General features: G+C 42.0%; 6 protein-coding genes and 1 long non-coding RNA gene across 25 annotated transcripts; 3 read left to right on the top strand and 4 right to left on the bottom strand.

The window, feature by feature from the left end:
- Positions 1–3,756: 3,756 nt before the first annotated feature.
- ADAD1 (adenosine deaminase domain containing 1) lies at positions 3,757–32,923 on the bottom strand. Of its 3 annotated transcripts, none has more exons than XM_006125601.3 (12): positions 32,849–32,923; positions 31,440–31,644; positions 26,420–26,608; positions 23,485–23,652; positions 22,732–22,800; positions 21,515–21,640; positions 16,987–17,110; positions 15,963–16,133; positions 8,935–9,164; positions 8,101–8,338; positions 7,107–7,239; positions 3,757–5,968 (listed from the first exon to the last, which is right to left on the bottom strand). In XM_006125601.3, exons 2-12 carry the CDS (start codon positions 31,630–31,632, stop codon positions 5,855–5,857), a joined length of 1,755 nt encoding a protein of 584 aa, XP_006125663.2. In that variant the 5' UTR covers positions 31,633–31,644; positions 32,849–32,923; the 3' UTR covers positions 3,757–5,854. The 3 variants fall into 3 exon arrangements, with proteins under 3 accessions (XP_006125663.2, XP_075785958.1, XP_075785959.1); XM_075929843.1 differs by lacking the exon at positions 32,849–32,923 and adding an exon at positions 32,349–32,489; XM_075929844.1 differs by lacking the exon at positions 32,849–32,923 and adding an exon at positions 32,232–32,476.
- Positions 32,924–36,247: 3,324 nt separating this feature from the next.
- BLTP1 (bridge-like lipid transfer protein family member 1) lies at positions 36,248–260,396 on the bottom strand. Of its 14 annotated transcripts, none has more exons than XM_075929828.1 (87): positions 260,278–260,396; positions 240,394–240,523; positions 237,377–237,493; positions 235,608–235,686; positions 234,845–234,909; positions 226,147–226,333; positions 223,977–224,058; positions 222,751–222,944; positions 213,466–213,545; positions 205,037–205,187; positions 202,856–203,012; positions 201,894–201,972; positions 201,013–201,104; positions 199,558–199,675; positions 197,186–197,341; positions 191,163–191,260; positions 179,975–180,153; positions 179,725–179,831; positions 174,114–174,322; positions 169,485–169,712; positions 168,858–168,995; positions 166,680–166,856; positions 164,003–164,131; positions 160,938–161,057; positions 157,379–157,659; positions 155,024–155,274; positions 154,228–154,486; positions 152,938–153,781; positions 152,358–152,428; positions 149,857–150,030; positions 149,052–149,172; positions 146,866–147,012; positions 146,325–146,452; positions 145,707–145,909; positions 143,932–144,129; positions 142,995–143,203; positions 142,502–142,653; positions 138,850–139,000; positions 136,070–136,222; positions 135,362–135,602; positions 134,423–134,571; positions 132,138–132,357; positions 129,130–129,288; positions 125,964–126,139; positions 125,185–125,360; positions 123,788–124,494; positions 116,799–117,044; positions 116,150–116,243; positions 113,310–113,360; positions 108,767–108,973; positions 108,362–108,600; positions 105,928–106,172; positions 104,584–104,689; positions 96,822–96,919; positions 96,319–96,504; positions 94,170–94,338; positions 93,164–93,375; positions 91,501–91,699; positions 90,122–90,181; positions 85,007–85,233; positions 84,522–84,719; positions 84,191–84,321; positions 82,788–82,911; positions 81,488–81,597; positions 80,061–80,178; positions 79,428–79,490; positions 77,089–77,333; positions 75,834–76,049; positions 73,595–73,775; positions 70,275–70,464; positions 68,131–68,292; positions 67,874–68,013; positions 66,450–66,651; positions 64,242–64,442; positions 62,422–62,601; positions 60,688–60,825; positions 59,233–59,496; positions 52,760–52,910; positions 51,218–51,375; positions 49,684–49,876; positions 49,244–49,458; positions 46,657–46,908; positions 46,020–46,223; positions 43,662–43,856; positions 42,717–42,851; positions 38,329–38,494; positions 36,248–36,969 (listed from the first exon to the last, which is right to left on the bottom strand). In XM_075929828.1, the coding sequence occupies exons 2-87, from the start codon at positions 240,488–240,490 to the stop codon at positions 36,753–36,755; spliced, it is 15,297 nt and encodes a 5,098-aa protein (XP_075785943.1). In that variant the 5' UTR covers positions 240,491–240,523; positions 260,278–260,396; the 3' UTR covers positions 36,248–36,752. The 14 variants fall into 14 exon arrangements, with proteins under 14 accessions (XP_075785943.1, XP_075785944.1, XP_075785945.1 ...); XM_075929829.1 differs by having other exon boundaries at positions 59,233–59,493; XM_075929830.1 differs by having other exon boundaries at positions 146,866–146,997.
- Positions 260,397–340,587: 80,191 nt separating this feature from the next.
- Positions 340,588–403,589, top strand: TRPC3 (transient receptor potential cation channel subfamily C member 3). 2 transcript variants are annotated; one of them, XM_006125590.4, is made up of 12 exons: positions 340,588–341,223; positions 358,062–358,833; positions 369,281–369,466; positions 378,989–379,153; positions 383,416–383,632; positions 385,992–386,225; positions 388,382–388,646; positions 389,748–389,943; positions 392,905–393,114; positions 395,205–395,288; positions 398,800–398,875; positions 402,335–403,589. In XM_006125590.4, exons 1-12 carry the CDS (start codon positions 341,000–341,002, stop codon positions 402,475–402,477), a joined length of 2,772 nt encoding a protein of 923 aa, XP_006125652.1. In that variant the 5' UTR covers positions 340,588–340,999; the 3' UTR covers positions 402,478–403,589. The 2 variants fall into 2 exon arrangements, with proteins under 2 accessions (XP_006125652.1, XP_006125654.1); XM_006125592.3 differs by lacking the exon at positions 340,588–341,223 and adding an exon at positions 341,244–341,916 and having other exon boundaries at positions 402,335–403,585.
- A 3,184-nt stretch (positions 403,590–406,773) lies between these two features.
- Positions 406,774–445,578, top strand: BBS7 (Bardet-Biedl syndrome 7). 2 transcript variants are annotated; one of them, XM_006125589.3, is made up of 19 exons: positions 406,774–406,923; positions 408,708–408,773; positions 410,330–410,392; positions 411,579–411,754; positions 415,633–415,819; positions 416,549–416,621; positions 420,828–420,944; positions 422,049–422,179; positions 425,797–425,881; positions 428,615–428,717; positions 431,731–431,923; positions 432,457–432,531; positions 434,051–434,116; positions 435,819–435,958; positions 436,792–436,956; positions 437,723–437,832; positions 437,930–438,033; positions 442,163–442,286; positions 444,208–445,578. In XM_006125589.3, the coding sequence occupies exons 1-19, from the start codon at positions 406,888–406,890 to the stop codon at positions 444,342–444,344; spliced, it is 2,151 nt and encodes a 716-aa protein (XP_006125651.2). In that variant the 5' UTR covers positions 406,774–406,887; the 3' UTR covers positions 444,345–445,578. The 2 variants fall into 2 exon arrangements, with proteins under 2 accessions (XP_006125651.2, XP_014430324.2); XM_014574838.3 differs by having other exon boundaries at positions 406,851–406,923; positions 411,579–411,680.
- On the bottom strand, positions 420,854–458,747 carry LOC102459402 (uncharacterized). 2 transcript variants are annotated; one of them, XR_012904102.1, is made up of 4 exons: positions 458,196–458,747; positions 436,955–437,025; positions 434,363–434,447; positions 420,854–420,992 (listed from the first exon to the last, which is right to left on the bottom strand). It is a non-coding gene; the product is annotated as an uncharacterized LOC102459402 (long non-coding RNA). The 2 variants fall into 2 exon arrangements; XR_332227.4 differs by lacking the exon at positions 420,854–420,992 and adding an exon at positions 429,936–431,356.
- Positions 458,748–458,874: 127 nt separating this feature from the next.
- CCNA2 (cyclin A2) lies at positions 458,875–471,523 on the top strand. Its single transcript, XM_075929826.1, has 8 exons — positions 458,875–459,153; positions 459,732–459,984; positions 462,873–462,985; positions 464,520–464,743; positions 465,428–465,632; positions 468,151–468,264; positions 469,272–469,405; positions 470,319–471,523. The coding sequence occupies exons 1-8, from the start codon at positions 459,013–459,015 to the stop codon at positions 470,368–470,370; spliced, it is 1,236 nt and encodes a 411-aa protein (XP_075785941.1). The 5' UTR covers positions 458,875–459,012; the 3' UTR covers positions 470,371–471,523.
- A 1,864-nt stretch (positions 471,524–473,387) lies between these two features.
- On the bottom strand, positions 473,388–482,493 carry EXOSC9 (exosome component 9). The gene is made up of 12 exons (XM_075929825.1): positions 482,334–482,493; positions 482,097–482,191; positions 481,160–481,279; positions 480,932–481,034; positions 479,808–479,945; positions 479,274–479,356; positions 478,898–479,030; positions 478,044–478,132; positions 476,743–476,889; positions 475,920–476,107; positions 474,737–474,815; positions 473,388–473,646 (listed from the first exon to the last, which is right to left on the bottom strand). Exons 1-12 carry the CDS (start codon positions 482,397–482,399, stop codon positions 473,562–473,564), a joined length of 1,326 nt encoding a protein of 441 aa, XP_075785940.1. The 5' UTR covers positions 482,400–482,493; the 3' UTR covers positions 473,388–473,561.
- Positions 482,494–483,492: the final 999 nt, after the last annotated feature.

Here is a 483,492-nt window from a genome sequence, read left to right as displayed (position 1 = left end):
AGTGCAATGAGGGTGTTCATTGACAGCTCCATCAGTGTGGTGTACCAATGCCAACAGAATTACCCTTGCTTTGTGTCTGCAGATCTTGAGCAGCATTTTGTGGACAAGTAGCATTAAAGGAAAAGGATACATGAATCAATCCACCCAGGGAAGCATGAAAGTATCTGATATGGAGCCTGAGCTTGGCTTCTGGAAGGAGCAGAAATTGTATATTTCCTGTTGCTCCTGGTGGTAAACCCCCCCATCCTTGGAAGATGAAATATATACTGTCCAACTCAATGGCCATCTCATGGTTGCGGAAGGACCTGCTGAGATGGTTTGCAAGTTTATTTTGTATGCTTGTGAGATAGCACATTCCATCCACTTGGAAGCATCCTATACAAAAGGCCTATGGAGGAAGAGCATAACCCTGGTAGACATGAAAAATCAACTCACTCAGAGCTACTGGATTTCTGACTTACGACAACGATTGGTAACATCTCTTGAGTCACAGGACAAAAAGGGGTGAAAGGGCCACTCTACCTAGAACCGTCTCTTAGACTATGTAGTGACTATTTATGTTAAACAATCTGTTCCAAGTTGCATTTAGCTATGATGCTCAGAGTACCTTTCAGGTGCTTCAGATACTCTCTCTTGAAAAGAGAGGCAGTCTTAGAAGCCTGGAAAGCCACATATATCCCACCAGACAAGTAAGGTTTCCCAAGCAAATAGAAGGAGAGAAACAAAGTCAATCCTTTCATTACTTTTTTAACTAATTGCATACTAATAACACTAACTGTAAGAAAAGACTTTACAGCAATAGCTGAGGCATGGAAGGTGGAAATGTTAGGGCTCTGCCTCAGGCCAAAGCAGTTGAGAAGAAATTGAGGGATGTTTGCTGTGTAGCCCTATACATCCTCTGTGTATCACCAGATTATATAGAGTGCACATGTGAGCCAGACACACCAATGAAAGAATCTCTAAGCGCATGGGAAGTGCATGGAAAAATTAAGTGAACCACTCACATAGACGCTACTCTGTCTCAATAGCAGCATATTAAGCTTCCCTGCACAACTGGACATATTGTAAAGTGGGAGAAAGGAAATTAATCTGCTACAATGCACTGTAAAGAATGCCCTATATCAGTGGTTCTCAAACTTTTTGGCCTGTGACTCACTTGGCTCAATGCAAACCTTTCTGTGGACCACTAATTGCTAATGGAAACTCACTGTAATTACATAATTACACCCAATCCATTTTACTAGTGCTGCAACTAGGGAGAATGGTTTAATTTAACCAGCAAGAAAGGAAATATTAAATTATTTAACAGAGTAAGCACTTTAACTTTCCCATATTAGTTATCAAACTTCTACAATATTAATTTATGTCCATCACAAAAGGTTTTAAATGTCTTCTTTATTTATGGAAGGGTAGGGGACCTTTTTTTTTTTTGGCCACTGACCCACAGAAAAATCAGTTGGGGACCACACAAGCAAGCAACAAAAAACCCCCTTGAAACTTCTAATCCTCACCAATGTGGCCACAAGACACCTCACTCCTCTGGTACTTCAGCCCCATGGGATGGGCGGATGGGGACAGGGAGAACTGAGGTTTAGGGCTTCCTATGGGCTGGATTTAATATTCTTGGGTTCCAAGGTGAGTGGATTTTGTGCCCCCCCCCCCCCGGGGACCTGGGGGTAAGAACAAAAATGAGGGGTTCAATGTGTGGGACAGAGCTGCCAGTGAGTAGGTTAGGGATGGTGATGCAGGATCTGAGACGGAGGTGGGGTGCAGGAGGAGGTGAAAGTGTGATGTCTGGATGGGAGGTAGGATGCAGGAGCAGGCTGAGAGTTGAGTGTCTGGTCAAGGCAGAGGGGAAAGAGCAAAGGAAGGTGCAATGTGTAGCCAGAAGGGAGGGTGCAGGAGAAAGTGTGGATAGAGGAGTCAGGCCAGGAGGGAAGACAGTGCTGGCACTTCAACCTTATAGGAAGGGGACAAGTCTGGTGCACCAGCACAGGCTCCCTGTTGCAGGGGCAGGGAGAGGAGCCGGGGGGCTGAATTCAAGCTGTGGATCACCTGGAAGGTGACCGCGGACCTCTTACCACTGCAGTATACTGTGAGCATCCACTGCAAACATACCTTTTCTCCTTTACCTTTCCATTGTGATAGTATAAATCTGATTTTTATACCACTTGCCCCTTAAAATCCACGAATTACTTTTTTTTCCTGAAGGAGAGACTTGCTTTATGTTTTTGGGACCCCAGTCTCTCTTAAATTTGCAAGCCATACTATCACAGCTTGTGAAGGTGTTCTTTTATAATTTGGAATTCTCATGCTCCTGCTTCAGCCTTCTAATGGTAGAGTAGTAGATTGATGTGGAGGAGTTAAAGTTCCTAACATACTGGTCCAACTCAGAATCCCATGATCTGGCCAATACTAGCGTTACTATGCAGCACAGCATAGTGATACCTCACTCTCTGGAGAAGCTGCATTTTAGAAATATTGTACCTTTTAGATGTGGCTTACTGCTTTGCGGTGCTTTTCTGATACCATAACGAGCCTGCTAGAGAGAGATACAGCACCACAAGGTTAATCTCGTTGGTCTGGAGATTTCACATTGTGGCTTTATATACACTACACAACTTTTAGTGATATGGTTATGTTACTACAGCAGTGTCGCTAAAAGTCAGGCAGTGTAGACACCATTTTTGTTGTTTTTTTTTTTTGTCGACAAAATACTTCTGCCAACAGCATACACTGTTCCCACTGGTACTTGGGGCAAAACTTGTGTCTTCCAAGTTTTTTTGTTTTTGTTTAAACATCTCTGTGATTTAACTGACAATGAAGACATAGCTGAAGATGAAGAGTCTACTTTGTTATAGATTTTCACGAAGTGAAGTTATAAAAATGGAGAGAAAGTTGGGCCGTCAGTACAGCTGGGACTGGGACAGGCAGGCCCCTAGCGTCACCTCCAGCCCTGTCCCCCCCCCGCCACCCCCAGAGAGGATAAGAGCATGCATGCATGCATGCATGCTTCAGCCTCCCTAGTAGGAAAAGAAGAGGCTGCATGGCCTGAGCCTCCCTGATCCCTGGAGCAGCAGGAAGGGAGGCAGTCATGTGGCTCCAGCCTCCCGAGCAGTGAGGAGAGAAGAGGCCACGCAGCCCGAGCTGGCCCAAGCCTGTTTGGCCCCTTGAGCAGTAGCAAGGGAAGTGGCAACTTGGCTCCAGCCTCCCCGGCACAGCAGAGAGGGCAGGCAGTGAGCAGCCTGAGCTACCCCAGAGCATGGGAAACATGGCTGCTGGGGGCATCAACACTCCATCCCCAGAATGCCTATAATAGGAATTCTGGGGTCGGAGCATGGGCACAGGCAGGCTGGCAGTTTGGGATGGCAAACATTCTCCTGCCTAGGCTCCCAGATGCCCACGGGAGAAACAGAACTGCCAACTTATTCTGCAGGAAGATGCAGAACTTCTGGTGACCTGAGGTCAAGGCTATAGCATGGTCCTGCAATTCCTATCACCACCACTGGAGAGTTTCTAAATTGAAAAGAATTACCCATTAGTTGCATGTGAGAAAAGCAGCTGTGTAACTAGAAAAAACAGAAATAAATCAGGGAAAAAAAGGTGATGTCATTAATTCTACCTTTCAAGAGTTGGTACCAGTTTAAATAACTGAGCAAGGCAAAAACATTTTAATTCATTGACAGTTCACGTCTCCAAACCCCCCTCTTATTTGAAACCATCTTTCCTATATCAAGAAAATAAAAAACCCACATCTAATGGAAGTCTTGGTTTTATTGAAGGTCCTACCGTTCATTTTACTCAACCACATATAAGCAGGTACTGGTATAAACACACAAAAATGAAAAGCAGGCTTTTTTCTTAGAACATCCTCTTTAACAAAAAGCTGAAACCCACTTAATAGTACTGCAGTCTGAGTACAATATGAAACAGGCTAAACATAAGTATAGCTTTCAGCTTATGGTGTGAAATACAAAGTCAAAGAGTAAAATTAAACGTAATTATTTTAAGTACAACATTCCATACAAAAACATAAAAAGTACGCTTAACTTTAACACCCTTTAAAAAAAAATTCTTGAAAACAAACAAGTATTACTACTGTATTTTAAAGAAAATGCACCTATTTTTGTTTAACAGTTTTGCTACTGATGCTTTATATCTATGGAATGAATTTGCTCAATAGATGTATAATGGAAGACACCCATTTTTCACCCCTCTGTCACTATGTTGCCTGTATTCTACACTGGTATAGTGACTTAAAGTCACTGACATCTGATGGCTGTTTGTAGCCTACAGAAATGAGTCCGTGGAATCAACACTAACTTCTAGTAGAGAAACCTATTTCAAGATACCGCACTACCATCTGAAATCCAGAAACTTCTACAGAGACCAATGATGGAAAGACAATAAAAATACAACTGTTTCTTAATATAGAAAATAGACAAATTAACACATAGTCATTAAACAACATTTCTTTTTTGAGAAGGGGAAAAAAAACAGATGCAGATCTGGCCTGGGAGACACTAATCAGAAAGAGAGAGAAAAACAGCTGCTTAGTGAATTACAAAATTTTGCAGCTACTTAGTGTGGCACAACATTTTTATAAAACAGCTTCAGTTGCAGTACTGCTTACAGCAAATATAGGGCTATTTAGTAGAGCTTCTCTGACATTAATCTAGATAAGTTAAAACTGTAGGGATCTCGTCTGATTGAGTAATTTGTTAATAGAATTCTAGTAGTACAGGAAACAATCCTTAAACCCATTAAATTATATCATTCCCTAAAAACAGGTACTTCACCAAAAAACTGAACACTGACTTTAAAGGAAGCTAATTCAGAAATTTTAACACACTTCGGATAAGGAAAAAGACTGAGGATGGTTGTAATCCCAGTCCTCACAGGATGCAACAAAGTTAGTAAGGCTCACTGCTGGCTTCAGAGGACTAAGAGGAAAATCCCAGGTCTATTTTCCACGTCAGGAGCAAAGCTCATTGTCAAATGTAATACAGGGAAACTTTCACCGTTACTTATGCAACACTTATTATGGTTAAAGACTTCATTGTCCAACACTATCAATTATGTATTTTTCCATTATTACGGAATTCACCAAAAAGTTAGGAAGCTAAAATGCTTAACATTGATAAACACCAAAAGTATAATTTCTGAAAAGTAAAAGTTTGTTTTAACACTACTGAAGTTTTACCACAAAGCATAAAGGAAGCTTTCATTATCTTCCTGCACTGACTTGTATAATAAAGTGTTCCTGCACTGACTTATATAATAAAGTGTACCCTAACCCTAACCCTAACTTAAGGCATTCTAATACAGACTGATTTAAATTAACCCCAACATGCGTAGTCAGTATTAAAAACTGTCACTTCTCATTAAGTTCGTAATATTGATTTCTGAGATCAAAATGTGTTTCACTCTTACAACTAAACCATGAAAGAACATTAATAGCATCCTCTGAAGATAGCCACATTTCTCGGAAATTTCACTTGAAAAAAACAGCTGAGAGAAGCAGAAAGAGTATAATCTGTTGCACTGCAAAGATGCCAGGAAAAATCTCAGGGGCTTCGGAGAACAAACACAAAACAATACAGATAAAACCCTTTAATAGCAGCTTTGTGAGTCTAAAACATACAACTGTAACAAGTAAATCGTACCCAAGACACCAGAGGTAGTCTAATATTTTTGTTTAAATTGACAAAAAAGTATTTAAGCCATTCACTTCTTATCACTGTAAATGACACTGATTGGAAAGATTAAGACTACCAATATCCAAATATTTTACTCATGAAATTAGCTTTTTTATTTAAATAAATAAAAAAACCCAAATATATCAGTTTAGTAGTTACATGCTGAACTGTTCAATAAGTGGAGACTTCACAATCCACAATCCATAGCCATGCTGCTCTAAGTAGCTTTTCAGCAAATGTTTAGCTTCCTGGTATGATGCTGACTTAACCTAAAAAGGAAAAAAGTTGAAGAACTGTTACAGATGGCCACAAGATTTGCCCTTCTCAATATATTGTGCTGCTAAGATTTCTTTAGCAAAACACTACTTTCAAGACTTTAAAAGATGCTCAAGACGCCATTGCTCATTGAATGCAAAAACAAGAAATGTAGAAGACTGGATTGACAGATTATAAGAAATAAGGGTGTTTTTTTTTTAAATGTACTAGAAAGGAGAAAAAAATTGGTAAAAATCAGCCTGTGGTTTGGTCTCATCATGTTTGTTGCAGTTATGGTGAGTTAGCATGGCCTCCTGCTGACTCAAACTACTACAATCCCAAACTCCGATGATGAATTATCTTCTACTTGACTTCTGTAGATACCCCTTTCCCACCAGAGTAACCCCTGGGAGAACAGTTCATGCACACAGGCAAAACAAGCAATTCTCTAGCACTATGAGAGAAACAAAAGCTTGCAGAACTTTACAGTGTCAATTATCAAGCTAGCCACTGTGAGAAAATGGATGGCAGGCATTTGTGGATGGAGCTCAAAATGAAAGTTTTAACCCAATGAAAGATATTTCTCAAATTGTAAACTTAAGGAACAGTTTTGTATGGACTTTTTAACTCAAACAATAATTCAAGATCTAGCCACTATCAAGGTAATTTTTATAAGACCAGACGAACTTTTCTGTTTGGGGTGGACCACCTTTATGGCCTCATTGTCCTTACCACGTGCCACAGCTGAAAAGAAGCAATGAAGGTGGGTCCTCAAGCCTGTATAGAATGGTTGCAGTGCAGCAGCCACTCAAAGCATAGCAAGCTCAATTAAAAGGTGCAGCAGGACGTGAGCAGATAATCTTCTGGTCCCAACCAGAAACATAAGACAGATTCTCTAGGCAAGAAAGCCTGAAGGAGATTCTAAGGAAGCAGGGAACAAGACAAGCAGTACAGTAACATAAGGTACAGGTTGAACTTCTCTGGTCCAGCACTTTTAGGACCTGACCGATCCTGGACAAGGGAGTTTGCTAGACCAAGGGAAGTTGGGGGAAGGGGGAGGGAGGAAGGGAGAACGGAACCTCTCTGTTCTGCACCTTGAAAGAAACCATTAAAATGGAATTTACTTTTTTTCCCCGCTTTAACTAGCCTTACCTTTGCTTCATGATATGTATTAGCTTCAAGCAAATCATCTCGTTTTGCTTCCTTAGCGAGCAGTTTGTAACGACTTAACATTGCAGCCTTGCAAAGACGGCTTGCCATTGAAGTGCCACTTTTGAATGGCGAGCTAGAGTCAAGGGGGGAAAAAAGCAATGAGGCAAATTAAGAAATAAGTTATTCAATTCAGATTCTATTTGCTTCAACTACCACATTTGAAACTTCATTTGCTTCAAACTACATGTGTTCGATCTTCATTTAAAGCAGAAATGAACAAAGATAATGGAATTAAGTAGCATATTTACAACTCTATAATTACAACTACTGGAAAGTTGGTCAAATCTTTCAATCTTGTAATTTATTACATCAGAGATATTGCTAGTGTTAGTTACGAACTATTCAGTGTACTAATTTTTTTCAAGGTTGTACTGATGATGGGAGATAAAGGGAGAAAAAAAGTTTTACTTTCAATAAAGGACTAGTTAATTTCACATTGTGGTACTTCACTGACAAAATGTTGCTTCTTTAACTATGTCTAATTGTAGGAAGGGTGCAGTTAGCCTAGATTAATAGATTCTGAAGCAAGAAGGGATCACTATGATCTTCTAATCTAGTCTTAATTCAGCATTGTGCAGTGGTCTCCAACCTTTTTAACCATGAGATCACTTTTTCAGTGTAAGTGCAATGTAAGATCCACCTCAAACCCAAATACCTTTCCCTGTTTCCTTCCTGCCCCTTCTTTGAGGCCCTGCCCCTGCTTCACCCCTTCTCCGAGGCCTCACACTGCTCACTCCCTCTCCCTTTCTCACTCACTTTCACCAGGCTGGCGCAGGGTGCTGGGATGCAGGCTCTGGTCTTGGGCCAAGGAGTTTGGAGTGTGTGTGTGTGTGGGGGGGGGGGGGGGGGGGGAGAGTTAATACTTAGACAGGCACAAACACACACAGAGTAGTCTGACTCACCACTAATTTTAATATAGTATAAAAATTCTAACCTTTGAGTGATTTTCCCATTTAAACCGTCCACAATTTCCAACGAAGTGTCCCCTTGTGACCAATTCACACTAAGAGATCTGTGCTCCAAGTCCATCTGAACCGGATGCGTAGCAGTCACTAAACTAATATGAGGTCTGTTGACCAGGTAAAACATGGGAAGCTTTGATATGAGTGCATCATCAACACGTTGTTTTATAGCTATTTCTAGTCCTCTTGTATCACTGCAGTTTCCATCCCCTTTAAAAAAAACCCATGTGCAGACAGATCACCGTAAGCAGTGGCTTTATATACACTACACAACTTTTAGTGATATGGTTAATTTAAAGCTACCTTTAATTTTTAAAAGTAAGTAAGTAAAAGGACTTACAAAAGGTTTTTCTTCAACTAGCTTTAGTCTAGATTTTAAGGTGGATGACATTTTTCATAACACCCCTATCAATTCAACAGAAAATGTTCACACTTTTTAACCAGCTCTACTTTGTACTAATTATGGGCACGTATAATTGGAAATTTTCATAGATACAAATTATTTAAGTTGTCTGAATTTAAATGCCACCACAGCCTTTGTAACATTTTACTTTTAAACACTGAGGTTTGCATGGAAAACCAACAAACCCCAGGAAATTTAGAATTAATGTGTGGTAACAGGCAGGGTATTATGACAAAAAACAATCTCCAAGACATTAAGCTTCAATTTTAAAGTATAAAAATATTTACATTTAGTTTCTTTTTCAATAAAAAGTATAGAAAACTCTTGCAACCAGAATGAAATATCACAGCTGAAAGTTAGGACTTAAGCGATTATTATTTTACATAAGTAAAGAAAGGCTTACCAACAAGTATACTACTGATGTAAACTGGCTGAATGAAGTGACTTAGTAATGCTCCCTGGACACCTAGCACTTCCCATCTTGTTAATTTGTCACTGGCTGACATGCTGCTTACTCTGCTAGCAGCTTCAGTGGGACAATAAACAGTTAGGTAAACCTTGCCTTCCACAGCAACATGGAGACTGAGCTCTTCATTAGCTTCAAATGCAGACACAGAATTTGGATTGAGACGTCTAAAATAAATATTACAAAAAAGATAATGAAGTCCAACAAAATGTTTTCATATATTTTATATACACAATGTAAAATCATTCTTCCATAAGAAAACTAAAACCCCACTAGAGAGTGTTCAAATCATAACTGTTTTATGTTTGTTTCTTGTAAATAACTACTTTCCTGCCTATTCAAACTAACCAGATGAAACATAATTTAGCCTACTGAGTCTCAAAATTCTAATCATTCACTAGTCATGAAAAATTCTACTGCAAGGCTACTACTACTGCATTTTGCATCCAATTGCAATTTATCTGGAGCTATGCTTGCTATGTGAAAGTTTGCCATTCTCATTTGAGACAACAGCCAAAAAATCTTCATACTCTAATGTATTTGAAGAAAACAGCATTGGCCATATATCCTATGCTCCCTCTTAATGGATTTTCTAAATAGGAAAGAATTTAGTAACGTTTTTAGCTTTTAGAGGTCCTCAGGTAACAGAAGCCTGTGACTCTGGGTTAAAGATTCTGCATTCTATCCCAGCCAATCCATAGTATGACAGGCATACAAGGGCACTAACAGCAGACTAGGGATGTAATGGTATAGTCGATTAACCAATTCAATAAGCAAAAGCTTATAGGTTAATGCTAAAGACTACACACGTTTCGCTCTCCTTGCCTGTAAATTTTTTAGCAGGCTGGCCAGCAGCCTGGCTTAGTCCTGGCTTGTGACAGGTCCGGGACTACCACTGCTGCAGCTCTGCATTTAAAGTGTATTAGGAGCCGAGCAGGCAGTCAGCCCAGTTCAGTCCTGGCTCATGCTGGGTCCGTGACCTACACCCGTTTCAGCTTTGTATTTCAAGTGTATTAAGAGTTGAGTGGGCAGGCAGCCCAGTTCAGTTCTGGCTTGCGTCGGGCCTGGGAGTTCCTAGACAGGAACTGCTTCCACCCCACGCTGCTGCCTGTGTCCGAAGCAGCAGCACAGGGCGACAGGCAGCCAGTCCACGAGGGGAGCTGTTTTTTAAGCTTACGCTGCTGCTTCTGATACAATGGCTGCCGGCCCTGCCCCCGGGGACTACAGAATAGTCAACTAACTGATAAAATATCATGAGGCTCCTTGGCTATTCAATTAACTGATATTTAACATTCCTACTGCAAGCAGCACTGCTTAACTGCCATTTAACTTAATTTCTTCTCACAACTACATACTAAAACCTGTGACTTTGGGTTAAAGATTCTGCATTCTATCCCAGCCAATCCATAGTGTGACGGGCACTAACAGCAGGTTAGGGATGTAATAGTATAATCGATTAACTGATAAGCAAAAGCTTATAGATTAATGCTATAGACTACATGCAAAGGGTTTATGCCAAAATAGGATTACAGCCAGTCTCCGACTTTCGACCACCTCCACTTATGACCATCCGTACTTACGACAAATAGGTCGTAAATGAGGTTCCCGAGTTACGAACGTGGTCCGCGCTTACGAACAGCGCGGTTGCCATATAATTCAATAGGATCCAAGTTATGAACACTTCGTGTTACAGTCAAGTGTTTGGTCCATATCTCACTCGTAACTCGGGGACCGGCTGTATGTACATAATTCAAAAAACGGTGGCAGAATCTTGCCCCCAACATCAAATGTCTAAAATAAAAAGCCACTCTCACTGGTTTTGTTCGGCTATTTGCTATGGTAGCAAACAAAACTTCCTGTACTTACATATATTATTCAAGGCACCCACATGCTGACAGCATTTGGGACAAAAGCCATATGCTTTTAATTAAGCAATTTTGAATGTCAAGATTAAGATACCTCAAAACACTGTACATGAGCACCAAATGGCACAGACTTCAACTGGAAGTTCATAAGCCACTGCTTACAAGGAAGGAGAGGTTAGTCATCATGTCTAGTTATTTGAATTCTTGGAGGCGGTGACATTTCATCTGCGCATGAACCCTACATATCCTCATAACACTACTGAGACTACATAGGGCTGCTGCCTTCAAGTCCTTCTCTACCAAAAATCCAACAGAGGAAACACCAAAGCAGGGGGAAGCAGAGCTCAGTAGTGGAGCAACCACAAGAACACACATCTCTAAAAAATCCAGTCACCTCAAAGGATGACTATCCTCTTTTTCTTCAAGTTTCCTTGTGGTGCTTCACTTCAGGTGATTCCCAAAAAGTAACCTCTTAAGAATGTGGGAGTTTCAGAACAGAGTCCTTCACAGAAAAAAAGAACTGTATTGAGTATGGAATATCTGATCTTACAGCATGAACCAAAGGATAATGAGTGGAAAATGTATACACCAAAGGACCATATTTGGAATAGGGATGTAAGTAACTAGTCCCTTGACTAGTGGCTTCTCCCCCGCACCCTGCTGCCTCTATCATACTACCCAGTAGGTTGGCTGTGGAGCCCTCTGTAGTGGTGTCAATATGACATTCTACAAATTTGCCGACAAATTTGCTCCTCAGTTCTTTCTTGCTGGCTACTCTGACAGAAGGGAAGGAGGCTGGGTATGGAATAGATATGAGTAACACATCTTGAAGAACAAGAGTTACGAGAAGGCAAGTAAACATTTTTTCTTCGAGTGCTTGCTCATATCAATTCCAATTACAGGATATACAAGTGTTACCAAGGAAGCGGGGCTTAAGTCACTGAGTTGATGACTGCAGCACTTCTGTACCAAACACGGCACCCTGCCTGGTTTAATGCACAATGGTGTAGTGTGAGGAGAAGGTATGGTTAGATGACAAAGTTGCCGCCCAGCAGATCTCTGGGATTGGAACCTCAGCTAGAAATGCAGCTGAAGAAGGCTTGCTCATGCAGAGTGTTAGTTATGATAGTTAGCAGGGCACTTTAGCCAGATCGTAAAATGTACAGATGCATGCCATGATCCAGGAGGAAAAATGCTGACTTCCGAAAGGGCTTGGCGTGGTCGATGTAGAAAGGAAGCACTTTTCTTACACAGCGAGGGTAGCTTCTGTTCTCGTGAACTCTTATGCGCTTTGGATAGAAGATTATCAGGAATATAACCTGGCAGGTGTGAAAATCTCCACTTTAGGTAGGAAGGTCGGGTCGGGTCCAAGTTGGATCTTATCTTATGAAAAAAGTTATAAGGAGGTTTAGAGATTAAGGCCCGAAGCTCTGGCACACATTGGGCAGAGGTGAGAAGAGACAAGAAAGGCCATGGCACCAGCAGCTCAAAAGGGAGGATACATGCGTGAGGAATGGATCAGGTTGTGGTTATAGGTATAAGGTCCTGTGTGTCCCCTTGTTGGTGCGAGTACAAGGTGCTTGATTGGTGGGCAGAGTCTGTCCAGGCCCTTTGTGAAGCACCCAAGTAGGGATCTCACTAAGACAGAGCAGCCCAGTTCACCACTATGAAAAGTGAAAATTGCTGCTAGCTGTACCCCAAGGGATGAAGTTGCAAACCCTTTATGTTTTAGGGACATGACATACTCCAATGCACATGGGAGAGAGGCACGGGTAGGATCTATGTGCTGCTGGGAACACCAACACGTTCATCTTTTCCATTTCGCCAGGTACATGGCTTTGGTAGAAGGCATACAGCTGGGTGAGGACATGACTTACCTGCTCTGAACAGATAAGCTCTGCCGAGTTCAACCATGACACCTTCAGACCATCAGACAGAGAGATTGCAGGTCCTGATGGTGAAGGTGATCATGGTCCTACATGATGAGGTCTGGGAAGAGGGACAGATGAATGGATGCTTGGACTGATTGGTCTAGCAGAGTGGGATACTAGAGCTGGAGCAGCCATGCTGGGGCCACCAGAAAAACAACAATAGTCCAGCAAATTTGAGAAGCACCTTGGTACCAGTGGAAAAGATAGGCATGCACAAATCAGGTGTCCACTCCACAGGATTAGGAAGGCATATAGTGTAGCATCTGAATGAGCAAAACCCTAGGCTTTGGTTTCTGAAGAAGCAATACCAGGGGAGGGGGCATTTTTTGTTGCTGCAAGTAGCAAAGAGGTTGATTAGGGGAAAACCCCACACCTGGAAGACTGCGTGGATGATGTCCGGCCAAATCAACCACTGATAGGTGAAGAATCACCTGCTGAGGCAGTCTACCAGCTAGTTCTGAACCGTAGGAAGCTACAAAGCCTCTAGGTGGCCTGAGTGGACTATGCATAGCCCCTCAGCTGTAGGGGTCCCTGACAGAGGCAACGACTGGGCTCCACCCTGTCTGTTGAAATAAAACAGGGCAGTCATGTTGTCTGTCACGACCACCACATAGTGGTCCCTGACATGAGGTATGAACACCTGGCATGCTAGGTGGATTGCCCTGAGTTCACAGATGTTGATATAGAAAGGTAACTCCTTTTTCTTTCAGTGTGTCGTGAAATCTCCGAGTTCCCAACCCAAAGCGGTACCAGACTGGGGGGAAGGGAGGAAGAGGGGAGAGAAGGGGTGTGTGTGTGTGTGTGTGTGTGTGTGTGTGTGTGAGTGTGAGTGTGTGTGTGAGTGTGAGTGTGAGTGTGAGTGTGAGTGTGAGAGAGAGAAAAGGGGTGGACAGACAGGAGCCCATGCTAAGGAGAGAACCCCTGACCTCCACTGCTGATAGAGAGGCAGCAGCACGGGAGCACAGGGGGTGCAGGCGGGAGCCAGTACACACAGGGAGCCAGCTTTCAAGCCAGGTCCCCATGTGAACTGGCTCCGCTGAACCAACTGCCCTCCCCCTCGGCTGCTGCCTCTCTATCAGCCCCCTCACCCACTGTCTCCCACAGGGGTAGGAGTCAGGTGGGAGCCAGTATGTGCAGAGCATTTCCTGCTTGAAAAGGTCCTCTACTTGGAGGCTAAGATTCAGTGCCACTCTCCAAAGTAGGTCCTGCAACACTCAACAACCCATGGGAAGTAGGGGAGAATACAAAGGAGCCAGCCACTGCGCCATCTAGGGAGGAAGAAGACAAGGGCTAGAAGTCTTGTGTGTCCCTCTTGTTACTGTGGGGTGTGGGCCAGTGGAGCCTCATGCATGGCAACAGGCCATGAAGGCAAGACTTCAAGGGGTGCCCAAGCTGACCCTACTGATGTTAATGGGGGCAAAAAAATCTTTCAGCTCCTGCACATGCGTGTGCACGCACATCTGATTGGAATGGCATGAACAAGCACTCGAAGAAAGATTATAGGATATCTGGAAACTGATCCATCCTAAATCCCAAATTCCAGAATTACACTGGTTTCCACTATGCATCCCATACAGATATAGTAAAGAAAAATCTCAGAATGCACTACAGCATAGGACCTTGAGAAACCTGCCTGATATGTCAGATTCTTACCATGCACAAAGCCCTTGCTGTACGTACCCAATGATGCAAACTGAAAGAGGACACAACTGCCCCATCTGCATACTTTTAGTGCAGCTTACATATTGAGCACCAAATTCAACGTGAAAAAAGCTCCTTGGATAGATCAATCCTCAGATTAATGCTACTTGGATTTAAGAGTCTGGAGACAACAGTACATACACTTCTTCCAAATACCAGAGAATACCTAACATCTTAGTGCAGTTAAGAATAGGGATGTTAAATGTGTAAACATGTAACTGCTGGGGTTTTTTTTTAAGCGATTACATGTTTACATGCAGGGGGCATGCAGGAGCCGATGATAGAGGCAGCAGCGCTTGGGCAGGTGGCTCCTCAGGAGTTTTTATGTGCAGGGAGCAACCTTAAAAACTGGTTTTCAATGTGTACTGGCTCCCTTTTGCCCCTCCCCTGTTCCCAGCATTTCTGTATCTCACAGGCAACAGCATGGGGTGCACGAGAAGGGGAGGTCTGTCCTCCCCCACTGATGACTCTGATAGAGAAGCAGCAAGGGTGTGCATGTGTCTAATCAGTAGGATTAATGGATATGCCTGGGCTTATCTGTTAATCATGTAAACAGCTAACATCCTTAGTTAAGAAGTATTTTGCACTTGAGAATTTTAGAATTCAAAATAATCAACATCAAAAGACTTCTGATTCTGCATACAATAGAGAAAGCATAAAGTGTCTTGTTCACTGCTCACAATATCTTCGTACAGTATTCAGCCTTCAGAATTTCAAATATGTCAAGGAGGCAACCTCCAAAGTTTTACAAGTAATAACCCTGGCTAGGAAATAAGACAGCAAGTTTGAGAGTAAAGTTGTCCAAGGAGGGAGTGGGAAGAAGCTCTGCTGTACCTCTTTCCAAGGGTTAGAGCTGAATGTTCCTGATTTCAATCCATGGCCTTTCATGATCCTATCCCCTTACTGTCTATTCTCATTTTGGCTTGAAAGGACTCTTCCAAACTCCAAGAATTTATGATAATATGAAAACTCAACATTAATATTCTAGCCGTTTTAAATGCCATGGTCGAGTAATGTGCTTTACAATGAAAAGTTTTTTTTCCCCAGGAAAAGCTTTAAAAACAACAAATAGTCTAGTAGCACATGAAAGACTAACAAAGCATGTAGATGGTATCATGAGCTTTTCTGGGTGCAATCCACTTCTTCAGATGACTGGGGTTTTTTAAAAAAAAATTCTGTTACAGACTAACTCGGCTACTCCTCTGAAATTTTTCTAAGCAGACTACAAAATGTGTGCATACATATAAAAGAAAAAACTCCAAAATACGCATTTGTCAATACATCAGTCACAGGCTCAAGCTACTTTTGAACAGAGTTCAACCACACTACCAAAAAACTCAGCTTCTCTATACCATGCAATTTATAACCCTTACTATGATGCAGACTAATTTATCCTAAATGGAAGACTGAAGTATCTTATTACATTGCCGAATAAGCATCTTGTACATCTGAAGACTCAAATACTTACAGCTGTGACTTGATTTGAGCAGATCCTTTTGGCAACTGATTCATGTAGAGAAAAATATTTATATTGTGTTTTAGACTGAGCAGGCTTGATGCTTGTTCCATACAAAATATGGATTTGTCTATCAGAAGAGGATTTTTACTGAAGAACAACAAAAGCTGCCTGTAAAAATACCTAAAACAAAATATTAAAGATCTAGAAATGCTGAACTATATAGATGATTAGCATATCTATTTTATTCTGAACATCTCTAGTATTTAAATAATAATCTAGTAAAGAAATCTCAAGTGCTATATATAAGACTTCTGAGTTCTTTTTAATCCAATAGACACCAATAAAATACCGTTCAATACAAAAAAAGACATTGGTGACAAACACTGGAAAAACAGCAAGAATATATCTAAGGACTTATCTGCACAAAGCAGCAATACAAACTATAGGAGTGTGATTTTTAAAGCACACTAAGCATCGTATATGACCTATGCAGACCCTGGTAGTGAACAGCAAAGGTTTCCTAATGTGCTTTTACCTAGTGCTATCTGCAATACTACCATGTTAAAGTAAATTAGGGAACAAAGATTACATTACATACATGCATTTTGTGAATATTGAAAAAATATTCCTGAAGTCCCAATTTTTGGACAGCACTGCCCAAACCCCCCCCCCCCCCCCACACACACATGCCACCACCCATATACCCTAAAACAGTAATCCTAGCTATAGGAAACTTCCATCATTTATGGTGGATAAGTTCTTGGCATGACCGCAAATGATGACATTTGCAAATACTGGAGGCATGGCTCCTGAACTCCCTGTGAAGAACTTCCCCCGACCCCCATCCTTCTCATGGCTCCTGGCACTCCCGGGGAACTCACTACAAATACTAGTAATCACAAATAGCAATTTTGCAAATTGTGTGGGTCTATTGTATATAAAATTAATATTCACAAAATGTATTACCATCAATATTTAGCTTACTCAAAATGATTGTCTGAAGTTCTTTCAGTTTATATACTCATTTGCTTACCTTAGCAGAGAGCGTCTTGCAGTAACAACAGCATGAGTGTCATGCAACAGTCTCCCGTCATGATGAATGCACTGACTATAATTGAATTCTCCTGTGCCTAAAGCTACCACTTCATGCTGTCCAGCTAAAACGAAAAAGTATTTAACCTGTAGTTAACAGCTTGCACCCACCATTGCCCCTATCTTTCAGCACAGTAAAAACCTACCACTCAGTGTAACAATGATACACATGGCTTAGGGCGTTAATTTACCTAGGATGCAGGAAAAGAGGGAAGGATGATATTCTACTTTGTGTAGAGAGATTAATTTGTCCGCTTTGTTCAGTACAGACAGACCTGATCATTATCTCATTGAGCCAGACCTCCAAGGGTTTTCAAAAAGATCTCTTCTCTTCCAATCTTCTTGATCACATTTGCAGTGTGTATTATCTCCCTTTTCCTCTGTTGCTGCCCCTCAAAGCTTCATCCAGGATTTGTTGATAATGCGGTGACAATTCAAGCCTATTTCAGCACTTTGGCTTCCTCACTACCACATATATCGTCATTAAGGTCATGGTTCTTCCAAGATGTCTCATCACATTAAAATCAGTAGGACAAGAACAAAGCTCATCTTTCCCTTTTCCACCATGCTCCCCGTTGTCTAAACTGCCACCTTTGCAATATATCTCTCCCTTTATTTCCTACTCTCGTCTCCCCAAAAAGGTTTTTTCTTCTTTTCTCCTTTTCCAGATTATTGCAACCGCTGCTCTCTATCCTAGATGATGTCAACACTGCTCTTCCCCATAACAGACAGAATGCCAGCAAATTCTTAAATCCTCAACCAACTCCCTGACCTTGCTGTTAAGAGATGGTAACACCAGAGTTAGAAGTATGCCCTAGAGTCCAACACTGTAGCAGGAAGGTAAGGCACATGAAAATTCTAGTCATCCTCTTCCATGCATTGCAAATTATGTCAGTAGGTTAGCAGAATGAGGTGACCTCCCCAAGCCTGAAAGGAAGACCCAAGACTGAAAAGCAACCCAAATGTGTAACCTCACATACTAATTATTGTCAAAAGTAACTTCTCATTTTTAAAATACATAGAAAAATCAGTCTATTCTTTGCACATAAATCTAGCTACAATGTACTAGATTTTCAGAACCTCTTGGCTAGCTAACAATAGCGCTGAGGGATCTTATACATTGGGAAGTGCCCTGTAATGCCAGCATTCATCATTTGAATATAACTGTGATGTTTCATATAAAACATTCTATGTGAGGTATCATGGGAAAGATTATGATCTACTGAAACTTACTGTTCCATTTCCATATGTGTATCATTGATGTTTCTGAAGTTATGAGAATTGTGTTCTTTTTACTGCCACTAAAATATGTTACGGGTTTGAAAGCACCCAGATATTAGCTTCCCAAAGACAATAACCAGGGGGATGACCAATACCTGGGTGGGCATCAAATGACCATCAACAGCCATTGTCCAGAAAGAGAGATGCAGTGCAATGACTCACGTGCAGATCACCACGCCAGGGGAATTGTCCAACCTTGTCTAGTGACTCAGCAATGCCCACCAGATGTGCCTGGACTTATGTTCTCCAAGAACATGGACTAAGGGCATAAACCGGAACCCAGGGGCCTCATGCATTTGCCTTTTCTTCTCTCCCCACCGATGTTACAAGCAACAGAAATGCTAACAAGGCTGAAGACTACAACTGAAGAGACAGGCCAAAGCTTTAAGAGACAAACTCGTACATGAAGGATTTTAAGATCCAGTGTGGTGAACACACTACTTGATCTATATAGTGCCTTCTGTGATAAAGGTCAAGGGTTAGACTGTATGCTTATATTTTCATTTGGCTACCACTAACTTTTTGCCTATCATTTATAATTAAGGCTCTGTGTTTGACACAGAGGTCACAGAAGTCACAGATATAAGGGAGCTAGCAATGGTGACCACAGGGCTGCACAAGCAGCTGGCCCTATGACTAGTCACTGGGGTGGCCCCATCATTGGCCTAATCAGCTGCAGTTTTGCTCCCCCTTTCACATGGTGCCACAGGTGGTGACATGTCCGCCACCACAATTCAATCATTTTAAATTTTTTTGTATTTGTGATATAAACCATGAATAGGTCATTGGCCGTGATTTGTTGTTTCCTGTCCATGACTTACTAAAAAGACACCTATGACTAAATCTTAGCCTTACATAACACTTAAAAAAAATCTATCTTTTGTTGTATTGAATAAACTTGTTTTATTATTTATCTTTTCGAGTGAATTGGTCAGGCGTGTTTGGTAAATCTGTTCAGGTTTATAAAGGCTGGTGTATAGCCACTTTCCATTGATGAAGTGATGAGCTAACTAAAACTTGTATTCTTCAAGAAAGTGTCCTAAGCAATCCAAGATGGTATATTCCTGAAGTACAGGCAGTCCCCGGGTTACGTACAAGATAGGGACTGTAGGTTTGTTCTTAAGTTGAATCTGTATGCAAGTTCTGGCTTACATACAGATTCAACTTAAGAATCCCAGGCGTCCCCAAGTCAGCTGCTGCTGAAACTGATCAGCGGCTGATTCCAGGAAGCCCGGGGCAGAGCAACTCTGCCTCGGGCTTCCTGTAGTCAGCCGCTGGTCAGTTTCAGCAGCGGCTGACTTGGGGACGCCTGGGGCAGAACAGCTGGGGTGCTGCTGGGTTGCTCCAGTAGCGCGGCTCCTCGGCGCTACTGGACCAGCCCAGCAGCACCCAAGCTGCTCTGCCCCAGGCGCCCTGATTCAGCCGCTGCTGAATCTGACCAGCAGTGGCTGAATCAGGACGCCTGGGGCAGAACAGCTGGGGTGCTGCCCGGTTGGTCCAGTAGTGCCCAGAGCGGCGCTACGGGACCAACTGGCAGCGCCCCAGCTGCTGTACCACAGGTGTCTGGAGCAAAGCCACGGAGCACGGGGGCAGCGGGACAGCCCAGACGCGCCGTGGCTGTCCTGCTGCCCTCGGGCTCCGTGGCTTTGCTCTGCTTTGCCCCCCCGTCTCCCTGGTCTGCAGACCAGGAGGACGGGGGGAGGCGGGGAAAACCAGAGCCAAGCCGTGGAGGACGCGGCCAGCTGATAGCTGACCGCGCGCTCCGCGGCTTGGCCCTGCTTTGCCCCCTGCCCCCCCCCCCCCCGGTCTGCAGACCAGGGGGAGGGGGAGGGGCAAAGCAGAGCCAAGCCGCGGAGCGCGCTGCCAGCTGCCAGCCCAGACGCGTCTGGGATGTCAGCTGACCGCGCGCTCCGCGGCTTGGCTCTGCTTCCCCCCCCCCCCGGTCTGCAGACCAGGGGGACGGGGGGCAAAGCAGGGCAAAGCAGAGCCAAGCCGCGGAGCGCGTGGGCAGCGGACACCCCTGTCCGCTGCCCACGTGTTCCGCCGCTTTGCTTCCTCTCCCTGGTCTGCTGGAGACCAGGGAGAGGAACTGCCCCGTTCGTAACTCAGGGACTGCCTGTATATGGCTGGGAAAATTTGTCTGGTTCTTTTCTCTGTGTGATTCATGAGTGGTTCTGGGAGTATTCATTAAATCTATCCAGGTGTGGGGTGCTACATGTAGTTGTGACAAGTGAGAACAGCACCTGGAAGGCTTTGTTGTTTGTCATGAGCAAAGCTATGCGAGAGAGCGCCTAAGCTAGAATTTTAAGAGGCACAGCAGTCCCACAGTCCCAGCTTACATCCTGGGAATCCCATCACAAATGGTATTCTACTTGGTAATATCCTAGAAAGTCACTATAGGCTGCACCTACTACAAAACATGGCCTTTGATTTAGAGAGAGAGAGAGAGAGACAGAGGGAGTGTGTGTATGTGTGTGTGCGCGCGCACGTGCACATACAGAGAGATGCATTTTCTGTTCTGTCCTACTTAAATATAGTGAGTGTGCTTCAAGTATTTTGTATTAGAGTTTACTACAATTATAAACCTTCTGGGGCAAAGATTCTCTCTTCTGCATTTGTACAGCACCTAATACAATAGGGTCTCTGTCCAAAACACAGACTCCAACACGCAATAAGACAGAAAGACAGAAAGAAAAAAAGAAAAAGAAAGAAAAGCTTTTAACTATGAAACCTCTTACCCTGAAAACTCATCCTTTAATTTCATGTATTAATAACTCCCACCAAAATGCATATAACAAACATTAACTGACTGTGATTGGCCTCTGAAATGTTAAAATGAGGAGTAAGACCGAGCAAATAAGATTATGCTACAGTTTTAACCCCAACAATCTTGAGAAGGCCTTGCATTTTCCAGCTTCTCTGGTAAGGACTAGCACAATGGAATGCTTTACATTTCAATGTATACAAATACATATTTATAATATCCTTTCAAGGGCAATACAGCAACATTCTGTTTTGTATAAATAATTTTATGGCATGCCAAAAAGAGTAATGTTTGCTTGCTATGGGATTTTTTTAGGCAACTATAGTTAAGCTACATTATGCTCAATAAGCTTTTTGTATATGTATCCCATACATATAAAATTTTTTTTTATATATAAGTACACTTAACAGCAAAACAAACTTGCCTTTTTCAATTATAAAAGCAGCCAATGAACTGCTACAATTCTGGTACTCAGGATATTTGGCAGCCAGACTGTTAAAGGCCTCCCTGACAGCTTGTGAAAATTTCTCGTATACAAGATGCCGTCTCTCTAGTGAAGACATAAAATATGAAAAGATTACAGAAATCAGCAAAATACAAATTTGTAGGCAAAACCAGATCAAAGCAATGTCAACTATTCAGATGAACTACAAACCTGAACATATGATATCATTCAGTACATTCACTAATCAATAGTAGGGATATGAATGAGTAGTTGACTACAGGAAACCCCCGAGATGTGACGGCCTGAGTGGCAACCCCTCACACTTACAACCATTTTTTTAAGTGCAGAAGGGCCAAAAACCCTCAACTTATGTCCTCAGTCCGCATTTACAACGCTGCATGACGCCTATTGTAATGAGGGTTCAAGTTACGATGCTCCCGACTTGTGACGCTTCCCTAGGAACCGATCATGTCGCAAGTCGGGGGCCGCCTGTGGTAGCTTCCCCCCCACCTTGCTGCCTCTATCAGAAAGAGGCAGCCAGGGGGGGAGGGAGAAAGGGGTGCTTCAAATCAGCAGTGCTGTATAGAGCCTGGGGCCAGACCCTGGGCTTCATGTGGCACAGCCTAGGGCCAGCTGATCATGTTCCTAGGCTGCAGGTGGCATTTCAAAGCTGCAGCGCTGCATGGAGCCCGGGATCACTTCAAAGGCGGAGGTGCCCTATCAATTAATCAAATAGTTGATGCAAATTGCGTTGACTATTCAACTAGTCAGTTAATTGAAATTTAACATCCCTAATCATTACTGAACAAAGCCAACAAGCATTTGTGAATTTAAAAATTCAAAACGTACATGAAAAATTGAGAATAAGAAAACCTATGCTAGATTGTACATAGGGAGCATACTATCAGACACAGCCTTTTATATTTTGAGGACAGAACTCTGGCATTAACTCACTAACTTTAAGCAAGTTCATCTGTGTATTTATCCATCTATATGACAGGAACACCAATCTTAGCTCAAAGGTTACTGTGAGATTATCATCATCAAAACACAGACATCCCTGCACAAACTAGGTAGTAATACTTTCATAAATATCAGTATGTTTGCAGGAATGGATACCAAATTCAACTCCATAAAGACACATTAGCTTTCCAATTTAATTTTCAGGGAACAGTAGAAGGAAATTGATTACCTACCATAAGGAATCTTTGAAACATAAGTTGAGTCAGCTGAAACTTTGGGTTCTGCAGGAATCCGGGGAGGACCTGTAATTTTAATGTAAAGAAACTTTCAACTGTGGGAAGCACTGAAAACTCATGTTCTTACATTTTAGTTTAAGTCCCAAAATAAAGGTCGTTGAAAAGAGTTTTTTCAAGCTACGGAAATAGAAACAGGAAGGCCCTCAAACATCAAGGACAATTGAAATTCACACTTGGCCATCTGTTAATTATTTTATCAAACAAAAATCCACTTCTTAATTTAGTTTCACTAAATTAGTCCACATTCCATAAAGTAATGCTCTTTTTCTAAAGTATAGCACAGGAGCACAGATTAATAAGTACCTGCCTCAAAAAAGCAGATTGATTTTGTAATGACTGAATTCTTCAGAAAGCAATGACTTAGTGCCATCAGGTTTCCAATATAAAAAAGTTTCAGACTATCTTTCTTTTTTTCCTGGAGAGAATAGCTAACATAGAAGACACTACAGAAAAGGGTTAACTTCCTTATTATTTTTTTCCACTTGGTAAATGGCAGGAACTTTTGAAGCAGGATTTAAAAATACATGAACAGGAAAACAAAGACGTAAGGATTGCAAACTAAGTAACTCTGCAGAAAGGATTCACTGAAATGGAAAGAGAAGACTCTGGTGCAGGAATATTGAATCAAAGCTACTCTACACATTTATTACAAAAGAAGTATTTTAAGAGACATATTATTGAAATATTTACCTGAATTTTCAAAAACCTTTGGTGCAGTATCCTCCAACTGGAGTAGCTCATCAAGAGCTAATTTTGCAGCATTTGATTTAGATTCTTTTTTGTTTTGCCCCAATCCTGTCTTATATTGAACTCCATCCACCACTGCACAAAAAGCAAAGTAACTCCCAAACACGTTGCCTTGAAAAAAAGAAGCCACACATAAAAGTATAGATTAGTTTTATGCATTTATAATCATGGAGTGTTAGGTGACTATGAAGCCAAGATATTTTAACAAATCTAAACTACTTTTTATATAAATTATTATATTTCATCCTTATATTTCACCTTCTATCCAACATCCATAAATAGATTTACGCCAATTAATGAAAAGCACAAATTTACAGAAGTGCTAAGCATTTCATTTCACTTAAGTGCCTTTCATTTTAGTGGAAACTATGGCCATTGAGAGCTTCCATAAAATGAGGCTATTTTTCGTAATGGTGTGATGTTTAGGATGTGAACTTCACACAGAAATTAAGAGTAAAATTTTCAAGAACACCTAAACTGTGGAGCCTGTGTTCCATTTTCAAAAGTGATCTAGGAGCCTAAATCTATTTGGCTTTCAAACTAAGTCTCATAAGTGCCCAAGTCACTTCTGAAAAAGGGGACAAACATTTAGGGCAAAACTTTCAATAATATACTTCCCAACATCACAAAGTCTGTCAGAAGACAGAATTTCAATTACCCCAATCTCATTTTTCCTCTTAGGTTAATTTAATAGTACACATTACTTCCAAGTAGGAAGACAGCTCTGTGACCGGGGGACTCACCCCCGCACTACCAGACACGGGATCCACAGCCCCGGACCCCGCGTGGAAGATCAGGGGGCGCCAGGAAGCCGGCGCAGCGCAGCAGGGCGGCCAGCAGGAGCGGGGGAAACCAAAATGGCGGGCGCGCATGCGCCCAGCAGGCAAGAGGCTAGCAGGGGGGAGGTAGGACCCAGGGAGATGGCGGCGGCCTCAGGAAGGGCGGGGCGGGAGGAACGCCGAGCGGGGAGTTTAAAAGCGGGGAGAAAGAGACAGGCGGGGGGGAGGCAAGCAGAGAGCAGGGGAGATTCTGCTCTCAGCCTCCTCCGCAGGACAGACCGCGAGACCAGCTGGGGACCCAGCCCGGAGAGGACGCGGCCGACGTGGACAGCCGAGGCGGCCCGGAGACGGCTGACGGGGGGCCCTGTGCTAGGGGCGGTGCCGGACCAGCCAGTGACCCGGAGCAGCGGGGCAGTGGACAAGGCGACAGGAGAAGCCTCCGGTGGGAGCGGCGAGGACGTGAGGAAGATACTGTCAGGGGTGGACCGTGGGGACGGCGCATTAGAAGCCGGGGGCAGGGTCGGATCGGGGTAGTGGCCCTTGAACTGGAGGGGACCCCAGGGCCCTAGCAGGCCACCCGGATACAAGCTCAATGAAAACAAGACCTTCAGAACATCAGTTTCCACCTCTCTTTGTATTGCACTGCATAGGAGAGAAAATCCTCCTATCATCGCCATGCTTTGATCTATCAACAAAGATAGTTTTGAGTGTACATGGATCTTTCACTGACTGGCACTCTCTCTTCATGGTCTTGAACATATGTAATTCAGTCTGGAAAGTTTAATCTCAATGGTGCTAAAAAAACAGAGATACAGGGCAATTGTGCCCAAATATCAACGTGAAACACCTCAAAATGCATGAGTGGAGAAGATGCAAATACACAAGCCAGGAAATGAGAATGTTCAAGATCGCATAATATTAATTCGTATTTAGTGCAGACACAGTAGGCCAAGTGGTGAATAAAGTTGCTTATAAGATGAATAACTGCTTATTGGTATGTCTGCACTGAAATTAAAAACCCACAGCTGGCCTATGTGGAGTTTTAATTGAGATAGAGAAATTCAGGCTGAGGCTGTAGCCAGAGCACTGGGGCCTTTCCACTTTGAGTCCAAGTGTCTGCGTTGCAATTAAAAAGCCTCTTAGCCTATGTCTCAGTAGGCATGGGCCAGCCATGAGTATTTAAAGCAGGGCTACTCAATGTGCAGGCTGTGGCCCCTTTGTTTGCAGCCTGTGATGCAGTTTGGGTTTTCACAGGGCTCAACATGCAGCCTGCAGTTGGAGACAAAACAAAAAAGCGGTTAATATAATGGTATTCTGTTGATATGTGTTTTAGTAGTTACATTCCTGGTCTGTCATTGCTCATTAAAAGTGCTTTCATATGGGTGGAAATCGGGTAAATATTGCATTTAGCAGAAAAGACTTAAATGGGTCCTATGTGCTGTATAGTTTTGCCTTCATCTTTGTATTCATGCCCATCAGTGTGAAAGAAGTTATTTGCATATATAATTGCATGTATTTGCAACCACACTTATGTTGCAGCCCTCGGAATGCACTGTGAGTATCATTGTGGTGGCCCCCGGGAGCTTCCAAAGTTGAATAGCCCTGACCTTAAGCAATGTACACACACACACACTAGAACAGTGTTTCTCAAACTGTGCTCCGCAGAGCCCCAGGGATCCGTGAGACATCTCCAGGCTCTCTGCGCGGTTGACAAACTGGAAACATCGATAGGTACGTGTTCATACAATCAGTGGACCGCTGGGGCTCCGCATAAATTTTTACACATGTAAAGGGCTCCGGAACCCAAAAAGCTTGAGAACCGCTGCACTAGAAGAACTAATTAGTGTCTAAAAAGTAGCAGAAAAAAGCTTCTAAAGTTCAAGGTATGAGCTTTATTCTCTTCTATAACTGATTTGTAATTATCACATTAACCACTTATGGGATTACATTAAAGCACAGTAAAAACTGATGTTAATACTACATATTATACAACTAACGTTTTTCATAAAACTAGTTTCTGCATCAGCTAGTCACACCAACTCCATACATTGCAAATTCATGAAAAAAGGATACTTTTTCTTAAAAACAGAAATATTTACCTGTTGTAACAGTTTCCTTCAAGTCTAGTTGAACACGCTGCATTTGTGCATACTGATACAAGGCAGATACTGGGTTTATCTCCCCACGTTTATATTTTAGTATAAATTCCTTTGGTATTTTCTTCGGAAGAAGAGAAGTGATTGGAGGAGAATGGGCTGCTTTGGAATATAGCAAGTCTGAAACATGACCTAAAATATATTTGACATTAATATGTAGTAAGTTAAAAGCAAAATATAAAAGTATGACAACAGTACTGCAGCATCTTAAAAAAGGCTACACAAAAGATTTAGCAATTTGCATTTTATTCTAACTGAAGAGGTTTTTAAGTATTTTGATAATCCTGTAAATATCAGAGCCCACCCTTTTGAAGACACTAAGTCTTGTTCCTTGACTAGTAAATCTTATAGTTTGAAGTCAAACTCAGTCACATATAATCCCAGAATCAGAGGCCACGATTTCCAGAGATTGCCTATTTATCTGGATTTAACAGATCAGCATTCGTTTCACTGCATACAAAAACAGCAGAAACACAATCCATAGTTCTTTATTACATTATCACAAAGGGCAACAGTTTTTGCCTCATGATGTGTGCCCTCAGGTCAATTTTAGCTGGTTGTGCAGGTGTTTAGGATACTGCACTGGTATTTCTTTTTCACACACACACACTCACACACTTTATCACAGAGACGTAGACCATCTCAGTCTAACAAACTCGATTATTTTTGCAACAAAACACTGACCAATTATCCAAGTGTGTATTAAGCTTTAAGCACAGGAAAAATATTTTTACCAAAAAGTCACAAAAATGTTATGTTCAGTTAATAAATACACATAATACAGGCACCTATGACATGAACTAAATGCTGCATCTGAACTATACAAAATATGAATTCTTCAGTTATAACAAACATATTGATATGCAAAAACCTCATAAATAAGACTGACTACTTGCTAAAATCTTGAACCCCCCTCTTCGAAAGATACATACAGGCAGTCCCCGAGTTACGCGGATCCGACTTATGTCGGATCCGCACTTACGAACGGGGCTCTCTCGCCCCGGAGCTCGCAGGCAGCGGGACCACCCAGAGCGCAGCGGTCCCGTCACCTCGACCTCCGGGGTGAGAAAAGCTGCTCCGGGTGCCCCTGGTCTGCTGGGGACCGTCTCCAGCAGACCAGGGACACCTGGAGCAAAGCTGGGGAGGCGCGGGACCCCTCCTCCTCCCCGGCTTTGCTCCGGGTGTCCCTGGTCTGCTGGGGACCGCCTCCAGCAGACCAGGGACACCTGGAGCAAAGCCAGGGAGGCGGAGGGGTCCCGCTCCTCTGAGGCTTTGCTCTGGCAAAGCCTCAGAGGCGCGGCACCCCGCCGCCACTGCAGCTTTGCTCCACGTGTCCCTGGTCTGCTGGGGGGGGGGCGCAGCTAGTGCGCCCCCCCCCCCACCAGACCAGACCAGACCAGACTTTTGTTGTGGACCCTGGGGTAGAGCAGCTGGGGTGCTGCCGGGTTGGTCCTGGCAGCCCAGCTGTTCTGTCCCAGGCTCGAGATTCAGCCGCTGTTGAAACTGATCAATGGCTGATTCCAGGAAGCTGGGGGCAGAGCAATTCTGCCTCCAGCTTCCTGTAGTCAGCCTCTGGTCAGTTTCAGAAGCAGCGGCTGAATCTGGAGCCAGTTCCGACTTACATACAAATTCAACTTAAGAACAAACCTATAGTCCCTATCTTGTATGTAACCCGGGGACTGCCTGTATACAAAGGGATCAGGGAATTTGTTACTATCAAACAAAACTATAGTTAAAATTCTCAACTTTCTCTGCAAAACAGGACACACACAAAGTATGTTTTATACATTCCAGTGTACTTTATAATGAAGGACTGTGAATGCATAGACTCTAGATGGGCAGACCTCTGCATGCACATGGATCCTTCCTGCACGAACAAAGCATAAGTTACCATAATGCAAGGGTGGGCAATAAGCCAGAGGCGGTTTACCAAGATTAGCACTGGCAGGCCACCAGTGCTTTATTTACTTGCTCATCGACAGATATGGCCACTTGCAATTCTTGTTAGCCGTGGTTCACCCTTCTCAGCTGCTGTGAGCCACTGGAAGCGGTGTGCAAGCGGTGTTTCCAGCAGCTCCCATTGGCAGTGAACAGTAATCTGTGGCCAATGGGAGCTAAAAGTGGCCATATTTGCAGACACGTGGATAAATATAGCATTGGAAGCTCCCTGGGGCTAACCGTGGTGAACCATATCTGGCCCATGGATCTGCTTACTGCCTACTGCAGCCCTACAACGAGAGATTTAACAAGTTTTAACCTTTTATTTGCCCTCAATGTCTTTTTTTAAATGAGGAGTTCTTTGACACCTGAATAACTAACATTTATTTGGGCATAACTTTTTGTGAAGAAGTGCAGAAGTAAGGATAGTAGTACTGTCTTCCTTCCCTTAAAAAAACAACAAACAAACAAACAAACAAACAAACAAAACCCCCAAAACCTTGCAACCCTCCACCCACAGCTCCCTTTTGGGTCAGGATCCCTGCAACACCAATTTCAGAGTTAAGTATCTGAAATCATGACATTTACAATTTTTAAAATCCTACGAGCCTGAATTTGACTAAAATAGACTATAAATTTGGTAGAGCCCTATTTATGAATTTGTTAAATAGGACTGGTTCCTGTACGGACCCCCTGGTGGACACCACTATTTACTTCTCTCCATTCTGAGAAACTGACCATTTCTACCCTCTCTTTCTACCTTTTTTCCAGTTTACCAGTCCATGACAACACCTTCCATATTAGCCCATGGCAGCTTACTTTGCTTAGGAGTCTTTGTTGAAGGACCTTTCAAAGACTTTCTAAAAACCTAAATATACTAGATCTACTGGATACTCCTCCCCATGCTTATTGATCACCTCAAAGAATTGTAGTAGATTAGAGAGGCACAATTAAGTTCTCTTTACTAGGGATGTCAATGAGTAGACAACTACATGGTTAACCGATAAGCTGGAAGTGGGGAGGGAGGGGGGGCAGAAGGATGCCAATATGTGTGGAAAGACAGCTTCTAAGCTGGCTCTCTGCGCTTGCTGGCTCCATGGACCTGCCTGTCCCACCCCCCATGATGTCTCCTACAGACCCCCTCCCCCCTCACACACACACCGGGGGCTCCCCAGGACTGCAGCCGGAAAGCACTAGCTGCGGGCCCCAAGGGGGACAATTGAATAGTTGTGTAACTACTAAATTTTGATGTGGTTAAACAACTATTCAATTACATGCTATTTAACATGCATACCCTTTACAAAGTAATAGAGATGTAGCCGTGTTAGTCTAGTCTAGCTGAAACAAAAAACAGGACTATGTAGCACTTTAAAGACTAACAAGATTGTTTATTAGGTGATGAGCTTTCATGGGCCAGACCCACTTCCTCAGATCAAATTGTGGAAGAAAATTGGCACAACCATATATACCAAAGGGATACAATCAAAAAAAGTGAACACATGTAAAAAGGACAAATCAGAGGTTTCTCTTTCAAGTCTGGTGTTAAAATGCCTTTGAAGCAGGATGCAGGTAATCAAGTCGTTGAGACAATGCCCTTTCTGGTTGAAATGGCAAGAAACTGTTTTTTCTTTGTGATACTGTCTGATATCTGTTTTGTGTGCATTGATTCTTTGACAAAGTGTCTGAGACGTTTGTCCAATGAACATAGCAGATCGACACTGTTGGCACATGATGGTAAGAATCATCTTGAAGTTAGGTGGTTGTCTATAGGAGACTATGGGTCTGTCTCCCAGAGCCTCTCGGAGTGTAGTATCCTGTTCCAGTATAGATTGTAGTTTATTGGTAATGTGTTGGACAGGTTTAAGTTCGAGACTCTAGGTGATGACAAGTGGTGTTCTATTGTTGGTTTTCTTGGGTCTGTCTTGAAGTAGATGGTTTCTGGGTATTCGTCTGGCTCTTTCAACTTGTTTTTTTTATTTCTCCAGATGGGTAATTGAGGTTTATAATTACTTGGTCTCTGTCAGTGGGATTAGAGCAGATGCAGTTGTATCCAAGGGCCTGGCTATAGACGATGGATCGTATGGTGTGTTCTGGATGGGAGCTGGAGGCATGTAGGTAACTCTATGAGTCAATGGGTTTTCTGTAGACAACCACCTTACCTCAAGAGGATTCTTACCAACAACCACAGGACATACCACACTAATACCAACCGTGGAACTTTCCCTTGCAACAAACCCTGTTGCCAGCTTTGTCCACATATATAATCTGCTGACACCATTATTGGACCTAACCAATTCAGTTATAAAGATCAAGAACACATATTCCTGATCATCCAGAAATATAATTTATACCATCATGTGCCGACAGTGTCCATCTGCTATGTACGTTGGACAAATGCGTCAGACACTTCGCCAAAGAATCAATGCCCACAAAACAGATATTAGACAGTATTACAAAAAAAAACAGTTTCTTGCCATTTCAACCAGAAAGGGCATTGTCTCAACGACTTGATTACCTGCATCCTGTTTCAAAGACATTTTAACACCAGACTTGAAAGAGAAACCTCTGAACTGTCATTCATGCTTAAATTTGACACTTTACGCCTGGGTCTCAACAAAGATGCTAATTATCTTACCCATTACAAAGATAGCTTCCCCAATTATCAGGTTCCCCAATTATCACCTCTATTATCATTAGCTCACAGACATTAACCTCCCCCCCTCAGTTCTGAAATCTGATTTGTCCTTTTTATATGTGTTCACTTTTTTTGATTGTATCCCTTTGGTATATATGGTCATGCCAATTTTCTTCCACAATTTGATCTAAGGAAGTGGGTCTGGCCCACAAAAGCTCATCACCTAATAAACCATCTTGTTAGTCTTTAAAGTGCTATATGGTCCTGTTTTTTGTTACTCTTTACAAATACCATGTTGACTCCCCCCCAACAAATGTTCATCTAATTGAACTAGTGTGGAAAGGCCACTCCTAGGAGCAAACAAACTTTAAAAAAATGAAGAGAGAATACCTGTGATTTGAGTCACCTTAGACACTGAATTTGGCATGTTATTTTCAGAAGGTGAAAACAGGCTCATATTCAAAGGGTGTGGAGATGGCTGTGGAGGGTCTTCCAGAGGGGGTTCAGTTGGCAAGTTCTTTTTTAGCATCTGAGCAAAACTGGGTACCTTGGAACCCTGAAACCAGTCTTTGTTGCTAGCCATTTTTCCATCTACCTACAAACCACATTTAACCAAGAGAGAGTTTTAAGGCTACTGAATATTGCCTAGCCAAAATTAGACCATTTCCCCACAACATGAATGTTACATTCCACGCCTGCTGCTTCTTTCGGCTAATAAATGAAGTTACTAAATTCACACTAATAAGAGCTGAGGCCCCAAGTTGGATGGGGCGGGGGGGAACTAGCAGAACATCGGCACCCAAACCAACTAGGCACTTTCTCCCCTTCCTCTGAACCCACGATGTGAAAGGCAACTGTCGGGCCGAGTCCCAGGACCCCAGGTTATTAAGAGCAATGGGGGCGGAGGCTGTAACTTTGCTGCCCACGCTCAGCAAAGGGAGCGCCCCACGGGGCTGGGTCAGGCTCTAGCCAGCTCGCATGTGGCTCAAGCGAACAGGACGGGAAGGCTCCTTCCTTCACTGTGCGGCAGACGCCGCGGCTCGCCAGGCTCCCCACGGCAAGGGAGCGCAGCCTAACGCTGGGGACGGGCGCAGCGACGGGCGTTAGGGGCGAGCAATGGGGCTGTTCCCCAGGGGGAAGCGCAGGTCCGCGGCCACGGAGACGAGGCGACCCCGCACGCACCCCGGGGCCCTCCCCGGCCGCACGGCGCGAGAGCAGCCTCTCCGGCGAGGTACGTCTCCCTGCTTCAGGCCCGGCTGCCCGCGCCACCTAGCAAAGGGGGAGGGGGGAGAGAGATACCCCGGCCGCGCGGGACCGCCTTCCCCTAGCCGTGGCTTCGCTCCACTTCGCCGTCAAGGGGCCGCGAGGGCGCGCCTCGCAGAGCCTCGCTCTCACATCACATGACCCGGCGGCCAACAGCCGCCGGCCGAGCGCGTGCTACCGGCTGGCAGACTCGGCTCACGGCGGCTCAGTGGCGGGGGGGGGGGGGGGGGGGGAGAGTCGGGCACGCGCTCGGCCCAGGTCGCAGGGGTGTCCCTGAGCTCGCGGGGAAGCGCGCGCGCGGCAAAGGGACTGTTAAGGTGCCAACACCCTTGCCCTGGGTTGCCAGGTGTCCGGTATTGACCCGGACAGTCCGGTATTTTTGGCTCCTGTCCGGTAAAAAAATTCATTGAATAGCGGACACTTGAGCTGTCCAGTATTCTCTCAATGTTTCCCTGGCAGGAGGAGAAAAATCCGGGCACCTGGCAACCCTAGAAACACTCAGTGCCCGGCCTCCCTGCCCTAGCCCCCATGCCTACCTGGGTCACCAAGGCTGCCTCCACAAAATGGCTGCTGGCCAAAAGACCTAGGGGAAAGCCAGGCTTCCCCTGGGTCTTAGTGCTCAACTAGTCCCCTCTTCCTCTCCCTGCACTCACTCTTAAAGGGGACATGCTGTTTTAATGATTTTTTTTCTTAAGTCATTGGAATCTTTTTTTTGCTCCACAACTTTGGTCTCTCCCCCCCCCCCCCATTTTTCCCTTCAACAGAATTTTTTCCCATTTTTCTGAAGGGGGGGGGTGTTCATTATTTTTGTTTCAACCATCTGGCAACCCTATCCCGGCCCTGGAGGTAGTCTGGGTGGCGGGGTATGTCCTGGCTGGCAAGTGGCCTCCCCTCCCCACGGAGGAGAAAGGGTCTCGGTGGGAGCAGCTACTCAGGTTCAGGTGCTTTGCCAGGCATCTGCCTCCGCTTGGGTGAACCGGACTCTCCTTCCTGAAGCAGCCCTGCATCCCACCCAGCAGAGGTCACACACCTCTGCCCTGGAGTGGGCCCAGAGCCAACGTTGGTAACAGAGCAAGCCTGGGCGCTGAGAGGTGGTAGCTCGGGGTCATTACGGCCTCCTCGTCCCCGCCTTGGCACTTTCCTGGGTTGGGCTCTTTAAAATTTAGTGAAATGACGCCAACCACCATTGGTCTGAGGCACCAGCTGCTACCTGGCACCCAAGCAGTTCTGCGCTAGTGACTTTTAAGACTATTCCCCACGTACAATATTGGGATAAATTCAAACAAGTGACCTCGTTTTCATTGCCCCGGGTTTAAGTGATGATAATCCAGAGTGCCAGGCGTTACATAGGAAGAGAAAATATTAGAAAAAAATGGTTTGTCTTGGCTACCAAAAAGGCACAGTACTATGTCTGTCCTGAGATGAAGAAGCAGATTGAAGGACACATTTCAAAGTCATCTGGCCAGAAGATTTTTGTGTGTGTACAGCTGTGTGCCTGTACAGAAATTTAATTGATTTACCATGCATTGCATTGTTAGGTTTTAAAAAGGTATAATAGATCTACACCTCACACTGATCTAACACACTGAGAAATTCTTAGTAATCCTGAGAAGAGCGAAGAAACTTCTGATGTTCAAGTGCTAGAAGTCTTCTATATATTTGAGTTTATTCAAGAACCTTCTACAGGTAAGAGTTAGGATCACCCAATGTGGAACACAGCTTCCTCTTATAAAATAAAGCAACATAAGGATTTGGTTGTGCCAGGAAAATGGGATGTGCCTGGAATGGGATTGCTTCTTATAAAACCATATAGAAAAGAGAATCACCAGGCAGGTGAAAGGGCCTGGCTAAGGGCACACACTCATTGCTTGAGCCCTAAGCCTCCCCCCCCCCCCCATATCCACTTTAGGGAGAACACAGGGACTGAAGCTTCCCCCCAGGTTTGTACAGAGGAAATTGCTGGTTGATCCCCTTTGTCAGAGGGCAAGGGGAAAGTGTAATTTGCTATATTCCTCCCTCGGGCTAGGGAGTTCACTGGGCAGACTGAGTTGTGCACTTGGCACTCACTCCCTGACAGGAAGGGGAAAGAGCAAGCAGCCCCGATACAATTTGGGGGAAGAGGGGAAGGAAGGGGTTCCCTCTTCCATCTCTCACACCCTCCTACACAGAATCCCTCTGCCCACAGTCCCTCCTCACCTCCAATCCAGACTCCTACACTCCACACTCTCTCAGATTCCTACCATGAGCTCCTCCTAAATGACCTGAGCAATGTTGGTGTAGTTGTCAGAAGTCACCACTGTGGTATCTTGATAGGTATACAGGCAGTCCCCGAGTTACGCGGATCTGACTTATGTCGGATCCGCAGTTACGAACAGGGCTTTCTCGCCCCGGAGCTCGCAGGCAGCGGGACCGCCCAGAGCGCAGCGGTCCCGCCACCTCAACCTCCGGGGCGAGAAAAGCTGCTCCGGGTGCCCCAGATCTGCTGGGGACCATCTCCAGCAGACCAGGGACACCTGGAGCAAAGCCAGGGAGGCGGCGCGGTACCCCGCCGCCGCTGCGGCTTTGCTCCCAGTGTACCTGGTCTGCTGGGGGGGGGGGGGGGGGGCGCAGCTAGTGCGGCTAGTGCACCCCCCCCCCCCAGCAGACCAGGCTTTTGTTGTGGACCCTGGGGTAGAGCAGCTGGGGTGCTGCTGGGTTGGTCCTGCAGGGACCTACCTGTCAGCCCAGCTGTTCTGTCCCAGGCTCGAGATTCAGCCGCTGTTGAAACTGATCAGTGGCTGATTCCAGGAAGCTGGGGGCAGAGCAATTCTGCCTCCAGCTTCCTATAGTCAGCCCCTGGTCAGTTTCAGCAGCAGCGGCTGAATCTGGAGCCAGTTCCGACTTACATACAAATTCAACTTAAGAACAAACCTATAGTCCCTATCTTGTACGTAACCCAGGGACTGCCTGTATTGCTCTCTCTACTGAGAACTTTTCAGCTGTGTGCATCTGCTCCTTCTGTATACTATGTTAGTTCTGTGAAGATAGGAGGCTATCTTGGCATCAACCATGCTAGCTAAGACCATAGACTCAGATAAGATCAGAAGGCATCTTTCTGAGGCTTATTGTAAACAAAGCACAGTAATAGCACAGCAATACTCAGAATGGGTGCTCATGACAATGGACCCAGCTCAGGCAGTAGCAGGGGATTCTCCACTGCTCCTAGGCTGGACAAAGTTAAAGTACCCCAACACTGATTGACTGAGATCATCTATGATACACACCTTACATATCATTTTACACATTAATGACATGTTTGTTAGCTCCCCTTGTGCTTTCAGTCCTGATATTTCGGACAAAATAACACTTATTCATACTTTTGTCAAACCATTTTATTGTGTGCTAGGTTGGGGTATCCTTGTACTATTCTGGTGGAATATATTTACATGTTCCATGTGTTTTAGCAATACTAGTGCTGAGTTCACATCATGGATGCTCACTGAAGGCAAATGTCTGCATTTGACAGCGTCTGCCTGTTACTCTTGTTCACTTTGGATCAGGCCTCAGTCCCTACACCAGGCCTATGTTCAGGCTCTTTTTCTCCCACAGCTGTGTAAATGTGCTAGTAAATAAAAAGTGTCCAAAAATCATGGCTTCCACAGATTTGTTGAAGGCTTCTAAGGTGGTGGAAGGTAGGTTTTTATTTACAGCTTTGCATTGGATAACCTATCAGTTTTCTGTTTCATTGTTGATGGATGGTCCGTCCCCTAGTTCTGGCCATCCCTGTCCCATTACATACATCTCAAGACATAACAAATGTTGAACTTTTTTTTCCCCTTTCTACTTGCACAATTAAAACTCAAGTATAATCTGGGGGAAATCACATATATGCCACTAAATACCTTATTACTACTTTTTTTTTTTTGAGAGAAAGGAAGAAAACTAAAAAAAACACCCAACCAACCTTATAACAGTTACTGTTTTTTATTACAAGTGTAACAAACTTAAAATTATTTTTAGCACTATGACAAACACAGTTCCATAAATTATATACATACAGTAATTTATACAAGTCTACATTGACAAAAAAGTCAGGAACAGAATCACATTAACAAGGGTTTGTGTGTTATGGCCAATAAAAGTTATGAAAATTCACAGTTAATCTGCACACATTTTAAAGATGCAGGAATCATATTGCACATAAAACTGTTAATGCTAAACAGTAGATTTAGAGTATTTCACCTATTCTTTCACAGACTATACATTGGTCATAATCATGCATTACTTTACCACATATAGAATGGTAATGTATACCACTGTAAACATTTTCAATGTAAGTTTTAAATAGAGTAGCAAAAAAGCTGTTAAGTTTCTCTTTAAATCATACTTAAAATAAATTCTTATTATACAATATCAGTCCCAGACAGAATGGAAATTATGGTGTTGTCACAAATTGTATCTTCAGTGTTCTTCCTTGTCTTTTCCTTTCTTTTCTTTTTCATCCTGTAGAGCAGTACCAAGTTTTTTTATAAGGACTGATAGAACTTTGTCCAATGGGTCCATTACCCCACGTTGAAGCCACTTAGGAATAGTAGTCCTGGCATGATGAAAACCCAATTTTTGAAGAATGTAATCAACACCCACTGGGTCAATCTTTCTTCCAGTCCAAGAGATTAATCTATAATACAAAAACAAAACAAAACCCTCTCTGTGTTAAAAGTGTAAACATGGCACAGCAACTAGAACCTTTATGTCAGTGTTAACTTGTGATGATCAAATTTTAAACATTTTTACTTCTAAATAGTGAAAGTTCAACAAGCATTTATTTCAGTCTCAGCTAATTTACATAACTGCATTTTGTATTAATATCTTTTTTGAGGGACTAGATAATTCTGAAGATCACAGATATAAGTCATCTCTGGATCCTGTTTTAATTTGGACCATGTTATGGTTTACTAAAAATAGTTATCTAATAGATGTTTATTAGCCTAGGTAAATTGACTTGGAGGTCTCATAGTCCAATTCTTAGCAGGCAAGTGTTCACTTAGCAAAACATTATAGTCAACAGTACTTGGTGCCTTTGTAAGTCTCAGAAGAGACCAACAACTGGAGCAGTGATTCCGATTGGTTAGAGATGAAGTGTTTATTTAGGTGCACAAAGGGTGCCTGTATACTGATCCCTTGTATGGGAAGTTTCATCAACCATAGAGTAAATTTTTAATGGGAACTATATTCATTCTATAATAACTTTTGAAATAATTCTTAGCAGTTGCATTTTCATTGTGTAAATTGAGAAAAACCTCTTTCCCTCTCTACATAAAGTTTCTTAAATAACATCATTAGGAAAAGCAGGGGATCTAGACGGTCAATAGAAAGTGAATATGTGAAAGACACATTTCTCATTTGAATGTCCCTCAAGTTATTTTGTAGAACCCAGAGTGTTACACATTTTAAAATTAAAAAAAAAAGTTTGACCCCCAACACCTTGCATTCTCAAGAGAAAACATACTGACAGAATAGAAGAAAGATTGTAAATTATTTTAAAATGGGAATTATAGATTATTATTTGAACAATAGCAGAAAAAAGGTAAACAACAGTTTAATGTGTGGTCTGCTTAATCTTTGAGCAACTGAGAACTTTGCTGTTGTATGTACAAGAGTTCTAAGCAGTATAACAGTCAGTGCCTTTATCCAGTGGCTATTCTCAAATTGGGTTTGTCAGCCCTAATCGGATTAACCATGCCTCTGATTAGACCTCTTATGTATACACCATGATTCAGCAGATTAACAGTTGCCTATGGTGAATGATGGTATTACTCAGCATTTGTTACCTAATGACATTTCACATACTGTAGTGTCTATCAGCATCTAATAGCCAAAGCAGAATCTGTGACAGGTTCCATAAAGCTAGATTCCTTTAGTAGATTAATTATCAAATTGAAACATATGGTTTGAAGAATAGCATCTGCAGGTAATACTTTACTCTGACAAAACAAATGTAAAATTGAATATACTACAAAATAAGCCTGCTAATTACCTGAGCGTGGGTTCCAAATGCCAAGTATTGCACATAAATTCTCTCCAGTCTACAGTAGTGTAAGCAATGCTTTCTTCCACATCTCTCTCAGTGGAACTCTCATCAAGCACAATAACTGGACTTTTCTGTCCTGGTCGAGTAGACAAGATACGAGGTGGAAAGATGGCTACAAAACGGGGGGCGGGGGGGGGGGGGGGGAAGGGGGGCGAGAGAAATGTTAAATTTAATTCATGGGTATTTCTTCATGGCTCTGTTTGGTTTTGGTAGCAAAGTGCTAACTTCATTCTTAACCTGGATACTTCTTACTACAACAAGCATTAGGAATACAATTTTAAAACTCCTTTACCTTCCTTTAAGAGCGAGTTACACAATATAAAAATAAACTCTCAAATGCTCAAGTCTAATAAACTATAAATAACTTAATGATCAATGTAATGTTTGTTGTGGATGTATATTTTAAAGTTTTCACACTAAATGTAGATGTCTGTGCAAAACACTGGACTTCTCACAGGCCAGAAACTCATGCATTTGTAATTCACCTCTCAAACACATTGAACCTTGATATGGACACAATAGCAAATTGAAAGCAGACCATTATTCCTTCTAATTTTTCCCACTCCTGAGTGGAATGAATTTTGTTATGTGCACCAACACGGAGGTGATGTGCAACACACCACTTTCATCTGCTACACATAGCAAAATTCATGTAGCAGGGGTGAGGCCAAGGGGCTCTGAGCATGGAAGGGGACTCAGGCCTGGAGCTGAGAGTTGGGATCCAAGAATGTGAGGGCTATGGCTGGGAGGTGTGGGCTCTTGGGTAGAACAGAGGGTTGGGGTGCAAGGGCTCTGGCTTGGTGCAAGGATTCTATGGTGCGGCTGGGGTTGAGGGGCTCAGGGCTGGATCAAAGGGTTGGGGTGTAAGACTCCAGCTGGTGGAGTGGGCCCTGCACCATCTTAGAGCCCGCACCTGCAGTTGGACCAGGGCCTGCACCTCCAGCCTTGAGCTCCTCATATCTGGCCCCAGATAGAGTGGGGTGCATGGGTGTGAGGGGCTCAGGGCTGCAGCAGGGTGGCTCTGGGGACAGGCCACCCAGACCATGGTTACATTTGGGCGAGGAGACAGGCACCTGATTCAGACTATTCCTACCCCAGCCACAGCAGGCTGAAAACTGGACTAATTTCAGGTTGGAGCAGCCTTCCTCTCCATCTTTGATAGGTGCCTCGAGTGCCCCTGTGGTGTTCATTAGGCAGATGTGCAGCTTCCAGGGAACTTAGGAACAGACATGTGCATTGAATTAAGTATCAGGCTATAACTTTTATTAAACTTTAGCAAACGGGAGTGCTCACTGCCCATGACCCATATGGTCCTCAGGCATTTACTTGGTTCCAGTACAGGGATTATATGGCTCCTTATAATCATGGTTAAGATGGTGTCACAGTTATTTTTAGTTAAAGTTGTGGACAATAAACAAAAATTCCTGGGCACACGTGGCCTGTCTGACATTTATTAAAAATAATATGAGGGGAGGGGAGAGAAGGAGTCTGACCAAGTATGACAGCCATAGATAAGTTACACCAATTATAGTCAAGTTCTCCAGCACAAAGGTTAAATTTTAGTCATCTTTCAAAGGTTTGTTAATTCTTTACCTTTTTTGTGAGAACAAGGAAATTAGGTTTTAGCTTTCTAGCTTCAAATAGGGATATAAAATTCCCTTTGTTTAGTTAATTCGCTAAAAGTTAAGTTTAACTGATTAAACGGAGGCAAGCAAGGGTTACTACAGCGAGGCTAAGCGTTCCCCACCTGTGATAATGCCTGGTGCTAGGCTCAGCCGTGAATGAGGGCTGCTCCAGCTGGGTTGAAGCACCCCTACCCATGGTGTGCCAGGCAAGGCTTGTTGCAGGTGGGGGCTGCTCGGGCTGAGCTTGAGCACCCACCAGCCACAGTAGGCGCTGTGGGTCTGGAGCAGGCCACTGCCCGCAGCGGGCTGCTCCAGCCCCCATTGGTGAACTGGTTATCTATTAACATCTCTAGCTTCAATCATTTTTGTCAGCATATACATTGAGTGCACAATATTGAATAGTTATTTTATATTAGTTTACATTTGATAAAGATTAGAGGACTTGGTATTTTAATAAACTAATACGCAGATATTCTATAGCATTTTGCACTTAACTGTGTGGTAGATAAAAATTGATAATTTTAAAAATACTTTTATTTACATTTTTAAATTTTCACTTTTACATTATAATTACAAAATAAACATCTTTAATATAAAAGGTGAATTTATTACAAAATATGTCAAGGCCTAAACTTATAATCTATTGAAATATTTAAATAAAAAATAAATATGTTGAATCCATGAGCCTCAAAGGTGTTTTCCCCACTTCTATCATGAGATCAAGCTTTATAAATATGGCACAAAAGGTTGTGTACTGTGTTTAAAGCTTATATTGTTTAATAAAATACATTTTGTATGCTTTTTTGTGTGTACATAATTACATTTCAGTTACCATCCCATTACAGCTTGACACAAAATCATGAAAAAGTTCTAACACATAGTAAACATGCAACTTAACATATCATTCACCATTTTCTAATATACTAAAACTGTACAACTAAGAAGCATCTAAAAATAAGGAACTATTGCTTAAATTAGGGATGTAAGTGACTAGACCACTACCTGCTTCCCCACCCCACCTTGCTGCCTCTATCACAGAGAGGCAGTAAACAGGCAGGAGCAAGAGCCGGTGCTGGGGGGAGGAAGGGGCGGCAGAGACACAGTGGAGAAATAGTGCAAGGGGGACTGAAGCAGTCCCTGCTCGCCCTGTGTTCCCTGCTGCTCTTCTGCCAAGTAAGTGGAGTAAGAGCCGTGGGCGGCTCTTACTACATTTAAAAGGCAGAGAAGCAGCTGGGATAGTAAGTACTCCCACCTCCCCTTATCCACTAATCAAGTAGTCGATGGAATCGATTAGCTGATTAATCAAAATTTAACATTCCTAGCTTAAATAAGTTTATAGTTATAGTGCACCCTCCCTCAGTAGCAAAAAGTTGTACCTAATCTAGTATACAGGTATCTGTGCCTCATCTACTCTACAGGTAAATCAAAGTTTTAATAGTTATCTCAATAAGGGGAATGCACAATTCTTTAGAAAATGGAAAATGTGACAAATTAATTATTTAAATTGAGACTTTCTACTCAGTTTTTTAAGTCACCTTGATTTAAATCAGTCCACACAATCTATAGCAGCAGTGGGCAACCTAGCTTAGTGAGTGGGCCACATGAATGGCCCTCCATCTCAATGGGATGCCAGATTGTGCCAACCAAGATAGCAAAACTACCCTAATCCCAGAAGGCTATCTGCAGTTGCGTACTTAGAATTTACAGGGTGTGCAGACTGAACTGCAGCAGCGCTTTGCTTGGATACAGAGGGAGCCCTTGGCTTTTACAGTCAATGTTGCATGACATCAGCAACACTTCATGTGCCCTGGCTTTACATGCATGTCACTTTAGTAATACCAGTATGAAAAAAATGACAGACAGAAACCAACAGAATCTGGGAGCCCTGTGCACAAGCAAACAAAATGCTTTGCAGGTCGCACATAGAACTCTGATGGGTCACAGTCTGCTCACCACTGAGCTATAGCTTTATAAAGAAAAATGAAAATAAACATATGGCAAAATTAAGGCACAGAAATAAAGTAGTGTGCCCCAGGGTACACATCTGATCAGTGACAGAGTAAGGAACAAACTCCGAATTTCTTGACTTCCAGTCCAGCAAAACATTGAAGAAAGACTCAAACATTTTTGTTGGTGTAAGAACAAAACTCAGGCCCTATCTACACAATAGCTTATGTTGATATAATTTATGTTGTTCAAGGCTGTGAAAAATTCACCTCCCTGAGTGACTTAAGTTACATTCACTAAAAGCAGTATTTACACTACGCTACGTCAGCATGAGAGCTTCTCCTGTCAAAATAGCTTCCACCTCTCACTGAAGTGAAGCGATTATGCTGACAGGAGAGCACAGCTTCACCTGATGCAGTGCAGCTACACAGAGGTACTATGGAAGTGTAGACTAGCCCTCAGTCATTATCAGTGCTCTTTGGAAGGCATAGCTTTGGAATCTCAGTTACACTGCTAGGATTGGTTTTTCAAACTCACTCACTGTTGTCTTAATTCTAGTCCCATCGACTTTGATGGGAGCAGAATTAGGCCAGCACTATAAATTCTGAAAACCTAACCCATAAATAGCAAGCCTTCATTTAAACAAATTAAAATTTACTTTATAGTACTAATAGTGATATATGAAAATAAATTCATACATCAATGGCCTAACATAATATGGTTGATTTATTCCATGATAAAGAGTTATTTTTAACCACCTACCTTTTTCTTTCTCTTTAAGGTAAGCAGACACCAAATCGTGCAGAAACATAATTAATTCAGCATCCATCGTCACGCAAATGTGGTCTGTGAATTCAGTCACTACACTGCACTCCACCTTTGGTTTAGCACTGGTATCTGGACAAGGAAAAATAATCTTAGCATATTGTAAATGTGGTTTATAAGACCCTCAATTTTGTCAGTGAACCTTAAGTACACTAAGGTTATCAGCTCCATGAGTAATTATAATGGACACTACTGGACATAGAGATCAAACATGCCTTTCTGGCAACATTGGAAAGGTTAACCAGAGTAATGAAAGCTGATGTAAAATATATCCACTCTAAGATTAAAAAATTGGAAACCTAAGGTAGGGCCCTAAATTAATGGCTTAATTTTCAAAAGCACTGGGGTCTCTCTGTAGTTAACAAAAACTGAGAAGTGTCTGCACTTTTAAAAGTTAGGTCACTAATTTTAGGTGCTTGCTTTGGATTCTCATTTTTAAATGGCCATTGTTTCTAAAATATATCATGAAAAGTTAATCATATTAATCCATTTAATCAAAAATTTCAAACATAATAAGTGTTTTTTCTTAAAGATTTTAAAAAAGTTTCTTGTCTCTGAGTGTCAGGCTCAACATCAGAATTCACTCTGGATTAGTTTAAGAAAATGGAGTGTCCTCCTATCTAGAACTCCAACTTCAGATTAAAATATCCAAATTTGAGCTGGTTTTCGGATTGTATTTTCTTGCATAGAAAGCCATTAATTCATCAGCTTTTCAATTTTTAGCATACAAAGGTTAATTCTTCTCTCAGATCAATTTTATGTGAAAGTAACCCCATTTACTTTAGTGAATGTAAAACCTTGTAATAGCACTGCACGATCAGAATCCAAGTAATAGTCTTGAACAGCCAGAGAAAAAAGAAAAGAAAAAGATATCTTTTGCACCTTGTAATGATGGTTCCTGTGGATCTTGAACATGAATGGATTTAAAATCCAGTTGCATCCTTGGTAATGCAAAGATGGTTTCAGTCTCATGATTGTAACTGGATCCTCCTCTGAATCCACTTAACAAGCTTGAGCTTTTCACTGCTGTGCTGCTCTCTGTGTTATTAGCATCAACGTTTCGAAGCAGGTTTAATTCTATATGGATAACAGCAAATGCATCAATCTTTATTGAAAGGCCTTACCAGTATTTAAAGGAGACAGATTTGCAAATGATTTAGCCTAAAAATGGTTTTGTTTTGCACTACAACATGGCATTTCAATTTAAAGACTTGTCTTTCATTCATAAAAACATGTGGGCTGAGAACACTCTTGGAAGTACCTTTTATTCAGAGAAAAAGGTAATGTCTCAAATCATTCCCACAACATCCGTGGGGCATTATTCTGTATTCCTTACTCCTTCCAGATAATTTTGCCTCAATAAAGAGATAATACTAGCACCCATAATCTTCACTATACTCATAATTTGAATTACTTTTAAGAAAGTAATCTAAATAATGGATGGAAGACTTAAAAAATATCATGACATTTTCATAACAGTTTCTCTAGAAACAACTACTTTAAAAAAAGATTGCAAAACAATCTTTGTTGTAGTTCCCTGTTTTCAAATGCTTGGAACTTAGAAAAACTTTCATCTTAATTTTGGAAATTGAATGAGAAGATACTAATAATATATTCCCAATTATAATAAGGGTGACTACATAGCTACACCCCCTTACCCTCAAGGAAGAGTTCCAAAACCTCATCCCCCTTCTGTTCTGAAATGTGATTTGTCCTTTTCATATGTGTTCATTTTTTTAAATTGTATCCTTTGGTATATATGGTTGTGACTATTTTCTTCCACTATTTGATCTGAGGAAGTGGGTCTTGCCCACGAAAGCTCATCATCTAATAAACCATCTTGTTAGTCTTTAAAGTGCTACATAGTCCTGTATTTTGTTAAGGTTTTTAGATTACCCCATACATAGACTCCAGGTATCTGCAAGTCTTGCTGTATTAAGACATCTTTGGGAAGCCCAAAGTTCACCTTGATTTGTCTCCAATTTATTGGGTAAGGGTCAAGAACCTTTTAAAGTGAAAGCTCTCCTCTGCTTATGCAGTGGAAGACAAAAGTTAAAAACTCACTTTTATTCTAACATAATTCATGTGAAATTCTGGGGGGGGGACATGTCTCAGAAAAGGGTTTAAAATAAATGAGGTATGAATTAGGGATATTAGATATCTTGTAATCTTAGCGGTTACATGACCATTCAATAGTCCCCAAGGGCTGGGCCAACAGCCAGTGTGTTCCCGTCCCAACTCCTGGGAGCCTTCTGCCATCCTATGCTGTTACCTCTGTATCACCTGTCAGGCGGAGCCTGTCCACGAGGGGAGCCAGTTTCAAAACCACCTCCCCTTGCAGGCCGGCTGCCTGTCACCCCATGCTGCTGCCTCTAATAGAGAGGAAGCAGCAGCCCCTGTTCACAGAGGGTCCGAGCTCCCCCCAGACAGGGGTTGCTGCCATGAAGCAGCCTCTGTGTACAGCAGGCACAGACTCACCACAGACAGAGGCTGCTCCATGGGATGCAGAGCAGCCTCTGTCTGCGAGGAGCCCGGGCTTGCTTTGGACAGAGGCTGCTTTGCAGCAGCCTGCCCTGCCAGCAGCATGTGGGGCCATGGGACGCAATTCCACGGCACGGGTGCTGGGGGGGTACTGGATTTTAAGCCAGCTATCCAAGCACCAGTTCCTGCTTGCCCTTCCTCTGCTGCCTCTGTTTAAAAGTTGGCTCCCCACACATATCGGTCCAGCCTACCCCCATCACCCTCTGTCCTTGCTGCTTCTCTATCAGAGGCAGCAGCATGTGGGGTGGGGAGAGCAGGCGGATCCGGGGCTCGTGGGGAACCTGCTTTTAAGCCAGATACAGAGTAATAGAATACTAGAACTGGAAGAGACCTTGAGAGGCCACCGAGCCCAGTCCCCGGCTCTCACGGCGGGACCAAGCACTGCTTAGATCATCCCTGACAGGTATCTTATCCAACCTGCTCCTAAATATCTCCAGTGATGGAGTTTCCAAAGACAGCGGGGGATGGGAAGGGAAGAAAATGTGCATAGTCGACAAGATTAACCAATAAACTAGGCTTTCCAGTTAAACTTGTAGTTGTTTACATGATGACATCCCTAATATGGATTATAGGGTTTTTTTTAAACTAAAAATATCTTTTTTTCTGATCTAAACTTCTTTTTAACTTCAACAGCTTTAAATCAACATATTCTGCAGTAGATTGGCTATCTAGTCAGAAATTAATGAATATGAATCTAACCTTCATTTCTTGTAGCAGTAACATAATTGAACCATTCTTTCACACTTGCAACCCCATGTGGTGGGTTTTCATGGCGGCGCCTTGTTATCTTGGTGATTGTTGCCATAGGACTTTCTAGGGCACCACAAGGTTTGGTGACCATTGTGTTATGACCCAAATGAAAGTCCAGTGTTTGTACAACATATGTAGAATGCTCACTAGAACCTGTGTCAATGTAAAAAAAAGATAATATACATTCTGAAAAAGTAATAGTATTATAGGGCTTGATCCTCATATCACTGAGCAAGTATAAATCAAAAGTAACTCTAGTCAACCAATAGGATAAAGCTAATCTAATTGATAAAATTAAACCTTCCCTATTTATAGGCAGAAAAAACATATCAGAAGAAGGAGGCTGTTTTCCTATTTTGGCAATATAAAGCCTTCAAATAAAGGACATGTAAAATATTATACTCAACACACAAAGCAAATGGCAATATCATATTCTCTCTAGTACATCATCACTACTTTAAGCAGGTAGAAGCTTTATTGACAAAACAGCAATATTTATTCAAATTATAGGAAAGCTGTTAGTTGATGTCAATTACAGTTGAATAAAACTTTCTAAACAGAAAGATAAAATTAAGGTTTTATTTACCATCTTCCCAAATTTTTTGTGCTTCTGTCCAAAATGCAATGTTGGGTTCTTCAAGGTGAAACAGTGCCCAAGATTTAGAACGGAAATTAGGTCCATGGAAGCATGCCAAGGTCATGTGATTTCCATGCAAGCTCATGGATCCTCCAAACTGCATTCCATCTTCTGGTAAAGGAACCTGAAACAAGGATATGTGGCCCCCAGACACTACCTTCAACACCCCTGGCCAGTGGCGATGATGAGCTGCATCCAGCACTAGAGGAAAAAACAAAAATACAGAAAGCTTCTCAAGCATGACTGTGAACTTTACAGAAATGGAAGATAAAACTGAAAAATTCCTGGTGGAATTCCATGTCTACTTAAAATCTGACAGCGGCTTTATTAACGTTATACAGTCTATTTTACTGAAATTATTTCAGCTTTGTCACATGGAAATACGGAGAAGATGGAAAAGTATACAAAGAAATATACTTGAATATCAATAAAACACATATTTCTTTGTTCAGATTAAGAAATGCCCGAGTTCATGTGTGACAAGAAGATGAATGGCTCCAGCAGTGACTATTGCTTCAGCATGGAGACATGTCTCATGAATTTGGCTGAAGAGGAGACAGCACGCAAAAAGATAACATGAGGGCTGTGTCTACACTGCACCCCTTTTCCGGAAAAGGGATGCAGATTAGACACTTCGGAATTGCAAATCCGCGGGGGATTTAAATATCCCCCGCGGCATTTGCATTTACATGGCTGCCGCTTTTTTCCGGCTTGGGGATAAGCCAGAGAAAAGCGCCAGTCTAATCGCGATTCTCCGGAAAATAAGCCCTTTTCTGGAGGATTTCTTATTCCTACTTATTCTCTCTGCAGGGAGACGGGGAGCAAAGCCTTGGAGCACGCCCGCAGCGGGACAGCCCAGGTGCGCTTGGGCTGTCCCGCTGTGGGCGTGCTCTGCGGCTTTGCTCCTGTCCCCCTGGTCTGCTGGGAGGGGTGCAGCTAGTGCCCCCCCCCCCCAGCAGACCAGGCTTTTCTTGCCTACCCCTGGGGTAGAGCAGCTGGGGGCTGCCGGGTTGGTCCCGTAGCGCCGCTCCGGACCAACCCGGCAGCACCTCAGCTGCTCTGCCCCAGGCATCCTGATTCAGCCGCTGCTGGTCAGTTTCAGCAGCGGCTGAATCAGGACACCTGGGGCAGAGCAGCTGGGGTGCTGCTGGGTTGCTCCAGTAGCGCCGAGGAGCCGCGCTACTGGAGCAACCCAGCAGCACCCCAGCTGTTCTGCCCCAGGCGTCCCCAAGTCAGCCGCTGCTGAAACTGACCAGCGGCTGACTACAGGAAGCCCGAGGCAGAGTTGCTCTGCCCCGGGCTTCCTGGAATCAGCCGCTGATCAGTTTCAGCAGCAGCTGACTTGGGGACGCCTGGGATTCTTAAGTTGAATCTGTATGTAAGCCAGAACTTGCATACAGATTCAACTTAAGAACAAACCTACAGTCCCTATCTTGTACGTAACCCGGGGACTGCCTGTAGTCAGTTGATTAAATTACCTTGAACACTATACAAAAGAGAGTTCTTATTCTGCTTGGATGTTTGTAACTCATTGCTTCTTTTCCTGCTCAGTCTCAAACACAACCATCCACATATTTTAACTACGGTACTGAATAATATAATTTTAATAACTACTGTTGGCTAAACAGATGTATTAAACTGCAATTTATTTGAACATACAGAATTCCAGTAAGTACAGGTGAAGGAGTGCTGATCACTCTCACATAAAGAGGGATACTAAAATGACATGAAATGTTGCCTGTTTCATATGTACCACAAGTATGTTGAAGGAGATATACACCAGATATTTTAAAATACTAGATATTTTAAAATTCTTTGTGTATTAAGAAAGCTCCTAGACTCTTTATTGGCTATTAATAACTTCCATATTTGGTTAGGATAAATGGAACTGTCACACTTCAGAGGCTACATCTAGACTGGCATGATTTTCCGCAAATGCTTTTAATGGAAAAGCAGCCGCTTTTGCGGAAAAACTTGCTAGTCTAGACACAGCCAGAGTGTTTATATGAGAAATAGTCAAAAATTAAATACCTTCCATGAAAACATCTTAGAAAAATATTTTCCATTTTGCTGGATATTGTTCTTTTTCATATATTTATAAAAAATTTAAAATTAACATTAGTTTAATTTTTTAAAAGACTTAATTTTTGGGGATCCCCACACTTTCTCACTTCTTTCCCCACTGGAAAAAGTAAGTGGGGAAATGTAAGGATTTGTGTTTTAGTAAAAAATTCATTTTTAATCTAAAAACCAGACAACAAAATTATCAGCCAACTCTACGTTTATATTTACCAAAAGTGTGTATGGTCTAAAGAAGAGTCTTTAATTCTATTTTTATAGGCTATCCCTACCACACAAATATATGACAGATTTACTAAAGCTGTATAGTGATATATTGTTAAACAATTAATGCTTTAAAATTCCATGGGACTCGTTTTCATGCATTAGTGTTTGCAATACTAGAAACCTAATTCTGTAAAAATCTCACCTACAAATTGTATTATATAACTAAGCTCTGTATTTTTATAATACATACATTGCTCACGTGAGGTTTTCTCTACATTAGTCACCGTCTTTGGAGGAAGATAAGGAACAGGTCCCCAAGTAGACAAAGCCCGTTTGCTGGTATCAAACTGCTGAGTAAAGAACTCCTGAAGCTTCATTCCTATTTTTATTAGGTCTGGGGTGGTTGATCTTGAAATCATCACTTGAAAGATATCCCACTTCAAGTCTCCATGAACAAATATCTCACTAGAATATAAAAAGAATAAGAATATTCATAATAAATTCCTTTTATATTTGATTGCTTTTTCTTTCCTAACCTGCATTATTTTAATTTTACTTTATTTTTGTGACCAGATATGACATAGCAATCTTTTATGAAAAAAATGCACATGTACATCCTTTATTCTGTTGGATGAATAAAATGGACAGAATGAGATGGTGGAAACATTAAGTACAAGCGAGAAGTATTACCTTTTATCAGAAATACTTGAATCCAAGGTATTATACAGATTAACTTTCCATTCATCCTGCAGTTTAAGGTCTGCGTTACTGAAGATTCCCATAAGGATACTGGACCCCATATAGTCAATACGTGCTTCCGTAGAACCCATAGTAATCTGAATTTTGTGACTGGGTTGCTGGTTTGGATGTTCAGAAATATGAGCTAAAACAGAAAAATTCAATGATGGATATACAAGATATTAGCCACTCTGGAGGTAGAAAAGGTCTTTTGAAAGCCTCTGAATTATCCTAAGCAATGAAAATTCCCCAAACTGGTATATATCTGGGCATAGCCAGCTCTTATACTTCCTATGGCTACCAGGATAAGAGGTGTTTGAGGAGCTATGGGGCACATTGGAATGCTGCATACTCTTTCAGTTCTCAATAGGGAAATGATAGTGTAGATGCTTAAACCATAAACTAATGACCCTGGGCTCATTGATTAATCTTCATGGTTACATACAAGCCCCTCCCCCGCATGCTGCTGCCTCTTTATCAGAGGCAGCAGCATGGAAAGGGGAAGAGAGCAGGCAGGAGCTGGTGCTCTGGGAGCTGGCTTTTAAACAGGTTCCCTGCAAGCACTGGCACCTGGGGAGCTGCCTGCCCCGCTGCGCTACAGCTTCTGCTACAAAAGCAGGAGCCCGGGAGGTGCAGGGGGGAGCCAATATGCATAGGGTTGCCAGGTGTCCAATATTGGCCCAGACAGTTTGGTATTTGCGACATCTGTCCGGTAAAAAACTCCAGAAAATACCAGACATGTAAAATGTCCGGTATTTTCTGTTTTTCTCAGACAGAAGGCCACCTGGGACATACTTCCCCCGCTGCATCTGGCGGGGAGACTGTAGGGGGATTTTTTTGTGCAGGTTTTTTTTTTTTTTTTGCAGGGGAGCTCAACAACTTTGGTCCCCATTTGTTTGTTTTTTCTTTCTCTCAACAACTTTTGGTTTGGGGTTTTTTTTTTTGCTCAACCAATGTTTTCCCCCGCAGTGTTCAGTATTTTTTGTGAAGCTATCTGGCAACCCTAGATATGCATAGTATCTCCCATGGAGACACCTGCCCTTTCCCCACTGTGTGTAAACATATAACAGCTGAGAATTTCAGCGGTTACACCTTTACCTCTTCCCCCCCCCCCCAAAAAGAAACATCCCCAGTTCTCAACTGGGAGACCACTTGGGCTTGAGGAATCGGGGGAGCCCAGTCATCCAGTGCAGATTAAGAGCAGCGCTGACCCTGATGCAGAAAATCAACCCAGAATGAGGGAATTATAACTGATTCCTGTATAGCACCTTCCCCAACTTCGTCCAGTGAACATACCTTCCAGGCCAAAATATATAATTAAATAAGTTCACACAGAAAAAGTCTGCATTACATATGTCCTTTGTGCTTTTTAATATCATGTAAAAAAAAAAGTCATTACAGAACCCTACCCTATTGTAAAATACCATTGCACTAGTGCAGTTCATAATGCATTTTTATATAGCAAACTATAGTCTTTCAAACTTACCCACCATCTCCAAGGTATTAACATCTATGGTACCTCCAACCACACCTCCTCTGGAATCCAACTGTGATCTACCTAGACCAACGGACATGCTAATTTCACGGTCTCTGTTACTACCAACAGATAAACGTCCTTGGCTTTTCAAACCGCTGGTAGTCCACCTTAAACAGAGATGAAAAGCAACAACGCATGAGTACTTCTACACTTCAAACTTCAAGGTATCACTGTAATCAAAATTATTGAGATATGCATAGTTTATTGCACAGCTGTTTTTGAGTCAGTGTTTGGGGGAAGAAAAATGTATTTCCACAAATGAGAAAAGCCAATTGAGAAAACAGCGCTGTTTCAGAAAGAACAGACACTTGAAGGAGTTACTGGATGTAATTCTTCTGCAGCAAGTAGGCCCTCACCATCTGTTGATGAGGTGCTTCAGAGCTCAAATTTTCAGCCTTGGAGTATTTCAACCCTGACACATGGAATGTACTCAACTGCTAACAGCATGGATCTATTAGTCTCGGCAGTAATTTATCTTTGGAGACTTTAGATGGAAAATTTGAAATTGTTGCTTGAAATTAAATGTTGCATACTGCTATCCTTCTCCATTAAACAAAGATAATACAATACAGGAAAATTGGGACCAAAGATGGCAGAGAGAAATCCACTTTTTTGCAGCTTTGTGCCTCTTAAAAACGGTATTTTCATTTTCCCACGTTGTCCTATATTTAGAAGCTGACTCACTGTAGAAATATCTGTGCATATAACAAAGTGTTCTTGGGGCCAATGACCTGCCTAGGATAGAGTAGATTATACTCTCCAAAGGGCATTGAGGTACTCTCAGATGCTAATTTAATGTCAGATTCCTGAAAGTTCTGAGCGTAGCCTCAGTGGCTGTTAACTCTTACAGAAGTCACTTTCCTTTCAAGCAGACCATAAGTCAGGAGACCAATCAACACTACATTCGTTCACTATAAGCATTTAAAGTGGAAAGGCCAGAAATGAAAGCTATACAAATATAAATCACCTAGAATAGTGGCTCTCAATCTTTCCAGACTACTGTACTCCTTTCCTGTACTCCCCTGATTTGTCTTGCATACCGCCAAATTTCACCTCACTTAAAACTACTTGTTTACAAAATCAGACAAAAATACACAAGTGTCACAACATACTATTACAGAAAAATCGATTACTTTCCCATTTTAACATCTTCATTCTAAAATAAATCAAGTGCAGTATAAATATTGTACGTAATATTTCAGTGTATGTTACATAGACCAGTATTAAGAAGTCACTGTATGAAATTTTAGTTTGTAGTGACTACTAGTGTTTTATGTAGTCTGTTGTAAAACTAGTCAAATACCTAGATGAGTTGATGTAACCCCAGAAGACCCCTGTGTACTCCCGGGGTACATGTATGCCGGTTGAGAACCACATACCTAGAAAACTGCAAGTTTTGAATATCCTGAGTACTGTCAAGTGCTCTTTTTTCCCCCCAAGTAAATGAAAAAAAACCCAACAATCTGCTAAATCACCAATTTTTCTACTTACGTAGTATTGCCCATTACATTGCTCATATTCATTTGGACATTTAATTGCTTCAAATTCATAGCAAAAACAACCAGTGTTTCCCATGGTGTCCCCTGCTGACTTCCAGCTTTATTTGATTTATTAAATGGTGTTGATGTTTTTGAGAGTGTATCTAAAAACAGAGGAAAGTACAAATTGAAAAAGGCATTCTCTGAAGGCAAATGTATAGGTTTTTAATATTAAAAGATGTCAACAGAAGATAAGATAGCCACTAGACTTAAGAGCACCAGAGAAACAGAGGTTACTTACCTTACAGTAACTTGAATTCTTTGAGACATTTTGTCGTTATGAGTGTTCCACTGTACGATGTGTGCATTCCCCTGCGCTCTTAACTGGAGATTGCAACTTTCGGGACTCTTGTACATTTCAAAGGCTCAGGTGCCTTGAAAGGGGATTTCAAGTGGTAATCTCTAATTGGCCCCACCCAAGTGTGTGTGTGTGGGGGGGAGGGGGTTAGAAAAATGTCTATTTTGTCTTTCAGAGTTCTAAAAAAAGACTGGCACCCGAGAATAGCACAAGTGACCGGCACACTGTTATGAAGAAGCTGCTGTAGCAACTGGGTGTCTCTGTGTGTTTTATGTTACATGTTGTTTGTCTAACAGCTAACCCTATTCTCTGGCCTGTCAACATCCATGTAGTAAAAGTATGGAAAAATAATTTCTGGGTAATGGCACAATCCAATAGTGTTCAATCACACCAACAGTTGCTTGTGCTGGGGAAAGGGATTCGGCCATTACTATAACATAACTGGCGGACTGTTACCAGAAGCCCCATTACAATATAAGTTGTCATTAATGACTGGATACTCTTAACACAGCGGTTCTCAAACTTTTTGGGCTCCGGAGCCCTTTACATGTGTAAAAATGTATGCGGAGCCCCAGCGATCCACTGATTGTATGTGTTGTACTTATGTGGAGCCCCAACGGTCCACTGATTGTATGTGTTGTACCTATCAATGTTTCCAGTTTGTCAATCTCACAGAGCCCCTGGAGATGTCTCGGAGAGCCCTGCTACACAATGACAGGAAATTTTACAGGACCAAAATCCGCCACAATATATAATATGACTACCTCAAGCTTACACAGAAACAAGAAGTCAAACCGCTTAGGATCCCTGTGTTCTCTCCAAAATGTGGGGTACTGAATGTTATGTGGTTTGCATGGAAGCCGGGGGGGGGGAACACAGAGCAGTAGCCGTGCTAAAAGGCAACCTAAAGTTCAATTACAATAGTGTCTGATTAACTTTCTTGATATCCCCGCTGAGGTAGGTAAATATATATTATAAGGCCTCTGGGTAAAATTAAAATTTTAAAATAACTGCCACTGAGTCTGATATGCAAAAATCAAGAAGACATCCATTAAATGGACCACATATGGTAAAACTGGATCAGAGAGAGCCAATCTTATCACCAATATGATCTCTAAAGCAAATTGAGCGGGACCATACTGAGTTAAATGGGTCCAAGGTCATACCTCAATGTGCCCCATATATACAAACATTCTTTAAGGGATGGGCAGCATGTTTAAAATTATGGTATATTGACAAACCCGTAAGAAAAAGAACCCCCGGGGGTTTATTGGACTGCTTTGGGTGGAACTGGATTAGGAGCTGGAGTATTAGATGCCACTAACATAGAGGTATTGGCAAACAAACTACGTTACAGCTGAAATACAAGAGTTGGGAAAGCCTAATCAGTGCATCTTTATCAAAATTAGGAATGGAACAACAATTATTTTCTAGAATATTGCCAGTATGACAACAGCAAGAGGGAAAAAGATTTGTTACTGTTAGCAGGAACTGTGGGATCAATACAAGAAAATGTGTCCCCAGCATTAGCCTGTACATAGGCTCAGGAAATAAGTCAGCAACTGGTCATTCAAATAATTTGGGAAGGTATGCAAAGAAATTTGCCTTTGGAAATAAAACCATTGTGGGAAAATGTTACCGAAGTGGACACACAATTAATGGCATGGTGGAAATTGGTAAATTTTACCCTAACCAAAGATCAAATGGTTCTACAAGCATATGGAGTAACTGTACGCCCCAGCCTAACTTGATATGTGGTGCCTATGGGAAACCAGCTAACAAAAAAAAAAAAAATTGATTATGTGTTTCACTGATCATCGTTCCTGGGCATATAAAGAAAACCAACAATGGAAAACCATTTTTATGATTCAATGTGTGACCATGAAAATTTGGGATATGTGTGAAGATGAAACTTTACAAGAAAGGGATGATTGTTTCTCTGTAAAAGACGAAGGAACCCAAAGATTTATGTTTGATATATTCACTGAACAAATATCAGCTGTTGTATATGCAGGAAGGGGATGTGTTTGTGTGAGAAGTCATTGTCCAATTGTAGTAATAGGTGTCAGGGAATTGTATTTTATGACTCATTTAGTTGTTAGATGTTTTTGAAATATTACAAAGATTAAGAGTTGTGATTCTGAATACTATGTAAACTACTTGAAGTTTAAACCGGAGTTGTATCACGATGTAATGCCTGTAACCTAAGGCATGCATATGACCATAAAAAAATTGTTAATCCACCCTATGTTACATTTACATACAGTACAGTGCACAAACAGGCGAACAAATACATATTGAAGTGCAAAATAATAATGCAAAAATTACTCATGTACTAAAAACTACTGCAGATGCAGGACATCACTCCTGATGGGAAACACTATTCGGGTGGTAACCTTCTGCAATAGGTATGCTAAATATAATGGTTCACCCCATTGTGGTGATCACTGGAATCCAATTGGCTTTATTAGTGAGTATAATAGCTTTGGCTTGCTGGATGAGGAGAACTGTTTGAAGAGTGAAGGAAGCTGGCATGCAAAGTCAGATAAGGCCCTTGTTAATAATATCCAGGGGACAAGACCAAACTCAGCAATTCTGAGTATTGGACTCCTGAAATGACAAATGAGTCATTAAAGAAGGGAGTGTAATAATATGGTTTTTTCTGTAGCCATATTGGAAGACCTGTAACCATAATGGAAGGCTTAAAGCCTTCCTTTGCAGCCAGAAAGAAGAGCAGCAGCTATTAGCTGTAATGCTTGAAGTCACCCACTCACATTCAATCTAAATTGCATTAAAATAGTGTCACTCCAGGCTGTTAGAAGGAGATCCTGTCCTAAAGGCAACCACTGTCAACAGATAAAAGAAATAGATTTCAATACGGGTAGAGAAAACTTAGTTCAATAGCATTTTGTCTGGCAAGAAACCGTTTATTAGTAGTTGAGGTTGTGGAATCCTCATTCTATGATTATGGTCCTCACTTTCCTATTGTTTTGTCTGTATGATTTTTATCTGGTTTTAATTGTTTCTGTCTGCTGTATAATTAATTTTGCTAAGTGTAAATCAACTAAGGTGGCAGGGTATGATTGGTTAGGTAATTATGTTACAAGTATGCTATGACTGGTTAGTAAAATTATACTAAAATAAATGGTTAGGGTATAGCTAAGTAGGGCTCAAGTTTTACTATATAAACTGGGGTCCAAGAAAGAGACCAGCAGGAAGAGAGGAAAGGAAGAAAAGGACAGCAAGAAGGAGGAGGAAGAAGAACTAGTCTCCAAAACACAGCCTAAGACCAAAGCTGCCAGAACATCTCTGCATGACTGTGACATGCAACAGCGAGGATCCAGAGAGACTGACCTTGCTTGGCCAACAGGCTAAGTCCACCTGCCTTAATCAGGATTGGTGAGCATGACACTGTATGTTTAGCATGGATATTCTGCTTGCTCAGTAATCATATATATAGTAGCCCAGTGTCTGTGACTAACGCTGAAATGCTGTCTGTTCCCTCTGGGCGGCGCTGTTGCCTCCCGCTGTGGCACTTGGCTGACTTCTGTGCCACTCAGGCGGGTCACCGCGTGGGAGCAAGTGGCGCAAGCAACCGTTTGGGCTCCGTGCTCCCCATGCAGCACGGGGAGCACAGAGCCCAAACAGCTGTTTGGGCTCCACAGTCCCCCAAGTGAGAGGCAGGAGGGGGAGGAGAAGAGAAAGAGAGACAGAGAGAGACAGGAGGTGGAGGAGAGCTGAGAGAGAGGAGGAGGCCGGAGGAGGAGGAGGAGGAGGAGGAGAGAGAGCGAGAGAGACGGAGTGAGAGACTGGAGGCTCAGGAGGGAAGACGGACGTGGAAGAGAGACCCGAAAATCCCGTCTTATGACAGGCTAATTGGCTAGTTGTTATTAAATAGCAAATAAGAATGTTACTGTGTAAATCCCTCAGGAAGTTACACCCTGAGCATTAGGAATTGGGTAAAGGTGGGTGTTTAAAATTAACAGGATAAATTTAAACAACAAATGGTCTGGTAGAACTTTATAGACTAACAAAACATGTAGATGGTATCATGAGCTTTCATGGACACAGACCACTTCTTCAGATGACTGGTGTTTTTTTCAGATGACAAGGTTGCACCTTGAGCTCAATAGTTGATGAGGAGGTGTGACTACCAAGAAAGAGAAGGCTGCTTTTGTCATGAGCCAACCATTCCCAGTGCCTATTCAAACCCAGATTAATAGTGTCAAAGATGCGAATGAATTGCAGCTCTACAGTTTCTCTTCTAAGTCTGTTTTTTAAGTGTTTTGTTGAAGGATCACCACTTTTAAATTTTTTACTGAGTGTCCAGGGAGACTGAAGTGTTCTCTTACTGGTTTTTGTATGTCCATTTATTCTTTTGCATAGAGACTGTCTTGTTTGGCCAATATACATGGCACAGGGGTTTTGCTTGCACACCTTGTCCCTGTAATTGCTACTTCAGTGCATCTGACAAAGTGAGTCTTTGCCCATGAAAGTTCATGCCCAAATAAACCTGTTAGTCTTTAATGTGCCACAGGTCTTGTTTTTAGTTGTTTTTACAGCTAAACTGTGAGAATAAATACCAGTTAAAATATTACATATTAATATATAATTTAAAATATTAACTAACCACACATTCTATTTCAGTATCCATTTCTGAACTGCTTATAATATTTTGCCCTCCATACATGCTAAAAACATGTCCTCTCCCATCTCCAGATATTTCATTATACTGAAAAATATTTTTAAACACCTTATCTGCCTCAGTACTGTACAGACCCCAAACAAACACCACTATTTCATCCACAAGATACAAAGTCAAATCAGTCATAGTAGAACAAGTTTATATTACTGTGTCCACTACTATACAAAGAGAAACTACAGTTATATTTATTTTGTGCTTCCTAATACGAGCCAGAGACTCAGTCATCTATATATAACCACTTATTTGATCCCATCTAGTCTGTCACTTGGAGCTGCTGCAAGGAGCACTAAATTAGTGTGGTTGGGCTCAAGGGCAGAGGAAAGGATTGCTATAAATGAAGACAAATTGCAGAAACATCCCCCAGATGTGTAACGTTTGTACTAGCAATGGTAATTCCAATGTCTTTAATATTTGAGATGTACTTCAGTTCCTATAGTTCTCAAATTATTTAATATCACAAAAAGGAGAGACTGCCACAGTGAGAAAAATACAAGGATCTGATCCTGCAAGGTGCTAAGCACGTCAGTGGCATTCCCCATCTCACAGGACTGTGTCTCAAAGTTTTCATTTACTTATAGGCTGTTTACTTTTCTGAGATTAAATTCTCTATTTAAAAATTTAAGAAAGTTAACTGATTTTAAGGCAACGCAATTACAGGCTGAACCTCAGAAAACCAGCACTCTCTGGTCCAGCAACATCCATGGTCCAGCAGGACCATGAATGCTCCTGCACCAGAGAGCCCGGGAGCCTGGCTGAGGGCATTAGAGTTGCAGCCCCTCAAAAGTGCTGGGGCCAGGCTGGAGAAGCCCAGTAGGCCATGGCAGCATGGGGCCCAAGGAAGAAGCAGCTTGGCTGTCTGTGGCAGTGTGGAGCTGATGACATCTGGCCGCCCATGAGCTGATGACATCTGGCTGCCCACGGGGCCAGGGAACTGCAGCAGCACAGGGCCTGGGAACTGCAGCAGCATGGGACCTGGGGCTGGACAACTCTGGACACCCATGGCAGCCCGGGGCTGGCAGACAGGCGGCAGCAAAGTAGACAGTCTGGCGGGGGTCGGGGGAGTAGATGGGGCCAGAGGCAGGGGGCTGGCTAGCTTGGGGCTGGTGGCAGGGGACACCTCTGCTGGTCTGGAAAATTCTCTCATTCAGGACCAATCAGGTCCCAGTGTTGCTGGATCAGGGAGATAAAATACAGATTGTATCTCCATCCCACCTACAGAACTGTAAAATTACAAGATCAGAATGAAAACTTGACAGTTGCAAATAGTCATTTTCACTGGTAAGGAATTATACTTTTCTGACTGATATGATGACTCAATGCCCTCTCACAGATCGTGTCATTCTATTTAATTACTGGAAATATTTATAGTTTTAGACCATACTAAAAAGATAAAGAATTGTTAAAAATCTACTTTTCCACTCACCTCTATGGGGAACTGAAGAATCCGATACACTCCGGGATCTTGCAACAACAGCTGGAGATTTTAAATTATGATTTGCTGTCCCAGGTGACATATTGCTGTTTGTATGGTGCTCACTGAAAACATTGGGTGACTGTGCCACGTGTGTAAATGAAGCAGATTGGCAGGGCTGCTCCCAAGTCCTACAATATGCTTTACGTGATGATTCAGGAGAAAGATGCTGGTTTACCCCTTCAATGGAATCTGGTGTTCCAGGACCTGATGCTGCTGGAAAAGAAACGTGCCCATAGTGGAGGATAACTTCATTTTAAGTCAAGTCAGCCTGTAACACTTAACAGAAACTAAGTGATTTACTCCTACATATGGGGAAATGTTTTGTGTATTTCAATATTAGCAACACATTTAATTGCAGTAAACTTCGAAACTTGTCTAAAATATTTTTATTGTCACTTTAGTATTATTTTAATAGCATTCATAGAATCACAGACATGTGAGGTTAGAAGGGATCTCAAGAAGCCATTAAGTTCCATCTCCTGTGCTGAGTAGATGTAGACCACCCCTAGCAGATGTTTTCCCAATATGTTCTTAAAGTTTAATGATTCAGATTCCACAACCTCCCTTGGATGCCCATTTGAGAACTTTACTACTACCCTGAAGCTTTTCTTAATATCTAACATTAATATCCTTTACCGCAGTTTAAGCCCATTACTTTTTTTCTACGTTCAGTGGATAGGGAGAATAACAGATAATATTCATCTTTATAACAACCAGGTGACCCCAGTCTTCTTTTCTTGAGACTAAACTGACCAGTTTTTTTTTTAACATTGCCTTATAGTTCAGGTTTTCTAAATCTCTTGTAACTGCTGCTCTCCTCTGGACTCTCTCTTATTAATCCACATCTTTCCTAAATAGGGCACCCAGAATTGGACACAGTACTCTGAGACCTCACCAGTGCTGAGCAGAATGGGATAATTACCTACCAGATCTTAATTATGACTCTCCTGTTAATACATCCCAGAATGACATTAGCCTTTTTCACAACTATATTGTTCATTTTGTGACCCACAAATTAACTCATATTCAATGTGATCCAATATAACCCTGTTTTCCCCAGCAATATTACTGCCTAGCCAGCTATTCCCCATATTGTAGCTGTGCATCTGATTTTTTAACTCCTACATTTAGTATTTTGTACTTGTCTTTACTGAATGTCATCTTGTAGCTTGTAGACCAATTCTCCAGTTTGTCAAGGTCATTTTGAATTACCATCCAGTCCTCCCAAGTGCTCGCAAACTCTCCAAGGTTGGTGTCATCCTCAGGGGCATGCTATACTACAGTATACTTTCTACTGCTTTAGCTATTTACTCATTCTACTTGTATACTATGGCATAAATTAAACAATTCTTGCTTTGATTTATTTAATAGAAGAATTTTTCAGAGAAATAAGAGGTAGATTACCTGGTAGGTTTATGGTTTGATCACCTAGAAAAAGGCGTCTGGCAATACTTCTCCTATACCAGGCTCTTGGGAAGGCCAGAATCTCACTGAGTCGCCGCATATCATATTTGAAAGAAGCAGATCCTATATCACAGACAGCTGATAAAAAATGCAGAAGCTCAATATTAAGGGATTTTGAAAACTGAATCTAACATTTGAAAATTTACCTTTCAGGTTTTACTCATATCTGATATATTCACCAAATATTTTCACACACTAAATGAGGCATACCTTTTAGTAACTGTGGTTCTTCAAGATGATGTCTTTCATGTGACTCCTATTCTAGTTGCACTTGTGCCTTGTGTGCAAGAGCAGAATCTTGGAAGAGCAATGTCCATTGAGCTGCACTTACATACTCCTTCTGCATCCAAGGGCACAAATCAGGAGTGGGCAATAAGCGACCTTCAAGCTGGTTGTGATTTGCCAGGGTTAGACCTGGTGGGCTACCAGCACTTTATTTACCTGTGTGCCTGGAGGTACGGCCATCTGCGGCGAATGGTAGCTGGGAAGTGACGCAAACTGGGACACCACTTCCCATAGATCCCACCAGCCAGGAACAGCAAGTTATGGCCACAGGCTAACCCTGGTGAACCACCATGGACTAACCATGGTGAACTGCCTCTGGCTTATTGCACACCCTGGCTCTAGCAGGCTGTCCATCAGTTCCCTTACCAACACAGAATTCCAGAAAAGGAGGACTCTGAAAAAGTGGGGATAGAGTACAAGTTTTGGGATTCACATGGACAATATCTCGAAGAACCACAGTTACTATAAAGTAATTGTTCTTTCTTCCTTGAGTATATAGCAATGGTTCCCACTATCTGACTGATAAAGCAGTGCCTCATCTGAAAGGTGTGACTAAGAAGTGTTGAATGCCACAACTAAATGCTGACTGTACAACCATCATACCAAATCTAGCATTTGATCTTGCAGCCAGGCCAAAGGCATCACCCAAAATGGAATCTATGGGTACACATCAGGAAGGTAACAAAAACTGTTAGAAAATAAATTCATGTGTTTGAAGTAAAATTAAAAATACTATCAGCAGCACATCAATCATTAATAAACTAAATATTAACTTTTTGTAAACTTGATGACAAATTACTTTTCCTGGTACTGCTGGAGCTGTAAAAAGTACCTACAAAATCCCTCTAAAACACATGAAACATAGGTGGGTTTGCCAAGGGGTCCTTTAGGTTTATGAACTACTTGACTAAACACACTTTGTCCCTCAAAATCTTGTGAAATTGACTGTTTCAGTTTGGCTTGGATGAAATTCAGGAATAACTTTTTTTTTTTTTGCTGTACGATTATGGACCAAATTCAAAGTTAATTCATACTGGAAAATCAAAGCAAAAATCAAGGGCTGTAAACTTACAGATGCAAGTCAAAGAATATTTATGAAGTGTTGGTATTACAAGTTGAAATTAAGTGACTCAACAGTGAAGGAGGAGGGAGGCATACACCTCCCTCTCCCTCCAAGATATCTCAGGTCACCCAAACAACCCCTATCTTCACAAGGTCTTAGTCACTGATTCACTTAAAATATTTTGTTACTGCACATCATGGGTTGGTGGCTTTGAAATAACATATATATAAAGGAGTCAAGGAAGAATGACCTATCATTACAACCACACCTCTATTGTTAGGCAAAGACAGAAGGAGGAGGCAATATAGATTAAATGAATTGAGTACCAGATATATTTATTAATGTAGTATCCATCTTGCTTGCAGCTTTGCTTGCAGACTGGTTCTCAAAAAATGAAGCACCTCCTGAACGTCTTATTCTTGACAGACTTACTTTCACAAACTCAAGGTTAATACTCAGAGAATCTTTACGACCGGTAACTGAAGTGGGCTCCTCATCTACATTACCTACAAACAGAAAGGGTTATGCTCAGTGTACTCCCCAAATGAGCACCTCAGTGCAAAAATCATTTGTGTCTCTCTTGAGGTACAAAACCAAAAAACATTAACTTGGGAATACCATCAAGATGCAAGTCAAATTTTTGTATGAAATTTTGGTAATTACTACTTGTCAGAAGTGACACAGCTTGTTTATATTGTGCATGTGACAGAACAAGGTAAATACCTAATTTTTCAGTTTATTGGAGAGTCTGAAAAATTGAAAAATACATTGCAAGTCAAACTGAATCTCATGATTGCAACAAAACAAAACAAAAAAGTGATTCAAAAAAATCTATTCTGGGTGAAATGATTTTTTCATTGATGTGAAATTGAGACTGATGGGGGACAGAGGTGAGTATGAGAACTTTTAAAGGGTTAGATTAGCAAAACAGTCAGTGAAGGAGGCAATGATGGATATTGCCTTAGCACTTTTAGTCTAGTCATTAGAACACAGTCTTTCAAATCCTTTCTCCATGGGAAGAGGGGAAATTGAATTTGAAGGCTTGTCTACATAGTGGGCTAGTGAACTCTACAGAGATGGGATTTCTAATGTGCATTAATGTGTTGTATATCAGTTGGTCTGCATAGACCCTGCTGGTGCACACGAAAAGTTCCCTGCTATGCTTTGCCAGGTACTGTTTCTAACAGCACTACACTGAAGGGTCTACATAGCCAATTAATGCACAATATGTCAATACATTTTAGAAATCACATACACTGTAGAATGTATTACTCTACCATGTAGACAAGCCCAAAGTGTCCTATATTCCAGCAGAGTGCCCTTACCACCAGCCTAAGCGTTACAAGCAGATGACTACTTCCACTTCCTCCTACCCTGTTCTAGTTGTGTTAACAGCATCAAAGTCTTTCCACATGCACTCACAAATTGGCCAAAGTTTTCAGCAAATTCATGTCAATGCTGCAAATAATTTTGGGTCAGCCCAAACAGGCGTGTGTGTGTGTGAGATTCTCTCCTTCTTCCCCAGTGAAAAATTTCAACCAGGTCTACTTGATAGCACTCTGTCATTGCTCTTCAGGGCAGAAACTATTTTACACTATGTACTCTAGTCCTATACACATTCATTTGTTATGTTAACAGTACCACTAAATTCAACAAGAACATTCAGGTCTGTAAAATTGTTTCATGTTATTAAATGTTTTCAGAATGAAGACCTTTGCTTATACAGGCTGTAGCAAAATGGAATCCAACCTTGACTGTGGCTTTGAACTACCAAACTATAACAAACAGTTAGCATACAAATAAGTGTAAACACGTACAAACCCACTTAAAACATTTTATCATGTTTGTGAGAGTTCTGAAATTTACACCAAGAATTCCTTATAAGTGCAAGCAGGCTTATTTTTTTCCTACAACGACAAATGGATTTTGCAGTTGCAGGTTCTAAAGCATGAACACATGTGATTTTACTTTTGCCAAGTGCAGGTATATGTGCTTATAATAAGGTCCTCCAGGATCCTGCAAGGGACAGTGAAGAAGAAGGTATACACATCCCTGATGGAGTGATTCATTGGTTTAAGATTAGTCTTGGGCAGCCATTTCTCACATTTTACCAATTATGAAATCTTTAAAAAAATCCATTTTGTACCTAGTGCTCCTGATCCAGGAGTTAGACCAGTAACAGCAGATTTTTGTTTTCCTGCTCCATATGGGTGAAATACATAAAGAGAGAAATCAGACATGCAGGCTGTAAAGCTCAGGCCTGATGAGTTGCTGCTAGAGCTCGTCAAATCTGACTGGCTACTGCTATGTCGGGTTCTGCCAAGTGGGCTGCCTAGTCCAGATGAACCTAAAGAAAATCCAAAATTCCACAAATGTTATAGCAGTTTTAGTACAAAAGCAATTTCAACCATGAAACCATTTTAAAAATATGTATTTGTATTTATTGTGTCATACAAAGCTAGCTGATGCATTTCAAAAACAAACTCAGTGAAACAACATGGTCTGGGTGTCCCTAAAGCTCTGACTGGATCATTCAATGGATTGCCCTGTTCTGTTCATTCCTACTGAGGCATCTGGCACCATTCATTGTTGGTAGACAGGATACTGGCCAGCCAGACTATTGGTCTTACCCAGCAGGCCAGTCTTATGGCTTAAATAAGCTAACTAACAATGCTATTCCTGCCTAAAGAACTGGACAATAAACAACTGAACTTACTTTTCTGAAGACAAACATTTGTTTCTAAAATACTTTGCCAATCTGAGATTTTAGAATACAGGCAGTCCCCAACTTACGCGGATCCGACTTATGTCGGATCCGCACTTACGAACGGGGCTTTCTCGCCCCGGAGGTCGGGGCGAGAAAGCCCCGTTCGTAAGCTGCTCCGGTGCCCCTGGTCTGCTGGAGACCGTCTCCAGCAGACTAGGGGCACCGGGCGGGTTCCCGCGCTTCTGAGGCTTTGCCAGAGCAAAGCCTCAGAGGCGCGGCACCCCGCTGCCGCTCTGCTCCCCGTGTCCCTGGTCTCCTGGGGGGGGGGGGGCGCGCAGCTAGTGTGCTCCCCCCCCCCAGCAGACCAGGCATTTGTTTTGGACTCTGGGGCAGAGCAGCTGGGGTGCTGCCGATTGGTCCTGCAGCGCCCGCTCTGGGCACTACTGGACCAACCCGGCAGCACCCCAGCTGCTCTGCCCCAGGCGTCCCCAAGTCAGCTTCTGCTGAAACTGACCAGCGCTGACTACAGGAAGCCCCAGGCAGAGTTGCTCTGCCCCGGGCTTCCTGGAATCAGCTGTTGATCAGTTTCAGCAGCAGCTGACTTGGGGACGCCTGGGGTTCTTAAGTTGATTCTGTATGTAAGTCAGAACTGGCGGTCAGTTTCAGCAGTGTCTGAATCTGGACGCCAGTTCCGACTTACATACAGATTCAACTTAAGAACAAACCTACAGTCCCTATCTTGTACGTAACCCGGGGACTGCCTGTAGCTTAAAAAACTGATATTCATGTCTTCTTACACAATTTTATAAATGTACCACTCCAAAGTTAGTGGATGTGCGATTTTAACTTAGCATGGTAACACACAGATGATCAAAAGTTGAAATTATAAAACTAACTGAGAATTTCCACTGTTTTGATGGAAGATGGATTTGGTCTATAGTAAATGGTTCTGAATAAGGAAGTGGAATAAAAACCTAACTAAAGACTTAAACTGAGTTCCGAAAGCCATATTAAAAAAGTGAAAGAATGTAGTCATTCCAAATTAAAAACAGACAACCTGAAGTGGTATTTAATAAATAAAACTCCATATAATAAATTCATACATGCACAAATGCAGATATCTGAACAGTTCCTTGGTATTTAACAGAAGAGCTAGTAACCTGTCCATTTAAAGTTTTTCTGATAATACTTATTACTATAGTTATAAAATGATGTGACAAGTTTATTGAAGTTCAGTAAAAATAACCCTATCTGCTCCAAAAATGTTTCTGAATGTAAAATACCAGCACAGTGGCAATACAGACTATCAGAAAGTATTGCTCAAACTTTTTTAGAAAACAAAGCTTCTATTACATGGTTTGTGGACATTCCTGGAGACCAGCAACATTAAAAAAACAAGTTGTTAGTACTGATGTGATACCAAAGAGTCACTCTGTTAAAACAACTACTATATAACCATGTATTAAACTACATTTTATTATTCTAGTAACAAGGAGTTTTTGTCTAGAGCCTACTGGAACTCTAACTTTTATTCTCATTTATTCCTCCTCCCATGCCCACTACACACAAACAGAATTTAAAGTTATTTATGCTGTAAGCTGAATGTATTAGGCAAATAATTAAAAGAAAATGGTTCATATATATTACCTGGTAACCCAGTTTTATTAACTGAGTTCTTTGATCCAGTTTGTGAAGTACTACCACCCACTGCCAAGTTTTCTGCGGAGAAAATTGTGGCTAACGTCTCTAATTCCCCTCGGTTTGAAGAGAACACCAGGTCTAAAGAGGGCAGTTTCAGCATACATTCTACTCTTGACACCGGTAAACAGCTGAACTTGATCTGTGAAGGCTAAGCCAAAAGTAAGAAATATAAGAACAAATATAAAATCTCTGAAAATCATTATAAGCCAAATAGCGGGCAACTTGTCTTTAGCTTAAATATACTAAGGCTTTTTTGGTTTAGCTTTGAAATTATTAAAATCTCCATGATCTGTGTCTGCAGAATTTATCTTCATTTCTGAGGTTTACAATATCATTAAAATGTGTTACCCAGGAAAAGTCCAGGCAATGGACAGGAATGATGCCTGGATATAATAGTGAACCATTCTCCCAAATCTAATCTGTGTGCGCCAGTGAATCCGCAGTTTAGAAGTTGCTTCATATCTGGAAGATGTAGAAGCTCAGCTTTGGTACCTATTATGCCTAAAACATTGAAGCAGCTGAAATTCACAACTCAACTGAAAGACACTTCGGATTATTTTAAAATCCTTGCATCTCAAAGCTTCCTGGGTCAGCTTCCTGTCAAATTGAAGAGAGGTCAAAAGTGCTCCGAGACTGGTAGTCAACAGCAATTTGGTGTCATAAGTCTCCCAACCCAACCAGTTATATTTCATTTTAAGACCCAAAATTGTCAAAGCAACCATGTGAAAAAAAGACTGGGTAGTGTAAAAAATATATATACTGGACCAAAGAAACAAAAAAACACCAACCCCACAAGAGGAAGTGAATTTCTATAAAATGGGTTTATCAATAGATGAACTAAGAGTTGAAAGGTAGCAGACACCCGTGTCTAAAATATATACTGAGGACGAAACATTTTAGCTATATGTACATTTTCTTATTTCTTTTAAAAAAGAGTGATAGCTATAAATGTTGGTTATATAAAGATATTTTCTGAGGCATAAGATGAAACTTGTGCTTTAAAGAACACAGGTATGCCCAAGTGTGACTGTGAAACAGTAAGAGCTTAGCAGCAACATTGTAACAAAGAGAACACCACCCAATGGAGAGAAAGAAAAGTAGTGATGATGAAAGGTCAGTTGCGCTCAAAATGATTCACTTCTGTTGAGCACCTTGTGCTTGTAGCCAATGACATTAGAACTCTAGTTAAAAGACCTCCCATTGGTGTCATTGTGGGAACATTTACCTCAGAATGGATGTTTATTGTAATGTAATTATTGCTAAAGAATCTAATTCTAAACAAAAAAAAGTTAGACGCAAGCTTAAAATGCATATATGCATTATAAATATTTGCATTATAAAGCATTCAGTGTGCTATGTTGCACCCTCACCTGAACCCGTACATAAACTACCACATCCACAGGGAAGGATGAGTATGCTGATGTTGATGATGACACTAGTGAGGCTGTGGACTCTTCCAAGGGATCTTGTATCTCAAACTGTCCCATGTCTTCATCTTGTGAACTGACAGCTTTTAAAAAGTAGAAAGAACATGTTAAATAATGGGTTGAAGAGACCAGAATTTTTTTAAAAAACCTCAATAAAGGTATGTACTGGAATACATAAAAAAGTAGTAGTCACATGGTACCTGCATAACTCCTTTCTATTGGTGTAATAGGAATAGTTTCCAAAGCCTTTTCTAGGAAGTCCAATAGGCAGGGACTAATGACCATTTCCTCAGGCAATGACTGAAGTGCAACCCATGCATACAACTTTGCAGTTTTTACTCCACCACTTCCTTTTCCTTTGGCTGAAACATTTATAAAATGTAAATCTATGTAGAGGAATACAATTTCTCCAAATGCAAGTAAAATGGATAGCAACATTCATTACAATTCAATAAAATAACCAAAGTACTGTATCCTCCTATCATCTTCATTATATGAAACAACCACTTATAGATCAGCTACAAAGTCAGCAGTATATAGTTTTGCTAAAAAATGTGTTAAAATAACAGAACTCAGTTCAGTTAGTAGCACTATCCTAATATACTTGTTCTTGGTCAAGTTCTTACTTCCTTTCCTCAACTCTGCTTTTTTCAAAACAGTCACTGAAGACAGCCACACAAAACTGTTCTCCAGAAGACAAGATACAGCATCATCCATAACTGATTAGAAGGCATTTGGCATTTAGTTGGAAAAGGATGAAGACAAAATTGCTCACTTAACATAATTTTGCCTCAGTTTGTAAAAATATATTGATTGAAAAGTGTCAAACTCAAAAGAGCAAATGAAATGATAAGGCCTGTAATTTTAAACAAATGTTAAAATGAGGATCAATAACAGGGATCAATAACAATTGATTTCTTAACACCTAAATTCCAAGCTTTGAGGTATTTGGAATGTAGGTTAATATAAAAGCAAGAGAATTCTCTTCTCACTTTATGGAAGAGATCTGCTCATATAAATCTGTGTGCCCCAAAATAAGAAAATTATCTGAGCACAGTAAATTTTAAGATTATATTACTAAAGTGCTATTCATACCTGCTCAGTTAGTTTTAATTTTCTAAACTTCTCACCAAACATAACAAGGATGAAAGAGCAACATTACTGAATTGGGATTCATCATCATATGCAGAAATGGATAATTTGAACTCAAGTAAAATAAAATATTATGGTTGTACACGATTTCACCAAGCAAGATACAAATGTTGATTGACTGAAGGACTAAAATAGAACCTTACACTTATACTGTATTTTTCAGTCAGTTCCTAAGCCACTTGGCAATGAATTTTAATACCATGCTACTACCCATCTGGAGTGACCTCTCTCATCATATAATAAGAGAATAAATGGAGAACAGTTTTGGGAAAAATCTATGTAGCAAAGAGATTAAAAAAAACCTCTGGAGGCGATATAGGCAAGAATTAAAAGATAAAGCGTGGAAAGATAAGTTATGACCAATTTGTAAGAAAAGATATAACTTAAGACAGAAATTGATGTAAGCAATAAAATTAAATGTCAGAGATCCACAAAGAAGATGGGTGTTGGGAGAAACAGTGACAGTGGTTAAAAGTCAGGGATAACGAGTCAAGGTTTACTGCTCTCTATCACTCAGACTTTGAGCCTATTCATTACAAGCTTTTTTTTTAGTATTTATTGTTTCCAGATCATTTTGTTTTGATGTTTGTTTGTTTTTTAAATATCTGAACTCTGAGGAAGAGAAAAGTGAAACAACAATCCTCTGGAAGTGGAAGAGAAATCTATGTAACTCTAGATCTGACATTGTTACCTCGCAGAGATAATCATGGACCTCTGACTGGAAACGGATAATTGAACTTGGTACTCTTGAAATTTTAAGTCAAAGCTGAAGGCACTAAAAACTGGAATTTCAGATAATTCCAAGCCACAGTAGTTTTCAGTGAACTGCAATACTGGAGCACAATAGTGTCTGGTACTTGGACTAATTCAAAGACTCTAAACAGTTGCTTAGTATCATGAAATTACCACTCTTCAAAATATTACTTCCAAGGAAAGCTGCACAATAATGAGGAATATTCTTGGAATGAGGTAACATGGATGAATTGGTGAGTAAACTGGCAGCCTTAAGAGCAGTTAGAATTCGTCAGTTGCATGTGTGCTTCTGCAGTCAAGTTTCTTTGAAATCAATATTTAGATATTTATGACCATTTTGTGGTTCAACTAATGCACAGATCTAAAGCTAGTAGATTGTATAACATGGAGAGAAAAAGGTATTAAAGTTATAGTTTAAAAGGGTATTCTCTACAAGTACCTGATGGGATGGGTGGGGGTTGGGGTAGAAGTAAAGTATTAGTCTTGTTGTAGGTAGTATTAGATAAAGGAGATGTGTCAGTATCTTTCATACCATACAACTTGGATTCTTTGGAAAGAGTTCTTGGCAAAGAGGATCCCCGGGAGGTATTTGGCGATTCAGTCTTCAAAGTCTTAGAGTTATAGTGTAACTGAAATGAAAAAAAAACCACCATTCATTTACTTCACAGAAGTAGCTCTTTCACTGAGGCTATAGCTACACTGTAGCCTTCTTCCGGAAAAGCTTATGCAAATGAAGCGTGGTGTAGAAAAGCCTTTTGCACAAAAGCAGCTGCTAATTAATTATGCAAATGAAGTGCAGCGATATTCCACTCCGTACTTCATTTGCATAAGCTTTTCTGGAAGAAGGCTACAGTGTAGCCTGAATCTCTGCACAGTTCAGTTTTCTCCTGATTGTTCTTTGCATCTTTTTTTAAAAAAGTGTGAGTATAATCTTAAAACAATTTATATATAGCCACTGGAAACAATATTTGTTGCCAAAGAGTCATAATTTTTGTAAGCTAAAATATATTAAGAAACTTCACCAATGAAACAAAATTAAATCACAAACAGTGAGGAACAGGGACAATTTTTTTAGTGTATAGGATACAAATCCCTAGTAGTTGTGTCAGATAGCCTCTCTCTCCCAAAGCAGCTGTTCTCCCCCAATACATACACATCCCCTGACCAATGACTACTTGAGTCCCTCAGGTAGTTGTGGGTTTGTTTTTGGTACAGTATTACCAAATATTATCACACCCAGATCACTTTCCTCTCTTCTTAAAGTAACTCAAAGACATACCCTATATATGTGGGCACGCAAAATCTACTCTAACTCAGGGGATGGCACCAGGAAGCAGAGCCTCCTAAAATACAGTAGGGAACTGGACTATGTCTGGTATCCCTAAAGATCTTGGGGGTTCTGGAAGAGGAAGTCCAATCACCAGTACTTCTTAAATATCTCCAGCAGATGATGTTATCAAATAATTACCTTTATAATAGACCATCACTTGCAGAAAGGAAGACTACATACTCCACCTCTGCCCCACCCTGCATTCAGTGACTTTTGCATTTTCACATGAACTATGGGCACAGATTCGCCGCTTTTGCAGATTCAGACTAACACGGCTACCCCTCTGATATATGGGCACAGAGAAGACTTCCCAATACATATAATCCAAACCACCTATCAAAGATCAGAAGAAAACAAGCCTAATGTCTGACTTTAACTTAAACAACATTTTTAATGGGGCTAATTGCTATTTTAAATCTATGCAATGTCACCTATACTCTCTGAAATAGAGCCTCACATACATGGGAAAAATCTGTAGCTTTATGCCAATGTTACAATTAACTTTTTTTTAAAAAGTGGAAAGAGGGCAATGTAGTTGGTATTTTGTGGCTCTGAATCTCCTTCCAACACATTAGAGAAATTATTATTTGGACTACAATATGTTTACAGACCGCAACAGGAATTGGAAAGATTTAACACATACTATATGTTTGCATTCACAGCCTACTGTAACAGCTCTTTTGGAGCTATTAAAGTGTATACCATGAACACATATTAAGAACAGGAATCACATTTATACTTCACAAAATATAACTAACTGAACCTCACAAAACTCCTATGAGTCTTATTCTAGATCCATGACATAGAACAAATATATTTTACCATGTTTAAGTAATTGTGTTTTAATTTCTAAAACTAAAAGAAAGTTAGCTCACATAGATAAAGCTGGAGTATTATTTTCCTCATGTAATACGTGGCAAAACTGAGTGAAAGGGTCAAGATTTTTTAAGGACACACAATGATTTCATACCAGAATTGCTCTTAGAACTTTCAAATTCTTGGCTGCTATTCTTGTGCCTAGATGACACCTCTCATTATCATCTCATTATGCTCCATTAATGTAAGGGGACTGTTACCCCTTACTAAAACTCCGTGGGAGTTTTTTGGTTTGCCAGTTCCCAGTTTCAGAAGGGGAAGGGTTCATGAGACTGACAGACCCCAGAGACAATGGAAAGCAGCCAACACTCCAGCTCAGCCTGATTGACAGGCTGGACAGGCCAGTGAGAAAGGGGAGAGGCCAGGCCCCGTCCTCCCTGTGAGCTGGGATTGTTCTGTCTCTCTCTGAGCAAACAGAGAGCTGAGACACAGCCCAAGGAGTGCAAGCTGTGTGCAGAAGAAGTCCTGCAAAAGGAACAGAGAGCTGAGACACAGCCCAAGGAGTGCAAGCTGTGTGCTGAGGGGCAGTTTTTGCAGCAGCTGAGCCTGACACACACAGCTCAAGGAGCGCAGACCCTGTGTTGAGCAGCAGATTGGCAGTGCTCAGAGAGCCAAAAGGAACAGAGAAGCAACACAAGAAGCTAGAGACTGGCCAAGCAGCACCCTGCAGCTGGATGGGGTGAGCTGCTGGGAACTGCAAAGTGTGGGGAGAGGCTCCGGACTGGGAGAGGGGTCTGGCCACTTAGAGCTTGAGGCTGTGTGGTCACTGCCAGAGCAAGCGTGTCCAGCCTGCAGCACATCCAAGGCCTCTAAGGGGCCTCTAAGGAAGAGACTGTGGACTGTCCTTACACTCTGCAGGCTGCTGTTTTGATGTCCCTGTGCTACAGAGCAGGGCTGTGTGTTCTCATTTAACCATTCTCATTTTTTTCTTATTCTATTCTCTTTAATCAGTTGGTATTTAATAAATTGTATTTGCTTTGAACCCTTTGAAGTGATCACTGGGCCAAGAAGGCCTGCAGTGTAAAGAGAGCACCTCGGAGTGGGGACACCCTAACTCCTGCCCCTAGTGACTACAAGGTTGGGGATTAAGCCCCAGGAAACCTGGGCCCAGCCTTGTTGGGGTTTCGAGGGCTCTGCTACTCGAGAGTGGAGGGGGAGCCCTCAGGATCAGGGAGGCCGTGGGGTAAAGGAAGTGGGAGCGGGGACTCAGATCCTTTCGCTGGTCCATTTCACTGGGGTGGTATAGAAGCCAGGAAAGTTCCCCACAATAGCGGGACCATTCCCCCGCTTACATTAAGAATATGGAATGTGTCAGTCACACGTTTGTATTGTTTCTCTTGTGTATTTTAAATCTATGCAATGTCACCTATACTCTAAAATGCTGCACTATATACATTTTCCATGTAAGAAACAGCAGGCATGATACTTGAGATATGCACTATGTAATCTTCATGCCGTAATGATAAAAGATGATCTAAAGGAAACCATGTATTTCTTTCTAGTCAGATCTAGTGGAGAGGAAAAATAATGTTTCCTAGTTCCACAATTTTTACCTTTACATCTACACCAGGAATGTAAAATACTGTTGTTTCCAGGTCACTAGGCTTCGTCTGTAGAGATGATGGAACTTTCTTGCCAGCAAGTAAGTGAGTAGTAGATGCATAATTAGTTTGAAATTTCTTCTTTTTTGAAGGAGACTCTTGATCTAAACTTCTGGAACTCCGATCATAACTCCTACAGATAAATAACAATATATAAGTCTTAGTACAGACCCATTACTCCATAACAAGCATATTTTTCAGTATTTAAAATGTAGGTAGTTTTCTTTTTAAAAATTACATTGTATTTTCACCATGTTTAATAGAACTTTTACACCGTGTTTAATTTTCTTTGTCCATCCATGCCTCTGTTACCATGATCCTTTATTTCCCATTTACCCGTTTCCCATCGTCTTCTGATTTTGCCAATACATATTGTTAGCGTTGTTTGTAAATTTTAAAGTTAAATCACACACTTTTTTTAAATGACAAACAGTAGTTAATGTCCCTTGCCTTCAAGGTCAAGGTTATTTAGAGATAGAAATGTAGCCATGTTAGTCTGGTGTAGCTGAAACAAAAAACAGGACTATGTAGCACTTTAAAGACTAACAAGATGGTTTATTAGGTGATGAGCTTTCGTGGGCCAGACCCACTTCCTCAGATCAACTAGTGGAAGAAAACTGGCATAACCATACATACCAATATATATGGTTGTGCCAATTTTCTTCCACTATTTGATCTGAGGAATATATATGGTTGTGCCAATTTTCTTCCACTATTTGATCTGAGGAAGTGGGTCTGGCCCACGAAAGCTCATCACCTAATAAACCATCTTGTTAGTCTTTAAAGTGCTACATAGTCTTGTTTTTTGTTTAAGGTTATCTACTATAGATGATGATTTCAAAGCACAGGAACATTTGTGGTTTTTTCACTGTTTCTGCTCTCCCCTAGCACCTGTATTTATATGAATTTCTTATGATTTCCTCCCCCTGCGTGCCAAATCAATTTATTCAGCAAAATAATAATAAATATTAAAATTCAAAACAAAATTATAGTTCTCATTAAAGAAAAACATGTGTCTATTCTGTCCCACATCCATTTTAAAAAGTCATTCAGAAATTCAGCAGTATGATCACATTTCCTTTAATATCCTAGTTCAGAAATGCCCACACTGCTGTATATTGGGACATCACGCAAATATGTGATAGGCAATCCCATGATACTTTCATGTTGTGATAACATGTAAGAGCCACAGCCTGATACTCAGCTGCAGGTTCCTCTCTAGGAAGGGGAAAAAAGATGTTACTACATACTAATCCTTATATAATTTAAAATATGGGAAAGGTAAGAACGAATTCACAAATCCTAAGAGCCGAGTGTTGCTAATGCTAAGTTATCATGAACACTGTGTTAAAGTTCAAAGAAGAAATGAAGAGCAAGGTGTATTTGGTTTATAATGAACATCAAAAATGAGTAGCTGGCTGTAGAAGCAGAATGGAGAGAAGAATTAAAAAAAAAAAAACCCCAGGTGAAATCATGGCCCACTAAAGTCAATGGCAAAACTCCAATCATTTTCTGAGGAATTAGGTTTTCACTTCAAGTTTAATTGTACAGTGAACATGATCTCACAGTTATTGAGTAAAGTGAAAAAATGTTGGAACTAAATATCAAGAGAACATACAGCACTAGCCTAGTGTGCATCAACTCAGCAGTAAATTTCAACATTTTTGAAATAGTTTACTCAGGCATCTATTTGGGGAGTAAAAAAAAAATCAATCATGGTACTTTAAAAGCTTTAAATCTCCATTTTTAGGAGAACAGGTCAGAAGGAAATAGGTGTACACTCATTTCTTTGTATCATGCTACACTCATTTCTTTCTATCATGCAATCCTTTGTGCAAGCAGACTTAATACTGTCTTAATACAAAGTTATTTCCCAGAACAAAAAGACTATAATTCAATCATAATTAAATGTATTGGATGCAATGACACTGAGGTGATGATACAAATTACTGACCACTAACAGGATAAAAATGGTAGGAATTATCATAGTTTTTATACTTTTCAAATGGGTCAATGCACAGTTGTCATTAAGTATTATGTGGCATGCTGCATGATCCCAACTGATAGGAATCACTACGGTGTCTTATTTATGATTAAGTAAATGTCAAATACAGAAAGAATGCCACAATACAGTAGTATTCCGCTTTCTAATATAGCTAGTAACATTACTGTCTTTCAATAGGTTTCTTACCTTCTTAAACCTATTTCATCATGTTCTTGCTGAAGCATTGTTGGATGCAGCACACATTTTCCACAATCAATTTCAACTCTGATATCAAGTTCAAAATCAATATTTCTCTCTGTAGTCGTACCAGTCACATTTCTGCTGGCAGGAGTTGCTGGCCAGCGGTCAGTAAACAGTTGGTGGACTGCAGCAAAGCCTGTTGCTTTCTTACGAGAAGTAGTCCTGCAGAAAGAAAGAATACATGCTGATTAGATATTAGCACTATGATGAGATTCCTTCTGACGTTATCAACTAAGGTATTTGCTTGACAAGTCAGTTACTCAGCACGTTTAATATTTTAATAGGACTTCTGTAAGAAGCACAATTTTCAAAGATGCACACTATGTTGGTCCATCTTCCACTAAGGCATGATTAAATATTTACTACATGGTAGTACTGCACTGAGTTCAGGTTCAGAATGTTGTGATAATTAATAAGAAAAAATTTAAAAAACAACAAATAGTCTATTAGCACCTTAAAGACTAACAAAACATATAGACCATTTGTATCAGAATTAAACTTGTGAATGAAGTTAAGTTCCAATCCTTCTCTGAGTATTTGGCTTGTGGAATTGGTCTGAAACCAGGTTATAGGATGGCTTACACACTATCTTCCACCTTTTAATGACTTAACCAACCAACCAAATAATGGAGGTGCTAATGGTTCTTAACAGCCTTTTGTAACTATTTGAACAATCTACTCACTGTCTCTCTTTTTCTTCCTCCTCTCCACTTTCCCCTCGCCGCCCCCGTTCCTTCTTTCCTTCTTTATTCTTGGATCTGGATTTATTATACTCCGGTCATCTGAAGAAGTGGGTTTTGCCCAAGAAAGCTCATGATACCATCTACGTATTTTGTTAGTCTTTAAGGTGCTACTAGACTATTTGTTGTTTACGTTTTTCCTGTTACAGACTAACTCGGCTACCCCTCTGAAGCTTATGATCATTAATGATCACTTACCTTGGATTTTCCTAATCTAACCTCTGCTCAATAACTGAGATTTATGTGAACATTCCAAAATCTGAAGGGCATTCAAGAGTTGTCATTAAAAAAGTCAACTTTTCAGACATATTCCCTCTTCCTTTCTACTCTAGAGTTACACCTGGTGAAGGCAAAGGCAGGCAAGATTCAATTCTGGGTCAGTTATTCTAGGCCTAAGACATGAAGTTTAAAGACCATTTTCTCATGGCCTTAATGAAAATATTTTTAAACCAACTGCTTACTGTGGTTTCCTGCAAAAATAAGGCTTCTCTCTCTCATGGTCTTCTTCCTTTTCAGAGTCTTCACTGGTTGAAGATAAACTGTCATCCCGCCGTCCCTCTTCAGGCTGGAAGGGAATGCTTGGTGAGAGGCCTAGTGGAGTTTTGGGTGAATTGAATACTGAGCATGATCCTTCACTAGTGGATGAATAATGAGATGGACCATCAATGGTTACTGACAAAAGATCCAGTTCTGTCTCCTCTGGAAACTGATTGTGAAAAGACAAAAAGATATTAAAAGTTCACAGTTACTGTCTTTACAATGCAAAAAAGATATCTTGGGAAAAAGGCAAGAATGCTTTAAAAAACTGTCAAAGCTCAGGTTCCTCATTTTGAACAGACAGAAGTGCCAGATTAAGGAATGTCTGAAATGAATCATGTTATTCATAAATGAATAGGTTTGCAGGGAAAACACCATCACATATTTACTATTTCCTTAGTGATTGAGTAGAATTTGTTAGCTAGATAATTGAACAGTCTCAAGCTCTGATCAAAACATACACTAGGACAGAACATCATTAGGAAAAAAGAAGATTCAATGGAATGAAAGCAAATTTTAAATAAAGAACATAGAAAGAATCATCATGGCCATGTTTAAATGAGAGAAACGCATAGGAATCTGTTAGTGAATGGAAGTGCATGCAAAGTACTAGTACAGAATGTACAGTAGTCTCTTATACATTATGTTCTGTATTTTAGAATGTCAGGGTATGTCTACACTAGCCACCCTAGTTCGGACTAGGGTGGCTAATGTAGTCATTCGAACTTGCAAATGAAGCCTGGGATTTAAATATCCCGGGGTTCATTTGCATGTTCCCAGTTGCCGCCATTTTTAAGTGCCCGGTAGCTCGAACTTCCTGCCCGCGGCTACACGTGGCACGGGTTAGGTAGTTTGAATTAACACTCTTAATTCAAACTACTGTTACTCCTCATTGCAGGTAGAGTGTTAATTTGAACTACCTAGCCCATGCCGCGTGTAGCGGCAGGCAGGTAGTTCGAGCTACTGGGCATTTAAAAATGGCGGCGCCCGGGAGCACGCAAATGAAGCCCGCGATATTTAAATCCCGGGCTTCATTTGCAAGTTTGAATGACTACATAAGCCATCCTAGTCTGAACTAGGGTGACTAGTATAGACATACCCTCAGATATAAGTGACTTGATGGAAAGACACTTTAGGACTAAATTTCCAAAAAGTAGCTCCAACTGTTTTGGTGCACTTTGCATCACCAAATACATAAACACACAGACTAACATCTGTACATGCAGGTGTTAGACCCCTACACATGGGCCAATAAAGCATTAATGACATAAAACTATGTGGGGATTTTTGTGCATTCAAATGGGAATTGGATGCAAGATCCTTTGATCATTTGTTGCATGCTTTCATTATGACCTTTAACACCTGACTTAACACTACTTAATATTTCACAGTTTTCTTGGCTGTGGAAAATTGATGGAAATGGACATTGCAAATCAAAGGAACCTTTTGATATGTTCTTGTTAAATATATTTAAGCATGCAGCAAAGCACAAATCTGCATTTCCTTTTGTTCTCAGAAATGAGCTGGTTAGACATCACCACTCTAAGGTGACCTGAAAAACATTCTAACTCAGAACACTGACAAAAGGAGAAGAGAGGAAAGGTGGAAGGGAAAAGTTACACGATTGTCTTCTAAAAGGTATACTTAGTTTCTTCCATTCTAAAGTATCTTTTTAATATTAAGAGAGAATGTTTTTTAAGTTGGTGAGTCGTTTGGATACTAATTTTGACAAAGTGGTTATCCTGCTCCCTTTTAAAAAGATATCTTACACAACTATACTAAATATAGGAACTGGAATATCAAATGATGATGCTCGGTGGCCTCCCATCTTGCAATGATATCAGTGTTGATGCCTACACTCTTGGGACACACTTTAAAAGATTAAGATAATTGTGTGCGGCCAGGGAGCCCTTTCTCTACAGTATGCTCTGTGTAGCAGAATAGATCATGACTTGCTTTATGGTAGTCTCTGTAATTTATATCAGCCGCAATCAGGGCCCTTGCAAATATTCAAAACAAAACATGTAATTACTAGTTTTACAACAAATGCAAAATTTAAGCTATATATGGGGATGTGAGCATCTCTGAGAATTCAATTTATCATGTCCAGCTATAACTTTTTACATGTTTAAACTTATTTAAATGTTTTTTAAAAACTGATATACATTCTGCCTAGTGAAGAGAGATGAATAACTTAAGAGAAGCTTCCAGTGAGGTGAATTAGTGCTATGGCAAAGTATATTTTTTTCTTTTTTACAAGTACCTGAAAATACCCTTCCCCTGGACAGCTGGATTGTTGTGTAATCCCCAAAAGTGTTTTATTCAACTTAATTAAGAATGAAAAAGAAAAAAATAAAATTAAAACAGTTACCATAGATTGAGTTATTCCAAACCAACAGCAGTGACACATTTAGGAGGGATGGGGAAATATTGCAAAAGGAAAAAAAAAGCTTGAATTTGTGAACACATTTTAAACATACAAGTGGACACGTGTGTCAGACTACAAACTCATAACATTTTTTCATTAATAACCATTTCCAAAATGCAAAACAAGGCTGAACATATAAATTAGTATATGACTATTGTGCATAACCGTTAAAAATAGCAATAAATACGTTATTGAGGTGTGGGTTTTTTTTGCACATGCTACATTCTGGTCTAAGGATGCATGGAAATGTACCTTGTTAAAAATATAAACTCTTTAAAGAAGTAAATTAAAATTCTTTAGTTTTTCTTGACATTCCTATTAATAATTTCTGTGTTAAGACAGACATTACTAGACTGAATAATTATCAAGAGGGACTAGCAATTCAAATTTTTGTAAGTATATTTAATTCAGGAACTTCAAAGGTGTTACCAGTCAACATGGTATTTAATTTACTGTATTTATACTAACTAAATTGGTATGCCGGGTATGCCTTACAGGGTCCTGTATGTTGAAGGTTACCCTGGGTCCAGGGGATGCTGCATCTACGCGGATTTCTGGGAGCTCTTCGCTGTCTCCTAATCGAGAGCTACAAGCAAAATATAAGAGGAATAAATAAGCAAGTATAGTTTTGAATGCAATGCTGGATGTATTTTCCATGTAAAAGTTAAATAACTACACAAATGTTGGTCAATACTTAATATTTTTTAAAGGAAAAAGATGAAATTTCAAGTTCACTTGAGTTTTTGGGGGCTTTTTTGTTTTTGTTTTTTTTTACTCTTTGAAGCACAGGCCAAGCAGCAGAAAGACAGTGAAAAACATAACATGTGCATGACTTGTAACATGGAATGAAGTACAACTGGCAGATTAAGCATATTCACAAAAGAATGTAAATACAGACAATCTTTCAAAACTAATGAAATCACGACATAACTGCAGTAAAGCTTTACAACTTCTCATTCACAATTTAAGAACTCACTAGCTTTTGAAAAAAAATAAGCATTTCTTGATGGGCTAGCTTGTCGGGCTCTTGCTACAGTTCAAAAGCGCAAGCCCAGTAGGGAGCGCGGGGCGACTGAGGGACTGGCCCCACGCTCCTTGCAGCTCCTGAGCCTTTTGAAATGTACAAGGCCCCCAGTGGGGCTCTTGTACATTTCAGAAGTAGAAGCCCTGCAAGGAGTGTGGGTCCAGCGAGAGTTCCCTGCTGGCCCCACGCTCCCTGCAGGGCTTCTGCTTCTCCCGGCAGGATTCATATACATTTCAAAAGCAGAATAGTAGTAGAACCAATGTGAACAGAGACTGCTGTGGAGATGGTACTAGGGGGAACCAGGTTTTAAGCCAGCTCCCCCCAGCACCACCTCCTGCTTCCCAACCCCCCTTGCTGCCTCTCTCTGATAGCAGTTAAACCTCGCCCCCCCCCCCCACCACCTGTCTTTAGCTTCCAATAACTTCTGATAAAGCTTTGCCTTTAAACATTTATAGATGGGCTTAAAGTTGATAGATCAGCTGTGCATACTGACTCTGAAGTGTAGAAGACCAGACATTTTTACTTCCATAAGGTTTGAGCACTATGAATGGTCACAGTGGATTTATGTAATCATTAAACCTTCTGCGAAATTTACAGACATTAGCCCTCAGAATTCAGACAAAACAAATTTGGAATTTCTAAAGTCAAGCTGTTTTGGAGACATACTATGCCAAAGACAGATACTTCACAAAAGTAAAAAATGTCACTTGTGAAACATCCCATCCCTAAAATATTCTCAGATTTACCCTAAACCTGTGGCAAAAGCCTTATGAAGCGCCACAATTACACTTTTTCCTTGTTGCCATCCATTCTAACTTCTTTACAGATCTCATCATCTCACATGCATAGTCATTTGCCAAAAACACTCTACCTTGCCCTGTCCATTCTTTTTAGAGGTGGTCTTCCAGATGCTGAAATAGTTTTAGATCGGTTATAGCTGGGTTTGTAACCTAGACCCCATTTATCCTTCAAGGAAGCAGCCTAAACAAAAGAAAAATATACCTAAGATGTTGGTGAGAATAAATAATGACAATTATATATAAACATGACAATACACTCTACTTAAAAACATTTGATTATATAGGCACACCAACAACTATGAAAAAAAGTTTTAAAATAATTTTACTTTGTTGCATGTGCTCCAGGGATCCCTTGGCAGGCATTTGCCCAAATCTTCATTTTGACAGGTCTCTAGAGAATTTACTCACCTTTCACTTCAGCTGGCATTAGTACTTCCTTGGTTTTAAGAGAGCAGGCAAAAGTAGAATGGGATCTGCCTACTTTAATGTCCTCTCCATGTGATACTGCTGTAATTGCAGTCAGTAGGGAAAGAAGAGCTAAAGCCTACTCATTTAAGAAGCTGCTGCCAACAAAATACTCACCCTTGCTTGTGGATGCAATAATATCTTATGTTGATCTTCAGGGAGTGCTACAAACATTTTTGTATGCACTTTATGATAGGGGGTGGCACAATAAGAGCATGGATGTGAGAGTGTGTGTGTGTGTGTGGGGGGGGGTACTCTTTGGGTTGGAGCTTTATTTTTGAGTATTTTCTCCGGCTTGTTGTTTTTAACTTTAATTATGTATTTTGGTTAATAAAAAGGCACCTCAGTTTGGGAGTAATCAACTTCTTTTAGCATACATTATATACCTAATAAAATAAATCAGCCAAATAGAATGTAACAAAGATTTTGCTCAGATAATGAAGCACACTTATCTTATCTGGATTCTTCTTCCCCAGTGAGGCAATCTTTTCTGATTGCCATTACCTCTGAAAGTCTGAGTTTTGGCTAGTAAATGTTACAATATTGGCTATCACGACTTTCAAACCTCTGGGAGCCAATTCTTGTTTACATTTTCTGAACATAGATATATTTAATATTACAAAATTAAAATACTGATAAACAATTTTTTCCTAAATATTTGACATAGAAAAGCAAACAAAAAAATGCCTAATATATAGTACCACTAAAATTCTGGTTTTATATCTCCTGTAGTAGAGAAAAAAATCTGTTTTCACAGAAATCTAAATCATGTGTTCTGCATTTGTAATAGTCCTTTTACTTTCTTATTCAGGTGTCTTCCTTTTATTTATTTTTAATATGTGCAAGAGAAATTTCTAAGTAAAAAATATGTAAGAATTTGCCGAAGAGCTTTAGAAAATTGCTCACCCTCATGCTGGACCTACGTAGTTTTTTACGAACATCTCGGCGAATATCATTCACAGCTACTGACTCTAATTGTTGATAGCGTTGAATTTCTTGGTTTATGGTTCCTTCACTTGCGCCTAGTTTTCTGGGGACAAGTCAGGATAATGTGTTTTCCAGATTGAAAGAATAATTATTCAAGTTAAACATTACTTTTAGCATTTCCTTCAGCAACAAAATCTCTATACTGTGTTCCATGTGACAATCCTAAAACCTTTCAAATCATTCCCCAATCAGTTTCTTGTTTTTCAGGAATTCTCTCTCTTTTCTTTATATTTCTGTTTAATGTCCACCATTATTTCACTATATAACATTTGTCATACTGTTACTTCTTAAAATCATGTGCCCTTACAAAGGTTTTTACCTTCAAGTCACACATTCAACAAAACAGAGTAAGAGGTATGTGGCAAAATATACAGGATATCAAACATCACATCATGATCCCAATAGAGGTGGAAGAGGGATAATTGCTACAGAGCAACTCCTTTTCAAAAGAAAGGCCCCTAAAGAGAACAAAGATCCACAGCTGGAACAAATGTGGATCAAAATTAGAATTTAAAGCATTTCTTACATTCCTTAATTCAAGAAAGGCAAACTGAGTGTAATTGGCCAGAGATGCCAGGAAGCAGACTGAACTGCCAGTTTTTCTCTGGGGCGGGCGGGCGGTGGGGGGGAAGGCAGTGGTTTCGAGCTGCAGTGAAGCTTTTTCCCTAGAAGCCAAGTGAATAAGGGCTGCTCACTCTGCTCCCAGGGAGGAGGTTTCACTGTGGCAGTGAAGCTTGCTTCCTAGGAGGCAGGTTGGCAGGAGCTTGTGGCCCCTCTCACGGGGAGGCTTTGTTGCAGGCTGCTTAGTGTAAAGCTAAAGTTTACACGTGCTGTGAGCTCTGCAGTGTAATCATGTAACCGCTAAGATTTTTAGTGGCTACACGGTTATCGTACTAAGCACTTTTTAACATCCCTAATTTCTTCACACCGTGCTCAGTCAACCTGTGGAACTCTTTGGAGTTGTGGAACACAGGATGCTGTGAAGGTCAAGACTATAACAGGGTTAGAAAAAAAAACAAGGTAAGTTCATAGAGGATAGGTCCATCAATGGCTATTCGACAGGATGGGCAGGGATGCAAAACCATGCTCTGAAGTACCCCTTTCTTCTGTTTACCAGAAGCTGGGAATGGGCAACAGGGGACTGATCACTTGATTACTTTTTCTGTTAATTCCTTCTGGGGCACCTGATGTTGACCACTGTCAGAAAACAGGACACTGGGCTAGATTGACTATCATGGATCAGACAAATGGTCCTTATGTTCTTAACTTTAGGGGGAGGAGGGTTTGTTGATTGTTTTGAAACACAAGAAAAGCCAACTTACTTGAGGTCATCAATTACTTTGGCTTGCTCATTTAGTTCCCTAATATCAACTACGCGTTTCATACATTTTCTTCCTCTTTGCTCTCCCACTTGGCTACCGGATGCTCCCTGCCGCCGAGAATCAACAGCCTCCTATTTAAAAAAAGACTTCATTAAATTCCTTGTTAAACATATACAAACATTTTCAAGTCACAGGTACAATGAATTATACAACCTAAATCAAAATACTGCATGCAAACACATTATTTTAATTTAAGAGGCAGCTGATTTTAAATTTTCCAGTGATTCAAGTCCCATCATTTCCTTAAAGACAAACATTAGCTGCTACATACATGTCCCCATGAGCAAGACCTGCCCACTTTCAAATGTGAACTAGAATGAGTAGAGTCACACATCGCTGACCCCGTCAGATACTCTACAGGAACAGAATATCGATGATTTTGGGGGCTCAAACCCAACAGGTGATTTACAATCCGCTGCCCAAATGTTAACTTGTGTGTATCTCCACATAATGAAACTGCATCCGATTTCTAAATAATAAACAGGAATGTTAGTATTTAGGGAACTTTTTCCTTAAAGCAGGAACAAGATTCTTGCAAAACTGTTTAAAGGAAATAATTGTTAAAGTCTTCCAAAATGGGTGCTTAAAGTTTAAGACATCTAAATGCATACTATGGTATCTAAGGGAAATGGACTGCAAAAAAACCTAAAAATCCCGCCTCCAACCCCACACCAATAGTAACATTCTGAAGCTTACTGTTATACCTAAAAATTGAACAAAATACATTCAGAACACTATTTTGGTTGATTATCTTACTGGGTGTATAGTGGGTGACATGGTATCAACTTCATCCTCATCCGATAGGTCAGGTATGTTTACAGAATTAAGGTCAGCAATGTCATCAATATCTTCTTCTCCGGTTAAAGTTGTGAGGGTATTACCCAAAGCATTTAATCTTTTCCCAATGTTAGGATCCATGTGGACATCAATACCGCACATCTTCCATAACACATTGAGAGTCCAGGTTCCAGCACTATTGCTTTCTGTTTAGAAGAGAAAATTTGCCTGATGATTTTTCTCTTCCTTGTAATCAGGTTTGTCATTGGATGTCACGTCTGCTTTTACAGCTCAGAAGACAGAACCAGACCTCGCCATCAGGGGGCACTACCTTGGCTCTGCTTGCTTGTAAAAAGCCCCCAGTGAGATCTTTCCAGCACTGAAACACACTTTGAATACAGTTAACAGATAGATCTATTACATTGGTATTAAGATTTCTCTAATGAACATAAGAAAACCTGATGGATAATAAACTATTCAAGGTGTGAAAGGCATATTTCGTTACTATAAGACAAAAATGAAATATGAATTCCAATCTCTTTCAGCCAGGTTTACCATTTCCAATACTGGAATTTCAACAGCAATGAAACCCAAAAGCTGGGAAAGTGAGAAAAATAATTTTAACTGCTTAGAAATCAGAGTGGTTGGAATTACTCAAACCACAAATATTTTAATGATGCATTAAAGTCTGCACCTGCATGCTCTGAGTCTTAAGCATCTAATTTGTAGTGTTGATTGAATTAGTGGAATGGTTACCATTTGGAGTGTTACATATTTCATCTTAAGAGGATATCAAAGTTTCCAACTCAGTTCCACTATAGAGCACAACCAAACAATTGATATGGCTTAACAGACTTTGACTAATTTAGAAGACACTAGAAGCTCTGTAAGTTTATTTTATATAGTATTCTGTCTATTGCTGAGTTTAGCTACTTCTTGTCTTTTAACTGATAGATGATTGGGGATGAATATGGTTGTTAAAGACAAAACCTTTTAGAACATTTAACCGTTACATCTTAGCTGTTTTGCAGACATGAAGCAGGTGCCAGGCCCCCTCAGTAGAATGTGCTGAATTTGGATAAAACAAAGCAAGGGAAATGTATTGGCAATACTCTGGGATAAATTTTCCTAATGTTTACAGTGAGAATGGATTTCAGAGATGCCTTTTTGAATGTCATGTTTACCGATTTAAATCTTTTAAATGGTTCTATTTACACCAGATATTTTGGGAATCAACAGGACTGAAAATGCTTCTAAACTTTGTTCTCCATCTACTTCCCCAAAAGCTGAAAGATATGAAAAGGTTTTGATGGTCTGAGTTTGCTTCCTTGGGTTTGAGAACAGAGGGGAATGAAAAGTTCTCTACAAGAAGTGTTGCTGAATTTTCTGGGTAGTCATTGCTCGCAATTTCTATTATACAAACTTACAGACCAAAGCTGCCTACACAGGAACTATGTTTCAGACATGCTCCTTCTGTGGCCTTCTTGTATTGGGCTTCTCCACCATTATGGCTTTGGCGCAAGGTACATTGGAGCAGAGTCTCCCTAGAAGCACTACTGAGCCACAAAAAAATTCCTGAAATGGGCTGTCAAAGGAAGCAAGTTAATTTTAAAAGACTGGTTCAGAAATTACTATTTGAAAGGTTTTTCATGTGCTCTGTAACTTGAAAAGGCAGAGTCTGTGGACTGCCCGTGCAGCTCCCTCCAAGGCAAATTAATCAGGTAACTTTTCATAGATGGGCTTCTGTTGGCCCATTCAACTGCAGAAGCAGAGGAATAACCTGTTGTGTAAAGCCTCTGCCCAATACAGTATAATGTAAATGTAAGTTTTAGTATAATGTGAATGTAAGTTTTATAAACCTTTGAGCTCTGTAACCTTCCATTATGTGAGAAAGAGAAGGATTCTTGTGATTCCGCATGATACATTGTTGCTCTTAGAATTAGAATATAGATTGTGTTATAATGAAAATATGAAGAACGATTAAAACTTTGTACTAAAGACACTTTGTACTGAAATAGATTGATACCTTTTGTATGGACAACTATATGTGTGAAATAATTATTTAGTTCGTGAAGGGTGGGAATGAATGAGTTTGGAATGTGATTGTTTGGAGATATAACAACTTGCAGGCCCAGCAGTTTCAGAGTCCAGATGGTGGAAAAAGGGGCTGGAAGACTCAGAGACATCAAAGTACCATAAACTGAAGCCCAAAACAAAGCAGACCGATGCAGGACATTATGGACAGCCTTAGAGTTAAGAGCAAGCATCCCTTTACAAACAAGACAGCCTTGAAATAACATGGGGAAGGAATCACCAACAAACTGATGTCAGATGGCAAAGAAGAATGACTTCCAGATAAAAAGATGTTAAAATGGTGATTAAGAACTGATGCAGTAGTTTCCTGGGTTGTTCTTATTCCCCTTTTTATAGATGGGCACAATATTTGCCCTTTTCCAGTCTTCTGGAATCTCCCCTGTCTGCCATGATTTTTCAAAAATCATAGCTAAAGGCTCAGATACCTCCTCTATCAGCTCCTTGAGTATCCTGGGATGCATTTCATCAGGACCTGGTGACTTGCTGACATCTAACTTTCCTAAGTGATTTTTAACTTGTTCTTTGTGTATCCTATCTTCTAAACTTACCCTCTCTCTGCCTGTATTCACTACGTTAGGCACACCTCCAGACTTCTCGGTGAAGACCAAAATAAAGAAGTCATTGAGCATCTCCGCCATTTCCAAGTTTCCTGTTACTGCTTCTCCCTCCTCACTAAGCAGTGGGCCTACCCTGTCCTTGGTCTTCCTCTTGCTTTTAATGTATTTATAAAAGGTCTTCTTGTTTCCCTTTATGCCTGTAGCTAGTTTGATCTCATTTTGTGCCTTTGCCTTTCTAATCTTGCCCCTGCATTCCCGTGTTGCTTGCCTATATTCATCCTTTGTTATTTGTCCTAGTTTCCATTTTTTATAGGACTCCTTTTTTATTTTGAGATCATGCAAGATCTCCTTGTTAAGCCAAGCTGGTCTTTTGCCATATTTTCTATCTTTCCTACACAGCGGAATTGTTTGCTTTTGGGCCCTAAAACAACGTCCCTTTGAAATACTTCCAACTCCCTCAGTTGTTTTTCCCTTCAGTCTTGCTTCCCATGGGACCTTACCTACAAGTTCTCTGAGCTTATTAAAATCTGCCTTCCTGAAATCCATTACCTCAATTGTGCTGGTCTCCCTTCTACCTTTCCTTAAGATCAAGAACTCTATTATTTCATGATCACTGTCCCCTATACTGTCTTCCACTTTCAAGTTCTCAACTAGTTCCTTCCTATTTGTTAAAACCAAATCCAGAACAGCTTCTCCTCTGGTAGCTTTTTCAAGAAGAAAAAGAAGAATCTGTGTTGGCTGAAAAGCTGTTTTGTTTTTTATAATTATATGGTTATAGAAAATATCTAAAAAAAAAATGCAGATATGCTAATTAATGCATACCATAGGTTAAGTACGTGGCTCATTGTATAGAAAATCTACATGATTTGCCATACAAGATTGATATTATAAAAGGCATTTCTATATTTAAAGGTATTTTCATAATATATTCTCATACTCTGAAATACACCATGATTTTTAAACAAACAACATTTTATTTGTACACAAAGCACATTTTATTTTAGGTTTTTCTTGTTCCTTAATTTCTCTAGCCCCCCACAAAACATATCCCTCCTTGTCCACATTCTATTCTACTTGCCAATCTACACAATCCTCTTGTTCAAGCCTATTCATTTCCCCTCTTCCCTACCTTTTGTTTTTTTCCCTGTAATTTGACCTTTAGATGCTTTGTAATTCTGAATCCTCTCTCAGTTATCCTCCCTAATTCCTTCAAGTCTGCTTAGGCTGTTGACTCCTAGCATTCCCAGTAGTTCAATTTGTAATTGTTACAATATAATATAAAATTCAAGCTAAAAAGCACAAATGACTAACATCAGCCCAAGGAAGGAATAGCGGTCACCCCCAGAGCATATGAAAAATCTCTACAGCTGTGGGTGTTTTATCCTCCTCTTTCAGGGCAGATTAGATATCAAATACTTATGGACCAAAGAAAATGTAATAGGCAACTTACGCAAAAGCTCTCCATTCTACTTTTGAAAGCCAGGGTTTGCTCAAAATGCTAAAGGAAGGATGATCTATCATAGTTTTCATTTTCTTCTACCTCCCTCCATTTCTTTTCCAGAAATTCCCTTTCTGTCCTGATATTAAGAAAGCTGGCTAGAAAATGGATTTTACTTCCAGCAAAAAAGTTCTTGAAACTCTTCTGAATGAAGCAACAAATTCAATGTTTTTTGTAAGAAACAAAATCCAAGTTTCGGGAGAATCAAAATGGATTTTTTCCATTTGTTGGCTGCCTGACACTCTAGCTTCTCACAAGAGGCAAGCTGGACAGAACAATAAATCAGCTAGCTGTAGGATCCAGGGAGTCAGCTGTTTGGAAAGCCAGGGGAGCCGGCTATCTGGGAAAACAGATTAGCCAAATGAACTCGTTGTTTGGAAAGCCAGGTACAGTCTGGGAACTCACCAAGCAGGCTACTGGGGTTCTTGGGGATTCAGATAACTAAAGATATGTCAGCCTTATAGACTGACTGCTGGTGAGCTGCCTGCCTGGTTGACTTGACAGGCAAGGAAGCAGGTTTACATCGAAACTTTTGATAAAACTGACATATTTTTGCAGAATACTTCAGTTCTGTTTAATCACATTTTTTCAGCAGAGAAACGTTTTATTGGAAAATTTTTGACATACTCCAGTGATTATATCAAAAGGATCATTTTTATTTTGTATTAGTCAATTTTCTAATACTTTTGATCCAGCGGGTATTAAAGCTTCTGATAGCTTTAATCCAAGGTTTTTTAAGGCTACAAGGTATTGTTGAAAGAACTCATGGATACAAATAGACTGGAAAATGTGGAGCTACTGTGAAAAGGGGGAAATCAAAACAAAGCACAATCTTAGAATAAAAAAATCACAAATTAAAACAAAAGTATCAAGAGGTCACACCTGCACTAGAACAGTCTACGGTTTATAAAGGTTTATATTCAATTTTATATGAGGAAACATTACCTGCAGCAGCCTGTCCTGCTGTCCTGGAACAGACTTCATAGGTGCCATCTGGCACAACACCTAAAGATGAAACAAGCACACACTAGTAAGACAGATGTAATTAAACAAGCTTTAGATCTTCCTTACAAAAATCTAGATAAGTAAAACTTCACAGTTGTTAATCATCAATCATTAACAACATGTGAGTGATTTTAATTTCACTTAGGCTGGCAGGTTTCTTCTCAGTTTTGCAAGCCTGCTTTAGACATTTCTGTATGCAGTGGAAAATGAAAACAATCCATATGTAGCTGCCCTAAACTAAAGATAAGAGGCACAAGTAGTCCTGTAGTACCTTAGAGTCTAACAAATATGACTCTGCTCATCTGAAGAAGTGGGTTTTGCCCACAACTGCTCATGAATATATATATAATCTCTAAGGGTATGTCTACACTACCCTCCTAGTTCGAACTAGGAGGGTAATGTAGGCATACCGCACTTGCAAATGAAGCCCGGGATTTGAATTTCCCGGGCTTCATTTGCATAAGCGGGGAGCCGCCATTTTTAAAACCCCGCTGGTTCGAACCCCGTGCAGCGCGGCTACACGGGGCACGAACTAGGTAGTTTGAACTAGGCTTCCTAGTTCGAACTACCGTTACTCCTCATTTCACGAGGAGTAACGGTAGTTTGAACTAGGAAGCCTAGTTCGAACTACCTAGTTCGTGCCCCGTGTAGCCGCGCTGCACGGGGTTCGAACCAGCGGGGTTTTAAAAATGGCGGCTCCCCGCTTATGCAAATGAAGCCAGGGAAATTCAAATCCCGGGCTTCATTTGCAAGTGCGGTATGCCTACATAGTTCAAACTAGCGGGGTAGTGTAGACATACCCTAAGGTGCTACAGGACTACTTGTTGTTTTTAAAGTTACAGACTAACATGGCCACCCCCTGAGACTTTTAAAGATAAGAGGGGAAGTGTTATATGAGAAAACAATTTATTATACATTTTTAATAGGTTTTATGCATTTTATGCATTGTGCTATTATAGTAGTTAAAAAAAGTAATACAAATAAATTAAATTAATACATTTAAAACAATAAAAAAGCTTTTCCAACGGGATTAAGGCAGACTGTATTAAAAGGCAAATACCATGTTGCAGTATATTATAATTCTTGGGGGGATAAAAAAGGACAGTTATTGCTTACGTAAAAAAATGAACAACACTAAAAAGTGATTGGGTTCACATGTAGGACCACACATGCTATAGAGCTTTATTTGGGTTTGCAAATTAAATCTTCATCTCTTCTCCAGCATCCTTCTGAACCATCAAAGTTGTAAAAAAGCATGGGACAAGACAATAGGGGACTCTATGTTCCAGTGTTATCAAGACAAGCTTAGAAACACTTACAGGCATTCATCACCATATCCCCTCGTATTTCTGGTTTCCAGTCATCCCAACTTATCTCAAAACCATCAGCAAAGCGGATACAGAAATTTTTAAAATGTCCTTTGCTAACCAGAGACTCTGAGGAGCAGGCAGTGATTAATGTACTTTCAATGGTCAGCACTAAAGCAGAGCCAGTGTCAAGGTCTGCTGTGTGGTTGGTCTGTAAAAGGAAGAAGAGACATCTATAAAAAAGGCAATTTACTGGCAGTCACAAACTTGCAATTCAGAGCCATAGATCTTCCTCATACCCTCCTCCCATACTTTGCAAGCATTATAGAAATAGTTTCTAAAGCAGCAAGAATACACATTTATAATGTCATGTATTTTTAATTGTCAGTAGTTACACTGTATCCTATCATAGGGGTGTCAATCTCTTCTAAAGGAAAGGGCCAGATTTCATGGTTATTTGTGGTCTGTGGACTGGAATATAAATTAAGGGCTTCATATTTATCTTACTTCACACCAGATCTCCCCTCTGCCTTGCTGGTCACCTTCCACTATTTCTATTTCTCTTTTCTCTGTCTTCCCTTGCCTCTCTCTGGGCACGTCTACGCAATAGGGCTAAAGCCAAAACAAGCTGCGCAACTTGAGCTACGTCAATTGCATAGCTTAAGTTGAAATAGTTTATTTCAGCTTTTGGTGCTGTCAACACAGCAGGAAGTGCAAGAAAGCGCACTCTTCCTTCGACTTCCCCTACTCCTTGTAAAATGAGGGTTATAGAAGTTGCAATAAGAAGTCCTCCATCTCGACATTATTTTGACATTAAATTGTTGAAATAAGTGCTTGTAGTGTAGACATAGACTATGTTATTTCAGAATAATGTCAGTTATTCCAAGATAATGCTGCTATGTAGATATAGCCCCTCTATCCTTTCCTTAGCACTTTTCTTTTCTCTGCTGCAACTCCCACCCCTTGAAATCTTCTCACACCTTCTTTCTTATTCCATCTGCTATTAACATGAACAGCGACGGAGTAGTTAACAGGGAGTCCCAGTTAACAGTGAGTCCTGTTTAGCAGAGGTTCAACCTGTAGCATCTATTTATTTGTCTTCAGTTATAAAAGCATATAAAAAGAGGAGTTCAACTGGAACTGCTGGCTTGAATGTTCAAAAAGCCTGTCTAACTTCATACACCTCCAAGAATTCTGGAAGTGTTGCACACACAGCCTCTGAAAACTCAGGCCCATTAAGTTGCCTCAAGCTAGGCATGGCAAAAGTGAACTACTCACAATCAGTAGTCGTTTTTGAAAATTAAAGCTATTATCATTAACTATAACTATAATATGGTGCTGGCAAACATTAACATTTTATAAATTCTAAATTGGTGCAATGATAGAAAAACACTTTATGCTAAAATCATAAATTATATACAAATTGCTGCTTCAACAAAAATCTTTTACACTTCTTCTCACTCTAGATCAGGATTTCCCAACTTACGGGTCAGGACCCAAATATGGGTCACCATTACATTTCAAAAGGGTCACTCAGTGTCTCCTCAGATGGCTCTGCCCCAACTCTTCCCCCCATTTTTGAATTGCCTTGGGTCACCAAGTCTTCCTGAATTGTCAAAATGGGTCCCCATCTGGAAAAGGTTGGGAACCGCTGCTCTAGATTTTTTTCAAATACCTGTGGTGCATTCGTGATGGGTAGACAAATTCCCAAATCGTTAACAGTTAGCTGAAGAAAAAGTGTCCCAAAAGCCTGAGCAGATGTCTGCTGGATTCCAGGTAACATATCTACCACTTCTTTTGTAGCCATGTGAATATCCTTATGTAAAGCCAATCTCTGTTCATTCCAGTTGTCATAAGCAGCTTTGTAATTAAGCCAAAATAGCACAGCTGTATGAAGAGAAGTTTCCAACAAAATTAAAACAAAATGATACAAAGTAACGTTCATTTTAACACAACTAAGGTTAGATGTTTCTGTTTTTGTCTTGTCACCATGTATTAAAAAGCAATGAATATATATTTGTACATGTGTGCATACACGCATATGCGTGCGCACTCTCACTCATTTCCCAGGAGTAATGTGCTTTTGTTGCAAAAACAAAATGATATAAGATACGGCCTCTACCCCTTAACATTTATAATATAACTTGACATATCCCAAAATCAGAGTTGTTGACTCGAGTCCGACTTAAGTCGCCTAGGTGACTCGACTCGAGACTCGATTCAGGTTCATTGTTTGTGACTTGAGACTTGACTCGAAAGTGACTTTAGGGACTTGAGACTCAACTTGAAACTTGAACTGTAGTGACCTGAGACTCGACTTGGACTTAATAATGACAACTTGAAGACAACACTGCCCAAAATGCTGATACCGCTCAATGCTGCTACTGTTTACATTTATATAAACCTTTTTGTTTATACCAACTAAAAAGCCATCTTTCCAATTGGTTAATTTTTTGTCCTTAATATTAGTACACAATTAACTTTCTCATCAACTTTTGAGAAATAACCTAAATATACTTACTAGTCTAGTTTATTTCAGGTTACAGGTAAATTCAGACTTATAAATATCAAGCATTTCTTTTTGAAAAAAGCTTACAGAACTGGTTCAGCTTAAAAAAAAATGTGTAGTGATTCTCTACTTTCTAGCAAAATAGAAATAGAAACACAAGACCCAACAGTACCTCTGTCAAAGGCCACAGGCTGAGCAAAGACAATTGGCCGGTTCAAAGTAATAAGCACAGCCTCTCTATCTGATGAACCACCAATCTCCTCTCTGAGAGCATTTCTTAATCCAATTCTTGTCTTAAAATAAGCAACTTGATGGAAGTCAGAACCTGCTTCTTCATAAACCTTAAAATATTTGAAAGATACAATAAAATCACACATTAAGCTACAAATTAACAGACAAAGATAAATTTAACACTTTGGCATAACGTAAGAAAAGCAAGGATATCCCGTTTTGTTTTACTTTTCTGTTTGCAATATGCTCTTAAGATAGAAAACAGTTTTCTTCTAATGATGACTAAAGTTGGCAAATATTGGTTGTTTTCCTGTTTCTCTTATATAACATATCTCTCTATATTCACTTAATGTATTAGAATCCTCTGAGGAAAACAACCATATGAATATGAAGTTGGTTGAATTTATGTGCTCTAACACTTCAGAGAATCAGAAATAGTGTACTTCCCATGTTTTCAGGAAACAGTAGTGGATTTAACAATCTAGGAAATGCAATTACCAATTTAAGACAAATAAAGTACATCATGATTTACGTTTCATAAATTAGGATCTAATCTCATCATTACATTTACATGTACTAGAAATAACATTGAAATCAGATTTTTTTTTTTATGGATAGATTCATGTCATGTAGGGGAGCTAGGGAGCCAACATTATAACTTCTAGCCCAGTTAGTCAGTCCACTGACCCAAAATGTGGGAGACCTTGGTTTGAAGCGACTCCGGAGCAGGGATGCGAATGTAGTTTTCCACACTGGTTTGTACCCTAACCAATGGGCTAAAGAAGTTATAAATGTATAAATGGGGATCCTTCTCTACTTACTCCAGTTTTTATGAATCTAGTTCTTACAACACTCCAGTAACAAAACATTAAGGCAACGTCTACACTGGCAGCTTCTTGCGCAAAAACTCTTTTGTGGAAGAATTCTTGTGCAAAATCTCTTCCACAAGAGAGCGTCTACACTGCCATGTGCTTTTGTGCAAGAGATGTGCTTTTGCGCAAGAGATGTGCTTTTGTGCAAGAGCATCCATGGCAGTGTAGATGCTCTCTTGCGCAAGAAAGCTCTGGTGGCCATTTTCAGGGCTCACCAAAACATTGAATCTACTCGCCCGCGGCGAGTAGATTTCAGCCAGGTGCCCCGTTTGTTTCTGGCACTCACATGCGCAATATGGGTCTTGCGTATGCACAGTGCGGGGCTGGCGAGCAGCTTTCACCGCCATTCGTCAAGCCTTGGCCATTTTAACCAGAGGGGCTTCTTGCGCAAGAAATTCATGTTGCCTGTCTGCACTGCCCTCTTCTGGAAGAGCTCTTGCGCAAGAGGGCTTATTCCTCATGGGGAGAGGAATAACTCTTCCACAAGAAGCCCTGTTTTACAACGCTATGCTGTAAATTTACTTCTGGAAGAATGCTTGTGCAGCGTAGACAGCCAGCAAGTTTTTGCGGAAAAATGGCTGTTCTTCCGCAAGAAGCTGACACTGTAGATGTAGCCCGTAGGTTGAATAACATGTTTGGGTTGTCCAAAACGGACTTTTCAGTTTTGGCTCAACCAATTTTAGTTCAACCTGAACTGTTTTCTTTCCCAATTTTTCACAACAGCCAACAAACAAATAAAACCATGCCACTCATTTGCCCAGCAGTAGCACTTAGTTACAGAAGCGTGAAATATATTATAAAATATATTGGATATTCCCTCTGATTGGCCATGAATTACAGTTCACAGTGAACATTTAACTCTTTTCCCCCTGGAAGCCATCTTTAAATGAGGACATTGAAATTCAAGTCTAAGCCAGACAATCAATATGAATTACTACATAACAGTACATACAGAAGATATTTAGGTGGCAATAAATATTTATTGATTCTGAACTGTCAATGCATTCTAAACCAATTGTGTCAAATATTTTCCAACAAGAGGTCTAAAGAAAACAAGCGAGCTCATACCCTAGTTGAGATTAGCGGGCTTTGTTATGGGTTTATTTGTTTTTTGTTTCATTTTTGTTTTTTAAAGAACAGAAGGTATTTGTCTCCTCAAGAATGTAGAATTTTCACTACCAGGCTTTCCTAACAAATACAGAGTTGTTATCAACTAACCTGATGTTTAACAATTTGTCCCAATGCCAGATTCAGATCCACTTGGCATTTACCAAACAGTTTAAGGTAGCTGCTACTTCCAGGCATTGCTTTGGTTTGTATTCGGTTTGAGAGCTCAAGTTCTATCAATCCAGTTTCAAATCTCACAGCCCTCATTGATGGAGTTGTGGCTGTCACTTGAATTCCCTAGCAAACAATGAAACAAAAGTTATTTAGGATTTACTTCAAAGTCATTGGTGAAAAAAATTCTTAAAACATGAAACAGGAAAGGAAGGGCAGGAAATTCTTAAATGTGAAATGGGATTTTTCCATAATGCCATGATTAACAGAGATTTCTACTCTTGTCTACCATTAGGTTGGTTGTTATTTGACACTTCATGTGTGGTCATCTCAAGGAAATTCTTCATTTATTTAGTTTCTGTGTATGTCCATGCTAACTGTAACAGTTATAAAAAATTAAACTACTGGCAACAGTTTGAAAGGTTTCTTGGTCATAAAGTTACCTTAAATTGTAGGCTCAAAGAATAGAGGAGAATTTTAGGTTTCTCTCCATCAGCTGTGCCATCATGTTCATTCCAAAGAGGAATTGGCTGCTCCCCTCCTGCGCATGTTAAAAAGTGTTTTAACAAAGAACATTTTTCATACAATATAGAAATAAAATTTCTTTAAATGTGACATTGAATTTCACCAAACTTTAGAAAATAGTTCTCCAGCAAAGAACTATAATAAGCATAAATATGAAAAAGAAGAAGAGCTACTAAGGATATAGTTTCAGCTCATGGGGATAACACACTGTCTCCTTAAAAGCCTCCCCACAGCTACTCGGGAACAAATCCTTACAATCACCTTCTGACCCCCGACCAGGATTGTTCTATCTACTTCCCAAGATCCATAAACCTGGGCACCCCGGACGTCCCATCATCTCTGGTATTGGCATGCTCACTACTGGTCTATCCAGCTATGTAGACACTCTTCTCAAACCCTTCGTAACCAATACCCCCAGCTATCTCCGAGACACTACTGACTTCCTAAGGAAACTACAAAACATCGATAACCTCCCCAATAATACCATCCTTGCCACCATGGATGTAGAAGCTCTATATACCAACATCCCACATGAAGACGGATTACAAGCAATTAGAAACACTATCCCAGAGGACACTACTGCCAACCTGATAGCAGACCTATGTAACTTTGATCACACCCACAATTATTTCCAGTTTGAGAACAACTTATACCTCCAGATCAGCGGCACAGCCATGGGTACACGCATGGCCCCACAGTATGCTAACATCTTTATGGCTGACCTAGAACAACGTTTCCTCAACTCCCGTCCCCTTTCACTCCTCCTCTACCTACGGTACATCGATGACATCTTTATGATCTGGACGCATGGCCAAGAAACGCTGGAGATATTCCACAGAGATTTCAACAACCTACACCCCACCATCAACCTCAGCCTGGACCATTCTACACGAGAGATCCACTTCCTGGACACCACCGTACAAATCAACAATGGAAAATTAGACACCACTCTCTACAGAAAACCCACCGACTCATACAGTTACCTACATGCATCCAGCTCCCATCCAGAACACACCACACGATCCATCGTCTATAGCCAAGCCCTTCGATACAACCGCATCTGCTCTAATCCCACTGACAGAGACCAGAAGCTTCAGGATCTCTACCAAGCATTTATAAATCTCAACTACCCACCCAGAGAAATAAAAAAGCAAATTGTAAGAGCCAGACGAATACCTAGAAACCATCTACTTGAAGACAGACCCAAGAAAACCAACAATAGAACACCACTTGTCATCACCTACAACCCCCAACTTAAACCTGTCCAACACATTATCAATAAACTACAGCCTATATTGGAACAGGATACCATACTCAAAGAGGCTCTGGGAGACAGACCCATAGTCTCCTATAGACAACCACCTAACCTCAAGATGATTCTTACCAACCACCACAGGACATACCACACTAATACCAACCCTGGTACCTTCCCTTGCAACAAACCCCGTTGCCAGCTTTGTCCACATATTCATTCTGCTGATACCATTATTGGACCTAACCAAGTGAGTTATAAGATCAAGAACACATATTCCTGCGCATCCAGAAATATAATCTATGCTATCATGTGCCGAAAGTGTCCGTCTGCTATGTACACTGGACAAACATCTCAGACACTTCGACAAAGGATTAATGCCCACAAAACAGATATCAGACAAGATCACAAAGAGAAAACAGTTTCTTGCCATTTTAACCAGAAAGGACACTCTCTCAATGACTTAACCACCTGCATTCTGCTACAAAGACCTTTTACATCTGCACTTGAAAGGGAATCCTCTGAACTGTCATTCATGTTGAAATTCGACACTTTCCAACAAGGACTTAACAAACATTTGAACTATCTCACCCATTACCAAGATAGTTTCCCCAATTATCACCTCTAATACCATTAACTCACAAACATCCCACTCTCCCTACCTCTAATATCATCAATTCACAGACACTTACCTTCCTTCCTTCCCCCCCCCCTGCATCCCCCTCCTGTTCTGCAATGTGATTTGTCCTTTTCATATTTGTTCATTTTTTTAAATTGTATCCTTTGGTATATATGGTTGTGACTACTTTCTTCCACTATTTGATCTGAGGAAGTGGGTCTGGCCCACGAAAGCTCATCATCTAATAAACCATCTTGTTAGTCTTTAAAGTGCTACATTGTCCTGCATTTTGCTTCAACTACCCCAGACTAACACGGCTACATTTCTATCACTTTTGGATAAGGACACCACTGTATCTTCTGTAGAGTTTACCAATATTCTACCACAGTTGACAAGAAGAAATTAAAGAACAACTCCCTAAGATTCCTATACCATTTCAATAACTACTTTTAGCTTACACTATTTTTTGCAATGGTGATGTAGTTTTTACTGTAGTAGCCAGGTATTTTAAAAAAAAGTCACTGATTGCTAGTAGATTTTCCACTCGACTGTCACCTCCTTTCTAAGTGGAACTCTACTCCATCTCCGAGATAGAGGACTTCACACTTGTTAGCCGTGAATCACATCCTGTTGAACAAAGCTCACTTCACTTTTTTTTCTATCCTTCTGTAAATTTTTTATGCTTCTAAATTTTGGTGTCATTTGGTAACTTGATCATGGTTGAATTTATGCTTTCCTCTAGATCAAGCCCAGGCAAAATGCAGCCCAAAGGCTAGATTCGGCATGCTAAGCTGCTGTGTCTAGCCCATGGAAATTCGGGGCCTCAGGTAGGCTCCCTGACTGTCCTGCCCCTGCACACTGCTCAGAAAAGCTGGTTGTGGGGCCCTGTTTGTCTGTGAACAGATACAAGTCTGCGGGCAGGGGGGAGAGGGTTCGCACACAATACAATCTGTGCCAAGTACCCCTCTCCCCATCCCCTCAAGCTCTCAGCTATTCACAGACATGACCCTGCAGCAGCAGCTGCTGAGTGTCCTGCCAGGGCATGCAAGGTAGAGAGCTTGCCTGATAAACCTGCTGCATTGCTGGTCCAGAGTCACCCAGTTAAATGTCTCCAGGCTAGAGCTCGCCTCCGGCACTCCAGCCCGTCGCTCCCCCAGCTGTCTGGCCCCCCCACTCCTGCACCCCTATCCCACATAATCCAAACACATCACTCCCACTCCTGCACCAAAACTCCCTCCCAGACCCTGCACCCCAATCCCCAGACCCAGGTAACAACCCACTCACCCTGCCTAGGTCAGCACCCAAACTCCTGCACTCCCTCCCTGCACCCCAATCCCCTGCCCTGGGTCACAACCTCCTCCTTCATCCAAACTCCTCCCAGATCCCACGCTCCCCTCCTGAACACACCAATCCCTTATCCCAAACTCCCTTCTGCACCCAACCTCTACCCCAAACCCCATACCTTTTCCATTAATACCACGGAAGTGTGGGGTTCTTGACTACTTTCCAAATTCTTGGAGTAGTCCCCATAAAAATTATTGCTCACCCTTGCTCTAGACAATCAATGAAAATGTTCAAGAATAAAGGAACTAAAATTGATATTTGCAGTGCTTCAGCCAATGCTGCTCTCAACATGGAGATATGACTTCTCTGTATTCTCTGCTCATCAACCAGCTTCTTCCCCATGTTATTTTAATTTAATCTAATTAGTATTTATCTAATTTTTTAAGTTTATAATGTGTTACTAAAATGAATGCTTTAAAATATTAAGGAGACACCACGGCCAGTGCATTCATTTATTTCATTTATTGTAACATTCAAGTAATTTACTTAAGTTACTCTGAATGCAACCTCTTTGATGGAAAAGTCCCTCTTTTTGTAATGTTTCCCTAGCCGTGATTAGGGCCTTGTCATCTACAGCAATGCGAACAATGATTATGATAATCATGTTTTTCATAGAATCATAGAATACTAGGACTGGAAGGGACCTCGAGAGGTCATCGAGTCCAGTCCCCTGCCCTCATGGCAGGACCCAGTGCTTTCTAGACCATCCCTGATAGACATTTATCTAACATACTCTTAAATATCTCCACAGATGGAGATTCCACACCCTCCCTGGGCAATTTATTCCAGTGTTTTGACTACCCTGACAGTTAGGAACTTTTTCCTAATGTCCAACCTAAACCTCCCTTGCTGCAGTTTAAGCCCATTGCTTCTTCTTCTATCCCAGAGGCCAAGATGAACAAGTTTTCTCCCTCCTCCTTATGACACCCTTTTAGATATCTGAAAACTGCTATCATGTCCCTCCTCAATCTTCTCTTTTCTAAACTAAACAAACCCAATTCCTTCAGCCTTCCCTCATAAGTCATGTTCTCTAGACCGTTAATCATTCTTGTTGCTCTTCTCTGGACCTTCTCCAATTTCTCTACATCTTTCTTGAAATGAGGTGCCCAGAACTGGACACAATACTCCAACTGAGGCCTAACCAGAGCAGAGTAGAGCGGAAGAATGACTTCTCGTGTCTTGCTCACAACACACCTGTTAATGCATCCCAGAATCATGTTTGCTTTCTTTGCAACAGCATCACACTGCTGACTCATATTCAGCTTGTGGTCCACTATGACCCCTAGATCCCTTTCTGCCGTACTTCCTAGACAGTCGTTTCCCATTCTGTATGTATGAAACTGATTCTTCCTTCCTAAGTGGAGCACTTTACATTTGTCTTTATTAAACTTCATCCTATTTACCTCAGACCATTTCTCCAATTTGTCCAGGTCATTTTGAATTATGACCCTATCCTCCAGATTAGTAGCAACCCCTCCCAGCTTGGTATCATCTGCAAACTTAATAAGCGTACTTTCTATACCAATATCTAAATCGTTGATGAAGATATTGAAGAGAGCCGGTCCCAAAACAGACCCCTGCGGAACCCCACTTGTTATACCTTTCCAGCAGGATTGTGAACCATTAATAACTACTCTCTGAGTACAGTTTTCCAGCCAGTTATGCACCCACCTTATAGTAGCCCCATCTAAGTTGTATTTACCTAGTTTATTGATAAGACTATCATGTGAAACCATACCAAACGCATTACTAAAGTCTAGGTATACCACATCCACTGCTTCTCCCTTATCCACAAGACTCGTTATCCTATTAAAGAAAGCTATCAGATTGGTTTGACATGATTTGTTCTTTACAAATCCATGCTGGCTGCTCCCTATCACCTTGCCACTTTCCAAGAGTTTACAGAGGATTTCCTTAATTACTTGCTCCATTATCTTCCCTGGCACAGAAGTTGAACTTACTGGTCTGTAGTTTCCCTGAGTTGTTCTTTTTTCCCTTTTTATAGATGGGCACTATATTTGCCCTTTTCTAGTCCTCTGGAATCTCTCCTGTCTCCCGTGATTTTCCAAAGATGACATCTAGAGGCCCAGATACCTCCTCTATCAGCTCCTTGAGTATTCTAGGACGCATTTCATCAGGCCCTGGTGACTTGCAGGCATCTAACTTTTCTAGGTGATTTTTAACTTGTTCTTTTTTTATTTTACCTTCTAAAACTACTCCCTTCCCACGAGCATTCACTATGTCAGGCGTTCCTACAGACTTCTCGGTGAAGACCGAAACAAAGAAGTCATTGAGCATCTCTGCCATTTCCAAGTTTCCTGTTACTGTTTCTCCCTCCTTACTGACCAGTGGGGCCTACCCTCACCTTGGTCTTCCTCTTGCTTCTAATGTATTTATAAAAAGTCTTCTTGTTTCCCTTTATTTCCATAGCTAGTTTGAGCTCATTCTGTGCCTTTGTCTTTCTAATCTTGCCCCTGCATTGCTGTGCTGTTTGCCTATATTCATCCTTTGTAATTTGTCCTACTTTCCATTTTTTATATGACTCCTTTTTTATTTTTAGATCATGCAAGATCTTGTAGTTAAGCCAATGTGGTCTTTTGCCATATTTTCTATCTTTCCGACACATCGGAATAGCTTGCTTTTGGGCCCTTAATGTCCCTTTGAAAAACTACCAACTCAGTTGTTTTTTCCCTCAGTCTCAATTCCCATGGGACCTTACCTATCAGTTCTCTAAGCTTACCAAAATCTGCTTTCCTGGAATCCATTGTCTGTATTTTTCTGTTCTCCCTTCTAATCTTCCTTAGAATTGTGAACTCTGTGATTTCATGATCACTTTCACCCAAGCTGCCTTCCACTTTCAAATTCTCAATCAGTTCCTCCCTATTCGTTAGGATCAAATCTAGAACAGCTACCCCCCGGTAACTTTTTAAAAGACTGGATTGATTATTATGAATGTTTTTATTTATTTTCAGAGGTTCTGAGATCTCTTGCACTACATCTTTGAGCTCTCTTGAGGTATTCAGCTTTTTCTAATAACATATGTGCTTGCTGTACACTAAACTCTAAATTTTCCTTAAAGTTTTCTAAAATAAAAAAACACACCCTACAAAATTAAAGTAGTATGTTGAAAACAGCTATTTGTAAATTTCAGCTAGTTTGAACTCTTCACTTACCTATTCTTTGTAAAATTATTTTCACAAGCATACAACCCCTCTACAAACCTGCTTATGGACCTTCTATTTCTTTTAGCCTCTTGATGTTTTTACTTTGGCTTTTTACCTTGCTTCTAGATTCTTTAAGAGATAACTTGTGTCATTTATTTAATTGTCCTTCCCTTTCTTTTCTCATGCAGTTCTATTTTTCTTTTTTCATCAATTCTTAATTTAGTCATGTTTTAAAGAAAATCTTGTGTGTCACTTTAATTTATACTCTTGTGTATTAGGCTTTTGGACTTGTTTTTATACAGATCACTTGTTTGCTCATTTTCCAATTATTAATTTAGTTATATCAGTTTAAGCAAACGTCTTATGAAAATGTTATGGTCTAATAGGATGTATTTTCCCATAACTTTTCTCTTCAGGAAATATTAATCTGATTCATATATAGTAATTCTCTTAGGTTTCTTCATTGTTGGTTTATGTCAGATCAATTCTCGTTATTCCTTTCAACCTTTGGAAAAATAAGCTTTCCTTCACTAAATGTAAACATTCCTGTGATAAACTATACTATTGAAATATGGTTACATTCACCCATTCTTATTTGCTTTTCATTTACCATGCAGTAGTTCTCAGCTGGTATACTGGAATAGCTCAAAGCCAATGGAGCAATGCCAGCTTAGGTTCTGTTTTAGAACACTTTTATTTGTTACCCAATAAGTATAATTGAATAAAAACTAAGTTTTATGTAATAAGAACAAATGTGGTGCTGAAATCAATTCGTCTGCACACTCTACCATAAATAACAATGCCAAATTTTACCATTTTACACTGATCAAGTCCAGACAGCTTTGCAAATAAGCTCCACTCTCTCTTTATAGTGAATGCCATTTTTCTTTTGCAAACTTTCACAAAGCTGCAAGCTGATCTGACTGGACAGAAAGCAATGTTGGAGACCGAGGCGAATATCGTTCAGTGGATTGTTTGGTAGAATTACTTTTGGAATTAATAGCTATCACCTTTGCACAGAGTTCTTATGTGACACAGATTCACCAATCAAGTCAAGGAAAATGTTAACAATATCACCAACAATGTTTTCCAAAGCAACAATTCTACTTAATCAAATTTCTTTAAACCTTGTGTTGCTGGCAATTGTTACAAATTCTGTGCTGCAGTGGAACATGCAGTGGTGGCATTCTTGGTGATATAAGAACCTGATGCATGGAACAGGCAGAGGCTGCAGATATGTTAGGTAGCACCAAAAGTCTTAAACGCTGTTTTTAATGAAATCTTCAGGTAGTTCATCTTACCTGACACCTTCTGTATGACTTCATTGACTTCCTTCATGAACACTTTTTGTACAAACACTAAATGATTTAGAAGGTCAGTTGTGAGATTATGTTCAAAGGAGCCAACCTGCCAGAAAATATTTTTATAATAAAAAAATAAATTATAGGTGCGATGGGTATGATAAATGTAACACTATTTTAAATACTAACTGTATTAGTATACAGCACAATGGTACATTGTTAAAAATGACTGATGTCACTGTTAAAAAACTGAAAGCAAATGGTCTGGTAGCACTTTATAGACTAACAAAACATCTAGATGGTATCGTGAGCTTTCGTGGGCACAGCCCACTTCTTCAGATGACTGGAAGAACTGAAGATGACCGGTCATCTGAAGACGTGCGCTGTGCCCACGAAAGCTCATGATATCATATACATGTTTTGTTAGTCTATAAAGTGCTACCAGACAATTTGCTTGCTGTTTTTTTTCTGTAACAGACTAACTCAGCTCCCTCTGAAGCTCCTGATGTCATTGTTGTTAGTTAACTTTTTTTTTTAATTGTAGCCACTGTATGTGGAACATTTTTCTCTAATATTGTTTTAAGTAAGTATGGCCCAATAAATGAGAGGGAAAGTGCATTCCATTTACTACTATCATGAAAGCATAGGCAGAATACCAGTATTGAATTATCAACAACAAAAATTCAGGTTTTTTTGACGCCCAAATGGTAAAGATAATTTTATCAGGTTTCCAGTTATTTTAACTACGGCATAGACAAGTCAAATGAATTATTTAGTGTCATATAGTAAATCTTTAACAGAACTGGGAGCAGAAGCCATGGGTCCAGACTCCCAAAGTCCTTTATTCTAAATGCTATAGATGAAAAACACCATTGATGTGTGCAATACCTGATAAACTTAGTTATTAACTCTGAATAACTCTTAAAATGTATAATATTTCTACATTGTGAATTTTCTAAGAATTATCTTGCTTTGTATTCTTTAACTTTATTAAAACAAGTATGCAATACATTTAAATTTAAATACTTCCAAATATTAGTCAAATTTTAAAAAGGAAAATAGAAACACAATACAGTTACTAATTAGAATCCCTTTTACACATTTAGAGTAAATTCAGATCAAGGCTCAATCTCTCCGCTGGCAAGCTATGTCTTGAAGCAGAAAGGAGTGAAGTAAAAAAAAGTGCAGAAACAGGCTAGATTTCATTGAGGAGCATACAAATCATCAGAAATCTCAAATTTGAGGGCAAATATCAACCAAGGAGTTCTACAGAGCACACCAAACACACACATACAAAATGCTGTTTGAAATTTAAATTAAGACATTTTTATCTTCAATGCCTACCTCAGCCACGCAACGTAAATAGTTTCCTTGTAGGTAGTAGCCCTGTTTAGTAGGTAACTCATCTATACTCCATATTTGATCTGAGTAGGTGTCATGTTCCTCCATTATATATTTGCCTGACATAGTGACAGGAGGAAGGTTAAGGCTTGCTGAAGGAGGAATGGTAGACATATCAGTAGCAGAAACTTTTGACGTGAACCGCAATCGGTGATTCGGAAGTTCAAATGTAAACCTTGTTTGAGCACCTGTAAAGAAAGAAAAAAGTGTGTATAGTGTGTGAATGGGCCCAGAAAGAACAACTATTTCAAATTTGAAAAAGGTAAGGACATCTGTGGACCAAAATGAAAGCTCAAACTGGAGTGAAAGTTGACAACACAGTGTAAGGACTATAAAAAATAATTCTGAACTTCTTGGGTTTCTAGCCTAAATAGATTTAAAAACCCCAGCCATTTGAAATTATGTAACTGCATAGTCAAACAATCCAACTCTGTATCTATACTGACAACCTGTACAAATAAACTGAAGACAACCTCATCTAATCATAATAGTTTCAGGGATCACAAAAACTCTATATATCACCATTCCTCAGTATTTGTTTTAAACTCTTGGTGCTGTGGAGTCCAAATGGCAGTACCTTATACTTGTAGTTATTTGGCTCCACTGTGAATCTCAAGTAATTCCAATGGACTAAATGTATGGCTGTGTGTCTTTGCTCAGGGTCCTGGGCTGCAGCCCATAAAGCCCCTGTGTTCTGAGCCAGGTGGTGGTGGGGAGGCAGCTCTATATGTTGCTGTTCCTTCCCCCTGGTTGGAGCTGCATGACCACAAGTGCCAGAAAGCTCTGCCCCCGCAGCTGCAATTGGCTGGGAATTACAATGGGAGCTGCGGGAAGAGGGAGTGGTGCCTGCAGGAAGAGGGAGTGGTGCCTGCGGGTGAGCACAGAGCAGCACCTGTTTCCCCCACCAAACAAGAGCTGCCCCAGGTATGCGCCCCTTGCACAATCCCCTACCCCAGCCCCAAACCCCGTCCACCACCCTAGTTCCTTCCTAGACCCCATACACCAATCCTGAGCCCCTCCTGCATACTAACTCCTGCCCAGTCCCCGCACCTCCACCCCAATCTCCTGCCCTGCGCTTACTCCTTCACTCCCAACCCCTTAGCCCCAGCCTGGAGCCCCCTCTGGCATCCCAAACACCTCATCCCCAGCCCCACCCCAGAACCTGAACCCACATTGTAGTGTCCTCATCCCCACCAACCATGAGCCCCCTCCCAACTCTGAATACATCAGCTACACCCCAGACCACAGAGCGTCCATGTGCAGAATGAATTTTGTTGTGTGCACCAACATGGAGGTGCTGTATCACACCATGGTGGTGCACATAATAAAATTAATTCCACACATGGACATAAACTATTAGAGGGAGCACTGTTTGGGATGCCGCCACTTTTTGCCTAAGAATTAGGCATCAACACAATTTGCTCTGGAAAAGAGATTGAATTTGTGGGCAAACCTGAGTCACTCCTATAAGACTAGGTGGTTCCTAGGCTTTGGGTGGTTCTAGGTTTCAAGCCATGATAGATAAAACAGACCATCAAAGGAGCTGTTATGACTGGGGATAGTGATGCTCAGGATATAACTACAGGGAAAAGACAGGTGCATTTATGTTCTTTCTGGTTTCACTGCTGCTGGGACAGGTTGCCCAAGAGATTATTCTGTTATGGAATTAACAAAGTTGCAACCACTTGGTCAAAAATTCCAGATCTTTGTATCTGTCCTCATTGGTCTTGTGCAATTATTCATTCTAACAAAATTTACTAGAAATAGCTCCCTATTTCAATACACCAAATAATCATATCTGTAGGATTGATTTTTACGACATTCGTGTTCTTTATTAATATAAATTCTCTGTTCATAAAAATTCATAGTAACAAGGACAAACAAAGAGCAAATGATTAAAAAAGTACTGTTACCAAAACTGAGGAGGAGTACGTAATGCCACATTTGATCTTTTCCAGTGCAATCAATGTTAAAAAGTGACCATGATCTGTTCACAGTTTTACGGAATAGTATTACCTCTACAGGCACCTACTTCCAATTATCCCTAGGGATGCTCAGCCACTACCCAGCCCCAGGCCCTGCCTTGATCCACCTAAGGCCCCACCTCTTCCTGCCCTCACTCCATCTCTTTGTGCCCAGTTCCACCCCATTTAATCCTTCCTCCCAGTGCCTTTTATACTCCACGGAACAGAGCACCCATGTGGGTGGAAGGCACTGGAAAGGAAGGGGAGGAATTGATCAGAGGGACTGCCAATGGACAGGAGTGCGGAAAGGAGGAAGGTGAGGTTGTCTACAGGTGGTGCTAGGCACCTGCTATTTTTTTTTTCTGTGAATGCTCCAGCCCCGAAGAAACCACAGAGTCAGCGCCTATGGTTACCTGTCATTCCATGACTTCTCATTCTTCCCATCTTGTATTCTGCTTTTAGAGATGGCAAGAGTGCTGCTCCAATAGCTATACCATCTATCATGGCACTGAATTTAAGAACTATGGGCTTCTTCTCTAAGCCTTCTGGCAGCTGTGGAAATTCATTGGTTTCAACTGGCGTCTGATTAACACTTGTTGGGGTCTTTTCTGAGGGCAATGGAGTTGCAACATCTTCTTTTGTAGGCTGTGGGCTATTTAGAAGAAGAGATACCAGAAACAACTATTAGATATTCCCAATGTATTTATTACACAGTATTGGCCTGATTCTCCCATGTTTACTCAAGGAGCAGCATTAGCCTCTAAGAGGATAGAAAGTAAGATGGGTCCATGCAGGATGGCAAATAAAGCAAAACTTACGCTGTTGATGGTTGCCTGATGAGATCTGAAATCTGTTTGGAAAGCTGGTGAGAACTGCGTACCATCATGCTGTGTAGAGTGGCAGGGTGTTGAGGAATATTGATGCTGATAGCTCCTACTTTCAACACTGCAGCATTATTTGTTTTCAATCCTCTCTGGGCACTATAAAGAGCCTGTGATTTGGCAATACTGCATTTCACTACAGTTCTAACAAACAACAAAATATTATTTATTTGCAGCCCTTTTTCAAAATATTTTTTTAAATATACACATTTATATAGCTTTTCAACAACAAATTAGCTGAATTATCAAGCACTAAGATGAATACACTTGTATTATTAATTTATAAACGATCTACATGCCTCAGTTTCTATTTATGCACACAAATGCAATACATGCTTTATAAACAACAATTATCCAGTGTATGCAGTATTTAACAAATTATAACACATGCATAGCAAAATGTCTGTTCAATTATTATAAGAAATAAGGTAATTTGTGATTACACACACTAGACTGCAAACACACACTACATACACAACGAACACAACCGTGACACTGTATCACCTATTTCATCCTCATTTTTTTTCAAGAATTTTAAACAATCCCTTGTTAGTGGCAGTTACTCAGACTTTATTTTAACAGTTATTAGACTACTGGACAGAGTTCTGTCTCAGTTTGTAGTTAATAGATGGAAAACAATTTGCTTTCTTGGTGTATCATTGTCATGATTAAGTGACCCTAATTTCATAAAAGTAAATTTCAAATTCTGCTGTTTGTAATTCTAAGTGTTTTTCTTCTTCAATTTTAATAACCATGATATAAATAACAAATAATAACTATTTCTCATATTAGTGATCAATTACTTGAGTTTTACTCAGACAAGATTTCAAGTACTACCGCATATACGATTCTGGTTTAACAAATATGACAGAAATAGAACTCGGAAGAGGCAATATATTAGCAACATAGTTTGCCAATTAGTATAGAATGTAATTTTTAACTTTCAGCTCAGTTATTTTGAGTTATTCTCAGGGTAATAGCTATAACACTATTAATATTTTAAAGATAAAGAGGAAAATGTGATATAATTTTTGGGAAACCTGATATCATAGTATTCATGTAGATTATCTTCACAGGGGTAATGTTCAAGAAATTTAAAGTTATTTCCAAGTGTAATTCTTCAATACTATGCCAGAGACCTAACTTGTTCAAAGAATCCAGGAGGTGGTAGTACAAAAAAGGCAGCGTTTTCTCTGCTTATAACATGAGAAGACTGTATCACTAGTTCAAATGGCCTTCCAAACATCTATTCTGACTCTAGGTTACCAGATTCAGAATACGCATTACTAGGAGTTGAAAGAAGTTCTTGTTCAGGATTTCATGGCTAGAAGACAGGCAGCAGCTTTAAGGGTCCCCAGATAGTCCTGGATTATAATTCAAGGATAGAGAGGGCTATTCAATTTTATAATAAAGTGCTTTCACAGAAATGTGGAAGACATGCTTCCCAAGAGGAAAAGTCCTAATTTGCCCCTTCATGTTTTTAGAATAGTATTAGACAAATATGCTTTCCTTCAAAATTGGATATGCATGTTTTCTTCTAGCTTTTAAAAAACACTAAAAAAACCAACAGAGTGGCATTCTTTGTATTGGCCATGTGTTTATATTAGCGCTTCCTTCTATCTCACTCCAAACAGAAATTAACAGGGTGCAGAATTATGTTCTATACCTATGTCTTTCCCTCAACTACAACAATCTAGCACCGAAAGGCAACTAACTGTGAGTCAGCCCAGAATATATTCCTTTCATTAAAGGTTCAAATAGTTGACTCAACTAGCTGTTCAATCATAATCAGTGAAACTCTCAGCATGAAGGAACATTTAATCAGTTTCCCCAATCTGTGCCAAGAAGTCCACATAATCATCCACTACACAATTTGTTGGAAAAAGAAGTGTCAGACAGTAAAATCTTCACTGTTAGATTCTGTGATTAAAAAAAAAAAAAATCCCATTTAAAATCAACATTTGAATGCACACCCTTGTCCTGGTACTAGAACATGAACAGTATTTCTAATACAATTTAAGGAAAAGCATTAAGCCAATGTACCAGAAAGGCAGGGGGAGGGGGAAGATCACAAAAACAAATACAGATCCAATGTAATTTAACTGAATTCTAGAAACCCACTCTTCATTGGTTCCAGGCTCGAAGCTCAAAACTCACCAATGTAGATCTCCTTTATATCTAACAACTAGGTTAACTATGCTTCTTGGGCAAGTACTTAACATATCTTAAGATAAGCTTCCTACTCTAGGATGCTGTCAGGATGGAAAGCAGGAGTTCAGGAGACTTAAGCACCATCCTGTTCATTCTTAGCATGTATTATACATCTAACAAAAATGCATATATCACTAGAGCTAGATTAATATTATTCAAATATTACTGAACAAACGCTGTAGCTGTTCACCAAACAATTCATTCAAGTAGTAGTTTTGCAGTATTGGATCAGTTCTATAGATTGTCATTCTAAATGGGAGTTTGGAAAGTGATTTGACGAATAGGAACTCATAGCTCTATGGAAGAATCTGTGGCAGTAGGTTGAAGTGGAAAAACTGCTGTGAGGTTCCATTCTGCAGTAACTCCAGAACCACTTACGGGGAACTGGGTGGGAGGAGAAGAAAGAGGGAAAAGATGGGAAGGTTCACCCCAGCAAACAGGCTATAGCACTAGCCCCCAAGACCCACAGAACTTGGCGGAGATTAGAAAGGAGAAATCAGAAGGCGGCCAGATGCTATCTATATAAAAACTATGTGCCATACCTGTATCCCACACCATTATTCCCACCCCTACTACTCACAGATTTCTGCATTTGCCCCAGAATCCCCACAAAGGTATGAGAGGTTGAACATTGATAAGAAGGAACTCTCCACTGTGATACAAAATGGCCAGAGAGCAGCAGGAGAATGATTGGTGGGAGTCCCAGAATGATCAGACCCTTATTCTGAGGCAAGCTTACTACAGGTTAACTAAGACACCTGAAGCCAATTAAGGCCCTGCCAGAGACCTAATAAAAGCCCCTGCTTCAGTCAAGCCAGAGACAGGAAGGAAAGCGAATTGCAATTTGGAGGAGTACTACTGTTGATCAGAGTATCAGCGGAAGGGTACCCTGCTCAAGCAGAGCAAAGGGACTCTCCAGGCACAAAGGACCTAGAGAAACTCTGCCTAACGGGAGAGAAGGCAAGAAGCCTAAGAAGCTGAAGGGGCAGAGCAGGAGCTAGCATGAGGAAAAGAATCACAACTTCAACCCCTTAACTACTGTCCATAGGGCCCCTGGGTTGGGACCCAGAGTAGAGGGTGAGTCCAGGTCCCTTCCTCACTTCCCTTCCTTTCCCCAGTAGGGCAACAGTGGAACCATCAACACGCAAGAATAGGGGCAAGATGCAGCACCATGACCCATCACATGAAGGGAAAGTGCAGAACCTAGCATAATACAAATTTGCCACACTAGGAATGCTAATGGGTAACTAGTTAACAAGTTACCCCATAAACAGGGCTGGGAAGTTGGCAGCCCTGCTAGGGACTAGAAGCAGCTGGGCTGAAGAAGCACTTGCTCATAGCGGAGGGGAGAAAGAGGAGGCGGCCCACTCCAGCCCCCCTTTAATGAGTTTTCTGGTTAAACTTAATATTTAACTGGTTAATTAAACAAACAGGATTTTACATCCCTATGACAAACCACCAGGTAGGTATTTTTGGAAAATACAATTTCTGGCCATATATGCATTTCTGCCCTGAGTTTTGCAGAGTTAACAAGGGCAGGGACTTACAGGTTTGACCACTATCCTATTTCCCATCCCCAATCTTTTTTTCTTGGTGTGAATTCCCAGAGTTGTGGAAAACTTCCTTTGGGTCTGAGGGTAGGGAAAATGCAGAAAGCAAACATGAAGCCCACAGGCAGAGGGTCCCTGTATACGTGGAAAATAGGCAGTGGATTTGGAACTGCTGTAAATTTTAAACAGAACAGTATCTTTTGAAGGTAACTAATGTGTGTATTTATAGTTACGAATGTTATTTAATTATATATTGCAACATTAAAGTAAGTAAAGACAGAGAGCCCACAGTGAAGTCAAAAGGAGTTAAATGATTGCAGTCATAAGAGCAGGCCCACAGTGGGATAAGAACAGTTTAAATTAACCTGCTCTCTGACCTGGAACAGCACTATTTCATATAATTAAAACAAATAGTAGCTGCATAAAGAACAGCCAAAGAATTAGGCTTTAACAGTTATTAAAACCAGTCTACTTCTTCAGCAACTATAGCACAGTGCATACAATTGGGCAAAAGGGTAACCTGTTAAATGAACACTTATCGATACATTTTCATAATATATCATTAGTGGACCATATTACCTAATTTAAATTCTATTGTTTGTTAAACTAAAATGTTATGAAGCAGCAACTGGCTATGCTCAAACACAGAAAAAATGCAGCCTTTAACTACACAACACAATGTTATTTGCAAGTCCATCAAACATAATAGTATGACATACAGAAACTCTTGTTTGGCTGTGCTTGTAGGAGATGTAGGAAAATCCTCCAGTCTATAGATGAAGATTGAAGAGAAAGCAAGAAAAACAAAAAGCAAATAAAGAATAAACATTCATGCAAAATTAGTTAAATATTCGTAACCCACAATATGACAAATTATCTAAAAATATATTAAAATGTAACAAGTTGACACTATGGTTTTTAGAAAATTTAGCAATTTTTCTTGGTTTATTGCATCTCTCTTTTTATGCAAGCAAGATCAGAAACACTGTATTGAACAGAAACATTAATTTCAGCCATTATCTCAAGTATTACATGGCTGACAATTCAAAGTTTTTATTCATCACGCTTGTTAAATATATTTAGCTATAGACAGTATCAACAGTACAGATTTTTTAGTACAGAAAACTGTATCACAGTATTTAGTTAGAATTTATATAGTGTAGAGAATCAGACAAGAATTATTTTTAAAAATATGATACAAGTGACTTTTCACATACGATAGCTTCCTTAGCCATCATTATTTCAACGTCAAAGTAGCATACTGAGGGTTACACTAACTAACATTGAAAAACTGTGTGAAAGTGATCTTATATTATGAAAATTTTTTATTTTATTTGAAGTGCTCTGCAATTCAAACATAAAGAGTTTCAAATGGTGAGGCAGTTAGGAAAAATAAGCATGCATTTTCAACCTGAGTGCATGAACACAGCAAAAGAGAAAACTATGTGGACATTGAGCAAGTCATATTAGGTGTTCATGCGTAAAAGGTGATATTTTAAAATTCTGACAGTTGCAGAGGGGTAAAGCACAGACCTTATAGAAGTAAAGTAACTTAAAGGACCATGCAACATGAGAGGTCAAAGAGTTCATCCTTTATGAAGCAAGAAAGATCTCATATGGGAAGAATCTGCTTTAAAAGATTAAATACTCTGATTTAAGAACTTCTGTGGACTATTCAGGGACATCTTCAAACTTTAAAAAAATAATTATTAAAAACTTTATAGAAATAACTACAGATACACAATGTCACTGAGTCAAACTTCATACACAAAGCAGAAAAAAAAATTGCTCGAGAAAGCCATGATTTTCTGGGAAAAAAAATCTTTACTCAATGGATTTATTTCCTAGCATTTCTCACAATCCAACCATTCATTTCTGTAGGCACTGATCCCGCAAACTCTTCTGCACGTACCCTTTGCTAATGGGAATAAAACTACTCAAGTCCACAAGAACTGTTTTGAAAAAGTTTATTTCGAAAGATAGCATCCACACTGCAAAACTGGATCGAAAAAGTGATCTGCTTTTTCGAAAGAGAGCGTCCAGACTGCATGGACGCTCTCTCAAAAGAAAGCCCTGATTGCTATTCACAGAATGGCCACCAGGGCACCTACACTTTTTTTCAATTGCCTCTTCTTTCAAAAAATGTCCCTGTCCTGTGTCCACACACGCCTTTTTTCGAAAGAGTCTTTTGAAAAAGGTGTTCTCTCTCATAGTTTGAGGTCTACCAATGTTGAAAAAACCCCTGCATTCTTTAATTTCAAAAGAACGCGATTGCAGTGTGGACGCAGGTGAAGTTTTTTTTTGAAAAAAGGGCAGTTTAAAAAAAAATGTAATCTAGACAAACCCATAGGCTGTGTCTAGACTGGCAAGTTTTTCCACAAAAGTAGCCACTTTTGTGGAAAAACTTGCCAGCTGTCTACACTGGCCGCTTTGAATTTGCGCAAGAACACTGACGATCTAATGTAAGATTGTCAGTGTTCTTCCGCAAATACAATGACTCTCCCGTTCAGGAAAAAGCCCTCTTGCGCAAATGCTTTTGTGCAAGAGGGCCAGTGTAGACAGCTGAGAACCGTTTTGCGCAAAAAAGTCTCGATGGCGAAAATGGCGATCGGGGATTCTTGTGCAAAACTGTGTCTAGATTGGCACGGATGCTTTCCCACAAAAAGTGCTTTTGCGGAAAATCATGCCTGTCTAGACGTAGCCAGTGTGTTTAACTGATTGGGGCCATAGTTATAGATACACGTATGTTCAACATAGCCCAAATACTGCGCACATGTGTAGTCTCAATCTTCCATGGAATTATTTTTGTAATGCAAGCAAGATTTACTCCAAATACAAATGTTTTCACTGTATATTGTCTGGACAAGAAAATGTCCCACTCATTATAAGGGTGTGTCTAGACTACAGAGTTTTGTCGACAAAAGTGGACTTTTGTCGACAAAACTATACCTGCGTCTACACTACCGCTGAATTCTGTCGACATAACGTCGACAGAACTCAGCAGTTTTGTCGACGCTGGTAAACCTCATTTTACGAGGCATAACACCTTTTGTCGACAGAGTTCTGTCGACAGAAGGTGTTATTGCATCTAGGGTTGTGTCTAGACTACAGGGTTTTGTCGACAAAGCAGCTTGCTTTGTCAACAGAACTGGCTGTAGTCTAGACGCTCTTTGTCGACAGAAGCTTTGTCGACAGTATCTGTCGACAAAACTTCTGTCGACAAAAGCCTGTAGTCTAGACGTACCCTAAGTGTGGTCATGACACAAAAAATTGTGCTGCCGCTTAAAGAACTTTCTCTGACTCATTTCTGTGTGTATGTGAGAGAGAAATAAATATTAGTTTTAGGAGACAGACTTGAGACCCATTCCTACAATGAGTTCTACATGATTGTCAACCAGGTCCTATTGACTTCAAGGGGGCTGTGCATGGACCTAGATCTCATATCATGGCCCTGGGCTCATAGTAAGTCCCATATATTTCCCTATACATACAGCTGATATTCCATTTCTATAGAAATTTGTTTTTGTTCTTTTTTAATTGCTTTTGCTTTCAAACTCACTGGATATTTGGTGTAATTCCTTCCAGTAGAACAATGTTAACACCACCTATATGAGCAGTGGCACATGTCTCAGTCATCTTTTGGTGCAGTACATCTTTAGGAGGAAAGAGATAATACTTTTAAATTACCAGAATACAATAAAATAGTTCCAAATATATCAATTACTTCCCAAAATATAATACAGGTTAATATAAATATCATAGTGTTTGATGTTTCATCATAGTATTTAATAATTTCACATTTAAACATTAGCTGGTAGAGAGAAGTTTCAAAAATGTAAGCTGTACTTTCATTTTCTAAAATTATCTTAATTGTATTTCAGTTTACTAATGTTTTAAATGAATTTACCTAAAATATTGCTTATATAACATTTAGGTATTTTTATACCCATAGTTAAATCAATCTGCTATTATCTAGCTGGAAGTTGATTACTATTAGTATGGCTCGACAAACTGTGGCAAAATCCACTCGCCAGCCCCGCACCACGAATGCGCCAGACCTGCACTGTGCATGCGCGCGCCACCAGTGAACAGGGCGACCAGCTGAAATCTACTCACCACGGGTGAGTCGATACAGAGATTTGTAGAGCCCTGACTATTAGTGAGTCTAAACAAAGCTAAAAGGTAGTGTACAGAAAATTTTCCCCCACCTTTCATTTTTTCTTTTAATGTGAAACTTCCATGGATCCTCTTTAGCTCTGATTCCATTGTTAGTCCACCAATATCTGCTTCGAGGTGTGTGCGATTCACCATGCCTATTCCAAAGACTATAAGAGTCACATGCTGAGGTTCAGAAGTAACCAGACTGCGCTTCCTCTGTGTCTTGCTCAAGCTGCTATTGTCCTGTTCGTTCTCAAATACAACTCTACATGCAGGTTCAGTAGGGCTCCGAACACCTACACAAATATATACCAATTATTTAGTAAGAACATGAGTACATATTATCTATTGTGAAGCCTACGTAAATTTACATTTAAACTAGGAATCATTTCCTGAATATGAAGGGGATGTTCTGGCTAACCTAGGGCTGGGAAAGATGTGGCCCGTGGGGCTGGATCAGGCCCACTGTAGCCAGACAGGAACCCCCCTTGTAACATCCATTTTTGCTTGCCTGGATATGCAGGCTCAGTGACCGTGAATGGCTGTAAACAGAGATATGCCAATTGCTGACGAAGAGGCTGCCGAGGAGTGCCCTTGACTAAAACCCATATTGATACGAACACACAGCCGTCCGCAGGGGGAGGAATCTCTCGCCCAGTAAAAAAATGTCTAGTACTCACAATTTAGTTATCTCTCTTGCAAGTGTAAATTAAGTTGAAACTTGCTTGTAAGAACTGGTGCCACAAAACGGACCAGTACAATTTGGCATCTTAGATAAGAAAAAAGATACAGGCCCCTATGGGTATAAAGATGGGTCCAGCAGCACATTTACTCTGAGTGTCAATTTACCATCTATCTGCTGGTCGGGTTAGGTGTTTGATCTCCCGAGGTTCCACGGGGACGCCCACCTCGTATTCGTCTTTCCTAGGAATTGAGAGACTGGCCCTGGCTTGACCCGCTGGAGTCGAGAGGCACAGAAGGGGGTAAAAATTGTACCTTGATGTGGTCCTTTGTCTTAAGTGTACACATAGACTTAAAGCTCTTTAAAGATTAAGCTGTCACTTGGTACCATTATTTCTATTTTCTATCTTTATTTTCTTTGTAACCATAAGATCTGTATTTGCTAGCAGTTAAGAAAGAGAGCAATGGCCATTGTAACCATATGCTTTTATAAGTCTTTTTAATAAACCAACAGAACACCACTGGCCATCACCTACAGTCCCCAGCTAAAACCTCTCCAACGCATCATTAGTGATCTTCAACCCATCCTGGACAATGATCCCTCGCTTTCACAGGCCTTGGGAGGTAGGCCGGTCCTTGCCCACAGACAACCCGCCAACCTGAAGCATATTCTCACCAGCAACTACACACCGCACCATAATAACTCTAACTCAGGAACCAATCCTTGCAACAAACCTCGGTGCCAACTCTGCCCACATATATACACCAGCAACACCATCACAGGACCTAACCAGATCAGCCATACTGTCACTGGTACATTCTCCTGCACATCCACCAACGTAATATATGCCATCATGTGCCAACAATGCCCCACTGCTATATACATCGGCCAAACAGGACAGTCCCTACGTAAAAGAATCAATGGACACAAATCTGATATTAGGAATGGCAACATACAAAAACCTGTAGGGGAACACTTCAATCTTCCTGGACACACAATTGCAGATCTAAAAGTAGCCATCCTGCAGCAAAAAAACTTCAGGACCAGACTCCAAAGAGAAACTGCTGAGCTACAGTTCATCTTTAAGTTTGACACAATCAACTCTGGATTAAACAAAGACTGTGAATGGCTTGCTAACTACAAAAGCAGCTTCTGCTCTCTTGGAATTCACACCTCCAGATCAGCTGCTAGAAGTGGGCCTCATCCTCCTTGATTGGATCCACCTGGTCATCTCCAGCCTGATCCTGGCCTGCATATTTATTCCTGCCTCTGGAAATTTCCACTACATGCATCTGACGAAGTGGGTCTTTGCCCACGAAAGCTTATGCTCCTACACTTCAGTTAGTCTATAAGGTGCCACAGGACTCCTCGTCGCTTTTAATAAACCTGTAACTGTTTAAGTTTTAACCTGACTCCTTCAGTTGCTGTAACAGAACCAAGCACAATTTAAAAGAACTTCAGCCGGTCATAAGGGACAGGTATAGGAGGAACTTGGGCGTTTGGATTGTGCCACTCCCAGGTGACAGATCCGTTGGGGCATCTCTCAGTCTTCCCTAGACTGCCCGCTGCGCAGGGATCCTGTATCCTAGCAGCTGAAATCTGAGATGTAATAAGCTCTTCCTATAAACTTGGGGCGTCTGTCAGCCTGTTGGCTGCCCTCTGCGACGGGACCCCGGTCCTAGCAGTTAAGTCACGGACGTTAAACCTTTTTCTCAGTAACACACACACACCCTGCCTTGACCGTCGGCTGACACCCACTTAATACTTTGATGTGGCCCATGTACTGCAACTGGTTGTTTCTATTTATATATCTTGCCACTCGTACCTCTGAGTTTCCAGGCTGTAGCTCAGGCAGAAGAATCCTATTTAAATGGCTCACAGCTCACGGTTGTGGTGCTAACCTGGCAGAGGCCAGAGCCGCAAGCCTTTTAAATAGTTGCATCAATGCCGGGCGGCTACCAGGCAACACAGCAGCAATGGGGACTGGAACCCTTTGCTGTGTTTCAAAGGCAAAGCCTCCAGCCTCAGACAACTCCAGGGGCAGACTAGTTCCCAGCTCTGTCCCTTCTTCACCAGGCCCCACCCCTTCCAGGGGTGGAGCTGGCCTGTAACCACATAGTAAAATTCATTACGTGGCCTCCCTCTACAAAAATTATTGCCCACCTCTGGGCTAACCATTGGCATCTCACATCAGTCCAATAACATTGTCACAACAGAGCAAAAAGCAATATGATGATGGGGGCTGGACTCGATGACCTCCTGAGGTCTCTTCCAGCCCTAGGATTCTATGATTCTAATGATAAAACAACAAGAAATATAACTACAGAGGATTTCATTACTATACTGCTAATAATTGCTGATCCCTTTAACTAAAACTATTTGTGAAATGTTATAGTCTAGAATGATGATTTAATACACTGGCATGCTTATGTGGCCACTTATCTGCTTTTATAATGAGCAGCAGCCATTGTGTCCAGGGCTGGCCCGACTATATAGGTCAACTATTTGGTCATGTAGAGCACCAGGCTTTAAAGCAGGGGTGGAGAACCTGAAACCGGGGGCCGAATGCAGCCCCCAGTTTGTATGGATCTGGCTCTCGAGATGCTAGGCTCTCCCCCAACATTGGGGAGACCACGCTGACATTTCAGCCCCTCTGCTGCCAAACCACAGGGTTGGAGCATACAAAATCTACTAGCCTGGGCCACCCAAGGCTCTGGTGTGCGAGGGGAATGAGGAGAGTATCTTTCTGCTTCTCCATCAGAGGCCCCGTCAGTGAGAGTTTGGGGGCGGGGTTGGTTTGCTTTTTTTTGTTTGTTTTTTTCTCACTTGTGTGCAGCCTCTGACTGATTTTCCTTTGGGTCAGCAGCCCTTTACCTCAAAAAAAGGTTCCCTGACCCTGCTTTAAAAGATGCCAAATTAGACAGAAGTGAATTTTTTTCTTTATTTAAAAATATATTTATGTTATCTCTTAGAAATGAAAGTATCAAATATTGTACTTGTAAAAGAGTGCATCACTGCCATGTCAGAAGTTGTGTTAAATTATTTATTTCATGGCTGTGTATGTAAGTACAACTAAAATGGGTCATGACATCACTTCAAAAGAGTGCTCCCTGAGTTCACTGCCTGGGCAGGGTCTGGTGGTTCAGTCACTCTCAGTAGCCCAGTGTTGGCTAGTTGTAAGTTGAGACATTGTTCCTCACCACTTAGTGAAGATTGGTCAGTGATCTACAATAGCTGTTCTTCCATATTACAAGTCGTGATTCTGAAAATGCTGTGCCAATGAAGAATTTGTATTGTGTTGGACTTAAAAAATTTGGTAAGAAATTTTAATAAGGCTATAAAAGGAGAATCACAAGTACTTGTAAGATTAAGATTATGAATTTATTGTGGACTGTTACTCTTAAGACACAGGTAGAACCTCTCTAGTCCAGAACCCTTGGGACACGACTAGTTCAGAATGAGAGAATTTTCTGGACCCTCGGAGGTCAATATTGTCTAGCAGCATTACCAACATTTCTGCTGCTTATGGGGATGTTAGAAGACATTTAGGGGTATAGTAGAACTAAATAACAGCACAGAACACTGAGAGCCGGGACTGATGGCTGTAAAACTTTATGGGACCGCAAGAAACTTGGCCACACCCATAAAAAGTGGACATCCTGCTATCTAAAATCATTCTGGACCATGGAAATTTCTGGACGAGAGCATTCTACATTAGAGGGGTTCAACCTGTAATAATAAAGCCCTAGTTTTCAAACATCTGACTGCTAATGTCAACAAATACCATTTAACATAAACATTCCTTTCCATTCTAACTACAATAATGTTTGATTATAATACAAACTCATCCATCTGTTTAATTTGTAAAATAGTTTTAAGTCAATGTTGAAATGATGAAATAAATTAAAATTGCCCGATTTATGTCCCCATGATTTACAACTTCACAATGTTAAAATTTTACAATATTAACTACTGGGCAGATTAGCCTATATAGTATAAATGTGTTAGGGTTAATGAAACATAGAAAAAATACAATATATATTTTTTTCATTTTTACATTGTTCATTTCAAATGATAAGTAAATAAAGGTAAAATTTCATTCTCATTTTCTTTCTATTGAATGTGTGTGTGGGGGGGGAGGAATGCCAAAGTTATAGTTTGCTTAGGGTGCCAAAAACTTGTGGATCAGCCCTGATTGTGCCTACTTATTAGGCATTTTACTCCACTTACAAAGTGGGATGTGAGATTTTAGAGGGAGAAACCCTTTTTTTAAAAAAAAGGAGAAATTTGCCTACTTGAAATATTTCATCTTTAATTAGAGTTCCTTAATAATTCTAGTCAATTTCATGGACAGAAAGTTCTGATAATTTAGTTTTTGGTGGATAAGTTGATAAGTTTCCTTTTAAGCACTTTAAACAATGTAATAATGGAATTTACATGTAATGAAGATGGAGTATAATGGATTTTTATCCTTTGTCAATTAATTGAATTTCTCTTACTTCCTCCATATCCAATAAAAGCACTCATATCAACATCATGCTTTTATCTTTTACATTTTAAAACATTTTTTTGACAAAATAGAATATAGTCTCAGCTAGATTCTGAAGTGCTGAAGACATTTCTGATGTTATATAATTCAATAACAAACGTTCATTAACCAAATGATATTTAGACATAAGCCCAATACTGAATTCTTAATTCACTTTGCTGTATTCAGTGTTTAAATACACTGTAGGATGCACCCAACTTCTTAAAAAACCCACAACTCTGGGAGAAATCCTTACCCCAATGACGTCAACAGCAGTTCAATATCAATAAAGTGAGTATTTCATCCTCTTTATTTACATTTAGATCTGAAATTTTGCTCTGTGAAGTGACCGGAGTCTTGTCTATATAGGGTATCTATAAGTACTGATGGGGTGTACTAGTTTGCAACAGTGTGTCACACACTAACTGGCCTTTGTGATCTCTGCCGGTGTACACTAAAAGTTCCATAGTACATTAACCTAGCCCTTTTTTAAATAATGTACGTTTAAAACATATGAGGATATGAAATGGGACTCATACCAAGCTATAAATAAAAATGACTCCTTATCAATTCTGTTCCTTTTATATACAGTAAAACTCCGATGGTCCGGCATCTGACGGTCCAGCACTCCTGATGGTCCGGCACCATCAGGAACCCGGAAGTGCTCTGGGCAGCCGGACCATTGGAGCTGCTCTGCCCCCAGCTTCCCCGATTCAGCCGCTGATAAAACTGACCAGCGGCTGAATCCGGGAAGCCGGAGGCAGAGCAGCTGGGGCGCTGCCCAGTAGGTCCCCTAGTGCTGCCCCTCGGGGCTGCGGGACCAACCGGGCAGCACCGCAGGTGTCCCCGATTCAGCTGCTGCTAAAACTGACCAGTGGCTGACTCCAGGAAGCCTGAGGCAGAGCTGCTCTGCCCTGAGCTTCCTGGAATCAGCCGCTGATCAGTTTCATCAGCAGCTGACTTGGGGACACCTGGAGTAGAGCAGCTGGGGTGCTGCCGGGTTGGTCTCACCACGCCAAGGGTCGGCGCTACCGGACCAACCAGGCAGCACTCCAGCTGCTCTGCCCCAGGCATCTCCGATCAGTTTCGGCAGCGGCTGAATCAGGGACGCCTGGGGCAGAGCTGGACTATCGGAAGGGGGGGCTATGAGGAGTCTGGGGTGGCATCCCCCACCCCCACCCCAGACCCTTCATAGCCCCCCCCTTCCGATAGTCTGGCATATCTGATAATCCGGCACCCCCTAGGTCCCAAAGGTGCCGGATTATTGGAAGTTTACTGTAGTCAGAGTAATATCTACTCAATTCAGTAAAAAAGCACTTGCATTCACCTCTCAAAGCTAAAACTTCTACAGAAAAACTACCCTGCTCTCATTTGATCAACAGAATTGTTAACTAAATTTTAACTACAGAGACAAATTCTGCCCTCAGTTATACCTGTGCAACCCAAACAAAGAGAATAATGCTGCACAAATCTACCAGAGAGCAAAACTTGAAAACAATTGAACCGTACAATTTCCTAAACAGCAGAATTTGGTATCAAACTTGGTACAGAATGAAACTAGCTTGACTTTCAGATATCACATGGAGTTTGTAGAGTTGGCAAAAGTTTACTTGCAAACATGAATCATTTTGTTTCGACATCAGATGCCAACCTGAAACCTAATAATTCCATGTTAACAATCATTTATCTAAGCAAAACTACACAAATATTGATAACTTTTAGTAAACTGTTTAGGAATGAATCTTCACATTTGTAAAATCTATAAGAATCCAGTACTACAGGAAATAAACAGTGTAAATTACATTATTTTCAACACGAAAATATCTCACCTGTTGGCCCAAAATGTTCAGATGATTTTTCTAAAATCCCTGTAGGATCAGAGATAAGCGAATAAAAATTCAGCAGCTTATACATATTTTGCCAGCATTCTGCAGAGGGCTCACTCTGTTCTGACACTGTAATTGAATCTGAGTCATCCATATGAATGGCCATGTGATCAACTACATCCTTTGATCCCTTCCTGGATACTTTAGAAGTTCTTCTTTCTGATCTCCCAAGAGAATTCTTGTTTCGAGATTCTTTTTTATTGTTCTCATTATTGGTTCTTTTGTTCTTTGCGTTGTTTACTCTGTTGCCTCCATTGAGACTTCCTCGGGAACTGCGGCTAAAGTCAGAAGACCGAAAGTCTCTATGTTTGCGGGTTTTAAAGGTAGGTGTTGGAGAAGCTGATCCAGCAGTATATCTGCTAAGTTTGATGTCTGTCTGTGTGGCTTTAATATCATCTATCATTGTGCTGAACTGATGAATAAGCCGAACCAGTGCCATATCTACATGCTGACTTATGGACTGGCAGGAAATTGTAAAATTACAGTGAAAAGTATTATAGTAACGTTTGTTCAGGTCATGAAAAGAAAGGGCATTGGTTGAGTTTTGGGGTGTACACATCGACTTTTCCATTACAACAGCGCTAATGCTAAAAGTTTCCAACATCAATGCTGGTTTGAATTCAAGTGGGGGAAGATTGACAGCTCCTTGTCTAACAGGAAAAAAAAAAGATAAAAGTTCCAGATTTTTTTAAAATACACGATATATCCAGCATTAAATAGATTTTAAATAAAAACTTCAATAAATTAGCAATGTAAAAAATTCAGTTTCTTCAGGAAATTGCCTTTCCCCTACTGATTACTGATTTTTAACATACAGTATTCCAGTACTATATAATATATTGGCTAATGAATAGAAGTGGAAAAGTCATTTTGGTTCAATATTTTATTCTATGGAATGTTGAGTTTGGTATGTAATTTGTTGTTTTTACCATCCATTCTCATCCAAGAAGTTTTGCAAACAAACAAGTTATTCAGTCTTACTCAGTAAATGACAATTACATTACAAGGTGGTAATCTAAACCCTGTCACAGCATCTCCATCTTCCATCTCCTCAGCCCCAGCTCTTCTCTTCAGACTTCCCTGTTGTAGACCTTAAATCTACATAAGCATCTGGGTCTCTGAAACTGCATTTAAATTTCTAAAAATGACATATGTAGATATCAAAATATCTTGGATGTAGCTTTAGTGAAAGTAAAATAAAACTTAAAGACTCTTCTCCCATTCTGTGAGGATGTATTTTAGGAAGTCAAATAAAACTTGAAATAGTAAACAAAAAAAATGCAATTTCTGTACTCTCATACACATACATATACTTTAAAAATAAATATGTAGTAATATACCTTCGCGCTCTCTTGCTTTTCCTCTCTTTTGTTGTATCTGAATCAACAATATCTGCTCTCAGACAGTCCAAAGTACCTGAGAATGAAAGGTACTCTCCAAAATACATTCTATAACACAGTGGCACTTCATCTTGCGACTGAATTCCTGTATGGCTCAGAAGAGGTTTGAAAACAACCTATAAAAATGTAAGATCTCTGAATTAGCTCTCTTGCGTAGATCCTGGCTTCAGAAATTAGTTTTATTGTTTAAATGTTATGGTATTTGTGATAGGCCAACTATATAAATTGTACAATAAGAAAGATTTCCTTTTAAATGTCATTTAATTTTTACTGTACAAATAAAAGTACAAATCCAAAAGATTTAAAGCGTTAAGAAATGTAGTGAACCAACTTATCCCTAAAAGCCCAGTGAAACACCTATGCAGCATGTTTACCTCAACCACTTGATGCTTTACATTTATAGCTGTGTGAGTTGGTTCTATCCAATTGCTGCCCCAGATTTTTGACTGGTCAATGAAATAAATCTTTAGAGGAAGGCCCTCCACAGAAGAGAGTTCCTGAACCAGTTTATCATAAATCCTCTATTTTTTTTGTAAGACTGAAAGGGGAAAACCTTGTTAGTCCTCACTCATGGAAGCATTAGGAGACTCTCAGAAAGCTTTTCTGGGACTTCTGTCCTCAAAAGATTATACTGTACGATATAATACAAGGTGGAACAATATAACTACCTTACAATTTACTTTGTTTTGTCAAATATTATTTTCTCCCAACAAACCCACCTGGGCATCTGCAAGCTGAACAGCAGGAAACCCCTGGTTTCCCTCTTCGACACCTGCAATGTCATCCTGACTGGTGCTATGCTGAGAATGTGTTCCATCCAAAGTGTTCTGGTCACTAGACAGAACAGTATTGAAGTCTGAAGCAGAAGGTATTGTAGGAAGATTGGGTGCAACACCTACAAAATAAATCCATGTCTGAACACTCCATAATACCATAGCAAGTCACAACACTGAGTTTACACTGTCTACACAAAGAATAAAATTCAAACAAATAGTTATGTAGAAACAAGTTGTATACTGATTAGAACTTATAGCTTTGTTGATCCCAGGATCTTAGAGAAACAAGGTGGCTGAAGAAATATCTTTTATTGGACTAACTTTTGTTGATGAAAAGAGACAAGCTTTCTTCTTCTACAGACCTGAAAAGATCTTTGTGGGGCTTGAAAACTTGTCTCTCTCTCTCTCTCTCTCTCTCTCTCTGTGTCTCTCTCTCTCTCTCTCGTTGTTCCAAGACAAAGATCGTATTTCATCCACTTCATCGCATTACAAGTCAAAGTTTTTCCTAGGCTACTAACATATGAGAAAAGCTCTTCAAAGAGTGTTTTATTGAGTTATCATGACATTTAGTGTATTTTAAGTTGCTATAACTAACTTCAATAAGTGGATCCTCACTGTATTTGTGGAAAATAATGTATCATATTCTTACTAAGTATCAGAACACTGCAAGTCAGTTTGGCATTGTGCAGTAATAAAAATACTGCACCCTCTTCCCCTCCCCCAATCAAAATATAGGAATTGCTGGGTTAAAATGTAAATCTTCCATGAATTAGTGAGTCTGCAGGATGTGTTTAGAGAATGTTCCTGTGACAACACTATTTATTATTACAGAAAACTCAACAAAAAGAATGGTTACTTACTGATGCTATAACTAACTATTGGTTTTTGAGGTATATTCTCCACATGAGTTCTATTCATTGTGTGCACACACTGCATGACATAATCAGATTATTTTTAGGCAGTACTGCCTATTGTGGCCACACCTATGCTGAAGCTGTCCTCATATCCTCTCCACGTGAGGACATAAAAAATGGAAAGGGCCAACTATCGTTCAGTTCTTTTGCCAACACAGAATCCTAAAGGAGTAGAACTTTGTAGTAGCAAGTAAGGAGGCCAGGTTGTAGAATCTTTGTCGGCAACAAACCTTGAAGAACCCTAGTTATTGTATGGTAAATGATATGTAGTATTTAAATGTTTGCCCACTTGGATCCCATTCTAGATAGGCAAAAGCTTGTTAGTTGTTCTCCTAGAGACAGATACTAGCAATCCAACTGAAAAAATAGCTGGCTCTACTTAGACATATGGCTGGTCAAACAAAAGTAAGTGAGAAACTAAAGGAGTTTCACTGAATTTCCCAGCCAAGAAAGGCAGGGAGGTAGGTTTCAAAGGAAAAGAATCCTATCTATAAAGAAGAATCAATGGAAGAAAAACTGCACTTTGCCAACACCACTGCTAACTCTTCTTCTGCCTGCACCTGTAAAAGGGCCCTGATCGCTTCTACTCAACTCAGGTAGTGGTCCTGACTTGCTGGGAAAGCAGTCTGCATGTTCCTTTTTAAGAAAGCCATGCATTTTATTTCAGCAAGACTCACTAGCTAAATTATTCATCTCTATCCAGATATGCTACATGTAACAATAGAACTTTAGATGTCACCATACACCTTTATAGAAGAAAATTTTGATAGAACCATGTCTCTGGGCCACAGAATCATACAGGAATTTCTGGAACCTGAATTTGTAACCAAATTATTATGATTTAATTAAATAAAATCACATCATTAAAATATTACACAACCAATGTAATTGTTTAACAAAGGTTATTTAAAAATCAAGCTCATAACAGTCCTATTTTGTGGTTCTTTGCACAGAACAGTAAGTCACTGAATTAATGGGTTACAGAATCAGTCTCAGTGGACGAACACTTCATATGTATGTTCAGTTAAGCTCACACAGTGTGTTTTCAGGATCAGGGCCTGTATTTGTTCAACCATAAATTAATTTCAAGGTAATAATTACATCCTGAGATTAATAAAGGGAGGTTAAAGGACAGTTAATAAATTAAAAAGAAGGTACTTACAAATTATTAATAGAGAAACTGAAACTTAAAATATTCATTTAAAGATTATGAACGTAAGAAGGATTACAAAAGGGCTATGCAAACAGACCAGTAAACTGCTGCAAATTATCTGCTTAATATGTGTTAACCCATTTTTTAAAATCCTTCAATCCCATCTTTCCTTTCTTTTTCCATCTTTCATTGTCTCTCATATCCTCTTATTATCTCCCCTTGCTTTCAGATTAAATTGTATCTCTCTCAAAACAGATGTAATATGTTTTGTTATATTTAGGTTCAAAACTGAACAGGGACAATGAGGATCTGTTTTCCCTGTATAAACTAGCATACACAGAATAAGGCTTGGGGGGGGGGGGCGGTAAAGTCAAGAGTCTTGCTGATACAAGAGGAAAATAGGAAAAGAAAGATCTGCAACACATAGTGACATTTTCAAAATTCCAATTAATTCTTTGGCAGCAGGACCGAGCCTTAAAAAAGGAATTCAAGGGTTTTCAGGCTTTATTTTTGTTTAAGCTATCTTTTAGCAGTTTGTTTTAGCAGTTTGTTGACCCTGCCTTTGTTTTCAGAGTTATCTTGAGTTTTTATGCATGGTTTTTCCAGTGTATTTGAAGTGATGCTCTGAAGGGATCATTTTTTGATGACATACAGCTTGAAAATGCTGAGTAAAAGACCGTCTGGCGAGAAGGCAGAATATTGAGATTTAATATTATGTTAAAGGCTTTTCTATATTCATCACTGTAATAGCTAAATGCTTCAAATACACTAATCAATGTATGCCTTTTTTTCCCTGTGATAGAAAGCAGCATTATTAGCCCCGTTTTAAAGATAATTATATGGTAATTATGCAGATTTCTGCATTCTGACAGGCCAGTGACAGCTACAAGAATCAGACTGTAGGAATCTGCATACAAGAAAGCTTAGAAATAGACTTATCTTGCCAATAAAATACCCTTCACAAGAGTGTAAAGAATTGCATAACTCAAGGAAAACTTGTAACTATACAATATCTTTGAAGTTCAGTCATAGTTAAAAATACCTGTTGGAAGGCTATTGTGTCCAGATTTGGTGTTGGGAGACTCTTGCACTATACCTCCTCTGTTGCCAACAGCATTTGACATCCAGTTATAGAAACTCACAGATGATGGTTCAGACAATAAAGGATGTTCAGATAACATTTCGGTAGCCACAGTATTTCCTGTATTAATAAAACAGTGACGTTTTAAAGACTACAATGCTAAAATTACTGTGTAAAAGTGGCACACAACATAGTTATATTGCTAATGAGAAAATGGTGAGGTCCCTTTCCTGTTAACTTATCCCAATATACAGGTATTCCTCAAGGGATTTCAGAAAGCTATAAACAAGTCAGACAGCCTTTTTGCAAACTTCTGCTACTGGTAAAACCTATCCCCAATCCTAGTCTTCAGGGCCTGAACTCCAACCCAAGCTGCAACTTCGAAGTTCTAGCCACACAGCTATTTTTAGAGCACTAGCACAAGCTCCTCTAAGCCAAACATGTCAAACTGGGCTAGAAGGTTCACTCCAAAATGCTGTGTAGACTTACTCAGAATGACTAGATGAAGGTTCAGTTGTGGAATCTGGCACTTAATGAACTTTTGTCTGTCTGTCTCACACAAATACTAGTAAGAATACATAAATGAAAACTTTTAATAAAATTTTATTTATTTGGTTGTCATCTTCTCTGTCAACCTTCCATACTTCATAGTACAATTGTCAATAAAAGACAAGCAACACAAAGTTAGGGTTGCCAGGTGTCCGGTATTGATCAGGATAGTCCCGTATTTTTGCCTCCTGACCAGTAAAAAAAAAATTCAGAAAATACCGGACACCTAAAATGTCCTGTATTTTCTGGTTTTTTTCCCCCTGCCAGGAGGTGAAAATACTGGACACCTGGCAATCCTACAACACACTCAGCAACTGGGACCAGCCCCCGTACTCCTTGCTTACCTGGTTCCACAGGTAAGCTCCCTTCTGGTTCGACCAAGAAAACAAGAAGGCTGCCAGCAAAAAACCTAAAGACCTGAGCAAAGGGAAGCAATGCCTTCCCTGGGACTTAGTGCTCAACCTCTTCTCTTCCTATCCCTAATCTGACTCTGCTCACAATTAAAGGGGCCATGCTGTTTTGTTTTTTTTAATTTATTTATTTTGCTTAGTAGGACCTGTTAGGGTCCTTTTTTTTTTTGTTACTCAACAACTTTGGTCCCTTCCCCTTCTTTCCCTCCCCCCCCCCCCCCCAGAATTTTTCCCCTGTTTTTTTTTCTGGGGGAGGGGGGTGTTCGGTATTTTTGTTGAAACCATCTGGCAACCCTAAAGATCATACAAGATCTTACTACCATAAGGCACCTAGTAGTCCAAGGCCTTAATCCTGTTCAGAGCCTCAAACTACGGCCATAAAAACAATAGCAAAAAGAGTCAGGAAATACGAAGTTAACCTTCTCAGTATGGTATTAATCAATCTATGTTAACAGTTATTTTTTCATTTCTGCTTTTCCATTGAAACCACAGATTTATGGCATACGTTTAGATACTAATTTTAAATGTATATGATATGCAATGAGTATATGTTAAATTGTGTACTTTCTGACTCTCACTTAAAAATAAACACATTTGATGATGCATTTGAACCTATTTATTTTGGTTTTTGGCATTAAAAAAAGCTCAAGGAAAGCATTAGCATTTAAAATGGAGATCTTCAATTTATGATATGCATATGTAGGCAGAGTTCTTCAAAATCACTGAGTTACTAAACAATTCCCCTTCATATCAACCATTCTTATAGACACAGCCACCATGTAAAGGCAGCAGAGGCAAAAGAGGAAAGAACAAAGGGTAGTCTACACTATCTATGCTTAGCTGCACTGATGCCACTGTAAAGACTATGCTGACAGGAGAGTGCTGTCCCATTAGCAACCTCAAAGAGAGGCTCTTCCACTAATAGCATGGTGTAGAGACCACTTTAAGACTATGTAATTTATGTTGCTCATAAGGTGACTTTTTTACACCTCTAAGGGATGTAACTTGCATCAACTTAAGTGGCAATATAGAAAAGCTGCAAGTGAGCAAAGAAAAAAACAGAGCAGCTGACTGCCAGGAAGTCACAGAAGGTAAGCAGCAGCCCCAGTGCTAGTCCAAGATTATGGAGAATTCTCTATCACAAGCAATTTTTAAATCAAGATTAAATTTTTCCCTAAAAGATTTGACTCCTGTTTAAACTGAGGCATATCAAGGAAGTTCTATGGCCCATGTTATGCAAGAGAGCAAACTAGATGATCACAGTGGTCCCTTCTGGCTTTATAATCTATTATGGTGAGCCTACACAGCACCCTTACCTCCAAATAAACTACACAATTTGCACTATGCAAATTGCATAGCTTATTTCGAGGTAATTTCTAAATAACTTATTTCAAAATTTGGCACTGTCTACAGAGTGCCAAATTTTGAAAGAAAACACTATTACAACAAGCCCTTTAAAACAAGGTTTATAGGAAAAAATGGAATAGCGCACCCATTATTTCAAAATGCATTTTGAAATAACGGGCGCATATGAAGACACAGAATTGCTATTTCAGGATACTTCTGGTATCCCAAAATAGCCCTGCTGTCTAGACGTAGCCTTAATCTAGTCTATGATTAGACCAGGCACCTTCTCAAGAAGAGTTCCACACAGTTTCTCAGTTCTGTTGTCTGAATAGTATGTTCATACACATGCATGCACATGTGCACACACACACACACACACACACACACAGTATACCATCTTTGAAAAGAGAGCATACATTCAAAATTTCAATTCAAAATTTTATTCTTTTCATAAAGTTATAACAATGTAAAGATAGGGGGAAGATTAAAATATAGCAAATGCCACTAGGCACTGCGTTAATAATCTTACTGCTTCTCTAAAAAGTCAGAAGAGAAAATACCCTAATACAGTAGTGATCAGCTTTGTGAAAGCATTGCTTCTTTTTTGTAAATAGTTCTTAAGAAAGTAAGCTGAATAAACCCCAGACATAGCATATACAATACCTGTTCTTGTTAAAGAACTACTTTTAACTGCTGTAGTACTCCTTTGAGGAGTTCCTTCAAGAAGATTGTGCAAACTAGGAAAACTTCCAGTGAGGTAGCTAAGTAGACTCTCCTTTCTTGGACTTTCCTTGACTGGCACTCCAGAACGGCCAACGTGCACTGGGGAATCCGTGGCAGTGTCTCCACTAGTGTAGCTTAGGGAATGGTAAGGATGTATACCCTTTCACAAAGAAAACACAAACACCAAATGAGAAATAATCTATGCATACATAATAAAAAGGAATTAATTACTTAAGAGCTATGAATACTTTATTACGCCTGAACACATGACCAGAATCCAGAAACTCCTTAATCATAATATGACTCTAATTCTAACTTTCTTGGCAGTTTTGGACAAGTTACATCCTCAATGCTTCTTTATACAATTTGCATTTGCTGTACCTCACAATATGTTCTGTAGAATTATTAGTTATACCCCATTCTGAAGATGAAAAAAATCCTATTTTTTTGTGTAAGAAGATGAACATGTATTCAGGTGAATACATGACCTATTCATCTGTGACCAGAGATTTTCAGTAACAGTACCCATTCAGTCTATGTATGTGCTCCAGATATTCTCATTACCAAGGAGATACAGAGCTGCATACATGAACCACCCTCAGTTCCTTCTTTACTTCAAAGTTCCAAAAAATGAAACGCTGAAGCAGAAAGGAAGGAGGGCAAATAGTGATGTTGTAATAATGAGGCCTACAAATTTACCTTAATTGGGAATAAAAATTAACTGAAAACTCATTAAGGTGTCACAATAACTTGTAACAATTGCTGATAAGAAAAGGTGCAAAAATGAGACAAAGACTAAACTAGTAAAAACAACAAGGCCTACTAATATAATTCCAGGATAGTGTGAATCAGTTTTGGTAAACAAGAAAAGTGGCACAAAGTCATGTGCCACAAACTAGATTTAGCTGATGGACAATGAGAGAATAAGCTCTTCTACCCAGCCCACTACTTATAGGTTTCTTTAAAAAAAAAAAAAAAAAAAAAAAAAAAAAGACTTGGGGGGAGGGGAGAGAAACTGGCTACTACATAGCTGTAGGACTGAACAGTAAAAAGGGGAGGGAGCAAACGCCACCATTTTGGAGCATTGTTTTGGGCATCATTACCGAAAATCTCCAATTAAAGAGTCACAGTGTGCATGTGCACCTGACATGGAGTTAAGAGACACTATTCAAAGAACCACCATGAAGATTACTCTCAATGCTACCATTACTATGCTATCGTGAACACGGGTTATCAAGTTCACACTAACCACTCTGGGTATGTCTACACTTGCACCCTCTTTCGAGAGAGGGATGCAAATGAAGACATTTGAAATTGCAAAAGAAGCCGGGATTTAAATATCCCGTGCTTCATTTGCATATTTGCATTATGGCGCTATTACAAAATAGTGCTATTTCAAAATAACAGACGCTGTTAAGACACGGTTATTTTGAGAGAAAATCCTTCTCTCAAAATAACTGGTAAACCTCATTGTATAAGGAATAAGGGTTATTCAAGAGAAGGGTTTTCTCTCAAAATAACCGCATCTTAACAGCGTCTATTATTTTGAAATAGCACTATTTCGAAATAGCGCCATAACACAAATATGCAAATGAAGCACGGGATATTTAAATCCCTCTCTCGAAAGAGGGTACAAGTGTAGACATATCCTCTGAGAGCTTCCCTTTATCACTGCCAGAGCTTCTGGGAGTGTGGATTAAATTTGTTGTTCGGGAGCTTGAATTCCCCACTTCTTTTAAAACTTCATTTTGTGTATTAATATACACACTAGTTCATAACCTATCAGTTTGTGGGAAGTAAGATGAAATCAATGTGGGAGAAAGTGTATCAACAATGAGAAGTACATCTATAAATGTGTATCACATTAGCATAAGGGTAGTTTGTTGCAGTAATCATGTGGAGAACTCTTACTATTATCAGTGTTGGAAAACAATATTAGTACTGAAGTTACAATTAGAGTTTTATCATAACAAATAAAATCTTTTTACTATTATCCTCAAAACAAGTGTCACTTTTAGCTAATACCATCCTAGAGTTAGCAGAAAAAAAGTGTGGTGCATGAATAATGCAACTTTTTTCTACAGTATGAGGAACATGTCTCCATTGTCATAGCATGCAATTAATCCATGTGAAAATTATTGTTGGACACAAAATCAAACTTGAAATAGATATAGGAGTAAACAAAATAATTCTCTCTCCCCATATTTTCAAAGTTTTAAACTTACCTTTATTTTAAGAGCAGAATCACTGTGAGTATGGGTCTTGGATAATTTCCTCATTATCTCAGCCCCAGTTACAGGCCCAGAAGAAACTCCAGCAGGTGGCGGGCGGTTAGATGTTCCTTCTAGGAGCATTGTGTGTTCACTGACTGTAGCTTAACCATGTAACAAATTATACAAATTAACTACAAGTGAAACAAATCCAAGAGTGTCTATTGTTATGTATACTTACTCCCAAAACTGTCATATATACATCCATGCTTTTGCATTTTGGCAAACAGATGGCAAAAGACTGATCTATCAAAGAACAAAGCCCCAAGCACATGACAGGCTGAAATTTATACAAAAGTACAATGCATCTGTCAAGCATGTTTCAAGACTTTTAAGGCAGCCTTTAAAATTTAATGTCACTAAAAATACTTAAAGACAGACACTAAGTTACAACCATTTATATGCATGAACTAAGTCTACGATGTCAGAGACAGTACAAAATAATGAAAGTTAAATGTACATGAGGCAACTAATTAAGCTGAAGTATTTTATGTTATCAAGTAAGAATAAGCAAGGAAGAAAATCAGATGTAAATTTTTCAAGACAGGTGGGCAACTCCAAATCTAGTTGTGAAGTAAAGTGGGGACTGAACAAATACCACAGAGTTTTAGCATCAGATACCAAAGCATTTGACTTCATCTGCACTGGCACTATTGTCAGTCACAGGAGTGAAAAAACCCCACACCCCTGTGACATAAGTTTCACCAACAAAAGTGCTCCTGTACACAGTGCTAAGTCATTGGGAGATGCTCTCTCAACACCACCACTGTAAGGTCTTTAGTGCAGACACAGACTTAAAAGACAGTTATTTATGCTACTTTACCATAAAAGACTGCTTTTAAAATATTTTCCCCCAAGTCGTTTGTATAGAGCATAACTGCAACATGAATATACCTGCATCAAACTCAAACTCTGCTCCATCAGCACTTGTGTCACTCTGAAGGCCACCTCCACTGTCTAATCCAACTCCATCCTCATGCTCATGGTGTGCAGTTGTCTGGGGTTTCAATGGCTGAGCCGGTCTGTGTAGGCTAACTCCTTTGAATGCTGGTGTCACCACAATGAATTTCATCCACTGTCTAGCAAGAGCAACTAGACCTTTCTTTAAAGTCACTAACGCAGGAAGGCCATCACTCTAAAAATACAGACACACACCATGCTATTTTAGAGTAAACTGAAAAAATATCAATGTTACAAAGCACTTTCTGATCATGCAGAACATACTCTCAACAAAGTTTCTGATCTGTTTACATTTCTGCAGCTTTCATATCTAAAAATGGGAATGCACGTTTTTAAATAAAGGCAAAACAAGACATAGAAAGGCCAATAAATTAAGGTATTTTTTAAAAATCTACTTCTTAAATTTATTATTACTCCCATAATTTAGAAATCAAGTACCTAAATAATAGACTATAAACTAATAATGTATAGTATAGAAATGATATTTTAAAAAATACAAGCACTATATATTAACTAATGAGCACGTCAATGTTTTTTCGGAGTTATCTAAATTAAGACACCTAAGATTACATTTTAAATTCAAAACCGTGAAACTATTAATTATATATACACCATTATTTACTTCTTTAAAGGAAAACTCACCATGGTAGCATCCTCAATAATGGAATAATTTGCCTGATGAAGGTAGTGATGCAATATATTACACAGCAAACAGGAAGGATTTTCTTGTAGGAAACGAGCCACTTTAGTCAGCCTGTTGTATTTGCTTCTCAAAGGGAAGTGCATGCTTTTATTCTGAAATAAATATTTATACATGTATATATTTTCCCTATAGTGAATATATACAAAATGTATGCATGTTATAAACCTCTGTGTGACCTAAACAGAATCCTAATGTAAGAGAGCATGGAGCTCATCTGTAGCTGGTACCTGTTTGCAATGTTGTTATAGATAGCCATGTTTATCCCAGGAATATTAGAGAGATAAGGTGGGTGAGATAATATCTTTTATTGGATCAACTTTTTGGTGGAAAAGACAAACTTTTGAGCTACAAAGACCTGTTAAAGAGCTCTGTGTCTAAGCGTTTTGCTTGAAGGTTTGTCTCCTTTACCAACAAAAGACACTCCCTTACCCACTGCATCTCTCTGATACCGGGTAGTGAGTTTCAGCCGGTCTAACTGGTTGAGGGCAGGGATGTTTAGTTTAATCAACTAGTTGATGGATTTTCCATCAACTAATTGATTAATTGATAAGTGAAGGAGCTGCAGCACCCACTGTGGCTCTGCCTTTTAAATGTACTAAGAGTCTGTCGGCTCTTAATACATTTAAAAGGCTTGTGCGCAGGGCAGGGACCCTGCCTGAGCCAGGAATCAGCTGTCCAGACTTGCGCTGGGTCCAGCCTACTGTGCTTTAGCCTTTTAAATGTATTAAGAGCCAGTAGGGGGGGACCCAGTATGAGCCAGGAATCAGCCAGTAGGCTCTTAATACATTTAAAAAGCATAGGCACAGCATCTGGGACTTGGCGTGAGCACCCAGTCCCCGTTACCCTCCTGCCCACAGTGTGTGCTGAGGGGAACCAGTTTTGAAGCTAGCTCCCCCAGCACCTGCTCCTGCTCCCCACCTTGCTGCCTCTGATAGAGGCATCAAGAGAGATGGGTAAGCGACTAGCTGAGGGACAAGTCCCATTTTGTCTGTAAATGAAATTTCTGTGGGTTGGCAATCCTGGTCAGTGGATATGATATACTTTGACTTTAGCAAAGCTTTTGATACGGTCTCCCACAGTATTTTGCCAGCATGTTAAGGAAGTATGGATTGGATAAATGGACTATAAGTTGGATAGAAAGCTGGCTAGATTGTCACGCGCAACAGGTAGTGATCAACGGCTCGATATCTGGTTGGCGGTCGCTATCAAGTGGAGTACCCCAAGAGTCGGTTCTAGGGTTGGTTTTGTTCAACATCTTTATTAATGACCTAGATAAGGGGACAGATTGCACCCTCAGCAAGTTTGCAGGAGAGGTAGATACATTGGAGGGTGGGGATAGGGTCCAGAGTGACCTAGACAAACAGGAGGATTGGGCCAAAAGAAATTTGATGAGGGTCAACAAGGACAAGCACAGAGTCCTGCACTTGGGATGGAAGAATCCCAAGCACTGTTACAGGCTGGGGACCAACTGGCTAAGCAGCAGATTGGCAGAAAAGGACCGGAGGATTACAGACGATGAGAAGCTGGATACGAGTCAACAGTGTGTCCTTGTAGCCAAAAAGGCTAATGGCATACTAGGAGCACTTCCAGCAAATCTAGAGAAGTGATTATTCCCCTTTATTCAGCACTGATGAGGCCACATCTGGAGTATTGCATCCAATTCTGGGGGCACCATTACAGAAAGGGGTGTGGACACATTGGAGAGCATCCAGAGGAGGGCAACGAAAATTAGGGGAGCTGGAAATTAGGAAATTTAGGGACCTGGAACACATGACTTACAAGGAAAGGCTGATGGATTTGGGCTTGTTTATTCTGCAGAAGAGAAGACAGCTAAATTATTTTGAATTTGGCAGGAAAATGACATTTCTGAATAATCATGAAGTAAATTCCAATAGATTTTTAGTGAATTAAACATTAAAGTAAATTGCTCTAATATGTCTTGTGATAGTCATCTTGATGTAGAACTAAAGTCAAATCTCAACTTTTTAATATTTTTCAGTTGTATAAGCAAGCCAATATTTTCAGTATACTCTGCCATAGAATTGTGTGTACTAATACTTAAACTTAACAGAAGTTATCCGGTAAAAAAATTAAGACTTTGACAAGTCACATAGGAAGTGCCAAGAGTAAGTGAGTGAAATTTTAAATGTTTCTTTCCATGCTCCACCAATTAGTTCACTCCTCTCTATCCAACACCACACCCTCAATTCAAAAAATCTTTGGCTACGTCCAACTAATACAGCTCAAAACAGTGCCAGGGCACAACATAAATGATGTCCAAGAATTCACATTTTTTCCATTAAGTTTTAGTTTGTAGCCCACAAAAATTCCCTGGAATTATTCACACCATTATTCTCAAAGCCATTGTTGCAGACAGCAAATCAGTGAGTATGGGGCCTAATTCTCTTCATTTCCCATAATTTTACAATAGTTGTAAAATTAATGCTGACTTCAACTACAAGTACCCATACTATTTAACAGTATGAGAGAAGACTCAGGCCCATCTTGTTGAAAATTACCTAAGGATTTCTCCTCAAAACAACAGCTAGAAACCATCCCAATGCAAGTTTAGGTTCTGTTTCTAAATCACAATGTCCAGTTCAACAAGCGTCGGATTTCAGTTACCTATAGATCACTAAAAAAGCCGCACAAAAAAGGAAGATATGCTGTCTGTGCTTATTTTTAGACTGCTGCCCTTATTTTTCAGTGAGTCACCTACCTCTAATGCCTCTGTCATTATGCAACCCATCACAGCACAAATCCTTAGAGTTCCTTCAGTTTCTAATTTGTTCAATGAGGACTTCAGTTGATCAATGGGAACAAGCCATGCACTAACTGCAGGAGTTGCAGTGCTCAGTAGGTTCAACTGCCTATTTGAAGTGAAATTAAATTTTATAAGACAGAAGTTCAGCAATAATCAGTTACATTTGCTTTATATTTGCTAAATATGCATTATGCATTAGCTTAAGTTGGATGTTATCTAACCAGTAGACTTACAAAGTGAAACAAAACAACCTTTACTGGCTTGAAAATGTTAAGACAGAAACAATATTGTTCCTATTTAAAACTTGTGGTAACATAAAAATGTGACACACTAAGTGCCAGAAACACATTCACTAATTCCCTTCTCTCACTCCTGCTATAGGATCTGTAACTTTTCTTCCTCCTTCCTGGCATTAGGTAGCTAGATTTTCAAAGTGATAGGTTACACAAATGAGTACATTGTGCAAGAGTGTACAAGTAATTTTAACAGATAGGAAGTTAAATGATACACTTTCCTCCTCCCTCTCAAACAATAGTATCACATCTCCCAAACAATTGCACAGTCTCAGAATAAAAAAAAATATGTACACATTACATTAAAAGTTCAATGGGATAAAATTAGTATTTACTCTTAGACTGGTCAAAAACCTTTGCTTTATTTTATACTTAGGATTATGTGCAACTTCACATAATTTCCAGCTTTTTCAGTAACTATCATTGTAAATATAACATGCTCATGAATATTTTCAGAAGTGATTTAGGAGTTTAAGTCCCATCAACTTTCAATGACAGCAAGGGCTTATCTCTACAAAGGCAAAAAAGCCCACAGTAGCTAGTGCACACCATCCACTCAACACACTATCTCCCCACATGGACACACTTACTTTACACTTCTAGTGTCTTTGTATGTTTTAACTTAATAGACTTTGTGCATGTATTAAGTTACAGTGCACAGAGGCATTCCTAGTGTGTACTAAGAGCATTCTCATGACAGTGTTAATAAAGAACAGTTCATAAACTTTAACTTCACCTCCTAGTTAGCAGCATATGAGCTTCCTCAAGTAGTCAAGCCTTTAGGTTCTTAACTGCCTAAGTCCCTTTAGAAAATGAAAGTTTAAGCACTTCTGAAAATATTACTCTTTCCTACACTTTCACTATTTAGTCATTTTTAATTCCTTTTTTTAAAAAGATACATTTCCATAGAACAGTGTTTCCCAATTTTTTTTGACCACGGAACTCTTTCAAACTCAGAAAAATTTCAAGGAACCCCCTAGCCAAGGATTAAGTTTGTCGAGCAAAAGAAACACACACACACACACACACACACACACTGCCAGTACACCACAATTGGTAGTAATAAGATGCTAAATACGGTCATGCGATCACCATTCATTTAAATTCAACATGTTGAATATAACACCATTCATTTATATTCAACAAAAATCATATTAAATATGTACAAAAAATAAAACTATCAAATAATATTAATTATATTAATAGTTTTCAGTGCGAAGAGTGGTTTTTCTTCTTTTCTTGGCAAATTCTTTTTATATTTGGTTTAATACTAGAAAGTTGGATTCGCATATCTGGCGCAGCATTCAGTCGATTTCTGTATTTCGTTTTCATTGCTGCATAGTTCGAGAACCCAGTTTCGCACAAGTACAGGCAGTCCCCGGGTTACGTACAAGATAGGGACTGTAGGTTTGTTCTTAAGTTGAATCTGTATGTAAGTCGGAACTGGCGTCCAGATTCAGCCGCTGCTGAAACTGACCGCCAGTTCTGACTTACATACAGAATCAACTTAAGAACCCCAAGCGTCCCCAAGTCAGCTGCTGCTGAAACTGATCAGCAGCTGATTCCAGGAAGCCTGGGGCAGAGCAACTCTGCCTCAGGCTTCCTGTAGTCAGCGCTGGTCAGTTTCAGCAGAAGCTGACTTGGGGACGCCTGGGGCAGAGCAGCTGGGGTGCTGCTGGGTTGCTCCAGTAGCGCCGCTCCTCGGCACTACTGGAGCAACCCAGCAGCACCCCATCTGCTCTGCCCCAGGTGTCCTGATTCAGCCGCTGCTGAAACTGACCAGCAGCGGCTGAATCAGGACCAGAGCAGCTGGGGTGCTGCTGGGTTGCACCAGTAGCGCCCAGAGCGGCGCTGCGGGACCAACCGGCAGCACCCCAGCTGCTCTGCCACAGGCGTCCGGAGAAAAGCCTAGTCTGCTGGGGGGGGGAGGCGTACTAGCTGCGCCCCGCCCCCCCCACCACCCCAGCAGACCAGGAAGACTCGGGCGGCGGACCGAGATGCACCGCGGTCCCGCCGCCTGGGTCCTCCACGGCTTTGCTCCCCGTCTCCCTGGTCTGCTGGAGACCAGCAGACCAGGGAGTCGGGGAGCGCCTCTGAGGACGCCGGCAGCGGAGCAGCCCAGGCGCGCCTGGGGTGCCCCGCTGCCCGAGCCCCCCCCTCGGCTTTGCAAAGCCTCGGGGAAGCCGGCAGCGGAGCAGTCCAGGCGCGCCTGGGGTGCCTCGCTGCCCGAGCCGCACCCCCGCCCCCCCCCCCCCCCCGGGCTTTGCAAAGCCTCGGGGAAACCGGCGGCGGGGCAGTCCAGGCGCGCCTGGGGTGCCTCGCTGCCCGAGCCCCCCCCCCCCCCGCGGCTTTGCAAAGCGCGGGGAAGCCTCAGTATTTTCCTTGCTGGTTTCAGTAAAAATATTGGAGTATGAAGTACTCACTTTTCTCTTTAAAGTTCCTTCTTTTAACCAACGATCCATGGGGAATTTTGATATTAGATTGAATTCTTAAACAAAGTCACACACAGGAGCCACGTGTCCTCACAGTGTGTATGGGGATTTGTTCCGATCCTCACAGTGAGTAGGAGTTCCAGTGTTCCACTCACTGATAGTACTCCCCCCCCCGCCCCACACACACACACTCATGCTGCCTTTACCAAGGGACCTAGCAGCAGCAACAGCTGCTTGTCCCGCTTCTGCCCGATCAACCCAAGATCCCTCTCCCGCGTCCCCCGCTGCTGCTCTGCTTTTACCAAGGGACCTAGCAGCAGCAACAGCTGCTTGTCCCGCTTCTGCCCGATCAACCCAAGATCCCTCTCCCGCATCCCCCGCTGCCACTCTGCTTCTTCCGGTGGTAAAAGCAGAGCGGCAGCGGGGGACGCGGGAGAGGGATCTTGGGTTGATCGGGCAGAAGCGGAACAAGCAGCTGTTGCTGCTGCTAGGTCCGGTGGTAAAAGCAGAGCAGCAGCGGGGGACGCGGGAGATGTCTGAAAGGGGAGCGGGGAAGGAGCCAGCGTCTTTGCGCGCCAGGCTCCTCTGTCTCTTTATGGGCGGGAGGAGGGGAGCGTTCGGGTTCTCGCGGAACCCTTACGTTCGCTTCGCGGAACCCCAGGGTTCCGCAGAGCAACTTTTGGGAAACACTGCCATAGAATATGACAACACACAGGCATTCACATACTACAGTGATACTAAATTTAATTTAAATCCCCAAATTTTGTCATTATCCAATAATAGAAGCAGCAATGACTAGAGACACTGCACAGAGAATATATCAGATTTAATAATATACAGAGTTGCTCCTTTTAAATTCTTTTAAGTCTAAAGAAGTTATACCTTGAAAATATATGGGCAGGAGAGCGCACATTAGTGGGAGCTGCAAAACTAAACCAGATTTCTTTAATGGTCAGCTTCATACTGCAGGAATCAGGTGGGGGAGGCATTAGAGGAAGATCTTTTTTCAAATCATCTGATTCAACTCCTTCATCCTACACAAAAAAGAGGTACCAACATAATATGAAAATGGTTTTCTGAGTGCAACAACTGCTTAACAGAAAAGCACATTACATACTGTCTTCCAAAAAATAAAATTTAATGTGACACTGATCTAGATAAAGTAATACAAAAACCTCTGCCACACAACATTTCCCAAGAACACATTTGGATGTTTCCTTCAAAAAACTGCAATTTTAACTAGGTAAATAGGTATTTTAAGTTCAGTAAATACAAAAGTTATAATTTTTCACTATATTTAGCAATTGTTAAAAATAAAAAAAGTCAACCTTCAGTCAAGTATCAATCTAAATAATTTAAGAGGTCATTCTCCTACCTGTTCATCTGAAACTGAATTTCCATTTATGTCTGAAGAGGGACTTCTATCACAAGGAAGATTATCGTCAGACACATCAGTATTATAGCCACTACCAGTTGGAGAATCTGAAGAATTGTTGGAGGCAAGCAATCCACCTCTCTCCCTGGTATTAGATTTACCCACGACTCCAAACGTGCTATATAAAACAGCTCCAGATTGTCTTCCTCCTGTAAATACACAGAGAAATTTGTTCATAAAATTCTTTGTTCAATTTATTCTATTTTCACCAACTTTCCACTCACATGACCCATGTAAAAATGTGTAATTCCTCTTACTTTCACAAACACTTTACTGTATAATTTGGTTAAGCCTTGTGCACATATATTTAGATACAAGTAAATATAATACCTATTTCTGAATGAGTATCTAGCTCCTCAAAGCAATTTTACATGCCCTCTCTCTTTATTGAAATACTAAACATACAATCTACTCAAAACAATAATTCAGATGCAGAATACTTCAAACTGTTTGTTTTGCAAGAGTGAGCAAACAAAAGCTCCAAACCTGCAAGTAGACCCCTACTGTGGGTCTGATTGCTGGATCGTGGCCCAATTTCTATCTTTACAAACTCAGTTTTATAGACAAAAGTTTCTTGAATATCATTGAGGCTGAAATAAATCTAATATTTTAACCCTTAAAAATTTATTCTGCACCTAGTACATGTCATCTATGTGAATTATATAGGGAACTATACATGCTTATCCAGAGAATCTATTGTGTAAAGAATGTGTGTTCACATAAAATATAAAAAGTTTAATACCGCCTACATTCAGTAACTTTTCAAATTAAATTAAAAATGAACATTATAAACTTGGAACACAGAACAGATCATTTCATTAATTACATTAATAGTAAGTAATATGAATCATGTAGTATTGCAGTACTGTAGTTTTACCTTTTATTGTTAAATTTTCAATTCCACATTCAAACATTATCCAGCCCCACCTTTCTTGGCTGGGACCTAGTCGAGTTACATCTGGAACAGCTTGCTGATCAGTTTCATCTACAAAAGTAAAATCATCCAACTCTTCCAAAGTAAAAAGGACTTTTGACTTTTCAAACGGAATCGCTGTTATTGCACAAGTCCCAATGTCTGTAAAAAGAAGTATTTTTTTTGTTATATAGATGATGACAAAGAATTTATGGTTTGACAGCACAATTTTCCTAAATTAAAGAGGATTTGTTTGGGCTTTTTTATTTTGGGGGCTCCTCCTCCATGTACCAATAATTAAAAAAAACTGACTATGAACAAAAGAGAAAGATTGAAAAATGTGATCTTAATATTTGGCACCTACCTATTCCTTAAGCATTGCTCATAAAATTCTTTTAAGAACTTCTCCACCCCTTTCTCCACCTCATTTGTATCCTAAACACAAACAGTCTGAAAGAGGCTGGAGAAGAAAGCATTCTAACACAACTTAAATTAAAGTTGAAATAAATTTCCAATCTGAAAGATGCTGAGGTACAGTTAGCAAAAATATAATGCTATATAAAGAAATGTTTGTGGTTGTTTTTGACAAATTGACCTATGACTCGTTTCAGCTTCTGAGATAGTTCAGCACTACGGAAAAATTTTGCTGAAGATATTTATTTGGAATATGCTGAATGTTTCCAAGTGATGAATGAAATAGTGATACTGATGAAGTTCCCTGAGGATATGTCTACACTTGCACCCTAGTTCAAACTAGGTTTGCAAATGTAGGCATTTGAAATAGTCGATGAAGTGGGGATTTAAATATCCTGTGCTTCATTAGCAAGATCTCGCCGGCACATTACTCCAATCAACAGCTGTTTCAAAAGTGAAAGTGTGTGCCGGGCTGCGCTAGTTCTAACCAAAGGGCGCACCACTTTCACTTTCAAAACAGCTGTTGATCGGAGTAACGCACCGGCGAGATCATGCTAATGAAGTACGGGATATTTAAATCCCCGCTTCACTGACTATTCCGAATGCCTACATTTGCATCCCTCGTTTGAACTAGGGTGCAAATGTAGACATACCCTGAGATAAAAAGAAAACTTCATGGCATATAAAAAAGTGTGTTATTTTTAAAGGCGCTTGCTCAAGAACACTCTGTTTCAAGGGTATTTTTAATTATATCTTCAGCACAAATTCATGGATTATTTAGTGGCTAGTATATACACGCATTTGCCCGTCTTGCAAAGTGCAATGCACATAATCAGTTCCACTGATTAGTAAGGAAAGAAAAACCCAAAACAGACTATTTTACATTTGTTATATTACTTTCTTTAAAGTCTGAGGTACAAAATGGGAGTCAGACTCCTCAAATTATATAAAAAATTAGAAGAGTAATCCTAAATATCATGTGACAGAACTGAAATATGGTTGGCGAAACTCTGTCACCAAAGGGACTCTTGCAACTAATCAAAAAACAAGGAGAAAAGCATTTGTCAAACTTTGCTTCCTCTCGCCTCTGAAAATCACAATAGGAAAAAAAAAGGCTCACTAATGGGTATTGCATTTTAAACCAAAGATTGGATCAGCTGCCACTATTTGGAAAAAAGCTCTAATTTTCGAGACAGCTCAAACTGGCTAATTCAGTTAAAAGTTAGGAGTAGAAAAACTGAAATGTGACTCAAACTCAGCTATACATTCCAAGTTGATGCCTCCAAGAAAAACAAGATTGCTTTCACGTTTATGAATAAGCCAACCTGCTGTATCAAGGCCTCTAAGCTGTCCGTGAACACGATGAATGTTCAGTTTAGCAGCAATTTCTTTTCCTTTTTCAGCTCCAGCATTCGATCTCAGTGAGCCAGAAGACTGTGGTTGCATTTTACTGGAATGGATGTATCGATCAAATGTTACTGAATTCCTCCCTGTATCTGCATTGTTTGAAGTCTCTTCAACCACACCCCTTTTAAGTTAAAAAGGTAAAAATAAATACAAAACCATCTCAATGACAATTAGTATATTTGTTTAGTTTAGTTTTACACCAGCTTAAAATGGAGTAAAAATTATACTTAAGACTTCTTTGTTCACAAAACTAATGAACATTCATTAGGAAAACAAAGATTTAATTTTTCTCTCAATAACACAAGTACAATTCCAACCTCCCACCGTCCCCAACATCACAAAGAGTTAAGCCTGTGTAACTGAAGCAAGGATTAAGGCTTTAAATATTCCAAAGTTGTCTTCCCCACCTCATTTAAAAACTTATTAATATTTAAAAATCCATTGACCAATAAAAGTTCAGAGCAACATTTTCGGATTCTCCTGATCTGCAAGATTAAGAGTTATGAAATATTAATTATTAAAAGTATTATTCTTACCTATTCATGCGAACTTGTGTAGCAATTCTATCAAAACACAAAGCTACTAAGGAAACATGAGTCACAGTTTTGCCAGAAGCAGTGGCTGTGGTTTCTTCGACTGATGCTTGCAATAAACACAAGTTTACCTAAACATAAAATTCCCCCCCCAAAGAATAAAGAAGTTTAAAAAAAATGTCCCTTTAAAAAAAAGATATCTATATCTAAATTTATCAATATCACAGGATTCTTATCAGTATCATCTACATCATTTCTATTAAAAATGAAATGAGAGAGTGTGAAATAATTGAATTATATCTAAACTTTTTACAGAGTTTAACAAAAGTTTATTCAGATACCATTGCCCTGTTTAAACTAATTTTATACTTAATTTGCATATCTATTTCACTTTCAGCGAAGTGTCAAAAGTGTATAATCCTCAATAAAATATGACAATCATTTATCACAGCTAGAGTTAAGCTAAAGAAGAAATAAGAAGGATACATACGAAGGTAGCTTGTGATCTACTAAGAGACTACATAGATGAATAGAAAATTATTACCTTGGGAATGGTAACATTGGCTTGAAGACCTTTAATTGTCACATTATCTTGCTTAAGTGAAAGATTAGTCTGTGCCTGTCCTTGGTTTGTTGTTCCTGTTGGCAGGGTCTCTGTCTTCACACTTCTAATATCCTGTTTGGAAAATAGCTTTAAAAAATGTAGTACCAGTTAGTAATTTCCATTAATTGAAACCTATCAAAATATTTTTAAATGTAAAGTGAATAGGTTGGCTTAGAAGCATTGCAATGCAATAGGCTTAGGTTTGATTCCATCCTACAGTGGAAATCCTACAGTCATGATTTCTGGATTGTCCGAGTCTTAGCGTGTTAAGAAGGGCTGTGCCACTTAGCACAAAAATTTCAACTGATTACAAGATCCAAGCTGAACTCAAAGAGTTCCTTTTCCCAAAAGATTAGTTGCTTTGATAGGAAGTACATTAAAAATAAAAAGAATCATTAGCAGGGACAGAAAAAAATCCCTAATTGTGGAGGAGGAGAATTGTACAATTAATTTCAAAATACTGACAGTTTTGTAAGTGATCACATGGCCTGCCTTTCTTCCATTCCTCTCATAAAAAGATAGATATGCTTTTATGGCTTCTTTTTAGCAGAAGTCTAGCCCACAATCTCAAAACACAACTTTCTGAAATTATTTTAAAAAAATGAACTATGATAAATTATGTATTACATAAAAAAATCTGTTGGAAGAATACCAGACAGAGTTATGTCAAATTTACAACAGTCAAGAATCCAGCCCAATATGTACTATACAAAATTATACTAATTAATAATACCACACTGTTTATCTAATATAGTAGTATAGATTTTTCTGCTATCCTATAGTATAAATAACAGTTCTGTAACTGTTGATTCTTGACACGTCTCCATGGATGCCATTTTAGATGCACATGTGTCTCGTGCTCAAGACCAGATTCTTCAGAACAACAGTGTCCAGCAGGCATGATGGTACTCATAGCTGAGATATCTGTCACGGGTATTCCCCATGCTGATGTGGAGGACACTGCCATCAATATCAGTAGCCCTGGTGCTATCAGCACTGGAGTTACAGTGTACTATATGATCTTGACAGCACTGATGAGCACCAGACTTACCAGTAGTGGGGAGTGGCACTCTTGATGTCTTTGGTCCTGAAGTTCAGAGAACTTAGGAGGGCCCTTATCAATCAAAATCCTATAACTACAGTTCTTGTAGGAGCCTTAGGAGCCCTTTTTGGGTCTTGACTCTGTCTCTTCCTTCCAAGAGTCGGAATACCTCACTGACCTGGAAAATGACTCAGATAAGAAGAGTGATGCCTCTGCTCCCTGTGTGTCTTCATAAGCTTTTGTCTCTTGAGGGTCAGAATGTGGCCCAAAGACTAAATGAGAGCACTTGGGGATGATGAATTCTTAGCCCATTCAGATCCACATTGGCCTGGATCTAAGGCCAATTGCATGGATTTTTCCATGAGGTACTCCCTCAAGAGTACAGTGACCAGGTACCAAGTGTGAAAAATTAAGGCTGGTAAGTGGGTAATAGTTTGCATATGTAAGATAATGTCCTTCATATCAGGACAACTGGCCACTCTACTCAGGAGAATCTCATGAGATTTCTGCCTCCCAGAAAGACCAACAGTTGACCATCTCTTCACTGGGTGCCCTTTGCCTTTACATATCAGGCAATATGAAAACAACAAACTCCCTGCTCAGTAAACAAACTAAAACCTTATTTACACAACAGTGAACACACACTACAAACTATCTACATATTAAACAAATAAAAGACTACATGAGCTCCATGCAACACTGGAGCTCCAACTCATAGCCATAGGTACCGAGGAAGAAATAAGGCAGGAGTGGGGTGACTATCATTTCTGCCATTAATGGAAGTATAAGCACATGCATAGTGTATGCACATGCACAATGGATACTATTAGCTAAAAATCTTTTACTCAAGTGCACTAGGAATGCAGACACTGGAACTGGAATATGTATGTGCTCAATCACGTCAAGGAGAACATCTGGTTATAACAAACGTGCATGCCTCCTTAACTATCAGATAAGATCAAAATTGAATCTGAAATAAAGACATTTATAATGTTACAAGTTTTTCTTGCATCCCACCCAATCCAATAAAAATATACATGCTTCTGCTCTCCCAAAACTTTCTGAAAGTTTGTAGTTTCCGTACATTTTCTGAAAAAGTTGTTTTACTGTTCTGTACAGCTTCTCTCAGGACTTTACAATGCAGATGATCCACAATTGCTGCTGGATGTTGAGTGCTAGCACAATGTACCATTGCTTCTATATACCTATAAGAGAAGAAAGAATCAGTTCACAAAAGAAAGTTTAATTTCCAAGGAGGAGACAGAGAAGGCCACAAGTCAGGATTACATTTTTTCTAGCTCTCTTGTTCATCTCTCATTTAAAGCTATACCAGCACTATAATGCAACGCTCTCTACATTTTTTTACTCCTCCTCCTCCCACCGCAAGCTGGGGCTGGGAATGGGGCTGCATCTCAGGGGAGCAGGGGGAGGGAAACATGGAAAAAGGTAAGGGAGACAAGGCTGAGGTGGAAGCTGAGCCTTAGCAAAGGGGTGAGACTAGTAGCAAGGGCCCCGAGCAGAGCCCTGGCCACTCAGGGCTAGTAGCCAGGATCCCTGGCACAGGACCAGGAACTGGTGTGGAGTTGGGTGGTTCTCTCTTTCCACCCTCTCTGGTGGCTGGTCTTGGCCCCAGCAACACTCTCCCGCTCCCTAGTTTGAGGACCTCTGCTATAATGCAGTCTTGTGAAATTACATAAATTAGCCTTTTCTAAGGTGGGATAAGAGCAGGACATCACCTGTTATTCCAGTCATTATATAAAATCTGCTCTTTTTCCAAAGCCTATATATACACACACAACTAGATTATCCACAAGTTTTCATTTTAGTAATTGGTCTTCTAATAGCTAGTAATTTTAAACATATATCTTAAAGTAAATAAAATAGAATACCTGTCTAAAGCTTCTGCTACCAGAGGAGTAAGAACAACATCAATAGTGCCCTTTACTTCCACTATAGCTGTTGTTCTAGTCTGGGAGATTGGATGATCCAGCGTCCATTCTTCTGTTACTGTTTCATCATCTGTATTATCCATGGTTTTCTTTTCCAAAGGAGTATATGGTGTACTAAACAAGTCAAATAGACATGCGTTATTTAAAGTTTCAAAACAGGCATTACAAAATGTATAGTAACATTATATTTTCTTATTCTATAGCTACTCCAAAAGAATCAGAGCCTTGAGCAAGAAATGCAACACTAAACAAGCCTTTTTTATTTCAACAGAAGGGTCTATAGGAATGAGAAGCGTCTTCAAGACATAGATACTTTTCAGAGTAAGCATAATGTTTAAGAAGGATGAATTCAAACTGGAACAGGTACAAAGAAGGGCCACTAGGATGATCCGAGGAATGGAAAACCTGTCTTATGAAAGGAGACTCAAGGAGCTTGGCTTGTTTACCTTAACCAAAAGAAGGCTGAGGGGGGACATGATTGCACTCTTTACATATATTAGAGGGATAAATACCAGGGAGGGAGAGGAATTATTTAAGCTTAATACCAATGTGGACACAAGAACAAATGGATATAAGCTGGCTAGTAGGAAGTTTAGACTTGAGATTAGACGAAGGTTTCTAACCATTAGAGGAGTGAGGTTCTGGAACGGCCTTCCAAGGGAAGTAGTGGGGGCAAAAGATCTATCTGGTTTCAAGATTAAACTAGATGGGTTTATGAAGGGGATGGTGTGATGAGATTACATGATCTTGGAAACTAATTGACCATTCATTATCAGTGGGAAATAGGTCAATGGAGGGATGATAGGAGTTACTATAGAGAACTTTCTGGGTGTCTGGCTGATGAGTCTTGCCCACATGCTCAGGGTTTAGCTGATCGCCATATTTGGGGTCGGGAAGGAATTTTCCTCCAGGGTAGATTGGCAGAGGCCCTGGAGGTTTTTCGCCTTCCTCTGTAGCATGGGGTAGGGATCACAGCTAGAGGATTCTCTGCATCTTGGGGTCTTCAAAGTATTTGAAGGCTTCAATATCTGAGATATAGGTGAGAGGATTATTCTAGGAGGGGTGGGTGAGATTTTGTGGCCTGCACTGTGCAGGGGGTCAGACTAGATGATCATAATGGTCCCTTCTGACCTTAAAGTCTATGAGTCTATAATAGACCAGATTTGTAATAGGCTATGTATATAAACCTCAGATGTGAAAAGTACCTATTTACATATGCTAGAACTCTGAATTGGGGAATGCTTACTTGCATGCACTGATAGCAAAATTGGCCTCTGTTTGCTGAAATTCTTCACCGGCATGACTGACATGAACACTGGTTAAGACAGTGTTAAAACAATATTTGTCATGGCAACGCTCAACATTAATAGAATTTTTATTCCATTAATAAAAGGAAGATTTCAAGAGTCCCAGTCTAACGCCTTAATCACTATATCCAAATTCTACTTTTGGTTCTGCCACAGGCTTCCTTGACAAATCACTTGGGACTCAATTCACAGTCTATAAATATTCCCCCATGTAGGGACACTCCTGTAATGTTTGTGAGGTTCTCATATACTTGGGTGAGGAGTACAAAAAAGCCTTAAAATAAGACATACAGTACTAAAATTAATTCTGAAATAAATAGATAACAAAAATGCCACTGACACCAGCCATATTTTAATATAGCTAGTAAGAGATGTTTCACAGATGTTCCTAGACCACCGATCTCAGGTATAGGGAGGTTTGGCCGTGGGACAGGAGCATAGCAGGAGGGCTGGTGACTCACACCGGGAGCCTTGTGTTGGGGAGTGGGTGCAGACAGGTGGCACACTGGGAAGTTCTGACCCCAGTGGCTGGGCAGCAGCGGGGGGCAGGGCCGGCAGCAGCCACGAGCTCTGGCCTGGGGAGCCACGACTGCCCAGGCCAGGGAGGGGAGAGGAAGGTCTTGACAGCATTCAGCACAGGCCATGGGGGGGGAAGGGACCTCTCCTGATCCAGAAAATCCCCTCATTCGGGACCAGTCAAGTCCTGAGAGGGCCAGATCAGGGAGGTCCAACCTGTATTACACAAACCATCACCTCTCATTTAAACCATACCAACACTATAATGCAGTGGTCTCCAAACTTTCTGCACCCCTTCCCCCCCCCACTAAGCAGTGACTGGGAGCAGAGCTACAGCTCAGGGGTGCACGGGAGGGAAATACGAAAGAGGCCCATAGCTGGGAGCTAGGGCAGGAGCAGAGTCTCAGAAAAGGGCTAAGGCTGGTAGCGAGGACCCATGTGTGAGACCTGCCACAACAGCTGGGAGCAAAGCCCTGGGTGCTGAGGGTTAGCAGCCAGGATTCCTGGTCAGGAACTAAGTGATTCTTTCTCCCCATAAGGTGTGAGGGCTGCTCAGGGCCCCAGCAGCACCTTCCCCCCAGTTTGAAGACCTCTGCTGTAATGCAGTCTTTTACTCACTTGGATGTTGATCCTGTAAGCTGCATGCCTCTGTCCAGCAAAGCATTAGCTGAGAGACCCTGTTTAACAATCTAAAACGGTACAAGACAGTTACTTCTTTGGGGGGGAGGGGGGGTGACTCAGCACCTTGTAGTCTAAATCTGGGATTCTCAATTTTACTTTGAGGTAAAGCTGTTAACAGCCTATATAACACAGTATAGTTAACCACAACTAACTGAAGTGCTAAGCTTTGGTGGGGGAGTTAAACAAGTATACTGTAAGTACATTTTGTCAGAAACTACACTACAAATCACATCCTACTTGATGTCATTCAAAAACATGAGTGCAGTATGAGAGTTACAAAGCTCTCAATAATTCAAATTCACTTTTCACACACAAAACAGTAATTAATTCTTCTCTTTTTTTACAAAGCCTTCTGTTTTTAAATCCTAAGCATTTAATATCAAGAGATCACAACTCCTAATAACCAACAGCAAATTGTTTCAAATTTCCTTTGACCTAGTTAATAGGAATTCCTTAGCACAGCACATTCTAGCCTTCCTAGGCCACTTGTTTCCTTCTTAGCTATTTTTTCCCATACCTTAAAAGTTGGAACAGAAAGATGCTCAAAAGACGAAGAGCTTTCTTCACTAGTTGGGGTATCAAGGTCTAAAGGTCGATGTAGGGAAGATTTTGAGGTTCTTTTGTTTGTTGGATGCTTTACTGACCAGTTCACCACCTGAAACTGGGTAAGATAACTTTGGTAACAGGTCATTATAGGCTGATGGGAAGTTATTTGATCACTCTCAACAGCCTTTTCAGCTTCCATGATATACATCTGCTCAGCAAGATCATCCTCTCCTCCCAATGCTGAAACAAATGAAGCCTGTGAAGCATGAGTCTTGATTGGCAAAGTCTTTGGATCTTGACTGGCTTCTCCACGAACTGTACTAGTTAGAGGTCCTTCTACACTGTGATAGATCGACCCTCTATTATATTCAATTTGCTGGGCTTGTTTTTTTCTCTTTTTCCTTCCTGGATAGGTTCCTGGACCTTCATCACTGCTTACTGGCTCAAACTCTTCAGCTGCTGAAAAATAGGCTTCACTATCAGCCATTGACATGCTAGAGTCCATTGAGCGATATTGGTGAAAGGAGTTTGAATCTGCAGATGGTGTGTATGGAAAAGAACCAAAGCTTCTCCTCTGCTTTGGAGAGTCCAAGACGTTCTCATCACTGCGAGACACATCACTACTGAACTGAACACCAACCGCAACAGGCTGCTTATCACCGTAAAAGGCTGCAGTAAGGCTCTTGGTGCTCCCAAGTCGGGTAGAACACACAGATGCTTGCCGTTTCAAAGGAGACCTAAGCGGAGACTGACCTACAGACCTTTCCTGGTTGTTTGGAGACACGGGACTGCTTCCTGAAACATCTGCTGGAGTACTAGAAATAGAAAAAAAAATTTATATGGTGTAAATCTTACATTGCTGACAAGTATTAACACACAGTTAAAGGAACAGTTCTGTGAACTTCTCATCGACACAACGGAGGAAATAATAATTGTCAAATAAAACATCTATTCATATGAGAAATTATTTTAACAATACAGAGCACACACACTAAGCCACAGCGAAGTTTTGTAGTAACTGAAGCCATCTTCTAGTTGGTCAGTGCACAAATGAGAAACATCTAGGTACATGCTATTATCATGCATGTCAGAATTTCTATGCAGATCAGAAATTAATGAGTCAATTTTTGTATTTGAAGTAACAGGAATTCATTTCAGGAATACTGTTAGAAATCATCAGCTGTGTTTGAATTTTGCACTGGTTTACTCAGCCTTATCCATAATACTACAAATAAATTTCTGCGTTGGATAGAGTACTAACCTTCCATGACCATCTTCCCTCTTTGCACCACACAAGAACTCCTTTTGTCCTATGTGATCTTCAGTGACAGAAGAAGGGCTTTCCTTCTCACCTGCAAGCAAGGGAAGGGCAGCACTCGAACTGCTGTTTTCCTCTGAAGATGAGGAAGAGCTATGGGATCGCAATGGTACTTGCAGACTCAAGTGCTGGGCTTTTCTCTCTATGTCTATACCCACTGATTTGCAGTCCCAATCTTTTCTTTTTACACCATTTGTCTTACCTAAATACAAGAGAGATATAGATCAATTAAAAATGTGAACATTTTGTGGTACCAAGAATTAACAACAGTTCTTCTCCCCCTCTTAAAAAAACAGCTGCAGCATTCAAATAAATAAATATATATACATATATATTGCACTCACAAAAATGTATGAAGACAGTTAGAAGCATTAAAAGGCAAAACACTAGACTTCCCCATTGACTGATGCCCAATTTAGATAATTTACTACAAGTGGACATAAAATCCTCAAGCACCATACTACCCAGAAAGCAACTGTAGACTGTTCCCTCTGTATAGATTGGGTAGATTAGCACCCACTGAATTTTAGTACATACTTCCCAATTTTGGAGCTTTATCAGGCCACATGCGATTGTATCACATATAGTAGAATTATGTTCACACTATTTAGTAATAAACTACCATTCATTTACCAAGAACCAGTTAAGATTCTAGAAAATGTGTTGTACAGATCAGAATCTACACTTCTCAGTAAGTGGAACAAAACTGCATATGAAATAGTACACATTTTATTCTTACTATCTATAATTTTGGGAATCTCCTTGGTAATAATCCATTCTCCTGGCTGCAATAAAGACTGTCCATAAAACATATCAGATTCTGCACTTGTACTTGAAAAGGCAGAGCTACTTGAAGGCGTCATCTCTTCCAGCTTGAAGAAGTCTAGTCCTGTTACTGTGCCACCAAAGAATCGGCAGCCACCAAGACAGCCACATTTGTTCTTGCTTCTTTTGTTCTTCACATTATCATCTGGCCACAAAAACCATAACCTATGCAAAGGAAAACAAAAGCAAAATCAAGAAGCAATAATGCACTGAGATTTAGGTACATATAAACTCACCCTGTGAAGCCGAGATTCAGAATGTCTCTCTCACATACCAACTCCCATTTTGTTGATTCATTTAAAATTTAATAAAACCGTGTATACACACACAATGCAGATACATACATTGAACACATCTACAAAGACACTAAGTACTATACAGTTTAGTTTCAAATATATGTCATTCTTTCCAAAAACCAAAAATATTTCCATAAATTAGGAAAGAGAGGTCTTAGTATTAATAGTTCATGGTTCTGCAAAGCATATGGAACTGTTTCAGAAGTATCTACCAGTGCTTTCCTACAAGAAAAGTGTGTTTGAAAGACAGTAATAAAAAATGCCATTCTGTGTCAACTTTGACTCCTGGGGCTATTTTTGAAGCTGTATTTTTATATCACCTGAAGGTAGTAATCCTCTCCATTGTCACGCAAGGGTCATCTCCATTGTCATGTAAGGGTGTGGTTTAACTAGTTCCAGTCTTTTCACAGCAGGACTGAGCCCTAACATTAAATCCTATATCATCTAGATTTTGTAATCTTAACAAATGGCAATTCCAGCAATCCAACAATTTTTTCTGGTTTCAGTTTTTCCTTAATGTTAGCCTAAATTTTCCCTACTGCAGTGTATTTCCATAATCTCTTGCTTAGTCTTATATGACTAATGAGATGATATATACTCTTAAATCCTGTCTCTTCTTACGGACTTTTCATCAGACTAAATACACTCAGTTCTGAGCCTTTCCTCACATAGAAGATGTTATTATTCAAACATTATCTATCACTTATTACTGAACTTCAATTTATATGTCATCTTTGAAATGTGATACCCAATATTGAACAATGTACCCTAGTTAGGGATAACCAATTCAGAGAAAAAGTATTATCTTTCTTTGCATTAATATCTTCGTATTATAATATTGTATTTACATGAATATCTTTAGTTAAATATGGCACTGGCAGTGCAGATCCTCAGCTGGTGTAAAATGTCATAGCTCCACTGAAGTCAATGGATCTATGATAATTTACATCAGCTGAAGAACATATCCAGCTTCTTCAGCAACTTCATTGCACTGTTGATTCTCTTTCCAGTAATACACCATGATAACCACAAATTTGTTCTCTTTTTGTCACCTGCTGGTGAGCTCATCTTGATTTATTTTTACAAACTTACAACAGTCTGTTTTTACACAATTTTAGTCTTCAACAATTTGCATTATTATTGAATACAGCTCATTTTGTCACTTTTCCAGTTTCAGAATGCATTTTACTCCAATTCTCCAAATTAGTGGTGGTAAACACATGGATTGCTGATTGTATCTAGATAGGCTTCATGACTGGTTCAAATTAAATGTTCAGTAACATGGCCTAATATATAATAATTTGTAATAAGTTCACAGTATTTGTCAGCTGCCCTCATTCATCCAAATAAGATGTTAACTCAAAAGTTAGTTAGGACTCTTCGAGAAACAGATTTATTTAAAAGTAGGTATGTATAAAATAGTCATACAACTGCACACAAACCAGCTGACAACAAAAATGGCTAAACAAAGGGCAAAAATAGTGGTGATCGTAAGAGTGACTTGCATCACTTTTCCCTTCTCACTCATGGATGCTATATGGCAAATTACTAAAAGAAACTTTAGTTATTCCCCCCAGGGCCATATTTTTCATTAAACTTTATATAAGTCTATGCCTTCAGATCAGTAGGAGCTCCAGTGTAGACGAAAGGCAGTATCTTTGTAGCTTAGGCCAACGATTAAAAATTGATTTTCTTCTCCATATTTTGACATCACTGTACTACACATTGCTAAAAATACCAAAATTATTCAAGTTGTCTTATCCAAGAAGTTGACAACCAAATGGTTAATCTCTTCTGAGCACCTTACTTACATAGGTGATTGTCAGAAATCTACCTATCAAGTGAGTACAGTCTAATTTTTAAGCAAGTGTTTAATAATCAGAACTTTAAAAATACACTCTCATGAATAAAATGTATCAATTGCAAAGACATTAAAAATGGTAACCTTACTTCCTCTTAATAATTTCACTTACCTCTTAATTCTGCTATCATGAATTTCTAAGAAATGTCTTTGCACTTCATGTTTAGAATGATGATCCACAGCTAAAGCAATATCAGCAGTGATGAGTCCCAAACTCAGAGACCCAGCTTCTAGCCAGTATGCCCTCCTCAGAATTGAAGGCTGAAGACCAACTCTGCAGTTGTTTGCTTGCTCAATGTATTGTCTCAGCTGAAGGTCTTGGATAGCAGCACTTATACCCTCTCCAACAAACTGATTGTGGAGGTTACAGTTAGCAACACGTACAGCACCCATCTGAAAATACAATTTAAAAAGAACATTTGAACAGTTAAAGATTAAACCACAAAAAAGACTAACTGAAAACTAATTACAGGACCCATAAAATGCAGTCCCAGAAAGATACAACTCTATATTATTTGAAGAAAGATAAAGCTGGCCTACTGGTCAGGAACTACATTTAGCCACACATGTGAAATCAAGATCCTTTGTGGCCTGGGATGGATCTCTTCCTCAGGCTCTCCACTTGTAAAAAGACAATAAAATGTACTCTTCTAATTAAAGTTATGATTAACATCTGCATATTAGAAGTGTCAGGAATTTTATAAGTATAACCTGAAACAGCTAGGTTTTGTTGCTGTTGTTTGGTGTGGTTTGGTTTGGTTAGGGTTACAATGGCCTCCAGAAAGCATCCATCTATTCTGAATTCAACAATGTATTACTCTGTGATGCACTTACATGTTATTCAGTGAAAATATTTGTTGATAGAGCACAAGTTGCATAATTGATTCTGACCCTAAAACCTCTGTAGACCATAGAGTTACCTCAGCCTTTTAATTTACTTAATAACAACACAAGGGACCTACAGACCTGTACCCTGGAAGACATTATTTATGCTAACCTGATTAAGCGAAAGTGGGCCTATGACCCTTATATACATAAAATGGTCCAACAGTTACCCTCACGTAAATATATGAGCATATGCAGGGCATGAGACTAAAAATATTCCTAATACTGTATGATTGCAATATGTTTATGTGGTTTAGAGCTTTTTTGTCTTTACTAAATGTTTTAATAAAAGTGGCTAAGACTTCGCTTTGCTCTCAGTGTGAAAGTCTTTGCCAGAAACTCCAGGGTTCTCTTCAAGACGCTGAGCTTATTAGTTTTAATTCTGTGGAGCGTGATTCTGGGATGAAGTCTCTATTCCCTCTCCTGCCCCCCAATTAATCAAATAAATATCTGTTTGAAATCAATATTAATTTTTAAAAACAATCAAGCTACAGCCCTCAATGCCAACAAGTTTTGGGAATATCCTGGTCCTGGTTCATACATTTGGTTTACCAAAGAGAGTGTCATGTAACATCTTGAATGAAAGCCATTGATATTATTGTGAAATGTATGGACAGATACTATGTAAGGTATTATATATGTATAAAATATATGTTTCTGAAATCTATATCAAGGCTAGGTTGACAAAGAGGTTTCTGTCAGACAAAGGGGCTACGTCTAGACTGGCATGATTTTCCGGAAATGCTTTTAACGGAAAAGTTATCTGTTAAAAACATTTTCGGAAAAGAGCATCTAGATTGGCACGGATGCTTTTCCGCAAAAGCACTTTTTGTGGAAAAGTGTCCGTGCCAATCTAGACGTGCTTTTCCGCAAAAAAGCCACAATCGCCATTTTCGCGATCAGGGCTTTTTTGCGGAAAACAAATCTGGGCTGTCTACACTGAACCTTTTGCGCAAAAGTTTTGTGCAAAAGGATTTTTGCCCGAATGGGAGCAGCATAGTATTTCCGCAAAAACACTGACAATCTTACACGAGATCATCAGTGCTTTTGCAGAAATTCAAGCGGCCAGTGTAGACAGCTGGCAAGTTTTTCCGGAAAAGTGGCTGATTTTCCGGAAAAACTGGCCAGTCTAGACACAGCCAGGATGTATATTCACCTGTCTCTTGGTTCACATGTAAATTGAGCATTGGAAACCAACACAACAGAAGCCTTATTTATACATTAAATCAACAGAAGGATGTCAGCAGAGAAACAGGCACTGCAGAATGACCCTCAAGGGTCTGTCCTGTCTCTAGAAGGAAATTAATTTAGAGGGCTATAAGGAGAAGGCAAAAACGCAACTCTTTATCTTAAGAAAGTATTTGGGCAATGTGATTACATTCAGGAAAACAGGATTACAGCCAGACTTTACTGAAATGTTTGGACTGAAATAAACATCCTTGGACACAAGGCTAACCTGTTAAATTAAATTTAATCCCTAGAAAGCATTTTATACTTTTGTGTTATATGTAACTTATTCCTATTATTCTTATTTGCCCTCTCTTAAATTTCCATCTTTGACGATAAAATTGTTTTCCTTATAAATATATATCTCATGTGAAGTATGTGCTGACCATGAGCTGAATCAAGTATACAGCTTCCTTGCTGGTAACACACCTGGTATTTCTGTAAGTGTTCAGCATAAAAGGGGCTGAACAAGGGAATGTTTCAATCAACACAGGTACACCTCTTTTTAACCTGTACGGCCAAATAAAGGCCGATAAATCCCCTCAAACATATTGGAAGGATCATGGAGCTGATACTCAGTTAAGCCACAAGTCTTTCTCTCACTGAAAGCAGGGGTAAAAAAGTGACTCTCAGTCATGGCCACCTCAAGAATCATCACATTGAGCACGCAAATCAAGAATCTAAACTCTGCCACCTTGAATCTATAGATTAGCCTTTACCTAATCATATACTATTTCTCTGACTAGGCATAAGTCTAGCAATTCTGCAGAAATACACAGGAGGGAGCCCCTTTCCTCCACAAAATACTGGCTGAAGCCCTTGCTTTGTACCTTTTTATCTTAACTCCTGCAGCCGATTCAGGCTTAACCATCTATTCAGGCTAGTGCAAAGCTAATTAAGCTGCAGATGCCCACCAATCTTTCCTTTGACTCTCTCGTTAATAAGATTAGTCATAACACTTACTGTTCATATACAAAACCCTATTTTCAAATTCTCAAACTGAGAAAGAAAAATGATTTTCCTCCAGAATATGGCCAGGATGCCAACTTTTAAAAATTGAAAAGTGAGATTTTTAAGAGGGAAATATTTTTATTCTTCACTGTTTTGGGAGCAGGGAGAGTTTTAGGGAGATATTGGAAAAATACTGAAAATAAGAATAATGTACTTTTGAAAGTTTGACCCATGGTCTATTACATTAGATGTCTGTGTTGTGGTCTGAGCTCTGGCACAAGCTTATCATGGGACACCGGAAACGGACTTAGGGTAAAGCTTTCAAAATTGCCCAAGTGACTTAGAGCAAAAGGAGTCACTTTTGAAACCAGGAGATAGACAGGTTAAAGCTTTAAGCCTCCAACAACTATATTTTATGAAATAACAAATTCTTAAATATATGTTAATCTTCTGATTTGCAAAGTAAGCACTACTGCAGAACAAACATTCCAGGTAATAAATGCAGTTATTTAATCTGTGTAAAACATAGCAAGTGCTTTCCTGTGTAGCAGATGGGAAAAGATAATTATCACAATTATCACAGCACGGAGGAGGACAAAAATTTTTACCTTTATATTGGTGGCACAGCCATGTTCTACAATATACAGATCTGCTCCATCTACTGCAAGTCGTGTCATAGTGTATTTTAAATCATCAGATGTTGGACATGGCCCAGGAACACAGTTCATCTAGAGGAGATATTTAAACAAAACACTCAATGTTGCTAGCATTTTAATTTCATATATTTCATCATACTTGAATTACCTACTTAATAGAGAACAAATTAAGATCTAAAACAATGATTACTTGCCCTATATTAACTGATTCTTTGAGGTGTGTTGTTCGCATGTGATTCCAGCCTTGGTTTGTATGCACCACGTGCACATGAGATTGGATTCTTTTGATCAGAAGTGCCACTGGGGCCTGCCCTGCTCCTTAGATGTCTTTATATCGCCTTTCACCTGAGGGTAAAAAGGGTGGGGCAGGACCATCCAACCCTCAGTTCCTTCACCGATACAGAATCCCAGTGCAAGACAGGAGAAGGTCTGACCATGGAATCTATGTGGCCAATGTATCTCGAAGTCAGACATGAATAGCAGATAATCTGGAATCTTGGTAGGAATGCATTACGTGTCAGTGGATAGCTCCAAATTTCAGACTGAGCTTCCCAAGTGGACTTTCTGCCCTGAGTTTATAGTTGATTTTGGTCAGCCCCTCATCCCTGTATAAAGGCATCCATCACCACGGTCTTGGAACGGGTGCAGACAAAAACAAACCCTTGAACACTGGAATTGGGGTCTTTCCAGTTTAATGATGAGAGGACTTTATGTGGGATAAGAACAAACACGTCCACGAGTGTCCATCCTTGAAGTCTGGCAAAGTCTGGCAAACTTTATTACACAAGTTTAGGCAGCCATGTGTTCCAAAATCTGAGACATGGGATGTCCTAAGGGATGTTTTTGGATGAGTTTCATTTTAGCTGATCAAGTCTACTACTGCTTGGAATCTTTCCCATGGAAGACAAATTCTCATTGGCCTGGAATCTAACACTTCTGCTCATGGAGAGAAGATGAGATTATAGCCAGGGTAAATTGTTCTTCCACATTACTTTCATTATCTGCTTTCAAGGATCTGATGCTTTCAGTGACCTGGTTATGTAGTGGGGGAATGTAAAATTAGAAGGAGCCAAAGATGAAGGCTTACATGAACATAGCAGCACCTCCTGGGATTTCCAGCAGAGCCAGGGGCATAAATCAGGAGAATACCAGGAAGGATATATCCTATGTGCCCTAGAAAATCTCCTGTTGTCTCTTACAGAGTCCTCTGCAGAATCTCTTCCTCATGCCCACTGTACTACCAAAGGAGACTGCATACAAGAGGTGTAACTATTGTGCCCTGATGGATTCAAGAAAAGGAGTGGTCATTCCATAAGGAATGCCCTGGATATGTTGTGTCATCTCTAACTGGCTAGAGGGTGAAGTAGGTAACAGAGGTATCTTTACCACTGTACCAACAAGCTCAGTCTCTGGTGAGTTAGTAACCACCACTCTCAACCTTTCATGGAGAGGAAATTCCAAAACTGGGCCTACCGATAAATCACTCAGTACCGTAAATGCCCCGATTACCACCACACTAGAGACTGATGCATTAAGCACCAAAGAACATGATTCCAAGGTACAGAAGTTCCTGTACAGAAGTTCCAAGTAGCAAGATACTGAGTCCTGAAAGCTCAGTACCAAAAGGTGGCTACCAACATTCTCTTAATTAGTACCCAGTTGCCAAAGCGGTCCTTCTTAGGCCACTGTATGTCTTTCTGGAATGCAAGGTGATTCAGATTTAGGAGACTTGTAGCTTGAATCAGTAGGCAACAAAGAGGATAACCTATGTTATGGTACTCTGGAGCAGCGATACTTCCTACCCCATGAGAGAGTTCAAAGCCAGAATAGAGGCAAATGACTGATGCCTTTTAGTCAATATAACCCAAAATCTCAAGGTAAAAATTTCTACTCACTGAAGCACTCATGAAGAGAGGGACATAATAAAAGACTGAAGTTTAAATGCATTCTTCTCTTCCAAGTCCAAGGACGCATGCACAGGAGTACTCCAAGAGGAACAATTTTAGATGGGCTTTTCTCGTTTTTTAATCTTTTTTGAGTAGGAGTGATATAATACCTATATCACTTTCCTAGAAAAAACAAGTACCTAGAGTGCTCATCAGATGTCAGTGATGTGTCACACTAGCGGCGAGATTTAAACCCAAGAGATTTTGCTCTTGTTATTTTGCAGGAGTCTCTGCACAAGGAGCAGAGATTGGGGTGTTATAGTCTGAAAATGAGACCCTAAGTAAAATAAGGAATTTGCATGTTTATGTGTCCCAAAAACTAACTACTCACTGCACCGTGCACAGAGAAGTATAGAGACACTAGAGGCATTCTATCTTGTTGATATAAGCAATAAGAAGCAACTGAGAAATGGTCATGCCTATTCTACTCTTTAGTCCTGTGGATGAAATGAGCATGAACATCTAGGGTGCAGGAATCACCAAAACAGAAATTGCTGCCAAAAGAAACTGACCTTATGCACATGGGATGCATGTGCATTTAGAGTGGCTTCCATGTGGATCATCAGTCAAGGAAACAATTATTTCCTTTAACAAATTATGGCTAACTAAAATATCTACATGCTCCAAACCACATTTGTAGCTTTGTTCTACTTTTGGATAGATTCAAGTTAGATTCAAATTCTACTGCAATATACAGGTTGAATCCTTCTAGTCTGGCACCCTCAGGACCTGACTGTTGCCAAATCAAAGAATTTGCTGAACCACAGGAGGTTAATATTGTTTAGCAGCATTACCAACACTTCCACTGCTTACTGGGCTCTTAGAAAACATTTAGGGGTAAATTAGTGCTAAATAATAGCACAGAACACTAGGACTGAGCGCTAGGACTGGTGGCTATAAACAAACTTTACAGGACCATGAAAAACTTGGCTATGTCCATAATATGTGGGATAACTAAATTTATGCCAGGCCATGGATCTTGCCAGACCAAATAGTGCCAGACAAGAGAGGTTAAACCTGTGCTACTGCAAATATATCAGCTTGAGGGATCAAAACTGATGAAAGCTTTACCTTAGATTCACAAAACCGACGATCAATTCCATGCTGACACATTATTACAGATTTGGGTCTTTCCAGTTCAAATTCTCGACACATTACATGAAACAGAAATGTCTGTCCCCATTCTAGCAGACATGCAAGCTGTAAACAAATAGTAAAGGATCAAAATACAGTAAGTATTCAAAGTAAACTATCAGAGTTCATAGTAAAACTTGAGACAGGAAAAAAACCCAAAACCATCAGGAGCTTTATTCCTGCTGCCAGATAATCTACTTGAAATTAGCCAGTAATGCAATTTTTCTAATTTGACACAGTTTGTAGTTTTTCTTTCATGAATGGCAATATGTGCTGCCAAAATCAAAACTCGTCTCTTTTTGAAGCCCATCTATTTTAGCCACTTCTAAAGCAATGAACCTTTAGGAAAACATCTTTGTTAACTAAATGCAAATTTTTTAAATAAAGTTATACAGGCTGAACCCCCAAATCTGGGATTCTCTGGTCTGGCAACATCAATGGTCCGCCAGCAGCCCCAGAGGCTGGGAGTGGGAGTCAGCCAGGAGAATGAAGGGACTGGAGGATCCCCGGCATCATCAGGTCCAGGAGGCAATCAAGGAGCTCCCCACTATGCCTGGTGGCAGCAAGACCAGGCAGCCGGGAAACCTGTTTTCAGTGGGGCAGGGGTAGCCAGGGAACCCCCCACAGCAGCGGAGCCAGACGGTAGCTAGGGAGCCCCAGCCCCGGCAGGGGAATTCCCAGCAACAGGAGCTAGGTGGCCGGTGATTCCTGGCCCCAGCAGGGAACCCCAGGCAGCAGCTGGGCTAAGGGATGTTAAATGTCGATTAATTGGCTAATCGAATAGTCAATGCCATTTGCCATTAGTCGATAAGGGCTCCTCCACCTTTGAAGTATAGCAATAGCCCCAGGGCTGTTGTTACACTTCATAAGTGAAAGTGCTATGGGGAGCACAGGGCCAGTGGGGGACTCAAGCAGTGTTTCAAAGTGGCAGTGCCGCATGGAGTCCGGTGTCCGCTGACCCTGGGCTCCACACAGCACTGCCACTTTGAAATACTGCATGTAGCCCCGAGTCAGGCTCCAGGCAGAATTTCAAAGTGGTAGCACCACCTGGAGACTGGGGACTCCCAGCTGGACCCAGGCTGCATGGGGCATTTAAAGCAGCAGTGCCATGTGGAGCCTGGGGTCTGGTCCCGGGGTCCACACTTCACTGCCACTTTGAAGCATCTGCTTCTGTTCCACTCCGCCCCCCTGCCTCCCGCTTTGCTGCCTCTCTCTGATAGAGGCAGCAAGGGAGGGGAAGTGACTAGTGTGTCAACCATCCAATAAGCATTTGCTTATTGGACAGTTGACTAGTCATTCACATTCCTAGGTGGGCTGCCTGTGGCTGGGAAATCCTGGGGAGCCCCTGGTGGGAGCAAGGCTTGCAGAAGCCATGCAGAGTTAGCTGTGGCAAAGTGGCCCAGAAGGGGGATCCCAGAAAACCCCAGTGGCAGTGGTCAGTCATCAGGGGAGAGCCCTAGAAGGGCCAGCATTAGCAGGGCAGCGGAACTGTGGGAAGCCCCAGATTTGGGAGCCAGCACTAGGGCAGCCAGCAGGGGAGCATTGACTTCCCTGGTCCAACAAGCTCCCTGGTCTGAGACCACTCAGGTACCTGTAGATCATCCTGAGGCTTGTTTGGATGGTGGGGTAATGCACTCAGCAGAGATGTGATTTTTTTTAAGTTCACTAACACGTTGTACAATAATTGAGCCACCTAAGTGCTGTTGTCACATACTAAGGGTCCCCTAAAGTATTTTAACATAGTCCTCCAAATATTCTAGGTTCCTGCGATATCAAACTGCTTCTCATAAAATGATTAATCAAATAGGACACTTCAGAGAGTTAGGAAGAGGAGGCAGAGAACTCACATCTCTGAAATTTATTACCATGAGATGTAGAGTGAACCTGGCTTCTTTTGGTGCATGATGTAAAATGCACCCTTTTTATAGGATTTTCATTAACTACAATTCCTGGCATTTAGACTACTTGCTGAAGTTTCCTATCTCCCATAATTTATGCTTGTTCAGTGCTACACAAGGTAACAATATACATGTTCCTATTTGCAGGGAAATGTTGCATGCCACCTAAAGTGCATTTAAATATTATGGTGATGCATGTCTTTTTTATATGAACAAGAATATTTACTTGCAACAGGGCTCGATTAGGAAAGGGGTTTTAGGGGCTGCAGCCCAGAGAGGCCCCCACAAAAAGGAGGAAGGGAAGCAGGAGCCAGTGCTGGGGGGTGGGGGAAGGAAGCCAGCTTAAAAGCCGTTTTCCCTCCAGCCAGCTTAAAAGCCATTTCTGCCCCTATCAGAGGCAGCAGCATGGGAGGAGGGATGAGGGAGGCTGCCACGCAGGGGCAGAGGGCTGAACAGGGGCTGCTGCTAGAGCAGCTTCTACTGGCAGCTAGCACTAGCACCAGGGGGTCCCAAACCGCTGAGGACAGAAGCTGCTGCTAGAGCAGCCTCCCTCAACCCCTTCCATTCCCCCTAGCAGCCTCTGTCCACAGGGAGCTTGGACACCTCCCCCCCGACAGGGGTTGCTGCCACCCTGTGCTGCTGCCTCTATAACATGAATGAGCATATATAGATAAAGCCTTGTACTAAATATGTTACCTAGCATTTTTGGACCATACCTGAGGTGCTGTAACCTTAGCTGTAAGGCATCCAGCCTGTACATCAATCAGCCATGCGTATTCCAAAGTATCACTTCCCACAGGCAGACCTTCTGCTGAAAACATAGCATGAGCTCGTAGCTGCAGACCTGACAAGCTGATATGGCCCTCTCTAAGTAGTTCATCCACAGAGGGTCGCTGTTGAGGAGAAGTAAATTAAAGACTCCTATTCTCAAAGAATGATTACACAGGTCTTAGCACTTTTTAATTATCTAAAGATACTTTTTAAACACATTAATCCTGACCTATAAAATATCACTGTTGTCTATACAATGAAAAGAACAAAGTAGACTTAATCTCCTTCTACATATTAGCTGAAGTAAGAATTTACATCATATCATGTGCAACAAACCATGCTATACTTTTATTCATATCTGTTTAACATTTATACAGACAAAGGGTATGTCTACACTAGCTCAGTAGTTTGAGCTAGGTAGGCAAATGAGGGCAACCGGAGTTGCAAATGAAGCCTGGGATTTAAATATCCCGGGCTTCATTTGCATCTTCCCGGGCACCGCCATTTTTAAATCCCCCTTAGTCCGAACTCCGTGCCCGCGGCTACACGCGGCATGGAGTAGGTAGTTCGAACTAGGATCTCTAATTCAAACTACCTACTCCATGCCGCGTGTAGCCGCGGACACGGAGTTCGGACTAAGGGGGATTTAAAAATGGCGGTGCCCAGAAAGATGCAAATGAAGCCCGGGCTTCATTTGACACTCCGGTTGCCCTCATTTGCCTACCTAGCTCGAACTACCGAGCTAGTGCAGACATACCCAAACTGAGTGCACATGTAGATTCATTCTGGGAAATTAGTATGCCTTTATGTCAACTGGCTCACATTCTACACCCAAGACCATCCAAAGTTTTGGAGCCCTCATTGCTTATGGTGCGGTTAATACTCAAGTGGATAATATATATGTTGACTTTCTCTCAGCTGTCTGGGTACCAGTTACAAATGAAATATACAGCAGTTGTGTGGACCAGATGCCTTCTATACTTATGTCTGGAGTTTCTCACATTCTGAACTAAGTCTAGGGAAAAATCATAGAAGGCACCCAGGTTTCCAATATTATATATTTCCTTACTGAATTAAATAACTAAGCAAAAACACAAAATACATATTCATAATACACAATCCTGACTGAACTTTGTTGGTAAACCACTCTTCAGTTTTCATGGACCTGGAGCAAGGCTTGACTTTGAAAGACAGTGTCTTGCATATGCAGGGCCCTAATTTGAGTTTCTAAATGCTGCAGAACATCTACCAAGCCCAACAAGAGGATGTTAGATTTTTTAGAATCCATCAAGAAAAAAAAAGTTCCCAGTGTTCCCTGTAAGCTGTGGGCTTGTGAAGCCACTCAGGAGAGATTCAAATGACACCCAGCTAATGAGGTTTTTTGTTTCTGCTGGTGGTGCATATTCACACACACCTCAGTGCCCATAAAAATTATTCCATACATGGAAAGAAAAATATCCATACATGTATGGAAAAAGATTAGTGGGAACATTAGCAGCTACCCCTTTTTATTTTGAGCTGCTCAAACTGCCACAAACTGGAGCATGAGTATTCATGTCTAGGAGACAGAGCTGTAGTCAAGACCCATGAGTCAGCGCCAATGGTCAAAACCAGAATGGGAAGCCAGAAACCAAGCAGGGGACAAGGCAGGCACAGACACAACTGCAATGATAAGGTTGGCCAACTGTTAGCCAAATGCTGCTGTTGGGCTGAAGAGCCAGCCTGTTGATTCCTCCAGCCAATTGGTCAAGCTGGCCAATCAGATAATTCAGCCAAAAATCCTCTGTTGCTCACTAGGGAGGTGGAACTAGCTGGTCCCAGACTGAGATGCAAGCCAAAATTCCAGGCACTTACAGTATCCTTTCTAGACAGTTTTAGGGAAACATTAACAGAACAAAAATCCTTTTCTCTTGAGCATGAACTAAAAATGAAGGCTGAACAGAAATAAATAAAAAATGCACAACACAAGCAGAATTACTACTATATAATTTTTCTAAATGCTCTTCATGAGTCATCCTTGAAAACATTTGTGTTTTCATTGGCACGGATTCAGTCAAAACATGATTCAGTTTTAGTTTCACGTTAAAATCAGCACTCCAACATAAAAAGAATATTCATATTACCTGATAGCTGTCATTCAAAAATAAATTCAGTGGGGATAGTACAAGTTGCAGCATGGTCTCCCTAAATCCTTTTTTCATCTCAAAACACAATCTTTCCAAGAAAGCAGTAGGGCAATCAGGACCATCCGTGCTGCAGTGCTAAAATTAATCAACATATCCTGCTGTGAGAAGTTGCAGATACACAAAACTGCTGAGATTGTCAGATGAAAGACTGCAGAATGTGAGCATTTTCCTGCACTGCTTGACAAAAGAATCCATTTAATATTAATTTACATAGGCTTCTCTAATCTACAGTCTGATCTGTGCAAGTCAACCCTTATACACACACAGACCCAGGGTCCTACCAAAATCAATAGTTCTGCCTGCACAGATCAGATTGCAAGATTAGTGAGATGCCCTGTTCATTTAGAGCAGAAGTCTCAAACTCTTGCAATGGGGATGAGGGTGCTGTCCATTACCAGCTCCCAAGCCACATCAACCCAACTTCTCTCCGTCATGGCACCCTGTTCCCTGGGTGTGTCTTTGGGGATCACTGAAGGGGCCTGGTGCCATGCAGCAGTTGAACCACTTCTCTCCCCCTTCTCCACACCTGCATACACCTGATGACTCAGGCTCCCAAGAGCTTACCACTGGTAGGCGTCCATGCACTTTGTACAAATTAAGTAGTACAGTAATGTCCCAAGGGCGCAGGGTTAGGGGATGAACTGGTTTGGCTGAACTCTCACTTCCCTTTTTGTCATTCTCCAATCCAACTGCTGTCCAGCCAGAGCTTGAAGATGTTGACATTGATAGGACAGGGCTTGAAATGACTTCTTCAAAATCTGTATACATGTCATCTTCTCCAAAGTAATTTTCCTGGAAAGTGAATAATTGCAGTGATCATTAAAGAAGGCAAACTGTACCATTAGCAGTATCATGCAACACAATTCAGGGCTTAGTCCTACCCCCCTCCAAGCACTAAGGCTTTAATTCTATAACACACTGTAGCCCCAGCTGCGCTACTAATTACAATAATTCAATCTCCATGTACAGCCAATCTCTGGCCCAAATACTGTCAAAAACGTTCCAGTTAACGTCAAAGTGGTGATGGGTTTTGAGCTGTAGATACTTTTCAATTGGTCATTAGACTTGAGTCCAAACTTATTTAACACAGGCCACTTATCTTCAGTTTCACAAGGATTTGTCATCATTACTAATCTGGGCTATATTTGAATTAATGACCATGAAATGAAGAGATATATATCCTATTACTATTTCCTTGAATCACAAAATATGCAATTTGATTTTTAAACAAAGCAAAGTCTGAACTTTTTTTTTTAAATGGAGGAATTAATCCTCCCTCATTTAAATAAATGTTGCAGGGGAAAAAAGCCATTTCGATGGCTGAGATTTACTTACATCCTATAAGTAGTAAGCCATTTTATGACCAGGCTGGGGAACAAATAAGAATAGTTTATCATTTTTAAAAACTCAAATGTGTACACTTTATATATTTAGTTGTACCATCTCTTCTTATCTTTTACACCACTTGCCTTCTAATACCCCAATCCCACATATGTTTAAGCATATGAGACGAAGTCAAATAAATCATGAAGAGGCGCTATCTGGTATAAAGAAGGAAAATAGTCTCATTCTCCAAGCCCTTGACAAAGACAAGCATAAAATATAGGCATATTCTACAGCCCAGTGTGGAACATGCATTATAATAGAATTACAGGCAGTCCCCGACTTACGCGGATCCGACTTATGTCGGATCCGCACTTACGAACGGGGCTTTCTCGCCCCGGAGGTCGAGGTAGCGGATTGCTACCTGCGAGCTCCGGGGCGAGAAAGCCCCGTTCGTAAGCTGCTCTGGTGCCCCTGGTCTGCTGGAGACCGTCTCCAGCAGACCAGGGGCACCGGGCGGGTTCCCTTGCTTCTGAGGCATTGCCAGAGCAAAGCCTCAGAAGCGCGGGAACCCGCCGCTGCTGCCGCTTCAGTCCGGGTGCCTGTGGTCTGCTGGGGACGGTCCCCAGCAGACCACAGGCACCGGGACTGAAGCTGCAGCCGCGGGGGGGTCCCGCGCCTCTGAGACTTTGCCAGAGCAAAGCCTCAGAGGCGCGGCACCCTGCTGCCACTGCGGCTCTGCTCCCCGTGTCCCTGGTCTGCTGGGGGGGGGGGGGGAGCGCGGCTAGTGTTCCCTCCCCCCCCAGTAGACCAGGCTTTTGTTTTGGACCCTGGAGCAGAGCAGCTGGGGCGCTGCCGATTGGTCCTGCAGCGCCGCTCTGGGCACTACTGGAGCAACCCGGCAGCACCCCAGCTGCTCTGCCCCAGGTCCTGATTCAGCCGCTGCTGGTCAGTTTCAGCAGTGGCTGAATCAGGATGCCTGGGGCAGAGCAGCTGGGGTGCTGCTGGGTTGGTCCAGTAGCGCCGAGGAGCGGTGCTACTGGAGCAACCAAGCAGCACCCCAGCTGCTCTGCCCCAGGCGTCCCCAAGTCAGCCGCTGCTGAAACTGACCAGCGCTGACTACAGGAAGCCCGAGGCAGAGTTGCTCTGCCCCAGGCTTCCTGGAATCAGCGCTGATCAGTTTCAGCAGCAGCTGACTTGGGGAAGCTTGGGGTTCTTAAGTTGAATCTGTATGTAAGTCAGAACCGGCGGTCAGTTTCAGCAGCGGCTGAATCTGGACGCCAGTTCTGACTTACATACAGATTCAACTTAAGAACAAACCTACAGTCCCTATCTTGTACGTAACCCGGGGACTGCCTGTATACTAGTTCTTTCTAAAGTGTTTTACACATTAAGATGCTATATAATGCACTCTAAGTAAGAACCCTCACCTTAGTAGCTCCACTATACAGGCCCCTCTCTTTTAATTTCTAACAGTCACTTAAAGGCTTCCCTAATTTCAAAGGATGTTTCTCTGTTGGAGCAGAATGTTGTGACAGAGATAGAGCTGGCAGAAGTACGTTAAAGAAGGACCAGTAGAGGATATCAAAAATACTGGTAACTTGCTGCTAGAGTCTCTCAGAGGACAGAAAGAGTTACAAGCATCCATTACAAACTGGTGAATTGAAACAGAATGTTCCACATTAAAGAGCTCCATAGCTGGAAGAACAGAAAGTCATATGATACAAATACTAGCAACTATAACAAGCAGGAACACTTGGAAAGGATATCATGCATTTAAATTTTCAAATTGCATTTCAGTAGTTTTAGAAGACAGGGATAAGCATTCTTTCGTAACCCCAAAAACTTGCATTCTCAGTGTTATGACATAATATTATTTATAAATATCATAAGAATTCAGCCTCTGTAGAGGAAGAAGCTTCCTCTACAGATCAAGAGCTCTGAGAAAGAGTAAACTATCATGTGAATCTCAGAAGTTTTTACAGTAACTGGGGCTAAAATGGAAACTCCCTATCATGCCATGAGTGCTACAGTATAAATATATAATGACATGGGGAGAAAAGTACTTCATATTCCTATAATTGTACTCCTACCACATTCAATGATAAATTCACACTGATTTCAATTATAACACTAAGTTAATGGTGAGTATTTTTGAAAGTCCCACCTAAAATTTATAATTTACACAAATATATATCATTCTTTTTCAGTCTAAGTGTCTCAGAACAACCAAGAAAGTTGATTACTTAAAAGGCCTGGCTCAGAAAACTCCCTTTGATCTGTCCTACAATGAAAGTCTCCTAAAAGACCTGAGCATAGAGCCAATCTGCTTTACTCAAAGCAGATTCCTGAGCAAATGAACATTTTCTAGTTAATCAAGTGAGATTCACATGTTAGATTTCTTCCCTTTTGCACCAAAAAGACAACAACATTGCCCACTGTACCTCCATTTCCTCTAGAACAGTGGTTCTCAACTTTTCCCTACTATTGTACTCCTTTCACAAGGCTGCTATGTCTTCTATACCCCAACTTCACTTCACTTAAAAAGTACTTGCTTACAAAAGCAGACATAAAAATATAAGTGTAACAGCACACTATCAATGAAAAATTGCTTATTTTCATTTTTATCATACAATTATAAAATAAAACACAACCATCATGTTGAGGAAAAACTGATAAAAGTAGTAATTGAGAGCTCTGTACAAAAGAAATGTCTGTCTGTATGAAGTTTTAGTTTGTAGTGACTTCACAAGTGCTTTTCATGTAGCCTGCTGTAAAACTAAGCAACAATCTATGTGAGTTGGCATACCACGTGGAAGACTATGGCATACCCGCAGGGGTATCCGTATCCCTGTTTGAGAATCACTGGCCTAGAAAAGGACATAGCTACAAAGAAGAGGGAAGAAATGGAAGCATTTTAAAATGCAAAAGTTAATAGCCAATAAATTAAATGAAAAATATTTTATTTTGTATATTCTTGGAGGGTATATGTCTTTAAAGTTTTGATTTACTCTAATATTTTCCCCGCCTACTGCGCAGCACTATAGACATTTCAAAGAATTCAGTGCAGAAACCAGGAATCTCTAAAGAAAGGCTGTCCCTAAGTAGAACTCTGTACATGCTAACTACAAGTTCTTAAAAAGATAACTAAAAAATTTAAGGATACTAATTAGAGATCTGTTTATAGTGTAGTTCGGTAGGTCAATCTGAATTTTACTACCAAAACCCAACATCAAAAATCTCATTAAATTAACAATTAAGGCTGAAATGATCTTTTCATGCTCCCTGTTGTGCCCACATATAGCAGCATCCAATAAGATCCTAATCACTCCCTGTTCAAAGAGGCAGGCAATACCTATGCATAATGAGGACTACTTAATGATGCATCATAAGCGTTAACTTTGAACTTCCTTGATTTTGTCAATGTAAAAAGGAATCCAAAAAATCTACTTAGGTAAAGAAATCTACTTAGGTGTGCTCTTTACACACGAGAGCAAAATAGAGCAATATACATTTTAGACAGATTACGCCATGGTTTTTTATTTGTTTAACACCACTACGAAGAGATTCTGCTTGGGAGTGCTCCTATTCCTATTTCAAGTAAGTTGTATTTTATCTGATTCAATGTGACCATGTCTGAGTTAGGTTAACTTCAAGTAGATGCCCAAAAGGTTTGCTTCCGTTTTAGAAAAACAAGGTTCTTAGCAATTCATAAGAAGATCTTGTTACAAGCAAGCATCACAATGCCAAAAAATTAAGCTTCTTCTCTTACAGAGTATTTGCTGCTTCATAAAATTGGAGTGGTTTGACTTTCTAATCATGTTAAATGTATCTTCCCTACTTGTTACAATGACGTGCTTTTATTCATACCTTTATAGACAAAAAGGCGTTTAGCAGAGGTCCATAGAGGGTTATCTGAGAATCTGGGGAGAGTTCTAGTTCCACATGTAGTTTATCAGGTGGAAGCTCCGAAGGATCAATAGGAAGGCGAGTTGAAACTGTGGGAGATGAAATTATTCTATCAACGGTCTTCTGTGATGGCCTTAGTACAGATAACATGGTTTCTTCCATTTCTGACACTTACGAATAAACAAAACAAAACAAAAAGAAATCTTTTGAATTTTCAAGTTAGGACAGATCTGCAGTTTTCCATTGTAGGTGGATATTTTTATAATACAGAATAAATACATTTCTCCAAACAATGAACAAATCAGGTAATTTTAACAAGGAGTATGAAATGTTTTATTTAACAGGTACTATGCAAATGAGATCCAATGTCTTTAATTTAAACATCAAATATTTTTTATTATTCTTTACTCTCACTTTTTAAAAAAGTGATGTGACTTTCAGTCGTATGGATATTCAGTTTCTCACAAAAACAGGCAGCTTTGGCAGAAGAACAGGAAAAATATGAATATTATAAAGTAGTGTATTAAATAGATAAAGAAATTTATGACATTGTGGGCCCAAATTTGCTCCCTTGGAACAACCTAAATATAGCAATAACAAAGATAGTAATTGTACAGTTTATTTCCCGCCTTTTCATTGTAATTCAGAGAACGGTGTGGATGGGTTTGTTTTATGATTTAGGACAGGGGTGGGGAAACATTTTTGGGTCAGGGGCCACTGACCCACAGAAAAATCAGTCAGCAGCTGCACATCACACAAGAGCGTGGGGGAGGGCAGGCTAGTAGATTTTGTTTGCTCCAACACTATGGTGGGGCAGCAGGTGGGCAGGAGCACCAACATGGACTCCCCAATGCTGGGGGAGCCCTGAGCGTCAGGGGCCACATCCAGCCCCCAAGCCTGAGGTTTCCCACTCCTGGTTTAGGAACTGAACTAAAAGAGATAAGGAAAAAAGGAAATGTCAAAATCTTTTGGGGCTCTGGAGCTACAAGTTTCTGCTAGGAAAGTCTGTCAGTTCCTTGCTGCAAAAGAAATAAGGCTGTAACTCTCCCAGTGTAATTTTAAGACTCAGTGTGCACTAAACTATTGCATCTATGCACATGTATCCAGTGCATCTTTTAAGGACACATCTTTGAACTCAACTTGATTTTCTACTGTGAATATTCAGTACTGTACTTAATTTTTAAATGACCATTATTTGTTTACATAACATGTTGAGAAAACAGACTATATAAAAGATTAATCTCTGTTACTCAGCAGATGTGTTCCCTGTACCTATTCAGGCTTTTAAATGACCTGTCAGAAAATATAGGTTGACTATTTAACTCCCATCAGCACAATAGACCTAGCAGAGCACAAGACAAGTGACCCAGAATCTCTTCTCACTTGGCCTCTCATGTGATTGGGCATCTGCCCCACACTGGCCCTTTAAAGCTAAAATTCAGCCCTGAAGGCTGAGAGCAAAGCCCACAGCTGAGGCTGATATTGCCAATTACGGCCCAGCTGTGGATTGTATAAGGGCTGCAGGAAGGAGGAAGAGAGAGACTCTTGCTCTAGCTGGGGAGCAGAAGGGACCTGGCTGCCAGGGAAGATGGGGGCTTCCTGAGACAGAGTTATGCTGGGAAAAGGCAGGCAGAGCTGGGGATCTCTGGCCTGATCTCACTTCCAGGCTGCAGGGCCTGAAACAAGGCCTGAAAGTACTTGTGCTGCTGGGAGACAGCCAGGATAGGAAAAGACATCAGATCCACACACCCCTTGCCAATGATGAGTGGCCATTTCAGACTGTAGTGTGCCCCTGAGACAGGGGCTAGATGAAGACTGGTGGTGGGTCACTGAAGTAAGGTGGGTATAGAGGAACTGGGGGTTCCCTTGGAGGGGAGGATCCTAGAGTGCAGAGACAGGACTACTGATAAAACAATCCCACCCCCAGGAAGGGAGCCGAGAGACACTGGAGTGGGCACTGTCCTGAAGGGGATGCTGTAGTCTGGGAGCCACACGGGTCCGGAGCTGAGAGCATGAAGTGAGGACATGGGGAAAAACCAGTCAGAGGGAGGTGCCCTGTGAGCTAACAAGCTAATTCCCAGGGCTACCGGCAGGAGGTGTCATGGTGATGAGTCCACCCCGTGACACCTCATCAGTACAATTGTTAACCAAGTTTTAGCTACTACATCTGATGTACAAACTTGCACATCCAGATTTAATTGAAAGGCGAGAGGACTGAAGACACAGACTTGTAAATCAAACAGATTTGGTATACAAGTCACTGAAAAATAGAAATCCAGAGCTCCAGGCCCAATCTTTATCCTTCTGTTACTTCCAGAGAAATCTTTCTGATATTTCACCTTTTCTTTTAAGGCTGTGCTTTTAAAATTCACATGGAGAGACTTATCTCCAATCTAGGGCTACTTAAACCTCCTGCAGTCCTTTTTAAAACTTACCTTGGTCCAATCACATCCATTCAAATTACTGATAGAACCATCTTTCTGGATCTTGATTATGATACCATTCCACATTCAGTGACATTCCACTGGCTCTCACTTCACCACTATACCACTGACAGATTTCAGAGTTTTACCTCCAAGACCATTTTACAACTTGCCCCTTCTCAGACTCTCATTTTTTCATGGCACTTACTGTATGTTCTCTCAAACCAATAACGCCAACTTCCCCTGTCCACTTACTACCATTTCTCCTACAAGCACCTTCATAGTTTCATCCTTGCTAATACTTATGCGTGAAATAACTTCCTTTAATCCAACTGTACCACTCCTAACCCTCCTCTTGGTTCACTTCTACTGCAGTATCTATGGTACGTTGCCAGTCAAAAACAGCAATGTAGCTGTTGGTAGCCTGCACATTCCTGATCTTAAACCTACTTTCAACTCTGTCTATGAAGGTACAATACTGCAAGAGCTGAATGATATTACAACAACACAGAAAGATCACTTGAAAAATCAACTACAGGACAAAATTAACTTGTCCCATAATATTCTCTCCCACACAACAAGAAATTTTTGGATTTGCGCAATGACTCACTTAGCTGAAGTACTCTATTTGTTAGGCTAGATTAACAATTTGGACAAATCTAATGTAGTGTCACCTGCTTTTCACTTACAAGAGTAATGCATCATTTTAAAATTTGCAACTGAAAGACAAAGTTTTGATTACAAACTGGGACAGTTCAAATTTAGGTTATCTCACTTGATAAAAACTGGTAGACTGTGTAATCCAAAACACTGGTTTCTATTTCTCCAGGGCAGAAGAAGCAGTAAAGAGGAGATATGGATATTAAATAGATACTTTATTCACAGAGTAGGGCAATTCAATTAGAAGGACCCAGAGACTTTCAGATAGATGCAAGAGTTATCCAATATGCTCCACACGTGTCCTGAACAGTGTTCCCTCTAAGCTGCAGGGCCACACAGCTTGACAGGTGATTAATCAGCCCTGTCCAATCCGTCAGCTCCATGCACAGAGCCATGAGCCTCTGACTAGACGGGGCTGATTTATCACCTGTGAAGCTGGTCCTGAAGCTATATATGAAGTTTTCATTGTGGGCAACCCACCTGGCAGGTCATATACTAGGTACCTTTTAGAGCTGAGACACAGTGCCATGGAGTGGAAGAAAGTTATAAATGTAGGCGTTACAGATGGTACAGTAGATAAAGCATTGATTGATACAGGATCAAAAGTTGTCTACTATGATAGGTAGGTGCCAATCTCTGTACCGCTTTGGATACAGGCCAGTACTGTGTTACTTAATTAAGCCATAGGATGCTTTATGGACCTAGAGGAAGGGCTTGGTGGGGGGAAGCATCTATCATCAGCTAACTGCTCTAAACTGGGATTCTGTCTAAAAGACTGACAAAGACAAAATGGGACATCTAGTGAAATGAGGGTATGTGCATTCTTGCTGGACTTATGGGAAGAAGATTGTATGGTACAGAGAAGGAGCCCTAATGATCATTTAGGGAACTGATATTTTATATGCTGATCCCAATTCCTGTACCACTTTGGTTACAGGTTGCAGACTTCTGTTTCACCAGTAACTGTGAGCATCTCTCAGCTACTGAGCCAAGAGTTGAAATGCTATTAACTATGGAGATTCCCCAGTCTGCTTGTTTTGCTGAGGGGGTTCTGAAATGTCTTCAACTCTCAAGAGTCCAGGTGACACAATGCATCAAGGAGCCACGCTATAAAGGTAAGGGATGTTAGGTAGCTTGTAACTGAGTAGTTGTGTAACTGCATGACATTTTAGCAGTTACATGACTATTCGATGGTCTCTGGAGGCAGGGCTGGGAACCAGTGCGCTCTGGCCCCATTCCCAGGGAGCCTCCTGCCACCCTGTGTTGCTGCCTCTATATCTGAGGCAGCAGCACAGGGTGGCAGGTGGGAACCGGTCTGTGAGGGGAGCCAGTTTAAAAATAGGCTTCCCGCACAGACCGATTCCGCCAGCCACCCGGTGTTGCTGCCTCTAATACAGAGGCAGTAGTGTGGGGCAGCAGCAGCCCCTGTCTGTGGGAGGTCCAAATTCCCCACAGACAGAGGCTGCTTCACGGCAGCTCTCCCGCCCCCCCCCCCCCCGCCCCCTCCCACGGCTCACCCTCTCCCCCCGATGCTGCTTCCTCTGATAGAGGCTGCAGTGGGGAGGAAGGGCAGACAGCACTGGGGAGCTGGTGCTGGGAGGAGCTGGTTTTTAAGCTGGCTCCCCCCAGCACTGACTCATGCCTCCCCTGTCCTCCCAGCTGCTTCTGTAGGAGGCAGAAAGGGGAGAGGGGGAAAGACAGGTCCACAGAGCCAGTACATGTGGGGAGCCTGCTTGAAAGCTGGCTCCTCCACTCATCTTCCACATGGCTGCCTCTGTATCAGAGGCAGCAGCATGGAAGTAGAGGGGCAGGCATATCCAGTGCTCATGGGAAGCTGGCTTTTAAGCCAGCTCCTCAGGGGCACTGGCTCTAGCTGCCCTCCCATCTTGCTGCTTCTGATACAAAGGCAGCAAGGGTGAGTGCGTGTAGATGACAAGATTAATCAATAAGCCCAGGCTTATCAGTTAATCGTGTAATTGTCTACATGTTGACATCCCTAGTAAAGACTAAGAAATCATCTCAGAGAAGAAAAAGGTAGACTTTTGTAGATTAAACACCTGTAGATTTATTGTCCACCAATAGCTCTTGCTCAAAAATTATTCATGGTATTCCAAACACTATTTAAAATGTGGGTTATGTGCATTAAATGTTTATTTTCTCTTTGGAAACTGACTAGAAACAATTAACATCCATTTACAATGGTTTTACACACAATAGCCCAGAGGTCTAACTGGGTAATGCTTTTGGACAAGTCCTGAACAGATGGAGCTCTACTCTGTGCTTAGCAAAAAATTAAATTGGGGCCCAGTAAGAATGGGGGTGTGACGTTATTCAGAATATTGCCTGCTTAGTCCATGGCTTCATTACATTTTCATGCTTTCAATTTATTTGGTGAAAACTAGAATTTTAAATAAAAATGGCCATACAAAGTCATGGCTTTTTTTCCCCGACTCACTCTTAAAATACAACAGAAATAAAGTAACACTTACATGATTGCTTCAACTGTTCATCTGCCTTCTGTGGATAAATTGGGTGCCAAGTGTAGTCAATTGTGAATGTAACACTTGGTACAGTCCAGCATTCAACCCATCCAGCCCTACCCAAAAGAAAGAAATTTTTAAAGTATTCATTGTTTCACTAATTTCTAATGCATACAGAAAAACAGAACTAATAATATTCTACCCCCAAGTACAAATATACAGGGAGCTAATATATATTCCAAGAAGTAACAGAACTCACTCTTCTTGAGTTATATTCCTCCATTTGGGCTTGCCTGTTTTTTGACCACTTTGACACTCGTCAGAAATACAGGATTCAGGATTTATTTTATTAGGATGACAATCCTTCACCAGCATAAAGAGAGAATATTTAGTAGGATGGCAATCTGGTAGAAATAAATGAAGATCAACATCTTCTCCCTACAAATGAAATATTAACACTATTCATAGGATGAACTCCAATTACAATTTGTACAGTTCTATGCACCAGTATACTCACTTTATAGACAGATGAACTACATGCAGCAAGCAGATATAAGGCCCTGATTGTTAGAAGTGCTGAACACTCACAGCTCCCACTGAACAATTAGAGCTAGAGGTGCTCAGAACTTCTTTAAAGAATCATGACCCCAGTGACTTGCACATGCACACTGAAGGCTAGAACACAGAAGTCATGAGTTCTAGCCACATGTTCTCATCTGACCTCTATAACACCGACACATTCATGGCCTATATCATAAAACCTCAAAAATGTAATATTTAATTCAACTCTACAAAACCCCAGTATCTGAAGATTTCAAATTCTAAGTACAGTAATAATAACAATAATAATTCACGTTTATAGCACTACTATTAAAAAGTTTCCAAGTATTTTGAAACATTAATCACACTTCATAACATTCCTGTGGAGTAGTTAAGTATTATCTCTGTTTTATATATACACAAGCTAAAGTTCGGAGACATTTAAGCAACTAGATCAGGGCCACTCAGAAAATGTCTGAGTCAAAGAATCCATGAGTTTTAAATACAGTTTTCTATTAGACTATGTGCTTCAAAGATATTTTAACTAGATGCTTAACTTCTGGACATACGATTATTCAAATGCTTAGAACTAAGCAAGTGTGTACGTTTTTGCAGGATACGGACATAAGGCCTAATCTTGCAAACAATAAACCAACCCGTATAGTTACTCCCAAATAAAGAAAAAAATGGGTCATTAACATATTTGGATTGTTGGTGTTCAAAAATTTTCATATAATGAAAAACAAGTTTTCCAACAATACATCCATAAATACAAATCCCAATCTGAAATCAAATGAATAGGACAGCAAGATTATTCTGAGATGGCTAAAGCAGTGTGGTTTGCCAGGGAGAAACGCACTCTTCCTGGGGACTGAAAGTATTCTAAAGTTATGTTACTCAGGTTGGGTACGTCTACACTGGCCCCTTTTCCGAAAGGGGCATGCTAATCTTACCGGTCGTAATAGGGAAATCCGCGGGGGATTTAAATATCCCCCGCGGCATTTAAATAAAAATGTCCGCCGCTTTTTTCTGGCTTTCAGAAAAGCCGGAAAAGAGCGTCTACACTGGCCCCGATCCTCTGGAAAAAAGCCCTTTTCCAGAGGATCTCTTATTCCTACTTCAAAATACTTCAAAAATTCCTGATGGTGGGGCTATGAAGTAGGACAGGGAACGTTTCTGAACTGTGAAGTTAGAAAGGAATGAAGAGGGGGTTTCTCAAACCAGAGTAGAGTGGTTCAACCATGGCTCAAACCATTCTTGAGCAAGTAGGGTTTCCAAATTGAAGGAGGATGAGGTTTTGAATCAGAATGATGGTGGATTGAGCAGAATTAAGTGGCAGGGGAGCACATGCATCAGTGGATAAAGCAGGGGCAGAGGGAAAAAACTATGAAAGAGTGACAGCTGTATACACACTGTTTCCCTACCCAGTGCTTTTCATTCCAAAATGAAAAAAAAATTCTCTTTTTCTTCTCACTTGCCCACCAGTCTCTTTATCCTCCACCCTAAGATTTTCTATCCTGCAACCCCAACTACTGTGTCACCAATTTGAAACAAGTTTCTTGATATATTTTGTAACTGTTTAAGAAAAAAATATGGGTGGAAATAAGAGTATGTCTACACTACAGTGTTATTTCAAAATATCTTATTTTAAAATAATGCGTCTACACACAAAATGAAGTTTGAAATATCATTTTGCGATTTCGAAATAGTGCGTCCAGACTGAGCGGACTCTGAATTGCATTTAAGGCTGGCCGGAACCAGTTCCAGCAGGGCACCAGGTCAGTACTTACTGTGTGGGGCTGCTGCCTGAGGCCATGTGAGGTCTGTGCTTAAAGGGACTCCCCCCCTCCCCCCAGACAACCAGTTCTCAGCTTTCCCTACTTGCTTGTCTACCTCGATGAGGAACAGCAAAAGCATTTTTGTCTCTTCATGCTCTGGTTGCCCTTACTTGGGACACCACAGCACTCTGCAACATGGAGCCAGAGCTGCCCCTGGGCACTCTGGTGCTTCTTGTTGATGCGTTGCTGAGAGCCTGGCTGCACTTTCTTCAGGCTGCCATCCAGGACGTCCATTGGGGGGCTGTCAGTATCCAGGAGGTCCTGAAGGACAGCCTCCACCCTGAGGGAGCACTAAGAGCCTCCTTGGTCTGCCCCACTGGGGCCTTGTGCCTCATTCCTCCCTCATATCCTTCCATTTACCCATTCCTAACCCCCCTTCCTGATGTAAAATAAAATACATGTATTTTCATGAATACAAACTCTTTATTTAACAAAACTGGGGAGGAGGGGGGAATGAAACTAGTGAAACTGGAGAAAGGAGGCAGGAGAGGAGAGGAGAGAAGAGAGGGTTGGAGCGGGGAGGGGGAAACCTGGAGGAGGGAGCTAGAAAGGGGAAGCAAGGGGAAAAGGGAGAGGGGAAGCTCAGGGGTGGGAGTCTCGCCAGACCAACTGTCATGCAAATCTGCTTCTGGGTTCGCATGTGGCTTTTGGTGGCCAGGCTGGCAGCTCTCCTGCCATAGACGGCCACATTCCCTTATCTAGTGCGGAGATCATGGACGTTGGGGGCATCCCCCCCAAACCTGAATAAGATCCATGATCTCCACCCGGGACCAGGAATGCACCTACCTGGGCCCTGGCAGGCTCCTGGGAGCTGGCAGACTGCTCCTGGGGAACGGTGGAGGGCTGGCTGCCAGTGGCTTGCTGACTCATGTTTTGGGGCCACTGGGTCAGGGGCAGTGACTGCTGGCTCTGGGCTGGCAGGCTTGGAGCTTGCACAGGCATTGTGGCCAGAGTCTACCCCTTTACGGGCTCCAGGGAGAGTAGGAGGGAGAGACGTGTTCTTGGTTGAGGGCACCCTGGGAAGGCTGGAGGCCCCCTATTTTGAAATAAGTGTCTACACAGCACTTATTTTGAAATACCTATTTCGAATTTGGGGTTATTCCTCGTAGAATAAGGTTTACCTAATTTGAAATAAGCGCTCCGGCTGTGTAGACGCTAGGAAAGTTATTTACAAAAAAGGGCTGTTATTTCGAAATAACTTTGCTGTGTAGACATACCCTAAGGTTCTAGCAGTATCAAGATCAGGTTTAACACACAATTTCACAAAGGAACTATACAAGCATTTAAAGAAGATGACAAACACAAATCAACAAGGTACACATTTTATGCAGTAAACTGTCAATAAGGTTTTTCTCCTCAACTCAACCAGTTAAATTAAACAGCTTCACATTTAATTCACTTAACTGGGTCAAAAACATTATTTTCTTGGAACTGGTTGGTGGCAGGAATTAAAAATAAAATTATTAACAATTACCTCGTGACTCTTAGTTTAAGTGATTTCTAACAGGGTAAAAAAACACTGTTTGAACCCCACAGAAACAAAAAACGTTGCATAAAATAAGCTCTCATCTCCAATGAAATTTTTTCTTAGTTTAATTAAGTTCTATTAAATTGTTCTGTAAAAATATTTACAAACTCTTTATAGAAAACTAGGGCAAGTTTAATAAGGAGATAAAAACTTCAGAGGGGATGTTTTCAGCACAGTATGTGTGAATTTATCCAAATTGCTTCTATTAATACTAATGGATATTGATAGCTAACCCTCCCCACCCCACAATTAACAGAATACATAGAAAAGAATGACCCAAACATTTACATCTACTATAGACTTGAGAGTGTCTGTCTGTTCAAGAACTTGTACTAAAGGTAAGAGCTAGGACCACGAAATTTGGTATACAGCTTCTTCTTATCATAAATTAAAGCAAGGGAAGGGGTTCGTTGTGCCAGGAAAATGGGATTTGTCTGGAATATGATTGCTTCTCATAAAACCATACAGAAAAGAGGCAGAATCACAAGTCAGATGAAAGGGGCTCCCCCTTTCTGTGACCGCACCAGCCCCAAGCCTCCTACCTGCCAGGCACTCTTTAGGGAGGACAAGGTGGAGGGCTGAAGCTTCCCCCCTTCTGCCCCCCGCATTTGTATGGGAACATTGCTGCTGTTCCTTTTTGTCAGGAGGTGAAAGTGCACAATTTGCTGAAATCCTCACTCTGGTTGGGGATGGCAGAAGGCAGACAAACTTGGACCTGCGTCAGTTGGGAGACATGCACCCTCTCCAGCTGTGCTCGCTGCAGTGGCCATGGAGAGGTACTTCTTACCTGACCCCATGCTGCGGCAGTGAGAGAGGGATGAAGTAGCCCTCTCTCCCTGGGGAAGCCTGCATAATGAACCCATCATCCGCAGTTCCATCCCAGAGCAATGATTTAAATGAAGCATGCACATTTTCATTTTATTTTCCAATAAACAAACATCAAATGAGTTTAGGATGTGAACAACGGCAGGTAATGCTTCTAGTATTACATAATTTTAAAAAACTATTTAAAAAAATATCAAAGTTACAAAATTCAACACTCTAAAGTCAGGAATTGTGACAACTAAGGTTTCTCATCAGCCACTTATTTATAGTCTCTGTGTATACACATTATGACAGCCTTTAATTAAGAACATAAGAACAGCTAGACTGGGTCTGACTAAAGGTCCATCTAGCCCAGTATTCGGTCTTCTGACAGTGACCAATGCCAGGTGCCCCAGATAACAGAATAGGTAATCATCAAGGGATCCACCCCATTGTCCATTCCCTGCTTCTGACAAACAGGGGCTAGAGACAGAATTCCTCCCCATCCTGGCCAGTAGCCATTGATGGACTTACCCTACAGGAATTTATCTAGCTCTTTTTTGGACCCTACTTAAATCCTGGTCTTCACAACATCCTCTTTCAAAGAGTTCCACAGGTTGACTGAGCGTTGCATGAAAAAATTCTTCCTTTTGTTGGTTTTAAATCTGCTACCTATTGTGGTGGTGTGTCAGGTACCCCCTGATCCTGCACCCCGTCTACAGCAAGATGAGATTCCACCCGCCAGTAGAACAGAGAGGATTTATTGCTTCTGCGAGGTACAGCACAGCCCGGGTTCTATGTGGGCATCGAAGTGAGGGGCCAAGTAGCCTCAGACCCCTTTGGGTAGGAGTCCACAGGCCCCCGAACACCCAGTACTCAGCTTAGTCTCCTCTCTCCAAGTTTCCCAGCCAAGACTGACTCTTCTTCAAACCAAACCCCTCCTTTGTTCAAACTCCTTCCCTCTCAGGTGAGAACTGGTTGGGGCCATGGTCTACATGACATGAGGGCCCTCAGGGCAACTTCCCGCTGGGCAGTACTTACAGAGGCCAGTAGGGGTTATCCACAGCTCACATCCCAAGCACAGTGACCAGAGTGGACTGTACCCGCACTACATCACACCTATTCATTTCATGTGGTGACTGCTAGTTCTTGTGTTATGGGAGCAAGTAAATAACTTCCTTATTTACTTCCTCATCATCATCCATGATTTTATAGATCTCTATCATATTTCCTGCTTAGTCTTCTCTTTTCTATAATCTCTCCCCATAAGCCATCTGTTCCACACTCTTAATCATTAAAATTCATCTGCCATTTTGTTGCCCGGTTACCTTGTTTTGTGAAATCCTTTTGAAGATCTTCAAAGACTGCTTTGGACTTAACTATCTTGAGCAATTTAGTATCATCTGCAAATTTTGCCACTTCATTATTTTCCCCTTTCTTAAGATCACTTATGAATAAGTTAAACAGGACTGATCCCAATACAGACCCCCATAGTTACCTCTCTCCATTCCAAAAACTGACCATTTATTCCCACCCTTGTTTTCCCATCTTTTAACCAGTTATCAGTCCATGAGAGGATCTTTCTTCTTATCCCATGACAGCTATCTTTGCTTAAGAACCTTTGGTGAGGGACCTTGTCAAAGGCTTTCTGGAAATCTAAGTAAACTATATCTACTGGATCTTACCTCCACCTCCTGTCCACATGCTTGCTGACTTCTTCAAAGAATTCTAGTAGATTGGTGAGTCATGATTGCCCTTTACAGAAACCATGTTGACTCTTCCCCAACAAATTATGTTAATCTATGTCTGACAATTCTGGTTTTTTACTATATTTTCAACTAATTTTACCGGTACTGAGTCTTACCAGTCTGTAATTGCCAATATCACCTCTACAACTCTTTCTGAAAAACTGGCATCACATTAGCTAACCTCCAGTCATAAGGTACAGAAAATGATTTAAAGCAGGGGTGGGCAATAATTTTGGAAGGGGGCCACTTCACAAATTTAAGAAGTGGTCGCGGGCCAACCCGGAAAGGCCGGGTCCTGGGCAGAAGGAGCGGGGTTGAGAACTACCCGGCTAGGTATGAGGACCTTATTTTCTGAACCAGCTGCTGCTAGTAAGATCATAGAATCATAGAATAATAGGACTGGAAGGGACCTCGAGAGGTCATCGAGTCCAGCCCCCCGCCCTCAAGGCAGGATCAAGCTCCGTCTACACCATCCCTGACAGATGTCTATCTAACCTGTTCTTAAATATCTCCAGAGAGGGAGATTCCACCACCTCCCTTGGCAATTTATTCCAATATTTGACCACCCTGACAGTTAGGAATTTTTTCCTAATGTCCAATCTAAACCTCCCCTGCTGCACTTTAAGCCCATTACTCCTTGTCCTGTCCTCAGAAACCAAGAGGAACAAATTTTCGCCTTCCTCCTTGTGACACCCTTTTAGATATTTGAAAACCGCTATCATGTCCCCCCTTAATCTTCTTTTTTCCAAACTAAACAAGCCCAGTTCATGAAGCCTGGCTTCATAGGTCATGTTCTCTAAACCTTTAATCATTCTTGTCGCTCTTCTCTGTACCCTTTCCAATTTCTCCACATCTTTCTTGAAATGTGGCGCCCAGAACTGGACACAGTACTCCAGCTGAGGCCTAACTAGTGCAGAGTAGAGCGGCAGAATGACTTCACGAGTTTTGCTTACAACACACCTGTTGATACAACCTAGAATCATATTTGCTTTTTTTGCAACAGCATCACACTGTTGACTCATATTCAACTTGTGGTCCACTATGACCCCTAGATCCCTTTCCGCCATGCTCCTTCCTAGACAGTCGCTTCCCATCTTGTATGTATGGAACTGATTGTTCCTTCCTAAGTGGAGCACTTTGCATTTCTCTTTATTAAACCTCATCCTGTTTACCTCTGACCATTTCTCTAACTTGCTACGGTCATTTTGAATTATGTCCCTATCCTCCAAAGAAGTTGCAACCCCACCCAGTTTGGTATCATCTGCAAACTTAATAAGCATACTCTCTATCCCAATATCTACATCATTGATGAAGATATTGAACACTACGGGTCCCAAAACAGACCCTTGAGGAACTCCACTTGTTATCCCTTTCCAGCAGGATTTAGAACCGTTAACAACAACTCTCTGACTACGGTTATCCAGCCAATTATGCACCCACCTTATCGTGGCCCTATCTAAGTTATCTTTGCCTAGTTTATCAATAAGAATATCATGCGAGACCGTATCAAATGCCTTACTAAAGTCTAGGTATATGACATCCACCGCTTCTCCCTTATCCACAAGGCTCGTTATCTTGTGGGGAGACGGAATGGAAACAGCTAAGGAGGGTTGAACGGGGCTGGCCGGGAGAGAAGGGGGGGGCCAACGGGACGCAGGGCTGGTCGTGGGGGGAGGAAGGGAAATTGGGTGGAACGGGGCTGGCCACAGGATATCGGGGGAGGAGGGACCGGCTGGGAGGGGGCGGGGCTGGTCGGGAGTAAGGGGGGGCAGGAAGCAAAGCTGGGGGGCTTCGGGGGCCGCAAAGGTGGCCGGGAGGAATTTAAGTTTAATTTAAATTATGAAACAGATTAAGCATTTTAACTTTCTCATGTTAGTTTATCAAACTTTATTTTAAATAAAGTAAAATATTATGTCCAACACAAAAGGTTTCAATGTTTTCTTTATTTATGACACGGTTAGGGAACCATTTTGGGGTCTGGGGTCAATGACCCACAAAAGAAACAGTTGGGGGCCACACAAGTGAGAAGCAAATAAACTCCTCCAAAACCCCCACCGCTCACTTATGTGGCCCCAACTGAGACACCTCACTCCTCTGGTGACCCAGCCACATGGGGTGAGGGGAAGGGAAGGGAAGGGGGAAACTGAGGGTCAGGGCTTCCCAGAGACCCGATTTACTTTTCTGGAGTTTGAGAGTTAGTGGATTTTATGGACCCCCTTAGGCTCAGAAGTAGGAACAAAAATGAGGGGTACAGTGCATGAGACAGGGCTGCCAGCAAGTAGGGATAGGGATGGGGGTGCAGAAGCAGGCTGGGAGTAGGGTGTCAGGCCAGGTGGAGGGAACAGGAACAAGGAAAGCTGCAGTTTATGGCTAGGGTTGCCAGATGGCTGAAACAAAAATACCGAACACCTCCCCGCCCTGGGGGAAAAAAAAAACACTAGGAAAAAAATTTTGTTGAAGGAAAAAAAAAGAGGGGGGGAGGGGGCGGAGAGAAGGACTGGCCAGGAAGGGAGTGGTGCTGGCCGGGAAGTGGGGAGACGGCCTGGAAACAGCTAAGGAGGGTTGAACGGGGCTGGCCGGGAGAGAAGGGGGGGCCAACGGGACGCAGGGCTGGTCGTGGGGGGAGGGAGGGAAATTGGGTGGAACGGGGCTGGCCGCAGGATATCGGGGGAGGAGGGACCGGCTGGGAGGGGGCGGGGCTGGTCGGGAGTAAGGGGGGGCAGGAAGCAAAGCTGGGGGGGGTTCGGGGGCCGCAAAGGTGGCCGGGAGGAAGGGGGGGATGGAAAGCAGAGCTGGCGGGGGGGAAGTTCAGGGGGGCTGGCCGGCAAAGATCAGGAAGGGAAGTCGGGGTGTGAGAGCAAACTGGCCAGTGGGGAGCAGGACTGACCTGGGTGCTTGCTGCCTGTCCCACGCAGGCTCCTGGTGATGCAGAAGTGAGGAGGAGGCTTCTCCTCCTCCTCACACTCAACCAACTGAGGGCTTCTAACAGCAATCGCAGCCCCGCCTCCCAGCTGGGACTCCCAGCTGCTCCCCCCCCCCCGCCCACGCCAGGATTCCGGTGCGCAGCCAGAAAAATCAGAAAATACTGGACATTGCACATGTCAGATATTTTCTGATTTTTTTTCTGGACAAAGCGTGCAAATACCGGACACCTGGCAACCCTATTTATGGCCAGGAGAGAGAGTGCAAAAACAAGGGAGCGTGTCAGAGCAAGCTGAGGGTGCCGGAACTTGGAGGTTGGGGAGGGAAGTGATGGGATTGGGATGGGGGAGGTCTGGGCATATGGGGGCAATATTACCTGGCTTCTTGCCCCTTTGCAGCAACAGCTGCAGCGACACTGCCGCAGCCACGGAGTCCTGGAGCCCGGAGACATCGCTGCTGCAGCCACACAGTCCAAGGGCTGGCCCTGAGGCACCGCGGCCACAGGCCATCCCAGAGGCTTAAGGCACTGCTGCCATGGTCACAAAAGAATACCTGCCTCGTGCAATTTCTTTTTAATACTCCACATTGAAAAGTATGACTCTATATATCATTCAAAATCTGCACTGAATACAGAAAATTGTTCATTTTCTCATGGGTGTTTCTATGTTGTTCTCATTATGCTGCTACACAAACGTTAATGAATTTATCTCTGTAACAATCTGAGATCAAGACACATTCATATTTCTATTTTACAACTCAGAAACTGAAGCACAAGATAAGCTTAAAATTATCCATTAATTCCGAGTGCCCAATATGAGACACCTCTGGCCTGATTTTTCAGAGTACCTGGCACTATATAGAAAATATATTCAAAGTACCGCTCCAATCAACTTCATTTGCAGTTGTGAATGCTTTGCATACCCACAAATCTGGCAGCAGTAGTTATCTCACAACGGGCATCCAGGAAATGAGGAACAAACAATTAATGGCCAGCTAAGAACATTGGTTTAAGTAACTTGCCCGTCAAAACAGAAGAATACAGTGATGCAGGCAGGAGTAGAGTCAAATTCAACATTACTTCCAATGCATTCAGCTGCCTTAATCATAAGGCCATCCCTAATCCTACAATCCTTAGGCTCATTTACCACACTTTTTGTGGCTTCTGCAACAAATAAGTTAAAAAAAATCTTTCAAACAACTATATTCACGACACTGTCCTGATTCATTGGCATTGCCATAGCATTATCCATCCATCTGTCCTGTATGCTGACACTTTTGAAATATTCATCCTGAGGCAGACAACAGGCATAGAAAATTTCAGCCCAAACTTCTGAAATCTGACAAAGTTATAAGCAACTGAGAATTGGGTCTCACAGATAAGGTTTACTAACACTTAAGATGAAGTTGCAGTGGCCATTCATTAGATAAGGCTGAAGTCAGTGATGCATTATAAATCTCCTTTTCAAGTCCCAGTTCTAGTTTCCTCAAAAATAAACCCCCACTACATTTTCCAATAACAAGTGTCATCCCAGAATAAAATTATCTAGGAAGTTTGGAGGGGAGAGATAAGGAGAAAGAATCAGAATACGTTCTAAAGTTATGTTTGCTAAAAAATATCTGTCGTTGACTTTTCACGAAGTTCTTAATATTTTGGGGCTCCCATCTCCAAAATGCCTTGGTCTACAAATCCCACATGTTGTTTTGTTGGCCTTGCCAAACAGTGGTTCCTTTGAGTGCCAATGTGCTTTTTTTTAATGCAACCAGGGACTGGAGAGTGGAAGAAGAGAAACTAACAACAGATAAAAAACCTATTAAATAGAAAGTACTTGTGATGAGCTGTCCTAATGTAGGCAAGAAAGGAGTTGACTATGGACTCATTAAAACAAGTTATAAGAATAAGCAGCAAAAAAAATATGTTTTCTACCTCTTTCCCTTCAGGGGAACACGGGGTTCTGGGACCCTGCCTATACAAGGATGCAAGAGTTTATTGTCCAACTGACTTATCTTACATATGAAGAAATACTATGGCACTTATAGCGTAATTCATGCACATAAAATTTTACTTACCTTTAAAGACACCCTAGTATTGCATGTGGTTGGAACAAAGTCAGTGAAAGGCAGAGAGAAAATAATATTTAAGGTTTCCCCACAGGCTGCCAGATAAACTAAAGAAGAGAAAAGAAAAATAATTCAAATAAAAATTATTTTAAATTAAATGTCAATTATAAGCAATAAGTTGTATCTATTTTTAAGTTAGTTCTCCTTCATGGGAATATCTCCCCTATTAGACAAGTTTTCTTGCAAATGTGTGGGTGAGAATTAAGGAACAGCTGTTATAGAACCCATATGATAAAGGAAATGGCAATTTTAAACTTTCACACATGCAGAATAAATTGTGAATCCATTTTTGGAAGCTTGTACTCTTCATTATTGTGTCTAAAGAAGACCATTCCAGTTACTTAAGCAAATTTATCCATTCAGAATGAAATCACAATTAGAAAGATCCAAAATGTCACATCTAATACCTCATGACTTTTTGGTTTAATACATAGTCAAACTGCTAACACTTGTAAACATGTGCCAAGTCCTTTAGATAAGTACTGAATTTCCTCATAATTTATCCAGTGAGTTTTTTACTTTTTGCTTTCATTCTTTACTCCAGAGGATGTGAGGGATATTCCCACACTCAAGGCATTCTTTTTAGATGACAAATTTGAGGAAATGTCTTATAATGAGGAATCAAAAGAGGAGGTTTTGAAACAAATGTGTAAGTCAAAACTGTAATAAGTCATTCACACAAGCATTCTTATCGAACTCAAATGAAATTACGACTGGAAGATAACTAATGTGAAACCAATTTATTTTTTTTTTAATCTCAGAGATAATATCAATTACAGGCCAAAAAGTCTAACTTTACTATACTTTAAATCAGTTTGCCTGGCACTAAAATACAGAATTATTAGACATAGATAAATATGACTTGTTAAGGAAAGTCAACACAGTTTTTAAAAGGGAAGCCTATGCCTCAAACTATAAATTCTTTGAGTAGTTCACCAAACATGTGGACAAGGGTAAGTCAGTGGATACAGTGTATGGAGTCTTTCAGAAAGTCTCTGATAAAGTCCCTCACCAAAGCCTCTTATGAAAACCAAAACAAAATCATGGGATGAAAGAAGGTTCTCTCATGGATTGGTAACTGGTTAAAACACAAAAAATAATGGTACATATAAATGGTCAGTTTTCAGAATGAAAAGAGGGTAAATAGCTATATGCCTCTGTGCGGTTCAACATACTGTATTCATAAATGATCTGGGAAAAGGGTTAGCCAGTGAGGTACCAGAATTTGCAGATGATACAAAATTACTCAAGATAATTAAGTTCAAAGCAGAAAGTGAAGAGCTACAAAGGGATCTCACAAACTGGGTGTTCTGGGCAACAAAATAGTAGATGAAATTCAGTGCTGACAAATAAAAAGTAATGCACCAAGTAAAACATTATCCCAACTGTACATACAAAATGATGGGGTCTAAATTAGCTATTACCACTTAAGAAAGAGATCTTGGGAGTCATTGTGGATAGTTTTCTGAAAACATCTGTTCAATGTGCAGTGGCAGTAAAAAAAAAAAAAAAAAGCCTAGCAGAATATTAGGAAAACTAGCTAAAAAAGAAAATATCATAAAGCCTCATAATTCCACTACATAAATCCATGGTACACCCACATCTTGACTACTCAGTGCCGTTCTAGTCACTGAAAAAACATACATTAGAATTGGAAAAGGTTCAGAGAAGGGCAACAAAAATGATTTAAAATATGGTACAGCTCTGTCCAAGAGGAGATTAAAAAGATTTGGACTTCTCAGCTTGGAAAAGAGATGACTATACAGGGAGATGATAAAGATCTGTGAAATCATGAATGGTATGAAGGAAATAGAGGAATGTTTTTTGCTCTTCGCTGTAACAATAACTAGAGGTCACTGTTTAAAATTAATAGACAACAGGTTTAAAACAAACAAAAGGAAGTACTCTCTACACAACACACAATCCATCTGTGGGCCCACTGCCAGGGGATGTTGTGAAGTCCAAAACTACAGCAGGGCTCAAAAAAAGAATCAGGTAAGTTCATGCATTATAGGTCCAACAATGGCTATTAGCCAGGATTGTTAGGAATTCAATCTCATGCTCTGGGTGTGGCTAGCCTCTAATTGCCAGACCTGGGAGTAACAACAGGGGATAGATCACTCAATGATTGCCTATTCTGTTAATTCCCTGAATCACCTGGCACTGGGCACTGTCAAACCAGAAGACACTAAGCAGACTGCCCAGTATAGCCATTCTTATGTACTTATGTTCTCTGCAATTATATTATGGGTCTTCGCCAGCAATTCCCCTTTCACACTGAAGCAATGCAACATTATTGGAGCGTTCATTATTGTAATATCTGGGAGTCAAGAGCTTTTGCTATTTTAAAAAGTGTTCTAAAATACACTTTTTATAGTAGTTTTAATATTACAATTGTGGCCTCTCTCTAGTTTTGATTAGAATAGGAGGTAGAAATTTCTAATGTATGAGGCTAAAAAAATTTAAGTATTTGTGAATGTACATTTAATGTAAGTTAATTGAAAAACAATGAAAACTTGATGGCTGCAGGAGGCAGTAATGCAGCAGACTGTGATGTTATTAAAGTCTCTGTGGCTGTCAGATACTGAAGGGCCTTCAAAAATAAAAATAAAGTATCAGTGAAGAGGATCCTCAGAAATTTGTAGAAAATGGATCCTAATCTTTCAATAACTGTTGTTCTTCGAGGTGTGTTTTACAAATCCATTCCACTGTAGTTACCTGTGGTCTCCACTGCACATCTGTCAGAATTTTTTCCCTTAGATATGTATGGGCAGTATGAATTCCCCCAACTGCCTCACACACCATGGGCAGGTATAAAGAGCCAAGCTGACTCAAACCCCCTATAGTTTTATCCTACAGAAAACACTCAGAGAAAAGGTGGTGCAGGGAGAATTGTGTTGCATATATCTCAAAGAACTACAGTTACAGAAAGCTAGTTTTTCTTACACTGATGGCTAATGTCTATTCCACTGCAGGAAACTCACAAGCTGTCTCAACTGGAGTCTATTTGAACAGCGACGTGTCCAAATTTAGCATCATCTTTAGATTGATGAGAGACAACACAGTGAGAAGGAAAAGTGTAGCTTTGCAAATGTCTAATATGGGCACATTAACCAGAAACGATGCAGAGGTCACTTGAATGACCCAGTACAGCTTGATGTTGGCCAACTTTAAAAAATAATGAAAAAATGCTTTGCATAGAAATAGGACTGCTCTTCATTCTGCCTACAAATACAATGAAAAAAGGAGACATAGCACTGAAAGATTTAATCCATTCCAGATTAAAGCCAGTGTTGGGTAACTTGCAGCTTGCAGGTCACATGCGTCCCATTAGGGTTTTATGAGCAATCTACAGAGGTGAAGATGCTGACACATTGGGACCTTGGGTGCTAGTACCAGCAGCACTGGGGGTATTTCTACACTACAGCGTTATTTCGAAATATCTTATTTCAAAATAGTTAATTCGAAATAAGCTATTTTGAAATAACGCGTCTACACACAAAATGCATTTCGAAATAGCACGTCTACACTGAGTGGACTCTGAATTGCATTTAACCAGGTCCGGCAGGACATCAGGTCAGGAGTTACTTTGTGGGGCTGCTGCCTGAGGCTATCTGAGGCCTGTGCTTAAAGGGACCACCCCTCCGGACAGCCGGTTCTCAGCTTTCCCTGCTTGCTTGCCTATCTCGATGAGGAACAGCAAAGCATTTTGTCTCTGTGTGCTCTGGTTGCCCTTACTTGGGACACCACAGAACTCTGCAACATGGAGCCAGAGCTGCCCCTGGGCACTCTGGTGCTTCTCATGGACGCATTGCTGCGAGCCTGACTGCACTTGCTGCAGGCTGCCATCCGGGAGCTGTCAGTATCCAGGAGGCCCTGTGAGAGAGCTTCCACCCTGAGGAGCACTAAGAGCCTCCCTGGTCTGCCCCACTGAGGGCTTGTGCCTCATTCCTTCCTTACATCTTTCCACTTACCCATCCTAATCCCCCTTCCTGCTGTCAAATAAAATACACGTATTTTCATGAACACCAACTCTCTTTATTTAACAAAACTGGGGGGTAGGGAATGAAACTCTGGTGAGAGTGGGGAAAGGAGGCAGGAGAGGGGAGAAGAGAGGGTGGGAGAGGGGAGGGGGAAACCTGGGAGGAGGGAGCTGGAAGGGGAAGCAAGGGAAAGAAGGGGGAGGGGAAGCTCGGGATTCAGGGGTGGGGGTCTCGCCGGACCAACTGTCATACAAATCTGCTCCTGGGTTCACATGTGGCCTTTGGTGGCCAGGCTGGCAGCTCTCCTGCCATAGATGGCCGCATTCCTCTGTCTAGTGCGGAGATCATGAATGTTGGGGGCATCCCTCCCAAACCTGTATAAGGTCCATGATCTCCACCCTAGACCAGGAAGGCACCCGCCTTCTTCGGGCCTTGGCAGGCTCCTGGGAGCTGGCAGACTGCTCTTGGAGAGCAGTGGAGGACTGGCTGCCAGTGGCTTGATGGTTCATGTTTTGGGACCACTGGGTCAGGGGCAGTGACTGCTGGCTCTGGGCTGGCAGGCTTGGAGCTGGCACAGGCATTGTGGCCAGAGTCAACCCCTTTAAGGGCTCCGGGGAAGGGGGGAGGGAGAGGAGTGTTCTTGGTTGAGGCTGGAGTGGCCACCAGGTCACCCTGGGAAGGCTGGAGGCCCCCTATTTCGATATAAGTGTCTACAAAGCACTTATTTCGAAATAGCAGTTTCGAATTTGGCGTTATTCTTCATGGAATGAGGCTTACCAAATTCGAAATAAGCGCTCTGAAGGAGGAATACCGGCTAATTTGAGTTAGGGCTTTAAATCGGAATCCTGTTTCACTGCCGTATGTAGACACAGGCAGTTACTTCAGGCTAATCAATTTCTAAAATGGTGACCGGCTGGAAACATGCAAATCAAGCACGGGATATTTAAATCCTGGGCTTGATTTGCAATTTCGGTCTCCTTCATTAGCCTCCCTAGATCCATCTAGGGGGCTAGTGTAGACTTACCCTTGCAGACTCTAATGTTTCAGGAATAGGTGGCACTGAGAAGACATTCTGCAGTACCAAAATGCAAATGTGAATGCAATGCCAATGAAGGTACTTCTGGAGAAGGCCTATACTAGGATCTGGAGTCAAATTCCCAGGTTTAGCAGTTTGCTCTGGACAATGTCTCTGGCAACACTCATCTGTCTTTCAGGACCACTAGCACCAAAGGTGCTCAGTATCTAGACCACGGTAGTCAGCTCAGATGGAAGATGTAGCACCAATTCCACCAGCAAATATTTAAACTAGCTGCCCTTTTTTGAGCAGGGCTTGCAGCCCTTACAAATGCCACATTTGCCACTCATGTGATCCTTCCCGCAAGCACTGAAAGCAGCTGGGGTGAGGGTTACTCTTAGGCATTGCTTTACCACACATGTGACAGTGCTTAAAACCCAGAGAGTGAGACTTATCACCAATACTGGGATCGTTAACCAGACTGGCTATCAGATTATACAAAATTATTATTCACCAACCACTACAACGGTACTGTTTACAGGTTTGAATCAAGACTTGCAGAAGCAAAGACAGAGAACTTTAACATCTGTCATGAGCAGTAGAAAGGAACAGAGGGGCTTGGAGATGGCTCAGACCTTTATGCCTGCACATGGTGCTCTAGCGGCAGCAGAGGGCTCTTGTGCTGCCCCACAAGAAAAAATTCTGATAGTTGTGCAATGACACACAGACACCCCTATAGTGGAATGGACATGTGGAATCATTCAAATAACTGCTTTATTTCAGAGTGTGTGAGGTTTTTCTGTAGCAAGTATGTGAAAAAACTTATTTCTTAGCAAAAAAAAAAAAAAAAAAAAAGGTACCTAATGAAAACTAGAATGTTTATTACCTCTCAACAGGTGCCTATACATTAGATAAAACAGGTATTGTGATTTTTTTGTAATGTTATAAACAATGTCTTCAGAAGAATCACTCACCATTTTCCTGCTGTTTGGTGGAACAGTCAATCCAGTTGTGTTGATTTGCTGCCCAAATCATTTCAAATTGATGAAACATTACTTTAAAATTCCATATATAGGGAACAAATGAGAAAATATCTGGAGCATTATCACTGGACCAGTCTTGAATCAAATCTAAAATTATATAAAATAAAAAGGACAAAATAATAGCAATATATCAGATTAAACTAATTTGGAGAAGTCTTTTAAAAAGCAACTAGGCCAGTTCTGACTTCAGGGAACTATGCCAATTTACACCCAACCACTGAGAAATGAACTACTAAATTTCAGCATTTTTATACCTTTCTAGTCAAAAGAAGAGTTACCTCAGTCTACCAAAATGTTGCCTTAAATCATATTAATGAATAAATGCAAATGTAATTTAATGAATAAATGCAATAACCACACGAGACAAGAAATATGATTTTGAATTCTGACTTACTGAGCATTAAGCTCAAAAGTTCAGATTAAGCTACGTGCACTAATATGACAGAGCAACAAATACACAGGATTACAAGATGTTTCTGTTGATTTACGTAAAACCAGAAAATAGGAATATAAAGGACATCATTAAAATATCTAAGTTAATTTACTTTCTGAATATTCACTGTTTTAAACTTCTTTAAATTTACTCAAAGAAAGATGTTTTAATGGGATGTCATTATTTTATCACTTCTGATTCTGTTTTAAATATGAAAGAACTACATCAGGAGCCCAATCTCTCAAGGAGTTTACAGTCAACCAGAAATGCAGGATTTCAAAGTGCCTTTGAATGGCCTCACATTCAGTAAATGTGGTATAGTCAGGGATGTCTCAATGGTGTGCAGCGTCTGGAGCACCCTCCCTCCCATGCCTCAGGGCAACTTCCCCTACCGCAGCTTCCTTCTCCCACTCCTGCTCTAGCCCTTCCCAAAACCTCATCCTCTTACTCCCTCCCCTGAACAACATGGCCCAGGGGATTACAGAGAGATTGGTGCAGCGGCAGCAGATAGGGTTGCCAGGTGGTTTAACCAAAAATACCAAACACCTCCCCGCCAGAAAAACCCCCCACACTTTGGGGAAAAAATTCTTTGATAAAAAAAGGGGGAGACCAAAGTTGTTGAACAAAAAAAAGTAAAAAAAAAACAAACAAAAAAAACCCAGCATGGCCCCTTTAAGAAATGCTTTTGAGGCTTTTTGGCCCTAATAGGTTGCCGGCAGCTGTCCGTCATCTTGTCTTCCTGCTCCAGGCCAGACAGTTCCCCTGCAGAACCAGTAAGCACCCGGTATTTTCACCTCCTGGCCGGGAAAAAAACAGAAAATACCGGACATTTTAGGTGTTAGGTATTTTCTGACTTTTTTTTTTTTAACCGGACAGGAGGCGAAAATACCAGACACCTGGCAACCCTAGCAACAGAGTACGCTTCCCTCTCGCACACCATGCAGGTAGCAGAAGCTGAAGCAGACTGGCAGCCTGCTCCACCCCACTGTACCACCCTCCTGGCCTGTTGTGCCTCACTTTTCTGCGGCAACAGGTGCTGGAGTACTCTGCTTCCCGTCACTGCTGAGAAGCCATGCTCAGTGGGCTGGGAAAGGGTGGCAGGGCAGACTGGAGCAGAGACTCTGGCCCATGTTGTCTCTGTGTGGTGAATGTGGTAGTGGAGGAAAGGCAGCCCCTGCTGCCACCACACCAGGACCTCGTAATCCTCCAGGTCCCTCCTGTCCATAGGACAATTGGGACAGCCGCCACGGGGCCCCCAAAAGCCCAAGGCCTGGTGCTGTGCCCCAATTCATCTTACAGACAAAATGGCTATGAGTATAGTATATAGGCCTTGACAGTTTTCCTATCACAAGGATTCTAAATTATAATCAAGATCTTGGGTAGGAGATTATTTTCTCGCAAGACTGATCAGCCACATGAAGATCACAGATAATCCATGAAGCTGAAATTAGCCAGCCAAAAAATTCCTGAATGCACCATACTAACTGGTCAACCTGTCACTTAGGTCAGCAATATTAAACTAAAAAAAAAAAATCTTAAAACTTACGATCAACACAGATCAGTATATTTTGTTTTTGGCAAAAAAAGTTATTTTTCACTGTGACTAGTCAACAATACAAAGACAACATAATTGAAATCCGGTTAAAGGAAATAAAACCTTGGGATTTTTCATACCTCAACATTATTCACCATTTTAGACAAACCTAATAACCACATGGTCTGTAAGACCATCTGCTCTTGCATTAAAAGGAACATTATTGTAACCTCTAACATATTTTGGAAAACAACAAGACAAAGAAGAAACATTTTGCCTCATATATTTATGTTCCACAAGTTAAATATTTAGATACTAATCAAATAACGAACTTACCTGCAAAGAAGTTTTTTTGAGCAAAGATAAAGTGATAGGTTGCTTTATAAACCTCAACTTCACACTGCCATGTCTGTGGCATGTTCCAAATTCGGGGATAGTTGGCATTAATATGAAACTGTGAACAAAACACTAAAGCATCAGTATTAGCTTAAAACAGGGCAATGAGGAAACAATGCTGACATGAAGGGTGAACCAGGCACATTTTGGTGAATAATTAAAACCATTTTCCTGCTGGGATGAACAGAAGGCTTCTGCAGTTTAATCTCTTTCTCCGTGCCTGAAGGTCAATTGTCACTTTATTCATTTGTTTGAAAACTTCTATTATGAATATCTCAGATTATACTGGAGATTTGACATCTGCTGGTACAACAGTTATGCTGAGTGCCTTATAATTTAAACTTTCATATGAAATTTCCACCTTCCTCAGACTACCACAAACTTATCATCTAAATAAACAAAATTTAAACCAAATAATCTTTGTACTGTTATAGTTATTAAGTGTCTATAAGGTCATTCAGGGAAAGAGAGGAAGCTTTTTCACAACTAGTGCATATGCATTTCAATAGAATTTAACTGGAATTCAATTGCTGAATTTCATGAAGTACTAAATGCACAAATAAAAAAGGTAATCCATCATAAAGTGTATTTGTCATACTTAAGCAATGTAGTTGCAGTATGTCTACACTGCAACACTATATCAAAATAACTAGCACTATTCCGAAATAACTTTTGTCTATACAGCAGGTAATTATTTTGAAATGGTGTCAAAATACTGTCAAAATGGAGGACTTATTACTCTGACCCCTGTAACCCTCATTGTACAAGGAATAAGCGAAGTCAGAGGAAGAGTGTTCTATTTCGAAATAAGTGCTGTGAAGACGCTCCCTATTTCAATATAAGCTATTTTGAAATAAGATACACAATTGACGTAGCTCAATTTGCATAGTTTATTTCTAGTTAAGCCCTGCAGTATCCCTAAAACACAACCTAAATATCTAAAATACTACACAGTATACTAGCTAATGTATGGCAGTATATTTTGCAGGAGAAATGTCTTAGTAATTCAAGATCTCATTACAACATGCTACTATTAAATCTTTGCTGAGCAACCCAGAATAGACTGTTTATAAATTATGTTATGCCTATAAACTAGGTGAGATTAACAAACTCAGATTTTCACAGATTAGGGCCTTTAGGGATTGTAAAATTAATGTTTAACTTTACACACTCAAGTAACTTCAGTAGGGTAATTCAACATGCATAAAGTTACTTGTGCATAATTCTTTGGAGGACTGGAATCTTAAAGTATATACAAATGCCCCAATCATTGCACTGTTTTGTATATTTGCACAACATTTATAGCAGCCATATAAAATATTTTTATTGAACTAAATGGACACCAGAGACATTTGCACCTCTGTGCATAATGATGCTTTGTTAGTGTAGACTTACAGCTAGCATTTCTGCTTCCAGAAGTGTTCGGTATTGCATACTGCTGGTGGCATCAACGTGTAAAAGCTGTCCTTTAATTGCAGGGGAGTAGCCTAGCAGACAGAACAAATAATGGTCACCTACTGGCTTTTCTTATGCAACAATTATGTCTGAATTAGAGTAAAGAAGCAAGAATTAAACAAATGCAAATATTTCATAAATAAACATTAGGAGGTGCAAAACACAATATGAGAAGAAGCAATAGTATGACGCTCCAGTTCAGTCCTTTCTTATTTGGAGGAAAGAGGCTTAAAACAAAGCAGATGTGGATTCTGGCTGGTCCAGAAAAGGCTACTGTTGGGCTCTGGATACCAGGCTTCAATCTGCAACTCTGTTGCAGCCTGTGTGTGAGACCTTGGGCAAGTCCCCTTAGCTTCTCCATAGCTCAGTTATCCATTTGTAAAATGTGGATAACAGCACATCCCTCCCTCATAGATATCTCTGTGAAGGTACACATATTAAAGGCTGCATAGTGCTCAGATACTATGTGATAGTGACAATATATATGTATGACAGACATAAAAGACAGAGAAAGATAGGAAAAGCAATGACGGACTTCAAAAGAAAGCTGCATCCACCACTCCTTATATGTGGGGTAAATATAAGACAAACAGTCAAAAGTAAGTAAAAAGCACATCAGCATATTAAACATAGGGTTAAACAAGAGTTAAACCTGTATCTTTAAAGAACTTTCAGATCCTGTAAAGAAAGGCACTATGAAAGTTAGTATTGCTCCTTTACATAGAAATGTAGGTCCTTTGTAGCCATAAGAGGAAAAGAGTTTAGGATATCCACAGTCCTATGAATTAATAAGAATGTAAAATAAAAATCCTCAAACTTACCATTTTCACTGACTGTCATGGGAATATTTATTTCCAAATACGAGCCTGCTCCAACATTTACATGTACAGCATTTGTTTCCTATACCAATCAAAGAAGTGGGGGAAAAAAAGTTTAAATACTATTTCCCTCCCAATCTTCAGCCCAATGTGTATCATGTCTCTAGCCATCATTATTCATATTTAAATTGTCAGGATTAAAAAAAGGCTCTAGTTAACTGTAATCTACCTTAGACTAAAAATGAACTAAATAGTAATGAGGTATCTACAAACAATTATGTTAAAAGGAAAATATTTTCAATTTCTCAAGTAAAAATAGTACTGAGTTAGGGCCATGAAAATATGGCATCGCATAGCCTGACCTAATGAATAATGGGACAGAAAAGTAGGCCATATTCCTGCAATTACTGCACCTCTTCAGTTGTGAAAGCATTTCAGTGTTCAGGATATGCATATGGAAAGGAGGGGCAAGTAATTCCTGCCATTAACTAGACCCAGCAATTAGCATTAAATTACTCATCTTTACCCACAATCCTTTAGAAACAAGCTCTCAAACATTAGAAACCCCATAATAATGTAAGACTGCGGAGGAGAAATTTAATGGAGTTACCCATCTCCTAGCTGGGAATATCCTGTGTAGATTATGATATGGTTTTAATGATTAAAATACATGAGAAATCAAGATACTGAGAATAAGTTAATATTTACAACCAGAAAATATTTAGCTGAAAGAGAAACTGGTGAGAATGAAAGGAGATTATAGTTCCATTTCTATTCTAATTTGCATTATTCTACACAGAATCCAGGATGATCCCAAAAGAAAAATAACATTTAAATATCTCTTGCAACCCACTCATACAAATGAAAACATGAAGTAACAAAAAGCCGAACAACCTAATCACAGTAAGTTCTAAGAATCAGAGTCATCTCACAAATTTCTTTCTAACCATCTTGTCATTATTTACCCTGTTTTTGGTAAAAAGCAAGTCAATAGTGGCATCTGCAATGATATTCATCCGCAACTCAAAAGCAAGGATCTGTCTTGGTTTGCCAGGCTGTGCAATTTCTGAGACTTTCATAATCTGGTAATCTGGTGGGAAAAAAAATTTCCACAAACAGTCCCTAGAAAACAAGAAGAGTAATATAATTATTCCTATGGAAAGAAACATTTGACTCATCTACACATTTCTTTGCCATCAGCCCATGTAATTGAATTAGGTTCTAGGAAAGTCAATGGGGAAGGGAAGTTGAAGGGAAAAAATTATATTTGCATAAAGCTGCAAGACACTGAAATCTTCCATCCTAAATCAATAGAGACTTCTACCTCATTAGTGAATTCAAACTCAAAATAAACTAGATATTCAAAATATTAAGAAATGATCTTTTGGGGGATGGCTGTGGTGAAGAAGTATGTTATGAAAGGATGTCAACGAAAAAATGTATAACAATCCCAGAAAAAAAATACAAGTATGTTACATTATTTCTTACATTTTATCTACCCACCACAATATACTGCAATAGCCTTAATTTGGCGATTAAGGTGAGAAAGATAACAAGGTTGCTTTAAATTGTGTATAACTTGCATAAAGCACACTAAACTATATAAATCACAAATTATCTATGAAATTAGAATCTATGGGATAGGAATGTATAGCCCCAAGTAAGGAAACTGAAAGGATGATAAAACCATGGCAAGCCTGATATATATGGTTCAGATAAGGAGGCCGTCGGTAAACTAAGATCAAATTCCACAGAATGGCCTTAAAATTGTGGCTACATAAGAAACACTTTGGGAAAAAAAAAATCAAAGAACTTGTGTGAGAATGGCCTTTTTTCAGTGCACTCAAGACCTGGCTGTTGTAGTAGCTGAGAAATGATCATTCTGTCAGAATTCCTTGATGCAGATTCATAACGCCAGCCTGAAGAAAGTTAAGTGTTCTTATAATGGACTTCTGAGATTAAAAATGGTATATTCAAAAACACTTCAGTGAATTAGGGCAGCAAATCCCATTACCTTTCATTAGGATTCACAGTTCTAAACCATTTTGCAATTTTTGAAAACCCCACCCTACTTTTTTTTAAAATCGGCAATGAAAAAGTTATGCTCAACATAGAAAAAATCCCTTGAAAAGACCTGCTACTTGGGATCCTTTAACTATTCAAAGTATATGTACTCACCTCAAAAACCATAACATCATCATTAAGCAGGTTAAAATATGAAGTATGCTATAAAAGAGCAAATTTTCTTGGTGCTACTAAAAAAATCAGAGGTGACATGTTCCAACCAGATTACAGAAGTTCTTTCCTTTAGTTATTTCAAAGATATTGTTAGTTCCTATACTCCTTGTGATTTGCTCACTCTCTCCACTCCTGTAAGGTAGTCAATCGCAACAATTTTACAGCTGGGTAAATGGCATGCATCCAAGAGGGATATCAAGTATGTGATTTGTCTCAATGCTTTTTTTTTTTTCTTAAATAGCCATATTTTGTCACCTTGTACATTACTCTAACCAATACCACTGTCTTCACTGGAATTACTCAGAGTGAAGTGCTACTCAAGGCAAGGAATTGTTGTAGAACACAGGCTTGTAATTTAAGGCTGTAAGCCAACAAAGTAAGTATTTCTTGGAATTCCAACAAATATTTGTCTATTCCAGCCAATAACTCCAATTTACAAAACAATTTTTTTCCTCTTTATTAATTCCCTACTCTAATCTGAAGGGAACAATTAATGAAGAGTTACAGTTAACAAAAAAAAATTACATACATAAAAATGGCACAACTATAGAGGGTTTATTTTAAATTACTAAGAAGTGTAAATTTGCTATAAATTAGAATTTTGACAACATCAAAACTACTACATTTATTGAACAGGAATACAGGATATTTTTAAAACAATCCAAGCATTCTATTTATTATCTTTGTGAAATTCTGGAGGATATGCACAGTAACTAATTCTGAGCCTAAGTTAGACTTAAACTACTGGACAAAAGTCCTTTGTTTTCATATTGTGACAGTTACATACTTAGTAGTCTATCATGTACAATTAACAGATTGAGCAGCAAAATTAATGGAGATTTCATTACAATTTCCCAATAGGAAATGCTATTTAAGATTAATATTAAAACTGCAACACATTTTAATACCTTTGCCTGTCAGCCCATGGTCCATAGTTGAAATCTGTTCCTTTCCCACATACAATGTCTAATCCCCAACACGGAGGCAAGTCTTGCAGTTTACTATCTTCGCTGCTTGTTTCTCCATCATTATTTTCTTCTGTCTCATCTGGCACAAGACCTGCAGTGTGTAATACGGTAAACATTACTTAAGGTAGCGGTTTCCAGTTATCATGAAGAACTTCTGCAGACGGCTATATAATTAAAGTATACAGACATCTGCTTCATTTAAGAGCATTACTGAGCACAAAACTCAAGCGCTTCATCTAGATTAAAGAGAAGGATGTGATTGAAAGCAAGAGTCCTTGGAATTTTCCAAAACACTCAATGGCAGCTTTACCGAAGTCAGTTAAGTGCACTGAATCTACACACTACATAGTTTAAGCAGTAAAACTTGCCTTCTGTCGGCACAGCTTTGCATGTGGCACCACCTTTTCAGTCGTGCTGACAAGACCCTCAACTGCTGTTGGTTAAGTTAAACATCCTCCTAAGCAGCATATATCCTATACTGACATTCTTAAGATGGTTCAGTGCCTGTGTGGCCACTGTATTACTTGCATCAGTACGAACAGCCCTCCAGCAATAATGCACACACTCACACGGTCAGGATGACTGCTCTCTGCTCAAATGTTTGAACTCATCTAGTGGTCACAATGACCCCCTATAAAATATCCAGTGTGTTTTGAAAATACCTTTGTTCTTACTAGCCCACTTCTGCAAACACATAGGTATGGCTCCATATAAAGCTAAACCTGAAATGCCAGTTAACTAATCTTCATACTGCTGCCTAGTCCCAGAAACTAGTCTTGGATATCCTTGGCCAGCAAGGAGAAGGAGAAATGGAAACAATTACATAATTCACACAGGAACTAAAAGATTGCAAAGGAGATGCAGAAACTGGAATGTAACAGAGATGAGTTCTTATGGCAGGCAGTTAAGAAGAAACTGCAGCAGTCCTATTAAAAGGCAATGGAGGAAAACAAGAAAATGTGATGCTGCCCTTCACAGGTGCCACTATAGGAGGAGCCAGATGCCACAATGAATGGGGACTGCAGCAACTACAGTAGTGACTAACAGTGGATGCTGTATAATGTCCTGAGGAAGGCACACCAGAACTGCATGTTGATGAAGAGCTCACTATGAAGAGGAAAACAAACCCACATAGTCCAAGATGCTTTGAAAGTAGGCAAACACCAAGAGAATCCCCCCATAGGACTATCCCCCAATACTGCACAAGGTTTTTAAAGCCAATTTTCTTCACAGCCCCCAATATTTCACTATCACCTATCTGTCCTTTACCCGTTCCCTCAAAATTGCCAATAACTGCATGTGGGCAGGGAAAAAAGGAATAAAAGTACAGTTTGGACCTCCTTGGTCTGGCAGCCTCATGATCTCTGTGGCCCTGAACCAGGGAGGTTGCTGGACCAGGATGTCAATGCTCCCCTGCTAGTGACTGGGCTCCTCTGTGCACCGTGGGACTCCCCAGGCTGGGTCTCCCTACCCTGCCACTGCCTGGTTGGGGCTCCCCACCCTGCTGCCTGCCCCAGTGCCGCCAGGGCTCCCGGGGGCTGAGCTCCCTCAGGTTGATGTTCCTAAATCACTACCAGCCCTGCTGCCACTGGAGGTTCCTGTTCAGGGCCGGGGTTCACCAGTTGCCACCAGCACAACTCCCGCTGGGGGTTCCCGGGCAGGGTCAATGCTTCCTGGTACCACTCACACCGGACGTTCCTGGCTGGGACTGAGGCTCCCCAGTTGCCATCCAGGTTCACCAGGTCTGGGCTCCCAGCCACCAATGGGCTGGGCTCCCCAACCACCACTGTCCCAGTCAGGGCTTCCCAGCTCTCATGCGTTTCCCAGCTGGCTCCTGCTCCTGGCCTCTGGGAATCTTTGGTCCAGCAACATCCTTGGTCCTGCTAGATCATGGATGTTGCCAGACCAGAGACTCCCAGATTTGAGAGGTTCAACCTGTAGCCAATTGGTTTTAAGAATACACAGTAATATTAACAGCCAAAAAACAACAACAAATGATGCTTTAGGCAACCAAAAAGCATTCCCAAATACACACTTTAGCACTACTTTGATGCCTTCAAAATAAAAACTTTGGCAGGGAGAAAAAAAAGTATAGTAAAATAAAAACACGTTCATGCAAATATAATTCAAGCCGTTCAAAAACAAATACAAAAAAACCACACATACATTCAAATTAAAATACATCAAAACAAAACAAATGACATGATTTTGCAAAAATTCCATTATAAGCCTACTGGATATGGATTTTTTAGTTCAAAATAGTATTTTGGGTTTAAATCTAGAAGTCCAAGTACAAAGCAGAATTGTTTGCATGCTGCATTTAGATTCAGGAAATAAGTAAAAGTGCTGCTGGCGCGGGGGGGGGGGGGTGCAGCCTGAAAAGGCTCATTCAAATAGCTAATTACCATGACTCTTCACCACTTGCAGAGCTTCTGGATTTATCTTGGCCAAGAAATCTTTTTAATCCCCAGCACAATGTCATTGAAATATTCAAGCAAGCATTGTTTGATCTTTTGACTGCACATTTCCCAGCATTTTTTCTTCCTCCACAGTGCTACATTACTCTGCAATAAACTCCGTGGGAACCATCATTATGAAGATGCTATCTGTGTGGGTCTGGTAACCTTGCTCCATCCACTTGCTTCAGCTGTCTTCACTGGGCCTTTGACACCCTCATGAACAATACAGGTGCTAGGATCACAATTGCCCGAGAATGTTTTTCTGTGTTTATTATGCCGTTGCTAGACTACCCAGAACACCCTTAACTCTGTCCAATCCAAAGCCTCACAGCTAGAAAGTCTTAACAAGTCCCCCCACATACTCACCTTAGGTGTTACTGAAAACTCCTGAAGCAATCCTTATTGAGTGTGACCCTGTTCCTATTTTAATGCAGATCTAAGATAACAGAACATTTTAGGGAGATGTCACACTTATTTGTGATGCCTGCTAACCCCTTAAATCTAACAGCAGCAGCCTAGTTGTTTATCATTGTCTTTACCTGGGTATCCTTGAGGCCACCCCTACCATGCTTGCTGAAAGGCTCACCAGGCTATAAAGAAAAAAAAAACCTGCCAAGGGAGACACATTTTGGCTACGTCTACACTGGCCCCTTTTCCGAAAGGGGCATGCTAATTGTACAGGTCGTAATAGGGAAATCCGCGGGGGATTTAAATATCCCCCGCGGCATTTAAATAAAAATGTCCGCCGCTTTTTTCCGGCTTTTCTAAAAGCCGGAAAAGAGCATCTACACTGGCCCCGATCCTCCGGAAAAAAGCCCTTTTCCGGAGGATCTCTTATTCCTACTTCGAAGTAGGAATAAGAGCTCCTCCGGAAAAGGGCTTTTTTCCGGAGGATCGGGGCCAGTGTAGACGCTCTTTTCCGGCTTTTCTAATAGCTGGAAAAAAGCGGCGGACATTTTTATTTAAATGCCGCGGGGGATATTTAAATCCCCCGCGGATTTCCCTATTACGACCTGTAAAATTAGCATGCCCCTTTCGGAAAAGAGGCCAGTGTAGACGTACCCTTTCAGACTACTCTACAGTTCTGAATCCAGAGCCACTAGAACAGGGAGTGGAACAAATGCAAAAGGATCAAAAGTGCACTAATATGCAACATGGCATGGGCAAGCTCCTCAAAAAGCTCTGATGCACCAAAATATTATGGAATAAAAACATTCAAACTAAGTACCTCGGCACCCCAGCAGTATTACAGTGCATGGACTATTCTTTCTTACTGGTCCAAGGGCACATAACCTTCTCCTCATCTTACAGCACCAGCATACCCAGCAACAGTATCCCCCGCAGCGAGCCCCAGGGGATAAGAAGAACATACTATGAACATATGTACCATACAACCAAAAGCAGCCAGCATTGCATTTTTTAAGAAGCATTTGGTGTTTATTATTGCAAAATAAAATTCGGGGTTTTTTTTTAAACCAAAGAAAATAAATCATGGTTTTCAGAATACAGCATTGAACATAAAATATACAATATACAGAATACAAAATATACAACTTAGATTCAAAGCATTTGTAACTCATAACCTGGCCACATAAGGTATTTTCATAAAGTACCGCAAAGCACACTGTTTGGCTAGGGCACACTGTTCAAGTGTGCACTCAAGGTTTCCCCCAGCCAAACAGCTCAGCAATGAGCTCTGGTAATCGCTTGGGTCAGGCCACTCAATATCAGTAGTCAGGTTGGGCTTTTTTCCTTTTTTCACTTCCCGTTTCCACTCAGGAGCAACATTTCTCTTTGGCCATGCAAATACTATGTAAAAAAATGGCAACATGCAGCAGCAGCAGAAATATTTGGATCACTGAGTTCCCAACACATTTTAGAACATCTCTATCATGCCATTCATTTGCCAAATGCAAACTCCCTTCACTACCTTCACCTGCTTATGTTAAAGCTGTCTTTGTTGCTGTCCAGTTGCTTGGTGTTTCATTTCACAAGCCACCAGAAGTAAGGGAGACAGGCTGGGTTCCCAAGAAGCATAATAAAAAAGATCTCACCAAACTAAGTGATTGGGCAACAAAATAGCAAATGGAATTTAATGTTGATAAATGTAAAGTGATGCACTTGGAATCCCAACTATGTATATAATATGATGGGGACTAACCTAGCTGCAACTACTCAAGAGAGAGATCTTGGAGTCATTGTGGATAGTTCTCTGAAAACATCCACTCAGTGTGCAGCAACAGGCAAAAAAGCAAATAGAATGTTATGAATAATAAAAAAGGGATAGAAAATAAGATAGAAAATTTAGACTCTGTATAAAACCATAGTACACCCGCATCTTGAATACTGCATACAGATATGATCGCCTCATCTCATGAAAGATGTATTATAAAGGTTCAGAGAAGGGTAACAGAAATGATTAGGGGTTTGGAATGGATGCCATATGAAGAGAGATTAAAAAGACTCGGACTTTTCAGCTTAGAAAAGAAAAGACTAAGTGGGGATATGGTAGAGGTCTATAAAAATCATGACTGGTGTGAAAAAAGTGAGTAAGTTATTTACTTGTTCCCATAATATAAGAACAAGGGGGTCACCAAATGAAATTAACAGGTAGCAGATTTAAAAGAAACAAAAGGAAGTTTTTCTTCACGCTATGCGGTGTTAACCTGTGGAACTCCTGGCCAGAGGATCTTGTGAAGATTAGGACTTAAACAGGGTTGAAAAAAGAGCTAGATAGATTCATGGAGGTTAGGTCCATCAATGGCTATTAGCCAAGATGGGTAGGAATGGTGTCCTTAGCCTCTGTTTGTCAGGAAATGGATGACAGCAGAGGGATCATGTGATGGTTACCTGTTATGTCCACTCCCTCTGGGGCATTTGGCATCGGCCACTGTCGATAGACAGGATACTGGGCTAGATGGACCTTTGGTCTGACCCAATATGGCCATTCTTAAGTTCTTAATTGGCACTGCAACCCCTCTAACATAATTATGTGCTTCTGGGAAAATATGCCCTCTTGAAGCTTTTCAAAAAGTTCCTAAATGTGATCACACATCTTCCTTGATAATCCAATGTTAATGCCACTGAAATGTCCCTGGTGAGCCACCAATTCTACATGACCATGGAAAAGCCCCTATTTTTATGTACTCAGGAGAAGGGGAAAAGAAGGGAGGCAAAATCAGTATACATATCCCATCTATGGCAAAATCACAGTTGGGTTCAATGACATTGGCTTCCCTATCATATTCTGCATCTCTCAGAGTCAATCCTGTGCAGTAGGACATGCTTCATTGTTTGCAAACATGATGATGATTGCTCCCACTACTTATTTTCCAACTGCCTACAAACCCGTCACAATCTGGTGTTGCACCCTTTACTCCATGTAAATCACTGTCTCATGGATCGGGGCTGGGAATGCATGCAAGACTCTGTTCCTCTTGCTCACTTTCACCGTATGCCCATGGCCAGAGACGGAGAGGACTGGGAACACCCCAGCTGGTGGTTCCTATCATGAACTGGGTTCCAGCTACTAGTTCTTACTGGGCTGGAATGGGGGGAAGGAACTATTCTTCCTCTGCACAGGCCACTTCTGGGGGCAGGTCAGACACACCCACACACCCACTCCCTTTGTTTCAAGAAGCTCTATCCCCTACCCCTGCTCTTTCCCCACTGCTCCCCAGCCATGGAGGAGGGGGGACGGGGATCCCTGTGTGTGGAGCTGACCCTGCTCTCTGCCCAAATCACCATGCATCCAGATGCCCTCAAAAACAGACACCCCGCCGCAACCCCTTCATTCTGACCCCATCTCACAACCGGAACCCTCTCCTCTTTAGACTCCTATTCCCCTGCACCTGGATCTCTACCAAGCCACCCACACCTAGATTGCCCCATACAGAACCTTCTATTTCTACACATTGTGCCCCCCCCAACGCCCCTATGGATCCTGCCAGGCTGAGCCTGCTTGTCCCATATTTGGTTTGGGAGGCAGGGCTAGACATGCATATGAGATTCTGTCCCTCTCACTTGCTATAGCAGTGCACCTGATGTGGAAAGGGAAGGCTCAGATATGTTTCTGAGGCAAGCCCAGCCCTTGTGCTACGTCAGGGTCAGGTGCAGCCTCACTGCCAGGTCTGGGTCCCCGAAGGGGATCATACATCATAAGACTGGAAGAGACCTCAGGAGGTCATTGAGTCCAACCCCCTGGTAAAAGCAGGACCAGCCACAACAAAATCATCCCAACCAGGGCTCTATCAAGCTGGGCACTTCCCAAGGCCATGATGGAGTCTGCATTCACATTGCTCTTCTTATTTATTGTCAATTTCAATTCCAATCCAGTGACTGTACAGCAAGGATGGTCAATAATTTTTAACAGGGGACGACTAAGATTTTGGCCAAGGAGTAGTCAAGATCAAGAACTGAACTTCTATGGAGAAGGTGTGGGGTCTAGGATGGAGGTTTGATGCAGAAGGGAGCATGGTGTAGGGATTGGAGTGCAGGGGGCGTGTGGGGTCTGAGAGGGAGTTTGGGTGAAGGAGGGGGCTGTCCTCTGGGGCAGAGGATTTGAGTGCACTGTCTAGGATGGGGTAAAGGTGCAGGAGAGGATTCTGGCCTGGGGGAGGGGCTCTAGGAGGACGTGCAGAGTCTGGGAGGGAGTTGTGACCCGGATGAAGAGGATACAGAGGGTTTGGGTGGAGGACTTGGGCAGGTAGTTAGAAGGGAAAGAGAGGGCATGAACAATAGTCCTGAGGACACTAGGATGCTTAGTCACCATGGCCCTTCTTTTGCCAATACAACCTGTCATTTTGCTGGCACAGTATATCCACACAGTCACATGTGACTACAGACTACATGTCAGCACCTGTATGCTGATAGAAATGTTACTGGTAAAACCGTGTAATGTAAATATGGTTGGATTTTTCCCATTTATTTCAATTTGGGCAGAGATAGGGTAACACTGAGTAATTCTGAAAATCCTACCCCTTGTGTTATAGAACATAGACCAAAGCTTCCTAACTTGCATGCCTAAAGTTAAGCTCATGAAGCTATATTAAAGATTTGTCTATATGGGAAAAGAGAAACCAGTAATACTGGTCTAGTTACAAAACTCTTCTGAAGCAACAAAAGCTATACCCAAAACAACCCGCTATCCCAGAATAAGAGCATCTATCCATGAAGTTATAGTGGATGCTCAGGTAAATAAAGTAATCTGGTGGCCCACCAAAGTCAAAGTTCTCCCAGGCAAACCACATCCAGCTTGTGGGCTGCTTATTGCCCACCCCTGTTATATGCCTATGTAGGAATGTACTGATTTTCAAAGTTGCTCAACATCTTCAGTTCCCACTGATTTCACCTGGACTTAGGTTTGTTTACCACAGATGTACAAATCAGGTGATGTCTAGTTTTAAGCTTAAATATAATTTTAACTCTTTAAATTTTAAAAACTGAAAACTTGGTACTTTCACAACTGTCTAAAGAAAGTTAGGCATCCAACTCTCATTGATACCCTTCTGAAAATCCCATCTCCAGATCTTATCTTCTATAGATTAGCAGAGAGAAGCCTGGTCACCAGGTTCATCTAAATGCTCATTATGAAGCACAACTGTTAAAATTCACTGTTAAAAACACAGATTCCACTCAAAATATAAATAGTACCCTTTTCGATTTATTTCACTGGAACCTGTCTACCTGTTCAATTCAACAACTACACTGTTAACATAGTAAAGAACACAACATATGAGTTGGGGTCTTCCATATACTTTCTTGCAACATCCTTATTGTCTCACACCTATGCTAACTCTTCCAAGCTGGAGATCAAAAAAATTCTTTCAGCATTCCAGAAAGAACAATAGTAACTCACTGTAAATAAACAGTATATGAACTATGCAAATAACATTATTTAACAGACGATACCTGGTTCATCCATGTAGTAGTAGATGTCAACATCATTCGACTGCATTACAACAAAGCCTTCTCCCATTAATCTTGGTGGTCTGTTGTGGAGAGGGTAAAAAGGGTGTGGTCAATAATTAAACATATCCTAGAAAAATTAAACTTATGAATTTTACTAAAGCTAAATTTGAATTTTTAAGTATAGGCAGTCTCCGGGTTACGTACAAGATAGGGACTGTAGGTTTGTTCTTAAGTTGAATTTGTATGTAAGTCTGAACTGGCGTCCAGATTCAGCCGCTGTTGAAACTGACCAGAGACTGACTATAGGAAGCGCGAGGCAGAGCTGAATCAACAGCGGCTGAATCTGGACGCCTGGGACAGAGCAGCTGGGGCGCTGCCGGGTAGGTCCCCACAGCGCCTCACCTCGGCGCTGCGGGGACCAACCCGGCAGCACCCCAGCTGCTCTACCCCAGGTGTTCCCAAGTCAGCCCTGCTGAAACTGACCAGTGGCTGACTACGGGAAGCCTGAGGCAGAGCAGCTCTGCCCCCAGAAGACCAGGGAGACGCGGAGCAAAGCCACAGAGGACGCGGGCAGCGGGACCGGCGCGTCTCAGCGGTCCCGCCGCCCACATCTCCCTGGTCTGCTGGGGGGCGGGGCACAGCTAGTGCGCTCCCCCCCCCCCCCCGAGCAGACCAGGCTTTTCTCGCCGCGGAGGCTTTTCTCCGTGGCGAGAAAAGCCGCTCCGCGTCTCCCTGGTGTGCTGGGGGGCCACTCCAGCAGACCAGGGAGATGAGGAGCAAAGCCGCGGAGGACGCAGGCGGCGGGACCGCCGAGACACGCCGCGGTCCCACAGCCCGCGTCCTCCGCGACTTTGCTCCGCATCTCCCTGGTCTGCTGGGGGTGCCCCCCCCAGCAGACCAGAGAGACGCGGAATGGCTTTTCTCGCCGCGGAGGACGCGGGCAGCAGGACCGCCCGCGTCCTCCATGGCGAGAAAAGCCTGGTCTGCTGGGGGGGACGGGCGCACTAGCTGCGCTCCCCTCCCCCGAGCAGACCAGGGAGACACGGAGCAGCTTTTCTCTCCACAGAGGACGCAGGCGGCGGGACTGTGGCATGTCTGGGCGGTCCCGCTGCCCCCGTCCTCCGCGGCAAGAAAAGCCCCGTTCGGATCCACGTAACTCGGGGACTGCCTGTATCCCAAAAAAAGAGTTTAGGCCATAGTCAGCTGTTAAGCTCTGAAGTGCTGTATATATTTAGACAAACTTAGAATTAAACTGATAAACTTGCTGTAAGTAGTAATTAAGCAACTTTTAGAAAGGTATTTGTATAGAAAACATTTTAAGGCTGCCAATGGCCTAATGGTAATACTATAAAATATCCTCCAGGTGTGAGGAAAGCCTTAGTACTCTTACTAATAATTTCCTCTCAAGCGTTTTCAATACTGTAAGAGTGGTGCTGCATTGAGTCCCTGACCATTCTGCTAGTGCAGAGTAATTGTAATAAATATTCTGTGGTTCCATAGTGCCTTCCATCTCATGATCTCAAAGCATTTTATAGACATTAATGAAATAAACCTCAGAAACTTTCTATAAAACAGATTAGTAACCCATTTTATAGGATGGGGACTCAGAAGCCAGGGAAATTGCTCAAAGTCACAGAGTCTATAGCAGAAACAAACAGTATGGGGTGAGATTAGGGTTGCCAGATGGTTGAAACAAAAATACCGAGAACACACACACCCTCATGGGGGGGGGGAAATCGAGAAAAAATTCTGTTGAAGGAAAAAAAATGAGGGGGGGAAGAGGGAGACCAAAGTTGTTGAGCAATAAATAAAGAAATAAAAAGGACTCCAAGACCATTTTGTGCCTACAGCCTTGCAGAACCAGATAAGCATAGGGGCTGGGGTCGAGGAGCTGGGGGTGTTGGGAGCCAGGAGAGGCTCAAGGGGAGGCATGTTACTTCTCAGTTTAAATTTCTGTGGTAATCACAGGGATAGGATCACTGCTAGGGTTACCAGGTAGTCATAAAAATAACATAAAATACTGGACACACTTCATGAGGGGGCGGGGGGGAGAGGACCGGCCGGGAGAGGGGCGGTGCTGGCTGGGAAGAGGGAGGAGCTGGGAAACAGAGCTAACGGGGTGAGGGGCAATGGGGCTGGCCAGGAGAAACGGGGGGTCCGACGGAAAGCAGAGCTGGTCGTGTGGGGAGGGGGATCAGGCGGAACAGGGCTGGCTGTGGGATATCGGGGGGGGGGGCAGACGGCAGGGGTGGAGCTGGCCGGGGGAGCTCAGGAGGAAGGAAGAACTGGCCGCCGAAAGCAGGGCTGGCGGGGGGGTGCAGTGGGGCTGGCCGGTGAAGATCCAGAGAAGGAACCGGCCAGCGGGATGCAGAGCTGGCGGTGGAGGGGAGAGGTGGAGGGGGAGAGGATGGCCGGGAAAGATCCAGAGCAGGAACAGGCCATCAGGATGCAGGTGTTGAGCAAAGCTGGCGGAGAGGGCAAGGGAGCGAATCAGCCGGAGGGGAGCAGGACTGACCCGGGCTGTGCAGATCTCAGGGCGCTCCCGTCCCGCACGAGTCAGTCCGGCTGCGACTCTTAACCAGCACGCAGGAGCATGAACTGGGCTACCGCTCCTCCTCCTCATCGCGCCCCGCCTCCCAGTCACTCACCCCGCCCCCTCCAGGCTTCTGTCCGGCGCCCAGCCGGAAAACTAGGAAATACCAGACATTGCACATGTCCGGTAGATTTTTTTTACCGGACACCTGGCAACCATAGGTGAGCTTCTGTGTTATGCCTCTCTAAGAAATACAGCACAGAATTCTCACCCCCCCTAGCAAATGGGGTCTAGAGTGGTTGAAAGCCATCTGTGCAATATCCCAATCTCGGACTGCACCAAAAGCTACATAGGCCCTATTATAACTTAGCCAGACCCTTAGGTCAGCGTGAAAGACAACCATTTCCTTTATGGAGCCTGATAGGCTGCAGTATTGCCCAAAGCCACTGCATTTGTATCCCCTACAGAGTCCTCTGACCATCACCACACCCTCTTCATCTGGTTATGCAAAGAGATCATCAGCTTCATGGCTGTCCTCTGCATCATCAGCCCCAAGGGAATCAATCCTTCTCTGACTTAATACAGGTCCTGTAAGACCCCTTAATGTTCTCTGGAGATTTTTAGTCTCAAGGGGCTGGTCCAGGATAAAGGATTTCACCCTAGGCCTTGATTTATAGTTCAGGGTTTTAACCATGAGATCATCATCAACTGATGTATTTGGGGAACAGGGGTGGAGAGAGAAAAAGAAAATACAGTACACAGCTTCTTAAATTATTTAAAGTTTCAGAATGAGAGACAACAGAGGCTTTAAGAGTTAATGTAAAACTGTCAACACACTATTGCAATGAGATCTCACTTATATGAACTTTCTGAATGCTGCACTAAGTGTGAGAGCATTTCTTACCACTCAAAGCATAAGCAATCTCTCTCTAAATAAACAGATGTTAAATCTCTTTTCACTAGCCAATTAGCCATTGTAAGACAGGATTTTCAGTTCTCTCCTCCATGTTGGTCTTCTCTCCTGAGCCTCCAGTCTCTCGCTCCTCCTTCTGCTGTCTCCCTCTCCTCTGCCTCCTGCCTCTCTCTTTCTCTTCTCCTCCCCCTCCTGCCTCTTGGGGGACCACGGAGCCAAATGGCCATTTGGGCTCCGTACTCCCCATGCTGCATGGGGAACACGGAGCCCAAACAGTCACTTGCGCCACGTGCTCCCACGCAGTGGCCTGGCTGAGTGGTGCAGAAGTCAGCCAAGCACCACAGCAGGAGGCAAAGGGGGACGGGGCAGTGACGTTCACGCCCAGGGGGTGGGGCCTGGAGCTGCTGTCACGCCACACATCACCACCCTACCCCCCCCCCCTTTACCTCCCGCTGTGGCGCTCGGATGACCTGCGCCGCTTAGCCGAGCCGCCAAGGGGGAGCAAGCGGCACAAGCGGCCGTTTGGGTCCCGCACTCCCCATGCAGCACAGAGGGAACAGCCAGCATTTCAGCATTACAGACTCACAGACATTGGGATACTATATATATGATTGGTCATTACAGTACTTTCTTTTTTCCTGAATAAAGGAAATCATTGGTATTGCTGTCAATAGGGCAACATAATATCAGATTGCAAACTAGTACGCTAATAAAAAGTTTACAGAAAAAGTTATATTTTGTATTGTTACAAAGCATTTATCTATTTAAATAATCTACATCTTCAAAGTTAAAACATTAAAAATAAAAAAATCATTTAATTTTCCTTTTTTGAGTGTCTTTTAAAACTGTTTTCAAAATGTATTAGGCTGGTTAAAATATTGTCAACTAAAACAACTTTAAGGATGATTTAATTCAACATATTGAAAGCTCAGGTTCTAATTTTCATACAAAGAGACTTGTGTGTTACTTTATTCAATAATCAGCTACATAAAAAGTAAATGAAAATTAAAAGTAGGCCTTAACAAAGTTGCTTTCTCCTTGTCCTACATTCAATTCTTTTATTTGTTAATTGTTTTCCTACAAAAATAGCACTCAGGACCATAGGGACAGATCATCTTCAGTAATTAGACCACTAGTATAATACTGTACATCCAAATCTTGTATTCTTCCTGTAACTATATAGGAGGACTCATGAAGTAAGATTATCTGATGAAACAATGTTACCTTGACACTGCTGTTCTATATACCCTTTCTAAAAGGACATAAATGAACCATAGGACAATTAATATTTTCCATTTAAAAAAGTTGGTGAAAAGACTAAATACATGCCTAGTTTTCTTAATCCCACACATCTTTACAACATTAGAATTCCTATGGTTAATTATAGCCTTATACTATGCCTCTTTTGATAGGAATACATAACTCTATTTACAACAAGTCATTTCAGATTTAGGGTATCCTGGCCATTTGCACCTTATGTAAGGAAGTATAAAATAGTTTTATTGACAGTATAATAATATTACATCAACATAAAACAGAATCCACCAGAGTTAGAGATATTACTGGTTCTATTTGTTTATAATTTTTTCAGAGTTTTCCTTTTTCAGGCTAAAATTTTCCTCCTACTGATCATAAGTGAGAGAAAAGAAGAGAAGATCAAATGACCTTTCATCAAAATACTACTATGACCTTTCCTTCAGCAACCCACAAATGTGATGGTCTGGGATAGAAAGGCTGAGTATAGTATCGATATAGCCTTTAATGGAAGAAAGCACCATGGCACATCAAGATTAAAATTAGTTTGGCTTTCACTGAATTATCATGCTTTGAAAATGCATGTCAAACACATTCACACACTTCCCAGATGAGGTTTCTTCAGGCAGCTACTGTGAGGTTTTATGCCTGGCTCACTTTGCTGGACATTAACGAATGCAGTAGGTATGGCCTCCTATTTAAGATCCACACAGAGTTAAGACCAGAACACTTAACTCTCCTTAAGGTGACTGTTAAAGAAGACCTGCTACAGTGAATTTATTTAATCCAAAGTATGTTCTATACATATAGTTCACCATTCATATACTGTACTCATAAAAAGCATGTGAAACCAAAACCTGTGCATACCCTGAAAGATCATTTAAACTTTGCAACCTTAATGTTTTCACTTTTAAGTTTAAGCTTGCACAAAATAATTCAACTTTTAAGAAGTGTCTACTTGAGAAAAGATTCTACCAAAAATGACACACATACAGTAGCGTCACGTCTGATAAATCCATAAAAGCCATGTGAGATGGAAAAGGAAGAGGGACATAAAGAGCTGCACACAGGAATCTATACCAGCTGTAGAAGGAATAAAAAAGGGAAAAGATCAAATCCTCCTGTCTCCCACCTTAAGCCAAATGCCACCCCACGCATCTCCTTCACCTCTACACTCTGTTCTGTTTTTTCTTCTGAAAATGGAACACAGTGTAATAAATGGCAGCACAGGAGAAGACCGTATTTATACTTCTACATTTCTCTTTACTTTGCTCTCTGTCCTGTCCCTTTTCTGTATTTTCTTCCCTACGTCTTCAAGTTCTGTTGAAGTCCTCCTGCTCGTTTCTCTCTCTTCTCCTTTTGTATCTTTACTTGTTCTTCCTGAATCCATCTGGATCTTCTCTCATTTTCTACGCTTGTATTTTTCCCATTTAATGTGTCTTTTCTCCTCACTGCTTGCATGAAACAGAACCTCTCTTGCAAGTGAGCCCTGGCAGAGACTGGTGCCCTCCAGGAATTAAAGATTAATCTTTAAAGACTATGCCAAGTGATTAAATCTCTAGGAATACATGCAATTAAAAATTTGCAACTCTACTCATAGTGCTATTCAAGTCAGAAAGTCTATTTTTTTCATGTTAAGCCAAATCTAGGAAACCATTAGTTTTGCAGGAAGGGGGCAGTTTAGAACGTCAGCCCTCAATAACTTTGGAGTGGAGAATGGCTGTTCCTTCAGGGGCATAGATATATGCTTAATGAACTTGTCACCTATCTTACCAGCTGATCTGGCTAACCTAACTTTGTCATGCCCCAGGCTGCAGAAAGTACTTGATTTTATAAAACCAAAAAAGGTCATTGGGACAGGCGGAAAAGGAGTGTCCAGGACACTTCCATGCTTTCCCATCCATGGATCCTGACTGGTCTGCGGGTGGGGAAGCATGCAAAGTCTTTGCCCTTGCCCCCCGAGAGAACTGCCAGTCTTTTGTACAGCTTAAGGATGTTAAATATGAAGAAATGTATTAGTCGACTAATCAATGGAATTTCCATTGACTACTCGATAGGCACTTCCTCCTTTGAAATGTACAAGAGCCTCCACTGGGGTTCTTGTACATTTCAAAGAAGGAATGCAGAACTCCGTGTGCAGCCCGGGGCCAGCAGGAAGTCCTGCTGACTCTGGGCTGCAGGCGGGAGTGCCAGCTTTGAAATGCACAAGAGTCCCCAGTGGGGGCTCTTGTGCATTTCAAAGCGGAAGCACCCTCATGGAGCCCCAGGTCAGCGGGGGACTCAGAGTCTCCTCCCACTGCCAAGGGGATGGGTACCTAGAGGAAACTGACAGCTGTACTAAGGATGTTAAGGACTAGTCAACCAGTTGATTTCCCCACCCCTTACTGCCTGTATTAGAAAGAGGCAACAAACGGGGGTGGCGGGAAGAGTGGGTACTTCAAAGCTGCAGTACCCGGGCTCTGTGCAGTGCTGCTGCTTCGATACACCCGTGGTGGCATTTCAAAGGTGAAGTACCACACAGCTGAGCTCAGGCACAGCTGACCCCGAGCTCCATGCGGTGCTGCTGTTTTGAAATGCCATGTGGAGCTTGGGCTTCATGTGGTATTTCCCTGGAGCGTGGGACCAGCTGGGGACTCCCCAGCTGACCTCAGGCTTCCCGTGACAGCGTTTCAAAGGGGCAGTGCCACACAGAGCCTGAGCTCAGCTGTGCGGTGCTGCCCCTTTGAAATGCCACCACAGGTGTTTCGAAGCAGCACCTAGGGAGGTGGTAGAATTTCCATTCCTAGAGCTTTTTAAGTCTAGTCTTGACAAAGTCTTGGCTGGGATTATTTAGTTGGTATTGTTCCTGCTTTGGACCTCCTGAGGTCTCTTCCAGCCATTGGATTCTATTATTCTATGTTTGTATTAATTCAACATTTAGGAGACAGCTACACAAAAAAAGCGTATCTCCATATCCCTCACCAATGAGAGTCCCTGTTTGACCATTTGTCTTTTCAGGAATCAAACATGAGGCACTAAAAGGAAACAAGACTGGTGATGCTGTAAGTCATGGTATGAAGCTAAGCAGCACAAAACATAGGAAGGGAATTCTTGTCAACATTCTCTAGTTTTTGATGGCCTCAAAAAGAAAAAACTAATCACCTTAACCTGGCTGTTGGCAGTTCTACTTCTAGAGTAGAGAAAAAGGGATAAAACTATCAAACATTTCTTTTTTTAATTAAACGACTCCCTTATATTGCATCTTCAGAAATCAAAAAATCTAACTTATGCATGACAGTAAACTCTCCTAACCTCAACTAAGCACAGCAGGTTGAAGTAAAAATTTACTCCTCAGTTCAATGAGGCATCCTCCAGAAATTGTTGGTTGGTATGCTTATGTATGACTAACCATAGATAGAGTAAGACCAGACAAACACAGACTATTTCCCAGGGGTATTACATGGAATTTACCTTCTGTTGAGCAAACAACATTTTTAAGATCTTAAAATGAAACAGCTTTGCCCTAAAGGGTCTGTTTGCACATACATTATTATACGCATCACTGGAGAAAATCTATTTAAGGACCCTTGTCCCATTAGACAGAATTTTGTGCCTGTCTACATATTCATACTGTTTCAGTAAGAAAATGCATGCACATTATACTGCATCCATCACACATATAACTGTGCACATTCCTATGGTATCCAGCCACCATCAACAGCTTGCACTTCCCTCCTTCACCTCTCATCTCTGCTCAGAATTTTTTCAGAATCATGTTCTGTTATCCAGTCAAGTCGCGGGACATGCAGAAGCATGAGGAACTTGTATTACATATATGATCCATATTGTACCATAAATGTGGTAGCCGGTTGGCTCATCTTTAGTCAGTCAAATTACAATTCTCATTTTAAGTTTACAAAAATCCAGTAATAAAATCAGATAGCCCCTGACAATAAACAGAATTGCAATAAAAATTTAACAGGTAGTTTAATTTGGGATTTTAAAAGAGTATATTTTCAAAACTTTTTTACTTACTATTGTAACAATTGTGCACCTTTTCATATAATTTCATATTTTTCAATAAGTATAACTGTATATAAAGTGACTATATCTCAAGTCAATAGCTCAGGTCATATTTGTCCTAAAACTTACAGCTGTAGACATAGGCTTTAGCAATAAGCAACTTGTAATGGACATTATTTGAAATAGCATGGGTTTATTTAATTAATTTTAGATACTAATCAATCATAGCAATACTCACACCTCTCTCTATATGTTACTCTGTAAAACGTCAAACATCCAGAGTCTCTCTGGAACCATGGTGTCCAGCTTGATAGCTACTGGCCACATATGGCTATATGGCCAGTTAAGTGTGGCTAGTTAGCTATAGCAGTAGCCACTACAATGACTACTGCTTCAGAACTGGTTGGACACCATGGCTCTACAGGGAAAGGAATTAATTATTAGACATGAGGAAAAGAAGGCCATACAAACAGAAACAAAAGGCAGTCTTTTTTTTAAAGATAATTTACAATAAAAACAAGAGACAAAAGAACAGAATAAAATGTCAGATTACAACTGGACTCATAAAAATAAAATCTCTTACTCGTCATTTTGAAGACCAACGTATCTTGGACTGGGAACTAACATGACTCTGACATTTTCCAGTTTTCCCTTCAATATATGCATAAACTTGTCAAGGTGACTGGAAGGTGGTTTTGTGGTGTATGTTAAGAAAGCATCATCAAAGTTAATGCAAAGGGTTTGTGGCTGATAATGATTCCCAAATGCCAAGCGACCCTAAGTTAAAAGAAAGATGAATTACATTTTTGTTTTGATTTGCTTTATTTACACTACTTATACAGATAAGTGATCTATCTACCATGCAAATAAAGGCTGAGTGAAATCTTAGCCACAGTGAACTCCGTGACACAACTTCCATGGCCACTTATTCTGGTGGGTACATCTTCGAAGTAAAGACTTGGATATATGGTGCTGAAAACAGCAGTGTAGATATTCAGAGTTGGGCTGGAGACCAGACTCTGAGATTGTCCACCTTGTAGCGTTCAGAAACCAGGCTGCAGCCCCAACCTGAACATCTACACTGCAATTCTTATTCCCATAAGACCAAGCCCCAGTCAACTGACTCAAGCTTCAAGACTCAGTGCTACTTTTTTTTTTTTTTTTTTAGTCTAGTGCAGATATGCATAATGGGGCCAGAATTTTACCCCAGGTGTGCAAATCTGCAACCCTGACACTCATGATTCCTTTGAAGAAGTATCAACATACTACATCATTAATGCTGAATTATATTCAAATGACATCACTACAAAAATATGTTGAACATCACTGTATAACAATACACTGTCAAGACTTTCACCTTCTGTTATAACTTACAATATACTGTAACATATCCTAGAAACTCTTGAACACTATTCTAAGTTCACCTGGCACCATAAAAATCCACTGATTAAAAAAAAAAAAACAATCAACAAGATGCTATTAGCTATATTAAAATGGAATGCAAATAAAGAATGTCAGTATAAAATAAGACACCTACTTAATTTGTTAGTCTCACAAGTTAAAAAAAAAAGTCACACAAAAATCCAGGTTACTGTGGCTGAAAATCCAGACTTTCATAAGGGTAGTAGAATTTGTGATAAAAAAATAAAGCCATTTGAAACTACCTTCACAATTCAAATAAAAGTATGTTAGAAATAAAGAATTAAATGTTGGTAATGGTAAAGTCACAACAGTAAGAGAATTGTAAAGTTTCCTCAACTTAAAGGCATTTATTTATTAAGGAGACCAAATGGGAAATATTTCACTTACCGTGCTAACATTAACTTTGATTACAGGAATAAGGGATCTCCATGATGAGGAAGGGTCTTGTGATTCTGTTTTTACTTTAACACTAAAAGAAAAAGAAAAAATGGACATACTCAAGAAAAATGAGAAGCAAAGCTTTCACGAGTCAGTCTTGGTCATCCTACTTAGATGGTCGTCACTAGATGTCTCATTAAAAGATGCAATGATTTCACAAATGCGTACAGTAGTCAATTTTACAAGACATTCAACAATAACTTCCCGTGTATCTAAAAGGAAGATCAAACCTATGATATCAGTTTTTAACGGTTACAGACAACTTTAAGGACAGTCAAAATGAAGCAACAAGGAACAGATTTTTCTCATTACTTTTAACACAGCAGTCACTGTACGAGATATTGTGATGTACTGGCTGTCAGATTTTTCATATAGGCATAATGACCTTAGAACAGCACTGCTTAAAAAAATGTGACTGACTAGGAAGAGTTAATAGCCCTCTTCAGATACTCATGCCATTAATCTCCTGGAACTGCCTTGTACTGCAGTAGTTCTAGCTATTCCAAACAAAGAAAAGGCCAACAGATGTGGACATTCTTTTGTGTTAGTTTTAAAGGGTTTCTGAAATTTCAACTACTTTTGTACACAGCCTTTTCTGGAGAATTAGTGCCCTCTGTGTTATCCAGTTTGAGCCATCTTATAAATTCTCCTTTCCCCCTTCTGCCTTTTAATGATGTAAATCCTAAATGAGAGTAATTTTACAATTTAGAAATACATAATGAGAATGGCAACATCCATGAAAAAGGAAGTGCTCATTTTAAAAGACATATTTCATCTATTAGTTATCAAAAACGCTCCTATACTCAGCTTGCTAAAACAAAACTTAAGAACTTTAATGCTAAACTGAAAATTTTCAGGCAGCTAAGACCTGTCATATGTAAGCTGTTTTATACTTAGGGCTCAATTGTGCCACCAGGATCTAGGCCTGGAGATGACCTTATATATACACTCTACCTCATCCTTTCCATGAAGAAATGGGAATCAACTACCACCAATTACAAGCAGTGTTCCCTCTAAGATTTTCCATCCATGAGCAGACTGAGTTTTGTCCTGTGCACCAATATTGAGGTGCAATATTGACTGCATAGGAACTCCATCCACAGAAGCTGCCTTGGAGAATATGCTACCTACTTTGGGGCCTTCTCTGCACAAGGAAACTCTACAGAGGAGAGGTTGACACCTCAATTCCAGGGCAGAAATTCTACTGTCCGAGACCCTGCATCAACGTCTGGGTAGACTTGATATTAATTTATAGGGTCAGAGTCTTTCCTACAAATTGCCATTCTTGTGCTAAGTGCTAAGAACCAGAAAGCAGCTGGTTCTGGCCAGCTGAGAATTCCATTTACATGTGGGTGGTTTCAGCTGATGTAACTGTCTTTCTTTGTCACACCCTTGTATGGCCTTCCTCTGATAGAGCCAGCAGCACAGGGATGGGGGAGCAAACAGCACCGCAGAGCCAGTGCTTGGGGGAACCGGCTTTTAAGCCGGCTTCCCCCAGCACTGGCTCCCCGCCTGCTTCCCCCCACCTTGCTGCCTTTAATACAGAACCAGCAAGGGGAGAGGAATATGCAAGTAATTGAGAAGATTAACCGATAAACCTAGCGTTATTGGTTAATCGTCTATTTGACTACTCGTTCACATCCCTACTACCTGTATGAAATCAGACAAAAATATCTTCACAATAGAACAATCCATTAGCTTAATAAACACAAGCTGGTGAAAGTACATTACCCCAGTACTTTTTCTCTTCACTAGCACTCTATGGAACACAAAGTCAAATTCAAAGGTTAAGTTCTCTTCAGAACCCACCCTGAAATTGACCCAGTTTACCTGAAATACCATCTAAAACCTGTACAATCTTGATCTTACACATGTATGTTCAGTTCAAACATTGGATTTGTCAAATTCAAGAATAAAACCTTTTTATGCTGATCAGGGCCAGTACTCTGCATAATCCCAACCAACCAAACAAACAATTTTTTCTTGCCCAACACCACCTTGCATTTCTTCGGTTGGCATCTTCCAAACAAATGGTGATGAACTGAAATTCAAAGGGGTGGCAGAATTTTGATTTAGACAAACATTCACTAAACACCAAAGTGAGGATGTAATATTTTACCTTTCAAGATTGGAATGTGTTGTGTGTCTTCCATTTTCTTGGGCTTTTTCATCCTCTTTCTTTGGTGGAATTATTGTTGGATCCAGACCAAATAATTCCTGAAGTTGTCCATAAAGGGCAGAGCGGTTGTACACATGAAATTCAAAGTCATTCACCATAATATATAGTCTAGTTTCTGCTTTTGGATCTATAAGGTACATGAGGAAAAGAAAAAAAAATCTGATTCTATTCAAAATTCCTCTTCATAATGCAAGCACATTTTTCTAATGTTCATTCATAGTTTGGAAAATGAACTGTACATGACAGAAACAATTACTGAATAATATATTAAACATATGTAAAAGACAAATCCAGAAAATGCACAACAAAAACTTCTTCACAAAATTGTTTAATATGCTAAAAGGACCTTGATTCAGTTTTTAATCAGTTAACAGTATTTTGATATTTGCCACACTATTATAGGGAAAAATTATAAATTTGCATTAAATAGATAGGGTATGTAGGTTACTAAATTAGTCATTACAAAGTGGAAGAAATCATATCTCAATTTTCAACTTTAAATATGCACATTTTAATATTACTTTCAATGGTGATACTTCACCGAATTATGCAATAAGCAAACTAAATATGATATGCAATTACAAGTAATTTCTTCTTTTCTAAGCATGCTTCAGAACATTATTTCCCTCCTCAATATTTTGACTCACATGTGGCTCAAAAGTTTATAACACATTCAGTGACTTACAGAAACTACATTTACAGTTTCACTCCAGTTCCTAGAAGAAAAAAGTCAACACAAAAATGGCACCAACATTGGCTACTGCAGCAGATGTCAATAACTGAAAAGAGAATAGAAATTTTCATTTATACTTCTGCAGAGTATGATCTGCAACTCTCTGGTGAAACAGATCGCTTTAGCCTGGAAGGCCTTCGGATTATCATGCGCTTATCACATGCTTCCAATATAAAATTTTGTCAACTAATTTACATTTCATGGGCTCTAATTCATAAAAAGCTGTTAAGTTGAAGGGATAGCAAATGGCAATGCACATTTATTCCCACATACAAAAGCAGGATATATAGTGATTTGCAGATCACATGCAACTTATTTAAAGTGATGTGGAAAGTTTGGAGGCTTGGGGTCCACCTGTGCTGTTAATGTGTATTATCTGCCCCCGTTCTTCTCTCTCCAAGCATGTTGGGAGTAATACAGTAGCTTTTTCCTCCCTTACTGTTTCTTACTATGGTAACCCACAGAGGAAGTATTACCATAAAAGCCACTGGTATTTTAACCATATACTCTAATCTGTTGAGGGTAGCTTCAGGCAACGTGTTGATTAAAATGGCAGTTGGTTACTATATATTATTTGATACGCACATGATAGTCTTATCAATAAACTACGCAAATACAACTTAGATGGGGCTACTATAAGGTGGGGGCATAACTGGCTGGATAACCTCTCTCAGAGAGTAGTTATTAACGGTTCACAATCCTGCTGGAAAGGTATAACAAGTGGGGTTTCCGCGGGTGTCTGTTTTGGGACCGGTTCTGTTCAATACCTTCATCAACGATTTAGATATTGGCATAGAGAGTACGCTTATTAAGTCTGCAGATGATACCAAGCTAGGAGGGGTTGCAACTGCTTTGGAGGATAGAGTCATAATTCAAAATGATCTGGAGAAACTGGAGAAATGGTCTGAGGTAAACAGGATGAAGTTTAATAAGGACAAATGCAAAGTGGTCCACTTAGGAAGGAACAATCAGTTTCACACATACAGAATGGGAAGCGACTGTCTAGGATGGAGTACAGCAGAAAAGGATGTAGGGGTTATAGTGGCCTACAAGCTAAATATGAGTCAACAGCGTGATGCTGCTGCAAAAAAAGCAAACATGCATTAACAGGTGTGTTGTGAGCAAGACACAAGAAGTAATTCTTCCGCTCTACTCTGCACTGCTTAGGCCTCAGTTGGAGTATTGTGTCCAGTTCTGGGCACCACATTTCAAGAAAGATGTGGAGAAATTGGAGAAGGTCCAGAGAAGAGCAACAAGAATAATTAAAGGTCTCGAGAACATGACCTATGAAGGAAGACTGAAAGAATTGGGCTTGTTTAGTTTGGAAAAGAGAAGATTGAGAAGGGACATGATAGCGGTTTTCAGGTATCTAAAAGGGTGTCACAAGGAAGAAGGAGAAAAATTGTTTTTCCTGGCCTCTGAGAATAGAGCAAGAAGCAATGGACTTAAACTGCAGCAACGGATATTTAGGTTGGACATTAGGAAAAATTTCCAGCTGTCAGGGTGGTTAAACAGTGGAATAAATTGCCTATGGAGGTTATGGAATCTCCATCACTGGAGATACTTAATAATAGGTTAGATAAATGTCTATCAGGGATTGTCTAGACAGTATTGGGACCTGCCATGAGGGCAGGGAACAGGACTCGATGAATTCTTGAGGTCCCTTCCAGTCCTAGTATTCTATGATTCTATGATTTGCATAGGAACTTTTACTGTTGGTACTAGTAGTGGCACTAAGTCATTGCAGCACCAGAGAGAAATTTTAGGCCTTACAAGAGCAAATCCAATCTTATCAAAGATAATTTTTTAACTATGTATTTATTAGGAAATATTAATAGGTTTACAAATCCTTGCATGTAAACAAAATATAGAATAATAATTATAGGAGTAAGCTTTGGTTTTAAAAAACATCATAGAACAATATAAACAAAGTTCTGATTTTAACAGTTTTTTAACCTGTCACATAGTGAGCAACTTTACACTACCTGAGACATGTATTTATAATGATTATTAAATTGAGAGAAATCACCAAAGATAATTTTTATATAAATCAATTGACTTGGCCAAGAAAAAAAAAAACATCCAAAGGCCTGGAACTTCTCCATTTTATAAAAAGGTAAAATTCTTTAGAGCTCTAATTTTTAAGACAGAACAAAGACAAACAATTAAGGGAAATAATGACGCTAGATGCAAGAGCTACACATAAGAAAAAAGTCTCAGAGGAGTAGCTGTGTTAGTTTGTAACTTAAACCTCTGCCCCCAACCTGTAGCACCTTAGAGACTAACATACATACATTTTATACATATATCAATCATCATGAGCTTTTATGGGCAAAACCCACTTCACCTAAACCCAGTTTTTGAATGTATCTTTAAATTACAGGGGGGAAATGATATAATGGATGTGTAAAATGATAATACTTAAAAATTTTAAGTTTAGCTGAAGTTTCTGAAATATTGAAAGTGTACAGATTTTAAATCCTTTCTAAGTAATACTTTATACCTGCATAGTCCTTCACTGACAGATCCCAACGCATTCTACAAATGCTAACTGAACATACCACTACTATGAGAAAGGCAATTATATCGGACTGTTAGAAAAGGGCACAAAGTATATGACTTGCCCAAGGTTATATAGCAAATTAGTGGGGGTGCATCTACACAGCACCCTTACCTTGAAATAAGCTACACAATTTGCGCTACAGGGGATACAAGCACATTGGAATAGTGTGCTTGTTATTTTGAAATATATTTTATATAACATATATATTTTGAAACAACAGGCATATTTAAAGACGCGGAACTGCTATTTCGAGATACTTTCGGTAGCCCAAAATAGCCCTGCTGTCTAGATTTAGCCTGGCAGACCCAAGAATAAAATCCAACTTCCAGACCATTTTCTAGTTGTTGAAACACCACCTTGATCTGTTAACATATGAAATGCAACAGTCATAAAACCTTTAAAAAAAACCAATAAAACAGATATGATGCTAGAACTTTACCCAATTAATTACAGGATTAGTTCTTGATTATGTAAACTCTGTACAAACTTTTCCCAGAGCATTTTACCCCAGATTATTATCCAACGGTGAATATAGACAAGAATAACCAAAAGCGATTACTAATCTTATAGCTTCTCAGGGCAAAAGTAAGAAAATTCAATAGTCCCAAGATAGCTAACTCCCTGTGCACACATCACCACAAAAGAACATAAATAGCAACACTGTATGGCATTTTCAGCAGTGACATAAAGGACTGCATCAGCCATGAAGATAGACTTGTGTTCTACCTTCTGAAAGCAATCCTTCTAGGTGGACACAAAGTATGAGAAGGATAGCAGTGTCACTATCTTTTTGCACCTCTTTGTTGGATAAACACACCTCTAGATAAACTTCCAACCACTACAACTGGCCAACAATCACACTTAATGAAGTTCTGTTCTATTGTAAACACCAGTCTATTTCTCCATCTTTATATAATAAACACATATTGAACCATTAATTATGCACATGCCTAAACCACATTATCATTTGCTGCAACTTGTTTTTTTTCATCCATTCCTGCCTCCCTTGTCAGCCTCACTGAATTCTAAACAGTGGGTTGTAAGCTTCTTGTAAAACACCTAGCAATTTTGGATACTAAATTTAATTAAGCAAGTCTAACCGCCATGGGGCAGATTTGAACCTGGGACTTCTGAGGCCGAATACAGAAACCTCTACCCTCTGAACTAAAAGTCAGCTGGCTCCTAGCCCATGCTGTCGAGGTCTCTTGATCTTAGCTGTTGCCGCGGTCTAGGTGCCACTGCATTGGTCAGCGAACCACACTAGGTGTATGGGTTACACAAGCACTAAATTTCACAGGAACAAATTCAAATATCTGGACAATTGGGACCACTTAAAAACTACAGAACATTAGTCTGTAATACAGAATTGACTCTCAGTTAAAAACAAGATTATATGATTCCATATAGAACATTTGAGTGGCATGCCTTGACTGAATTCTGCTTGACCTAATTATGTAACAGCATGAGCTAATTACATAAAAACACAAAATTTCCCCCTAATTACTTAGCTGCGACAAAAAAAAACTGTCCCCATTACATATTTACTCAAGAGACCCAAGCTGTTCTAAATTAACATTTGGTCTATTTGTCTAAATAATGGACTGAGGAAAACTGCAGTTCAAATCTCTGTATTAAATAGCTTTTGATCCCTAACCATTACTTCCATCCACAACAGTTATATATTTATCTACAAATAAAAGCCATTCTTTATTCCTCCTACTGCATTCTCCTCCCACCTCCACCCTTAACTTAAGTGATTTCCTACACTTTTTCAAGAAGTATTTTATTTTATTTTATTTTAAGAAGTAGAGTTATTGTATTTACTTAGGTTTTACACAATAAGGAAATATAATATGCTTCATCAGAAGTTTATAAGCAGCAGCAAATCACAGAGGTTCAAATGAATCATGCACAAAAAATTGAACTCACATGGAAGATCTTCAGAAAACCTCTACATTATCAAGAAATATAGAAAAATAATTGTATAGCTAATACATTCCTTGAGCTAGCCATTAGACATCATTAATTGAACAAGTAGAAATATAATTCCTTTCTATAAAAGGGGGCTGACAATAGGTAACTATTTTTAAAGGATTTTGTTTCATTTTTTCCAAATGTGAAGGAAGAAGTTTTGTGCTCTTTTCCAAACATCAGTAGTCTTTGCTCTAAATTATTTTTAGAGCAAGAATCTAAGAAATATAAAACATTTTTGAGTATCATATTCTTAAAGAGGAATGAACACTACATCACATCCTTTTATCAATTTCAATTGAAAGTAAGACAATAAAAAGGGTTCTGGCTTCCTCAGAGCTTAATCAAAACAAATGTTTTTATATAACTAATGATGACTTAATCATATCATCACACCTATTCAGGTGATCAACTATGAGGGACTGGTAATACTGTAACAATTAATCAGTTACAGGAGAGAGATTCCTCCTCATGTTTAAAATAAACAATAATCATTAATAATTGTTTAAAATCTATTTCCATTCATCGCTATCCTTTCCGCAATTGGGAAAGTCAGCAAGTGACTTAACTGAAGGGGGTGGAAGCAGGTTTAAGAGAGCCTAAACTCATGACACAGAGGATTGTGCAACAGATTGCACCTCCAAAATCTGGGACTCTCTAGTTCGGCAACAGCCATGGTCTGGGGCCCCTGGGAGCCCAGCAGCAGGAGGGCTGGCGGGTCAGCTGCAGCGGGGCCAGTGCCAGAGGAGCTGGCAGTGGCCAAGCCATCTCAAGAGGTCTGATGGCAGCCAGGGAGTTCCCGTCTGGATCAGCGGCAGGGGAACCCAGGCCCAACAGGGGTGCCAGGACCAGGAAGCTGCAGTCAGGAGCCCCAGCTGTATGGGAAGGTGCAACCCCAGTGGCCCGGGGGGGGGGGGGGGCGGGAGTAATGGCCATGTGCCATAACAGACAAAGGTGGAGCCCACAGCACGGCTGATGGCCATCAGAACAACTCTGACCTCTCCTGGTCTGGCAAACTGTCTGCTTCAGAACCATTCAGGTGCTGGATGAGGAAGGTCCAACATGTAGTTTTCTGGATCAGATATGATGAGACCTTCTTTACAGTGGTAGATTCACCTACTTACTACCTCCAATACAACTAGGAATTGTATCGGTGTCTAGTAACCCAGAGCAGTTAGGATGATCACACATTTACAACTCCTGACTACATTCAGGGGGTAATTGATAGGTGATAAAAAAAAGAGTATTTCTCCCCCAAAAGAGATGTGTCCCCTTAGACAATGGACTTCTGACTCTGTATTTCAGGTAACAGCAGGACCATATATTCATATCCCAAGCCATGAATGTGGATAAAAAAATGCAGTAACTACTTCCAAAGGGCAAAACCAGCATAAAGTAATCATTGATGAAGGTATCATTAAAAGGCACTTGGCGTCTTCTCAGAAATTCATTTAACATTGGTTTGATGTACCTAACACAATGCACACTCATATCTCTGCACGGTAGTAGGCAAGTCATACCAAAAGGGTTTAAAATAAAACTCACAAACCTTAATGTATTTATACAATAAAATCTAAAAATAATAAATATCAAATAGTTATACACTTGATAATTATGACAAGTCTTTCCTTTTGAAAGTAACAGATTGAAAGAATGCTCCCTCTTAGAAGTAGTGATAGGAGAAAATTAATTGGGAAGGAAAGGTTAGTACAGTAAACTTCCGATAATCCGGCACCTTTAGGACCCAGGGGGTGCCGGATTATCAAATATACCGGACTATCGGAAGCAGGGGCTATGAAGGGCCTGGGGTAGGGTGGGCGGGATGGGGGAGTGGCGGCACCCCAGCTGCTCTGCCCCAGGTGTCCCCAAGTCAGCTGCTGCAGAAACTGACCAGCGGCTGACTCGGGGAAGCCCAGGGTAGAGCAGATCCAATTGTCCAGCTGCCTGGAGCACTTCCAGGTTCCAGGTGGTGCTGGACTGGCAGGAATGCCGGACCACTGGATGCCGGACAACCGGAGTTTTACTGTAAATTATGTTACCAATATTTACTCCTATTAAAGCATATTTTATACAGCACTTTATAAAAGCAGACATAGACCCTACTCCAATGTATACTTCAGTCCTGATGGCTTACTGAATCTTTTATAGATGCATTTTGGTAAATTATGATAATTTCAATAGGTGTCCAAAAAGTTAACGTGTGTTACAATAAATTGTTTTCTTTTATTGTGTTAGCTTTAATAATGCTTTGTATTGTGTTTTTCCGTCCTCCTATATATGCTAGAAAAAGTGAAAATTAGAATAAGTTCTTAAGAAAATATTCATTAGCACCTGTCATAGTTTAATCACAGCACTTAATGGTTAAGATTGTTTAAGTAAAAAAGAGATATAATTATTCCTTAAACCCTTGACCTCGACAGTCTATTTTAGTGGTTTGCAAGTACAATTCTAATAAAAAATACACAGTGTTCACATCACTCTTTTCATTAACCAGTTCCTCCTACCCACACCATATCTTGTATGTGTCATACATATACATTCAGTAAACTATAGCATTGACTTACTGTTGCAAAAAGTCATTTGCTTTTACAGAAAGGATAACTTGATTTTAATACTACAGGTTGAACCTCTCTCTTCTGGGACTCTGTGGACCAGCAACATCCGTGGTCCGGTAGGACCACAGATGTTGCTAGATCAGAGAGCCCTGGCCTCAGAGGTTAAGAGCAGCTGGGAGCAGAGCCCGTCTGGTCAGCGGAAGCCTGAAGGACCAATGACCTGGGGGTAGAAAGCCCCTGGAGTGGCTGCCACACCACGCACAGCCAGGGAACCTCGGGAGCAGAGGCCCACAAGCAGGCTGGGGGCAGCAGAAGTAGGCAGGTAGGCTGGGGAAAATTAGGCCTCTGGTTTCTCCCAAGTCAGCAGCCAGTAGGGAAGCCCCGGGAGAGCCTGGACACCTAACCTCCCCTAGTTCAGCAAACTCCCTTGTTTGGAACCACTCACGTCCCAAGGGCACCAAACCACAAGGTTTAACCTGTATTATAAACTTACAAAACTTGCTAACATCTCAAAGAAATGCAACAACTTTTTCTCCTTTCTACTTTTTACAGTCAATTTAATACTTGGAAGGGAGTCAGATGAGCACCCATACAGCAGAGGTTCCCTGCTTGTCCTCAGATCTGGTATTAGAGAAGTAAGTTTTCTTACCAGCACTTATTTGTCTCACATTGATCTATTCTAGAGACACTCCCTTTCTATAGTAAATTTACATACTTTGGGGGAGGGGGAAAGCCAGTGACAAACAATTAATGCTAAGAGATCATATTTCTAAAACTCAAATTCATTTCATTTTGAAACATTATGAATAAACTTACCATGTTGTTTCTGCTTTGGATTGTACATTTTCCACCAGCGAAATATAATAAAACCATCTTGGATTCTAAATTGGACAAATTAAATAAATAGGAATATAAGAACATGGATTATAGATCTTTTATGCATAGCTGCTTGAAAAACCGCCTTAAATATTATAGAAAATTCTCTTCTTAAAATTGTATGAACAGCATTGCAATAATAGATCCAAATAACTAATGCCCTATATTTGTTTTGAAGATGCAATAGTGTAACTAAAGAAATCTCACACCCAACAGTTTCAGAGGCTCTCGTTTGTTTTCTTCTTCACACATTTCATGTTATTATTAACATTTATGAAAAAATTAAGTATGAGATTCTTGGCTAAAATGGGTATGTCAAATATTTTAACAGAATTTGGACTTTAGTTTTACTTTTTACAGTTTCATAAAACTTAGGTAAATAGTGCAAGGAAGTAAAAGACATTAGGGAATAGAATTTGCCCTTAAAGTCTGAAAAGCATTCTCTTAATACAATCAATTTTTACTAGGTTCATCTCACATTGGAACTCTTCAATTTACAATTCAAAAGCACTGGTAAAAGGATCAATAGAGGTCATACAATTGTAAGATAAAACCATTTTGGCAACATATCTACCAATGAGAATAAGTTTCATGTTAAAGATCTTCTTTATTTAATGTGAACTTATCAACAGGAAAGACAAATATTTTAAATATTTTAAAGAATCATCACTCTTTAAACAGTAATTCTTTTACAAAGAAATACCTGATAGACATGTCTTCTGTAATGTAATAGATTTCACGAACCATGACTTTTCCGGACAGGACAGAGAATGAAAAGGAACCTATTTAAAAGAAAGATTTCTTGTAAGGCTTTTGCCTGTGGCTTAATTTCTTTTTCTAAAATAGAACAACTGATTCTTGTAACAGGTTTATTGACAATTCTTGGTGCCTGGATTTTTGCCCTTACAGACAATTTTTTGAGAGCACAGAGAACTCAGGATGTTTTAAAATACCAAACATCTGTAGGATGTCTCAAGTTAGTTACAATTCACCATAAAATATACAACATCTGGTGGTAGTAAACCTAGCAGTCTTCAGGACTAGCCCTTTAAGCTTGTCATTCTCATGTGGAGACTTGAACATTTGGGGGAGAGAGGAGTTAACAAGTAAACACATCAACATGGCTTACTTTCTTTGCAACAAGGCAGGGTGGTGATGAGTCATATATTCTCCCCAATCCTTTTTAACATTGCTTAGAAACAAAAAGTTATGTAGAATAAATACAAATAAGGTTTTCGATGCTACAATGGCATCAACAAATCAATCAGAGTTAGTCAAGAAACCGTGAGATCCAATATCCATGATATTATTGATTGTGAAACAGCACATACTTTGGGTAGCTACTTCCAGTTGCTTTTACTGAATATAGTTTCTCTTTTAAATACGTTATACATATCAAATACTTCACCCAACAAGTGATGCAGTCATTACAGCTCATAAACAGTGTTGGATTTGGACATGGATTTGGAATTTTTGCATCTCAGATTCCTTGAAGCAACAGCAAATTAACACAATTTTTCTATCTTCTATTTTCTTTCTATATATCTGTAGAACAAGTCCAAAACTAAAAAGAGAAGTAATTCTAGGCACCAGAGACAAGGAGGCCTGGGAGATTGGAAAGGAGATTGAAAATTAAAAGGACAATCAGAATCAGGCTGTAGGATACAGTCTTCCATGACTCAGCATCATATATATGTAATTTGAGCGACTACACAAATGATTTGTACTGACCTGGTTTATCACATAAAATGTTTTTACATTTAAAAAATAAAGGAGAGTTAATGGATTTTGACAAAGCTCTTTACCAGAATGACTTTTAAATATTACTGTCCCAATAAGAATTAACGATTAGCTAGTCCTCCAGTTTATTAGTAAAGCAATGTACCACGATACAGTCACAATTTGAGATTCCACTATATTCCTTTGCTCTGGATTTACAGTAGCTAGCTGCATTACAGAGTCAGTGCACTCAGCCCCAAGGGTGAGAAAAAGAAAAAAAATCATGTCAGTAAGCAATAATTTATCTTATTGAGTCACAAGGTGTACTGGGGAGCCCCAAGCCAATTTTCTTTAGTTGGAAGAATGGGCATTATGATGTACAATTTTGAAAAAAAAAAGGGGGGGGGAGATAATAGTAAAAGTTAACATGATTTCTTTAACAAAAACATTGTACCTTTGGGTTTTATAATATTTGTAATCAATTTGAATTAACCATAAAATAATGAGAAATTTCAAAACAGGAATTTATTAGGACATGGGGTTTTTTTTTAATCTATATTAAGAATCATCCTGGAATTGTGTGTCAAATGCTGTTTTTTTCCTGAAATCAACTATTTTGGCTATTTTAGTGAACAGAAAAACTTAAGATGTACCTGGAGTTTTTAATAAGTCATGCTAGGATCAAGCACAAAATATTACCCAAAGATATTTATTAGAGTCACACGTAGACATATTATAGTAACCACAACTTACCAATATGGATGTAGCCATGTTTATATAATCTGTTCAAAACCAATGTTAAAATAAGTCCAACATTCCTGGAATTGTAGTAAGTTAGGTAGATAATCCATCCACAAGACAAGATTGTAGCTGTTGAAAAGATTAACAGATTTGTTTCAGTTTGTATTAAAGTTACACTTGTGTGACCCAGATAAAAGCATTTTGTGTACAACAGTGCCTCTCTCTTCTCAACCCATAAAAAATGTGTTTGTAATTAATGTGGGCTTTTAACACAGGGGGGAAGCAAATGTATAGATTCTCTATTGCCCTTCTCTCTTTACTCCAACTATCACACAATATTTGGCCAACAGCAGAAAAGTATCACCCTCTAATTGGCTGCTATTTCCCACAAACCAAACAAAACATTAGATTTTATGGTTTTCTCTAAACAAGGCCATATCCACAACTAAGTAGAAACCAAAATGAGAAAATGTGTCCCAGACAAGTTACAATTGCCCCTGATTCGACACATCATCATCTCAATGATTTTTAGCCTTTACATCTCAGCCCAGCAATTTTTCACATGGTAATACTTCATGCGTATAAGAATCAGTGGATTGGCCAATACCTCTCATTTTTATCAGCAGTTTAAAATTAGAATTTGATGGAAAAAATAATGGAAATTTCAATCTAATTAGAAATATGCCAATCAAAATAAATTTAGGTCTTCTACTCCCAGAAGTAGTTTACACATTAGTTGATTAAAATCAAGTAACCTATTTCTCATCAAAATGGTTCACAAAGTTTCCAGAATAGTTGATCTGAAAGGAACTATCCCAGGCTGCTAGGGGATGGACTAGTTTTAACTGGCATTTCACTCAGCTCTAATTGATTTATTGTATAGTTTTAAGTAATTGTTATCTGACTTCAAAATAATATTTTAAATTTCATTCACTACCACCATACACACAAGCAAACACAAAATACAAGACCTGGTCACTTAAAGTTAACAAGTTATTTAAAAAGCATTGCTTAACACGCCTCTTTGAAAATTACTGACAACTCTTTAGGTGGAATACATCTTTAGATTAATTTGTTTGTAAATACTAATTGCATATAGGCTAAGTCTCTATTTTTTGTTCAGTTATTGTGAAATTTTAGTATGCCCAGGTTTACTAACAATGGTCCACACCTTGCAAAAGCCCAAGTCCAAGCCCTGCAGGCTGGATCCAGTGACAGTGCGGCAGGAACAGAGCCAGCTGCAGGGAAGGGGAGCATCCTGGGGGACCAATGGCAGGGACTTCCCCATATCTGGCAAATTCTCTCCTTCGGGATGGGTCAGGTCCCAAAGGTGCCAGACAAGGGAGAGCCAACATGTACTAATTGGCAGATTTTTAGGTAGGCAAGTAGGCACCTAAAGGATTAGGCAGCAGCTGAACAAGGGCTTTGAGGATCTGAATATCAGACTTTCTGAAGCCAATGTTTAGTTTTTTCAACAGACAAATTTGGGAAGCTTTCTTTAAATCAGTTTTCAAAATTACTTTAAATCTGTAAATGTATTCCCCTTCACCTGCCAACTTAATTTCTTACAATCAAAAAGATAAGCCTAACATTAAGGAATATCAAATTGAAAAAATACTGAAAATAACCTAACCATCATTTGCACCGAGTTTTAGTGGAGCTGGAACAATTTTATAATGAAGGTGTTAAGAGCCATTGAACCAACTGTAAACCCTGTATATAAATGGAAATCACTTCAAGATGGAAAATATGGCAGCACCTGGGTTCCACAACTACATCAAGTTCACAGAAACACAGTTCATGAGTAAATGGGAACCAACTGCTACTAACCTTCATTATAATTGCTGAACAAAATGCTAATTTACATAAATCAGACACATAAGAACTGAACTTCTAATTGCAACTGTCCCCAAATGCTGAAACTGTTCAAGTCTAATTCCAAGCAACATTCTCTATCAAGAAATGTAATAATTGTGTAACACAAAACAAATATTGGTTATAAAGCAGTTTGAAGCCTTTACATCAGCGTTTCTTAAAGTGTGTTCCACGAAGCAGTTGGAGGTGTGCCACGGAGAGAACAGAATTCAAAATGGCCACCCTTAAAGGGGCAAGCCTTTTTTTTTTTGCTCAATAACTTTTCCCTGGGGTTCCCCTGCCCCCCCCCCCCCCCAACAAAAAAATCTTTGGTGTTCCCTATTAAAAAAAAATTATTGTTTTGGTTTGCCTCAAGTCTTAAAAAGTTTAAGAAACACTGCTTTAAATGATAGATTTAAATGTAAAATATTAATATGAAGTGGAAGGTCTGTATTAATTTGTCAGTATGCAACTTTCATAATGACTATTACTGCACCTCTGCAATTTCTACCTTATTAGCTGCATGCCTTCACTCTGCAGAAGATCGCTGCTGCCGTGATCAATCTTCCAGAGTTGGATTTAGTGAACTCTACTCCCATTTTGGTTTGATGTGATAAAGCCTTTATTGTCATTCATTTGAGTAACCTGCATAACACACCCTATCCCAGAACAAAACTGCCCTGTGCTTGAGCCACATACCTGGTATATGTGCACTGTATTATGTGACAGACACATACACACATTCTGCACTAGGGATGTTAAGGGGTAACCAGTAAACCAGTTACCCCATAACTGGTATTGGGCAGCAGCTCCCTGCGGCCTGAGGGCTGCTCCAGCCCCACCATGCCTCTGTGTAGAGACGCCACTTCTAGTCCCACGCAAGTTGGGCTGGGAGTTGGCAGCATAGGGTGGAGGAAAGTAGCAGAGTTAACCTTCGTGACCAAGTCCAGTTCCCTGAGGTTTTAAATTGAAAGTAATTGTTTCCTTCTTAAATGGTGTAGTACTGTTGCTAGGTTCTGTTAAATAGCTGCATGGTAAATGAAGGGATTCCTGTTTGCAAATGTTTTGGGATCCTTTCTGGGTAAGAAATGCTATATACGGATCCATTTATCTAGGAAACTATGTTTAATGGAGTCACAAAAATATTTAACAAAAACAGAATATATTCAACTTACCAACTAATAGCCAAACAACATTAGAGTCGTGTTCTGTCAAGAAGTTTTCCAACTGTGAGATACTTGGGACAAAACTGTCATTTTTTCTTTGATCCATTGCTAGATTATTGTTGTATCAATGTCTGAAGGGCTGAAAGAGAAAGATCCCAAATTGAATAATATAGCACTGCAAAACTATCAAAAAGTTGCCAAACAAAACTATGTTAAAGAACTCATACGGGTTTAGCTCTCACACAGCCAGAAGACAGAATCTCACATTCATACTCTATCCCATACTAGGCAAACCAATCTCATACAAGATTTGTAAAGTTGACTCAACTTTTCCATGTACCTATTTTCTGAGGATTAGGAAGGAAGTCATCCAAGATTACTTCAAAAACTTTTGCATCAGAAGACCAAAATATATTCCCTTTATCATGATTCCTGCCTATCCTTTCAGTCACTCCAGTGCCTGCTCAGGAGTCACTGCTGAGCAATACAAAGTGGTTTTTTCCTGCTACAATGAGTATACATCCTGAGCATACACCACCCCTGCCAAAATGGAAATCGTAGTTCATGTCATAAATTATGTTCTACTCCCAGAGTTGCAAGACTGAAGACCGAACTACTAGCTAACAAGTTTATAAAAAAGTGCAAGTCACATCACAAAACATGTATTCAGTTATAATCCTTCCATAATGTAAAGGCAACTAATATCTGCTAAATTAGTTAACCCACAACAAAAAGTATCATAAGAAAATGTGGATAAAAGACTACACCTTTCACATTTACACACAGAAAATTCACGTCTACAAAGTGTTGCTTACAGAGCAGATTTAAGACACAGGCTGCATGTTTCACAGGGATTACCAAACTCCTCAGATGAATTTAAAAGATCAGCTTTCAGCACTGTACCTCAAGGCACCAATTAAGAATAAAGCATACAATAATAATAATTGTTCAGAAACATAAGTTACATAAGTTACATAAGAACAGCCGTACTGGGTCAGACCAAAGGTCCATCTAGCCCAGTATCCTGTCTACCGACAGTGGCCAGCACCAGGTGCCCCAGAGAGGGTGGACCGAAGACAATGATCAAGCGATTTGTCTCCTGCCATCCCTCTCCAGCCTCTGACAAACAGAGGCCAAGGACACCATTTTATCCCCTGGCTAATAGCCTTTTATGGACCTAACCTCCATGAATTTATCCAGCTTCTCTTTAAACTCTATTATAGTCCTAGCCTTCACAGCCTCCTCTGGCAAGGAGTTCCACAGGTTGACAACACGCTGTGTGAAGAAGAACTTCCTTTTATTCGTTTTAAACCGGCTACCCATTAATTTCATTTGGTGTCCTCTAGTTCTTCTATTTAGGGAACTAATAAATAACTTTTCTTTATCAGCCCTCTCCACACCACTCATGATTTTATAGACCTCTATCATATCCCCCCTCAGTCTCCTCTTTTCTAAACTAAAAGTCCCAGTCTCTTTAGCCTCTCCTCATATGGGACCCGTTCCAAACCCCTAATCATGTTACATAATTTCAAGTTTTAAATTTAAGTTTCTTTATATGTTCTTAAATTCAAACAGAAACTCAGAGTTTGACTGCCAAAAAGGCAGGTGCACCAAAATCTATGAGCATAAATTAAGAGCATATCTGACCATTTTCACACCCATTCCATGATTACTTTCTATATTATATATACAACTGAACACTCGGTGTTTTAAAAAAATATCAAGCCTGTAATCCTTTTTTTTTCCCCCAAGGAAGATATGCCAGGCAGCCATGAAGAGAATACTAATTCTTCCTTCACTTTTTTCCTCCGTTTCTAAAAGGTAATAAGGATGTTAAGAGGTGGGTAATTGATTAATTGTGTAGTTGATCCAATTTGTATCAACTACAGCATCAGTCGATAAGGGAAGGTACTCTGTCCTGGCTCGCGCCAGTCCAATAGCTATTCCTATTGTGGCTCTGCAATTTAAATGTAGGAGCAGGATGGGCAGGCAGCCCAGCTCCTACTACATTTACACTGCAGAGCGGCAGCAGGGGTAGGTTCCTGGACCAGTATGAGCCAGGATGGAGCCGCGATCGCTGCAGCTCTGCATTTTAAATGTGCCAGGCAGCTCTTACTACATTTAAAACGCAGAGGCGTGGCGGTCCAACACCAGTGCTCAGTCCCAGCTCACATTGGGTTCAGGAAGCCCTGTTCACGGCAGCCCAGGTTGTCTACAGGCAGAGGCTTCTTTGGTAGCAGCCCCTGTCCATGGCCAGCCCCAGCTGCTGTGAACACAAGCTGCTCCGGCAGCAGCCCCTGTCCACAGTGGCCAGAGCTGGCACAGACAAGGGCTGCTGCTGCAGTAGCCTTACCCACACTCCATGAACAGGTAAATAGCAATGACTTCTCCCTGGCTTTGTGGGCAATTCAGATTTGAATTGTTACCCTAATACTTGAAACACTTCCCAAACTGAAAAAAGGTAATAAGGTCAAACTGAAAAAACCCCCAAAATATATGGCATTATAGTGCTTATTGCCTCATAAAAAAAAAACTGAGCTATAGAAATAATTCTACACCTCATCAGGATAGTATGATAGTGGCTGCACCTTCTTCACCAGTACTCATCACTGCAAGATTTACCTGGCATTGCTCAGGTCCTTAATTCAAATTTTATTTTTCTTCATTTAAATCGTTGTTGTGAAGTGGGGAGGCACATGAGGGGTTTGGTACGCAGGCTACCACAGGAAGAAAGGACAACCCAAGCCTTCTCTTACCACTGAAGCTTGGAACAAGATGAGAAACACCTGTACAAGGCCACTGCAGCAGGCACAGCCAGAGGAGGGGTAACATGTTCCCTAGCTGAGGAAATAGATGCACAGACAAACACAGTCTATGAAATATATAGTAAATAGCTGTCCTTTTCTCAATTCCTACCCTCTGCTGGCCCAGTAGGGTTATAGATGTTCCGGTCCCCATCTCTTGCCCCTTGTTGCCCCCCATGGTCATTCTACAGTGTAACTGTCCCTTCTACCAGACCATTTCCTTTCCATTTTATGAGACACAATCAAATTCCAGGCACATCCCATTGTCCTGGCACAACCAAACTATGACCTTGCTTTAACTTAGGGAAAGGAAGCTGCATACCAAATTCAGTGGTCCTAACTCAGGGGTGGTAAGAGGCTGCCAGAGAGCCGGATCCAGCCTGCCAAGCCACCAGATCCAATCCGTAGCCACCTCGCCAGAACTCTTAGACAAAGAACAGCTTGTGGTTTAAAAAGTCAGCTGTTCTCCACTGCAGATGGCTAGAGAGGGAAGAGGGAGACTTCTCATGCTGTTCCTGCTCCCAGCAAAATCTCTTAGCTCTCATTGGCCAATCTCTCAGTTTCCGGTCAAGAGGAGCTGAGAATTTTGGATGAGAACAAGGGCAGTATAGGAGGACTTTTTCCTCCCTTCTCCTCCCCCCACCCTGCTTCTCATGCCCAGAGCAGAGGCCATGTGGAGCAGCGAGCAGCCTGCAGCAGACAGTCTGCCTCAGGTTCCTGCTGGTAAGCGCCTCTCAGCCAAAGCCTTCCTCTGCCACCACAGCTCCTCCCTTCCCCAACTCTTTGCCTCTCTTCCACATACTCAAACCCTCTTCCCCCTCCTACACCCATACCCCCTCCCAGATCTGGCACACCAATCTCCTGCCTCAGATCACAATCCCCTCCTATCCTATGTCACACCCCAAAACCCTGCATTCCAATCCCCTGCCATAGGTCAAAAACCACCTCCTTCACCCAAACTCCCTCCCAGACAGACCACATTCTCCCTCCTGAACCCCAATCCCTTACCCCAAGTTCCCTTCTGCATCCAACCTGCATCCCAGACCCTGGAATTCCTCCATTAATATCCCAGAAAGTGCAGCCCTTGACCACTTCCAAAAATCTTGGAGTGCTCCCCCATCAAAAATTATTGCCCACCCCTGTCCTAGCGCTTATCGTTTAGAAGGAGTTCTTGAAAAAATGGACTCTCAGACAGATGGAGAGACACACACACATTTCTAAGATATATACACTAAGAAGATGATGATGGATATGTTTGGTCAATTATAATACTTATATTATGTAAGTACAATTTGAAACTGTATTCATTACTGTAATTATGTGGGAAAGAACTATCAGATATTAAATTTACACAGCCAAAATGAAAGTGCTTTCAAAACAAAGCCACACTCCCTACATTTTAACTTTTCATCGAAACTTCCTTCTTGCATGTTTTTTATACTGTGCATTTATAATAGCCAATTCTCACTGGAAGAAGCATTGCCTTATGGTCAGGGACCAAGGCCTTTAGTTGCCAAGTCTCTACTCTTGTCTCTCTACCCCAGACCACCTTCACATCTGTTGTCTAGCTTTCTTTTTTGGAGGTAGAGTCAACCCTCCAGTGTTAGCCATCTTAATCATGTCTCACCAGTACTGCAGTGAACTTAGAAAGATAGGGGCTCAGTGACACTCCCTAGGAGTATCCGACTCCAGGAACTGATTTTGAAAGGTATTTATCCTTCCTCCCCTTCCCACTGGGGACAGTCTAGAATATAAGGGGTTTTGTGTCCTTCTTAATGGAGAAGATGGTTTGGTAGGGGACCTGGACCCTAGCCATGTTATTACATGTCCAACACCCAAGAGCCTCTTCAGGACACTCCTGCACATCCAGGGCCACTTTCCTACCAATCACTCTGTTGTCCCAAGACTATATGTCTGTCCTGAAATAATACCAAAATCAAGTGCTCATTGAATTTCAATCTGACTCCTCTTCTCTAGGAGAAGGTTTGAGCAACTCTGTTCCTCAAGAGTTTTCAGGACAGGACCTTCTCCCTGCCTTGTCAACCACTTTCAGAGCCATCTGTCTCCTTTTAAGGTCACCTTTAGCTAGAGCATCCTCTGTGAGTGTGGCTTCACAAAGTCATGTGGGCCCAGAGATGCTCTTTAACTTTTTTGGATCTAGTGTGGAGTTTCTACACTGCATCACAGTCCCTATATCAAGCCAGAACTTATTTTTTATTCAAATGTTTTCTCAAATTAAAATATTTACAAAACATTAATTAAACATATACATTGTATCATTTAGTCAATGATTCAAGTTCACAACCACACTATTCCAAGGTAGTTCATTACAGTAATTCTTAACAGAATTATACCTCAATGGTACAGTCAGGCGGTGGGCTGCACTAGCTGTCCCATGCTTTTGGTATTCAGAAAGTCCAAGACCGGTGTGGATTCTGAGAGTTCTATGGCTTCTGGAGACTGAAACTGTCTGCTCACTATGGTGAAGGAAACCCTGAATAGTGATCTCTCTGCTTTTGCCCTCTCCCCTGATTATTTTGACAGAAAAGCTCTATACAACATTTTGACTGCACTGGTACAACTATCTCCACAAATTCAATATTTAATTTTTGATTAATTTCATATGAACCTACCTTCATTTACTAAAACAGACTTCACTAGCTCAAAACTATTCAAACCGTCATATTTAAACTTAATGTAAGTCTTGAAATGTCCCCTGATGTTCAAATGGACTTTTCAGATTGATGGAGCAAAACATGTTCCTCAATATAGGTTCCAACTGCATTTAATAAGATGGATCTTCCATCATAACCCGTCCCACCCGATTCCAATTGTCAGATTGAAATACTCCATAACCATACTGAAATCAGAGAGCCTATAAAGGCACTCAGAACAACTGGTAGCCAGTCAAGTCTACAGAGCACAGATGTAATATGCTCTTCACAATAAGAACTACAAGACAAGATATAGTTTAAGCTTTGGTGTATTTTTCAAGGGTAATTCCATATAAAACACTTTACTGTAATCCAACTGGAAGATGACAAAGGCTTCAATAACTGTAGCAAGGTCTGCATCCAAGAAAAAAAGGTAAGAATGAGATACTCTTGACGACTTTTGCTACTAGGAATCCCAGAGCAGCACATAATCCAAAGGGAATTGCAGGGTATTAACTTTTAAAAATGCTGTGTCTGTCAATTTAGAGAGCACAGTGTACATTTAAGTGAATAGAATCAAGGAATTTACAACTCAGAACCAAATGGTTAAATAATCATTTGCAATGTGCATCATGGACAAAGATAAAACTAAGTCCCAATATTTAGTACAACCTAGGATTCCAGTCTTGGGGAATACTTGTGTTTTAATTTTCCTGATCTATAAATGAGAATAATTTGCCTGCTTACCATCCCACAAGTATACACAGAGAATTCTCTCTATGTTGCCCATTAGTTAATTGTCATATAGCACTTTCAGAGCAAAGTGTTGTAACATATGTCTAATATTTTCTTTCGCGAGTAGCAATAATATTTTGCAGTCAGAAGAACTCAAAATACGTTACAGGGTGTGAAGTTAGTCTTATAGCATCTGAGACAAAGGGAGAAAGAGCTGACATGCTTCAAGTCACAAAGAAAGTTGACAATGCTGGGAACAGACTAAACAAATTCCACTTCTAGTACTGTAACCACTAGGCCACATGCAGACCTATACAAATTGATCTATATTATTTCTGTCTAGTGTTTTATACTTAGATAACTCAAAGAAAATAGTTTAATAACCAAATCAGTGATTGGTCCACTATTTCTGTGTAAATCACATTTAAAAACAACAACAATTTCATCTCATACAGGTCTGTCTTCCCAAAATGTCTCTCTCCCAAAGGCAAAACCTTTATGCGCTTTCTGAACTATTCACATGTTCAAAAGCCTTTTACATATAAATCACTTCTAATCTGAGATATATTAATTAGATGTTATTAACAGGGAAGAACAGTACTAAGTATTTGTAGCTATGTAGCAATATTTTTCTTGAGCTATAATTTCAGCAACCTTCCCTCCATCCTCTCATACGGTATCTGTCAAACTTGCTTTTATTCACAGGAAAAGAAACATTAGCTGTGCCTTTTTAATCTCTCCTTTAGCTCCTGCCAACATGTCATGTAACTTTATTCCTTAAGGGACAACTGCTAACAAGCAGTCTTACTTTTCCTTCCTTATGAGCTATTTTAAGTTATTATATAAAACGCTTATTTCAATTTCCTTGCTATATTATGTGGGTGGATTTTTTTGTATGGAAGTTATTTTAGATTGTTCAGACACTCACAGCTGAGAATAAACTTTTAATCAAAATGAAACAATTTTACTATAAGAAACAGAGATTTAGACAGAAGATATTTGCTTATTAACCTCCCAAATTATACTGACCCAGTGACACAGAAGTACTATAAATTGCATATTCTAGACTTCTCTGGAGTATGTTTAATGTATTTTCATAGGAATAACATTATTTACAAGTAGTTTTTAAAATTCTACTTCTTAAGGATGATAGAATTGCTAGCAAAAGTTTCTAATACAGGGCTGCTTTTGAGATGAGGAGCACATTCTTGCTCTCTGCTCTAAAACAAGCAAAGGAGGAATATGATGAAGAAATGAGGTCTGGCGTTTATATAAGCCAATGTATAGGGATAAATAAATATTTTCTTGAGCTGTCAACTACAAGTTGGACCTCACTGGTCCGGCACCCTCAGGACCTGAGTGGTCCCAGATGAGGGGATTTGCCGGATCAGGGAAGTTCCCCAAGATCCGGCCCCCTCAGCCTGCCGTCCCTCCCCACCGCTGGACCCTTCGGCCCCACTGCCAGCTGAGTGACACGGCTGCCCCAGCCTCACTGCTATAGCTGCTGCTCCAACCCCACCGCTGGCACAGGAGCACACAGCCCTGACCCCACAGCTACAGCACCAGTCCCGCTACCGCCCAGCACACAGCCCCAATTGGGCTGCCAACCTGCCACAGCCAAAGACAGGCTTCCCCTGCTGGGATGCCGCAGCCCAGCTTTGATGCCAGCCAGGCCACCGTGGCTCTGTCCCCACTGTCGGGCTGGCACGCAGCCCCGCTTGAGCTGCTATGGCACAACCTCGCTGCCAGACCAGCACGCATAGGCTGCCCCGGCCCACTACCATCGCTGGCCTGCCGCTCTACCGCTGCCTTTCATGGGGCTCTCAGCTGCTGGCCCTCCTGCTCCAGGGCACTCTTGTTCAGCAACATCCACTGTCCTGCTGGATCACGTATGTTGCCAGACAAGAGTCCTAGTTTAGGGAGGTGCAACCTGTACTATCATAATAAGTGCAGCACACAAGCCTAAACACAGCCCAAACACCACTTATCTTATTCAAATGAGCAGTCTCATTAAAATCATTGGGACTAGTGGCATGAATAAACTCAGCAGGATTTGGACTACAATATTGCTGTGGCCTTACAACACTCATCACCTAAGGATCTCAAAGAGCTTTATACAGGCAGTCCCCGAGTCCGGATCCGCCGTTACGAACGGGGCTTTTCTCGCCCCAGAGGACGGGAGCGGCGGGACGCCCAGATGAGCCGCGGTCCCGCCGCCCGCGTCCTCCGGGGCAAGAAAAGCTGCTCCCCGTCTCCCTGGTCTGACCAGCAGACCAGGGAGATGGCGAGCAAAGCTTCGGAGGCCGCCCGCAACGGGACAGCCACGGCGCACCTGGGCTGTCCCGCTGCGGGCATCCTCCGTGGCTTTGCTCCCCGTCTCCCTGGTCTGACCAGCAGACCAGGGAGACGGGGAGCAAAGCCTTGGAGGATGCCCACAGCAGGACAGCCACGGCGCGCCTGGGCTGTCCCGCTGCAGGCATCCTCCGCAGCTTTGCTCCGCATCTCCCTGGTCTGCTGGGGGGGGGGGGGGCGCAGCTAGTGCCCCTTCCCCCCCAGCAGACCAGGCTTTTCTGCCCACGACGCCTGGGGTAGAGCAGCTGGGGTGCTGCTGGGTTGGTCCCGCAGCACTGCTCCTCGGCACTACTGGACCAACCCGGCAGCACCCCAGCTGCTCTGCCCCAGGCGTCCTGATTCAGCCGCTGCTGGTCAGTTTCAGCAGGGGCTGAATCAGGACGCCTGGGGCAGAGCAGCTGGGGTGCTGTTGGGTTGCTCCAGTAGTGCCGAGGAGCGGCGCTACTGGAGCAACCCAGCAGCACCACAGCTGCTCTGCCCCAGGCGTCCCCAAGTCAGCCGCTGCTGAAACTGACCAGCGGCTGACTACAGGAAGCCCGAGGCACAGTTGCTCTGCCCCCGGCTTCCTGGAATCAGCCGCTGATCAGTTTCAGCAGCAGCTGACTTGGGGACGCCTGGGGTTCTTAAGCTGAATCTGTATGTAAGTCAGAACTGGCATCCAGATTCAGCCACTGTTGAAACTGATCAGTTTCAGCAGCGGCTGAATCTGGACGCCAGTTCCGACTTACATATGGATTCAACTTAAGAACAAACCTACAGTCCCTATCTTGTACGTAACCCAGGGACTGCCTGTAGTTTTTAATTTAGCTACTCTTGCAAAACTTCAGAGGAAAAAGTATGTTGTCTATTATATACAAGGGAACTTGTTGTAAGAAGTTAAGTACAATGTCTTACAAACAATATTTCATGCTCATGCAATAAACGGATACAAAGGTCACTTAACAACATGCATATAGAGCTCAACCCAGAGACGGTCAGCAAATCAGAAGTGGGGGCTTATTCTGCAGCTATTCTTTAATATAGCAATGGACTTTGTTTGCCAGCCATATGCAGAAAGCTACAGCTAAGTTGCAACGTACCAAGTACTCCCTTCCATTTTAATACTAATCCATGTTCTTCTGCATTATCAGGTTAGCCAAACCAATCCTCAGGAAACACTGTTGTTTTCATGAGAGACAATTTCAAAATTCATTATTCCCTGTTATACTCTGGGAGTGGAAGGAACTAGAGTATACTGTACACTTAAACATATGTTCCTACAACCTTCACCCCTAAATTTGTAACCTCTGTAGTGTTCCAAGTCAAGAACTCATACAGGCAGTCCCCGGGTTACGTACAAGATAGGGACTGTAGGTTTGTTCTTAAGTTGAATCTGTATGTAAGTCGGAACTGGCGTCAGCCGCTGCTGAAACTGATCAGTTTCAACCACGGCTGAATCTGGACGCCAGTTCCGACTTACATACAGATTCAACTTAAGAAACCCAGGCGTCCCCAAGTCAGCTGCTGCTGAAACTGATCAGCGGCTGATTCCAGGAAGCCTGGGGCAGAGCAACTCTGCGTCGGGCTTCCTGTAGTCAGCCGCTGGTCAGTTTCAGCAGCGGCTGAATCAGGACGCCTGAGGCAGAGCAGCTGGGGTGCTGCTGGGTTGCTCCAGTAGCGCGGCTCCTCGGCGCTACTGGAGCAACCCAGCAGCACCCCAGCTGCTCTACCTCAGGCGTCCTGATTCAGCCACTGCTGAAACTGACCAGCAGCAGCTGAATCAGGACTCCTGGGACAGAGCAGCTGGGGTGCTGCCGGGTTGGTCCGGAGCAGCGCTGCGGGACCAACCTGGCAGCCCCCAGCTGCTCTACCCCAGGGGTAGGCAAGAAAAGCCTGGCCTGCTGGGGGGGGGGGGGCACTAGCTGCTCCCCCCCTCCCCCAGCAGACCAGGGAGACGGGGGTGGCGGGACGCCCAAGTCCTCCACGGCTTTGCTCCGTCTCCCTGGTCTGCTGACCTGGGAGACGCGGAGCAAAGCCGCAGAGCACGTGGGCAGCAGGACAGTCCAGGCGCGCCGCACTGTCCCACTGCTGGTGTGCTCCGAGGCTTTGCTCCCCATCTCCCTGGTCTGCTGGTCTGCTGGGCTGTCCCCCTGCGGGCATGCGCCACGGCTTTGCTCCCCGTCTCCCTGGTCTGCAGGGAGATGGGGAGCAAAGCCTTGGAGCACGCCCGCAGCGGGACAGCCCAGGCGCGCTTGGGCTGCCCAGCTGCCCGAGCCCCTCCGCGGCTTTTCTCCGCGTCTTCCTGGTCTGCAGACCAGGGAGACGCGGAGCAGCTTTTCTCGCCCCGGAGTACACGGGCGGTGGGGCCGCGAGGTCCCGCAGTCCGTGTCCTCCGGGGCGAAAAAAACCCCGTTCGTAACTGCGGATCCGACATAAGTCGGATCCGCGTAAGTCGGGGACTGCCTGTATATGTTAGGAAATGCCTGTGCAACCTTAATTCGGGCCCTTTGTGTGTATGCATTCAGATGCAGGTTTTAATTACAAGATTACATTCTATTTTTTCATTCAATGCACAAAAATTAATGATGCTTCTTGAATGCTTACTTTATTTTTAATCTTAAATTAATATATGGCCTCCACCCTCATTAAGTTAATGTAAAATTAATTTTTTCCTTGGTGTTTCTATGGCACATTAACCATACTATCAGGATGTTTCACAAACATTAATGAATTTATTTTCACTATTTTCCTGTGAAGTGGTATTACCCCCATATAGCAAACAAAGGAACTAAGACAGAAAAATTGAGGCCAAAATTGCCTGTAAATTTTCGATGTCCAATCTGAGAAATCTAGGGCCTCGTTTTCGATTTTTCAAAGCTCTGACCATTTTATAGCACTTCATTTCTCACTGATGTATGCATAGTCCAGTCAACACACAGGTAGGAACTGTTTGTCTATGGAGCATACTCCATTAGAGAATTTAGTTGCCAGCTTCTAACAGCCTATACCAAGCATATGCAAACTGCTATAGTCAGAGGCTTGTAATCTGGACAAAATTTGGCTGGATTTTCACAGGAATTGCAAGAGGTATATTCCTGATGTTAGGGTGGCCCATCCAACTCCATCCCCTCTCAAGCCCTGTTCCAAAAATATGGAGGCATAAAAGCTTTTCAACAAAACAATTATACATTTTAGCATGAAGGTGAGGGGAAGCATATTTCCCTAATATCATTCTTGGAAACTGCTTAACCATTTTAGTTGAAGCTTAACAAAACAAAACAAAACAAAACAAAAAACACACACACACACACACACACAGACCACACCCAACACCACACACCACTCCACCCAAAAAAGCCAGTGTGAGTATACTGGACATTAAGTTGTATTTTTACATCAGTGCTCAAACTGATACAGAGTATATCAACTCTTCAGATCTAACAGTTCCTTGCTCTCAGCTTGTAAGAATTTCAATTTCCTGCAATTAAGTTTTTGGCAGACAAAAAAGGTAACAAAACATGGCATGCACATGGGGGTGGGGGGGGAAGCAATAATTCAAAAGGAAAGTCTTTGCTGCACACCATTTTCAAGACATTTATGATTTTGCTGATGAAAATTTGCACTTGGGCATCTTTCACAAAGCACAACTGTTTTCTCTGTAAGAAATCCATGTGGTCTATTAGGCAGGTTAACCCATTGCCAAATGATCAATTTGAAAGATTAAAACTGCTACTTCATATTATAAACTTGAAGATAGAATGCAGCATGTCCTACTGAACTGACCGGGAAACTTGTATGCATGTTGCTGTACACCACAATATCAGCCTTTAAATATTAATGTAATTTTTTTTATTTAATGGAGACTTTATAATTACAGTATGTAAATTTTCTAGATTTCCCCATCAATGCTGATTTTCAAATTAAGACACAGCTTTACAGAAAGAACAAATGGGGATGATGGGTACAAATTAAAAATACTGTATTTGGTATTTTCATTAAAAATTCATTTCATTGGCTAAAACGTGCTCTCCTTTTTCACTTTCTAGCACTAACAGAACTCATAATCTTGGCAAGAGGTACTTCATCCTCATCCAGTCTCCAAATTCCAACTATTAACTTTTGTGAAAAAGATACATTAGTCACTGCAAAACGGAAAGCTTGAACTCAACTGATTTGAAATGTTAAAACGTAGTTAACTAAAAAGTGACAGCTCTTCCTAAATTAATATAAATTCTCATGACATTTAGAGAGCATGACAGTTGTACCTACACCAATATGAACAAAGGGAACTGAAACCCACCAAATAGCTTGGCTGGTAGCACACAAAAACAGAAAGCTACCGTTGAAGACCCAGATTCAGTATCAGTTTCTGATATAACATTGCTGGCAGCCAAGAGTCCACAGTTCACCAAAGAAAAAAGCAGACTGCAGAACGCTTTGCAGCACAGAGTGGCATTATGATCACAAACAACGTTTTCCAAAATTCTTGATCATTGGTATACTGTTGCTTAGCACAGCTAGAACAACTGAATTGTAAGACTACCATAAAGAAATACATTTGAAGGCAAAAATACAGATGAGAATCAAGGTAGGGCTTGTTAATGCTTGAAAAGATATTAGAAGGGGAAAAAATGCAAGGTCCACTGCCCTTAACTTTTTCCCTTCCTAAAACAGCATCATAATTTGACAGCTGTAGTGCAGATCAACTCTTCTAATAGAGATAATTTTTAAATTGCGGGTGAAGGAAATAGAGAAAACCTTAGTCTCTCCACTGTATCCCATAGTCAGTGTTCTAGGCTTCAAAGTTAGGTTGATCTGTCCACATCTCTCAAGATCACGAAAAATCTCACACCCTGTGTAAGGGTTAGATCCACCTAAGCTTTCAGTGTAGACCAGGCCTAGATTGACAGAAGAATGTCCCTCTACCTAACTCTGTCTCTAGAGTTAATATAGAATATATTCGTCCCATTGCTGTTATTACAGTAGGTGTCCATACTACAATGTCTCAGCAATATAGCTGCAGCACTTTTAACATAGATAGGGTTGCCAGGTGTCCAGTATTGTCCAGTATTGCTAGGACAATCCGGTATTTTTGCGTCCTGGCCGGTAAAAATGTTTTGAAAATACCGGACACCTAAAACGTCCGCTATTTTCTGATTTTGTTTCCTGGCCAGAGGCAAAAATACTGGACACCTGGCAACACTAGCGCCCAGGCCCAGCCCCCAGCCTGCCGTCCTCCTTCCCCTTCCCCCCCCCCCCCCCCCCAGGCCCTCACACCCCCAGCCTCCTGCCCTATGCTTTCCTGGTTCTTCAGGGAAGCTAAGCTCTGGTTGAAAAAGAAATGGCCACCAGCAAAAAGCCTAAAGACCCTGGGGAAGCAATGCCTTCTCTGGGCCTTAGTGTTCAACCTCTCCCCTGTTCCTATCCCTATTCTAACTCTGCACTCACTCTGAAAGGGGCCATGCTGTTTTAATTCTGTTATTATTTTTGCTTAATAAGTCTCAGAGTCCTTTTTTTTGCTCAACAGCTTTGATCTTCCCCCACTCCTTCCCTCCCCCCCCCCAACAGAATTTTTCCCCAGTGATTTTTTTTGGAGGGTGGGAGGAGGAGGGGATGTTTGGTATTTTTGGTTCAACCATTTGGCAACTTTAAGCATAGACACACCTTTAGTAATAAGTTGGGAAATCACAGTTAGCAGATTATTTCCCAAATCTACATAAAAATCAAGTTTTACCAGATGGTTTGCTCCCTGTTACTCAGAGGAGAACACACAGAATCTTTTTCCTTTTTTTGGAATGTACAAGGCTCTCTCTCCTCCCTTTCATTAAATACTTTATACTGACAGAACACAAACTCCAAGCCTCTACAGCGATTATGAAAAAATTAAAATGAACCATGGCAATCCATAGTTTTGTAACATTTGACATACCAGATTATGTTTAGGGGGATTTATCCAGCAGTGTCTATTCATTTACATAAACTGCAAGGATACTTTACATGAGTATTTCAGAACATGGTTCCTGTTAGCACGTGATGTCGAAACCATAGTAAGCTTTTTACGGGGAAAAAAAAGCGAAGGCAGCAATTTTAGTTTCTATCCAAAGTCCCCAATAGCATCCATGACACCAAAATCCAATCAATGATACAAATGATTCAGGTGGGAGAATGGAAAAGACAAATGATCCATAATGTATCTCCAGTGAAAGGTGCTATTTAGCTATCAGAAGCCTCCTTTAGTCACAATTTATTTATCAGCCTTTAAAATGTATCTAATATAGACACATAGTAATAGAGATGCAGCCCTGTTAGTCTAGTCTAGCTGAAACAAAAAGCACTTTAAAGACTAACAAGATGGTTATTTTCTTCCAATTTTCTTCCACAAACTGATCTGAGGAAGTGGGTCTGGCCCACGAAAGCTCATCACCTAATAAACAATCTTGTTAGTCTTTAAAGTGCTACATAGTTCTGTCTTTTGTTTAATATAGACACCTTACTGAAAAAAGCAAAGAACAGGCCTCTGCCCAATGACCTCCATTCAGATACATAAACCATAGGCTGCATAAGCTGCACTGTATCAAGGATAAAGAGATAACTGAAGTTCTTAGAGGTGGATTACTCGGATGCACAGATACATGCAGTTCAGATGGTGGAACATGACAATCAGTGCCCACTGGAGCACCCTTACCTCTCCCCTTTCTGTTCTTGAGTGTTCTAAGGTAAAGAACTCTCATCACCTCAGCTCCTTCCCACCACCTCCTCAGCTATAATTAAAGCATCTAGGGAGAGGGGAAGGTGGTTGTGTTGTGGAAATGAACACAGTCATCATGAAGAGCTCTGTTGACAAGTATCCTGTTCCTCCTTCAAGAAGCCTTTTGCATATTCTTTCTCCCACTCTTCTTTCCTCTTCCTCACAACCTTAATTATAACCCAGGTCTGAAGTGCCAGTGGGATAGAACTAAGGCAGCCAAAGCATCACACTCCCTTTAATCGCCTTGCCTTAGAATATGGAGGGAACGATAAAGGGAGGAGCACAAAGAGGATACAAGAGCATTCTAATGGGCACTTCTTGACAGGTTCTACCATCTACTACTGCTTGTCAGGTTCTACCCTCTGAGGCTACTTCTGCACTTAACACCATTGTCAGTAGTGTGCAGTGTATACATAGGCACACATTGCAATGAAAAGTGCACTGCGTCACCACTGCGGTATGTAGATACGCGTGCCCATGAAAAGGTCTGGCTGAGTGCAGGGAACGGGGAAAGGCTCAGCCAGAGCCTCTCTCTGCTGCTGAACTCTCCCTGTGATAGGGATGTAAGCGAGTAGTCAACTATTAGACTACACAATAAGAATAAGCTGATCAGGTAGTTGAGTGGAGTAATCGACTACATCCTTCCCTTCCCCACTGCCTCTATGGGGACCACTATGCTTCTGCATTTCAAATGGAGTAAGAGCCACCTGGCTCTTAAAATGCAGATGTGAAGCAGTCCCAGAGCCAGCCCCGGCTCACACCAGCTCCGGGAGTAACCCACACTGCAGTTCTGCATTTTAAATGTAGTATTAAGAACCGCCAGGCTCTTAAATTTAAAATGCAGAGCCACAGCGATCCAGAGCCAGTACTCATCGGGACTTCTCAGTCCCGGCTCAAGCCAGCTCTCTGAGTATCCCCCTTATCAACTAATCATGTAGTCTATATAAATTGTATCGACTACAAGATTAGCCAAATAACTGCTCTTTAACATCCTTACCCTGTGGTGGGGTAAGGTCTGCAGCAGCAGAAAGCTGGCACAGCTTTTCCCAGACAACTCATTTTTTTCCGGTGGCACAAAAAGGCTCCAGCAGCAGCACACTACATGCTAAATATGACAGCGTGGCCAGGGATGCACAGCCTGGTTAAGTAGAAAGCCACACAGGGATGTACTTGCCTGCATCCTTCAGGCATATCTTCACTCTCCTAAGCTATGCCTTACCGTATACATTGCTAGTTACACCCATGGTAGGTGGGGCCTATATGGGTATGTACATGACACACTGGTGAACAACATGTATACCACAGACATATAAGAGCAAACAATAAGAGACTGACAAAAACAAGATTTTTCTTATTAAGGCTACATTTAAAGAAAAAATAATATTTTTTGTTTTAGAATCTGAATAAGGAAGAAATATTTCATTGAAGTCTTCCTGGCAACATATATAGACCACTATAATATCATGAATTAATAAATAACCATGTCTGTAGTTGCAGAAAGTCAGTAAATTACAGTTTTGTTGATGTATGTATGGTAACCCTTTTGGTTCTGAACCTCTAGTTCATTTAGGGTACATCTACACTGCAACACTGTTTCGAAATAACTAATGCTATTCTGAAATAACTTAATCTGTGTCTACACAGCAGGCAATTATTTTGAAATAGTGTCAAAATACTGTCAAGCTGGAGGACTTCTTACTCCAACTCCTGTAACTCTTATTGTACGAGGAATAAGGGAAGTTGGAGGAAGCGTGCTCTATTTCAAAGTAAGTTTGTGTAGATGTCCCCCTATTTCAAAATAAGCTATTTCAAAATAAAATACGCAATTGACATAACTCAGTTTTCACAGTTTATTTTGAGTTATGCCCTGTAGTTAAAAGCATCTTTAGAGTTCTATTTTTATAGCACAGACTCACCGTTTTGAAAAGCAGGATTTAAATTCTCTGTGTAAAACCTACAACAACAAATAATATTGGCAAATATTTTTTCAGTGAGTTTTTCTTTCACAGAAAACTGCTTGTGTGGGAAGTTTCATAGTGATGTTATTCTCTTCTATATAACAACACCAATTATTTTCCAAGTTGCTTAATATTACTTGGCATTTTACATATTTGTTTACTTCCTTGTTGTATTATTGAAAGCATCAACACTACTTTGAACTGGAAAAAGGATATGCTTGTTGGGCGGTTGCAGAGACAGAAAAGGAAACAATACCTTGTTTTGGCAATGTCTCAAATTTTTGTTTTAGGGACGAGGCTAAACTATTTTCACTGCTGAAAAATGGAATCCATCAATGTAGACTCAATACATAAAGAACAAAACTTTTAAAAAAACTCTAGCTTACTTTTAGCTTACTTTCTGCATTTCACTCAGTTCAGACAATGAAACTAGACTACTCAGTTTCACTGTCAGGTTCCTGTGAATGAGCATAATGCTGCTTGGCCAACATGGCAAAATATTATTTTTTAAAAAATCTATTTACAACATATTTGTATAAAGCCCTCTAAAAATCATCTACACTGCTCTCTGTGGTTACTTGACAAATTCTCTATAACCAGATCCCATAGCAAATGATCTCCTTTTTAAAGAACCCTTCTGAATCAGATATTAGTTTTAATCCAACCTAACACAAACCTTTCTTCTTGTCTCTAGAAAGGATGCAATGTCACTAATTTTCATAACTCTGTGACAAGTATGACAATATCTGTTTTTCTAAAAGTCTCAACTTCTGGAATTATGATTACCTGAAAGTCTCAGCTTTCATTTAAAAAAGAAAAAAATATGTATGTCTTCAGTCTCTTGCGATTTCAGCAAAGACATTAAAAGAAAAACAAATCTTAACTGCTTCAAACACAAAATGGCAAATAAAAAGACACTGCTGCTTTTAAAAATCTCATGATTCTTTGTTGAGTCAAGATTTTTTTTTTAAATGGTTGGTTTAGCAATACAGTACTTGACCTCAGAGGAAAACTTTTCAGAGTTCTAAAACTTCTACCCAAACCTCGTGCAAAAAGAATGCAGTTCCCATTCATAACTAGGGCTTTGAATACTCAATCCTTCTGTAAAATCTGTTGCAAAATAATGGAACAAAAGCCACACGCTTAAAAATAAAGCTGTTACGTATTAGGAATATAAAAGCGTAATTGTTTAAACTATTTACCAATAAGCCTAGACTTATCTGTTACACTTAATGGTTATGCGCAGGCTCCTGTGCCACTCCTGGGGAGACATCTGCCATTCTGTGCTGCTGGCTCTGATTAAGAGGCAGCATCGTGGAGTGACAGCCACCTCCTCAAGAATGGGGCCGACTTCTCGGGCGCACCGGCTCCCAGGGAGCCAGCTACTACTCCACACAGCCCTTAAAGCTGGAAAAGGCACCTCCACAAGTGAATGAAATAAAATGTCTACCCATGTCTGCAGTCATCTTCAATATACCTGACATAAGTGAAATGCTTCAATACCCCACATAAATGAATAATTTAGGTCACGTTTACCCTAGGAGATCAAGTCAAACTAAGATATGCAACTCCAGTTAAATGACTAGCACAGCTGGAGTAAAAGTACCTTAATTCAAATTTCTGTTACATCCCCCTGCAAGTGGTCAATAGGAAAAACTCTCCCATCAACTTCCCTTACTCTTCATGACCTGGTGTAGTACCTGAGTAGATAGGGACAGACAATCAGTGGCTGATTTAGCAAGTCCCCTTATTCAACCCACTAAATCAAACCACAGAAGATCAAGTGGAGACATGTCCTTAATCATATAGGTTTGTTAGCACAGCTAACTGGCAAGGGTAAAAAAAATGTGATTTTATAACTCAGCAGAATCAGCATGAGATTCCCATACAACCATGCATTTTGGCAATCTTTTAAGGAAGAATCTTATTGGTTCTGTTGATCTGTTCCTAAACACACTGCTTCACCAGCTATACCAACGAGATCACATCCATTGTTAACCCCCCAGGCTTGAGTTCCAATCCAGTTTTATGGCATCTCGGTTGTGTTACCATGATTTACTGACATCAGCAGTGTTGACTCAGGAAGAAGCTCAGATTACAGCCGACTGTGTTTATGATAAACGACATTTATAACACCTTGTTTAAGGCTTCTTGTAAAGGGAGTGCCCCTGCGTGCACGGCATCACTGGGCACCCGTGAGAGCACGATAAGCACAGGGCTTAACCTGACGTGGGGTCGGTCAGGGTCATTTTCAGCTCAGCCTTGTCAAGCGTGGGGCAGCCTGTGCACGCGGAGTGTAAGTGACCAGGCTCTTGTCAGTTTCACGTCAGTGAGGGGACAACACAGAGGCCACCTGGGGCAGGAGGTGACGGGCGCGCCCCGATTTTCAGGAGAGCCAGAATAGGGGCAACACAAATTACCAGGAAGAAAAGGGCGGGGGCGGGCTTACGAGACTTGGGGAGAGGGAGGGGGAGAAGACCCCACCCCAGAGCTGCGGGGCCGCGCTCCCAGCGCTGCTCGGACCCGGCTCAGGCACCTCGCGAGGCAAGTCTCGCTCTCCCCGTGCTCCGGGGCAGCGCCGGGCCCCCACCCCCCGCGCCAGCCACCCCGCGCCGCGCGCACAGAGGCGGGGCAGAAAGCGCCCCCGGCGCCCCGCTGCTTACGCCATTGTCCGGTGTTTACATCCGCACCCCTCGCCGCTTCTTACTACAGCCCCGGCAGCCGCACGCCCCGGATGGCTGGCTCCGCCCGCCCGCCCGCGGCCCAACCCTCAGCGCCGCCCGCCAATCGCCGCGCACAACCGGGTCGGTGGGCCAATGAGAGAGCGCTGCGTCCGACAGGAGGCGGGTGGAAGGAGCTCGCTGTAGCCAATGGCAAAACGAGGCCCTGCGGGCCTTCCCCTCCTCCACAGGATCGAAGTCAAGAGGCCGTAGGTCGGTACGGGGCTCGTGCGCACGCGCGAACCCCGTCCCGGTTCAAAGGAATTGCCTCATGAATCATTAATGTGCCCTCATGAATACTCAATAGCCCCGCCGAAGCGGTCACGCCCCCTTCCTGTCTCCTCCTCCGCGCCCGGGCCTGCGGGGGATGGTTCATGCCTTGGTGTGTGGTCCCAGCGCGCAGCACGAGATACGTCAATGGGGGGCCTGCGGCTGCAGCGAAGACCAGCCCGCCACGCTCTGCAGCCCGCATCTCTCCTGGCATCTCCTTCCCCTCCGTGCAGCCCGACAGGGGCCGGCTGCACCGAAACCCCGGGTCACACCCCACATTACGTTCACGGTTGCGAGAATCCAGCTCTGGGTCCCGGCCCAGATTTCGCACGGGGCAGGCTGAAACAAAAAGCTCGGGTGTAAGCGTCTCCCAACTTGTTCAGTGTCTGCAATCCAACCCCACGCCGAAAGGGTCTGGTGATAAAGCACTGCGCGCTGAACACACATAAAGCAACAATGAAAGGCAGCTACCCGTCATGGGGAAGCAATTGACCAGAGCAATGGAGAGAAGGGAAATTTGGTCTGGGACCCAGAACAAGCTCCTAATTCTGAAAAAGATACCAAAGGACCATGACTGCCCATGCAAAGTAACCAAGGCCTTACAATCCAAGAAGCCTTCTCTCAACAGAGACATGTTGGCTAGTAAGGTTTTTTTTCCACATCAAGACATATCTCCTGAAAGGGTCTAAAAAGAAATATGGAAAGCTGTCCTCTGTAGTCCTTTTGAAAAATGCTATATTCATCATATAAATTCAAAATGACAACAAAGACAGTCTTTTGTGGGTTTGCATGGTGGTTTTGGTTTGGGTTTTTGCTAAGGCTTTGTCTAGCACTTCCTTAGGTATAATTTATGTAGCTCAAGAGTATGAAAAACACACTCTTGAGCAACACAAGTTTCACCACCAGAAGCACAGTACAGGCAGTCCCCGGGTTACGTACAAGATAGGGACTATAGGTTTGTTCTTAAGTTGAATTTGTATGTAAGTCGGAACTGGCTCCAGATTCAGCTGCTGCCACTGAAACTGACCAGGGGCTGACTACAGGAAGCCGGAGGCAGAGTTGCTCTGCCCCCAGCTTCCTGGAATCAGCCTGATCAGTTTCAACAGCTGCTGAATCTGGAGCCTGGGACAGAACAGCTGGGGTGCTGCCCGGTAGGTTCCCATAGGACCAACCCAGCAGCACCCCAGCTGCTCTACCCGAGGCGTCCTGCAACAAAAGCCTGGTCTGTTGGGGGGGGGGCGCACTAGCTGCGCCCCCTCCCCCCCCCAGCAGACCAGGGAGACCCGAGCAAAGCCGCCCAAGTGGCGGGACTCCTGTCCCCCTGGTCTGCTGGGGGGGTCCAGCAAAGCCACTGGACCCCCCCCCCCAGCAGACCAGGGACACCAGAGCAGACCACCCCCCCCCAGGGACCAGGGACACCAGAACAAAGCCGCCTCCTGGGCGGCTTTGCTCGTTTGCCCGGGAGCAAAGCCACCCAGGCAGCGGAACCCCCGCCGCCTGGGTGGCTTTGCTCCTGTCCCCCTGGTCTGCTGGGGGGGTCCAGCAAAGCAGACCAGGGAGACCGGGAGAAGCTTTTCTAGCCCCGGAGGACACGGGTGGCGACCCACCGCCCGTGAGCTCCGGGGCGAGAAAAGCCCCGTTCGTAAGTGTGGATCCAACGTAAGTGCAGTTTACTTATTTGATGTTGATGGGAGAGCTCTCTCAGGAGATCTTACAGTTACTTGGTACAGCTGTGCCACTGTAAGCTGTCTAGTGTAAACATGGCTTAAAACATTTCCATCTACGGGCGCTATCAATATCCACTGAAATTGTTGTGTACAGAATTTATTTTCAGAGTAGCATTGTTCTGAGTCTTTACTGACATTTATTGTAAATGTAAAAAATGTTTGTTTAGATTACTCACTTGAGCCAGAATTTGAAGGACTTAGTCCAAAGTAAATCTTTCCTTCTGATTTTCTTAACAAAAAACAAAATATTAGCAGGTTCCATGACCATTGTTTTGTTACAGCCTGCAGGGTAATAAGTGACATGTCCTAGGGGGAAAGTTCTGAAAGAATACATCTGCTGGGGAGACAAAAGAGTGAGAGGGATCCAGAAGCTAATTAAGAAATGAGAAGGAATCTGAGGCAGTTTCAGAAATTTGGAAAGGAACCCAGGTAATTTAAGCAACTTGAAGGGGATTAAAGCAAGAATAGACTGCTGAAGAAACTGGTGGAGAGAGGAATGGAAAATGAATTCTTGAGGTAGGGAAAAAAGAAAGTATAAATTACAACATCAGTTGCAGGAATTAAAAACAAGGTGAAATTACAGTTCCATTAGCATCATAGAACTGTGAGGGTTGTTTGTATTTTTAAGGGAAATGTAGGTATCTGTCATTTGGATTGCTTCTCTAGTTCCTTGCAACAATTATGAAGTTAAGTCAGATTTGGTTTTGGGCTTTATTGGTGATACCTAGATAGATTCACTGAGGCTGAAACATAATACATTATAAATGCAGTTGTTGGATCTACTACAACATTATCATTATTTTTGGTGAGGCATCTTATACAGAAGCACATAATCTTGATATGCACATTCTTCTATTAAAGTTTATTGTAATCAACCACATATAATACTATCTGGCTTAATTATGCGTGAGGCTGCAACAGGATAGTATTACTTCATTTGCACACAGTTTGATCATTTTTATACTCACTAAAGTATTTTGTTTTCCAGTTCTCAGATAACTGTATTCTGCTTGTTCATATTTTGTCTTCTGTTTGTCCACGCAAAGTCAGTATATAAAATTTTTTGACAAAGAGTTCAGCAAGGAAAAATAAAATTTCAAACAAATTTTCCAATGTTTGTTTGAGCATGACTGGGCATTCAGTAAAGCAAAAGACAATATTATTAGCTTGTGGAGTTATTTACAATTGCATAATATAGAACTGTGCAAACTAACATTGTATCACATGAAATGAGAAGTATGTAAAATACATTTGTAAAGCAAAATAGATAGATATAGATCATTATCACATAATATATGGGGGTATTTATTAGCTTTTATTTATTTTATTACTAATTTATTAATAAATATTTAAACTATTATCAGTAATATTTACTAACCAAAACTGTTACTGGAATGTTAGGTTTCTAATTTAAACCACAAAAGTTGGAAAATCTGAGTTAAGACTTATACAGCATCCTAAACTGTTCTGCACATCAGCCAGTTAGGACGTTCAGACAGGCAGACCAAAGTGAACTGCTACTCCCATGTGTGTGTGCATTATGGACTTTGTAAAGTACTGAGCATACCTGTAAGGTGCTGCTAGCATTCCTTATGGTCTATAGAAGTCATTGGAAGTGTAGGGTGTTCAGTATCTCACAGAACTGAGCCTTTCATAGGATGTAGAGGTAAGCTGTCATACATTGTCATAACTCCACTGACTTCAATTAAGGCTACGTCTACACAGCCCCTTTTCCGAAAGGGGCATGCTAATTTTCAACTTCAGAATAGGGAAATCCGCGGGGGATTTAAATATCCCCCGCGGGATTTAAATAAAGATGTCCGCCGCTTTTTTCCGGCTTGGGGAAAAGCCGGAAAAAAGCGTCTAGACTGGCCCGATCCTCCGGAATAAAGCCCTAATCCGGAGGATCTCTTATTCCTACTTCAAAGAAATAAGAGATCCTTTTGTAGGAATAAGAGATCCTCCGAAATAGGGCTTTATTCCAGAGGATCGGGCCAGTCTAGACGCTTTTTTCCGGCTTTTCCCCAAGCTGGAAAAAAGCGGCGGACATCTTTATTTAAATCCCGCGGGGGATATTTAAATCCCCCGCAGATTTCCCTATTCTGAAGTTGAAAATTAGCATGCCCCTTTCGGAAAAGGGGCCAGTGTAGACATAGCCTTACAGTTTACACCAGCTGAGGATCTGCCAGATATGCCTTTCATTCTACAATCATGTAACAGTGCAACATACTATTGAGTAAATATGAAAGCTAGCTACAAAATGAAAAGCTATTTTTGTGAGAAATTGCAAACTTATTTTCTTTCCAAGGTGTTCAAAAGAGACCCAGTTTTCATTTTTTGGAAAATGTTCATGAAATTGTTTATATTAAAAATAGCCTTCCTACAAAAATATTATCAAAATAGTTACCAAAATTATTCCTTATGAAAAATCCATATACCAAACAAATGTTTTCAATAACATTGACACTAAGAAGCTTTGTTTTAGGTTGGTTGTTTTAATGCATGTATGCTTAAATACTACTAAAATATAATACTGCACTAGATAATTCAACAAGTGTACCTTTCCTTGTGCAGTTAAAATTCTCTCTTTCATTTTAGGCTCTGCTGCCAGTAGCAGTGCATGAAAGCAGAATCCCTCCCACCCACAATCTAAACCTTTAGTTTAAAGAGGATATCTGAATTTGTGAATACAGAATTCTGGTCTTCGTGGCTCTGATACCATATGGGAGTAGCAGTTCACTTTGGTCTGCCTGTCTGAATGTCCTAACTGGCTGATGTGCAGATTCTTCTACCTGTCTGCAGCTATAGCCAGGGGAGGAGTACCAAACAGCCAGTTCAGAATAAAGATTTGGTGGCATGTTGGAGCCTCCAGGCTCTCTTCCACTGCTATAGGTGTCCACAAGAAGATCTCACTCAGACCACACAGTCAAACACACAATGGGTCACTTATGATGAAGTTGGAATTGAGAGGGAGAATTTTTAGTTGTGCCCAGCAATTCTGATAGCCTTCTTTTAGGCTTTACCCAACACTGGTCAGGAGCCTGGGGAAATATCTTTGTCAGATCTGCTTCTCCCATCCTTTTTACCCTATCTCTGAAAGTCCTTTTCATTGTAGAGCAAAATTAAATATTACTACAGGTACATAACATTTACATTCTTGTAAGCCCAGATGTCATAATCAGAATCAGGGCTACATTCTTCTAAGAATAAGAGAGGGTATGTCTACACTACAGCGCTAATTCGAACTAAGTTCGAATTAGTTAATTCGAACTAAGCTAATTCGAATTAGCACATCTAGACCTAAAAACTAGTTCGAATTAGCGTTTTGCTAATTCAAACTAGCATGTCCACATTGAGTGGACCCTGAACAGAGGTTAAGGATGGCCAGAAGCAGTGCCGGCAGGGCATCAGAGTAGGACTTAGAGCATGGAGCTGCTGTCTCAGGCTAGCCGAGGGCTGTGCTTAAAGGGACCCGACCCCCACCCCGGACAGACAGCTCTCAGGGGTGCCCCGCTTGCAAAGCAGTCCTGGCTTGGAGTGCCCTGAGTGCCCACACTTGGAACATCACAGCACTCGGCCATCAGCCCGGCTGCACTTGCCGCAGGCTGCCATCCGGGGGGAGGTGACAATCAGGGGGCTGCAGGAGAACTTCCACCCCGAGCAGCCCGCAGAGCCAGCCCAATCCTCCCCATTGGGGGCTCGTACCCCATTCCTCCCTCACCTCCTTCCACTTACCCCTCCCTAGCCCCCCTTCCTGATGTACAAAATAAAGGACACGTGTGTTCAAAAATAGAATCTCTCTTTATTGAACAAAACTGGGGGAGACTGGGAAAAGGAGGTGGGAGAGGGCAAGAGAGAGGCTGGGAGAGGGGAGGGCAACTAAAATGATCAGGGGTTTGGAACAGGTCCCATATGAAGAGAGGCTAAAGAGACTGGGACTTTTCAGCTTAGAGAAGAGGAGACGGAGGGGGGATATGATAGAGGTCTCTAAAAGTATGAGTGGTGTGGAGAGGGTGCATAAAGAAAAGTTCTCCATTAGTTCCCATAATAGAAGGACTAGAAGACACCAAAGGAAAGGAATGGGTAGCAGGCTTCAAACTAGTAACAGAAAGTTATTCTTCACAAAGCAAATAGTCAACCTGTGGAACTCCTTGCTGCAGGAGGCTGTGAAAGCTAGAACTATAACAGAGTTTAAAGAGAAGTTAGATAAATTCATGGAGATTGGGTCCATGGAGTGCTATTAGCCAGGGAGTAGGAATGGTGTCCCTGCCCAAAGTTTGTGGAAGGCTAGAGAGGGATGGCACAAGACAAATGGCTTGGTCCAGGGTACCTAGGGTTGGCTGCTGTCAGCAGACAGGCTACTGGAGTAGATGGACCTTTGGTCTGACCCAGTACAGCCATTCTAAGCTCAGGGCTCAGGGTCGGGGGTCTCAGTGGACCACCTTGATTTTCATGCAAACCTGCTCCTGGGTGGCCAGGCTGGCAGCTCTCCTGCCCTAGCCGGCCACTTTCCTGTGCCTAGTGCGGAGGTCGTGGACGAGGTCTATGATGTCTGCACTAGACCAGGCGGGTGCCTGCCTCTTGTGGTCCTGGGCAGGCTCCCAAGAGCCGCCAGCCTGGTCCCGGGAAGAGGCGGAGGGCTGGGGGGCATCGGGTGGCTGGCTCAAGCCATGCCAGGTGCAGGGTCTGCTGGCTGGGTGCTGGCAGGCTTGCACCTGGCACGGGCACCGTAGCCAGCCCATGCCCCTTTAAGGGCTCTGGGGCCAGGAGGGGGGCATACGAGTTTCCCTGGTGGTGCCCAGAGTGGCCACCAGGGAAAGCTGGGGAGGGCTAGCCTCCCACTAGTTCGAATTAAGGGGCTACACAGCCCTTAATTCAAACTAGTAAGTTCGAACTAGGTTTAGTCCTCGTGGAATGAGGTTTACCTAGTTCGAACTAAGCGCTCTGCTAGTTTGAACTAGCGGAGCGCTAGTGTAGTGCCTATCAAAGTTAATTCGAACTAACGTCCGTTAGTTCGAATTAACTTTGTAGTGTAGACATACCCAGACATAGCTTAGTGGAGCAAATGAACTACTCTGTATTACTTATTTATATCCTTCATGTATTATTTATTATTATTATTCCTGAACCTTTATTAAATAGGATATGGAAAACTCTTACCTTTCAAAAGGATGGGTCATGTCTTATCTGCAAGTGTCATGTGAGTCATGAGGCTAAAATACTTGCATCAAATACTTGGAAAGTGCCATAGACAGCTTTTGAAGATGCTCCAAAGACATAGACATTTGTGTAGCAGCGCCTGCTGCTTCATTTTGGATCCTTCACCAGCCCCTGTGAGGACATCATGATTAAATTTACTGTGAAGCTGCAGGTTTAGAGAAATGCAATGAGATGTGGGCAGTGAGGAAGACTGAAGAGAATTGAATTGAAATTTTTTATTCTTTTTGTCTTCAGCAACTTCTCCATATTAAGTAACAGGACAAGATCAGTAATGAGTATATACATAGCTAATCCCAGCAACCACCATTATCAGCAATGGTTTGGTTATGGGTTTTGGAGTACAGACATGTTATTAGGGTGGAAGACCAGTGAATTAAGAAGTGTGTTTATCAAGGAATGCTGCTACATGGCTGGTGATCATGGCACTCAATTTGCAAAGAATCTGTATCCTTTTGGGATTTGCCATGGGATGATGATGTGGCTAAAACTCCATATCTTTTGCTGGAGGCACGTAGGAAGGTGGACACTAACCTGGAATAATGCTTGGTGAATAAAAGACCAACAAGTGTAGAATAAACATTTCATTTTTATATACTCCAACCTGTGAAATGTATGGGCTCGTCTACACTGGCCCCTTTTCCGGAAGGGGCATGTTAATTTCACCTATCGTAGTAGGGAAATGCGCGGGGGATTTAAATATCCCCCGCGGCATTTAAATAAAAATGTCCGCCGCTTTTTTCCGGCTTTTAAAAAAGCCGGAAAAGAGCGTCTACACTGGCCCCGATCCTCCGGAAAAAGCGCCCTTTTCCGGAGGCTCTTATTCAAAGTAGGAATAAGAGCCTCCGGAAAAGGGTGCTTTTTCCGGAGGATCGGGGCCAGTGTAGACGCTCTTTTCCGGCTTTTTTAAAAGCCGGAAAAAAGCGGCGGACATTTTTATTTAAATGCCGCGGGGGATATTTAAATCCCCCGCGCATTTCCCTACTACGACTCATGAAATTTACATGCCCCTTCCGGAAAAGGGGCCAGTGTAGACGTAGCCTACATGTGGCCATTCTGTTGGAGAATCCCTGTAGGAAAAATGTTCACCCTCTACTACTCTGAACTCACCTGTTTCACAGAAAGCACTGTACTGATCTCTCTGGAAAAGTCATATTCCTGCCTGTGCTCAAGGAAATTCCCGTACAATTTTGAGAATGAAAAGCAAACTGAAATAACTGAAGATTAAATATTTTGTAAAGCAATGAAAAGGGGAGAAAAAGAAAGATACATTATGTCTTTTGTAACCTGGTTCACATATAGAGATTATGCCATAATTACTGAAAGTGATCATTTCAGTGACAAGAAAAATGTTGATTTTGGGAAAAACAAATAAAAATTAAGGCCCTGGGCCTGCAAATTAATCCTCATGGACAGCGCCCTCCTGCCATGAGGGTCTCTATTGACTTTATTGGAGCTCTGAGTGAGTAGAAGTGCCCAACTAAATAGACCAACCTGCAGAATTGTAGCCAACATGCCTGCAGCTAAATATTTTAATATTTCAACTTTAAGAGCATATATAAGTAGATAGAAATAAGGGCAGAATTTGCCTTTAATAATACTTAGGTCAATTTAGTACAATGTGCTGCTTCAGGCTATATCTAGACTGCAGGCTTCTTTTGGAAGAAACTTTTCCAGATGAGATCTTCTGGAAAAACTTCTTCCAAAAGAGAGCATCAACACTGCAAAAGTGCATTGGAAAAGCGATCTGCTTTTTTGAAAGATAGCATCCACACTGAATGGATGCTGTCTCGCATTTCAGCTGTGATTACTATGGACGCAGTGACCACCAAAGTACCTGTGCTTTTTCCTCTTTCCTCTTCTTTCGAAAGAACTCCCACTTCCCTGTCCACACACGCTTTTTTCTGAAAGAGCTCTTTCAGAAAAAGGCTTCTTCCTCGTAGAATGAGGATTACCAATGTCAAAAAAACCCCTCTGTTCTTTCCATTTTCTTTCGGAAGAATGCAATTGCAGTGTGGACGTCATTGAAGTTTTTTTGGAAAAATGGCCGTTTTTCCAAAAAAACTCTGTAGTGTAGACATACCCTCAATGGTTCATAACAAAAATGAGGAAGCACTTATACATTTAGAGCAGCCAGTCTTCCCAATGACATATAATTATTGTATTTACCATATCTTAACCTACCGTATCTCTGTTCCACTTTCTCTTGTGAGGATAAACGTTAACTTGCTATGCAAGGCTTTATTTACCTGTATTCCTTGAAGTAGCAGATTTGTGAATCTATACCATTCTATGTAAGCTTTGTTTGTTACAATATATCTCAGTTGCCACACTGTAATTAAAAAATACCAGACAGACCTCAGATGTTTTCCTGTTAGCTTCTGGATCTCGCCATGGGAGTAGCCACTACTTTACTCATACGTCAGTCATGTTTGCACTAGGTGCTCTTCTCCAGGACAGGAAATGGCCCAAAACTGAGCCAGACCAATCCCCTGCCATCTCCTCTGCCCAGATACCATCCTTGATTGATCCAGAGCTGCCTGCTGCCCTACCAGCTTCCTTCCACAACTGCCCCAGTATATGTGGAGCCTCTGGGGTGCTTCAGCTGAAAGTCAAACATCCTACTGTGAGCAAGCTTGGTGATGGCCCTGTGCTCACGTGTATGTGTTGGGCTAGGCAGGAGCAACTCCTCCATTTCTTGCCTGTCAAGGCTCTTTGAGGGCTGCCAGGGGCAAGCACCAGAGGCAGCAGCTGCTGTAGAGCTGGAGGAGAGGAAGACATCTGGTCCTTTGGTACGGTTCCAGAGTCCCCTACACTTGCCCTGCCGGACAGCCTCTGGGCTTACCTAGCAACCCAGTAAACTCAGCTGGGCGTCACTAAATGGCTATGGTCCATGATTGGATAGAAGAGCCGACACCATTTATGCCCTATAGCAAGAATAGGAGTGTGGGCACTCAATGTCTTTCCCGCTCCTAATGGAGTATGATCTCCATCCCCTCTTTCTTTTCTGCTTTTCTCTAGCTCCAGTCCCTCTGAACTCCTGGCCCTGACCATGTATCTGACTCTGACCAATGGCTCACCTCATGGCCATGCCTCCATTTCCACCTTCTGATGCTGCTCCGACCACTAACTTGCATCACCTATGTTTGTGTATGTGACAGAAGTCCTGCTAATACCTAGTTGTTAGCATGAAGCTCTAGGACTCTTGAGACCCGGACCCTGGGCTTGTGACACTAACTAAGTGGCTACCTCTACACTGGCAGCTTCTTGCACAAGAACTGTTTTGTGGAAGAGTTCTTGTACAAAAAGTCTTTTACAAGAGCGCGTCTACACTGGCATGTGCTTTTGCACAAGAGCATCCATGGCAAAGTGGACACTCTCTTGCGCAAGAAAGCTCTGATGGCCATTTTAACCATAGGGATTTCTTGCGCAAGAAATTCATGTTGCCTGTCTACACTGCCCTCTTGTGGAAGAGCTCTTGAGCAAGAGGGCTTATTCCTCATGGGGAGAGGAATAAGTCTTCTGGAAGAAGCCCTGTTTTACAACGCTATACTGTAAATTTACTTGCGCAAGAACACGCGTGCAGTGTAGACAGCTCACATAGATAAGGACTAGCATGAGCCTTGGTATTATAGTCTAAAGTCTAAAATAATGTACATACCATGTGTGACGGGGTAGGGGCGCCCCGCACTGAGGCCCCCTGCCCGACCGCGTACGCGGCGGTTCTTGAGGGGCAGGCCGGAAGCCCTCAGCGGGGTGCGCCACAAACAGCCGCCCGCGCGGTCCCCGCGCACCCCGCCAACCGCTGTGTCAGCTGTTCGGCAGCGGCAGCGGCAGCCCGCCGGCTGGAAACGCCGAGGAATCTTAGGGAGGCGGCCGGGTGGATGACGCGCCATCACGCAACCCCGGCCGCCAGCTGGAGATGTCACCACGCCACGCTGGGTGGGGCCGTGGCGGCGGGACAGAACCGGGGGATTTAAACACCGCCGGCAGAGAAGGAGGGAGGGGAAGCGGGCCGCGAATGGCCTCCCTCCCTGGGGCCGTTAGGCGGTGGGGCCCGAAGCTGAGAGGGTAAGCCTTGCTCAACAGGGTGAGCCAGAGTGAGGAGAGGAAGCAGCCCAGGGCGGGCGAAGAGAACCTGCGGGCTGACGAGTTGCGGCTACGGCCCTGTCAGCCGGACCGGACGAAAGTTCCATCTGAGTCCTTAGGGCCCTGGGCTGGGGTCCGTGAGAGGGGGCGGGCCCAGACCCGGACCCTCCTCTCCCCACCAGGAGGAAACTACGTAGCCAACGTGTCGGGGAGACCCGGCGGACTAATGACCTAATTAGTTGGGACTCACACAGGCGATCACGAAGGGGGGGGTTTGAACTAATGACCCCGAGGGTGACGGGAAGGGGGGGACCCCGCGACAAAAGGGGGGGTACCTTACTACACGTGGTGGAGAATGTGGGCACGAGAGCCCCTGGGCGTAGGGGGCACAGGGGAGATTTATTAACCCCCTAACTTCCAATAAGGCACCAGAGCGGCGCGATGGATCCCGCGAAGGTGTTGGATTGGCTGAGGGAGAGTCAGCGCGAATATCAACAACAGCAGACCGTGCTCGTGCAACAACTGTTTGCCCAGCACCTCGAGCAGCAGAAGCGGTTGGTTCAAGACCTGATGGAGCGATTCGAGGTACAGCAGGTCCGGTGGAGGGAACAATTTTTGAATGCCCGGCCCCGGGACCACCCCGAGGAGACCCCGGTACGGCGGGCCGGAAGGCCAGAAACTCAGTGGCTGGCTCCGGCCTGGGTGATGCCCGGAAGGTAACCCCCGCCTAGACAACCTCCACAGTTGGTCCCGAGGGAGGACGCCCCGGGAGAGGCCGCCCCACCCGAGGGGGCCGGCTCTTGCTGCGCGGAGGAGGGGCAGGTCCAACGGGAGTATCCCTATATGGATTGCCCCCACGCTCAGGCTTTGACTGGAGGCTCCATGCAGGAGGGAAGAGTGAAGGCCCGGATCACGAAGCAGGTGCGGATCGACGGCCGGCCAGTGGAAGCCCTAATAGACTCAGGGTGCAGCCAAACCATCATCCGGGAAGATTTTATAGGGACCCGAGGACCCCGAGGACCCCCGGTGATGGTCCAATGCGTCCACGGCAATGTGCACCCATATGCAATAGCGTGGGCACAGATAGTGGATGGGGCCCATGAGAGCTGGGTCTTTGTGGTGGTAGCCCTGAAGCTGGTTTACCCCGCCCTCCTGGGGCGCGACTGGGAGGGGTTCGGTCGCGTGGTGGCCGAGTGGGGACGGCCACCCCGGGCAAGGAGCACCGAAGGCCTGTTGGGGGAGGACAGAGACCACCCCCCCCGATGCCGAGAGCGGAGAGAGGGGGGACCGAGAACCCCCGGGACAGGGAGGACCCGCCGCTCGACGAACACGACCTCTGGGGCGGCGACTTCCTCCAGCACCAGAGGGAGGACCCTACCCTGCAGCATGACTGGGAGGCGGCCGGCGAGCCCCAAGAAGGAGACACCCCCGGCAGCAAGGCCCCTTCTTTGAGGTATGCCGAGACCGGGTGTACCGGGTGACGCAGGGGGTGGAGGAATATGGGACCCTTAGACAGTTGCTAGTCCCGACGCGGTACCGCCGCCCATTGATGGGGCTGGCGCATGCCAACCCTTGGTCTGGGCACATGGGCTACGAAAAAACTGTGCGTAGGATTCTTCAATGGTTTTATTGGCCAGGCGTGTACCGGGAGGTCAAGGATTTCTGTCTATCCTGCCCCGAATGCCAACGGGTAAGCCCGAGGGGGGTCCCAAAGGCACCGCTGGTGCCCCTACCAGTTATAGGCGTTCCCTTTGAGTGGGTAGCCATGGATATAGTCAGCCCCCTAGAAAAGACAACCTCCGGGTGCCAATATATTTTGGTGGTCATGGACTATGCCACTCGGTACCCAGAGGCGATCCCTCTGAGAACGGCGACTGCCCAAGTATTAGCGGCCGAGTTAGTGAAGATCTTCGCCCGGGTGGGGATCCCTACGGAGATACTCACGGACCAAGGAACAAATTTTATGTCCTGCCTCCTGGTGGAGCTATGCCGGCTGTTGCGAATCCGTACCCTACGGATGTCCGCCTATCATCCCCAGATGGACGGGCTGGTCGAGCGTTTTAATAGAACCTTAAAAAGTAAGTTAAGGAAATTCGCCGAGCGAGACCCCCGAGCCTGGGACCGGCTGTTGCCAGCCCTGATGTTCGCAGTGAGGGAAGTCCCCCAGGCTTCCACCGGGTTCTTGCCCTTCGAGCTCCTTTATGGGAGACGCCCCTGGGGGATCCTCGACATCGTGCGGGAGGACTGGGAGACCCAGGAGATGAGAGTGAAGGGATCAATACCCTATACCTTAGAACTCTGGCAAAAGTTAAAAACCTTGGGGGATTTTGCCCAACCGCACCAACAGGAGGCCCAGGCCCGACAGGTCACCCATTACAATGTCAGAGCCCGCTTAAGAACCTTCGAGCCCGGGGATCGAGTTTTGCTTCTGTTACCCACACAGGACTCGAAGCTATTGGCGAAGTGGCAAGGACCCTTTGAGGTGGTTCGATGGGATGGGCAATGTCGACTACGAAGTATGCCTGGCCGGGCCATGGAGGGAGACGAAAATTTATCACGTCAACGTCTTAAAAGCCTGGAGGAGTCAGGAGGGGCTGATCGGGGACAGTCTCGAGGCCGACGTGGACTTGGGCCCTGAGGGGGCCCAAAGCCTAAGGTAGGCCAGGAACTGACCCCTAACCAGGAGAAGGACCTAGAGCAGCTGCTCAGGGCCTACCAAGAAGTGTTGACTGACCGGCCAGGGTGTACAACCCACACCCACCACCATATAGGTACGGAACCCGGGAAAACGATAAGAGAACCAATCCGTCCCCTGCTGAGGAAGGTCTGGGGGACAGTACGAGAGGAGATCCAGAAGATGCTCCAGTGGGGGGTGATCGAGGAGTCCCGCAGTGCCTGGCGGAGCCCCATCGTGTTAGTCCCGAAGTCCGACAGCTCAGTACGATTCTGCATCGACTTTCGGAAGATTGACAGTATCTCACGGTTCGACGCTTATCCGATGCCGAGGGTCGATGAATTATTGGACCGCTTGGGCCATGCCCGATATCTATCCACAATAGACCTCAGCAAAGGATATTGGCAAATTCCCCTCACCACGGCGGCGAAAGAAAAAACAGCCTTCTCAACCCCCTTCGGATTGTACCAATTCATACGTATGCCATTCGGCTTCCTTGGGCGGCAGCCACATTTCAGCAGCTAGTAGATAACGTGCTAAAAGACCACCGTTCGTACACCGCCGCATATATCGATGACATCGTGGTATACAGCGAAACCTGGGAGGAACACCTGGAAAGGCTCCGGGCCGTCCTGAAAACCTTGAAGGAGGCAGGCCTTATGGCGAACCCCAATAAGTGCCGGTTCAGAGAACGAGAAGTGACCTACCTCGGTTACACCGTGGGGAGAGGACAGGTAAGGCCTCTCGTCGATAAAGTAGAGACACTCCGAAATTATCCACCCCGAAAAACTAAGAGACAGGTCTGGCAATTCTTGGGGCTAGCCAGTTATTATAGACGATTTGTACCCCATTTCGCATCACTAGCAGCCCCACTAACGGACTTAACCCAAAAAGCCCGCCCTACTAAGGTGCTGTGGACAGACGCTTGCGAGGCAGCATTCCGGGCACTGAAAGGTTGTTTGACCGGGGCCCCGGTCCTAACACAGCCAGACTTTGATAAGCCATTTATTGTCCAAACAGACGCGTCAGAGGAAGGGCTAGGGGCGGTCTTGTCCCAAGGACGGGAAGAAATGGAGCATCCGGTAATGTACATAAGCCACAAACTGTTCCCTCGCGAGCGTAAGTACTCAACCATAGAGAAAGAAGCCCTGGCAGTAAAATGGGCTATAGAAACGCTCCGATATTATTTGTGGGGCAGCCGATTTACAGTAATGACAGACCATGCCCTGTTGCAGTGGCTACAAAGTATGAAAGACTCTAACACCAGGATTATGCGCTGGTATTTGTCTTTGCAGCCGTACGCGTTCGACGTGGTGCACCGCGCCGGAGCCCGGCATGCGAACGCGGACTTCTCCCGAAAAGACGGCCCCAAAGGAGACCCGGACCCAGGGGTAAAGGGACCCTTAAAGGGGGAGGTGTGTGACGGGGCAGGGGCGCCCCGCACTGAGGCCCCCCGCCCGACCGCGTACGCGGCGGTTCTCGAGGGGCAGGCCGGAAGCCCTGAGCGGGGCGCGCCGCGAACAGCCGCACTCGCGGACCCCGCGTACCCCGCCAACCGCTGCGTCAGCTGTTCAGCAGTGGCGGCCCGCCGGCTGGAAACACCGGGGAATTTTAGGGAGGCGGCCGGGCAGATGATGCCATCACGCAACCCTGGCCGCCAGCTGGACACGTCACCACGCCACGCCGGGTGGGGCCGCGGTGGCGGGGTGGAACTGGGGGATTTAAACACCGCCGGCAGAGAAGGTGGGAGGGGAAGCGGGCCGCGAATGGCCTCCCTCCCCGGGGCCATTAGGCGGAGGGGCCCGAAGCCGAGAGGGTAAGTCTTGCTCAGCAGGGTGAGCCAGGGCGGGCGAAGAGAGCCTGCGGGCTGTGGCTACGGCCCCGTCAGCCGGACTGGATGAAAGTTCCATCTGAGTCCTTAGGGTCCTGGGCTGGGGTCCGTGAGAGGGGGCGGGCCCGGACCCCCCTCTCCCCACCAGGAGGAAACTACGTAGCCGACGTCTTGGGGAGACCCGGCGGACTAATGACCTAATTAGTTGGGACGCACAGAGGCGATCACGAAGGGGGGGGTTTGAACTAACGATCCCGTGGGTGACAGGAAGGGGGGGGACCCCACTACACCAAGTTAGGTTTTCCTACCTTAGGCAGACACTTGGGGCGAAAGTTATGTCTGTTGTGCGAGAGTGCAACTCCATTAAGGAAGGTGGAATTGCACAAGTGTGTCTGAGGGAAATCTAGCCCCCCCTTGTGTTTTAGCAGCAAGGTTAGTTTTGTGAATTCTCACAGGATCTGTGCCTGTGTGCCTGCTGCTTGTTGAAGATTCTATTTTTTTGGATGTTTGTCTTTGCTGCTGATTTCCATCACTAGTTCTATTCTTTCCATTATTTCTCCTGACCCGTCGAGGGAGTATCTATATTTTAGCTCCTTAGAATTTCTCTCCAGTTTTTGTTTCCTTCTCCCTTCCTGTCACGAATTTTTTTCCAATTTGTTTGTTCTCTGTAGATAAAGCTATTGGATTCTCTTTTTCAACTCTTTCTTTTTGCACGTGGCTAATGGCCACACTCACACAGATATGTACCCACTCTACTGTTTATTTTCAAAAAATGGCCCTTAAATATGGCTAAACAAACAAATGTTCATGATGTGAAAGCTAGTAACATAAACAGAGACCACGCAGATGACAGGGGAAAAGATCTAAATATTTGCTGTTGCTTTTTGAAGTTCATTCCGTGAATCAGATCTGAAGCACCAAATTCCTTCTTGTGGAAGAGCTAGCCATTCTCAGAGATAGAATGAGAGTAGGAGTTGAAACTGTTTAATTTGTGCCCAGGCTTGCCATAGCTGAGCCCTGGCACTTCTAGGCTTGCCACCTTGGTTATGAAAGTAAAAATGTGGCTGGAGCCCCAACACCTTTTTCACTGCAAATTAAACACTGAGCTGAAGTAAAACACAATGTGATATGATTAAGCTTCAGTTTACATTGGAGGCAAACCCAGGAAATGAACTTCAGAACAAACTTTAAATTCCCTCTAAGTTCAGGCATGTTCATTCAAGCTTCTTCTCTCTCGTATTAACTGCAGGCTCATTTGCTTTGCTGTGAGAAACAGCAAGCTTCAGAGGAAATTGTGTTCAGAGACACAGCATGAAAGGCCCCAGTTCGAGAGTTGTCCCTGGGGAATAGCTTTTAAAGTGTGTCCAGATTTTTCTCATGGTTGTAGAAAACAGAGAATCATTCATGTTTAATTCTTTGCAATGTATGACGTTGTGTGTTTGCTTATTAACATGGGAACTAAAAAATACATTTTATAGATGCTGTCTCAGAATCTGACCATAACTTTCAAATGAAGAAAAATATAACCTTGTTTTCCACACTATAATTTATTGAAAAATATTTTTGGGGTCAGGTGTCATTTCCATTAACCTCAGAATAGTTGTTTATATGCTCCCTGTAACAAGGCACATTTTGTAAAGAAAGAACGTTATCTGCATGGGCATATAGCCCTGAAATTTAAATTTCAGTTTTGTTATAGAAGGCTATTCCCTAATCACTACTTTTAAAACTCCAAAATCATTTTATCCACCTCTTTATCTATGGCTGATATTGCACTGGTATTTCACAGTGTCTAAGAGAAATGATTTTGAATTACTAAAATTTATTTAACCCAACATGTACCTTCCTCTAAAGGATGTAACTATTTTATAAAGGTAGAAATCATCAATATCTGTTTCTTGTATTTTTCACATTGTTATAATTCTTCAGAATTATACGTGGACATGAGGCTTTGCTTTTCAAATGGGCTTAGCACCAACAGTCTAATTGAAATACAGGGATACGCAATGCATTCAGTGATACATTTGCTCAAAGCCATGTGTGTAAAAATCAAGATCTGATACTGGTGCACTCCTCTTCACCCTTCTAAAAGTGCCTGGAAAACCAGTCCAAGCACAAAATCTGCTTATGAACCATTGCCACAATAGTGGTGACAAGAATTAAGACATTAATTACAGTTTATTCACTTCTCACCAAAAATTATTTGTCCTAAAGTACCCAATAAGTACAGTATTGCCAAACTGCTGTATCTGGTACTTTAAATAACATGTATCCCCTTTCCTCCATCCTCAAGACATCTCTGTGAAGTAGTGAGTATAGAACAGAGTTAGGTAGTTCAAAATGGGATCCTCCAGCCTTTACCCATTACTTTATTCTGTGTCATCTCACCATTCTCTTGTCCCCTCCCTTAAAGTAATCTACAATCACAATGCTCACTCTGCTTTCAGAAAAGCAGATAAATTCCAACACTCCCCCTAATTCCTCATGTCCAGAGAGCAACTTGAACCAGGGTAGGGTAAATCAGGATTGAAAAACAGAATGCGTATCTTCTGAAGCTTTGTGGAAACTAGAACAAATCAATGAAAAATAGGTGTTTGGATTATAATCTACAGTTTAGGTATGATGGGCCAAATTCTGCTCTTAATTACTTCCAGACAATTGCAATGCAATCAAAGGGACTGGGCTGGTGTAGCAGGGAGCAGAATTTGGCTGATAGCTTCTCACATGATACCACTGTTTACTATATGAGTTCATTCGAGTTTATATGCATAAACAAATTCTGAGCTCAGATATAAATATAATAGATAAACATATACTTCAGAAACTTGTAATCCAGTTTGATTTACACACTGACAATTCATTATCACAACAACAGGTTTAAAAAATGACTTTTTAGTGCAAGAGTAAATTTTCTCAATCCTGGAACCTTTTTATCTAAAGACTAAATCACAGACACTCATTTAAGAAAACAAACAGACAATAATAATTTCTATTAAGCACACAATTTCCTATTTCTGAAAGTCACTTATTGCTAATTACAGAACTCATTATATACTTGACCTTATAGAACTTGCTGTGGTTTCTTCTGCCAGGACTCTTACAAGTAATTGTGTTTGACCTCCTAAGTGAGTCAACATGATCACAGAGCAAAAGCCACTCATGTTACAGATTAATAGTCTGATTTAAATGACAATAGCTCTTTTCATAGATGAGCTACTAGCAATTAAACTGTTCTGCAAAGGAAATCCAGAAGATGTGATTATGTTGGACCTGATGCTTATGTGTAGAGTTCAAAATATTTTTCAGTGGAACTTGTCAGCCTCATATAGCACCTCTACAACTGACTGTATAAGTACGTCAGATTCCTGGAAATCAAAAATCCTAATGCTCTTCCCCAGCCACCTGACTTTTGGTGAGTAACTTATTAGAATAAAAAGGCATACCTACACAGATCTTATATCAACACAGATATGCATGGATTAGAGTTTCTTGACTTCCCTGATATCATTTGTAGGACAACATGGTTATTAACAGGTCATTGGATATACACATTGCTTCCATATGCCTTATATTAATTAAAGTAAAGCGGTTTGTACTATAGATTAACAATTATCAGAGTATTTGAGGGTTAGTAACAAAGAAATGTTGATTCCACATTATAGACCGATTCTCCCCAACCAATAGTCAGACAAAATGTTGAGGGTTATTTTTTTTTATTTTGGGGGACAGTCAAAATTGCTCGTGGGGAAAAACAAAATCTTTTCCTGCCAGGCCTAACTTTCCCTTATTCGCTGGTTCATATAAGAAAAATCCATAACTGTGATGTGGCATTCCATATATTTTATTAAAATATGTTTATGATATGAACATGACATAACTGAGATATGCTTTATGCAAGATGGCTCATGTAAGGTATCATTGGAAAGGCTATGATTTACTATGGTTATCCCCAGGACTTGACAAACTGCGGCAAAATCTACTCGCCAGCCCCGTACTGCGCATGCGCAAGACCCACATTGCACATGCGTGCGTCGCAGGTGAACAGGGCAACCAGCTGAAAGCTACTTGCCACGTGCGAGTAGATTCACTGATTTGTCGAGCCCTGGTTATCCTATTTGTAGGCACGTACCCTTTTTGTACATGAAGTTAGGAATATTGAACAGTGTATCTGTATTTTACATTTAATGCTTTTATCTGTATTTTATATTTAATGCTTTAACATTTACAGCTGACACTTCAGGGGCTACAATGGAAAAGCCAGGCAGGGCTTGATGGTCCATCAGCTAGTACAATGGATTGTGAAAAGGCTTGGACTTCCTATGGATGTGATCTGACTCAAAGAAGACAGAGTCAGATCACATCCATAGGATCACCTAATACTAACCAACTCCTTGATCTAATAAACTACTTCACATGCAGGTGGGGAATCAAAGGTTTCCCACATTATGGATGTTCTATATAAGGGTGGGGAAGGAAAACAATTATTGCTTTACTTCTGCCTCACCACCCCAAAAAGATACTTGAAAACACCTGAAAACAAAAGGACTATAACTGAAAGGATGGGGGAAGAAGTGGTAGACCCAGGCTAAAAAGATATCTGGCCTTTGAAGGACTCTATTAGAGACTTTGTCTAGAGAGTGAGAAATTATTAGTTGTTACCAGTTTCTTTAGTTAATCTAGAAATGTTTGTTATACTGCCACTTTACTGTGCTGTAACTCTATCACTCAGAAGTGTGGAAAAACACCACCACCACCACCCCCAACAAGTGTAGAAAGTTACAGAGCTGTACAGCACCAGTGTAAACAGGTTCCCAGTGCTGTTAGCTACTCCCATCCTGAAGGCAGTTTACCTGCAGTGCTGGGAGAGCTCTCTTCCAGTGCTAGTGTGGTGGCCGCACTGCTATGTTAAAGCACTGCTGTGGTTGCACTTTGAACAGTGTGGACAAAATTAATCTTAGATTGTGTGCTTTGTATTAGTAATCTGCTTTGTTCTGTTTGCTACCTTATTAACCACTTAAATACACATTTCATAGATAATAAATTTACTTATAGTTTATAATATTACACCATTTATGTAATTTATAACTGGGGAGGGGGAAGAGCAGGGGTGGGCAAGGTATGGCCTCTGGACTGAATCTGGTCTCCAAGCCTTTAATCTGGCCTGCAACCTGCCCTGGCATCACCTGCCCCCAGGCCAATCGAGACCTGGGGATGGTGGTGTGTGCAAAGTTATTCACTGTTCAAAGCACCTAGTGGCTTCCTCCCCTTGCCAGGCGAATGTGGGGCCCCTTTCCACTTGAGACCCTGCCCCTTCCAGGGGGCCAGAGCCAGCCTGCAACCGCCTATCAAAAATTGTGAAGTGCGCCCCTCCCTTGCAAAAATTATTGCCCACCCCTAGGCAAGAGGCTGTGCCTATCTTCCTACACATTGAGCAAGAAGGTGAACTTCATACAACTTTGGGATTGTACTCCAAGCAAGAATGGGCATCACAGTGCTGGGGCAAGTCCCTTAAGCTGAGTCTTTCCAGAGCTGGTTTCAGTGTCTGTACTTCTGCAGCTGGGAGTGGCCTTGCCTATGTGCTTTGCTAAAGGAGGCCTTAGTGCCTGGCTCAGCAAGACAGGGATTAAGGGGAAATTCAGGCTGGCAGAATAGGGTGACTCAGTAGTGTCTCAGCACCTCAGTTGGCATCCCAGGACCAAAACAACCAAAATGAATCAAACTCTGATGCTTACTGAAAACTGAAAGACAATCACATTGAAAAGGCCTTAGCTGAATGCAAGTTGGGTTTTACAATTTTAACTGATAGTCAAGTGTGTTTGAACGATCTCTTATATTGGCACTAAATTAACTGCTCTCTTATACCTATTCCTCCCACTTTCCTTCTCCTACTATTTTTTAAACCGCTTTTGCCCCTCTCCCAAACCTCATGGCCTCATGCCTTATTCCACATACATATGAAAGTGAATAGGATTACAATTTTTGTTATGTGAGATTCCACAGTGGTACTTAATTCTATACAAAGGCAGTGTATGTCTTGTGCCCCTCCCCCGTCCTCCTCCAAGTCACCTTGCAGGAACAATGTGCACACGATCAAACTGCACAGAGGACTCCATTTGAGTCCTGGATGGCATTGGGCAGGACAGAGCAACTGACACGCAATGAGCCAGATCAGTTTTTTTAGGGCCTATCACTGTCTTGGGGCCACCTATGCTTGCATAGGTTGCAATACAATCACAGCACATAGTCTCTAATGTCATAGTCTTATAAGTTCCAAGACAGCACTTGTCTTGAAAATTCCAAGATCTGACACTGGCTGAGATATTAACACTCCTAAGAGACTACGAATTTTTCCAAATCCCAACACAGAGTGCTTCCATAGTTACACGGGCCTAACACTCAATAAGGACTCTTATTATGAAACCAGTGACTTCCGCTTGCTTATAGTATCTTTGACTGAACTATTCACTGAAACCATTAAAAATAGTTTGGGCCTCTGGGTATATGTTTGGAATCCCCTAAAGATCTTACACACGCTCATTGATTTGTGAACTGCTGTCAGTGTCAACCTATATAAAGGAGACAACATTAATAGCCTGCTCTTCAGAGACACATTCTGAGTCAGTTTGCTCATTTTTATTTCTGATTTTATTAGTAGAAAATATGGGATTTTTTTATTTGGTGCCAAACTTTCTCTGGGCCATTTTATCCTCTGTTTCAGAATGTTCATTGCAGGTTGAATCTCTCTAGTCCAGCACCCTGTGGTCTGGCAATATCCATTGTCTGGCATGTTTTTAGTCAGCTGAATGTCCACTTTTCATGGGTGAGGCCAAGTTTCCCGCAGTCCCATAACGTTTTTTTACAGCCATAAGTCCTGGTTCTCAGTGTTCTGTGCTGTTATTTAACTCTAATGTACCACTAAATATCTTTTTAAAGAGCCCAGTAAGCAGTGGAAGTGTTGGTAATTGTGCAAGACAATCTTAACCTCCCGTGGTCTGGCATATTCTCTGGTTCAGTACCAGTCAGGTCCCAAGGGTGCCAGACTAGAGAGGTTCAACCTGTGTTACATTTTTACCACTGCAATTTAATTTTGATTATTCATAACCTCTTATTTTATTTAAAAAACAAAGTGGTCTCTCTACAAGAAACACTAAGGGTATGTCTAAACTACATGGCTCCGTCGATGGAGCCATGTAGATTTGTTTGTTTGGCAAAGGGAAATGAAGCCGCGATTTAAATAATCGCAGCTTCATTTAAATTTACATGGCTGCCGCGCTGAGCTGACAAACAGCTGATCACCTGTCTGTCGGCTCAGTGTGCTAGTCTGGATGCTCCCCTGTCGACATGAAAGCCTTTTATTGACCTTCCCGGTAAACCTCATCCTACGAGGCATAACAGGGAGGTCGATAAAGGGCTTTCAGGTCGGCGCGGGAGCGTCCAGACCAGTGCGCTGAGCCGACAAACAGCTGATCAGCTGTTTGTCGGCTCAGCACGGCAGCCATGTAAATTTAAATGAAGCCGTGATTATTTAAATCGTGGCTTCATTTCCCTTTGCCAAACAAACAAATCTACATGGCTCTATCGATGGAGCCATGTAGTTTAGACACACCCTAAAAGTCCTTCTAGAAGCAAATTTCAACAAAACTTAAAACAAGTGTTCTAAAAGAAAGGGTACTGATCAGAGTAACCTCCAACCCATGAAAGCATTCCAAATCCAGTGACAATTCAGGATAAAACAAAACACAATTTGGAAAATCTTTCCAATAGGTCATTACCAAATCCAAGTTCTTACTGATGAAGTCCATCAGAGTTTTGCCTAAATAAAGCAAGAGTGTTTGGCCCTAAGATATCTGAAAAGGACAAAAAGGATTACCTAGCTTCATCAATTTGAGGAATTTGAAATTCCCATTATTCAATACAAAATAAATGGTATTATTGCATTTAAATTGTATAATGCTCTTACCTGGTCTGTCTCACCAACAGAAGTTGGCCCAATAAAAGTTTTTACCTCACCTTGTAACTCACACTAGGTAAGTATATCTGTCTATGTTATCTGTTTGGGTATGTCTACACAGCAAAGTTATTTTGAAATAACAGCTGTTATTTCAAAATAACTGTACTAGCATCTACCCAAGCCAACCACTATTTTGAAATTAATACAAAATAGCAGAGGGCTTATTTTCAACTTGTTAAATCTCATTCCACGAGGAATAGCGCCTATTTCAAAATTGCTATTTTGAAATAAGCATTGTGTAGATGCAGAATAGGGGCTATTTCAACATAGGGGGCCTCCAGCCCTTCCCAGGGTGCCCTGCTGGCCGCTCTGGCCCCAACCAGGAAAACGCCTCTCCTCCCCACCTCCCCAGAGCCCTTAAAGGTGTAGAGTCTGGCCACAGTGTCTGTGCCAGCCCAGAGCCAGTATTCGCTGCCCCAACCCAGTGGCCCCAGCATGAACCAGTCAGCCAGTGCCAGCCAGCCCTCCATCGCTCCCCGGGCCCAGCTCCCAGGAGCCTGCCAGGGGCCAAAGAAGGCGGGCGCCTTCCTGGTCCAGAGCAGAGATCATGGACCTGATTGAGGTTTGGGGGGATGCCTCCAATATCCATAATCTCCACACTAGCAAGAGGAACACGGCCGTCTACGGCCGGATGGCTGCCAGCCTGGCCACGATCCGAACCCAGGAGCAGGTTTGGATGAAAATTAAGGACCTGCAGCAGGCCTATGCCAGGACCAGAAGGGGCAGCTCCCAAACAGAGGCAGACCCTCACACCTGTCCCTATTTTGACACCCTGGACCTCATCCTGGGGGGCAGGACAGTCTGTGCCCCCCAAGTGGTCATTGACCCTGTGGTCCTGGCATAGGCCTGCTGCAGGTCCTTAATTTTCATCTGAACCTGCTCCTGGGTTCGGATGTGGCCTTTCATGGCCAGGCTGGCAGCCATCCTGCCATAGACAGCCGCGTTCCTACTTCTAGTGCAGAAAGCATGGATATTGGAGGCATGCCAAACCTCAATCAGGTCCATGATCTCTGCACTGGACCAGGAAGCCTGGCAGGCTCCTGGGAGCTGGGGGACTGGGCTCGGGAATAGGTAGAGGGCTGGCTGTCACTGGCTGCCTGGCTCATGCTGGGGCCACTGGGTCAGGGGCAGCGAATACCCCCCCCCCCCAGTTTTGTTCAACAAAGAGGCTTTGTTGTAATGAACACATGTGTCTTTTATTGTACGGCAGGAAGGGGGGCTAGGGAGGGGTAAGTGGAAGGACTTGAGGGAGGAATGAGGCACAAACCCCCAGTGGGGCACACCAGGGAGACTGTTACTGCCTGCAGAACATGCTGCCAGGCTCACAGGAACATGTCCAAGAGAAGCACCAGAGTGCCATGGGGTGGCTCTGGCTCCATGCTGCAGAGTGCTGTGGTGTCCTGAGTGAGGGCAACCAGAGCACGCAGAGAAAAAATGCTTTGCTATCCCTCAGCGAAGTAGGCAAACAAGCAGGGAAACTTGAGAACTGGTTGTCTGGGGGGGGGGGGGTCCCTTTTAGCACAGGCCTCAGATAGCCTCAGGCAGCAGCCACACAAGGTAACTACTGACCTGATGCGCTGCCAAAACCCGTTCCAGACGATCTTAAATGCAAAAAAATAGCAGCAAAACTTGTTGAGCAAAAAAAAAAAAAAAAGGAACTGACTGGGGGAAGGGAGGCTGGGTTGCCTCGTGCCCCCCCTGGAATTTCTTCATGCCTCCGCAGGGGGGCACGCCCCACCAGTTTGAGAACCCATGCTTTAAATGCTTCTTCTGGTAATGTAGTGCCCCACACTGTGGTTTTTTTTTTTTTTAATTTCTATTGTAGCCACTTCAGCTCTCACAAAGTGGTTTGTACTTACACATACTAGTAAGGGATCATTGTATTAGAAGTGGTAACAAAATTTATATGCTTTATTTTGAAGTGATCTGAACATTTATTTAAATATATAATACACAGTGTTTACAAAATAAAGTGCCTTTTTATACTATTTTCCCTATAATCTCCTGGTTTAGTACCTAGGATGTTGGACAGATTATGAAATAAGTAATGTAACACCACTTCCAAACAAGGATATTAAATTACAATTTTTGTAGTAGGCAAGGATTATTTTTAACTCTCGTTTCCCTTGTAATTATTTCTATTTCTAGATACCTAAATCTGAAATGGCCTGTCATGTGAATGTCATCTCTTCTGTGTTTACAAATAATGTTGGCCTTGAGTTTGCATTCCTTGCACACTGGGAATTCCCATAGACATGAATTTTGGGTGGCTCCCTTCTGCAGCAGATGTGCAAGGAATGCAAATTGTGACTTTATGATCAAACGTTGTTGTATACAGAGCAGGTAATGGACACACTTTACAAAAACGAAATACACTTAATGTACATAATAGCTACCCAAATTCTGAATTAGGTACTTACATTTTTACATTCTTCATAACTCTCCCTGACACACGTGTTGGAAAAGTTGCTCACTTACCAATTGTTTCTGTGATAAAAACTAGTGGGGCTGAGTGGGTATTTTCTTTAATTGTTTAACTACGAGGGGCCCCCATCAGTGAATTGCCTAGCACAAATCCTGTATGGATTTTAATGGAAGATGTGTATGTGTGCAGCTGGTGGAATAATCAGACTCAAGTATTGCCTCACGACTTTAGGGGGAAATTGTTTGGCAGAAAGAGAGGAAGGATAGAGAGGAAACAAAATAAATTAGGAAGAAAGAAATGGTGTGTGCATGTAATGGAAATAGGAAAAGTACAGAAGATTTAGACACTGACAAACATCTGTAACATCAGCAGTTTTTAATCTTATTTGTGCAGCTATGTGAGGGGTATTGCTAGGACACAATTGCTACCATATTCCGCTACAGTGGTGGCTTTACAAAATATTAATAGACATGCTCCAGGGCCGGTTGGCAAATTGAAGCTTCACTTAAGACAGCAAAACTGTTCAGCTTTGTGGTTCTTACACATTTAGGAATAAGCAAAGTGACAAGGAAATACATTAAGGCTGCGTCTAGACTGGCATGATTTTGCGGAAATACTTTTAACAGAAAAGTTTTTCCGTTAAAAGTATTTCCGCAAAAGCGTGTCTAGATTGGCACAGATGCTTTTGCGCAAAAAGTGCTTTTGTGCAAAAGCATCCATGGCCAGTCTAGATGCGATTTTGCGCAAGAAAGCCCCAATCGCCATTTTAGCCATCGGGGCTTTTTTGCACAAAACAGTTCTTCCCTGTCTACACTGGCCCTCTTGCGCAAGTATTCTTGCGCAAGAGGGCTTTTTCCCAAGTGGGAGTGTGAAAGTATTTGCGCAAGAAGCACTGATTTTGTACATTACAAAGTCAGTGCTCTTGCGCAAATTCAAGTGGCCAATCTAGACGCACCCTAAGAGAATAGTAGGAAGCAAAAGAAAGACAGAACAGGGCAGAACGAACAATTTCAGGAAGAACGACTTGTTTTGCACATTGGTGCAATAAAAATGAAATACAGGCAGGAACTGAAAGCCAAATCGAAACTACAATCAGAGAAGATAACATACCAAGATTGCAATGGGGTAATTTGTCATCGATGGAAACAGGATGTATCCTTAATACTTTCCAAAAGACACAAACTTAGAACCACCAACACATTCCATATTAAACCACCAACACATTCCATACTACAACATTAGTGGTCTGTGGTAACATTCTTCAATAATTTATGAACGACAAGCAAATGCTCTCCTTGAACTCTGAACAAGGTGTTGTACTGATTGCTGCTGTACATGAGAGGGACCAGGCCCTAGTTAGTCTTTTTTTACTTCTGTTTACCTCAGTGTTCTCATTCTTGGCTTCTTGACTCACACACAGAAACTCTGCCTACATTAGAGGCAATTCAGTGATGGCGCTCCTTGTTTTAGAGCACCAAACCTTCACAGAGAACAGTTGTCAACACCACATTCCCTTGAACCAGAGCTCAAAGCCGTGGTCTACACTAGGGAGTTATTTCAAAACAACTCCCCTTATTTTGAAATAACAAGCAGCACATCCACACCAGTGTTCCTTCTAAGCTGCGGGGCAGCACTGCTTTACAAGCGATTAAGTAGGCCCACCCAGTCAGAGGCTCAGAGCTCCATGCATGGAGCTGACTGTCTGGGCAGGGCTGATTAATCACCCGTGAAACTGTGCTGCTACCCAGCTTAGCTCTGATCCACACTATCGAGCCCATTATTTTGAAATAAAGGGCTGGTTACTTTAAAATAATAGCTCCTGCCTTCCATGAGGAAAAATGCTTATTTTGAAATAACGACTCCCTAGAGTCAATCACTGTAATTACTTCCTAGAGCTTCCCAGGGCTCTAAGTGGAGGTAGCTCATCCACATTAAGGGAGCCTGCCTCAGACTAATTTTGAGGCTCCCCTGTAGTGTGGACACCCTACTTTGAAATAGTGATTGTGGGTGTTATTATTTCAAAATAAGTTGAAATAACTTCCTAGTGTAGACGTGCCCAAAATGATTTAAGCTCAACCAGTAGTCCTGTGGCACCTTAGAGATTAACAAAAATATATAGCATCATGAGCTTTCATGGGTAAGACTAGGGATGTAAAATCCTATTTAATTGGTTAATCGGTTAACCATCATATTTAACCCGTTAACTGGTTGAAGGAGGGTGGGTAGAGACACTTGGCAAATTAACTCACACTGAGTGAATTTATCTTTGTTTCTGAAAAACACAGAGAGGGTTTTGAAAGAACAGCAATGTTCAGATTGGCTAACTGAAGTGGGAAGAACATTTGAGTTGATCAGAGGGGCACCTTCCACCATATGTTTTTGATGTCAGCTGTTTTATCTCAGATAGCAAAAACTTTGTTCTTCAGAAGCATTTTTGACCTCCAAGAATAAGTCAACCTAACAATATATATAGTCCTTGGTATATTGAGACCACTCCCATAATAGTGACCAGTAATATCTCATTGTTTCCTTGTACTCCCCCCATCCATCTGTATCTATCTCTTGTTTCATAGTCTTGTCTTAGAGGCTATTTGGCACCATATTTGTGTTCTACATTTGTACAGCACCTAGCACAATGGTGTTCTGGTCCCTGACTAAAGCTCCTGCATGCTAGGATAATACAAATACTAGTACTATTACTAATAATAACAACTTACGTATATACATACTGTAAGTTTAACATGTATTTCTAGGACAAATTATTCCTTCCGGTATGTATTTGACTACAGTGAATTTCATCTGCTATCATCTGCTTTTATCTGCTATTCCCCTAACTTTGTTAAAGCCCCCGATAATCCTCACTAACTTCTCTACACAAAGTTTCCTTTAACTTTAAGCAATGTTTAACAGTCTGGTTTTGGCTGTTACAAGTCATGGGGCTGAGCCAAACCTCATGGAATCACTGAAAAGACTCAATTTGGGTATGTTTACATTGCAGCATTATTTCGAAATATCTTATTTTGAAATAGTTATTTCGAAATAGCTTATTTTGAAATAATGCGGCTACACACAAAATGCATTTCAAAATAGCTTTTTGCTATTTTGAAATAGCGCATCCACACTAAGTGGATGCTGAATCTCATTTAAGGCAGGCCGCAATCAGTTACGGCAGGGCATCGGGTCAGGAGTTACTTTGTGTGGCTGCTGCCTGAGGCTATCTGAGGCCTGTGCTTAAAGGCCCCCCTTAATTAATTAATTAATTTCGAAATAGCGGTTTGGCTGTGTAGACGCTAGTAAAGTTATTTCAAAATAACTTTGCTGTATAGACATACCCTTAGAAATTACTAGCCAAAATCTGTGGCCTGAGTCCGCTCCCTTTGCCCTGTCCCTGTGGTGCAAAGGGGAGCAGAAAATTCCTGTATTTCCCCAGTGTTTATAAAACTGATGTGGCTGCCCCCTGTTCTAACATCGCTCATTCTTGCAGCATATAAGCGGGAGGTGGGGTAAGCCCAGCATATATTAGAGCAGTTCACAACAGGGCTGGAGCCATTGCTGATCTGACCAGAAAATCAAGGAGCTGTACCAGTGTCCCCATCAGTAAGATAAGAATAATGATGATTCTCTTTTTTGTGAAGCATTTTGAGATCTGCTGATTAAAAGTGCTAGATAAAAGCTAGGAACTATTATTATCTGAATGCAGACTTTGGGCACACTACAAAACCCTTCTCTCAGGGAAAGGTTTTCCAACAGGTGCTACAATTCTTGTAGGGTATGTCTACACTACAAAGTTAGTTCGAACTAACGGACATTAGTTCGAACTAACTTTCATAGGCGCTACACTAGCCCTCCGTTAGTTCGAATTTAATTCGAACAAACAGAGCGCTTAGTTCAAACTAAGAATACCTCATTTTACGAGGATTAAGCCTAGTTCGCACTAGCTAGTTCGAATTAAGGGGTGTGTAGCCCCTTAATTCGAATTAGTGGGAGGCTAGCCCTCCCCAGCTTCCCTGGTGGCCACTCTGGCCAACACCAGGGAAACTCTTCTGCCCCCCTCCCGGCCCCGGACCCCTTAAAGGGGCACGGGCTGGCTACGGTGCACGTTCTAGGTGTAAGCCTGCCAGCACCCAGCCAGCAGACCCTGCACCTGGCATGGATCGAGCCACCCACCCGATGCCCCCCAGCCCTCCCCCTCTTCCCGGGACCAGGCTGGCGGCTCCTGGGAGCTTGCCCGGGACCACAAGAGGCAGGCACCCGCCTGGTCTAGTGCGGACATCGTGGACCTCGTCCATGATCTCCGCACTAGACACAGGAAAGTGGCTGTCTAGGGCAGGAGAGCTGCCAGCCTGGCCACCCAGGAGCAGGTGTGCAAGAGAATCAAGGGGGTCCAGTGAGACTCCCGACCCTGAGCCCTGAGCTTATAATGGCTGTACTGGGTCAGACCAAAGGTCCATCTAGCCAAGTAGCCTGTCTGCCGACAGCGGCCAACCCTAGGGACCCTGGAGGGGATGGACCAAAGACAGTGACCAAGCTATTTGTCTCGTGCCATCCCTCTCCAGTCTTCCACAAACCTTGGGCAGGGACACCACTCCTACCCCCTGGCTAATAGCACTCCATGGACCCAGCCTCCATGACTTGATCTCACTTCCCTTTAAACTCTGTTCTAGTTCTAGCCTTCACAGCCTCCTGCAGCAAGGAGTTCCACAGGTTGACTCTTTGCTTTGTGAAGAACAACTTTCTCTTACTAGTTTGAAGCCTGCTACCCATTCCTTTCCTTTGGTGTCCTCTAGTCCTTCTTTATGGGACCTAATGAAGAACTTTTCTTTATGCACCCTCTCCACCCCACTCATGCTTTTAGAGACCTCTATCCTGTCCCCCCTCCATCTCCTCTTTTCTAAGCTGAAAAGTCCCAGTCTCTTTAGCCTCTCTTCATATGGGACCTGTTCCCAACCCCTGATCATTTTAGTTGCCCTCCCTTCTCCCACCCTCTCTCTTCCCCTCTCCCACCTCCTTTTCCCAGTCTCCCCCAGTTTTGTTCAATAAAGACAGATTCCATTTTGGAAGACACGTTATCTTTATTTTGTACATCAAGAAGAGGGGCTAGGGAAGGGTAAGTGGAAGGAGGTGAGGGAGGAATGGGGCACGAGCCCCCGATGGGGAGGACTGGGCTGGCTCTGCGGGCTTCTGGGGGTGGAAGCTCTCCTGCAGCCCCCCAATTGCTCCCTCTCCCCAGATGGCAGCCTGCGGCAAGTGCAGCCGGACTGATGGCCGAGTGGTGTGATGTGCCCAGTGTGGGTAGTCCGGGCACTCCAAGCCAGGACTGCTTTGCAAGCGGGGCACCCCTGAGAACTGTCTGTCCGGGGTGGGGGTCGGGACCCTTTAAGCACAGCCCTCGGCTAGCCTGAGAAAGCATCTCCACGCTCTAAGTTCTTCTCTGATGCCCTGCCGGCACTGCTTCCGGCCGTCCTTAAGCCCAGTTCAGGGTCCACTTAATGTGGACGCGCTAGTTCGAATTAGCAAAACGCTAATTTGAACTAGTTTTTTAGTCTGGATCCGTTAGTTCGAATTAGCTTAGTTCGAATTAACTAATTCGAACTAAGTTAGTTCGAATTAACATTGTAGTGTAGCCATACCCGTAGTTCTAGGAACAGAACAACATCAGGGGGCTTCCCAGAAGGAACCTCTCCATGATAAACTGAGACCACACATAGTGGGAGTGGATAAAAACTAAGGATGTTAAAATGCGGTTAATTGACTAGTTGATGGAATTTCCATTGGGGCTCTTGTACATTTCAAAGGAGGAATGCGGAACTCTGTGTACAGCCCAAGGCGAGCGGGAAGTCCCACTAACTGAAAACTAATCCCATTACACAGTGGGCCTGCTTTGAAATACACAAGAGTCCTCAGCAGGGGCTCTTGTGCATTTCAAAGCTATGAAGCCCGGGGTCAGCGGGGGACTCACAGTCCCCCGCTGATCCCAGGCTCCATGCTACGCTCACACTGCTAGGAGCCCGGGGTCAGCTGGGGACTTCCCAACTGACCCCGGGTTCCCTGTCACTTCCCTGATACAGAGGCAGCAGCTTGGAGTGGCAAGGGGCTCCCTGCGAGTGAGCCCAGGGGCCAGAGTGCACCGTCTGTTGGTCCAGCCCCACGTAGAGCACTGAGTAACTGTGTAACCGCTAAGAAATTTAGTGGTTACACAATTATTAAAATAAACTATGTCTAACATCCCTCTTCTAAATACAGGTTGGACCTCCCTGGTGTGAGACCCTCTGGACCTGACTGGCCCCAGATGAGGGATTTTGCTGGACCAGAGGAGGCATTTTTTGTCCCCCTCATCCAGCTCCTCCTGGCCTCCCTGCCAGCTGCCCTCCTTATCACTGCCCCCCTCTCCACTCCCCCCTGCAGCCCGCTGCAATGCTGTGCTTCCAGCCCTACCAGTACTGCCACAGCAGCCCACAGTTCCACCACCGGGGGCTCCCACTGCAGTTGACCCCTGCCCTGCCAGCCCTGCTGCTGCTCCTGACCCCACCAGCCCTGCTGTGGCAGCCCAGGGTCCTGCACTGGGACACCCAAGCTTGCCAGGGCAGACCGCTATCCCACTCTACCCCACTGATGCTCTGACGGCTCTGCAGCCAGCTCAGCTGGACTCCCATGGCAGGGCTCCAGGCTGCTAGCCTTCCTACAGCCAGCCCAGCTAGGCTCCTGGCTCCCACAGGGCTCCAGCCTCTGGCCCTCCACAGGGACTCTCTGGTCCAGCGACATCCATGGTCCTACCGGACCAGAGAATCCTGATTTAGAGCATTTCAATCTGTACAGTATTTGAAGTCAATCATCAGTTTTAATATAACATTAGAGATAATGAAGCAAAATATTCCATTATTCTTATTACACTACATGTAAGTAAGTTAATGTGATTATAATACAAAAGGAAAAAAATTGTAATCATTAACTATAATGCTTTTGGGAAGGAGATTAGATAGGAGACTAGCATCATTAGAGGTTTTTATCTAAGGATTTGCTGACTGGGGTAACTGTTTGGAGGAGCAGCAATAGTCATAGCGGGATTGTGTCATATATTTTCTTTTCTAAAGCTCTGGGCTAAGCATTTTTAATGGGTTCATTTGAAAATTTTTATTTTCAATTTTAGGCAAAAGACAGACTGTTGTTTAACTCATCCTTTTGGTGGACTTGAAGGGATTCTTTTCTTTCTTTTTTCTTACAAAATAAACATGAAAACTATGATTAAATGCTATTTTCACTGTCAATGTATTGTCATTAGTTAAAGCCTTTGAGATTGTATTACATTGTTAGACAAGCCAATGGTTTCAATAATATTTATTAGCAATATTAGCATGAAAATAGTTACAAATATATTCCTTTACCTGGCTTAGTTGTCTTTGAAACATGACTGTTTTGACCTATTGATAAGCATATCAATACATCACTATAGTGCAGTCTACACAGCAGTCTTATAATTGATCACACACTCAAACACAACTTGCATTCCTTATCTAGTTTTTCCAGCTGCTTTTCCTATGCTGTGTGTTCTTGCATGTTATTCCTGACTGTAGCCACTCCCTTGTATTTCCTTGTATGCTGCATTTAAAATAAAAGAAATGTAAAAAGAATAATGTTTGAATTTTAAATAAAATCTAAAATGAGAAATGTTTTTCTGATTCACACACATTTATTTGTGTGTATGTGTGTGCACATGTACATGTATGGTACTGTTTATTTTTCGGAATCTCATTACTGGAAAAGGAAAAGTGGGAGAACATAAAAATGTTTCTTTAGAGGTGACTTGGAGGGATAAAAAAATAGCATTATTCTGGTTTTTGCTTCTTTGGGATTTCATAAGAAAAGGACTGAAAAGCTTTTAAGTTTTCTTTTCTTTTAACTTTCTGCTTACTTTTTACACTGCAAATTCAGGTTTTGTACACTCAAGAAATCTAAGAAACTGAAAAACTAATGGGATTAAAACATCACAAGAAATAAGAAGCTGAAAGTTAAGTAATAGAAAAACAAAGGGATTTTTGTCAGACTGTTTAAAACTGTCCAGACAATGTCTTCAGCAGGTTTAAATTACTGTAGTTGCATTGTTGTCAGTACTTATAAACCAATTTACAAGATGTGAGGCTCTAGCTCTTTGCTTTTTGTTTATTGTTAATAGTCATTACATCAAAATGCCTAATAAACTCTTAGGAGAAAGGATTTCTTTGCTGACCATTCAACACCTCCATTCCTTCAAGTAAGATATGAGGAAGCTCATAATACACGGTTGAGGTTCCTAAGAATTATCCAAGCAAGACCAGAAAAGATCAGATTTGATATTCCTGCTATCTGGCTCTGTGCTATGGATCTCAGATGCTTTAGAAGAAATTGTTGGATACTCAATCAAGCACATGTAAGAAACAGAATTTCTACCAATATATTTAATATACTTTTTACTTTTTAAAAAAAGAATAGGGACTCCAACAGCTGCACTTAATAACAGCAAATAGATGAATTAGGCTTACTCTTTTGCAGGTGTACAAATTCAATTCTTAAAAATAATTTTCCAAAAAAAAGTTTTCCCACAGAGATTTGCCCTCACATTTCCTTTAATGAAAGTTCTCTATAGGTGAGGGGGGAAAGAGATCATTTACAATTTCTTTCTCTATTCCGCTCTTAGCAAGCATGAGTTGTTAACAGTTTTCTTTCTCTCTCTCTCTCTCTCTCTCTGTCTCTCTGTACATCCAGACTGCAAGCTTCTTTCAAAAGAAGCTTTTTTGGAAGATCTCTTCCGAAAAATCTTCTTTCCATATAGAGCGTCCACACTTCAAAAACAGATCGAAAAAGCGATCTGATTTTCAAAAGAGAGCGTCCACACTCATTGGACGCTCTTTTGCGTAAAAGGCCACCTGGAACCTCTTCAGCCAGGGCATTAGGTCATTATGTCTGGGAGCTGTTGCCTAAGGCTATCTGAGACATGTGCTTAAAGACCCCCTTGGACAGCTGTTTCTTAGGTTCTGCTGCGGGCTTCCCTACCTGTCTGAGGGACAGCAAAGCTTTTTCAGTGCATGCTCTGGTTGCCCAGCTTTGTTGGACACCAGAGCATTTTTTTCTTTTTGGCTATGGAGCTGGAGCTGCCCCTGGGCATGTGACGGCCCCACACTGTCATGCTGCAGGTTATGCAGCACTTTCAGCAGACCGTCTTTACACTCCTGCCCCTGCTCAACTTCCAACTCATCTGTGAGTCTCTCTGCCTGGATGCAGGAGCATTGCCCTTACCCCTGCACCCCACAGTTGAGAGACGAATCTGGAGGCTGGACACCAGTGCCGACTGGGGGAACTGGCTGGTCATGGAGAAGTGGGACGACCGTCAGTGGCTCAACAACTTCCTCATGCGGAAGGCCACATTCCGCCCTCCAGAGACATGACACCTACCTACGGCCCGCCATCCCCCTTGAGAAGTGAGTCACAATTGCCGTATGGAAGTTCGCCACCCCTGACAACTACCAGTCAGTGGGCCACCAGTTCGGCATGGGGAAGTCCACTGTCGGGGTCCTCTTTATGGAGGTAAGGCACTCTCCGGGTGCACTCCATGCACAGGGTGGGGGAGTCCTGGAAAAGGGGGACCCTTGGGAAAGAGGAGGGAAAGTGGGGGGTGAAGAGGAGATGGGGGAAGGGCCATCCCTGAGGGGGTTGTGCCATCACGCCCTCACACAGCTCTGCTGCTGTGGGGTGGCAAGGGATGAGCACCTCCCAAGGGCTCAGGTGCCCCCTCTCATTCTCTGTTTTGTGTGTTTTTATGTCTCCTTCTGCAGGTGGTGAGAGCCATCAATTCCGTCCTGCTGCACAGGGTCATCCACTGTGGAGACCTGGACCTGATTGTGGCTGGATTTGCTGCCCTTGGCTTCCTGAACTGCGGAGGAGCAATTGTTGTGACCCACATCCCAATCCATGCACCACAGCATCAAGAAATCCAGTATATTAATAGAAGGACTACTTTTCTATGATTCTGCAGGCTCTGGTCGACCATTGGGGACAGTTTTCAGACGTATTTTTAGGGTGGTCAGGCCAGGTGGTCAGTTCCCGCATATTTAGGAACTCTAACCTGTACTGCAAGCTGGAGGCTGGAACATTCTTCCCCCAGCGGGGGGAGACATCCAGATGCCATTCTGTATCATTGGCAACATGGCCTACCCACTCATGCCATGGCTCATGAAGCCTGAGTCCACCAGTACATGTGGGGAAAGGGCTTGCCTACCACCGAGTATCTGGTGGAGCTCTTGGTAGTATGGGCAGGAGTGTGGTCCTGCCCCAGAGAGAGAGCTGCTCTCCTTCTCCCGGACATACTCTTGCTGGAGCCCTCTGACTTTGCTCTGGACTTGGTCGAGGGTGCAGGGGTGGTGTCCCCTGTGAGCCAGACCTTCAGCCATGCACCCATAAATATCCGCATTGCAGCGCTTGGAGCTGAGATCCTTCAGGGCCTCCTCCTTCCCCGACAGCTCCAGGAGGGACAGGATCTCTAGCCCAGTCCAGGAAGGTGCCCGGTGTTTGGTGCCCCTGGGTGTGTCCTGGGACCCCTAGGGCTGCTCCCTGGAAGGGCCGGGAGGTCTCAGCGGGCTTGTGGCTCTGCCATCTGTCAGCAGGCCTGTGGCAGTCAGAGCCATGCGGTCAAGGTCCTGCTGCAAGGCTGGCTTCCTGCCACAAGGCTTGTCCTGGGTGCCTGCAGCTTTAAGAGTTGCCAGGAGACAGGAACTATAGAGCTGTGATTACTGTGAATGGAGTGTCCTCCAGGGCATCCGTACTTTTTCCTGGAGGCCTCTTTTTTCGAAAGAACTCCTTCCGCATCCACACACGCCTTTTTCCAAAAGAGCTCTTCCTCATAGAATGAGGTTTACCAATGTCAGAAAGACCCCTGCGTTCTTTCTATTTTCTTTTGAAAGAACGCAATTGCAGTGTGGACGTAGGTGAAGTTTTTTCGGAAAAACGGATGTTTTTCTGAAAAAAAACGTGTAGTCTAGATGCACGCTCACTCAATCTCTCTCGCTCTCTCTCTCTGGCTACGTATAGACTGCATTGCTTTTCTGGGATAGCTAAAGTAATGCCACGTCCAAGGAATGCATCCGTTTTTTCAATTTTTTTTTTAAAAAGTGGACGCACTCTTTCACCATCCCTGTAAACCTTGTTCTACAAGGCATAAGAGATATATCGAAAGAGCACTTTTTTCTGAAATTTGACACCGTGTAGACACGCCAAATTTTGGAAAAGCCACTTTTGAAAGTAAATCGGAAAAAGTACGCAATGTATCTTCTCTCAATTTAACACTGCAGTCTAGACATAGCATTAGGCTGCTAGAATTATGGCTGTGGAAAAGTGGCACAAGTATATCACACTGTCAATGCATTATAACTTTTAGGAATTTGAGTGGCACTTGCAATGGAAAAAATCTAGAACTCTAGAAGGTACTCTCATAACAATTATCTGAACACTTGACTGACCTTTATCAATTACACTGAAAAAAGGTTCAGTAATTAGAAGTGCAGAACATTTGACCAAGTTCTCTCTGTACTAACAGAAGGATTATTTCTGCTTCAAGATAATTAGTCATATGCAAGACAGATTAAGTGTCTAATGTGAGGATTTTGTGATCCTTACCTGTACTTCCCAATGTACTTTTTGTTCTTACGGTGTTAATCCCTTGTAATATTATTCAAATTTATCTATCTAGGCTTCTATACCTGACTGTGATATCTGAGCTCCTCATGGGATCATTATGTTCTAATAATCTTCCAGTAGCATTTGGTTGTCCCTGTCCTGGTAGAATCAGGTCTTTTAGTGCCCTCTGGAGGGGATTCCCAAATCCCTGCCATTTCTCCCCCATTTGCCCAGTGCTGATCCTAGGAGAAGGCCTATAATCTCTGTTTTGGGATTAAACTCCAGACAAAATTCAGGGACAGATCAGGGAGCCAGGAAATAATTATCTGAACCTAAGACAAGTTACGTAGTTTCATCACTTCAGTAAATCCACTACTTTAAGTGGAGAGAAACAACAGAGCATTGGGCAGATTGGAAACCAGACCAGAGAAGCATTGGAGAAACAAGTAAACATGAGCTATATTTTTTATAGATTTCTGTCTATAAAGCTGCATGCACAGAATGCAGTTAGAGATTTATGCAAAATCGGTGCTAATTTGAATTAGTCTGCCAGAGAGTGACTTACATGTTCAAGCCTGAGCGTCTTTGCCCATTTTTGATGGTGACAAAGATACAGAGGGTAGTTTGCCAGTGTCCCTCTCTGAAAGTACGGGTGCCCTGGAGGACACTCCATTCACAATAATCACAGCTCTATAGTTCCTACACTACACTGGTTCCTACACTACACTGGGGTAGTTGTAGTGTAGGCACATGAGAGTGTGGGAGTATTTAGTAACGTTTTTGTGAGTCCTGTGTGTATCTTAGTTTCCCTTATATGCCTCATTATTACCCAGTGGTGGGAAAAGGCCTGTTTGTTTTCAGGGACTGCTAGGAGATAGAGATGGGGATGTGGCCTATAGTCTGGGCCTTACAGCTCATATCAGTGGAGCATGGGAGAAGACAATGGCAAATTCAATGGCAAGGACATTGACACCTAGTAAACGACAACCCAGAGGGAGATGGGCTTCCCTGCATCTCTTTATGGAAGCTGAACAACAATCCTTCAGCTCAAGATCAAAGGTCTGGTTGGGTGGGAAGCAACTGTTGGTCATTGCAAACGCATGACAAGGAGCATTAATCCCCCAAAAGTGTACAAATCACCATCCAAGTCTGTCTCAGTTGGACTTGCTGAACAGAACTCATGAGCAGAGCCAGAGTTGCAGGTCCAGAGCTCCAGTCTATGGAGGCAATGAGGCCATGTAACTTACCCTGCAGAAAGAGTTCAATGCCTAAGCGGGGCTGGTACACTGCCGGGGTTCCTCCTAGAGGCTGTTCCATCCCTGGGGTCATAGCACCAATCTGAGTATGGGCCCACTGATGGGGCAGAAGGGGGAAGAGGGCATCTGCTCCGGGGCCTTGTGATACAAAAGGGCCCGGAGCTCCTGGCCACTGCTGCCACTACTGCTGCAGCGGTGGTGGCCAGGGCCCCAGGCCCTTTAAATCACTGCCAAAGCGCTGTGTGGCGCACTCCGGGCAGCACTGCGGGCTGCTTGCAGGAGGCGTGGTAGTCTCTGGGAGGTGCTGAGGGCTGCCTAGCTCCAGCCCCAGCTCTTCTGCACAAGGGGCTCTGCCCTTCTGAGGGCACAGAGCAGGGTCCCCATCACCTTACCCAGGGTCCCAGCGAGGCTGTCGGCCCCACTGCCTACGTTTCTGTGACAAGGGGTCACTGGAGATTCATAGTGATGGGTGGGATCAAGATCTCAAGTAGACTTTTAGGGTAGAACATGTTGCTTCTGTAATTCCTTATAATAGCTTGATATTACCTTTGAAAAGGTCACTGGGCCAAGTGTTGTTACACCAGGTCTGTGATTTCTGATACTAAAATGTCTTAGGAAAATGTATTCTGTTAAAAGTATTTCTGCTAATAGCATTAAAGCGTGGAGGAAGGATACATCTCTCCTCCTATAAAAAATTATGCACATGATTAAAAAAGGGCTAGAACTCAGGGGATTAGTCTGCCTGAAACTTAAAGAAGGCAAAAGAGCAACTCTATCGCAGTCCAGCTGAGACTCTATAAATACTTACAGACCTAAATCTGTCTCCTGACGTAAAAGCATTAGTTGAGCTTTCCAGTTGAAATATTACAGTATGTTCTGTTAGCGTGTGTAGCTGCAAATATTAAATCAAATTATTGTTTCAATTTGTGAGAGCAATGAAGTATTGGATGGCAAGATAACTGTCATTATTTCAGAGCATCCTTAATGGCAGATGACAGAGCCCAGACCTGAACGAAGAAAGAATGAAGCAAAGTCACAATTCCCCAGCTAGCACTTTCTCCCATAAACATGAGATGGTGAATTTATTACTCTTGAAAAGCCAGACAGCTAGTCCTGGAAACTGAAGCCATCTATTTATCCACAAGTAATGACAATGTTAGCTTCTTCGGGCTGTTGGGCCCTGCCAAAAGGGCCTTTGCCTGAAATGGAGTAAGTATTGAGATAGAGGCATATACTTCACTTTGTTCAACCTCTCTGCTGAAAATGCCAGCAGGCGTGCTGTTTAATGTGTGATTATGATATTTATAATGTGGTGTCTCGTCCACTGGAAATTAGACTCAACCTCCAGATGACCAGCTCATTTTGCCTAGGCTTTTGACCATCGACCAAGTGACCATAATTGCCCACTAATGACTAGGGCCATTTGAAGAATTCACAGGATTCATTTGGAAGCCCTGGGCCATGCACTTTAGAGGGGCCAACAGCAGTCGACTCAAGGGGAAGTAGAGCACCCCAGCCTCAGGGAACTCTGCTTCCCAGCACTGTGGAGAAACAGGGCACAGTGCATTGGGACGGGAGTGCGGCAGGGTAGAGCAGGCTGCTAGGTTGCTTCAGCTCCCCGCTGCTTTGGTGAGCGCAAGGGGGCAACTCCTGTTGCTGCCCTGTGCCAGGCCCCGTAATCCCCCAGGGTTCCATTGCTGGGGGAGGGGAAAAATGGCTGGAACAGGGGCAGGGGATGGGAAAGGGTGGGGTGGGGTGTGGGGTGGTAGAGTAGAGGCAGAGCAGAGGCAGGACCTGCAGCCGGGGAGTTGTCTGGGATCCATACCACTGGGAGGGGTTGCCCCAGAACCCATGTCCCCCTAGGGACGGCCCTGGTAATTTGAATTAGTGACAGGCTCCATAGTACATTATCCACCTATTGCTATTTCAAAGAAATAATGTTTTGACTAATATAGAAGTTCTGTGTGTTTAACACCCTGCTACTGCATTCGGGATCTGGCTGCATTAAAAGTCTGTTTGGCTTTTTAGACAATGTGACCTAATTTCATTCCTTTGAATACCCTTTTATTATAATATTGTGGTTAATATAACTTATATAGTGTAACAGTTATAGTGTTGTTCACATAAGTTACGTCAACACTAACGCTGGGGGCAAGCCTAAGGTGAGTTGTCAAGCCTATATGACCTTTTTGGTCTAAGATCAGATGGTTAGCTTGTGTCTCCAATGAAGCTACATTACCCATGCTGCTATTTTTAGTGTGCTTGAGCTAGCCAGAGTTTGTTTACCTGGGTTGGGAGGCACGCTCTGAGCTGCAGTGTAGACACTGGTCAGAGTGACAAACCCTGTTTACAAACTGCACTTTATGGTGAAATTAGCAAACTAAGGGGAAGGATGGAAAAGCTGTAAAGCCATGTGGTAGAGTTTGAGTGAGTCATATACCCTTACTTTGAAAAGACACCTCAGCCTTTCAAATTTATGTTCTGGCATTTATTATCTGGGAACTATAAAAAAAATGACAGGATATCCTGCCGTCTTTTGGTGTGTTCACCAAGACTTAGATAAAGTCAGAACTTTATAAGAGTTTGCTAAATCTCAATATTAAATGCAGTCTCTTGCATTTCATCGTCTAGTGGTTAAATAACCTACAGATACTACCTACCCCATTAATAGTACATTATTATCTTTAGTCTGTCTTTGCATCACTAACGGCACGTGAATGTTTAAATCATAATATAAATGTTCTCTTGTGCACAGGTATTGTATGTTCATCAGTCTGCAGCGCACACACTATTACTAAGACTATCACATCAATTTCCAACAAACATTTTACATTACCCAGTTGGAAAGAAAACAAAGACAACAGGCACTAAGTGCAGCTCACTACACATGTTCACTTATTCCCAGTGGGGTTCCCAGGAATAGAGCAATGGCTGTTAATACAGCCATCCGATGACCAATCCAAATTCAGGGTCAAAGGAGTTGGGCAATGACCCAAGAGTACTCTCCCTGAGCTGTGAGATAAAACATGGGAAATGCATAATGTGGTTTTTCTATATCAACTATGACAAAAATTTTCCTCTCTTGCCTTATCCGCAGCAAACACTGGCTTTGAGTGTATATCAAGGTTAATTTTTCACGTTGAGAATTAAAGTACTATTGGCATTAGAAGAAATTCACTCTTTCTCATAAGCACATTTTAATATAGAATTTATTGCTTAAAAAACTTGCCAACAGGATTGCTGATTAATGTGTGATTATGTTTTTCTATATAACATGGATACTTGTCCACTTGGAATTTGCATTTTTTGTTTTAAAAGGAGGAAAGATCCAGAGCACAAAACTCTCAGAACCCCAGTTCCCTTTCCAAACAATATTCCACAGAAGGAAATTTGACAAGTTTTTGAAAAGCTTGTCACAAACTGCCAAAGCTATCAACGAAAACGGAGGTAAAAATCCTCTGGTGGAGGGGCGGGGGCGAGGGGGGGGCCGAGAGGAGATACATTTGCAGGTTTGTGCTGTGTCACTGGACATAGCCTTCTGTTCATGTACTGGCTCCAGGAATGATACCTTCAGAAACCATCAGACACTGAATCATTTAGTTTGTGGGACAACTTCTTTTGATTTGATTTCTGGCTCATTAACCACCAACTCCTTCAACCTGTTCACATCAACTTTTGCCGTTGGGGTGATGCCACTTTGAGGAGTTACAATCTGGTTCCACTCTTTCAGCCTGTTCAAGAATCCTCCGACATACCAGCTGAAGCAGAGGCTGATGCTTCTTTAGTGTCTATGCCCTCTTTCTTTTTCACCACCCAGATATAACTGCAAATTGGGGGTGCCTCAATGTGAGGTACTGAGAGCCATTGAACCAAACTTAAACCAGGTGTGGGGAACCTACTGCCTAGGGGCTGCATCAGGCCTGGGCTTGCCTGGATCTGGCCCCTGAGGCTCAGGGATTTTCCTCAGCATTGGAGAGTATTGGAGAGCTCACGCTCCAGCCCTGCAGCCCCCCTCCCACCCAGATCTCTGACCCCAACCTCGCTTCCCAGCAGCCCCTCCTATGCACTGAATTCCTCATTTTTGGCCCCACCCCAGAGCATAGGAGGACCCATATCTACTAGCTTGGGTCCCACTAGGCTCTGATGTGTGAGGGGAGTGTGGGGAGTGTCTTTCTGATTCTCAGGTCCCCCCACCAAACACTCTTATGCAGCCCTGACTGATTTGTCTGTGGATCAGTGGCCCCTGACCCAAAAAGGTCTCCTCACCCCCACCCTAAACCCTGTATATGATGAAAACCACTTCAAGCCAGTGGATGCAGCGGCAACCCCTGGCACCCTAGCTCCAGTGCCTCTGAATAGCTGCTATTTGAGCCTGTTTCAAGTGCCCCCACACTGCATTCAGTGAAGCCAATTGTGTAGCCCTAAATCCATTGTGAACTTGGTTTTCTCTTTTGCAGTTTCAGCACTACACAGACTATATGACTTGCTTGTGTTTTAAAGCACTTAGAAGAAGTAAAGCTCTGTATAAAATGCTGCAAGTGTTAAACTTTTTTTTGTTTAACTTACTTGTTAAACACTTACATGTATCCAAGTGAATACTGGTACAAAGCCTAAAAAAAAAAAAAAGTCTTTTAAGAAGAATTAGCTGTAATGCAACCCAGAACCCACAAACCCTTGGGACTCACATTTGTGCCTTACTCCCAGGCCAGCAATGTTAGCTGTGTGTGCATGTGCATTCAAGCTGTTATGGACATGCCTCTCAAATGAACCCTTCTGCCCATGGGTGTCAGGTTTTGTAGGCAGTGGAAGGCACTGCGTCTTCCCAAGCTGCCTCACCTGGCCCTGCCAATGCTCCACCGGAGTCCCTCCCAACTCTACTCCCCAGCCTGCTGCTGTGATTCCAGAAGCTAGGGCAGGTAAGTTGGGGGCTGCGACCACTCTGGCCATCCAACTCTGGGGCTGGTGGCTCGGTCACAGGGAAGGCCTTGCTGGTTAGGGGTGCAAACAGCATGGCTCCAGCCCCATGCCAAACCTGCTGGCCAGCTCTCCAGCCCTTCAGATCTGGAACAGGCTGTGACTGCGTCACCCACTGGGGTTCTGGGGCAGGCTGCAGCCACACCACTCACCGGCTCCCCGGGGTTCTGAGGCCGGGGAAGGCTTTGGTTGAGCTGCCCACCTGCACTCCAGACCCAGGGGAGAATTTGGCTGCACCAGGACCCCAGACCAAGAAAGGCTGGGAATGCTACCGTGGGGCACGGAGGGGGCAAGTGCCAACAGCCACATGGAGGAGGAGGGCAGTAGGGAGAAGGCTGGGCAACGGGCTGCAGTGGTCATGGGGGGGGGCTTGGCTCTGGTGGGTAGGACTGGGGGGGCTTGCCTCCACAAGCTATGGGGTCACCCACCGTCCATGCTTCTGCCTGATACGTGGGCTGGCATTGACACAATGATGGAAGCCACAGCCTGCCCACTTTGACAGGCCTCATTAGTGTAAGAAAGGAAAAGAGGAAGTTTTGGATTTGGGATGCTCTCTGGCTGAAAAAGATATAAGTAAACAAAAGCAGAAAGGGAGACAGGAAATGCAAGGAGTTCAATTTCATTGGTGCCCTTGAAGTGCAAGCAGGATAAAAGTCTGGGCTTGTTTCTGTAATTCCAAGCTCATAGGAACATTCTGCTTTGAAATCAGAAAATAGCTGGACATGTTCAGTTTAAACCTCAGAGTACATTTCTCAACAGCAGTTTATTTCATGGAAATCGGTTTTGCATTAAAAAAGATGTTGATAGGTTTTGAAAAAGTATTTCCTAAACTATACTTTCACAAGGAAGGCAAAACTAAGACCGTGTCTATTCTAAACAGAGGTTTGATGCTGTGGAAATCAATCATCCGGCATTCGATTTAGCAGATCTAGACTAGTAAGGACCCACTCAATAGAACATTGAGAGCACCCCCATCGACTCTGGAACTCTTTGTAGCCAATGCAGGAGTAAAGGAAGTCAATGGCAGAATTTCTCCCATTAACCTCCTGCCGTGGGGACCCTGGAGAAATTTGGCTTAAGGTAAGTCAACTGCAGCTATGTTATTTACGTAGCTGAAGTTGCGTATCTTAAGCCAACCTTCTGGTTTAGTATAGAGCTGCCCTGTGATGGATAGGAGGAGTGCTGGCCAGCACTCGGTAACTAAAGGGTTAAACTCCAGTAGCTAAGGGTGTTGGCAGGGGGCCAGAAGAACCAATGGGATACAGTGCTGAAATTTAAATCCTGCTGCCCTTTCTCTTTGTGTGAGTTCTAAGTTAAGGATTGGAGGGAAAAGATGCAGTGATCAGAATTACCATGCCTACAAGGAATATTGGACATGGGAGTGAACTGGGCCTTGAAGTACGGATCAGCATGGATCGTGAGTAGAGAAAGGAATGTATGTTTAGTTGCAATCAGGATTTTTTTCTTTGTTTTGGTTGTTTGGTTAAACTTCTCTGTGTAAAATCCATGTGCCCTCCCCCCATTCACTGTCTAAGCTGTACCCAGAGATACAGTAAAACTCCAATTGTCCGGCATCCAGTGGTCCGGCACTCCCGATAGTCCAGCAGCAACTGGAACCTGGAAGTGCTCTGGCCAGCCGGACAATTGGAGCTGCTACGCGCAGCTTCCCCAAGTCCATTGCTGCCGCTGCTGAAACTAACCAGAGGGGGACTTGGGGAAGTCGTGCGGAGCAGAGCAGCTGGGGTGCTGCCTGGTTGGTCCCGCAGCGCTGCTGCACATCCCCCTGCTCAGCGCCCGGCAGCACCCCAGCTGCTCTGCTCCACACTGCTTCCCCAAGTCTGCCGCTGCTGCTGCCGCTGCTGAAACTGACGAGCGGCAGACTTGGGGAAACTACGGAGCAGAGCAGCTGGGATGCTGCCGGGCACTGAGCAGGGGGGTGAGGGGCGGCGCTGCGGGACCAACCTGGCAGCACCCCAGCTGCTCTGCCCCGCTGCTTTCCAAGTCGCCGCTGCTGCTTGCAGCCCCAGCTGGCCTGCCGCCGGCAGCTGCACGGGGCTTCCCCTGCCTCTCTGCAAAACGGTGGAGGGTTTGTTGCATGCCGCACCATTCCGTGCCGACACCCCCTCTCTCCCGCCCCAGACCAGTCACAGCTCCCCTGCCGGAGTACCTCCTGATACTCCAGCATATCCTATAATCCAGCACCCCCTGGATCCCAAAGGTGCCGGATTATCGGAAGTCTACTGTACTATGTTCTCTGTTTTTTAATTTGTTTCTCTCAGTAACTCTGAAACACCTAGCAACCAAGTATGTTTTATTAAGGGTATGTTTTTGGTTTTCTTTATAATAAAATTATCTTTTTTAAAGCGATTATTTGATTCTTGTATCCTGGAAGGAAAAAGGTCTATGTGTCTGCCTGCCTAACCTGAGAGTTCATCAAAGACACAGTTTGTTTTCTTTTGTTTCTTTTTTCAAGCTTTCTTGTGGCAGAAAACCTTGGCTTACCCCTAAGGAATGAATTTAAGTGTTTCTTCCTGATTTTTTCAAGGTTCCTTAAAATCATTTGATGGTGGCAGCCTATCTTCCAGAGCCAGTGCATCTGTAACTCTGGGGAGCTTTTTCTGTAAGCAGAGCCAATAGAGCCTAGGGATTTAAGGTCTTTTGTGGTCCCCACCTTCTGCACACAGAGTGCCAGAGTGGGGAACAGCCCTGACATGGCCTAAGAACATTGCAGGCAATCCCCTAAAATGAAATCAAGTCTGACATTGTGCACTATAAGAGCAATGATCCCATGGTAAGGTACAAGCTTAAGAAGCCATAGATATCCTGTGTCATCTTTGATAAGTCTCCTCTTTTTGCTCCATATTCTTACCTATAAAATGGGGACAAGAGCCCTTCTTTAATGAACAGGGCTGCTGGAGATGAAAAGTGTATAATTGGCTCTGCACTTCCAGACCCTTGGATTGCTGGAGTTATAAAAGCATTATTATGCCAGGCTTTGACTTCCAGTTGTCACAGAAGTTCTATGTGGGACGACAGTGTCAAGTGCATTTAAAACAAATACAACATTTAAAAAAAAATCACAAAGACCCTAATGCTTCCCTGTTTCTCGTGTTAATAGGGCAGTGAATGAAGCAAGGAATTTTTGCAAAGAGAGTGTTGCTGTAGCACAATGCCTTCCAAGCATCCCTCCATAGCCAAGCATGCCTGTGCAGTGCCTTGCCCCTGTATTGCCCTCTTCAGGGCTCTCTAAAAACTCATCCACTTCAAAAAGATATTCAAAACCATCCCCATAAGGGCTACAATTTATTTAGTATCCTGGATATACATTGGCACTCCAGGCCCCAAGACTAGTTCAGCCTCATGTCCAGTAATCTAAAATAACACAAGGGTTCCCTACACTTTAAATGCAACATCTGCATTGCTATAGCACCTCAGTGTAGATACTACCTATGGTGAAAGGGGAAGTTTGCCTGTCTGTATAGGTAATCCACCTCCCCAAGAGGCAGTAGCTAGGTTGATGGAAGAATGCTTTGTTTACGTACACGGGGATGTCCCTTGAATCCTTTTCAGACATTTTGGTGAAACTTTCTTGCAGGTACTCAGCCATCCTCTCCTGAAGGTTTCTAGTGGTGGCACCCTTATTTCTTTCTCTCTCGTAGTTCTCACACCACTGGGTGAGAACTTCAGCAGTCACCCTTGTAGAAAACAGGTTAGCAGCATAAGACCTGGGTGACTTTGGGATGCCAACAGCAGCTGTGTTTTCTTTGCCTTTGTTATCTTCAAGAGTGAACATCAATTAAAATCACCACTGCCTGTGGAAAATGGTGCCAGTATTCAGTGCCATTGCCCCATACTGATAGTTTTGTGCAACTGAGCAATTTCCCTCACCTCTGCAAAGCCATGCTCACCCCAACTGGTGCTCTGAGTGGTGCTGAGAATAAATGATTCCAAAGCAGAAGTGTTAACAGGCATGTCTCTTTTAAAAACTGTCAGGAACCAAGGGAAGGGAGTTCTAAATCTCAGCATTCGCTTTCTGTTGTGACTATACTGGCAATGGTACCTGTGAGGGTATTTTATCAACAGTTGCTGGCATTGTAGCCTTGAGGGGTTCCTCTTCCACTTCCATGGAATGCTTGAGCCAGATAAGTAGAATAACGAATAGGACTAAAAGCCAGATCTGCATCAAACCATGGACAGAGGAGCTGGAGAGTGAAAACTGCAGATTGTATAGAGAGAAAAGATCCAGGAATCCCAGCAGGAAGAAGAGAGGGAGATGAAACAAGACATAATGGGGCATCTCTGGCAGCAAATAGATGCTGCAGACACTTGTGGACCTACAGGTTCAACAGTCTCAAGATAATTTCCCTTTGAAATCGATGGAGAACCCTAGTTTAACACCTCTCTACCTCACATTCCATGTGGCATCAGGGGCCACATCCCTACACCTACCACCCCACACTGGGGACATTAACGACAACCCCACTTTCACATACCAGTGAGAGCCACAGTTGATGTGTGTGAAGATCAAATGGACATGAATGTTCCTTCCATTCCTTTAATCTTGGTTCCATGTATTTATTAAGATTTTCACGTACAGTAAATTTCCGATAACCTGGCACCTTTATCAGATATGCTGGACTATCAGAAGGGGGGCTATAAGGGGTCTGGGATGGGGTGGGAGGGAGATGCCACACCAGACCCCTCATAGCCCCCCCTTCGGATAGTCCGGCTCTGCCCCAGGTGTCCCCGATTCAGCTGCTGCTAGTCAGTTTCAGCAGTGGCTGAAACGGGGACGCTTGTGGCAGAGCAGCTGGGGTGCTGCCAGGTTGGTCCAGTAGTGCCACCCCTCGGCGCTGCTAGACCAACCCGGCAGCACCCCAGCCGCTCTGCCCCAGGCATCCCAGAGTCAGCCGCTGCTGAAACTGATCAGCGGCTGACTCCGGGAAGCCTAGGGCAGAGCTGCTCTGCCCCGGGCTTCCCAGAATCAGCTGCAGGTCAGTTTCAGCAGTGGCTGAATAGGGGCACCTGGGGCAGAGCAGCTGGGGTGCTGCTGGGTTGGTTCTGTAGCACCGCCCCTTGGCGCTGCGGGACCAATCCAGCAGCACTGTGGCTGCTCTGCTCCAGGCGTTCCCAAGAGCAGCTGGGGTGCTGCTGGGTTGGTTCTGTAGCACCGCCCCTTGGCGCTGCGGGACCAATCCAGCAGCACTGTGGCTGCTCTGCTCCAGGCGTTCCCAAGAGCAGCTGGGGTGCTGCTGGGTTGGTTCTGTAGCACCGCCCCTTGGCGCTGCGGGACCAATCCAGCAGCACTGTGGCTGCTCTGCTCCAGGTGTTCCCAAGAGCAGCTGGGGTGCTGCCGGGTTGATCCCGCAGCCCCGAGGGGCAGCGCTACAGGACCAACCCGGCAGCACCCCAGCTGCTCTGCCCCCGGCTTCCCCGATTCAGCTGCTGGTCAGTTTCAGCAGCGGCTGAATTGGGGAAGCCGGGTGCAGAGCAGCTCCAATTGTCTGGATGCCCCGAGCACTTCCGGGTTCCTGATGGTGCCGAACCATCAAGAGTGCCACAGCATTAGATGCCGGACTAATCGAGTTTTACTGTATTTGCTTTTAACTTGCACAGAATCTTATAGGTGTTTTCTTTACTCCGTAATACTGAATAGATTGGGAAATAATTCTTTGTTATTAGCTCCTAACATGATGCTGTTGCAAAAAAAGCAAATATGATTCTAGGTTGTATCAACAGGTGTGTTGTAAGCAAAACTCGTGAAGTCATTCTGCCGCTCTACTCTGCACTAGTTAGGCCTCAGCTGGAGTACTGTGCCCAGTTCTGGGAGCCACATTTCAAGAAAGATGTGGAGAAATTGGAAAGGGTACAGAGAAGAGGGACAAGAATGATTAAAGGTTTAGAGAACATGACCTATGAAGCCAGGCTTCATGAACTGGGCTTGTTTAGTTTGGAAAAAAGAAGATTAAGGGGGGACATGATAGCGGTTTTCAAATATCTAAAAGGGTGTCAAGGAGGAAGGAGAAAATTTGTTCCTCTTGGTTTCTGAGGACAGGACAAGGAGTAATGGGCTTAAAGTGCAGCAAGGGAGGTTTAGATTGGACATTAGGAAAAAATTCCTAACGTCAGGGTGGTCAAATATTGGACTAAATTGCCAAGGGAGGTGGTGGAATCTCCCTCTCTGGAGATATTTAAGAACAGGTTAGATAGACATCTGTCAGGGATGGTGTAGACGGAGCTTGGTCCTGCCTTGAGGGCGGGGGGCTGGACTCGATGACCTCTCAAGGTCCCTTCCAGTCCTATGATTCTATGATTCTATGTGCTAGACAATGGCTGGTGGTAATGAAAGCACCCACCAGTTGTTACTGTACACTTGCTGTATTTTTTTATCTTTCTTTTCTGGGGAGCACTCAGCAACTGTAGCAGGTCGAGACTCATCACTGCAGTGCCTCCAGCTGGTCATACTGGGAATTAGCTCATTCCCCAGCCACATACCCCCTTCTGGCCTGTGTCTCACCTGTCATGGCTCTGCACACTCTCCTCTGTCTGGTTGTGGACCCACATCACTCCCCAGAACATGGCATCCTCTTCAGCAATGCCTTATCTCTTGCCTCCTTCTAGGGATATCAGCAGTTCTCAGTCTTTATACCTGCCACTGTGGCCTAGTGCAGCCAACCTCTAGCCTCTCATCTCAGGGGCAAGCTGCAGCCTATATAGGCTATGCTCCAGTGGTGCCTACATGTGAAGGGGAAAAGGGGGACCAAAGCCCACTCACTACTTTGGGGCCTGGTCTAGGGACCCTCTGATGGCAGTCGTGTCCTGCCCTCCTTCACTGCCTCTCGCTCCATGGACCACTTCCCTGGGACCTCTTGCACCTCTATGGCTCTGTATCAAGGCCACAACCTGGCAGGTGTCAGGCTGGAGCCTCTCTTTCTAGCTCCTCTGAGCCTATCCAGCACTTCTCTGTCCAGATGGCTTCTCTCAAAGAACCTTTCCTGCACCCTCCCTGGTCAGGACCCAACTGATCATTGTTTTGCTGAGCAGCTCCTTATAAACAGGGCTGCCCCAGCAAGTTGCCCTGTGATTGGCTCCCTCAGAACCCTTTCTTCATTGGCTGGGGCTCTGTGCAGGCTCCATTCAGCTTCTTTAACCCCTTCTGGCCAGAATGGGGCAGCCGCCCCATTACAACAACCTATTTGCTACCAATAACACTACACCCTGGGAACTATCTCCCAGGGTATGTCTACACTACCCTCCTAGTTCGAACTAGCGGGGTAATGTATGCATACTGCACTTGCTAATGAAGCCCGGGATTTGAATTTCCCGGGCTTCATTAGCATAAGCGGGGAGCCGCCATTTTTAAATCCCAGCTGCTTCGAACCCCGTGCAGCGCGGCTACACGGGGCTCGAACTAGGTAGTTCGCACTAGGTTCCTATTCCGAACTACCGTTACTCCTCGTGAAACGAGGTGTACCGGTAGTTCGGAATAGGCACCCTAGTCCGAACTACCTAGTTCGAGCCCCATGTAGCCGCGCTGCACGGGGTTCGAAGCAGCGGGGATTTAAAAATGGCGGCTCCCCGCTTATGCTAATGAAGCCCGGGAAATTCAAATCCCGGGCTTCATTAGCAAGTGCGGTATGCATACATTACCCTCCTAGTTCTGACTAGGAAGGTAGTGTAGACATACCCCCAGGCATTTACGGTACCACTGCTGGGCCTTCATTTTTTGAGGAGTACAGGATCTTTCGAAAAATCACCTCATTGTCGAAAAAACCGAGTCTAAACTGCGGTTTCAGCGCCATGCAAATGAAGCATGGGATATTTAAATCCCTGCCGACAGAGGGGAGTAGTTTAGATGTAGCCTTAGAGACTAACAAAACATGTAGATGGTATCATCTCTTTTCCCCAGCAAGGACTTTTGATACCATCTGGCTGTCAAGCAAGGATCTTTTCCTTTTAAAATCTCTATGTAATTATATGGGGGTTGAAAGAGATTAAGGAATCTGAGAAACAAAAGGTTTATTTGAATTTGAGTTTAAAATCTTTTTCTTGTTTTCTCTTTTTCTCTTTAATAAATGTTGAAACAAAATTTTGTTGGCGGTGTACAACAAATGAAAGCAAGTGTCAGGAATGAGGGTCTGCACTTGCAGCTACTTAGTCATCAGACAGCCAATGAGCACAGCTGGGTCTTAATCCCAACAGCAGTAGAGGATCAATAGTTGCTCAGTGCATATAGACACGTTGGCTGTGTCTACATTGGCACCCCTTTCTGGAAAAGGGATGCTAATGAGACACTTCGGAATTGCAAATGCCACGGGGGATTTAAATATCCCCCGCGGCATTTGCATAAACATGGTTGCCGCTTTTTTCCGGCTCGGGGTTTTGCCGGAGAAAAACGCCAGTCTAGACGGGATCTTGCGGAAAATAAGCTCTTCTTTTGGTTAGGCTAAATAAGACAAACCCTTTGAGTTTCCTTTCATAAAGTAGATTTTTCATTCCTCGTCTCTTCTTAGCATCCCTTCTCTGCACCTGCTCTAATATTAATTCATCTTTCTTAAACATGGGAGATCAGAATTGCACACTGTATTCCAGATGAGGCCTCACTGGTCCCCTGGATAACAGTAATCCCATTCTCTACTGGAAATACCTCGCCTGAAGCATTTTAGGACTGCATGGGCCATTTTCATGGCTGCATTACAGACAGCTCATAATCATTCTGTGATCAACCAATACTCCCAGGTCTTTCTCCTCCTCTGTCATAGCTAATTGGCAAGTCCCCAGCTTATAGCATAAATTCTTGTAGTTTGTACCTAAGTGTATGACCTTGCACTTTGCATTATTAAAAGTCATTCCATTTTTGTTACTCCAACTTTCAATGTCATCAATAGTTTCAGGAATTATATTCTGGTCCTTCTCTATATTGGCAGTACCTCCTAACTTTGTACAGGACTATGTAGCACTTTAAAGACTAACAAGATGGTTTATTAGATGATGAGCTTTTGTGGGCCAGACCGACTTCCTCAGATTAAATAGTGGAAGAAAATAGTCACAACCATATATACCAAAGGATACAATTAAAAAAAAAAGAACACATATGAAAAGGACAAATCACATTTCAGAACAGAAGGGCGATGCGGGGAGGGGGGACGGGAGAGGGAAGGTAAATGTCTGTGAGCTAATGATATTAGAGGTGATAATTGGGGAAGCTATCTTTGTAATGGGTAAGATTCCTCCCCCCCCATCCCCCTTCTGTTCTGAAATTTGATTTGTCCTTTTCATATGTGTTCATTTTTTAAAATTGTATCCTTTGGTATATATGGTTGTGACTATTTTCTTCTACTATTTGATCTGAGGAAGTGGGTACTGGTTTGTTTATTTACCGGCGCCGCGGCCACGGATCCTCGTAGCTCCCATTGGCTGTCTTTTGTCCTTTGCAGCCAAGGGGAGCTGCAGGAAGTGGCGTGGGCTGGGCTGCTGCTTCCCGCGGTTTCCCTTGGCTGCAAAGGACAAAATGGAGCCAATGGGAGCCGCAAGGCTCCGTGGCCGTGGCGCTGGTAAATAAACAAACCAGGGCGGCCGGTTAATGTGTTTCTGAGAGTGATTCCACAGACCACTTTCAGAAACACTGGTCTAGACTGCAGCACTTTTCCAAGATACTGGAGGCATCCAGGAAAAGCAATGCCATGTCCAAGGAATGTGTCCACTTTTCCGAAAAAATTTTTGGAAAAGCGGACGCGCTCTTTCGCCATCCCTGTAAACTTCATTCTACGACGCATAAGGGACATGTCAGAAGAGCAGGTTTTTCCAAAATTTGGTGCTATGTAGACATATCGCAAATTGTGTATCTTTTTTCCAATTTAACTCTGCAGTCTAGACATAGCCTCAGACATCCTGATGTGTAGATAGTGCTAAAAGCCAAAACAAGCTATTTCGACTTAAGCTACATAATTGATGTGCTGTGTAGATGTGCTCTGCATGATCAGTGTATCCTAGGGTGCATCTACACAACACTCTAAACTCGAAATAAGATATGCAATTTGAACCATGCAAATTGCGTATCTTATTTCAAATCTACTTTGAAATAGCTTACTTTGAAATTTGGCACATCTTCACAGCACCAGATTTTGAAATAATGCACTATTTCGAGCCATCTCTTAACCCTCACGCACGAGGTTTACTGGGATGGTGAAATAACATGCCCATTATTTTGAAAAATATGTCAAAATAATAGGCAGCTTGTGTAGACACGGGGTAGCTATTTTGGGATACCTCTGGTAACCAAGTAGTGAAGATATACACCTTAGTTGAAAATGCGGTCTAAAATGTTATTTTAGTTATGACATTATCTAAGAGCCATGATAAACCACAACTATATTAGTGCACTCATGTGGCACCAAACTTTAGCATATATGCCCACCCATTTTATTGCTGATGTAAAGTTATTTCCTCTGTCAGAACGATGTTTGACAAGCAGGAAGTACGCTAGCTTTCTAAATATTGGACATTTGCTGTTCTTAGATATGTCACTATTTAATTGTGTACAGTGGGAGACTGAATTCATCTAAGAACTCCAATGTACAGATTTGAGAAGAGGCAGATTTTTTTTTTAGAAATAACTTTGCATATTGGCTTAGAAATCTGTAGGAAGAAAACAATTGAGTTACGCAGTTTAACTGATGTTTTTGGCATCCCCAACAAGTGTACTGTAGGGAGGCAGCAGTCCCTAGGGCACTGAACAGAGACCCAGGTAATGATTTTCCTTCCTTAACTCTGGTGGTGACAATATGCAAGACACTTTTCTTTCTCCATGCCTCAGTTTTCCACACATAAAATGACAGTGGCCTCCTTTCTTAAGCACTTTCAGATTTCTGGATGAAATAGCTCTATATAAGTGCTCTGTATAATTATTTTCCTTTTTTATGTAGTGGTCTGGTATGCAGTAAAATCTATGTGGGATGGGGTTTTTTTGGTTAAGGAAAAATCATAATGATAGTGAATTGGATTTGTTTCTCATGTTCTGCCATGTTTTCCCCATATATCCTACTAAGACCTGTAACTCAACTTCCCATTCTACTTTTATGTCTAATGTCAGTGGAGATGACACAATTAGCCAGTTACATATCTTGCAAGGTGTCTTTTGTTACTGAAATTCATAATAAAATTATCCACTGGACAATATTTCATGTATTGATTAAATGCTGTTAGTGTGAACACTTTACTATTTATTATCCCTAATTCATTTAAATCAGATAATTCCAAATGGATTTTCCCATTTCTTTTTATTTGTTTACTATCCATTTTGTCTTACTGACTACTCTGACTGAAAGAATTGTTCCCATTAGTGCTGTGTCTTATATAAGGCCTCACTTTCAGGAAAATGAAGCCAAATCACCACCCCTGCAACCATTCCATGCATCTTCCAGGCTTATGCATCTTCCATGCTTCCCCATTTGGTTAGGCTTTCATGCCCCTCCATCCATCTCTCTCTCTCATACATTTTGGGAAAGAATGGGAGAAAATGTGATACTTTTGCTTCTGAGCACAGAAAATAGTGAACAGTGTTGAAATTCAAAGTAGCATCGTTGGCAATGGACAGGAGCAGCCCGAGGCGGGCTGCAACAGCTGGCGCCCCAGGCAGGTGGTGCAATTGGCACCCCCACTTGTACGGCCGTCAATAGGCCAGCAGCGCTCTAGGCAACCGCCTTGGCTCACGGGCCGCCCCTGGCAGTGGAAATGAAAGAGGCAGTTCACATGTCTCGGTATTACTGTTTCAGCTCTCTGCAAACTATGGAGCTACGTCTACACTGGTGGCTTCTTGCACAAGAACAGCTGTTCTTGCGCAAAAACTTGCCGGTTGTCTACACTGCACGCATGTTCTTGCGCAAGTAAATTTACAGTACAGCGTCGGAAAACAGGGCTTCTTCCACAAGAATTATTCCTCTCCCCACGAGGAATAAGCCCTCTTGCGCAAGAGCTCTTCTGCAAGAGAGCAGTGTAGACAGGCAACATGAATTTCTTGTGCAAGAAACCCCTATGGCTACAATGGCCACCAGAGCTTTCTTGCACAAGAGAGCATCTACACTGCCATGGATGCCCTTGCGCAAAAGCACATGCCAGTGTAGACGTGCTCTTGTGGAAGACTTTTTGCGCAAGAACTCTTCCGCAAAACAGTTCTTGTGCAAGAAGCTGCCAGCGTAGATGTAGCCTGGGAGAACTCTGCACTGGTTACACTTACTTTACATTTTGAAAGTTTTCTTAACTGCCAAAGAGCTGCAGCTTCACTTGCACATTCAACAAATAAAAAGAAAGCAAGCTGAAAATCTGGAGAACAACTGAGAATTCTGTCCACACCCTGAGGCTACGTCTACATTGGCCCCTTCTCTGGAAGAGGCATGTTAATTTCCAATTTCAGAATAGGGAAATCTGTGGGGGATTTGAAGTAGGAATAAGAGATCCTCCGGAAAAGGGCTTTATTCCGGAGGATTGCGCCAGTCTAAATGCTTTTTTCCGGCTTTTCCCCGAGCCGGAAAAAAAGCAGCGGCCATGTTTATTTAAATCCCGCGGGGGATATTTAAATCCCCCGCAGATTTCCCTATTCTGAAGTTGGAAATTAACATGCCTCTTCCGGAGAAGGGGCCAATGTAGACATAGCCTGATAGTTTTCCATGTCTGCCAGGGAATTTTGCCTGGTACTTTGGGGAACACTGCAATAGTTTAAGCAAAGTAAGTGGGACTTCCCTGGAAAATTCTCAGAGGACAAAAGCTTATTCTTAGGATGTGAAGAGACCGTCATCCCAAGTGGAGGCACCACCTACTGTAAAATCTGCTATTGGAGCCCCTAGAAGATTCCAATAGGTCCCTATCTCTTCAGGACTGCTGACTTGACGAAGGTGCTCGTCACCAAAGGAAAATGTGTTGAGCTCCTACAGTGTATAATTTGCCTTTCCCAGCTGCAATCTGAGGTGTGCATTAATCCAGCCCTGTTATTTGTCTGTAAATAGGGTTAAAGAGCTTTACTCATCTTCATCTTAGACTTAATTGTGTGCATGGGTATTGTGACTGTGTAATATTATAGTTGCTGAATGATAATAAGAGATGATGGCCAAAGCTTGTATCTTTTTAGATTTCCCTTGGCCATCCTCCTTCTTTTACCTACAAGTATTTCTGATGTCAGATGCAGGCCCTTCACTTGTCAGCTGTGTATATCACTGCAACATAACTTGCTGTTCAGGAGACAGTTTAGACAAATAGCTTCTGCTTCAAACGATCATAGCCTTCAGCAAAGCAGGCTAGACTCCTGACTGAGATACATTAATTCATAAACATCACCTTCCCTTTTAGCCCTCAGAAGAGCAGCATTTCTTGCTACTCAGTATCATTTATAGATTAGTGTTACTTTGAGGTTACCCCAACATTTTTGTCTGTCATGGAGGCATCATACTAAAGGATCCCACAATTAACACTCAAACTGAAACTAAGGGAACATGTGATTTAAACAGAGGGATGCTCTGAGAGACATACATTTACTTTACAATTTCAATACAATGTTGAGGGTGGAGGAGAAATCTCCTTCGGCTGTTTTAATAGGAACATATGATATGACAAGGTGTATCAAATCAGTGATCCATCAAGTCCAGAATTCTCCCGTCTGCATTGGCCCACTGCAAGATGCTTTGGAGGAAAGCAAAACCAATCATGCACCTGGCTACTTTTTCAATTTGAATTCTATGAAAAACGTCCTATTCTTGTCAATGCTTGCCCCCAGGTGGTTACAAATTGTCAACCAATCATGTCATCTGAATGACTTAACACACTTCAATATTTACAACTATTTCTGCTCACCAGTGGTCAGTCCCATAGACAAATCCTGTTCTGTTTTTCTTGATCTGTCATTGTGGATGAGTCAATATTCTTTGCTTTAATTTTCATTACTCCTCCAAGCTACAGTTTATTTCGATTCAGGGACCAGCGAGTCATCAGTATTCACATAGCAACGCTGAATTCTGAACAAATATCAAGGACTGTGTCTATCAGTCAGTCATCTGGTAATATAAAAAAAATACAGCATTCATAGAATTACACTTCTATTCACCAAAGTTCCTATGTTTAAATTATATGAAATTTTTTTATGTCCAGAATTTCTGAAGGAAGCAAAGTCTTAATCCATAAATAGACTACAGTATTTTGTGATTTTGATTCATTTCCAAACAGATACTGCTGAATGTTAGCTAGTGGCATATGTAATAGATTTAAAACACATAAGGCCCACTACTGTATTTTATTATTATATTGTTTATTTTACTTATATTTTGCTGGCTATAAATGTTTTAGTTTCTTGCTAACTTTAGCATTTAAATCAGAGTCTGAGGTTCCCTCCTCCCCCCAATGTATTTATAGCCTAGACTTTTCATCTGTTTTCTCCTTCCTTAAATCAGGTCCACTTTGCAGTGTGTTCTCTTCTTCTGTGCCATTTTATATTTTAAGTTTAAGTAAACAGGAAATGTCAAACCACATCAGGCTATTGGTCCATCAGATCCAGTATCCTGTCTGAAGAGTGTCTAGTACTTAAGATTTAAAAGTGCAGAACCCTTGGTACAGAAACCAAAAGGCAAAGCAAAAAAGGCCTAGAAAAAGAGGCTGTAAACATTGGTATCTGCTCTGGATGAAGAAGTGCTGGACTGAATTTGTTGTGGTTTCTCTTGATTATTCATAATTGTTTGCATTGTGATACTGCCTAAAGGACCTATTCTGGAATGAGTATCCTATAAGCATGAAAAGGTGAATCGTGACCCAAACAGCTTTCAGTATAAAAATATGGTGGAAGCAAGAAGTGGGTACAATGAAATACAGAACTTCTTTTTCCCTTGTGGGTGATGCTGAATGCAAATCAGCCATGACATTTGTGTGAGAGTGCATCAGAGATGTAGGCAAATGCTGCAAATGTGCAGCTATACTACAAAACTGAGTGAAAGGAAGAAGAGGAATAGTGATAGAAATGTAGCCGTGTTAGTCTGGTGAGGCTGAAACAAAAAACAGGACTATGTAGCACTTTAAAGACTAACAAGATGGTTTATTAGGTGATGAGCTTTCGTGGGCCAGACCCACTTCCTCAGATCAAATAGTGATCCTTTGGTATATATGGTTGTGACAATTTTCTTCTACTAGAGGAAGTGACTCTCTGAAGATAGATAGGAAGAAAACAGTCTCCGTTTAGAACAAATTTCTCTTAAACTGTAAAAAAAAAAAAAAAAAAGAGCTTTGGGCTGCAAAATAAAGTAAGGAGTTGATTCAAAATGCTAAAACAGTTATTCTCTTGATGTCTCCTTTTCCCACTCCAGTCTGAATTCAAAGACAATGATAGGTGCTACCTGCTAGGACTTCGCCACTAGGGGTATTTCTAAACTATACCGCTCTGTCGGCAGAGGGACGTAAATTAGATACATCGAAAGTGCAAATGAAACGGGGATTTAAATATCCCGCGCTTCATTTGCATAATCATGTTTTGGCGCTGTTTTGAACAAGCGCCATTCGAAACTGAAATGGCACTTATTCAAAACAGCGCCAGATCGCGATTATGCAAATGAAGCGTGGGATATTTAAATCCCTGCTTCATTTGCACTTTCGATGTATCTAATTTATGTCCCTCTGCCGACAGAGGGGTGTAGTTTAGACGTAGCCAGGGATTCATTGTGTCCATCTGATGGTGAAGTTCTGTTCAATATCTTCCTTAGTAATTTAGATCATTCATAGAGATTACACTTAAAAAGTTTGTGGATGATTTCAAGCTTGGAGGGGTTGCAGGTACTTTGGATTAAAATTCAAAAAAATCTGGATAGACTGGAGAAATGGTCTGAATGAAATAGGATGGAATTCAAGAAGGACTAATGCAAAGTACTCCATTTAGGAAGGACCAATCAGTTGCACACCTACAAAATGTGAAGTGACTACCTACGAAGGAGTATTGTAAAAAGGGATCTAAGGGTCACAGTGAACCACAAGTTAAATGAGTCAATGGTATAATACTGTTGCAAAAAAAGGCAAACATCGTTCTGTAATGTACTAGCAGGAGTGTCATGTTAAACACCAGAAGTAATTCTTCTGCTCTACTCTGCACTGATTAGGCCTCAGCTGGAGTATTGTGTTCAATTCTAAGTGCCACATTTCAGGAATGCTGAAGATAAATTGGAGAAAGTCCAGAGAAGAGCAACAAAATGATTAAAGGTCTAAAAAAGAGGACGTATGAGGCAAGATTGAAAAAGCTGGGGTTGTTTAATTGAGAAAAGAGAACAATGAGAGGGGATATGATAAACGTTTTCAAGTACATAAAAGATTGTTACAAGGAGGAAGGAGAAAAATTGTAACCCCCAATTGGCCACATGAGCTAGGTGGCATTGCCAGGATTGCTCTTATGTCCAGCCATTGACTTTAGGCAGTGGCTGTGGTTGCTCCTGTACCTGCCTTGTTCTGAGCCCTGCTGGTCTGAGCCCTGGTTCCTGGCTGCCAGGCCTTGGTCCATGGCAGTCATATGACTGGTGCTTCCTTCCATGGTGATACCTGAAACTCCCTTTCTCCCCCCCCCCCCCAAATAAAAGGACTTGATCTGACTCCCCTCTGTTGGGAAGGCAATGTAAATAACGAGAGCTAATGTGAGGCTGCCTCTCTGTATGGCCTCCTCAAAATTTCCTTCCTGATTGTGTGAATCAGTGTTTCTGGCAGGTCTGATTTTAATATTGTTTGGCTTCTCAAGCTTCCATTTTATATCCAGACAATTTGGTTATCAATATATCATTTTTCAGCCTCCTCTTTTTATAATGCAAATGGGTACTTTTTATCTGGTACAAGAGTATCTTCATTACAAGCTGTCTAGGAGAGAATAGGGAAGCCAGCAGGCATATTTCTGTCACTAAAATTATGACTGAGATAACACTTCTATCAGATAAAAGACACCCATAGCTAGCCTATATTCATTTGCAATTAATCCTTTTAATTTGAGTGACTAACAGAATGGATGGTACAGTGCCTTGGCTCTCTCTAAAAGAGTTGATATAAAGGAATTATACTAAGTACAACAGGAGTCTGAAAGGCTAAGCTAAAGACTATATTGAGTGGCAAGTGCCTGGACTGATAAGAAATGGAAGGTTTCAACTGGATAGTTATTTACAATTTAAAAATAAGCTTGAATTTGGAAAGTCTCATCAAAATATTGTATCTGGGATTCGGATTTTGTTATGAACAACTCATTCAGAGCACTCTAAAAGTAATCTGATTTAATAATTCACCTCAGTTATCACCACAAAATGGAATGATCTTATAATGCGAGTATTTTCGAAAATGTAGGAACTGGCTATATTTTGTTCATGTATTTCTTTTTTATTGCATGCTCTTGAAAACCTTCATTTTGGGTTTTTTTTTTTTTTTAAATAGATTCATTTTTGGCAGTTTTCTGGATTATTTTTCAAGTTTAGCTTGATTGATGGCAAGAGACTTTTTTTTAAAAAATCAAGAATTTTAGCATTAGAGTTTGATATGAAGATGCCTGTCTCTCTTCATCTATTAATAGTGTCTCTGTCCATTTGACAAGCCATCTGCTTTGGAGTATATTTTATTTCAGAAATCCTAGGTAAACCACTGCAAGAGGCCTACCTATTGGGGCTAAGAGCAACTGAATATCCATATACATTTCCTGTAGTTCTTGGGGGGGGGAAAAGACCACATTTAACAGATCAGTACAAAACACAGATATTGTGATTTAATTATCAAAGCACATTGTTCATTAATTAACATTAAATTAAACATGTAGGAAACATAAAACATTAAAACTTGTAGAAAAGAATATAAAACTGTATCTTAGAAGAACTTATGAACAAAACACAATGTCTTAGATGACATAATCGATATCACAATAAATTGTGCTTGAAATGGTGGACAAAAATCAAATTGAGTCTACTGCAGAAATTACACCCAAGACCTACAGTCAACTTTCTTAGAGGAGTGATAAAAATACAGGGATTAGCAACCACCACAGATTACTTCCTGTGGTAATTACACCCTAAATGCTTCTTTCGCGTAAGCATTATGTGAAGTTCAAAAATGCAGCCATGAGGATATATAGCGGCACAAGGCTTCCAAGATCCCACCTCTTTCAACCATCCATATTGACTCAAGGGAGCAAGCATAAAACAACAAATTAGCCTCTAGGTCGAATCATTTCACAAACAGTCCATCACCTATCCAGGAGCAAAATATATTATTTATAAAAATTAGGTGATGTATACTTCGGGTATCACTCTTCCCCCAAGAGAACATATGATACTTTTAATTGTAACAAAGACCAGCTGCTCCCTGTCTATGAGTTCTGAAGGAATTTAACAACGAAGTGCTGCATTACTAATGCAAATATGTAATCTGTTAAAAATCACCAACTATACCCAAGGCTAACTTTGCATGCTTAGGATCAGCAGAATAGATTCTCTCTCTCCAGGACATGTTTGTTGGACATACTTGCTTGTATTGTTTAGCTGTGTTTTTAATTTAATTCCTTTAAGGTGCCCAGAGTGCTTTTTGGGAATGTGTCCATAAATTAAAATAGATTATGATTGCAGTGTGCAATAAGACAGGAAAAATAGTTGTCTGGAAATACTCACTGTGGATTGGTTTACAGGGTTATGTAACCGGTTTCGCTATTTATTATGTACGATCTATCATGTCCTGACCCTGCAAGCAACTCAGCTTCTCATCTCCCTGTTAGAGTGATTGAACTGTCTACAAATTTATTCAGACTTAATCATTTGCACTGGTCAAAAATCACTGCTAATTTACTAAAATCTTATCTGCTCTGCACTCTATTCATCTATCATGACCCTGAATCCCATTTGTAATTCAGTGTGCTGCTTCCTAAGGTGTTTGGCTGTGGAACAGAGTGGGTGGTTCAATCGGTTAGGAACAGAATATGCAGCCTTTCAGCTGGAGGTTTCTGGTTGACTCAGGTCAGCAGTGACCAAAAGCTATTGCTGTCAGTGGTTTGGTGGTCTGTCTGAAATGAGCTGATTTTGTTTTAGTTCCGTTCCTATAGGTTCATGGATGGAGGGATGCTCATGCCTAAGGTTGCCAGGTATCTGGTGTTGAGTATAAATGTCCGGTATTTTCTAATTAATTACATTTCATTATTATCATTGTGACGGGGGAACTCACCCCCGCACTTGTGGACGCGGGATCCGCGGCTCCGCGCCCCACGCAGAGTGTCAGCTGGCACCGGGAGGCCGGCGCCGCGCAGCAGGGCAGGCAGCGGAGGCAGGGGAAGCCGGCACGGCTGGCGCACAGGTGCACTCCAGCCCGGGGACCAACGGGCAGGTTTTAGGACCCGGGAGGCCGGGCGCGGCCCCAGGAAGGGCGGGGGCCGGAGGAACGCCGGGCGGGGAGTTTAAAAAGAGGGAGGGAGACGCAGGACGGGGAGAGGCGAGTAGAGAGCCAGGGGGATTCTGCTCTCAGCCTCCTCCACAGCATCGGCCGAGGCATCAGCTGGGGACGCCACCAGGAGAGGACTCGGAGGAGAGTCGACTGACGCGGGCGGCTGGCACGGCACGGAGGGAGACGACGGAGAGCACCGCAGTGGTGGTGGCAGCGGTGCTTGGGAGACCAACGACCCGGAGCAGCCGCGCAGCGGACTGGGGGCAGCTGGAAGCAGCCGTGGGGATGGCGGAGTAGAAGCCAGGAGCAGGGAAGAGTTGGGGCAGCGACCCAGGACCTGGGGTGCCCCCAGGACACCCCTAGCAGACTACCCGGTTACAATCATGAGTATCAGTACATAGTTGCGTACTGCCTCGCTGGTAGACGTGCTCACACTACAGTAGAGAGGAGGGAGGTGGGAGCGGGGGCAGGGCCAGGGCGGGATGGAATCCCCAGGGCCGGACTTGCCTGTGTGCCCTGCCAGGACCGTGTGCAGGACGGGCAGCACCCCAGGATCTGCATGCGCCCGGGCAAGCCCTGCTCCCTACTGGCCAGTTCCCCACCCCACCGCTCCCCCAGTCCTCTCCCAGCCAGACCCGCTCCCTGCCAGCCAGTTCCCCCCTGGCCAGCCCCGCTCCCCCTGACCCACTCCCTGCCAGTCCCATTGCCCACCAGCTGGTTCCCTCCCAGCCAGCCCCGCTCCCCCCACCTCTTCCCAGTTCCCACCCCCCGCTGAGACTAAATGTGTCTGGTATTTTTTTGAAATCAGGTAACCCTACTCATGCCAGCCCAGCTGGCACCATTGCTAACAATGCAGACTAGGTTAAAGACATAAGAGAATGATTTTCAAGGTGTAAATGGGAATTGGGCATTGCCCTTGATGTATAGAGGGAGTTAGGAACCTTTCTGCCTTTGGAAGATCTCCCCAGTATGGACACTGAAAGATAATTACCTAGTCATATGTAAATATTGAGGCTACTTGGGTAATGAAATACACCAAACACTTCAGGTGCTAACAGGAGGGTCAACAGACTTGCCGGGCCTCTGGGTAATGGGGGGGGGGGGGGGTGCCTCCACATTCCAGGAAGATGCAGGGCCTTGGGCAGAAGGGGTGGAGCTGGGGGTCAACCAGTCCTCAGTGCCACCTAGAGTGGGGCATGCTGGACCCCTCACCAGCCCTGAGAGCTACCGAGAGTGTGCTGCATGGCACTCCAGTGGTGATATAAAGGAGCCGGGGCTCCAGCCACCGCTGCTCCTGTGATAATGGTGGCAGCTGGGAGTTCTGGGCCTTTTTTATTCATTAGGCCCAATGGCAATTGCCTCCTTTCTCTGGCCCTACCCCACCCCTTGTGTGCAGGTCTGGGTACCAGTAGTGTACAATGGCTTGGAGACAGTCCCCAAGTACTTCAGCAGCTGCTGGGCCTTGCAGGCCCAATAGCCACATGTCTGAATGGTTTCAGTGAAAGGGAGTTTTTCAAGGGCTGGCACAAAAAGGAAAGTTTCAGGTACACTTGGCATAGAGACTTAACAGTTACAATTCAAAGTGAGCAACAGCGGTAAACTTTTAGGTCCCTAAAGGAGTCCAGGCTCGAGTTATGGCTCTTTAGGCTAGGCCTGGGAAGTGTCCTTTTCGGTTCAGTCTCTATGCAAGGAAATAGAAGCTGGTGGACTTCTAATCCAGGAACAATTAGTATGTCTCACTGGAGCCCTTATGCACTGGCTTGCTGCTTAGCTGATCCTGCATGGATCTGTACACATCTCTAATGCTCCAAACATTGCTCCGTGTACAGTTCCTAGGGAATTCTTTCTGCATCCAGTTTCTCTGCAGCTCCTTCCTTGCCTGACGGACATGTAGCCTCTACTCCACAGAGACAGCCTGGCCACTTCCTCGTTCTGGACACTTTCCTCTGGCTAGGGAAAGGGAAAAGCTATGAAGGGGCCCCTGAGAGTTGTAAAACCCTGTTTAGTGGATCCATCAAACATAACTAGATGTTCTTGCTGTACATCAAGGCTACGGTGTATTGGCAGGACAGAATGTGGAGGGCACTGCTACTGCATATTCATGTGATCTGCTGTATTTGTGCTGTCAATCTACTGCCTTTCATCAGCATTTAGATCTGGTAAAACTAGAAATATAACTGTAGTGTTCCCAGAGCAAGGCTTTTTCACTGTAATAATCTCTGAGTTTTATACAGGAATTGGGATAATGATCAATCACAAAAACTAATGTGACAGGATATGTACATGCCTTTGTTGCCTTTTTATTCTTCCAGGGCTCAGTTCTGCAAGGTACTGAACACTCTACCCTAGATCAGGGGTGGCGGGTATCATAGGTGGGGGAAGGCATTGACTTCCCAAACTGCCAGCCTGACCTTTCCTATTCTCCATCCCAGGATGCCTACTGTACGTGTACTGGAGTGTTGCTGCCCCCCAGCACCTGCCCTCCCCATGCTCCGGGGCCAGGGAGGCTGGGGGTGCATGCAACCCAGCCTCCCCCAATCCTACCTTCATTCACCACCCATAACCTAGATACAGGAAATCCCCTAAGCAGATGCTTTACTTTAAGCACAGGAGAAGCCTAATTGAAGTTATTGCAACAATGAATGTGCTTTAAGTAAGTTTAGTAGTTCCTTCAAGGATTAAGCCCCTACTGATTATGTCTCCTAAAGTATTGTTTGCCTCATATTGTGTACCCAACATTGTTAATGGACAAAGATTTAGCTTTATATGTGGCAGAGTGCAACACACTAATTGCTGCTAGGTATCAACTGCAGAACAATAATTGGTACTGGTCATAAGTGGAAAGCACATGATATCACTAGCTCATTAAAAATGACACTTTACGATAGATAAGTTGGGTGAAGTAATATATTTTATGAGACCAGCTTCCACGTGGCTTGAAAGCTTCTCTCTCTCACCAACAGATAACGTTACTTTATCCACCTCATCTCTAATATGCAGGGACCAATACAGCTATCCAGGTTGAACCTGTAGTCTCGCACCCCTGGGACCTGACTGGTGCTGAAATAGAGAATTTGCTAGATCAAAGGAGATCAATATCGTTTAGCAGCATTACCAACACTTCCATTGTTTATTGGGCTCTTAGAAGATATTTCAGGGTAAATCAGAGCTAAATAACAGCAGAGAACACTGAGAACCAAGACTGGTGGCTGTAAATAAACATGATGGGACTGCGGGAAATGCCACACCTCTGATAAATGGACATCCAGCTAACTAAAATCACGCTGGATTCTGGTGTTGCTGAACCAGAGTGCTGGACTAGAATGGTTCAGCCTGTACCTATATTTCATACATTTTACTATAAACTGCTTAACAACCTTCAAAGTCTAGGACAGTGTTTCCCAAAGTGATCCATGAAACCACTTTGAGAAACCTGTTAACTGTCTGCACCAGTTTGTTTATTTACTGGCGCTGCAGCCACAGTCTCTCGCAGCTCCTATTGGTTCCAGTTTGTTGTTTGCAGGCAAAAGGAGCCACGGGAAGCAGCATGGGCTGGGCCTCTGCGAAACAGAGCCAATAGGAGCCACAAGGCTCCATGGCCACGGCACTGGTATGTAAACGAACTGGCATGGCCAGTTAACAGGTTTCTTAAAGTAGTTTCGCAGACCATTTTGAGAAACACTGGTCTAGGAAAAAGTTGGTGGATGAGAACAAAAAAATCTACAGAACCAGTAAACTTTCTAAATGCTAGTCTTACAACAGTGATCAGAACATTTTCATTCTTTCTGAATGTTAGGTCAGACCAAAGCACACTAAATATTTATTCTGTTCATTTAAATTGGGAACGGTAGGATAGTTGTGATTAAACATTATATTCCATGTAACTTTCAGAACTTTCCAGATTGTTTGTAACCTTTAGGTTGTGATCTTAGATAATTTTTTTGAACTTGTATTGTCCACGAAGTTACATAATGCTTGCTGTTTACTGATGGTATATATTATCCTTATACTTTTTCAGTAAACTCAATCAAAAATTTAAAATATAAATTAAATTTCTGAATATCTTTATATAGTAACTCAAATGTTTTATTACAGATACACTCCATTTATTCATTCTTATTTGCAGCACTGCCAGTAAGAGAAAAAAAATAATTATTTCAACTTTTTAATTTTTTGACAGAAACTTATTCATTAGGGAGTTGCCTATTTCTCTATGGCCACAGTATGGGCCGAGTGGTTGCATCTGCAGTGACTATTAACAGAGGCCACATCTCCATTTGCTGGAGGATTGACGTTCTGGCAATTGATCCTCCGGGGTTCGATTTAGTGGGTCTAGTAAGGACCTGCTAAATCGAACACTGAGGGCACCCCCATCAGCACCAATACTCCTCACTGTTGCAAAGAGTAAGGGAAGTTAATGAGAGCATTTCTTCTGTTGACCTCCTACTATGGGGTCATGCCAGAAAATCAGTCCAAGCTGTGCCTACTCCAGCTATGCAATTCACATAGCTGGAGTTGCATTTCTTGCATTGATTTTCTCCACCAGTGTAGACCTGGCCTAATAATATATTATTTTAGTGATGAAAGTCCTGCCTTGAGAAACCTTGTATTCTGAGTTACATATAGATAGAAAAGCAAAATATATGTGTAGTAAGATGAAGGCCTAAAACATAAGCCCATGCAGCACAGGCCTGGTGTGAGGTCTGAGGCCTAGCTAACAATGGACAAAATATGGCTAACATAAAGCAAAGCTAAGCTGTGAGCAAGAGGCAGGCCCCAGCCCACAGAACTTGGCACGAACAGGGCTGAGAGTGAAAAACACTAATTGCTGCTAGGTATCAACTGCAGAACAATAATTGGTACTGGTCATAAGTGGAAAGCACATGATACCACCAGCTCGTTAAAAATGACCTTGGTACCCACTCCTCACAGATACAGATGCAGGTTCAAAAAAGGGTCTGAAATGACAACATGATGGATAGAGATGATCTAATCAAACCACAAGGTACAGGGTGATGGGTGGTATCTAAGTAGCGTCAGAGGGTGGTAACCTGATACATCAGCAGTGATGTGTGATTTGTTTGTACCTGCATATAAAGTGGTGTCTGGGGGGGGGGGAGGGGGGGACAGTCTTTGGATGACCTAGGGGGCAGTGGAAATTTCCCACTGACTGAGTCATTCCATTGCTATGGGGTACATATGCATAGTGGTTCAGTAGCATCTACTGACAACTATTATTGTACTTTGCTTAACAATAAACCCGGCCTGGCACCTTTGATCCTTATCTGGTTTGTGGTCTTTGGGGGCTCTCTTGGGGTCTGCTGTGGAGACTAAGTGCACAAGTCAACACGGCCCACATCACTGAGCACACACGGAAGCAGCCTTCTGGTCATCATCATCATCATCAACGGAGCCAGACACCAGCGAGGACACCTCGGCAGTAAATCCCGACTGCCTCCTGAATAACTGCAATATGATACTTAATATGACACTGCAATATGACACTATGCTTAACTGATATTTTATAGTTTATAAAATATGTGCAGCCAGCACAGAAATGTATAATAAAATGATCCTGCAGCCTTTATTCTAGTAATCCTTCGACTGACTTATGTAAGAGGGGAAGAATAAGACTTCGTGTGTATGATATGGACACTGGTGACTTGTACAAAGACTATGCACAGACATTGGATTTGTATGCACATGCACCTAGTGAGGCACCTGCAAATGTCTAGACCTACATATACTTGTAATGTTTTTCAGGAGAAAACGGCAGTGATCCATTTTTTCCTGGATCCACCATTATGCAGACTTCTCAAAATATAGCTAGTATCTTCGTCAGCATGATGCTACCGTAGCCACTGAGATCACATAATACAACCTCAAAACCCATCGCTAAGAGTCTGATTTTCCTCTGGTAGTTTGGTAATATTTTATACCCACTCACTTTGCACAGAGCTTACTGACTACACAAGGTGCATAGAATCATAGATTCAAATAAAAAATTGTTTACTTTTCATGTAGTTTAAACTATAACATTAGTTTATATTATCGTCAGGGCTCGACAAACTATAGAAGAGCGCCCCGTTTACAGGCGGCGTCCACATGCGCAATGCGGCTCTTGTGCATGCACAGTGCAGGGCTGGCGAGCAGCTTTTGCCACCATTTGTCAAGCCCTGATTATCATCATATAGTTTATATTAGTTAGAGCTGTCAGGAACAGTATCCCAGCCAAGACTAAGGTACAACCCTTCAGACAGAGACAAACACCTACAATATCTACACCAAGCATTCTTGAAACTACAATACCCACCTGAGGAAGTGAGGAAACAGATTGACAGAGCCTGATGTGCACCCAGAAGCCTCCTGCTGCAAGACAGGCCCAACAAAGAAAATAACAGAACACCACTGGCCATCACCTACAGTCTCCAGCTAAAACCTCTCCAAAGCATCAGTGATCTACAACCCATCCTGGACAATGATCCCTCACTCTCACATACGTTGGAAGGTAGGCCAGTCCTTGCCCACAGACAACCCACCAACCTGAAGCAAATTCTTACCAGCAACTATACACCACACCATAGTAACTCTAAGGGTACGTCTACACTTGCTCCCTAGTTTGAGCTAGGCGACCGAAATTGCTAATGAAGTAGGGATTTAAATATCCTGCGCTTCATTAGCATGATCTCACCAGCATGTTACTCCGCTCAACAGCTGATTCGAACCAGGAAGTGCGCGCCGGGACACGTTAATTCGAACCAAACCCCTTGGTTCGAACTAATGTTACTCCTCAAAAAATGCCACTAATTTGAACTTAGCTTCATAAGGGCTATGTCTACACTAGAGTTTTTCTGCTTTGTTCTGAAAATGCATCTGCTCTTCTGAAATTTTTTTGGAAGAGCAGATGTGCTCTTTCAGAAGTCCTTTAAATCTCATTTCACGAGGAAGAAGGGCTCTTCCCAAAGAGGAGGTTTTTCCAAAATTTGGCCCAGTGTACACGGGCCAAATTTCAGAAAAGCCTCTTCCGATGAAAGAATCGGAGAAAGGTACGCAAATTGCCAAGGAATGACATAAAAGCCACTAAGGTTCGTCTGGATAACTTATTCCCTCCTATTGTCCGCCCCAATAATTTGTGGCATCAATAAACCAATAAGTAAAACTTCACAAATTGTGAGGGAAACTGAGGATTTCCAATTTTTCTGATAAGACTTTCACAAGCATAACTATCAAAAGCTCTCATGGTACAATAAATTGCATACAAACAATAGCAATACAATTATTATTGTTAGTAATTAAATAGCTATTTTCCTTCAGACATTTAAGATAATTTTTATTGATACTAGACATGATTACATATAATCTTGTAGGGTGCCATGTTTAGTTACATAACATTTCATTATTACATAGCTGAGAAACAGTTGAAGTTGAGGGCCAATCAGCCTAACCAGCAAGAATTCATATTGAATTACCCTCTTGTGGCAGGCCCCTCCTGCCTGCCCTCTTAAGTCCAAGGCCCTCTCGCCTGAGTACACAACACTGTTAAGGATGGCCCTTTACGACAAGGCCAAGGCCTTCCAGCCTGAGTCCATAACACAGTTCAGGGTTTTAGCAGGGACACACCCCAGGTAGGGGGACCCAGACCCACCCTACTCCACCAGGTCCTGGCCCAGAGCCCTGTGAGTGACTGGGTAGCGGGGCAATCTGGCCAAAACACACCAAGGTTCTCTGGGCAGGAGAGGCAGCTCCCGCTCCTACCCTAGGCCACTTCCTACCTGGTTCCCTGGGGTTCCTTCCCCTGAACTCGCCCAGCTTGCTGTGACCTCTGGGCCAGCATCTCCTCGGCAGGCAGTCCCTGGGTCGCACCAGCTCGCCTCCATGCCCTCCAGCTTCTCCTGGAGTCTCTGGCAACAGCTGTGCAGGAGCCCCCTTCACAGGTCCTTCTCCTCCTGCTGTCTCCCCAGACTGAGTCCTTCCCCAGGCTTTTATAGTGGAGCTACAGCCCGGGCATGCTCTGTAGGACTGTGGGGGAGGGGCCTCTGCAGCCAGGTAATGCTGGCTGGGCCCTGCAGGTTCAATGCAGGGCTGTCTTGCCCCGTCACACCTCTGCACTTCACCTACCGGTCTGCTGCTCCCAACAAGGAAAATTGGAGAAGCCCACAAAGAAGATGTCTCTTCTCTGTGTACTATTGAGCCAAGCTGTCCTGAGGCTCCTAGTATACTACTGTACACTGGAAAGTTTACTGGAGGAGCAGGGAAAATGGAACCACGGCTATGTGGATGGATTTTCCCAGAGATGGGTTACATAGGGTAGGGAGAGGATGCAAAGATTACACCAGCTCTGAAGCTGCAGTAATGGTAGCTGAATGGCTCTTTTGCGATTCTGCAGTATGAGAAGGGGAATTCCGTACCATCTAGCCTGGTTGTTGAAGTTGTTCAGTGGGGGTAGGAATTGAGATAGGTGCATCTTGGCAGGCGTCCACATTCCTTCTCACTTTTATTAAAAAGAAACACTATGGACCTGCATTTTCACTTATGGAAGTTTGTAATGGCTAAGGGTAGTGCTATTAGACACTGTTTCTCTGTGAAGTTTTGTACGAAAAAACAAGCCTATACGAGTTAAATATAAACAAGAATGTGTTTTTGTGTTAGTACCTTGTTGGTCACTATGCTTGGGCTGTGGGCGGGGGACACCCACTGGCAGCTGGCTGTAAGCACGGCCCAGAAGGGGGTGCCTTACCGCCCCAGGGCAGTGGCTAAAACCAGTTCTATAAGTTAAGGGAAGAGGCTGAACAAAGGAAGCGTGTGCTGGGGGAATGGGCAGTCTTGGGCTGGAGCAATGAAGGAGAGAGACTGAGGAGGGGGCTGGGATTGTAGGGGCCCAGTCACCCCCATCTCGAGGGGGGCCTGAGGCATCCTAGCCCTAATTCCTGTAACCAGATTACATCTATGCTGTGCTATATCCTGGAGAAGCAATAAACCCCTCTATTCTACCAGCTGGTGGAGTCTGTTCGTGCTACTACGGAGCTGCAGGACCAGGGGAACCCCCGACTGTGTCGTCACACAAGAGTATATGAGTTAAATATTGATTCTCAAGGATAGGGGGAGAGTTAAGAGTCTAGTTATCAAAAGATGTCATATGTTACTCCTTGTGGAAGAAGAAAGGCTGCTGGGGGCTGCCTCAGGGCTCTGGCCCTGGCCCTATGGGCGGGCCTCCAGCCTTGACTGGCTCTTCTGCTATTAGGCTCCTGGACTCCAGCAGGACCACAGGACCACAGAGCAGACCAAAGAGTACCAGTTTTTAGAAATGCGACATATGCTGATTTTAAGAAAATCAAGTCATTGCTCATTCTTTAGGTAATTTAATAACCATGTTTCTCCTCACAAACTATTTTCATCCTAATATTATTGTCACTGGAATCTTCCTGTGTATTTCTAGGTGTGTTTACTTTATTCTCAAAGCTCTTTATCAGTAGTTTCTTTATGACAGAATCCATGCTTAAAGAATGACAAGAGACTTTTCATATGGCTTGACTCCTTAGGGAGCCTGATTTCAGCTGGTCATAACCACTTTTCTATAGATACCCAAGTAAAATTCAATTGAGCCAGTAAACAGTCTTTCAATAATACATATTAGAAATTGTAGCCATTCAAATGTTAATAAGTTTCCAAGTATCCTGGAATAGCTGTATAAATTAAATATCTGTGCTCCATGCTTTCCACTGTCATTTTTGCTCAGCTAGATACAAAAAAATATTAATTTCTCTTGGAAATAGTAGAGGTTCTGTATTTTATATTAGGCAATATTGGACTGCTGGCTACATAAATGACTGGAAGTGAAGTGCTGGCTAGATGTGGGGTGGAAGATTTTGATTCTGTGGAACATTAGCTCCACTTCCATGCGGAGAAGGAGGAGGCAACATAAGGGAGAGGCACAAAGGGTCACAAAACAGGGATGGGAAGAGGTGGGAAGGGGACAGAGCAGGGGCAGAGGCAGGGGCTTGGAGTGGTAGTGCAGGGAGGAGCCACGTGAGGGTGTGGTCACGTGCCCAGTGCTCCTCTTGTATTTCTCCCCAGAAATTGCCACTGAGGGGGTGTATATAGTTTGGATGGCCTTCATCTTAGTAGAAGAGAGACCAACTTACTGGGGAACAGGCTGGCTGCATCAGTTAGGAGGGGGTTAAACTAATAGCAAAAGGGAGAGGGCAAAAGAGGGAAGCTCTGAGCGCTCATAAGAAAATAGAGATGTTGAGATCGACATTAATCAAGGAACCAATGGACATGAAGAGAAGAAATTCTTGAATTGCCTATTCACCAATGCTAGGAGACTAGGAAACAAACAAGAGAAATTGAAATTGCTCACTTATGAGCAAAAATTCAATCTAGTTGGTATTATTGAAACCTGGTGGAATGATTCACATAACTGGAATGTTAAAATCAATGGTTATAATCTATTTAGGAAGGACTGAACTGGCAAAAGGGAAGGGGGCGTGACAGTAGCATTCTGTCAAAAATGGCATTACCTGTTTCCAAGACACTAACCACAAATAAAATGATGGTTAATGCTTGTGGATCAATGTCCTAACAGATAAAGCACAAGATACCTTAAAAGTGAGTGATGGAGGGAAGGCCAAATGAGCAGTGAGTGAAGCTAAAGGAGAGAGGCCACATGGGAGACAGGGAGACGCTGAATAGCAGCAAGGCAACAGAAGGTGTTGAGCAGGGATAGCGATGAGGGCAAAGTAGGGGCAGGGCCACAGTCCAAATGCTGGTGGCTCCTCCCATTTCTAGGGAGCTTCTTAACCTTCCTCTGGCAACCATAGGGTATGTCTACACATCAACGTTATTTCAGGATACCAGAGGTATCCTGAAATAGCTCCCCTGCATTTTCACAAGCCACCCATTATTTCAAAATGTTTTTTGAAATAATGGCCGTGCTGTTTTGGCATCCCGGTAATCATGAGGGTTAAGGGATATCTCTAAATAGCACTTTATTTCGTGTTTAGAGTGCAGTGTAGACATAGCCATAGTGGGCTCCTTTCAACAGTGCCATGACACCATTGTAAACCTGGTACTGGCCATTAATTACTGGGACTTTATTCTGCTTGTATTGTATAAATGTGATCCATACATGATCACTTGTACCTAAGCTGCCATTCATTTTTAATTCTGTGATCAGTTCCTCTTTATTTTTTAGAATGTGACCTAATTTCCCCATGGTGGCTGAAGCACTTTTTGAGTTAGGAAATTGTCATTTATAATGTTTAGAAATTCCAACGATATTTTTAAGTGGCAGAATGAAACCTCCAGCATTTATCACTCAATCTGAAGTCCACTAAGGTCCCACAACTTTCCCCCTAAACATTACAGATCAGTACTGAAGAAGGCAGCCAACCTCTTCCTTAGTGTGATCTCGTAATTTCTAGCAGACACCAGTCCTCCCACTTGTAAAAGTGATGAGGCTTCAGTCCTCTTTCTCTTCCCTGCCTCATTCCAATTTCCCTGTTGCCAGGTGTCTGGTTTTCAATTAGACTTTCTAGTCCAAAAGTGGAGTTGGTAGATTCCAGGATCCTGGCAGCGTCCAATAGGGATGTTAACAGCTACTCAGTTAACCAGTTAGTGATTGCTTATCGGTTAACAGTCCCAGTTAATCGCAACAACTCCCTACCCCTGTATGCTCTGCATTTAAAACTCGGATCAGCAGGTTGGCTCAGTCCCAGCCCTATGGTCCAAGATTTAAATGAAGTACATGAAGGGGAACCGCTTGCCACCCTGCCCTGCTGCCTCTGTATCAGAGGCAGCAGTGTGGAGGTTGCAGGGGTCTCCCCAGGAGTGGGGCTGGGAGCTGGGAGTGCACTGGCTGCTGGCCCCAACCTGGCAGGGGCGGGGAGCACTGAATAACCATATAACTGCTAAAAATGTTACTGGTTACACGATTATTAAAATATCCGACTTTTAACATCCCTAGCATCCAGCAGTGCTGACAGGACACTACAAGCCTAGTTACAGGAGTAACAACAAGCAGCCTCCCTGCCAAGATGGTGGGAAGAACTGCATGGAGGAGCTGCAGTAGGGTTTCCAACTGTCTAATCACACAAACACAAACACCTTTGCCCCATCTTTTGCCCCACTCCTTCCCCAAGGCCCTTCTTCGAGGGCCCACCCTGCTCACCCCTTCCTCCCTCTCTCCCCCATGCACATTCACTTTCATTGGGCTGGGGCTTGGGGAATGGGAATGGGTGTGGGCTCTGGGTTGGGGCCAAGGGATTTGGAGAGAGGGAGGAGGCTCTTGGCTGAGCCTGGGGCAGGGGTTGGGGTGCAGGAAGAGGTGTGAGGTGCAGGCTCTGGAAGGATGTTTGGAGGCAGAAGGTGCTCAGGACTGGATGGCAGTGCAGGAAGACTAAGGCTCTAGCCTCTTGCAGCCCCTGAGAGGGGGCAAGGGATTCTGAATGCTTCTCCTGATATAGGCACTGCCCCACACCTCTCATTGGCTAGAGCTCCCAGTCAATGGGAGCTGCAGAGTCAGCACTCAGGGTGGAGGCAGTGTGTAGAGTCCCCACTCCCCTTTCCAGAATCGTAGGACATGCCAACTGCTTCTGGGAGTGGTTCAGAGCCAGGGCAGAAAGGGAGTCTGCTTTAGCCCCACTGTGCCACCAGTCTTGTAAGCAGCTTAACATTTCCTGGGTTAGTTTCTGTAGCCTTTGGGAGATTATGCCGGATTCTGGGAGAGTCCCAGCAAAACCGGGAGGGTTGTTAAGCTGCAGCTCAGCTGGAGGGAGAGAGAACTGGCTCACAAGACGGTGGCTTTGACAGAGAGGGTAGGTACTCCCCAGGGGGATTCTGTCTGCCCCACTGCTGCTTGCCCCGGACCTTGCCTTGCTCAGGAAGGCTACGTCTAGACTACATGCCTCTGTCGCCAGAGACATGTAGATGAGGCTACCAGGCATAGGAAAATGAAGCGGCGATTTAAATAATCGCCGCTTCATTTAAATTTACATGGCTGCCGCGCTGAGCCGATCAGCTGTTTGTTGGCTCAGCGCGGTAGTCTGGACGTACGGGTGTCGACATCAAAGGCATTTGTTGACCACCCAGGTTTGCCTCCTGGAATGACAAATGCCTTTGATGTCGACACCCGCGCGTCCAGACTACCGCGCTGAGCCGACAAACAGCTGATCGGCTCAGCGCGGCAGCCATGTAAATTTAAATGAAGCGGCGATTATTTAAATCGCCGCTTCATTTTCCTATGCCTGGTAGCCTCATCTACATGCCTCTGGTGACAGAGGCATGTAGTCTAGACGTAGCCAAACTGACTTATCACTGCTCTATTGTGTTCTTGTCCTTGGCTGTGCCTCACTTTGAGGAATGACACCCTCCTCTCTGCTCCACTGTGCTCTTGCTCCTGGCCCTGCCTTACTTGGGGACTGACTCCCAGTGCCCACTGTGCTCTTGCACACAACCCTTGCTTAGTTTGGGGACTTTATCATTGTTGTGATCTGTCATCTGTGGCTATTCTAGTCCAAGCTGGTGTCCGCTCATGTTCCTGTAGTTGACTGGTGTCCTTATCAACAAAATTCCCCCCATACATACTCTTTTTCCTGTGGGCTCTTTATCGGGACCAAAACTCATAGGCCTCAACTCTTATGCTAAATGTGGAAGCCAACGCCCTACAGGATACAGGCCCGTAGGTTCCTTGCATTACTGCTGAATAAAATAAATGCAGAACATAATGAAGGGAAATCAATGAATATGATAAAGGATGCTAGCCATGTGAGCTACATCACTTACCATTTTTTAAATTAAGACTGGATGTTTCTCTAAAACATGCTCCAGGAACTGTTTTGGGGAAGGTCTATGGTCTCTATTTTATACAAGAGGTCACAGTAGCTTATCACTTTGGTCTCTCTGGCCTTGGAATCTGAAAATAGCAAGGACCAGGTTCTATAACAAGTTCACTAGCATAGACAACTATGGATCTGATTAAAGTTAGTGAGAAGCCACAATTGAAGCATCTAAAAAAAGAGTGACTTGATTTTCCTCAAGCAAAAATAACTTCATTATTCCTTTTGTTAGCATACATTTGATATTTAGAGTCTTTGCACTATGCAATCCCTAAGAGGCCATGTTTTTAAACCCATGTGCTCACTTTTGCCCCCCCTCTCTCCCCCCAGGAGATTCTAGAGGAGAGGCATAAGGCCTAATCCTGTATCCCTTATTCAGACAAAACTTCCACTGACTAGAACTGGAGTTTTTCCTGAGTGTAGAGAGCAAAATGAGTATTATGTTTTTAGGTCAATGAGACTCTGCAGGAGTCAATGACAACAGATTGTATCAGCTGACTGGGCTCTAGTGCAGTGTAGAAGAATTAGGTTTAACATCTTGATGTTTGTCTTGTATGGATAATCTTATGTGATTATAAATTGCTGTGATTAGCACTTAGTATGGTGATGAGTGCTTATAAATACCTAAAAACCGGGGCTAGGTTCTGCCCTACAATCTGTGTAATCCCATTGAAGACAAAGGCAGGTTAGACATGGTGTAAATAGGCAGAAAAAGGCCCACTGATATTTTTTTAATGGATTCAACTGACAAAGTGATTCATTTTCCAAATGCCAACATTTTAGCAGAACTGGGATGAGGTTATGCATCTCTTCAGGGTTCTTCCTGCATAGGCAACAATACAGACTTATGTGCTGTGAAAACAGGCAAAGCAAAATCTCAGTTTGTACTGCAAACAACTTGTGCAGTGGAACAACAACAAAAAAGAAGTGGGGTATTGCAAACCTCTTCTTTTGGCGTGTTGATGAGACTCAGCCCCAGCAGAGGTGAGTGCCTTCCATTGTTAAAAGTGAGATCTCTGTCTAAGGAGAGAGTGGTGTTTGGGGATGGATTCTGATCCCACTGACAAAAACAGTGAAACTCGCATTATATTCAGTGGCAGTAGGATCTGGACTTCAGTCTTTCTCATTGCAATTCTGCAATGATGGTTAGATTAAGCCTTGAAGTTCAAAGCAAGAAAAACACACAGTCACAGTGTGCAATGTGGAGAGAGAGGGAGAATAGCTATACTGTGACGAATAAACTAACAAATAGATTGCTGTACAGGCTGCTTATGAAAACGGATGAAGTTAAGTTTCCCCCCAGTGCAATTCCACTGGCTCTAATGGGGTTGTACAGTTACCAGGGCATAATTTGCCTCATAATATAATTATCTGAAACTCTCATAGGAACAAAAGGAGAAGTAATTTTGTATTCTCCTCATCACAAGAATCTTTGTGATTGAGCACTAGACAAAAGGGTCTAATTAGCTTCAGTTACAGGTAAGAGGCATAAGCGTCTGCACATTCACGTTGGTTTCAGCTTTATACTTGTCACTTAAAATTATTTGGAAATGAAGACTGTCATTGTATTTTTCTCGTAGGCAAGCCAGAGAAAACATTGAATGCTTATTTCCAGGCATAGGGAACCTTATTTCAGTGGTTTTCAAACTTTTTTCTAATGACCCAGTTGAAGAAAATTGTTGATGCCCACCACCCAACATAATTTGATATGAGTGTGGGCTCTGGGGTAGGGCTGAGGATGAGAGTTTGGGCTGTAGAAGGGGGCTCCTGCTTTGGGGTATCAGGGCTGAGACAGAAGGGGCTTACTTTGAGTGGCTCTCGGTCAGTGGTACAGCAGGCGTGCTAACACAGGCTTCCTGTCTCTTCTGACACCGCAGACCTTGCTGCATCCCAGAAACAGCCAGCATCAGGTTCCCAGCCAAAAGGAGTGTGGAGCCCTCTGTGCTCTTCCCCCATCCCACCTAGGAGGCAGGCCTGCTGCCAGCCACTTTTGGGGCGCAGCGCAGTCTGGGGTGCCAGGACAGGCAGGTAACCTGCCTTAGCATCCCCACTGGTCACCTGATCCCTCTGCAGCAATGAGACCCAGTGCCTGACATTCCACAATCCGGTACTGGGTACCGGCCTGCAGTTTGAAAACTATTCCTTATTTAACCAATTTGCCTGGTCTGGTGGGTGGGGGAGGGGAGGAAAACACTGCTCAGAAATGAAAGGTGCCTGAGGGTGCATCTACACAGCACCCTCAACTCGAAATAAGATACGCAGTTTGTGCTATGCAAATTGGGTATCTTATTTTGAATCTATTTCAAAATAGCTTATTCTGAAATTTGGCGTGTCTACACAGCGCCAAATTTCGAAATAACGCACTATTTCGAGCTATTCCTTCTCCTTCGTGCAACAAGGTTTAGTGGGATGGTGAAACAGCACACCCGCTATTTCGAAAAATATTTTGAAACAACGGGCGGCGCATGTAGACGTGGGGTAGCTATTTTGGGATACTTCTGGCATCCCAAAATAACTGTGCAGTGTAGACGCACTCTGAGACTTCTGTCATTGTGTCAGACAATTGCTTGCTTTTTAATATGTTTCTTGGATTTTGTGTGTGTGTGTGTGGTAATGACAGGGAGGCCATGCTGCTATATATATACAGGGCGTGTGTCTTTTTCAATATTCTTTCAAGCACTATGGCCATGTTAACAGTCTTGTACATCAATAACCCTGCTTAGAAGTTGTGCCTGGGGGAGAAACTATTTACACTGACAAAATGCATGCACAGGCTGCTGAGTGTGAGCTTCCTTTCTGCCCGGGGATGCTTGGCTGCCCCCTAGCAAAGTTGCCTGTCCTGTCCTTGCTTCAGAAAGGACCCGCTCTTCAATCCCCCAGCTTTCCCTCCCTTCTGAGACACGGGGCGGGAGAGGGAAGCTGTCACGCCCGCTCATGTGCAGGTCGGAGGGAGTGGACGTCCCCTCCTCTCCCCACTGCCTGGGCTGGTGGAGGATCGATTCTCTCTCGGCGTGATGAGGCTGTCCTAGCAAAGTGATGATGAAAAGCGCGAGGAGAGGGGCAGACCTGGAGTCCTTTCTCCTCCTCAGCGCCTCACTCAGACCGACTCCCCCGCTCTCCAGAGCAGGCGGCTCATTGTCTCTCCTTCCCGACAAGCAGCAGCCTGGCAGGAGAAGGGAGGGGAAGGGCGATTTTTTTTGAGGGTGCGGGCTTTGTCCCTTCCAGCGGCTCTGTGGCTGGCTGGCCAGGGCTGGCCTCGCTCCCCCAGCGCAGGCTGCGAGCCGGCCGCGGCAGGCGAAGCGGAGCATGTCCGGCAAGGGCAGGAGATGTAAGGAGCAGGGGAGAGTGACCTTCCCCCAGCAGCAGGAGGAGGAGGAGGACGGGGGAGAGGAAGAGGAGCAGCAGCGCCGGCGGCGGGGCTGGAGAGGCGTCAATGGGGGGCTGGAGCCCGCGCAGCAGCCGCAGAGCGCAGTGAAAACCCAGCGGGATCCCTACGGCTACTACCCGCCCATGCCCCTGGGCAGCCCCCTGTAAGTACCGGGCGCTGGCTGGGGTGCGGGGTGGCTCCCGGCCAGGCGCTGCACTGGAGAGGAGATTTGCGGGAGGGGCTCGGCAAAGTTAGAGCTTGTCCCTCCGAGGCAGTCGGGTGAACAAGCCGCGAGGGCTGGGGAGGACCTACCATGCCCCCCCCCTCCCATTCCCCAGCTCGCCTCTCCCGCCGCTTTGTTCCTCTCCTCGGGGAGCAGCTCGAGCGGGCCCGTCCCGTGGGTGCTGCGATGCTGGGCGTGATGATCCCGCCTTGGCAAAGCCCCGATTCACCTGCAAGGCAGCCAGTCCGCGCTGGGGAGGAGCAATGCGGAGCGGGGGTGAGCGGGAGAGTTTACACGGAGCGAGCGATGCTTGCCAGGCAGCTGTCAGGATGGGGTTCGAAATGCCCCCCGGAGTTCGCTTGGCTGCTCTAGGAAAGGGAGTGTGAATGTGACAGCTGGAAAGGGAAGGATGCTGCGCCGGTACATTTACACATTCAGAGCAGGTGCCTGGACCACTGGAGAGGCGTCTGCGAGCATCGCTGTTTCTGGGAAATTAAGTGGAAAGCTAGAAAGTATCTTTGAATTGGAGAGAAAACAGACCTCCCTTTATTTCCGGAGTTACATCTGGATTTAAAGCAAGACAGAAAAAAAAAACCCAGAGAAAAGGAGGCAGTCTGGATCTAAATACAGTAGGTAGGTGCCTTCTTTCTTTAGGCTGAGTGGGGTGGGGTGGCATGGAATTGTAACACAGTCGTTCAGTTTAAAAGTCTCAGAGGTGTAGCCAGGTTAGTCTGTAACTTAAAAAAACAACCAGTAGTCCTGTGGCACCGTAGAGCATGTCTACACTAGGAAATTATTTTGAAATAACTTATTTCGAAATAATAACTCCCAAAATAACTATTTTGGAATAAGCTTATTCCCCAAGGCTATGTCTACACTGCAGCACTATTTTGGGGTACCTTTGGTATCCCGAAATAGCTATTCCACATCTTTTGAGCGTGCTCATTTTTTTGAAATATAACAGGCTCATTATTCTGATGTCCCTGTAAACTTTATTCCACGAGTAAGGAACGTTTCGGAATAGTGATTTATTTCGAAATAAATGCTGTGTAGACAGCGCCAAATTTCAAAATAAGCTATTTCAAAATTTACTCGAAATAAGATATGCAATTTGCGTAGATCAAATTGCATAGCTTATTTCAAACTACGGGTGCAGTGTAGATGCACCCCAAGGAAAGCAGGAGTTTTTATTTCAAACTAACCAGTGCCTTATTTTGAAATAACGGGCTTGGTAGTGTGGACGCGCTGCTTGTTATTTAGAAATAAGAGGTGTTATTTGGAAATAACTCCCTTGTATGGACCAGGGCTCAGAGACTAACTTACATATAGTATTTTTATATAGCTTTTGTGGGCAAAACCTACTTCTGCAGATGAGATGATGCTTCAATTTATTTCTCATGCAGAAGGTAGCAGACCCTCCTCATATCCCTGAAGGTAGATAGGAAGATGGTAGATAGGAGGCCCAAGGGTCAGTAGTGCCCTCTGGTGTCTCTCCTGTGCACTCCAGCAAAGTGCCCTGGAAAACAATATTTGAGCTCCTACCCTGTTTATCCTTTACTAGCATTTATGTCTAGTAAACTTTACCTGCTGCACTCAGCAGATGCAAATGAGATATTGCAAAGGGTTTTGTGTTGGGCGCAAACAGGAGAGAAATGCAATAGTGGGTCAGTTTGTTTATATAACCAACCAGGAGCAGGATTTCTCAGGCAATCTTTGTTTTATCAAATCGACTGTTATTCACACAAAATTTTTAAAATTAAATGTGTGTTATATATGACACAGCGCAGCTCCCTTCTGCACATGCTAGGATGGAAATATTTTACTAAACTTACTAATAAGTCTACTAAAAATCCAGAGTATTTCCTAGCATATGTTAGGAGATGTTTTAATATCCTAATGGCTAAACTTAATTTACATTCACAGCAATTATGCAGCATTATGTCTTGTGCCTAGTAGAATAGTTTTCTAAGAAAATCCAATCACTGGCTTAGTCAAGGTTTCAGGAGTTAATACAGTTCTCTTGTCCCAACATTAAAAAAAATATTATCTTCATATAGATTCAATTGTATCTTTACATTTTTATATGGTGAGCCATATTTTCAAAATCTACACAAATAAAATCACACCAGAAAAATAGAAAAACGGAAGAACTATACTGAGGGAGAAACTTTTATCTGCTTCTTGTAAGTTTATTTCAAGTTCTGACAATCTGAAAATGTCAGTCTATGTATTTTTTAAAAACATTCCCGAACGTAATGATGGTTAATAGTTAAGAGGACTTATCTGAAACAGAAATTATTTTATTTTTGTAAAGTTGCTAATTTTTTATCTGTTTTTAAAACACTGAATAAAATGTCTGAGCAAAAGAAAGATGACCAGAAAGGCACTGTTTTTGTGTGTGGTGCCTAGGACTTGTTCAGTCCTTTAATATGTTATAGTTTTGGTTGATGCTTCAAAATTTTGGTCTCCAACGATTACCTCAATATCTCACAGTCTCATGTCAAATTAATTCTTAATTAAATGTTTTCATTACTAACTAATGAACACTTTTTGAGGTATACATTATTAGGGAATGTGTTCTGTGTTTGTACAAGTGCTTAATTGTAATCACACCGGGGAAGTCTTTAAAATACAACAATCAGAGTAGCACTTAGAATGTGATAATCCCAAATATATGTAGATTCCACCATCCCTGGATAGGAGTTTTACACTGTAGTATGCTTTTGTATCCAGTAGCTCAGATATCAAGAGACTTGTATTTCTAGATCTCTTCAGTGATAGTATAAATGGTGTCATCAAATCACTGTCATACTCCCTTCCTTAAGAAATGAATATTACACCAACATGGACTGATACTTGAGTCCAGTTTACTCAGCTCAAGGCTTTTGTGTCTGGGGTGAACTCCATCTGTTGGAATTATTTATCAGAATACAGGTCTTGCATCCCTGTCCTAGCCGTTTCTACTACAATAGCTGTTGGAAGTGATTGTCCACTAGTACTCCCAATCAATGAAATAGGATATGCTGAAGCACTAGAATGCAGGGAGGAAAGGCTATGTAACCTCTGTTATCTCTAGTGAATGCCCAACTCTGCAGTCCGATTCCTAACATACCATGTTAAAGAAGGGTCCTACTAGAGAGTCAGGTTGTTTTCTCTGGAACAGGGTTTCCCAAACATTTTCAGCCACGGAGCTCCTATGGGGTTCTGAAGATTTGGCAGGACCCTTAAAATATCGTGATTTTTAATTTAATAGGTACCCAAACAAATAGACAAAGTTTAGGAATTCTATTTTTATTTCTTGTATATTTCTTGTAAATTCTTTTTTTCCCAAGAAAACTATCAGAAAATTAGTAAAATAACAAAATCATACAACTGTCATTACTATTTTCTCACAAAGCCCCTGGATCCATTATATGGAGCCCCAGAGCTCCATGGAGCACACTTTGGGAAACCCTGCTCTGGAATGCTCTTTTAAGTGGGATTTTAAATGCAAAAAATGTGGCATATATTAATAATATCAGCACGAATAAATATAATGATTAACTGAATAAAGTGTCCTGGTAGATGCTGTAGCTGTACAAACATAAAATAAAAGACAGTCTCCACCTCGCACAGCTTGCCTGGGTCTGACCTCTGAGGCTCAGGGCTCTCCCCCTCCCCAGATTTGGGGAGCCCGTGCTGGCGCTCTAGCCACCTTGCCACCCCATCCCCTGGCTGAAGCACACAAAATCTACTAGCCTGGGTCCCTCTAGGCTGTGGTGTGTGAAGGGAATGTGGGGAGTGTCTTTCTCCTTCTCAGTTGGGGGCCACGTCAGTGAGGATTTGTTTGGTATTTTTGCTTCTCACTTGTGTATGACCTCCAACTGATTTTTCTGTGGGTCAGTGGCTCCCAAGCCCCAAAAGGCTCCCCCCGGTGACAGTTAAAAGACAGAAGGGCACAATGAGGACTAAAATGACTGTCCCAAGGTTAAACTTAAAAAATAACAAGAGTCTGGTAGCACTTTAAGACTAACAAAATATGTAGATGGTATTGTGAGCTTTCGTGGGCACAACCCACTTCTTCAGATGACTGGAGTGTTGCTGGACATCTAACACTCCTGTCATCTGAAGAAGTGGGCTGTGCCCACGAAAGCTCATGATATCGTCTACATATTTTTGTTGGTCTTAAAAGTGCTACCGACTATTTGTTGTTTTTTAAGTTTTTCATGTTACAGACTAACTCGGCTACCCTCCTGAAGCTTTTGTCCCAAGGTTATATAGCAAGTGAGTGGCTGTACTGGAAATAGAACCCATGTTTCTTGAGTCCCAGTCCAGTTAACCTATTCAGGTTATGTACTGACAAGTGTTGGGTTGCTACATGACTATACATCCATTTATATCCAGGTGTCTGATCCTACTCATCATAGTTTGATAAGCAAGACAAAATGACAGAGAAGAGGATTGATAAAATATTGTAAAAGGAGGAATGCACTATATTGGTAATGTGATCCCTGATTGTTAAGTAACTTAATGGTGACAAACTGGTTAGCTATTGGTCAGGCACTTATTGTGTTGCATATATTGCCTTGGCATTCTTAATGTTTGGGCACATACCCTTCTTAGCCTAAGGCCATGGCATGTGTCATTGGAAAGATATATTTTTCCAGATTTGCATTATAGTAACATTTGGATTATGACTTTGATTTCACAAGGTACTAATGGTCTTGTGCAAGAAACACACAGGCAAAAATACTATCTGTTGTGGCTCCCTTTTCTCAAGGAAACCTTAAAGGGGTGAAGCATCTAGCTCCCACTGAAATGCAATGGTAGTTGTGCACTTAATTCCCTTAGGCTCCTTTGACAATCACAGCTCAGATCCCAAATCAGGGAGAGGAGTGCAAAGAAGTTTAATATTCACCTCTACCCATTTCTTACCATGTTGCTTCTTTGTACAGCTATTTTCCTGGTTCCGTGTCTGCATAGATTTGGCCCTGAGGTCAAATCTGGCTAGATGTATATGGTACTTATTTTTCCTATCAAGCATATTACTTGTTCTTTTCATTGAGCATATTTGTTCCTAAACAAACAGGTATGGTTAAAACATCACTTAAAGATTTGTGAGGAGGACACTGGAATGGAGCAATGTCTTTCTCTGAATATCTCTCTGTATCTTACCTCTGTTGATTTGGTCTGACTGTTGTCTTCACAGCTTTGAACCAGCACTTCCAGTAACAAAGAACATTATGTCCACTTTGGATGGGACTCCTTCCGAATGGACCAATGTAATACTGTGGGTTGGAATCAGACAGCTTAATTGTCCTAGATTATGTGGCATAGTCTGCATTTCAAGTGAGTGAGCCTCTCTGTTACAGCAAGCCAGGTGATATTTCACAGATGGGAAATAGAAACTCTCATGAAACAGAAAACAGGACTATGCAGCACTTTAAAGTTACTCCTCATTGCAGGAGGAGTAACGGTAGTCCGAATTAGGGGCTTTAGTTCGAACTACCTAGCCTGTGCCACGTGTAGCCACGGGCACGGAGTTCGAACTACCGGGCATTTAAAAATGGCGGCGCATGGGAACATGCAAATAAAGCCTAGGATATTTTAATCCTGGGCTTCATTTGCAAGTTCGAATGACTACATTAGCCACCCTAGTTCAAACTAGGGTGGCTAGTGTAGACATACCCTTACTCCTTGTACAATGAGGGTTACAGGAGATGGAGTAAGCAGTCCTCAAGCTTGATATTATTTCGACATTATGTCGAAATAACTGCGTGCTGTGTAGACACAGACTATGTTATTTTGGAGTAACATCAGTTATTCTGAAATAACGCTGCTGTGTAGACATAGCCTTAGGGTACATGTACACAGCATTATTATTTCAGAGTAACTGAAAATAACATAGTATGTGTCTACACTAAAAGCCTTTATTTCAAAATAATGTCGAGTGGAGGACTTCTTGTTTTACAAGAACTAACCCATATTTTAGAAGAAGTAAGGGAAGTCAAAGGAAGAGTGTTTTTCCTTCAACTTTCTACTGTGTAGACAGTGCCCAAAGCTGAAATAAGCTATTTCGACTTAAGCTACGTGATTGACGTATTGAAATTACTCCCCTTAATTTGAAATGACAAGGCGAGCATCCACGCTACCAAGCTTGTTATTTCAAAATAATGGGCTTGTTATTTCAAATTAACAACTCATGCTTGTGAAAAGGAATAAGCTTATTTTGAAATAGTTATTTTGGGAGTTATTTCGAAATAACCTATTAGTGTAGACATAGCCTTATATATCACATTCAAGCCTCATCTATGCTGGTTTTAGATTAACTTAGCTATTCTGGCTGTAACCAATGGATAACAGTCCCTTCTCAGGCACACAAATACTATACTGATGCCCCACCATTCTACTACTGTCTAGCAAATGGCTGTGTAAACCACTAGCAAGGTACCTCAGAGTTACAAACCACCTTAGGAATGGAAGTTGTTTGTTACTCTGAATGTTCATAACTCTGAACAAAACGTTATGGCTGTTCTTTCAAAAATATACACCTGAATGTTGACTTAATGCAGCTTTGAAACTTTTCTAGAAGAAAAATGTTTCTTTCCCTTTATTTTTCGTAGTTTACGTTTAACATAGTATTGTACCATATTTGCCTTTGTTTGTTTGTTTTTTTTGGTCTCTGCTGCTGCCTGGTTCTAAATGAAGTGTGCAGTTGACTGGTCGGTTCATAATTCTTGTGTTTGTAACTCTAAGGTTTTGTTATACATGTGCCACTTATCCCCTTTCCGTCTGGTCCAAAGAAAACAGCAGTTGTTTTATTTTAATCTCAAATTACAGAATTTAGTAATGGGACTCTAAAGTCCCCTCCCCTCAACCTATGTGAGGGGTCTTTATGGCTGGAACTAGGGTGCAGAGGGTGCTGCAGTCCCCCCCCAGCTTATAATGGTTTCCATTATAGACAGGGTTGCCAGTGTCGTTCAACAGCTCTCAGCGCCTCCACTATAAAACCTGTTCCAGCAACTGTTATGGCTGTAAACAATGAAATTTATATTTCTCCGGTTTTCTTTTTTAACACTGGTTAATTTTGTGTTTTCAGTATGTCAATTAACTCAGAAACAAGTTTTGTAGTTAAACTTAATCCGTCAGTGATGACACAATGAGCAATAAAGCACAGGAGTCCCACATTTCAGTCATTTGTCATCCATTTCAATTGTCTGTCACACTCAGGCAGGTTTGAAGGTTAAAAGCTATGGTTGGTTTGGCGGAAGGCAGCAGCTTATTACATTACATTTGAAAAGCAGAGAAACCAACAGCCGAGTGCTCAGCTTGTCACTGGTACATAGCAGTAACCCTATGTCCAGAGAAAATTCAGCTTCTGTAGCAGATGTGAGTGTTTAGGAAACAAAAAGCATTGTTATTAATATGATTACATTGTGTATGCAAAATCGCAAGATGAAGAGACTTCTTAAGCATCTTTCTCTAGAGAAAAGTGAAGTTTAATGTCTCCTTTTATTTATTACATGTATCACAGAGGATGAATTTTGTGGACAAAAATATGGTTATGTAGTAGGATAGTTTTATTTGCTTATTTTATGAAACTTCATTGCATGTAAATGAATCGCAGACTTAGAGGGAACATATCTAAAAGGGTGTTACAAGGAGAAGGGAGAAACATTGTTCTCCTTGGCCTCTGAGGGCAGGGCAAGAAGCAATGGGCTTAAATTGCAGCAAGAGAGGTTTAGGTTGGACATTAGGAAAAACTTCCTCACTGTCAGGTTGGTTAAACACTGGAATACATTGCCTGGGGAGGTTGTGGAATCTCCATCACTGGAGATATTTAAGAGCAAGTTAGATAGACATCTATCAGGGATGGTCTAACAGTGGTCTCCAAACTTTTTACACCCAAGATCACTTTTTAAGTCTCAGAACAGGCGAAGATCTACTGCCCCGCCCCTTCCTTGAAGCCCCGCCTACATTGCATGAGGAAATCTAATGTAAATGTACTGCGCAGGTGCGCAGTTCAGAGAGGGCTCAAGAGCTACTCTTAGAGCCCCTGAGATCTACCAGTAGCTCGCGATCTATTGGTTGGTGACCACGGGTCTACAAGGTGCTCGGTCCTGCTATGGGGGCAGGAGACTGGACTCAGTGACCTCGTGAGGTCCCTTCCGGTTCTATGATTCTATGATTATTGCTTCTGAATGTTCTTCGTGTATCTCTTTAGGATTAACTGACTTCCTGGAGTGTTTTTTCAGTTGCGCTAAAGCATGCCCATATTATGGTGAGAGTGGGTGGCACAAAAGGAAAGAAGGAAATGTACTGTCCCTATTTCATGTTATCCTAGAAAAACATAACAGTGGATTATACCATGAAACTGGAGATATAGCCTCTGCAAATAGTGTGAGGACAACCTGGCTCTGAAAAGCTAAAAATGTTTTAATGAGATGGGTATTGTAAAACGGGAACTTGCCTGGGTAATACTATTCAGGGTTAGGTTAACTGTTAATAATTTAGGGTATGTCTACACTATCCTCCTAGTTTGAACTAGGGAGGCTAATGTAGGCATTCGAAGTTGCAAATCAAGCCCGGGATTTAAATATCCCGCACTTGATTTGCATCTTTTCGGTCGGTCGCCACTTTTTGAAATTTACAAGTCCAGACTAACTGCCCGTGTCTACACGCAGCAGGGACCCAGTAGTTTGAAATAAAGCCCTAGTTCGAACTACCTGTTATTCCTCCTGGAATGAGGTTTAACAGGTAGTTCGAACTAGGGCTTTATTTCGAACTATCGGGTCCCTGCTGCATGTAGACGCGGGCAGTTATCCGGACTTATAAATTTCAAAAAATGGCGACCGGACGGGAAGATGCAAATCAAGCGTGGGATATTTAAATCCTGGGCTTGATTTGCAACTTCGAATGCCTACATTAGCCTCCCTAGTTCAAACTAGGGGGCCAGTGTAGACATACTCTTAGGGTCTGATTCTGTGATCCTTACATATTTAAAGTTGTTGTTAAAGTAATTGGAAGTTTTGCCTAACTAAATTTCAGGACTGGACCTGTGTTAGCAAATTGCTACTGTTAGTAATGTCATTAAGAAGCTACAATTTGTAATTTAGGACACCAGGAACACGCTTGCTTTATCCATGCTATTAGTAGACACTATACTCTGTTATCCAAATACCTCAGGATTAAGAATATTCTGAGTCAAATTCTGCCCTAGGTTACACTTGTTCATTCTGTTTGGTAGTGAAGCTTTTAAGTTCCTTGAAAGAAGAAGAACTAAGTAAATTAATGGAGGTTAGGTCCATTAGTACTTATTAGCCAGGCTGGGTAGGAATAGTTTCCCTAGTCTCTATTTGTCAGAGGCTGGGAATGGAAAACAGGAGAGGCATCACTTGGTGATTACCTTTTCTGTTCACTCCCTCTGAGGCATCTGGTATTGGCCATGGTCAGAAGACAGGATACGGGGCTAGATGGACCTTTGGTCTGACCCAGTATGGCCATTCTTATGTAAAAAGCTGTACACCTAGGGTTTGTCAAAGCTGCAGCTGGAGGAGTGATTGGAGTTTGGTTAAATACATCCCAGATAACTTCAATCTAGCTAGCATAACTAAAACTAGCAGTAAAGCTTCAATGGCATGGATCCGGGCACAGGTTGTACAAGCCTTCCTAGTACCTTGGATTTGTGATACAACTTCTGTTACTTGTATACTTGTGTTACTAGCCTGAGCCAGGATCCGAAGAGCAGCTCAACTACTGTCCCTGGTTTGCAGGATGGGGTCTGACTGTGTCTTCCCCTTCCCGATTCTGAATCTCCACCTCAACAGGGTGGTTATTCAAATTGTGCATTGCTAATAGAATTGACTTGTAAGCTAGCATTAACTCTGTTCAAGAATGCATTGGCATCAGGTGATCTAATGAGAATCTCAGTTTATTTTTGTAATTGCTTTTATCCTTCATGGTTACAGAGAAAAGCTTGAACACGTGAACCCTGAAAAAATAGAAGGCAAACTAGGAGAACCAAAAATATATTACACCTTGTGACTATTTTTAAGGCAGTCGCATGATATCTTGGGGGACCTGATTTGACTTTTGAATGCTTTGAGTTGCCAGGACTGAATGAGGGTATGTCTACACTACAAAGTAAGTTTGAACTAACGGACGTTAGTTCGAACTAACTTTCATAGGCGCTACACTAGCGCTCCGTTAGTTCGAATTTAATTCGAACTAACGGAGCGCTTAGTTCGAACTAGGTAATCCTCATTCCATGAGGAGTAAGCCTAGTTCGAACAAGCTAGTTCGAATTAAGGGGTGTATAGCCCCTTAATTTGAACTAGTGGGAGGCTAGCCCTCCCCAGGTTTCCCTGGTGGCCACTCTGGCCAACACCAGGGAAACTCTTCTGCCCCCCTCCCGGCCCCGGACCTCTTAAAGGGGCACGGGCTGGCTACGGTGCCCGTGCCAGGTGCAAGCCTGCCAGCACCCAGCCAGCAGACCTTGCACCTGGCACGGATCGAGCCACCCACCTGCTGCCCCCCAGCCCTCCCCCTCTTCCCGGGACCAGGCTGGCGGCTCCCGGGAACTTGCCCAGGACCGCAAGAGGCGGGCACCTCGTCCACGATCTCCGCACTAGGCACAGGAAAGTGGCCGGCTTAGGCAGGATAGCTGCCAGCCTGGCCACCCAGGAGCAGGTGTGCAAGAGAATCAAGGGGGTCCACTGAGACCCCCGACCCTGAGCCCTGAGCTTACAATGGCCGTCCTGGGTCAGACCAAAGGTCCATCTAGCCCAGTAGCCTGTCTGCCGACAGCGGCCAACCCTAAGGACCCTGGAGGGGATGGACCGAAGACAATGACCAAGCCATTTGTCTCGTGCCATCCCTCTCCAGCCTTCCACAAACCTTGGGCAGGGACACCACTCCTACCCCCTGGCTAATAGCACTCCATGGACCCAACCTCCATGACTTGATCTCACTTCCCTTTAAACTCTGTTCTAGTTGTAGCCTTCACAGCCTCCTGCAGCAAGGAGTTCCACAGGTTGACTCTTTGCTTTGTGAAGAACAACTTTCTCTTACTAGTTTGAAGCCTGCTACCCATTACTTTCCTTTGGTGTCCTCTAGTCCTTCTTTATGGGAACTAATGAAGAACTTTTCTGTATGCACCCTCTCCACCCAACTCCTGCTTTTAGAGACCTCTATCTTGTCCCCCCTCCGTCTCCTCTTTTCTAAGCTGAAAAGTCCCAGTCTCTTTAGCCTCTCTTCATATGGGACCTGTTCCCAACCCCTGATCATTTTAATTGCCCTCCCCTCTCCCAGCCTCTCTCTTCCCCTCTCCCACCTCCTTTTCCCAGTCTCCCCCAGTTTTGTTCAATAAAGACAGATTCCATTTTGGAAGACACGTTATCTTTATTTTGTACATCAAAAAGAGGGGCTAGGGAAGGGTAAGTGGAAGGAGGTGAGGGAGGAATGGGACACGAGCCCCCGATGGGGAGGACTGGGCTGGCTCTGCGGGCTTCTGGGGGTGGAAGTTCTCCTGCAGCCCCCCAATTACCTCCTCTCCCCAGATGGCAGCCTGCGGCAAGTGCAGCCGGGCTGATGGCCGAGTGCTGTGATGTGCCCAGTGTGGGCATTCAGGGCAATCCAAGCCAGGACTGCTTTGCAAGCGGGGCACCCCTGAGAACTGTCTGTCCGGGGTGGGGGTCGGGACCCTTTAAGCACAGCCCTCGGCTAGCCTGAGAAAGCATCTCCACGCTCTAAGTCCTCCTCTGATGCCCTGCCGGCACTGCTTCCGGCCATCCTTAACCCCGCTTCAGGGTCCACTTAATGTGGACGCGCTAGTTCGAATTAGCAAAATGCTAATTCGAACTAGTTTTTAGTTCTAGATGCGTTAGTTCGAATTAGCTTAGTTCGACTTAACTAATTCGAACTAAGTTAGTTCGAATTAGCACTGTAGTGTAGACATACCCAGGGGGATAAGTTTAGTGCAATCAAAAATTGAAAGCTAAAACTTCAATAATTCAATATATTTCACAGATTCCTTTTTAAAAAGTGATCCTTAAATCTGAGAACTAGAGATTAGAAAATGAAACAGCAGACTGTCTGATTCTACATGTCTTACTTTGACTCTTTCCACTGACTTCAGGAAGGTTTCTGAATTTAATGAGAGAGTTGCCCTGGTCTAGTCATTTAGCTATAATATCTGGCAATATGGTACCATAGAAAATTTCCAGCTCTTGATTTTTTTTTTCAGCAGGTCTGTTAGGGCTTCAGTTAGTAAAATATCAGCAAGCTTCATCTTCTGTATTTTGAAAAGGCATTTCACATGCACATCATATCTTTTTGTCATCAAATACATGGCTGCGTACATCTTTCCTATTGGCAAAACATTCTCCACAGTATGCCTTTGGAAGAATGTAGCTCCACCTACAGAAACCAAATGAGTCTCTTTACTCTAGCAGCGGAATCTGAAAGAATGATTAATAGAAGGGGAAATAAACATTTATGGAAAAATTGCACTGAATATTTGAGAAATGAATAATATGTTAATTTGTGCTTATTTCCTAAAAGACAGAAGGGTTGCAAAATGAATTGTTAGAACTTCTTTAGAGCAAGGATTAAGCATAAGGAAATTTAATCTGTCTTTATTTGCTGTTTAATAAAATTATAATACAAATATTACAGAATATAAGAGTGATCCTCCTAATAGGTACATTACATCTTTGGATGGGAAAGAAGGGTAGAATCCAAGGGCATGTCAAATAGTATTTATGATCTTATTTAAATAGCCTTTTTTTGTTTGTGATTTAAGGATAAGAGGGTGATAGCATACTGACTGTTCATGACCTATACTCTACAGTCAAACCTCTCTCAAAGTGCTTTCACATGCAAAATAAGCCTAAATCAGTTCTGAGCTGAGCACAAAATTACAAATCCTCTTTGTAATACAGCTTTTCCTTTTTGGTAGACATAAGCAATTTTCAGTAGCGACGGAGAATGTATGTGTTTTTTTGGAATACAGGCAGTCCCCGAGTTACGCGGATCCGACTTATGTCGGATCCGCAGTTACGAACGGGGCCCTCCCTCTCCCTGGTCTCCAGCAGACCAGGGAGAGGAAGCAAAGCGGCGGAACACGCGGGCAGTGGACAGCCCAGACGCGTCTGGGCTGTCCGCTGCCCACGTGTTCCGCCGCTTTGCTCCCTGTCTCCCTGGTCTGCAGACCAGGGGGACGGGGAGCAAAGCAGAGCAAAGCCGCGGAGCCTGGGGTTCTTAAGTTGAATCTGTATGTAAGTCAGAACTGGCGTCCAGATTCAGCCGCTGTTGAAACTGATCAGTTTCAGCAGCGGCTGAATCTGGACGCCAGTTCCGACTTACATACAGATTCAACTTAAGAACAAACCTACAGTCCCTATCTTGTACGTAACCCGGGGACTGCCTGTACTTGTTTGGCATGTTTCAAAAACTACATCTCTCTTTTAACATAGACCACATGGTGGTGCCACACAAGTCACTACTGCTTTACAAAACAAAACTGAACATGATTGAACATTTAAATAAGATAAAATTATTTTATCATGGGAGAGGTCTGCCACTGATAATTAATATTGCAATATCACCATCCCCATTGCATTGAAACAGCTCAGCTAAAATATCCAGGGACTAGACCAGTATGCTTTCAGGATGCTTGTAGTTTTCATAAAGTTATAAATAGTTTGTTTTGCTCAGTATATTGCAGCTGGTGCAGACAACTGCAACAGCAGCATCACTGTTACGTCATGAATGGAATTTTTCATGAAAATAAAAATCTTTTGGTCTGATATGGCTGCAGCTTGTAGGGAATGCCCGCAGAAGTCAATGTGAGTTCTTTGTACCAGGTCAGTACAATCCAGTCAGGAAAGAACACCATTAAGAAAGTTACATTGTCAAGGACTCAAATGTTAAGAAATGCTCAAATTAAGGTTGTGTATGGTGATACAGTCTTTCATTACACCAACAGACACTATTTTTTCCACAGGACTCTTGCTTCATTTGATGCATAAAAGGACTGTATTTAGAAAGCAGCTATTTATTATTTTATTGACTATTTGTTCAATATACATCCTTATTTACTGTACACTGCTCTGAAGACAGAAGTATTTTTCTCATGGGTTTTTCCATGGCACTTATCACTATAATATGCAAGTGTTTCACAATCATTAATTACTTTGCTCTTACAACACTCTTGGGCAGTGAAGGGATATTGTCCCCTTTTTAAAGGTGAGGAACAGTGGCAGAGAGAGACTAAGGTCAAAATTATACACTAAGGTTAGGTTCCCAGACTGACCTATCTTTTCACAGTATTTAAAAGTTCAAAGCATGCTTCTTGATTAGAACTTCTGTACATCAGATGTCATGATTTTAAATAACCAGAAAATAGGGACAAGAAAAATAGCGCACAGCTAGTGATCCCTTGTGAAAAGTTTGGTATTAATTGTCTTGCCCAGCATCAGACAGGGACTCAATGGCAGAGGCAGGGAGAGACTCCAGTTCTCCAGAGCAGCATTCAACTACCTTAACCACGAGAACATCCTTTTGTTCCCAGTCATCCCCTCACTCTTTCACCTTTCAACTTCTGAAAAAAAAAATCCCACCAGCTTTTGTCACTACACAACCCTCTTTGAGTCGTCCATTCCATGCACTGAATGAATCAGAAGTCTTGAGGGGAAACAGTAGATAGTCATGTAATTAATGATTTTAAAATATCTTCTTTCCCACCCTTCACCCACCTCTCTCTCTCTCTCTCTCTCTCTCCACAGATATTTACTTTGTGTATCTGATATTTACTTTGTGTATTTTGATATGTAATATTGATAATTTGTGTTTTTAACAGTTACAAAACTAATCTTTTGAATCTCAATGTCAACTGTCATGAAATAATTATGGTTTGAGCCCCTCCGCCACACACACACACATAATTTCCCATGATTGTGCAAATTTAAATTGATACAAAAAAATTTAAATATACTTAAAATAAACATTGATGTGATCTGTGGAAATTATAAAACAAAAGTTGAAAACTTCATCAGAACTTGGCCAAATATGTGTGAGATTTCACAGGCACAGCAAGAGGCACATCCCTGATGATAGGGCCACCCCCTGTCAAATTTCAAGCCCTTGCTCCAAAACATAGACACTCCTACAACAGCTTCTAAAAGTACAGTAATTCTTACAACCAATTCATTAATATGAGAAAAACAATGTATTTTCCCCTAAATTTATATTCAGAAATAGCTGAACTATTTTGCTTAAAATTTCCAAAATAATTCAGCTTGAGGCAGACACCCAGCATGAAGAATTTTAATCGTTAATGTTTGGCAGAATTATAAGCAACTGAAAACAAGGTTTTATAATGATGGGAAATGTCAGGCAATCTAAATAGCAGATGGCAAGGGGGCCAACAAACTTTGCTGGTCTCCGAGAGAGATGGGGGGCAGCTCTGAGCCCGCTGGAAGGGGCAGGGTGTCAGGTGGAAGGGGCAGGGCTGGGAACTAGCTTCTCCCCAAAAGCCCTTCTGTGCTGATGCTCGTACACAGTCCAAAACTCTGGCGGTAATTTAAAGGGCTCAGAACTGTGCCCACTGCTGTTTCTGCTGTAGCAGCAGCAGTGGCTGAGAGCCCCAGACTCTTTCAGATCACTGGCCCACAGGGCAGCTGCCTTCTTGGTCCTCCCTCTCAGCCGTCAGCAGATCTGAGAGATGGTGCTGCTAGCTCTGCCTATAATCATATAATCACATGGCTTGCAGCGGGGGAAATTATTTTCTGTTAATAGGTCTGTATTTCATTAATTGCTGTCATTCAGTAAAATGGCACCGTGGGAGATAACTTTGTGATCAGCAGTAATGGACCAAATCATGAAGTCCTCACTCTCTTTTCACCTAGTCTTTTTTTCAGGAAAAACTCAGATTGCCATTAGCAAGGGCTGAGTACACTGTTTAGAAGTTGGCCAAACAGTGGTAGAGGTGCATGGTAAAAAAATGTGTGCCTGGTCTTGTACTGTTTATGTGCAGAGATCACTAGACAGGGTCAGGAAGGAAAGATTTCCACACTTACAGCATTGTATGTGATGCAAGGTACCATATGGTTTGTTTGTATTTTGATTTCCTCTCAACCACCAGGTCTGTACCACTGTGGGAGGATACAGGACTACTGTTTCCTATGCATACCTATTGAATGTGCTTAGAAGGTATTTTTTAAACAATATTGCACATAACAATATTTTACCGTGGTCCTTGGGAAGAAATGGACCCATAGGAAATGAATCTGTGAATACCTTTCAGTTGTGTGCAACACAGTATAAAGATCTGTGACCCCCTCCTCTACCAAGGAGCCTTTTCTGTGCAAGGGCAAAGGTTGAAGGGTCAGGCCAGAGAGAGACAAAAGGAGACAGATGGGCACGTAACGGTAGATCAAGGGTGAGCGACATCCGGCCCGCCAAGCCATTTGATCTGGCCTGTGGCTGCGCTGCCGCTCCCCCAATTGAGCCAATTGAGACCTGGGGCCCGGGGAGTGTGTGCAGTCATTCTCTATTCAGAGCGGCATGGCGCCTAGAGGGAACTGCCTCTTTCTGCCCGAGGCCCCACCCCTTTTAGGGGGCCCATCCCACGACCACCTACCAAAATTCAGGAAGTGCCCCCCCCTGCAAAAATTATTGCCCACCCCTGCACTAGACAAAGGAGAAAGTCATCAGCAACTGCAGTTGCTGGTGAAGAGTCTGCCAAGGAAATGACTACTATAACAGTCTACAATTATTTTATCTTTTCTGCTTATTAGGTCCATTGAAGGAAGCCCATCTCTGAGACATCTGACTATGATGAGGGAAAAGGGAAGGAGGCAAGCTATCAGAGGCCCAGCGTTCATGTTCAACAACAGGGGCACAAGCCTCACTGCTGAAGAAGAGCGTTTTTTGGATGCAGCTGAGTATGGGAATATTCCTGTGGTGCGTAAAATGTTGGAGGAGTCAAAAACACTAAATGTCAACTGTGTTGATTATATGGGCCAAAATGCCTTGCAGCTGGCTGTGGGGAATGAGCATTTGGAAGTGACAGAGCTTCTGCTGAAGAAGGAGAACTTGGCGCGAATTGGAGATGCACTGCTGCTTGCAATCAGCAAGGGATACATCCGGATAGTGGAAGCAATTCTGAATCATCCTGGCTTTGCTGCAAGTAAGCGACTGACTCTGAGCCCTTGCGAGCAGGAGCTCCAGGATGATGACTTTTATTCCTACGACGAAGATGGCACCCGCTTTTCTCCAGATATCACTCCCATCATTTTAGCTGCTCATTGCCAAAAATATGAGGTTGTGCACATGTTGTTAATGAAAGGAGCAAGGATAGAAAGGCCTCACGACTATTTCTGCAAATGCAATGACTGCACTGAAAAGCAAAAGCATGATTCTTTTAGTCACTCCAGGTCAAGGATAAATGCCTACAAAGGTTTGGCTAGTCCTGCTTACTTGTCTCTTTCCAGCGAAGACCCAGTTCTCACAGCTCTAGAACTCAGTAATGAGCTTGCTAAGCTGGCAAACATTGAAAAAGAATTCAAGGTAAGGGTTCTTTTCTGTCTGCCTCTTTTTTTTTAATGTTATCTTTACATGTAACTTCATCAGATGCTTGGCATTTTTTCCTGTATATTATCTTTTGAGTTGCAGTTGGTTGATTTATATTGTTCCTTTTGGTTCTAGATCATTTGAGTGCTCATTGAGTAAACCATTAAAAGGCAGTTTTGCTTGAAACAAAAGTGGTTTTACAACTGCTGTGTGCCAAGAGTTATAGAAGAAATGTCAGTGTGAGTGTTACTAACTCTGCAATGGATGGAAAACAATTATATTCCCTGTAATAGCTAATAGTTATTTTTACTGAAATGCTCTCTAGAAGGGTGATATAAACTGAGCATCAAGCAGCAAAATTACACTTTTCTTTTACACAACAATAATTGTATTTCTGTTTTTTATTCACAGCCATTTTGAATGGTGTTTTCTACAAATTATGTGGTCGTTGTTTTACCATTGGCCAGTCAGTTTTTTTCATTCAGCTTTCAGAAATTTATTTGTTTGCCCTGCAGTTAAAATATTTACCTATGTAATCACTTTTAATCTCTTTTTGATTTGGGTGTTTTAACATACACTCTCTGTACACTGGTTAGTTTACATATCTCAACATCTCCATGAGGTAATTCATGATTAGCCAATGATAAATATTACCCAGTGCTGCCTCTTGATGATGTGCAGTTCCCTGTAGCACCTCAGAAGATACACTCACAAAAAATAACTCTATGGTTGAGGCTACAATGCATTACAAAAAAACCTGGATCAGGGAATGACAGATTGTAAACAGCAAGTGGTTATATAAATGACATTGCATCTAGTTGCAGCAACATTTTTAATGGGTTCCTGCAGGGTCAATGTTGAGTACTGCTTTGTTTAATTAACGTCTTCATACATGATGTGAAGGAGGGAAAAAAGACTCATTAATCTTTACAGATCACAGCCAGCTGTAATTTATTACAAATGCAATGGAGGACTGAGAGGAAATACAAGTGGGTCTAGAGTGGGTGGCAGAGAAATGGGTAGGAATTAATAGAATTAAGTTTCTTTTTAACAAAAATGAATGTATCCTTCAGGACAGGAGTAAACCCAAATATTGTTAGATAACAGAAATGAGGCAGAACTAGGAGGAAGTAAAGGTTTAATGCTGGGAGAGTTAGAAGGAATGCTTTAATGCTGCTATGTGTGGTTGTGAGATAACAGAACAAAAGTTTGTGGTACAGAAATGTTTGGCACCACTTACAGAATATAATACCAAAGCAAATATTTTCTAATTAGGGGATGGATTCTGCACAAAATTCATATAGGCTCTGTGGCCCTGTGAACTCCAACCACTGTGGCATTTTCTCAGGAAAAATTCTACTGTAAGGGCTGCAAGACTTCTGGGTCCCATGTGGTTCCTTGTAGCCTACACACCCTAAAGCCTCTTTTAGTCTTTAGTTCCCCTAATCTTGAACCTCTCATCTTCAATTCATGGAGAAGGAAGCTGCTTTGAAGAAATAATATATTGTCTAGTCTATATTCCCCACACTCTCTGACCAAATTATACTGAAGTACATTAAATTATGTCCTTATTTCCAGTGATATATATTAGTCTGGGAAAGGATTTTACAAAGACAGAACTGAAAAGTTAGAGGGTAGGTTGTTTTTTGTTTTATTTTTTTTGCCAAATAGGGACTGTCCCTCCAAAACAGAGACTGTTAATATATGCCCCACCCTCTGAACTGTGGTCACCTGCTTCACGCACAAATTATTACAGAAGGAAAAAACATAGCTAATATCAGTGTAGTGTTTTTTTAACCATGGATTATTTCCAGGAAGGATCCTGTCTTCCAGAGGTATGTGTGCACATGCTGGTGACTCATCCTTTTAAATAATATTTCAATAACAAAACCATAAAGTTAATGCTTTTTTTCTGATTCTTCACTTTTCTACTGGACCAATGCAGCACTAAATCCACACGTGTTTCACTGTCTGTAACATTAATTATTTTATTACACTAATGCTCAAACCCCTGTTAAATCAGGGCACCCCTGCACCAGCTGCAATACAAATACATAAGTAAAAGACAGTCCATGTTGCAAAGAACTAAATCAAGACAAGAGGTTGGGGTGTGTAACAAACAAACATTGTCACAAAGATGCGGTCATGCAAAAACATACAGTAGCAAACCGCAGCCAAAGTAGAGCAGAATGTCATCAGTATAAACCCTGTGACAGGGAAATCCTAAAGATGAAATGTTTAGATGCACCTAAAAGGCCAGATTGTGGCAGTTATACTACTGCTGTGTGAAGTGGGTGATATGGGTTCAAGTGACCCCGTGAGACACACTGGAGAGATTATGCCTCAGGTCAGAGAAAACTGGTCTGCCCTAGGCAAAACTTCAGTGTTGCCCCTTTTCTATTCTGGTAGATTTCTGTGGCAATAATCTGTTCCCTGTCCCAGCTTCCTCCACCCCCACAAGGGCTGAAGATCCTTATCCCCTGAAGTCCTCTCTCAGAACTGCTGAGCTTGAGCTCAATCACAACAGGATCTGGTCAGCCCTTCTCCAACCTCCCCTGCTTTGGGTTCCCATGTTTCTAATTACTGGTAACCAGACCCCCAAGGCCTTGTCCCTGCTTCACTTCTTTCCCACAGTCCTTTCCCCGTCTCTAGTGCTTCACCACAGGCCCCGCCCCTTCTCCAGCTCTTCCTCACAGACCCTGCCCATGCTTCCCGTGAGGCCCTTTCCTCTTATCTGTGTCTTCTCCCCAAGGCCCAGTCTCCCGCCTCCCCATCCCAATCAGTCATTGAAGCATCTCAAGGAGCTTGTCTGCAGGTGGGAGGTAGCGCCAGATCAGCACGGTCTGTCAGAGTAATGCTTTAGCTCCTCCCTCCACTCCACTGCAACTGGACTTTTTGTTCAGGTGGCATTTAGGGTTGCCAAGCCTCCTTTCCCACCAGACTTTCTGACTGAAAAGCAGGCACTTGGCAACCCTAAATGACACCTGGACATAGAAGACATAAACTGGAGTGTTTTGGTAAAACCTGAACAGGGGCAACCCCACCTAGACTCCCAGCCCAGACCCCTCCAGAGTCCCACTCATGCCCATCTCCTCCCATTCCATATCCCCCTGCCTGCCTGTCCCCCACTCAGTGAACACTTTAGGATATATGACTGTGGCCTTGCCTCCTTCCTGCCCTCCTTTCTATGACTTGCTCTGTAGCGCTGGGGGGGAGGGAGAAAGGGGGTGGCAGTACTGGTCCCAAAAGTTCAAAAAATCATGAGTCAGACCCAGCAAGAGATTTTTTTTTAAGGATTATATATTGTTTTGATCTTTACTTTTTTACCTTCCCCTGCCCACACCTACTTACGATGTGAAACAGCTATGCGGTTGCCAGCTCTCCCAGCTTTATAGCAAGGTGATATGACCTGCTGTAAGTGTCTGAGCTGGTGCAAAACTTCTGGCTTCTCTCCTAACCAACATTCTAATGAATCAATACTTCATCCACTCAGTCTTCATATCTGCTCATTCCCAGACATCTCCAATTATGAAAATCCTAACCCCCAAACCAGTTGAGCCTCACCCCCATCCCAAATCTGCCCTTTGCCTCTATAGGTACATCTTGTAGTCAGTGCTAGGTGTTCTTCATCACTTCCAGACCTTGTAGAGGGAAGGACTTTCCATTGTTTTCCCAGCCTCTAGGGAAGGGCAGCTTCTAGGATTGTTTGCTCTCTTCTTCCCCTTCCAATGCCTGGAGTTGTAGAGAATGGGATGGAAATGGAAGCAGGGAGGAGAAGGGAGTAGACTGACCCTTTTCTTCACAGGATGGCACCGTAGCAGGGAGATGGGAGCAGAACCAATTTCAGTTGCTAGGCTTTTTCTGCTTTCTCCTTCCCCGTCCCTCCTGTGAGGTTGATATTAGTTGCTTTATCTTCCCACCTCCCTCCCCAGCAAAAGACTCCTCTCTGTTCCAGGGGTGAAGGGGAAAATTCTCTGCCTACTTCCTGCAGAAGCTTTTCCACAGGAGGTAAGTACATGGGGAAGGCATGGAAGGGTGGAGTTTTTCAGACGGCTGCTAGACTGATTCCACTAGCAGCCTAAATCACATTACTTCCAATAAAGTCGTGACAGTTGCCGACACACGGTATTCCATCAGGGCTGCAGGCAGGTGTGAAAGGACTGGGGAAAGCAAAAGGGTTACACAACATACCACACTGGAAGCCTTGGAGCTAGAGCTGGAATGGAGAGAGCAGCCTGTTAGCAGCTCTTTTCTGTTATCTCACCTGAATCTGTTCTAGGTTGTTTACCCATGTCTGTCCAGTGCAAACCCAAGTTGTGACAGGCTCTTAAACAGAGCTGCCTTTGCTACAAATGTCTCTTCTCAGTCCCTTGTGCCAGGAAGCTGAGGTTAAAGGTGAATGACGTATTCACTCCTTGCTATGCATTGCCACCCCCCTTGTTACTCTGAGGGGAAGCTGGCATTTCCATCCATATGGTAGAGGATGGTCTTTAGTTCTTTCCTGCTCCCTCCTCTGGGATCATCATGGGACATAACTAGGGATTTCAGTTTTCATTTCAGTCAAAAGCAACTGATAAAACATCATGGAGCATAATTCTTCCAAGCTTTGGTTTTAAAATGTAAACACAACCCCCTCTTATGCCTAGAGAACAGCAAGTTTCCTTTCAGCAGAAATTTACACACTGTGCTTAGAGACTATGGTAAATTGCAGTCTGTCTAATTTCCTGTTTGCACTCTGCATTTCACTTTCTGGTTATATGTAGCAGCAGCAGGGCGGTAAGCAGTTTTGGACGTGGTTTCCCAAAGAGTGGGAGTGTCGGATACAAATATTTAATGGGGTGTTTTAAAAGGTGTTTGGGCTAAATTTCCAAAAGCAGACATGCTTAATGGAATGCGCACTCTTGTGCATGTGACATTTTAGATTTCAGTAGCTGAAATCATGACATTTATTATTTTAAAAATTCTATAACCATGAAATTGATCAAAATGGACCATCACTTTGGTAATGCTCTAAAGATAGGGATGTGCATCTCAAGGCAGAATTTGTCACTTTTTCCAAGTCATTTTATATACTCTTCCTTAGCTGAACTAATAAAGAGTATTCAAACCTGAAGTATATTTAGAACCAGATTTTAAGAACTCATATCCATATAAATTAGTGTATACAAATTTATGTTTGATTTGTACATTAAGTCCCTAAATGGTCATTTCGAAACTTTCAGATTTGAATATGAACTTGTACCGGTTGTATGAGTAAATTGTGCCCCTAGGTTCTGTCCCTTTTGAAAATCTGAATCATGACATATGTAATATGCATTAGATATATATTTTTTATCTGAATAAATACTTCTGCTATCTAAGAACTTGCTTAGAAATTCTTAAAAATTTTAGTGGGGAAATCCATGTTAGATTTTTATCCCAATTCCTCATTCCCTGGGCACATTTCTGTTGGAGTTTTGGGTGTGCAAAGAATATTGGATTAGATCCAGAAAATAGTAACCAATATAATGGTTGGAAATCTATGTGTAAGTTGGGAAACAAGTTCCCACAGCAATGACACCCAAACCTCTTGGCTGTGTCTAGACTGCATCCCTTTTCTGTAAAAGGGATGCAAATTAGACACATCGCAATTGCAAATGAAGCGGGGATTTAAATCCCCCCTGCTTCATTTGCATAAACATGGCTGCCGCTTTTTTCCGGCTCAGAGCTTTGTCGGAAAAAAGCGCCAGTCTAGACGGGGATCTTTCGGAAAATAAAGCCTTTTCCGAAAGATCCCTTATTCCTTTTTTAAAGAGGAATAAGGGATCTTTCGGAAAAGGCTTTATTTTCCGAAAGATCCCCGTCTAGACTGGCGCTTTTTTCCGGCAAAGCTCTGAGCCGGAAAAAAGCGGCAGCCATGTTTATGTAAATGAAGCGGGGGATTTAAATCCCCGCTTCATTTGCAATTGCGATGTGTCTAATTTGCATCCCTTTTACGGAAAAGGGATGCAGTCTAGACACAGCCCTTTGTATAAGAAGGGCCTAATGCTTACTGACATTAATTGCACCACTCTGGCAATGTAAAGAGATCTTAGAGTGGATAAAAATTTAATTGCCACAGTTATGTAGCCATAGTGTAAATGAAGATCAGGCCAACAGCATATTGTATTAAGGTTAAACTGTTAAATTGATGCCTAAATATTTATATGATTAATGTGGCTAAGGGATGGTTTTTGTGGAATGAAACTGAATTGCAAAGGTCTAGGTTTTGTTTCTTTTAATTTTTCAAAAATAACTGTTCACTAACATAACTTTTTCCATTAAATGTTCATGTTCTTTTAAGAAAGAAAAAGCAAGTGAATTCTTACACGGTAAAGGAAGCTGTATGAGCTGCCTGCATGGTACACTATTATTTTCAGAGTAGACTCCTTTGCTTCTCAGCCAAGTTCTTTGATTAGCAAATCCCACATTCATCACTGACGTATGAACATATCCATAAAGGTATTTTAAACTGCAAAAAAAGCCAGTCCAATTTTCTTAGAACTAAATGTAATGTGAACCTTTTGTATTTATGCAAGGACAAAATTTGGATCTTGCTGCATAGAAAATGCCATTTTGATAACTCAAAAAAACCCAATTATTTGTCACCAAACTTTAAAAAAAATCAGGATTAAACAGAGAATAGGCCTAACTAATGTGACAACAAAGACTGATTTTTCTGAAAAATTATGAGTGCCTGAAAACAGAACTTAGGATGGCTGTGATGTCCTCTCCCACCAATATAACGCTATTACTGTAGGCAATGAGTTTCATGTGGGTGTATCCTCCCGCACACTATCAGTTGCAGGATCTGAGCCATAATCTGTTGCCTTATGTTTTGTAAATGGCGTGTGGATAATAACATGAGAGGACTCCGTGTTTCGAGAACTAAAATGCCTTTTTATTAAGAAAACTGTATACAGAGGTGCTGCAACTGCAGCTAGCCCTGACGCCATATGTACACTGACTGGCTTCTTGGTGCCTCCTCCAAACTCTTCTTTCTTGTATCTGTGCTACTCCTTCCGAATTCCATGCAGGTTGCAACTCCTTACATTACTAATGAAATGTTAAGTGTTAATTTCCTTTCTAATGCCTGCTGTTTTAACTCCAAATGACTCTGTACATGATGATTAATGTGCTTTCCTTTCCACCATTTATACAAATGCCTATTGAGTTGTAGTGAAAACGGTAGCAACTGTCTTTAAGTAGCAAATTAATCATTTCAGGGAGATCTTTCAGGTTCTTAATTACTGACATGAAATGCTTTGTTTTTGGAAATTAAAAATAGTACTCAGTTTTCTAAATACAAATATAGGCTGGACCTCTCTGGTGCGGCACCCTCGGGACCTGACTGGTCCTGAATGAGGGAATTTGCCGGACCAGGGGAGGTCCCCTGCTGTTGGCCCTGCAGCCCACTGTCCTTCTGCGCTGCTGGCCCCAGCTACCCTCCTGCTGGATTGCCATGCTGCTGCGACCCTGGCAGCCCAGACTATCACATCTCTGGCCTCAGTCCCCACTATTGGGGTTGCCACATCCCTGGCCTCAGTGTCTGCTATTGGGGCTACCACATCCCTGAATCTGGCCTCACTACTGGGGCAGTTATAGCTGCCATGTCCCTGGCCCTAGCTCCACTACCAGGGCTGCCACATCCCCATCCCCATCCCTGCTACTGGGGCTGCCAGGGCTGCCATTGCTGCTGCATCTCAAGCCCCAGTACAGGGGCTGCCGCAGCCCTGGCTGCATTACCGGGCCTCGAGCCTTGGTCCTCAGCTCCAAGCCACCAGCCCTCTTGCCACTGGGGCTCACAGCCAGGACTTCTAGGTCCAGGAACTTCCATGGTGCTGTTGGACCACGGACGTTGCCAGACCAGAAAGTCCTGGTTTTTGGACGTCCAGCCTCTGCTGTACAACATTGAAACTTTCCAAAACATGTTACAAAATACAAATTCAGTCAAAACTATTCGCAGAAAGGGAAAGAAGTTAAGGAGCTCAGAAGGAGAAGATATATTTTCAGATGGGCAGATGATAAAGCTGAGATATATAGGAAGGATTTTCCAGATGCCCAGCGTCACAGAGAGGAAGGGTCTCAGGTGAAGAGTGTTGGAGAAGATGGAGTTTGTTAAAAGGAAGAGATAATACCAGTGTGAAGAGAAAATAGGGAGAATGTGAAGAAGCAAAGGATTCACATTGGGCCTTTTATGGCCTATGGGAAAACTACTTGGAGCAAATGTGTGCAATGTTTTAAAAGAAAAGGAAGTAGAATCTCAAATTGAGTCCTGAGATGAATGATGGCATAGCTGGATTGTTTATATAAGTGATGGGATCATACTTTGTTGCATGTGTGACCAACTACACCTGTATAAGAGGGAGTCAAGGGCTGGATCTTGGTGAGGTCACAGAGGCAGATGTTACAGAAGTGAAGGTGAGAAGATGACAGCATGAAGATTTCAACAGAACTGGAACCAATCGATAGGCACATCAGGCTAATGTCACAGAGGTGGTGACAGGCAAATATGCAGAGATAACAGTTTGCAGAAAGAAGGTTTAAGGTTTGGCATCATACTAAGACTATGTGCAGAGGTTAGATCAACAATATTGAGATGCAGCCACAAATTTACTGTGAAGATAAGCAAAGAGGGTGGACAGATGGAAGTTGTTAAAGGTGTCGACAGACATGAACAACTGAGCGTTACCAGTGTGAAAGTAGCAGCTACAGTTAACGGTAGAAATAAAATGACTCAGTGGGAGGAGGTGAATGGAAAAAGGGCGGAACAGTTAGCCATGTGCTATGCACTGCATACAGAAAAGCTGCCACTGCAGCACCCTAGAAATAATAGTGTGACAGGTGGGATTTTGACACACCTACATAACGAGGGATGTAATCCAGAAGGGTGGCACACTTTTTCAAAGGAGGCACTCAGGTCACAGAGAATGAAGAGAGTCCTAGAGACAGCAGAGAAATGTATTTGCTACATACAATTGAGAGATTCCCATGATATCGCCGGCTCTGAACCCAGACTGAAAATGGCCAAGGATATTGTGGTGCAAAATTGCAGAGATGAGAAAAAGCTACTTTTATAAGTGTTTTTTAGAAAAAGAAGAGATAGGACATTATCACCTATGCTGCAAGGATGGAGGCAATGGGCAGCTGAGGTAAATAGCTTAGAGAAGAGGTTCTCAAACTTCATTAGACACCCTTCTGACAACAAAAACTAGTACGCTGCCCCAGGAGCGGGAACTGAAGCCTGAGCCAAAGTTTGAACTCCACTGGCCTGGTTGAGGGGCCAAAGCCAAAGGGCTTTAACCCCAGGCAGGGGGGCCAGTAACCTGAGCTCTGTTGCCCAGGGCTGAAGCCCTCAGGCTTCCGTTTTAGCCCTAGGAGGTGGGGCTCAGGTTTCAGTTCTGGCCCTGCATCCCAGCGAATCTAAGCCAGCCCTGGCGGCCTATTTTGGGGTCCCAATCCACAGCTTCTAAACAGCACTGTCTGGGCAAACCATGTTTAAATTGTGTTAAACTACATTTAAAACCACCTCCGTGACACAGTGTTAAAACCTAGTACAAAAGGCTGTAAAAAGAATCTCTAAATCAAGGGAAAATTCTTTTAAGAATGGCAGATACTGACAGGTTTTAAACACTGGCAGAAGGTAATAAAGACAGATCAGTTACTGACAGTAACGGTAGTGAAGGGAGAAATAGTGGTGGACAATGCACATGTGAGAGGAAACAGCAAGGAATTAAGAATGTAGGTAGTTCTGTGAAGAGACTGGTCCATTTCAGACATATGCAGGAGGAACATAGAAGAGGGGGAGAGGAAAGGAAGGATAAGGTACCTAGGATGTGCTAGAAAAGAAATGTATGAATTATGGCAATCTTGGAGTTTCTCACAAATGCTGGGAGACATGATGGGTGAGGGAAGGGAAACACAGAAAAAAAAGAAATGCAAGAACAAGGAAAGAAATGCAAGAACTAACACCTTTAGCAGTGATGGAGGAAGAGAAATTAGATTCTGTAGCCCAAATGACAATCCCTGTAGAATGTCTCTGGCACTTAAAGATACATTGGCATTTTTTGCAGAAGTAAGGTTAATAAGTCTAGGGTTCTGGTCTCCAGTTTGGGCACTTCCATTTTACCACAGAAATTTCTTTAGCACTTCCATTTCGATCCAGGATTCTTCTTCACTTGCCCTAACCCTTTGTGTAGTATTGTAGTGCTTCTTCCAAGGTGGCTGCTGCCCTTAGTAGAGGGGAAGTGATTGTAATTTATAATATACATTTGCAAAGTACTTGGATGCCTTCAGGATATAAAGTGCAATTTAAATATGACATTAATAAGCTTTCATTAATTTGTCCATATTTCTTTACTGTCGACTGCTTAGCATATCCATCATGAGAGTCAACGACTATTATCTTTAAACTCTTCTCTTTCAGAATGACTATCGTAAGCTGTCTATGCAATGCAAGGACTTTGTTGTTGGTGTTCTTGATCTCTGCCGAGACTCTGAAGAGGTAGAAGCTATTCTAAATGGGGATTTTGATGCTGAGCCAGTTGAAACACAGAGACACCGAGCTTCACTGAGTCGTGTCAAGCTAGCCATTAAATATGAAGTAAAAAAGGTAACTGTCTAACCAGCACTTGCAGACAATGTTGGATGTGAATGCATTGTATCATGTTCCGCATGTATTAACGAATGGACAGTAAATTGTCTAAAGACAAAATATGTGTGTGATGGGGTGCGGTCACAGTTAACCCTGTGATGCTCTTCCCTGGTGCTGTTCCCTGGTGATGCCACTGACACGCGTCTTCTTGGTTTCTGGGGGTCCCCACCATCCTGTCCTGCTGGGCCAGATTCTCTGGTTTCCCTCAGACAAGGCACAGAGTTGGGTTAACCCATCCTCCCATAAAAGAAATGCAGGCATTGGACCATTTCAGATCCATTCAGGAGAATGCAGTTCTGAGGCACAGCATCTAGGAATCCCGCCCCCGAAAGGGATCAAACACCCAAATATATCTGTATTTCTCTAAGTAAAAGTTTTACACAAAGAAATCCCATGAGGATGTTTGCCCTCTTTATCAATGACAGAGAGACTATGCATACTGATTGTTCTGCCAGGTAACAATTATTTATACCAGACTTGATAATAAACAAAGGTGACTTTATTAAGTACAAACAGCAGGATTTAAGTGGTTGCAAGTGAAAATGGACAGAGCAAATTAAATTACAAAACTAAAATGAAAAGTAAACGTAAAGCTGGTTCTAGTTCACTAATCTTAATACAAGTAGTTCCTTACCCCAGAGAGCCTGTTTATATTTCAGGCCAGTCTTCAAGTCAAGGATGAATGTTTACTCTGGGTCGCCAGTGGTTCCCTTTGTTTCTTTTGTATCTTAATGTGCCAGGCCCTTCCCCAGGCCAACTTAAGACAAAGAGATAGATAGCTTCCCACTGTTTTTATAGATTCCACCCAAGAATCTATAAAATCCAAGAAACTCTTGTTCTTTACACCCAACTTCTATGGAAAATTAGCTGTCAGATTGCTTAGACTTAAAGCATAAACAAGGCTGTTCTTGAGTCATTAAGTTGATTGCTCACTCGTTAAGGCTTCTGGGCACATCGACAGCTCATATTTTCACATTTAAAACCCTAAAGTCTTATACCTCATATTTTTAACTTTACATACAAGAATGTACAAGCACCCAAAGAAGATATACAGATCCAGCAGATTTCCACATTGAAATTGATAGGTTACATGAGTATTTTGTCCAAAGCATGATTGTGTTATGCATATGTGTATTTATAAGCCAATTTCATAAAGTATGGGGGGGGGGGGGGTCTTCACAATGTGAACCAGATTTGCAGGAGATATAAACTAGCACACATACAAAACCCTCCAATAGAGCTATGTCAGTGTATGCCAGCTAAGAATTTGGCCTGTATTTTTAATGACAGAAATAGCATGTGCCAAAAAGATTATCCTTTGCCATCTGATGTCTTTTTCCATGCTTTGTTAAATGAGCTTGCCTTTATAGTCAAGTTCCAGTATACAAGCATCTTCAATGCAAAAATCACCATCACTACGTTATGGTATTTTGCTTGGCATTCTCAGCACAGAGTGAGAAAGAAAGAAGATTACTCTGTCTCAATGCCCATTCAGTCTCCTCACATCCAGTGGTAGAGCACATTAATAGGGGACATGTTTCTGGTGCATGCATTGTTCCTGATCTGTAGATAAAGTTTTTAGGTCCTAATCTTAGGCCATTCACACATGGCACACAACATGGTCTTAAATGCAGTAAATTGGTGATCATGGCAATCCCAGAGAATCTCTGCTGTTTATGGAGATTGTCAGGTGATGAAAAGACACTCTAATTACATCTTTGCCACCCCCACCAGATGGCCACGACGGAGAGAATGACAAGAAGAAAGGGGGATATAGCCAGGGACTCTCCACCCTCTGATGGCTCTTGGTACTGTAATTGCCTCTTGGGACCACTGGAAGCTTGTGATAGTGCTAACAGCCACCAAATTGCAGAGCAGATTCTGATCTGGGGGTCTGCAAAGGGTACTTTTGCCCTCTTATCAACTTCATGTGAAACACTTTTTGGCTTCACACAAAAATGCCTTAAGTAAGGCACTCTTGAAAATGTCACCCATAGTCTTTACTGTATTTTTGTCTAGAGTTTTGAGTTCATCTACAAAAAATGGGTGGATTTTTGCAAGACAAGCTTTGCTAGGACTGCAGGTCCATGTGATAATTCATGAGAACCTCCCTCCCCTTTCTTTAAAAACAAGGGGGTAAAAAGCTAATGTCCTCAGAAATACATTGTGTGGGAAAGCAGCTCCTAATTCTGATAGACTTATCTGACTTATCTGATAGAGCTCCTATACTTAGTATCCTATATTCTAAATAAACAAGTTAATGCTCCTCCAGAAACTGGGTATGATTTTGAGACTAATGCTCAAGATGGCATCTCAAACAACAGATGTCCAAGAGAAGTAAAACCAGGTGAAACTTTTTAGTACCACTAATCTGATTTGCCATGCTAAGGAGTTGCTTCAGTGCTGTTTTCTTTCCTTACTGTGTGCTAGCTTCCTCCACGTTTAAGCTGCAAACAGTCTCAAAGAAGTTACTGCCAGCAGGCCAAATGTTGCAGTTCTTATTCAGGCAAAACTCACTAAAGGAATGTTCAACTGAAAGCAGTTTGTCAGGGGCTGGTAATGGATGACAGGGGAGGGATCACTTGATGATTATCTGTTTTGTTCACTCCCTCTGGGGCATATGGTGTTGGCCACTGTTGGAAGACAGGATACTGGGCTAGATGGACCTTTGGTCTTATGTTCTTATATTCAGTGGGAGTTTGGCTAGAGTAAGAGTGAAGGATTTGATCATAAGGTACAACTTTTAATGGATAATAAAGAGGATGCAGCTTTATTGTCATATATATTTTAGCCAAAATTTCAAAACACGCTAAAGCCTGTTCCTTTTAGGAGCTTAACACAATTCATGAGAATGTTAAAATTGGCTGATGTAATTTTATAAGCACATCTACTAATACAAAAAATAGACATGTATTACAACTTGCATGGTTACATAGTAAACTAAATGCAAACAGATGGTGAAGTGTGGCTCTCTGTTAAGTATCTGCAAGATGTTAGTCAAAACCAGCTAAATAAAATTGGCATTTTCTTGCTTATCAGACCCAGCCTTTGTGCTATTCAAAGTGCAATGGGAGCCGGATTGGGCCCTAAAATAGAGATGTGTAGTGTGAGGAAGGATGTGGGTGTGAGAAGTGATACAGCGGAAATACAGAAGGCACCAGTGGAAGAGGTGATATGGTAGGAAGCAGAGGTGAAAGTAAGCGGGTGCGTCCTGGTTCATAGCTGTTACAGGAGGAGTGACAAGATTTGGTTCAGGATCCTTATCTTCCAGGTGCACTATGAGCTGGGCCCAGGATGTTTAAAAGACCACCTAGACAGCCAGAAAGAAGACTGGTCAATAATTACACTCCTCTGGAACAACAAAAAAGCTTGTCTGTGTAGAAACCAGAGCTTTATTTGGAGGTGCCTTTGAGACTATGGGATGAAATCCCCCCAAGATATAAAGACCATCACCTTCCAGTCCAAGTGCAATACACATTTGACTGTGCCTTCTTTTTTAACATAAATCTATAGAAACATTTATATTTATAAAAAAACAAACATTCTCTACAACCTTACCTAAAGAAGACCCTCCATTGTATATGCTTCCCCTGGGTGGAGGATGAAAAAACATACAACAAAGGAGAGATGTGTAGTCATGTAGTTTAATATAGTACTAGAAAGTGGTCAGGCAGTATGGAGGGGAACATGGTTTTAAAACCTATATAAATTAGAATAAAGGGAAGATAATGTGGTTGTAAGTGGTTAAAGTCACATCTAATCTCCCCTTGGCAGCCTTTTGATCTACTTCCTAAAGGGAATTTGCATAACCCTTGACAATGCTCTCTTCCCTACTTGCTCCTCTCTTGTGTCTGTAAAGAAGCAGATAACATGGGCAGTTTGATTTGTCCATGTCAAATCAAATTGCTTCTAGACCACTAACAACAACCTTGTTGCTGTTGATCTGCACCCTGCTGGTGAACAGTGGAACTATGGGTACATCTACACTGCAACATTATTTCGAAATAACGAGAGCAACCAGACAGTCAGCTCAGGATAAGGGGCTCCCCAAAGGCAGCGAGGGGTGTGTGGGTTTCTGAGTGGATAAGGGGAATACAGCATCTGCCTGGGGAGCACAGGGTTGGGGGCCTGAGTCCCATCCTGAGAGCATTGGGATATTTGGCTGTGGACAAGTATTAGAAGTGTGCTAGAGCTGGGGGACTTCACTCTCCAAGGTCAGTTTATTTGAGCAGAGAAACTGTTTGTTCCCAGCTCCCCTTAGATATTTGGGGCGGGGCATGTAATACTTCCCCTTCCCCCAGGATTTGTTAGGGCTGGATTGTTTTAGAACTAAAAGTAACTTGTTAACTTCAGTTTCTGCTACCCAAGGTGAACTTGCTGCTTCCTACTGTGTGGCCCTGCTTCTAGATCTGCACCCTGCTGGTGAACAGTGGAATTATGGGTATGTCTACACTGCAACACTATTTCGAAATAACTAGTGCTATTCTGAAGTAACTTAGTCTGCGTCTACACAGCAGGCAGTTATTTTGAAATAGTGTCACCCTCCTGTAACCCTCATTGTGCAAAGAATAAAGGAAGTCAGAGGAAGAGTGCTCTGTTTTGAAATAAGTGCTGTGTATACACTCCCTATTTCGAAATAAGCTATTTTGAAATAAGATACACAATTGATGTAGCTCGATTTGTATAGCTTATTTTGAGTTAAGTCCTGCAGTGTAAACACACCCTTACTCTTACAAAAGAAAAAAGCACAAGAAAACTAGAACTCAAAACAAACTAAATTATACATACAATGAAAGTGTGTGTGTGTGGGTGGTTTTTTTTGTTTTTTGTTTGGTTGGTTGGTTTTTTTCAGAATGGGCCCTAACTGAGTCAGGATGACTCTCACTTTTTCAAATGGTGATGGTTAGTTCAGGAGTTCACTAAGCTCTTAAGGACTGTTAGCTTTTTATCTGCCATTCCAATGTAAGCAGAAAATGCTTTAATATGTGATTTGGTTGGAACATGAGTCACATCTCAGCGTATTTAGAGAATTTGCTTTTTAGCAAAGTGGATTAAAAGGTGAAGATCACTGTCTTGTTTAAAGTTGCTGCATCAAATTACTGTTTTTCTTCTTAAGAGATTAGGGATTTCCTTGTCTTCATTACTTGCCTCTTGGTTTAATTTTTGTTAGGAAGCCTGCCCTATTGTACTTCCTATAAGCATTTGTAAATGAGATTTGACATTAAGTGGAAATTAGCTTGCAAGAGAGTTGGCAAGCAATCATGAATGGTACTTTATGATCTCAACACAGAATAAAGAATAGTAAAGTGTTTATATTATACTTCGTTTGAGAAACTCAGATCAAACTGTAAAATTCAGTCTGAAACAATCTGTCTGAGCTACATAGAGAATTATTTAGCCTTCATACAGGAGTCCTACATGAACAATTGTATCAGAACAATTTTAGAAAATTGTGAAGACTCCTATAATTTTCCAATTTAGTGGAATTATCACAGATCAGCAAAATCTGTGTTATGCCCCAGCTTTTGAACAGTCCCTTTAGAGAGGAACCCCTTTAGAGTGCTAGAGTCTCAAGGGGTCTTACCCTTCTTTCAGGATAGGCCATCTAGTCTCACCACCTCCTAAGCAGAGCTACTGGACTCCAGCACTGTTGCTTCACACAGTGAGCTCTGCCTACTGAGACCAACTGAGAAGATACCCCTTACTTGTACCTGCTTCAGGCAGTATTATAGAGACATCCAAACAGCATTTTCAAAACAGAGTAGGATTTATTAGTGAAGTGTAACACAGCATAGGAAGTCATTAAGTAAGCATAGAGATATGAAGGTTAAAGCATAGTCCATTCTGGCCAAGCCACAATTTACCAGCCAATCTGTAGTTACCTCCAGTTTCAGGCTGTCTCTCTCAGTCCTCATGTGTGAGAGAGCTTAAGTTTCTTCTAGTACCCACACTTATCCCCCTACCTCACCTATCACGATCCTTTGTTTTTAAGGTGTGTGGGTCGGGGAGGAGGGTCTCTGCCCAGCTTTCCTGTTGAGTGTGTCAATTCAGGAGTCATTAGAGCTTGCATTGTCTCTGATCTAGGATAGTTTGGGCCAGTTTCTTAGGCTATGTCCAAACTACAAAGGTAAGTCGGAAAAAAATACGCAAATTGGAAAAAACAATTTGCCTATCTTTTTCCGCTTTTCTGTCGAGAGAGGCTTTTCCGAAATTTGGTGCATCTACACAGTGCCAAATTTCAGAAAAACTTGCTCTTTCAATACATCCCTTATGCGTTGTAGAACGAGGTATTTTTCAGAAAAAAATTCAGAAAAGCGGATGTGTTTTTGGACATGGCATTGCTTTTCTGGGATACCTTTAGTATCCCGGAAAAGTGCTGCAATCTAAATTTAGCCATAATGACTCTTTATTCCACCCAGAAAGGGAGGTAACAGATACCTGTCTCTTCCATGCAATCAGACATACATTTTTTCTCATAACTGGGTAGCAATGTAAAGTATGGAGGAAACTGAGGCTCGCAGAAGCTTCATAAAATATTTAAAAATATTTTCACTTTATTACACAAGTATTGGCAAACCTGACTACTTTATAATATAACAAAGAAACTTTGTTCTTGTATGGTACTTATCTTTAAAGTGCGTGGCAGGCACTTTATCTGAATCTTCACAACACTGTGTGAGGCAAACAAATACTATTTATTATCTTCATTTTACAAATGGAGAAACTGAAGTTAAAAGTCAGACTCACTTAGAATGAGAAAAGAATCCGTGTTAGAGCAATGAAGATGTTCTTACTTTTGTGTTAAGCCTGCTTAGGCCAGGTCTATACTAGACCCAGAAGGTCAGCTTATGGTACGCAACTGCAGTTACATAACTAACGTAGCTGGAGTCAACATACCTTAACCTGCGCTTGGTGCTGTCTTCACACAGTGGGAGGTCGATGGGAGCAAACCCTCCTGTCAGCTTCTCTTACACCTTGTAACTGCAAGGAATAACAAGTACCAACCAGAGGCATACTTAGCATTCAATTTAGAAGTTCTTAAATAGACCCGCTAAATCAAATGCCAGAAGATTGATCTCCAGTGCATAAGTATAAACGTGGCCTTAGTCTTGTCTTCAAGTTCACACCACTCTCACTATATGGCAATCTTCCTGTACATCTTCACAATAATATAGAAATACAAAGTCCGTGTTTCTAAACCAGGGCCACACAAACTCACTTTTAAAAAATCCAAACAAAACAGATTTTAATAGACTAAAGCTTAAAAGTTATTGAAACATGTACCAAGTTTCTTTATTTGAAACTTCATTTTCTATTTCTTATATCAGTGTTTATTTGTAATTAATATTAAAATGGAATTAAGTACACTACTCCATGCAATTAGTCGAAGTGTGTCTTAATGTAGAATTTCCTTTTGGTGAATATACCCTTCTCCTTGTATATGTAGATCTCTTACTGATACCAATGAATGTAATGTGGGTGTGCATCTACTTGTTGCAAGTAAAAGATAATGTATCTGAAAAAAGAAGTAGATCTCAGGATGTCTCAGTTTTGCTTTCATGTTCTACTTCCCTGAAATGTTCTGACAGACAGAAAAAAGGCTATGGAAAATTAGAAGACACTAACACTTGCATGAAGGATAGCATCTGAGAAACAATCCAGTGTGGATGTTGTATTTATTAATAATAATGATAATTGATAGCTCTCTGAGAAAAGCAGGTTCCTAAAACTCAGCTTGATAGCATTTCTGTCTGTTGTTAACACGCTGATCATTTCATTTGTATGCTATGCATCTTTGCCTCACCTCTTGTCTAGTTTTTGTCTTTTTAGAGTCTAAAGCATACATGTGGAATTCTCAAAAGCACTTAGAAATGGCTAAACGAGAGGTCAGCACTAAAGGATTTGCAAATCCCATCCCAAATGTACACAGCTGAGTCCCTGGAAGTTAGGCATATAAATTAATTTTTCAGGCACCTAAGCAAGTCGCCTGATTTTAAAGATTTAGAGTTAATGGGAGCAATGTATACACAGCACCTCTGAAAATCAGGTCACTCTTATTTAAACGCTGAAATATGGGTTAGATGCATTCAAGATTAATAATGTTGACCTGAGATCATTTATGGCAGGGACTAGGTCTCCTTATGTGTTTGTTCAACATGTAGCTTTGTGGAGTCCCAACTTGACTTGGGGTTTTTGAGAACTACTGGAATCTAAATGAATAAATAAAAATAATGTGCCCTGGTCATCAACAAGAAAAGAAACCTCCCACATGAGAAATGTATTCAAAATCAAATGATCTACTGTAACTAAAGAGAACAACAAATTTTAGTACTTTTAGTTAAAACACACTTCTCCGATCTCATTTGGGCCTCTGTAAGGCATTAGTATGATGTTAACAGATCAGTAAAATGAATAAATTAATAAATGTAATTATAGAATAAAACTGGCTAGTGGTAACAATCTATATGTTCAAGAACCTTTCGATGTTTAAAATAATACAAGAGAAAGAATCATATTTGAAAGACCAAACTACAGACGGTCCCCAAGTTACGAACGCATCGACTTACGACTGTTCGTATTTACGACCAATCTCCTATACAGCCGGAACCCGAGTTACGAACAAAATCCGCAGTTACAAACAGCGCGGCCGTACATAAGTGAATGTAATCCGACTTACGAACAGATCGAGTTATGACCTAGTGTTTGGTACGTAACTCGTTCGTAAGTCGGGGACCGGCTGTTTGCCATTTCATAGTATCTTTCTGCTAAGATATTGTTGAGGTGATGAACTTCTGCAAGAACAGAGGAAACATTGCAATATTTTGTGATCTTTCTTTTTTTATATGTTTAGACTAATTGATAACAAAGCATGTAATAAAGTAAACTGAGACCTTGTCTACACTGGCATGTTTTGTCTCCAAAAGCTGCCTTTTGTTGACAAAACAGTGAGAGCATACACAATACAATGCAACTTTTGTCAGGGAAAACACACCTAGTTTTGGTGACAAAAAACTTCCACCTCTGTGAGAGACTTTTGTCTTTTCCCTTCCCTTCATTGTGGACAAAGAGCCAATGTGGACTCTTTTGTTTGTTTTGTCCAGAGAATTGGCTTCTTCTAGTATCCCACAATGCTTGACCCAATGCCGCATCCCATTTTCCTGACACACACAAACCCTGACCTTGCTTTAAGTTATAATAAAAGAAAGCTGTATACCAAATTTGGTGGTCCTAGCTCTTACTGTACAGAAGGAGTTCTTGAAGAAACACACAGACAGATGGCAAATGGAGAGACAGACAAACTCTCTCAAATATATAGTAGATAAATTAACCAAAATATTAGGAAAGGACAAAAACAACATGCTTCTTAAGATGTAAATCCATACTTATTATTTATTTATTTACTGATCCTGTGTGTAATGTTTGTATAATTCTTAAAATACAATGTACTTGAACCTTGATTTTCTTTCTTTTTATTTACAGTTTGTGGCCCATCCAAACTGTCAGCAACAGCTGTTAACTATCTGGTATGAAAATCTCTCAGGATTACGGGAACAGACAACAGCTATCAAGTGTCTCGTTGTGCTGGTTGTTGCATTGGGCCTTCCCCTTCTTGCCATTGGTTACTGGATTGCACCATGTAGCAGGGTACAGATTTTTTTATAAATTACATATTTAAACACCTCATGCTGGTCCAGACGTTCCTTTTCAGCTACAGTCATCTGCAGTGTAATCGTGCTCTGCTACTTTTATATCACCTGAATTTAACTAATTATTCAGATTTTTTAGAAATCTGCTGTCTTTAACTGATTTGTTTTATTCTGAGCAGTGGATAAAATTGATCTAGTATGAGGAAATGTGTTTGTGTAAATAAATTGTGTTTCAGCATGAAGATATGCCATAAGGTCTCTCAGACTCAATTATATTATGTTCGTATTAATACGTGTGGGTCATATTCTCTCCATGATACCAGCTATGCACTGTATAAGTACTATGTGCTTTTTTGCTAATGACCACGTCCTGCAGTGGCTCTGAAAAACTCGATAGTAGTCCCCCTCAGTTGGCATTTTAGGGATCTGATTCTGCTCTCGTAGAAGTCAATTGCAAAACTCACATGGACTTCAAATGGTGCAGGATTGAGCCCAAAATGAAATACCTGCTGTTTCTAAACTGTTAGGTCAGATTGCTTATAAAGGTGAACTGCAAAGTAAAAATTAAACGAAGCACAGTTTTATAACCATGCTGAGGGGGGAATCAGAAGAGAACATTTTAACAAATCATTTCACGTTTATATTTTCCATTGGGTGAAATCATCCTGGTGTTTCTAGGTTCACTGATGATGTCATTACACACATACCAGCAATCTCACTGAAATCCATTCAGTCCCTGATATGTGTGACGTTAGCCATATGACGCATTCTGATATATCTTCAGTAAATCAGGAAGAATAAAAGAGGATTTTTCAGAGAGAAGTATTTTTTTAAGTTTACTTAGAACTTACTTCTTTGCTGAATGTCTTCCTGGCCCTTCCCCACAAGCCTGCTCAGGGGAAGAAGCCAGCACTGAAACCTGTTCTCCACTTGAGCTTATATTTTGCTGTGTATGAAGTCACAAGATTCTGCACATCCCATACATTTTTAAAGGGGATCTGATATTTTTCTTTCTCTGGTTATTTGTTTATTTGAAAGATTAACCTTTATGAAATAAATGGTTACTTAGTTTATCTTCTGAGATGTCACTTTCCTTGAAGAGCTGTTGTAAAAGAACCCCCTTATAGCTGCATGGTAGACTGATGTCACTGTAAACTCATGTTCACGTTTTTTTTAATGTCTGATATGGAAAAAATGACATTTGTTCCTGAGCTTTACTTTCTACTGCCAGAAACACTTGGCTCTTTTTGAATGCTCACATGAAATCAAGGTATTGGACATACAGATCAACTGCTTAATATTGTAATTTAAAAATGCTTTATAAAGGTCAGGTACAAAAAGAGGCTATTAAAGTCCTTTGTATAACCAGTGAATGTCAACATAGTGCATGCTTTACTGCTCAGTTCACTGAATCTGACCCCTGACTTCAGGAAAACCTGTCTCTTGAAATGGGGAAACTAGATTCATCACTCTCTAAATTTGCTGTTTTCTTATGAAAGAATATTGCAATTAGTGCAGAACGTCAGATGAGGTTTTAAAATCTCACATATTTTTGTCTCATGTGGTGATTAATGCCATTCTTGGCCCTAGAATATTTTTATCAATGACCCTCCCCCCCAAAAAAAACACCCTAAAATCATCACTGATCAGGTTTGAAGATGTCACAAAAATTGGAAGAGTGATAAATAATGAAGATGACCAGCCACTGATATAGAGTGATTTGGATCATTTGGTAAGATAGATGTAAGCACACATGCATTTTAATAAGGTTAAATGTAAATATAATGTAAATATACATCTAGGAGTAAAGAAGGTAGGCCATATTTGCAGGAAGGAGACTCTGTTCTGGGAAGCATTACCTGGAAAATATTTGGGGTTCCTAGTGGATACTCATCTGAATGTGAGTTCCAGTACAACAGTGTGGCCAAAAAAGTTAATGTGCTCCTTGGATGCATAAACAGGGGACTCTCAAATTGGAGTACATAGGTTATTTTTCCTCTGGGAGGTTCACTTCTGGAATACTCTGTCTAGTTCAAAGTCCAGGTTATTGCTAAAATTCAGAGAAGATCCACTAGAGAATCATTAAAGGCGGCAAACGTGCCTTATGGTGACAGACTCAAGGAGCTCAGTCTATTCATTTTAACAAAAAGAAGATTAAGAGGGGACTTAATTACAGTTCCTATATGGGAACAAATATTTGATGATTGATTTTCTAATCTGCCAGAGAATGATATAATTCAATCCAGTGTCTGGAAGTTGAAGACAAATTCAGGGTGGAAATAAGGTGTATATTTTTAACAGTGAGGGTAATTGATCTTTGGAATAATTTACCAAGGATCAGGGTGGACTCACTATGCCTGCAATTTTTAAATTAAGATTGGATGCTTTTCTAAAAGCTATGCTCTAGGAATTATTTTCTAGGATGTTTTATGACCGGTTCTGGCCTTGGAATCTATGAATACTATTGATAATGTTGAACTAGCTTAGTGTTACTCACTTACTACACTTCTGGAGCCAGATAATTCCTGCACCCTTCAGAGACTGTGCAGTGGTTGAGGCAAGGAGTTTTGTCTCCCACTAACCTTGCAATATCTCATGCAAGGACTGAAGTAATAATACTCTTTACACCTAGGGGGTCTGAAGAGACTGCTCTGTGCATATATTCCTAAGGACACTATTCACTCCCAAAGGGGCTGGAAGGAAGCTGGGTGAGAGAACTGAGAGAAACTGTATTTCCTAAGATGAAATCCTTCTTGAACTTCTCAGTGGGCTGAAGCCTGGGATGGTTGCATCTCTTAATGACATATAGGTCCATAATTACCAGAAGTCTTTGGGCTGGATTTGATTGCTCTTTTGTGGGTGCCCTACAGGAGGTCAGGGGGAAAGAATACCCATCTCCTAAGAACTCTGTCAATGGCACCCCTTGAGTGCATGAACTGAGGAGTCACAGCACCAACAGAGGTACATGAACCCTTCCCCATCCCCAAAAGGCTGGCAGTAGAACCTCCCAGAAAAGGTGAGCGGTGGCCCTGCCTCTTACCACACAGACTTGTGGACCCGAGCTCCTCCTTTGAAAAGGAGTAGCAATTGCAGCTCCAGAATGCTTTCCCATCACAGCTTCCCTAAAGGTGTGCTGCTTCCCTCAGTCTTCTGCAGGAAGACTGCTGCTGGCCACTACAGTACTGCTGTCGTAATGCACCTCCACCCACCCCAAAGGCACAGCCACCCTCTAACCCACAAAGTGTTGTTTTAATCCAGATGAATTAATTTAAACATGTTAATGTTTATGAACTAGTTTTTCTAACTTTGTTGCTGTGTAAATTTTTCTAATTATTTTTTTAAAAGTATTCACAGTCTTGATCTGGGGGATTTTTTTATGCTCTGAACACATCAGCCAGAAGAGTCTGTTTCTCCTCAGGTGTTATAAATAATGCTTTGATGTTCTGATTTTTGAATTCGGGGCATCATAGGCAAACTAATAATGCCCTGAAAACTTTGGGTATCTTCCCTGTTGGTAGAGAAGGCATTTTGTTACTCACTTCTACTTGGGCTTGATCCACTACTCCACTGACTTCCATCAGCCCTATCTACTATTAAATTGATACCCATATGCCCAAAGATGGCAGCGGGGGAGGGGGGAGAAACAATGAAGATTTTCTAGAGACATCATTTTACTATCTTCAGTAACACTAATGAAATATTTTTTTAAAATAAGGTCCTGTAGACTAACACAGTACATTCAGAAATTGACAGGGGTTGGCAAATGCCTGTTAAATGGTTTCATTACCACTTGAATGTCTCTTTCACTGGTTTGATGTTCTGATAATAGATCTGGCAGGTTCTTTTACTTTTAAGTTAACCTCTAGAGGAAGCAGGGCCACAGAAGAGGGGTAGAAAGAGGCAGGTGGGTGGACATTAAGACCCAGTGGTGTCCCAAATCCCGGGCTTCATTTGCAACTCCGGTTGCCTACATTACCATCCTAGTTCGAACTAGGGTGGTAGTGTAGACATACCCTATGATTGTTGATTAACAGAACATCATTCCTGGATGAATTGCCTTCTGAACACAATTGTCAGGAATGATAACATCTCATGGCTGTTTGGTGCACTTATAGGGTATCTCTAAGTAGGTAGTGGGTACTTTACACATCCAGCACATGATTTTTTGTAAATGCCTCTTTATGCTTCTTATCTGTGTGATACAAGGGAAATGCTGTAATAGCTTTTTAAAATGAAGGACTTTTTGTTTTGCCTTCACAGTTCGGGAAAATTCTCCGCAGCCCATTTATGAAATTTGTGGCACATGCAGCATCCTTCATTATTTTCTTGGGCCTCCTGGTGTTTAATGCCTCGGACAGATTTGAAGGCATCACAACCCTCCCAAATGTGACTGTAACTGACTACCCAAAACAGATTTTTAGGGTGAAAACTACACAGTTCACTTGGACAGAGATGCTGATCATGGTGTGGGTACTTGGTACGTATAGCAAATTGCTTCTTCACTCCAATTCCATGACAACTGTGCTGTGCAGATAGACATTTGAAATGAAAAAGCGAGGCTCAAATGCTGGCTTCCCACTGTAACCATGTATATGGTTCCAGTGGTATTCAAGGGCTACACTGGCTCCCAAAGGAAAACTTCCAGCAGCCAACAGTTGGCCTAAGCAGATCTGTGCTGCCCCTCTTGTAGCCACTGGTGTCCAGGCGTGCCATGGGTAGGAAAGGCATATTTCTAGTTTCTTCTGCCTTCAAGTAAGAGCTGTCTTGGCTAAGTAAACATCATTAACATTTCTTCTTATATTCAGTGTAATGGGCAATTATATTTAACATTGTGAAATTAGTCATTTCCCACATATTTGCAAGAGTAAAATGGCCAGTGGTGTTCTTCAGATGAAGATGGTAATAGATGGAAAACTCAATGACTCACAGTGATACTACTTCAAAGTTCAGAAACCTTGGCATTTTGTGGCAGAAACCCAGGTTGAGTGTAATACCATCGATATCTCACTAATACCATAGCTTTCCAAATGTTGGTGTAATATCACTGACACTTACGATAGTGTAATAATGTAAAATGGTTGTTTTAAACATGATCACAAAGCCTATGTCATTGTATATGCCAGGTCAGGAGTTGTTAACGCACTAGCTAATTAGTGTTTACTTAACACCAGAGGAAATCACAGCTTCTTTCAGTGTCAAAGGGCTAGTGAGTCAGTTTTTGTTACTAGACTTTTTTTAATTGCCTGATCATCTGCCAGTTTGTTTGAGATTTTACACGGCCGAACCCTGTAATCTGCTGGATTTAAACACAAGGCCAGATGATGTGATGTAGGAAAGCATCACCTGTAGTGATCCCATCTTGTTGTAGAGAGAGGTTTGAAAGGAATGATTACTGCTAATGAAGGTACTTTGCCCTGTATCCTTCTGCAGAACCTCATTTCTCTTAATTGGAGCATCATTGTTGTTTATGTTATTTACCAGTGTTTTTTTTCTGTTAAATTATGTATGCTGAGGAGCAGATAAGGTTGCCATGACTGTCTCTCCTTCCGAGTGGTTAGTTCTGCAAAGGATGCTAGCGAGGAGTAGTCCCTATGCTTGAATGAGTGCAAAGTCTGGGATTGGGCTGGTCCCTGGGTGTGTTACTAAAGGAAGATTTCTTGTGCTCTCTGCTGGGGACCCAAGAATGGACTAGCCCCAAGTTAGCCCACTACATGGAAGCTGTTGAATGGGAAGGTCCTGAGTACAAACTTCAGTTGAGCAGATCCCTCTCAGTAACCAGCAGTGGGAAACAAAGTAAATGTGAAACTCTGTATCCTTTTTCTTGTAAATATTTTTGGGTAAAAGCAAATTTCAGCTCCAATGTCTCACATTGTGGAGAAATGATGAGGAGTATGACATGGCTGGATGCCATACGAGTGACTCCTTTGAGGAAAAATTTGAATGAGGAATGCTGAATGACTTGGACAGATTCTGCCACCCTTCGTCATGCTGACTTGTACTTTACTTCGGAAGTAGAAGTGCCCTGAAATCAATGGGGCTCCTTGTGATGTAAGACAGTGGTTCCCAACCTGTGGTCTGAAGACTCTTTGTGGTCTGCGATGATACTACAGGGGGTCCGTGGAAAGTTTAAAAGTAAGGATCAGGCCCACTGTAGTGGGCCTAATCTCTTCTTTTCTTTTCTCCCCCAGGGAGGGGGGAGGTCTATGAAATTTTAATAGGTTGAAAAGGTATGCTTGAAAAGGTTGGGAACCACTGATGTAAGATACTATTCAGTCTGAGTAAGGATGGCAGAATCTGTCTCTCTGTGTTCTGGGTGAAATGTGAGTTTGTCAAGCATTAACAGGCTGTTAGGCTAGGTACCATATGTGAAAAACAGAAAAGAGTCATATCCTTTACAAAACAGTATGAAACCAGTAACCTGTGTTTGTAATTGTTCAGTTTGTGTTTGGTCTCCTGTGTTTTGAGTTGTTGGGCTTTCCTGTAATAGTAAATGTCTTTGATCCTGGGCTGTTATGTAAGAGTATATGGGTAAATGAAATGGGAGAGGAGTGCTAGAAAGGATATCCTTCCACTTTTAAAAGTTATCCTTCTGTAACAAACACATCACACTGAGATGTTTGCATTGTGAAGTCATTAAATTGTGACGTAGTAACCCCACTGTGGGATGACTGAGCTTTGGCCCTAAAGACAGCTGCAGGAAAGCTAAGATAGATAGCAACTCTGTAATACTGAAAATCAGTACTTCAGTGCCTTCTTCTTGTATCCTGATTTTGTGGGAGAGAAAGTTAAATGACTCTCGGTGTGACCAAACAGGCTATATTCTCTTCTTGTTGCAGGTATGATGTGGTCAGAATGCAAAGAGCTCTGGTTAGAAGGACCCAGGGAATATATTTTGCAGCTGTGGAATGTTCTGGATTTTGGGATGCTATCCATTTTCATTGCTGCTTTCACAGCCAGGCTGCTAGCATTTTTGCAGGCCACCAAAGCACAGCGATACGTGGACAACTACATTGAGGAGAGTGACCTCTCTGTAGTCACACTTCCACCCGAAATAGAGTATTTCACTTATGGTGAGTTTGAATGTTACTTTCAAGTAGTCGACTAGTGGATGCTCATTTAAAGGAACAGTGTTTAGGATAGATAAATAAATAAAACCTTTTGCAACTACCTGATTTCGTAATATTTACCTTAAGGTTTCTACCAATTTGTTTTTATTTGTTATGTTTTTAAATAGTCTTGTGAATATCTATTCAACAAATAACATAGAAACCCCACCCCAAAATATCCTACGGTTGGGCAAAATTCCATTTTTATTTTTTATAATTTTGATTCATAACATTGATGTTTATTCTTAAGAATTTTTTTACACTGTGATCTATTTAAATTGTCATAGTTGCATGAAATTATGAGGGGGTTAGGCAAAAGTTTAATGATGTTGCGATTCAAAACATTAAATCTTTATAAACCATTAAAACACAAATTGTCAACACTGGAGATCAAAATATGCAAAGTAAATAACTTTAAATCAATATATCGTATGTCTTTACTGTTCATTCACTAATCCATTTGTAACAAGCCTAATTCACAAGATTAAATGATTGGATTTTGACTCTAAATACTAAAGCAGCACTTTTCTTACTTGCCTATATGTAAATTTTTATTATTATCAATGGAAATATTTCTTGTCCATTGTGTGTGCGTGTGTGTGTGTGCGTGTGTGTGGTGAAATCAACATTTACCAACAAAAAATGAATCCTTCCAAAGCTACCTTAGCCCAGGAGCTAGGGACCTTACTTGGGAGATCTGGATTCAAGTCCTTTCTCTAAATCAGGAAGACTGGTAACAATCACAAGTAGAGTTGCTCCATCAGGGAATAAGTTTCTGGCAATCCCAAGCAAGGGGAGGATGACATGTTGTAAATACTGTCCTCTCACAGTGTGATCTTGCACACACTATACATGCAAGGTCAACTGTACAAAGGACACCATTTTGGTCTATAAAAAGACATTTTCCATGTGGCATGACCACATGTTCAGAGCATGTAAATTCACATTATACAGTCAGAGGTCGAGGAAAGCAGCACATCTGAAAATAGAGTTATGTAGAGGAAAGTTTGGGAATTCCTGCCCTTGTTCTGCAAAGCTGATCCTAAGTGTCCTTTGTGGGCTTAGCTCTGAGTGTTCATGTTCTGTCAGCTACAGAAGTTCCTCAGCCAACACTGCTAGCTTTCCATTAAAAAATACCCCCAAAACCAATGCCCCCCCAGTTTTCATACACTGCTTCTGATTCAATACTACATATGATAAACCCTAATCAATTATTATCCTTTCCATTGCTTTAATTAAAAACAAAACAAATGATCAAAAAATCCCCACAACCTTTGGTGATGTAGACATGTTATTAACATATGTTACTGGAAAGGAAAAAGCTAACATTGTATTTATTTTCATGTAATTCACTGTTAATTTTTCTCTTAAAAACGGTATTTGTATTAAATATTTATTTTACTATCTTTATTTATATGTCATTATTACTCTTTTATTTATATTTTACATTATTTTTAACCTACAAAATAACTTTTTTACAGAACACATGTGATTATATCTTATTCATGCAGCAGTTTTCAGTCACTGATACAATATAAATAAAAAATAGTTATTGTTGTGAAACAAAAATGAACTGTGACATAAAGTCCAGACTCAGGAAAGCCTGAACAATGATTAGTGGTCATATGAAGTTGCTATAGAAACCTCAATAAATTAAATAATAAAATGAGAAATGAATAATAGGGTGTGTTTATAAGAATATTAATGTTTTAGATTTATTTGAGAATTTTATCACATTCAGAATCATGCAAATAGTAATAGTGATGTTAATTACTATAAAAATCTATAAATGTTAAATATAAATAACAATAATTCATAGCATGGCGGGATTTATCTCATAATTTTCATGCTTAACTCCCAGTAGAAAGGTGAATATACACACTATTAGAAGAGATACTGTCTCTTTACATTATAACTTCCACTAAAAATGTATACAGTTCAAATTCTTCATTTATAAATCACACTAATTGTAATTCAACATCAGCTACTTGACTCCACAACTCTACTGTTTCTCCTTAATAGATACAGATACATGCATGACAGTTCCCAGCTGATAGCTATATTTTTCCAAACGTGGTGCTAAGTAAGAAACTCATTTACCTTTTTATTTTGTCTTCCAGCCAGAGATAAATGGCTCCCATCTGATCCACAGATAATATCTGAGGGTCTCTATGCAATAGCTGTTGTGCTTAGCTTCTCTCGGATTGCATATATCCTTCCTGCAAATGAGAGCTTTGGACCCTTGCAGATTTCCCTTGGAAGGACTGTAAAGGACATTTTCAAGTTTATGGTCCTTTTTATTATGGTATTTCTTGCATTTATGATTGGGATGTTCATACTCTACTCCTATTACCTTGGAGCCAAAGTAAACTCTGCTTTTACAACGTAAGTATGAAGTTATAGTCAAACTCTGGTCATCTGAAGAAGTGGGCTGTGCCCACGAAAGCTCATGATACCATCTACATGTTTTGTTAGTCTATAAAGTGCAACCAGACCATTGTTGTTTTTTTCTGTACAGACTCAGAATTTTAGCATGAAATTCGACACTTTGTGCGGGGGTATCAACAAAGACTCTAGTTATCTTACCCATTACAAAGATAACTTCCCCAATTATCACCTCTAATATCATTAGCTCACAGACATTTACCTTCTCTCCCCCCTCCCCCCCCCCCGCATCCCTCTTCTGTTCTGAAATTTGATTTGTCCTTTTCATATGTGTTCTTTTTTTTAATTGTATCCTTTGGTATATATGGTTGTGATTATTTTCTTCCACTATTTGATCTGAGGAAGTGGGTCTGACCCACGAAAGCTCATCATCTAATAAACCATCTTGTTAGTCTTTAAAGTGCTACATAGTCCTGTATTTTGCTTCAGCTACACCAGACTAACACAACTACATTTCTATCCTCATTCTGTTGGGGTAGCCTGAATCTGCACTAAGAGCTATGCTAGCAGGACTTTGCTGGGAGAGCTGCGCTGACATAGCTGTGCTGGTATTGTCTCTATTGTATAGACATAACCTGAGTTTGTGAGATGTTTAGTGCCCTCAATGCCCAGTAAAATAAAATCAAGATGGGAAGAACTTGAATGTTCTGTGAAAAACATTTTTTGTGTTTGTTGATTTGTTTAAACATCTACACTAAAATTCCTTACAAACCTTTAAAATCTAAATCACAGACAAAAATGTGAGGTTATCGCTTAGGATAGGTATCCAGAAATAGCTATTCCGTGTCTATTGAAGCAGCCCATTATTTTGAAATAATGGAAGGGTTATTCTGACGTCCCGGTATTCCTTGTTCCACCAGGGTTAAGGGGCATTTTGGAAAGTGAGTTATTTCGAAATTTGGAGCTGTGTAGACAGTGCCAAATTACAAAATAAGCTATTTTGAGCTAAGGGTGCTGTAGAGATGCACCCTTACTAAATTTATCATAAGAACTGTGTATTGATTTATTATTAATAATGTTCCTCTTTATTCTTTCATACAGTGTTGAAGAAAGTTTCAAGACCTTATTTTGGTCAATATTTGGTTTATCTGAAGTGACTTCAGTTGTCCTCAAATATGATCATAAATTCATAGAGAATATTGGCTATGTTTTGTACGGCATATACAATGTAACAATGGTTGTTGTTCTGCTCAACATGCTGATTGCCATGATTAACAGTTCATACCAAGAAATTGAGGTAAGTTCTCTCTCTAAAGGCATCTCTCCTCTTTTTATGTTCTGAAAGGACACTACAGTCCTCTTAATGGGCACATTCTAATGGAAATAAGTATCAGTAAAAGATTAATCCAGTTAAAGAAGCTCGCAAGTAATGACTGTGCTAGGAGATAATGGTTTATTTCATGAACAGCTTTAGAGAAACAAGCTATACAATATTGTAGAGGTTAGAGTGAGACCAACTAATTTCCATGTTATTTAAACAGTACTTTGAAACCTCTGAAAAAAATCTGAATGTTGTTTAAACTTTTTTTTTCAGTCCAGGTTTAGTTGGCCAGCATTGAAAGACCAACACTTATCTTTTTCCAAAATTGTTTGGTTTGATCCACATCACCATGAATTTGGTAGCCAGAACCATGTTTAAGGGCCTGTCTAGACAGTTGTGCTTTACCATGTCGACGTGCAGTTTTACTTCTGTTGATAGTGTCAAACTGTATTATACACATATTTTTGTAAAAATCCAGTGTTCAAACAAGAATTCAGACAAAATCAAATTTCATTCCTTTTCTGGATGGGGAAGTAGTACCAGTGAAAGAGTGAATACAATTCCAATCAGAATCCCCCTCTTCCTTCTTTCTGTGTCTGGCAGCTGAGTTCTGTAGCTTAAGAATCCCCTACTGCATTCATTCTACAAACTTGCCAGTCTGGTTCTCTGTACTGCAGACATGGCAGAAAAACTGGGTTGAAGATTTGGCTCTACCTGGCAAGCCAGCCAAGCTGTTTGGGACCTCCCAGGATCTGGACAGATAGTATTGCTCATTTTCTTTATACAGACACGAGAGTATGGTAAAACTATACAAATAGTAAAGGTCTGTCTCAAAAAGCTGACATACTATATAAACTTTCAAATGAAGGATAGGATACAGGAGACAGTGAAGTTACTGAGCAGAAAATGTTAGCATATGGCCAGTTAATTCCTTAATTCTTAAACATTAAAACATTTTATAACACATTAAAACATTTTATAACACTGTTTCCCCAACACAGTACATTTTATTGTGTAGACAAGCTCTCAGTGCTGGTTAAACAGATTTTACTGTATTCCATAAAGATAATTGGCTCACTGGTCCATTTTCTTCAAACCTTTTAACTAAATATAGATGTGTTAGATACTTCAGCTTCACTTTCTTAGGTTTACGCACTGTGCTAGTGCATGACATAAGAAAAGATTTTCCTGTGAGAGTGTTCTAATGACTAAATCACATTTAACAGCTGTTTCAAGCTTAATTATTCAGTCTGAAGTGTAAGCATCCGTTTTCTGTTTTCAGTACAATATTTAAAACTTGATTCTAATCTTAGCTGCACATTGCCATGTTGGTACCCTGAAAACTTAGTGGCTGCACTCATGCAAACCTGCAGAGTGGCAGATTTTTAATGCCTATACTTTATCTTAAATTAAGATGAGCTCTCAAAATGATGAATAGCTATTTCATCTATAAGGCAAATGCTTTATTTTGAGCTCATTGAGATAGCAAATGACTTCATTTGAGAATTTAATTAATTCAATTTAGGTGCATATCATTCAAATATTGTACAATAAAAAGAAAGAAAGAAAGAAAGAAAGAAAGAAAGAAAGAAAGAAAGAAAGAAAGAAAGAAAGAAAGAAAGAAAGAAAGAAAGAAAGAAAGAAAGACCCAAAACTGTATTTGACTTATTAAAGTCAAACCTGAATTGCTACAAAGATAAAAGTATATTTTAGACCAATTAATGTGTGGCCTTACAAAAACAGTTTTTAGCAGAATTTCAATGTGCTTTTGAGATATCAGAAAGTACATACAATTATATATAATTTTTCTTGGGAAATGTGAATATGATCGACTATATACAAAGTTTAATTGAAACATAGTGAAACATCACAAGTTTTAGGGTCTGCTCTTTACTCGCAGATCATGAGAGGCATTAGTATCTGCTGGCTGTTGAGTGACCGATATTGAACAGAATTAATGATCTCAGTCAGAAGCCTGAAGTATGCAAACCACTAACATGACTGACAATGACACTCTGGCTGGCACTGAACTATGCCATCACACCTCAGTTAGAGGTCCCTTCTGTTCACCTTGGTAGGATATAATGGGAAAACTTGAACCATTCCATATCTATTTTGTGAGTAAATGGTGGGTTGAAATCTTCAAGGCTGTAATTTTGGCATTTTTTATGAGTAATAAGTTGACTAAAACATTTAAAATAAAAAGAAAAAATCAAAATGTGTTTTGCATGTGCATTTCTAATACGTTCTGAAAATACTTTATATTCCTTGAGATTAAATTTAATTTGGAAACAAACTAGCTTTTCATCTTTGGAGAATATGCTCAAATTTCAGTTAGATCCAGGCTTGCAAAACCACCATGAGATTTTACCAGTCTAGGCACAAAATCTATTTGCTTATTCCTTCCCATGGATGCCAATGACAAAACCTGATACTTGGTTACGCATCGGAAGATCAGATTTAATCAGTATTATAAGGCATGCGCATTATCTGCTCATGCTATATACATCCCCAAAAAGGCAATACCGTTAGTTTCTCTCTTGCCCGTCATCACATTTCAGCATTAAATTTAAGGAAGAAAATACTTGCTTTTATTAAATAACTTTCTCTTTTAATAGCAGGACTTAATAGTTCAGTTCTCAGTCAGTGAAGATATAACACTTTTAAAAATTGTTTGCGTGCTTCAACGAAATATGACCAGAAAAAGCCCACATAAATAGACACAGCAGGAATTAATTTAAAATAGACTTGATAATGCAGCTGCATTTCAGTTGAACTATTGGGAATCATTCACACTAACAAGTTCATCACATTTCTGTATTAAACAAAAAGAAAGAGAAGCTGCTTAAGATAAACTCATTTTGAAAGAGTCTTGAATTATATGAAACCCAAAGGTAAGTAGAACAAAGCAGACATGTCTTTTTGTTTCTAACGCAGGATGACAGTGATGTGGAGTGGAAGTTTGCTCGCTCTAAGCTCTGGTTATCTTACTTCGATGATGGAAAAACATTACCTCCGCCATTCAGTCTTGTACCAAGTCCCAAGTCTTTTTTCTATTTGATCATGAGGATCATCGGCTTTTCTAAGTGCAGGAGGAGAAGGCTGCAGAAAGATATTGAAATAGGAATGAGTAATTCCAAGTCTAGGGTAGGTCTTAAAAATTGTTCAGTGCACTGGAGAAATGTTTTTGCTTCCTAAATCTTTGCTTTCCTTTAAATCATATGGGATAGTTTTGTACTTGTGAAGGATAACACCATAATTAATCAAGTATTTTATTTTTAAAGTGCTGTAACCCAGATGCCTTTTAAGTACAACACAAAAGCAAAGTAAAATAGTACATTTTTTTTGCAGGGCAACAAGGCCCCTTTACCAGATATAATTGAAAGAGCATAAATTACCCAACAAAACAGTCCTAGACAATTACTGAAAACAAAAATAAATCCTACAAGAAATGACTTAACAGGTAAACAAATAAGTCTTCAGCCTTTTTCAGAAAGATGCCCAAAGTGGACTTTCATATATTTTATGGGGAAAAGGCTGGAAGATCTAGAAAGATAACTTTTCCTTTCATCACCAGAATGGGTGAAGGGTAAAGTTTAGCTAGCTAAATAGTATACCATTTCCCAGACTTCTTCACTACCAAAACCTGTATTTCTGACGGGGAGGAGAAATAATTGTACATTTGTGGTATAATAATATCTAGCACTTCCATAACATCTTCGCTCATAGCATCTGAATGTTCTTCACAGATAATAATACATTCAGTCTTAAAACACTCTTGTGAGGTAGATAACTATTGTTCCCATTTTCCAGATGGGTAACTAGGGCTTAAAGAGATAAAAAGTGACCTTCAAAGGATTTTTTAAATAAATTAGGATCATAGCCTCTTTCAGTAGTTTACCATGTATACATACAGAAGGATTGAAAGCATTTTTTTAAAGTAATATATTTTGATTGCTTATTTTTAAAATATTGGAAATGTAAAATCTGGTAGTTACTAGTTTTTGTGAAGGACTTCCTAAAACTTCTGTTTGTTGTGAACTGTCAGCAGTGTTGAATCTTTAACAGATATTTTCCCCCTCTTTTTATTATTTGGGTATTGAAGTTAAATGTGTGTAAATAAATCAATCAATCAGGGGTGGGGAACCTTTTTTGGATTGGGGGTCAGTGACTCACAGAAAAATCAGTCACGAATGAGAAGCAAAAAAAATGCTGGGAGAGGGGAGGCCCTGAGCCTCGGGGGCCACATTTGGCCCCCAGGCTTGAAGTTTCAAAAGAAAGAAAGAAACTCCCTCACATACAAAACAATAGTTTGAAGCAGTTTAGCTAAAAAAAGTTTCCCTTCCTAATTACTGGGCTTTCATGCTGTGGGTCTCTTATAATGTCCTCATTTCACTAGTTCTCCAGTCTCCAGAAAGTCTTTCAAGATAGATAAAACCTGAATTTATAATGTTTTTTTAAAAACAACAGAAACAAACATCCTCCCCTTCAAAATTGTCTCTATTATGTTAAAAACACTCAGGCTTTATTTATAAATCCCAGAGAAACAAAATAGTGTGGGTGTGTGTATCTATCTGTATCTATATTTTAAAATGACTTGCTTTGACTTTAAATTACTTGCTTTAAATGATTTTAGATGGCCACACATGAAGTTTATGGCAGAGCCAGTAATAGATCCCTGGAGTCTGATTTTCGTCTCATCTCCATACATTTTTCACTGCTGTAACTCCTAATTTTCACTGCTATAAATGAGGCCTCAGATCTTCTAATCCCCAATCTTATGGTTTAGCCACAAGACCATCTTTTCAGAACCTTTTTCCCTTCTCTTTCTAGCCCAGAGCTAAAAAACTATGTATTTCTACTCCTGATCCGTATGAACGGAGTTTATTGCCACATTAATAACTTGATGGTGAACTGTTTTCAAATAAATTATTATTATTCCTCAAAGCTATGATTCAGTGAAACATATAAGCCCATGTTTTGACTTTAATAAGACTTAGGCACATTCTGCAAGTACATTCTTAAGTGCTTTGCTAAATAAAGAAGGCTTTAAGCATATACCTGAAATTAAACTCGTGGTTAGGTGCTTTACTGAGTTTGGGCCCAAATTATTTTCAGTGTTTTCTGAACACAATAGTCTGAAATGATGGGCTACTGCCATATTATTTTGTTGTGTTATGTGGGGCGGGGAGAGAATTCTATGGAATATGTTCTAATTTAGCTTTATTGTTTCCTAGTTAAACCTCTTCACTCAATCTAACTCAAGGGTTTTCGAATCGCACAGTTTTAACAGCATTCTCAATCAGCCAACACGCTATCAGGTAAGGTATTCAAGGAGCTCTAGTTTAGAGCAATGTGACAATGTGAGGATATTAGCAGAATTCTGTGCTTAAAATGTACTTAGTCTTCCCAAGATGAAAAAATGCCCTCGGCAATCAGAGAAGCATATTGCTGATGCTACAGTACTTGTAGCTTGTTTTTCAAACCTCATCATTTGAAATATTTACAACGAGCTCCTCAATGGGCGTTTCCTTGATCTGGCCATTTTGACAAACTGCAGCAACTAACACAAATTTGGGGGGAAAGGTCCAGCGAACACTGGGCTGATATTTTCACCTCTTGCTTTCTTTAGAGGTTCTCTCTGATTACAGGTGCAATGTGAAGCTTGAATGACCTGGAGATGGATGGGAAGAGAGAAGTGGGGGACAGGGTGGCCCCCGAGCAGATTTGCTTTACGTTAGATTGTATATAAGTAAATACACTTGCATAATCTCAAATATGAGCAGCAAGGCAACAATACCAGTGCACAAAAGGAGCCCTTGCAGTAGGGATGTCCAAAAAATGACCTAATGGCCAGATTTTGCCTGCTTAAAACATTTACCGTATATTCCGGCGTACAAGACGACCTCTGATGTTAAAAAACATCCCCCAAAAATCGGGGGTCGTCTTGTACGCCGGATGCCCCGCCGCCGGAGCCCCTCCGCGGCTTTGAAAGCCTCGGGGGAAGCCGGCGGCGGGGCATCCCAGGCGCGCATGGGCTGCCCCCGCGCCGGAGCCCCTCCGCGGCGGCTTTCAAAGCCGCGGAGGGGCTCCGGCGGGGGGGCAGCCTATGCGCGCCTGGGATGCCCCCCCGCCGGCTTCCCCCGAGGCTTTCAAAGCCGCGGAGGGGCTCCGGCGGGGGGGGGGGGGGGGTCAGCCCAGGCGCTCCTGGCGGCTTTGCTCCCGGTGCCTCTGGTCTGCTGGGGACCATCTCCAGCAGACCAGGGACACCGGGAGCAAAGGAGGCGGAGGGGCGCTGGGGTATAAGATGAAACCCTATCTTTTAATTAAAAAGATAGGGGGTCGTCTTATACGCCCAGTCGCCCTATACGCCGGAAAATACGGTACGTTGCTCACAGGTCATACTTAGACTGTGCAGAGTTTATTTTCAAAAAAGGTGAGTTTCTAGCACTCATGGTTGCAAAGATGACCTTCCAAATGCGAGCTAAGTATAATTGATACAGTGCTGTCCTTCCTGAGCTTGCCATAGTGTAAATTATCCTGTCTCAGTGTCAGCTCTGAAGGCCAGTGATGACATAGCAATGTTTATCACAAACTATTTCGTTGCTGATCGTTTTATTTTATAGAATGGAAAAGGGAGTAAGAGAGAAACCCACAGGAAAGCAGGAACTGAGTATTTCTTTGGGCAAGGAAATGCACAGAGGACAGGAGACCTGCAGCAAGTGAGAGAATGAGAACAGAGAATAAAGAAGGAATAGAAACAAAGGGTAGAAAAGTAGAGTGGAGCACATTTCTTCACTGAGTTATACTAATAGACAGCAAGGTGCTGAAAAAATAATAAATAATAACTAAAAACTCATTTTTTATTTGGTGGGCTGGCAGAGTTATGAGGAGCTCAAGGATTCACTGAAACATTTAAAAAATATCGAACCAATATATCATTTTGATTTTCTAATTGAAATTTGGAATTGCCTGTTTTGGAGGAAATTTTGAAACTTTGTGTTTTGTTCTGTTTTAGAACACAACCTTGCTTTACATTTCAGAATTTCTTCTTGAACTAGAATTCCAGTTCCCAGCCATCTTTAGTTCTCATACTGTGATGCATAAAACCCTGGCGGTTTGTGGAAAAGTTTGATAGCTAGTCAAACTGTGGTGACTTTTTTTTCTTGTTTCCATGAGGATTACCTGTTGTGATCCCTCCCTCTGGGGCCCTGGTTTAGGCCACTGTCAGCAGACAGGATACTGGGCTAAATGGTCTGACCCAGTATGGCCGTTCTTATATGGCTAGTTAATTCCAAACACCAATCCATTAGATTATTACAAGAACATATGTCACATAAAGCACTTTAAAAGAGTGCTGGGCCTATAGGATTTCATTCTTGATGACTGTGTAGATGTCTTTTGTGTAAGGCCTATTACTTAAGCTTTGCACGGGGGCCCATAGTTTTAACTCTTAACCTATAACAATGGAGGTAACTTGGCATTTCTTAGGTATTAATGACAGGCTAGGAGTTGATGGCCTGAAGTTCATATAAATACAAATGCCAGCTGGTCATTTTCCCTTTTTTAGAGAACTTTCTCATTGACTTGCAAGCCTAAGGCTGTGTCTATACTGCAGTTTTTCCAGGGTACCTAAAAATCTACTGCGTCCAGGGAACATGTCTGCATTTATGGAACAGTTTCTGAAAAAGCAGGCGCATTCTTTTGGCATCCCCGTATTCGTCTTGGTGAGAGGAATAAGGGATATTCTGAAAGAGGAGGTTTTTCCGAAATTTTGGTCCCGTGTAGACAGGCCAAATTTTGGAAAAGCCTCTTCCAAGAAACAAAGCGGAAAAAGATACACAAATTGCGGTTCGCAATTTGCGGATCTTTTTCCGATAAAACTCTGCAGTCTAGACATAGCCTCAGTAAGGGATGACGATTGAACTATAACATAAAAATTAAATAACGAGATGAATGTGTATGGATATTTTCTCTTGGGTGGTGTGTTTTCTGGTAGTATTTAAAGGGAATTTCTTTAGCATCAATGTCTGGGAGCCAGTTTGATTTTATAAGTCATCTCAACACTCCATTTACTCTTATACTGTATGGTACATTTCTGGCAGTATAGAGCTGCTTTATTATAATCACCGGGAAGGTAGCAAGTTCTGTAAATCATAGCATGTGTGTAGTGACACAGTTGCCACCAAAGCACAAGGAAGTAAAATCGGACCTTAAAAAGTAAGGGATGGGGAAAATCATTCCACTCGGAGGGTGCGAGTTAATCTATCATACCGTGTCCCTGACATAGGGAAGCTAGAATTAGAAGTCTGCATGGTATTTATAATATAATGGAAAGAATTTTAAATTTGAAGGTTTGAACATTTTGTTACAAGTGCAAAGAGTTGTCATATTTTCTCAAAAGCATTGCCAAATTTTGCTGTTTTTGAGTAAAAGTTGGCACATTTTAAGTGAATGTGGCTTTGTAGCAAAACCATGTGAGGACTGGTACATGTTTTAGTTGTCATTTTGTAGAATTTTATGCAGAAGCAAAATTTCAGGGGTATGAAATTGTTTGGAATGAAAGGGCAATCTTGTCATGAAAATATTGTTAGCATTTTTGTACCATTCCTGTTAAGATCCCCTGATGGCTTGGGCTGCATGTAAGAGGTATGTAGACAAGGGAGGGACTATACTCTAATGACAGGTCTCCTTAACGCACCAATAGAAGAAAATCTGACGAAAATGCTGACTTCTTGGTTGTGAATTGTTTCTTTTACAGGCATATGAGACAATCAAGTGACTAGGATACAGGCTGCTCAAATGGTTAACTGTGTATTTTTTGTCCAATAGCAAATCATGAAAAGGCTTATAAAACGTTATGTTCTGAAAGCACAAGTGGACAAAGAAAATGATGAAGTGAATGAAGGTGAGAGTCACTGTATATGCAACGTTAACAGATATTATTTTCCTGCAGGACTATTTTATTTATTTATACTACAGTAACACCTAGAAACCCTAACCAAGATCAGGCACTCATTCTACTAGATGAACTTAGGACAAATAGATAGCAAGAGACATTCTTAGCCACAAAGAACTTTCAGGGTGCGTCTACACAGCATCCTTAGCTCGAAATAAGCTACGCAATTTTCGCTACACAAATTACATAGCTCATTTCGAGTGTATTTCGAAATAACTTATTTTGTAATTTGGCTCTGTCTACACTGCACCAAATTTCAAGTAACTTGCTATTCCGAAATGCCCCTTAACCTCTGTGGAACGCGGATTACCAGGATGTCAGAATAAGCCACCCAGTATTTCAAAATCAATTTAGAAATAATGGGCTGTTTCAATAGATGCAGAATAGCTATTACGGGATACTTCCAGCATCTCGAAATGGCTCCACAGTGTAGACATCCCCTCAGTGTAATAGGCAAGACATACAAATGATGGGAGAAAGGAAGCTTTATCCCTATTTTCTAGTCTGGGAAACTGGGAGACAGATAGATTCAGTAAATTGCCCAAAATCTCAGAGGAAATCTGTGGTGAAGCCAGGAAATGAACTAAGGTATCCTATGTCCTAGTCTGGTACCTTAGCCACCATGAAAAGTCTACCTCTTCATTTCATTTCAACTGAATATACAGTCTTGTATCACACAAAGAATCTTGTAAAACTGAGTGACTGAGCAACAAAATAGCAGATGAAATTCAGTGCTGATAAATTCAAAGTAATGCACGTTGGAAATCACAATCGCAACTATACAAATAAAATAGTGGAATCTAAATTAGTTGTTACCACTTAAGAAAGAGATCTTGGAGTCACTGTGGATAGTACTCTAAAAACATCCACTCAATGTACAGTGGCAGTCTGAAAAGCAAACTGAATATTGGGAATTATTAATAAAGGGATATATAAAACAAAAAATGTCACTGTTGGGGTTTTTTCAGAAAAAGGTACGCAAATTGTGAAAACATGACTAATGTGTAGAAAATAAATAAGAATGTGTTATTTACTGTCATTACACAAGTACTAGGGGGTCACCTAATAAAATCAGTCGATAGCAGGTTTAAAACAAACAAGAGGAAGTACTACTTCACACAACACCCAACCTCTGGAACTCCTTTCCAGAGGATGTTATGAAGGCCAAGATTATAACACCGTTCAAAAAAGAGCTAGATAAATTAGTGGGGGATAGGTCCATCAGTGGCTATTAGCCAGGATGGGAAGGGATGGTGTCCCTAGCTTCTGTTTATCAGAGGCTGGGAATGTGTGATAGGGGATGGATCACTTGACAATTGCCTATTCTGTTCATTCCTCCGGGGTACCTGGCATTGGCCACTGTCAGAATATAGAATACTGGATGAGACTGACCTTTGGTCTGACCCAGTAGATCATTGTTACGTTTACACTATAAGCCACTTGTTCCTGTTCTTCCATAAAACTAGAAGATGAGGGAACTGGAAGAGGGAATGTTCACCTGTAAAATTCCATGGTCCTGAGAGAATCACCAGTCTATATTGAAAATGGCTATATGGTAGCTATAGGGTGAGAAATAAAAGAGGCAATAGCTGCAGCTCCTTGTGTGGGCCAGAGTACTATGAGAAATGGTAGGACAGCCCTTAAAAAAATCTTATGGTATGCCTACATTGCTTACATTACAGTGCAGCTGTGGCAGTGCGTAACATGGGCAGGATAGTCATGCTTTATTGCTATGAGAGAGCTCTACCAGTGATAAAAAAGAAAATCCCGGATGAGGGATGATAGCTTTATTGCCAGGAGCTGTACTTAAATGTAAATAAAAACGTATTAATTCATCTGAAGTTCACACTTTACAAGCTAACTAAACTTACTATTCACTCCCATAACCTGTGGATCATTTCCCGAGTGCTATGACATTGTCAAAATAGGGACTGCTGTACAAAAATTGTCAAGCTGATTGAAACATGAATCTAGGCTTGAAAATAAATTGAACTATAATACATACCTTAATCTTACTTTAGTTTACACACTGTCAATGAGAAATTTCTGTACATTTGAAGTCCAATAAAATATTAATAAAAGGAAAACAAAATCAATAGAACAGTTATAGTAACTGAGTAGTCCACTCTGAAATGTGTTATCAGCATTGAATTAATTTCTGACTAAAAGTAGAATAGAAAGTGTACATGACACACAAATCCCAGGGGTGTTGAGTTTCTAGGTGATTCCAAAAAAGAAGAATAGGACATAGAGTTCAATTTGGCATTTTTTACTAGAAGCCCAGAAGTATGTACCTGTGCCTGAAAAACTTTAAAATTTATATTCTGGTGCCAGAAAACCTCTAAAATATATATTTTGGTTTTAGTATTTTTAACTTAACACATGCATCTTTTGCAAAGCAGGACAGAGATGATGGTGTCAACTGTTCTATCACCAAAATGCTTGACAAAGCACACATCTTTTGAAGGTTTTTGTCCCTTTTTGTATTTGCATTCGCAGCATAGTCAAGCAGTGAGAGCACAACAAGGATACCTAAATTCTGATCTTTCAGTTGATCTCTCTTTTTCTCAGCAGTAAAAGCTTTAGGCATCCAGCATCATACTTATCTCACAGTGATACTGTGAGGATTAATTATGGTTTTCAAAGCATATATGATGCAAGGGTGCTATATACACTGTGGACAGAAAATCCTCTATGACAGCTGTATTATTATTTCAAATATATGAGGCAAAGAATTTCACTTTAGTAAAACAGTAAAGGTCTTATTTTATACTCTGTACTTCACACATGGAAAGCATTATCCTACCCAGGGTACTGAATAGGAATTGACTGATCTATGAACCTATGGTCCCACAATCTGAATATTGAACAAAGGTTCTACTTCTGAAGTCCTGAAATAGACTACTGTTGCTTGTCATCAATTTGGCCTTCATATGTGTGTTTTGACCAGGAAGATGTTAGTTTAAATGCCATGTTTATACTTGTTAAAGTGTGAAATCCCTTGAAATAGGTTGGGGTTTTTCTGCGTTCTAAGGATGAGTTTTTGGTCCAGGAAGAAGACACTCAGATGTGTGTGTGTTCTTGTTATGTGCTTTGCTACACTCTTTTTCTGTGTGACCCAATCAACTCGTTTAAAAATCTCCATGTTTCTTCTCTATAAAATGGAGATATTTACCAGTCTCACAGAGATACTATGAATAATTGATCAACATCTGTAAAATGGTTTCAGAACTTTAATTGCACTATATGCATGTGAAGTACAGTGTTAGTTCATTGGGTCAGTGTATTCTAAGGAATGTTTTGGTTGGGTGGGAGATAATTCTAAAATATACACTATTGTGATTTAATAAAACTTTATTTAATATTTAACAGGCAATACTAAAATATTTCTTTCTACAATTAATACAGGTGAATTAAAGGAAATCAAACAAGATATCTCCAGTCTTCGCTATGAACTTTTGGAAGATAAATCCCAAGCAACAGAAGAGTTAGCAATTCTAATACATAAACTCAGTGAGAAACTCAATCCCAATATGTTGAGATGTGAATAATTCAATGAATGACTGGGATTTATGGCATTTTCTTCAGCACAAATATTGGCAATAAAATTTCTGTGTATCTTATACTTGAATAATATATTGTAGATTTTTAGCATTAAATAAGTTTATGTACAGCTTTAAATTTAATCTTAGGAAATTTTATTAACTCACGACACAAAAAAACCTCTATTCATTTAAGTGTGTTGAAAAGTAAGAACTCTCATACAATTTTTTGCATTTAATAAGTACAATTGAAAGTGAAACCATCTTGCATTGCTGATATTTTGCCAGTTTTAAGAGTAAACTTCAAAAACTCTTTGCACTAAACAACTTGCAAAAAACAAAAACAAAAGAGGCACTGCAAAGGACTACGTCCCCTGCAGCAAATCATGTAAATAGGTTTCTATAGAATGTAATAAATGAGTAGTCAGCTTGAACTCAGTGAAGGATTTATTGAAATATTTATGTTTTTTCAATTATTCTAATATGAGATATGACCAGAGAACTCCCAGAATGGGCACTTGGAGATTTAACAATGAATATCAAAGTGTGAATATAACTTTAATAGCATTGTTTAACATACATATACAACAGTTTGTTTCTTAATACAGCATAATGTTTGCTTTCAACCGCAGAACCTAGAAACCTTTTTTTAAAATAAACTTTTGAAGGTAAAGTGAACTCAGTCAAAAGTTATACTTTCTTGTGGTAGAGATGATTTTTTTTAAATTCAGATTCTATGCAGGGCTAGTATTTTGTTACACTATTCTAAATGATGCCTCTGATGCTTACTTGTTAAATAAAATATTCATACTTTACAGACTCTTTAACTTGTCCCCGTTCTTCAGCACCAAATTTTGAAGTATATGGTGGCATACACAGAGACTTTGTATAGCAATCAACCAAAGGTAGTAAAAAGCTGTTTTGGGCAGTGACATTACCTAACATTTTCCATTATAAGACTTTTCAGTTGCTTAAAACTTCGCCAAACATATAGGCTACGTCTAGACTGGCATGATTTTCCGCAAATGCTTTTAACGGAAACGTTTTCCGTTAAAAGCATTTGCGGAAAAGAGCGTCTAGATTGGCACAGATGCTTTTCCGCAAAAGCACTTTTTGCGGAAAAGCGTCCATACCAATCTAGATGCGCTTTTGCACAAAACAAATCTGAGCTGTCTACACTGGCCCTTTTGCGCAAAAGGACTTTTGCCCAAACGGGAGCAGCATAGTATTTCTGCAAGAAGCACTGATTTCTTACATGAGATGGTTAGTGTTCTTGCGGAAATTCAAGCGGCCAGTGTAGAGAGTTGGCAAGTTTTTCCGCAAAAGCATATGCTTTTGCAGAAAAACTTGCCAGTCTACACACAGCCATAGGCTATGTCTACACTGCCTCCTCCTGTGCAAAAAATATGCTAATGAGGTGAAGCATGGAATATTGCCACACCTCATTTGCATAATTTATGAGGCTCCGTTTTTGCGCAAAACCCCTCTCTTGTGCAAGAGCCATCAGGAAGAATGGCTCTTGCACAAGGGGGGGATTTTGGCAGAAAAACAGAGCCTCATAACTTATGCAAATAAGGTGCAGCAATATTCCACACATCACCTCATTTGCATATTTTTTTGCGCAAGAGGGGGCAGTGTAGACATAGCCATAAAGTTCATGCTGGAATTTTCCATTTCAGATCTGTGTGCAATTTAGAGTGAATTTTCTGGGGAAACTTCAGGAAAAACTTCATGAGACAAAATTATAAGAAAATGTTTTGCTTATATAAAAAAATTGGTTTCACTGAGAAATTCTAGCATCTCTTTGCTATGGAGCAAATATTTGACATTTTTGGCACAGGGATTACCCATCTCTCAAGGATGGGCCTTTCACTTGAAAAACTGTCCATGTTTGATCAAATTATATGCCTCTGAAAATTACAGTTTGTGCATGTTTGGTAGAGTCCGGCAATGAAATTCTCTAAAGATTTTGTCTACATTGCAAGTATTCTATCCCTACAAAGACACAGTATACCAAATCTAATATATAAAGGAGAATGTTTGTATGTTTGTGTGCTAATAACTTGGGCACTATAAGAGCTACCACAACCAAACTTTGCGTGGGGTAACCTTTCCTCCAGGAGAAGGTTTTAAGGTACTTCTGGCAGCATGGAGAGAATCGGCTTCCTGGGGAAAGTCACTCACTAAGGCCGGCGGCAGAGGCGCGAGGGGAGGGACAGCATGCCGAGAGGCAGCTACCCCTTGCCTCTACCAGGCCATTCTACTACACAGGCACGGCCCTCCCCTCTGGTGCTGGCTGAGGGTTGCCCAGCAGCAGGCTGGAGCTCACGGCCACTGCTAGGAGGCGGTTGTGGGCGCAGTGGGGCAAGCCCATTCGGGAGGAGGCGGCGGTGCTGGGAGTGGCCCGGGGTCCGGTGCAGCTTCCTGGTCACATGGCGGGGAGCCCAGCACCTGCTCGGCTCCGCCCGGCCTGCGGGAGAGGAGAGCTCCTCGTGCAACCCCATGATGCAGCAGGTAGCAGGGTGAAAGTTTTGGGGCAGGTGGTGGGGTCATTACCCCCCATGGTACCTGTAGCCCCAGGTGCAAGCTGGGCCAACCCACCCACCCTAAGTCCAGTGCTTGCCCCCTCCCGCCCGCACCTCACACAAGGCACCCCCAGCAGTACCCCAACGCCTGCCCCAAGCAACACTGGGTAACTCCAGCTAATAGCCTATATATGCCATTCCTGAAGTATGACTGAGCACTATCTACTCCTGTTCTGAGCAGATCTTCCCCAAAATTGACCTTCCAGGCTGCAGAGGCCATAGTGCACTAGGTATCATAAATGAGAGTGCAGAGATTGTCTTTCTGATGCTCCTGTAGGCCTTATGGACAGCATGGAAGTTTGGAGGATAGATGTATGAGGAACGTGGAAGAAGACTGGACCAGGAGTCACAATATAAATTATTATTTATTACTATAACACCTTTGAGCCCCAGCTGAAGAACATGATCTCAGTGTGCCAGATGCTGCGTAAACACAAAAACATGGCTCCTGCCCCCCAGAGCTTACATAATTCAGGAGATTTATCAACAGACCTAGGAGTTAATGGAAACGAAGAGACGGTCAGCATGGTAGCCACTGACCTTAGCTCACCAGCAGCTTAGCCCTTGTTCCATTTATCTGTAAGCATAACACCAGCATTGTGAGCTCAATCCTTGCCATTTTAGGGCTCCCAGGCAAATCTGTCAGGGATGGTACTTGGTCCTGCTGTGAAGACAAGGGACTGGACTCCATGACCTTTCAAGGTCCCTTCCTGGTCTATGAGATATGTATAACAGCAAAGGAGTTTTGTAAAGCAGTGCAATCCCAATCCAGAGGTATTTCCCCTCTCCCATCTATATCTTCAGAATACTGAGCAAGTCAAGAGCAGCCAAATCATTTTCTGAGGGCCCAACTACTTGCAGAAAACCAGGGCCTGATTTATCCACATAACGGACAGTCACAATGGCAGTAAATCAAGCGGGTGTGCCATACCCGCAAAGCACCTTGATCGACTCTCAAGTCACTATTACAGAACTTTTGAGCCCCACCGAGTAGAAATCTGGCTCCTGTGGAGCGTCTCTGTAGGAGCGCCGCAAAACCGCCGGGCGAGCAGCCTACAGAATCACTTTTTGATCTGAGGAAGTGGGTCTGGCCCACGAAAGCTCATCATCTAATAAACCATCTTGTTAGTCTTTAAAGTGCTACATTGTCCTGCATTTTGCTTCAACTACCCCAGACTAACACGGCTACATTTCTATCACTATGTGGCATCTCCAGCACTGAAGATTGTTTTAAGAGCGGGTGAGACTAACACACACCAGCCAGGGCCCCTCGCTCCCCGCGGGGCTTGGCCCTGCCCCGAGTGACTGGACTTGATCGCCTCTCCACGTTCCTTCTGTGGCACGGACCCCCCGACACGGGGCAGCGTTGTAGGCACTAGGGTAGCGAGTTGCCCGCGCAGCCCGCGTAGGCAGACAGGGGCGAGGCAGCAGCTTGCAGTGGGGCAGCGCCTATTACAGCTGCCCAATGCGGCCACTGGGGCTGGGAGCGTCCCGCAGGCGCTACCCCTGGTCGCCCCTTGCCCCCGCCCGCACTGCCGCAGGTGAGAACGCGCAACGCCTCCCCCGCCTCCCAGCCTCACCCCTCCCAGCCAGCCAGGGGCGGCCCGTCCCCAGAGGCTACAAATAGCCACAGTCGCAGAAAGGCGGCGACGCTCTGCCCAATCACGGAGCGCGTTCCAGGATGACCCCGCCCTTTCGCCGTTCTGCGTGTCCAATGGAAGGCCGCGGGAGGGGGGGTTTGCTGCGTCTCCATGGTGACGGGTAATTCGCCCTCTCCGGGAGAAGGCTTGTGCTGGAGTTGGGCCTCGGGCCCGGGTCGGGCCGCCCCTGCGCCATGGAGCTGCACCTGGACCGCGTGGATTATGTGCAGGTAGCGCCGCGGCCGCGCCTCGCGAGGTGCTCGGCACAGAGCCGGCCGGCGCGGGGGGTCGGGTCCCGCCCGGGATGGGACAGCTCGTGCTGTCCGGGAAAGGCTCCCGGTGCCGCCAAGCCCCGCGCTCCCAGGAGCCCTTCCCGGGGAGCCCCTCTCTCCTCTGAGCGGGGCAGTTTCCCCGCCTGCCTGGGCTGTGTTTCGCTGACGCTGCTTTCATAGATTTGTCCTCACAGCACCCGCGCCAGGCAGGACTGGCCCCCCACCTCGCGGGTGGGGAAACTGAGGCACGGGGAGCGGTTTGTATGACTTGCCCCGTGTCACCCAAGAAGTCTGCGGCGCAGCAGGGGCGTGAGTCCTGGTCTCCCACATCGTACTGTCTAGCGCCTAAGGACCATCCTTTGTTTCTCCGTTTCCCCCCTCAGCATCGGCTCGCCTACTTTAGTGAGTTGCAGTCTGATGAAGTGTGTTTTACCCACGGAAGCTCACGATCTGTGTGTTAGTCACTAACGTGCCACAGGACTGCGACTTGTTTCTGAATTTACAGATTAACACAGCCACCCCTCTGAGATTGTTGCAGTGTGTATTTTTATAAGAGAAAGCTGCGTTGGAATTAAAAGCAAAATCTATGCGTGTTAAGCTTGATGAAACTTGTCCACTCAAAGCCCTTCTCCCCCCATAAATGTGGGGCCTACACAAGTGGTTACTACATGTTTTTAAAAAATCAAATATAATTTAAAACTGCTGGATCTAAGGGCCTAGTCGTGCAGACAGTGTTTCACTTTCTGGACATGAATAGTCCTATTAAGTCAGTGGGATAAAGTGTCTTTGTAAAGAAGATAAGCATTTGTTTAAATCTATGCAGTATCAGGGCCTAATATTATAATCATAAATTAAATAGTGTTTCTACACATTTTATTTATATAGCTACATGGTCTGGAGTTGTGGGACTCTACAGTGCGGTCAGTGATGCCTGGGATAACAAGCACTAATGTGTTATAAAATATAATAATATTAATAATTGGTTTTATTATTATTGCAGTCTTTGAAATACAGTACTAAACTTGTTATGCATGTTGCTGTATTTTGGCAATCTGCCTCAAGTAACTATCTAGGAAACAAGTGATGTTCACATCTCAGAAACCCCAGTATCCCAACTAGAAGAATAAGCAGACAAAGTACAAAGGCATAGAATCATAAAACCATAGAGCTGGAAGAGACCTCAGAAGGTCATCAAGTCCAGCCCCCTGCTCTAGGCAGGACCAATCCCAAGTAAATCAACCCGGCCAGGACTTTCTCAAGCCAAGACTTAAACACCTCTAGGGATGGAGACAAGTCGCAAATAGACTGCCTTTACAATTGATCTTTTTAAATGAGTTGTCACATTATTTTAGCTGTGCAAGCAATCTTTGAATTGCTGTTCTTCTTGCTTTGGGGGATAGAGATATTAAATTGCATGAACCCTAATCCTTGAAATTTAAAATGGAGGACTAGGGCAGGGAATTCTAGACAAAGTGACATTTTTCATAAATTCACTGCCTTTATATTGTGTGGAATGTAGAGGTTAAGAGATTTAGATATTCCCAACACATTTCCAGTAGGACTTTGGTTATGTGTACTCGTTTTGAGATATATCCCTATGAGAGAATTCTTACAGAAGTGTATTTCTTCTCAGTGACCCATCAGTGATTTGAGCATATTGCAGATGTTTAGCTTTCATGTGATTTAATTTTTTAAAATGTAAGTATTGAGATGTTCAGTAATGAGTTGATGTTTTCAAATAGGTGGGAGTGACATCTCAGAAGACCATGAAGCTTCTTCCTGCATCAGGACGTAGGGCAACACAGAAGGTAGCTTTTGTTGAAAGTGGGATACTTGTTCCATTAAAAATTGGTACAGTAGACTTCCGATAATCCGGCACCTTTTGGACCTAGGTGGTGCCGGATTATCAGATTTTCCGGAGAATCGAGAGGTCCGGTACAGCTGCACGGCTTAACAGTTGGCCAGGACACAATCTCCCTCCCTTTCCCCTCCCCTTCCCTCATCTCCTCCCTGCTGTAACCTGATTCTTCTCCCCCTCCCCTCCTTTCCCCTTCGCTGAAGCAAAATGCTCTTCTCCATACTGTAACACGATCCCACTACCCCCCCCCCCCCAACCTTATGCTCCTCTGGTTACAGCCAGCACCTGTGCTGAGCGGCAGGCTTTTTAATCAGCTGGTCAGGAGCGCTTGGCATTTTGATGCTGGAGTATCGGGAGTACCGAACAGTTGGATGCCGGACTATAGGAGTTTTACTGTATATTTTTTCCTTTGGAACAGATACTAGTGCAAATGATCTTTTGATTCTTTCTATCTGTGAAAGTATAGGCACAGCTTTCTAATTCTGTTTCAAGATTTGCTGATAATTTGTGGACATTCTTAGGTGTTAGTATTTATTTAAATTTCTCCACCCTGTTCTTGTTTGCTTAGAACATTTGTTGAAGATGGGAGCTTCTTAAAAAAAAATGTCTTCTGATAAGTTCATGGTTATGATTTCTATGTGGGAAGAAAATATCAGAACAGTTGAACTCTTAAACAATTATAAGCTTTTCATATCTGGTAATAAGAGTAAAGTAAAGGAATGAGCAGTATAATATGCAGGAAAACAGTTATATCAAAATAATACTATTTTTTCAAAGATTCCATTATGTGACAGATATTCTGCAAAACAACAAATATAAAAAAGGTTTACAGTTAAATAATTGCAGAGAAATAACAGATTTTAAGCTCTGTGACTGAAGGACTTTTTATCTGTCTTTGTATCTGTAAAGTGTTGTGTGCTGCTATGATATAGTATGACTATTTAATATTGCAGTACACATTGAACCTCTGTAAACCAGTACTCTCTTGTCCCGCAACATCCATGGTCCAGAAGGACCAAGGATGTTCCAGGACCAGAGAATCCCAGTGGAGTGCTGGTGGCTAGGAGTCCTGTGGGCTGACAGGGTTATGAGCTGCTGGCATCTCAGAGCCCAGTTCCCCACAGCTGAGTGCCCCAGCTAAGCTTCCTGATGGGGCTGAAGCCCGGCTGTGGTGGGGCTTCTCTGTGGAGCCAGGAGCCTTGATGAAGCCCGGAGCACCCCAGAGGGGCTGCCCAGTGTGGCAGGCAAGGGGGTGGATGGGGACTGGCAGACCAGCTGGGGCCAGTAGCAGCAGGAAGCAGATATGACCTTTCCTGGTCTGGCAAAATCCCTTATCTGGGACCATGCAGGGATCAGGGAGCTAAAACTTGTAGTTGGTAATGCTTACTTTTCATACTGCATGCATATGCACATGTTTAATACAAGGAAAGTTATTCCTTTTAAAGGTGTAAACTAGTAATCTTTATAGCAGTAATGCTGATATAATTATGCATTACATTTTTGCAGGTTGTCATTGGAGATCATGATGGTGTTGTTACATGTTTTGGTATCAAAAAAGGAGAAGCTGTGGTAAGTTAAACTATTGTGTCATGTATATTGGCCAAATTGGGCAGTCTCTACAATAAAGGATTAATGGACACAAAACAGATTGGTAACACACAAACCTGTACAGGAATATTTTAACCTGCCTAGGCACTCGTTAATGGACTTAAAAATAGCCATTCTTCTACAAAGGAATTTCACAAGCCAACTACAGAGAGAGAGAGAGTGCAGAACTGACCTTCATATGCAAATTTGACACAATCTCCCTTGCCTTGAACAAAGACTTGAACTGGTTAACATAACACCAGCTTTACTTACATTCAACATCCTATTGACATCAAAAGCTAAGGATGGGACACTTCCAGCCCACTCAGTTAGTCTCATTAGCACCAGGACTACAATTGGTAGGTAATTTTTTTCTCCCTCTCCTTTCTTCTTCTGAGGGTCCCCCCTTTTTTTTCCTTCAGTGAAGATCATTTCATGTAAAGAAGTGGATGTTCCCCACGAAAGCTCATGATACTATCTGTGTATTTGCGTTAGTCTTTAAGGTGCCAAAGAACTACTCGTTATCTTTGTAATTGTTTTATAGTTCTTGGTGTACATTTTTTTACCTGTCCCCAGTATTTACATAAAAAGAACAAGGTAGCTCAGGGAATTGGCAAATGATTACTAAGCTCCATGATTCTAGGTCAGTAATTGGTTTCCAAACTTAGTAATGGTTTTTAAATAGTTAGTCACTTAAATATCAGATATTTTCTGAACTAATGTGCATAACAATACAACTTACAAAAACAACTTTCATAGCTTGTATCTTAGAAGTATATCTGATATGTTTATTTTCCATGTCTGTCAAAACCTTTTCTCATTACTAGAGAAGATTCCTCTGGAATCAAAATGCAGTGTATATATGGGGCACTGTGTGGATGCTTTTGCTAGAGATCTATGTGCTATGCTTCAATATATAGCACTGGATTTTTTAAAAAATTGTGTCTGTTAGCTTTTTAGAGCGCAGAGCTGATTTATAAAATGTCTGATCTCTGATTCTGAGGAACAACATAAAATAAAACATTATCACGTATTATATGTTCTGTAAAATCACTGCTGTTATGCCAAAAGTTCCAAAGTAAGTTTGGCGTCTTTTGTTTTGTTTTGTTTTAAATGCAAATGTAGTATTGAGTTGATTGAACTTCACTTTTCTTTTTGACTTTCACAGCCAGTGTTCAAGACACTGCCTGGACAAAGGATCACAAGGCTGGAGCTGGGAGGAGCTCTTAATACACCACAGGAGAAAATTTTTGTGGCTACAGGATCAGAGGTTAGAGGTTTCACAAAGAGAGGGAAGCAGTTCATTTCATTTGAAACTAACCTCACTGAAAACATCAAAGCTATGTATGTGCAGTACTTTATCTTTCAATATTATTTCATGTTAGTAAAACTAGTGTGTTAGTTTTTGGTTTTGTGAAAGAATTTTTTTCTCTCTGGCAGATAGCTCAGTAAAGTGGCCATCCAAATATAACACATGCCAACTAAGTGCAGTATACTATTGTGTTCTAATATTTATTTTTGTATGACTTTTAAAATTTTTCATATATTCCTAATACTCCTTTTTTCCTCAACATTTATTTTTTTCTGTACAGTCAAATAATTGTATTGAGTTTTTCTCTAAAGATATCTGTGCAGGATTTTCATCTTGAGTCTCTTCTCTCTATCCTGAGATAAGCAGAAATCCTTTAAATGTATAAGTAGCGAGTGGATAGTGAACCCTATTACAGCTGGTTGCCAAACATTAATTTAAATGCTGCCATGAAAAGCTTTTAGCCAACTCCTCTTCATCCCAACCAGCTTCGATCATATCCAGTGTTTATCTTTTTGACCTTTCTTGACTTCCCTTTTTTTTTTGGGGGGGGGGGGGGTGTATGGGAGGGAGAGGATCTCTCATTGCTGCTGGCCCAGGAGTGCTGACAAGGCACTTGGCTCTGGACAGCTCTGAGGAACTTTGGTCCTGGAATGCAGTTATTGAGTGCCCCTCTGATACTTGAGTGCTTAGTGTTTTTGTTGCTTTTTTCTGGATTCCTTTGTTTTGATGTTGCAATAATTATGTTGAGGCCTGAACTATGAGGGTTTCTGTGGGAATGATTTGGGGTTTGTGGAGACAGGAGGGAATGTAAATACTTTTCTAAACCTTTTGAGAGGAAGAAAAACCATTCACAGGAAACAGTGTGCCATAGCAGATAGTGCATTAGAATAAGATTTGGAGACCTGGATTCTGTTCTGCACCTTGCTTCTGATCTACTGTGTTATCTTAAATAACTGCAGATACATTGTGTCAATAAAAATCTTAAAAAGAGTTTTAAAAATATTTTTCCATACTTTGACATGGTTGGCCTATTAGGGAGAAGAAACAGGGCTTAAACAGTTAAAAGCACTCTTCATGCACCATTAGTGTGTGTGTGTATATCATATCACATAGGAAAAATAAACCTTTTTGTCCACTTTTTGGACAAGCCCCAAGCTTTTAATCCAAAATCCTTTTTGTCTTACATATAAATAGGCTTCTCTAGAAAGGTAAAAAGTAAAGAAAAATATGATATTGTCAGAATCCTGTAAAATGCATTAGAATCTAGTTTAGATTAACAATGTGGCCACCTCCTTCATTGTAAATCTTCTTTCCTCTAACAATCTCTCCAAATAGTATTTATAGGTAGGTTATTCATAATATTAGAAGGGGACCAACTCTGTAAACTTTTGTAAACTTCTTGTCAAGAGGGAAGAGGCAGCACAAAGAGTGATTAGGAAGAAAGCTGGACTCCCCTTCAACTCCTGTTAAAGTCAAAGTCTTTCTGCTGATGTATGAGAGTTGGAGGAAGTGTCTTATGGAGTGAAACAAATGAAATTAACCAAGCCTTTTGAAATGTGGCCTTAAAAATAGATCTGTATCATTTTCTTTTTTTGTATTTGTGTTCTTAATTAGTATTAAGTTTAACTATTTTAAATAGCTCTTCTAAATAACCTAGGAATGTAAATATTAAAATTTTACATAACTTTATTCTTAAAGCCTCAATTAGTACAAAATATTTGGAACTTTGTGACTTGGTTCAAGAAAAATCATATTGAACTATACTTAATCACTTCATTGCTACTTACCTGGTAAGTGAGGCAAACATTGTTCTAAAAGTGACCTAACTGGTAGACTAACTGAAGATATCCAAAATGTAACATCACATGTGTTGGATTACAAGGAAACTCTGCATACTTGGGAGTGTCAGAGAATGCTGCATTGTGGAATGCTTTCAGTGAACCAGTAAATTAAAAGATATTGAGGTTGTATCTCTACATTGGACTTGCTGACATGTGGAATTAGCTTTTTGATTGCTGTTGTTATAATGGTGCAAACTCCAATGTGCCCACAATGAACGGTTGTAAATGTTAAGTTCCGTTCGCTGCATTATAACTATATGAGTGTGGTTTCACTGGTGGCTAAGCCTCTGTAGACAAGCAATTAGTGCCTCTGTCACTTTTATATATAGAATTTAGGCTTCTAAAATAACTTGGAAACTTTAGAAAATTTACCGGGGGAAGGGGCCTTAATTACAATTAACTTGTGTGCTGAATGCCACCCCTCTATTTCAACACTAGTAAAGGTAAATCATTTTTTCTCAGAATCTGTGTTAATTGTTTTTGCTTTACAGTTAATCTTCAGAGTTTAGTTTTTTGAAGTGTTCCTCCAGTGTCCACAGGGCTACTGCTCCATCATGTTTTAGGTTTTTGCTAGGGCTGTCAATTGATCTGTGTTAACGCCTGTGATTAACGCAAGGCAGGATTAATGTGTTCATTTTTTTTTAACGCATTAATTGCGGGCGTTAATGCTACGCTGCCCCTTTGAAGTGCCACTACAGCGCTTCAAAGGGGCAACACATTAGGAGCCTGGGATCAGTTAGGGTACGTCTAAACTACATGGCTCCGTCGATGGAGCCATGTAGATTTGTTGTTTTGGCAAAGGCAAATGAAGCCGCGATTTAAATGATCGCGGCTTCATTTAAATTTACATGGCTGCCGTGCTGAGCCAACAAACAGCTGATCAGCTGTTTGTCTGCTCAGCGCGCTAGTCTGGACGCTCCCCTGCCAACATCAAAGCCCTTTGTCGGCAGCCCCGGTAAACCTCATCCCACGAGGAATAACGGGGCTGCTGACAAAGGGCTTTGATGTCGGCAGGGGAGCGTCCAGACTAGCGCACTGAGCGGACAAACAGCTGATCAGCTGTTTGTCGGCTCAGCGCGGCAGCCATGTAAATTTAAATGAAGCCACGATCATTTAAATCGCAGCTTCATTTGCCTTTGCCTATGTGTCTAATCTACATGCCTCTGACGACAGAGGTATGTAGTCTAGACACAGCCTTTGAGTCACCAGCTGATCCCAGGAGCCTAATGCGCTGCCCCTTTGAGGCGCCAGGACCAGTGTCAGCTGGAGACTCAGCTGATCCCGGGCTCCTGTGGTGCTGCGCCTTTGTATTGCTGCTGCTGCATTTCAAAGGGACAGCTGCACTGAGCCTAGGGTCAGCTGAGGACACCAGCCGATTCCTGGCTTCCGCAGTGCTGCCCCTTTGAAATGCTGCCGCAATTAATCACGATTAATTTTTTTAATTGTGCAATTAATTGTGATTTAATTTTTTAATCACTTGACAACCCTAGTTTTTACTCCCATTCTTTTTTAAAATTTTTACTGAACCTTTTCTCTTGCTCATCTTTCACTAAAAATTAGTCAAATGTATTTACCAACAAAACTAAACCAAAACAGCCCCCTAGCATCCTGCTTGTATTTTACTTTTAAACATTTGTTTTAAAAAAGCTTTAACTACTTCTCTTGAGATACACATGGACATAATGTTTTATGTTCTTCCCCATCCTGTTCTGAGAGGTTTAAGGGAAATTCTGCCCTAATGTGCTTTAATCCAGGGACTTTTTTTTTGAAAGGTTTTGTTTCTCTTTACATTATAAAGTGTGTTAGTTAGATCTCTGTAGGATTTCTTGTCAGAGAAGTTATTGAAAGTAAGTTATTGAATAAATGGAATGTAAACCGTATGATTTTACAGTTTGTAGGAAATAAATTTTAATCTACATAAACAGATTACTTGCTTATTTTACTCATTAAGGCTCTAAATCAGCAAACAGATATATTTGTGTAGCTTTATTCACATGTCTGTTGAGGCCTAAGAGAGTATCACCATACTTTTAAATGCTGATAAAATTAAATACTTTTCTTCTTCTCAGGCATATATCAGGAGCAGACCTCTTTCTTTGTGCAAGCTATATCTATAACCATTACTGTGACTGCAAGGATCAGCACTACTATTTGTCCGGAGATAAAATCAATGATGTCCTCTGTCTTCCAGTAGAAAAACTGTCTTGCATTACACCGATATTGGCATGTCAGGATAGAGTCCTTAGAGTTTTACAGGTTAAAATTATTTTTGTCACTTTTTACTGGTACCATACAATCTTCATTAATCGCTAAAGACCCATTTAAAATAATGAATTTTAGGGAAATGTTGAGTAAACAAACTCAACTTTAATATCACATCAGGAAGTATGCTTTGTTTATTGGCTTAGTAATATACTGTAAATATTCTACAGAATACTTTTTAAGGAAATAGACTACTACTACTGTTAAATCTGATAAGTGAGATGAGTACTGTTTTTATATGAATTGCCATTTGTAGGCTAATGAAATACCAATTGGTGAAATTCTGCTAACAGGTTTGGGTATGGCTAAGTATGTATTTAGATCCTGATCCTACATTTTACAAATATGTATGGTTAAATTAAGTTTTATAGTTCCTAATAACATTGATTTTAGTGGATCTACTTACATGTTTAACATTTAAGCACGTGTCTTTGTAGGATGGGAGCTTAAATCTTGTGTCTCATAATATATAAATTTTTATTTTGAATAAATCACTTCATCAGAATGAATAGATCGCTTCATTTTAAGCCAGTCCGATGCTCCATTTATACAAACGTCACTGTTATATTGTTTTGAAAGACTGCCAACGCAAGATGCAGTATTTGAATAATTTAAGTTATCCAATGTATAACATACATACATATATACCTGTGCAATTTTAAGTGACTCTAATGGAGTTTTGGTTTGTTTTAACAATTCTTTCCTTCCTTTCTTCTTTTTTAGGGGTCTGATTTGCTTTATGAAGTGGAAGTTCTTGGGTCACCTACTGTTCTTGCTTTAAACAATGGAAATGGTGGTAACTAGATCTTAAATATTTCAGAGAAATATTGATATATATTTTACATACAACTATCAAAATCTGGACATCTTCTTTATAAATATTGTAGAACCTTGATTAACACTGTTTGGAAGCTGGTGTAAAAATTCAAATTGAATCACAACTGTGACCATCCAGTGTTGTTTCTTGTAATAGTTTATACATCTTATACATCACATTTGGTAGCTTTCTATATTTTGATAGAAATATAATCGATTAAATTATGTTAGAACATTTCTAATTCATTCAGAACTTGTTCACTTCAAGAGAGTATACATATTTTTGGAAATTATTCAGCTTTTAAATATTTTTATATTTCAGTGTGGAAATTGCAAAATAAATTAACCATCATTCTTTTTACCTATCACTTCAGAATTTATTAATTTTGCCTTTTTTTAAAAATCTAAATCAGCTGAACAGCTCATTGCCAATAACAGAATTTCTCTGACTGAGACAAAGGAAGATTTCTTTCATCTTCTATTCATAATTTTATATGTCTAAAGTTCTATTTTTCCTATAGAAACTTTGTTGTGCTTAAAAGAAGCACCCAGGATTTTCAGGGGGATAAAGCAACACGCCACATTTATTGACTATACATAGATCAATCAGTACTTTATATTATGCATATAGTACTGTCAGGGACTCTAGCCCAGACGGCTCGGTTCGTTGTCTGACCGCAAAGAGACAGGCAACACCAGCAAAGTCCAATCACAAGCTCTTTATTGAAGAGTGCACACAACAATAGAGAGCGGCCCGTCTCCAGAGAGAACCAGCCCCGATTTTAGTAACAGGTAGGCTTATAAAGACAGTTCTGTCGCGTCATAAGCTCTTCACCCAAGCCACTTACCCCCCTTTCTAGAAACTTTTAATATCTATGCATATCTTAGCCAACTATACATTGTGGCCAGAAGCGCTTCATAATGCATCAGCAACTTTCTTATCAATCACAAAAGGCAGGTACCGGGAACAAGGAGACAAAAGAGTCGGGTACAAACAAAGGGCAAAAATAGAGAGGTAAGATTAGCGAAGGGGAACAAAAACAGGGAGTTACTGACCAGTTCCCAAAACAAGCCATTCTACTTACAGTAGGTACAAATATGTAATTTATCACTATCTTACTTTTATAACCTAAACAAGCATGGAGGGTGCGCCTCTGTCTGAACCACTTTCCTGGTTCTGGTCAAGAATACTCAGAGGCCTATGAAATGAGCCTTTGTTAACTTTCCTTAGCATAATGTTGACCAGGCCTTGTTTTTCTGGTCCCAACAGTACATTACACTCATGCATTCACACACACCCAGCCTCTCCCTCTCCCTCTCCATCTTGTTGTTACCAATAGTTGCTCCCCCTAACTACACCGGCCAGGCGAGTTAGATGGGGGAGGGGTGGAGCTGGGCTTCTGCCGATCTGGATCAATGCTCCAATGTTGACAAGACGAAAACCTGGGGTTCCTCTGCAAGATGCCTCATATTTATCCCTCTTGTGCAGCCAGTTAGTCATCACCTCACCTTTTTTAATGCTTCTTCAAAGAGAGTTCTTTCAAGGGCAGGCACTTGCTGCTTGACTCCCAAGGCGTCTGTATGTCCAGTCTTCTTTTCAATGAATTCACTTCACAGGTACTGTCTTGGATCTGGCTCCCAGTCCCTCTCCATCCTCAAAACTGCTCCATTCACACCTCATTCATTTCAACAGGACAATCAATGAAAGGGAGGAGGTCTATTCTACTCCTAGCAAAAGACTTTTTTCTTTACCTTAACTATTCCTAAGACCTATAATATAAAGAGCTTGATACAAAGTTTCTATGGAAAAGACTGGACACAAAGTTTCGCTTAATACAAGGGATTCTATAAGAAGGCTTAACATAAAAATATATCTAAAAGGACAAGATATATATAAAGACTTATAAACTGCTGAGCTACAGTTCATCTGCAAATTTGACATCATCAGTTTAGGATTAAACAAAGACTGTGAGTGGCTAGCCAAGTACAAAAGCAGTTTCTCCTCTCTTGGTGTTCACACCTCCTCATCAGCTGCTAGAAGTGGGCCTCAGCCTCCTTGATTGAATTAACTTTGTTATCTCTAGTCTTATTCTGGCCTGCATATTTATGCCTGCCTCTGGAAATTTCCACTACATGCATCTGACGAAGTGGGTCTTTGCCCATGAAAGCTTATACATCTGTTGGTCTGTAAGGTGCCACAGGACTTTGTGTCGCTTTTGCAGATCTAGACTAACACGGCTACCTCTCTGATACAGGATTTACCAATTTTCTCTTAATACAAATTTATATGAGAATGATACATGGTTATATGGAAATGTTACAGAGATTTATCCACAACTTAATTAGCCCTAAAGTTATTAGGTGCAGTCTTTGTCCCTTTCAGGCAAAAGTAAAGAGGTGTGAGAGACTGAGCTATACCGACCTAATCCCTGGTGTAAACTTGCACTAGGAATTCTTCCATCATTCTCACTACTGTCTCTTGAGGAGGTGGATTCCCTACATCAGTGAGAGGGCCTTCCTATCAGCTTAGGTATTGTCTACACTGGGGGTGGGTAAAATGTGGCCTGCCAGATATTTTCCTTCGGCCCACCATGATCCTCCGGACTAGGGCTGAAGGAAAATACCCTGCGACCCAGCAGGGCACTCAGGCAATCTACCTCCCTGTCGTGGCCTCAGTCACACCACTTTTGGAAGCTCCACATCTGGAGACTGCTAGCAAGCATGTCTCTGTGCACACCTTGGAGAAGGGGAGCAGTGAGTCTCCTCGCCCCTGGAACAATCCTCACTGTTCCCATTGGCTGAAAACCAACCAATGGGAGCTGCAGGGGTGGTGGTTTCAGGGGCAGATAGCATGCAGACATCCACTGCCTCCATCCCTCCCCCAAGGGGCATACAGAGACATACTAGCCAGCAGTAGCTGTCAGCTTTGAGTGGCATGGGGTCCCCATGGCATGGAAGGAACTTGACTGTTCCACTATGCCACTGGCTGGGAACTGCCAATGCTGGTAAGTGTCTCCTGCCTGGACACCTAGCACCCCCTCCGATAACCCTGTCCAGTTCACAGCCTCCCCTGTCACCTCAGCCTCCTGCCCTAGGTCAAAATCCCCTCCTGCATGCAAACACTGTCTTAGATGCCATACCCTCTCAATTAATATAATAGAAAAATGTGACCCGCGACTACTTACAAAAATACTTAAATTGGCCCCCCTCAAAAAGTGGCACCCTCTGACCAGTATAGTTATGCCAGCCTAATCCCTCAGTGTAGATGCAGGTATGTCAATGAAAGAGTGATTATGACAATGTAGCTAGTGTTGTTCAGGAAGGTGATATTCCACATCAGTGGAAAAACCCCTTTTTGAGTTGTAGCTATGTTGTAGCTATGTCTCCACTATGGAGTTTTGCTAGCATAGCTGTACCAACATAGTCTTATACTTTAAAATTATTTATCCAGCTCTTTTTCTATCTTCTGTCACCTGAATTTAACATCATAGATCAAAAAACCGTAACTAATGGTTCTAATCCAGATACTAATCCATTTTCTTTTAACCAAGGCATTTGAAAGTAGCACTGTAGTGGCAGCAATTGGTTTGGAAGGGAGGTTTCCCCTTTAAGCCTATTCAGCGGGAGCTGGATTTTGCATCCTTTATCCAGGGAGGTGAATTAAGTAATTTTGTTTAATTGTTGCCATTGAAGACCTTTCCACAGACCATATAATCGAATGTGTTCTATAATCTAATGTATTCTAAATATAATGAAAATCAATCTAATGGGGGAGCAAGATGGGTGTACATCTCTTACTAGTCTTTTCAGAAGCTGTGAAGAATGTCTTCACCTTTGTGTTCAGTATTTATGTAATATATAACATCAATTTATGTAATTGATGTCCTGCTCCTTTTACAATAACAGCTATTGAGAGAAGCACACATGTAAGAACAGAAATTAGCAATTTATTAAAATAGCCATAGTTTTCAAGATGTTTGAGTGTCCATCTTCTAAAGTTCAAGCCTTGTTCTGAAAAACTGTGTTCTGAAAAAGTCTGGTAACTCTGTTGCAGAGCATGAATTTGAATATTACATATTGAAGGACAATGTTAAAGAAAAGACTTAAGTCGTTAAAATATTTGAATAGTTTAAAACATAATAAATAGATATAAAAATTAGAACCAATTCATTACTTATATGCTTAGGTGATTCCGGAGAAGAACTTCTGTTTGGAACATCTGATGGGAAACTTGGTCTCATTCAGGTTTCAAGTGCATCTCCGGTACATAAGTGGGAAATCAGAAATGAGAAGAAGAGAGGAGGTATGTATTTTGGTAACCTCTCCAGATCTTTGGCATTCCATTATGTCCCTATGTTTATGAAATAAAGTAATCAGTAACTCTCATTATACTTATGGAAATTTTTGTGTTATGTCACAATTTTGCTTGTATATCATAGTAAATTCAGTACTCCGCTTAGTTGTTCCTGGTGTTTTGATTTTTGTTTTGTTTCCTCCATCCCCCTACCTTCTTCTTCATACAGGATTATTTTGAGTTCTCATATAGTATGCTTTTGTAAACTATTTTAAGATGACATTTATTAAAAAATTATTTTTAATTATTTTATATATAAAATTTGATTGTGTGCTGTAATGATGGTTGTACTTACAAATCCAAATACAAATGCCATATTATTCAGAACTTATGGTATTTTGAATTTTTCCCAGAGCAAAAATTATCACTGTCCCTCTGTAATATTTTTGTCACTTTTTATCTGCTTTCACTCTGAGGATGAGACAAGACTCTCATTGAAGCTCCACTGTTCATTAATTGGCACAAAATTATTGCTGTGGATTGCAGGACATTGGTTCCTTTTTATGTTTGCAATCTCGGGTGTTGTTCTTCTGAAAAGAAAGGATCATGAATAGAACCTAGTTGTCTCATATGCTTATAGAGCATTATGCTATGTTCATTCTTTTGTTTCTCAGAGGTTTTTTTTTTTAATAATTATGAATTCATTTTTCAGATATGAGTGATTTTGATTTTGGGTGTCTAAGATGCTTTAAAGGGGCCTGAAGTTTAGATATAGTTTGGAGTTTTTTATAATTGATTTCTATTAAGTCTCTTTATTTCTGTGCTTTGCATTGGAATATAGTTCTGGTTTTTTACATACTTAGTCCAGCACATTGTTTTTCATAACATAGTGATGATAAAGTCATTCATTTGACTCAGAAGGCAGAAGTGGCATTAGTAAAAACTTACTAACTTACCAAGAATGCTCTGTTGTTTTTTCAAGAGATGACTAACTAATGATGCATTATAATATGTTTTTTCATGGAGTATTTTGCAAATCATTCATTGAGAGATAAAATATTTAATAAGCAGTCAGTATGTTGTGCATAAAAGGGTTTTTTTCTCTATTTTTAGGTATCTTATGTATTGATAACTTTGACATTTTGGGTGATGGAGTTAAAGAATTACTTATTGGCAGAGATGATGGTATGTTAGAAATCTATAACTTTGACAGTACAGATGAGCCTGTCCTTCGATATGATCACGTAAGCTCATAACAGGAAATACTCTTTTCATGGGCATATTTCATACTTCCTTTTGTTTTAAATTAGAAAAGAAATGAATTGTTTAATTTCTTAGGGATGTAATAATGTAGTCGATTAACCAATAAGCAAAAGCTTATAGGTTAATGCTATAGACTACAGGCAGTCCCCGGGTTACGTACAAGATAGGGACTGTAGGTTTGTTCTTAAGTTGAATCTGTATGTAAGTCGGAACTGGCGTCCAGATTCAGACACTGCTGAAACTGACCGCCAGTTCTGACTTACATACAGAATCAACTTAAGAACCCCAAGCGTCCCCAAGTCAGCTGCTGCTGAAACTGATCAGCAGCTGATTCCAGGAAGCCCGGGGCAGAGCAACTCTGCCTGGGGCTTCCTGTAGTCAGCGCTGGTCAGTTTCAGCAGAAGCTGACTTGGGGACGCCTGGGGCAGAGCAGCTGGGGTGCTACTGGACCAACCCAGCAGCACCCCATCTGCTCTGCCCCAGACGTCCTGATTCAGCCGCTGCTGAAACTGACCAGCAGCGGCTGAATCAGGACCTGGGGCAGAGCAGCTGGGGTGCTGCCGGGTTGGTCCAGTAGTGCCCACGGGCGCTGCAGGACCAATCGGCAGCGCCCCAGCTGCTCTGCCCCAGAGTCCAAAACAAAAGCCTGGTCTGCTGGGGGGGGGGAGCACACTCGCTGCGCCTCCTCCCCCCAGCAGACCAGGGACACGGGGAGCAGAGCCGGAGCAGAGCCGCAGCGGCAGCGGGGTGCCGCGCCTCTGAGGCTTTGCTCTGGCAAAGCCTCTGAGGCGCGGGACCCTCCGCGGCTGCAGCTTCAGTCAGGGTGCCTGTGGTCTGCTGGGGACCGTCCCCAGCAGACCACAGGCACCGGGACCCAAGCGGCAGCAGCGGGCGGGTTCCTGCGCTTCTGAGGCTTTGCCAGAGCAAAGCCTCAGAAGCGCGGGAACCCCCGCTGCTGCCGCATGAGACCCGGTGCCTGTGGTCTGCTGGGGACGGTCCCCAGCAGACCACAGGCACCCGGACTGAAGCCGCAGCCGCGGGGGGGGTCCCGCGCCTCTGAGGCTTTGCCAGCGCAAAGCCTCAGAGGCGCGGGGAACCGCCGCTGCTGCCGCTTTGACTGAAGCGGCAGCAGCGGCGGTTCCCCGCGCCTCTGAGGCTTTGCTCTGGCAAAGCCTCAGAGGCGCGGGACCCCCCCGCGGCTGCGGCTTCAGTCCGGGTGCCTGTGGTCTGCTGGGGACCGTCCCCAGCAGACCACAGGCACCGGGTCTCATGCGGCAGCAGCGGGGGTTCCCGCGCTTCTGAGGCTTTGCTCTGGCAAAGCCTCAGAAGCGCAGGAACCCGCCCGCTGCTGCCGCTTGGGTCCCGGTGCCTGTGGTCTGCTGGGGACGGTCCCCAGCAGACCACAGGCACCGGCACCCAAGTGGCAGCAGCAGCGGTTCCCGCGCTTCCGAGGCTTTGCTCTGGCAAAGCCTCAGAAGCGCGGGAACCCGCCCGGTGCCCCTGGTCTGCTGGAGACGGTCTCCAGCAGACCAGGGGCACCGGAGCAGCTTACGAACGGGGCTTTCTCGCCCCGACTTCCGGGGCGAGAAAGCTCCGTTCGTAAGTGCGGATCCGACATAAGTCGGATCCGCGTAAGTCGGGGACTGCCTGTACATGCATTTCCCTCTCTTTCCCCCCTCCAGTAAATTTTTTAGCAGGCTCAGTCCTTGCTTGAGATGGGTCCGGGAACTACCCCTGCTGAAGCTCTGCAATTAAAGTGTATTAGGAGCTGGGTGGGCAGGCAGCCTGACTCAGTTTTGGCTTGCACTGGGTCCGGGAGCTCAGACTCCACTCGTTACCAGAGACAGCAGCACAGAGCCACAGGCAACTGGTCCACGAGAGGAGCTGATTTTGAAACTGGCTCACCTTGTGGACCAGCTTTCCCCTGGCTTCCTGCGCTGCTGCCTCTCATACATAGACTGCACTGCAGGATGGCAGAGGCTCCCCAGGAGTGGAGCTGGATTGCACTGGCTGCCAGCCCTCCCCCCAGGGACTATAGAATAGTCAACTAACTGATAAGAATTCATGAGGTTACTCGACTATTCAATGATCCAATATTTAACATCCCTATAATTTCTTAATTAATATTTGTAACTATATTTAGGACCCTACCAAATTCACAGCCATGAAAAACACATCATAAACTGTGAAATCTGATCTCCCTGTGAAAATTGACACCGATGCAAGCTCTAATTCTAGCTGGGGATGGCTAGAGACAGGGTTTCCTTTTTCATTGCAAGGGCTGCTCCTGGACCAGGTTACACCTACTTCCAGGATGTTCTCTGGCTGCCGGAAGCTTCATGACTTCATTAGGGCTGGAAACCGTTGGGAAAACCAGATATGTGGCAACCCACCCCACTATACCCTGTGACGTTCACTTCTGCATTACTGCTGCTGGTAGCACTGAATTCTTCTTTGGCTGCCCAAATCTGAAGGCAGTATCCCTGCCAACAACAGAGCAGAAATGAGAGTAGCATGGCCCCATATGGTAGGCTTGAAACCCTTCCCATCCTGACCACTTTTTGGGTCAGGGCCCCATATCTTTTATGCCACTGAAATTTCAAATGTAAATATCTGAAAGTATGAACTTGACTAATCCCCTCCTTCCCATCCCATGGCAGCCATGAAATTGACAAAAATGGTCTGTGAATTTGTTAAGGTTCTAGCTATATTGTTACACAGCTAAACTAGTGGTATGTCATAGATATAAACGGCAGCTAAACCAGTTGAAGTCATAGATATATATTTGCACTGTCTTCCTTTATCGTAGATCATTAAACATTTAATTTAAATGTATTTATTTAAACAGTCGATAATCGTGCTGTCTCCATGGTATAGCTACATTCTTATATGCTGTTCAAGAGTGTATAAAAGTTGGTTTATTCAGTCCTGTGCTTCATTTTATTTTTAGGAACACTGTATAGTAGCAATTAAAAAATCGGCCAATGACTTATTTTAATTGATATTAATTAAAAAATGTAATTTGTGTATTAAAATGTGATGCTTCCATGTGTTTGGGCTTCTACCATTACCAAAGCAATAAGGTAATATTTGAGGGCCAGAAAGTGAAACAAACCAGTCAATGTGAATGAAATATTAAAATTAAATAGCACAAATGGTAAAATAATTTTTGAAAGTCCCTCCCTTTTTTTAATACTTCAAGATTAAACTAACCTAAAATAGTAACATTATCAAAACAGCAACCAACCAAACAAAAAACACCTCCAAAACTTTAAAATATTTTTTCCAGTAAGTAAACAGAAAGTTTACACTTTAAAGTGGTGGATTTAATTATTCGTCACTCTTCTTTCCAGACTTTCTGTTAGTTACTGTTTGAAAATTAGATTGTGCATCAATGTTTTACTTTATAAACCAGTTCCTAATATGTCTTTCATGTTACACACAAAGTACCAAAAAATATGTGCTGAAACACAATGACCTGCATCTTAATAGATTTTTCTGCACAAAAAGTTAAAGGGGAAGAGTGTTTTTTCTTTACAGCCCTCATATAAAATGAAACAAAGTACCTCCTGAGTGCTAGTCTGTGTTTATTTTTTAGGCCTTGTCAGAGAGTATTACATCTATCCAGGGTGGCTGTGTCGGAAAGGATGGGTATGATGAAATCTTAGCATCCACTTACTCAGGTAAGTTGTCTATGAAATACCTGAAGAATTTAGGCTCTCGGTATTCTAACAGTTAAACTCTGCTGTTAACGGAGCTGGAATTATATTAATAATTTGTTTTGGTTATAGAAAATAGTATTCTGGCCCAAAAGTCTCTGCTTTGAAAATGCTTCTAAGTGTGGGAAACATTTTCTTGTATATATTTTAAAATGCATTAAAACCCTGTGTTTTTTCACTTTATATCTATTATAGTTTACTACAGCAGTTACCGTATATACTCGAGTATAAGCCTAATGAGGCACCTAATTTTACCACAAAGAACTGGGAAAAAATATTGACTCGAGTATAAGCCTAGGGTAGGAAATGAGGCAGCTACTGGTAAATGTAAAAAATGAAGATAGATACCAATAAAATTACATGAACATTTATTTCAAAGAAAAACAATAACCTAGCTCTGTAAGTGGAAAAGGGGGTCAACAAAAACAATATGGTCCCTCCTTTTTGACCCCTCTTACTTCTCATAAGCCCCACTCCTTATAGAATCCACCCACTCCATCCCCTGTATTCCACATATTGTGTAAGGAGTATACAGCTCAGCGTCATAAGTTGAGAGAGATTGTATATTAATTAATGATCATCTAATAGATCTCACTGGACAATAAACTTTACATGCAGGGTTTTACCTTTTAGGACAAATTCAGTGCAAGTGCTTAAGATTTCTTGGTAGGAGAAATAAATAAATAAATAATGTTAAATATTAGAAGATCACAACACAGTCCTCAAAGTCCTCCCGCCAATCCAATGAGCCCCTGAAGGGCCGCCCAGGCCAGAGCCCCTCTCGGCTGCTCCCTGAGCCTCCCTGCCGGCGGCCCCGGGGCGCACCCGCAACCCAAGCGGCCGGCAGAGGCTCCGAGCGCCCCGCGCAGCGACGGCCCCCGACACACGGAGCCCAGCCCGCTCCCGGCAGCGCCCCCCGCCCCGAGCGCCTCGGTTACCGGGGCCGGAGCTCCGGGCTCACGCGGCTAGACCCGGCCGGCGGCAGAGACGCGCTGAGCCCGCCTGCCTCAGTTCTCGAGACGCTGACTCGAGTATAAGCCGAGGGGGGCATTTTTCAGCACAAAAAATGTGCTGAAAAACTCGGCTTATACTCAAGTATATACGGTAGTTATTATCAGCTGTATAACACAGTGAAGAGTACATTACAATATTCAGGTTTAATACATAATGGAATTTTTTAGTTTCATAATTTTAAACTTATGAATATTATATTTTTCCTTTGTCTGTCTTTTCTATGCATCCCTCTTAGTCATGAATATGCATGTTTTTTCTTCTTTTTCCTTCTCAGTAGGGCTGGCCTTTTGGAGTCCTCAAAGCAACCATTTTTGAGAAATTAGAAAAACAAGATTACCCTTTGTAAGGAGGCTTGTGTAGATTTGAAGCCTTCAGTAGACCTCACCCCGCAGTAGCACTGGTCTATCTGTGAGGGAGTTCTAGTAAGAAAAGTGTTAGTATGTGTTTTGCTCGATAGTTTTAAAACAGTAAAAGGTCACTTTTTAATTATTATTGGGGTTCAAACCTGATGTGCTGAAGTCCAAGTTTTAATTGTGTTAACTTTCATAGTCTGTTTTACATTGAGACAATGGCAAATGTTTACTTTGCGTGTATATAATATAGTCTGCAGAAGGCTAACAGGCTAGGGGACAGCTTCTCAACTGGTATAAATTATCAGCTCCATTGCCTTGATAGTTATGAGCTATTATAATTTATACCAGCTGAGGATCTGCTCCAAAGTCTCTCTGTAGTTACTCACTCTCTGTGATAATATTACTGTAAAGATCACAGAAGCTATACGAGGATATTCTGTGCAACCCTGAAAGGGGAGGAGGAAGAAAAATCTCTCACTGTGGGCATTCTTAAGGTAAGCTCCAGTAGGAGTGCAAAGTTAGAGCAGCAAAAGATATAAATTAATACTGAAGCATTTTTTATTTTATGTATTTTCTGACTTTTTTATGTCTAGCCCTTGATTAGTTAGGCTTTTTTGTTTAAAAAATGGCTGAGATGTTTGAGATGCCTGTTAGTAGCAGCCTTATGCTATGTTGCTCCGAAGTGGCTGTTGCTGTTATGGGGACTATCAACAATACACAGTAGGGAAAGTGTTCCTAGAGGAAATGTTGCTTGTAAGCAGCAATTGAACTTACAATATATTATTGTAAACGAGCATTTACTGTATTTAACATGTATATTAGTTTTCATGGTACATTTTGTAATAATACTGTGTTACTGTTCCTCCTTTAAAGGAAACAGAAATACATGGAGCAAGTATGTGGCACAGCATAAATACATTATACAACACTCTACTGCATTATTATCCTTAAAAACAAACTATCCATGATGTTATAGGAACCTGTTAGACTAGAGGATCAGCATTAAGTAATACAACTCCTTCAGATCCTCAGATGAGAAGTGCTAATAAAGAAAGGTAGCTGCCATGTCTCCTTTCTACAGGTTGGGAAATTGCTCTGTTCTGAAAAATCTATGCCCAAAACCATTTTTCTGGGTCCGTGACAGAACTGGAAATAGAGCCCACACCTTGACTGCCGGTTTTCTGGATAACTCTGCCTCTTATGTTCTACAGTGTTAAGGCAATGTGGCTCACTTGGGTCTTTTTGAAATGCTTTATTGTTTGTATTTCATAAAGATTATTAATTTATTAATGTATTTATATTAATAAAATTATTTATATGATTCTTTCAGGATGGGTGACTGGACTGACGACAGAGCCTGTCCATAGGGAAGGTGGATCTGGTGAAGAACTAAAGATAAGTCAAGAGATGCAGAACAAGATTTCATCCTTAAGGTAACTTAAATAAAGGAAAATTGTAAAGACAGCTAAGTACAAAATGTGGCCAATGTTTAAAACTATGGTGATCTAAGGGAATAATGGTGATAACAATACAGTATATATTTCCATTGGAAATGAAATTGTTGCTATCAGTTTCTGAAGCATATTTTTATTAACCCTTGGAACTACCAAAACTGATAAAAAATGTGTAAAAGGGAAAATATGTGTGGTTTTGTCGGTGTGTTTGCTTTTCACATCTGGGATCACAGAGAGAGAGTGGGTGAGGTAATATCTTTTAATGAACTGACTTCTCTTGGTGAGAGAGACAAGCTTTGGAGCTACAGGGAATTCTTCAGGTCTGGGAAAGCTACTGAGAGTGTCTCACCAAAATACAGCATGGAATATATAATTTAGCATAAATATATACTGTATTGTTATCACATTCTAAGGGACCATTCAAGGTGAAGTGGCCTGTTAATGCCTTGGGGGATTAATGGATTACAGATTGTTTTAATAAATCATAAATCCAATGCCTTTCTTAAAGGAGGAGACTTGTTACGCTATCCTGTCCCCAAGCGAAGCGGGACATGGGCCTAATCAAATGGCTTGGTGGGCTGGATCATGCCCATCCCTGTCCTAAATGATAAGAGCTAGGACCACCAAATTTGTTATGCAGCTTCCTCTTCTCCTAACTTTAAAGCAAAGTCAGAGTTGGGTTGTGCTAGGACAATCAGAAGCCAATGGAAAGGACAGTTTTCCATAACATGCAAAGGGAGGAGCTGCTGATCGGAGAAACGCAATATGAGAGTGGCCACTGGGCTTAATGAGCCCATAAGGGAGAGCTATCCTGCAGAGTGGCCACTGGAGGCAGCTGTACCGTCAAAGGAGTGGCCAGTAGAGCAGTGGCTCTGCCATCTTGCCTGCCAGCACACCAGGTAAAGAGCCCCCTGCCTCAAACCCCACCCCTCCCGGCCCTTGGCTGCAACACTGGAGTGCGGGGAGGAGAGAAAAATGCCCCTGGCAGCCAGAGCAGGAGACTAAGGGGAGAGAAAAGGCCCATGGTCAGATGGGACTCTCCCCACCCTGAGCCTCTCCTTACCTCCCGAGCCTCACACTTGCACCCCCTCAGCCCCCAGCCTCTTGCACTCCCCCCCCACACACACACATCACCAAGGCCCCGCCCTGACTCCTACACTCCCACACTGCCATTCCCCCGACCCTGAAGGTCCCGGGTAAGTCTGCGGGTTGGGATGTTTGAGGAAAGAACACTCAATCTTATACTGTGATGCCTGTAAGTCTTTCTTAAAGAGAATCCAAAGTGACACAGGCTGCTTCCAAAACTTGGTCATTCAAGAGACTCTAGTAGTTTGAGTCTGGAATATCTTTTCCAATCCAGGCTGAGCAATATGGATGCTAAGCAACCCTTGCACTTAAGCATATTACAAGGTCAGAAGCTGAAAAAGGGGTGGTTTTCTTGCAAAGATGTTTCATAAGGAACTTATCAAAACAAATGAGGCAGAAGATTGGTCTGACGGAGCTCTTGCCATTTGTTCTGCCAAACCAGTGTGATTGGTTTCGCTAGAGGTCCCTAGTATATGGGCTGGTCAGATTGGTCATCTGTATTGAGTCAATGATGAGAACAAACTGGAAAAATTCCCATGAGACATTCTCTAATGAGGGGTTTGAGCTGATAACAATATTTGCGCTCTGATTATTCATCTGTAATTTCCATTTGATCAGTTCTTTGCGCTTCTCTTTGAAACCATAGTCTTTTAGGCTTGAGTATAAAAGGTGGGAGCCTGAAGTAGATGGCTGTTGTCATCATCAGATCCATAAAGCCTCTGATTGCTACTAGATCCTGGCTCTGGTGTGGTGTTTTCTATTCTAAGAAAAAAGGATTTAATTCCATTCCCTTTATTGTATTTCTGACATATATCATCTGTAGAAGGTGTGACAGATTTTTGTTACCAGTCTGCCTGAGGTGAGGCCACAGGATCATTAAGGTGATTGGGTGAGGCTACAGGATCATTAAGGGAGGAGATGACGGAACACACCAAATGTCTAAGTTTTAAAGCTTTATTGATAAAATAATAAAATAACAGCAGAGAGTGATGGGTGCTTCCCATGTCACTCAGAGGAAGGAAGAAAGCGTTAGTGCCCTGAGCCCCAACCCATTTTCATACTCACACACTCACTACCCGAGGCTGGCCAGGCCTGGGTGGAATGAAAAAAGAAGAGGGGGAAGGGTAGACGGTAGTTTGGTCCTGTGCGCACAGGTCATCCAGGGTCTGCTGTGATCTCTCTGAATTGCTCCAGCTCTCAGGAGGGTTTTAAGTCCTGGGTTCCTTTGGGGGTGTTCCATTCCACGACCTCTGCTCCTGGTGCTCTTTGTGACAGTCCAAACCAGCTATCTGTGGTCGCCTTAACTTTTCCCAAAACACACCGGTTAGACTCTGTTGTTCTCTTTGCTTTCCTCCATGCTGGCCTTCGCTTGTCTCGCTTGTTATGGGCTAGCTCTGCAGATCGGTTCAGTTGAATGTCTTTCTTATGGCTCATTGGTGGATTCCAAGCCCCCCTCTTTCTTGGCCAGCAGCCGAGAGTCAGATGTGTGCTGTGGCCTTGAGCTGGCTGGAACCAACGTATTATCTTCGGGCCTAGCAGAAGTGTAGAGTTAACCCCGTTTTCTGCTTTCTTCATCTCCACCCTCCTCCCCCGACCCTTGGCTTCTCGTGACCAGCAAAGGAATCCTTCATTCATTCCACGCTCACACCTTTGACCCTTCCCAAAATGCCCTGCGATGCCTGCAACAGCGTTAGCAATATGCAACGCTGACCTGCCTCCCCAAGGGGACCCTTTGAGGGAGGGGGCCATTGGGGTATGACAAAGGGTGATTGTGATTGGTAACTTTATTACTCTTTGTCCTTACTAGGAAAAAAATAAGAAATTGTAGATTGAAGTTTCAGGGCATCTTAAAGAAAAAGTTATCTTCAGGATTTTATTTTTACATCTGACAGTTTCTCTTTCTTAGGAATGAGCTGGAACATCTACAGATAAAGGTACTGCAAGAACGAGACAAATATCAGCAGTCGTCTCGATCCAGTACTGCTATTTCAGCAGTACCGGCATTTAGTGTGAATGACAAGTTTACATTGAATAAGGATGATGCTAGCTACAGTCTTATCTTAGAGGTGCAGACAGCTATTGATAATGTCTTGGTACAGGTGAGTGATGTTTTAAGACCTAAAATCTAACAAAATATATATTACTTGAAAACTAAACAATCAAGAAAACCGTAACATTTAATTTTTGATCCAGAATATTGTTAACTAGTTTTCCTTACTGAATTAATATATTTTTAAATTTGACAAGTTCACTACTTGAGGTGAGATTCTTTTGTAATTACTTTTACTATTCCTGAATGTGGAGTGTGGTAGGATGCAATTATATAGAAAAAGATCGGATTTGTACATAGCTATTACTAAATATTCCTCCCATCTTAAATTAATTATTCTATCACATCAACTATAGTGAATGTTATCTGTAACAGTCAAATTAGTTAGTACAAAGATATGCTTAAATATCTATTTAATCTTTTACCCATGTCGAATTATAGAAACCATAATGATATTATCAAACTATCATATTGCATCTTCCTCGCTAACTTAATTCATAATTAAAGAGGATAAATGCATTAGAAACTATTCAAAAATGTATACTTTTTTTCCCCATCCTTTCCCTTAAATTTTCTGCACAGAGTGATGTCCCAGTAGACCTACTGGATGTGGATAAAAATTCTGCTGTTGTCAGTTTTAGTGGCTGTGATTCTGAAGTAAGTAACACATAAATGTAAGAGATAATGTACAGAAACTACTGGATAAAAGCTGTCAACCATTACCTATTAGAATTTGGATTTACAGATTCATTCAAGTCCAAGTTAAAATAATGTATTTAATGGCTGAAAATGAATAAAGTATTGGGAGGGAGGAAGTTTGGGAAAATGCATTTTTGTTGGTAGCATAATAGAAGTCAACTGTTGGCCCTTGTATTGCTTTATTGAAAGTTATTAGGCAAAGAGTATTATATTTATGCTTACTATAGATCTTTAAAATATTAAGTTGACCTCATGAAAACACTGTAATTCGCACATTCTCATTTTTTACTAAATACATTTTTATATATACTGGTTTTTTTTAAAAAAAAAAATTATTCCAGAAATGAAATGAGCATTGTGAAGCTTATTTGAAGTCTAAATATTTTAAGTCTGTTTAATAAGTAATTTAGCATCTCAGAAGTTTACACTGAAGATTACAGAAATTAACTGCTCCCTTCAAGTTTCTTAATCATTTTGTGTGATCATTACTTTGGCTAATGTTGGTTTAGCCTACAGTATGTTTTCTGACTAATTTATCTTTTTATAATGAAGACTTCTCAGATCCTGAGCTAAGTTAATATTGGGAAAACTAGTAGATAATTGTATCTTTTAATTTTTGTAGAATGTAGAGAGTGCAATAGATTTCCTATTCTTTAGCTTTCTAAAGAGAACTAGTACTTACTAATACATAGATCCCTACCAAATTCTAGTCCATTTTGGTCAATTTCATGGTCATGGGCTCTAAAACTCATAAATTTCATTATTTCAGATATTTAAATCTGAAATTTCACAGTATTGTAATTGGCCTTGATTCAAAAAGGATTTGTTGGGGTGGGGAGGTCACAAGATTATTGTGTGGAGGAGGAACTACAGTACTGCTACCCCTGCTGCTGATCAGTTGCTTGCAGCAGCACTGCCTTCAGAGCTGGAGAATGACAGCTGCTGGCCAAGATCCCAGCTCTGAAAGCAGAATTGTTGCCAGCAGCAGCACAGAAGGATGGTACGGAATGGAATTGCCACCTTTACTTGCATGCTGTTGCCTGCGGAGCTGGGTACCTGGCCATCAGCCACCACTCTTCAGTCACCCAGCTTTGAAGGCAATGCAGAAGGAGGGTGGCAGTACTGTGACCCCCTTAAAATAATCCTGTGACACTCACCCCCTCCCTCTTCTGCAACTCCATTTTTGCAAGTGCTAGTTGTGCCCATGAAATCCCTAAAGCATAGGGTAAAGCGCGCACAAGAACAGATTCCATGGTCCTTAATGTATTTTTCATGGCTGTGAATTTAGGGTGCAACATGGGGTGAAAATCTGTGGCATTTTTGCCATTGACTTCAGTGGAGCCAGAACTTCATGTATGTTTACTTTTCCTCTAATAGTTTTACACAGTAAAAATTGTCACTATGCTGCTGAAGTTTTGATGATAAAAGTTTTATGATGTTTTTTTCTTTCGTTTTTTTCATTTTGAATTGTTCACAGCCAAACAGCAACTTTCTCCTTGCCACTTACCGATGCCAAGCAAACACTACTAGACTGGAGCTTAAGGTAAACACACTACAAAATATTTTCTTGTACTTTTAAAAAATGTGTTTTATCTAGAAAATGCACATTTGTATCTTGTGGTAAGCTTATGTGCGCACAGGTTGAATGTGTTAACTTGGACAAAAGACTAGTCCACTAATTTTTATATGGTAGTCTTAAGACCCTTGGCTGTTGACTGAGATACTTCTGGTCATGTACATGATACTGATGAGAACTCCTGCTTTATAGCTGCTTTTACAAAGTACTCACTTTGGATGACTCTAGAAGCCACTGAAGAGAAGTGGGGTGATATAGAAGAGCAAGCCTAGCATCCTTCCTTAAAGGACTTCTGACTCTGAAAGAGAGAGTGAAGAAACCAAAAAATCACCAATGGTCTAAAACCAAAGACTTTCCTTTTCTGAAGTTATTCAGAGAAAGTCTTTAGTTGTCCACTCATTGGTGATTTTGGAAAGGAACTTAACTCTATATTTACATACTCATAAGAACAAATGCATGGCTTGATTTTTAATCTTAAACCATTTATAGAATAAGAAATGTAAGAATAAAAGGGACCTTGACAAGTAATCTAGTACAGCACTCTACATTGAGGTAGGACCAAGGAAACAGATCATCCTGGAAAGGTATTTTCTAATCTGTACTTAAGAAATCTCCATGATGGGTTTTTCCCAAACTCCTTCAGTATTCTATAACTTCTCTACCCTTCAAATTTTTTCCTGATATCTAACCAAAATCTCCCTTGCTGCAGATTAAGACAGTTACTACTTATTCTACTGTGGACATGGAGAACAGATGATTGTTGTCCTCTTTATAACAATTTTAATGTATTTCAGGACTTTCATCAGGTGCCCACTTTTTTATCATCTTTTCTCAAGACTAAACCTTCCCAGGGTTGTTTTTTTTTCTATATTTCAACGTAGGATGTTTTATTTGATCTTTTATTTTTGCTCTCCTCGACACGCTCTAGCACGGGGTCAGCAACCTGTGGCTCTCGAGCCAAACATGGCTCAGTATGGAACCAAATATAGCTCTTCTGTCATTCCCAAAATACATGCAACTTTTTAAATTAAAATTAAAATTTAATTAAAAAATTTAAGAACTCATAATTAATCGTCTCAGGAGGGTCTTTGTTTGTCTGTTTCACCTTTAACCAGAAGTGAAAGTGAGGCAGTGCACTCAGTAAGAACTGGCTGTGCTCCTGAAAGAGCTGGCTGTTCGCTTAAAGGGCCGGCTGAGGGCACGCTGTAGGGGATGCATGCACGCTCCATCTGGCCACAGTGTCCCAGTTGTAGCCCCCATCTGATAGACAATAGTCTATCTCCAGCTGCCATGCTCCTGGGGCAGATCCTGCAACTCTGCAATGGCAGCCCCGCAATTGCTGCAACAGCCCAGCTGCAGCAGCCCGGCTTGGGCTCTGGCTGCAGCAGCCTGGCCAACAAGGCCCCCGTCAGGGGCTAGCCCCCATCTAGCTGCTGCAACTTGTCTCCAACCCCAATCCTGGGGAAGGCCCCGCAGTCTGGCCAATTCTAGCAGTTTTTTGTTGGATGCTAAATTTTAAAAATGTTTAAAAAATTGTATTTGCCCTTTTTATAGAAGTACTTTGTTAGTTGGATCACTTAGTATTGTACATTTAAAAGATACCTTTTAAAAAAAGTTCTGGGAAATTCATTAATTTTTCCTCTGCTCTTTTTTATGTTTATTAATGTAGATTCGATCAATTGAAGGCCAGTATGGGACACTACAAGCATATATAACACCAAGAATTCAACCAAAAACCTGCCAACTTCGTCAATATCAGATTAAACCACTTTCACTTCATCAAAGAACTCACTTTATTGATCATGACAGGTATTTGCAAAAAATAGTTCTTAAAAATTGGTTCTGTCCAATTGACACATAGTTGACTATGTAACTTGCAGTGATCATTTTAGCAACTGATTTTAAGTCTCATATTGCAAGTCTCTTTGAGGTTGTTGGATTTTTTAAAATTTTAAATAAATGGTGTTCTCCCACATCTAGCTGAGCCCAAAAACTGATCCAAATTGATTGTTTGTCCTTTATCCCTCTGTTTTGATGCTGCCATTTTATTCAAATATACCTAATCTCCCTGTTTCTCACATCACTACTATTTCTTACTTTTAAAAAGGACAGTAAGAAAATGGAATTCCATTGAACTAGACCATATGTGTTTCCTCCTTCTTGATACACATGAATGAGATGCTAATGGGAAAGATTTCTTGTGCCTTCCATTATTGCCTGTTTCACTTCTGCAAAGTGCTATACCTCTGCAAAGTGCTTGCATATCTCTGGTTTAGAGAACAGGAGACTGTTGAGATTTTATACTACTCAGCTTTTCTGCACTGTCTGTTGAGCACCCCACCTGCAGTTTGCTATGCAAATAACCTGCCGAAACAGTTTGCCATTTTTTGGTGTTCTCTGGATTGAGAATATTCAAATAAGAAGTGTTTCTTTCTCACACATTCTTACACACACTCACGCACACAGCCTAAATTACTTAGGACTTTGCTAGCTATCAGTGAAAACTAATTTTTGAGACTTAAAGGGAGGAAGATGTACCATATAAAAACAAACTTTTTACTTAAATTGCATAGCTACTGCAGCAGCAGTACTGCCCATCAGTAACTCATTCCCATTTTCTTTCTGCCTTCAAAATACTGTAGACCCATGAACACACTGATGCTTAAAGGACACTTCAGTTTTGCTGAAATTCACTCTTGGGTTGTGTTTTGCTTGCCTGAAGTTCCTGAAAAAACTCCAGTAGAAGAGAGTGTTACTTTCTACTTTCAGAACACCTTCTTGGATACACAGCTTGAAAGTACTTACAGGTAAAATACAGTGCAGTGCTGAAGAAAATAAATACAGGCTGAGGAAACAGAGTTTGCGTTTCTCCGCTCCTGTGAATGAAAAAAAGAGTTCAATCCCTGAAACTGGAGACTCTTGAGAGAGTTGCTAGAAGCCAGAGCAATTTGCACTAATTGTTATTGTTTTAATGGGCATCTAATTTTCCTAAGAAAAAAGCACATGATAAATCCTCAAGGTGAAAAACAACCTTCTTCTTTCTGCAGCTCCCATTAGAAAAATGACTTATTTTCAGTATTAGAAATAATATTCTCTGTTACCTTTAAGTGAACCAGTGTGCTGCTTCAGCTAGCAGATATCATTTTGCTTTATAATAGAGTAGTAGAAGCTGGAAACATTAATTATTACTCCAATTATATAGATTTCAATTTGATCTGGGATTAGAGTAGGAGATGCTTATATATTGATGTAAAAGCATTTTGACTTTCTTACACTTTTTCATGTAAAGTAAGACTGTGATGTTAGGCTCATATGATGATAGGCACACTGTAATAACTTAAATATACAGATGTTAGGAGTCCTACATATTATACTGTATTAACAAGATTGAGCTTTGGATAGCAAGTATGGTGACATCAGTGTATGCACTATTCTGATAGCTAGTCTCTAGAATAGCTTTAGTCTGTAGAATAGCTTTAGTGATGGCCTCTAAGTGTGCCCTATTCATCACTGTAAAATGGAAACCAAGTGCACTAGGCTGCCCTAATTTCTTAACTCTTTTTTGTGTGGCAGAAAAGGGGAGGGATTTTTCAAATCTGACAACATTTCTACAATATCCATTCTAAAAGATGTGCTCTCTAAAGAAGCTACCAAAAGGAAAGTTAATCTCAATATATCATATGGTAAGATATTTTTCTCCTCTATTTCATTTTATCTTATGCATGAAAGCATTAATAATATTTATATTAACCTTACTGGAATTTTTTTTGTTCTTACTAGATATAAATGAAGCATCTGTGAATCACACATTGAAACTAATCCACCCAAAACTAGAATATCAGCTGTTGTTGGCCAAGAAAGTTCAGTTAATAGATGCTTTAAAAGTAGGTATCTGTACATAACTTCTATTGTGGAAGAGGGGAGGAATTGTTTTGTGTTAGGATGCCAGTTGCCAAGTTATACAATCACATGGCATCACTGGGTTTATAGTATTTCTGTTGTCAGGACTGCTGTTTGTGTTTGTAGGTTATTAAAGAGATTTTATTAAAAAGAACTCATACACCACTTGTATTCTAGCTTCACAAGTGAGTAACCTGTTTTAATGACTGATCAGTTCTTTGTGACATCTTTTTAAATACAGCTGTCTCTTGCTACCCTGTCCAACTCTGGTTCTCCAGCTCCCTCCTTCTCTTCCTTGGCTCCAGAAAAAATAAATAAATAAATAAAAAGGTAATCACCTGCATCAAAAGATAACCCCATAAATAGTCCTAGCTTTTGCCCCAGCTATCAGCAGGAACTATGTGGTGAGTTTTTGACCCTGAAACCTCAGTAATTTTTTCAGGTAGCTAAAGTTAAGGTCTTGTGTAAGGGGTCCTCTTAAACTTTGGACTGGTCTACACTTGGACTGACCTACACTTAAAAATTAGACTGATGTAACTATGGCACACAGAGATGTGAACACACAGAGATATGAAAAATTCATGCCCTGACCTCTGTAGCTATGCCAGCCTAACTCCTTCTGTAGAGCAGTGCCATTGTAGCATCCAGATTATAGACACAATCTTTGTGTAAACTGCTTATTTTCAACAGTAGAAAACCTACTATGGATCCAGTGCAGTATAATCCATAATAAACCATGGCCACAGTCCATAACTGAAATGGTAACTCAGAATGAGTTTGACACCCTTGCTTTGAAGGAAAGTTGTGGGAAGGAAGCTTATATGCAGGGACACAAACTCAAGAAGAAAGGATTTGGACAAAAGGTGCAGGTTGCATATATGTATGCATGCACACAAATACGAATAAGAGATCAAAAGTAATCCTGGAATGAGATGTGTGGACACCTAAAATAAAATAAACTCCAAAAAGGGGGAAGTTCTAGACTCCCTGGCTGTGGGGATGGAGTGACCAGATATTAGGTAATAGGCAGGAGTAGGAAACCCAAAGATAGCAATGATCAGATGAGGGAGGATGGTTGTGGAATTTAACAGATGTCCACAATACTACAGCCACTGGCTGCTGCTTCTAAAATAATCCATAGTTAACAGTTAAAATGCTGATTTGCCTCTTGTTCAGTTTTAGCTGTTATAAAGGAGAAATCTCTGCTACCTCCTCAAGCCTTCTTTGTTGCCATTACAATAAAATCTCCACTTCCTTCCCATGTTACTGTTCATAAGCTTTTCAAGCAGCAACAGAGCACAGTTGATATGATTCGTGTTATTTCATTGCTATTTAGAGGACTTGATTTGATCAATTTCATGACTGCTAGTCCATTTAATTTCATTTGCATTGCCGCTTTGTAAGACTAAAAGTAGCTGATCCTACTGGAACTGTGTTTCTGTAGCCTAAGGAAGACAGCACTACATTGATGCACATTTATGATATTTTCTTTACAGTCATACTTAATAGAAACATTTTTCATGGTAAACTTATTCTATTATAATACAGGCAGTCCCCGGGTTACGTACAAGATAGGGATTGTAGGTTTGTTCTTAAGTTGAATTTGTATGTAAGTCGGAACTGGCGTCCAGATTCAGCCGCTGCTGAAACTGATCAGTTTCAACAGCGGCTGAATCTGGACGCCAGTTCTGACTTACATACAGATTCAACTTAAGAATCCCAGGCATCCGTAAGTCAGCTGCTGCTGAAACTGATCAGCAGCGCGGGACCCCTCCGCCTCCCCGGCTTTGCTCCAGGTGTCCCTGGTCTGCTGGAGACGGTCCCCAACAGACCAGAGGCACCAGGAGCAAAGCGGCAGCGGCGGCGAAGTGCCACGCCTCTGAGGTTTTGCTCTGGCAAAGCCTCAGAGGCGCGGGACTCCGCTGCCGCTGCCGCTTTGCTCCCGGTGCCTCTGGTCTGCTGGGGACCGTCTCCAGCAGACCAGGGACACCGGGAGCAAAGCGGCAGCGGCGGCAGAGTCCCGCACCTCTGAGGCTTTGCCACAGCAAAGCCTCAGAGGCGCGGGACCCCTCCGCCTCCCCGGCTTTGCTCCGGGTGTCCCTGGTCTGCTGGAGACGGTCCCCAGAGGTCGAGGTGGCAGGACCGCTGCGCTCTGGGCGGTCCCGCTGCCTGCGAGCTCCGGGGCAAGAAAGCCCCGTTCATAAGTGCGGATCCAACGTAAGTCGGATCCGCGTTACTCGGAGACTGCCTGTAATAGTGCATGTCTCCCACCCTCCTTGTGCTGGGTGGCAAAGAATTGTTTTAATCTTTTCTTAACTGTGAGATGCCACAAACTTAGCCTGGAATCTGAATCTGGGTTCTCTCTAGCTATTTGATCTCCTACAACTGTGCTTCTATCAACCAGAAGTATGTGTTGCTAGTAAGCAGAGGCCCTCCAGGGGGTACTCCAGCTCATCTAGATATTTACCTAGTTTTACAAGAAGCTACATGAAAAGAAGTAACAAAGTCAGTACTAACTAAAATTCCATACAAATAGTGACTTATTTATAATACTCTGTATATTATACATTGAAATATAAGTACAATTATATGGTAAAATGATAAAATAGGCAGTTTTTCAGTAATAGTAACTTATATTTTTATGTCTGATTTTGTGAGCAAGAATTTTTTGAATGAGGTGAACTTGGGTATGCAAGACAAATCAGACAACTGGAAGGGCCACAGTAGTCTGGAAAGTTTGAGAACAGTTGCTCCATAGTAAATGTTTTTGACTGGATATTTATTAACAGTTCTATTGATATATGAGCCAAAAAGGAACCTGTTTCTGTAGCACAAACTGAAGTAAAATGTAATAAAGGTTTGTTGCTAGTCAGCAGGCCTTGCTTAGAAAAATATAGAAGGAGCGTCTGTTAAGTGCCACTTTACCAGAGCCCGCCCAAGGTACGGGCCAACCGGGCTACCGTAGGGGGTGCTGCGTGGGGCTGCCGGGCAAGGCGTGGGCCTCCCGGGGGCGGTGCCACACATGCACTGCGCACCTGGGGCGGGGGGGTGCTGTGCGCCCGGGGCTGGAGCCGCACATGCGTCGCACTCCTGGGTGTGGCGCCATGCTCCTGGGGTGCACGAATGGCTTGGGCCGGCCCTACACTTTACATAGACATTTTTCTGAGGACAACCTCCTTTTAACATCCCATTTTGATAAATGGAGAAAGTTTCATCTTTCTGAACTATTATTTCTGTATGTTTTAAAATTGAGGCAGCACAGCATCGGGTCATGTAGAAAAGATTGTCTCTCTAATCGTAAAACAGGATTTTTTTTTGTTAATGAAAGTTTAGATTTAGAAGAAATTGATGAAACCACCAAAGAAGTGGTGGCATAATGCTAGTGAATAATAGTTTAGTCTGTTCTCTGTAGAAGAATTTAAGCAACATTTCTTTTTCTTATTTTATGGTGGCTTTTTTAAAAATGAAATGAAATTTGCTTGTTTTTAAACATTTAATTATAATTTGTTTCACATATTCTACTTTCTCTAGAGTCTCATAACACCCATTGGTAACTTTTGTTACTTCTCCAATCTTACATTCTTAACTTTTCTTCTTTTAAATATTTCTATGTGAACAACCAAACAGCAAGGGAAAAGTGACGACTAAATTGGAAAAATGGCACTAACTATATACTATGTGCCCAATTCCAATCCCCTTGTAGTCAATGGAAAGACTTTAATTGATTTTCACGGGGATGAAATCAGTTCTTATTCTAAATTCCCAGAAAGACACCAAAGTCAAGTTGAAAAAATTCAGTGTAAGATTACTGTTCTATTCCAATCTCTATCCAGTGAAGAAATAGTACTGGACAGTTCACCACATAGTCTGCTGATGTTCAGAATTGGAAGCTGTAACACACAAGTTTTTTAATCCAGTGTTAAGTGGGCAATACCATTGGGAATTTAGTGAGGAGAGGGAGAAAACTGTATTTCAAAAATAGCAAGAGCCGTTTTGAAGGACTGTTTCACCTGTTATGCACTGACTCTTGTCAGATCTAAATTCTGTTTTCATTTAAGTTTTTAGAATTGACAGCCTTTAATTCTTTTGCAACATTTTAAAATCTATTTTAAGGAGTTGCAGGTTCATGAGGGAAACACAGATTTCCTGATATCAGAGTACCGCTGCATTTTAGAGGAAGCAGACCACCTACTTGAGGAGTACAAGAAACAACCTGCACATCTTGAGAGACTTTATGGTTTGTTCATAATATAACTTTTCTCTTTTTTAAAAAATATTAAAAATAGTAATGAGCAGAGAGATAAAAATAGAGTTCTAAGTTTTCTAGTAATAGCACTAGAATAAATTTGTCAGGTAGGTACAATAGAGTAACGCCACGAAGACCAGTAGATCATGGTGAATATGCCTGTAAAACTCTTCTCAGTAAACTCAAGAGTCTGGGTATTACAGAAAATTTTAATATTATGAATTGAAACTGAAAAATATACGGTATGTAAAAATCAAACTATGTACTTAGTATTATTGACATACATATAAGGACAAATGTAAAGTATGGCACATAAGAAAGAACAATAACTTGCACACATAGAAGATGGGAAATGACTAGGCTAGAGTACTGTGGAAAGGGATTTGCGGGTCATAATGGATCACAAGCAAAATATGAATGAACTGTATAATGCTGTTGCAAAAAAAGCAAACATTGTTCAACAGGAGTGTTGTAAGCAAGACACGAGAAGTAATTCTTCTGCTCTACTTTGAGCTTATTAGGCATCTGAAGTAGCGTGTCTAGTTTGGGTGTCACATTTCAGGGAAGATACATACAAATGATAGTCAAAAGAAGAGCAACAAATGATGAAAGGTATAGAAAACATGATCTGTGAGGGAAGATTGGGAAAAAAAAATGGTATGTTTAGTCTGGAGAGGACACGGAGGAGACAGGATTAATTTTCAAGTACCTAAAATATGGTTACAAAGAGGAGGGAGAAAAATCGTTCTCCTTAACCACTGACGATAGGACAAAAAGCAATGAGTTTGAATTGTTGTAAGGGCAGTTTAGATTGAACATCAGGAAAAATTTCCTAAATATCAGGATGGCTAAGTACTGGAATTAATTGCCAAAGGAGGTTATGCAATCTCCATCATGGGAGATTTTTAAGAGCAGGTTACACAAACATCTGTCAGGGATGATCTAAATAATACTCAGTCCTGCTAGGAGTGCAGGGGACACAATTAGAAGACCTCTCAAAGTCCCTTCCCGTCCTATGATTCTGTGTGAAACTCTTCAGAAACTCAAGAACAATTCAAGAGAGAACCTTAGAAAATGAATCAATGAAATTAAAGGCAGTGCTGAAAATTCAAGAGTTGGATTATTCTGATGAGATTCATGCACTTTATTTAGTGAAATGCTAAAATAGAGGGATTACTCTGCTTGTTATAACCCCAGTTCAAGAATGGATCCTTATTCACAGGGCTTGACAAACGGCAGCGAAATCCGCTCGCCAGTCCCACACTGCGCATGCGCAAGACACTCATTGCGCATGCGCACGCCACCGGTGAACAGGGCAACCGGCTGAAATCTACTCACCACGGACGAGTAGATTCAATGATTTGTCGAGCTCTGCTTATTCAGGACAGCTCTTCAACATGAGCTTAACTTTGGATATGTTAAGGACCATTGAAATATGTCAAATGCTATTTTAACTAACAATGGGTTTCAACATGTCCTTACGTTCTCTCCTGAATCAGGGTCTAAGTGCACTTACATTGAAAGGCATAGTGGGAAATTTAAATATAAGGCTTCAGTAATCCTACATACACAGGCCGTGATTTGGATGACATATCTTAAACTTTTTTTTTGGTTAAACAATTTTCATTCTGTTCTTAAGAGCACACTTGATATGTAGGTAATTCAAAGGCACAAATGCTGTTGTTTAGAATATAGCTGAAACACAAAGTATTGTAGGATCCCAAGGCCTCTGATACTTCAACTGTAAATGAATTTTTTAAATTATGTACTTTTAAACTAAATTATTTTTAGTTCTATAAGATAATAGAAAACCAGCCATAATTTAACTTAGATTGTATAAATACTGTAGTAGGTTTCATGTAGTAAAAATAAAATGAAGATTAACTCTTGTTAATGAAAATTATTTTTGCAGGCATGATTACAGATCTCTTCATTGACAAATTTAAATTTAAAGGCACAAATGTGAAAACCAAAGTTCCTCTTCTTCTGGAAATTTTGGACAGTTATGACCAAAATGCACTGATGGCATTTTTCAATACTGCTGTCTAAACTAGAAGAAATTATATACTGAGACAGCTTTCTTCCTGATGTGAAGTAGGACAATCAGATATTGAATAAGTTTAATTTAAGTGCTAATATGTGATTTGTATGTAATGTTTTGCTGCGTTGACAATTCTGGAACATGTTTCCAAACCTGTATTTGTTACAGTATGTTCAGAATTTGAGCTGAAATTTACTGAGAAGCCTATTGCATATAAAGTATGCTTAAATTTGAATATTGATCATACCAGCTGAAGAAAATTGTGATAGCATGAGATGAGAAGACTTAAAAACTTGTTAAAAAATGTTTTTGTTAATCTAGTTAAACAGGGCATGGAAGAAGAGTCCACAGTTGTAAGAGTACTAGTGAAACAAGTCTTCATGGACTTGGCATCTGTTTAATATTAAATATGTTGGGGCAAATTAAGTAACAACTAAAATGTATAGCTGTACAAAACCGTTTAAAATATTGTATAAAGAAAATTGTACAAAACTAAGTTACTTGTATGTTGTGTATATAGTATAGATATTGAAGACAAGTTTGTATGTAGGAAGGGAAAGAGGTACTCAGTGGCTTTAAAAGATAATCAGGTATATAGTTTCATTCTGTTACATAAACCATCTAGTAAGTACAAAATTCTTAACACACAAAGTCTCATATATAGGTCCCTTAGGCTCTACACAGTGGAGCGTTATTTTGCGTCTTAAGAGCAAGCCTGTTATATCGAAATCTAACAGGCTCGCTATTCCGACGTCCCGGTAAACCTCATTGTATAAGGGATAAGACACGTTTTGGAATAGTGCCTTATTTTGAAATTTGGAATTGTGTAGATAGTGCCAGATTTCAAAATAAGCTATTTTGAAATAACATCAAAATAAACTACGAAATTTGCTATGTGTAATGGTGCTGTGTAGAGGCACCCTTAGCGTAGATGGAGTTTCATTGCTTCCATACTGCTCTTATGCTTGAAACCCTCAGTGTCACGATATATTAGATACAACCCTCTGTGTGTTTTTTTCCTTCAAAACTTTCCCCAAAACTTTATATTACAAAGTCCACAATCTCTCATATCTTTTAGTAATAGTGGAATAGCCTGTTTCTCTCAAAGCATTTTTGAGAACACTTCTCTATCCACTGGATTTAGATTGTAAGCATATTAGGGCAGGAAGACTATCTAATTTTAATTGTACAGCATCAAGCATGCTGTCTGTGCCTAGTAAAAATAAATTTATTTTCAAAGAGTGAGATTGCATTTAATTATTTACACTTGCTCAAATAGCCAATGTGGTTTCATAGTATACCAGATGATCCAGAGGCAGAGATGATGAACTGAGCCTCATAGCATCATGTGATGCCGAGGAGTCTTCCTTGTAACATATCAAAATCTAAATTTTCATTTAGCAAACACATTTATGTTTCTAGCTCGTCATGGTTGCCAAGAAAAGCTTGAAAATGTGACTGAAGTGAAACTGATGCAGTGGTGTTTGGCAACAACCTAATGCCAGAGAAGAATTCGGCTGTGTCTACATTGGCACCCTTTTCCGGAAAAGGGATGCTAATGAGACAAGTCGGAATTGCAAATGCCGCGGGGGATTTAAATATCTCCCGCGGCATTTGCATGAACATGGCTGCCGCTTTTTTCCGGCTCGGGGCTTTGCCGGAGAAAAGCGCCAGTCTAGACGGGATCTTTCAGAAAATAAAGCCTTTTCCGGAAGATCCCTTATTCCTGATTTTAAGAGGAATAAGGGATCTTCCGGAAAATGCTTTATTTTCCGAAAGATCCCGTCTAGACTGGCGCTTTTCTCCGGCAAAGCCCCGAGCCAGAAAAAAGCGGCAACCATGTTCATGCAAATGCCGCAGGGGATATTTAAATCCCCCGGGGCATTTGCAATTCCGAAGTGTCTCATTAGCATCCCTTTTCCGGAAAAGGGTGCCAATGTAGACACAGTCGAAGTGTCTTCCAATATACCCACTTGCCAAGCAAGCCAGAACGCACTGCTAGATTGGCTTTCGCTGTGTTTGGGATTCTCTTGGCTCCACTTCTTTGCTTTGACCTTTTGCTGTTATGGGCCAGGTGAAGAGGAAGAATAAAGCTCTGGTTGTCTCTCGTGCCATCCAGTTAAGGCACCAAAATTATGAAAACCTTCATATTATGATCATTCCTCTCCCTTTTTTTTATATGCTGCGATTAGCAGTTAAATAGTTAAAAGCTGACATCTACGTTAAAGATATGCATTCAAGGTTTGTCCTTAATATGACATCTGGTCTTCTCCCCCAAACAATTACAGAGTAGCTTCATCTTATATAAAACTGCTTGTCTCTCCTTGCTATTTTTTTTTCATTTCTATAATCACATTTCTTTTACAGTGTTGTTTGTTTCCTGCTGTTGTGTAAAAGACCCACTCAAACAGAAGCCAAGCTTTGATCCTGCAGTGGGATCTGACAGCACTGTCCCTTGCATGTATATAGAATCCAGTTGTACAAGCATATAGGACTACAGGTGGAAGTCAAAATTGACTGACTATACCAGCATAGCTATAAAAATGATTACATAAAGTGCTGTCATTTTTACAAAGTAATGAGAAAAGAGAAAATATTTTTTTCTTTCTTGTTAATGTTTAGGGTGATTTTAAACAACAGTAGGCTAACGGTTGTCAATAACAATAGGTTTTAAGCTGAAAACAACTGTAAGTGTGAAGGCAATTATCAAGCCTCTTGGATCTGGCTTTCTTTCTCACATTCCCAGTAACTTCACCACTATGCTGGAGGTAAGCTGACCAATTCCAAAAGCAACTGCTCATTCCTTCTGATTGTGCCATTTCCATTGCTAGTTCAAGTCCTTTATATTACAGCTCCAGTGTGACAGAAATAAAAACCTTCCTTTTGTTTTAAAAAAATGTCTTGAATGAAATTATTTTATTTTTAAATAGTCTCATCAATAAGGGAAGATTAATTTTCTTTGTAGTTGCTGAAGCATTGTGTAAGGATCAGATATCTATGAGATGACTGGATCAAATGGCAAATGCATATGTGCTTACACACATACCCTTCCCCTGATCTGTTGTACATAGATAATACAAATATACAGTAATTAATATCCTAAAATATGCAGTACAAACCCAAATAAAATTCTTAAGTCTAACAAAATGACATTACTTTTATGAATGCCCAAATTATATTTTTCTTTACCATTTTCCAATTCCCTTGTGCCCTGAATCCTTTGAAAAGGTATATTCATGAAGTCTACCAGCAAATGAAATACTGATCATTTTGAATAGATTTAATAAACAAGGATGGATTATATTTCCATTGGACCTCACATAAAACACACAAGAGCTCACTCATTTACTTATGAAAAACAATTGATAGGAGACTCCATGGGAAAATTTAGCTATTTGTTTTAGATTATTTAATGGCACGTAGTCAGGATGTCTCACCTGCTAGACAGCACCTAAAGTGCTGGGCATTCTGAGCCTGTAACAAGCTCTGCATGCGAATAGGAGAAAGAAGCCATTCCAGAATGGGGCTGTCAATGGCAGGCTGGGGCCACTGGCAGCAGGCTGGATCTAAGTAGCACCAAGGGCCGGGCCCAGCCCCCAGCCACCCGAATCTAAGTGTTGTGCTGCTCAAATTATCTTGGGGGTCCCGACATGAGTATATGGGAGTTGTGGTTGAAAAAAGGTTGTGCAACACTGCCTTAGAGGAAATACTACTATCTAAATTTCTAACACTATTTTTAACTTCACCTAAATTTTCCCCTGTAGGCTCATATCAAATGCAAATTCATCCTGACACTTCTTAGGGTTTAATAGGATCATAATTGGCCATACCATGACTATGGTCTAATGAACAAGTACTAGACAAAGACTAGAAGCTGTATGGCTTATATCTTGTGGCATGGGGTAATTAATTTAAAATATGGAGCACAATTTCACCTCTTCACTTTTTAATTCTCACCAGCTATTAAACCTAGTCTACATCAGGTAAGTTAGGATACCTAATTCGTCACTTATGCAATTCCACCAATGGTAGCAACATTGCCTATAAAGTAGGCAAGGTTCAGGTGATTCTATCACGGATACTGATTTTACCATTACTACATTTTTTAGTGAAGCATTATTAAATATTTGTATTGCTTTAGTGCCTAGGAGCCCCAAACATGTATTAGGACTCAATTGTGCTAAGTATTATACAAACACATAACAAAAACAATAATAGAATCATAGAGTTGGAAGAGACCTCAGGAGGTCCTCAAGTCCAGCCCCTGGCCAAGGCAGGACCAATCCCAACTAAATCAACCCAGCCAGGGCTTAGTCAAGCCGAGACTTAAAAACCTCTAGGGATGGAGATTCCACCACCTCCCTAGGTAATCCATTACAGTACTTCACCACCCCCACAAACATGATACAGTTCTGCGGTGATCTGGAAGCCTACTTTCGCCGTCTCCGACTCAAAGAATACTTTCAACACAACACTGAACAGCGCACTGACACACAGATACCCTCCTACCAACAGCACAAGAAGAAGAACTCCACATGGACTCCTCCTGAGGGTTTAAATGACAATCTGGACCTATACATAGAATGCTTCTGCCGACGTGCACAGGCAGAAATTGTGGAAAAACAGCATCGCTTGCCTGGTAACCTCAGTCGTGCAGAACACAATGCCATCCACAGCCTCAGAAACAGCTCTGACATTATAATCAAAGAGGCTGATAAAAGAGGTGCTGTTGTTATCATGAACAGGTCTGACTACCAAAAGGAGGCTGCCAGACAACTCTCTAATACCAGATTCCACAGGCCACTTTCCTCAGATCCCTCTGAGGAGTACACTAAGAAACTGCACCATCTTCTCAGGACACTCCCTACACGCACAGGACCAAATCAACAAACCCTTAGAGCCCCGACCGGGGTTATTCTATCTACTACCAAAGATCCACAAACCTGGAAGTCCTGAACACCCCATCTTTTCAGGCATTGGCACTCTCACTGAAGGACTGTCTGGATATGTGGACTCTCTATTCAGACCCTACGCCACCAGCACTCTCAGCTATCTCTGTGACACCACTGATTTCCTGAGAAACTACAATGCATTGGTGATCTTCCAGAAAACACCATCTTAGCCACCATGGATGTAGAGGCTTTCTACACAAACATCCCACACATAGATGGAATACAAGCTGTCAGGAACAGTATCCCTGATGATGCCACAGCACAACTGGTGGCTGAGCTCTGTGACTTTATCCTCACACACAACTATTTAAGATTCGGGGACAATATATACCTCCAAGCCAGTGGCACTGCTATGGGCCCACAATATGGCCCCACAATATGCCAACATTTTTATGGCTGACCTGGAACAATGCTTCCTCAGCTCTTGTCCACTAACGCTCCTTCTCTACCTACGCTACATTGATGACATCTTCATCATCTGGACCCATGGGAAGGAGACTCTGGAAGAATTCCACCACGATTTCAACAATTTCCACCCCACCATCAACCTCAGCCTGGACCAGTCTACACAAGAGATCCATTTCCCGGACAGCATGGTGCAAATAAGTGATGGTCACATAAACACCACCCTATACTGAAAACCTACTGACCGCTATGCCTACCTTCATGCCTCTAGCTTCCATCCAGGACACACCACACGATCCATTTTCTACAGCCAAGCACTAAGGTACAACCGCATTTGCTCCAACCCCTCAGAGACCAACACCTACCAGATCTTCACCAAGCATTCTTGAAACTACCATACCCACACAAGGAAGTGAGGAAACTGATTAACAGAGCCATATGTGTGCCCAGAAGCCTCCTACTACAAGACAAGCCCAAGAAAGAAACCAATAGAACACCACTGGCCATCATCTACAATCCTCAGCTAAAACCTCTCCAACGCATCATTAGTGATCTACAACCCATCCTGGACAATGATCCCTCAATTTCACAGGCCTTGGGAGGCAGGCCAGTCTTCGCCCACAGACAACCCACCAACCTGAAGCAAATTCTCACCAGCAACTATACACAGCACCACAGTAACTCAGGAACCAATCCATGCAACAAACCTCGGTGCCAACTCTGCCCTCATATCTACACCAGCCACACCATCACAGGACCTAACCAGATCAGCCACAGCATCACAAGTTCATTCACCTGCACATCTACCAATATAATATACACCATTATGTGCCAGCAATGCCCCTCTGCTATATATATCGGCGAAACCGGACAGTCCCTACGTAAAAGAATAAATGGACGCAAATCAGATATTAGGAATGACAATATACAAAAACCTGTAGGAGAACACTTCAATCTCCCTGGACACCCAGTAGCAGATTTAAAGGTAGCCATCCTGCAGCAAAAAAACTTCAAGACCAGACTTCAAAGAGAAACTGCTGAGCTACAGTTCATCTGCAAATTTGACCCCATCAGATTAGGATTAAACAAAGATTGTGAATGGCTAGCCAACTACAAAAGCAGCTTCTCCTCTCTTGGTGTTCATAGCGCCACATCAACTACTAGAAGTGGGCGTCACCCTCTCTGAGGGTATGTCTACACTACCCTCCTACTTCGAACTAGGAGGGTAATGTAGGCATACCGCACTTGCTAATGAAGCCCGGGATTTGAATTTCCCGGGCTTCATTAGCATAAGCGGGGAGCCGCCATTTTTAAATCCCCGCTGCTTCGAACCCCTTTCACGAGGAGTAACGGTAGTTCGGAATAGGCACCCTAGTCCGAACTACCTAGTAGACAGCCGGCGCCATTTTTAAATGCCGGCGAGTTCGGACTCTGTGCTGCGCGGCACGGACTAGCTAGTTCGGATTAGGCTTCTAATCCGAACTAGCTAGTCTGTGCCACGTGTAGCCGCGTGGCACGAAGTCCGAACTCGCCGGCATTTAAAAACGGCGCCGTCCGGCTTCATGCAAATGAAGCCCGGGAAATTCAAATCCCGGGCTTCATTTGCAATTGCGGATGACTACATTACCCCCGCTAGTTCGAACTAGCGGGGTAGTGTAGACATACCCTGACTGAATTAACCTTGTTATTTCTAGCCTACATATTTATACCTGCCTCTGGAAATTTCCACTACATGCATCTGACGAAGTGGGTCTTTGCCCACAAAAGCTTATGCTCCAATACATCTGTTAGCCTCCGGACTCCTTGTAGCTAATGAAATAGTTTTTCCTAATATCCAACATAGCCCTCCCCCACTGTAACTTGAGACCATTGCTCCTTGTTCTGCCATCCGTCACTACTGTGAACAGCCTTTCTCTATCCTCTTTGGAACCTCCCTTCAGGAAGTTGAAGGGTGCTATCAAATTCCCCTCGCTCCTCTCTTCTGCAGACTAAACAAACCCAAATCCCTCAGTCTCTCCTCATAAGTCATATGCTCCAGCCCCCTAATCATTTTGGTTGCCCTCCATTAGACCCTCTTCAGTGCTTCCACATCCTTTCTATAGTGGGGGAGGGGGGCAGAACTGGACACAATACTCCACATGTGGCCTCACCAGAGCCGAATGAAGGGGAATAATCACTTCTCTAGATCTGCTGGCAATGTTCCTCCTAACGCAACCTAATATGCCATTAGTCTTCTTGGCTACAAGGGCACACTGTTGACTCATATCCAGCTTCTCATCCACTGTAATCCCCAGGTCCTTTTCTGCAGAACTGCTACATAGCTAATCCCTATCCTAAGGAGTTTACAGTCTAAGCAAATGTGAGTGTTTGTGAAAATGGACCTAAAAATGCCTTACAGCTGCTACACTTTTAGTAAACTGAAAAACAGCAAATTCTACAAGCAAGTTCTACTATATTCTGTTTTGTCCTATTCAGGTTCTTTTGCCACCCTAATCACCATAATATGGTAACCAAGAATGTGCTGATGCTGATCTGACAACAATTCAGTATTATGTCAGCTAGCACATTTCTAAATTTGGATTTTTTTCATGCATTTCACTATTATTTACTAACTACTGTGGGAAGACTGGAAATTCTGTTCATTATTTTTTAAATTGAATATGATATTGGAAAGGATTTTAAGGAAATGGCACGAGAACACAGGAGAGCCTTAAAACACAGATCACCCCAGTAACTATTTTTTTCCCTTCTTCCCCTGTAATTGTTAAAGTGTGGCCCCCATTTTTGGGCTGGGCTGAAGACTCTTTGGTGCAAGGACCTTAATATCAGCATATGCAAAATGTGGCATACAAAAGTATGAGAGGCGCTGCCAATTTCTGCCCCCTGGGCTGTGGGAGAGCACTGTGAAAGAGCTGTAGCAGAATGAAGGCTCTGCTTCTCTACTGGCAAAATATAAAGGGAAAGGCTGTGTATGCGGATTTGTTTTCCACATAACTCCTACAGATTTCTAGAAGTTAAAAAATTGAGCAATTACAATGTTTCTAGAACATTAAAAATATGGATGAAGAATTGCCTGCTATAAAATTAAATGGAAAGGTCATCAGAAAATTAGATCAGAGAATATTTTAATATACATGTGGCTTACACATACTTTTGTTCAGAGGCAATCCATCTGAGCAAACAAAGAACACGCCAGAGGGTTTAACTGATGAATGTAGTTGGTTACTAGCCTACAATCAACTTGAAATTCACAAGTACTGATTTATTTTTTTCTTACCTAATCTTAATATTAGAGTAATGACCAAAAGGCAGTTATACCCATGTGAAATGTTTTCTGTCAATTTGTAAACAATGGCCCCAGTGGCTGAGATTTTTGGTCCAGTCCAAACTTCGTCTTCCCATGGAGAGTTATTGCATTTACCCCAAATTTATTAATCTTGGAGAATGGGAGGCGTTCCCCTTCCACCCTCCCCACTCCATTCATCCTACCTCCCCTGTGGAAGAAACCGTGAAACCAGTGCACAAAATATGCACATTCTCACAAGGACAAAAGGTGTTCTCTTCAGGGTTGGCCTTCAATATCAAAGGTTTGCGCTAATTCAGAGTGACCCTCGGTTGCTTTTGCTGGCTCCTTGGCAGTCAGCTGCAACAGAAGCTTGGAAAATGCTTGCTTTCTTTGCAGTGTTGCTGCCGAAAGGAACAATCTAAATATTGGTCCATTCTGTGCCTTTACCCAGTTTCTTTATACAGTAAAACTCCATTGGTACAGCATCCAATGCTCCGGCACTCCTGATGGGCCAGCACGATCAGGAACCCGAAAGTGCTCTAGCTGCCGGACAATTGGAGCTGGTCTATGCCTGGCTTCCCCGATTCAGCTGTTGCTGAAACTGACCAGCAGCTGAATCGGGAAAGCCGGGGGCAGAGCAGCTGGAGTGCTGCCGGGTTGGTCCCGTAGCGCTGCCCCTCAGGGCTGCGGGACCAACCCGGCAGCACCCCAGCGGCTCTTGGGGACACCTGGGGAAGAGCCGCTGGAGTTCTGCTGGGTTGGTTCCGCAGCGCCGAGGGGCGGCGCTACGGGACCAACCTGGCAGCACCACAGCTGCTCTGCCCCAGGCATCTCCGATTCAGCTGAAACTGACCAGCAGCAGCTGAATCGGGGACGTCTGGAGCAGAGCCAGACTATCGGAAGGGGGGGCTATGAAGGGTCTGGGGTGGCATCCCCTCCCACCCCACTCCAGACCCCTCATAGCCCCCCCTTCCAATAGCCCAGCATATCTGATGATCTGGCACCTCCTGGGTCCCAAAGGTGCCAGATTATCGGAAGTTTACTGCATTTGTAATTCCCTCTGTGGGTCCATGGGTGCAATTAGATGGAGGCTGGTAGTAACAGAGAGGGATTATTGTTAACTCCACTGAAGTAGAATGCACTAAGAATGCTGTGTACATGGGTTTATTCAGTTCTGTCTGGTTCTCATTCTCGCACTGGTTTCCAGTTTATTTAAAGATTAATTTTAACATGGTGTTAAAATTATTTATTTGTATTACAGTAGTGGTTATTGTTTTCATATGAGATTGGGGCCCACTTGTGCTAAGTATTGTACAATGACTTGAGAGACTATCCAAATTGCTTACAGTGTACAACAGGCACAAATAGGAGACATGACTTACTAAAGATCACAAATCTGGTCACTAGGGGTATGTCTACACAGCAGTTATTATTGCGGAATAACATAACTGCTTGTTGTGTAGATGCAGACTATTTCGACATAATGTCAAAATAATGTCCAGCTGGAGTAGTTCATACTCTGACTCCTGAAACCCTCATTTTACGAGGAGTAAGGGAGCCAGAGGAAGAGTGCTCTCTCAGACTTCCTGCTGTGCAGACAGTGCCAAAAACCAAGTTAAGCTATTTCGACTTAAGCTACGCAATTGACATAGCTTAATTTGCATAGCTTATTTCAGCTTTATGCAGATGTGCCCTAGCAGAGTTGAAAACAGAATTTAGCTTTCCTCAGTGCCTGGCCAATGTCTTATCCACTGGACAATCCTGCCTCTCCATATTTACATGATTTACAAATAAAAATAAAACATAGGACAAAAATAAAATAAATGTTAAATTATTTTCAGAGTATCTGGTACTGGAATATTGTTTTTTGTGCATCTCTTCACAGAGTAATAATGTAAAAAAGTACTATATTCTATAAATCCCTTAGACCACTGAATTTAGTATTAAATATGTTTAGAGTATGTTAAAGTTTGTATTAATTTCTCATCTTCAAGTAACTAAAACTTGCTCGCAATGTAAAATGAGTGTGTTTTGATTCCATGCCTTTTATTTATCTTTTACAGCTATTTTCTTCTATTGTTTACCAAAATAACAGCAATAATATCATTTTATAACATTTTTACAGTTTCAATATCAAAATTACAATGAAAATGGAATATTCACATAAAATATATTACCACAGAAAAAATTAGTGTAAAATCATCCAAAAGCTCCTTGGGAGGAAAGAAAGCAAAATGATATGTATGAATATCCTGAACATCTAATTAATAAATGTTACTTTAAATGTCGTATGGGATCATGGTTAAATACTCAAAGGCATAAGCACATTTAATTATTAAGTGAAACAGATAAACCTCAAAAGTCTTATTTTTTTACTTCCATAGCTAGAAATTTTTTCACCATCTTAGTCATAGAAACTGCCCCCCATTTTCAATGTTATATAAGCAGTATTTTCCTTGGACAAAAAAACCAAGAGCAGTTAATTTAAATCTTAACAGTATTTTTGTCTGTTTAGATCAATTGGCTTTTGATCTACCAGGCAATAGAAAATCATTTTTTATTAAATACAAATAAAAATGAGTTAACTCAAAGTAACTATTTCCTGCTTTCCCTCCTCAAAATACAAAAACCAACTAGTAAGTGGGAATGGGGACAGTGATTCCATGTTCCCTATAAAGGTGTGATCCTGAAGTCTCTTAAGTTGGTGAAATGAGTTGCGATGGTTTGTGTTCAATGTTTAGTTGATAGCTGTTGTCAGAGAATATTATCACAATTGGTATCTATGTCAGTGTCAGTAGCGTAGAGGGATGGGACATACCTAATTATTTTTTGACACCCACGAGTGATATCTCCAGAAATGGATGGTTACATTAATGTGATAGAATAGGGAAACTTACACTTCTAGTGCCATTGCTGTGCTAGCGTTGAAGAAAAAACAGATTTCAGTCTTGTGTACTATAAGTCCAGTATTTTTAACACAAGCACTACATTAACTGTAGTAATAGGCCAATCTTTTAATTAGTTTATTTATATCATCTGTGTTTTAAAATATTACAGCCCAGAAAATGTCTCAAGCCATAAAAATGAAATCTGTGATTTTAAATTCCACTACAAATCTCCTAGCATTTACCACACACTTCAAAATTCACTCTATAAGTAAAGGTCTGTATATGTAGGTGGTTTTGTAATACTAAGAACTTTTACAAGAATCACTTCTAATTTATGTTGTTAGAGCAAAGTAAATGATTATTGAGAAATAAGCACTATAAATGGTGCCCTTATAATAAGAAAGATTTCACATACAGCATCATCAACCATTTTGTGCCATTTAATAGCATGAAAACTGTCTATAAAGATGATAAAATATGAGTAGTAATAATAACATTAAATGAATCAGTACAGGCAGTCCCCAACTTACGCGGATCCGACTTATGTCGGATCCGCACTTACGAACGGGGCTTTTCTCGCCCCGGAGCTCACGGGCGGCAGGTCGCCACCCGTGTCCTCCGGGGCGAGAAAAGCTTCTCCCGGTCTCCCTGGTCTGCTGGGAGGGTCCAGCAGCTTTGCTGGACCCCCCCAGCAGACCAGGGGTACAGGAGCAAAGCCGCGGAGCACGCCCGGGCGCGCTTGGGCTGTCCCACTGCGGGCGTGCTCCGTGGCTTTGCTCCCCGTCTCCCTGGTCTGACCAGCAGACCAGGGAGAAGGGGAGCAAACCTGCGGAGCACGCCCGCAGTGGGACAGCCCGGGCACGCCTGGACTGTCCCGCTGCCCGCGTGCTCTGCGGCTTTGCTCCGCGTCTCCCAGGTCAGCAGACCAGGGAGACGGAGCAAAGCCGTGGAGGACTTGGGCGGTCCCGCCACCCCCGTCTCCCTGGTCTGCTGGGGTGGGGTGCAGCTAGTGCCCCCCCCCCAGCAGACCAGGCTTTTCTTGCCTACCCCTGGGGTTGAGCAGCTGGGGGCTGCCGGTTTGGTCAGTTTCAGCAGCGGCTGAATCAGGACGCCTCGGGCAGAGCAGCTGGGGTGCTGCTGGGTTGCTCCAGTAATGCCGAGGAGCCGCGCTACTGGAGCAACCCAGCAGCACCCCAGCTGCTCTGCCCCAGGCGTCCCCAAGTCAGCCGCTGCTGAAACTGACCAGCGGCTGACTACAGGAAGCCCCAGGCAGAGTTGCTCTGCCCCAGGCTTCCTGGAATCAGCCGCTGATCAGTTTCAGCAGCAGCTGACTTGGGGACGCCTGGGATTCTTAAGTTGAATCTGTATGTAAGTCAGAACTGGCGTCCAGATTCAGCTGCGGTTGAAACTGATCAGTTTCAGCAGGCGGACGCCAGTTCCGACTTACATACAGATTCAACTTAAGAACAAACCTACAGTCCCTATCTTGTAGTAACCCGGGGACTGCCTGTAACCTGAAATAAAAGCAAGGAGTAGTCCTGCGGCACCTTAGAGAGTAACAAATATTTATAGTGTCATAAGCTTTCATGGGCAAAACCTACTTCTTCAGCAAACTCATCTGAACTGGGTTTTGCCCATTAAAGTTCACGATACTATATATATTTTTGTTAGTAGTTCTGTGGCCCCTAGAGACCGGCGGTGTGTCTACATTGGTGCGATCTTGCACAAAAGCAGTCGCTTTTGCGCAAAAACTTGCTGCCTGTCTACACTGGCTGTGAGTTCTTGTGCAAGAACACTGATGTTCTAATGTATGAAATTAGTGCTTCTTGCGCAAGAACTCTGATGCTCCCGCTCAGGAATAAGCCCTCTTCCGCAACTGTTCTTGTGTAAGAGGCCAGTGTAGACAGGCAACATGAATTTCTTGCACAAGAAAGCCCTATGGTTAAAATGGCCATCAGCGCTTTCTTGCTGCAAGAGAGCATCTACGTTGGCATGGATGCTCTTGCACAAAAGCACATGGCAATGTAGCCGCTCTAGCTCTGGAAGTAGGAAGAAGAGATCCTCCGGAAAAGGGCTTTATTCCGGAGGATTGCGCCAGTCTAGACTCTCTTTTCCAGCTTTTCCCCAAGCCGGGAAAAAAGCGGCAGCCATGTTTATTTAAATCCCGCGGGGGATATTTAAATCCCCTGCGGATTTCCCTATTCTGACTTGCCTGCTTTGCATGCCTCTTCCGGAGAAGGGGCCAGTCCAGACGTAGCCTAAGTGTTTTAAAAGTTACAGACTAACATAGCTACCCTTCTGAGACATTTGAAATAAAAGATCACTTACCTATACAGGGGCAAAAAGGAATTCTTTTTCTAGAAAGCCAACTCCCAACCAGCTCTTGGGTCCTTCCTTATGTAGAACTGGAATCAGGGGCATGGGAGGGGAAAGTGATTCTCAGTAGATTAGGGATTTTAAGTTAGGTTCAATGGTTCTCAGCACCCCCCCCCCCCCCATACAAATTATTCCAGCACACCTGCTAGCAAAAAGAGAGGCGGCAAACAATTCCTAGTGATAGGCAACAAACAGCGAATGGGGGGCTGGTTCACGCTGGGGCAGAGTCTAGCTCGCATGTTTTTTATATTTAAAACTACCCCTGAGTCTGGGACCCTGGAGGAGCCAAAGGCCATTGAAGTCGAGTACGAATCTTCATGGCCTCCAAACGGGGCTCGGATCAGGCCCCGCGCCGGGCAGGAGAGTTAAAAGTGTAATGCGAGCCCACGGGCGTGAATCTGCACCGAACGCCCCCAACCCTCCTTTCCCCCCCGCGACCACGTGCCGAGCGGTGCGGGATCGGGGCCGCAGCGCTCCTAGGGCAGTGACGTCACCACTCCCCCGCCCCGGGCGTTCTTTCTCTTCCCCCGCCCCGCCCCCAGCGCGGCCCGTTTGGGCCCTGCGGCGTGCCGTCGGCGGCGTGACGTGCGCGCCCTGGGCTCCCCATTGGCGGATTCAATAGTCGCGGCGGGCTACTTGAACGGTGGCAGCGGAGCGGGCTGGCGGAGCCGCCGGCAGCGCGAGTCCCCTCTGCCTCCAGGGAGCGGCCGCGGAGCCGGGTGCCCGCCGAGCCCCCCTTCGTGCACGCGGCTGCCGCGCCCCGGGGACGATGCAGACGGGCGCCGCGGAGCAGGAGAACCAGGAGAATGTGCCCCCCGGCGGCAAAGCGCGGCTGCCCGCCGCTCCCCCCGGGGGCCGCCCGGTGCTGGCGCTGCTGCGGGGCAACCAGCGCCGCCCGGCCCAGCCGCAGGCAAGGCGGGGTGGTGCCGCGGGGCGGGGCAGCTCCGGGGCTCGGCTGGCGGCCGTGCCCGCGTCTTTGGGGGGGTTTGCACCGGGGCTCTGCCCCCTGCGGGGCCGGGGCTCCTGTTTCGGGGTCCCCCCGCTGGGAACAGCAGCCTGGCGCCCGCCATCTTAGGCCCGCGCTTCCCTGCGCGGCGCCCCGCGGAGCCGCGAGCTGTCAGCAGCCGGGCGGGGGGGGGGGGGGCAGCCTAGAGAGCGATGCACCCGCGTTGCCGGGAGCTGCGCGGCCCCTGCAAGGCTACGACCCCCCCCTCCCCCCCCCCCCCGCGGAGCGCGGGCCTCCCCTCCGCGCGCGCGCTGGCGGCTCCTCGCTGGCAGGCAGGCGGCTTGCTCAGGCCCGACCTGACCGGCTCTGAGCAGCGCCGCGGGGCCTCTGTCGACAGCCCTAAATCGCGATACAAACCGCGGGGCGTTGGGCTGCGCTGGAAACCTGGCGCGATTTGTGCTGCTGTTACTTGGGGCTCCCCAGCCTTGCTGGGAGGAAGGGGAGGGCTCCCGGGAAACACTAATGGCCAACTCTTGTCCTAGACTGCTGCTGCTCAAGCACCCTGGAGTATTACTGATGAAAACTGTGGCAAGGTTCCAGCTGGGAAAGCAGGTAGCAAACAGCCTGCTTTTACCATCCATGTGGATGAGCCTGATGGAGAGCGTAAAAAGAAGCAAGCGGTTCCTAAAAAGGCAGTATCCCATGAAGAAGTCCTAGGCTTAGCTACAGCTGTAACCTCACTAGGAGACAGAAAACCCTTGGCACCCATAGAAAATCCAATGGATCTTAGTTTTGGTAAGTATTTACAGAAAATGGTGTAATAAGAGAGATTCTGTCTTCGAAATTGGCATGCTCAATTCAGTACTGGATTCTTGTGCAGTTGGGTCCTTCCTGATCCAGCACCCTAAGACCTGACTAGTCCCAAACCAAGGAATTTGCTGGACCAGAGAAGGTTCCCTGCCACAGCCCTGAGCTGCTGACTCTGCCAGCTCCGGGAAGGGCCCTTACTACCTCCAGCCTTGGCTGGACTGCCAGTTGGGTTACTGGCCCTGCTGCTGTTGCCGCCCTGGCAAGAAGACTACCTGCTGGGCCCAGGAGCCTGTACTGCTGTAGGCTTCCACAGGCTCCAGTCCCATGCTACTGTGGGCTGCTGGAGGTTGGCTCTGGCCCTGCTGAGGCTGCTAAGGGCTTGGGCTCAAGTCCCAGTTCCATGGCAACACGCAGGCTCTGGCCCCACTTCTGCAGGCTGCCCAGGGTTCCAGCCCCACTGCTGCTAGCCCTAGTCCAGTGGGCTGCTGAAGGCTTGGGCACCTGCCCCACAGCAGTCTACGGGCTCTGACATTGCTACTGCCCTGCCACAGGATGTTGCTAGCCTGGTCCTGAGCTGCTGGGGGCTGCCCTGACCTTGTCCCAGTGCTGTGGGCTGCACCCTTTGCCCCATCCAGCTGCTTCAGCCCAGCCCTTCCTAAATTGCCCTCCTGCTACTTGGATTCTCTGATCCAGGAATATACATGGTCCATTGCTGGACCAGAGAATTCCCATTTGGGGAGGTGAAGCTTGTACTGGCTTCCTCCATACAAGACTAATTTAACTGGGTACTATATAAATGTACAGAAGCTTCAGGGGGTAGCTGAGTTAGTCTATACAGGGAGGGGGGGAAACCAAGAAATAATCTGGTAGCATTTTATAGAATAACCAAACATGTAGATGTTATCGTGAGCTTTCGTGGGCACAGCCTACTTCTTCAGATGACTGGAGTTCTGTGCCCACGAAAGCTCATGATACCATCTACATGTCTGGTTAGCCTATAAAGTGCTACCAGCTCATTTCTTGAGGTTTTTATGTATATGTGTGTGTATATATATGTATATGTAGTTAGGACTGAAAGTTACAAGTCTTATCAAACACAAGAAAAACCTCAAAATCCTAACGAACTTTTCATAGACTACTGATAATAATGGTGGCTCTGGCTCAGGGAGGGGGCAATAAAACAATGGCCATTTGCCATGGTTAGCCTATGGTGGGCTGCTGCCACCATATTTACCTGCGCCTCCACAGGTACTGGCGCCTGCCGCTCTCGTTGGCTGCAGATCACTGTTCCTGGCCAATAGAGCTGTGGAGGCGCAGGTAAATGTAACAGCGAGAGTCCACCAGGGTTTGCCTTTGGGGGACTGGATCTGGCTGACAGGCTGGTATCTGCCTGCATTAGCTGTCTCCATTAGACATGGAGACAAGAACTGGGGACTGCAAAATTAATCTGAAAGTAAGGGCATCTAAATGTTTGAATTCATTGGGATGGCCCTCTACTACAAAGGGATGTGCAGGTGTGAGGGGGTTCGCGTAAAGGAAAGTACAGTTGGAACCTCTAAAATCCAGGACTCTCTGATCTGGCAGTGATGGACCATGGATTTCGTTGGATTAGAGCCCTGGCTGGCAGTGAGGAGTACATCCCCAGCAGGGCTGGCATGGTGGGAAGCACAGCCCTGGCCAGGGCTGGTGGCAAGGAGCATAACTGCACTGAGGCTGGTGATGTGGGGAATGCAGCACCACCGGGGGCTGGTGTGATGGGAAACATGGCCTTGGTTGAGGCTGGTGTGAGAGGAGTGTGTGGGGGGGGGGGTAGGTGATGCAGCCCCAGTCATGGCTGGTGGCAGGGGAGCACAGCCCCAGTCGGGGCTGGAGTCTGTGGGGCCAGCAGCTTGGGCTGGTGCTGGGGGGGGAGTGCAGCCCTGGCTGGAGTTGGAGGCAGCTGGGCTGGCCCTTGTGTATGGCTGGTATGGTGGGGGATGCAGCCCCAGTAAGGGCAGGCACGGCTGGGGGCAGGGAGCTCAGCTCGACCTGGGAGTAGAGCCTACAGCCTGCTGAGGAAGTTCAACCTATATGGGGAACAAATAGCTGCTGCTGTGTAGCATTCTTGCTCTCTATTGTAGTGATGCAGTGTGCCTGCACAGGTACCTCACAATGTGCCATGTATTTTTTTTTTTTAAATTGACTGAATCCAACAGGACTAATACTTCATTCTATACTGTATTTCCTTACTTACAATGGTGTCTGAAAGGTCTAATCCAGTTGCCAAAAGGCATGCATAATGAATTCCTTCATTCCCTCTGTCCAGTACTAGATGGATCTAGAATGGGTAAACTTGAATAAGCTTGTATGATAGCCTGCTGGTTTCCTGATTCTAAAGTAATGACAGAGAGGTATTGGCTGCAGTTTGTGCCTTCCCAAGAAGCATTTATATTAGTAGTCTAGTTCTGTAGCTCTGGCAACTAGTTGATCCCCATTGTAAATAAAACAAAACATCTACCTCTGTCAGACCAACCTCTAAACTCACTGGTCACAGGCTTTGGTTTACTCCAAATCAGCCTTTATTTTAAGGCAGTCACAAGGTGACTTTTCTCCTTGTGAGGCCAGAGAAAAAACTCTTTGCACTTGATGTTGGCAATTGAGCCATCATCCTTCTGAAACAGTTGATAGGGGCTTCCTAAAGAACAAATGCATAGTTCCCAGTAACTGGAATGAAGTATTCATACAAAACAAAACCTCAGGTTGCAGTTGTATGTATTATCATGGAACTCACACAGCCTTGGTGGCTCAGTTTAGTTTCTTATTAAGTCTAATAATTATGTGGGCTGACAACTCCATATGAAATGAAATTCATGTGGTTACTATTTTGCACTTAGATTCTCCAAGTATTATGGATATATCAGTAATCCAAGAAATGGAAGAAAAATTAAATGTTAACCAGGTACCAGACTACATTGACGACATCTATACATACCTTAGGGAAATGGAGGTAAGAGGCCATAAATACACCCTTAGAACTACAGGCATACTTCACAGGTCCTTCATGAAGGAATTTGTGGACCAGTGGAGGGCAATTCTAGTCCCTCTACTGCTGGCCTCCCAGCCTGGCACTTCGGGGGGGGGGGGGGGGAAGGCCCCACCAGACATCCACTGGGGCTCTTTGGTCCAGGAACATCCGTAGTCCACTAGACCAGTGTCCTGGTTTAGAGACGCTCAACTTGTACGAGTGTCCAATCTAATTTCTGCACAGCATGTAGTAGTTCTTATGTGGTGTTAAACAAGTGCAGTGATCGAACCTATAAATTGCGACTTCTAAGGAAGACAGACAATAGATTACTGCATGACACTTGACAGTGGAGTCATCTCCTCAGGAAACTGCTGAATTCTTTAATTTATATTAAAACTGGCTGGATAATGCACAGAGGATGAGAACAAACCTGTACTGGTCAGAGGATGGCCCTGGTGACCTCAAGATATCTAATGTTTAAAGACTTGACTTGTAGTATGTGCATTTAACACACTCCTAGATCCTTACTGTAGCTGTGGCTTTTTTTTGTCAGAACAGCCATACTGGTCATACCAAAGGTCCATGTAGCTCTACATTAGGGATGTAAAATCCCATTTAATTCGGTATGGGCAAAGGGCCCTACATGGGCCCAATCTGGCCTGTCAAGCTACCCTGCTATTCCCCCCTCCCCCAGGACAATTGGGGCTGGAGGCAGGGGAGCAAGCCAGATCTCCTTGACCCCACAAGAATGTGTGGTGGCTAGAGACACATGCTGTCTGTTTTAAAACAGCCAGGTTTCTCTAGTTGCCATGTGTCTTTTTTTTTTTGGGGGGGGGGGCTTTGTGCTCCCTGCCCCTAGGCTGCTTGGGACAGGGAGTGGGTGAAGTCTCGCATCCTGTCCCTGCCCTCCCAGGGGCGTGCAATGGCTAGAGAGAGATGGCTGTTTTAAAACTGCTGGTGTTTCTCTAGCTGTTGAAGTCTCCTTGCCCCCAGAAGAGCACTCATGTGCTCCCCTGCCCCCAGGCCCTGATTGGCCTGTGGGCAGGGAGAGTGTGCAAGGTCTCCTGCTAGTGCTTAGAGGAACTGCCAGCTGGCTTAAAACAGCTGGGTTTCTCTCTAGAGGGAGGGGGGGAATACTTCTCGTGCTGCCCTATCCCAGGCCAATTGGGGTGGGGAGGGAGCACAAGACATTTCCTGGCCCTTCCCCCTTAAAAATTATTGCCCACCCCTGGATTAAAGGGAAGGGTGAGCAGGGGGGGTCACTACAGGCCAGCTGGCTGGAGCTGCCCCTCACAGGTGGGAAACTGCTCCAGCCCTTACCCATTAGCTTTTCACATCCCTGCCCAGTATTCTGTCTTCCAACAGTGGCTAATGCCACATGCTTCCAAAATAATGAACAAAACAGGTAATCTCTTGATTATCCAGCTCCTGACAATCAGACTAGGGAACAGCCTCTTCTCTGCAAGATTCAAATGCTAAGTGTACATAGGAGATTCAATCTCAACTGTCTTAACAGGTGAAATGCAAGCCTAAAGTGGGCTACATGAAGAAGCAGCCTGATATAACAAACAATATGCGAGCTATTCTTGTGGATTGGCTGGTGGAAGTTGGAGAAGAATATAGATTACAGAATGAAACTCTGCACTTAGCTGTAAACTACATTGATAGATTTCTTTCTGCAATGTCTGTGCTGAGAGGAAAGCTTCAGCTTGTGGGGACTGCAGCTATGTTGCTAGCATCGTAAGTTATACTGGCATCCATTGCTTTTCAACTTACAGAAATTCATATTTCCTGTAGGTGTCCAGAGGGAAGATCCTGGGGCTGTCTACTTCCTCAGCTGCAGAAAAAAGCTGGGAGATGGTGGTACAACTTGGGTTCCCTGCCCTCTGTTAAAAGAAGCAATCGCTAAGGCCCAGGGGTTGTATATAGCTCCTCAGCTTGCCTGAATAAGCTCCTGGCATTCAGGGCTTCCCCCCAGCATTGGAGAACTTGCACTGGTACTCCAGTCCCCACTGCTCACCTTGTAGCTTCTGTGCTCCTGACCTCCTGCTAGGTTCTGGTGTGTGAGGGGTATGTGGGGGAGTGTCTTTCTCAAAAGCTTTCAAAAAGTCTGTCTAAAGATACATATGCCCAAGAAAAATTTGAGATTCCTGACACTATTGTAACTAGGAGTTCTTATTTGGTATTCCAGTCACATTACTATCAATAGTGTATTGGGAAGAAGCAACTTAAAGCTCTCCAAATAACATTTTAAAGCCATACCGAGCAACTTAATGAAGTAACCAGCAGATTTTTTAGGAAAGTATGGTGCTCTGCAATATCCAACTGCAGTCAGATTTAGCTAATGTGATTCTCGTAAAGACTGAGACTGGACTTGGCTTTTAACCTGTATCTACAAGTTTACTGTCTCTCTTCAAACTGCAGGAAGTTTGAAGAAATCTATCCTCCAGAAGTAGCAGAGTTTGTTTACATCACAGATGATACCTACACCAAGAAACAAGTCTTAAGGATGGAGCACTTAGTTTTGAAAGTCTTGGCATTTGACTTGGCAGCTCCAACAATAAACCAGTTCCTCACGCAGTACTTTCTACACCAGCAGACCAATGTTAGAGTGGAGAGCTTATCAATGGTAAGTGTGGATGTGGCATTAATAGATCTTTCTTACTGACTATCAGGCATAGTAGTTGAGGAGCTTGTAGGCTTCCTGTCATTCCTCACAGGTTCAGAACAGCAGTGTTGCTTCCTTACCAGGTTTCTAGAGGTTGCAGCTGGTGCTTTGCTCTAGTGGGAGCCTGCAGCACTCCAGTGTTTTGCAGTGAGAACTGGCCAAAAGATGGCTTCTCCCAACTGTCAGATGTTTGTTCTAATACTTATTCAATGGATGAAATAGAGTAAATGGAAATGTCAAGCTTACTATATGATCTCAGGAAGACTTGTGATAGTGTATAGGCAGTCCCCGGGTTACGTACAAGATAGGGACTGTAGGTTTGTTCTTAAGTTGAATCTGTATGAAGTCGGAACTGGTACATACTGTAGGGGAAACTCTAGCCAAACATTTCTCCAGAGCAGAGTTTTATTCTCCCACACCTCACTTCCCTCAGTCCTTTTTCTCAGCAGACACCTCAGCTTGAGAATAAGCCACTCCGCATCTCCCTGGTCTGCTGGGGGGGGGGGGGGGGGGGGGGGGCGCTAGCTTCGCGTCTCCCTGGTCTGCTGGGGGGGGGGGGGGGGGGGAGCCGCTAGCTTCGCGTCTCCCTGGTCTGCTGGGGGGGGGGGGAGCCGCTAGCTTCGCGTCTCCCTGGTCTGCTGGGGAGAAGCAGCTAGTGCGGGGTTGCCTCACCCCGTTTGTAAGTAAGGATCCGATGTAAGTCGGATCCGTGTAACCCGGGGACTGCCTGTACTTCAAACATGTGGTGGTCGCTACAGGACTGGCTCCCTTGGGCTCATTTTAAACCAATCACACCAAGCCTGTGTGAGATGGGATGAAAAGGGGCTGGGAATTCCATTGACTACTTCAGGGGTGGCCAACCTGTTACAGACGAAGAGCCAAAATAGTGGTGGATATGATGCAAAGAGCTGACTGGGGCAGATGCTGAGATGCTGCCCTTTTAAGAGCAGAGCAGGCATTGCCCGTTTAACAGGCAATTTTGAAGGATGCATGGGATGCTGTGGCTCTTTCACAGAGTTGCCCCTTGAAGAGCCGTGGGTGCGGGAGCTTCAATTTTTTTTTCTTTGAAGAGCTGTGTGCAGCTCACAAACCGTGAGTTGACTTGATTAGTTCGATTGACTAGTTGATAAGGGGGTTCACAATTTTTTTATATAAATGTAAGAACCTCCAGGCTTTTGCTACACTTTAAAAGGCAGAGATGCAGTGTCTGGGATCAGGCACGAGCTGGGACTGCTCAGTCCTGGCTTGCACCAGGTCGCTTGCCCACCTCTACCTCCCCTGTCTGTTACTCCCCTATGGAGACAATGCTGTGGTGGAACCATCTTTTAAGCTGGCCCCCTCCACCCCTACCACATCACTGGCTCCTACTACCCCCATCTTGCTGCCTCTGTTACAAACAGTGACTCGACTAGACACTTACTTCCCTAGTCTTTAGTCATCGCTGTTTTGATATAAAATTAATAGTCCTGCACAGATACAAATCTACACTGGTCAAGCTCAAATCAGTCATCCCATCAGCTAGCTGGATTTTTACATTCATCCACATCTGCACAGCAAGCCGGGGTGGGGGGGGGGGGGGGGGGAGGAAAAGGGAGGGAGCACAGATGGCTGAGAGGGACAGGGATTTGCAGGGAAGAGGCAGTATAAGAGGGGTGTGTATGTGGGGGGGGAAGGGAATAGATTTGCATCATATGATGCTGCTGCCAGGGGCTTGTGAGTAGTGGCACCTGCCAACAGAAGCATCCATCATATCACAGTGTGGCAGAAGAGAACAGAGTTTGGATTGGAGCAGGTCCAAGGTGCTGCCCTGGCAGCTTCAGCTCCAGCCCCACAGAGCTGGATTCTTCTCTTCCTCCTTGGAGTGGAGCAGCTTGCTGCTTTGCTGGATCCATGTATGCATGGAAATCAGTTGCCTTCCCCATGCATGTTCTCAGCAGAACAGCACTGTGAGGCTGGCATCATGTGTCCCAGGACTGGGGTTCCAGAACATAAGAGATCACCAGGTTGGGGGGGTGAGGGCAGCTAGAAAGGGTTGCCAGCAGTGTTGGGGGGAGGCTGCCTTGAGTTGGGTGGGAAGAAGAGCCTGTGCAGAGATTTGTTCCGCTATCCATGAGTGGTCCCTGGATATCTGCAGATAGGCTGGACTCTACCCAACTCTCCACTGGCATCCAGACAGCAGCTATACAGTCCAAAATATTTTGAAACACATGGACATGGTTGAATACTTTGATTTTAAAAAGTGTAGGCATCAGAGGCTGTTTACTTTGACTATTAAGAGCTATATTTTATATTTCTGCAAAAACTAGTTGCATGTATATCAATCCAAGAATGGCTGACTCCATAAATCCTAACAGGTTACTGAAAGCTAGCTTCCAAGTGTTGAGAAGAGTACATTTAAACTAGTAAGGAAGATGCCAGGACTATAACCATTTTGTATTGGTGACTGCCAAGCTATTAGAAGCTACACCTTTCTTTACAGTATCTGGGAGAGCTGAGTCTAATTGATGCTGACCCATACCTGAAATACTTGCCATCACTTATTGCCGCTGCAGCATTTCAACTAGCAAGATATACAATTACCGGACAAAACTGGGTAGGTAGAACAAGTACCTTTAGAAAAGTCTCCATGAACTGTAAGTAAAGCAAATAGCACACGATCAACCCCGTATAGCTAGCAATACGTCATCTTATATAAAACAGTATGGAATGTTGCATAGTCTTTCTTCAATTTATCCTTGGTTCAGAAAACTCAAATGGCTTTCCCAGTAATGATCCTGGAAAAGGTAGAGGCAAAAGGGAGGAAGAGGATACTGGATATACCATTAGATGGTGTGTTTAAATTTTTTTTCTAAAAAGGTACTTATAAAGCAGTCACTATTAGGAACTTGCTGGTTTTGCAATCTAATCAAAGGATGGGTTTAGTAACCAACTGCCATGTTTTAGAGCTTACAGCAGTTAAGGTGGTGATGAATAGGATGTTTGTGTACTTGCTAAAGAGCAGGTGAAAGTATACACTGGAAGATTACATAAGCTAGCTAAAGATTCTTTAGCAGTTTCAGCTAGATTAGGTTTTATAAAACCTAAGAGGATTTAAAAACACAAATGGCTATAGGTTCTTTAGTCCAGTACCCTTGAGACCTAGCTGGTGCCAAACCAGAGAATTTGCTGAATCACAGATGAATATTATCTAGCAGCATTACCAACACTTGAGTTGCTTACTGGGCTCTTAGAAGATATTTAGGGGTAAATTAGAGCTGAACACCAAGCTAGGACTGGTGGCTGTAACAAGTTTTATGTACAGTTGGAAACTTGGCCTACACCCATGATAAGTAGACAGATGACTAAGTAAAATTGTGCCAGACCATGAATGTTGCTGGATCAGAGTGCCAGACTAGAGAGGTTGAACCTGTACTTGGAGAAAAATCATGTGCTCTGCTAGTACCCTTTCTACTTGCAGGTGGAGACATGGAATACCCAATCTAGAATAGCATTAAGTGTAGCTGTTTGTCTTGCATATTCAAAGCATGGGAATACTGCTTCAAAGTAACTTATTAGTAGGCCATTTTCTCCATGTGACCAAGTTGTCTTCCCTTTCCTCAGCCTGAATCACTGTCCAAATTGACAGGATACACCCTTGAAAGCCTTAAACCTTGTCTCATGGACCTCCACAAGACCTACCTCAAAGCAGCACAACACTCACAACAGTCTATAAGAGAGAAATATAAAAGTACAAAGTAAGTACTCAATTGCATTTACCCACTACATACTAAGGATGTTAAATGTGGCTAATTGAATTTCCATCTAGTCAATAGGCACTTCTGCATTCCTCCTTTGAAATGTACAAGAGTCCCTGGTGGAAGTCCTGCTGACTTCAGGCTGCCCAAGGTATGCCTGCTTTGAAATGCAGGGACTCTTGTGCATTTCAAAGCCATGGAGCCCAGGGTCAGCTGGGGATTCCCTGAGTTCTGCATGGCACTTCCCTGGAGGTGGCATTTTAAAGGGGCAGCTACCTTGGAGCCCGGGGCCAGCTGGAGATCCACCAGCTGACTCCGGGCTCCAGGGCTGCCCTTTAGAATGCTGCCTTCGCATGATTCGAAAGGGGCAGCGGCTGCCTTGAAATACTCTCTCTCCCCCCCCCCCCCAATCAACTAGTCAAAAGACTATTTGATGCGCAAATGCACATTGGATAGTCAACTAGTCTTTAACATCCCTACTAAATACTCTAGCATTAAGCTAAGCAGCCTAGCAAGAGTAGGCAGCTGTGGATTTTCCATGCACTCAATCCTGGAAGCAGCAGCATCTTTTTATTTTTTTAAGAGGTGAGGGAGGAGGCACTGTCTGATCAGAGCTAATACAACAGATGTGGTGTCTTGACTTACAAATCAAGACATTCTCAATCCAGAAACTGAGCCCGACTGCAGGAATTGCTATTGAACTTCACCAAGCTTGCTATAAAGAGGGACCATTATGTCAGTCTTGGCCTAAACCCACTGAAGTCTTTAAAAAAATCCTTACTACAAGATTAGTTTTTAAACATTTAACATGTTCTATCCTGTCAGACAACTGCTAGTTTGCTAACTATTATTAATGTTGTGATCCATCTTCATATTGTAATGTGACTACATCTGACATCCTTGTCTCCCTCAGGTACCATGGAGTATCACTCATTGATCCACCAGAGACACTAAATTTATCATAACAATCAAGAGACTTAAAGAAACGTGTATTATATTTGCAAGCAAATGATGTACAGTTTTAACTCTGGTCAATGTTTTAGATTTCTTACAATCATTTCAGAATCCCACCATGTGTGGTGTAACTTGAAATTATGAAGTTTGTTAGTTTTATATGGTTTTAATATAAATCTTTTTGTACATGCAATCTTGTTCTAAATTTAGCTGGAGCTCGTTTTTATAAAGCAATTCTTGTCAAGTCTAGAATTAACCATGAAGGTAAGCTGTTAATGTTTGTTTCAAAACTGTCAGATTAAGGAGCAGTGCGTTCAAGTTGGGACTCTTAACATTGGAGTAATAAAGACAAGGATGTAGCTCTACTTGTGCTGAACCAGTTATGAAGTTGACACCTGATAGTAGCACCTTGTGTTGACAGTTAATTTCAGCTGAATGTAGATCAAATCTTTGGCTTTAATGGTCATACTGCTAGAACTAATATATAAACCCCTTGGAAGACATTTCACTTTCAGTATGGGAAAATGTATAGGTGACTTGCTTCAAAAGCAGGCTCTTAAATCTAGTGGTCAAACTATCATAAGCAGTCTTCCAAGTGGCAATCAGCTAGAACTAAAACTACTTAAGTATCTTTTTCTGTGTAGCAACAGAAAATAGCCACAAGTTGGAAGCCACTTCTAGTCTACATGCACAATTGATGCTAATACAGGTTCATGCAGTGGTCTATAATTTGGCTTTTTGTGACAGTCTCCCTCTAGTTAAACCTCCATTTACTACAGCTGTGCCTCTACCTCCATCCTGCGAGGAAAGCAAACAGCAGAGAACATGACCAATGGCATTATTCCTCTCTCCTTCCATTTGTTGAGAGAATAATATCCATCACGGCCTCCTGCATGTTATGATTAAGCTATGGTGATATTAAGTTCAGAACAGCCCCATTTGCAAGGGCTTGTATGCAGCTTGTAATGGAGCATTACCTTTTTAATTGTTAACAATGGTAACTGAAATTTTAGTTGACTCAAACTGACCCTCTGCCTGTGAACTGTCAGCTTGTACTAACTTTGCTCAAGATGTACTGTGCTTAAAGTGTAAAGTGGGAACAGGACTGAAAAGGAAATCATCTGCAAGTTTGGCAAATAAACAACCATCCTGTACTGAAGTTGATGCCATTGGTCTGTCTTACCTTAATGTCAGCCTATCATAGTAGCTGATTAATCCTGCATTGTGGAGGAAAAAGCAGTCCCAGTTTGACTACTAGTCTGTTTCCAAACTTTGCACATCATCAGGAAATGTATCTTCCTGGTCAAGCTAGCTCACATGTCAAAGCAAATTCCTTTCTGAACCTAGCATTGTATCTTATTTACAGCTATAGTTTAACTCTGGCATCAAATCCACAACTAACAGCCTATTGGTCATTTTAACACACTGTTCACTTGCTCATTACTATTTTATTTAAACAGGGAATTAACTACTTTATACCAAGAAAAACTGTTCTCTTAAATTCTAAGCAGGCTTTTCATTAGGTACCTGCTCTAAGGCTTCCCTAAACCACCAGGTTAAGGGGGGAGCATGAAGAGTAGTATAGGTAAATAAGTACTAGGAGTGGAGGGAAAGCTTGGTGCTATGATTGGCACCAGGCTTGTCCATGCTTCTCTTGAATCTATGGAAAGGGGGGTTTTAACAGATTCAAACTATATCAGCTTGGAAAAGTCATTCTTTTCAGTGGTGGGAGTTGGTACATGCTATGATGTTCCAGCAGCATGCATCTTAATGACTATGATCACCAGTCTTCACTTTCATGTGCTGTTTTTGAAAAGCTCAAACATGCTTGCAGAGAGTGGGTCAGGGTTCTTGTGTGACTGAACTAATGCCTTGGTTTTCTTAACATTCTTCTGTAAGACATACTACCATTTTCACTCTTGGATTGAAAAATTATACCTCTTTAAAGAGGCTAGATTTTTATACAATATATGCATATATAGGTAAGCAGTCCCCCTCTAATTTTTTGCACATTAGGGGTAGAATAAATGTAGCCTTTAAAAAGACAAACATGAGTGCATGCTTCCTATTATACTGTTTTTAATGGCAACTGAACTGCTCTGTTCCCCTCCATTTCAGTGTTATTGTTGTGACAACTCTGCTTAGGTGAATAGATATTCTAATCCTCTTGTAAAACTTGATTTGGAGCCTGTATGGTTGGAAAGCACAGCTTTGTTCACTGCATCTTTCTTCCCCCTTCTCCTTTAAAGCCCAATAATTTCCACATTTCCTGTCCCTTAATTAAGCTAGAATTCACAAAGCTGCACCAGTAAGCTAAACCTTTTGCTGAAGCACAAGCATCTTGTACAGACAAGTGAGTTTTGCCCAGAACTAGAACCCCATTGCAGGTTTTTCCTTTTTAAAAAAATGGTTCATTGAGATATGGGGCGGGGAGGAGAGGAGAGAACTGCTTTTTTTACCTACGTTTTAAAGTTATTGGAGCAAAATTGAAGTCTCATTTTTGCTGTATTTCTATTCTTGTATGTATTTCCATGTCTATTTCACCCTCTTCTTATGCTATCTAGCAAAGCAGTTGAGATTAGTTTTGTCTTCTGTTACAGTACAGATCCTTTCCTATACTTCTTACTTTTGTCCTGGGTGTTATAGGATAGGTTTCTTCAGACGGTAGTATTTAATTTTTTACAAAACATGGTTAAACTGATAGTAGTTTAATAAAATATTAGCAAATACTATGGGCTGTCTTTTTTTTTTTTAGTTGTTTAAATCATGTTCTTAATGAACTAGACACTGCACTTTTAGCTCCAGCAGGCATATTCTTCCAGTAATTCTATTTATATAAACTAGGGGATAAAGCCTATGCGTAGATTTAATAGGAATCAAACTCTGCCACTCCAGACCCTTAATACTTACAGTAGTTTCTCAAAGCTTTTTAACTTTAATTGATGGAATTAGTAGTACTTACAAATGTACTATAATTCAGTAATACATGCAACAATTCAAGTTTACTTTCATTGTTTTTCTACTTAAATGCTGGCACTTCTAAATGTTTCATTTATTGAAATATACATTATATAAAATATACACAACCCCCTGAATTTCAGAAATGGGTGAAGGAAAAGCAAAATTGATCTACAAAAATACATTCAGTACCTTAATATACAGTATCTCATTTCAATATCTATACAATTGACAAACATGACAACTAACGTGTAGCTCTCTTCTTTTTTCTTTTTTTGTTAAATGCTTTCTTACTTGAGGAATTTTCCTGTTTGGCATTGGTGTGAGTTCTGTGAAGAAACAATATTTTAACCTAAAATGAGGCAGGTTAATAAATCACTGAGGGGCTAGACTTATGTTCCTTAACTACCATCCCACCTTACAGGTTTAAGATCTCAGCTCTATACATGACCAAGCTACCACAATGCTATCCTGTTTTAATTGTAACAGGGTTTAAAGAAACACCCATCCAAATTGAAAATAGCTTCAATGTCACAAGTTCACATTTAACAAAACTAGTCAGTCTTCTGAAAAGGTAGCCTACTATCAGATCCATGAAACTATTAAGGTAAAGAAGGGAATAAACCTAAAGTGTAAAACAACACAGGCTCCTATTACATTAGTGGGTAGAGTTAGGAAATATGGACTATATCCTATTCACTAGGCAGAATCTAGTGCAGCACCCCTGTGCAGTAGAGTAGGTAGTTGTAATCCTCCTTTTTGCTACAGTGGGATAAGTCAGAGCACCCAAATATCCTCTAAATTTCACCAGTAGGGGCACTTCCATGGGCACTGCTTTGAAGTACCGATCAGCCCAAACCCTGGCTGCTTTCATTGTACCCTCTATGCACAAGGGGACAGGGAGATAGATTGGATCTGCTGATTCAGGGCAAATGTCTTTTTATTTGGTTTGTGCTAGAGTAATGGGGTTCTCGCTCATAAGGGCTCACATGCACTACCATAATACAAATAAATACACTGCCCAAAGACTCTCCAACATAATCCAGGACAAACTAGGGACTTAATTATCTGAGTACTTGTATTAGGACAGTGGTTCCCAAACTTTTCAGGATCATGCCCCCGTTTTGATTTTTGAAAAACCCTCATGCACCCCCCCCCACCAACAGCAAATCTTGGGGGGGGGGGGGGGGAGAGAGAAGCTAATCAGGGCAGCAAAACATAATGGGGCTGGGCTGCCTTGCACCCCCCTCCTGGAATTTCTTCACACACCCCAGTTTGGGAACGGATGTACTAGGAGGAATGTATTCTTGACAAGCGTAGGCACAAGGAAATATACTACACTTGAGGACATTCCTTGTCTCAATAACACTATGCAGTTTTAAAGATTTCTTCCCCTTTAAACTACACCTTTGTAATTACCGTGTTTTCTTTGATGTCTTCTCTGGTTCCAGAATGACAACTCCCTCCTCTTCACTGTCAGAGAGTACAATTGGATCATCTTACAAACAAGAGAAAACTGTTATATTACCAAAGCATTATATTACACTCTCAGAAATCTGTATGAAATATTACCATATGCCTAGAGAAGTTTTAAAAGCAGGGTGACATTTTTGTAACTAGTGTGCAGCTCACTGCAATCACCCTTTGAGTATAATAATTTTAAAACTGATACTTTACTTAGGTATTCTAAACAGAACACACTTATAGCGTGGCAAAGTTTGATTTAGGATCCTGCCGCCTCTGCCACATTTCTAAATACAGTAAAAGTCCATTGGTCCAGCATCCAATGCTCTGTCACTCCTGATGGTCCGGCACCATCAGGAACCCGGAAGTGCTCCAGCTGCCAAACAATTGGAGCTGCTCTGCACCCAGCTTCCCCAATTCAGCCGCTGCTGAAACTGACCAGCATCAGCCACTGATCAGTTTCAGTAGCGACTGACTTGGGGACTCCTGGGGCAGAGCAGCTGGGGTGCTGCCGAGTTGGCTCCTCAGCACTGCGGGACCAACACAGCAGCACCCTAGCTGCTCGGCCCCAGGTGTCCTTGATTTCAGCCGCTGCTGAAACTGACCAGCAGCAGCTGAATCAGGGATGCCTGGGGCAGAGCCAGACTATGGGAAGGAGGGTCTGAGGTGGCATCCCTCCCCCCACCCCAGACCCCTCATAGCCCCCCCCCCTTCCAATAGTCTGGCATATCTGATAAACCGGCACCCCTTGGGTCCTAAAGGTGCTGGATTATTGGAAGTTTACTGTAGTAACTATAGGACAGAGCACCAAGAATGTTTTCATTGGTTTGTTTAGTATTTTGCTTTGATTAGACCTTGACATAATGGAAACAGGCACAAAATAAAGTGCAGGTCTTTTCCCTAAAACTACCTTGCTTTGTTACCCACTGATCCGAAGTATGGCATTTCCCTTTCCTCTGCAATACCACTCCCTCCTGCTGTCAAGTCGTTCTGAGGCTGGATATTTAGTTCGGCAGATTTAAGGCATAATGCTGATGTTTTCCCTTTCTTACTGCCAAAGAGCTAAGATACTCTCAAAAACCAGAATAAATACATGCAAAGTATTTTCAGTAACATTCCATTTAAAGCAAATACTAACCCTTCTTAGTTTCACTCACGACATTTATCTCTTCCACTTCCATTTTCTGATCTTCTGAGGCAGTAACATCATCACTGTTACTTTCTTCTTCCTCCTCCCTCTCAGATTCTTCAAGATCGCCCCAGGAATTCTCTATCCCCTCTCCAATTTGGGCTGTCCCAGGCAGCCGCAGTATTGGTTCGGCAAAACTGAGCTAGTTAAGTAAAATCCAGGAATTACCAGAATTCTTATTTGTATTCTCACTGTACAGCATGTTGGAAGAGAAATTATTTGGCAAATTTAAATACCAGATTATTTATGTATATTGGTGAGTTCCAAGGGCTGAACTGAGCATGTGATATAGGAAATTCATTTGAGCTAAATGGCAACTCTGGTCTTGTGAATGGCTGAACAAAGTAAAAATGCCTAATCTATGCATAATGAATGAGAACTGATCACCTTCATAGCCCAAATTGCCATGAAGAGGCTAGCTGGGTTCCTCTTTTGCTGCCTGTGCTGCGAAAGTAATATCCCCTCGAAGGGGATCACATTGATGCTGAGTGATACCCTTCTTCTGTATCTGTGAAATAGAAATTAACTTCACATGAAGTTGCACTTGAAAGATTCAGAGGCATTAGGGGAGTAATGGAAAAAGGAGATAATTTACACTCTGCTAATCAACATGCTTTTCTATGAATTCTTCTATCCAGATACATAATTTTATAAATAAAACAAAATCCAGATCATCATAACGTAGCATAAAAGCCAGAAAACTCAAGAGGTACTTGTGATTCAAAAACTTTAACAGTGAAATACCACTGTCTGCTCACAGTAGAAAAGATACACATCTAAAGGAGGATCAGCCTTGGTGATGATTTCTTCAGCTTGCTCTTCCACATCATCAGTATCAACAGGAGCTCTTTCCATTTTAAAGGCTGAAATCTTTTGATTTGGTATAGACTCTGCAAAGCCAAACTTTCCACCTTCTTTCCTATATATTAAACACAAAATTATATTTCAAGCCATTTCATATTTTAAAAATCAAATTAAAGAGTAGCTATATAAAGAGATGTGATTTACAACTACACTAAAAAAATAGGTTAGCTGATTAAACTGTGAAATGGAACAATTACAGCAAATTTGTTTCTGAACAGAGATGGTATTGAACTGAGAAGGCCCAAGTTTCCCTTAGTTATCCAAAAATAGCATTTTTCTGAATGTCACTGTTTTGTTTATGACATATTTAGATAATTAAGCTTTTATTTTTCCAGTTTTATTCTCTCCTCTCAAGGTTCTCTCTCCCCCAAGGTAGTTATTTTGAATCCCACACAGAATACTATTGGTTTGAGGCTGTCAATACAATCATCTCTTTCCAGAAAATAGAACTATTAGTTGAGTCTAATCAAACTATGGGTTGGATCTCCCTGGTCCAGTACCCTCAGGACCTGAAGGTATTTTGCTGGACCAGGGGAGGTCATTTCTGCGCCCCGCCCCGCCGCCCAATGCCTGACTGTACTCCTGGCCTGGCCTCCTGGCAGGCTTCCCACATGTAACCAGCCTTGCTGCCCTCCCAGGGCAGCCCACAATCCTGCTGCTGGGGCTCCTGGCCCCACCAGCCCTGCCGCAGCAGCACCAGCCCAGCCAGCCTGCAGTCCCACTGCCAAGATGCCTACCCGCTCCCTTTTTCCCTCTGCAGCAGATTGCTGCTCAGCCATTGGGGTTCTCAACCCAGCCAGCTCTACCAGAGCAGCACTGTGGTCCTGCCACCAGGGTTCCTGGCCCCACCACAGCAGACTGCTGGCATTCTGGCCACCCTGCCACCAGCTCAGCCAGACTTCCACAGCAGGGCTCCCAGCTGCTAGCCTCCGTGCAGCTACCCTAGCTGGGTTCCCAGTCTCCACAGTGTTCTTGCCTCTGGTCCTCCACCATGTCTCTCTAGTCCAGCAACATCCATGGTCCACCAGACCAGGGAGTTATAGTTGAGAGAGGTTAAACCTGTATTAGTTCACCATTTACTGAAAATCAATTAGCTGTACAGCTTCTCCTTCACTGACCCCCTCAAAGCAGGAAAAACAGTACATGAATAACCTAACCCCACAAAAGGTTAGTATTAACTTCCAACATGTTGCATTTTAACAACCTCACCTAACTTTCCGGTCATTCTCCAAGGCCTTTTGAATTAGTTCTGTGATCTCTGCTACTTTAACACCAGTTATTTTACTGCATCTCAGAACCTGTTTGTAGTGAACAACAGTTTATTATCATGCAATTAAAATAAATGTAACTTTGTACTTAAAGTGAAAACATGTACTATTTTTTGTAGTGCTAGATACTAATGCCCATTGAATGATGTCTCAATCAGAAAGTTCAAATAGAAGGTTCCTCACAAACCTTTATAGCTTACAACTTGTTTGATAGAGGAAACAGAATGCTTTATGTTTAGTTAGTATTGTGTTTAACTTGAGTGCAGTCTGTCAGTATAGTATATATTGTATATGCTGGTCTATATTCAAACTATCCAATTTATTAGTAGTTACAAATGAAGCTATGTATCATCTTAAGAATGCAAAAGATTTCCAATATTATTAGCCATAAGAAAAAAAAAAAGTTTACAGGGTTAAACATTTCAAGACTAATTGCAACACAAATACCAACTGACAAGTATTGGAGCCTGGCACCTTTAATTTATTTGTTATAGTAAAAAAATAAAGCTCATTTTTAGAAAATCTTTTAAAAATATCACTTAGAGACGCTAATGGATTGTTCTGTCAACTACTGTAAACTCCATTCAAGAAGTACAGAGTATGACAGTAAATATTTGGAGATACAGACCATCCCTCCAAAGTACTTTAATGTTTATGTTTCCTATCCAGTTGCCAATGGAATTAGAGATACCTTTGCTTTACCACACCAAAATACTAAGTGCTTCAATATAAATATTACAATATATTAAGAAGTTTGTATCAGAGAAAACAATTAGTCAAAAAACTGCCATTTACCTGCTCTTTTAACAGCATAATCCCGCCACTGGACTGGATAGTACAAATCTCACGATGTTTATTCATGGCAATGACTAGGAGGCCATCCATTACACGTTCTTCTCGTTCACTGGGGTCAACCAACAAATAGGTCCTGAAATGATCATTGAACAGGACACAGTAAATTAAGGCTAACCTGCTTGCCCGAAACTTTAAGAGCAGAAGACAAATTACACTGAAACAAGTTTCTCAGTTTTGAGGATGAGTATACCCATGGAGACTAGTTTCAGAAGTGTGCATTTTGTTGGCACTGCTATTTATGGAAACTTTACATATTTATTCCAATTCTGCAGAAACTGGTAGATGATCTGAAGTCAGTACCATAATAGAAACTTACCCTTGCTGGAAGAATGCAAAACTGACACAGATAGGCATGTGATGGATGCTCAAAGGGACAGGATCACGTTCTTCAGGGGTATACTAAAAATATAATCATGGTGGCAATTTGTTACTTATTTAATTCCATATACTGTATAAGTTTAAAAGGTAGTACTAAAGAAATTAGGCATTCTAAAAAGATAGAGTAAAAAAAAGCTTAGTCCTAAAAATTCATCAAAACTTGATTCTTGCTCTTTTTAAAATGTTTTCCAAAATATTACCTATGTAGGTAACTATACTGCATCCACCATAGAGCCAATGGAGCGTTTCCAGTTTGATTGAGAAATACAAAAGAGTGCTATAAAATTGTCTTCCTTATTTAATGTTTAAATAGTTACGATCTCTCAAACTGAAAACCAAGAACTGTTTTAAGTAGCTCTTCCCCTAAGATTTAATTTGTCTTTATTGACAAAGATCCATTTTATATACAGAAGCTATCATGAATGATGTTTTAACTTCAACAATACCACTGCTTTCCTTTTATCCTACTCACCAACGTTACTTCCTCTCCTTGCACAGATACATCTGGTCTACGGAAGTGACATAAAGCCACTATTGCTGCTATACTTGCAGCATCAATAATGTTTCCATCGTGATTCAACAAATGCAGGTCCACACGAATTTGCCACACCTAAATTATAAAAAATAGGTGACAATTCATGAAACTGTTGTATGACTGGTAACTTGTATTGATTTTCCAACACCTTTTCAAAATAACTTTTTACTATTCATGTTGAATGGAAGTATAAATTTATTTCTTGATCATCAAAAAATTAGGATAAAACATATCTGAAGAGAAATAGTATCTACTTTCAATACTGATTGCGATAAATTAAAATTGAAATATGATTTCATGCAAGTAATTAGCTTTAGCATGTATATAGTACCTGTTCGAGAAAATAGGTGACCCAGGAGCGGATGGGTTAAAGGGACCTTTGTATTGCTTACGCATGTTTACTTTGGACCCCCAACAAAATTTTCCAAGTGGCAATGATTTGGCACCAGTTACACTCGTTTATCTATTTTGGTATGTTAATTCTCACATTTATTACTACTTTTTATAAACTCTTATTTAGCAAAGTTAACTTCCATACAATGAATATTAATAAGCAGGTGATGAATACAATTATGCCAACCTCTGTTTGTTGTTTACTGGTTTTTAATTAAATTAGCATTACATACTGTCTTAATTAGCAGCTTACAGGGAGGGGGGAAGTGCTCTGACCCTTCAAGTATTTTTACAGAGCAAGTGTAAAGACAAAACAAAGAAAACGGTATTCAGTGCAACTATCTCCCTAGGCTTCAAGGACAAAAGGGAAAAAAATATACACAAAAAGCCAAAATGCTTGCTCTGGCTAGAACCCCTATCACTATTGTATCTACCCCCCCACACCCCGATCCCTATTCATTTTTACATATCCCAACAGTCCCACTGACTTTTAATCTACTATGTACAATCTTTAAAGTTAGACACATATCTATGTTTGCACAGCTGAAACCATAGTCTTTTAAAATAAAATCAGAATTTTTGGTCCTCAAAGACAGATTGACCGCTACATGCAATATATTAGTCCTCTAGTATTAAAGATCTTTTGATTTTATTAGTGTTTTTCACACCTTTACACCAGCAACAACACAGAGAGATTCAGTGTCTATACATTTTGAGTTTCTGAGGCATCTTTCTAATAGTCGATTCAGTTTCACCAAAAGCTCAGATTGCCTAGAAAAACAAACAAGAGATTGGTTACATATCAGTTGTGAGTTATAATAATCCTGATAAATATGACACTGAATAGCTTTCCTTATGCCATCCTTGTCTGTTGTCACTATGGAAAGGGCACATACCTGCCAGGCTCAAAAGATGGTGAAGCCATTGGAGAGAGCTCAAGATTGAAGAAAAGTATACCCTCTGTAGCTCGATTTAGCTTTGGAGAAACAAGTTCACATGAAACTTGTCCAAGGACTCTGCAAAAGAACCCCGCCCCCCACACAAACCCTTTAGTATAGATAACAAAATACTTTAGTATAGATAACAAAAATAATATTTAATTAAATTTAATATTGAAACAACTTGCACCTGAATTTTACTGCATGGCTCCAATTTATTACTGCTTATGTAAGCCTTGGCCATACAGCTAAAATGCTAGTCACTAATAGGGAACAAGCAAGAGCTAGATGTGAAGAGCACACACTGGACACTCAAATTCCTCGGCTTTATTATCAATTCTACTGCTGTGTGAGTGCCAACAATTTACTTGTGTCCAGTGTAAGCTGTGTGCTTGTGTGGCTTGCTCAGGAGAGATTTAAAGGCCTTCTGGCTGATTGGAAGAATGCCTACAACTAGTTTTTTCCTCCTACCGGTGGTGCTCATTCAAACATGCCTCAGTGTGCATAACATAATTTATTCCACACATGGATGGGAAAAGATTAAGGGAAACATCGCTTATGATTACTTCAGCTCCTCCAGTCTATACCATAGAGCTACCACCTACTTCGCACAGGTGCTGCAAATTTGCTTAATTCGAGATGTCGGGCCGGAGGGATTAATGAGTTGCCACTAGCCAAGGTCAGGTCTACATGCACGTGACTGGCTCATCTGCCGCTTCCGACGCGGTAGCTTCGGACACCTCCAGGGAGACCGATCTCAATTTGTTCTCCTCTCTCCCCCCCTCCCCCCATTCATCGCTGTCGCCTCCCCCAGGCTGTGGCGGCCCCGCACCGCGTGCGCGAGCGTCATGGGAGCCCTGCGCCGGGCGCACGGGGCGGGGTTTCCCCGCGGTACCTGGTCCTGCCCAGCTCCACGACACAGCAGCCGTAGTCGGCGCCGAAGGAGACGCGCACGTTCCTGTAGTCGTAGCTCTGCCGCCCGTCCAAGCGCTGCGGAGCCGAGAGCAGAGTCACCAGCTGCGCGGGGCGGGCGCAGCATCGGGCCCCGAGCGCCCATGGGAGGGAAGGGGAGGGGGGGGCTTGGCCGGTGGCGGCGCCGCCGCCGAGTGGGGGGGGGATTTCTCTCTCGTACCTTCCTCTCCTCGATGGCGCGCAGCAGGAAGCGCCGCTCGCAGTTGGACAGCGGCGTCTCCTTCATGCTGGCGAGGCTTGGCGGTCTCCGGGCCCGCTTCTCCGCGCGCGCGCCTCCCGCACGTCATCAAGAGGCGACGGGACAGGCGGACAGCCGTGCGCAGGCGCGGAAAGGAGGGGGCGAGGCACGGCATTAGGAGAGCGTCACCGCTCCTTTCGCTAGCCGTGGTGACGTCGCCGCCGCCCGGGCGCGTCTGGGGCCACAGCGCCGGTATTCTACGTCAGCAGCCGCAGGCTGAGTCTCCACAGCCTGCAGAGCTGGGGGGAGGGGTGTCTGTGACGTGGGACGCGCGGACAAATGTGTCCGGCCCAGCCAGGTGCGCCCGCGAACATTCCACCTTCACCCCGCCGGCCGGTCTCGCAACACGCTGCCCCGTTGTGTAGGCAGGGGGGGTGCTGCCTAGCAGCATCGCCGCTGCTTCCTGCACAGTGGCAGGCTCGGGGTAGCTGTGCAATCTGTACCTAAACAATACTCACTGTCAGAATATGGTCTGAAGAAGCGGGTCTGCCCCACGACGCTCATCCCCTAATAAACTGCTTTGTTAGTCTTTGAAGTGTTAGGACATGGCTGCTTTTTTGTTTTTTTGAAAAAGGGTAAAACAAGGAATAGCCCTGTCGCACCTTAGAGATTAACCAAAAATAGAGATCCTATCATGAGCTTTCCTAGACATAACCCACTTCTTCAGATGCCATCTGAAGAAGTAGGTTGTGCCCATGAAAACTCATATCATCCACATTTTTTTGTTTTGTTTTGGTTAGTCTCTAAGGTGTTGCAGGAGCATTTGTTGTTATTTAAGTTTTTTATTTTATTTTGGGGGAGGTTAGATAGTTGAGGTAAATTGGAGCTAAGTAACAAGATAGAACATTGGGTGTGTCAACACAGCAAAGTTATTTCGGAAGAATGGCTGTTATTCAGAAATAACTGAGTAGCTAAGCAGCAATTCTATTATTTCGAAATGATTTTGAAATAATGGACAGCTTAATTCAACTTCTGTAAACCTCATTCTAAGAAGAATAACGCCTATTCCGAAATAGCTGTTTTGAAATAAGGCATGTGTAGACATTCCACTTGTGCTATTTCGAAATAGCCCCTCGCTAGG

The sequence above is a fragment of the Pelodiscus sinensis genome, chromosome 5, assembly GCF_049634645.1.
Source record: "Pelodiscus sinensis isolate JC-2024 chromosome 5, ASM4963464v1, whole genome shotgun sequence".
Lineage (NCBI taxonomy): Eukaryota > Metazoa > Chordata > Testudines > Trionychidae > Pelodiscus > Pelodiscus sinensis.
This window is presented reverse-complemented; position numbering and strand designations above follow the sequence as displayed.

Bases quoted from the DNA above. Each gene is read 5' to 3' on its own strand.
- ADAD1 (XM_006125601.3), bottom strand. From the start codon at position 31,632: ATGGCTAGCAACAAAGACTGGTTTCAGGGTTCCAAGGTACCCAGTTTT. The intron at 17,111-21,514 runs GCAAGTTTGTTT...TTTTCGTTTTAG, and splicing joins TGCTTTTATAATTGAAAAAG to CTGGACAGCATGAAGTGGTA. The intron at 9,165-15,962 runs GTAAGTATTTGA...TATTTATTTTAG, and splicing joins GCTCAAATCAAGTCACAGCT to ACGTCTCAATCCAAATTCTG.
- BLTP1 (XM_075929828.1), bottom strand. From the start codon at position 240,490: ATGGATCAAAGAAAAAATGACAGTTTTGTCCCAAGTATCTCACAGTTG. The intron at 139,001-142,501 runs GTATAACTTCTT...CACTTCAAATAG, and splicing joins CCTGCCCATATATTTTCAAG to GCAGTTGAACCTACTGAGCA. The intron at 129,289-132,137 runs GTATTGTATATG...TTATTAATACAG, and splicing joins TAGTTCTTTAACAAGAACAG to GAAATACTGTGGCTACCGAA.
- TRPC3 (XM_006125590.4), top strand. From the start codon at position 341,000: ATGTCCGGCAAGGGCAGGAGATGTAAGGAGCAGGGGAGAGTGACCTTC. The intron at 379,154-383,415 runs GTACAGATTTTT...TTGCCTTCACAG, and splicing joins GGATTGCACCATGTAGCAGG to TTCGGGAAAATTCTCCGCAG. The intron at 389,944-392,904 runs GTAAGTTCTCTC...TTTCTAACGCAG, and splicing joins GTTCATACCAAGAAATTGAG to GATGACAGTGATGTGGAGTG.
- BBS7 (XM_006125589.3), top strand. From the start codon at position 406,888: ATGGAGCTGCACCTGGACCGCGTGGATTATGTGCAG. The intron at 410,393-411,578 runs GTAAGTTAAACT...TGACTTTCACAG, and splicing joins TCAAAAAAGGAGAAGCTGTG to CCAGTGTTCAAGACACTGCC. The intron at 415,820-416,548 runs GTTAAAATTATT...CTTCTTTTTTAG, and splicing joins GAGTCCTTAGAGTTTTACAG to GGGTCTGATTTGCTTTATGA.
- CCNA2 (XM_075929826.1), top strand. From the start codon at position 459,013: ATGCAGACGGGCGCCGCGGAGCAGGAGAACCAGGAGAATGTGCCCCCC. The intron at 459,154-459,731 runs GCAAGGCGGGGT...CTCTTGTCCTAG, and splicing joins GCCGCCCGGCCCAGCCGCAG to ACTGCTGCTGCTCAAGCACC. The intron at 465,633-468,150 runs GTAAGTGTGGAT...CTTTCTTTACAG, and splicing joins GAGTGGAGAGCTTATCAATG to TATCTGGGAGAGCTGAGTCT.
- EXOSC9 (XM_075929825.1), bottom strand. From the start codon at position 482,399: ATGAAGGAGACGCCGCTGTCCAACTGCGAGCGGCGCTTCCTGCTGCGC. The intron at 476,890-478,043 runs GTGAGGTTGTTA...TTTAATATATAG, and splicing joins GAGAATGACCGGAAAGTTAG to GAAAGAAGGTGGAAAGTTTG. The intron at 476,108-476,742 runs GTATCTTTTCTA...TAACTAGCTCAG, and splicing joins GCTGATCCTCCTTTAGATGT to TTTTGCCGAACCAATACTGC.